The sequence below is a fragment of the Pleurodeles waltl genome, chromosome 3_1, assembly GCF_031143425.1.
Source record: "Pleurodeles waltl isolate 20211129_DDA chromosome 3_1, aPleWal1.hap1.20221129, whole genome shotgun sequence".
Classification (NCBI taxonomy): domain Eukaryota; kingdom Metazoa; phylum Chordata; class Amphibia; order Caudata; family Salamandridae; genus Pleurodeles; species Pleurodeles waltl.
In genome coordinates this window covers 1963571393-1964139981 of record NC_090440.1, presented here as the reverse complement: position 1 = coordinate 1964139981, position 568589 = coordinate 1963571393, and the positions used below count along the sequence as shown (strand labels likewise).

Sequence of the window (568589 nt, the reverse complement as noted above, 5' to 3'; positions counted from 1 at the left end):
ATGTGTGGGGCCTGCTAAAAGCAGATGACAAAGTTATACAAGCATTGTAAGCCATGGACCTCCCTGTGCTTTGCTGCACTGGTGCCATCATTCATGGTGCCAATGCAGTAAAGCATCAAAATAGTCACAAGACTCATTACACAACAGTGGGAATGTCCACCATGATGAATAGGAATGCAAGGGCCAGATGTATCAAGCTCCCAGTTTGCATTTCTTAAACAGCAAATTTTAAGAAATCGCTATTTTAGAAATGCAAAATGGGATGTATCAAAAATGCGAGTCGGTATTTGTGATTTCTTAAAATTCACAAACGCAATTTGCAATTCGGTATCTAAAAAATCGCAAATTGCAAAAATGGAAAACCGGAACAGCCTGATGACATCACAACCAGGAAGTGAGTCAGCCCATGCAGTTTCCAGGAGCCACACCCACAGGATCAGGCAGGGAGACACAGCCCAGCACCAGGGAGCCAGCTTTGTGATCCAGCCAGGACCAATTTGCAACATGGCCACTGATTGGAAGGTGATGGACAAGGGAGACAGGAAGCGCAAGCTCAAATTCAGTGAGCAGGAATTGGAGGTACTCACTGAGGAGGTTGTCAGGAACCATGACAAACTCTTTGGGAAGAATTCACTACAGGTCCCTGAAAGTGAGAAAAGGAAACTCTGGTTGGAAATCCAGACAAAAATCTGTGCAGTGGGTGTTGCTCAGCGCTCTGTGAAGGAAATTTGCAAGAGATGGTATGACCTGCATTCCCGTGCCAAAGAAAGGGTAGCCACCAGGCTAAAGGAGGCCCACCCATCCAGACACCCTCTACACCAATAGAAGACATGGTGGAGTCCACACTGCTTCCGGAAGCTGTCAGTGGTGGCCAGCACAAGCAAAGGTAAGGCCAGCAATGATGCGTATCCCCATATGTGCATTTAAAAATGTCCCCTAGAAATAGCTATTGGCTTGATGCAGTGTGATAAGTAGTCCATGCCACATCTTACATATAACACAACAGTGCCTTATGGGAGTGATAGGCCACAATCCGAAGGTCAATTAACCACATTAAAAACAACTTGGTGTTAAGCCACATAGAGAAACAACACACACAAGTCACAGTGATATGATGTCAGAGTAGAAAATTTACTAATGTGCTGCTTACTGTGAGATATAAATAAATGACATGCTGCACATTGTCGTTGCAGATGTGCCGGGCCCTGCTGCAGCAGAAAGTGGAAATGTGGGGGATGTTGAAGCACAGCCACAGTCCGACTCCAACACAAGTGAGTCTCTAAATATTTCACCAAGCAGATGCAGGGCAAGGGTGTCACCTCTCCCAGAGTACAACCTGGGCTCAGGTGAGATGCCGGATGAACTCCCCATACCACCCCCATAGTATAGATCCACAGGAACCCAGAAGTCCCTGCACCAGCGTCAGTCAACTCCCCTCAGGAGGCGTCAAATGCAGGCAGGCAGTGCACAGAGGAAAGAGAAGGCCCATCAATCTTTGGCAGACTTGAAGCTTCCATGCTGAAAGTGCAGTGTGTGCAATGCAAACACATGAGGTCAATGCACAGGCAGTTGGTGTCATTCAATCAGAACATGGGCGCAATAAATAAGCATTTGGAATCACTGCATGAGAGACAGCAAACAGCAGCTGAAAACACAAAGGACTTGATAAATGCCATTAGGGACCTCTGCACTGAGATTCTGCAGGAGTGTGTCAGCTACGGTAGGCGCCGTCACCAATTTATGAGAAGGTTTAATGTGTTCTGCAGCTCGGTCAATCGGCTTGCTAGCTCAACTGCCATGATGTCACGACATGCTGTGGGCATACAGGTGGAGATGGCACACTCAAGTCAAGGTAATAAAGCTGCTAACTACAGAAAGACATAAAATTGCAGTGGTGTTGTCATTACTTACATTAGAAATGGTTGTGCGTGATGCCAGCACGTCTTTGCCCACCCTCTGCTGCACTGGTCCTGTCTACTGGGTGATGGGGTGGTAAGGGATCACCATCTTCATCTGAGTCAGGCTCCATTGGTTCAACAGGTATGCCCCTTCTCATTGCTATGTTGTGCAACATTGCACATGCGGCCACAATTTTACATGTCGTCTCTGGGCTGTACTGTAGTGCCCCTCCACTCTTACGGATGCACCTGAAGCGGCTCTTAAGGAGACCGAAAGTCTGCTCCACCACACTGCGGATTGCCGTGTGTGCAGGATTGTACCTCCTCTCTGCAGGCGTTGCAGGGTTCAGGTAGGGCATAAGTATGTAGGCGTGAACTGCGTAGGCACTGTCTCCTGAATTGAACAGAGGGTAAAATGAGTACTGTTGGAATCTGATGTCACTATTACATCAATGCAACATAGTCATCTATTACTTTACCCAGTAGGTATCCTTCGCCAAACTCCCCAGCTAACAGTCTTGTATGAATCCCGCTGTGGCGAAAGATGTAGGAGTCATGTGTGCTACCTGGGTATCTGGCCACAAGATCGGTTATTATGTTAGAGGTGTTGATAATCACCTGTATGTTCATGGTATGATGGTTTTTACGGTTCCAATAAACATACTAGGTGGCCGATGATAGACAGATAGCTACATGAGTCCCATCAATGGTACCTATGACATGTGGGAATTGTGCAATCTGATAAAAATAGATTTTCGTTTGTTGTAATTCCTGTCGGGTGTTGGAGGATCATGAGTGCTCCTGTATTTTGCTCAACATGGCATTTAGAAATGCTTTGAAGAATCGTGAGAGAGCACTCTGTGAGACCCCTCCTGATGCTACTATGACAGCATGATAGCTCCTTGAAGCTAATAGGTGCAGGGAGCATAATACCTGCACATGGGTGGGTATGCTATTGGTCCTGTGTGGTGCACTGCAGTAGTGGTTGTAGATCTGCTATCAGGTTAAGTATCATGGCTGAGCTTAACCTATACTTCTCATAGATTTCCTCCTCTGTCTGTTCAAAAGGGTTATGCGCACTCTGAAAATGCGCTCCTGCCTTCTCCTCCCTTTCCTCAAACCTGCCAAGATCCTCATCCTCCTCGCCATCACGTAGAGTGCAGCCATTGTGGAAGAGCAGCTGAGGCATTCTGGGCCTCTTTATGTAGGTTGCACCTGGTTACCACCTTATTTCAATTTGTGGTAAATTGCATGTGCAAAAGGCCATTCTACGTATTTTTGCAATTTGCAAATTTTTGATGCATCCCATTGCGATATGGTTTTGCATGTCGCAATCAGCGTATCGTAAATTGCGCCATGATTTTGCGGATTGCTATCTGCGATTTGCTAAATTGTGTCGAAGTTTGCATCTCCCAAATAGCGATGTGGTATTTCATGTCGCAAAACCATGTCATATTCGAAAAAATTTGCAATTTTTGCGATTCTGTTTTTTCACACTGCGAATGTCTTTCATACATCGCAGGGACCATTTTTCCATTTACAAACAGCCGATTTTTGTGTTTGTGAATGCAAAAAAGTTTGATACATATGGCCCTAAATGATGTGCCACCATGGTGTCAGAGGCTGGGGCAAGGGGTCTGCAAGGAATATGGTGGTGTGGGACGAATGGTGGTTGGGACGAATGCACAAAATGCCTTGAAAGGTTGACCATGTGTGATGCACAATGCAACACATAATTAACAACTACAACCTGGGTTCTGTAACATATCACTGAGCCACCAGTAGCAAGTAAATGATGATCCATGTCAACTGCCACTACAGTCAAAGATTGACATTTCATCATCCCATTGCAGAGGATGATGCCTCACCTCCTGACAACCTGCCTGTCCTGGATTTTACAGATGACATGGATGGCCAGTTCCTGACCATCAATGAAGAGACTCTTCATGTTGTCCTAGGTTTCTTCCAGACACTACCTCCAGTCGCAGGGAGGACAAACAGCATTGCGGGGTCTCCACATGAACCACCCAGCTACCAACACACAGCACCAACCAGTCCTACCACAGCCTTGGATTTCGAGGACCCAGACATCACCTATCAGAAGGCAGTGGTAGGAGGCCAGCAGGAGCTGGCTAAGCAGGTGCGGATGGGGATGGAGACCATGACAGGCAGCCTAGAGGGAGTGCAGAGGTGCCTGAGTCCAAATAAAGACAACTCAGCTGCCATCAGAGGCATCCATTCCCCTCTATGTGGACTCCAGCAGGCCCTTGCTGACATAACTTCTGTCATGAGGCAGATGTTTCAACAACTGCCCTCTCAAAGTGGCAGCAGCATGTTAAATAACAGGCTGGGGGCAATAGAAAATACCCTGGAGTCCATACAATGGAAGTGGCCTCCTTCAGGGAAAACATGGCTGCCTACCACCGTGATGTAGCTGAGGTGTTGAGAAATCAGCAGTTCCTCTTTGCTGCAGTGATGCCTTATATGTTCCCATAAATGGATGCGGCAGGGACTTTTGATTCCACATCTCTATCCCATGATGTGTGTCCTAACTTCAAAAACAGAACACATCATGGCACAAGAGGCACCACACACATCAGAGGATGAAGATGTGGAAGGAACAACATTCACATGTAAAACCACCCGGTAGCACCAGTCTATGCCACATGAACAGTATCTCATTAGTTCTGTGCTTAAGATCATGCCAGTGTTGTGACAGCTGGCAATGTGCCATCTTCACTCAACCACTGTTGACTTATCTGCTATGGACTGTCATTACCTCAATTCCTACCTATTGTCAATTTGGACACCTCCTCACTAATGCACACTTCTCCTACCCATGCCTCATGAGATGCCCCTCACCCTTGGACTCTGAATGTTGAACAAATGGCTCAGGATCTCTAATGGGGTCTGTGAACTGGACATTGTACTGCATTGGAAAATACACTTCCATAATCACATGTATCAAGCCATCTTTTACTGTGCTCCATCAACTCATCAAAATGTATGCACTGTGTGAAGCTATGTCAATGAGAACAGAACCTGATTACATGTGTAGCTTACTGTCAGACACAAAGCCACACACTAGCACTCTAACATGAAAATGATGACTGATAAGTGTTGTGGGCTACAAACAACTTACAGAGCCTTAAAGGATGCCATGCATTGAACAGATATCCATGCAAGTTGACATATGGCACGTATGGGTCAGAACTCAAATGTTTGGAATTTTCCCTCATGATAGCACCAGTAAAACAAATATGTGTGGAACAGAAGAGGCAAAAATGATCAGTGATGGTCAGCTGTCAGTGTGCCAGGATACATACCCCAAATAAGGTAAAGTAATATATGCTACACTTTACAAGAATATTTGTGACAGACTTCAGCGATGACGGTTGTTGTTCCATTCTTATCTGTCAAAGATTTTGTGTACAGACACAATGTGATTGTCAGGAACTGGGGATGACAAATGTTTTGAGTAGCTGATATCATATTGCAGCCAATCAGACAGCTCCTTTGTCATAGGGAATACATATAGTCATACATGTAAATCAATACAGAAAGCATACCTCAAGGCACTACTCTAACTTGGCCAGTGCACACATGTGAACACCCAGACACTCAATCAACATGGACACCTAATTGTCTACAACTAACAGGAATTATTGGTACTTAAAAACAACCTAAACTAGACACCATCCTACACTAAGCTAACCTATACTAACTTATCTAAACTTACCCCTACAGCTATCCATCCTAATCTAAACATATCTTATACATTTAATGCCACACACTAAACATTCTCCCCCACTCTCCTTGAGAGACAAGATACAAGTAGGACAACATTAACTAAAGCTACACATATACTAACTTAACCTATATCCTAAATAAATATATATTTTGTTGTACATATTTTAATGGATTTTATTTTACATAAAGCCCCATACAGAACCATCACCCAACCCCCCAAACCCTCCAAAATACTAACCCCCCAACTATACTTACTCTATCCTACAACTAACCTAATCTATGTTACCTAAGCTATCATTACCTGCCTAAAACCCACTAAATACAACCAGAGTGTTGTGTAGCCAGTTTAGCTATAGCTTTTTACATGCTATTTTAGCAAACTATGCCTGCCGTTGGGCACTTTAACCTAGATATGTTTTATTCTAGCTTCGTTCTATTATTTTAACAGTAGCCACATTTGCAGTCTTGTTTTATTTTCTCTATCGAGCTGTTCTTTGCCTAGGTCAGCACTATGTTCCTAAACAAGACATTTCCTACACTCTGTGCTTTTCTCAAGGCTGCAGTAAGATAGGTTGCCGGCAAAAGTGGTACGCTTTGTCTCCAATGTTCAGAGAAACATACACACTCTTACGTGGGGATTCTTTCTTGGAACATCAGCTGGTTTATTATAAAAACACTACTTTGATCCATGCACGTTAGAGGGAGATTCCAGCCAGATGACCATGACCGCATGCTGATTACTGATTGCTTTGCTGCAGCTGCTTATGTAAACCACAGGCCTCTTGCTCAGGTATGAGGGATGATGTCTTCCCAGGGGGAACCTGAAGGGCAGAATTAGAACTTAACATGCTGTGCTCTAACATAGCCTAGGTGGGAATTATCTTTACAAACCCTAGTGGCAATATGGTAGTGTTATTCCTGTGTTTTACTCTCCTTGTCATCATTTTAATCCTGTTGTGCTTCATAGTCCTAGTTATTGCAATTCATGCCTTATTATATAAGATGCAATTACTTCAATAAAACCTTATTGAACTTTACTCTGCCTCTGATTGTCCTTGCACATGTGAGTCTAATGTAACTGAGAGAAACAGATGAGATATGAGTGACCATGATTCCCCTGAAGAGTCATTTATGTCATGCGCCCGGTTGCCCAAACCATCCCTGCCCTTGGGTGGAGATGGGTCACTGCTAGTTAGCCGGAACAAACCCGGATTAGGCCGACAGGCATCACATGGTGCAGGTTCAGACTTAGGGGGTCATTACAACATTGGCAGTGAAAGCCGCTTACTGCCGTGCAGAAGACCGCCAACACACCGCCTCGGCCGCTGAATTCCACCACTGTCATTATGACCCAATGGCCGGAATCCGCCAAAATTTAGCACCCACACAAGTCCGTCACACCAAAGGTCAGTGATAAACTGGCAATAACAAAACCGACACCGTCACGCCAACAGGAATACGTCCACACTATCACGACCCATGAATCCACGCGGTGGTCTTTCAACCGCGGTATCCCATTGGCGGTACACACAGCCGCGCTCAAAATACACACACACTTACAAAACACAACCACATTGGACAATTCAAAATAAACACACCTGATACACATACACACACCACTCCCACACACTCAATACAATATAAAACACACATCCACATCACCCACAAACCCCTAGGGCCACAATTGCGACTGAAGGCCAGAGAGAGACACCACGATCAACAACACTAGCATCCACAGGCACTCAACATTATCACTCACATAACATCCACACACCTCACACAACACACCTCTAAATATCACCTCACACATCACAACACACATCAACCCACACATCACCCACACCACCCCATGGCCCCGCAAAGACACCCCAGGTTCTATGATGAGGAGATCAGGGTCATGGTGGAGGAAATCATCCGGGTAGAGCCACAGCTATTCGGATCACAGGTGTAGCACACTTCCATTGCTAGGAATATGGAGCTATGGCGCAGAATCGTAGACAGGGTGAACGCAGTGGGACAACATCCAAGAACACGGGATGACATCAGGAAGAGGTGGAACGACCTACAGGGGAAGGTGCATTCCGTGGTCTCAAGACACCACATCGCGGTACAGAGGACTGGCGGTGGACCCCCCACCTCCTCCCACACAACTAACAACATGGGAAAAGCAGGTCTTGGCTATACTGCTTCCTGAGGACCTCGCAGGAGTAGCTGGAGGAATGGACTCTGGTAAGTCAAATCATAACTATTACATCCCCCACCCTACCTGCATGCCATCACATACCCCCACCCTCGCCCTCACCCCATCACTCCAACTCTTCACACATGTCCCAATATCACAAACCACACATCCCAAACCCAAGCCCTGCATACAACACCAAAGCATGGACACCCATCACCAAAGCATGGCCACTGCACATACCCATACACTCCCCTAAACCATCATCACACAAGATCCTACACAGGAATGCAAGCACTGGGGTACACGGTTACCCACCTATTGCACACCATGGCACACACAGATGCAATAATCATGCCTTTACACCCTTGCAGGACCCCTACCCAACGTCACCGGACAGGAGGGTCCAGACATGTCCACTCCACCCACAGAAGAGGCCCACAGTGATGACAGCAGCTCTGTCCAACTGGATCTAGACAACCAGCCCAGCCCATCTGGGACCTCGGGACAGTCGGTTCCCCTCACACTGGCACAAGCCACTACAGACCTTCCCCCCTCTGGAAACACCAGCACAGCACCCACCCAGTGGGCCCATACCTCCATCCCCAGGACACATCAATCAGCGGTGTGTCCACCACTACAGGGAACCCAGGCTAACCCACCACCCCAACAACAGGGACCTGGGGGCAGTGGCAGTGGGCACACAGTTCAGGGGACGGAGGCCCAGGAACACAGGGGAACTGGGAGGGCTGCTATGTGACAGGGAGAGGACAGGCCCAGGGAACCCACTCTCCACAAGACCCTCTCCAACATCATGGGAGCCTACCACCATTCCCAGGAGACGATGGCAATGGTACTGGCCAAGTTTCAGGAGACCCAGTGGCTGCAGGAGGAACAGTATTTGGGCTTCAGGGAGGAACTCAAATCCATCAATTCCACCCTGGGCACCATTGTAGGGGTGCTGAAGGGACTCGTCAACACCAGGAGGGAGACTGGCACAACATGGGGCCCCTGACACTAGCCTGGACGATGAACTGCCCACCACCTCTGCCGGCACTAGTGGACAGGAGGACCCGCCACAGGACTACCACACCAGCACCCCACCACTTGCAGAGGGAGAACCACCCCGCAAACAATCCCTGGGATCCAGGACAAAGACAGAGAACGATGCCAAGAGCCCCGCCAAGAAATGAGACGGCACTAATTGTCATCCATTTGTCCCACCTTGTCACCCTGTCCATCCTTAAACTGTCCCAGCTCCACTTCTTATGGCCCTTTGGACAATGCACCTGTGAGACTAATAGACTGGACTCTGCCATGGGCATTCCTCCACCATCACCCCTCACCATTTTACAACCCCCTCCAATATTGAACACTTAAATAAACACCCTTAAAGCACAAAACAATCAGGAGTCTGTCAGTGATTTTGAAATAGTGTATTAGCAATTACAGTGGCAAAATGCTCTTTCAAATGTAATGTCAACATACCTATGTCACACAGCTCAAGTCTAGAGGAAACAAAGCAGATGTCACACAGTGGGACCCACATCTGTGAAATCGTAAGGGAAAGTAACAACTCAGTGACCATACACTGGGTGAACATGACAGACAGTAGAGAGGTAGTAGACCTAAATTAGATGTAGCAGGCAGTGTTGCCTTCTTTCCTGTGTCTCACTGGAAGTATTGCAGGATCACTGTGTTCCTGTTGTCGATGTCCTCTTCTATTGCTTCCTCGTCTTCACTGTACACAGGCTTCACAGCTGTCACAAGACCTCCATCTGGACCATCCTCCTGCAGAAAAGGCACCTGTCGTCGCAAAGCCAAGTTGTGAAGCATACAGCAGGCCACGATGATCTGGCATACCTTCTTTGGTGAGTAGAATAGGGAATGCAGGCACCAGAACCTGGCCTTCAGGAGGCCGAAGGTCCGCTCTATAATCCTCCTAGTTCGCCCATGGGCCTCATTGTAGCGTTCCTCTGCCCTTGTCCTGGGATTCCTCACTGGGGTCAGTAGCCATGACAGGTTGGGGTAACCAGAGTCACCTGCAAATGTCGAGGGACAACTTTTAGACACACACTAACTCATTAGGACATCCACAGAACCAGACAACTATTCCCACTGTATTGGGTCCATGGGCTCACCTAATAGCCACACCCAGTGCCTCTGGAGTTGCCCCATCACATAAGGGATGCTGCTATTCCGCAGGATGTAAGCGTCATGCACTGAGCCAGGGAATTTTGCATTAACATGGGAGATGTACTGGTCTGCCAAACACACCATCTGCACATTCATGGAATGGTAACTCTTCCGGTTTCTGTACACCTGTTCACTCCTGCAGGGGAGAGGGGGGACCTGATGTTGGGGATATGTCCAAGGGCATAGAAATCACCCTTCACGGTAGGCAAATCCTCCACCTGAGGGAAAACGATGTAGCTCTGCATGTGTTTCAGCAGGGCAGACAACACTCTGGACAACACGTTGGAAAACATAGGCTGAGACATCCCTGATGCTATGGCCACTGTTGTTTGAAATGACCCTGCACTAGAGGGGGGATCCCTGTGGGTTGTTGGATTGGTGACATCAGGTCTGCCTCCAGCTGGGCACACAGTTCCTGTATAGTGGCTCGGTCAAGCCTGTATGTCAGTATGACATGTCTTTCTTCCATTGTCGACAGGGCCACCAGCGGTCTGTACACAGGAAGATTCCTCCATCTCCTCGCATGTCCCAGCGGACTGTGCCTATGAAGGACAACAACGAGCACAGAGTCAATCAACCCACAGGTACGTTCCCACAGCTTGCACATAACACGATTCCCAATGCATTGTATGGCTTGTATGAGTGTCGATGCAAGGCCTAGGTATGTGTGACGCAGTAGAAATTAAGCCATGTGGGCCCTTGAAATGGCGGCTGCCTGACCTGTGAAAGTACGACAATGGGATGTGAGGTCAATGCGCTGGCGTGGCACACCGTGGCAGTAGGCGGTCGAAGACCGCGGCGCAAAGCAGCATTGGTTAACATTGAACCCTATGGGTTTCAGGAGCCAATGACGATGTGCGCCGGCGGTTGCGGTACGCACCGCCGTGACCACCATTTTTTATCTGCTTAATCACTCGATACCTGATCTTCCACAGGAGAGGACATATAATGCAAGTGCTGCTGTGACCTTGGTCTGGAAGAGACAATGGCTCATGCGACTGGGGAAAGGGCCCCTGCCTTCACTGCAGAGGAGTTGGGGAAACTTGTGGATGGGGTCCTCCCCCTGTATGCGCAACTCTACGGTCCTCCAGACCAACAGGTAAGTACACTGGGACCATGCTTTGGGGGCAATGCCTGTGTTGAGTCGGGTGGATGAAAGATGGTGGGGAGGGGAGCGATTGAGGCATGCATCAAACAACAGATGAGAGCCTGTGCCACATGGCAAGGGTGGGGATGGGGGCCACTCACATGGAGCATGCAGAAGGTGATGATTATACTTCTCTCCCTGTACATGTCACATAGGTCAGTGCCCACCAGAAAATCGACATTTGGCGTGCCATCGCCAAGGACGTCCGGACCCTGGGGGTCCACAACAGACGGGGCACCCACTGCCGGAAGAGGTGGGAGGACATCCGACGCTGGAGCCGGAAGACGGCGGAGGCTCAGCTGGGGATGGCCTCCCAACGTGGGAGGGGTGCCAGTCGTACTTTGACCCCCCTGATGTCCCGGATCCTGGCTGTGGCCTACCCCGATTTGGATAGGTGCTTGAGGACATCACAGCAGACACAAGGGGGTGAGTACACTCCAATCCTGGTGACTTTGCGTGCAGTGGAGGTGTCTGGGTGGGGGAGGAGGGCTGTGGGTGTCCCTAGGCCAGGGCGAATTATGTAGGCTAGGCCCCTCCGTAAGGCATGGCCCTGTGCCCCCGCCCCCCACCTCTGTAGGGTGCCAAGTACAGCTATTCATGGCCCTGTGTCATCTATGTGTGCAGTTGTCGTCCATAGGCTTGTAGGCCATGTCCCACGGATTGAGTAGTGGACCCCAAGTGCGCGGCGTAGTGCAGGGGGCTTCTGTGTCTGTCCTCTCCGCCAACGGTGTCGCCAATGCATGCACTCAACATGTCTTTATTTCTCCCCCCCCCCCTTTTTTGTGGTCTTCCTGTTCATGTGTGCATTAGCATCATCAGGCGGAGGAGAAGTGGCATCGGAGCACGAGGGAGCTGCATCCCACATGGCCCTGGAGGGCCATGCAATGGAGTCCGAATACACCAGTGGGACGGAGGGCGAGGGGAGCTCCACAGTGGGGACCCGTGCAGACATTAGTGACAGCGACTCGTCCTCTGAAGGGAGCTCCCATGTGGTGGCAGCAACATCTGTGCCCCCCGCAACAACAGGTACAGCCGCCACCCAGCGCACCAGCACCGCCCTCCCAGCAGCCCCTCAACGTTTGCCCCGTGCCCGCTCACCCAGGAAGGTGGGCATCTCCTTCGCCCCAGGCACCTCAGGCCCTGCCCCTGTCGCCCCTGCTGCCCTCAGTGAGGAGGTCATTGACCTGCTGAGGACGATCATTTTTGGGCAGTCTACCCTTTTGAATGCCATCCAGGGTGTAGAAAGGGAGGTGCACCAGAGTAATGCATACCTGGAGGGCATTCATTCTGGTCAGGCTGCCCATCAGCGATCGTTCAACACTCTGGCCTCAGCACTGATGGCAGCAATTGTCCCTGTCTCTAGCCTTCCCCCTCCAACTTCCTCCACCCAGACCCTATCACCTGTACCTCTGCCTATCCCAGACACACCATCAGACCAGCCTGCACACACCTCAACACCCAAGGGAAGCTCATCCAGACATAAGCACCACACATCACATAAGCATTCACACAAGCAACATCCACATACAGATATACCAACACCCTCTGCCTCCACTGTGTCCCCCTCCTCCTCGTCTCCCTCCTCCCTCCCTGTCACGTCTCCACTCACACCTGCATGCACAACATCTTCAGCCACTATGTCCATCACCAGCACACCCACCAGAACCCACTGCACACGTGCAGTCACCACCCCCACTACCATTCACACGTCCCCTGTGTCCTCTCCCAGTGTGTCTGTCACCTCCTCTTCCAAGCTACACAAACGCAGGCAGCCACCCACCCAACAGCCATCCACCTCACGACAGCCTCCAGCCCAAGCACCTGCACCCAAAGACACCAGACTTCAAACTCCTACAACCACAACCTCTTCCTCCACTCCCATACCTACAACACCTACCCGTCCCTCTCTTCCTAAACTTATTTTCCTTTCCAAACTTGACCTCTTTCCAACAACTCCCCCACCCCGTCCATCTAACAAGACTCCAGTCAGTACCTCAGCCACCACAAAAGCGGGCCCTGTGAAGACAGTCTGCCATGGACTGTGGAGTCCCCCACCCTCAAGGGAAGCCAGCTCAGTAGGGAGCCAAGGCACGGGCAGCCCACCTCCGCAAAAACATGCAAAGATTGTCAGTGGCCGGCGCGAGAGGCCTAAAACACCTGGGACAAAAATCCCTACCATGGCTCCGGCAGGGAGTGTGGTGCCACCTGGCACACCGCCAAAGGTGGGGAAGGGCCACAGGCGACCAGGGAAGGCTGGGAAGGGCAGCACGCCCGACAAGACCGCCAGCAGCCCAGCTGTGCAGGAGGGCCCCGCATGCCCCATCCCAGGTGGGCAGGAGGACACCAACAGGCCCGGTACTGCAGCCCAGGAGGGACCCACCAGGCCCATCCCAGGTGGGCAGGAAGGCGCAGCCAGCCACAGGTCAGGTGGCGAATGACCTCCATGCCATGGGCTGATCCGCTGAACTGGGCACTCATCCGAAGCACCGCTCCGCTGGGCAACGCCGTCTCAAGCACCGCTGAACAGGGCACTGCCGTCTCAAGCACCGCTGCACTGGGCCCTTCATCTCAAGCACCGCAGCGCTGGGCACCGCCGTCTCAAGCACCGCTCCGCTAGGCCCTTCATCTCAAGCACCGCTCCGCTGGGCACCGCCATCTCAAGCACCGCTGCGCTGGGCCCTTCATCTCAAGCACCACAGCGCTGGGCACCGCCGTCTCAAGCACCGCTGAACAGGGCACCGCCATCTCAAGCACCGCTGCGCTGGGCCCTTCATCTCAAGCACCGCAGCGCTGGGCACCGCCGTCTCAAGCACCGCTGAACAGGGCACCGCCGTCTCAAGCACCGCAGCGCTGGGCCCTTCATCTCAAGCACCGCAGCGCTGGGCACCGCTGTCTCAAGCACCGCTGAACAGGGCACCGCCATCTCAAGCACCGCAGCGCTGGGCCCTTCATCTCAAGCACCGCTCCGCTGGGCACCGCCGTCTCAAGCACCGCTGCGCTGGGCCCTTCATCTCAAGCACCGCAGCGCTGGGCACCGCCGTCTCAAGCACAGCTCCGCTGGGCCCTTCATCTCAAGCACCGCTCCGCTGGGCACTGCCGTCTCAAGCACCGCTATGCTGGGCCCATCATCTCAAGCACCGCAGCACTGGGCACCGCCGTCTCAAGCACCGCTGCGCTGGGCCCTTCATCTCAAGCACCGCAGCGCTGGGCACCGGCGTCTCAAGCACTGCTGAACTGGGCACCGCCGTCTCAAGCACCGCTGCGCTGGGCCCTTCATCTCAAGCACCGCAGCGCAGGGCACCGCCGTCTCAAGCACCGCTGAACAGGGCACCGCCGTCTCAAGCACCGCAGTGCTGGGCCCTTCATCTCAAGCACCGCTCCGCTGGGCACTGCCGTCTCAAGCACCGCTGCGCTGGGCCCTTCATCTCAAGCACCGCAGCGCTGAGCACCGCCGTCTCAAGCACCGCAGAACAGGGCACCGCCGTCTCAAGCACCGCTGCGCTGGGCCCTTCATCTCAAGCACCGCTCTGCTGGGCACCGCCGTCTCAAGCACCGCTTCGCTGGGCCCTTCATCTCAAGCACCGCTCCGCTGGGCACTGCCGTCTCAAGCACCGCTGCGCTGGGCCCTTCATCTCAAGCACCGCAGCGCTGGGCACCGCCGTCTCAAGCACAGCTCCGCTGGGCCCTTCATCTCAAGCACCGCTCCGCTGGGCACCGCCGTCTCAAGCACCGCTGCGCTGGGCCCTTCATCTCAAGCACCGCAGCGCTGGGCACCGGCGTCTCAAGCACTGCTGAACAGGGCACCGCCGTCTCAAGCACCGCTGCGCTGGGCCCTTCATCTCAAGCACCGCAGCGCTGGGCACCGCCGTCTCAAGCACCGCTGAACAGGGCACCGCCGTCTCAAGCACCGCAGTGCTGGGCCCTTCATCTCAAGCACCGCTCCGCTGGGCACCGCCGTCTCAAGCACCGCTGCGCTGGGCCCTTCATCTCAAGCACCGCAGCGCTGGGCACCGCCGTCTCAAGCACCGCTGAACAGGGCACCGCCGTCTCAAGCACCACTCCGCTGGACCCTTCATCTCAAGCACCGCTCCCCTGGGCACCGCCATCTCAAGCACCGCTGCGCTGGGCCCTTCATCTCAAGCACCGCAGCGCTGGGCACCGCCATCTCAAGCACCGCTGAACAGGGCACCGCCGTCTCAAGCACCGCTGCGCTGGGCCCTTTATCTCAAGCACCGCTCTGCTGGGCACCGCCGTCTCAAGCACCGCTTCGCTGGGCCCTTCATGTCAAGCACCGCAGCGCTGGGCACCGCCGTCTCAAGCACCGCTGAACAGGGCACTGCCGTCTCAAGCACCGCTGCTCTGGGCCCTTCATCTCAAGCACCGCAGCGCTGGGCACCGCCGTCTCAAGCACCGCTGAACAGGGCACCGCCGTCTCAAGCACCGCTCCGCTGGGCCCTTCATCTCAAGCACCGCAGCGCTGGGCACCGCTGTCTCAAGCACCGCTGAACAGGGCACCGCCGTCTCAAGCACCGCTGCGCTGGGCACCGCCGTCTCAAGCACCGCTGAACAGGGCACCGCCGTCTCAAGCACCGGTGCGCTGGGCCCTTCATCTCAAGCACCGCAGCGCTGGGCACCGCCGTCTCAAGCACCGCTCCGCTGGGCACCGCCGTCTCAAGCACCGCTGCGCTGGGCCCTTCATCTCAAGCACCACTGGCCCATTGGCGGAAGGGGCAGGCCCGCATCTGTGTCGGGCAGGGCTGTACGAAGCACTCCGGGCACTACTCCTCCTCCAGTACCAGTGGAGACTGATAGTGACTTGAGAGACTGTGGCTTTGCACTCCCCAGGATGGCACAGTGGGCAACCCACCCACTGTAGAGACTTGAGAGACTCTGGCTTTGCACACCCCAGGATGGCACAGTGGGCAACCCACCCACTGTAGAGACTTGAGAGACTGTGGCTTTGCACACCCCAGGATGGCACAGTGGGCAACCCACCCACTGTAGAGACTTGAGAGACTGTGGCTTTGCACTCCCCAGGATGTAACAGTGGGCAGCCCACCCACTGTCTGGACTTGAGAGACTGTGGCTTTGCACTCCCCAGGATGGCACAGTGGGCAAGCCACCCACTGTAGACACTTGAGAGACTGTGGCTTTGCACTCCCCAGGGTGTAACAGTGGGCAGCCCACCCACTGTCTGAACTTGAGAGACTGTGGCTTTGCACTCCCCAGGATGGCACAGTGGGCAAGCCACCCACTGTAGAGACTTGAGAGACTGTGGCTTTGCACTCCCCAGGATGTAACAGTGGGCAGCCCACCCACTGTCTGGACTTGAGAGACTGTGGCTTTGCACTCCTCAGGATGGAACAGTGGCCATGGAGGCCCCTCGTGGATCTGGTGTCGTGGACTCATCTGGCTGATGTGCCCCCCCTTCCCTTCCCCCTGAGGTGCCTGTGGTTTTAGTATCTGATGCCCCTGCAGTGTTCTCTCCGTTGGAGTCAGGTATCCCATGTGATTTGGGCCCAGTGGCCCACGAACAATGCCTGATACACATATCGGACTGGACAATTTATGTATATAAAGTTTTAGATGTGTGATATATTTTAATGCCAGTTATACAATATATTCCAATGTTTATAATAATTTCCTTTTGTCTTTGCATTCTTACAGGGGGTTTGGGGGGGTAACTGTGATGTGTTGCTATGCATTGATGTGTGTGTTGTAGTGGGTGAGGGTGGGTGTGTCGCATATGTGTGTCCCCGTATTTTTTTGCCTCCCCCCTCCCCTGTGTCGTAGGTGCAGTACTCACCGTTGTCTTCTGCGCCGGCGTTCGTGCTCCTGGTAGAGGAGCAGGAAGACAATCGCTGGGAGGATGTGGAGTTCTGGTTTCATGCTGTCCAGATTCCTTGTGGGGTGTATGGAGGTGAGCGTTTTCCGTTTGAAATGGCTGTTTCCGCCGTGTTTTTATCGGCGGGGCTACCGCCCTGGAAAAGGTGGCGGATTGGTGGGTTGTGATAGGGTGGGCGGTACATTGTCTCCCGCCTGTCTGTTGGCGGTGACCGCCGCACTGTTTGTTTGTCCCGCCGTGGCGGGCGGTGTGTTGAAGTGGCGGTCTCTGTTGGCGGTTTCCGCCAGGGTCAGAATTGCATTATTTTTCCCGCCAGCCTGTTGGCGGTTTTGCCGCCGCTTTAACACCGACCGCCAGGGTTGGAATGACCACCTTAGTCCCATATTTATACTTTTTTTGCATCACATTTGCGCCACTTTTTGCATAAAAAAATGAAGCAAATGCGGCACAAAAAAGTATAAATATGGCCCATAATTTCTGAAGAGTAGTGAGGAACCGGTGGTGCAAGTGTCTCCTTGGTAAGCTCCCTAGAGACCTCAACACATATACATAATTTGTACCATGTCCTGATTAAATTAAAGCAACGTGTGACACACAGTGCTGTAAAGTGTACTGTGACAAATATGTTGGCAACAGGCATGCTAATCAGATAACCAGCACCTCTGACACATATCTTGACTGACGTCACTGTGCATGTGGGCATGCTTTCCTTTTCCTAACACCTACAATTCCATAACTGCACACATTGGCACTTGTGCAACAATCAACTTAATCTACAACCTCAACATTGCATCAGACATGAAGTCAATACCCTAACTCAGACAATGTTATCTTATTGGTCACACATGCTATTTCAACATTGGATTGCACACATTATACCCTCAAAATACTCTGGAATGACACATGACGCACAAGGTAACACTTACTGGTTGCATCGAGGTCATCAAACTGGGACACCTCTCCAGTTTTGTAGGGTGTAGGTCCACCTGCAAGACATGACAGTAACACATAGCTTTGTGATTTTTTAACATTTATGAGCATGGACAACTGTTACACATTCAACTTGTTAAGCTGAGTAAGTGAGACAACTTTGTGTTAGGAATGAACAACTGCCAACCATTACATTTTTGTATGTAAGACAAAGGGCCAGATTAAAGAGGCCCTGGCATCACCACAGCATCACTTTCCGTGACGCTCCTGTGGTACTTTTTCACTGTACCATATGTACAAGGAGCTGTTATGCCACTTTTTGTAGCATAAGACCTCCATGTACATATGGGGACAGCATGACACAGTATTCTGCTTCAGAGGGGCATGCAATGGTTGTTGCAGTGGCTGTCTCATTGTAACACCCATAGCTTTCAACCCTGCCCCAGATTTTCAAGACATCGTGCTTACTGCCAGCACCAAAGAAGTAACAACAGCCCAGGGGTGGTGTTAGCATGGCAAACAGTTTAGGAATGCTTTAATACCTCCTTGTTTCTTGCTTCTAATATGTGTGCTCCATTTGAAGGCACACACAGTAGAGGTAAAATGCCATGGATGTTTGCTTATGTGCAGGTAGGCATCCCTTCCTGCCCATTTACAAAATAACATAATGGATCTTTTGGCACTACTATGTGGGCTGCATTCTGCAGCACGCATAGAAGTGGCATATCCCCATTGTAGACTGTTTATGTCCAGGAAGGGATGGCTACCTACATATAGACACTCCCCTCAACAAAGACCCACTTGCACTGTGGTCCAAGTATGCCTGCGTTGGTGCTGGCTGCTGAGTTATGTGCTGGTGCAGGGGCAGATGCAGGCATGCCCTGTACTCTAGGTAATACGGGGCAGGTCTGTGTTTATCCAGTGCAGCGCAGTGCTGCTGATGTTGGAATAGCACTGCGCTGCACCTGTTTTTCACATATGGGGCTCATAGTTATCACATACGAACATGCACATATTTGGGTGGCAGACATATGTACATGTTTCAGATACATATATATAACAATATAGGGGGACATGATACTTGCCATTGGCTAAAGCTTTGACTCTTGTAGTTGATCTATTTGAAGAAGCAGGCAACCACTCAGATGCTTGCCTGTTTTCAATCACATAGCACCAACACATACCTCCATCATGTGCGTGCCATATGTAACATATGGCACACCATGGTGGATGTCAGGACACTGATGTTGGGAACCCTGTCAGTATGGTTGCACTTGTCATGTTTAGAACCATAAACGAATATGCTACATGTGCAAAGTGGAAATTGGCATCTTGATGACAAGGGAATAGCCAGGTAATCAACCAGCCTTAGGTAGAAATATAAGTTGATTCCATTAAAGGAACAGTGTAACCAAGTTGATGTTAAGGCTATATTTTCCGGGTGCCACCTACAGCAGGAAAACATAGCTTGCATTCTTCAGACCTGGTTCTGCCTTCATGTGGAACCAGCCTTTCACACTGCCACAATGCTTGCACTTGGCAAAATATGAAATTCGGTTAGGTAGTAGTTGCCTCCATTGGCAACATTCCCTTAAAAAAAATTGACACAGATGTAGCATCATGAGGCAATCACTTCTGCTTACATATGTGTAACTGTCATGTCACTCTGCACATACATAACTCTCGGCACACACACACACCAATGACTGGCAATACTCCTTCGTCATGTTTCCTATTATTTCAACTTTACTTACTCCATTTGAACAGTTGTAATGACCATGATGGACATGTAATTTTGTGCATGGAAAACATGTACTCTTGCACAATTGCACATGTGCGCCTGATATTTGACACTTTATGGGGTATATGTGATGCTCAATGTACACAAAGAGGAATGTGCAAATTGTCTGCAACCGGTGCATAGCTAAGCTTTCTTAAATGCTGTTTGCTTTAGACACTAAACTTCCTGCCCTGACACTTGACAAAACATAGTGCGGTCAACCTTGTTTCTCCCTGTCATGCACATGCAAAGGAGGATGTTGCAATGCAAAAGGGGTACTTACCAAGCGGTCCACCAATCCGAATCACCAGGTGATCCAGTTGATCTCCCTCTCGCCCAATGAGGTCTGCCCAACAGTGTTTGAGTTGGTGGTCCATCTGCACAACACCAAAGATCCTCCGTAAGTAGTGGAACACCTTGCCCCACTGAAGCTTCTGTGCCTCTGTTGGGTAGCCCTGCATGACCCCATCACCCATACTCAACATCATGAGGAGGTAGTGCTTGACCAACCAGATGAACCCTCCCAGTTCAACTCTACTCGTTCTTTGCGCTCTCCCCTTCCCCGACATATTGTAGTTTCCCTCCACTGCAAATAAATTGGCCCCAAAAATAATCAAACACTACCCCACCTAACCCCAAATACCCCAACAGACTATGCTACCCCAAGACAAACACCTGACAAAACAATTACCATGACAGGACAAAAATACTACACAAAACGTAGCAAAAATACAAAATTGAGAACACGCAACAGGACACAGCACAAAACTCTGAAAAAAACACCACTCCTCGACCAGCACCAGTTCCACACACCCTCTCTCAATCACAGACAAAAAGACTGTAAAGTAAAAAGGAAAGTGAAATCACTCTACCATGCATGCAGCAAGAAAGTCTTGTTTCATCACTTCCTGGGCGTGTGCATCATGTTTTCTTAAATGCATCATTTTTTTGATGCATACCGGTCATGCATGGTATTTTTTCCAGGCCTGTTGACTTGCGATTGACGAGCAGGCATCATTTTATTTGCGATGTATGGAGAATTGCCATTTGTGTGAAAACTGTTGACGCATCACAGGAAAGGGTAGGTTTTTTTCCATGAAGGCTGGCAAGACCTGTCGACTTGCGATTGACGTGCAGGGAACAGGTGTCATTTAATTGAATTGCGATGTATGGAGAATTGCTGTTTGCGTCAAAACGTTTGACACATAACGGGAATGCGTGGATTTTGTTGGAAAGGCTGACAGTGCACCCAGATTCACGTGCCTTGTTACAGGGACTATGTATGTAGTCAGTATGGTATGGCTACATGTGTGTGCATGTGCATTCATATATGTAATGGTAACATCGGAATGTGTTACCATATGTTTGTATGTGTGTGTGATGCATGCAATGACTGATACCATATGCATATGTGCATGTGTTAGTAGACTTTTTCCACATACATGTTACCACATGTGTATTTGGAGTGTATATATGTGATGTAACACATAATTGTGGGTCTACCACATTTTCATGTCTGAGTTCCAAAAGTATGTTTGACAACACCATTTTAGATATGATGGGCTATGTCCAATAAATGTTCATGCATGTGATACCCTTGACAAATTTTACTTAAAGAATGCAGTGGACTGCGACTGGGTTGATTTCACGTAACCCATGGCAATGTGAGTGCATGTGTGTCCACAGTGTGGTGTGTTGTATAGTTCAGGGTTCATGATGCTATGCTACACGTGTAACATATGATTCCCAATGCATATATGATGTAGGAGAGGGTGTACTGACATGTGTCAATGAAGGTCAGTAAGTAACGTGTGAGTGTAAAGATATGTTTAGAGAGATATGTGTAATGAATACCAAAGCAGTGTGTTCATGGCAACCTCTCAAATCTATCTTCCAGCATGGACATATGTTGGTCATTGTTTTATGGCTGTGTATTCATATCAGTGCCACCTATGTTTCCCTATATCGGAACATATCTGAAGGTCATATAAGTCTATGTATGATCATGTGCTACATATACATTTTCATTAGTGGAAAGTTGACTTTTGTGCATTCTCCAACACACTATACCAGGCCTGAACCATTGAAGTGGTACATGTGTGCTGAGAATTCAGACATATGAGTGAAAGGCACACACTTCGCACATATGATCGATTAAAACATGTTTGTTTGTTTTGACTGTTACATACAATGGCATAGAACTGTATTGCAGGGTTGCTGCCAGGCAATGATGGCACCCTAGTCCTCATTGCTCCTTTGGCACTTTGTGTGACCACACAGATCCATGGTTGCATTGACACTGGTTGATGTGCTCCACTCAGCTCAGTCCACTATGCACAAGCAGCAGGCCCCTGACTGTGTCAAGAGTCAAGTCAATGTAGCCTCAGCAGGCGAGTTAGGGGGTGTAGGGTGAGGGATCTACTTTTATCATTATTGTTCTTTAGCAGTGCATTGTGCAGTCCCCTTCGGACAGACACCTGCACAAATGTGATCCCATGGCCTGGCATATTTTGTTTCCTTTGGGTACTTGATGTCAGGCTTACCCTATCATGTACTGGGGACTGGCTGCTTGCCGTGTACGTCTTCAGTGCTTTGAAGTCAGTTGTTGTCTTTGCAGAATTTCCTATCACGACTTTAGTGTGTTTCTGGGGAAGTAGGGTAACTTTACTTCTACTTTTCAGGGTCTTGTGGTGGGGTATCTTGGACACCCTTAGTGTCTTTCTACACTCCCAGTGACCCTCTACACACTACACTAGGCCTGGGGTCCCTAAGTGGTTCGCATTCCACTTTTTCAGTATTTGGTTTGTGTTGCCCCTAGGCCTATTGCACCCTATTGTATTCTACAGTTTTTGCACTACTTTTCTAACTGTTTACTTACCTGTTTTTGGTGTGTGTGTATATTGTGTGTATTTTACTTACCTCCTAAGGGAGTATATCCTCTGAGATATTTCTGACACATTGCCACTAAAATAAAGTACCTTTATTTTTAGTAACTCTGAGTATTGTGATTCTTATCATATAGTGCTATATGATATAAGTGGTATAGTAGGAGCTTTGCATCTCTCCTAGCTCAGCCTAAGCTGCTCTGCAATAGCTACCTCTATCAGCCTAAGCTGCTAGAACACTACTAATCTACGAATAAGGGATAACTGGGCCTGGCACAAGGTGTAAGTGCCCTCAGGTACCCAGTATAAGCCAGGCCAGCCTCCTACAGTGGCCCATCGCGCAGGTCACTGCCCGATTTATGGGCAGTGATCTGCACAACGGGTGCAGCTGCACCCGCCGCACAGAGGCATTGACGGCAGCTCCATGTAGAGCTGCCGGCAATGTCCCGGCCAGGCATTCTGCTGGGCCGGTGGGCGGAAACATTGTTTCCGCCCACCGGCCCAGCAGAATGTTCTTTTTGCAGCCGGTGGGATCCCAGGGGGGTTGGCGGTCAGTTCAATGGCCGCCAGCCTGAACACGGCAGTAAACACCTCCATGTTCATAATGAGGGCCTTAGTGACCCTTTGTGGCAGAATGCACCTGTGCCAGCCATCATGCGTACAAGAGGGAGATTCACACAATAGGAGGACTGGCAAAAGTGGCGCAGAGGATTCTCCAAGGTTCCTAGACATGATTTATCACAGATACTTTCAACACCTGCACAGAGCAGGCATTAGGAGGGGACACACCATGGATTTGAATAGGTCCCTATGTACTGTGCATCTATTGCATCCATTACCTTGACACTATTGCTCCTAATCTGCGCCATGGTGCGCCCTATATTGTGTATGGCGCACACATGGTGGCAGTAGGGTGCGGCAAAGAGACACAATTACAGTGGCACTGCTGTCGATGCTGCACCACTTTCCTGACATGTGGCCCTCAGTCCCTTCACTTTAGACCTGCAGAAGAGTGATGTTCTGGGACTTTGAACCTATATTGTGTGTTGTGTGCTATGACACAGGTGGTGTGCCCTGTGTGTAGCGTGTTATTCCCACCCCTCTTGCCTCGGAAAAGCTCCCTTACACAAAGTGTTGTTGTTGCCAATTGTTGGCTGGTACACGCATGAGCATGTGAATCATGGGCACAGTGTGGCACAGTCGTATGGTATGGTTTGTGATGTATTCATGCGTTTTCAGACACCTTGTGACAGGAGAGGGAATGATGTGTTTTTCTGCAAAGCCCTGCATGACCAGTCCTGCTAAGTCCCATGTCTCCTCATTCACATGCATCTCTGGCCTTTCCCAGTACATTGTCAGTGGTCCAGCTGCCACAGTCCCCTGTTGGTACCCTGGTATCATGTTAGGGAGTTGTGGAATTACCAGGTATGATTGTAATTGCGCTGTGAGGTTTCCATCCCTACACATGGTCTTAAATGGCTGGTGATGTTGTATTCCAATGTGTACGGCACAATGCATGAGAGAGGTGAAGGTGAACACAATTGGTACGTTTGGTGTGTTTTGGTGATATGTAGTTGGTGATGGCCACACTTGGATGGCATTTGATATTGCTGCCACAGGAGGGTTCCAGACCATGACAAATGTGGGGCTGTGACTATATGTGACTTTCTTTACTTTGGCATGGCCAATGCCATTCACATAGCTGAGCTATTCCTTGTTAGGTGTTATGTGTGTGGATTCTGTATTTAGTTGTCGACCAGTGGACACTTGTAGGGGCCGAGCTTCTTTATGCCAGGGGGACATAGCTCTACCTGTCCTTCATGTGGTGTGCCATTCAGGTTGTGCCTCTCTTATTTATATATGGGTGTATGTGTGTGTGATGTCCAGTGAATGGGGTGTAGTAAAGCATGTGGCACATGTGTTGTTCTCTGTACATCTGTGTACCCCTGTCCATGTGTGTTGAGTGTGGTGTATATATTGTTTGTCCTACAAGGTTGGTGTGTTGTCTGTGTATTGATTGGTATGATGGTTTACCTACGAGTAGCCCATTGCAATATTGCCCATTCCGGAACCACTCATCGATGGTGGAGTGCCGGAATACGTAGGCATCATTGACGGTGCCAGGGTATTTGGCTAGGATGTTTGTGAAGAACCCACAGTGGCCCACAATGGCCGGCACATTTATAGAATGGGTGTGCTTGCAGTTCCTGTAGATGTGTTCCGTTGCAGCAGGTGACACAAGTTGGACATGGGTGTAGTCCATTGCACCCAGCACATGCGGGAACCCAGCAATTGGGTAGAAACCTGGCTTGGTCTCCTGCTGCAGTTGCTGGGTGTTGGTGAACCAGATGTGGTAGGGTGTGAGGCAAATAATTGCATCCAGAACCTTTGGAAGTAAGGTCGAGAAGGATGGCCTTACCACCCGCATATGTCCCAGTTGTCTGGAATGATCCTGATGCCAGCATAGGGAGAACAGCCAGGAGTTTGGTCATGGGTGGAATAGTTGTTGGAGTTTTCATCCTTGCAGTGATGTCCGATGCAATGTGGTGCAGCAGGCGTACAATAGACTCCAGCATCAGACGGTAGGTTCTGATGACATCTTGTTCCCTGAGCTCAAGGTTGGATGTGCGCTATTGACATATCCTCTCCCGTCTTCAGCGCTGCCTTTGTGGCTGTAGTGGTGGTGTTTGGGGTTGCTGTGGTGTTGCTGGTAGGACATGTTGTCATCCATGTCATCTATGGCGTGTGCCAAGCTGGAGCAATAATAGTTCCATGTTTCCAGGGGGTTGCCAATGCTCCTTCTGTGTGTTTTCCTTATGTAGTAGTGTGTGGGCCTCATTTTAATGCCTGGTCTGACCAGGTGTTACATTTTGATGCTAATCAGACTTTGAGTCATTTTTTTGGACCGGTTCCTTAACCTGTATTGTCTTTGTATCAGGCAGTAAATATGGAGCTGGAGGGCTAGAGTCATTTTTTGGAAGGGAATGCCTATCTTGCATATTATTGTCACTAAACAATGCTTTTGCATCAAACAAATGTCGCAAAGGGAGCACTAAGTTTTCTTAAATATGGGCCAGAGTCTCTTCTGACCTACTGGTGAAGGTCATGGACTGTCACTCAGTAGGCTGAAGGTTCAAACACCTTGTATCTCATGGCAGAGGGTCTGTTTGTTTATCAATGTGTTGATTCTTAAACCCTTCTAGTGAAGAAACATTCATGTCTCTTTCCTATCGAAATGTGTGGGTTGAATATCATGGTTATGTCTGGACACTGCATTGTACAAAGTCACAGATGGCTTGATGGTTAAGGGCTCAGACCCTCACACATAAATATGAGGGCCCAAGTCCAGTTATGCCTGTGGTGATATCCCTGTTGTAAATTATTTTCTACTTCATATCTTTACAGTTCATACTGAAAGGTGATCTCACTCGTTTTAGTCCAGTTGTGTTTGTGGTCAATTTGCCTGCTGTAGATTTGTTTTCAAGTTCAAATCTTTAAGGTTCATACTTAAAGGTGATCCTTCATGTGTTTATTGATGAATATACTTTCCTTTTCCATTTTCCACTTTAAATCTTTACGGTTTATACTGAAAGGTGATCTCGCTCTTTTTCTATTGATGAATTCACTTTTCTTTTCCATTTGTCCAAAGAAATCACTTTTTAAGTACATCATTCATCAAAGCCTAAACACCTCTCTCCCTGTCTTTCTCAGGTTCTCTCTGTCAATCTCTTTCTCTTAATTTCTCTCCCTGTCTCTCAATCTCTCACATTCTGTCTTCCTCTCTCTTTCTCCTCCTTTCCACAATGGGATAGAAGAGAGAGAGTGAGAGATTGTTACTGCAATAGTCTCTCCATTGAATTACTCAAAGAGTCAGACTAGCAAGATGTTTGGTTCAAATGTTATACTTCAGTTTTGATGCACCGCATTCCAGAGTCCCTTCTTACCAACTGGTAAAGGTCTTGGACTGTTACTCAATAGGTTGAGGGTTCAACCTAGTATCTCATGTCTGAGGGTTTGTTTATATACCAGTGAGTTAAACCTTCCTAGTGATGAAACATTAATCTCTCTTTCCAATCGAAATGTTTGGGTTGAATGTAATAGGCATGTCTGGACACTCCACAGTGCAGAATTACATATGCATAATCGTTACGGGCTCTGATCTTTGCCCTCAATGCTGAGGGTTCTAGTCCAGTTTTGTTTGTGGTCATTTTTCCTGCTGTAGATTTGTTTTCCGCTCCAAATCTTTAAAGTTCATACTGAAAGGTGATTTCACTTGTTTCTACTGATGAATACACTTTTCTTTTCCAATTGTCCTAAAAAATCTAATTCTGCGTAAATCATTCATCAACTCCTAAAAACCTCTCTCTTTCAAGTTCTCTCTGTCAATCTATTTCTCTTAATTTCCCTCCCTGTCTCTCAATCTCTCACATTCTGTCTGCCTGTCTCTCTCTATCTCTCTCTCTCTCTCTTTCATTCCGAAATGGGATAGAAGAGAAAGAGAAATTGTTATTTCAATGGTCTCTCCATTCAATGAATCAAATGATCAGACTAGCAAGATGTTTGGTTTGAATGTCATACTTACCTTTTGATGCACAGAAAAACAGAGTATCTTCTGACCTACTGGTTTAGGTCTTGGACTGTCACTCAGTAGGTTGAAGGCTCAAAATGTAGTACCTCATGGCAGTGAGTCTGTTTCTTTACTATGGCCCTCATTACAACCCTGGCAGTCGGTGATAAAGCGGCAGTAATACCTCCAACAAGCTGGCGGTAAGTACAACCAAATTATGACCATGGCGGAAAGAGCTCTTTTCCACACCGACCGTCAGAGTGGAATCAACAGGCACCACGGCGGTAGCCGCCAACAGCCAGGCAGAAGTCAATGTTCCGCTCACTGTATTATGACAGGTCAATCCGCCACCTTTTCCGGGGCAGTACCAATGACATCAAAAGCTTGGCGGAAACATTGCACAGAAGGGAAACAACTCAACATTGGAGACTCAGGGAAGAACCACGCCACCATGGAGCCTGAACTGCAGATCTTCCCCATCATTTTGTACGTCCTGCTCCACCACGAACACCAACGACAGCAAAGACGGCCACGGTGAGTACAGCCACCTAGCACACAGGGAAGGGGGAGAGTAACAAGACAGTGAAACACACACGCAACATGCAACACCACCACCCCCACCCTCAGCCCCAACACCATACACACAAGCAGATGGAGTAACATAACATATTTACCCCGTACCCCTCAGGAATAATGCAAGGACCACAGGAATAGATGAAAGTGAGTGTAATAATATAAATAAAGTAGAAATATGTACATCCAATCTAAAATCATAGACATATGCACAAATCAAGGGACACTGCCCAGTCCTCAATGTTCGTGGGCCACAGGGCCACATTACAAAGTCCAAGACCCCACTTGACTCCTGCAACAACACGGAGAGAACACTGTAGGTGCATCAGTTCGAAAATAGGCAGGCACCTCAGGGGGACGGGGAACGGGGGCCACCTCAGCCGGCGGATGGAACAACACCACTGGTCCTGGAGGGGGCAACATGCCCTGTGCACTGTCCTGGGAAGTGCAAGGCCACAGTCTCACAAGTGAGTGACATGCTCACTGGCTTTGTAAGGGGCAACATGCCCTGTGCTTGGTCCTGGGGAGTGCAAGGCCACAGTCTCTCAAGTGGGTGACATGCCCACTGCTTTGGCCTGGGGAGTGCAAGGCCACAGTCTCTCAAGTGGGCGTCTTTACCCACTGGTTCTGGAAGGGGCATCGTGCCCTGTGATCTTCATCCTGGGGAGGATGGGAAGAGTGGGTGTGTTACCCACTGGTTCTGGAGGGGGCATCGTGCCCTATGATCTTCATCCTGGGGAGGATGGGGTGAGTGGGTGCTATACCTACTGGTTCTGGAGGGGGCATCGCGCCCTGTGATCTTCATCCTGGCGATGATGGGGTGAGTGGGTGCCATACCCACTGGATCTAGAGGGGGCATCGAGCCCCATGATAGAGATCTTGGGGAGTGCGAGGTCACAGTCTCTCAGGTGGGTGTCATACCCACAGGATTTGCATGGGCACAACAGCCCATGGACACAGGATTACACCCTGTCCGCCGTCGGTGATGGCTGCTCAGTGGTGGTGCTTCTGATATTGCCGCTGGTGGTGGGGGGAATCTCCAGCCCATCCACTCCAGCCTCTGACGGCTGCCCACTGCTGGTGCTGCTGCGGGTGGTGGTGGGGGGAAGCTCCAGGCCATCCCCTGCAGCCTCGGACGGCTGCCCACTGTTAGTGCTGCTGCTGCTGGTAGTGGAGGGAGGCTCCAGCCCATCCCCAGCAGCCTCAGACGGCTGCCTACTGGTGTTGCTGCTGCTGGTTGTGGTGGGGGAGGGTCCAGCCCATCCCCTGGAGTCTCAGATGGCTGCCCACTGCTGGTGGTGCTGCTGGTGGCGGTGGGGGGAGGCTGCAGCCCATCCCCTGCAGCCTCGGACAGCTGCACCACCATGGTTAGTGGTGTGGGCTCTGACTGAGTCCCAGCACCAGGCCCCTTGTCCTTCTGCCTGCTGGTGCAGGCCCCTTGTCCTTCCTGGCAGCAGCTGGGGAGGGCTCCTTGCCCTTCCTGGCAGCACTTGGGAAGGCACCCAGTCCATGTGTCTGCCTGGTGCTCTGGATCCTTTCCCACCATGAGTTGCTGTGGACACTACTGGGCCCGTGGCCTGGGTGGCCGAGGTGCTTGCCTGGGTTTTACACACCCTGGCCAGACGTGAAGGATGGGGGTGAGGGGTAGGGAAGAGGTCAATGATGGAGAGGACAAGCTTCTTAGGGACATTGGGTTGGGAAGAGGGAGAAGGTCTGGAAGTGAAGGAAGAGGGAGTGATTGTAGGAGGTGTCTGTCTGCTGTGTTTGGGTGCAGGTGCATGGGCTGGATGCTGTTTTGAGGTGGATGGGTGTTGGGTGTCTGAGTGCTTGCGTTTGTGTACTTTGGGAGGAGGGGGCACAGACACAGTGGCAGAGGACACAGGGGACGTGTGCATGGCTGTTGGGGTGGTGACTGCCAGTGAGGTGTGTGTTCTGATAGGTGTGCTGGTGATGGAGGTAGTGGATGAGGTTGTAGTGCATGCAGGTGTGAGTGTAGATGCAACTGAGAGGAAGGTGGAGGAGGAGGAGGGGGGCACAGTGGAGGCAGTGTATGTTGGTATGTCTGCATCTGGATGGTGTTTGTGTGAGTGCCTGTGGGATGAAGTGTGGTGCCTGTGTTTGCCTGTGCCACTTTTGTGTGTTGTCCTGTGTGTATGCTGGTCTGCCTGTGTGCTTGGGATAGGTTGGTTTGAGGGGAACGGGACTGGGTAGAGGAAGGTGGAGGGGGGAGGGTGGAAACAGGGACAATGGCTGCCATCAGAGAGGAGGCCAGAGCCTGGATTGATCTCTGTTGGGCCGCCAATCCAGTGTGAATGCCCTTCAGAAATGCATTGGTCTGTTGCATTTAGGCTGCCAGCCCCTGGATGGCATTCACAATGGTTGACTGCCCAACAGAGATGGGTCGCAGGAGGTCAATAGCCTCCTCACTCCCGCAGCAGGGCTAACTAGGGCAGGGCCTGAGGTGCCTGGGGCGAAGTAGATGTCCACCCTCCTGGGTGAGCGGGCACTGGAAACTCGCTGAGGGGCTGCTGGGAGGGCGGTTCTGGTACGGGGGAGGTGGCTGTACCTGTAGCTGGGGTGGGCACAAGAGGTGTCCACCACCACCAGGGAGCTTCAATTGGAGGAGGTATCCATGTCCGAACTGTCCCCTCCAGTCTCCGCCGTAGTGCTCCCCTCACCCTCTGTACCACTGGTGCCCTCACCAGCGGTGGACTCTGCCTCCTCCGCCAGATGATGCTAATGACATAAGAACAGGATGACAAAACAAAAAGGCGGGAGGAGAGACAAAGGATACACTCGGTCAATGGCTGCACCAACACCACTGTTGGCGTACAGAGCACCCTCACACACAGGGAACTGCCCTATGCACTATGCAATGCACTACCAGTAACAATGCTAGTCACCAGGGCATGGGGAGGGACACATACCGCCAACTGCAGCATACCTGGGACCCACACACCCCTGCCCAGTAGTGGATGCCTACTAGCTAGGTTGGAGAAATTTCTCAATAGATCCCTGCCCAACATGGGACCTACTCTGCAATGTCAGGCCTGGCCTAAGGGCACCCACAGACACACATCCCCCACCCGGATACCACCCCACCAGGCGTAAGTAGTAATGATGGGCACTGAACTTAACCCCTTTGTGGCTGCACTGATGCCCTCAAGCACCCATCCAGCTCCGGATAGGCCACCGTCAGTATGCAGGCCATCAGGGAGGTCAGGGTTCGACGGGCACCCCTTCCTCGTTGGGAGGCTATCCCCAGCTCGACCTCCGCCATTTTCCGTGCCCAGCATTTCAGGTCCTCCCACCATTTCCGACAGTGTGTGCTCCGCCTGCTGTAGACCCCCAGGGTCCGCACGTCCTTGGCGATGGCACGCCAAAAAACCTATCATTTGATGGGCGCTGACCTGCAGAGGCAATATACATAGGGAAAGGTATTAGTTAGACCGTCCTTGCTATTACACTCATGGCCCACCATAGCCCTTCCCATCCCCTTTCATGCTGCACACTGCCCAGGGCCCAGCCACCAACCCCCCCTACACGAGGCCTTCACACACAGCACTCCATGCATTCATGCCCCATGCATCGTGCTCACAGTGTACTCACCTGTTGGTCTGAAGGCCCATACAGCAGTCCATACTGGAGTAGGACCCCATCCACTAGTCTCTCCAACTCCAACGAGGTGAAGTCAGGGGCCCTTTACCCAGTTACGCAGGCGCTTCCAGACACAGGTCACAGCAGCACATGCAGTGTAAGTCCTCTCCTGTTGAACGTCAGGTAGCAAGTGTGTGAACAGATAGAAAATGGCAGTGACTTCCGCAGCGGTGCATACGGTCAACACCGGCGTACATCACCATTGGCCACTGTACCCCGTAGGGCCCAATATTATCCAATGAGGCTTTGCACGACGGAACCCGACCGCCTCTGGCAATGGCGCACAACATCAGCTGAATTACCTCACTTCCACCTGTCCCTCCATACAGGACTGGCGGATGCCATTTCGGGGGGGGGGGGCAGGGCATGTATCATCACTCCATCACAGATCACAACTGTACATACAGGACATGTGCCAACTAATACATTGAAAATTCACATCATGCATTGAACTGTAGTGGCTACAATGTACAGTTTATGACTGGCTCCTCACTCTTTTGCCCCAAAGATTGCAACCGCTGCAGATGAATGGGAGATGGAGACATCCCCGTGTACAGACCCCTGGTGGACTTGGCAACAATGGAGGACAGGCACATTATCCTCACCTACAGACTTGACAGGGCCACAATCAAGGAGCTGTGTACCCAACTGGAGCCTGACCTGATATCTTCCATCCTTCACCCCACAGGGATCCCCCCTCTTGTGCAAGTCCTATCTGTGCTCCATATCTTGGGAACTAGTTCTTTCCAAGTGACAGTGGGCTTGGCAACAGGAATGTCACAGCCAATGTTCTCAATAGTGCTGACCAGAGTGTTGGCTGCCCTGATCAAACACATGTGCAGCTACATTGTTTTCCCCCAGGTGGAGGATTTTGCAACAGTGAAGGCTGGCTTCTATGCAATGGTACATATCCCCAACATAATTGGGGTGATTGATGGAACACATATTGCATTTTTCCCCCACCTGGGAAAATGAACAGGTCTTCAGAAATCGAAAAAGTTTTCACTTTATGAATGTGCAGATGGTGTGTTTGGTGCACCAGTACATCTCCCATGTCAGTTCTACGTATCCTGGGCCAGTGCATGGTGCCTTTATCCTGAGGAATAGCAGCATCCCAAATGTGATGGCCCAACTACAGAGGCACAGGGTGTGGCTAATTGGTGAGCCCTGGTTCGGACCCAGTGGATGGGTATGGTGTGGGCCATAAGAGATAGTGTGTGGCTAACAGTTGTCCCTCGATATTTGCAGGTGACTCAGGTTACCCTAACCTATCATGGCTACTGACCCCTGAAAGTAATACAAGGACAAGGGCTGAGGAACATTACAATGAGGCACATGGGCGAACAAGAAGGATCATTGCACGTACAGTTGGCCTTCTGAAGGCCAGGTTTCAGTGCCTCCATCTGACTGGTGGAACCCTGTGCTAATCACTCAAGAAGGGTGTTTTAGAAATAAGGAACGGTGCTCACTGACATCCCACTCAAGTCACAGCATCCAATTTTTTATATTTACAGTGCCTCTGGAAGGGAAGAAAACACCCCGCTCCCCCAAAATTACAAAAGGAGAACTGAAACAAAAAATATCCAAGGCACTCGTATATATTAAAGAATTTAAGTCCACAGATCCATAGATGAAAGGATTTCTTGTATTTATTGCAGCTTCCTTCTTCCTTCTTCAACCTCATCCAAAACCAGCCAACATGTGTTTCGCCATACGATTAATCCTCGCAATCCTCACATTGACTTCATCAAGGCTGCAACTGATCAAATTAATTCCTATATTTTATCAAAACAAATAACCAATACAATTAAAATGTATAATAGTGTTTCCCAGTGCTCACGCAATAATACTCCTGATACAATATCCAAATTTAAGTGCCACCAATATAGCAAAACAGCCAAACGAGAAGAAAAAATGGTGGGTAATGAAAACATTGATGGTAACAGATAATAATTAAATTAAAAAACAGCAGGTAATCCGAAAATAGTACAAATTATTATCCAGGTGCTGTATCCATGACAAAATGGCACCCACTTCACCAAACTAATACACCCCCCACCATGTGTGGAGCTAAGCAAAGCAAAGGTGAAAGAAAACCATTTAAACTTGTCTCTACCGATTGAAAAGAGTAAAAAAAACATTGATTCCAAAATTTCCAGATTAATCAATTCACAAGTCTCTTACAAAACAATGTAGTGCGTAGGCAGTAGAAATCAATGTAAAACCTAGGGGCATATTTACACTCTGCTTGAGCGGAATGTGCGTCAAAAATATTTGACGCACATTTGGCGCAAACCCTGCCCCATATTTATACCTTGAAGCCCGAACCTGCGGACGTCAAAATCCCACCATGTGCGTCATTTTTTGGAAGGGGGAATCTGCCTTGCGTTAATTATATGCAAGGTAGGCGTTCCCTTCCAAAAAATGACATTAAGGCCTGTGCGCCTTATTTATACTCTGGCGTCATTTTGACGCACAGGAGGGGGCAGGCCTTAAAAAACGGCGCCCAGCCTGATGGGCGCCGTTTTGTAATGCCTGGGTCAGGGCAGGCGTTAATGGACCTGTGGGCTCGGAAGGAGCCCAGCGGTGCCCTCCCATGCCCCCAGGGACACCCCCTGCCACCCTTGCCCACCCCACGAGGACACCCAAGGATGGAGGGACCCATCCCAGGGAAGGAAAGGTAAGTTCTGGTAAGTATAGTTTTTTTATTTTCTTTAAGTGGCATAGGGGAGCCTGATTTGCCCCCCCCCCTACATGCCACTATGCCCAATGACCATGCCCAGGGGAAATAAGTCCCCTGGGCATGGCCATTGGGCAAGGGGGCATTACTCCTGTCTTTGATATGACAGGAGTCATGTCAATGGGGATTGTGCATCAAAATAAATTGCGCAAGTCAGGTGTGAGACCTGATTTTTGCCTCAGACCTGACTTGCACCATTTTTTGACGCACAACCCCCATTTTCAAATATGCCGGCGCAGCCTGGTGCGAGTCATTTGTTTTTTACGCGTACCAGTCCGCAGGGCCGGCTAACGTCATTCCATAAATAAGGCGCCTGCATGGCACATTGGAATGGCGTTAGCCGGCGGTAAAACTTTTGACGTACAACTGCGTTGGCGCAGTTGTGCGTCAAAAAGTATAAATATGGTCCCTAGAGTCCATATCTATTCGAAAATATCAAAAATAAATGAATATGCACTATGTTAGAATCAAACATAATAACGTAATTGACATTTTTGGTGAAGTGGGTGCCATTTTTTCATGGATACAGCATGTGGATAATATTTGAAGCACTATTATACATTTTTGTTATATTGGTTATTTGTTTTGATAAAATATAGGAATTCATTTTATCAATTGCAGCCTTGATGAAGTCAATGCGAGGATTGGTCGCGTGACGAAACACATGTTGGCTGGTTTTGGACGAAATTGAAGAAGGAAGCTGCAATGCATACAAGAAAACCTTTAGTATATGGATCTGTTGACTTTAATTCTTTAATATATACGAGTGCCTTCGATATTTTTTACTCACTCAAGAAGGTCTGCCAGATAATCGTGGCATGCTGCATGTTTATAACCTTGCCTTGAGACGCCATGTGCCTTTTCTACAGGAGGAGGAGGCAAGAAAAGGCTGTGTGGCAGCAGTGAACCCTGTGGACAGTGAATATGAGGAGGCAGAGAATGAGGATGAGGACAACAGAACTGCAGTGATTAGACAATGCTTCCAATGACACCCAGGTAAGACAGTGTAACTTCACATTTCATTGTAATTTTATTGTTTCACATTGTCACTGGCAGGCTGTGATTTCCCACTTCTATGGCCACTCACTGTACCCTTTTATAACCCTTTTTGAAGATGTTGGCGCCCCACTATCGCTCCTGGTGTGTTCACTGCAGCCAACTACAGGTCTTTCCTATGTAAACATTACTGTACAGTTGAATTGCAGTGTGTAAACCTTATTAAACAAATATATACTTAAATTATTTGACATACTTCCTACTTTTTTTAAAGTGTGTTTATTGCAGTGCTATGAAGAAAAGGGGGAAGTGCAATCTTGCTTCTGCTTGGATTGCAGCGAACGCTTGTGTGATGGTTCTTCTTCTGCAGGGGGAGGGGTGCTGGTGGCCTGTTGGTCCTGTGGAGGGTCCTCCTGTCCACTAGCGGCAGAAGAGGTGGAGGGCTGTTCAGTAGTCTGGCTAGTGGCAGGGGCCTGCTGGTGTGGCACTGCCTCCCTCATAATGTTGGCCATGTCTGCCAGCACCCCTGCAATGGAGACCAGTGGGTTAATGGCCAACAAGTCATCCCTGATCCCTTGGTACTCTCCCTCCTGCAGCCCCTGTTCTCCTGCACGTTGCCCAGGATCTGGACCAGCGTAGTGTGGGAATGTTGGTATGCTCCCAGGAACACAGTGAGTGCCTCCTGGAGAGTCGGTTCCATGGGCCTGCCCTTCCCCTGGCGCACAGCAGTCCACCCAGCTTCCCTGTTGTCCTGTGCCTCTGTCCACTGCTACTAACCCCAAGTCCCTGATTGTCTTGGGTTTGTGGTGTGCCCTGGGGTCCCTGTAGTGGTGGACACACTGCTGAGTGATGTGTCCTGGGGACAGAGGTATGGGCACGCTGGGTGGGTGCTGTGGTGGTGTTTCCTGAGGGGGCAGGCTCTGTGGTGGTGTGTGACTGTGCCTGGGTAACCGACTGTCCGGAGGTCCCGGATGGGCCAGCTTGGACATCCAGATCCAGGCGAGCAAAGTTGCTGTCATCACTGTGGGCCTCTTCTGTTGGGGGACTGGATGTTGCTGGAACCTCTTCTCCAGTGACATTGGCTGGGATACCTGTGGGGATGTAAATGCAGTGTTATTATTTCTGTCTGTGACATATTGTGCATGAGTGGGTTTCCCTCTGTGGTTGTTATTGCCCTGGCAGCTTTACCTTGTGTGAGTTGGTATGTGGTGGGCTAGCTGATTCTCTCTAGTGTGCATGCTTTAGTGATAGGTGTCCATGCAGGTGTCCATGCAGGTCCATGCATTTGTGGTGCTTGCAGGGCTTGGCATTGGGATGAGTAGGTTGTGATGGTGGGCTGAGTGGGAGGTGGTGGAGTGATGGGAATGAGGGTAAGGGTGGGGGTATGTGATGGCATGGAGGTGGGGGGGGTGAAAGTAGTAAAGAGTTGTCTTACCAGAGTCCAGTCCTCCTCCTACTCCTGCCAGGCCCTCAGGATGCATGATTGCCAAGACTTGCTCCTCCCATGTTGTTAGTTGTGGGGGAGGAGGTGGTGGTCCACCGCAAGTCCTCTGTACTGCGAGCTGGTGTCTTGCTGCAAAGGAATGTACCTTCCCCCATTGGTTGTTCAACCTCTTCCTGATGTCATCCCTTGTTCTGCTGTGCTGTCCCACGGCGTTGACCCTGTCCATGATCCTTCGCCATAGATCCATCTTCCTAGCAGTGGATATCTGCTGCACCTGTGATCCAAATAGCTGTTGCTCTACCCGGATGATTTCCTCCACCATGACCCTTAGCTCCTCCTCAGAGAATCTGGGGTGTCGGTGTGGTGCCAGGGGTTTTGTGTGATTATTGTGGGTGAGGGTTTGTGGGGTGATGTGTTGGGATGTGTGTTGTGAGATGTGTGGGTGGTGTATAGGTGATGGTGGTGTGTGTCTCTGATCTTGTCTGTGGTCGTGGTGTCGGTCTTGTGCCAGTTGTTTGTAGTCGTAAGGGGTTGTGGGCACTGTGGATGTGTGTTTTATAGTGGTGTGGGTGTATGGGTGTGGTGTGTGTATGGGTGTCAGGTGTGTGTATTTTGAATTGTCTAATGTGGTGTTGTTTTGATTGAGTGTCTGTATTTTGAGCGTGGCGGTATGTACCGCCAATGGTTTACCGCAATTGAATGTCCGCCGTGGTGATTCGTGGGTCATAATGTTGTGGGCGTTGTTCTGTTGGCATAACGGTGTGGGTTTTGATACCGCCAGTTTATCACAAACCTTTGATGTGGCAGAGTTGTGTGTGTGGGTGAATAGTGATAGATTGGTGTGTGTGTGTCATAATATAGTGAACGGATATCAGCGGCGGCGGTATGTTGGCGGCAGTCAGCATGGCGGTTTGTGGGATTTACCATCAATGTCATAATGAGGGCATATGTGTTAACTATTGAACCATCCTACTTAAGAATCTTTCATGTCTCTTGTCTTGTTTGAATGTCATTGGTATGTCTAGGGACCAGACAGGGTCAACTATGGCTTAATGGACAAAAAGAAACTTGGTTCAAGACTAAAACACCACAGACTTAAAGTTGAGGGTTACAGTCCAGGTTTGCCTGTAGTCATTTCCCTGCTGTTGTTTCTTTTCAACTTCAAATGTTTAAGGTTCATAATGAAAAGTGATCTTACTCATTTTTATTGATGAATACATGTTTCTTTTCTGTTTGTCAGAAAAATTCTCATTCTATGTATCTCATTTATCAAAGCCTAAAAACCTTTCTCTCAGGTTCTCTCTGTCAATCTCTTTCTCTTAAATTCTCTCCGTCTCCCAATCTCTCAAATTCTGTCTCTGTCTCTCTCTCTCTCTCTTTCTCTCCCTTGCTTCTCCAGAGATTGTTATTGCAATGGTCTCTCCAATGAATAACGCAAACAGTCAGATTAGCAAGATGTTTGGTTCGAATGTTATACTTATCTTTTGACGCACAGCAAGAAGAGTCTTTTCTGACCTACTGGTAAAGGTCTTGGACTGTTACTCAATAGGTTGATGGTTCAAAAGCTAGTATCTCGTGGCAGTGGATCTGTTTATTTACTAGTGTGTTGACAGTTAAACTTCTTATTGATGAAACATTCACGTCGCTTTCCTATCGAAATATGTGAGTTGCATGCCATAGGAATGTCTGGAGTATGTCTGGAAACTGCATGTTACAGAGTCACATATGGCCTAATAGTTAAGGGCACAGATCATCACCCTAAAAGCTGAGTGTTCTAGTTTAGTAGCATCTGTGGTCATTTGCCTGCTGTATTTTCTTTTCAACTTCAAATCTTTAAGGTTCATACTGAAAGCTGATCTCACTCATTTTTATTGTTGAATACACTTTTCTTGTCCATTTGTCCTAACAAATTTCATTCTATGTATAGCATTCATCAAAGCCTAAAACCCTATATCCCTTTCTCTCAAGTTCTCTCTGTCAATCTCTTTCTCTTAAATTCTCTCCCTGTCTTTCAATCTCTCACATTCTCTCTCTCTCTCTCTCTCTCTTTTTCTCTCTCTCTCTCTCCCTCTCTCTTTCTCTCTCTCTCTCTCTCTCCCTCATCCCATAACATGATGAAAGAAAGAGAAAGAGATTGTTATTTCAATGGTCTCTCCATTCAGTAACTCGCAGAGTCACACTAGCAAGATGTTTGTTTTGAATGTCACATTTACCTTTTGTTGCACCGCAAAGAGAGTCTCTTCTGACCTACTGGTAAAAGTGTTGGAATACTTCTCAGTAAGTTGAAGGTTTAAAACCTAGTATCTTATGGCAATGGGTTTATTTATTTACTAGTGTGTTGACTTTTAAACCATCCTAGTGATAAAGCATTCATGTTTCTTTTCTATCAAAATATGTGGGTTGAATGACATTGGTATGTCTGGGTGCTGCATGGGCTCACCTTTGGCTTAATGGTTAAGTACTCAGACCCTCCTGATGAAAGTTTAGAGTACGAATTCAGATTTGCCCGTGGTCATTTCCCTGCTGTTGTTTCTTTTCAACTTCATATGGTTAAGGTTCATACTGAGATAAATACACATTTCCATTTGTCAGAAAAAAACTCATTCTATGTATATCATTCATCAAAGCCTAAAAACCTCTCTCGCTCAAGTTCTCATTGTCAATCTCTTTCTCCTACTTTCGCTCCATGTCTCTCAGTCTCTCACAATCTGCCTATCTCTCTCTCTCTCTCTCTCTCTCTCTCTCTCTCTCTCTCTGTCTTCCATCCATAACAGGATGGAAGACAGAGAGAGAAAGAGAGATTGTTATTGCAGTGATCTCTCCAATGAATTACTCAAAGATTCAGGCTAGCAAGACGTTTGGTTTGAATTGTATACTTATCTCTTGTTGTACAGGAAAACAGAATCTCTTCTGACCTACTGGTAAAGATCTTGGACTGTCACTCAATATGTTGATGGTTCAAAACCTAGTATCTCATGGCAGAAGGCCGGCTTATTTACTAGTGTGTTGACTGTCAAACCTTCGTAGAGATAAAATATTCATATCGCTTTACTATCGAACCGTGTGGGTTGAATGTCATAAGTATATTTTAAGACTGCAAGCTACAGAGGCAAATATGGCCTAATGACTAAGGGCTCAGACCCTAATACTAAAAGGGTTCTTAGCCCAGTTGCATCTGTGGCCATTTTCCTGCCAAGATTTCCTTTCAAATTCAAATCTTTAAAATTCATACTGAAAGGTGCTATCACTCATTTTTAATTGCTAAATATACTTTTATTTTCCATTTGTCCTAAAAAATCTCATTCTAAGTATATCATTCATCAAAACCTATAAACCTCTCTCTCTCAAATTCTCTCTGTCAGTCTCTGTCTCTTAATTTCCCCCTGTCTCTCAGTCTCTCACATTCTATCTCTCTCTCTCTCTCTCTTCCATCTCATAATGGGATGAAAGAGAGAAAGAGAGATTGTTATTGCAAGGCTCCCTCCATTCAATGACTCAAAGGGTTAGACAAGAAAGATGTTTGGTTCAACGTCATACTTACCACTTTTTCTGACCTAATGGTTAATGTCTTGGACAGTTACTGACTATGTTGATGGCTCAAAACATAGTATCTCATGGCTGTGGCACAGCTTATTTACTAGTGTGTTGAATGTGAAACCTTCCTAGTGGATGTCGGAAAGTGCCTCTTTGGAGATGGTAAGCCCCCACTTTTTGCCAGGTATTTGATATGGTTTCAAAGTTGTTAGTACTCATGGCCCCTGCTAACCAGGTTCCCTGGGCCAAATCTCTTTCTCAAAGCTGTTGTGATTCATTGACATAATTGGTAACACCTTAAGCTGCCACTAACTGTCCCTAGTAAATGGTACTTGGGTACCGAGGGCATGGGGTACTAAGGGTAGGTCCCTGAGGGCAGCAGCATAGATTGTGCCACTCTCAGGGACCATGCATCCAAGTGCACCCAGCACTGCCATTGCAGGATTGGTGTCCTGGTGAAATCCCAAAATGCAAAACTGACATGGCACACAGCCTGTGTGCCCTGTCCACTGCATGCAGTACAGGTAAGTTACCCCTCTGGCAGGCCTTCCAGCCCTAGGGTAGTGTGCACTATGCTGCATGTGTGGGCATAGATGCATGAGCAATATGCCCCTTCTGTGTCCCTGCCAAACCTATGGCATAATAAGTGAATAGAGCAGTCAGTTTACATGCATGTTCTAGACACTGGTCAGTACAAGTTTTACAGCTACACGATGGCCACTCTGCACCTTGGTTTTTTTGGTATCAAACAACTCATAATGATAAATCCAAACTGGTACCAGTATTGGATTTATTGCAAAATGTACCCAGGGGCCACCTTTGAGGTGCCCCCTGCAAAAGCTAACTACACTGGCTGTCAAAACCAGCCTGCCACCACCAGACGAGATTCTGGAACCCTAGGGCAAGAGCTGTACTATCTGGGTCCAGAGAACAAAGCCCTTCCTGGGCAAAGGTGTTACACCTCCTCATCCAGGAATGTGCACAGCCCTGCCTATGAGCTTCAAAGGACTTCTCGCCCTTGTAACTCGATGCCAAAGCCCCACTTTTGGCGGGAGCAATGATCAGAAAATGTACAAAGGACAGGAGGAGTGGCCATCCCAGCATGCACCACCCCTAAGGTGACCTCTCCATTTAATTTTTCTCCTCCATCATGCATGGAAGGAAAATAGCCTATCAGGGATAGGGAATAACCTCTGCCCACAGGAAGTGGTCACATAGTGGGTGTAGCCTTTCTAAGGTAGATGACCCATTGGTCACTAACAGGTGCTCCCCTAAATGCCCACTAAATGCAATATTTGGTGGGCACCCATAGATCTGAAAATCAGATTCCCAGGACAAAAGAAGGCCTCCAACAAAGAAGCCCCAAGGCTTGAGAACTGCATTTCTGCTGCACAAAGAAAATGATACCAAACCATGCCTGCTGCACCCAGGACTCGAAAATCGCAGCTGAGAGGTTTTACGGATATCAGACTCTACAAACCCCATAGGACCTCCACCCTTCTGAAAATTGGCAAAAATCTCCCCCCAGAGTGAAGGCATCACTGCCTGCAATAGAGAAGTAAATGACCAGTGAAGGTAAGTTCACTGACCGGCCACTGACCAAGGAACCGGACAGAGCAGCCAGAGCAAATTCCACCAATGGACCCAGAGGACAAATCCTGCAAGAGTGCCAAGATTGGTGGTGCTGCGACCTCCAGTAACTGAACTGTGCAATAGCCCGTGGTACTGACCCCCAGAGTTGAACACCCAGAAGAGAAGTCCACTCCAGACTCCAGAAGGACCAGGAGCAAGCCCCAGTCGAGGGACTTCAGAAATCACCTGAGTCACCCCCCCAAAGTGACCCAGCTGACCTGCAATCCACCCTCAAAGTGACCGGCTTTCTGCTTTCAAGAGCACCTTTGTACACAGCTCTTGGCTCACCTATCTGCTCTTCATCTGGCCACTTTGTCAATTTGCGAGCACATGAATAACATCCAAATTGTCTTTAGCTTAATTGCATTTTTTTCAATTGGCTAAAGTTTTTGTAAATTTTTAAACTAACTGCTAGGGCCCTGGTTGGGTCCCTACAACAATAGTTAGAGTTTAAAGTCCTTAGTTTAGTTGGCCTTATCCAAAAGGGGTTCCAAATTTTCAAATGGTCCCAACTTTAGTAGCATAAAATATGTCAGATTCAGCTACCCAGATCCAGGACCTCGACCTGACCCCTTACATGGTGCATATCTATGTCCAGTTAAGGAAACTCTGGAAGCTGTACAAAATCCCTACTGGGAAACATGCTAAAGGTGACATTATTTAGGTTCCTGGTGGCTCAGCATGAAAAAGCTAACTCCATAGAGGAAGTAAATGATGAAGTCTCTGATGGAGAAGAAAATGCTTTGGACAATGGGGATGAGGGTAGCTCCTCTTAGCATTAGTGCACCCACAGAAGAAGACCTGGCTTTAGCCAGGCTGACCAAAAGACTGGCCTTAGGGACCCAGCTTTTGGAAACTGAAGCACAAAGAAAAGAGCTGAACCTAGATCTCATTTCTGGTGGCAGCATACAAATGTTGAGAGAGAAACCTTTCAACCTCAAACTTCAAAAAGGAGTTGTCCCTCCCTCCTCAGAAGGTAATGATATAGCAAAATGGTTTTCAGCCTTTGAAAGAACCTTCATTGGGTGGGACATTGAAAGGAAACATTGGGGTACACTGTTGTGGGAGTTATTCTTAGGAAAGTGCAGGGATATGCTCCTGACACTGAATGAGGAAGATTCTAAATCCTATGACCTTCTGCAGGGTACCCTGATTGAGGGCTTTGGATTTACAACTGAAGAGTACCGTTCAGGGAGGCTTGAAAAACCCAGAGCCAAACTTGGGTAGAGTTTGTGGACTATTTAGTAAAAATGCTGGGTGTTGGTAACAAGGTACACAATTATAATGGGCTGTATAACCTTTTCATGAAAGAGCATCCGCTACTTATACAATCAGAAGCTACATCAATACCTGGTAGATCTAGGTTCACTTTCCCCTCTAAAGTTGGGGAAGATGGCAGACCATTGATTGATTTCAAGACAAGGATGACTGAAACTACCACTGGTGGGGGAGACTAAAATAAAGAGGCCAAAAAGCGCCCCACGCCCCCAGGGAAAGATGTGTATCAAGGCAAAAATCAAGAGTCTTCTCAAGGATCCCAAAAACCTGCACAGAGGGTGGATCCAGAAACTCCTCACAGTCTAAGGTGAATGCAAAGGTAGGAACCTTGATCCCAACAAGGCTTTGTGCTATTATTGCAAGAATAGAGGGCACTAAACTGGAGACACTAACTGTGAAAACCAGAAAAATGTTTACAGCCAACCTGCAGTATTTGCAGGTATTAATCTCCAGATGGGATCGCAGTTGCGGCCGGACCATGTCAGTGAGCCCACAGAGGCAATACTAGTCACAGAGGGAGGGGTAGAATTATCCTGTTCTGGCTGGCCTAGCAATATGCAAAATATTGGCAGCAAAGGGGAAAAAAGTTGAAGCCCCGAAGAACACAGAAGATAGTGTCACCATGGTGATCCAGCACTTAGGCCCTCATTATAACATTGGCGGTAAAAACCACCGTAGGCCGTATTATGAGAATTAATACAGCCTGGCGGTGTTCTGCTGGTGGATGCTGCTGCTGGCAGCAGCGCCCGGTCCCGTCTCCTGACGGAGAACCCCCTGGACACAGGTAAGTGGGTGCTCCGACAGGGGAGGGGGGTGGGGGGTGTTGTCTGTGTTTGGGGTGTGTGGGGTGTGTGGGGTGTGTGTGTGTGTATGTCTGTGCATGCGTGTATGTGGGTCTGTGTTGCGTGTTGTATGTGTGTGAATGTTTAGGGGTGTGAGTATGTTGAGTTGTGTGAATGCGTGTCTGCGTGTATGTATGTAAGTGTGCGTGGATGTGTGTGTAAATGGATGTATGCATGCATGGATGAATGTGGGAATGGGTGTGTGTATGCCTGTGTGCGTGTGTGAAGGGAGGGACGTGGATGCAGAGGAAGGAGGGGTGGAGGAACCTGTGGAGCGGGATGAGGAAGACCCCTATCAGTGACAGGGAAGGGATTGCCTGTCACTGATTGTGCCTACCACCATGGTTTTCGTGGCAGTAAGGAAGCCACGAAAACCATGGCTGTAGGCGGGGTCATAATCCCGCACGCGGGCAAGTGACGGATGCCGGGCTGGAGATTGATGTCCCCAATGCTGTGGCCATTACCGCCTTGGCGGTCGGTGTGGTACATTGGCGGATGGCTTCAGCCAAACCGCCAATGTCATAATATGGAGGAAAGTACTGCCAGGCTGTTGGCAGTGCTTTCCTCCATGTTACCGCCGGCCGCCAGGGTCATAATGACCCCCATAGTCCGCTCCAATCAGCTCCTGGTAGATAAGTCCTGTCACCCAATGCTGACAATGAGACACAGTTCCATCCCATGGCTATAGTAACATTTGATTGGGGGAGTAGTAGGTCGAAAAGAAGTGGTTGTGTCCCCATCCATCCCAGTAAATTGTCTGCTTGAAAATTACCTGGAGTATTCCCCCTGAACTGATGTAGAACTGACGAACCATGCAGGCATGCTTGGGATGTCCAGAATGGGGCCATGTTAAGACTACTGTAGGTCACAGTGAAAATATCAGAGAGAAAAGGGAGAGCTGGATCGAGAAACAGTGGACCAACCTTTCCAAGAGAAAAGGCAAGTAGATTGGGGAGCTAGCTTCAAAACAGATCTCAAGTCAGAACCCCTCTTCTCAGGAAGAAAACTTGTGAGTCCCTGAGGGAACTGAGCCTGTAGAGCTTTGACCTTACCACCCTTTTGGGTCCAGGGAGACCCTTTAGGGAGGATCTTCACCTGGGACAAAGACCCTGTCCCACTCTTGAAGGCCTGAAGCAGAAAACTGCACAGAAAGAAAATGGTAGTGTCACTGGTACCCACAGGGTTTATTGGGAGGATGGACTCCTGTTTACTGAGGCCAGAGACCTCCAGCCTGGTGCAATCAGGAGGGTGGTAGTACCTCAGCGGAACAAAGAGTTTCTCCTCTCTCTAGCTCATGACATTCCCCTAGCTGGGCATTTGGGTAAAACAAAACTTGAAGCAGGCTAGTAAAATCATTTTACTGGCCTGGTATGTCCCAAAAAGTGAAGGACTTATGTCAGTCCTGTGTCACCTGCCAAGCCAGTGGCGAAGCAGGTGGCCACCTAGAGGACCCCCTTAATTCCACTGCCTGTGGTTGGGGTTCCCTTTGACAGGGTTGGGGTTGATATTGTTGTCCCCCTTGACCCTCAGACAGCATCAGGAAATAAATATATCTTAGTTGTAGTGCATCATGCCACTAGATATCCTGAGGCTGTACCCCTTGGAACCATCATTACTTCTGCAGCAGGCAAAGCCCTCCTGGGTATTTTTGACCAAACCTGGGTTCCCTAAGGAGGTAGTATCAGACAGAGGTTCAAACATCATGTCTGTTATAAGTTCACTACCCCATACCATCCACATACAAATGGGTTGGTTAAAAGATTTAATCAGACCCTAAAGGTGTGATTGGAGGACTCCTTGGGATGTTTTACTTCCATGTATGCTTTTTGCCTACAGGGAAGTGTCACCAAAGGGAGTAAGATTCTCTCCATTTGAGTTTTTGTTTGGGCATCCTGTTAGGGGACCACTGAGTCTTGTAAGCAAATACTGAGAGAAGCCTCTCAAAAAGCCTAAGTACGACATAATGAACTATGTACTTGGAATACATTCAAGGATGGGAGAGTAAATGGAAAAAGCAAGCCAAAACCTTCAGGCCAGCCAGGAGCCAGGAGCTGCAAAGGCGCTGGTATGACCAGAAAGATGCTGTGGTGCAATTTGAACCAGGGCAGAATGTTTGGGTGTTGGAGCTTGTGGCTCATAGGGCTCTCCGAGAGAAGTGGTCTCGGTCCTATCCCATACTTGAAAAGAAAGGGGAGGCCACTTATCTAGTTAACCTGGACAGTTGCAAAAATCCAAAAAGAATAATTCTTGTCAACCGTCTAAAACCCTACTATGGCAGAGCTGATGTGACCATACTCGTGGTTACAGATTAGAAACAGGAAGAAGAGAGTGAACCTCTCCCTGATCCCCTCTCCAGCAACCCACAAGATGGTTCTGTGGATGAGTGGTCTTGTCAGACACCCTCATAGAACAACAGCAGGCTGATTGTAGGTAAGTCCTTCACCAGCATGCTGAGTTATTCTCACTGACCCCTCGTCAGACCATTTCAGCGGGAGCATCCAGACAGAAGTAAACAAAATGTTGGGTTTGGGTATCATTAAACCCTCAGATAGCCCCTGGGCTGGCCCAGTGGTTTTAGTCCCCAAACCTCACCCCAAAGGAGAGAAAAAGGAAATGAAGTTTTGTGTGGAATACAGGGGCCTCAACCCAGTAACCACTACAGATGCACACCCAATTCCAAGAGCTGGTGAGTTCATAGACAGATTAGGGATATACAAATATCTGAATACTTTTGATTTGATATCTGGGCACTGACAGATTGGCCTGACCCAAGGAGCTAAAGAGAGGTCTGCATTTTCCACCCTAAGTGGGCATTATCAGTTCACTGTTATGCTTTTTGGATTGAAGAATGCACCTGCCACCTTCAAAAGGTTGGTGAATCAAGTTCTTGCTGGGCTAGAGTCCTTTAGTGCAGCTTATTTGGATAACATAGCTGACTACAGCTCTACCAGGCAGGACCCCCTGATCCATCTTGGAAAGGTGATTGAGGCTGTGCAAATGGCAGGCCTCACTTTCAAGGACAGTGAGTGCCAGATAGGGCAGGGTAAAGTTGTTTACTTTGCCACCTGGTATGTGGCGGCCAAGTCCAACCCCTCCACGCAAAATTGAGACCATTCAGGCTTGGGAAGCTCCCACAATCAAGACACAGGTCAGGTCATTCCTTGGCTTGACTGGGTATTCTAGGAGATTTGTGAAGGATTATGGCACCATAGTGACCCTCCTCACAGAATTAACCAAAAAGGCAAAAGGCAACTCACTCCAAAGAATGCAATGTGCTCTGTTGTTTACATGTAAGTAATTGTCCCCCCCCCTCCCACTGGAGGACAAAGCCCTTTCCGCTGTGCATGGCGAGGGAGGTGGGAAATTAGCTATGCAAGAGGAGTGCACCTTCAAAGGACTAGCCACACCTTGAGGGTGGGCTAGGAGGTCTGCACAGCCAAGAGAGGGTTCTGTCATCTTGAAAGACCCTAAGAGTAGCCAAGTTACTTCTGCAACCGGACTCCCTGGGTAAGGTAACAAAAGTCTGACTGTTGGTCGAGGTCCCCGCAGAACCTTAAGTTACTGGGGCTTTGTCAGAACTCCTCCTACAAGTGCCCGAGTGCACACTGCTATTTTCCCCTTTGACTTCAATGAAAGTCTTTTAAATCTACAAAGTACTGCATTTTCTAAAGACTTAAAAATTCACAACTCTGGTTGTACAAAAGCTGCAAAGTTCATTATGATTAAAATCAAATCTATTTTTCTAAATTGGTGTTGGATTTCTGTTGAGTCGTGTCATTTGTTTATCGTCCATGTTAGTAATGTGAAATGCTTGACACATGTTCCTCTAGGTAGCCTGACTGCTCTTTGCCACATTACCAGGAATGAGCTGGGGTTTACTGAAAGTGAATCCGAGGTCCACTATTGGGTATTGTATTGGTAGTCCATGGTAAGACCACCTAGTCATACCATATAATACTTTCACCTTACTACATTGGTGTTACAACTGTGCAGATCTTGAACTTGTGTTTCACCTTATCACTGAGCGATAAGTATTTTTTAAGTACACGAGAAATCTTCAATTGACTTCTAGACTCAAAAAGCATTCTTTTAATTTTTTTGTAAAAAGCAGCGTAATTGGAATTGCTAGGGCTCTGTGTTTCAACCCTATTTCAATAGGCCATAAAAGATGGCAAAATAATTTTCAAAGAAGCTAAGGCAGTTAGATAAAAGGGTTTTTCAAAGTTTAAAACATTCCCAACTCCTTAGATAAACCAGTGCACAAAGAAAAGGGTCCAGAGTCTTGATCTGCCCATCCTCTACATCCTCAAGATCAATGATCTGAGGGCAATGTGCAAACCTAGGGCTACTAGCTTAAAAGCTACTACCAAGAGAGGAGACCTTGTACAGGCCCTCACCTCTTTTGAAGAGGGAAGAAATAGAGAAGAGGTATCCTCCTCAGAACCAGAGTCTGAGAGAGAGAAGGAGGAGACCTTAGTCCCAGTAAGTGAAGGGGAAGGTGGAAAGAACCTTGACCTATCCTTCTCCAGACCGCCCTCTTCAGTGGGAAGTGTCCTAAGTAACTCTGAAAACCCCATACTACTAGAAGGAGTAGGCTCCTCCTTGATGACAAGCTTCAACAACTATCCCTGGAGGAGAAGAGGCTTGAACGTGAGGAGAGGAGGGTAGCCTTAGAAGAGAAGAGGGCTAGATTTGGACTAGTTCCAATAGATTGTGGCAGCAAAGAGAGTAAGGAATGTGAGGTTTCTTGTGACCCTAAGGTCCCCAAAGGGATTGTCCTAGCATACAGTCCAGGAGATGACATAGACAAATGGTTTGCAGCATTTGAGAGATGTTGCAGAATAAGGAATGTTTGGCCACAGCACTGGTGCCCTCTATTTTGGTAGTTATTCTCAGCTAAGTGCAGAGCTAGACTTCTGACCCTACCTGAGGAAGTGGCTGAGTCCTATCCCCATATGAAAGAGACCATAATTGAAGGGTTTGGACTCACCAAGAGTACAGAAACAATTTTAGGGGCACCGAAAAAGGCAAAGGCCAGACCTGGGTGGATGTGGCCTTCTCAGCAAAAGCACTAGAGGGCTGGATAGAGAGCAATGAAATCAGCACTTGTGAAAGGCTATATAATCTTTTGATGAAAGAACATATCCTGACTAGTTGTTATACAGGGAAATTGTGACAGCATATGGTAGATTCTAAGCTGCCTTCTCCACAAGAGCTGGAAAAGAAAGCTGACAAGTCGGTTAGGTCCATGGTAACCTAGACCAAATCCCAAGGTGGAGGTGATTCAAAGAAGGGTGCACACACTTCTCAGCAGGGTAAGGGGAATAGCACTGACAAGGGTAAAAAGACAGAGTCCTCACCAGGCCCCCAAAACAACTCCAAGGGGGGAGGGCCCGAGACTCTTCCCAGACCAAGGGCAGGGTGTATCAGGGCAAGTACTGGGATCCCAAGAAGGCTGGGACATGCTTTGACTGTGGTCAGCCAGGACATAAGCGGGGTGATTCAGCATGCACCAAGAAATCCCCCACTGAGTGGCAGTCCAAGGGCATTTTTAGTGTTGGTTTGGGAGTAGCACTGTACTCTGGAGAGGTCCGAGGTTACACAGAAGCTACCTTGTTTTCCCTGGGTGGGGTGGACATTGAACCCTTGCCTGTCTTACCTTCCAATTCGGAAAAGTACATACAGTGGGCAAGAATCGAAGGGACTCTGAGAGATACAGGTGCCAGTATCACTGTTGTGACAGCTAAACTGGTTTTCCCAGACTAGATGATCCTTGGTGAGAATCGCCTTATCACCAACGCTGAGAATGAGACTAGGTCCCACCCAATGGCTTAGGTGAACCTAGAGTAGGGAGAAGTAACTGGCCCAAAGAGAGTGGCTGTATCTCCTGCCATCCCAGTAGAGTGCCTGTTGAGAAATGATTTGGAAACTTCTGCTTGGGCAGAGGTTGAGAAGAGGGTCCATGCAGAAATGCTGGGTCTCCGTGTGTGGGTATATGTGACTACAAGGGCACAGACTGCATGTCAGGGAACAGCCAAGGACCTGGAGCCTGGAACTATGGCCCAGCACCATAAAAGCAAGAGGAAGGGCAAGATGACTGCCTACCCAGCCTCTACTTCGACACAGGATTGGGGGATAACTCACCCCAAAGTGAGGCCCTGATGCCTGAGGAGGGAACTGCAACTGAGAAAACCTGGCCTGACCAGGAAGAGCTACTCAATGCAGGGGGGTGCCTCCAGGAAAGAGCTTTTTCAAGGAGCAAAGAAGTTGCCCTACCCTTGAGAGCCATGAAGCAAGCTGTCAGGCAAAAACATGGAGACACCAGTGGTACTCACAGATTCTATTGGGAGGATGGCCTACTGTTCACTGAGACCAGGGACCCCAAACTAGGGGCAGCCAGGAGAGTGGTGGTCCCCCAGGTGTAAAGAGTGTTCATCCTCACTTTGGTTCATGATATTCCACTGGCTGGACATCTACGAAAGTCTAAGACTTGGGACCGGATAGTGACCCATTTTTATTGCCTTCAAATGTCTGAAAGAGTGTAGGAGTTTTGTCGCTCCCTCGTGACCTGCCAAGCCAGTGGCATGACAGGCTCACAGCCAAAGGCTCCCTTAATTCCACTACCTGTGGTTGGGACCCCATTTGAGAAGGTGGGAATTGACATGGTTGGTCCCCTTGAACCACCCACTGCATCTGGAGACAGGTTTATTCTAGTGGTAGTGGACCATGCCACTGGGTACCCAAAGGCAATTCCACTTAGGACTGCCACTGCACCTACAGTAGCCAAGGCCCTCCTGGGTATTTTCACCAGGGGAGGGTTTCCTAAAAATGTTGTCTCTGATAGAGAAACAGATTTCATGTCTGCATACCTAAAATCTATGTGGGATGAATGTGGTGTGACTTATAAGTTCACCACCCCCTATCAGCCCCAGACTAATGGCTTAGTTGCAAGATTCAACAAGACCTTTAAGGGCATGATAATGGGACTCCCAGAGAAACTCAGAAAGAGGTGTGATGCCATCTTGCCATTCCTCCTGTTTGCTTACTGTGAGGTTCCTCAGAAGGAGGTTGGATTCAGCCCCTTTGAACTTCTGTTTGGTCACCTTGTAAGGGGCCCTCTGAGTCCTGTGAATGAGGGATGGGAAAAGCCTCTCAGGCAGCTAAGCAAGACATAGTGGACTATGTACTAGGCCTGCGTTCTCGCATGGCAGATTACATGAAGAAGGCAAACAAGAATCTTCAGGCCAGCCAGGAGCTTGTAAAGCACTGGTATGATCAGAAGGCAGCCCTGATTGAGTGTCAACTTGGCCAGCTGGTATGGGTATTGGAACATGTGGCTCCCAGTGTCCTCAAAGACAAGTAGACTGGGCCCTACTCCATTGTGGAAAGAAAGGAGGAGGTCACCTACTTGGTCGACTTAGGCAACCCCAGGAATCCTCACAGAGTGATTCATGCCAATCTATTAAAACCATACCTGGACATGGCTGACATGACCATGCTGTTGGTCACTGACGGAGAGCAGGAGGAAGAGAGTGAGTCACTCCCAGACCTCCTGTCATGCCACCCACAAGATGGTACAGTGGAGGGAGTTAAGTTGTCAGCTACTCTCACTACAGACCAACAGGCTGATTGTAGGGAGGTTATCAGTCAGTTTGCAGAGCTCTTTTTCTTAACCCCTGTACAGACACCATGGTGTACCCATGATGTGGACACCGGTGACAGCCTCACTGTCAAGAACAAGTTGCACTGACTGTCTGACCAAGTTAAGGATTGCATTAAGACAGAGGTCAAGAAGGTGCTAGAGCTAGGGGAGATTGAACCCTCTGAGAGTCCCTGGGCTAGCCCAGTGGTACTTGTCCCCACGCCTCACTCAAAAGGTGGGAAACCTAAGGTGAAGTTTTGTGTGGATTATGGAGGGTTGAACGCCGTCACTAAAACTGATGCGCACCCCATTCCCAGAGCAGATAAACTTATTGAAAAGCTAGGGGCGGCCAAATTCCTAAGTACCTTTGACTTAACCTCAGGGTACTGGCAAATTGGACTGACACAGGGAGCAAATGAGACATCTGCATTCTCTACTCCTGAGGGCCACTTTCAGTTTAAAGTGATTCCTTTTGGCCTGAAGAATGCACCTGCCACTTTTCATAGTTTGAGGAATTGAGTTCTCTCAGGCTTGGAAGATATTAGTGCAGCTTACTTAGCAGACATAGCTGTCTTTAGCTCCACCTGGAAGGATCACCTGGTCCACCTCAAAGACATTTTACAGGTCCTGCAGCAGGCGGGCCTGATAATCAAGGCCAGTAAATGCCAGATAGTGCAGAGTTCTTTAGTATACTTGGGCAACTTGGTCGGTGGACTCCAAGTTAGACCTCTCCAGCCCAAGATCCAGACCATTTTGGACTAGCAGCCTCTCAGAGCCTTCTTGGGCCTGATAGGGTACTACAGGAGGTTTGTGGAAGGGTACAGAACAATTGTGCCCCTTCTCACTGAGTTAACCTCTAAGAAACAACCCAGAAAAGTAATTTGGACAGCAGCCTGTAAAACTGCCTTAGATGCCTCGAAAGCAGCCATGTGTTCAGCACCTGTTCTACAAACACCTGCTTATGGGAAACAATTCATTGTCCAAACAGATGCTTCTGAACTAGGATTGGAGCAGTGTTGTCATAGCCCAGTGCTGAGGGTCAGGATCATCCAGTAGCTTTTATAAGACTCCTTCCCAGAGAGCAGAATTGGAGTGCCATTGAGAGGAAAGCTTTTGCTGCAGTTTGGTCCATGAAGAAGTTGAGACCATACTTGTTTGAGACTCACTTCAAGGTTCAAAACGACCACAGGACTTTCCAGTGATTAACGCGGATGAGAGGACAGAACCCCAAATTGTTAAGGTGGTCCTACAGGAAATGGACTTTGTAGTGGAGCACAGACCAGGGACTGACCATGCCAATGCAGATGGCCTTTCCTAGTTCTTCCACTTAGAAGATGAGGACTACAAGAACGGAGGTTAGTGCTCATCTCCTTTCGTCTTGGGGGGGGGGTCATGTTGTAAAGTACCCCTTTTTGGATGGTCACGCCCCACTTTTTCCTGTCAGATACTGTTGTTTTTGACCTGTCAGTGTACTGAGGCCTGCAAACTAAACCCCTATTTCCCTTACATTGTATGGTGAATTGCATAGATCAATTGGCAAGGACTTTATCACCCCTGTAAATCCCCAATAAATGGTACCCAATGCAAGGGTGATAAAGGGAGTCACCAGGGCTGCAGAACTGATTGTGCCACCCTTGACGATGCCACCCTAAGTTAGAGAGAGACTCCAAAGCTGCCATGTCAGCCTGCACAACCAGCCTGCAGCACAAGTGAGACTCTGCCCACACCAGGTACAGACAGAGACCCTGTTACTGCCCATGGACGGGTCAATCACCCCCAAGGAAGGCCCCCTCTAGCCCAGGGGGCAGGGTGCACTGTTCCATGAATGAGGAAATATGTGCAGGAGCACTTATGCCCCTGTGCTGGCATTTTAAAAGTGATGCTGGCCCGAGTAACTGGTGTTCCATTGGATAACATGGGTGGCATCTGACCACTGCTCAGATGTCCAGCTCTGCAATGGCCCAGCCGAATTCCATTGTGTTTGGTTTCAAACACTGTGCTTTTTAACCCTGAACATGATGCCCATGTTTAGGAGTATTAAGCAGATGCCCAGGTGGCACCCTTAGAGGGTGCCCACCGAGTTTTCGAGTCCTGTACTGTTTTGGCGGGGTTTCCTGAGCCGCTGCCACCACAGGCAATAGTCTGACCTCCTGCTGGTGGTGCTAGCACCTTGACAGGACATAACACAAAGGGCCTGAGCAGGAAGGAGGTCACACCTCTTCCCACCCAGGCTGACTAGTGAGATAAGCATCAGGGTGTTGAGCCTCAAAGGCTTCCCCTGCCTTTGATCTGAAAGTAGATGTCCCTCCAGTGGAGGACAAAGCCTGGTGAGGCAAGTGGGAATTAGCTATAAAGGTGGCGTGTACCTTCAAAGGACTAGCCACACCTTGAGGGTGGGCTAGGAGGGTGGGCTAGGAGGCCTGCACAGCAGAGGGAGGTTCTGGGTTCTGGGTAGGAAAATGATGTACCCCCACAGGAAGTCATCACTTCAGGGGTGGATTAGCCATAGGGACTAGTAGCCCATTGGCCACTGTCCCTCACACCCTAAAATACCCCTTCAACCAGGATTTAAGGTGCTCTCCTGGCACCAAAACTTAGATCCTACCCAGAAAAGAAGAAAGAAGTACAAGGATATGTCAGCATCAACAACAGGACCTGGACTCTAGCCCCAGCACAAAGAAAAGGACACAGAGGGCCTCATTATGAGTCTGGTGGTCCTGGCACCAAAGCAGTGGTCCGGCCTTCTTATTATGATAGTGGTGGAGCTACCACGGTCCGACCGATGGCACCAACAGTTTGCCACCGGTAGACAGCCTGGCAGTGCAGTGCTGCCCTCTGGATTACGATCACTTGGCATGGGCAGTGCAGGGGCCCCCATGAACAGCCCCGTCACGCTTTTCACTGCCCGACTTATGGGCAGTGAAAAGTGCGACAGGTGCTGTCGCACCCGATGCACCAAAACATTGCCGCCGGCTGGATTATGAGTCAGCGTCAGTGTTGTTGCTGTTTCCTCTCACTGGCCCTGTGGGAAACTCGTAATAGGGCCAGTCTCTGCCGCTAGCCTGAAACTTGCAATGGGGCCAGCCTCCGCCACCTGCCATACTCAAATGAGGCCCAGAGTGACCTAAGGAGACCAGGATGGAAACTGTTTGCCCTATGTGTACCCGAGGTGAAGACTTGTTGGTCCCAGAAAGAGGAACCCAGTGGACACCGAGAACCTAAGGAAGACGCCCCTGACTGGTGGTATCAGTCACCTGGAAAATGCAGGAATAAAGGTGGGCTGAGATCGAAGAACTGCGACCCGACAGGCTGTACGGGTCTGAGCCTAAAGAAACATATATGAAGATTTTGCTTTGCGAGTCCCTAATAGCAAACTTTAAGAAATCGCTATTTCCGGCACGCAAAATGTGATGTAACAAAATTGCGAGTCGGAAATAGCGATTTCTTAAAAATCGCTAATGCAATTTGTGACGTCCAAATACTGAATCGCAAACAAAATTGCGATTCGGTATTTGAAAATTGCAAATTGCGAAAAGCGTTACCTGGCACACCCTGATGACATCACAAGCAGGAAGTGAGTCAGCCCATGCTGTTTCCAGGTACCACACCCACAGGAGCAGTCACAGACCAGCCCCAGGGAGCAAGTGTGTGAGCAAGCCAGAACCTAACACCAACATGGCCAATGCTGGCAATGGGAAGGAGAAGGGAGAGAGGAAGAGGAAGCTGAAATTCAGTGAGCAGGAATTGGAGGTGCTCACTGAGGAGGTGGTCAGGAGCCATGACCGGCTCTTTGGGAAGAGCTCACTCCAGGTACCAGAGAGTGAGAAGTGGAAACTTTGGGCTGACATCCAGACCAAAATCTACACAGTGGGGGTTGCGCAGCGCTCAGTGAAAGAGATATGCAAGAGGTGGTACGACCTGCGTTCCTGTGCCAAGGAGAGGGTGTCCAGCATGCTAAAGGAGGCAAGGAGCACAGGAGGCGGACCATCCACCCAGACACCCTCCACCCCCATGGAAGACCTGGTGGAGTCCACACTGCTTCCAGAAGCTGTCAGTGGGGTCACTGACATTGACACTTCCGGCACACCCAGCACCAGTAAAGGTAAGTCCTATAATGATGTGTATCCCCATATGTGCATGTACAAATGACCCTTAGGAAATAGCAATTAGTGCAAAGCATTGTGATAAGTAGTCCATTCCACATCTTACATGCGGCACAATAATGCATTATGGGAGTGGTAGTCCCAACCCTGAGCTGAAAATAGCACATAGATAGCAATTAAGTATACCAACACACAGAAGAACAAGACACACAGTTCGTAGTGATACGATGTAAGTGTACATTTATTACCATTGTGCCACATTTGGTGATACATACATAAATGACATGCTGCACATTGTCGTTGCAGATGGCTCAGGCCCAGCAGCAGCAGAATGTGCCAATGTGGGGGATGCAGAAACACAGCCTCTGTCTGACTCAAACACCAGCGAGTCATTGTGTATAGTACCAATCAGACGCAGGACAAGGGTGTTATCTCTCCACGAGTTGAACCTGGACTCCGATGAAATGCCCGATGAAGGCCACACACCACCCCTAGAAGCTAGATCCACAGGAAGGCAGCAGTCCCTGCCCGAGCGTCACTCAACTCCCCGCAGGAGGCCTCACGATGCAGGAACACAGCACACAGATGAAGGAGAGGGCCCATCACTCTTTGGTGGCCTTGAAGCGTCCATGATCAAAGTGCAGCGCCTGCAATGCAAAAACATGAGGGCAATGCATAGGCAGTTGCAGTCACACAATGCCAATATAGGGGGACTACACAAGCAGTTGGAGTCTCTGAATGCAAACATCTGCAAGCTGCATGAGGGACAGCAAACAGCAGCAGATAACACCAAGGAACTTACAAATGCCATTAAGGAACTCTGTACTGAGATCAGGCATGAGCGTGTTAGCCACTGCAGAGGCGAACGGCAGTTCATGGGAATGTTCAATGGCTTTTGTAGATCTGTAAATCATCTTGCTACATCAACTGCCCTGATATCACGGCGTGCTGTGGCCGCTCAGGTGGAGGCAGCACTTAGCCGTCGGGACATTGCCCAGGGATTGGTGCAAATAACCAACGTTCTGGATGCTATGCTGACAGCACGCAGTGCTACACCCAGCGAACTGGGTGTTGGGGATACTGAGGAGTCATCTAGCCTCAGCAGTCTTGCAGTCCCCGTGATGGATCCTAGGCGTCGCAGTGCCAGGCACAGTACTGCCTGTGAGCCTGATACAAGAGGTGCCGGCGAGGCCACTGCGCACTCAAGTGGAATGCGTGGCCATAAGAAGTGACATTGAGGGCTACAGGAGATGTAGCAATACAGTAAAACTATGATGATAATAGTTTGACACTGTTGATGGCTCATGTCTGCCTCATGTGTATAGCTTTGTCCTAGTGACACTTATGTTACCTGAAGTCAAGGTAATAAAGGTGCTAACTACCGGAATACATGTCAGTGAGGTGGTCTTGTCATTACTTACTTCTGAAATGGTTGTGCGTGATGTCAGCACGCCTTTGCCTGCCCTCTGCTGCACTGGTCCTGTCTGCTGGCTGTAGGGGTGGTATGGGATCATCATCCTCATCTGAGTCTGGCTCCGATATTTCCACAGGTATGCCCCTGGTGTTAGCTATATTGTGCAAGATCGCACATGTGGCTACTATTCTACAGGTCGTGTCCAGGCTGTACTGTAGTGGCCCTCCACTTTTGTGGATGCACCAGAAGCGACTCTTCAGCAGGCCAAAGGTGCGCTCCACCACATTGCAGGATGCCCTGTGTGCTGAATTGTATCTCTGCTCTGCTGGAGTTTCAGGATTTAGGTAGGACGTCATCATGTAGGTGCGCACTGCGTAGGCACTGTCTCCTGGAAGTAACAGAGGGTATGATGAGTAGCTGTGCCATCTGACATCACACTGACATCAATGCAACATTGTAAAGTTGCAAATTACCTAGTAGATATCCTTCACCACATTCCCCAGCTAGCAGCCTTGTGGGAATCCCACTGTGGCGAAAGATGTACGAATCACGTGTGCTCCCTGGGTACCTGGCCACGAGATCAGTTATGATGTAGGAGGCATTGCATATCACCTGTATGTTCATCGAATGTTGGTATTTACGGTTGCGGTACACAGACTCTGTGGTCGATGGTGGACAGATTGCAACATGTGTCCCATCTATGGCACCTAGGACATGGGGGAACTGTGCTATCTGGTAGAAATCGATTTTTGTCTGCTGTATTTCCTGTGGGGTGTGGGGGAATCTGATGTACTGGTGTATCCTGCTCAGCATGGCATTTAGAAATGCATTGAAAAATCTAGAGAGGGCATTCTGTGATACCCCTCTAGCTGCTGTTATGACCCCTTGATAGCTCCCTGAGGCAAGTAGGTGCAGGGAGCATAATACTGCACATGGGTGGGTATGCTATTGGTCCTGTGTGCTGTGCACTGCAGTATGGGTTGTAGCTCAGCTATCAGGTCAAGTATCATGGCTGAGCTCAACCTATACTTATCAAAACTTTCCTCCTCAGTCTGGTCAAAAAGGGTAATGCGCACTCTGAAAATGAGCTCCTGTCTCCTCCTCCCTCTCCTCAAACCTGCCAAGATCCTCATTCTCCTCACCATGACGTAGAGTGCAGCCATTGTGGAAAAGAGGCTGAGGCATCCTGGGCCTCTTTATATAGGTTGCACCTGGTTACCACCTGGTTTCAATTTGTGGTAAATTGCATGTGCAAAAGGCCATTCTGCAAATATTCGCAAATTGCGATTTTTTGATGCATCGAATTGCGACATGGTTTTGCGTGTCGCATTCTGCGTATCGCAATTTGCGACAAGAAATACTGATTCTGTATTTGCGAGTCGCTATTTGGGCTCGCAGTTTGCGGGAGTCAAATAGCGATTTGGTTTTTCATGTCGCAAATTGCGATACGCAGATTGCGACACACAAAACCATGTCACTTCACAAAAATTTAAATTTTTTGCGATTCCTTGTTTTTGGCCTGCGAATGCCTTTCATCCATCGCAAAACAAGTTTTTGCATTCGCAAACGGCTGATTTCTGCGATTCGCACCGTTTGCGAATGCAAAAACATTTGATACATCTGGCCCTTGGTGTCTAGCATCTAAAGAGTGGGGGTATGGCCGGTGCCAGGTTTCGAGCCTCTCCTCCCTGCCAAATGAACACCTGCTGCCAGAAAGCCTGTGGATCACCCCTGCAGCTACAAAGGCTTGTCTGTCACCTGCCAGGAAACTGGATGGTCTCACGACATTCACAGACTCCAGGGCTCCCCCCAGCACAGGGACCAATGTTGCCAGTGACCCCTTTGCTGTGGGTTTGCAGCCTGAAGGAAGTTACTTCGACTGGAGCAGCAAAGCATCAGTGGCATGACTAGCCCGGTGATGGACCGTTAGAAGCCTCCTCTGCACGCAGGAGCCACTGGACGAGCTGGTGAAGATCAAACTGTTGATTCCTGGCCCTGGCTCCCAAAGACCTCTAAATCCAAAGGGTAGAGTGTGAGTCCACCCCTAAGTCCGGTTTTGTAACGGAGTGCAAAACGAACCAGCCACTGTGGACCGTTCAGCACCGAGGACAGCCAAGTCACCTCTGCAACCGGACTCCATGGGCACGGTAACAAAAGTCTGACTGTTGAATCTTGGTCTACGTCCCCGCAGAACCTTAAGTTCCCAGGGATTCGTCGGAACTCCCTCTACAAGTGCCCGAGTGCACTTTGCTATTTTACTCATTGACTTCAGTGGAAGCCCTTTAAAGCTACTAAGTACTGTGTTTTCTAAAGCCTAAAAAATTCACAACTCTGATTGAACAAAAGCTACAAGTTTCGTGTTGGTGTCTAAATTAGATTAAAATCTAATCTATTTTTCTAAATTGGTGTTGGATTTCGGTTGTCATGTCATTTACTTTTCGTCCATGTTGGGAATGTGAAATACTTTACACATGTTCCTCTAAGTAGTCTGATTGCCCTTTGCCACACGACCAGGACTGAGCTAGGGTTTGCTGAGAGTGAATTAGAGGTCCACTACTGGCTATTCTGTTGGTATTCCATAGTGAGACTACCTGATCATAACATATAAAACTTTCACCTTGCTTCAATACCCTTTTCTTCCTCTGTAGCTTGCTGTCTCAGGCTTTCAAGAGTGGGGCAGGTTCTTTGTCCCTGATAAAAATTCTCCCTAGAGGGTCCCCATCGGCCTAAGAGCACTGGGTGGTAAGACCCAAGCTCTACAGGCTCTGTTCCCTCTGGGAATAACAAGTCCTTCTGCTGACAAGAGAAGTTCTGCCTTGGGATTTGTTTTGAAGCTGGCTCCCCAGTCTTCCTGCCTTTTCTCTTATGACTTTGGTCCACTGTTTCGGGATCTGCCTCTCCTTTTTCTCCCTGAAGTTTGCACTGCTGCCCTAGTCTTAACACAGACCCATTCTGGGATTTAAAGCATGGCTGCACGAGTCGTCATTTCTACTTAAGCCCAGGAGGAATGCTCAAGGTCATTTCCAAGCAGACAATCTACTAGGATGGATGGGTATACAACCACTTCTTTTCTACCTACTACTAACCCCAATCAAATGTTACCATAGCAATAGGATGGATGGAGCTTTGTCTAATTGTCAGCATTGGTGACAGGATAAGACGTCCCTATTAGGAATTGATGGGAGTGGTGCTTGGTGACACTAGCTCCTGTGTCCCTCAGGGCTTCAACTTTTTTCCCATTTATCAAAGGGTGCTGCCTGTATTTTTGCATATTTCTTGGCCAGGCAGCACAAGATAATTTTATACCTCCCTCTGTGACTAGGATTGCCTCTGTGAGTTTACTGACATGGTCAGGCCACACCTGTGATCCTATCTGGAGATTAGCAACTGCATTCACTGTAGGTTGGCTAGAAGCATTTGTTTCGTTTTTACAGCTAGGATCTCCAGTTTGGTGCCCTTTATTCTTGCAATCATAGAACCAAGCCTTGTTGGGATCAAAGTCCTTTCCTTTGCACCCACCCCTAGACTGTGAGGAGTCTCTGGACCCACCTTCCTGTGCAGGTTTTTGGGGACCTTGAGAAGACTCTTTTTTTTGGTTTGGCTCCCATATTTCCCTTGGGGGTCTTTTTGGCCTCTTTCTTTTGGTCTCCCCCACCAGTCGTAGTTTTGGTCACCCTTGTTTAGACCCAGTCTTCACCATCTAGGTCTTCTGTGGAGTAGGCTTCCTTTTACTGGGCCACCAGATATCTAAGATGGTCTAATTTGGCATGTTTTCCAGTAGCTTGCAGAGCTTTCTTATCTGGACATAGGTATACACCTTGTAAGGGGCCAGGTCAAGCTCCTGGCTCTGGTTGCTTGCATCCGACATGTTTATGCTACAAAAGTTGGAGCTTTTTATAAATTTGGAACCCCTTTTTGGATAAGGCCAACTAAAGTAAGGACTCTTTAACTCTAACTATTGTTGTAGGGACCTTACCAGGGCCCTAACATCTAGTTTAACATTTTGCAACAACTCTAGCCAATTGAAAAAAATGCATTTTAGCTAAAGACAATTTGGAGAGCTATTCATGTCCTCACAAATTGACAAAGTGATATCAGAAAATGCAAAGTCTTTATCCCACCGCTAAGACACCAAAACGTAGGATGCAGGCTCTCTATGTAGTGAACAAAACCAGGCACACTGTGCAGAGAGTCTGGGCATCCACACGTTGGTTTACAGAGGTAAACACTTGACCACCTAATGCTGTAAGACTTATGGTAACTTGGTTGAGGAGTTAGCCCAATCTTGGAGAAGGGCTAAGCATTTGTTGTACTCGCAGTATTAATAAAGCAAGACACTCACTTATAGAAATACCTCAAGACCAATTTACAAAAATACTTCACATATTTATAAAATGTTTAAGACCAAGATCATCAAAATCGGGTAAATTATGATTTTTCAAAGTTTAGCATAAATAGTCTTTTTGTTCGTAACTATGCACTACAGGAATCAATGGGTGGACATTTTTAAAATGCATATAAAATCAGGCAATGCGTTTACCAAGGTCTCCTTTTATTCTTAGGTCGAGGTCACTAAGAAGGCTTGCAGCCCAGCCGGAAGAGCTTGGGTGGTTCCCGGTTTTGGTGGGAAGAGCTGCTGTAAATTCCTTGGAGTTAGAGCATGACCACTGCGGGGGACAATTTGGAAAAGTAATGCACAGGTGGATGCCGAGGTGAGTAAGGTGGGTCCCTTTGGAGAGTAGAGGTTGCAAGTGGTGTGGGACCTTTAGAACATGGCTGGTTCTCCAGTGCAGGGTCCAGGGAGCCTGGGTGCAGAGCAGATAGGTGAGCCAAGAGTTGTACGCATAGGTGCCCTTTGGAGGAAGAGGGAGGTTAATTTTGAAGGTCACTTGCAGGTCAGCAGGGCCACTCTGGTGGGTGGTTTTAGTGGTTTCTGAAATCCCTCAACTGGGGCTTCCTCCTGGTCATTTTGGAGACCAGAGTGGACTTTCCTTCTGGGTATCCGGCATGAGGTGACCAGTACCTAGGGCTATTGCACGGTCTGGCCACTGGAGGTCGCAGTGCTACCAAAGTTTGCACACTTTCAGGATTTCGCCTCTGGGCCAGTGGGGTGAAATGTGGTCTGGCTGCATTGTCCGGTTCCTTGATCAGCAGCCAGTCATTAAAATAGACTTCACTGGTCTTTGGGTCAATGTTGCAAAAGAGTGATGCCTTCACTCTAGAGGGAGATCTTCAGCAATTATTAGAAGCAAGGAGATCCTCTGGGGATTTTTAGAGACTGCCTGATGTCTGAGTAACCCCTCGGTGGTGATTGTAGAGTCCTGGGTGCAACAGGCGGGTTTAGGCACCTTTTCCTTTGTGCAGCAGAAATGCAGTTCTCAAACCTTGGGTCTTCTTTATTGCTGGTCTTCTTGTGTCCTCTAAATCTGATTTGCAGGTCTAGGGGAGCCCACTAAATACTGCATTTAGTGGGCGTTTAGTGGAGTACCTAGTAGTGACCAATGGGTCATCTACTCTACTATGTGATCACTTCCTGTGGGCAGAGGCCACTTCACTATCCCTTATAGGCTATTTTCCTGCCATGCAAGATGAAGGAAAATAACAGTCAACACATTAGGGGTGGCGCAAGCTGGTGATGGCCACTCCTCCTGTCCTTTGTGTGTTTTCCCCCGTTGCTCCCAAGAAAAGTGGGGTATGCAATGGGGGCGGCCATATGCTGCTAGCAGCAGGGCTGTAGGTTGAGTTTCAACGTTGGTAAGCTCTTTGAAGCTCTCTGGCAGGGCAGTGCACATTCCTGGGGCAGGAGTTGTAACACCTCTGCCCAGGGAGGGCTTTGTTCTATGGACCCAGAGAGCACAGGCTCTTATCCTAGGGTTCCAGAATCTTGTTGGGTGGTGGCAGGCTGGTTGTGACATAGAGCCCAGCAACTACAACAGCAGCTACCACAACACCAGCAGGGATCCCAAAGTCAGCGCAGAAGGCAGGAGAGGATATTCCGCCCCAGAACAACCCTTCAGGGCCTTAGGGAACACGACAACATCCAGAGGTACAGGTTGAACTGGCAGGCCATTCAGCAGCTGCTGCGCAACACTGAGCCGCAGTTGGCATCCACTTTGCTGACACCCCGCACCATCCCAACAGAAACCAAACTGCTTGCCGTACTTCACATGCTGGCAAGTGGCTCTTTTCAAACAACTGGTGCCCTGGTTGCAGGAATATCACAGCCATCATTCTCTGCCTTTTTGCCCAAAGTACTGGATGCCATCATTGGACTCACACCCGCCACATCTGCTTCCCTAACACACTGCAGAAGTAGCAGGAAACAAAACAGGGGTTTTACCTCATTAGTGGCTTCCCACACGTCCTTGGTGCAATCGACTGCACACATGTTTGCCTTGTGCCACCTGCTGCAACTGAACACCTCTGCCGCAACAGGAAGCACACACATTCCATCAATGTGCAGGCCATTGTCGATCACCAAGGATTGATCACCAACATCGTGGCAAAATATCCTGGGAGTGTCCGTGACTCATTCATCTTCCGTCACAGCACCATCAATTAACACTTCCAGGATGGACGGTATGGCAATGGACTACTTGTTGGTAAGTACAGAAACCTACTTATATACACACTGCATAGCAACCCTCTAGGACACACAGCACATTCACCACAACAGCAACATGTCAACAGGAACACACTGAGGTTGTGACACCGCTAGCCATGTTTGAACCTGTCACACATCTGAAATCAACGTTTGGAGTGGGTTGCCTAAATGTCACCTTGCAAATTGCAAGTGTCTCAATGATGTTTACATTAGTCCATTGCATAAGTCTAAAGGTATCGGATGTCCAGGGTACATTGATATGAATGTGTTAACAACACTGTCAATCTTAACCTGAGTATGGAACTATCATCTCACCCCCAGCGAAGACACAGGGACTCCTGTATCACAAGTCACAATGCTAGGGAGGGCACACTGTACTGCAAATCCCAAAACATACTGCTGACAACCGGTTAGCAGCCAAACACTTGTTCAGCCAAAGAAACAACACAATGCAGATGGTACATCCTACAAGCCTAGGATGCGACATAATAACACAAAAGAGTCACAAACAACACAAGACAACTACTGCCATGAAAGGTGATTTCAATAAGGCTAGCTACATCAACATAATCCCATTCATTTTCTCTTGCAGCTGATCAGGGGTATTGCATCCAGCCATGGATAATGACACCTATTGGCAACCCGAGTACTGCAGCAGAGCGTGCCTACAATGATGCACATAGGAGGACACGCACCATAGTCGAGAGGACCTTCAGCATCCTCAAGTCAAGGTTCCAGTGCCTCAACATCACTGGTGGTAGCCTCCTATATTCCCCGGAGATGGTCTGTAAGATCATCCTAACGTGCTATTCTGCACAACATTTGCATAAAAAGGAACATTCCCCTCCTGGAACCCTGAGCCACATATGCCTGAAGAGGAGGAAGAGGAGGATGGTGGCCTGCAACATGAGGGGGAACAACAGAACACGACCGCTGGTTTACACAGGGCAGCAACATATCGTTAACAATTTCTTTTAAGTATAATCACCATCAGCACTTTATGAACTAATTTAAATAAACACCTATAATAATCACCATATCATCGTTTGCTATTCATTTTTGCACACCTTCATCTCTAACTATCAGAATAAGAGTGTTGCCTCATGGAGCATTGCTGATATACCGATTAGGACACTGAAAATCCCAGAACAAATGCGTATCACACAATGGTCACACACACCCACACTGTCAATTACATAAATCCTGTACATTTCACCTTTGGAGGGCAATAGCAGAGGACCACACCTATTTCACACATACATGTTGAAATCATGGTTCATCGCAGCATATGGCTCACAACTAAGACACCATCACTCAATAAGGGGAAAACAAGCCTCATACATGAGGCAGTGGATGTGCTTTTGCATCAGTACCAGGAATGTCTGACCAGACCCTTGACAGCAGTAAGTCTAACTGCATCCAATATTTGCAAGGGCTATCTGTGACCAGAGTTCCATAGAAGCAGTACATAGACAGCACAAGTGCCACACATATGAGCAGCATTGCGCACATGACATTCCATGTACATGTCAACCCATTTCCTAACTCCTGACACACCCATGCACCTGGTCACAACCCACCTGTCTGAAGAGGTCCCTGGAATAGTAAGATGTGTACCCTGATATTCCCTCCTCTACACACACAGCTTGTCAATTGCAATCCAGTGTGCTACACCCTTTCCTATGGTATACCATTGTAATAAAACATCTGACTGCATGGACGTCAGGTCAATTAATACACTGGCTTCTAGTTACCAAGCCCTGTTAGCACCTGTAGAGTGCCTCCCATGTGAAAATGTCTGTTGGCCATTAGAATGCAAATGTCATCTACAGGACTTGTGAGAAACAGATGCAGCCCACACCTGTGATCACCTCCATGCACACTACCCATTTCAACAAGCACTGCCCCTGCTGATGCCTGGAACAGCATAGGAGCTGCCAATTTGTCAAATACACCGTTAAGCATTGATACTAATTAAGCCGTGTAACACAGCCCTTGGGTTCATTTGTCACCTTCAAAAACACAGGACATACATAGTTTGACATGTCAACTGTCTAGTTCTTCCTCCAAACAGTCTTAGTCAGACTACTGATTATGTAACTTGTCAAATTGCTGGATCCTGATTCACCCTGGATCCTGTCAGCCTGACTGGCATCTGTCTGTGCGTCACCCTAAAGTATCCCTGTGGCTACATATGTACCACACTTGCGTTAGCAAACCTCTCATTCATCAGAGGGTATTTTGGTATGTGCTTCTTCAATGCATACCCAAATACATTGTATAGCATCATCTGCCTTTTAACTGTACCATATGAGTTAAATCCTCTGTGAAAACCAAAATTCATGGCCCATCCCTTGTCTGGGTCTCATTTATGCATGAATGACAAAGTGTGACAGTGTCCCAGGGCCCTATGCTGGGATTGGGTACAGGGCCTTCAGCAGAACCAGCAACCTCTGATAATGTCCATGAAAAATCCACACATGTCAGGACCCTAACAGTTCACACACAGAATTACATTGCTCACAACATATTGATGGGCCATGTGTGGTGAATAGCTGCAAGAATAATCAGCACATAGGCTATGATGTTCCCAGATGCAGTGGGAATTGCAGAGGCTAACCTGTGTACAAATGTTGTAATGACACCTGCCGGAACATGACACCTGAGACATTATCTCACTCAGCACACCAAGGTTGCCCTGTTGACTGTCTCATTACACAACTTTAGTGACAGGGTGGGACCATCCCCATGTAGGTTCTTATGTCCACATCCACTTTACTCACATTGATCAACAAAGGATACTCAGTAGATACAGGAATAGCTGCCACTGACTCATGATGAGTCCTGGACCTAACTGTGACAAATTACACCCCCAAAAATATACAGGCTCAAGATTGGACCACACACATGAACAAGACACCTATGTGCAATTGATCACTGGAAATATGTGGATACGTGCTGCCTCGTCTGCTGGACCACCACAGCCATTTGAGAGTTGTGGCTCAGTTATATGACCTCAACTGTGGTGTCATCATACATTTGTGGTTCACCTTTGTCTGTCTGTTCAAACAACATGGTACCCACTTCCTGAATGCATGTGTATGACTCACTGTGGGATTCACCAACAAGTGCCTAGGAAGCTGTGACCAAAAATCTAGGACATAGGATGTTGAAAATGTGGACCATTGACATGAACAAGCGTCTGCCATCTATCTGGTGCATGCTTTGTCATATGTGGTGTCTACGTTACCCTAAATGTTGGAAGTGCACATAACGGATGTTGCTACATGTATGACTAACACATGTCCTCTCTCAGTTCCACAATGACTTGCATCTAAGGTTTGGACACATGGACTTCACATTCATACAAGCATATGTGCAATAATGCATCATGTGATGCACACACACTTGGTCAACAAATACATTAGTTGCCACTGCACACACATTGAGCCATAGGCATTTAGGTATTGTACATATGTGCGTCACATTGCTATCCTCTCCTGATGCCAAACATGCCCAATTTGTGCAATACATATATGTAGGCCACACATATGGCCATCTAGTGCATCAGCCAACCGTCAAAATCCTGTGAAGGAAGTAGCGGGTCATGGTCTGCTGCAGTATGATGTCACACATGTGAACATACACCATCAACACCATAGTGGGTGCCATCAGCCTATCTTTGATGTGTCCCAAATGTAACATAACATAAAAACAGAATAAATGCCCAAAACCAGTTCATGCACTGAAATCTTGATGTTGCTAGTGTTATGCGTCATTTTTTGTACACCAATACAGAATTTGCATCATTTTGTTTGATGCACAGGAGTGAAAATTAGGCAGCATCCAGATAATTGTACAGACTATTTACTATTATTTGGATGCGGGCTAATTTTCACTCCTGTGCGTCGAAAATGATGACGCACAAACTGTATGCATGAAAGAAATATGACGCATAACGCGAAAAAGGGCAGACATTTTATTCAGGAAGTGATGTAATAGGATATCCTGTTTACAGATCATGTACAGTGGGTGTACTTTCACTTTCACTTTGCAGTCTGTGAATCTTCTAGACTGTGTGGCTTTGTTGAGAGTGGTGCCCATTGATTTTGTGCATTTGTGTCCTGTGTGCTGTCTCTATTGTCAATTTGTGAAATAAATATTGTTGGTGTATACTGTCCTACTGTTTTTGGTGTACATTTGTCCAGTTTTCTAGTGTTTTTGTTGTTTGTGGGAGTCTGTTGTGAGTAGTGCTAGTTTGGGGATAGTTGGGCTCTTTTAGTGGTTAAGTTTACTTTTCTTCTGTATTTATGCCCCTACTTTCCCCCTTTTCCCCTTTTCCCCTTTCTATTTCTTTAACCCTTATTCCCTTTCTCATTTGTACAATGTCTGGTAGGCCACGTCTTGGCAGGATGGGTGACGAGGAGTTGGGGGGCTTCATATGGCTTGTGTGCCATTTCTTGCCACTGATGATCGAGGCAGGGTGATACAGGGGTATCACAATGAGGCGCGCAAAATCCGGTGGGGAAAGGTGCTGCATCACCTGCAGCGTGTGTATGCCAGCCAGAGGAGCGACCACCAGCTGAAGCACCGGTGGGCTGACCTCATCACCAGGGAGCAGGATCTCTTGGACCACCTGGTAATCGTGATTGGTGGCACTGTTGGTGAGTACTAATCATGTAAATGTGCACGATTAAATGCTCTGTAGTGACATCAGATGATTTGTACAATATCTGCCAGCTAACTTGCTGACTGTGTGTTATGTTGGGGAAACATACAGGGTAAATTATGCACTATGGGAAGGATCACAATTGCTAGCTGTCAGGTAGCACGTGCTCTGCAAACTTACAGGATACTTTTCCGTTAAGTAAATTGGTGCTGCCTTTGTGTCAGGCAACCAAACAAAATAGGAGCCAATCATGTCTATATAGGCCACATTTGCCAGAGAAGTAAAGATGTACTAACATATTGACTAACTTTGTTGACGCAATAGCTAGACTGACTTTAGAATCACTACATGATGCAGAAAATGAGTGCTGGCTTAACATCAATTGATGATAGCAAAGTGGCCCAGACATATGTCTCATCTGAGTCTGGTGAGTGTGGAAGGAAAGCGTTCACGGAAGTTCTATGAATGTTAGGGATTATTGTGGTCCTTCATCTTTTTGGATACATGTCAGATCTGGATTTGAAAACATCGTGAAAAGGTGTAAGGTGCCCTCAGCTAACATCTTAGAATGGTTTTTGGAGTTAGTTGTGCCACATTCCAGTTAGGGATGGTAGTCCAAAGGTATGCACATGGGTTCACATCTCCATGGTTGGTGCAAATCACCATAGCTGGGGCACATCGAATGGAGAAACTGTAACAACATGAGGGCTTACAAACGTCCCTGTCCCTCTGTACATTGTACCTATGTGTAATAAATGTGTCATGGCCACATAGGCTGTTTGACTGGTAATGCAGTCCTCAAGTAACCAGGCTTTGGATGTCTCTCTTTGATGCACATGATGAGACGATTACACTCAATAATTTTTTCTGGTCACTAATGACGGGGCATGTTTGCCACCACATGATAGTTAGGGCCACTGCATGTGTGCAGATATGTGTGTAACTGTCACAGGAGACCCATGCTATGTACAAGTTGGCCGTGATATATCAGATGCAGTATCATCATGTCTGAATGGCTGCCATTTCCTTATTCAGCCTACACATTGTATATGTCTTTGAAATTGTTGGTCAGTGCACAGATTTTGAGCACATTTCTTCCTTCCATGCCTTACAGGTGGACCGGCACCCTACACTGTGGGAGAGGTGGCTACATTTGAGGGCCCGACCACTCCAGTAAGTGTTGATATGTCTGTTATGTGTTGTGTTTGCTGGTTATGTGTGATAGACTCCTGTGTGTTGAACGCATAGCAAGATGTGATGCGTTGGCCAATCATTTGTCTTGTTCCATGAGTGGGATTTCAGTTTTTCAAATGTTGTGAGTTGGCCAATGCGTATCCTATTGTATTATCTAGTGATTGTAGGCCATTCCTGTAGGCACCACAGTGAGTACTGGGGTGAGTTATGTGGATGACACTTGTATCAACAAGAGTCGCACTGGAAGTCAGCTCAGATTTAGTCAGCCTGTCAGACCCACATTCTCCCAGATTGGTACAACAAATTGCTTTCCAACAGACTTCTGCTTCCCTATTTACCAAGGTACTTATTAAACTGTAGGTAGAACTTCCTAGCAGCATGTACTTCCACATGTAGTGCTACAAGTATGTGGAACTTGAGTGCAATGGCTTAGGTGTGCATGCTAATCATGATTATGGGTGTTCTTGCAACTCTGTGTCTGATGTAAGTCATGCCTTACTGGAAGTAGATGTTGTGTACCAAGCTCTGCATTTCCTGACATATGTTGTGCTATGATTGGTCTAGGGTTAGCAGACTCCTAATTGTTGATAGACCCTACCAGTGGTGTGTGTGTAGAGCCAAACACGTGTGGAGTTTTCTATACACTCCTCGGTGTCCATGTTGTTTGGAATTGTTAGTTGTTTATCGACCCCCCGCCCTCAAACACAGGCATGGGTTTGTGAATAGGGTACCTAGGACTGATGCTACCAGTATGTTACACATACATGTGAATAAGTGACTGTTTGTTCAGAACCTAGTATACACACTCAGGTATGGCACATGGGTACTATACTGGCAAGTCCTGTTACAACTTGCAGATCATGTGGCTTTAGTTTTGCATTCCGTACATTGACATTTGTAGCCCAGGTATTGGCGGAGGATATGCAGCATGATTGTTAGCTGATACCTGGCAGAACTCAGATGGCAAGTCAATGCCAGTTGTTACCCATCTTGTAGGTTTTGGATGTGCTATTTGTGATATGACCTTTGTAGGCTGGCCTGCCATGTACTTACTCAGGGACATTCAATGATCTGCATTGTGATATCAGCTGTTACAAGTACTGTAGATGTATTGTCTGATTGACTTCTTGTGCCATTTCACACAATGCTGTTCCTAATGTAGATTATTTGCATTTGTCTTCACAGCTGCAAACATGACTCCAGACCAGGTCCGTGAGTTCAAGCGGCGGGCCATGAGATACCAGCACATCCTGCTGGTAGAGTCGGGGTTCAGGAGGATGGCCCATCAATACCGGCATGAACGGGCCTCCGGGGCATGGAGGGCCTTCCCACAGGGTGGCCCTACTTTGCCCAACACAGCCACCACCAGTACAACCACCACTTCAAGCCAGGTGGCCCCAACCACAGCTGGGACTGTTGTCCCTACATCTGCCGGACGTCCAGGCCCCAGCATTGCTACAGGTGCAGGACAGCCCACTGGCTTTGGATCCACACACGCACAGACCTCCTCCACCGGTACCCAGACTGCCCCAGCTCCATCAGTTGACCCTGCAGCATTCCACAACATGGAGCGGAAGATGGACCGTGTGTTGCGAAAGTTAAGCCATCTGAGCCGGGATGTTCGCCACATTAACAGGCGTGTGAAGTCCATAAAGAGGACCATCCGGAGGGCCAACCTCTAGACTGATGTAACAATGGACATGATTCCCTCCCCTCCCTCCTCTTTCCTTGTTCTCATACTTAGTGGGCTTAGGGGGCTTAGTGTTAGGTTAGTAAAGGCTGTTAGTTTAGTTAGTGTTAGTGGGTGGGGGGTGAGGGTCCTGAATCTTTCTATTTTTACTTATTATGTGTGTGGGTGGGTGTGTGTCGGGCTATGTTGGGTTTCTTGTGTGTTTAAAAACAAAAACAAATATATATATATATATATATATATATATATATATATATATATATATATAGAAAAAAAATACAAAAAAATATATATTTGTTTGGGATAGTATAGTCTGTGTTTAGGTTAGTATGTGTTGTCCTCCATGTGTCCCGTCTCATAAGGGGGGTGGGGAGTGGATGTTTAGAACGTTTCGGTACATGTGATAAGTAAGTTTAGCTTAGGTTAGTTAGGGACAGTTGTGGGTAATGAGTAGTCAGGGTAGATTAGGGTAGGTAAGACTTTTCCCTCAGTTTCCTCTTCTGTGATTAGCATTTAATAAATATATAATTAACCCTTAACAGTATGTGTTAAATGCTACTTGATCATGGGCTTGGAATTAGTGTACATGAATGTTGTTCTATTACATTTGTGTCCTATGCTACAAACAAATCCCAACTGAGCTGTAAGATTGGCAGCTACCCCAGAGCTACCTTGCAAAGTTTCCACCATTCGTTGCAACCACCACTCACAGTTAATATGGATCCCAATGTGTTTCTGTCGATAAGTATGTTTTCTAAGTCACAAATAGTGCTTTCAGACTTGGTATTGGGGGAACAGTTTTAGGTCTGACTGCAGTGTGATGATCGAGGACACCCTTATAAGATGAGTTCTCGTAAGCACTCTTGTATTCTTGTCTTCATGATTCACATACGTCATTTGTGACACAGTTCAGCATGATTACCTATTTGTATGTAAACTCAGACAGCTTCATTCATGCAGTTTTTGTAGTGTTTGCTTAGATTTGTGTGCACTGTTATATGTGTTAATATTGCATGGTGACAACATTTTGAGGCCACTATTTGATGACTTAGATATCCCTTGAGGAAGCATTATTCTGTCCAACACAGCATGATGGTGTATGGTTTCTGACTTCATCAGATATGTCCCTCAGGAAGGGCAGAGTATGATGCAATCATGGGCACTGTGCAGAATTATCTGACTACATAATATCAGGGCAGTTGTATTGACAAGCTACGTAATTTGACAGTAGGCACATTTCAGTTATCTACTGCACAGTTGATATGTCACATTACCCAGAGAGAGATTTGTTGTGTAAGTGCTATTTATTGAAAAGTGCTGTAGTGCTATATGTACATTGTCCATGATTGTGAGTCCATTATAGTGACATCTTACATTGTGATCCTACACAAGGGGTTAACAAAATGCTTTTGACATGCTGGGGTGATGTTTTAGACAGTGCAGAAGGACAGGATTTGCCAATGAGTAAGAGAGAGACAATCACTGGGCAGGCTGACAAGATATACAGTGGTAAGCAGAACAGTCATTAAGTAGAGTTGTTGTAAGACTGGCATGTTACAAAGCGCAGGACCTTGGTAATAGTTGGCATGTGGCAGGGACTAGTGCTTCCGGGTACATTTACGTGTGAAAGTGATCTGTTCCATGTCTTCTTCTTCTGATGTGTGTGTTGCCTCCTCTGTCCTTGTTGGTGGTGGTTGTGAAGGGGCAACACACACCTCAGTGTTAGAAGAAGTGGAGTCAGACATCCAGGTCACTGCTACCTGTGAAGGTCTTAAGGGCAGTATTGAAGCAAGGACGGTTCTGCTGGTTCTTGAGAATAGCAGCGACATCACAATGGTAGGCAGCCAGGTCGGCCCTGAGGAGTTCAATGTTGCATTCGTGCACGCGTTGGCAGGATCGCTGTTGTAGGTGTTGGGTCAACTGTATTACAGCTGTGCTGATTTCCTTCAGGCTTTTTTGCTGTTCCTGCAAGATAGATGTTAGCGCTTGCATAGTTGCTGCCTGATCTGCAGATGACATCATGCACGAGCGCACCCCCTCAAAGCTGGCTGCCATAGTTTGCATCCCTACCCGCACCTCCTTGGCCGGCTCCCGCTGTACTCCGACTACAGATCGCTCAAAGCTGGTGCCTGTGTCGTCTGAGTCCTCAGCTGTATGGGAGCTGGCAGGTCTTACAATTGGGGTGGTGGGTGGGTCCTCTGCGATGGCTGCTTGTTCTGTGCCCCTCCTTGTGACTGAAGGTGGGGTCTGGAGGGTTCCAAGGACCTCTTGGATGGTCTCCTGGGGAATGTTTATCAGCTTGTCATCCATGTCATCAGGGTATTCTGGGACAGGCATATCCGCAGGAGATCCATCGTCCTCTGCAATGAAACGGGGTACAATTAGTGTGTCTGTGTTGTGGCATTAGTGATGTGACATGCCTGCCTTGTGATGAATTCACATTGTGATCTTGTTTCGTGTTTATTGCTCCAGTCTTTCAGATGGGCATTCTCCCAGGCCTATGGCCCACCTGCATGTCACATGTATAGTATTAAGTTATTGGACTTCTATGCATCATCTCCTCTAGTCTTGTTTTAGGCCAAATAGTGAATTGCCACCTTAATGTCCTACTCAAGCCTCCGTCTACATCCATTCTCATGGTGAGACTTTTCACTGGCTGTGAGTGTTCTGATGGCACTGGCAGCAGACTTGGCAATCTGGACCTGCCCCAGTCTCTGATCTTTCACGTCCACTTAAATGTAGTTGACATGTAGCATATGCTATACATAGCAATTTTATGGCACAATATGGATGTTGGCATTGGTAATGTGTACAGCTGATGTTGGGAATGTGTGGTACATTGGATTGCCCTGATAATCGTATCAGTGTCCTATTTCCTCCTCTGACTGTGCAGGTGTATTTCAGTGACCAGTTACATGTGTCCTCCCCCCCCCCAATGCTGTTGTCTGAGCAGTATGCCATTTGGGATGTTACATTGTGTCCCAGGCACAAGATGAACCCTGACATATGCAGCATGGGTATGTCCTTAGTGCTGTGTAGCTCCTATTGTTATTGACATTGGTTGATGTTTGCAACAACTATGGGCATTGACATTTGACAGTACTGGGGCCTTTGTGTTTTTTCAGGAGATTGTTGAAGTTGTCATCCTCAACCCTCTAATTTAGGTGTGTATGATCCCTGGGGAGGTTACTGCCATTGGCTACTTGAGCTGCACACAGAGCGGAGGTGTAGTGGCAACTGTTGTCGCAGTTACATTCAAGTTGTCTGTATGGCTAGAGGTTGTTAATAGGGCCCTAGTTAATATAGGGGGTATGGTGGCTGACGTGAGCCGGGATGTCAGTGTGACGTTGTGCCCTTCCCTCCTGGCGTGGCTTTCCTTTTGCTCCATCGTTGGCATGGCAGCATGCCCCTATGGGACTGTTGTTGGTGTAGTGTAATGGTGTGCCCCAGCTTCTGTCTGTGCAGGCCATGCCCCCATGCCATCCCCCTTTACCCATCCCACTCCATGTATATGATTACTTACATGCATTGTGTAGTAGGTATTCCCCCCCGCTGGCAGTTAACATTAGTGCAGTTTAATTCCCCATGCGACTTACCCTGCAAGTGTGTTGTCTCCTGATAAGTCTGCGCTGTCCTGTCCTTAAATCCCTGTGACGATCTTCTCAGGGATGACAGCTGCGACCATCTCCTCCATGTGGTCCAGGGCCTCCTGGTGTGCTGGACTCCCACCTCCAGTCTGTAGTGCTGCCTTCCTGTTCCTGGCCATCTTTTCCTTGGTCCTGCACTTGCAGTCATGCCAGCGTTTCTTGCACTCGATGACTGTTCTGCGTACTTCTGCCACACTGTTGATCTTGTCGACAATTTGTTGCCATATTGCCTCTCTCCTACTAATTGGCAATTTAGAGGTGACAAACAGTTGGTACTGGTGTTCCGGCTCCTCTTTAACCAGAATTCCCTGCTCCTCTGCACTGAAGCGACTCTTGCTTTTCTTCTTAAAAGTGTCCTGGTTCTTGTGTAGGTCCTCCTGGCTGGTTCCTGGTCTGTTGTCATCTTCCTGGGGTCTGTAGTGGCATCTGAGATCCATTTTGGCTCTCCTCTGCTGAAATGGCAGTGTTCGCGTTTTTTTTTTTACGGTATTGCGTCAAAAAACAGCGCATAATAAAAGACTCCCACCTGTGGTTTGCGCCGCCGTGCGTCAAAGTATAAATTTGATGCCCGCATGGCGCACCAAAATGGCGTTAGCTGGCGGTATTATTTTTGACGGAAAACTGCGCCGGCGCAGTTTTGCGTCAAAAAGTATAAATATGGCCCTTAGTCTTTTTGTGCATAATTACACACCACAGGAGTCAATGGAGAAATACTTTGAAAACTCACAGTAAATCAGGCAATGAGTTTACCAATGTCTCCTTTTGCAGGTATGTTGAGGTTGTTGATGGGTTCCCTGAACCAGCTGGCGAAGTTTGGGTAACTCCTGGTTCCGGCGGGAGCGGCTGCAGAAAATCAATGGTGCCAGCCAACTGCGGGGGACCACTTGGAAAAGCACTGCACAGGTAAGTCCAGTTGTTCCCCTTTGAGGAGTCAAGGTCGCAAGGGGTGGGGACCCTTAGGGCACAGCTGGATCTTTGGTGTAGGGCACAGGGCGACCGGATGCAGATCGAATCGGTGAGCCAGGAGCTGTGTGCAAAGGTGCCTTGGAGCAGGAGGTAGGTCAGTTTGAGGGGTGCTTGCAGGTCAGCAGGGGCACTATGATGGGAAGTCTGGGTGGTTCATGAAGTTCCTCAACTGGGGATTCCTCCTGGTCCTTTTTCTGTCTGGAGTGGAGCGTCCTTCTAAGTATCCAACGTGAAGTGACCAGTACCTAGGGCTATTACATAGCCTGGCCACTGGAGGGCACAGTGCCTTCACTGGGTCTTTGGTTCTTTGGGGTTGCAGAGTTATACGTTCACTCTGGAGGGAGATCTTTGGCAATTTTTTAAGAATGTAGACGATTGTTGTGTCCTGGGCACAGCAGGCAAAGTTTGGCACCTTTTCTTGGTGCAGCAGGACTTCAGTTCTCAAGCCTTGGTTCTTCTTCGTTGCTGGTCTTCTTTTGTCCATGGAATCTGGTTTCTTGGTTGGTTGGAGATGCCCACGAAATACTGTATTTAGTGGGAGTTTTAGGGGGCACCTATTAGTGACAATGGGTCATCTACCTTAGGGTGGTTACACCCTCTAAGTGAACACTTCCTGTGGGCAGAGGTCACTTCCCAACACCTGATTGGCTATTTTCCTTTCAGGCACGCTGGAGGAAAATGAAATGGACAGGTCACCTCGCAAGCAACAACTTAGGAGTGGTGCTAACCAGGACTGACCACTCATCTTTTCCTTTGTCAGGAGTCCTGCCATTGCTCCCACCAAAAGGTCGGGTTTGCAACAGGGGCAACCACCTGTTTTTAGCAATTGCCCCCTGGAAGGGCTTTGTTCTGAATCCCAGAGAGAAAGGATCACTAAACCCAGGGATTCTGAATCTTTTCTGGTGGTGGCAGGCTGGTTGTTACCGGCCAGCAACAATGCTAGGGCAGTTAGCTTTTGCAGGGGGCACCTCTAAGGTGACCGCTGGGTACATTTGGTAATGGTAATAAATCCAATACTGGTACCAGTTTAGATTTATCATTCGGAGCTGTTTGATACCAAACAACCCAGGGTTCAGAGTAGTCAACATCTAGCTGTAAAACTCATACTGACCAGTGGCCAGCACATGCATTAAAATGGCTGCCCTGTTCACTTACTATGTCCCATGAGACTACATCAAGTCCTAGGCAAAAAGTGGTGGCTAACCAAGACAAAAGAGGCCTTTTCTCACAGGATGGAAGAGAGAGAGCTATTGTTATTGCAATGGTCTTGCCAATGAGTCACTCAAAGAGTCGGACAAGCAAGATGTTTGGTTCAAATAATATGATTTTGGATGCACAACAAAACAGAACTCCATCTGACCTACTGGTAAAGGTATTGTTGGACTGTCACCCAATAGGTAGAGGGTTCAAAACCAAGTATCTCATGGCAGTGGGTTTGTGTATATTAGTGTGTTGACTGTTAAACCCTCCTATTGATAAAACATTAATGTCTCTTTCCTATCGAAATAAGTGGGTTGAATGTCATAGGTATATCTGGACACTTCTCAGTAAGGAGTCATATTTGCTCTAATGGATAGGAGCTTAGACGCTCATTCATGTCTCTTTACTACTGAAATATGTGGGTTGAATGTGATTGGTATGTCTAAGCACTGCATGAGGTCACCTATGGCTTAATGGTTAAGGACTGAAAGTTGAGAGTACTAGTCTAGGTTTCTCTGTGGTAATTTCCCTGATGTTGCTTCTTTTCAACTTCAAATATTTAAGGTTCATACTGAAAGGTGATCTCACTCATGTTTTTGAGAAATACACTTTTCTTTTTCATTTTGTCCTAAAAAATCTTATTGTACATAAATCATTCATCAAAGCCTCAAAACCTCTCACTCAAGTTTTCTCTGTTAATCTCTCTCCTAATTTCTCTCCGTCTCTCAATCTCTCACATTGTGACTCTCACTCTCTCTCTCTTCCATTCCATAATGGGATGGAAGAGAGAGAGAGAGAGAGGTAGATTGTTATTGCAATGTACTTTCCATTGAGTATATCAAAGAGTCAGACTAGCAAGATGTTTGCTTCAAATGTTATACGTGCCTTTTGATGCGCAGAAAAACAGGATTTCTTCTGACCTACTGGTAAAGGTCTTGGACTGTCACTCAATAGGTTGATGGTTTAAAACCTACTATCTTATGGCAGTGATTCTGTTTATTAATTAGTGTATTCACTGTTAAACCTTCCTAGTGATGAAACATTCATGTCTCTTTCCTATCGAAATGTGTGGATTGAATGACAGTGGTATGTCTGGACACTCCACAGTACAATGTCACATATGGCCTATTAGTTAAGGGCTCAGACCCTCACTCTGAAAGCTGAGGGTTTTAGTCCAGTTGCGTCTGTGGTTATTTCTCTGCTGTTGTTTCTTTCCAACTTCAAATCTTTAAGGTTCATACTGAAAGATAATCTCACTCTTTTTTTATAGATGAATACACATTTCCTTTCCATTTGTCCTAAAAATCCTCATTCTATGTATATTGTTCATCAAAGACTAAAAACATCTCTCCCTCTCTCTGTCAAGTTGTCTGTCAATCTTTCCCTTAATTTCTCTCCACGTTTCTCAATCTCTCACATTCTGTTCCTCTCTCTCCCTCTCTCTCTAATGAGAGAGATTGTTATTGCAATGGTCTCTCTATTCACTGACTCAAAGAGTCAGACTAGCAAGCTGTTTTGTTCAAATGCCATACTTACCTTTTGATGCACAGGGAAACAGAGTCTTTTCTGACCTACTGGTAAAGGTCTTGGACAGTAGGTTGAAGTTTCAGAACCTAATATCTAATGACTATGGGTCTGTTTATTTACTAGTGTGTTGACTTTTCGACCTTCCGAGTGAAGAAACATTCATGTCTCTTTCCTATTGAAATGTGTGGGTTGAATGTCAAAGGTATGTCTGGAAAATCCACAGTACGGAGTCACATATGGCCCAATGATTAAGGGCTCAGACCCTCATGATGAAAGTTGAAGGGTTCTTCTCCAGTTGAGTTTGTGGTCATCTTCCTGTTGTAGCTTGTTTTCAACTTCAAATCATTAACGAAAGGTGATCTCACTTTTTTGTATTGATGAATACACTTTTATTTTCCATTTGTCCCAAAAAAATCTCAATCTACGTATATCATTCTTCAAAGCCTATAAACTTCTCTCCTTCAGTAGTGTAACAAAGGCCCCTGTAGCCTCTGAGGTGCGGGGGGCAAGCTCCAGGGGACCCACTCAGCACAGGACCTGGCCTGAGTGAGTCTGGAGGGGAGCCCATGTGTTTTGCAGGGGCCCCCTCCAGATTTGTTATGCCACTGGCTGCAGTTCATTATAACTCACTCACCTGCCATGCACTGTGAAGTCTTCAATAATATCATTTCAAATATCATATCAGTGATGTTATGAATGATGTCATAGAACATGTAATGAGTGAGTAATATGTGAGGCCATAGCAAATGCATGGTGAGGGTGCAAGTGATAGTTACTCAGGGCCTGATTTAGTTTGTGGCAGATGGGTTACTCTGTCAAAATAGTGACGGATATCCCATCCGCAAAATATAAATCCTATATAATAAAATGGGATTTATATTTAGGGGGACAGGAAATCTGTCACCATTGTGACGGAGTAACCGATCTGCCAATAACTAAATCAGGCCCTTATTTACTTCATTTAACTGTAACTTGTGAATTGCAGTGTTTTCTTTAGATTACATTTTCACCTAACTATAACATCACTTTAACCCTTAATTCCTTCAGTGAATTGCTAAGGATTTTTTTAAGTATGATATTATTAGCATACCTAATTATGACGTCACTTTAACCTTTTCTACTTTTAGTGAATATCTAGAGTTTTTTTAAACATAAAGTACGATTTTATTACCATACATAAGTGTGCCAGCCCCTGCCATGCATGGCCTTTGGCACCAGTCATCAGTTATAGTTAGTTGAAGTAACTATAACATGTCTTCATTCTGCACTGATTATTTTCACCTAAATATAACATCACTTTAGCCTTTAGTTTTCTAGTTTTTTTCAGAAAAAATCCTTAGTTTTTTTTAATTAAAATATTATAACCACACCTAACTATAACGTCACTTTCTACCTTTCAGTGACTTTTTACAATGTTTGCATCGCAAAGCTAAAGCCTGGTTGCAAAAAGTTAGTGAGCAATCTGTTACCACTTTTGGCAATCTTTTCATACATATGGAACCCTGTGAGCCACCACACCTGACTTGAAAGAACTTGATATTCATATATATTCTATGTATGGTTTCAAAATGTTAGGAAAAGAATAGGAATGTATGCAACAAAGAAAAAATTAGGCACTGTCATGACACGGAGCAACTTAAGTGATCTGAGAACTGCTATGAGTAGTTTATCCAGTCATTCCTTCTTCCGTTGCATTCTGATATCAATAGTTATAATGTTTTAATGATAAACACAAAACAATATTAATCTGAATGAAAAGAAGTAACAGGCCTAGAGATATCAGCATTGTCCTATGTCTCTGTGTGCTTTAAAGTTACAAAGTGTCATAGATTCACCAATGCAACCATCACACAGGCACACTGCGAATATAGAAAAGCCACAGTTACAGAAAATTTGGCAGATACGTATTTATAATAGGTAAAACACACTTTTTATGTGTTCCTTTGACATTTCATTTGTGATAATACTTAGGGTCAGATTTACAAGGTTCTAGTGCCACAGCAGCGTCACTTTTTGTGATGCTCTGGTGGTGCTCTGCAGTGTGCCACATTTACAAGGTGGCGCTAAGCCACTTTTTGTGGTTTAATGCCACCTTGTAAATGTCGGACCCTCCAATGCAGTTTTCTGCATCAGAGGGGCGTGCAATGGGTGTTGCTGTGGGTGTACCACTGCGACACCCATTGCATTTGATGGTGCCACAGATTTACCACCAAAAACTAACGCCACCCCAGAGGTGGAGTTAGCATGGCACAACAAGGAGAAATACTTTTATTCCTCCTCGTTTTTGCTTTTTCCATGTAAACAGCAAAAGGCCATGAATAATTTTTTTATGTGCAGGAAGGTGTCCCTTCCTTCACATAAACAATCATTAAAAAATTACGATTTGGTACTTCTATGTGTGCTGCATTCTGCAGCGCACACAGAAGTGCTAAATCGCCATTGTAGATTGTTTATGCTTAGGAAGGGACACCTTCTGGCAAATAAACAATCAATCCCCTCAATGCAGACAACCTGGAACTATGGTGCAAGGATGCCTGCATTAGGGCTGGCAGCTACATTTAGTGAAGGGGGAAAGACAGGGGTGTGCCGTATTTCAGTAAATATGACACATCCTTGCGCTTCTAAAGTGGCGCAGCACGCCTATGCAAATTTTAGCGCAGCACTGTGCTGCACCACTTTTTAATAAATCGGGCCCATAGTTTATTGTTTTTGCCCAGCACTCACACAGTGAGGGTGCTGCTTCAAAGCACAATAAAAACATAACATCATGACACAGCTCTGAGATCCCTGCATGTAAACCAGCACTCCTGGCCTATGGCACATTTTCTGTAATGTATCACAAAAGTACATTGGATATGATACATCATCACTGATACTAACTTGATGAGTTCCAAATATAATGGAGGGCAGAAGCATATATCTTTCAAAGCAACATTTTTATTCTTTATTGTGTGTTCTTTTTACAGCATCATTGAATGTATATGGCAGGTGCGACTAAATGTGCATAGCACAATCAAATGTAGGCTTGTTCCTCAAACAATCTCTGCTTTGAAGTGCACATTAATATGTAGTGCATTATATATATATATTTGGCTTATAACATTAAAATAGCAAATACATAACGAAATCTCTTCAAAAGTATTTAGTGCTTCCTGAACTATTTCTAAACAATTATTGATGGAAATGGAGGCAGAATTGCTGTTTTAGAAAATACCGGATTTTATTCAAATTCCTATTGAAGAAATAGCTCCCAGCCTCTCCACAATCTCAAAGTATGAAGAAATGGAGGACGCATTTCTCTGAAAATAGTGACAACACTATTGAACGTGCACATATAATGTACAGGTACATTGGAATGTTTGTATCTGAGGGTCTCCAGTACAAAAAGCTTTAGCGTTCGCAAACCTTCTGCTTCGGTCATTCAGTTTTGCAACCACTTTTACAGAATCCATTTGAATACATTCCAAATAAGAAATCGCAATTTGTAAATCATTATTAGTTGCAATTTACGGTTTCTTATTTGGAATCTTTGTGCAGAAGAATCTATGTTATTGCAGGTGCACAGTTACAATGCTTATCTAGTTGAAGACACACGGGGATGTCCAGCTAAGTTGTCTCTACCTAGGCTTCCTGCTGCTCTCAGTCTTTGTCGTACACCACCAACAAACAAAGATTAGTGGAGCAGAGATTGGCACTCCCCTGAGGCCAGGCAGAAGCCGCTTCTCTGGCAAAAGAACACCTTTGTATACACCGAGGTGGAAATGGGAGAATTCTAGGACCACTGGAGGTCGGAGAATGCTTGGATTTCATCAAACCTGTTCACATCTCTCTGGCCAGGCCCCTTTTAGAGACCCTCCCTCCGCCTCCTTTTTTTATCACACTTAAAGTCCTGACTACTACAGTAAGGCTTATGTAGGGGCATGGGATTAGACAAGGATTTCAGCAGAGGTGGACTAAGTGTATAGGTCCACTCATGGAACTTGCTGAAGCTTTCAGTGGAGGCCCAATTTAGTCTGAAAGAATAATCACGGTACAGGACGTTTTCATAGTACAGACACATTGCTCTGATGAAAGGGGCTGCTTCATCTTCCTCAGTCTGTCTGAACGGCGTTGAGGTTGTCCCTGGATCTCCTTCTTATGTCGCTTGAGCTGACATCCGATGGTGTTGCTACCACTAGATTTAAGGGCATTTGCTCTTCTTGCTTTGATCCTTCAATTCTTGAACGTAAAGATAGGCCCCAGAATCTGCTCCCTATAAAAGAGGCAACAACAGGACAGGACATTGAAACATTAATCTCAAAAAACATTTTAAGGAACGTGTTTCAAAATATATGCAAATTTTGTTTTAGGACGCCAGACGCTCCCAAGACTCAGAATACATAAAGAGAACATCCGTGCTAACAGGTCAGCCCCTCCACATGGGCGGAGGAGCGTCACAACGCCCACAAAATCCCCCCGAACAGAAAAATATAATGGTTATAAACTTTGTTTATTAACATTTTATTTTTCAGCAACTTGTCCTAAACTGAGTGTCAGGACGGGGCAGAGCAATTGCTGTCGAGTGGCAGCAGGGAGCTGTGCACTTGGTTAAAGTGTGCATATCACTGACATGTGCACTTTAAACATCTCTAAGTCAGCTGTCTTAAGACAGCTGAATTAGCGAAAGCACAGGCCTCCAGTGCTCTTGCGAGTGCTGAAAGAGCATGAAACCAGCGTCAGGATTGGCTTGTGCAGTTTCCTGGGTCCCGGACATCGCGCGTCGGAGCTGGGAGAGATCGCGAGAGGAGAAAAGATTGTCGTCAGGTTTAAGTGCCTTTTTTTCAATTTTATTCTTATTGTATCCCTCCTCCTGCCCCCATTGTAAATACGAGCCAACTGCCACTGAGTACTCATGCTAAATATGTGAATTCTCTATTTTCCACAAACACTTTTACCAGACTACTACCTGAAGTTCTGTTCTGCAACCCTAACCATTTCAGTTCACATCACCACTGACCCTGTTGGTTGGTTCACATAGTTTATTGATCTTAAACAGAATCTTTTGGCATATTCTGAATACTCGAGTTCCCATTTAGGCATTTAAGTGACTTTGGGCCTGATTACGAGTACATCGGTCCTCGCATTGGCAGTCCTTCAGCCGCATTCTTGGAGGTCTCCTGGTAGATTACAATGCTGGCGGTCAGACCGCCAAAATACTGCCAACATTGCCAGGATCATAGATCCCGTAGTGCTGGCAGTGCAGAAAGCCGTGATCAAGCATAGCATGCCAATGGCAGCACCGCTGTGCTAATCACAACGTTCCTTTCTGACAGTCTTTTCATGGCGGTGTCACCACCATGAAAAGTCTGGTGGATAGGCAGAGTTAGTGCCACAGGGGGGCACCTGTACTGCCCACAACGAGGTTGTGGGCAGTGCAGGGGCCCCCCTGTCAGCACACTCAGACAGTGCGCATTCTGAGTGTGCTTTTGTGTGGTGGCATTGGCCTCGGCTCTCTCTGAGAGCCGAAGCCAATGGCATTGCATTGTTCTGCCGGCCAGCCTGGCACAAACATTATAATACAGCGGTGTGGAGGCCGCCAGCTTGGCAACCGCCTTCCCACCGTCATATTCGCAGCCCGGTTGTCAGACTGACTAAATCGTAATGAGGCCGTTTGTGTGGCCAGCAGAGCACCTCTGCATCCTGATCAGTGCCATAGCCTGACAGGCCCCTAGATGTCACTATACAACCTAAATCTGTTCCCTCTGTCCAGTCAGAGACTGCCCCTACTGCTACAACTGCCAGCTACTCATTTCTATCTTACAGGAGATTCAAATTAATTTGTGTGTATTGAGAAGCAAAACAAGTCTCATCAAGCATCATAATCTAACAAGAACATAATCAAGACTGTTTAGCCTGTGCCATTAATATCCATGTATCATGTCAAAAGATGTTTGTTTAGCACAGTAGAGTGAATATAAATATATAAATGTCCACATATGTTTACTACTTCAAAGTGATTTTCCCATGTTCCCCTCCCTTACCCAAGCTGTGCAGTCCAAGGTACATTAACAGTGACATTTGCCCAAAAAAACACATTGAGCCTGATTCAAGACAAGTGGCACTGCATCCAATGCAGCACCACTTTTCTTGTGCCCCTTAGCGAGCCCTCCTAACGCCACCATGTGTGTGCCATATTTAGGATACAGCACACATTGGCGGGAGTTAGGGAACTAGCATCAAACTTTTTGGCACTAGTTTGGAGCTTTGCAGGATTAGCATCAAAAATGTTGATGCTAATCCCGCAAAGCACATTGAGGCCCATTATAAATAATGGTATGCCTCCTTTTAATGCCTGCTCTGTGCAGGCGTTGAAAATGCCACAAAAAATGGCACAAAGAAATCTTTTAGATTTCTTTGAGACATTTTTTCATCCCTCCTAACAGGAGAATGCCCCCTTACATACATTAGACATAATGTAGCGCAAGGGGTTACAAAGTGGCGCAGTGTATGCATTGCATCACTTTGTAAATATAGCATGGGGAAAAGGTCACCTTAGCGCCGCTTTAGCATTAAAGAAGAATGATGCTAAGGGGGTGCTAATGTGGCGCAAGGGGCTCTTAAATCTGCCCCATTGTTGGGAAATTAGTATAGGGACCAGGATCAATGCACTGGTCTTCTGAATCCATAGGTAATGCCTTAACTAATACTTTATGTCTGATGGAATGTTGTGCCTCCAACACTCGAAGAGTTCACACTCATTATTAAGGCCAATTATTAGTGCATATAATTTTTTCACTAAGAATATTCTTCCTATAGGACCCAGTGTTTAATGCCGCATTGGACATCACAGCACAGGCCTCCTCATGAATAATGATGATCTGACCCATAGCACTTTACACGTGTTGTCACTTCCTAATGGAGGCCAGTAATTGCGAAAATGACTCCACCAAGAAGGTGATTGTGAGCACTCTCATGCACTGCCTTCACCCACTTCAAAAGGACAAGAGAATCCACAGTGTTGATAAGCCAAGCGGTGATGCTGATATGGCAATTAACAGGAAAGTGGCAAGAGATACAGTGTATTTAGGAGCGCACACACCTCTCACTACTACATTTGGACAGACATGCCGGCATCTGGGACAGATTAATAAATTTCCAGGAGGAGCTCACATTTAACAACTGCAAATTAACTTTACATTATGTAGAAGTGGTCTAATGGCTAAAATGTTTGCTGCGTAACAAAGGCACATTTATTTTAAAAATCACACTGCGCTGCTTGATACGAAAAGGGCAGGAATTTGTCATATTTAACATAATGCAGTATATTCCTAGCTTTTCCCTTCAATGGCGCACAATGTGCTGCCTAGCGCCAAGGCTAGCACCCTTGCACCATGGCGCAAGGGTGTCTGCGTTGAAAGCAGGATTGTTTTTGTACAGGACACCTTCCTACACAAAAACATTTCTCTGAGGCATTTTCCTCTTTCCAGGTGTGCTACAGAATGCAGCACACAAAGACAGAGGAAGTAACAAGGAGAAATAAAGAAAATGTTACTTACCCTGTATGCATCTGTTTGTGGCATGATGTGATGTAGATTCACATCATCTGCCATCTAGTGTTGGGCCAGGATGTGTGCAAGTTATTTTTCTTCGAAGAAGTCTTTCAAGTCATGAGGTAGAGTGAGTCCTCCTCTAGGTGATGATGGGCATCAACTCTATTATTAGATTGTTTTACCGCATGGTGGGTGATGGAGTGTGAAACAAAATGAAGATAGGTCTATGCATACGAGGAAAAAGAGAAAGTACAAGATACTGCAACAGCCACAGGGGTCCGAGGAGGAGGATCAGTTCACTTAAATCTACAGCACTATATGTCACGAACAGATGCTTACAGGGTAAGTAACATTTTCCATTTGAGACGTGTGGCTGTAGATATACATGCTGTGCGTAAAGCAGGCCTTCCCAAAGGTGAAGTAGTGGCTAGTCTGTGGGCATTATAGTAATTTGGAAAAGTGTATGGAGAACTTTGTGACCAACATTAGCTTATTTGTGGCTAGAATTTCCACACAGTAATGTTTAGTGAAAGTGCATGGTGTGTCCAGGTAGTGGATTTGCAAATGTCAGCTATTGGGAGTGACAGTAGCAGACAAACCTCTTCCATTTGGCCACATAGCAGGTACGAGTGGTAGGTCTGCATGCCCCATTGAGAACGCTCATGCATTCAGATGGAAGATTAAGATAACCAAATTCTGTGACCTCAGGAGTCAGATTGCCAGGTTGAGGGGCCAAGGATCTGGGGTGCCTGATATCTTCATGGTTCTGCGTGAGAAGGTGTGGCCTGTTGGGGAGCCTCTTGTGTGGGATCAGAGGGAGTTCGAGCAGAGTTGTGCACATTGGCTGGTGAGCCCAATTGGAAGCTACTGGGATGAGCATTAGAGATGTTTGGCGAAGCCTCCAAAGCACAGGCAAATATCATAAGCATAGGCAAATATCCCTGACAAATTCATTCATAGTGCATTGCTGCTGGACTGTGGCTGTGGGAACCTTGAGGCAAAGTTTGGGCATTTGGCGCTGTCTGTGATTGTAAACAGATCTAATTGAGGGAACCCTCATTTGCAAAAGTAATGGAGGAGGACTTGAGGGTGGAGTTACCACTCATGGATTGGATTTGTTGCTGCATCCTGCTCAGCAAAATCATTGTCCATCTCGGAAGGTACTCTGCTAATAAGTAAATGTTGTGATGGAGAGTCCAATGCCAAATGGTCTGGGATAAGTGAGAGAGCTGTGGAGAGTGTTTGTCCCCTTGTTTTTGAAGGTAGTACTTGGCTGTCATATTGTCTGTCCAGACAAGGACAACCTTGCCTATCAGGTGAGGTATGAAGGCCTTCAACACTAGGTGAACAGCTAAAAGCTCCAGTTGACCCCGTACAATCAGATCCTGAAAGTGTGCACCCTAACCTGTTAAAGAGGCATCCATTGTAACAATCATCTGCAGAACAGGGTTGAGGAAAGGCTGCCCTTGCAACAACTTGTTGGTGTTTCACCACTGCAGAGAGTGATGAGTGTGGTAGCCATTCACCGCTAGATCATCTCAATCACCATTTGGCTGACACCACTGTTGTGCTAGACATTCCTGCAATGGACGCATATGAAGCCTCTCATGACGTACTATGACTATGCAGGAGGCCATCATGCCTGAAAAGAAGCATGACCATCAGGACTGTGAGTTGCTGATGTGGTTGGAACAAGGGAATTGTTGCTTGAATTTGGATAGGCTTAGCCTGCTTCTATGTTGAGAATGGCACGTAGGTAAGGCTGGGCCTGTAGGGGTTGGAGGTAGGCTTTGGTGGTGTTGATGGTGATCCCTAAGTGATGAGGTGATTTATGTGTGAATTTGACAGTGTTGATGGGTGGCAGCTTTGATGAGCCAATAGTCCAGATATGGGAAGACATAGATGCCCTGTCTGCGGAGGTGAGCGGCTACCACCGCAAGGCATTTGGTGAATACTGGAGGTGCAGTAGTGACCCCAAAGCTGAGAATCTTGAACTGTTAGTGCCTTCCGCCTACCACAGCCCTGAGATATTGTCAATGTGCCGGGATTGTTTGAATGTGGAAATAGATATCCTTTAGGTCTAGTACAGCCATAAAGTCTCCCTGCAGGAGAAGTGGGATGACATCCTGAAGGGTTATCATGTGAAAGTGCTCTCACAGGATATATAAGTTTAGGTGCCAGAGGCCCAGAAAGAGCCTGAGGGACCTGTCTTTTTGGGATATGAGGAAGTATAGAGATTACACTCATGTACCTTGCTGATGGTTGGGGATGGGTTCTATAGCTCCTTTGTGGGGGGGGACTTTGACCACCTCTTTGAGTAGTGTTTGATGTTCCACTGATAGTCTGTGTTTGTGAGGTGGAATGATGGGAGGTGTGTAAGTGAGCTCCAGACAATAACCATATTGGATAATATCCAACACCCACTGGTCTGAGGTGACAGTTTGCCTTGTGGGGAAGAAACCTTCTAGGTGTATTGCAACAAGTATTGTGAGGTCGGGAGGAAAAAGAGGCAAGTCAGGGATTGGAGGCAGGTGTAGTTTAGTTTAGTTACTAATTTTGCCTCTACATCCGGAGTTGATGCCCCTGTAGGCCTCTTAAAATAACCCCTGGAGAGAGGATTGCTGGCCCTGTGTGCACTGGTAAGAGGTGGAGATATCAGACAAGGTGCCTTTGAACCTCCACGGTAGGAGGCACGGTGAGAGGAGCTACAGGGTGCTTTCTAAAGTTTGATCTACCTGGGGGACAAAAAGGTAGTCGCCATCAAAAGGCATGTTCAGCAGAGTTTGTTGAACCTCCAGCTTAAAGCCAGAAATATGGAGCCATGCATTTCTTCAGAGGAGAATGCTAGTGTTTATCACCCAAGCAGCAGTGTCAAGGGCACAGCAAATGGATGTGTTTGAAATGAGCTTGCTTTCTGATACAATTTCCTGGCATAATTTTTTGTGCTCCTCAGAGAGGTATTGGAGAAGGTCCTCCATTTCATCCCAGTGGGCATGACCATACCTTGCAAGAAGGCCATGGAATTTGCAATCATGAATGGATGGCTGATTGCGCTGCTATTTTTTTTCTCATCGCATCAATGCATTTGCTGTCTTTATCTGGCGATGGGGCATCACGGCTGGCCTGGTAGTAAGCTTGCTTACGGCCAGTGGTGATAACTAGTGAGTCTGGTGGAAACTGACCATGAATATACATAGGATCAATTGGGGAGGCCATATTGATCAACCTGTGGAGGAATACTGAATGTGTCATCCCCTCAACACCCCCACCCATGTCAGTATGTGGAGACCCCTGGGGTGTAATGTTGAGGGAGTCCCCTAGAGAACGTGGTAGGAAAGACGAAGGCAAAGGCAGGGGAATGGGTGGTGGCGATGGTGGTGCAAGAGGTAAGGAGCTGGTAGCCTTAACTACCTTCTTGTGTATTTTTGCAGAACAGGAGTGTCCAAGATATCCTTGAATGATAACTGCTGCTTGGAAGGTGCCCAGCAGAGGTTGAAAGGTGGGCAAAAATGCAGCCCATGTGAGGATGGATGATCAGATGTTTTTGCCTTGCATCAAGCTGTTCCTGGGGCTTACCGAGGATGGGCTCAAATGCTGTGCGGGTGTCAGAGTTAGAGGTCAATACTGAAATATTTTGGTTCGAAAAAGTATTTTGTTTTGGTGCCAATGGTCTGCTCACTGCTGAGGTGGTCTAAGTCGGCACTGAAGGTCAGCTCATAGCTGAAATGCACTCGATGCTGAGGGTTGGCTTGGTGCTGGTGTTTTCAGAGACGAAAGGATTGACATGGAAGGCTTTTTCAGCGCTGAGCAGGACCTGGGCGGGTGCCGACCATGGCATGGTCGCAAAGGGTTTCTTGGAGCAAGAGGAACGGCAGGCATTGCAATCAGCCTTGCTGCGTTCCAATGTTAGGCATAAATCACAGACCTGATGTAAATTGGTCCAAGGGTATTTCACATGGCATCAGACAATAATGAATGGGCGTCCTTTCCATCTCCATTGAGGCATTGTGGAGAAACACGATGTAGAAGAAAGTATGCCCCCTATGGTCGAGACCCAGGTGTGGTAGCTGGTCAATACAGACCCAGCTCAATCGAAATATCCAACGTCGATCCACAAAGAAAGTAGAGGAACGTGACTGAAGTACAACACCGATGGAGGGGAGGTACCATGTGAACCAAAAAGCACAAGAGCATATGTACGAACCCAATGGCAGAAAGAAAACAAACTAACAATGGAGTCGACGCCCATATGCATTATCACCAAGAGGAGCAGTCACTCTACCTCATGACTCAGAAACGTTTTTGGGAAGAAAAACAACTTGCACACATCCTGGCCCAACACTTGATGGCAGGAGTATGCACAGCATGTGGATCTACAGCCACACATGACTCAAACAGATTTCACCTCGTTGATCCTCATTTTGACACAATTCCAGGTCTACCAGTAATGGTAAATGTGGGAATGCACCAAAATCCCTTGGTGGATGCTTGGGAGCACCAATACTCCACCCATGGAATGCCTTCCCACTGAGGGTAAAGCAATGCAGTGATTTGCACTGCAATACTCTAGATTTATCAAGCCACACAAGGTGGCCTTGCATGGCTTGATAAATCTAACTTAAGAGTTGTGTCGCTATTGCACTCTGATGTGTGGTGCAAGGGCGATGAAACTCTTTAATAAATATGCCCCTAAAAGAATAGACGTCTAATGGTGGCTTCACCATTTAAACAAAGTAAAACCCTTTAAAGCTTTGTCAAACTGGATGCACTCATGGGCAGATACACAGGTTTGTGGTTACAGTAAATCTGCCAATAAAAGCACATTTATCATTACATCCTGCATGTGTGACAAACATTGATTTTTTATTTGGAAAATGGCAGATATACCACATATCAGAACTTTTTCAATTTGTGCTATTGCTTCTGCAACCGTAAGGAAATAGTTTGGCTAGAAACAAATAGAGATCAACTGCCTAATCTCAAATGACTAATCAGTCATATTGTGTGATGGAATCATCTGTGTGAAAGGCCACCATGGAAAGTCTGGGGTGCGTTCATGATAAAATAAATATAGTGTCCTGAACATGCTGGGAAACACCAAGAGAATGTCTGGGAGACTACTTATTATTCTTTTTTTTACACATTTCTCAATGTACTTGACAGAATAAACTCTGTTCATCCTTACAGGCCAATTGCGAAAGGTCAGATACATTCCACCATTGAAACATACAAACAGACATGAAGCAATATATTAAACAAATACAGCTGACTGTTCCCACTAAAGCATCCATCCATGCCATTCTCCCCCCTCCGACTACCTGTCCTGGTGATGTGAAGCAGTGCAGTAGACTTCCAAAAGTAGAGAAAAAAGGGAAGGAAGTGGGCCAGACGGAAGAAGGTGCAAAAGAACTGAGTCAAATGCAGAATTTAGAAAAAGATAAGACACAAGACAATTGCTGGTGGCAATCACTTTAATTACCATCTCAGCGACTGCCCAGTGTAGGAAGCTGGCTATTATGTAGTGGGCACACAATGCAAAAAGTACAGATGACCCCTATTTGGTTTTGGAGGACTCACTTCAATAATCCCAAGTGCTCTATTTGTGGTACTGTGGTCGAGCAGGTTAGGTTTATCAGAGGGGAATGCTAAGAATTTGTGCACTCACAGAGTCAATAAATGGTACACAAATGCAAGAAAGAGATCCGAGGCCAATTTATAAAACTAACAGGCTTTTATATTATTTTAGACCAAGACCACTAAAATCAGGTAAGTACTTTCGTAGTTAGCAATATTTAGAAGAAAACGTTAAAAATGCACAAATGACAGTTCTTGAGGTATACACCTGGAATGCTGTAATGGTTTCTAGAAAACCAAAAACATTTACTACATAGGGGCAGTTGTAGACAGAGTTCGGTGGTGCCCTTTGGAACCTAAGGTGCTAGGGGGTCAAGGTCCAAAGAACCACCAGCAGTTTTGGTTTACCTGCCCTGGCGTGTCCAAGTGCAGAGGTGCTGGTCAGGTTTGTAGCCTAGAAAGCTACACCGGTTGAAAGCAATGGGCACCTGTGAAAACAGGCTGCAAGGGGGCTTGGGGACAAGTCCAGCAGAACCCCAAGGGGGGCTCAACTCGTGAGGATCTTGGGAGCAAGGATGCACAGTGGGTTGCCATTAACCAAGGCTGAGGGGCTTGGGTGCCATGGTGTTTATCCAGTTGGTCTTCTGCATTAGAGGCTCTCACATTTCTTTGGTTGACCTGCACCGGGGAAGAAAACAAGACAACAGTATAGCCTCATTGGTTCTGAAGTCCCTCATCGTGCAGGTCAGTTTTGGCAGCAGTGGTGTCCAGACTGGACACTCAACAAGCCTTGGTTGTTGCAAGTGCTCCGCTACCCATGGTATTGGTGAAGGGGGGCTCCTGGAGGGTCTAGCATCTCCAAACACGTCAGAGAGATGAGGCTGATCTCCTAAAAGCCACAAAAACCTCCTTGTAGTGTGATGCTCCCTCAGTGGGCCTGATGGTCAGCAAAACATTGTACCGGACAGATGTGGTCAGTGCATGTAGATGCAGGGCAATCTCTCCTCCACCCTAATGGAGATGCAAACTAGTTGGTAAAGTGCTGGATGGCCCTCCAGGGGTTTAAGATGATGCACAGCTTTTCGGCGAGTTGGCTTGGTGCAATTGTCGAGGTTCCAGCAGCAAGGCAGGGTTTGTCACCAAGTTCGGTGTAAGTCCTTAGTACTCACGGTGATTGGTCTTCCTTGACCTTCTTTTGTTCCAACGTAGATTAATCTGATTCTCTGGTGTCTGAATTTAGAGGTGTTTAGGAGAGTGTAGGGTAGTAACCAATAGGCTACTTACCCTTGGGGATGCCTACACCCCCTATGTGACCACTTCCTGTGGGGAGTGGTCATAACCCTGACCCAGAATTACTAGTTTCATGAAAAACACAAAGGTGAAACTCTTCCTCGGCTGTCCACTTCAGGTGGCCAACCCTAGGGTGTGTCAAGCCTGTAAGTGTGACATGCCTTCTGCATGACTAATTTCTCACCTGATCTGGTGCCAAATGGGTCTCAGGGTAGCAGGTGGCATTTCCCAGGTCTGGGAGAAGACAAGGTCACATATCAAAGGGCGGCAGATGCTCTTAAGCCTCTGGCCCAGATGTGCTAAATTGCTAGCCATTGTGCTAGAGGAGGTGATAACACCTTCTGCCGAGCAGGCATTGTTTCTGGCCTTTGAGAGTGCAGGATCTCCCATGCTGGTGGCCAGATACTCATCTGTGGTGGCAGGCTGGACTGTACCAGTCAGTCAGCACAGTACAGGGCTGGTTTGGTTTCAGGGGCCCCTCTAATGTGCCCTCAGAGTGCATGTCAGAAAGAATCAGATTCTGGCATCAGTACGAATGTATCAAGATGAGGTGTTTGATACCAAACACCAGTATCTTCAGTGAAGCCATCATGTAGCTAGGGAACTTGTAATGACCAGTGCCCAGTACATGGTCTCAACATGGCTTCCTGAACACACACAATGCTTAGCAATGGAACTAGGCATTCCAGGGGTACATCTTATCATGCAGTTGCGCCTGTACATGTGAAATAACGCACTCTGCCTGAGGGCTTTAAGGCCTGCTGTAGGGGTGGCTTACATATACAACATCCAGTGTTAGAGAGCATTGCACGCAGGGGTGTGCAATGTTGTGTTTTCCGAATGGCAGTCTGCATGTAATCTGTGTGTGGGTCCCTTTGAGTGGCATAATAGAGACTGTAGCCCTTAGAGACCCCTCTTTAGTACCCATGCCTTGGGTACCAGGAGTACCATTTACAAGGGACTTTCAGGGGTGCTAAAGTCCTTGCCAATTGAATTACAAATGAGCATTTACCTTTGTTTTAGGGAAAGAGACTGGCAATGGGTCCTGGTTAGCAGAGACCCAGTTCACTACAAATAAACAACGTCAGTTTCAGTGAGCAAAAAGTGGAGGTGACCATGTGAAAAACTGGTACTTTCCTACACTACCCCCTCCCAAACAAAAAAGAATAAGACTAACCTTTCCCAAGAGAGTCTTCATTGCCTAAGTGTAAGAGAGGCCATATGCATTAGCAAGGTCAGACCCAGGTCTATGTTCCACTCTAAAGTATGTTCCCTGTAGTAGACCTCAACAGTTCTCACCTTTCATTTGCATGTGACATCTGGGAGGTCTGTGGTCAGTTTCAACAAGGAAGTGACTTCTTGGATGAGACCAATTTGCCAGCACCCTGATGCAGGAGCAGCTCGCGGGGCTTTGTCCGGGCGGGGCAGGGGTGTGGGCGCATGGGAAGAGGGGGTCAGAGGGGCACAGGAGAAAATTAATAAATTTACCTGCTTTGCTCTTGTGCCGCTCCTCTCCTGTCTTGCTGCAGACACAGGCTCCCAACCTGCCCTGCGCCAATCTTGATGCTGCTCAGAGCAGAGTCAGGATTGGCTGGGAGTACCCACCCAGGGCGCTCCCAGGCAGACTGGGAGCCTGTGCAGGCTCTCTCCAGCCCAGCAACCATGTAGCTCGGCTCGAGATAGCCTTGTGCGCATATGTGTTTGGCCGGCCCGAGACGGTGGGCCAAACACACGTGCCCTCTGAAGGGAGTGCACAGTGCACTCCCCTCTGCTCGTCTACAGCAGTACCCCGTCCCTTTTACACAGAAAGGATAATAAACAGGGTTTATTATTCTTTCCTTGTAAAAAGGATTTGCAGAGGTTGCTGCTGGTGGGGGGGGTGAGGGGGGGGATGCTCCTCTGCCCAAACGGAGGAACCACGCCCGCCCTAATATTAAGTCAAAGGTGCTGAGAAACATTGCTGCACCCAACCTGTCAATTTGTTAATCTTCTCTTGAAATAGGGTGCGCATCAGTCTTGGTGACTGCATGGAGACCCCTATAGTTCACATAAAACCTAAATTCTAGTTTACCTCCATTGGAATGAGGTTTGGGAACTAAGACCATTGGGCCAGCCAAGGGGCACTCTGAGGGCTCAATCACCCCTAACTCCAGCATCTTACTAACTTAAGCTTTGATGCTTTCCTTAACTTGATCAGCCTGTCTATGGATTTTGTTTTTGACAGGCAGACTGTCCCCAGTGTCCACATCATGTGTGCACCAGGTTGTCTGGCAAAGGGTGAGGAAGCAAGACTCAGAATACTGCTCTAGGACTTGCCCGTAGTGAGCTTGCTCTTGAGTAGTGAGGATGTCTGAAAAGACAACTCCCTCAACAGATCATCTGCAGGTTTTTTTAGAGGAGGCCAGGGAGAGGTTCACTCTCTTCTTCATGTCCCTCATCAGTGACCATGAGCATAGTCACAGCTGCCCTTTCATTAAAGGGTTTCATGTGATTCACATGGATGACCCTATGGGAGTTCCTGGGAGCTCCTAGGTCCACCAAGTAGGAGGCCTCATCTTTTCTTTCAGGGATAGGGTAGGGACCGCTCCACTTGGCCTGGAGGGACCTAGGTGCCACAGGCTCCAACCCCCATACCTTTTGGCCTGATATTCAACCAGTACAGCTTTTTGGTCAAACCATTGCTTCTGGAGCACCTGACTTGCCTCAAGAGTGTGGTTTGCTTTTTCCAGGTACTCAGACTTCCTGGAACAAAGGCCAAGCACACAGTCCACTGCACAGTTTGGGTTCTTTGATAGGCTTCTTCCAGCCTTTCCTTACCAGACTCAGACGACCTCTAACAGGATGGCCAAATAGAAGTTCAAAGGGACTAAAGCCCACTCCCTTCTATGGCACCTCTCTGTAGGCAAAAAGGAAGGCAATGGTAGCAGGACAACCTGTCTCCTTCTGAGCTTTTCAGCGAGTCCCAGAATTATACATTTCATTGGTTTGTGGATGGTATGGCGTGGTGAACTTAGAGGTTACCCCACACTCATTTCACATTGCCTTCAGGTAAGCAGATATGAAGTTACTAACCCTGACTGAAATCACCTCCTTAGGGAGCCCACACTAGTAAAAATACTTACAAGGGCTCTGGCAACTGCAGGAGCAGTGACAGGCCAAAGGGAAAAAGCCTCAGGATACCTGGTGGCATGATCAGCTATGACCAAAATAAACCTGTTGCCTGAAGCTGTTGGAGGGTAAAAGGGGGACGACAACATCAACCTTTACTCTTTTTAAAGGGGCCTCAAACCACTGGAAGTGGAATCAAGAGGGTCTTTGGTTTGCTACCTGTCTTGCCACTGGCTTCACAGGTAGCACAGGAGCTAAAGAACTCCTTCACTTTCTGGAACATGTTTAGCTAGTAGAAATGGGCAACCAGCATTTTCAAAGTTTTAGTCTGGCCACGATGCCCAGCAAAAGGGATGTCATGGGCCAAAGTGAGTTAAAATTAGCTATACATCTGAGGAACAACCATTCTCTTAGTGGCACCAGGCTTGGGTTCTCTGGTCTCAGTATATAGTCGGCCATCCTCCCAATAGGTCCTGGGGGAACCACTAACATCTCCCTTTTCGTGTGCAGCAGCTTGGTGTGTCAGGCTTTCAATAGTGGGACATGTTCTCTGCCCCTAGCATACATCTTCTGTAGAAGGCCCTCTTGGACCTAGGAGCTCTGCTTGTAAGGCTAGACTTCCTGATGTTCAGTTCCCTCAAGGGCTGACAGGTGGTATCCCTGAGGACAGGGTGCCTGAGCTTGTCTGTTTAGAAGTTGGTTTCCCAGCCTTCCTGCCTCTTCTCTTGGAGGGTTTTTGGGCCATTCTTCCAGATTCCAATACCTCTTTTTCACCCTGGGCTTTGCTCTAGTTTTTACACAAACCCATCAGGTATTCCCAGCATGGCTGCGTGGGTTCTCATCCCTAGCAGACCTTCTACTGGTATGGCAAAGGATATGACCACCTTTTTTGACCAGTAACTCCCCCCTACCTCCCAGTCCAAGGACACCATAGCCATGGGATGCACTTTTGTAATGTTATCAGCATTGATAATTGGATAGTTTTGTCCAGTTACATACTGTTCTGGGGATATCCGTTTTTCAGTCATCATGATGACACTTGCACCTGTATTTCGCAGAGCTTATACTTAAATCCCATTTAAGAGTGGTCTCTGTCTGCATTTTTCCATGTTACTGGGCCAAACAGCTAGGGTAGCCACATCCACCCCTCGGAGACTAAAACAGCTTCAGTGACTTGGTCAGTGCACACCAAGGATCTCATCTGGAGACTAGCAACCTTTGTGGGAGCTGGACTAGTAGAGATCTTTTTGAGACAGTTATAGACCCCACTTTGGTGACCAGTCTGTTTACAGAGGTGGCTCCAGGCCTTCCTGGAATCCCAGTTCTTACCCTGGCACCCATCCTTGAATTGGGAAATTTCTCTGGGCCCACCGTCCTGAACAGGTATTTGGAGGCCTTTAGAAGACTCTGTGGGTTTTTACCCTTTGTGTCCCACATATTTCCCGTGGGGGGAAAGAGTAACCCTTTTCTTTTGGTCACCCCGCCATGGGTCTTTCTGGACACTTTGGGCCTGATTACAACTTTGGAGGAGGTGTTAATCCATCCCAAATGTAACGGATATACCACCAGACGTATTACGAGTTCCATAGGATATAATGGACTCGTAATACGGGTGGTGGTATATCCGTCACATTTGGGACGGATTAACACCTTCATCCGAAGTTGTAATCAGGCCCTTTGTTTTGACCCAGTGGTCAGTCTTCTTCCCCAGCTCTTGAAGAGAGACCAATCCTAGGTCCAATATATACTGATGCAGCTTTTACAAAGTATAATTACTCAACAGATGTTCTTTCATTATCAAAATATACAGCCCTTCACAGTCTTGCTCCTTACTGTCTTTTAACCAGCCATCTAGTGTTTTAACTGAGACAAGGCTTTGTGAGTTTCCCTGAACTTAATCCTGTACTCTTCAGTTGTGGGTCTAAAGCCCTCAATCAGCGTGCCCTTCATGTGGTCATAGGATTCAGTATCTGCATCGTCAAGTATTAAGAGTCTATCCCTATACTTTCCTGTGAACAACTACCACAGTAGAGAACACCAGTGTCTCTGCTGTAACTTTATCATTTTAGAAGCCCTCTCAAATGCTGCAAATCATGTTGTAATGTCATCACACTGAACATATTTGGGAACAATCTCTTTGGGGATTTTAGGATCAAATGTTTCCTCTCTGTAAAAGGGCTGTAGAGCAATGGCCAAGCATTCCAAGATGTTGCCACTTTCTCCCAACATGGTGTGGAGGGTGTGGATCTAGTTGGCCGGTCACATTCATCTGTGCAAACCCCTTCAGTCATGCCACTGTGGCCCCCTTATGAGACAGGATATGCAGATACAGAGAATGGCATCGCAAGGGAGAACACTGTCAGGAAAAGAAGAAACACAGAGGCATCCAAAGGTAAGCCCAGCGGAGGAACTGGAATTCAGAACCCAGGCCCGGGGTACAGTAGAGAGGAGAAGAGAGGTCCGGTCTGCTGCCACTGAGAAGAGGTCATGATGAGCAGCCAGGAGGAGGAGGGAGGTCAAGTCTACTGCTGTCAAGAAGAAGTCATGGTGAGCCGCCAGGAGGAGGCGAGAGGTCAGGTCTGCTGTCCTTAAGGAGAAGATGTGGTGAGCAGCCAAGAGGAGGAGACTGAGGGAGCACCCAAGAGACAGGATGCTGAGGTTGACAATGCTACAGTTCAAGAGCCAAGCCGTAGCCCAAGGCAAGTGACCTGTTGCATGTATGTAAAATAGGGAAAAGGGGAAACCACAGTGATAGTACAGTTTTGCATGGTACAGAGGGGCCAGGTGAAGGCCCAGAAATCACGCATATGTTCATGGGGAATTCTATAAAAGGATTTCTATGTCACCCAACTGAAAAGGAAGGCACAGTTCACTGGTGAATTGTGGTGGGGAACAGACTAAGATTAAAAATAGGTAAAATACCTCTTTTTGTTTCCCGAGAGTCCACTTCCACCACAGATGAAGTAAAAGAGGAGAGATCAATGGCCCCAAAATTGGAAGAGCCTGAGAAATCGGAACTGGTGTGCTTACAGTTTTTTATATGTTTCCAACATTTGTAAGTCCAACTAAAAATAAAACCCTGTCCAGGTGTTTCCAATAAACATTTCAGACTTCCATATTGTCTGTGTAGTGACCTGTTCGGCCAGCCTACTAAAAGTGGTGTCAGAAGTGGAATTTCACATGGAGGCCACGGGCTACTGACATGTCCCAACAGGTCACTATTGAGTAAATGATACAGCAACTGTCAGAAGGCCAACAATAACTACAGTTAGCAGTATAGAGACCCCCCAAAGCCGCCAATTAAGACAGGGAAATTCTCAAAACTGCACTAACAAGACAAGCAGTCGTAGTCTCTGAGAAACAACAGACTCATTATGCCTCTCTCTTGAAACTAACTGTTGCATTGGTTAGTTCCAAGGTACATCCTAACAACCCCACTTCTGTGCTGCAGGAATACCAAACCAGGGAGGACCCCAACTATTTCCTTTCAAACTTTGAAAGAGTTGCTAGCAGTGCCTCCTGGCCCCAGAAAGATGGGGTCAACATATAGCACCTCTACACTCAGGGGTACTTCACATCACCTGTCAAATGGCTAATCCCATGGCAATGACCCCTTAAGCGGAAAGTTTAAAAAATCATTCTAGAATGGTTGGGATATGATGGTGAACATTATCACACCAAGATCAGAAAGGAAAATTGGGGCTTTAACAATAACCCATGAGTTCTGTACTATAGCACCAAGACACAGGAAATTGCTGGCTAAAGCCAAACATCTCCGGCATCAAGGAAGTCATTGAGAACGTGTACCTTGAGCAAAATCTAGATGCCCTACCAAGTTGCACCTATCGAACTTACTACTGATCACTTTACTTTAGACCTGGTATACCCAGGAGTCACCCTAACAGCAACCTACTCTGTCAACCCCAGCAGAAACCAAACCGCCAACCTCTATTTGGAAGCAAGGGTCCTTCTTAAATTCCAGCTAAGGAGGTGGGTATGGGTCCTCAGTGTTTCCACTACTCAGAATGGGGGCCATTTGTGAGAATTGTCCCCGGAAAGGATAAACAGTAGAACTTACGGAAACAGGGATTTATGAGGGGTTAGGTGTTATACATGGGGGGGCTGCGCTAATGCATATAAGCAGAAAGTACAGATAAACAGACAACAAGTAAATGCAATAATCAACTCCGGATGCAATCACTTGCTCGTGCACAACAAGTGGATTAAACAAACTCTCAAGCGGAAATCAAAGAAAGTTGCCAACACCTGTGTGCATGGGGACCGGAAAGTATACCACACAGCACCTACAGATATACAATGAGACAAGCAGGTAGAGACGATGGAGGTAGGAATCATACCAACTTTACTGAAGAGGCCATCATAGGTGTTGATCATCCCCAATTCACCCAATGTTTTGGTGATAAGGTCCAAGATAGCCCAGAAGATAGCTGGCTTAAGGAGGTGCCTTGCCAGAATGAGGACTTAGAAGGGGGTAAGAGCAAAGCAAAGAAAACAAAAATGGAAAAACGCAACAATAGGTGAATGTTCAGACCATACCATTTGAGGAACAAACTGTTCTTGTTTTTTTCCACATTAAACTACAGTGATGCCTAGTGTAGCGTCAGAGCCACTCAATGGGAGAACACTAACTTAGCTCAGGCTAGGGCACAGGCAACCTAAGAAGACTAGGACCAGGAAGACACTTATTTTTTGAGTTCAAAGAGTTGTTATATAAGGGAATAACAAAAAAAAGGGAAGGATAGGCAAAAATTAATTGCTAGTAACCTTCACATTTAGGGAACAGTTCTTAACAAAGGCCTACTATCAGGCAGACAGTGGACATTTAGGGATGAAGAAAACAGAAGAATATCACCTGAGGAGATCTTATTGGCTAGTGGTCTACAACAACATTAGAAAGTTCTGTATGTTATGTTCCTGTTAGCAGATGGCGAATCTGCCCAAAGAAAGGAGGGTTCCACTACAACCACTTCCCATCATCGACCTCCTGTTCAAACGGGGGAGACTAGATCTAGTGGTTCCATTAATAACATCATCTGAAGGATATCAATACACACTAGTATTAGTGGATAAACTCCACAAGATATCTGGAAGCTATTAATCTCCTCAACAGGACCACTCCTGTGGTCGCCCGAGTTATGGTTGAGTTCTCTTTGAGGGTGGGACTCCTGGCTGAAATACTGACTGAATGTCAGTTGTATTAGCAGCCTCTTTCCCGTTTCCTGCCACCTGCTTCCTGCTGTCCACCTCCCAACACCCCCCACCCCCAGACCTACATAATGGAGGCAGCAGAATGGGCGCACATGTTGCTTTCTCTCCACCTACACAAATTGTTTTGGTGATTTGGTGATTTTCCAAAGTAGGTCCTAGGGGACCAGGAGCATGCTAAACACATAGCTAAGCCGGGGAGCTGTAATCATTTTCACACACTGCACTTGTCCCCAGAGTGAGAGCTGTAAGGCTGACCATCGGAGGAAACCATTGTCAGACATAAACAACTACATCAGTAAATTATCTATTGACATATTGTCCAGCCCCTTATTTACCATGATACCCAAGTAATTCAGCTTGACTGTCTTCCCTTTAAACCTGTCTGAAGTGTCTTACCAGGCAGGGAGCTGTTGGTGATGGAGAGGGCCTCACTCTTCACCAATTAGTCTTAAACCAGAAATAGCAGAAACAGCTTCTATTAATGACATGAGCCCTGGAACCAATGTCTGAGGGTCAGAGACAGTGAGGGGAATATCATCTTCATATAATAAAAGCTTATTCTCCCCTGCTGCCATGGTAATTTGCTCATGTTGCCTGATGGCAGCTGACAATGGTTTCAGCGCCAGCAGAATAGAAGTGGGGAGAGTGGGTAGCCTTGGTGTTGTTCCCCAGGGTATGGGAAAGACTCGAGTCATGCATCCATCATAGTCTATTTATGCAGTTGGGAATCCCACCCCAGTCCTATTCTCTCTAGTGAACGGAATAAGTATCCCTATTTAATGCGGTCAAATGCCTTCTTGGTGTATTAGGAAAGCAGCATTGTGTCTTTCTTGCCATAGTTCTCCGACGACCATCCTGAGACAAAACCCACCTGCAAATGATGTATCAGGCTAGGCAGTACCTTTTTAAGTCTGGTTGCCAGGACCTTGGGCAAGATTTTCATGTCTGCGTTAAATAGAAAGATTGGGTGTTATCTGGAACATTGGGTGTGGTTCTTGTCCACCATTTGGAGTAGACAGATAATGGCCTTGTTATCCTCGGCTGGAAAAAACCCTCACTCCCCCGTCTCCTTGAAGAACTTATACAGGAGCAGCATCACCAAATGTTTATTCTGTTTTTAGAATTCTGTAGGAAACCCATCACCGCTAGGCGTTTTGTGAATGGCATGTCTGAGATAGCTGTAGCTATCTCATCCTCCAAAATGTCTCCGTCCAATAGCAGCCTGCCTGTCTCCGAGATGGTTGGCAGGCGGACCCCATCCAGAAAATCCAGAAATCTCTAGGGATCATCAGAGAATTCAGCACTGTACAGGATTTCTAAGAAACATGAAAATGTGTCAGCTATCTGTGCAGGATGTGTGATCAATCTGCCCCTCAAGTCATGGATCCCGTGGGTGGCTATTTGCAACTTGAGTTGGCAAAGATTTGCTGCCAATTACCTAACTCAGGTCCATGTGCGCCTTTTCAAGCCACCTAAGGGCCTGAGGGAATGGGAGGGCTACATTTTGTTGGGTCAAGGTTTAGAGTCTGTTGTTTTTTGGCTGATTCCTGTATTTGTACAGCGGCATCCCACATCAGGTCTTGTCATAGGACTGTCTTCCACGCCACCCAGAGGGTTTGAACAGAGGATACCGATTCTTTGTTCTCAGCTTGACATCGGTATAGATGGCGATCAGCTTTTGTTTTCCCAGAGGCTGCTTATAATAGTACATGTTAAGGTGCCAAGGGGAGTTGGAGGAGACAGAATAGATGGTCTCACAGGACTGGGAAGAGGCCCTACATGGGGTGCCCTCAAACCCAATGTCTGGTGTCACTGTGCAGAGCATCATCACACTCGAAGAGGGGAGGGGGGAAAAGCTGACCTTCACAGCACAGGGCAACAGTGCTGTGGTCAAGGCAGAGGGGGCAGATGAAGTGTATGGGCAGCACTGGCAGGACCGAGGCACCTAAGGGCATTTGCCGCACTTTACAAATGACAAATCATATCAAATCAGTGTATCTCACAGCTGATATGCCATTTCTAGTAGGCATCCTCTAACCAGGAGCCAGTTCCTCAGAGACAGGGCCAAAGTACAATGATGGAGCGGGACTACCGACATAAGGGAGTCCTGCTGATGCCTGAGGGAAGGCGAATGAAGTGCATGGGGGTCAGTGTACTGATCTTCTTGGGAAAGAATGGAAGTAGCTCCTACCTGCTAGCACTCTGTAGCCCTCAATGAACCACTGGGGTGTTGTTGGCCCCAGAGAATGGCAATCATGCCTACAGTACGTGGAAAGCTGCAAGAATGATGACAGGTGGAGTGGCTATATCTTCAGCTTCCTTGAGCATAGGCTGCCTGGTCTCTGAAGGTCTCTGGGGGTCCACGCAATCTGGCATGGGGTTCTGGGCCTGTGATACAGGAAGGTCAGGGGGGCGCTGTCAGGGCTGGAGGGTGTTTCCCGTGGCATGCCACTTATGGAAAGCCAGGCATATCAGAAGGCTTCCTGTCACCCTGCACAGGCACAATTCCCAGGCTTCAACCAGGCCTCTTCCTCCAATAGGTTGTCCTGATGTCCAGTGGGCACTATTTGCTCTGCAGGTGGGGAGGGGAGGGGCATGCAACACCTTCTCAGCAGTCACCCGTGGGTCCACTGTCAAAGAGCTGTAGGCTGCAGCCACAGCCCACATGCACTGTGCAGGGAGGCAGAGCAGTGGGCTGCCACAAGTCATCTGTGTCCCCAGTAGACGTCCTGGAGGGGGGATCTGCAGCCCCTGTCTTCTGTGCCACACCTCCAGGGATTTTTAAGCTCTCCGGAAGTGCCAGACAACAAATTGTGTCATTGGGGATTGAGGGATCCTCAGCAAGAGCTGGCCATCTTGAGTGCAGCCAGGCTCTACCCCCCCCAGGAAGCTACTTATAATAGCATTGACAATTTACCACCCACACCTGACTGTGGAAATTCAGCCAGCAAAGAATGTGCATTGGCAGATTTTTCACAAGAATGTTGAAAGCAGTGAAAACAGATTCTGCTATTATAGTGAAGAAACGTCCATTGTTCTAGCAGAGGAATATATATATATATTGCGTAGCTATAACACAGCGGTCCCAGGCAGGCTCCGGAACTCCTAAATATGCTGTTATTTTTCCCCTGAATTGAAGGAAAAGTTGGGACACCTCCAAGTCGCTGGCAATAAATAAAGATTTATAGCAAACAAAGGTCTTCCTCCTTTTGCCAGAATGATCTACAGCTTCCCAAGGGGACTCCCAGTACATTTCCCGCTAGTTTGATTGAGCTTTCTTGATGCCAAGGAATATGAGGACATCTCCACAAAACAAAGAAGCATTTACTTCATTTAGATAAAAGGAAGGACCCTGGTTTTGTAGTTGCATTGGCCTGTCTATAGCAGGATTCATGTTATCACAGAATTCTAGAAAAAGACGCAACAGTAACAATTATGTTGCCCAAACGCACACAAGGTTAGTGGTGACCGTTTCTTGTGTTCCATTAAACAGCTGTAGTGTAGAAAGCATACTGGACATTTACCAATGAGGCAGAAAGAACTCCACTTGGGTAAATATTTCATACAAAGCTGTGGACTAGTTGGATGGAAAGACAAGTGAGGTTCATTTGTGGCACAGTTACTCACACAGCTACTAACATTGTGGCAGAGTTACTCACACAGCTACTGACACATTCACACAGATACTAACACACCCGCTCCCAGATGCACTGAGACACTCACTCACAGACCCACTCAGACACTCACACACCGACTCAGACCCACTTAAACACTCACGCACCAACTCATAGACCCACTCAGACATTAACGCTCCCAGTCACAGACCCACTCAGACACTCATGCACCCACTCAGAGACTCACGCACCCACTCACAGACACTCACTGCCATACCTAGAGATGCTCTCTCACACCTACTCTCACACCCAGATAGACACTCACGCCCACATAGACCCTCTCACACCCACTCTCACACCCAGACATTCTAACATCCAGAGACACCCTCTCACACCTATTCTCACACCCAGAGAGACAGGCCCTGTGGCCAACTCCTGCTGTGCACAGCCAAAGGCCATGAGCAGCACGAGGTTGGGTGGTTAGGGGGGGTTGGCCTCGGAGACTGGCTGTAGGCCAGGCCCTCCAGCCAACCCCCACTGCACATGGCCTTTGGCCATGCATGGTGTGGAGTTGGTGTAGGTAAAGGGGGTTGGCCTCAGGACAGACTTTGTGGACAAACCCGCCAGCACACGGCCGAAGGATTGGATGGTTATAGAGGGGTTGGCCACAGGGTCAAAGGCCATGCATGGCGTATGGTTGGCTGCAGGTGCCTGTGCACAGTGGTGGTTGGATTAACGTATAGTAATGAAAATTACTTTCAGTTAAAAAAAAACATAGAAATTTACTGAAAAAAACAAAGGTTACAGGGATGTTATAGTTAGGAAATAGAATGAAAAAACATAGAAATTCACTCAAAAAAAAACAGAGGCTACAGGGACATTATAGTTAGGTTCCGAATTTACTTGCACAAAACCAGAGAAATTCAGCAGTTTTAGTCAGAGTTACTTCAAGTATCTATAACTTGTGGCCTAAGATAACTATAACTTGTGCCCTCGCCATGCACTGCTAATTACCCCAGATATTACAGCACTCATGACAACTTTTATAACGTCCATAGAAATATCAATGAAATATTAACAGTCAAATTATTGAAGAAAAAACTATGCATAGCAGGTGCACGAGATATAGTTATAGTTACCTTAGGCTGAAAGTTATAGTTACTTGAAATAACTCTAACTGCTGAATTTCTCCCCACAGCTACGTATACAAAGTATGCAGGGGCCCTGCGGAGCCCCGAGACCACCACCTACCTGGGGCTAATTTAATCATAATATAATGGGGGGGGTTCTGCAGACCACTCCCTGAGCCGGGGACCACCACCTCCCTGGAGATATTCATACAAAGTATTGGAGGGGGTGCACGCCCACTCCCCACCCCAGGGTCCACCACTTCCCCTGGGCAATATATCCCAAAAAATAAAAAGGGGGGGGTCCTGCATAACTCTTAGGCCCTCGGGACCGCCATCTCCCTGGGGCTAGAAAATACTTTTAAGATGGGGTCCCTGGTATGGACCCCAGCTCTGGGGACCACAACCTTCCCAGGGCCAATTAAAGAAGGAGGGGTGTCGCTCATCACCCCTAGTGAAGCAATACATGTCCCTGGGGGACAGCGTCCCCCCAGGGCCGGCTACTGCTAACTCCTGAGGTGCCCACCCTCAGGAGTTAGCTGTTTGCATTTGTTTGCGGGAGCTCTGCTATCAGCAAGCGGGAGCTGCCAAACTGCTCCTGCTTGTTGAAAGCAGAGTTTTAATCTCTTTCCCTGCCCACTTTCATGGCAGGGAAAGAGCTGGAAACATTGTTCTTGCACGCCTGGAACTGCTATTTTAAGCAGTTTCCTGCATGGGGGAGCAACGCTGGCTCCCACAGGAGCTGGTGGGGCTGTGGGGGCCTTCAAGCTCCCCCGTGGTCTCCATAAGTTTTAATGTGTGCCATTGGCCCCCTTGAATATATATCAGGGCCCTGGGTACAGGGACCGCGGTGCTGAAATCAGCCTAGGGAGGGGGGTCACGTGCCCCCCCCTTCCTTTTGAGAAAAGTATTTGGATGCAAGGAGGTGGTGGTCCCCGGGGTAAATATTTTTTTAAGTAGCCCCGGGGAGGTGGTGGTTCTCGTGGCAGGGGGTCTGCATGGCCCACCCACATACTTTTAAAATGTAATCCTGGAGAGGTGGTGGTCCCCAGGGGGCTCCATGCAGCCCCCATATAATTTTTAAATGTTGTTCCGGGGAGGTGGTGATCCCCTGGACCTGGGGGGAGTCTGCATGTACCCCCCCCTAAGGTTTTTTAATATGAAGCCCAGGGAAGATGGCAGTCACTGGGGGGGTCTGTGGTGCCCCCTCCCCATATATTTTGTAGTGTTGTCTCAGGAAGGTGGTGGCTCCTGGGACGGGCGTGAGGAGGGTTCTATGTAGCCCTCCCTACGTTTTTTTATTATGTAGCCCCGGGAAGGTGGTGGTCCCTGGGTCCTGGAAGTCCGTGCGCCCACCACCCCCACGCATTTTGTTTGTGTTGTCCCAGGAAGGTGGTGGTCCCAGGTCCAAGTATTTTTTATTCTGTAGCCCCGGGGAGGTAATGGTCCCCGGGACCCAGGGGGAGGGGTATATTTTATGTGGCCCCCTTTAAGCTTCAAACCCCTTTGGCCGTGCATGGCACGGTGTTTGGCGCTTAAAGGAGGTCTTGGCCTATAACTATATTTGATACTTAACAAGTTCAATGATCATTGCATAGCTTCTATATTAGTTTTTTTGATTAGATGCTTATGAGTCTTTGCTTTATTTATCTATCACAATAGGTAAGCATTATCTTGACTGTTTATCTACAAGGATTTCACTTTTGAAATATTGAGGAAAAGATCAAAATAATGTTATTAAATGTAATCAAATAAATTATCTTCAAATACCGCAACATTTGAAAGTCTGTGTTTATTCAATACAACTTTAAATCTCAATATATTGTCTTCCTTATCCTTATATTCACTTTCTATGTATATCACGTATCTCTATATGTATTACTTTAGCCCTACTGTACAAGATGAAAAAGGACTCTCTCTAATGCACTACTCCGTCTCACCCTAAACGTCTCTCAATCTATGCTCTATTTCCACTCTCTGACTAATCCCAAACCTCATTCTACTACTATGATCTTCACAATAACCATTCCTAGACTGTTCCCTCCTCTTTCCCTCCTATAATTTCCCAAACAACCCCACTAAATTTCTCTCATGTATCTCTCATTTTACTACTATGATCTCCCTATTCCCTTTCTGCACTCTTCCCTCCTCCATCTCTCCTTTATTCATCCCAAACTTCACCTTACTGCTATGATCTCCCAATTAACACTGTCTGGATTCTTCCCTCTTCTATCCTTTCTTTTTTTCTATTCAATCCTACTATCAGACTCACTTGTCCAGTGCTCAAATCAACTTATATTTCCCTATACTAAAAATAATACTATACTTATATTTTCCTATACGTATCACCACTAATCCTTTGTGTTCCGGAGTAGCATGCTACTTGCCAAAAAGAGCTTTGATGCCTCATCAGGGGTAGTAAGTGCTATTTAAATACAATTACAACTACAATAACTAAGCCGAAAAAATGATCTGAGATTTTTGTTGCTGCATCTTGACAAGCAACTATGGATCTAAAAGGGAATTGACTTGTTCTACAAACATATTATTAAACTATGTGTTTCCACATATTATTGGTTCCCAAATCTATTGTCTAAAGACAAGGTATGGGAGTTGTGACATTCTGCAATGCCCAGGGCCATATTAGTTTAAACGGAAACAATATGCATTAGTGTGGCTTGAAATCCATGAAAAGTCCTTGATTTTCTGGTGACACTTTATATTTTTTGGCAGCTGTACCATAGTCTTCAAATCTGCTTGCAATTCTACGAACTGCCCTCCAATGCTGTGAGAGCTACATTAGCTGACTTGCATCCTACTGTGAAGCAGATTGAAAAGGCTGGCATCTACCCATCTGTTCATCACCCTGCTATCCATCCGTCCCTCCATTTGTTCATCATTTCCTCCATGCACATGCCTATAAGCGTTCATCTGTCAATCATCCATCTAGCTATAATCCAGTCATCCACCAGCGGGCATTTGTACATTCAGACATCATCCATAAATATATCAATATGTCAAATGTTTTTAACTCCCCTTATTCTAGCCATCATCCAACCATCCATTTTCTAGCTGTTAACATGTTTATATTTAGATCATCCAACCATCCAACCATCCATTTTCTAGCTGTTAACATGTTTATATTTATTAGGATCTATCCATTGATTTTTTTTTACTTGACATATCTTGGCTGCTGTGACTACTCTACAGGAACAAACCAAAATCAGACTGTCACTGAGATGGTGGAATGTTCTCAGAGTTCTGTCAATTGGATTCCTCTGTCATTAATGACAATTATTTCTTACCTCTATGAGGTTTCTCCTCCTTTGATACCTTCAGTTCCTCTTCTGTTCCTTTCCCAGGATCCTCATTAAGACCATAGAGGTTTTCGTTCCAGTCACTCCATTTCACCTCAACCACCCTGACGAGAAAGCACATAACAGCTTTAGCCAAAGTGCAAGGCTGAGTAAGCCTAGGATTAATAAATTGCAATGACAACAGGATGGGTGACAAGAGGAGTGCTGTTATCAGTGAGTGACTGGGTCCAGCAACAGAGATGATGATGTTCAGCACTCTTGTTTAGGTGGGAAGGGGATGAGTTACACTTTTTTTTCTTGGTGTGAAGAAAGCAATGATCTCTATGATTCTCTTCTTAAGAACATTGGGTAGTATGGCTTCTGGCTACACTCTCCATTGAAAATAGCTATCTATGCACTCTTTAATGGACCAACGATTGAATTAAGTAACCAACTTGCAAACAATAAATCAAGAGGAAGCAAGAGACTTATTATAATCCCTCAATTCTTCTTATTAGTTTGTCTTATTTTCAGAAATCACAAATTGAAAATGAATTCTTTGGTCAAAAATATGATGTAAAAAATATTTCATTTAAGGATCATGCTTATCGGGGGCGTGGCCGAACCGCCGACCAATATAGCTGCGCGGTTTTGAAGCTCCATTCCTGGAGCCGGGGCTCACCTCCTCTGCCTCCATTGAGACCTACCTGAGCCCCACAACACTTTGGGCCTGTCTGACTGAGGAAACGATCCATGCCGACCGGCAGACCCGCCCAAATTGGCTGGACGGATGAAATTGGCAACTGGCCTACATCTTAGCAGATTGCCCAACTCCTGAGCTGACCAGAGCGCCTACTACCCGCATTGACCATCACTGACCTACACAAAGATAGCTGTCCTTCGACTCCATTAAAACCCCCAGACAGCAGAGGCCAGATGAATCTGTGGAGTCAGAGGCGGCTGATGGTCACACATCTGCTGTGCAACTTGAGGGTGCCACGGCGATGATGATGGATCTCAAGGTGGGCTTTAGGGAAACAGACTCATGATTTGATGCCCTGACCACGCGCCTCAACAGTATGCACGAGCACCTAGACAAACACACCACCAGACTGGATGAGGCAGAACCTAGAATATCTGATGCAGAAGACTCTGGGGTCACCCTCACCAAACGTGTCAACAGAATGGAACGCATTTTAAAAATAATCGCTGCCAAAAACGAAGACTTGGAAGAGCGCTTGTGTAACAATGTTCGCATTACCGGAGTGGCCGAGACCACAAATATGGGGCAAATGTACACTTATCAACTCCTGACAGTCCTATTCAGCAGGATTCCTTTATGGTTGAAAGGGCTCACCACTTCCTAGGTCCCCAGCCAATACCGGGCTTACCTCGTCGCCCAATAATTGCCCACTTGCTCAATTTCCGAGACCGAGATACTGCTATTCGCTTTGCCCACAATAGAGGCCCGGTACAATATCAAGGAATGACTTTGTCACTTTTCCCTGACTTTACTGCCATGGTCTAAGAGACAAGATGCAAGTATACCGATATTAAAAAGTTGCTCCAGAAATCTGGATTGCGCCATGGCATGCTGTATCTGGCATGTCTGCGAGTTGAACTAAATGGTAAAACACACATCTTTAACTCCCCCATGGATGCTGCATATTTCTGCAAACAGCACAGTTTAGGACTCAATAGATCTGAATACTCACAAGACCCCTCTTCTCCATGACGATGGCTGCCTGGAAGACCAGACCACTGCTGATTTGACTGCAGCAGCGGAGATATGGCTGCTTTGACTGTCCCATAAGACATATATCCGGATAGGGTGCATGATCTTTCCACTTATACTCTTGAAATGGTGAGGTTTCACTCAAATAGAGTGTTGCTACGTCCCCGAGGTGTACATCATACTTTTGGTTGCTTTCAGTTCTATGGGATTGATTGGGATTCACCAAGGTTTTTCTCCTCTGTTGTGAGTGGGGGATTGGGTAACGTTTGTATTGTTGTGTTTTTGTTGGATTACTCCATGCTTTACTTCTTGCTTGATACATTGCACATTGTTACATATCCTGATATCTCATATTCACTCCACTCTTTTTGACTGCATGATTGACTAATCCCCACAACCTTGGGGTCTCCTGCGCCACGTGGAACATTAGGGGCCATAATAGCCCCGGAAAGGGAAATCTGGTTCTGCCCTATCTACACAGACACAACATTAATCTTGCCTTTTTATGAGCGATACACTTGGCACCTCGAGCACACTGCAGCTTTGTGGCTCAATGGGGTGCAAACTGCTTCTTTTTGCACTATAGTACATACTCCCGTGGAGTCTGCACACTCATCCACAAGAGCCTCCCTTTTATCTGTAGCAACACACTCTGTGACCCGGAGGGCTACTACCTAGTAGTGCATTGCCACCTAGCTGGTGCGACCATCCTATTGGTCAGTGTATACGTACCCAATGTAGACATGCCAAAGTTTTTTCAAAACCTCCTCTCCCAATTAGATAAGTACCAAGCTCAGCATATCTTACTAGGTGAAAACCTTAACCTCACACATTGCCTGCAGCTCTATTGGTACTTCTAGAATCATTAAACTGCGCTCATTATAGGCCTTGACAACATTACTGAATGCTTCTCAACTTTACGATGTCTGGCGCCACCGTCACCCCTCCATTCCAGGCCACATCTTCGATGTGGTACATGTCCCCCACTTTACTTTGGCTCTCTGATATTACAACTCCACCCATTGTGCCTGATCACTCACCAGTAGTGACCTCACTCCAGTTCCCCTGCCAAACACCGCCCCTTCACGCATGGCAGGCCCCTGCTAACGCCCTATAAGACACTGTTTTTCGCACTGAGGTTCGAGATGCCATTTCAGAATACTTTGCTCTGAATGTGGGCACTGTTGAGCACCATGCAACATTATGGGAAGCCTTCAAGGCATATATAAGAAGGCTATATATTGCAAAACATGCCGGAATGTTGTGCTCATTTAGAAGCGATCTTGAACAGATCGAAAAGAAACTTTCCGACATAGAAAGCCAAACACTTTTATCACCCAAACCCCATCTATCCTCCCGCACATGCTGCTCTATTGCAGGAACTTAGGGCCAGATGTAGCAAGCATTTTGTATTTTGCATGGTGCAAACTGCAAAAATCGCAGTTTGCGCCATGCAAAATGCCGTTTGCGATGCTCATTCACAATTTGAGAGTTGGTACCGACCGGCGTGTTCCCTTCCTATTTGCGACTCGCATCGCTATGCTAAATTGCTTTGTGACCGCGAATGCGGTCGCAAAGCAATTCGCAGTTACCACCAGTGTCACACTGGTGGTAACCCATTCGCAAAAGGGAAGGGGTCCCCGTGGGACCCCTTCCCCTTTCTGAATGTTGCCAAAAAGGGTTTTTCAGAGTAGGCAGTGGTCCAATGGACCACTGCCTACTCTGAAAAACCGAAACCAAAAGGTTTCGTTATTTTTTTTATTTTGCAACTCGTTTTTCTTTAAGGAAAACGGGCTGCAAAAAAAAAAAAAAACTGCTTTATTTAAAAAGCAGTCACAGACATGGAGGTCTGCTGACTTCAGCAGGCCACCATCCCTGTGAGTTCAGGGACTCGCTATGGGGTCGCAAAATGCGACCCACCTCATTAATATTAATGAGGTGGGTCTTTGCGACCCCATAGCGACTCGCAGAAGGTGCCTGAGACACCATTCTGCATATGGTTTTGCGACTCTGAAATTGCAAGTTGCTCCGAGTCGCAATTTCAGAGTCACAAAACCTAGTTTTGCTACATCTGGGCCTAACTGAGGCAGCAGACAGTGAGGTAGCCTTCCTTGGCAAGTACGCACACGCTCGCCGCTATGTCGAAGGAGAGAGGCCTGGCCGCACTCTGGCTAGACTTCTCTGACCATCTTACTAGGCCTCGTACATCACCGCATTGCCGCATGATGGTAGTGACATGGACATGGATACCCCTGCAATATTGGCAATCTTTGCATCCCATTGTAACTCCCTTTACACATCACGTACCAACACTACAGAGGATGCTCTAGCTGAATACTTGGCGAAAATTGCTATGGTATGGCTTGACACTGGTCAACAGCAGTTTTTGTCATCTCCTATCACATGCAAAGAAATCTCACAGGTGATAGATGCCTTAAGTGTCTCTTAAGCTCCCGGACCCGATGGTTTTATTGGAGACTTTTACAAAGTATATACAGAACTCTTCGTCCCACAACTTCTCGAGATGTACGCTGAATCCCTGGACCATGGATGCCTCCCAGTCACAATGACTGAAGCTGTTATCTTGTTACTCCTCAAGCCTGGCAAGCTACCGCACTTATGCACCTCCTATAGACACCTCTCGCTATTGAATCACAACAATAAGATATTGGCGAAGGTACTCACTACACGGCAATCTTTATTCATGGATACCATAATTTCTCCAATGCAGTTGGCCCCACAACGGTCTACACAATATTTGGGGTTCTCAATCAAATCTCCCACGAGATCCCCGCTGTGGCGGCACTACGCAACGCTGAGAAGGCGCTTGACTCCCTAGAATGGTCTTTTTTTATGCTGTCCTAATGAAAGTGGGAGTCCCTCGTGGTTTCAGAGACCTTATTAAATTATTATATAACAACCCTCTGGACGACTATGGGTCAATGGAGCACTCTCTGCACTGTTTACTCTGACCTGCGGTACCAGACAGGGCTGCCCGCTCTCCCCTCAATTGTTCATTCTTTGTATAGACCCCCCTAGTGCACCACCTCCAAGAAACCCCAAGTACGCCACATTCCCGAGTCATTCGCTTCTCCAGAGGCCTGCTGCTTGCATCACTTTATGCAGACAATATTTTACTTTTCATCCTGGACCCAGCAACCTACCTCTCCACGCTAATAGACAAGTTGAATCGCTTTGGATTGTTCTCTGGCATCTCAATCAATTGGAACAAATCGAAGATTTTCCCACTTATGCCACTTATGCAACCACAACTCCTTTTGCGCTTGACCATCCTGTGATCTGGTGCAAAGACTCTTTAAAGTACCTAGGTATACATCTACATAGCGGCAGGGCTGAGGTGGTGCAGTCTAACTATGGGCTGGCGATTGAGAAACTGTCTACCCAAATCGAGCAATGGATTTCCTTGCCATTATCGGGACTGGTGGCTGTCTTTAAAATGGTGGTCCTTCCCCACCTTTTAAATCTATTCTCAAACATTCCCATTGCCCTCACCAACCACTTCTTCAGTACATTATGCAGCCTCCTCACTCGTTTAATATGGGCACGGCGTTGACCAAGTATAAGCTGTAGCACATATAGGGGGTCATTTTAACCTCTGCGGTCTTTTTTAAAGACCGCCGAGGGACCGCCGTGCAGAAGACCGCCAGTGCAGGGGGTTTGTCGCTCGCCTATTATGACCATTGGCAGCTCTCCATCCCTTTACGGACGGAGAGCCGCCAACAGCCATACTGGCTGGCGGCGGGGAAGTGGAGGTTGCTCCACCTCCACCACCACGCCAACAGAACACCGCCCAGCGAATCATGTCCTGTGATTCGTCGTGGCGGTGTTCTGTTGGCGGTGTGGTGTCGGCAGAGCTGCCCCCATGGTTCCCGTCCCCTCCCGGAGGATCGACGGACCAGGTAAGACGATCGTCCGTTAGGGGAGGGGGTGGGGGGGTGTTGTGTGTTGTGTGCGTGCATGGGTGTGTGCGTCTGAGTATGTAGAGGGGGTGTGTGAGTGTGTGTATGCTTGTGGGGGTGATGCGTGTATGGGAATGAGTGCGTGTATGTCTGTGGGTATGTCTGTATGGATGTGTGCGTGTATGTTTGAATGTGGGTGTACGTGTCTGACTGTGTGTGTGGATGTTGGCATGTATGTCGGGGTGTGTGCGTGTGTGTGTTGGTGGTGCCTGCATGCGTGTCGGGTGTGTGTGAGTTATGTGATGTTGGGGGTCGGGGTGGAGAGGGGGGTCCTGCCACCTTTGAGGGGTGGCAGGGGTGGTGGGGGGTGTAGGGGAGGGAGTCGAGGTGGGGGTGAGGGGTGGGGGAGACCCCTATCAGTGCCAGGGAAGGAATTCCCTGGCACTGATAGTGCTTACCGCCATGGATTTCATGGCCGTTCAAACTGCTGGAAATCCACAGCGGTAAGCCGGGTCCAAATACCGCCGGCGGTATAGTGATGGCCGCCGGGTTGGAGACCCAGGTCTCCAGCCCGGCGGCCGTCTCCGCCCTGGCGGGCAGAACAGAGAACCGGCGGATGATCATGGTGGTAACTGCCATGGTCATAATTCCACAAGGTAAGACCGCCAGCCTGTTGGCGGTCTTACCGCCGGTTCTCCGCCTTCCGCCAGGGTCATAATGACCCCCTAACACTCCTTTTCGAGTGTGGTGGTTTTGCGGTCCCAGACCTCTACCTCTACTATCGGGTCACCCTAATTCAATATACATACTATTGGTAACACCCAGATGCTTGAAAACAATACCTTAAACCATAACTTTCGCTGGCTGCTCTAATTCCCCTCTCCACTGTACTGCCACATAGCCTCTCTAGAAACCCAGAAGAAAATCAGACTCTTCCCACTACATGCTGGGCCTGGACCAGGTTGCATCGTTATTTAGGGTTTGATACTCTATACTCTCCACACATTCCTCTCTCCAATAATCCTTGGCTACATCTAACTTGTGACCACTTAACTCAGCGAACACTCGAGGCACATGGGCTGCACACTATAGGGCACATGTTCTCTATTCACAGTGACGGACCTGATGGCTGCACACTCCATCTCCCTCATGGACTAGTTTATAGCGTGTAGGGTACCACATAGTACCCTATGCGCTACTATACCTGCCTATCCCGCCTAGCCAAAATACTTCACCCCTCTTTAATAATAAATCCCCAGGTAATGCTCACCTTATTTCCCGCCTATATCACACCTCACTTCAATTACGTCCCAGAAGTGTGGAGTCCTCAAGGGCGGCTTGGGAAAGGGATTTGGGATAACCCCTATCCGACAAAACATAATATTATTGCTGTGCACAAACTAGGCTGATCTCTTACAACTATTGCTATAAACTCTTACATTATAAATACCTGCACCGCGCTTACACCACCCCTCATGCTCTCACCAGGCTTGACCGAACGAGGCCCCACTGTTGCCCGAAATGCGCTGCAGGTCAAGACAATTGTTCACATCTATCCTCGAACAGCACAGTTGTGGCCTAGTTCTGGGTGGACATCTACTCCATGCTATCCCGTATGCTGGAACAGAATCTCACACCCACTCCTTTGCAGCGCTACTGGGGTATGTTGAGCTCTTATCGGCAAGTACACGCCACTTTGCCACCCCGTGTTACTCTTAGCTAAGCAACAGATCGCCCTTTACTGGGGTAGTAGCATCCACTGCACAGTGGCCTCCTGCGTGCGTGATTTAAAATACTGTGACACTACCAGTGAACTTTCTGCCTCAATGCAGCCTCCAACCTCTGAACCCAAAGACATATGGCAACCACCCCGTACTAATCACCTAGCGCAAACTCCAGTACCTGCCTCCAGTGTACTTGGATGCCCTTCCCCACGTGTGGATCTGGGAGCCCCATCATGGGATTTACATGTGGGGCCCTCTACAGGATCACCTGACTCTTGAGTACCCCCCATTTCTTCCCCTCTATGTTTTCGCAGTGGCTCCTCCCACATTCCATATGATACACACTACTGTTAAGTGTCATTCTTGAGTACATTGATGTTTTATTATGCAATGCTATAGAAAATTGTCCTGTAGTCCTGTTAGCCGTTGTAACAATTTTCTGATATTGTATTTCTTTTGAGTATTTTCATGCTATATAGAAAAGCACTAAATAAAAACATTTAAAAAAAACAGGATCATGCTTATCGAGTCTACCTTTTTCCGAAAATTGTGTGAGATAGAATTCTGCACCTTGAATGAATTATCTCTATAATGATGTCATCCTAAAAGTAATTAGACAGTAATGGGAAATGTAAAACAAAATATAAGCAACTAATGACAATTAGTATTAAGAGCCAATAAATAAATCTCATTCTGCCAGAGTTACGTGGGCTGTGCTTATTTTACACAATTATTCAGACTACATTCCCAAGGAAAACTCACACATATTTGGTTCTGCCAGACTTCAGACATTAAGGGCAACATTGCTTTGGTTTGCATGTGGGGATTTATGTTTAGCCTTTTGAGAAATGCATCAAAATCTGTTAAAAACATGAAAATATCATGTCATTTTGTTATTGTATCTTCAGGTTGCAATGAGATATTTATGCAGGATTCCATGAATTCATAGCCCTGGAGGCTCTAAAAAACCCTTAGGGTGTGATTCACAAAGTTAAACCAACACTAATGTGCAAGTTATCTATTTTTTTGCTACTCACAAATTAATTGTAAGTTTATGACTGTGAAGGCTCCGCAGACGGGACAGAGAGCTCCGCACCTAAAAAGATAGGCTTGTTCTTTCTGAATCAGGCCCATAGTTCGTGTGAGTACATGTGGCTGAAAAAACGAATTATTTTTTGTTAAAAAAGCTGCACAGAGAGGAAAAAATACCCCAGAATTGAGGCACTGAATGTGCTGGTATAATGTAATTCATTCAGTGCAGGGGTACCTCACTGAAACAATAAAAATATAATATTTTGCTTAAGTGGCGATTAGACACCCTAACACTGAAAGTAAACAGTACTTAACTTCCTTTTTTCAATAAAACTGAATCTGGGATTGGTGCTAATGTAGACCTGTAAAGCGTGTGCTTGCAGGGGAGGCTCCTCCGCAATGGCGGAGGAGCGTTGCCCCCCTGGCCAAGATCCAGGAGATGAAAAATAAAACTGTTCAAAATTGGGTCTTTGGTTGGCAGTCAAGTTACCCTCTGTCCAAGCAAGGACCCTCAATCTAGTCATGGTAAAAGAGAATCACCCTCAGCTAACCCCTGCTTACCCTTGGTAATTTGGCACAAGCAGTAGGCTTAACTTCAGAGTGCTAGGTTAAAAGTATTTGTACCACTACACACAGTAACTTAATGAAAACACTACAAAATGACACAACACAGGTTTAGAAAAATAGAGAATATTTATCTAAACAAAACAAGACCAGAAGGACAAAAATCCACCATACAAAAGTCAATTTATCAGTTGAAAAGCAAAGAGTTCTCATGTTTTTTTAAACACACACTTACACTATTAGCGTGGAAATGTACCTTGGGTGCGTCAAAAATAACCCCACACGGGCAAGTTTGTGTCAAAAAGGGTTTGCGATGTGTCGATTTTACACATGAGCGAGACCTTGAGTCGTTTCTCCTTTCGTCGTGTTGGGCACGTTGTTTCTTCTCTCCGCAGGAAAGCGATGCGTCAATCCGGTCAGCACTCTCGGTCCGGGCAGGCCTTGCGTTGTTTTTAGACGCCCAGCGGTGTTTGGGTAGAAAATCCAGCTGCACGATGATCCGAAAACCACGCAGCGTGGGTTGCGATCTCACCAGCCTCCATCAGCAATGATGTGCATCGATTCTCCAGCTCCGTGCATCAATTCTTCGGTCGCATTACAACCAAGCATCGATTTTCAGCCCCAAAGCCGGCGGCGAATCTATTTCCCAGCTGCGGGTCGGAGTTGCGTCAATCTTTTTCCTGCACGGCGTTCTGTGCGTGGATTTCTTCCTCTTAGGCTCACTCTCCTCCTCTACCCCATCATCTGTCGCAAGGAGCATGGACAGTTCAGTCCGCTGAAAGTGAGGTTTGAGGCGGTTGACATGCAGGACCCTTAAAGGGTTCCCTGGATACCGCAAGTCCACTAGGTAGGTGACTTAATTCTTGCGCTCCACCACCTCAAATGGCCCAGTCCACTTAATCTGGAGTGCCCAAGGCTCCACTGCCGCCATCACCCACACTTTCTGACCACGTTGAAACTCGACCAGAGTGGCATTCCGGTCATACCACCGTTTCATATCCTCCTGGCTTGCTTCCAGGTTCTCCTGAGCGAGACTCCTGAAGCGGGCAGTCTGGTTTCTCAAAGTCATCATGTAGCTAAATACACCCTGGGGGGTTTACTAGGAACTTTCTCCAAAGCCTCCTTCACCAGACTCAAAGGTCCCCTCACACGGTGGCCATAGATCAGCTCGAAGGGACTAAACCCAAGTCCCTTTTGAGGCACCTCCCTGTAGGCGAACAGAAGGCATGGCAAGAGGATGTCCCACTTCCGCCTCAAGGGCTCTGATAGGCCCTGAATCATGCCTTTCAGGGTGCTGTTGAATCTCTCAACCAGACCATTACTTTGGGGGTGGTAATGTGTGGTGAACTTGTAGGTCACACCTCACAATTTCAACAGAGACTTCATATGCATGGATTTGAAGTTGGTACCCCTATCAGATACCACTTCCATGGGGAGCCCCATGTGGGTAAAACCCCCATCAGTGCACGACCCACCACAGGGGAAGTGACTGACCTCAGAGGAATGGCTTCTGGGTACCGGGTGGCATGGTCCACCAAGACCAGGATGAACCTGTTGCCCAAGGCTGTGTTGGGGTCCTGAGGCCCCACAATGTCAATACCTACCCTCTCAAACGGAGTACTAACCATAGGTAAACGTTGGAGGGGAGTCTTACATTTCCCCCTACTCTTGCCACTTGCCCAGCAAGTCTGACAAGACCTGCAATGTGCATCTGAGTGCCTGTGCATTAGGGGCCAGTAAAAGTGGGTGACAAGCCTCTCAAAGGTCTTGTCCTGCCCCAAATGTCCAGCTAAGGGTACATCATGAGCCAACCCCAGTAGGAAGGCCCTGAAGCACTGGGGTACCACCAGCTTATGGGCTGACCCAGGCTCAGGAACCAGTGGCTTGCTTTTCAGGAGGTCATCCTCCCAATAATTCAGGTGGGATCCTGGCTCCTTGACAGCTGCCTGGTCTGCAGCCTGCTGCCGCAAACCCTCCAGAATAGGGCATGTCTTCTGTGCTGCAGAGAATGCTTCCCTGGTGGGTCTCCCTTCCTGCTGCCACTGCGACAGCTCATGGACCTCACCCAGTTCAGCCACCTGTACCCCTGTAGGCTCCATAGGAAGAAAAAAAAAGTTCCCAAATGAAGTTTTAAAAAAAAGTCAGTCAAGGGATCAGCGAGAAATAGAACAAAAAGAAGTTCCAAATAGAAAAGCAAAAATCACAAGACAAGTAGTATGTGGTCATGTAGTGGTTTGAACTCAAAACAGTAGTGAACACTTAATTACTGTATGTCAAATACAAATACAAGTCCAAATCCCATGTGCTGATCACCAATGTTATAAATGGGGTCTTTGGCTGGCAGTCAGGTTACCCCTGTCCAAGCAAGGACCCTCACTCTAGTCAGGGTAAAAGAGAATCACCCTCAGCTAACCCCTGCTTACCCTCTTGGTATCTTGGCATGAGCAGCAGGCTTAACTTCAGAGTGCTAGGTGTAAAGTATTTGTACCAACACAGACAGTAACCTAATAAAAACACTACAAAATGACACAACTCAGGTTTAGAAAAATAGAGAATAATTATCTAAACAAAACAAGACCAAAACTACAAGAATCCACCATACACAAGTCAAGTTATCAATTAAAAAGCAAAAAGAGTGTTCATGTAGTTTTAAACACACACTAACACTGTTAGCATGAAAATGTACCTTGGGTTTCACTCATGAGTGAGACCTTGTGTCGTTTCTCCTTTCGTCGGGTTGGGGGCGTTGTTTCTTCTCTCCGCAGGAGAGCGATGCATCGATCCGGTCAGCACTCTCCAGTCCGGGCAGGCCTTGTGTTGTTTTTACACGCCCAGCGGTGTTTGCATCGGAAATCCAGCCGAACGATGATGTGAAAACCATGCAGCGCGGGTTGCGATCTCACCAGCCTCCATCAGCGATGCTGCACGTCGTTTCTCCAGCTTCGTGCATTGATTCCTTGGTTGCGTTACAGGTGAGTGTTGATTTTCACCTGCGAAGCTGGCGTCGCGTTGATTTCCCAGCCGCCGATTGGAGTTGCATCGATCTTTTTCCCGCGCAGCGTTCTGTGTGTGGATCTCTTCCTCTTAGGCTGCCAGCTTCTCCTTTCAGGGTCCCAGGAACTGGATGGGCACCACAGGGCAGAGTAGGAGTCTCTCCAGAGACTCCAGGTGCTGGCAGAGAGAAGTCTTTGTTGTCCCTGAGACTTCATATAACAGGAGGCAAGCTCTAAATCAAACCCTTGGAGATCTTCACAAGATGGAAGGCACACAAAGTCCAGTCTTTGCCCTCTTATTCTGGCAGAAGCAGCAACTGCAGGATAGCTCCACAAAGCACAGTCACAGGCAGGGCAGCTCTTCTTCCTCAACTCTTCAGCACTTCTCCAGGCAGAGGTTCCTCTTGGTTTCCAGAAGTGTTCTAAAGTCTGTGGCTTTTGGTGCCCTTCTTATACCCAATTTCTCCTTTGAAGTAGGCCTATTTCAAAGCAAAGTCTCTCTTGAATGTGAAATCCTGCCTTGCCCAGGCCAGGCCCCAGGCACTCACCAGGGGGTTGGAGACTGCATTATGTGAGGACAGGCACAGCCCTTTCAGGTGTAAGTGACCACTCCTCCCCTCCCTCCTAGCACAGATGGCTCATCAGGAAATGAAGACTACACCCCAGCTCCCTTTGTGTCACTGTCTAGTGTGAGGTGCAACCAGCCCAACTGTCAAACTGACCCAGACAGGGAATCCACAAACAGGCAGAGTCACAGAAATGGTATAGGCAAGAAAATGCTCACTTTCTAAAAGTGGCATTTTCAAACACACAATCTCAAAATCAACTTTACTAAAGGATGTATTTTTAAATTGTGAGCTCAGAGACCCCAAACTCCACATGTCATCCGCTCCCAAAGGGAATCTACACTTTAATCATATTTAAAGGTAACCCCCATGTTAACCTTGGAGAGGGACAGGCCTTGCAACAGTGAAAAACAAATTTAGTAATATTTCACTGTTAGGACATATAAAACACTTTACTATATGTCCTACCTTAACCATACACTGCATTCTGCCTTGGGGCTACCTAGGGCCAACCTTAGGGGTGCCTTACATGTAAGAAAATGGAAGGTTTAGGCCTGGCAAGTGGGTACACTTGCCAAGTCGAATTTACAGTTAAAACTGCACACACAGACACTGCAGTGGCAGGTCTGAGACATGATTACAGAGCTACTTGTGTGGGTGGCACAACCAGTGCTGCAGGCCCACTAGTAGCATTTGATTTACAGGCCCTGGGCACCTCTAATGCACTGTGCTAGGGACTTACTAATACATCAAATATGCCAATCATGGATAAGCCAATTACATACACATTTAGTAAAGGAGCACTTGCACTTTATCACTGTTTAGCAGTGGTAAAGTGTCCAGAGTAACATAAACAGCAAAATCAGAGTCCAGCACACATCAACAACCTGGGAAACAGAGGCAAAAAGTTAAGGGAGACCACTCCAAGGATGAAAAAGTCTAACAAAAACGATAGCTTACTATCATTTAATTTTCATCTGCTGGCTCAGCCAGCAGTGTGGGGAATGGAGGGCTTGGTTGTGGGAGTGGGGAGGAGGAGAGAGTGCGTCTTGGGCTGGCCAAACACACATGTGCACTTATGTTTCTACAGCCCGGCTGTGTTGAACATCTGGGCTGGAGAAACTGCACAGACCCCAGGGGTGTGTCAGACCAATCCTGGTGCTGCTTTCATGCTAGGTTTAGCATGAAAGCAGTGCCGAGTTTGCTGGGGAACCTTAGCTGTGGGACACCACAAGAAGAAGAGAGGTGAGCAAGGTGGCAGGAGTCGCCGGCAGCGGGAACGGCGGGAAAGGTAAGTGTTTTTTTTGTTTCCCCATTCCCCCACCACCCATTGACATTTTTGGTGACCGCCACAGTGTGCATGTAATAAATATTCAGTTAGAAAACTCTGTGACAAAAAATATATAATTATATCGACCTCCGGACCGCTGCTCTACCATGACCAAGGTTGAATGGTTGCGACTGGAAAATGCAGTCATTGCTAATAAGTAACAGAGCACTTCAGTGTCGGACATTTTATTGGTCCATTTTTGGTTACCCAGAGAGCATTCTACTGCTACTAGGGTGGTAAAAATAAAGGTGCAGACATCTCCAATGACAAGCTGGCCTTTTGATATTTACCTAAAACATCTTCGTTCGTCGATTTTCCCATCAGGGGCCACGCCCACCTTGATATCAATCCCAGATCTCATCTTGTCCCTCAGAAACTGTGGCAAGTTCTTTTCAATGTCGAGGATGGTCATGGCTCTCTGAGAAAAAAAGTCTGATTAAGAAAAGTCAGTTTGAGGAGGACAGGAGTTACACACATAGGGCCAGATGTAGCAAAGGTTTTTACCCATTTTGTGTCTATGGGAAAAAGTGTTCGTACATATGGCCCATCATACATTCGGTTGTAGGCCTACTGAAAGATTTTTTTCTCACCACTTTTATTTCTGGATTCCTGTCTTCTCGCAATGCTTTTTTGGGCCGGTCTACTGACAAAACTATGGGCCAGGTTTCCATAGTTGCCTCCTTGTGTCACAGTAGCTGCATTTTTTTTTTACGGTAATGTGTCTCAAGGAGGCAATTTTCACCGCACCATATTGACAAAATGGCGCAAAGTATGCATTGTGCCACTTTGTGACCCCTTACGCCATATTATGCCTGTGTCAGGCTAATATATGCAGAGGGGGCGTTCTGGCATTAGGAGACCCGCAAAAATGGGTGAAATCTACAACATTTCACTGCACCATTTTTGGCAAAATTTGTAATGCCTGCTCAGAGCAGGCATTAAAATGACACGCTCATATTAACCTATGGGTCTCCTTGCACTTTGCTCCACTAGCGTCAAACTTTTTGACACTACTGGAACGTCAAACATTCTGACGCTACTGACCTAGCCACCGCCATGGTGCACCGTATTATAAATACGGTGCACAGATGGTGTTGTTAGGTGGGACAGGGGCGACACAAGCAAACTGGCACATCAATACTGATGCACCAGTATCTTGTAGATTTGGGCCTAGCTGTCTTTCCAGCTTCACCTTTTGAGAAAACTTGTGGATATAAATACATACATAAAAGTATACATAGACGGTATTTGGCATTGGGTCATCTCTCTCTATCCATTGGTCTGCTCAGCTGTTATTCACATGTTGTGTCCGCCGACCGCAGCATACAGCGTGATTCTTGCTGCACCACTCACCTGAAGCTTCCAGATACTTTCGCTCTCACTGGAGATTTTGTTGACCGTTTCGCTCATGAGGGCGATCAGCATGTTCAGCAGCAGGACGTAGGTCAACACCACATAGAGGATGAGCAAGAACATGAAAAAGTGCTTGTACTTCAGGTTCTCATTGAACTCCAGGTCACCCATGCCGATGGTGAACTTGAAGAGCTCCAAGGAGGCGATGTAGAGACCCCCATAGGTGCCACGGCCTCCAGCATCTTCGCTTTCCGCTGTTGTGGTCTCATTTTTCACCTCTGTAGGAGGCTCACCAGTCAACGTAACTAAAGCTGAAACAAAAGCAATGTTGTTATGGACATCGGTCACTAACAAGTGGACGCAAGAGAGGTGCTGCGACCCGAGCATCTGTTTGTATTTCCATATATTTGTTAGAGTGTGTGTGCGCGAGGGTACATTTATCTGTGCAGTGTGTATGTATCTGTATGTTTGTGAATGTTTGTTGTGAGCTTGTGTTTCTTTCTCTCAGTCTCCCTTTGATTCAATTTAAGCAAGTGCATTAATGCTTTATTAGTTAACAAGCGTTGCGGGTTGACAGGTGTTGAGTTAATTAAGATGTCACAAGCTAACAAGTACTCTCCTGCTGTTAGTGCTAATTTTGTGATTTCTCCTAGAATGTACATCTCTCCCTGTTTCTCCCTCTCTGTCAACTATCTCTGCCAATCTCTCGCCTCCCAAACGGTTCTTCTCCGTGTTTACATCCGCTCTGTCGACTCACATTTTATCTCCTTCTTTTTCTCCTGCTCTCCCTCCCTTTCACGTAATTTCCTTATTTCGCATTTTACCTCTTTTCCCACCATCTCGTCTTTCTTTTCTAGATTTCTTCACTCCTCTGTCCATCTTTCTATTATCTTGTATCCCTCTGTTCCTCACTCTCTCGGCTAATTCTTCACTTTCCCTCTTTATTTCTCCTTTCCGTATCCTTATTTCTCTTTCTGTCATTATTTCTTCTTCTACCTTTCTGTGCTTCTCCATTTCTCTTCGTTTTATTTTCTCTCTCTAGCTTTTCTGTTTTCCCTTATTCCGCCGCCATCTTTTTTCTATCTCGAGATCCTCGGCTTCTCTTTCAATGTACACCACCCCCTCTTAATATTCCTATCTCCCCTTCTCTTTATCCACTTCTCTGTTTCTCCCATTATTTCTCTCTGATGTATGTCCCACGTGATGGGATAGACTGCTAGGCACGCGGATCAGTAGCATGCCCGGGAGCGAGTTATAAAGTACAAACATTAATATCTGTTGTCTGAAGGCTTTCCTCACCTGCCGCGAAGCCGAAGAGAAACACGATGTACACCATCAGGAAGCGCAGAATGTCTCGCAAAATGGTCTGAAAAAAACAGGGACTATTGCTTTAACAAACAATATATTTCGTGTTACACATGTTGACCTTAAAAAGGGAGCCACGCTGCCAATAAGGACCTCTTCCGAATGCTAGCAGAGTAAAAACAGAGAAGGGTAAACGTGGGCCCCATGATTACTGTGTCATAGGACTTAAGCTGCACCAATGAAAACCAACTAGGCTGGAACTAGGCAGGGGTTGCTTGTGCTCCCATTCAGATTGGCCAAGGCGGGCCATTCTGGCTGGACTGTACCTTCTGGAGCCGGACCATCGCTGAGCAGCACATGGATAGCTCCTGTCTAAGGTGGCATGGTAGGCACAAAACAATGGGCTTGGCACATAACAGTGGCTGGGGTTAACCCAAGCATTCCAGTCACCACATTTTTGTATCCTTTGTTTCCATTAATATGAACAAAGCATCAAACGACGGGTGCAGAAGTTAATTAATTTACCGGCTGCATTGCTTGGCATAATAGGAAGTAGTCAAGGTCTGAGATCTGCTACCAGGGGGCTGCATGATGGAGAAGTTATCACTTCACCCTAAAGCAGTGGTCTCCAAACCATTTAATGCCGTGACCTCCCATTTGAAAAATAAAAATCATTTGTCCCCCCTCAGAATTTTTCGCAATTATTTTTTGAAGATGGCAATGTTTAAATATGCCTAGACCTATTTAAACGTTGCAGTTAAGTACTGTCACCTTTTAAAAAATGCAATAACATGCCTCTGCTTATAACAAAGGCCTGCGATCTGTATAATGCTTCTTTTGGCCAGAGTCTGACACCCCCATTTGGATCACTTGAAGCCCCCACAGTTTGAAGACCTCTGCCCTAAAGTGTAGATCCAGGGACCACCTAGTGAGCACACATTTTGAAGTGTACTGTGAAGAAGAACACTTCTATGCAGCGCATCTTTAATGCTGCAGGCATGCATTCTGTGATTCTACAACAAGGCACTGCGCAACTCTATGGGAACTCCACACAATTGACCTGCAACATATCAGTCATAGTCCAGGACAGGACTTAATTTAAGCCAGTGGTTGCAGGTAGGACCCACGGCACTTATTTTATAGACCAGCATTTATGTTCCTTCAATAGACTTTTGATTCAAAATGAGAGAGAAAAACATAAAAGTGGGGAAAAAGGAGGTATAGGAAGGTGGAAAATAGTGACAAAGGGAGAAATGGAGAAGAAAAAGAACTACACCAATGAGACAAAAAGGTAGGAAGTGTCTGGCGGTGCATTAAAGAAGCCTGAGGTGGAATCAGGACCAAACAGCCTTGGTATTCGTCACCTAGACCTTTGATAGAGCTGGCAGTGGGCTTCTGAAAAAAACACTGGGCTCGGCATTTATCCTTTTACAATTTACTTTAAACTTCTAGCCTTCAATACGGTGGATGTTTGACTCTTGCTGACCTGTCGGAGGACAGCGTTGGAGGCAGCAGTAAAGTAGTTTCAGTCATTGTTAATGAGAACAACACATTATGTTCACTTTCAGTTCACTGAAATTAAAGGGGGTGGTGGGGATCCCTACAACTCCCCACTTTCATCACTTTTATTTGTTTTTATAAAATCAATGTTCAAAAATCGTAACAGACAAAGACCTGCTACTTCATTCCTAGGCAGACAAATCACAGATTTATCTGCATGTGAAAGGTCCACAAGATATTTTTGCCATCCTTTCAAAGGAACTAAGAAAGTGCTATTTTTTCTAAATTACGCTACAAAACAGAGTTCAGTTTTCTAGACCCCCTGGCACTAAAGACTTGGATTGCAAGTACCCCACAACCCACTGGGAAATATGTGAGAGAGATGTGTCCCGGGTAACAATTAATCAGATGTGATATTCCCTAAATCATTTATCATTAAGGAAGAACACACTCAAGAACACTAGGAAACGAGGGATACATTTTAAAGAATTATTTGTAAAATGAAACCCGTATTCTATTGCACACAATATGAATTGCAACTTCAATAAAGACAAATAGAATGGCAGCCACAAAGTTTGTTAAATGTGTAAATAACAGGAAAAATTCCAACATATTTGCTGTATATGTATATATCAATATTACCATCATTTTGTTACTTTTAGGCTCAAAGCTAATTAAAGAACAGCAGAAACTAGAAAGCCCAATCTGAGTTTCAAAAGTTGTTCACACTTGCTCACCCACCTGAACAAGAAGGCTTATGTTCAGTATAACGGCAAAGATTGCTACTCACATTGTCTGAGAGAAAAAGAGCTGATAAGTTCATCTAGTAAAGGCTGAATGCCTTCCTCCACGGTAGCCATTAGAATGTGTGATACAATTCTACACAGCCTGTCTTGTCAACTGCCATGAAAGTCCCTCTCTAGCCCCTTGCCAATTTCTGCTAGGCTTTTGTAACATTATTTCCCCGTTGCTGAAACTCTCAGAAGAAACAATTAGCGGAAATTGGCCTGATGACCTTTTACTTATTTTCATTCAGTGAGATGATGTTCTTCATAATAGTAACAATAAACGGGACACGTAAAAGTTATCAGCTTCCTAGAAACCTTTTAGAAGTCAATAAGAAAATAATAGTCAACTAGACAGTCAGCTTTTAGTTTAAGTACTGTGAATATATTAAAGCAATTTTCACTGTCACACTTCAAAAAAGTAATAACAAAACCTAAATGCGCATTCTATTAATCACAGACATTCATTCTTGATTAACTAGCACATCACCTGAGAAGGCAATTACACACAAGAGAAAAAGATAAAATTATCGTGACAAGAAGTGATCTAAAATTTCATGGCTCCAAAACAGTGAAGATTCTTATGCGATCAAGTCAGGATTTGCTAGTTAAGTTAGTTCTTCTACAAAAACTCCAGGAGTGAAATGGAAAGCCAGGTGGAACTTTGATGTCCACATTGACACTGTAGTCCAGTCATCATTCTGTTGACTGTGGCAACTGAAGCATGCACTTATACTCATAAAAAAGTGCATCATAAGGAACTCATCTGCTCGCTGATTAACTCAGGGAAGGGTTATGCCAAAGCATTGTCGGGTGGTCGTCCACAATACAAAATAATGAAATAGGGCAAGTACAAAATTCAGCAAAAAGATTAACCTTACTAAAAGGTAAAAGGCAGTGTTTATTCAGATGTAAACTTATTACATTGGTTGACAGCAGAATAGCAAATCATCTTTAGTTTGCTGTGTATTACATTTAAGAGTGTCAGAGGAACAGTCATCCTGTCCTAGAGACAAGATTCCTGCATATCACCCAACTTGCAACCTTAGGTTAAGCCATCAAAGCCTTCTTAAGATTCTCCAGTCTTAACTCTGGTGGGAAGGACACAGGCAGTTTAGACATGATTTAGTTACTGCATCTTCCTTTATGGTATAAATGTGTGGTGTAATTCAGAAAATATTTTTTACTGTGTTTTTATGGATTTCGAGTTGAACGACAGTTAGAAGTGGAGTCAACAATATACACATAGCCCTTCAACCTTGGGAAAGGTTGGGGGGTGAGAAATAGGCAAAGGGACATGTTCATACATTTGAAATACGATGTTGACGAAGGTGATCTGGACCAGAGGTCTCATGTCTATGTTAAACTGTAGGGGGGATGTAGACAAGCCTTGAAGGAACCCACTGTCGATAGTTTTAGAGGAAGAAGTACACCTACACATCTTTATTTGTTGGCTTTCTTTAGAATTACAAGAGAAATTCCATTGATAAACTGTTCAGGTCACTGCTGCGAAGTTCTCCAGGTGTTGCATGAAGGTGTTATGATGTACTGTTTCATTGCCCACTGATAAATCAAGAGACATATGGAGTTTTGGGTTATCAGGACCAACAGAAGTATGTTGTTGTTTCCAACTGTTGGTGACAAAAGTTTCTGTTGCTCTACCTGGACTGAATGCTGATTGTCGTTAAAGGCTAACTTTACTTTCCTCAACAAAGTCTGTAAGTGACACCTGACCTCTATCTTCATGATTTTACTTATTTAGGGTTATGTTAGCAATGGGTTGTCAGCATGTTCATGTTGGTTAGCTGTTAGTTTGTGGGGACTATGCTCTGTGAAACAGAGGAGTTTCCCATGTTTGAAGTGACTTCTGTGACTCTCTGCATGTGTAGTTGCAAAGTTTTTGCAAGTTGTGGACACAAGCATTACATTTTTCCATCTTTCTTGACCACTTAACTCTGATTTGTTTTTGGTTTTGGGTAGGTCCTAAGAAAGAAGCTGGAAGGTTGTGGACCAACTAGGTCGAATGGAGATAACTTTGACAAGTGTCTGTTATTAGCAAGAACCATGCGGTGCTTGTCTTCGAAGAATTCGTCTAAGGTTTTACAGAACTGTTAGGAAATGACCATAGTGTTCTTAACGACTTCTGGCTCTGTTGCTTCACTGAAAAATTTAAAAGTTAATTTGTTTGGGTTGGAGCTTTGTTGATTTGGAATGTATAGTTATTTTTCTTGGCCTTTCAAAAGGCCTTGTGATAAACCTTAAAAGTGTTGATATTCTCATATAAGTCGACATTCCAGTTTACAACTTTTTCTTTTTTTTTGCTTGGCTTAATTTGTGTCAATACAATTATCTGAAACCTGTCAGCTGGTTTAATTTTTCTGATTGAAGTATGGCTACAAAGTTAAGGGCATGGTGATGTTGGAGCACAGTAGATCACGGAGGTCTCCTGCACCCGAAGAGTCCAACTGATGATATCAGAGGTGGGTAAATGGGTTCCACAATCTCCTTGAAGAAACGTTTCTCCATATGAAATATTTGGGATGCTTACTTAAAATGACTTCTTAAGCAGGATGTGTTTACTTTTTGGTGAAATATTTAAGGTAACCAACAAGAGATTAGATGGTGGGATGACAGTATCAGAGGTTCAGAAGCCACTGTCTAAATTAGCTTCCTTACTTGACGTTCACCTCACTGCCATAAATACCTAATAATCAGGAGGGATGCACATATTTGGCACTTTTACAGGCTTCAGGCGTCAGTAAGAAGCCCTTACTGCCTACTGATTTAAGACTCTTACCTATAGGGGCTAGACAGGATGAATTGTGTAGTGTTAAAGCTGTGAATCATTTCCTGATGCAGCCTAATAAAGGCTGGTCCGGACAGAGAAGTATTAGCAGTCATTCCGTCACAGTATCACAGCATAGCCAGCTAATGAGAAGGGCAGGGCTAATGGCACCATCTTCTGACTCTACTATGAGCAGACATAGGTTTCACTCTGAGCGGGCCTGAATGAAGCAGGGGCATGTTTCAGAAAACTTCCTGCCTCGCTGTGCTCAAACACTTTTCTACTTTTAGCACCAGTCCCAGGGACCTATCGGTATATCAGTATCATAACTATAATGTGGACAGTCATCGAGTTTTATGATAAAACGTTTATCAGTGGAAGGTTGGAATGAAAAATATGTGAAGACCTATTCAATGAATTTTTTTCGGAAGGAAAGTCATGTGTGTAGTGTCACGTGTTTCACAGCCAGACTGGGGGCCTCATCTCAGCTGATAATGATTACAGACGTCTTTGACTTCACAAGGTGAATGGCATATGTCAGAAATGGGGTCTCTAGTCAGTTTATATACCCTGTCCAAGTACGGACCCTCTAGTCAGGGGAAGGGAGTCACACACCTAAGATAACCCCTGCTCACCCCCTTGGTTGCTTGGCTCAAGCAGTCAGGCTTATCTCAGAGGCAATGTGTAAAGTATGTGTACACACACAGTAACACAGTGAAAACACCACAAAAGCAATTAAACACCAGTTAAGAAAAATAGCCGATATAAAATCGAGCATACATTAGAAGAGATATCAATTTTTATAGTTTAAAAGAGTCTTAATCCTGAAGAATCAGTGATTGTATCCTTATAACACACAGTACTTTGGATGCATCAAAAACAAAGGTAATGTGGGCCGCAAAGGAGGTGATGCGTCGGAAAAGCAAGCAATGCATTGATTCTTTTCTCACCAGCTGGGCGATCCACTGATTTTTTTCCAGCCCGGTTGGTGATGCGTTGATTCTTTTCCTTGCAGGAAAGGCGATGTGTGGAATCCTTTCTGCAGTGCAGCATAGATGAAGAAAACTGATGCCCAGGGGTGATACTTCGAAAATCCAGATGCACAGCAAAGATAAATCTGCAATGAAGCAGGAGATGCATCGAATCCGCAGCTACAAGGCAGATGCTGCATTGATTTTTTCAGTCACAGTACAGGCACTGTGTCGATTTTTCTGCCACAATGGCTCAGTGCATGCATTTTTCTTCAGGTCACCAGCTTCCACTTCCAAAGACCCAGGGACTGGATTTTGCACCACTTAGCAAGTCAGGACTATCAGCAGAAGAATCCAGGCACTAGCAGATCAAGTCTTTGATGTCCCTGAGACTTGTTAACAGGAGGCAAGCTCAGTTCAAGCCCTTGGAGAGCCTTGGAAAGCAGGATGTAGAAAGCAGAGACCAGTCATTTCACTGCCAGGGCAGAAGCAGCAAACAGAAGGCCAGCACAGCAAAGCAACATGCAGAGTGGCAGTTCCTCCTATAGCATCCAGCTCTTCTCCCTGGCAGAATGTCCTCAGTCCAGAAGTGTTCTGAAGTTGTGGTCTAAGAGGCCCAATACCTATACTCATTTCTGCCTTTGAAGTAGGCAAACTTCAGAGGAAAGTCTTTGTAGTGCCAAGACCCTGCCTTTCCTTCCCCGGCCCCAGACACACTCCTGGGGGTTGGAGACTACTTTGTGTAAGGACAAACACAGCACTATTCAGGTGCAAGTATCAGCTCCTCCCATCACTCTAGCCCAGGAAGACCCATCAGAATATGCAGGGCACACCTCAGCTCCATTTGTGACTGTCTAGAGTGAATTCACAAACAGCCCAACTGTCATCCTGACCCAGACATGTATTCCACAGCCAGGCAGAGGCACAGAATGGTTAAACAAGAAAATGCCTACTTTCTAAGCATGGCATTTTCAAACCTGTAATTTTAAAACCAACTTCACCAAAAGATGTATATTTAAGTTGTAAGTTCAGAGACCCCAAACACCACATCTCTGTCTGCTCCCAATGGGAAATTACATTTAAAAGATATTTCAAGGCAATTCCCATGCTAACCAAAAGGAGAGATAGGCTTTGAAACAAATTTAGCAGTATTTCACTATTAGGACATGTAAAACACACCAGTACATGTCCTACCTTTTAAATACACTACACCTGCCTACGGGGGCTGCCTTGTGCCTACCTTAGGGGTGATTTACATGTAGTAAAAGGGAAGGTTTGGGCCTGACAAGTGGGTACACTTGCCAGATCGAACTGGCAGTTCAAAACTGCCCGCACAGACACTGGAGTGGTAGATCTGAAACATGTTTACAGGGCTATTCATGTGGGTGGCACAATCAGTGCTGCAGGTCCACCAGTGGCATTTGATTTACAGACTCTAGTGCACTTAACTAAGGAGTTACTAGTAAATAAGTATGCCCACTGTGGATAAACCAATTACCAATACAATTTAGACAGAAAGCACTTGCACTTCAGCACTGGTCAGCAGTGATAAAGTGCCTAGAGTCCCAAAGTGAGCAAAAACAAATTTTGGCACAGGATCAAAACAGGAGGTCAGAAGCAATAAAGATAGAGGAAACTACACCAGGAGCAGACAGGTCTAACAGCTTACAATACTCCTATCGGTGGCAAACAGTTAATTGAGTGCATTTTTTAATGGAGTTCTCGATCCAAACATGATGTGTATGGTTGCTGTCACACACTGGGCCGGAAGTTAGCTACTGAAGGGGATACAGGTTTATTGTGGTGCTTCTTGTACAATGTTCTTCATCCAGTACACGCACTGCACAACTAGTATGCATGTGATTAGAGAACAAGTATGCTTGTCAGACCTATACTTTTCACAAAGCACCAACATACCGCAGGAGGTGCTTCATGTGTTTCAGGGAAAGAGGTACTCACAATGAAGGTTGAATTTATCTTTAAATGGAGATAGACCACACCACACTTTAAAATGTATGGATGGGTGGTTTGCTTCAACCTGAAGGAAAAATAAAAAAAAAAGCCCCAAAAAAGGTTACATTATTGCTAATATATTTGACCCCTCTCCACACAAGGCGCTTTCAAAGAAAATTCTGGAAAATAGTCCACGGTTATACATATATTGTTGATAATGTAGAAAGAAACACTTTAAAAATGCTAAACTGTATCACACTGCCCTGGCTCCTTCTTTGTTCATCAATACAATACAAACTATAGTTTTTTTTTTATTTGGCACATTCGGGGCTATGTATTAATGCACACCCCACACCAAATATAACTGCAGCCTGAAAACTTAAGGCAAAATTTGGAGCTATTTTAATTTTTAAAGCAATTTACTCAATATTGTGTTGTATTTCTCAATTGGACAAACATAAACCTTTTACACTAATCAAAAATATGCCTGCAGTATGGCAATACCAAGTTGATTTTCCCACAAAATGTAGTCTGTGCTATCAATTATGTAATACTAGCACTGATCACCAAATTGTAGCATAATAATTTAACACATTTACAGGAACTGCTCTGACGGTAGCTCCTGCCAATGTTAAGAGATCTCCACTTCGCTATCTTTAAATGTAGAGGATGGGTACTCCATCAGGGCGACTGGGTCTTCTACTTCATTGCCCTGACAAAGGAAAGCATGTACTGTGATTTAAATAGCGCCCTATATATTTTCTAATTCTGATCAAAAAGAGTGTTTGGAATTTTTCTGCAGTTACAAAATCCAAATAGTGCCTGCCTCCTTGTTGAAGCACACACTTTTAGAGAGAAGGAATGAGAGACGAAAGAAGCAATTCTGAAACTGAATCAAGAAGTGGTGCTTGGCAAACACAAACTAGTTCCTACACTTCCAATCTTAACATCCTGCTTTATTTTTTTCTGTTGATGAGGTGGTAATGATGGTGGAAGGGAGGTTTGAATGAGCTAGGCTGACCCTCCCACCATCTCTCTGCCACTTCTTTCCTATCTGCCTCCCTCTCACCAACAGAAAAAAGCTGGCTTGAGCTGGTGACCATGGCTAGGGATCAGGCAAGGGAAGTCATAGCATCCCTTCGCCCCTCCTGTCACCCTACTCACCAAAGTGATGATTGAATGGGATTGGCAGGGTCTAGGGAATCCCTAGCCTTCCTGATGTCATATGCATATTATTGTGACTACCCAGAAGTAATTACTGGGCTATCTCATTAAGGAGTTAGCCAGTGTCCCGAAAGGATGTCGCACCAGCAAACTGTCTATACAGCCAATGCAGTTAAGGGGGGTAGTCCCTTATCAGCGGAGGGGAGGGTTCAACATTGAGTTTTTAAAAAATGGTCGCCAGGCAGGGGAGATCTGTTCCCCCATTTACATATGTATGTCATGAGGGCATCCTTGGACACCATTTCATGATGCATATATAACTATCAATGTGCTAGTGAAATGTAAAATACCAATCCAGAAGAGCCTAGCAGCAATTTAGTTTACATTGCTGGACTATATACTGCTCCATCGTATAATTATAAATTCATTTTTGGAAAAATGCAATGGACTGAAGAGAAACAGGTCCAAGTTACAGCACATCCACTTTGTGCAGTTTTGTCTCAAGTACCCAGTCTACATCTAGGTTCACCAGGAGCTGTATAAGATGTGACACAGTACATCTCCCTCTCTCATCTGTTCTGGAAATCTCTAGAACTGAGCCAGGGAACAAGTCATAAACATATAAGTAGAGGAACATATTACAATGGCAGTGCTACAATGGCAGTGTGTGTTAAGGTTGTCCACGGTGCTCAGTTTCACCTGTTTATGGATTTCTCCTTATGTTATCTGGAACAGAGGCCTACAGCCATTTTTGGCATCTCATCTGAAACATGTGTCACATCATGTCTTTTTGTATGATTTAATTGTCCGGTCAGAGGTCGTATGATGTAATATCCTATGACATCACATCATGCTAATGACAATTTCTGAAACCTAAAAAGTCTACCTCTTTTTGGTCAGACAATGGTGGCAAGTTTCGATATACTTGCTAAGCTTTCCACCTTCAATGTTATGGCTGATGCCAATCTTTCCTGCTTAATGATGACTCAGATTTTGTAGGAGTACGGAACTGAAAGTTGTACTCACCTTTTGTGCAATTATTAGTCTTACTGCTTGCTGTTTATCACTGCCCTGAATTCCTCAGATCCAGACAGGAAGGAGTTGTGCTCACTTTCTTATCAAGGATGCCATTAATTATAACTTATTTGCACAATACATGGAGCCGTGAGTTTGGTTAATATACTGCATTATGGCTGACCTTAGTTCGTTTAACCTATCCCCTATACGTATCCATGGAATATAGGGTGGGATGAGTTACTCTCCCATTCTGCATAAATGTTGGACTAAACAACACCTCCTACTTGGATTTCTGACTCTGCAGAATTGTGAGCTGTATTTACCTTCTGTATCATGACGCTGTAGATGCCAGTCATCTGGAAGCCTCGAGTGTAGTATAGCAGGTTTATCCATCCGAACACCAGAGAAAAAACCAAGGGGGCAATATACTCTTCGCAACCTGCCAGGTACATGATGCCGGAGCACAGGAGCACCACCGACTGAAGAGTGCTACAAGAGAGACCAATGCACTAAAGTCACTAATGCACTTTTGGCACCCTAAAATTTGAGTCTGTTCATTTTCTGTAAACTGCTCTCATATCACCATCATTTTTTTATCATCATAAACTTTGCACAACACCTTGGACCCTATTCACAATGGTAAATTTACACATGAGTAAATTCACATGTGTAAATTCACTATTACATTTAGTTGTAGCTTTCCTACTTCTTGCTAGTCACAATTTCCAACCGTAAACTTAATACAAAGTGTAGGCTTACATGAATCCACCCCTTGAATTGAGAAGTAGGAGCCTAATTTAAAGTGTAAAGTTACTACTAGTAACTTTTCCCACATAGATGGAGATATGCCGTGGTCTCTTCTACTGGGGCAGAGATCTCCCTAAACTTAAACAAAAAACAGCCAAATTATTTTCTATTAATAATAATGCAAATTGTTTTTATGTTTATTTTACGTTTAGAACATAAAATACCACAGCTCTGTTAACCTAATTTTTAATTATGTCATAATTTTAAATACATTAACTTTTATTAAATTTATTATTTAAAGGTTTATTAAAAAACAACGTAAATAAAGTTACATTTATTTTTAAATTAACCAAAAGTTAATAAAATATAAAAAAATAAAATGGTATTTATATCAATAAAACATCCTGGTACAGCATACCTGAGTGCGCATTTTTCTCCTAATGTAGGATAAAGTAATGTGATATAATTGGCAGCTTTGCCGATCCAAATGTGCCACCTTCGACAGGGCTTGGCGCTAATATATATATTTATATTTAAAAGTCTAATTAAAATACAAAAAATAATTTATTCAACATTAATTCTCATGGGCTTCTAATTTAAATCCCTGCCTCCGAAATGTTCTATAGAGGGGTGGTGTACTAGTGGTTGGCCATGTATGGGGCTGGACTTACTCCAGGTCTGAGCTGGAGTACATTTACAACTCTTTCTAGCTGTAGTAAATATAGAAGAGCAGTTTGTGAATAGCAAGTAGCTTACTTTTTGTGGGTGGGTGCATATCACTTTCTAAAGCCCTCAATAACCTTCACTAAATATCCTTCTCACCTTCCCCTTTCCCTCTCCCATTTGGTAGTAAATATTCCCCATTTTCCAGCCCCTACCCGCTCTTTCCCACATTTACTTCCAAAACGTAGGTGTATGTGTGGAGAGATCTCTGCAGTAGGGGAGAGATTTACACATAGAAAAGATGGAGAAGGCGGAGGCAGAGATCACTGCACGTAGGTTAGTTAGTAGCATTTTGTAGTTTGAGTAGTACTATTGTGGTACTACACAAAATACCACACAGTGCAGTTTTTGAATATTCCTTAAATGTCTAGTAAGAGTAACAGTTAAGTCCAACAACAGTTTTAAAGTGAATGATTTTTCATCAAAACATAGCTGCTTTAAACAGTAGTAAATTAGCCATACAAAACTAAAAGTTCATCTCGTGTATCAACCCCACTGTACTAAGTCAACCTTAGCTCAAACAAAAATGGAATTTGTATTTTTTAACTTCAACTTTATAAAGAAAATACCTTTAGCTGGTGTTACAAAGTGCCATATTAAGTTAAACTTAACTTCCGTCCACTTTATTATTGCTTGTGAAAGATTAATTTCAGATGTGTTTCAGGGGAACATTTACCTGTGCTTATAGGTTTGTAAAAGGGTTCATAATGGTGTGACTTTGAGCTAGATGTACTAAAAATGTTTTGGAAAATACTGGCCTCAATTAGTGACTAGTATTTTTGTGACCAGTGTGGTATTTTGTGAACTGACCTTTGTACTAATAGGTCAGTTCCCAAAATACTGAATCATAGTTGCTTGCAGTTCGACCTACCTCATTAAAATTAATGAGATAGGTTATAAATTACTACCCTCTGTGATTTTCTGCCATCACAAGGATGGTGCCTGCTGGGGTTGGCAGACACCATGTCTGTGATTGCTTTTAAATAAGGCGATCATTTTTCCTTAAAGGGAAATGGGATGCATTCAAAAGGAAAAGTTTCTATTTTTTTGTTGGACCACTGCGTCCTCTTAAACACACTTTTTTTTACATTCATAGAGTGGAATGGGTTAGTATCTCCATTGATGTGTCTGTAAAATATTGATGTTTTACTGAAACATTTTGGTCGCAAAAGATTGGTACATAGCATACTGATTCGGTATTTGGAAGGGACCCCTTCAACACTCCCCTTCCAAAGAGGTATCCATTTCTAAATGCATGCAGTGGTTCAAAACAATTTTTTAAATCACTAAATGTGTTTAGTACTTATGAAAAATGTTTTTAGCATTTGCAAGCCCTCTGATTTGCCAACTGGGGTGACAATGTTGAGCGTTGTTAAATGCTTGTTATGTGGATGCATGAATGTCAGTGTGTTGGTATGTGATGGAGTATGTATGGGTGTATGATGGTGGAGGTGGGCATGAATATATATGGATATTTGGATGTACACAGGTCAGTGGATGTAGGTGATGAAACACTTCTGTGCAACTGTCTCATAGGTGAGTACTGCCATCTAATGATTGTTAAGGTGTGAGCATATATGATGTTGGGAGGGTCGCTGTCTGATGATGGATGTTTTACTTATTAATAGTGGGTTGAGATGGATGTGTAGGCATATTATGGTGGGCTTGTTGGTGTATGATGCTGTATGATGTTGGTTATAAGAACGTATAATTGTGGGAATGTTAGCGTTGATTATGATTTTGCTTGTGTGGACATATGATGGTTGCTGTGGTGGCATATTATCTAGTTTATGCGGACATATGCAGTGTAGCTAGCATATTAAGGTTTATGTTGGCATATAATTGGTTGTGTGAATGTATAATGTTGGTTGTGTTGCATAACGTGGCATCTGTATTGGAATACTATGTTGACTGCACAGATATATGAAGGAGGGTGTGGTGGTGTCTGAAGGTGGGTGTATTGATGATAGATGGTTGGTCTGTTTTTTGTAAGATGGTGGCCAAGTTAGCATCTGATGTTAACTGTTTGGACACATGATGTTGGGTTTACTTGTGTATGATGGTGGAAGTATTGGCATATGATGTTGACTGTGTGGAACCCTGGTGTTGGGTGTGTTGGCATCTAATGGTGGGTGTGTGGATGAATAAGGTTGGTTATGATGCTGTCTGATGGTGGATGTGTTTGTGTATGATTAAAGCTTTGTGGACATATTGGGTGTTTTGGAGAATAACAGTATATGTGTTGATGTTTGACAATGGATTGTTAGTCTATGGTAGTGGATGGGCTGGAGTATGACAGTGGGTATGAATTATATTTGTTTGGGTGGACATATAACCTCCTGCCTTACATCCCATCTTTGTACCTTCAGCCCCCTGCAGTACAGTTGTGCATCCCCTCTGCAGTCTTGTTACCTGCCCTCTGTGTGTGGCTCCACACCCGCAAACCCACTGGATGCTTCTTGTGTCCTAACCAGCTCTGAATGACAACCTGACCTGCCCTTGCAGACCTTTTCTATGACCCTGTCCACTGCTGCATACCCTGTATATCTCCCTCGATTCCCCGATTACAGAAAATGATGCATTGTTTGATACAAAGTGGAACCCCGTATGTACCAATGAGGTATTGGTTGTGGCAAGGAACACGTGAATGTAGTCCACCAAGGTGTGGAATTAATACACACTGACTCCTTGGTGCATGTTATAGGTCATTATTGTGCATTGATTGCACATTGACAAACACTTAAGTGATGTACAGTGTTTAGTAAAAAATCAAACTTTATAGATCCAAGTGTGGGATTGGGTGGGCCTGGGGGTGTATGATTATATTTGTCCAAGGCATGGGCTTCGCCTTTGCTGACCTCAGATGGTGTGCAACGTATGTGTGCTATTTGTACACTATTTGCAAACACCAATAATTGATCCAGTAGTTTGATGAAAAGTAATGCTCCATTTGTCACGGTGAGCTGCTGTGTGTGTCAGGGGACATCTGATTGTGTGTGACTGTGTATGGGATGTGTGTGTAAAACGGAGTTTGTAGGGCTAATGTGTAATCCAGGGTGTGTTTGTAACCGTGTAGTCAAAATGCCATGTGTGCGTGTGTGACTGTAGATTCATGAGAGTTTTCAAACTTAAAATGGGTGTGAAATAAATTGGGAGTATGCCTGTGACTGGGAGTGTGTAGTTGGTTGTGTGTGTGTGTGTCTGTGCGTGTGTAGTCAGGAGTGTTTTGGAAATTTCAAGTGCTATTTCACGCTCTTTGAAAACTGATACTAGGCCTTATTGTATGTGCTGGCCACTGTTCGCAAACATCAATATAGCCATAGTTTAACAAGCGAATTGAACATCCACCCTTTGCTTTACGTCGCCTTAACTGCTGAACGTATTTTCATCAAACCAATAAAACGCACAGAATAACCAAAAGGCACCTGTTGTAAAAATGTGATGACTGTCTGTTTAGTGTCTTTCTAGTTGGTTGCCGCGAAAAAACATTACTGCAAACTTCAATATCTGAGAGAATGAAAAATGGTGTAACGGAGCCGAAGCTGGGATGTTCTTAGACTGTCGCAAAAATATTAGGCAGCTACAAATATACCTTGCCAGGCAGAAATGTAAAATGCCTATGCCTTGGACCTTAAAAACACACCGACCTTGCACAAGGGCATGGTGTATATGTTCATAATCTCTAACCTTGCCTACAGGACGGGGATGGGTACATTCACCTCCATCCGCCTGCCTTACCCAAATAGGGAAGGTATTACTTATACCAACACCTGGCAGCTAAACTATGCTGCCCCGGCCTCATTACGCCCTCCTTGCCTTGTCTTGGGGCTAGTAATGTTTAGTTCTCAACTCAATTACCACCCGCATGTTTTCCACACAATATTATTTCTAGGTCTGTGATGTTCCAGTGAACCTCGGAATCCCAAAGGAGATCCATTGAAGAATCTGAGAACTCAGAGTGGAGACCTTAGTGGCAACTGTGCTTTTGGAAGCACACTGGGTCCAATGCGTTTAGCTTTAGTCAATCGAGCTTCTAAGTGGTGCAAATAAGAAGGCTGAAATGCACCATCTGATAATAGGCTGCCCTGTGCCGCATGGAGCAGTATTGCTACAGAGCACTCTGTCATAGCGGGAAATGTTATGTGATATTGTGTTTTTATTAAATGCTATTTGACAACTGTTTAAACACGTATTGCGACCTCAATAGATGAAGCTTTAACGTGTTAACATCTGCAAACAGCACTTGTTTATATTTCCATGTTTTAACACATTAAAGCCAGCCCAATTGTCCTTGTGAATACTTGTTTAATTTTAATACTAATTTCTATTCATCTGTGACGCCAGAGATGCACATCATCCACGTCTGTACTATGGCCAGAAGAAGCTTCCATAGCCCCCTAACATCTCCCCTTCATTTGATTATCTGTGGCACAGAATCTGTGGACATTTACAAAACCCTCGCATTACATAATGGTAGCAACAACAACGGTTTTTGGTCACAGCCAGGCAATCAGAAAGTGCGGATGCACAGTTTCTTTGAGATTCTTGAATTAAACGAAAGGAGAAATGTTACCTCTAGTAATCGGATTTGCTTATTTTGCCAAATGTATTATTCTTCGATCCATATCCCAATACGGAATATCCGCTTATAAAGCTTAATCCTACACAGTCCGCCAATACCTTTTTGTAAAGAAAACATCTTGATAACTACTCTAAGGATTCAAGCTAAATTTAAACTACGGATTCATTCTGAGTAGAGTTCTACGTTTCTATTGTCATGCCAATTTTAGTATAAATACATTCCGTGAATTTTGTATTAATTTCCATTGGAGCCAAAATGAAGAACACTTTTTTCACCCCTTTGATGGATCTAGGCAAAACTTGAACATCCTGAGATTTATTTGAATGTTCTAATTAAGTGTGCATAATTTCATGCAGAAAAAAGGCATTTCCAATGGTAACTGTAACTTATCCATAACTACAAATGTGCTATCACTGGCTCAGTGTTAAATGTGTATGTTTAACTATGTTGTATATGTACATATTGAAATTGATATAATTCTAAAAATATATAAAGCTTACAAGAGAACTTCAAAATATCCGTCGATGATAAGCATCGTTAAAGAGGGACGTCTCCGGCAAAAGTACATGATCTGTAAGAGAGGAAAACAGCAAGTTTAATGGGGATAGTAATGAAAATGATGAATTAACTAATAAAATCTTCTTTTTTAGGTCAGGCTACAGACAGATTTAATTGTTTTCCAGTGTTCAAGTCAGCACATCACACAGCATACTGCAGTCAGATAGGGTTCACATGTCAGTTCTGTTTAGCAATTGGCTTGTTCGTGTAAACCCCCCATATGCATTGGGTGGATGGGTTGTTGTTAGAAATGGGGTTTTTGGTTGGCAGTCAGGTTGCCCTCTGTCCAAGCAAGAACCCTCATTCTAGTCAGGGTAAGTCACACACAATCCAAAATCAGCCTGTGCCCACCCTCTGGTAGCTTGGCACGAGCAGTCAGGCTTAACTTAGAAGGCAATGTGTAAAGCATTTGTGCAATAAATCATACAATACCATAATATAACACCATAAAAATACACCACACAGTGTTTAGAAAAATATATAATGTTTATCTGGGTATTTGCAGGTCACAACGATCAAAGATGCAGTATGAATTTGTAAAGATATCACTGAAAAGTGATATACAGTGTCTTAAGTCTTTAAAAAGCAAACAAAGTCTCTTTCAAGCACAAAGTACCTGGTTTCTGGTGGAAAATCTCCGCAAAGGGCCGCAGAAGAAGAGATACGTGGAAAAATGGTGTGTGCCTCAATTACTCCCCAGCACACACGGACTTGCGTCGTTATTTTTCACGCGGGGAAGTCGTGCGTCGTTTTCCGGCGCGCGGACAGTCTCTTTGTATGGATCGCGGGGATTACCAGATGTCCCGGGTCTGTGCGTGGATTCTCCTGCTTGTTTTCTGGCTGCGCGTCGTTCCGCGGGGCTGTGCATAGAAATTTCACTCTCAAGGCAGGCGTCGCGTCGATTTGTCCTTGGAAGTCGGGCGGTGTTGTCCTTGCGAGGCCGTGCGTCAAAGTTTCGGTCGTCCTGAAGGCGTCACGTCGATCAGCGTCCGTGTGCGGCGTTTTTCTCTCCGCGGAACAAGCTGTGTGTCGAAAATTTCGGCGCACGAAGCGTCCAAGTGAATAAGAGAAGTCTTTTTGGTCCTGAGACTTCAGGGAACAGGAGGCAAGCTCTATCCAAGCCCTTGGAGAGCACTTTTACAGCCAGACAAGAGTTCAGCAAGGCAGCAGGCCAACAGCAAGGCAGCAGTCCTTTGTAGAAAAGCAGACCGGTGAGTCCTTTGAGCAGCCAGGCAGTTCTTCTTGGCAGGATGTAGTTTCTGGTTCAGGTTTCTTCTCCAGCAAGTGTCTGATAAGGTAGGGCAGAGGCCCTGTTTTATACTAAGTTGTGCCTTTGAAGTGGGGTGACTTCAAAGAGTGTCTAAGAAATGGACCAAGCCCCCCTTCAGTTCAATCCTGTCTGCCAGAGTCCCAGTAGGGGGTGTGGCAGTCCTTTGTGTGAGGGCAGGCCCTCCACCCTCCCAGCCCAGGAAGACCCATTCAAAATGCAGATGTATGCAAGTGAGGCTGAGTACCCTGTGTTTGGGGTGTGTCTGAGTGAATGCACAAGGAGCTGTCAACTAAACCTAGCCAGACGTGGATTGAAGGGCACAGAAAGATTTAAGTGCAAAGAAATGCTCACTTTCTAAAAGTGGCATTTCTAGAATAGTAATATTAAATCCGACTTCACCAGTCAGCAGGATTTTGTATTACCATTCTGGCCATACTAAATATGACCTTCCTGCTCCTTTCAGATCAGCAGCTGCCACTTCAACAATGTATGAGGGCAGCACCAATGTTAGCCTATGAAGGGAGCAGGCCTCACAGTAGTGTAAAAACGAATTTAGGAGTTTTACACTACCAGGACATATAACTACACAGGTACATGTCCTGCCTTTTACCCACACAGCACCCTGCTCTAGGGGTTACCTAGGGCACACATTAGGGGTGACTTATATGTAGAAAAAGGGGAGTTCTAGGCTTGGCAAGTACTTTTAAATGCCAAGTCGAAGTGGCAGTGAAACTGCACACACAGGCCTTGCAATGGCAGGCCTGAGACAAGGTTAAGGGGCTACTGAAGTGGGTGGCACAACCAGTGCTGCAGGCCTACTAGTAGCATTTAATCTACATGCCCTAGGCACATGTAGTGCACTCTACTAGGGACTTACAAGTAAATTAAGTAGCCAATCATGGATAAACCAATCAATAGTACAATTTACACAGAGAGCATATGCACTTTAGCACTGGTTAGCAGTGGTAAAGGTCCCAGAGGTCAAAAGCCAACAACAACAGGTCAGAAAAAAAATAGGAGGAAGGAGGCAAAAAGTTTGGGGATGACCCTGTCAAAAAGCCAGGTACAACATGACCCCCTACCAGCCTAAAGCCAGGGGAGAACAATCACTATCCTGATGTACTTCCCTGTTTGAGGTGACAGAACAAGGACCCAGGCCCAAAACAGCAGGGGCATGCTCCAGTTCTTCGCCTTCCTGACTCCAATTGGATCCCTCTGTCCATACTCTCAGGGCCCACTAAGCCCATCCATGGGGAACCTTTCTCCTTACCTGCGGATCCCATCTGTGCAGCACCTAACCTTACTTTGCTCACAGATGTATCCCAGGAGCAGGATAGTACCACCAGGACTAACACAGTGGTGTTGCCCACTCTACCCTCGGGTGTGACACTTGTCCCCTCCCCAGGGATAACTCTGTCCACCCGGACAGCAAGCCACAGTGGTTACTGACAGCTGCCAGGGATGAGAGCCAGGCCCCAGGCCTCTCAAAGCTCTCCCACCACTGTGGTTGTGGAGAGTGGGGGGCGGTAGCCCCAGGTGCTGGGCACCCTTTAACCACTCTCCCTTCCACCAGGTCAGGGATGACAGCCTGAACCTGGTCCTCCCCTCTGGGGCTCTGTACCCTCCCTCCTGGAGCGGTACCCCCAGAGTCCAACGTGGTCAGGGTGCTTATAGAAGTCACCCTGTACCATTCCTCCACCAGTGCAGGGCTGTTAGCCTGCAACTGGCCCTCCAACCAGGGGTCTGTACCTTCAGGTTGGACTAGGGCCCGGGTGAGGCTTCCCTCCCCCTGCCCTCCCTTCTGGGGTCCAGCACCCTCCAACTAGGAGTGGCCTCCTCAAAAGACAACATGGTAGGGGCACTGTTATCAGTAGCCCCTCCCTCCAGGTCCGGGGACACCCCCTGAATCTGGTCTTCCAGCCCAGGGTCTGTACCCTCAGACTGGATCACTGCCTGGCAAACCAGGACTTTCTGGGGGGCACGTCTACCCCCCGCCAGGTCAGAGTTTAACCTCTGAACTTGGCCATCCAACTCAGAGTCACCACCCTGAAGTTGAACAATTGCCTGGCACGCCAGGACTTCCTGGAGGGCACACTGACCCTCCACCAGGTCAGAGTTTAACCTCTGAACCTGGCCATCCAACCCAGGGTCACCACCCTGAGGTTGAATAATTGCCTGGCATGCAAGGACTTTCTGGGGGGCACACCTACCCCCCACCGGGTCAGAGTTTAACCTGTGAACCTGGTTCTCCAACCCAGGGTCACCACCCTGAGGTTGGGCAATTGCCTGGCACACCAGGACTTTCTGGGAGGCACACCTACCTCCCACCAGGTCAGAGTTTAACCTCTGAACCTGGTTCTCCAACCCAGGGTCACCACCCTGAGGTTGGGCAGTTGCCTGGCACACCAGGGCTTTCTGGGGGGCACACCTATCCCCCGCCAGGTCAGAGTTTAACCTCTGAACCTGGCCATCCAACCCAGAGTCAATACCCTGAGGTTGGACAATTGCCTGGCACAGCAGGACTTCCTGGGAGGCACACCTACCTCCCACCAGGTCAGAGTTTAACCTCTGAACCTGGGTATCCAACCCAGAGTCACCAACCTGAGGCTGAACCATTGCCTGGCATACCAGGACTTTCTGGGGGGCACACCTACCCCCCACCAGGTCAGAGTTTAACCTCTGAACCTGGTTAGCCAACCCAGAGTCACCATCCTGAGGTTGAACCATTGCCTGGCATACCAGGACTTTCTGGGGGGCACACCTACCCCCCACCAGGTCAGAGTTTAACCTCTGAACCCGGTTATCCAACCCAGAGTCACCACCCTGAGGTTGAATCTTTGCCTGGCATGCCAGGACTTCCTGGGGGGGCACTCTCACCCCCCACAAGGGACACACCGTCCCCAAGGCCCACACAAGAGTCTGGTTGGTGCAGGTCTCCCAAACTCTGCCCATCCGGCAGAGTCTGGGTTTCCCCCAAACCAGAAACGGTTTCACCTGGGTCATTCCTGGGTGGCTCTGCTCGCAGAGCTGACCCCTGACTCTCAAGGTCCTCCACTGGGGTCTGTAACCCCCTCTCAACCCTATGTCTGGACTTCTGCACCCCCTCACTAGGAGTGGTACTGCCAGACACCAGAACTGTTGGGATGCTGGCTACAGTCACCCCCCCAAGTTCTTCTGACACTGCAGGGCTTCCCTCAAAAGGTGGCCCTACGGTACAGGCTAGGCTTCCCTCCTGGTGTTCCCTCATGGAACCCTCTAGGACCTGTGACCTACCTGGGACACTACAATCCTCTCCCACCTCACTTGGTTGGGAACCACCTAGACCACTCCCTTCAGGAGCACCCCCAAATGCCTCTTCAGACTTTCTGGTACTCACCCAGAAGTCTGCCTCCATTGTAAGTTCCCTGGGGTCAGAGAACTCACACTCCACCTGGTGTTGGCGTAGCTCTGGAAAATAAGGACCAATCATATGGTCTCCAGCAATTACATCACTCTGCCCTTCACATGTATTAACCACAGTACCCTTCACCCAACCACCCAGCAATTCAGCCTTGGAAAAGCACTCTACATCACCCTCCTGAGACTGGTGAGACAGTATCTGCCTTTACCCTGACACTCAACCCATACTCTTCTGGGATGTCTCTACACTCTATATCCAGGACATCCACCAGGGGAAAACCCTTTTCTCTGTCACTCTCTGCTAGAGTCAGTAAAGTGTCCCTCCCCCCAGTAGGAATATGACTCCCTGTGCCAGTTCCCCAATCCTTCTCAGGGACCCTAAGCATAACGGGAACTACCTCATACCCTTGAACCACCTGGGGTGTGTCAACTCCCTTCTTCAAGTTGGGCACCACATCTCTGGGCTTGTGCCCTTCTTCAGCAGTACTGGATGCAAGATTTTTGCTGCCACCATCTGAACTGGACTCAGCCCTTCCGGCCTCCAGTTTCAGCTCTTGAGCTGCAGTTCTTTCTTCTTCTAGGGCTAAGAGTCTTGCTGCCTCAGCCCTTTCAAGCTGCTCATCTAGCTCTTCCATCCACCGCTCTTGAGCTAGGAGCCATTCATCTCTCACTGGTTCTCTTTCCTCATCTGAGTAGTCTTCCTCCTCATTTGAGCAGTCCCCCTCCTCATCTGAGGGGTACTTAGTCATTTGGTTTTTTTCTGCCTCTCTCTCTGCCCATCTTTCTTCCCCCCAGACTACGTAGGCTTGTAGCATTTCCATCTTAGTAGATCTCCTTGATACAGGAAGGCCCCATTTTCTGCAAAGCCTCCTTAGGTCAGCCTTAGTGAGGTGGTCAGTAGGCACAAAGAGTGAGTAGGTAAGAAATCTCATTGTTGATAAGGTCTTAGCAGCAAAAACCAAAATCCAAAGTCCAAAATATCAATAGTATATCCAGGAGGACATCAGAGAACCAAAAGCAAAAAGATGAAAAATCAAGTTGACCTTCAACTGTGGGTAGGTAGTGAAATACTTAGCTACTGTATGTCACTGCACAAACACAAGTCCTATCCTCATGCTGATCACCAATGTTAGAAATGGGGTTTTTGGTTGGCAGTCAGGTTGCCCTCTGTCCAAACAAGAACCCTCACTCTAGTCAGGGTAAGTCACACACAATCCAAAATCAGCCTGTGCCCACCCTCTGGTAGCTTGGCACGAGCAGTCAGGCTTAACTTAGAAGGCAATGTGTAAAGCATTTGTGCAATAAATCATACAATACCATAATATAACACCATAAAAATACACCACACTGTGTTTAGAAAAATATATAATATTTATCTGGGTATTTGCAGGTCAAAACGATCAAAGATGCAGTATGAATTTGTAAAGATATCACTGAAAAGTTATATAAAGTGTCTTAAGTCTTTAAAAAGCAAACAAAGTCTCTTTCAAGCACAAAGTACCTGGTTTCTGGTGGAAAATCTCCGCAAAGGGCCGCAGAAGAAGAGATATGTGAAAAAATGGTGTGTGCGTCGATTTCTCCCCAGCACACACAGACTTGCGTCGTTATTTTTCACACGGGGAAGTCGTGCATCGTTTTCCGGCGTGCGGACAGTCTCTTTCTATGGATCGCGGGGATTACTATATGTCCCGGGTCTGTGCGTGGATTCTCCTGCTTGTTTTCCCGCTGTGCGTCGTTCCGCGGGGCTGTGCGTCGAAATTTCACTCTCACGGCAGGCGTTGCGTCGATTTCTCCTTGGAAGTCGGGCGGCGTTGTCCTTGTGAGGCCGTGTGTCAAAGTTTCGGTCGCCCAGAAGGCGTCGCGTCGATCAGCGTCCGTGTGCGGCGTTTTACTCGCCGCGGAACAAGCTGTGTGTCGAAAATTTCGGCGCACGAAGCGTCCAAGTGAAAAAGAGAAGTCTTTTTGGTCCTGAGACTTCAGGGAACAGGAGGCAAGCTCTATGCAAGCCCTTGGAGAGCACTTTTACAGCCAGACAAGAGTTCAGCAAGGCAGCAGGCCAACAGCAATACAGCAGTCCTTTGTAGAAAAGCAGACTGGTGAGTCCTTTGAGCAGCCAGGCAGTTCTTCTTGGCAGGATGTAGTTTCTGGTTCAGGTTTCTTCTCCAGCAAGTGTCTGATGAGGTAGGGCAGAGGCCCTGTTTTATACTAAGTTGTGCCTTTGAAGTGGGGGTGACTTCAAAGAGTGTCTAAGAAATGCACCAAGCCCCCTTTCAGTTCAATCCTGTCTGCCAGAGTCCCAGTAGGGGGTGTGGCAGTCCTTTGTGTGAGGGCAGGCCCTCCACCCTCCCAGGCCAGGAAGACCCATTCAAAATGCAGATGTATGCAAGTGAGGCTGAGTACCCTGTGTTTGGGGGGTGTCTGAGTGAATGCACAAGGAGCTGTCAACTAAACCTAGCCAGACGTGGATTGAAGGGCACAGAAAGATTTAAGTGCAAAGAAATGCTCACTTTCTAAAAGTGGCATTTCTAGAATAGTAATATTAAATCCGACTTCACCAGTCAGCAGGATTTTGTATTACCATTCTGGCCATACTAAATATGACCTTCCTGCTCCTTTCAGATCAGCAGCTGCCACTTCAACAATGTATGAGGGCAGCCCCAATGTTAGCCTATGAAGGGAGCAGGCCTCACAGTAGTGTAAAAACGAATTTAGGAGTTTTACACTACCAGGACATATAACTACACAGGTACATGTCCTGCCTTTTACCCACACAGCACCCTGCTCTAGGGGTTACCTAGGGCACACATTAGGGGTGACTTATATGTAGAAAAAGGGGAGTTCTAGGCTTGGCAAGTACTTTTAAATGCCAAGTCGAAGTGGCAGTGAAACTGCACACACAGGCCTTGCAATGGCAGGTCTGAGACAAGGTTAAGGGGCTACTGAAGTGGGTGGCACAACCAGTGCTGCAGGCCCACTAGTAGCATTTAATCTACATGCCCTAGGCACATGTAGTGCACTCTACTAGGGACTTACAAGTAAATTAAATAGCCAATCATGGATAAACCAATCAATAGTACAATTTACACAGAGAGCATATGCACTTTAGCACTGGTTAGCAGTGGTAAAGTGCACAGAGGTCAAAAGCCAACAACAAAAGGTCAGAAAAAATAGGAGGAAGGAGGCAAAAAGTTTGGGGATGACCCTGTCAAAAAGCCAGGTACAACAGTTGTCCTTCACATTTTGGACTACCCCACAACTCATTACGGATGTGTAGATTTTTGCCATTATATACATTACTGGTTACCAGGATTCAAAGTAGTTCTCTAACAGTAAGGCACAATAAAAAAAACATTAGGGAACAGGCATTTAGAGAACTCCATCGCTTAAGAGGGGAAACTAAGATTACTTCCACGCAAACCATGCCCCATTTAGATATATTTCCCTTGTAATACAATGAGTCTGCTGTGTGATAGAGTTTTTTTTCATTTCGTGTGCGTTGCTGTGCAATCACTACTCTCTATTTCTATCAGTGAGCAGCCATGATGTAGCTCATCCTCATCACCAGCACTAAGTGCATGTCATGAAGGGGCCCTCTATCTCCAACTGAATGCTGCCAGCCCGGGGTGATACCCACTACACTTCTCGCAGTGCACCCCCGAAGGTGAGTGAGGCAGAGTTGCAATTGAAATCCTCTCCTGTACTAAGCCTCATCCCTGCTTTACCACATCACTGCAGGGCAAAAAAGCCACAACTGATTCAGGCCATGTAGGCCAGTGGTTCCCAACCTGTGGTCCGAGGACCCCTGGGGGTCCGCGAAGCCTCCTCAGGGGGTCCGCGACTGCTCAGAAAATAAACTAAAATCAACAGATTAGGTCCCCAGCTTTCAGTAATGGATTAGTAGGGGGTCCCCGGATTCCAATAATGATTCAGTGGGGGTCCCCGGGTTCCAATAATGATAAAGTGGGGGTCCACAGAAGTGAAAAGGTTGGGAACCACTGATGTAGGCAATCCTAGATCGCAGAGCACGGAGAGCAGAGCTGAGGATGTTCTGGCTCCAAGGCCTGGGAGAAGACAAGGAGCAGGTAAATTGTTTCAGAATGTCCTGTGGCTACCACAGAAAGCTGAGGGTTGGGTTCTAGGACACCTCTACCACAATCAACTATGCAGCTGCAGCAACCCGCCCCTATTTGGACCTCCCGAAACCTGTGTGAAATTGTAGACTACCAAGCGATGGCTTGAACTGGTTACTTATACCTGGATTTCTGGATCTGAGGATAGAGATTATACAGAAACAGCACAATTAAGATGAAGTTAGCTATCTGATGTGTTTTTGTGAATATTTTATAGTTGTTTGCATTGTGCTCCTGGCAAAATAAAGTGCATTCCACTAATTTAGCTTGTAGTGTAGGCGCTGCCCTTCCTATTAAAGACAATTTTTTGGATATTTCATCAGAAACAGGTTGGGGGACTTAAACAAGCATTGGCAAAGCAAATATCCTATTCTTATTGGATGCCAGTGTCGACGTTTCAACCGATACACTAATTTCGGTGGGTCTCCTCAGGACAGACAGTGGCATCTGACATAACACCTCAGGGAGTGCATTATCAGTTAACCTCATGGGCCTATTACTTTCTCTGCGATACACATGGGTGTATTTTAGCGACATACATTTTAGCTGAGTCTAGCCTTCACAGAAATTAGGGATTATCGAATAGAAATAGGTTCAAGTTTAGAATCAGAATTTGTACTCAGCTGAGTATTTTAACCTTGGTTATCGCTGAATGTATACATGTTTCATTTGTTGACTAAAAATTGGGGTGTACATTAAACTCATGGTACTTTGTAATTGAGACCCGCAGAACTAATTTGTTTCCAGTACAGAGAAAAGCAGAGGCTATAGAAAGTAAACTATGTCTGTCTCCTCTAAGGGTTGGGGAACATTCCTCTGGACCGATCAAAAGCCTTTTCAGCCTTTTCAGCTAGAACTTGAAGAGAATTTAGAAATAAGCTGTCTAGTGTGTAAAGAATCTGCATGACCTCAGACAGGAGCCTAGTTCAGTGAGCCACTGTACTGCTGTGAGGTGTTTGATGGGATTAACACTGTCAAGGTTCAGGCGTGTGGCCTAGTTGGCAATGGCATCATATGGCTAGACTTGAGCTCCCGAGCTGGCCAAAGGACCCGGAGCAATTTCTCCTGATTAGGGGGTGCCCGGAGTGTGAGTGCAATCAAGATGATGCCTTCCTGTCATACGACTTGATGCTGAGTGGAGAGATCACCGCTAGGTTGATGCGCCGTAGCCCCCTGCGCAAGCAGAGGGCATGGAATGAAAAAGCCGGCGCTGACGGCCTGGCGCTGAAGATTGAGGTGGCATTAGGAGGAGCCCCGACCGAGCTGAGTCGGTCATGGGCACCACAGCTATAAGAAGGAAGCATGAGATGAAGTGCAGGACAGCGGGGAGCGGCAGCCACGACACAGTAAAGGAGCTTCGACTCCCTGCGCCAAGCGCAGCTTCCAGTTTTAAAATATGAACGAATAAGGCATTAGGCCTCCCCTTGTGGGCCAGACTCCAGACTGTGACCCTGGGCTCTTCTGCTCTCCCCCCCTTCTCTGTAAGGAGGAAATATGGACTGCCTGCAGCCCACACTGCCACACCCTGGTGGCCAGGTAGTGTAGGGACTGCATGGGCGGTGGCAGCAGCAGTCCACGAGGCATTGGTGGCCATGATGTCAGAGCATGAGATCACACGCGCTCTGAGGTTGAGATACCCAGAAGGTAGTCAACGATATCCTGAGCACTACAAGGCCACAACATTCACCCCCACTACACAGAGGAACAGTTAGAGGGAGACAAAAGGGGTCTGGACGCTGGCGTGCTGCCTGCTCCTAACATCTGCGTGCAGGCCACCCGCACAGACCAACACGGCTCTGGTTGGACCGGCATAAGGCAACTTGGTTACAGGTTGGAAATCGAGGTGTAATGGTAAATTGTGTCTCAAGGCACCCTAGTCCTTTATGGTAAAGCACTGAATGCAAATATGGTCAAGGCACGGACAGTGAAGGGGGGCCCCACTGAAGCAGGAACCGGGGGCAACCATTAGGGCAAAGAAGAAGGCACTGCAACTCTGGAAGCACAGTCAGCTGCAATTTTAGATGCCATAGAAGACACTAAAACATCCTTAGAGACACGAATTGAAGCAGTGGTGGAAGAGGAGGAACAGATGATCAAAGAAATCTGGCTGATTGCATTGAGGAGATGGGACATACCTTGGGGACCTTACCCAGAAAGTTTTGGCTTTGGAGAGGGAGGTGTGACAACTGGCAACTAGACTTGAAGATGGGAAAAGCAGGTCCCGACATCATAATGTTCAGCTGGTGGGGGTGCCGGAAAAGGTGGAGGGCCCATCCTTAGAACTCTATGTGGAAGAATGGCTGACAGGCACAGTTCTACAGGGTAAGCCATCCAGTTTCTCAATGCAGCATGCATATAGGATCCAGGCACTTCCGCTATCGCCAGGGGCTAATCCATGACTGGTTATTGCTTGCCTAAAGAACTTCAGGAAGAGAGATGTGATTCTTCAGTGAGCAAAGAAATACGGTCCATGGATGATAGACAAGCAAGAGGTCAATTTATACCCGGACTACAGTAATCTGGTCCAAAAGCAAAGAGAGGTGTACATCCCAGTAAAAAGAGTGCTACGCCAACTGGAACTGAAGTATGTACTCCTCTACCCAGCAAAACTACGGAGAGTGCATGAGGGGAAACTCACTTTACGACTACATCACAGGAAGCTTGGATATGGCTCGAGACACAAGGTCTACAGTCTGGTCAGCCCCCGGGTGCAGGAGCTGGATGACAAACAGATGTAGGAACAAGAAGAAAAACAAAGCCTGCTCAACTAAAGAACTAATGAAAGTGGCACAAGTTAAGGTTGTCTTAGAGATCAGACATAATAGAGACATTTAGGTAACAATAAGTGGTGATCTCTAGACCCAGAGGGAAGGGGCAGCCACTCTGAATGCACAGAAATAGAACACAGCTCGGAGGACGGCACGTTACCCACAGTGACACCTATGACATTGGATCAACTGGGTTAATGGGGGCCCTAAGGACTATAAATACTGGTACTAGTGGATCAAGCTCTGGGACGGGAAAGCTCCGGTGAGAGAGGGGTCCTGTCATACAATCAAAGAGCTCTGGAACTATGAGTGGATTCTTGGACAACTGAAATATGGCAGCCATTGGCTGCACCTCATGTTTCTTGGTTATCAGGTTTGGGGACTATACGTACCGTGTGTTATAGGGGTGGTTAGTTTTGCAATCACAGCTCAGTAAAGTAGGGTAGGAGGAGGTTTTTGGGGTAGTATTTTGTATTTTAATTCACCACTGTCCATAGGCAACCTTTGAGCAGTCGCTCACCTGGTACATGTGGCAAAGGGAAGGGAGACACACACCCGAGATGACAAAGATTAGACAGTTGTCACTATTGACATGGAATGTTAATAGACTGGGCAAAAAGGTGAAAAGGGGCTTGGTTCACAGAGCCCTTACCAGATAGCAAACAGACATAATTTATTTGCAAGATGCACACCTTGTTGATGCACAATATCTATGGGGATTGGCAGAAACAAGCTGTTAGGGCATGCTCAATACACATCTGCACTCAGAGGCATGTTGATTCTTTTTCCCAGATCGCTCCCATTAGATAAACACTCCGAACTTGGGTGTACCCACAGGGTGCTATTTGGCAATATTGAGCGAACAAAGGAGGCGAATCTCTGCTATTGGTAAATGTCTATGTGCCTCTCGGGCTTCAGCAGGTAACACTTCAAAAAGTGGGTGACCTATTGGCAGGGGCACCACGGGCTCACATGATGGTGGGAGGGGACTTAAATTTGCCACTAAGTAAGCATCTGGACAGAAGTAGCTTGAAAGCAGAAGGGGAAGCAACAAGAGGGAAACTGGAGGATTTCACACAGGCATTGTGGCTGTGTGATATATGGAGGGCTATACATCGAGAAGAGAAAGACTATTCCTTCTACTGGGGGCCCGTGACATCCACACTAGGCTGGATTACTTCTTTACAAGTAATGACACACTATCTAGATTCGGAGCAGCAGAGTATTTGGGCTGTGGAATTAGCAACCAAATGTCTCTAAAGGTGACTCTAAACACAAATGTGAGGCTGCTCCGAGCTGTGTGGATGATAGAGACATGGGGCCAGATGTAGCAAAGTTTTGCGAGTCGCAAATGGCCCGATTCGCAATTTGCGACCTCGCAAAATCCGAAATGGGATGCAAAAATCCAATTTCCGAAGTGCAAATAGCGATGCGAGCCATTACCGACTCGCAAAATGTGTGACCTGATTTTGCGACCCGCAAAGAGGAAGTTGCAATTTGCGAGTCGCAAGCCATATGAAAAAGCCAGTCGCAAATTGCGGCTAGTCGCAAAAAGCCCATTTTGCACATCCATTTTACCACTGATTCAGAGCAGGTGGTAACCAGAACCAAAGTATAAAAGGAGACCCAGAAGGCATCTGGGTTACTCAAAATGGCTGAACTGTATGTGATAGCATGGAGGAAGAGAGTCCACGCTGCCCAGCAGAGGAGGAGGAGGACGCAGAGACAGGAGAGGATATACCGAACCAGGCAGACGCTATTCCAACAAACTGAGGAGGAGATTTATGACAAATATAGGCTGAGCAGTGCAGCAATTTTAGAATTAATTAAACTACTCAATATGCAGCTTCAACGACAGACAATGCTCGGCAGCGCCATCCCTACACATGTGCAAGTGCTATGCTCACTGCACCTCTTGGCCTCGGATAGCTATCAGGGGGTGATTGCAGTGGCAGGTGGGGTATCCCAAAGTGCACTCTCACGATTCTTCAGATGTTTCCTAGATGCCATACTCGCACACATGTCCAGATGCATATACCTACCCAGGAATGAGGCAGAAATTAACAGCACTAAGTTGGACTTCTACAGAATTGCCAGCTTCCCCCATGTAATAGGGTGTGTGGATGGGACACATATACAAATTTGCCCTCCTGCTAATCTGGAACATGTGTTCCGCAATAGGAAATGTACCCACTCATTAAACATCCAGGTGGTATACGACGCCCATAATGTCATCACTGACATTGTAGCCAAATTTCCAGGGAGTACACATGACTCATACATATTCAGGCACACTGGGATACATCAACGCCTAGAACGTGGGGAGTTTGGAGACAGATATCTATTAGGTATTGCTGAATACACCCTGAAGCCATACATACAGGCCACCGTGGAAACCATCCATGCCCTGCTAACATTGCTTATTTTTGTAAAACAGGTGGCAGTGCATATGCTCTAAGACCATGGATACTTACCCCGTACCTAACACCTGGCAATGAGAACGAGAGGCGATATAACAGTGCCCATCGGCGGACCAGAACTGTCATTGAGAGGACCTTTGGATTGTTAAAGGCAAGATTCAGATGCCTCCACAAAAGTGGAGGTGTGCTCCAGTATGCCCCAGAAACAGCGTTCAAGATCGTTGCCGCATGTGCAATCCTACACAACATTGCCACCAGACGTGGGCTACATCTCACCTCTGAAGACACAGATTCGGAGGATGAGGAGCAAGAGCTACCACACTGACAGCCTGGGGATAGAAACATTGCAAATCAAGGCAGACAGATTGCAACCCAATACTTTGGCAGGTATGTGGCAACTGTCACCATACTCACTGATGTCAGACAAACAGAGCCCAGTTGTGTAATGGAACAAACGCAACCTTTTTATTTGTAAACTAAATGGTGAAAGAAAAGTGCTGTCCGTTAAAGTCTGTACATGTCCTAATGTAATGAGGACACATTAACATCATGTGCCTCATGGGTCATGCTGTCTGATGGCTCACACCCTCCTCCTTGTGCGCCCAGGTGGGTCAGCTGACGCCTGCCGTGCACTTGCACTCCTTAGCACACGGGACTCAATGTCAGATACACTACTTATTGTGGACCCCTCCTCACTGTCCTGAGGGGTCTCACCTGTGCCCTTTGCCACCTGCCTAGCTTCCATCAAGTCCACTGCGTGGCTGATGCGGCCAAGTCCACTTGCCACATTGCCCGCAAAGTGGCCAAGTTCCACCTGAAAACTCACTGTCCATCTAGACAGGCCAGTTGTGTTTGTTGCAAGACGCCCAATTGAAGCAGCCATGCAGTCGAATCGTGCCCCTGTGTGGCGCTGCCTGCGCCTTGCGTACTGTCTGTCTGCCCCCAGTTCCGTCACAAGTTGGCGGATGGCCTGGGTGAGATCCCCCATATGTTCATTCATTCTAGTGAACTGCGTGTTCACTTCAGCCAGCCCAGTGGTCATGTTGCTCTGCATCCTGTGTAATGATCTTAAGATTGACCTCAATTGTCTGTTTTGCAGGCGCTGACCGTTGATGAGGGATGCCTCCATTCCTGCAAAGCCTGCTTCCCCTATCTCCTCCTGGGGCACCGCCAGAACTCTGCGTCTGCGCCTTTGTCCTGCTGCTGGCTCAGAACGACTTGCTGTGGGGCTGGGGCCAGGAGTCGTATCAGCTGCCTTCATTTCCTGCTCTTGTTCCTGATAGGACTCCGGTGGTGTCCTGCTGGGCCCAGGAATTTCTGCAGCAGCCTCCTGCACTGTCTCTGGCCACGTCTCCTCCCTGCCTGTTGGCCTCATAATAAACATTTGCCTATATGCTGACTACTGTACTACATTGCCCATAATGCACTATTCTAGAGGTTGCTAGACTGGAATGGAGCTAGTCTGGTGGTGCCTGCTGCTGTGTACTGGGAGAGTGTGTATACTGCATTTGTAGATGAGAATGCGTATCTCATGGTACTCACTTTTGGATGTCCCTGGCGCAGAACTGTCCACTTCTCCCATTCCGAGTACAGCCTCAGGCTCCAGGGTCTGCTCCACCATTGCTTCCATGGCTGTTGGTGGTGGGACAGTGGATGGGCCTCCTCCGGTGCCCCTCATTTCTCTCAGCCGCTCTGCTACCCTCTCCTTTGTCCTGGAGCGCAGGTCATACCACCTTTTCTTCATTTCCTCCAGGGTGCGGTGGCTCACCCCTATGGCATTAATCCGTTCCTGAATTTGCTGCCAAATCATCTTCTTTTCTGTGTCTGGGACACTCAGGGCTGCCTTCCCAAACAGTTTGTCGTGGTGCTGGCAGCATTCCTCTGTGAGCACCTCCAGTTCTTTGTCTGAAAATTTCAGTTTTCTTCTTCTCCCAGCAATGCCTGTTTCCTCCATTGTACCAGCAGGTCTTCTCTCCTGGGTGTTGCACAGCAGTTTGGAAAGAGTGTGGTCCTCCCTCCTCCCAGGTGTATTTGATGACTTCCTGGTTCTGATGTCATCACCAAGAGCCAGGAAGTGAATTTGCAACACCCTTCTCGCAAATTGCGACCTCGCTAGAAGCGAGCTCGCAAAATGCAGTGCAACACATTTGCAAGTCGCAAATTGGTGTTGCACTTTTTTCTTGGATTCCATTTTGCGAATCGGAAATTGCAATTCGCATTGAATCGCAATTTCCGACTTGCATATTTTTTGCTACCTATATCTGGCCCATGGAGCCTACTGAATAGGACAGAGGTCAAGCATCTGGACATGGCCTTCAAGCTCTTTTTTGCAGATAACAGAGAATCAGTGTAGAGTTGCACTACATTGTGGGAAGCATCCAAGACAAGGATTAGGGAGTTATATCAGCTGGGGAAATTTAGGACCTCAGGAAGCAATGCCACTGATTGGCCACACTAGAAGATAAACTGACACGATTGAAGAGGGACTACACGGAGTCACCCACACCTGAAGGCAAAAATAGGGATGGATCCAAAAAGGGCTGAATACCAATCAGTGGATAACAATGAGGTCAATATGATATACCTTGCGAAACAAAAAAGGATTTATGAAGCTTGAAGTAAGGGAGGTAAATTACTGGCATGCATTGGTAGTAAGGAAAGGGAAAGTATGTTTATCAGGGAATAGCAGCTGACTTCCAGAGAGACAGTGCGGGGTAGCCAGGAAATGGTGGAAGCGTTAGTGAAGCAGCTTGAGGACTTCTGTAGGTTAGGGCTATGTCCTAGTGACCAGGACGTACTAGACCCTATGAAGGACTGTCGGAAAAGCCCTGGGACTTAACTTATTCCCAGTAGAGTTTTTCCATAAACTGAATAAGATGACTGCAGCCCCCCTGCATGCAGCCTTTGAGGAGGTGTTCCGGTCAGGAGAACCCCCAGCAGATATGCGATCAGCGACAGTAATTCTTATTCCTAAAGCCGGCAAGCTCAGGGACAGGTGCGACTCTTACCAACCGATATCCCTACTCAACACCAACATTAAAATACTGTCTAAAATGTTGCCCAAAAAGGCTTGAGAGTGTGGTGACAGGGCTGGTGCACTTGGACCAAAGCAGGTTTATGCCGGGTCGATCGACCGTGCCTCACCTGCGGGATGGGTGATCGTTGGATACCAATTAAGCCTTTGATTCAGTGGAGTGTATGTGCCTCTTTGGGGGTACCAGTGCTTAATATGAGCTTGTTGTTTCCGGTGCTGAGCACTGGCACTTATTTTTGAGAGCCAGGGCTTATTCTTCTGCGTCAAGCTATTGCTGCGAGCAAAAGACACATATGGGAAAGACAGATGAAGGGAAAAACGAAAAAGCGTCACAATGGGAGAAAGCAGAAAGCTGCTAGAGTGAGCTGAAGGGGCAGGGAGTGGCTTTATATGGATTGAAGAGGCCCGAGATGGCTTCAAGATTACGCCGCCTCTGTATTCCGTGTTCACACATTTAATTGCAGCAGCCGCGTGTTTAAGAGGAGGGCTTAGGGCACCGGAACCTTTTTATTTACAAATTAAGCACTGTGGGGTACTAAATGTAGGAGGTGAGACAAACTACTTTAAGATAGGCCAAAGGCATGCATACGGGTCAATGGGTAATCCTCTAGGGAATTACGTCTATACGGGGGCACTAAACAGGGACGCCCTCTCTCGCCGATGTTGTTTGTGTTGGTGATAGAGGGATTGGCAGAATGGGTGAGAGTAGATGTGAAGTTCTGGAGCTGGTCGGGGGGTCTAGATGGGAGGAACGCATATCATTAGATGCAGATGACATTTTGCTATACCTGACACAAACGCCCTTGACACTCCATAGACTGAGAAATATTTTCCACGCTTTTGGAGAGGTCTCGAGGTGTGCCATTAAATGGGGAAAATACTTACTGTTTCCGGTGGGAGATTGGGATCAGGAACAGATACTTGCCCTACCGCTGAGAGTGGAAGTAAACAGATCTAAATACTTGGATGTGGATCACCAGAGACTCAGATTCACAATTTGATATGAACTTGGCTCCCATCTTAGCGAGGTTAGATTGAAATGAAAAACACTGGCAATTGTTACCACCCTCACTACTTGGTAAGGCAGCAAAGATTAAGATGTTGGCACTTCCTAGATTTCTTTATGTATTTGAAACTTATCATATACGCTTCCAGGTTCATTTTTTACAAGGGTGGACACACTAATGTGATTTTTGCTGTAGCCAGGTGGTCAAACGGGAGTGGCCTTAGGAGTCCTCCAGTGGTCTAAATATGAGGGAGGAATAGCCCTACCGAATATTCGGAAATAAATATTATTATGCGGCACAGATGTGCATGGTTAATCACTGGGCACAGGCTGACTGGGAGGATCCAGCATTTCGCCTAGATAAACTGGTGATGGATGACAAGAAATACTTACACGTTATACAGAGGCAAGCTGGGATCTGCTGCAAGCACAGCCACAGAAATGGTGGTACATGTCTGGAGGAAGCTGACCAAAGAGGTGGCATGGGGGATTAGACTGATCCAGAGAACGCCACTGTGGAAAGGGTCCAGTCTCCATCATGTGGAAACCTTGACATGATTCCAGATTTGGAAAAGTACTAGTTTTTCAGCCCTTGCGGATGTATGGAATGCAAATGGGGTGGTTTTCCTCACCCAGCTGCAGTCTGAATATCAGATATCGTGGACGCAATGGTTGAAATGCGCTCATTTGAGGACTGCCCTCAAAAAATGTGTGTTGCCCAATGACGAGACACAAGAAAACTCCCAGCTAGAAATGAGACTGCTTAATGATCCGGTTATAGAACAAATGATCTCTTTAACATATGGGACTATAATGAGAAACACACAGACCCCCCTATTTAGACTGTTGTATAGATGGTTGTGAGATTGTGGCAACCTGGATGACTGGTGAGAGACACTAATATTTGTAGCAGAGGTGGCCATCCTAGTGCACCTCCACTTGATTCAATTCAAAATTGTACACAGGGTATACTATACCCTCTACTCCATAGACTTGGCAGGGCCACAGACACACATTGCCTTAAGGGTGTTGTTGGACTTTTTTTCCTTATGGTGGGTCATGCCAAGTCTTTTTGCCTCCTTCCTCCTATTTCTTCTGACATCTCGCTGTTGGCTCTAGGATTCTGAGCACTTTATCACTACTGACCAGTGCTAAAGTGCAGGTGCTCTCCCATCTAAAGTTGGTATGATTGGCTTATAACTAATTGGCATATTTAATTTACCTGTAAGTCATTTGTACAGTGGTATCTCTATACTCAGGGCCTGTAAATTAAATACTACTAGTGGGCCTGCAGCGCTGCTTGCGCCACCCACTGAAGTAGACTTTCAAACCTGCCTCAGGCCTGCTAGCACAGGGCCTGTCTGCGCAGTTTTCTGCCACAGGGACCTGGCATCTAAATTTACTTGCCAGGCCCAGCACACCCCTTTTACTACATGTAACAACCCCTACAGTACGCCTAAGCTAGCCCTATAGGCAGGGTGGCATGTATGTAGAAGGCAGGACATGTGCTAGGTTGCGTGGCCTGTCCTGGTAGTGACAAACAGCCAAACTTGGTGTCTCACTGCTGTGAGTGCTGCCTTCTCATAGGATTGCTTTAGAAATGCCTTGCCTTAAGTGTAAGGGGTATTGTTTGATTTATGAGGGGTAGCGTAGGTGTGTTTGGTATGGTTGTGATGGTGATAATAAATGCTGCTTACTGGTGTAGGTGTATTTTCTATTACTATCACAGAAATGCCACTTCTAGAAAGTGCACATTTCTCTGTGCTTATGACTGGTGTTTTGCAGCTTGACTCCAATCCACGTCTGGGCAGAGTGACAGTTGGGGCTTTGTGCATACTATTAAGACAGCCTGTACACAGGGAGGGTGGAGGTGTCACAGAGGTGCATCTGCATACTGAATAGTCTTCCTGGGCTGAGAGAAGGGAGAGGCGGGGCACACCAACATTTGTAAAGGCTGTGCCCTGGCCTCACACAATAGGGTCGTTTACCCCCCAATGATGTTTGGAGCCTGTGCTGAAAGAGAGAGGGGGCACTCCTAGAACCAGTAGTAACTGGTTGGAACCTCCTCTCCTCACCATTGCAAAACACTGCAAGGGCTGAGTATAAGTACAGGGGGATTTTCCCCACAATTTGGAGGCTCTTTGAAACATCTGGGAACTGGACACAGAAATGCTGGAAGGACTCACCAGGGACCGCCATGGACTGCTGCTCCTGTGCTGACCTGGGATCTGCTGGATCACTGTGAAGGATTTGCCACCTGCTGCATCTTCTTTGCGCTGGCCTGTTGCTGGGCCCCTCCAACTGTGGGCCTTTTTCCAGGACACTGTCCCCTAGGTGTAGGGTGTTGTGGATCATGACCCCTGCATCCATTTTTAGCACAAGGCGGGCTGCTGGTGTCCTGCCACTGGCCCTCAAGTGCCTGGAGAGCTCTCGTTATTTGCCCTGTATAAGTGCCTGGGGAGCGCTCTGTTGAGGTAGAGTCAAGCGCCTAGAGAGCACTGCTGTAAAATTAGATTTAGCACCCTGCGAGCACTTCTGCCATTTTTCATCACCACCGCGACCCGAGTGCGAAGTGGACAACGAGCGCATTGAAACGCGCCGCCCAGTGTGCCCCTGGGGCTCAGGAGAGCTCCCCATCCTGAGTGCACTGGAATTGGTGCCCGGGGCTCAGGAGAGCTTTTTGGTGATGCCCCTGTGGCACCAGAAGGACCCACAGGCCGCCAGGACCTCCGCAGCCCGGGGTTGCTGACTGACCACGTACCGTGTCTGGTGCGACTGGTGAGTCCCCTGAAAGCTGTGGAGGAGTGAGGCAGGGCCTGGGACGAGGAAGCCCAGCTCCACAGGAGCCCAGACCCTGCCAAAGTGACGGGCGGTCTCCGAAGGACGCCCGGAGACCGCGCACCGTGTGTGCCCCACCCGGTTGATGAACCAAGGACAGCGGGACAGCCCCTGAGTTAGGAGGGGGTTTGCCCCTCCTGATTGCTGGCTTCAGCCCCCGCATACCCTTGGGAGGGTCAGCCGAGGCCCCAGGAGGAGCCGGTTGTGATACCTGGTCAGTGGGCGGGGTGGAAGCCTCATCAGAGGTTCCCTGCGCCGCCGAACCCTAGTATCGTCCGTTGGGGGCATTGTTGTGGCCCCCCCTTTTTTGTGGAAAGGCCAGGGTAGGCCCGGGGGGCCCCCAGTGATCACGGGCCCCTGGAGGGGCCCATCAATAGCACAGAGGAGGTGCATGTCGCCCCCTCTGCCTCAAAGGTTATCAGAGGCAACCGTTGGCGCAGAGGAGCGCCAGGGGCCCCATGTTTTCGTTTTCCAGGCGCTGGAGGTGCCTTCGTCATCAGACCAGGTACTTTTAAAGGGACAATATATTTCAGAGGTTCTTTCTAGAGACTTTGTTGATGCATATATTGCCTACCTGTTTATGATGCCTTCATATATGTATGCAAATGTTCTTATTATGGGCATACTTTGCTAACATGTTTTTCTGACTTGCCATATGTTGTATAATGTTCCTACTACGAGCGTTTATGATATTCTTATGACAAGTGCTTTGGTGTAATAACATGTTTTCCTGACTACTGCTTATGTTGTAGAATACTGAGTAACCTGTGTGTTATATGTGACTACTGCTAGTTTGCAAAGTAACTAATGTGTAACGTTCTGACAACTGCTAAGGTAGCAGGATAGTACTGATATGTGATGTTTGGTCTAATAATTGCGTTGTGTATAATACAGTATATTTTCATGTAACTTGGTGTTGTGTTTCCTTTGTGGTGGGGATAGTGCATCACTTGTGTTGTGTGTGTTGTGCAAACGATTTACACATTGCCTCTGGGATCGGCCTGACTGCTTGTGCCAAACTACCAAGGGGGTGAGCAGGGATTATCTGGGACATGTAACTCCCTTGCCCTGACTATAGTGGGTGGGTTCTGCCTGGCTGAGGTGCTAACCAGAAACCCCATTTCTAACAGGTGTGGACAGGAGGGCACTTTTAACAACACACTCCCTAATAGGTGGCTAAGCCATAAGTGGCCTTGTCTGACCTATGCAGCAGTAAGTTGCTACATGAAGAGCCAGCAAATAATGAAATCTGTAGTTCTTTATGCTCTGGCCATTCTGCTCCTAGTCTCTCCAGAAAAGAAAGATGTTTGGGTCCCAAGGACCTGAAATACTGGACTGGTGCTGTAATAACATACACAAAGGAGGCACTCAGTGAATATTATAGTAGTTAAATAATTGTGTAGTGTATAGTCTATATGGTTTCCTTAGAAGAAGAAAAAGGCATCAGGCTTAAATATCATTTGATGATGTAAAATAAAGTCCAGAAATGAAGAGGCGTAGCAGTCTCCAACATAGTTCCAACCAATTATAGGGTTTATTAAATGTTCAAATTCAATTGAATCAATCAATGGTACGTCTGCCAGTCATCATATCATCATGTCCACGATGTTGTTATAGTTCCATTCAAAACCCCACAGCTAACACTTGTTTTGTCCAGGGATCACCCCATCAACTTCATCAGGGCTGAAATTATTGCCGAAACATAGGCCATGTAAGCATAATGGCAGTCATCAAGTACCAAATAGACCCAAGAGAATAAAATAGTTGTAAGCCAATCCTCCACCATAGGGAAAAGTGGGATAGATATAAAACCCGCAAATATAAATGTAGAAGAAAAAGAAGAAAAAAGGGGTAGACACCATCAAGCCGTGAATAATCATAATATATTCGTAACCTTATAGTCCAAGTGGAACCGCGCCAGAGCCAATATTAGTGGCCACATCTTAAAATGAAACATCAACACACCTAGCTAGCCAGCACCTATTCTCAATCACTAACAACTCACATAGCGTCGTGTTAACAGGCAAGAAAACCATTAGATAAAGAACCAGTATCATGCATAGAGTATTGGTGAAAAAACCTGATTAAATCCGTTAAATTGTACCTGCAAGATTAAGCAATCCTTAATCCTATTATTGTAGTGTTAAGATTCCATATATCTCATAAGTGTGAGTATTTAGACGTTCCAATCATACCAACGTGGTAACAAATAAAGCCAAATCTGCCAAATGATAAATATCAATAATGTAAATGATAACAAGTAATGGCTCATCGTATTTACTAGAAACTAAAGTAAATAGCCAAAGACATTCACGATCCTAATTGCGCTGAACATAAGCGCATGAGTCTATGTAGCTCACTATATTTTAAAAAAAAGGGTACTGGCTCTTTGTTTTAATAGAACCGAAAATTAGTAACCAAAAATATTAACAATCCTATTGCGCTAACCATAAGCGCATGATTTATGAAGCTCACTTGAAAAAAAAATTAAATCCGTATTGGCGCCGCCGTGGCAGCATGCAAATCTGCTAAATTTGCCGGTTGCAAGTACGCTACGGCGTCTTGCGACCGGAAGAGCTTTAAGTAGCAGAAAGCTCAAAATAGAAGAGGGACTATAAAACGTCCCTCTACCAGTACCGCATTGTGTGTAAATAGAAAGAGGACTCCTATATTATGCGGTTTCGGCAACTGTGCCTCAGTCAGCAATGTCTATTGGTAGTCAACTAAAACGGACCTTATAAAACCGGACTCAACAGAAACCTATGAATAATACAACAATAACTGCAAGGTAATGGGAAAATATGCCCATCTCCACCCGTAAGACGCTTCACCAATTAAAAGCCAAAGATGAAAATTGAACAAGAGAAATTCACAATTAGGGTGCATATTGGAAAATAGAAGTGAATATAGCCCATAAACCGATACCATATTTACAAAAGTTGTATTTCTTGTATTTGATGATGTTGTTGTTCCGGTAAAATATAAAATTTGCATGATATAATAGATAAAAATAATTGCTCAAAAATAATTCAAGAAGTAAAGTACAACAAATCTCGAAAATAATATTTGTTAACAACCGTAACTCCCCTTACAATAATAATCTGGCACATGATATAACAGAAATGGCATAATTATATTTACACGCATCAGTGAGAAAAAAGAACAAATGTGTACTTTATGGCGTCTAACTAGCATACCCCCTTGTTAATGCAATGAGCCCCATTGTCTGAGAGACACAGTTAATCAATTGAATACAGACCAGATTGATGTGAGATTTTTAGTTCTTGTTCACCTATACTTGTTCCCCAAGAAAATATTCAAGTTCTCGATCTGTGTTAAGACCCTCCTCCACTGCCCTGAGACGCAATATCCACATAGCCTCCCTTTTACGGAGGACAAGTTCTCTGTTGCCTCCTCTAGGGTCTTGTGATACGTGATCAATGCCAAAGAATTCAAAAGTCTTGCGGATACCTTGTGCCTGGCATGTCATAATGTGTGCCACCAATGGATAACTCAAATCTTCATGCGATAAGGCCCTTACATGTTCTCCTGTCCTTGCTCTGAGTGGACGGATTGTACTCCCCACATAAAAGCGGTTACATCTGCATAAACTTATGTAAACCACAAACGGTGTGTTACAGTTAATAGAAGAACTGATCTTAAACGTACGTCCTCCATTGTTCTTAAATTCCTTCTTACCATGGCATGCCCATTTGCATAACCCGCAATGTCCACACCTATGGAAACCCATCCTATGGGTAGATGGCCAATCATCCTTTCTTTGTATTGTAGGGACACTCGGACTAAGAATATTTCTAAGGGATCCACCTCTACGGTAGGTGATTTCTGGTTTATCATTGATAATTCCCTTTAATGCTTCATCTTGTTTCAGGACGGGCTACACGAGGGTCAATTTCTAACATACTGGCTTCTTTTTTATGCCCTTCTGTGTGTTCTTATGGGCCACCACTATGACACAGCCTGAAACGCACACATTTATACAATCCCTCTACACTGTGAGGGGTGGCAAAAGACTTGTCACCTGGTTCTAAGGTGCACTCCAACAACATATGTTCATAGCACTGCAACCCATGTGGAATAAATAGGAACTTGAGATTGAGACTGTCTTCCATGACAAAGATAGCATACCCACATAAGGTATCTTATAACGCTAAACTTAAACATATGCAATTTTATAAAGTGGTGGCTGGTATATATGGGCGTAAGGGGTGAAGCCCACCCACTCCCAGGAGGAGAGAGAAAAGGGAGGTGGGACTATTCAAGTACCAATGAACAATAATGGCTGGATGCTCTATTTTAAATTCGGCTCTTCTTGATGTGAATGTAACTACACATGTGGCAGACAACAGTCTCTGTTGTACTAGAAGCACAAACCATTGTAGTTTCATCGTGTGTAGGGCACAGCTTTGTTTTAGGCATTTTAATTTTGTCTGCCTGTGGACACTCATTTTGTGATCCGGGGCAGAGTCAGAAGAGCTCAATCTACTTTCAAAAGCTATGGGTGGGACAGGGCAGTCTGGCACAATCAAGGTGCGAAAGGTTGTCTCTTGCAGGTTAGGCATGGGCAGTGTACTTCACACACTTTCACGTTTCCCTCTATCTGCTTTTTATATTGCAATGGAATAGGGAGGAACTACTACCTGTGTATACATCCAGCCTGATAAAGTTCACACGTGTACGGGGACAGATCTATCCATTTCTGGCTGGTAGATTCACTCATGCGATGGTGGTGAGTGCTCATTCTCCTTCTCGCTGTCTTGTCTGCTCCGGTGCTGAATACATTTGCCATTTATGTATGTGCCTCAACCATCCATTACTGTGCTGCAGCAAGGCTCTCTCTCCCAGAAGAAAACAGCACGAAGCATGACACCAGAGGTGACGTTGCTTTGAGTTGCTGTGGTCACAAAGTAGTGTCACCCCTGGCTTTGCACTCTGTACTGCAGTGATTAAGCAGAGAGCCTGCTTGCAGAAGAATAATGAATGGGTGACGGGCACTGATGTGTCTGCATGCTTGTGTATGTTTGTCTCGTATTTATGTGGGTGTGTAAACCTCTATGTGCAAGTCTCCATGTGTGTGTATCTGTGTCACGAGAAAGAGTGCTCGTATGAGTGCCTGTGTGTATATTTACAAAGGATGAGTGTGAGCCAACTAACATAAAAATAGGGAGAGCCATTCAAACACCCTGGCATGGCTCTAAGAACCTCTGTATGATCCGAGCTATAACAACTTTTGACATATAAATCATGAAGGGAGCAAAGTATGAATAAGCCTCTTCAAAGTTCAGAACCATGTTTCTTAAACATGCAGAAAAATGTCATCATATTGCCGTGAGTGGCATTTCTTGGAAGAAGTCATTTTTAAAAATTAATTTGAAAACATTCACCCTCTCCATTCCTATGCACCCTGATGCAGTAGACATTAGTAAAACACGAGGCAAGTCAATTTTCTGCTCCCTTTATGTCGCTTAGGTTATTTTGCATCGATCAACAGTATAGTCAATTAAACTATACATACTACTTGAACTACTGTTTTTTCAAGGCACTTTAATATGGAATCATGAAAAAGAGGAGGAAAAGTGAAATAAAACAATTACTTAGGATCGCACAGTTTGGTAACTGAGGGTAGCCGGGATAGATCCCAGGTTTTCTTATTTCACACGGTGCAATTGACTTGATGGATGTGTCTTTCTATGCTACGTTAAAGGTGACTGCATTGCCTTCAGTTCCTGGCACATGAGGGTATAGAACGGGTGGCAGGCAGAAGCTACCTTAAGATTGGGGTTCAATCTAAGCTAGAGCCAGGCATCTGACTATAGCCTTCAGTGGCTCGCCATCTCTACTGTCCTATGCAGTTTCTTTAACAACATTTACTCCTCATCACTTTCTAAACTCACTAGCCACCACTGGTTACAAATCCTACACAGATCAAAGTTATCCCCAGAGGTAATTAGATCACTTTTCTTCAAGAGTACTTCTTTAAACCGAATGTGCAGTGGATTCAGCAAGTTTTCAGCACATGCTCTGCTACTGCCCCATGACGGAGATAGTTCTGGACTAATGTCATACCCTACCTGGCCACTAGTGCTAAACTAAACATTTCTGATGATTGGGAATTATGTTCTCTAGGAATGTAGAAAAGACCCCCAAAAATAAGATTTTCGCTCGGTTTATAGACCTTGCACTTTCCCTTCCTAAGCACACAATTACCATAAACCTGAAATCAAGGAACCTCACCCACACACCTGTGATGCAGGGGTTTGTGTAAACAACCTATAGACAATGAATGGGATAACCTAAAGGAACACCTTAAAGAGTGGCCTTGATCCCACCTAATCTTTACTGGCCTACTTGCCCTGACATCACTGTACCATCCAAGCCTGCAGGAAGACTTAATTTTGCTAGTAAACAGCCTTTAGGGAAATGATCAGCCTGTTTCACCCCAGGCGGCAAACAGACCGGGCCAAGTTTTTTCACCTTTCTCCACGTTGCCACCAAAGCCTAAAAGCCATGAACTCCCATCCCCATCGGTAAAGCCTCAGTTGCCACTGAGGACACAAACAAATATTAAATCCACTGGGGCACATTAATAGTTCATAGTTGTTTTTTCCTTTTTCTACCTGTTTAAAGATGGAATTAAAACCAAAGATGCTTAGCGGTGGAACTAGCTTGTATGCTGATATGCTATATCTCATGGCTAACTAGGACTGTATACAAAAAAGGTGAGACCATAATAGTCTTTTGTATGAAAGATTGCCATTGGTCTAGCAATGATGTATAGAGACCTACTGCCAAAATACATCCTTAAATGTATTGCGCTGTGTTGGGTTGTTGTGATACCATTGTTTGGAAATATAGTTGTAAAACACTATACTACAACCACTGATCCTCTTTCTGTGAATATGTTAAAATGGTATAAAATAATGATAATGTAGCCTGTGTGCAGGGGCCTAAACTTGTCCTTGACAGTCCTTGCCCTGGGTATATCACATGAAGTGATGGTGATAGCATACCATGTTGTATGGATTTGTATTGTAACACCTTTCTCTTTGTCAGTGAGACCAGTTTACTAATTACTTCAGTGTAATGTCTCCCTGTAGTATGAAACCCATACATTTGTGTTGACATTATCGGCGGGAGCACCGCCGACAGACCGGCGGTGCCCCGCAGGGCATTCTGACCGCGGCGGTTCGGCCGCGGTCAGATGCGGGAAACCGGCGGTCTCCCGCTGGTTTCCCGCTGCCCTGCAGAATCCCCCATGGCGGCGGAGCGCGCTCCGCCGCCATGGGGATTCTGACACCCCCTACCGCCATCCTGTTCCTGGCGGGTCTCCCGCCAGGAACAGGATGGCGGTAGGGGGTGCCGCGGGGCCCCTGGGGGCCCCTGCAGTGCCCATGCCAATTGCATGGGCACTGCAGGGGCCCCCGTAAGAGAGCCCCAAAAAGAATTTCAGTGTCTGCCTAGCAGACACTGAAATTCGCGACGGGTGCTACTGCACCAGTCGCACTCCAGCAACTCCGCCGGCTCCATTCGGAGCCGGCTTCATCGTTGCTGGGTCTTTCCCGCTGTGCTGGCGGGCGGCCTTTTGGCGGTCGCCCGCCAGCACAGCGGGAAAGCCAGAATGGCCGCTGCGGTCTTGTGACCGCGGTGCGGTCATTTGGCGGTAACCGCATGGCGGGCGGCGACCGCCGCCCGCCGCGGTTAAAATCAGGCCCTATGTGTGCATTTGTAGCTCCTGTACAAATAGTATTGTATAGGGTCATGTATGGTAGAAGGACTCTGTGTTTTTTGTGTCTGAGTATCGGGGCCAGTAGGAACCACTGTGGATGCCCCTGGTTTAGCATGACACAAGATGGAGAAAAGAGGATAGCTTCCCAAACAGTGGAAGTGCATTGTCTGCATTCCTGTGACTGGAGAGTTGAAAACCAGATACTGAAGTGAGAAGGATGGAGTTATGGATAGCTTCAGACATTGACAATGGCATTTTTGTTCACCCTGAGCACAGCCATGTGGCCAGTGGTAGGGTGAGAGTAGGGCTGCAGTTTCTGTTGTTATAGGTTAAGACATTTCTAGAGCGGGCCCGTCTTTTTTGCCTACCCTTGATTACTGCTTCAGGAAGGCTGATGAAAGCTAGGTTTAGAGATTGCACACTTCATTGTGCCGTTATTTTGGGTACACCTACCTGGAGCCAGCATCATTGATACTTGCTAGTGTCTGGAGCCAGCATTATTGCTACCTGCTTTCAGAGCAATTACCTACCACAAAGAATGTGTCTGAAAAGCAGCCAGAAAAATATGTTTGAAAGAGGAGAAACCCAAATTGGTTCAGAAGCCTCAGGCAGTGGATCCACATCCCCAGTCTGTAAGATGTGTATAAAAGTGAGATCCAAACCAACCCACTATGTTCAACTTACAAGTTCTTCATGAATAAAAATGAAGTGTACTGCAGAGTAGTCCAAGGACTGCTGTGTGCTCAGGTCTAGTGTCTCTCAGCAGTGACAGGACATCACCTGAAGTCTGCCTTTTCTGTTGGAGGAGAGCAGGGTCTTTCTGGAAGACCAGAATCCTTCCTGCCTGCTCAAAGAGGGAAGGAAAGTGCCCAGACCTGCACGGGGAAAGACTGCCCAGGAGGAGAGGCCCAGGGTGTTCCAAGTGTGGGAATAGCCAGAGAGCAACCTGTGTGGGGATGGAGGCACCTCGCTCATCGTGAATGGCTTTCAGTCTTCTAGCAAAAAGAACCAAGAGACTCATCTAGTCTGATGAAGGACTGGTGCTGTTACTGCTGTTGTTAGAGCCTGAGTACTCATCCCCGAACGAGATGTGCATGACTGCTCCAGAGTTCACAAGTGTCAAGATCATCTGAGATGGACCTGAAGGCCACACCTGCCGATTCTGGGTCCCTCTTGTTTCTGGGTTAAGGGGGATGCAACTGATGAAGGCAGGAAGCTGTTGGAGGAAGTGGTCTCCAAGGTCTCTATGTTCCCAGAAAAGCTTCCTTTGCAGCACCGACAGCTCCGAGGCTGCCACAAGAGTGGGCCCCTGCATGTGTCACTCTTGCATCAGCTAGAATTCCAGCTGCTTTCTGAAAGTTGGTAACTGCAGGGCTTCAGAACTGTGTGCGAATGACAGACTGAGAAGTGGGCTGAAGATTATTTATTCTATGCTACTATGGTATTCAAGGAAAAGCAAACTTAACTACTGGGACATACAGAGAAAATTTTTGGCCAGAGCACACAGAATGTAGTGTCCAATAGTGTTGCAGGGATGAGAAACCCTGATGGTATGTTGAAGGTGAGCGAAAGTTCGAGGTTGAAGAAAACGTCCAGAGTCTTGTTAGTAGAAAGTGCCTTTATTCGTAGGTGTTGTAGAGCATGATAATCGTCATAGATAAACAGCCAACACGTGTTTCGTCACACAGGTGACTTCATCAAGGCTGCAAAGAATATTGATAAAGGCAACAGTTGGTATATATATACATGTATGGAATCCGTAGTGAACTCATGTAGAAAAGATACCGGAAACAAAAGCCAGTGCCTTAGTGTGGGAGCTAAAAAAGATTGATGTTGAAGTGAACATGACGAGAATACACAGTGCGACCAGGACACCCATAGAGAAAGGAGACATATTATGAATAAAAGTGATTAAGTACGTCCATGCAGTAAATATAGAGATCCAGAATGTCTACAATAGTGGGCTAATGCATTGTAAGTAGTGATACGAAGTGAGGTGAAAGTGAGACTAGGGCAGGGTTGGGAGAGACCAAGCAAATAACTGAATACGAACACCTACAAGTGAGATGTAGAGTGGTACATGGTAGGTGAGTGACAGAGAGAGAGAAACGGCCCAAAGTGGTTGGGAGCCATAGTTTCTGTACCTGGGCCGTCCGGCCTGCGTAATCAATGTTAATTAGATCTGTGGGCTGGAATAGGTGATAAAGATCTGGGAAGGAAATAAAAAAGGGAGTAAAACAAGTAAGACTAACCCGTAGGGGAATATGATACGAGAATAACCGTGGGCATGAGGTACGGAGAGAGAAGATAATAATTGTGTACATACCTTTGAAGATTGAGAAAATTCAGAGTGGTAAGGCTGCCTGAGCAGCAACATGGTGATTAGGTAATTGAACATGTAGGTAAAAAATGGTATGGGAGGCCTTGATAAGCCGTAGAGACACGACCTAGGAGGTGTCAGAGAGATGAGTATAAATTGAAACGGTCGATATGAAGGAAGCAGATGCAAATAGGAAAACAATTAATAGAGACAATAACAGGTTATTGACGAATAGAGCTGAAGTCTAAGCTTGGAGATAAATAGTAACACTAGCCCCATAGGGCTGCAACGTGTAAGTGGTGGGATATGAGATGTATCACAAAGCAAAAACGGGGAAAGTGAGGCAAGTAAGGTAGACAATATCCATATACACATAGCTGGCGGTACGTAATGTAAACACAGAGCGCTAATAATAGGCCTGTAAATTGCCAGAGTGCTGAAGACTAAGCTCAAGAAGGTCCATGTACTAAAGGTGGAGGGCCCCTGTGGCAGTGTGAAAACATGTTGGACCTTGGGAATAAGGCCAGGGCATATATCGGTACTTCAAAACGAGCCCGAGAAAGAATGCGTCCTTGTATTATAAAAGCGGGTAAGTCAAAACGTATTTAGCCTATAAAAGTACGTCGGTGCTAAGTAACAGGCGAGCGTACATCAATAATGGGGAGTTGAGAAAAAATATAGTAAAGCGCGTTCCAAAACGAAATGCGTCCACGGATTTTATTTTCGGCTGGAAATTTGGTTAGGCCATAAGCGGCAATAGTGTAAAGAATAAATGAAGACATCTAACATAGGTTTAAACAATCAGCAGAGTCAAGAACGGAGTGTCTAAATATCATAAAATGAGGACATACCTTGAAAATACAGGCCGGGGAGGCGCAGTGAGCAGTGAGAGAGCGTCTGATGGTCGTTGCCGACCCACGCTCTTATGGAGAACAGGGAGTTGGGGTGCCATAGAAATGGAGGGGGGACCCAAAATTGAGGCTACGGGGGACAGTGTGGCGGCCATATTGGGTGTATTGCATAGGGGTCTGAACTAAATGGATTGAACAGAATTAATGGGAGAAAGAAGGGGGGAGCAAGCGGCCACTTCATAAGTAAAAAGAATGGGAACATGGAAAGTGAGGTTGAAGAAGGGGGGAAGGAGAGAGGGAAAGACGGAAGAAACACATCCTAAGTAGGTAATCACAGTGTAAAAACCTTTACTGGAGTAGTGAGAGAAACACAAACACCGAAGAGTGAAAAACGAAGTAATGGGAGTCCAGTGAACCGAAGACAATAATGTACGTGAAAAGACAGGCCATAATGTTGTAACGAGCCGCAAACAATAAGTATGTGAATACAAACGAACTATATGGAAACCTCGTATTACTGGACAAATAGTACATAGTACATAGTACATGTTGAGGTCGAGGATGTAGAAGAAGTACATTGATAAGTTAAAGAAGTGACAACTATTTATACCAAAGACAATGTTAAATGTGAAAAGTCAGGTCATATTAGTGCCACGATCCGCATATAGTAAGTCAGTGTATACAAACGAATTATGTGAATATCTCGTATTACTGACCAAATGGTGCATGGTGAGGTCAAGGACAGAAACGGATTACAATGATAAATCAAAAGAAATAACAGCTATTCATAATGTGGTGAGTACGTTGTTTGTACACATAGATACATCCAAACATAATAGAGCATTTATAAAACATTATGTACATAGTTAAGCTTTATACAGAAGGGTTGTCTATAGGAAGATATGATGCAACGTGTAATGAAGTGGAAGATCCCCATAAACCACATATGTCAATGCAAGTAAAGTAAGTGAATGCTAGGTGTTACCAGACACATGGTGCAGAGTAATGTCAAGAACATAAAATATAAGGACAGAGTAACAGAATTGGCATTTAATCATAAATGAATGAGTACATTGTTAGTACACAGAGATAGATCCAAGCCTAGTAGAACATAGTGAGTTTGAACATACGGGATTGTACAAAGGTGGAAATGGAGCAACATGCGTACAGGATGGAGGATCAGAATGGTTATGTCAGAAAGAAGTGTAATTCACGGTCCGTGTTGAGGCCTAGCTCAACTGCGCGGAGTTTTATGATCCATTTGGCCTCGCATTTGCGCAGTTCCCTGGTTCTGTCTCCACACCTAGGTGAATTGGGAACCTGAGTGATGCCATGGAATCTGATTTTTAGAAGATCCCCTTCCCCATGTGCGGTGTTAAAGTGAACGGCAAGGGGGTAGTTGATGTTAGTATTCCTAATGGCCCTGATATGCTCCTGGATGCGTTCTTTGAGTGGGCGTATAGAGCTTCCAATATAGATCAAACCACATGCACATATCAAACAATAAACAGTATATTTCGTGTTACAATTGATAAAACACTTAGGTGGTCATTCTGACCCTGGCGGTCTTTGACCGCCAGGGCGGAGGACCGCGGGAGCACCGCCGACAGGCCGGCGGTGCTCCAATGGGGATTCCGACCGCGGCGGTAAAGCCGCGGTCGGACCGGCATCACTGGCGGGGTCCCGCCAGTGTACCGCGGCCCCATTGAATCCTCCGCGGCGGCGCAGCTTGCTGCACCGCCGCGGGGATTCCGACCCCCCCTACCGCCATCCAGATCCCGGCGGTCGGACCGCCGAGATCCGGATGGCGGTAGGGGGGGTCGCGGGGCCCCTGGGGGCCCCTGCAGTGCCCATGCCACTGGCATGGGCATTGCAGGGGCCCCCGTAAGAGGGCCCCTAAATGTATTTCACTGTCTGCTGCGCAGACAGTGAAATACGCGACGGGTGCAACTGCACCCGTCGCACAGCTTCCACTCCGCCGGCTCGATTCCGAGCCGGCTTCATCGTGGAAGCCTCTTTCCCGCTGGGCTGGCTGGCGGTCTGAAGGCGACCGCCCGCCAGCCCAGCGGGAAAGTCAGAATTACCGCCGCGGTCTTTCGACCGCGGAACGGTAACCTGACGGCGGGACTTTGGCGGTCGGCCTCCGCCGCCCGCCAAGGTCAGAATGAGGGCCTTAATGTGGTATGTTGTCTTGGTATTGTATGAAAAAGATATGGTTTTGTTGAGGGCTAGTTGGCAGGATATGCAGCAGCCACATTTGTAAAAGCCAGTAGGTTTCTCTGGAATCCACCCCAAAGGGCGTGTGGGAGAGGAGGGGCATAAAAAGCTGGGGCACAGAATGTTCCTGAGAGTACGGCCCCTGCTATGCACAATGGTGGGGGACCTGCCTAATGAGTCTTTGAGGCATGTATCCAGCATCAGTAAGTGCCAATGTTTCTTGAGAATGCGTAGTATCGTCTTGCTAGCTGGGCTGTACTGGGTAATAAATGTGACCGGTCTCTGGCTGCTAGGGTTTTCTGTGACAAGTTTTTTCGGGCCTTTGATGAGTAACTGGTGTTGTTCCTTGTTCAAGATGCGTTTGCTAGCTCCCGTGATGAGTTTGTTGGAGTAACCCCTATTTCGGAAGCGGTGGGTCAGGTTTTTTAGTTCCTGTTTGAAAACAACAGTGTCAGAGCAATTACGTTGAATCCTAACCATTTCTCCGTATGGGATGGCCTTGATCTGTGTGAGGGGATGGGCACTCTGAGCATGCAGGATAGAATTGCAGGCGGTGGGTTTTCTGTAAAGTCTAGACATGACCTTGTTGTTGGTAGTGTACAGCAATAGGTCCAAAAATTCAATTTGAGTAGTGTCCACCTTGTGGGTAAACGCTAAGTTGAAATCATTAGTGTTGAGGTGTTCTATGAGTGTATTAAGGTCATGACTGTCACCAGTCCAGATAGCAAGAATGTCATCGATGTACCTACCCCAGTAGAGAATGTGCTGCGTGAGGTGTGCCGGGCAATTGGACCAAAGATGTATTTTCTCAAATTGGCCCATGTATAGGTTGGCATACGATGGTGAGAACTTGGCTCCCATGGCTACACCCTGACACTGCCTAAACCACCTGCCATCATGCAAGAATACGTTGTTCTCTAGCACTAGTCGTGTGAGTTCAACAAGCATGTGAGTGTGTTCATATAATGTTGCATACCGGGTACTGAGTGTTCGTTGGAGCATTTCGATACCCTTTTCCAGGGAAATGGATGTGTAGAGTGAGCTAACGTCAAGACAACAAAAAGCGCCGGTATCCGTCCATTCGATATCTTCAAGTTGACACAAGAGGTCCCTAGTGTCCTGAATGTACGAGGGTAAGTTGCGTACTAAAGGTTGGAGGAAAGAGTCAATGTACTCAGAGATGTGTTCTGTGGGAGAATCGATCCCTGAGATAATAGGCCTGCCAGGAGGAAAACCTCCTGGTTTGTGGATTTTAGGAAGGATGTATATGCAAGGGGCACGTGGTGCCTCAATGAACAAAAACCTGTACTCTAAATCAGTTAGAAGACAACGGTTTCTTAAAGACGTCAGTTTGGTTTTGATCAGTTTGGTAATGTTGGGCAGAGGGTTGGTGTGGACCACAGAGTAAGCCTGTGTGTCACTGAGTTGTCTATTAATTTCAGTAATGTAGTCAATTTTGTTCATGATGACGACGTTGCCTCCTTTGTCTGCCTCCCTGATGACAATGTCTGTGTAAGTAGAGAGTTTATGTAGTGCTTGGAGTTCATTGGGGTTTAAGTTCTTATACTGGGACATACACACATTGTTTGTGATTGAGTGACTGCACCTGAGTCTATCCAGTTCTGGCTCACCAATTAGACGCCAAGAATGATAAACACTAGGAAACTCTATTAGCAGATGTGGATGGTGAAGGGTGTAGTGAACACTGTGATTAAAATATTTGCTATTAGTCAAACAACTAGTACTGGCCTGGACAATACTATATTGAGTCTGTTGGCTGATTGGTGAGGTATGACCTCTTACTCCCAACACTACATCCATGAGAAGCCTGTGACTGTTCTCCCTTGCTACCGTGGTAGTCAAGCACGAAAGAGTTGCACTTTGTCAGTGTGGCCACTTTGCAGAGCCACAGTACGATGGACCAAAGGACACCAAAGGCAAATTACCTCAACCACTATAGCTGGGCTAATCCCTGTCTGCCAAGTGCCTCCTCTCTGTCAAGTGGAGTCTGACAACAAGTCTGAGTCAAAAGCATTTCCTATGCCATGTAATGTGTATTGCCACCTTGTCTCGAATTACGGCTGCAGCTTCAAGTCCATGTATGGAAATGAATGGCCACTGTCCTTTCAGCACTCAACAAATAGAGTATGTTGAAAATAAAATGTTGTCATCTTCATTCATCTCTTATTTTTGCATTTGTCGCCCTAAGAGGGAAGGGTATGCCCAGATGTGGGTCCCATGCTCGCTATGCGGCCAGATTCAAGCCAGTTTGGCTGATGAGGGGTGATACCCCAAAACTGGTCCCATAAGGCTTGTTTCTGGTCCAGGGAGGACCGGACCTAGCAGTTCAGGCTGGACTGTTCCCAGGGGGAGCAGGGTCAAGACTGATTTGCTATGGCTGCGTCCAAACTAGAATGGCATGGTGGGCAGAAAAACGTATAGATTAAACCCAGATCTGTGACCGGGGGTGAATATTTGATTTGTTCCGCATTCCGTGTTCCACATCTATTGTTTTTGTCATCTTCATTCTACGACATTTCTATTGACTAACAATTGTGTCACTTTCATCATCGGACCTCTGAGGAAAGAACATTACCCCCAGTGCTTCATTGACAGGTGGTGATCCCTATGAAAGCTCAGGAGAGAACCTATGCTCCTGCACTCACACAACAGATCAGGGTGAGCAGATTGGGACCCCAGGGAATTGTTGAGGTCCCTCCCGCCACCCAGTCTGTATCCATCAACAAAGGCACCAAGGACACATTATGTCGGTACTCAGTCTTTATCATCTCAGACTTTTCTGGTTCTCTAAGTCACAGGTGCACAGAACAAGGCTATAGGTAATTTTCATTTGATGCACAATTCATCTACTCACTCCACCGTTTGTGCAAGTTCCACAGATGTTTCTCCTACTCACATTCTTACCTAAGTGCAATGACAGTCTTCAGTCTTGGTCCATACTTGCAGGAATTTCCAGATTAGCTATAGCATATAACCAGTCCACCTTCTGGTTGCTACTAGGCAGAGAGAAATGTACACAAATGCATGGAGGGAGATTTTGGAGTGGTCTTTCCAAAATGAGGTGTGCTTGCAGTTTATGCACACATGGGCAAACCTCTCAACCAAAAAGAGTAAATCTGAATGCTGATTCAGAGAAAACGTCTGAGGAAACATGTAGTTGGATCAGAAACATCTGGGATTTGTAGGAAAGAAGAACACCAGGTGCATAAGGAGAGTCTACTATGCGTCCCAATCAAAGGCATCTTGTCACATTTGTAGTACCATGTCAAGTCCCAGGTACACCTGCTAACCAAATCCAATAACCTGAAAGTGAAGAGTATGAACAATTCCCTTGTGGATTTGGACCCTACTCCTACCCTCAATCACATGCTATCTCTTTCATGCTTAGTTACAAATGCCCAATAATGTATGTCCGCTAATCCTGGAAATATTTAAATGCTCACTTACCCTCCCCACTGTATGATTTATTTAAAATATGTTCAAAAAGGCAATTGTCTTTACTCATGGGTAATGTAACTGTATTTGACCATGAAAATGTGTAATTTGTTTTTATGATGTGTAAACAATTTCTGGACATAACCCTACAAGCGATACAGAAAAAACATGAAAACTAACACCAGCAGGCATTCTCATCCATCATACATGCCTAAAACACACAAGCATCAACAAGCCCATACTGTGGAGTCAAAAATACATAACTATACAGGAAAGTGAAAGAAGGGTGGGATAATCTAGGGTCAACCAAAAAATAGATTTTCAGTGAGGAGGTTGGAGGATCTTTAGAAATAAGGTCTTTACATATTTGTGAACTAAACAAATTAACCAAAATAATGCCTGACTCAAAGGAGGGTTGCAAAAAAAACTTTGTGGCTGATTATGAGTTCAGCTGTATGACAGCCCAAATTCTAATATGGCTGTGGGGAGGCGGCCCTCATGCCGGCGGCCTCTCCACCATCGTATTACTATGTTTACGCCAGGCTGAGCTTTGAAAACAGTGCTGTTGGTTAGTGTGTAAGAACATTGGTCTATTATAATAGGATTTTTGCTATTGATTCTAAGTGGTTTACTCCGTTGTTGGTAATAAATAGTTTTATTTTACATTGCAGCATTTTGTACATTATACTGGTTTGCTAATTTTAGGATTAATTTAGGACACTGGTTGCTCCATTCTTAGTTGTTGGTAGCTTTATTCTTTCTGTAGGGCTTCTATGAATATGTAAAGTGTAGGTGTGGTTTTCCCTAGTGTAGATTGGAAGGCATTATGCCATCCTTCTACTGCGTTGTTGATTTTGGCTTCTTGGGCCATAATGCTGTCGTAGACATTCCACAATGGTATTTGGAATTTGGGTAGGCATATGTGTCTGTCGACCCAAGTGTCTTCAAAGTAGTCCAATAGGGGATTTAGGGCCAGATGTCCAAACTTTTTGCACGTCGCAAACAGCAAATTTTGCTGTTTGCGATGTGCAAAAAGCACATCGCAAAGCCCAATCCACGTTTTGCGAGTCGGTAACCTGGTTACCGATTCGCAAAACGGAACTCCGAGTCGCAATTAGGAAGGGGTGTTCCCCTTCCTAATTGCGAGTCGCAGCGCGATGTTGTATTGTTTTGCTAACCCCTTCCCCTTTGTGAATGCCACTAAAAACATTTTTCAGAGCAGGCAGTGGTACTATGGACCACTGCCTGCTCTGAAGAAATGAAACAAAAACGTTTCATTTTTTAGTTTTGTAATGCATCTCGTTTTTCTTTAAGGAAAACGGGCTGCATTAGAAAAAAAAACTGCTTTATATAAAAGCAGTCACAGACATGGTGGTCTGCTGTCTCCAGCAGGCCACCATCCCTGTGAGTGCCGCGATTCTAAAGGGGGTCGCAAATTGCAACCCACCTCATTAATATTAATGAGGTGGGCCTTTGCGACCCCCCTGCGAATCACAGATGGTGTCAGGGACACCATCCAACATTCTGAATTGTGACTCGCAAATTGCGAGTCAGTCTGACTCGCAATTTGCAGGTCACAATTCAGATTTTTGTACATCTGGCCCTTAGGGTCCATGGCAGCCAAGCAACAGTTGGAGGCCAATAGGACATGTAATGATCCTCCCAGCATCCCAATTTAATTTTTTCAGTGGGAGGAGAAGGTCTTGCAGATCCTACATCCTGAAGGCTTGACAAGAATACCTGGGGAAGTGGAGTCTGCTAAGTTATATATCACTAACTGTCACAATACCTCAATGTCCTGTTTTGCTCCCAATTCAACTTTTGCCATTGTGTTGTCTACATAGCTTCCTAACATACCATCTCCAAAGTATCAGAGATGTTGCTTTGTATGTGTAAATGTGTATTGTTGCATATAAGATCACATGATTCTTTCTCCATTGCATGCCACAGGTTCTAATGGTGTCTGTAAGTGTAGTCCTACAAAAATATCATTTCAGGACCCATGATATATGTCCATCTCAACTGCATTTTGTGCACAGGTATGTTACACTAACCCTTTGTTAGGCTCTGAGCAGACGTTAAAAGTGCTGAAACAAATGGCGCAAGGAAATCTCTTAGATTTCCTCGCAGTATGTTTTTGGTCCCCCTGATGGGGGAACGCCCCTCTTGCATACTTTATGCCTGGCGCAGGCATAATGTGGCATAAGGGTTTACAAAGTGGTGCAATGGATGCATTGCATCACTTTGTAAATATGGCACGGGTAAAATGTCACTTTAGCGCTGCCCTAGTGTAAACAAAATCACGCTATGGCGGCGCTAAAGTGGCACTAGGGTCTCTTAAATATGGCCCTTAATTTCCTCAGGTGTGTGTAATACATTCACTCTGTGTACTTTTTCTAGACACAAATACCTCTCTGATGGCAGTAGTATTTTGGGCACTGGGCTTCAAAGAATTTGGCATCTACAGCTATGGTTTTATTCACTATGACCAACTTCTTCACTTTTCAGTTTTCCTGTTTGTTTTTCACAATGATTCTTTTCTCCTTGTTCACTTAAATAAATCCACTAGTCTGAAAGTAATTGGCTACTGTAGTATAGCTTACATCTAGCAAAGTATTTATGTGCTTTCATATGAACTTGACAATGGCATAAATATCTACTTATGTAAGCGTGGATATGTTGGATGTACACAATGCTTAGCTCAGGATCACAACCATGTCTCACCAAAACATGCATATAAGTATGTTCTCATACACCATCATTATTCCATTGACTCAACAACAGCCTGCCATTATGTCACAACCATAGCAAATCATATGACAACAATAATCTGTGCTAGTGATCACATTTTATTTTGCATACCTTAACAACATGGAAGGAGGCAACACATCTGACAATTTTCTATTGAATAAGCAAAATAAAATTGCTCTATGTCATCAGCTGAAGCCATATCACATAGGCCACAAAGGGAATCCCTCACCAATAACACCAACAGACGAACACATAGCAGTACTACATTTTCTGATCACAGAATCATTCCAATCCATTTTTCCACTATTTGGTGGAATCTCACCAACAAATATCTGAGTTGTGCCACAATCATTTTGCCCTACAATCAACAGACACATCAACAGCTACATACATTTTACACCCACTGAGGATTTAGCCAATGCGAAGGGAGAAAAGCATGATTTGGATCTACAACATTTTGTTGGAGCACATGATGGCACATATATAGCATTAGGACCACCACATGACAAGGAAAAAGTCCAATCCAATGGAGACCTCATAGCCTCCTTCCTATCACTGTGCAAGCTATCTCGGTGCAGGATTTGTACACTCAAAGTCTGTGTCTGTCATATCCAGAAGTCAAATTTGTGACATTTGACCAAAATACTTACACTCATGAGAAGAAGTTGTTGATGAGATCTTGACGCAAGTTATCTCTTTCCTCTTCACCTCTATCATCAACATTTGGCATTCCAGGATCCTCACTCAGTGGCACTTCATGGTCTCCATCCTCTGCGATATAAGGGATGTTCCCTTGTAGGACTAGGTTGTGGAGCATGCAGCAGGCCACTGTGATCTGACACACTTTCTCGTGAGAGTAAAGGTGGGCACCCCCAGTTTTATCGAGGCATCTAAATCTGGCTTCAGGAGCCCAAAAGCCCTCTCTACTGACTGCCTTATCCTTCCATGGGCCTCAATGAAGTGGACTTCTCCTGGCATTGTTGGATTCCTTAGCGGGGCCAACAACCATGGCCAGTTGGGATAGACTGAGTCTCCTAGATGGAAAACAGATATAAGTGCAACAATAAGTTACACACTTCCTGATTATACTACCGGACATCACCAACACAAACTTAGAACAGATCATTCTTACCAATAAATCAGTCCCTCTCTGGTAGTAGTTGTGACATCAGCTGAGGTATGGTGCTGATCAGCATGACAAAGGAATCGTGGGCTGATCCAGGGAATGGGCACAGACATATGAGATATACAAATCAGGTGAGCAGGCTACTTGCACGTTGATAGAATGGAAGTCTTACTGTTACGTAATTTGTTCCCTGGCTTGCAGTGATACTGAGGTAGTATGGGTGCCATCAATGGCTCCAACAACATGTGGTCGTCGAGGAAATCCATAGAATCCAGCCTTCTCACTGGCTAAATTGTCACACCAGGGGAACTAGATGTAGCTGTCAATGTTTCTCATTGTCGAAAGCACATCTTTTAGTACACTACAGAATGTTGGTTGTTACGTACCACCACGTAGCACCACTGTGTATTGAAAGCAACCTGTGACCAGAAAATGCAAGACTGCTATAACTTTCACAATTAGTGTGGTACATGTGGGAATAATCTTTTGAGGCAGGAGATCAGGCTCCAACTGATGACATAGATTCAGTTTGGTCTGCCTATTGTAACAAAACATCCAGATGATAACCCTTTCTTCAATGGTCTGAAGGTCTGGAAATGGGTGGTATGCTGGAGGCTGTTGTCTTCTCCCTCTCCCAGGGTACCTATGTATGAACTGAAAACAGTATATGAAAGTTGTTCACAATGTCCACAGTAATAAATGTGAAAAGTAAGCCAAACCTCATGTGACAGTACAAACTGGCTTCATATTGCAATATACACATATTACTTTTAAAGCATGTATTGTGCAACATCCATCACCAATCCCCATTGTGGCCTCGACATGTGTCTTGACCATTACTGTGTAAATAATACATCTTGGATGTATTATTTGCACCTTTTAAAAACATTTATTTTTGGACAAAATTCATTCAACATTGGTGTATACTGCACCATATAGCCTATATGCACACTAACGTACTAGACAAGTGAATAGTGAAGTCAAATGTAATTGTCACTGGATTTGTACATATTTAAACATGTAACCCCTCATTTGGAGTGGTGGTGACACAGTTAACAGTCACCAATTCAGTACTTTCAACCTCTAAAATGGCTGCTGCCTGACCTTGCATATTGGACATTGTGCACTTGACGCTGCTGTGGGAGGTTGAGCCTATGACGGGCACAGCCATAGGCTAACATTGATGATTGTGACAGTAGAGGACCAATGGCTGTGTCAGTATATGCTGATGACCAGGTATGTCGCGTACATGTGCGCGGCGATTTGAAAAATACCTCACTTGCCTCCTGACGCTGTTGCTATCAACACTTCCTCCATTTTTAGCTGCAGTTTGCCACATCTGGGAGCAATCATGGCAGCCCAACCAGGTGAGAGGGCCTATGCCTTCTCTGCAGAGGAGGTCCTTTCCTTGTTTGGCCAGCTTTATTGCTCATCAGAGGAACAGGTAACTATATTACACACTTATGTTCCTCTGCTTTACTCCATCGTTTCCATTCCCATAGGCTACAATGTGCTTCTGAGTTAAAGTGTTAAGTTTGACTATTGTTGTAAAGTTTGCGTGTCCCTACATAGGACAATAATGTCAAAGATTGTCCCACACTTTATATTGTGTACTTATCATCACATGGGGATGTGTGAGGTGAAGAAAGCCCCAAATTCCATGTGTGGTGCATGCAGACCTCTATGCATGTATACATTTCGTGGTACCTATGATATAGTTACTAATCTGATCATGCTAACTGTGCAAACACATATATGGCCTTTACAACATGAGCTCTTTATGTATTCTGTACAATGCAGTTGAGGATGATGTTAGGTAGGTGTAAATTCCCACAGATCACAACGCCTAGATCAGGGCTCACTAAACTGTTGTCTGTAAGCTACCAATAGCACACAGACCCCTTCAGAGTGCCACAAAACCTGCAGCTCACATATTGTATGGCCACAAGCTGATACTTAATATGTTGAACAGGTGGAAATGCGAAGTTGCTGTGGGATTAGTATGATCTGCCTGCAGGTATTAAGGCCTGCCAATGGGTTGAGTCCAGTCTGAACCATGGGCCAGGCTGGGGCAGAAGTTGTGTGGCAATACGACTGATGCACAGAGTTAAATCACTGTAGACCAGTGGATCCTTAGATGATCACAAAAAGAGTTTTCACAAACAATAGTAGCCCTGATTGGATTTACATGGAATACATTTGGAATGGTGACCAAGGTAACCACGTTGACCTGATACTTCATTCCATTGACCCACATTGACAATATGGTGTCATTTATTAATGGTAGGCTCTTTACTCCCACAGGTCTGCTTTCAATTCCCCATATTTAATGCTTGCATTGTACAGGCCTATTTCACATGTGACATATTAACAGTGCAGATAGTTGGTTTCTTCAGAAGAGATTTTGGTATATGAACCACCAGTTTATTTTACAATCAACCAATCAAACAAGAAATACAATGGTATGTTGGTCATCCCTGTACCGTGCCACATATGCCAAAAGGTTTCTCTTGTGATGCCATTACATACCACACAAACTAAGACGTAGTATGATATTACGTTAAGTTGTCCACATGTTCACACATCCCCAGGGAGGAAGCTCTCACTGACACACGTGGCAGCCCTTCCATTGTGACCTAAGGTTTAGGATGTAGTCTATAATATGGTTCCTGGCTCTACGGTCCGTATGCATAAAGTCAATGGTCCGGGCTGTAAAGGTATCTGTACAATAATGCACAATTAATGTACTCCTTAAAAGCTCACAATAGTGTGTCATGTTTCATAGTAGCTCCCATCGAAGTACATGTCTGATGGGCCAGGGCTACATGATTCTAGTGAGCTGGCTTAATCAGTGTAGGACATGACCATGGATGAGGATGATCACAAGATGACTACCAAGGTATGTTCATGTCTTGGTAGTGCTCATCATGTGAAAACTACATATGCTGTGTCTTAACTTTTGATTTATGTGTGTGCTGGATGTAGACAATTTGAGTGGCAACAAAACAGATATCCAATCATTTGCAGTGAAATGCTATTTTTCTCTCTCTTGTATCCATACAGATCAACCCCCATCACAAGTGAGGCATTTGGAAGGCCATTGCATGGAAGGTGCAAACCCTGAGGGTCTATCGTCAGTGCAGCGTCCAATGCAGGAAAAGGTGGGAAAACCTGAGGGGCTGGACCTGGAAGATCTCAGAGGTACAGCTGGGGAAGTCCTCCCATCGTAGACGAGGCTGACACCACTACCTGACCCCCCCTAATGGACTACATACTCGTGGTGGCCTAAACTGAGCTTGATGGGCAGTTGAGGGCCCAACAGCTGCTCCAAGGGGGTGAGTCCTGACCAGGGTTATATATCTTACATTGCCAACTTGTTTTGTTAAACAGGCAGGCCTTTCCCCATCAACACTGGTGGTGAGCCATGTCCAACGCACAAGGAGAGTTCTGGATTGTGTAGGTCTAATAGTAGGTGCATGATGATGTCCTTTGCCTATTGTCTTTATGACCTGCAACCCAGCAGAGTCTAGTCCACTACCACTTTGCTGTTTTGAGCAGACACACTGCTGAGTAAAGTAAAAATTCTCCCTATGTTGTTTGATGTTCTGTGTGACAGCTGTCCTAAACAAGCCACTTGTCTTCATTGTGTCAGGAGTGATGCTCCCTCATTACTGTGTCTCATATAATGGTAGCCACTTACATGTGACATAGCATACGCTGCACTTTTGCTGCAGTGACTGGACAACCCTTCCCATTGGTAAATTGGGATTCTACAGTAACATGAGTGTGCAATCATCACTGGTGCCATCGGCATTAGTGCCTACATGTTGCCAGATGTCCCTTTACCTGATGTTGTGTCATCTGCAATATTGTTTTAAGAATCATTCACTGACCTGAGACATGCATCTAGGAGTAAGATGTTGTAATGCAGGGATCATATGTGATTGTCTACACTTGGTCTTACAAGACCATTGGCTTTTTGCAATACAAAATGGTGCTGTCATGTGACATCCCATTAGGACTGAAGTGATTCCACCTCTTTATGCCATAGATAGTCACTGACACACAGCAACCTTCAAAGATGTATTAGCTTTTAGGAATGCAATCTAAGAATGCTGTTGTCACCAGTACCAAGCAGGATTCAGGATGTTCATAGGGCTATATGAACTCTTATGATCTGTGCATTTGTAGTATATATCTCCCAATGATTTGGCCACAAATGTCTCCAGGCCACTTTTCTATGCTACATGTGATACGTAGCTAAACTACTTCAGTACAGCTTTGTAGGAATGTACGTACCATTTTGCCTGGCATGTTACCACCATTTTTACATGTATATCAGTTTGTTTTTGCTTGTCTCACTGGGATCCTGCTAGCCAGGACCCCAGTGCTCATGGTTTAACTAACTATGTCACTGAGGCTCTGCTAACCAGAACCTCAATGCTTATGCTTTCTCTGCCTTTAAAACTGTCACTATAGGCTAGTGACCATTTTAACCAATTCTAATTGGCACACTGGAACACCCTTATAATTCCCTAGTATATGGTACCTAGGTACCCAGGGTATTGGGGTTCCAGGAGATCCCTATGGGCTGCAGCATTTCTTTTGCCACTCATAGGGAGCTCAGACAAATCTTACACAGGTTATTTCACAGCCATTTTCACTGCACTTAAGTAACTTAGAAGTCACCTATATGTCTAGCCTTCACTTGCTGAAGGTTAGGTGCAAAGTTACTAAGTGTGAGGGCACCCTTCACTAGCAAAGGTGCCCCCACATAGCTCAGGGCCACTTTGTGAGTGCGGAGACGCCATTACACCTGTGCACTAAATATAGGTCAATACCTATATGTAGCTTCACAATGGTAACTCCGAATATGGCCATGTAACATGTCTAAGATCATGGAATTGTCCCCCCATGCCAAATCTAGTGTTGGGGTGCCAATCCCATGCATCCTTGGGGCTCCACTATGGACCCCGGGTACTGCCAAACCAGCTCTCTGGGGTTTTCTCTGCAGCTACCGCTGCTGCCACCCCACAGATAGGGTTCTGCCCTCCTGGGATCTGGGCAGCCCAGTCCCAGGAAGGCAGAACAAAGAATTTCCTCTGAGAGAGGGTGTTACACCCTTTTCTTTTGGAAATAGGTGTTAATGGCTGGGGAGGGGTAGCCTCTCCCAGCCTCTGGAAATGCTTTGAAGGGCACAAATGGTGCCCTGCTTGCATAAGCCAGTCTACACTGGTTTAGGGAACACCCAGTCCCTGCTCTGGAGTGAAACTGGACAAAGGAAAGGGGAGTGACCACTCCCCTGTCCATCACCACCCCAGGGGTGGTGCCCAGAGCTCGTCCAGTGTGTCCCAGACCTCTGCCATCTTGGATTCAGAGGTGTGAGGACACTCTGGAGACCTCTGAGTGGCCTGTGCCAGCAGGTGATGTCAGATACCCCCCCCTGATAGGTGCTTACCTGACTAGGTGGCCAATCCTCCTCTGAGGGCTATTTGGAGTTCCTCTGCACCTCTCTCTTTGACTTCTGCCAAGGCTCGACCGCTGACCGCTGACTGCTCCAGGACGCCTGCAAAACTGCAACAAAGTAGCAAGAAGACTACCAGCGACATTGTAGTGCCTAATCCTGCTGGCTTTCTCGAAGTTTTCCTAGTGGAGCATGCTTTAGGGGCTGCATGCCTTCATCCTGCACTGGAAGCCACAAAGAAATTTCCTGTGGGTTGACGGAATCTTCCCCCTGCTTCAGCAGGCACCAAACTTCAGCATCACCGGTACTCTGGGATCCCTCTCATCCTGACAAGCGTGGCCCCTGGAACACAGGTGGTAGACCCAAGTGACCCAGACTATCCAGTGGTCCAACTGTCCAAATTTGGGGGAGGTAAGTCCTTGCCTCCCCTCTCTAGACAGTAATCCTGGCAACGTGTGAACTGCAGCTGCTAGGGCTCCTGTGCACATTTCCACAAAATCCTTCATGCATAGCCAAGCCCAGGTCCCCCGCACTCTGTCCTGCATTGCTCAACTCCCTGAGTTGACCTCCGACTTCGTGGGACCTTCTTTTGCAGTGTTAAGACAACCGCTGTGTTCAATCTTCTTGAACCCGTGTTCAAGGACTTCTGTGGGTGCTACCTTCTTGTGCATAGGCTGTCTACATTGCTGAGGGCCCTTTCTGTCTCCTCTCCCAAGTGGCGACATCCTGGTCCTTCCTGGGCAGGGGCAGCACCCTTTTCCTTCAACTGTGACTCTTGCAGCTAGCAAGGCTTGTTCGCGGTCTTTTGCTAAAGAAACAACTCTGCATCCTCCAGCACTCCGTGGGACATCTTCTGCACAAAGGAGAAGTTCCTAACACCTTTCGTTGTTGAAGAATCATCAGCTTCCTCCATCCGGACGCAGCCATTTTGCACCTTCATCCGGGGTTTAGTGGGCTCCTGCCCCCCCTGGACACTTTCACAACTCTTGGACTTGGTCCCCTTCCTTTGAGGATCCTCAGGTCCTCTGGTCCAGGAATCCATCTTCAGTGCTTTGGAGTCTGTTGTGATCTTTGCAAAATCCTCTATCATGAGTTTAGTGTGTTTCTGGGGAAATCGTAATACTTTACTCCTACTTTCCAGGGTCTTGGGGTGGGGAATCTTGGACACCCTTAGTGTTTTCTTACACTCCCAGTGACCCTTTACACACTACACTAGCCTAGGGTCCATTCATGGTTCGCATTCCACTTTCTTAGTATATGGTTTGTGTTGCCCCTCGGCCTATTGTATCCTATTGTATTCTAGGGTTCGCACTATTTTCTGACCGTTTTACTTACCTGATTGTGGTTTGTGTGTATATTTTGCATATTTTACTTACCTCCTAAGGGAGTAAATCCTCTGAGATATTTTTGGCACATTGTCACTAAAATAAAGTACCTTTATTTTTAGTAACCCTGAGTTTTGTGTTTCTTATGATATAGTACCTATATGATATAAGTGGTATAGAAGAAGCTTTGCATGTCTCCTAGTTTAGCCCAAGCTGCTCTGCTATAGCTACCTCTATCAGAACACTACTAATCTACTAATAGGGGATAACTGGACCTGGCACAAGGTGTAAGTACCATCAGGTACCCGCTATAAGCCAGGCCAGCCTGCTACAAGCTTTCATTTGACTCTTTAGAAAGTGGACATAGGAGGTAGTCTCTGAGAAAAATTACGTCAGTGTGAAATGAGCCTTTGTATGTGACATGATTTCTTCTACAGCACTTATTGCAGCTACACTGCTGTATTACTCGAACATCAACGCATCATGAAATTGTTTAAGCTAAATGATCATTTGCAAAAAATCACGGGCTTGAGTGGATACTGTGGCAATGTTCTTTTTTTTGTAGCCATCCTATTTGGTTACATCACTTCACTAGGGTATGCTATAAAGGCCAAACTATACAATCTGAACAACTATGCTAGTACATACCTAAGTATAGAGCGTAGATAAGCTGATTCACAGTATTGGAGCTCTCTGGGGAAATGACATCACTGTGACCAGCTGTTTTCAGGTAATGTAGCATGCATGTACGTGCTCATGCTAATGTTGAATCCCATGTTGAGAACCATGAAGCTGGTGTAATCTGTACACTTTTGTTATGTTTTTTAATGTGTTTGAATTTGATGGGCAGTTTTGTTCACACAGATGCAATTAACCAATTTTAATGTGCCATTTCATATTCATCCCGAGCAGGCGAAAGAGAAAGGGCCAACATTGTTCAGGAAGCAGCTGGCCACAGTGGTTCCGGTCCAGACAGTACCAGCACAGAGGGACCCAGTGGCTGAGAGGGTGTGGGGATACAAGACACACCCATACTTGCAGCTCATACACCTGACACACATACACCTGCACACGAATGACCAAAGCACATCAACCACAGTCACTCCCCCTCCCTCCAAGATCCCACTCCTTCCCATTCCCACTACTAAGTACCCTCCCTTGCCATCAACCTTCCCAAACCGTCAACCACCACTTTCAAGAAGGTTCCTGTCCCTCCCACACCCAAGACCTCCTCTTATACTTCCAAATCCACCCATATTATCTACCCATCTGCCCCTTCCAGGTCCAAAATCACCCGTGCCAAATGTTCTTCCACCCCATCCTCTTCCCCAATCTCCCCCACCCTCTAAACGTAGGTCCTCCCCTTCCTCTTACCAACCCACCACTTCTAAAACCAAGGACATCCCTCCCAAACCTAAACGTCCCCCTCCCAAATAAAATCTTTGAGGTGCCTGCCCTGAGCAGTGGGTGTCCCTTTGTGAGGAGATTACCCTAGCAGTGTCTCTTGGGGCAAGTTTGGTGACACTGCAGCACACAAATTCAAATTGGATTGGCCATTGGCCTTTTGTTATATTTTCCCTTTAAATTTTTCATGGAGAAATACATTTATGTTTGTTATTGTGTAAATTAGTCCTTGAATTACTTTTCCTTAGCTATTTTGGGAACCTAGCAATGTTTCATCGGTTAGATTGTGACACAAGGTCATTGTGTTTACACATTATGCCATGTTGTAATACGTGTATGTTTAGAGTGTACTTTGTTATGTACGTACACATTTTGATATTGTATGTGATGGTGATTAGCTTTTAGCAACAGGCATTCATCATAGTGATGAGCACGAGCACCACCTAATTTATGTGACTGGATGTGCGACTACAGGTTTGTTTGTTTCACCCATATTGGTGATCAATATGACCAGATTTGTATATTTGGAGCTTGGAACTAGTGCAGGACTTACACAGCACAAGGGGAAATGTTCCATAGATGGATATGCATGACGTATCCAAATTGGACATTGATTTGGGTGGTATTTCAAATGGCAAAGGTTTCAGCTTGTCCAGGGCAATGTCAGCCTCATTTGCTTGCACTTCTTCCTATGATGTTTATTAGATATATGTTGAATGTATGCAAGTGAGTTATTTGCTTATCAACACCCGGAGGGTGGTTAGTTGTCATACCTTTTTGTCTTCTTTTTTGGACATGCGTCCATTATTTTGTGTATGCCTTATACATACTTCAGTTGTAAGTGGAAAATGCTGTTACTTATGTTTTTCTTTCAATAGCTTGCACTTACACACTGCATACATAGGCATGGCACTTGGTGATGCTGTTGGTTGTCCCTGATAGACTTAAAGCCAGTGGGCCAGTGCACAGAGACGTTCATTTTGAGGCATGGGCAAAGTGGGCCCTGGCCCAGGGTCCCAGACTTTTAGGGGGGCCCCTGATTGAGACAGACTTGTTCTACTGAGAATCTTTCCATGATGACCTTGCAATACTTCTTATACAGATTGTTTTAAATACCATTTTCCCAAAGTTACTTTTTAATGTGTGTGTTTGAGAGTCTATTGGAGAGATTTTGCAGAGAAGGTTTGTTTCTTTTTCGTGAGAAAACCCTGCTTAAGTTTATTTTCTATCATTACAGGACCTTTCATGTGAGAAATTGGAGGATGTTACATAGATTATTTGCTATAATATTAGTGTGGAGCTGCTGTTGTGTTACAATATTATAAGCCCACATCACTGTCCCTGAATAAAAGTTGTGTACACATTTAGAATTTGGAAGAGTGTGTCTGAGCAGTGTCAATGTCCTGGCCACTGAGGGCATCAAAAATCAGATTTTGGATCATACATTCAAAGCTTTTCAGAGAAGGGACCCCCAAACTAGGTTTTGCGCAGGGCCCCTACATACCTTAAGATATAGCTGCCCTTGCATCTCTTAACTGAAATTCCAATGGAAACAGGTAGGATTGTGGCTTACCATCTGTTGTGTCCACAACAGTGTGGGTTTCAGACATCATCAAGCAGCGGCAGTAACAGCAGGGTGTGTACGATGGGATTCATGGTGGCAGGGGACGTGTGCAGGTGAGTATAGGTGAGCTTCTGCCTTTTATCCCTTTCTTTTCGTCAACTCAGGTGTGGAGGTTTTGCTGCCACCGTCACGTCGGTGGGAAGAGGCATCATGACTGGGCCAGCGGGGAAACTGGCAGTCCACCCTCTGACATACGCATTGGGCTATCCCAATGCCATCGCAGTTGGGATTTCCTGGCTGCGGAGATCTTTAGTCTGTGCACCCACTTGCATCGTAATTGGGTGGCCGGACTGCCAAGTTGGCAGCGGGGGTCTACCCATTCTGCCTAACTCATAATCAGGCCCATAGATTGTGTTTGTTTTATTGGTAGAATGGACTTAATATAGGTTGTAGTGGTTAGCTACGTCTGTTACAGGGACATAGGCTAGTGCAACCATTTTTTCATTTATTTTAAAAATAAACTGCCTGTTTCTTGAATACTCTAAGCTTAGGGCCTAATTACGAGTGTGGCATTCCTCGGGCCACCACACTCGCAGTGGCTGTTGGACCGCTGCAGTTGTGACCACCACATTACGAGGTTGGCAGGCAGCCCTGCCAAATTACTGCTGTCTCCACCGGGATCGGAGATCCCGATGGGCTGATGGCAGTGCAGGTTGGAATCAGCCAGGGCTGCGCTGAACTCAGTGATGCCCTGCTGATTACAACCTGGTTCTCTGCCAAAAATCTGGCAGAGAACCAGTGCAGGGGGCCACAGGGCGGGCCCTGCACTGCCCATGGTTTTGGCATAGCCAGTGAGGGGTCCCCCTGCCCAGCACCCTCATAATGCACACTGTCTGCTATACAGACAGTGCGCACTATGTGGGTGCTGGTGCCCCCTGCGGGTGGCTGCATTGCTGCACGCTCGATTATGAGCCAGTGGCAATGCTGCCACCACTTTCCCGCTGTGGTGACCAGCGGAAACCTTGGTTTTCACTGGTCAGCCCAGCAGGTAAATCTTAACGGGCTGGTGGGGAAGTAGCTAGCATGGGTGCAACCACTCTGTCTGGAGTTTGGTGGATGGGTATTCCCATCTGCCAAACTCATAATCGGGCCCTTAGTGTATATTATTGGAGATTCCTTCAAATGCTTTGGTTAAAATGGCAGTAACAGTCTTGTGTGGCTGTGTGTAAGTTTAAGTATGGTTTGTTTCATGGTTTGTTCAAGGTTTATTATTATTTTATGTAGGGAGTAGATGTTTGTTTTAATTTTAATGTGGTTTAGTATTTCATAGCAAGTGCTACCTTGTTCATTAGGTAGCAAGGAGTACTTGAATGGTATACTGGTGTTTTGATATTCAACATATATGGTGTGTATCTGACTGAATGGTTCAGGGCACATTTTTGCACCAAACCATTTACATTTTGACACTGGCTTAGATTTAACAGGTTATCTGCAGTAGCAAATATATTAATGTGTTCTCTTTAATAAGGTTGTCATGTAGGAACAAGGGTTCTTCATTATGTGTGGTGGTTAAGTTTTCAGGAATTTGGATATCTTGGTATCTTCTTGGGGCAGGAGAAGTATCACCAGGTGGCTTCTTTAGTTTGTGCTACTAAATGTTTCAAAATGGATATAGCTGATAGCTTCCCTATGATGTGTTCAGGTACTTTAGGGAAGATATCTTTCAGTATTTTAGGCATGGGTTCTTTGGAAATTGTATTTGCCTCTCTTAAATCTTGTAGTACATACCTTACTTCAATTAGCCCTCCCATAACAAGCATTAGAGTAATATGCTGTACATTTCCAATTAACATTTTTGGTGCTTGTACTTTGTTGGCTGTAAGTGTAGCCCTTGTGAGAGTAATTGTTTCTCTTTCTGTGTTGTGATGCATTTTGCTCTTTCTATCATTGTTTCTGAAAATAGTTTAATAATATAATGAATTACAATTATACTTTGTGTGTGAAATGTACGTACACAATAGTTTTTTATATTACACTTACATATGTCTTCTTGATGATAATTGCAGTTCTTTTTTCCATTGGAGGTGTTCTAATGTGGATCAGGTGGTTTATTTTCTGTTGGGGAAAAAGTTGTTTTAGTTTTATGTTAAACATTTGTTGATAGAAGGATCTGAATGCTTTTCGTTTTTTTTTTGATGTTTAAGGTTGACTTGATATTTAGAACTAATATAAATTTACTTACTTTTTATGTGCCTTTTTCCAGGTATTTGGTTGCTGGAGTTTGTAGTTTGTTGAAAGTGTTGTCATTTTTCTGTAGTTTCTAAAGTTTAGTAGATAAAAACAGAGAGCCTGATTTAGGTCTTGGCGCAGGGACTCTTCTGTCAAAAACATGACGGATATCCCATCTGCCTTATTACGATCCCCATAAAAGATAATGGGACAGTAATACGACCGATGGTACGTTTGTGACGGAGTATTCCCCTCTGCTAAGACCTCACTCAGGCCCAGAGTGTTTTGTTAGTTATTTACAAATTTATGTTTTTTAAAACTTTTATTTTTAAGTTTGTTTAAAAAAAATGCTGTACTTACGTTTGAAGGTAGTTGTTTGTTTTCTTCCACTTCTGTTTCCTTCTTTTCTGTAAAATATGGCACAGTATCATCGTCTTGCAGCTTTAATATTTTTGGTGTGGTAAGGGATCACATTTTGTGCTCCTTTTAATATTGTTATTTTAATTGATTGTATGTTTTATTGGTTAGTTTGTTTAACAGTTATTTTTATTGGTTAGTGTTCTTTTAGTGAGAATTTGCTTCAGTTATTGAGTTTTATGGTGGATGTTAATTCATTTTTATTTGTAATGCTAGATATAAATATTGTTTTTTTAATGTTATTTTGGATGTATTGTTTATGTATAAACTTGTATTTATTTTTTCTTTAATGTTTATATCTCATTAGTTGTAGTAAGTGTTGTAGTCTAATGAAACAAATCAAATAATGAAATGTAAGTTTATTTTTTGGGTGTTTTAAGATTATTTTAGTGATATAAAATCATTCAAATGTTGTTAGATTATTTCTTATTATTTTTAGAAATTATTTTTAGAGTATATTTTAATTTGTTTATTTAACACAATCTACTCCTATTATATTATTTTGTAATCATGTAGTTTTATGTTTTGGGATATTGATGTAGTCAATATTGTATGTTTCGTCATTTTTGAAATGTTATATGTCTATTTAATGGTAACAATATTTTTGTTTCTGACATTTGTGCTATCGATATAAGTAAAAATAGATATTTTACTGGCAATATTTCGGTTATTGATATTTGTGTTTTTATTACTTTAGTATTTGCAGGCAATATTTTTGTAAAGTATATTTAGTTTCCGATATTTTTGTGATTCTATATTGCTTACATGGCTAGTATATCATTGATCCATAGAGGTAAATATCTTCTCTCTGGGCTGGATGACTCCAGAATAGGAGAAATTTCACTTCTGTAAAACTTCCAAGTACACATGACTGGTACCGTATGTTGTGGTATGCAGCTGTCTAGCAAAGGATATAGAAAGCAGCTACAACAGTTGATAGAAAGCCTGTGAACACAGCCAGCACTCATGGATCAATGTGTCACTTTAGGTACGATCTCACTTGCAGTATGACAGAATCTGTTACTCACATCCATCCACCTAGCAACATCATAAGAAATGTTATCTCTACTACACACGTCAGCAGTGCATAACTTGAGTCGATGGTTGCCGAGGGGGCCACTGGCACTCATCTTTGGGGAACTAGCAGTTAGTTTTCTTCATCAGGCATTTCCAGAGAGGAAGAGTGGGAAAACAGACACATAGTGAAATGTAGAAGGAAGAGAAAGATAGAAAAACTGTCACAAAGGCAGAAAGCATGAACATGCAAGAATGAGATAAAGAGGCAGGGAGTGTTAGTTAGTAGATTAAAGAAGCATGAGGAGAATGCAAGACTACCACCACCAGTATTTGGTGTGCTGACATTTAATTGCATCAGCTGCAGCTTCTTAACAGTGTTTTGGACACCTGCACTCATTCCTTTACAAATCAAGCACTGCTGCAGCTGCAATATTCTGCACAGCGTAAGTGAGGCAAAAAATATAAAAACACTTGGACACTTGGATCACAATTGTAGACCAAACTGTCCAAACTATGTATGTTCAACAATGGTAAACATGATATTGTAGGATTGGTGTATCCTGGTGTTGCATTGGAATGAAGCAGACAATGGTGTTTTAGTTTACTATGACTGGACTGAGGTATGTGTGTGTGTGCTCTCCCATACGTCATATGAGGCCCTGTAGAAAAATGACTGAAAGGAAGGAGGAGATGGAGAGGAAGAGTATACGCCGACTTACGTGTGGAAAGTAATGATTACATTTTTTCAATTCACTTTCATACAGTGTGCTCATGAATACATTAATCTTACATTAGGGGTTGTGTTTGGAAGAGTGTTGTGTGTCATTTACCAAGATGGAATGCCTAATGGGCACATGCATGTCTCATGAGCTTGGTTTACTCATCATCATCTTCCTTGATTTAGATTCTTCAGATTCATAAAAGGTACAGTTGCAACAAATAAAAAACATTTGTATGGTTAAAATATAAGACTAATACATATAAAACTAGCAAACGTATTCAAAATTCTTTTAAAATATTGGACATATGAAGTCTAAATTTTACATCAGGCAGTCATTGTTGACATGTTATCTTTGGCACTTACTTTTTTTTTCCTGATGTGCCAAAAAGCTGATACAAACCTTACTTTGGCAAACACAACAGGACCATAAGTGCTAGTTTTACATATCCGCAAGGCAGAATGACGATCATTAAGCCTCATGACTTTGCAAAGGGGTCTAATCCAGCAAGCCCTCTGTTTCTTGTAAGCTGTACAGAAAAACAGGACATGCTCAATGTTCTCTTGGGTCACACATCCCAGGGGGCACAAATCTAGTGTTCCAAGGTTCTGTTTCTATCTGCTAGTAAGGGCACATAGAGGTAAATACTCTGGGCCTGATTACAACTTTGGAGGAGGTGTTAATCCAAAAGTGACGGTAAAGTGACAGATATACCACCAGCCGTATTACGAGTCCATTATATCCTATGGAACTCGTAATATGGTTGGTGGTATATCTGTCACATTTGGGACGGATTAAAACCTCCTCCAAAGTTGTAATCAGGCCCTCTATTCTGAATCTAACATAAAGTGCATGGGCAAAAGGCTGCAGGACAATACCAAGAGAATGTTCACATTTATATAAGCATTTGGTGGACAGGAAACCGTCTGTCAAACTGCTGGAGGGCACAGTTGCTAATTCCTCACTTTAGATACTTGCCCAATAAGTGACCTTAAGTCTCCGTAGTGCATTGCTAGGAAGATGTAAGGGGTCTGGCCAATGAGTGCCCAAGCCTAGCTTGAAAAGACAGTTCTTCAGGAAAAGGTACTAAGGAATTTTACCAACGTATGGACCTTCCCATAAACCCCTAAGCCATACCGTATAGTACTCTACTTCATCTATAGACCACTCCCTTATCCAATACTGTAATAGCCCAAGGGCTGCGATATCCACTATTGATATTACATTTAAATCCACGTGAATGGGGAGGGTTGGTGAGCTCCACAAATTCTTTAATAACATTTTTTTAAAAAGATTCTCAGCTTTTTTCACAGCATCCAATTAGCAATGCCCCAAAGGTCAGCGCCATACAAAGCTGCCCTGTGAGCTTGGCTTTTATAAATCTTCAAAGCTTGGCTTATTCAACAAATAGCCAAATGCCTCCTTAATAATGGGTATTTCATCGAAAAGCAGTCACTCACTGACCATAGTTGAACCTATCATATGTTGCACTGGAAAACCTGGCCTATGCAAATGTGAATATGTCCTTAGTATCAGAGACAGCTTGCACATTGATGAAGTGCTACTGGTGTCAATGGCAATAAAGGTGTGTGATAAAGGCGTTTGTATGCTGGTGTGACTGAATTGCAACGTGTGTCAGCAATAACTTCAATAAAAATAGTAGATGGCACAGAATTGCTGAGACTACTGCTGTATGCCCAGCTATGGCTGAGACTTTGTGATGTACTACTGCAATCAATTGTTGCAGTTTAATACCTGGTGCAAGTAACTATTATCTTGGCTCTGAGATGCTAACCATGAGGCCGCTGTTTGCCCAACTATGGCTGAGACATGGTGATGTACTACTTCAATCAAGTGTTGTTGTAGTGCAGTACCTGCTTTTAGATGCTGGCCACAAGACCATTGTTTGCCCAGCTATGGCTGAGGCATGGTGATGTACTACTGCAATCAATTGTAGTTGCAGCATAACATGGATGCAAGTACCTAATTATCTTGGCTCTGAGATGTTAGACATGAGACCACTGGTTCTCTGGAACAAGTGGGAAGGTGGTGAAGTGCAACCAATTTCTTAGGCAAGGATATAGATCCTGATTCTCTTCTACAACCATGTCCAGGGTCACTTGAGTAGGGAAGCAGTATCTCCCCAACACCTCTTCCCCAGACATACCTATGAGAGTGATCCTATGTCTGGATACCCTTTTCTCCTCCTCAGCAAGTTCATCAGGATCAGGGATAGAGCACCAATCAATGACACTATCATTGTGCGAAACTTTCTAGCCCTATAGCTGCTAATGCATGGTGACAATGTGTGGGTAATTTATTAACAGTGGAATGTGGGGTGTGGCAAATGAATCCTCCATGAGCCTCTTTTGCTTGATTGTTCATTGTGTGAAGTCATGTATTCTTTGATGCGCAATTTTAGAATAATTTTGTATTATCAGTATGGATTTTGCATTCTTTCCATTCGTCTTGATGCAACATTCTTGTTTCTCTTTTCACATGATCAACTACAAGTAGTCACACTACATGTTAGATTATTGAGGTTAACACATTTCTTTACAACATTTTTCTTCCACATATCCTTCATTACTACGTAGATCCTCCATTATGAAAGTGGTACTGTGGTGACACTATCTGTGTGTGACAAATGCTCCTTTTACCTCTTGTTTGACATTATGGGGCACATTACCTCTTGTTTGACATTATGAGGCACATTAAAACCCTGGCGGTAAAAACCACCTACCGCTTCGGCGACGGCCGCCAATAGACCGTCTCCGCGGCTACCAGCCGTCAGCTGGATTTTAACCACAGTCGGATTTTCGCCAGAAGGATTGCGGAAATTTGGCTGTGGCCATGCTGGCGGAGACCGCAGCAGACCGTGTCATGACCCATGATACGGCCTGGCGGTGTTCTGCTGGTGGATGCCTGTCTCCTGCCGGAGCACCCCCTGACATCAGGTAAGTCAGGTGCTCCGACAGGGGAGGGGGTGTGTTGTGTGTGTGTGTGTGTATGTCTGTGCTTACGTGAATGTGGGTGTGTGATGCATGTTGTCTGTGTGTGCATGTATGGATGTGTGGGTGCGTTTATGTTGTGTTGTGTGAATGCGTGTGTGCTTGAATGTATGTCAGTGTGTGTGGATGTGTGTGTGAATGGATGTAGGCATGTGTGGAGGAATGTGGGTATGAGTGTGTGTATGCGTGTGTTCGTGTGTGAATGAAGGTGCGTGTATGTCGTGGGGGGGCTGGAGAGGAAGAAGGGGTGGGGGTAAACCTGTAAAGGAGGAGGGGAAGACCCCTATCAGTGACAGGGGAAGGATTCCCTGTCACTGATAGTGCCTACCGCCTTGGTTTCCATGGCGGTAAGGTTGCCACAAAAACCATTGCGGTAGGCGGGGTCATAATCCTGCAGCTGGGCAAGTGACGGCCGCCGGGCTGGAGAGTCAAGTCTGCAGCTGGCAGTCGTTACCGCCGTGGCAGTCGGTGTGGTACGTTGGCAGGTTGGCTTTAGCCAAACCGCCAATGTCTTAATATGGAGAAAAGTACTGCCAGCCTGTTGGCAGTACTTTCCTCCATATTAACGCCGTCCACCGGGGTCATAATGACCCCCTATATTTCTTTCATTTGACAGTGCCGTGATTCCCTGCATCCCTGCATCCCTGCATCCACTGGTTATGGTAGTATTTCATTGCAATTCGTATGAGTGCCCTGCCTGCGGTGTATGACTGAAATCATGGCTGAGTGGGTGTGCCTTTGGGCTTGACTGCAGTTCTGCTTTAGCTGTGATAGGTGTGGGTGAATTCCTCTTCCTGCAGCCTCAGTTACACTTTTGTAAGTGTGTCAGTAGATTCTCATTGCCCTCTCCTACCTCGCCTTCACATTCTCCTGCAAAACCATTTTGATGCGATACTCTTCAGTTTTGGTGTTCGCTGCTTGAAAACACCCACATTTACAATTAGTACTTATTTATCTGTAGAATATTCGGCTGACCTGGCAGATATTAGCATTATTTGAATTTCTGCACATGCTGAGTTTCAAAAATACTGACTAATATACGCTGCAGACATTTAGCAGCCTATTCTGCAATGTTGCAAACTGGATTGTAATTTGGACTCGGAGGCTGAAGTATGAGGATACTATTATTAACATTAGAGTACCCCTCAGGAAAATAGTGAATCTAAAATGTTATGCATCACTGGGTGTACTACACCTATACTCCAGACTTATGGATGTGAGCAAAGGAAAAATTCCTGTTTCTTATATACAGCCCTCACCCACTCTAAAGGTGGCATGCTTCATCATCGGGTTCACCCTGACTCCTAAAGGCAAATAAATGCAAAGCATGCATAGGCAGCAATTCACTTGCAATTCACTTGCTTTACACGGCGTACCTGTGAACAACAAGTCTGTGTAAGATAGCATGCCATACTGTGGCCTACTCAGGTGTGGCACGCACACCTCCCGATCATGTGTGCAACACAACACATCAGTATGCCGTAATTATTCCCTTATGCCCCTTAGTGTTTCATCTTAACACACCTACTACCAGTGCTTGAAATGGAAAAAATAAAGTGCAGGTACTCTGTGCCAGAGTACCTGCTTGTTTCTGAGAAGTGCCGGTACTCTCCAATTCAAAGTATTAAGTTTTTCTTGAGATGTGCCGGTACTCTCTCTCTCAAAATAAAAAAGTGCCGGTACTCAGCACTCACCATTTAAAGCACTGCCTACTACGATGCTTCGTTATATAAATACCGTCCGTGAGAATTGCTAATAAAAATGCTATAGCCTAGGAAATGCATCTCGAAAGGCAAGGATTACAAATGTAGAATTAAAGTAGAACCTCTTAGAATCGTAGGCAAGTATGACGTCTCATTAACCAGCATTGTGAGCTGCTGAAGAGAAGACTTTCAATTCCCACCACAACCATCAAGAAATCTCAAGCTGAGACATGACATACCTGTAAGATGAAGAGATATACGCCACCAGCCATTACCAGGATTTCCCCAGCAAAACGGAGGCCACCTTTTACAGTTCTTTCTGGTGTGAAAGGAGGCTAAACATAAAAACCAAAAATGTACAAGTTATGGGAAATCTGCAATTCGACTCACCAGTCAGAACTAGAAACAGGAAACATAAATGCACTCATTTAACCTATAGTGGAAACAAAGCCCCAGGAACCAATAGGACCATGTCAACATTGCTGTCAGAGCTCCCCAGCCAAAACACAAGGCTCTTGCCTTAACAACAGCTTGAAAATGCGGCCTGTGGCTGTGAAGACACAGAAGCACCAAATGAACCAGTCTGGCTGTGCTGACACCACCACAGTGCACTCCAGTCAATTATAATGCTCTCTGTCTTCCCACTTTTTCTTCAACTTCAAAGGGCCCATCAGTGGTCTTGAAGAGACAGAAGCATCCCTCATGCCCCCACAGCTAGCACTCCCCACCAGACAACGCACAATGCTTTCTTTATTTACAAACAGTAATAAAGTGAAAATACATTCCAAGAAAAATCCCAAACCAGTTTAGAAAAATGGAGTACAATTTAATAAATAAGATGAGACCAAAATTACAAAAATTCAGTCAGTTGAACCAGGGATATGCAATTTTAAAGGTTTAAGTAAAACAGAATCAAGGAGCACCAAGTGTTTTTGACAACCTCCCCCCTACAGTTTACAACATTCAATGCAAGGACCGCAGTCATAAGGCAAGAGGAGGACTTGCTGTCACCTATAAGTCTAGTTGGCCCTGTGACTCAGCAACACGTAGGAGTTTCACCAGCCATTTTCCAAAATCAGCATCCCAACCAGCCTCCATCATCTTCATTTTAAGACCTAGACTGCCACGTCCTATCACCTTTACTGGTGAAATTCTGGCCTAATCTCCTCTGTCTCTTTTCCTCACACCCACCACGTGTTACTCTGTGATTTCAGACTCTCCAATGACACAAGCTTCAAAGCAATTAAATAATTTCAAAACACGCTTCTCAATACAGTGGAGATCAAACCACACATCAATGATCAAATCAACTGCAAAGACAACATCCCCAGCTTCATCATGACAGCCTTTGCTGCATTTCACTGCAGTAAAATGTGGGGTAACCTGGTATTCCTGGGAATCTGGGTACATAAAATGACAAACAAAACAGTGGTTCCATTGGAGGAAGCTTGTAGCCTATGCTTCCTTGGCAACAAAACAATATTCTCACAAAGCAGGGCAAACAGTCAATTAGTTACTGCGGTAATGCAAAATGTAGGTGCTCCAAAAATGCCGCAGAGATCGTGATATGTGACAAGAGTGAATAAAAAGTGTAATAGTGTATGAAACAAAAAATAAATTATGCTGACAGGTGGTCACTGAAATTGAAACAGACTCAGAATTGGAGTACAAGTTCAAGGTATTATTGTATATTCCTGTGAGTCAGAGTGATTCACTCCAGAAGACACAAGCACAGAGAATAATTTTGAAAGGATGTGATGGACTTTAATGCGGAACAGACTGCACATCATTTGGTTTTGGATTAGAGGCTTCCTTTTGGAGCCTTTTACATTAATTCTATGAAAACAAGAAAGCATACGCTACAGGCTTCCTCTGAGCAACCATTGCCCTTTTTGCTATTTCAGTATAGAGCACTCATTCCCCTGAACCAAACAGACCATTCCACCATCCCCTTCTCTTTCTTCAGCATCACACCTTTATATTGATATTAACCAAAAAGAGAAATACTAACATACAGTTCCTTTAAAAGCGCTCCCATGGATGCCCTCAAAGAGCTTTCTAAATCCCATCATCACATATTAGATATCAATGCACTCCTTGAAGACCCGAGAAAAGCATCAGAAACTCTACAAACCACTTTAATCACAATCCTTCAAGACGAATCGATCAAAACCACTGCACATTAAAGAATGTACACAAACAGGCGAATCAGGTGCAGGCAAAAGAAGTCAAGATAAATCTGTTGATGACCTGTCTCAACTCAAAGATCTCCTCTTAGCATGCAGATTCCTCATCATCACAAATAAAGTCAAGCTGTCAAGCAACTAATCAATACAATCTCACACCCTTCATATTTCACATCAATATGAAACAGATAGTTACTCTCCTTTCATTCCCCTGCCTTTCCAAATGGACAGCCTTCATCGTCTTCTTGTACAATGAACAGTGCAACATCCTCAACTTACTCAAGGCAACATTCTTTGAAATCTTCATCCTACCATAACCCATGATGAAGTCTCCTCATGGCGATGTCCATACACCTTTTCTCAAAACTTTTCAAATACTCTCTCCACTGAAGACCCTTCTTTGATGACCTCAAACCATATTAGCTAATCCCCCGGCTTAAGAGCATATATTGCATTGAAACAATCTCACTATTTATCCCCCATCATCTGCCTACACGTTTTTTAAAACTGCATTGAGAAAGCAATCTCGACTTAACTGAAGGGCCTGATCAACAAGAACAATTTTTTAACTGGTTTGAGACCACACTGCAGGACAGAGACAGCTTCAATTAAACTGTTCAATAACACCTTCATCAAATAAATAAATTATGGATGCTCAACATTTCAGCAGCCTTCTAAAGAACTGATCACCAACCACTGACCCACGCCCTGGAAACATATGTGTTTGTCTGACAAATTTCTGTATTGATTCATTTTTAATTTCATTCCTCATCAACCACTACCAGCTCACCCAGATGGAGGCCTCAAGATCCCAGAAATGCCCCATGTGAAATACTTGATAGTTTCATCCTCTCTTCAATCATGTTGAACCTCTGCATGGAACCCCTCAGTACCATGTCAAGCAACAGTCTCATCAAGATTTGCCAATAGCCTCAAGATGTACAACTTTTTCTTAAAATCTTCTGAACTCACGAAGTTCAGTGACTCAAACCCTTCCATGAGCCAATCTAGGACTGGATGTCAAACACCTATCTAAACCACAATCTAAAGAAAACAGAATGTTCAGCGTCTCATAACCTTTCATGAGCCAATCCAGGACTGGATGTCAAACACCTATCTAAACCACAACCTGAGAAAAACAGAATTTCTCCTACTAACAAAGTGCAAAAAGCGACCACAGATTCAAACATGACTATTCAACATGAAAATAAATGGCTTTCCGTCCCCCTGCTAACAGCCGATGCAAATTAATTTTCGATTTCCCTCTATACAGACCTCTCCTTTCATTTCTCCAAGAAAACCAAGACTACATGGTGCCAGCTCAAGCTTGAAAAAAATGAAACCCTTACTTCTGAAGATTCTTCATACTAACAGGGCAAGCCTTCCTCCTCTCTCACTTCGATGAGGCTAAAGATCTTCTCGGTGGCCTCATTAAGTCCACTTTTAGTCCCCCTTAAAAGCACCAGGCATGCTTTAGTATGTCTAATTGAAGAAATCTGAAACTAAAGGAACCACATGTGCGCCAATTCAAGAACCATATCATCTTCAGGGTCAGCACCTCCTGCAAGGGCCACATAAGTAACACTCATACATGCCTGACTAAAAATCTAACCGTCTCAGGTAGAAGGTGACATGCCACATGAGGTGCCAGAACGTCTTCAGGCAGGAAATGAAGAAAGCCAAAAAGTAAATGACCAGAAGGCAGGACGTCCCCATATATGAACATCAGAACTGCTCCTCCTCTCATACTATACAAAATCAACAAACATTACTATCCCAAAGATAAGGAACCTTCTCACAACCTGCCTTATTGTAAACAACTTTGAAAGGTATCAATGACCTCTCCCTTGCTCTTCAGCGCTCTGTTGCTTCCTCGCTATGTGTACACTACATAAACACCTTTACAAATACATAGATGCAGCATATTTGCCCCATGAGATGCCTTTCAGAGGCAGGAGATACACATTCATTATTTACAAAGCTGACAGTAAATGAGTGCTGAGCACCACCATTAGTTATGTTGCAGCTGGTTCCATAGTTTGGCACAAGAGGGCATTAGTACAACACTCAGTAGCACCTATCACGCTTGAATTAAAATGGGTGCAGCAGAAATGTGGAAAGCTTGGAGTGGTTATTAACACTTCTCTCTGGCTCCATATCACTGCACTCTTCTCGGTATCACCTTGCCCTACTGTCTTCCGATTGATAGTATATTTTGCTTTGTAGCAAATAGAGCAATATACGTTAACTACCCATGAAGGGGGTTGGTTTGATAGTGAAGAAACAGTCTATTATCATTAGTACACTTCTGCATGGAGAACTGCATTACCTTTCCAGTGAGGGGCCTGTTATAGGCTACCACAGTGAAGATCAGCATGTAAACAATGTAGAGCAGGAACTTAATATAGAATATTGGTCGCCCAAACTTTTCCCACTTTTCCTGAAGGAGTTTGTTTATGGGTTCCAAAACAATCATTCTGTTGCGTTTCTAGAGAGAAAAAATAAAAAACAGACATTTAGTGAAAGACTATCCACATTTACTCATGGAGAACAGACTGTTGTAAAGTGGATAATTAGTACGAGCAGGTAGCTAGCTACACCTAGCAATAAGGCCACAATAACACAAGGTCCAGTCCAGGTCTCAATAAATTGAGCCTTGCTCAACCCTTGGTAGCTTGGCTCACGAGCTGTCAGGCTTAACTTAGGAGGCAGATGTGTAAAGCATTTAATATCAGCAAAACAGTAAAAATGTAAGACACAACACACAATAAAAATCCATCACCAATTTATAAAAAAAGGACATATTTGTATCTTTAAAATCACTCCAAAATGACAAATGTGCAATAAAGGGAACCGGAGTTATGAATTTTTAAAGATTAAGGGCCTGATTTAGATCTTGACGGTATTACCGCCAATTCGTTGCAGTGGTCGACCAAAAAACACCGTCAAGTTGATGGTATTCCACCTGCTGTATTTAGATGTATTGCAGCTGAGCCACTGACTGCCACAACAGAGTGCTCTTCCTGGCCGTCAGGCTGGCGTGTTACCGCTAACCATACTTAGATGCTACAGTTCTGCAGGCTGTGTACTGGCAACCATTTTCTGACAGAGGGTGCCCGTCACTGGACTTAATGGACATCATACAATGGAAGTTGCATTGGAATAGAGGTAAGTCACACACACACACACACACACACACACACTGTACCTTAGCCATATGTTTCCCCATGCACAACACACTATACAACACACCACATACACAGAATAACCTATTGACTTTCCAACACCACAACACGTACATGCTGAAAACACACATTGCCATGCATCCATGACACAACAACCACACTTCATTGACACTGCACCCACACACAACACAACCACAACAGCCAACACAACTACACACTCATTTACACATACACACATCATGGCAACGACCATCACACAACACTCACCTGAATGTTACTCACAGCAGCACAACACACAACCAAACATACACAACATCTAATTAGCTATAGAGCTAATGTACTACAATGGGGAAAAACAACATTGGCAGTTTTTCCCTCACCAGGGCTTATAAAACATTGTTTACGTCACCGTTTGATATTGCCAGCTTGGTTCTCGATGACAAGTCATTTACCATATGGAGCTTTTCTAAAATTTCTCCAAACTTCTCCGAACTACTGGATCCTCTTCTAGAAGGTCCTTTTGGGGACTCAAAGTGTCCACAAACTTGATCCAAGGTCACAGAAGCTCTGAGTTGCTCTTTGGGAGTTGGGACTACAATTTCCGCAATCCACCTGGTCAAATCCTTAAAAGTCCACTGGATGCTTGTCAGCTGGGCTCTTCTTGCAGGGCTTGATGCAAGAGACTATTGGTAGCTCCCTTGTAACCGCTGCTTACAGGGAGTCCACCCCTGAATCCTTTAAAGTAAGGCAAAGTCCTCTCGTTGTAAAGCCCAGAGTGTGCAGCAGGTGCAGTCCTTGTAAGTGCAGTCCTTTGTGGTGCAGACCAGGGGTTTACCAGGGTAGTCCTTCTTTTTGCTGAAGTTTCCAGGCAGGGATCTGAGTTGCTGGGTACCTCTTCTACTTTTATCCAGGTTTCTGGGCTGGCAAGCAGGGGAGCACTCCTGACCAATGTGGTGCAGGGTGCCACCTTCTGTGATGACCACTTCTTGAGAAGTGTGGCACATTTAAATCTTAGAAAACACTGGTTTCCAAAAATTCAATATGGAGAAAATCTCTCCTGGAGGCTCAGGCCTGGCTAAGGCTACCCACAGGGGTGGCTATGTTTTTCCTACATTCATCTTCCAGCCCCTCTTCTAATCTAATTACAGGTGCCCCCATCTGGCTGAAGGTGCAAGAAATGGGGGAGGTCTGGTTTCTGTCCCAATGGTCATTCCCTCCTTTGAAGACCAGTTTGGCCCCCCAGCCCCCTTCCTACTCTGCCATCTGCAGCTACAGTTGTCCACCCACCAGATGGTTCCTTTTTCTCACCCGACCACTTTACACCTGATTAAGGCAGCTTGGCTCAGCCTGCCAGAGGCTGACCATTTGGGAAAGGCTACTACAGGGCTGATTTCAGGTAACGTTAGGAAAGAGTTCTAAAGCTCTTTCCCTGTAATGGTTACAATAAGTCTAACACTGGCAAATTGTTTTGTTGGATTTATTCTAACTATTAATTTGATACCTTGAATAGGATGTTTAGCTCACACCTATCAAAAGTTAGACTTTATTAATTAAAAATAAAGCCTTTCCATATAAGCCTATGGAGCAAATGTACTACAATGGAGAAAAACTACATTGGAAGTCTTTCCCTCACCAGGGCTTATAAAACATCTTTTATAATGTCCCTTCTTAATGCAGGGCACCCTACATCTGGGGCACCAAAGGGAGACTTTAGGGGTGACTTATGTGTAAAAATAAGGTAGGTTAAAACTTTAGAAGTACCTTTAACTCCAAAGTCGAATTTGCATATACCTTTCATTTAAAAGCAGCCTGCAAAGTTTACACTTAAGTGCATTAACTCTACTCGGCCCCTAAACCTGCCTGACCTACCATATGCTAAGGAGTTTGCAGGTAGGTTGTCTGTACCAACTGTAAATATATCTAATCACCATATACCTTTTTACACAGAGAACTGGCCCTGGGCCTGGCTAGTAGATCCCAGGGCACATTCAGAATCAGAAAACACCAGTATCAGTCAAAAATGGGGGTGAAAAGTGAGGAAACATCTACAAAAAGCCCGGTTTTCTCACACTGCTGACACAATTGGAAATGATGGGGTTTGTTTTGCAGATATTTTGTGTGGACATACTTGACCTGCCTTGGTTTGATTTGGCTTGGCTTGACTAGTCTTGCCTTGATATTGCTTAACCTGGCATGAATTGATTTGTATAGCTCAGCTGGACGTGGCTTAGCCCAATTTAGACTAGTTTGCCTTAGACTGTCTTTCACTTAGTTTAGCTTGGCTTGCCCAATCTTGGCTTTGCTTAATTTGGCTTGGCTTGATTTAATTGGCTTACAACAGCTTGGCCTGCCTTGTCCTGCCTTAGCTTGATGGATACTGTCTTCTTTTAATTCTTATGAGGATGGTAACACAAGAATTGTTTGGAGTTGGAAGTTTTCCTAACGTCTTTTTTTGTTTGGCTTTGAATCTGTGCACCAGTACTTTCTTTTTAAATAGCACATTCTTTTTATTCGTTTTGCTACTTGGTCTGAAATGCTTTGACATTTATGGATTTTACAAATGTAATAATATGTCATATATATATATATATATATATATATATATATATATATCTTTTTTTTTTTTTTTTGTGAACAAAAGATAAATGCCACGCACTCCGTTCAGCTCCTCAAAAAATAAATCAGGTTTATTCGATGCAAAAAAAGAGAAAACCAACGCGATTCGACTTTACAGTCTTCTTCCTGGTTTTACAGTCCTTTCTCCATTCTCACTATTTATAGTGCTTCATTCCCAAAGTCATTACAATGCATTATGGTCTGAGTAGTTTTTTATGTATATACTATCAAATAATTAACCTGAAAAGGAATTTTTCAATAATTAACAAATGCATTGGGATTTTAAAAATATGTCTAAACAAAATACTATGGAGGAAGGAACTAATAATCACTTGCATAGATTGATAATTATCACATTATATCATTTTGAAAGGTAGGCAAGAAATAATCAACTTCTTATGTACGTGATTAGTTAGAAATAGTTTTGAGGATTAGCCACAGTCATTGTTACACAAAAAATGTTTTGGATTCACATTTTGACATTTAACTTGAATTGAAGTATTCTAATTCCATAAAGACATCATTAACATTATAATTACCAATTTTTCAAAAATGTAAAGATGAACAAAAAGTTCCTCATCATTGTTCAATCCCAATGGGCTCTTTGTCCTCATTAAAATAATATATTTAGATTCAAGTTGTCTGAGTTTTTTTACTCTATCTCCACCCCTCTCGTGTTCAGGAATATGGTCAATTCCATAATACCGTAACAGTTTCCAACTGTTCACTTCATGTTGCTGAAAATGTTTAGCAATAGCATATGTAAAATCCTTGTGCAGAACCGCTCTGATATGTTCTAAAATTCTTTTCTTTAGCATGCAAATTGTACTGCCTATGTATTTTAAACCACGATGACACTCAATAACATAAACTGTGAATTTTGTATTGCAAGTAATTCAATGTTTTATCTTCAATTTCATGTCATTCCATAATTTCACTTCTTTAGTTGATCTACCAATTTTACATGCTTTACAACTATTGCATTTAATAAATCCAAGTTGTTGTTCTGACAACCAATTTTGTTGATTTTTTATAGTGAAGTGACTGCTTATAAGATAATCTTTTAATGAAGGTGCGTTCCTATACGTTATCAATGGGGCGAAACCAATTTTAGGACCCAAATCTTGATCTTTTCGTATAACATGCCAATGTTTACACAAAATTCTTCTAATTAAGCCTCTTTCCTTTGTATAATCCAATATCATTCTTACTTTATTTTCACCAGAATTATCCTGTCTTGTCCTCGCTCATTTCGGAACTAATGTTTCATCCCAAGGGATAGTTCGTACTCTTTCTAAATTCTTTTGTAGAATTTTCTGATTATACCCTCTTTGTCTAAATCTTTGTATAGTGTCTTGATATTTTAACTCAACTTCCCGATCATTGGAACAATTTCTGCGCATTCTAAGTAACTCCCCATATGGGATTTTCTTTATAAGAGGTTTAGGGTGAAAGTTTTTACCATGCAGAATGCTATTTGTTGAAGTTTTCTTACGGTATACTGTGGTTTCTAATTTATTATTTTCCACATAGATATTATTATCCAAAACTTTAATTGATAATTTACTCATTTCACATGTGAATTGTAAACCTAAATCATTATTGTTCAATTTGTTAAAATACAATTGAAAATCCTCCTGTGATCCCTGCCAAATTATAAATAATTCATCAATAAAATGAACCCAAAGAGCGATTTTATCCATAAATACATCATTATCCTTACCCCAAGCAATTTCCCTTTCCCACCAACCCATTGTAAGGTTGGCATAATTCGGAGAAAGGGCAATGCCCATTGCCGTTCCGCACATTTGTTGCCAAATTTCAGGATTAAAAATAAAGTTGTTATTTTTAAGACATAATTCTATCATAGATAGTAACATTTGTGAATGCTCATACTCCACAATACTTCTCTGCCTTAAAAAATATTCACATGGTCTCAAGCCAATTTCATGATTAATAGATGAATATAACGACACAACGTCAATTGTGACCAATAAATATTGATCTGACCAATTTATATCCGATAAAATTCACAATAAATATCCTGAATCTTTAATATATGAACTTAAGGTCATCACGATGGGTGCTGTTAGAAATTGGGTTTTTGGTTGGCAGTCAGGTTACCCCCTGTCCAAGCAAAAGCCCTCACTCTAGTCAGGGTAAGTCACACACAATCCAAGATCATCCTGTGCCCACCCTCTGGTAGCTTGGCACGAGCAGTCAGGCTTAACTTAGAAGGCAATGTGTAAAGTATTTGTGCAATAAATCATACAATACCACCATATAGCACCACAAAAATACACCACACAGTGTTTAGAAAAATATATAATATTTATCAGGATAATTGTAGGTCAAAAAGAATAAAGTTGCAATGGAAAATTGTAGAAATATCACGGAAAAATGATATAAAGTGTCTAAAGTCTTTAGAATATAAACAAAGTCTCTTTCAAGCACAAGTACCTGGTTGGGAGTGGAAAAATCTCCTCAGAGGGCCACAAGAGAAGAGGTGCGTGGAAAAAGGGTGTGTGCGTCGATTTCTCCCCAGCACACATGGACTTGCGTCGTTATTTTCCACGCTGGGAAGTCGCGTCGTTTTCCGGCGTGTGGACAGTCTCTTTCTGTGGATCGCGGGGATTACCAGATGTCCCGGGTCTGTGCGTGGATTTTCCTGCTTGTTCTCCGGCTGCGTGACGGTCTGCGGGGCTGCGCGTCGAAATTACGATCTCACGGCAGGCGTCGCGTCGATTTCTCCTCTAGACTTCGATCTGCGGGGCTGCGCGTTGAAATTACGATCTCACGGCAGGCGTCGCGTAGATTTCTCCTCTAGAGGTCGGGCGGCGTTGTCCTTGCGAGGCCGTGCGTCAGATCTTCGATCGTCCCAAGAGCGTCGCGTCGATCAGCGTCGGAGTGCGGCGTTTTTCTCGCCACGAAACAAGCTGTGCGTCGAAATTTTCGCCGCACGGAGCGTCCAAGTAAAAGAGAGAAGTCTTTTTGGTCCTGAGACTTTAAGGAACAGGAGGCAAGCTCTATCCAAGCCCTTGGAGAGCACTTTCACAGCCAGACAAGAGTTCAGCAAGGCTGCAGGGCAACAGCAAGGCACAAGTCCTTTGTAGAAAGCAGACAGGTGAGTCCTTTGAGCAGCCAGGCAGTTCTTCTTGGCAGGATGTAGTTTCTGGTTCAGGTTTCTTCTCCAGCAAGTGTCTGATGAGGTAGGGCAGAGGCCCTGTTTTATACCCAAATGTGCCTTTGAAGTGGGGGAGACTTCAAAGAGTGGCTAAGAAGTGCACCAGGTCCCCTTTCAGTTCAATCCTGTCTGCCAGGGTCCCAGTAGGGGGTGTGGCAGTCCTTTGTGTGAGGGCAGGCCCTCCACCCTCCCAGCCCAGGAAGACCCATTCAAAATGCAGATGTATGCAAGTGAGGCTGAGTACCCTGTGTTTGGGGTGTGTCTGAGTGAATGCACAAGGGGCTGTCAACCAAGCCCAGCCAGACGTGGATTGTAAGGCACAGAAGGATTTAAGTGCAAAGAAATGCTCACTTTCTAAAAGTGGCATTTCTAGAATAGTAATATTAAATCCGACTTCACCAGTCAGTAGGATTTTGTATTACCACTCTGGCCATACTAAATATGACCTTCCTGCTCCTTTCAGATCAGCAGCTGCCACTTCAACAGTGTATGAGGGCAGCCCCAATGTTAGCCTATGAAGGGAGCAGGCCTCACAGTAGTGTGAAAACGAATTTAGGAGTTTTACACTACCAGGACATATAACTACACAGGTACATGTCCTGCCTTTTACCTACACAGCACCCTGCCTTAGGGGTTACCTAGGGCACACATTAAGGGTGACTTATATGTAGAAAAAGGGGAGTTCTAGGCTTGGCAAGAACTTTTAAAGGCCAAGTCGATGTGGCAGTGAAACTGCACACACAGGCCTTGCAATGGCAGGCCTGAGACAAGGAAAAGGGGCTACTTAAGTGGGTGGCACAACCAGTGCTGCTGGCCCACTAGTAGCATTTAATTTACCAGCCCTATGCACATAAAGTGCACCTTACTAGGGACTTATAAGTAAATTAATAGTCCAATCAGGTATGATTCCAGGTTACCATGTTTTAGGGGAGAGAGCATATGCACTTTAGCCCTGGTTAGCAGGGGTAAAGTGCGCAGAGTCTATAAACCAGCAAAAACAGTGTCCAAAAAGTGGAGGGAGGCAGGCAAAAAGTTAGGGGTGACTACCCTAAGGCTGTCAGGTCTAACAGGTGCTAAATAATAATCCACATAATCTGAAATTCTCTCATATAATGAATCACACGCCAAAACTATTGGCCTCCCTGGTGGTGCTGTTAAAGATTTATGTATTTTAGGTAAGAAGTAAATTGTGGGTATGATTGGACTTTCTTTTTTCAAAAATTGATGTTCTTTCTTATTCAAAAGTGATTGTTCATACCAGTCATCAAGTCTTGAATGTAATTGATGAATCATTCAATTGATGGGATTATGATTTAATTTTTTATAATTGGATTCATCATTCAGCTGTCTGTATGCCTCAGACATATAACTCTGTATGTTAAGAATCACAACATTTCCACCTTTGACCGCAGGTTTTATTATTATATTATTATTGTTAGTCAATTTCTTTAATGCCAGTCGTTCATCTTTAGTTACATTTTCCCGTTGTCCATGATGTCTAGTCTTTTGTAATCTATTTAGATCCTCCATCACTGATTCAGAAAATATATCAATTTCTGTTACCAGGTGATAAAACTGGACAAGCGTGTCGTTTTTCTCTTGTCGTGCTTTGTTTTGAATATATATATATATATATATATATACAGTATATAATGTTCATATTTTCCCAGTGGTGCAGGAGTCCTTGACTTATACTGGTAGGTAATTCCCTGAATTGGAAATACAATGCCAGTTAACACATCATTTTTGGTATTCCCCATTTTGTTGCTGAGAAATGTTTCCATGTTCACCTCTGGGATAACAATCTGCTGCTATTTAACTATTGATGTATTGATGTGTCTTTCCAAACTAATTGCAAATGTTTTCCAAAATTGCGCTACATACATTTAACACAAATTTAAATGTCGGTCTGCAGTGCCAATGATTTAGACTTTCCTTTCTGCTCACTACTATGGAGGGTACAAGAGGGGAGGGGTTATTTTCTGATAATGGTGAGTGAGAGTGTTCAAGAAAAGCCAACAGCAGTAATGAAGTGGATGGGGAAAGGGTGAAACTTCAACAAAGACCCTACATCTGATGTTAAATTCTCTTTTTCCCAAACTCCCACATGATTTGGTACTCACTGGGTTGTCACTTCCGAAAGCAATGATCTCCACCACCGAGTTCTTGCCAGAGGTCTTCTCATGAGTATCAACATCAGTGAGGTCATACAGGGAGCCATGCAAAGGTCCATACACCCATTCTGTGAACTTCCGAGACAGGTGCAAGGACTCTGGCGTCATCTCTCGTCGGAGGATGTGTTTGAAAATCTAGAGAAAGAAAACAAAAGAATGGCCTCAGAATAGTTAGTATGTTTCCAGTTCAGAGATGCCCTGGCCTACACAGGAAGATACTGGAAGAAAACTCAACAGGGTGTTTAAAAGGCCAATAATACTGAGACAGATACTATTGCCTGCTGGGATACTTATGAAATTACATGGACTTGACTAACAAACTTGTTTTAAATTAGAATGTTTGATGTGCCAGAGAAACACGAAATATCAAGATGGTTTCTAGATTCTGGAAAAAGAAGTTTCCTGCATACAACCCTAGCAGTCAGACCTCTAGGGGACTACAGCCACTGCCAGGATCACGGAACTCGATGGGGTGGCAGCGGTCGGAGTTATGGTCAGCAATGGCGGTGCCCATGGCGGTGCCTCCATGCTGATCATGAGACCACTTTCTGCCAGCTTTTCCATGGCAGTTTTACTACCATGGAAAGGCTGGTGGAAAGCCGGTGCTGGGGGCCACAGTTGGGCCCCCCTTCCAGCACCCTCAGATTGTGTACTGGCTGCTCTGCAGATAATGTGCAATCTGAGGGTAATGTCACATGACACCACTGGGCTTGGCTCCCCTAAGGGAGCCGAGGCCAACGCCATTGCACTGCTTCTGCCAGGCTGACTGGCAGAAACATTGTAATACGGTCAGCCCGGTGGAAACACTGTAATACAACAGGGGAGGGGGGTGCCACTGGTATGATGGCAGTCTCATCCCCACAGCTTTGGCAGTCCACATATCGGACCACAAAAGTCGTAATGAGGCCAGAAGATTTCATTGGTAATGGACAGTTTGATTCCATGGAACTGAATTTCAGTTGCTCAAGATTTCTTTGTCAATTTCATCAACTGTTCCAGCATTTATGGAAAAGCCAAAATCGGAGTGTAACACAAAAATATACCACAGGTAATTTCCGCCATATGTTTTCACAGCAGCAGGTCCAGGCTGACATTGATTGAATTGTATTATTATGTACATAAACAATTTCTGTCCATTAGTAAAATATATAGTCAACTAATTTCAGAGTTTTAATTGACTGAATGTGGCCAGTTTGAATATTTCTCAATACTTATGTTGGGATGTGCCAGCCCATCTTTCATAACCAGTATTACTAAAGTAGTTTGAAAGTCGAAGTTTACGGTCACCTAGAAATGTACTCATTTAATTATTCAAGAACTACATGAGAACAACAGGGACTTTAGAAGGAACATGCATACATCTATACACGACTGAAGGAAAATATGAATTTTAGTTGAGTTTACTACTGCCATAAATAACAAAAGCTAGTTTCGAAAAAGTGGCATTTTAGTACAGGTCTCTTTAATCATATGTTGATAATTTACTAGGGGAAAACCCATATACAAAGATAGCAACATAAAGCAGAACTACTGTATTTCATTTATTCCAAGTGTTAATTAATCCTGAAACAAAATACATTTAAGTCTATGATGTGTATTTTATTAGTATTCACAATTAAGGTAATAAGTAGTGGCAACAATGTTTAAATTATATATCAATAAAGGGAAAGGTTCATATCCTGAGTAAATACCAGGTAGTCATTTCATATAGAGATGCTTTATGCCCATTTAATACCAGCAAAGCTAGCATATTGCCAAACTGCATTTGCAAAAAGTTGCTGAGCTAGAGCAAAAAACTTAAGAGTGAAAGTTGTGCCCGATGCCATGATGTAATGTGCTGGATCATGGTGTTAACTGATTGATATTTAAACTTCTGGCGCATCTAGAATATAACAATTGGATCCTGTCCTTTCACTAGTTCTCACGCAGCTGAGCTGTCTCACGCGACATGAAAATCCGCACTTACCTGTCTTTCTGTCATCTATCTCTATCTCTCTCCCTGTCTCTGTATTTCTCTGTTTTCTCCCTCCCCAAATCCCTTTTCTGAGAGTGCTGGTTGGCCCGCACCAGGGATGAGGCTGACCACTGAGAGATGGGCAGACCATGCTAAAGCTTGGGGGTATGGTGGGAGCTTTGTTAAGATTTAGAGGCCTCATATGGCTCTCCCACCATGTTGCCAATGAAACTGTTACACTGAGCAATTCAAGGAAATATATATGGCCCTCATTACAACATTGGCGTTAAATGCCACTTACTGCTGAATTCCGCCACAGCTATTACGACCCACAGCTCAGAAACCGCAAAAATCTAGACACCCACACAAGTCCGCCACACCAAAGGTCAGTGATAAACTGGCAATAACAAAACCGACACCGTCACGCCAACAGGAATACGCCGACACTATCACGGCCCACGAATCCCCGCAGCGGTCTTTCAACCGCGGTATTCCATTGGCGGTACAGACTGCTGAGCTCAAAATACACACATATTAACAAAACACTACCACATTGGACAATTTGAAATACACACACCTGATACACATACACACACCACTCCCACACACCCAATACAATATAAAACATACACCCACATTACCCACAAACCCTTACTACCCAAAAATTTGAAGAATACCAGAGAGACAGCAAAGCAAAGACAACACCAGCATACTGAGGCACACAACACCATCACACATACACATCCACGCACAAAACACCACACACCCCTGAACATCACCCCACACATCATAACACACACCACCCAACACATCACCCACACCACCCCTTGGCACCGCAAAGACACCCCAGGTTTTCTGAGGAGGAGCTCAGGGTCATGGTGGAGGAAATCATCCGGGTAGAGCCACAGCTATTTGGATCACAGGTGCAGCACACCACCATAGCTAGGAAGACGGAGCTATGGCGCAGAATCGTGGACAGGGTCAACGCAGCGGGACAGCACCCAAGAAGACGGAATGACATCAGGAAGAGGTGGAACGACCTACGGGGGAAGGTGCGTTCCGTGGTCTCAAGACACCACATTGCGGTTCAGAGGACTGGCGGAGGACCCTCACCTCCTCCCCCACAACTAACAACACAGGAGGTGCAGGTCTTGGCTATACTGCATCCTGAGGGCCTCGCAGGAGTAGCTGGAGGAATGGACTCTGGTAAGTTAAATCTTTAACTACTTCATCCCCCACCCTACCTGCATGCTTGCATCACATACCCCCACCCTCGCCCTCACCCCAATCACTCCAACTCCTCACATATGTCCCACTATCACAAACCACACATCCCAACACCAAGCCCTGCATGCAACAACAAAGCATGGACACCCATCACCAATGCATGTCCACTACACATACCCACACAGACCACTAAACAATTATCACACAAGGTCCTACACAGGAATGGAAGCACTGGGGTACAGGGTCACCCACCCATTGCACACCATGGCACACACAGATGCAATAATCATGCCTTTACACCCCTGCAGGACCCCTACCCAACGTCACCGGACAGGAGGTTCCAGACGTGTCCACTCCACCCACAGAAGAGGCCCACAGTGATGACAGCAGCTCTGTCCAACTGGATCTAGATGACCAGCCCGGCCCATCTGGGTCCTCGGGATAGTCGGTTCCCCTCACACAGTCACAGGCCAACACAGAGCCTCCCCCCTCAGGAAACACCAGCACAGCACCCACCCAGCAGGCCCATACCTCTGTCCCCAGGACACATCAAGCAGCAGTGTGTCCACCACTACAGGGAACCCAGGCTAACCCACCACCGCAAGAACAGCAGGGACCTGGGGGCAGTGGTAGTGGGCACACGGTTCAGGGGACAGAGGCCGAGGAAAACAGGGGAACCGGGAGGGCTCCTGTGTGACAGGGGGAGGACAGGCCCAGGGAACCCACTCCCCATGAGGCCCTCTCCAACATCATGGGAGCCTACCATCATTCCCAGGAGACGATGGCAAAGGTACTGGCCAAGATTCAGGAGGCCCAGCGGCTGCAGGAGGAACAGTATTTGGGGTTCAGGGAGGAACTAAAATCCATCAATACCACCCTGGGCACCACTGTAGAGGTGCTGAAGGACCTTGTGAACACCAGGAGGGACACTGTGGCACAACAAGGGGCCCCTGACACTAGCCTGGTTGATGAACTGCCCACCACCTCCACTGGCGCTAGTGGACAGGAGGCACGACAGGACCACGACAACAGCACCTCATCCCCTGCAGATGGAGAACCACCCCTCAAACGTCCCTGAGATCCAGGACAAAGACAGAGAACAATGCCAGGACCCCCACCAAGAAATGAGACCACCCTGATTGTCATCCTCTGTCCCACTTTGTCACTTTGTCCATCCTTAAACTGCCCTAGCTCCACTTCCTATGCCCCTTTGGACAATGCACCTGTGAGACAAATAGACTGGACTCTGCCATGGACATTCCTCCACCATCACCCCTGACCATTTTCCAACCCCCTCCACTAATTTGCACTTAAATAAACACCCTTGAATCACAAAACAATCTGGAGTCAGTCTGTTCTTTCACAAATGTGTATTTGCTATAGCTAAGGAAAATACCAATGTCCATTGTATTGTCAACATACCTATGACACAGCTCTAGTCCATGAGGTAGCATAGCAGAGGACACACAGTGGGACCCACATCTGTGAAACCGAAAGGGAAAGTGACAAATCAGGGTCCATACACTGGGTGAAAGTGACAGACAGATGAGAGGTCGAACAATTTTTATCAGATGTAGGAGGCAGTGAGGTCTTCTTACCTGTGTCTCACTGGAAGTATTGATGGATCACGGTGTTTCTGTTGTCTATGTCCTCTTCTTCTGCCTCCTCTTCTTCACTGTCCACAGGCTCCACAGCTGCCACAACACCTCCTTCAGGACCATCCTCCTGCAGAAAAGGCACCTGTTGTCGCAAAGCCAAGTTGTGCAGCATACAGCAGGCCACGATGATCTGGCACACCTTCTTTGGTGAGTAGTATAGGGAACCACCTGTCATATGGAGGCACCTGAACCTGGCCTTCAGGAGGCCGAAGGTCCTCTCTATAACCCTCCTAGTTCGCCCATGTGCCTCATTGTAGCATTCCTCTGCCCTTGTCCTGGGATTCCTCACTGGGGTCAGTAGCCATGACAGGTTGGGGTAGCCAGAGTCACCTGCAAACAACTGTTAGACACACACTAACCCTTAGGGACAACCACAGACCCAGACAACTATTCACACTGTATAGGGTCCTGGTCCTCACCTATTAGCCACACACGGTGCCTCTGGAGTTGCCCCATCACATAAGGGATGCTGCTATTCCTTAGAATGTAAGCGTCATGCACTGAGCCAGGAAACTTGGCGTTCACATGGGAGATGTACAGGTCGGCCAAACACACCATCTGCACATTCATTGAATGGTAACTCTTCCAGTTTCTATACACCTGTTCACTCCTGCGGGGGTACCAAGTCCACATGTGTCCCATCAATGGCACCTACGATGTTGGGGATATGTCCCAGGGCATAGAAGTCACCTTTCACTGTAGGCAAATCCTCCACCTGAGGAAAAACGATGTAGCTGCCCATGTGTTTCAGCAGGGCAGACTACACTCTGGACAACACATTAGAGAACATTGGCTGAGGCATGCCTGATGTAATGGCCACTGTTGTTTGAAAGGACCCACTTGCCAGGAAATGGAGTACTGACAGGACCTGCACTAGAGGGGGGATTCCTGTGGGATGGCGGATAGCTGACATCAGGTCTGGCTCCAACTGGCCACCCAGTTCATGGATTGTGGCACGATCAAGTCTGTAGGTGACTATTACATGCGCTCTTCCATTGTCGACAGGACCACCAGCAGGCTGTACACCGGAGGATGCCGCCATCTCCTCACCTGCCCCAGCGGACGTGCCCTATGAATGAGAACAGTGATCAGAGGGTCAGCCAACACTGAGGTACGAAATAAACAACTTTATTGCACACATTTGTCAATCCGCTATCTGCCTGTCTTAGTGTGTATGCAAGGCCTAGATATGTGTCACGCATTTAAAATTAATGCCATGTGGCCCCCTGAAATGGTGGCTGCCTGACCTGTAAGGTTGGACAAGGGGATATGAGGTAACTGCGCTGGTGTTGTACACCGTCGCGGTAGGCAGTCGAAGACCGTGGCGCAATCCTGCATTGGTTAACATTGGACCCTATGGGTCCCAGGAGCCCATGACGATGTACGCCAGGAGTGACGGTACGCACCGCCGCAGACGTGACTGCCATTTTCTGTCTGTTCACTCACTTGATACCTGATCTTCGATAGGAGAGGACCTACACTGCAAGTGCTGCTGTGACCTCAGTCTGGAAGCCACAATGGCTCAAGTGTCTGGGGAAAGGGCCCCTGCCTTCACATCGGAGGAGTTGGAGAAACTAGTGGATGGGGTCCTCCCCCAGTACACGCTACTCTACGGTCCTCCAGACAAAAAGGTGAGTACACTGTGAGCATGCTGTATGGGCAATGCCTGTTTGGAGTGGTGTGGATGGGAGATGGGGGGGAATGAGGCGTTCATGAAACAACAGTGAGTGGATGTGCGTCAAGGCAAGGGTGGGAATGTGGGCCAATGACTGTGACGGTCCGGACGGTTATAGTTTTTCCTTTTCCACTGTACTATTCCTGTAGGTCAGCGCCCACCAGAAGAAGGATATTTGTCGTGCCATCGCCAAGGACTTCCGGGCCCTGGGGTCCACCCCAGACGGAGCACCCACTGCTGTAAAAGATGGGAGGACATTCGCCGCTGGAGTAAGAAGACGGCGGAGGCCCAGCTGGGGATGGCCTCCCAACGTGGGAGGGGTGCTCATCGCACCATGACCCCCCTGATGTTCCGGATCCTGGCGGTGGCGTATCCGGAGTTGGATGGGCACTTGAGGGCATCACAGCAGTCACAAGGGGGTGAGTACCGTCACATCCATCTGACTCTGCGAGCATTGGAGGTGTCTGGGTGGGGGAGGTGGGCTGTGGGTTCCCCTAGGCCAGGGCGAGTTTTGTAGGCAAGGTCCATTCGTGGCACCCTAGCCCACCAGTGTTAAGAGCCATCTACCCCTAGTCAGGCTCCTGTGACTACCATGTGTGCAGCAATCAGGCATAGACCTTGTACCCCATGTCCCTGGGATTAATTAGAGAACTCTAAGTGCATGGCGTAGTGCATAGGGCTGCTGAGTCTGTAGTGGCTGCCAACGGTAGCGGTATTGTATGCACTGAACATGTCTTTCTACTTTTTTTCCTCCCCTTTTTGTGGTCTCCCTGTTCTTGTGTGCATTAGCATCATCAGGAGGAGGAGCTGTGCCACCGGAGCAGGAGGGAGCTGCATATCACATGGCCCTGGAGAGTGAGACTACGGACTCAGAATTCACCAGTGGGACGGAGGGCAAGGGAAGCTCCACAGCGGGGACAGGAGCTGAAACCAGCGACACAGACTCTTCATCTGATGGGAGCTCCCTTGAGGTGGTGGGCCCCTCTGTGCCCACCGCATCTACAGGTACAGGCGCCACCTCCCTACCAGCACCGCCCTCCCAGCAGCCCCTCAGCGTGTGCCCTGTGGCTGCTCACCCAGGAAGGTGGGCATCTCCTTCACCACAGGCACCTCAGCCCCTGCCCCAGTCAGCCCTGCTGCCCTCAGTGAGGAGGCCATTGACCTCCTCAGATCCCTCACTGTTGGGCAGTCTACCATTCTGAATGCCATCCAGGGTGTAGAGAGGCAGCTGCAACAGACAAATGCATACCTGGAGGGCATTCATTCTGGTCAGGCAGCCCAACAGAGAGCTTTTCGGACTCTGGCCTCAGCACCGATGGCAGCCATTGTCCCTGTGTCCAGCCTCCCCCCTCCAACTTCCCCAGTACCTCAGCCTATCCCAAGCACACCATCAGACCAGGATGCACACACCTCAACACACAAGGGTAGCTCTGGCAAACATAAGCACCACACATCCCACAGGCACTCACACAAGCATCATACCCATGCAGACATACCAACAGCCACTGCCTCCACTGTGTCCCCCTCCTCCACGTCTCCCTCCTCCCTCCCTGTCACGTCTCCACTCACACCTGCATGCACTACTTCTTCAGCCACTACCTGTCTCTGAGCCCTCCTCCAAAACTTCACAAACACAGTCACACACCCACCCAACAGCCTCCAGCCCATGCACCTTCACCCAAAGTCAGCAAATGAACACCTCCTACAACCACTACCTCTTCCTCCACTCCCAACCCCCCTCCATCTACCCGTCCCAGTGTGTCTAAAAAAAACTTCTCCTGTCAAACCTTGACCTCTTCTCTTCACCTCCCCCGCCCCTTCCGTCCCGCAGGGCCTGCCTCTCCAGGTCCCAACCCAGCACCTCAGCCACCACATCACCGGGAACAGTGGTGCCAGCAGTAACCGGCTTCTGGAGTGCGCCAAGCAGCAGGGCAGCCAGTGTCCCAAGGAGCCAGGCCAAGGACATTCCCCCATCTTCAAAACAAAAGAATTTGCCCACAGCCCGGAGGGAGAAGGCCAAAACACCTGCCACCAAGGGCTCAGCCAGGACAACTGTTGGGAGTGGCAAGACAGCTGCGTCACCATCCAAGGTGGGGAAGGGGCAGAGAAAGAAAGGGAAGTCGCCGCCAACCTGCACGGCGGACAAGACTGTCACCAGCACCGCCACATGCACCGCCGCCACAGGCACCGCCGCCAGCACTCAAGATACTGTGCCCTTCACCTGCACCGCAGACACTGTGCCCTTCAGCAGCAGCAAGCTCAGTGAGCCCCCCACCAGCACCGCCGCTCAGGACACCGCCGCCAGCAGTACGCTCAGTGAGCCACCCACCAGCACCACCGCTCAGGACACCGTCACCAGCAGCACGCTCATTGAGGCCGCCACCAGCACCGCCGCTCAGGACACCACCGCCAGCAGCACACTCAGTGAGGCCGCCACCAGCACCGCCACTCAGGACACCGCTGCCAGCAGCACACTCAGTGAGCCACCCATCAGCGCTGCTGCCCAATGAGCGCCGCAAGCACCGCTGCTACTGAGCCCGCCGCCAGCACCGCCAGTGGCCACGCCACATCCTGTGCCAGTGGCATCACCGCAGACATGGTTGCCATCCCCAGTGGTCATTCGTACGAGGCTGGTGGTCAGTTCCAGGGGCCTGGACAGCTTCCATGTTGCCCCACTGTCAGTGGAGTGTCAGATCCACTACCTGAGTCCTTGGCAGGATGAAGCACTCTGGGCACAAAGCCCCCTCCAGAACCAGTGGAGTATCACATCCACTACCTCAGTCCTTGGCAGGATGAAGCACTCTGGGCACAAAGCACCCTCCAGAACCAGTGGAGTATCACATGCACTACCTGAGTCCTTGGCAGGATGAAGCGTTCTGGGCACAAAGCCCCTTCCAGAACCAGTGGAGAAAGGCATCCACTACCTCAGTCCTTGGCAGGATGAAGCACTCTGGCCACAAAGCCCCCTCCAGAACCAGTGGAGTGTCAGATCCACTACCTAAGTCCTTGGCAGGATGAAGCACTCTGGGCACAAAGCCCCCTCCAGAACCAGTGAGTATCACATGCACTACCTCTGTCCTTGGCAGGATGAAGCACTCTGGGCACAAAGCCCCCTCCAGACCCAGTGTAGAAAGGCATCCACTACCTCAGTCCTTGGCAGGATGAAGCACTCTGGGCACAAAGCCCCCTCCAGAACCAGTGGAGTGTCAGATCCACTACTTGAGTTCTAGGCAGAATGAAGCACTCTGGGCACCAAGCCCCCTCCAGAACCAGTGGAGTATCACATCCACTACCTCAGTCCTTGGCAGGATGAAACACTCTGGGCACAAAGCCCCCTCCAGAACCAGTGGATTATCTCATTCACTACCTCAGTCCTTGGCAGGATGAAACACTCTGGGCACAAAGCCCCCTCCAGAACTAGTGGAGAAAGGCATCCACTATCTCAGTCATTGGCAGGATGAAGCACTCTGGGCACAAAGCCCCCTCCAGAACCAGTGGATAAAGGCATCCACTACCTCAGTCCATGGCAAGATGAAGCACTCTGGGCACAAAGCCCCCTCCAGAACCAGTGGAGAAAGCCATCCACTACCTCAGTCCTTGGCAGGATGAAGCACTCTGGGCACCAGTGGAGACTGTTATCCACTTGAGAGACTGTGGCTTTGCACTCCCAAGGATAAAGCAGTGGGCAAACCACCCACTGGAGAGACTTGAGAGACTGTGGCTTTGCACTCCCCAGGATACAGCATTGGGCAAACCACCCACTGAAGAGACTTGAGAGACTGTGGCTTTGCACTCCCCAGGATAAAGCAGTGGGCAAACCACACACTGAAGAGACTTGAGAGACTGTGGCTTTGCACTCCCCAGGATAAAGTAGTGGGCAAACCACCCACTGGAGAGACTTGTGAGACTCTGGCTTTGCACTCCCCAGGATAAAGCAGTGGGAAACCCACCCACTGGAGAGACTTGAGAGACTGTGGCTTTGCACTCCCCAGGATACATCAATGGGCATGAAGTCCCCTTGTGGAGCTGACGTTTTATTTCTGTCTGATGCCCCAGCAGTGTTCTCTCCGTTTGGATTGGGTATCTTGTGTGGGCCTCGCCCATACATTTTGGGCCCAGTGGTCCACGGACTATGTAGGTGCAGTACTTGGACTAGAATTCTTGGTGTACATATTTGTTGATAGTGTATATATATTTTTGAGTAATGGATTTTTCATGATTACAATCATTCAACTCATTTCCTTTTGTCCTTGCATTCTTCCAGGGGGAGTTGGGGGAGGAAATGTAACGTTTCAGCATGTATTTGTGTGTGTGTTGTTGTGTGTGAGGGTGGGGGTGTTGCGTGTGTGTGTCACTCTCTTTTCCCTCCACCCTCACCTGTGTTATAGGTGCAGTACTCACTGTGGTCATTGCCGCCGTCGGTCGTGCTCCTGGTAGAGGAGCAGGAAGACTATCGCAGGGAGAATTTGGAGTTCCGGCTGCATGGCGTCCTGGTTCCTCGTGGGGTGTGTAGAGGTGAGAGTTTTCCCTTCCAAGTCCTGTTTCCGCTGTGTTTTTGTTTGCGTTGAATCCGCCCCGGAAAAGGTGGAGGATTGGCCTCTCATAATGGTGTGGGCAGCACATTGTCTTCCGCCTGTCTGATGGCGGTGACCGCCATGCTGTTTGTTTCTATCGCCGTGGCGGTCGGAGTGTTAACATGGCTGTCTATGTTGGCGGTTTCCGCCGCAGTCATAATTCATTTTTTTTTACTGCCAGCTTGTTGGCGGTTTTACTGCCGCTTTAACACCAACCACCAGGGTTGAAATGAGGGTCTATGTCCTCAATGTAGTCATCTTGACAGAGATGTGGGGGCACCAAACATACTATTTTTGCACAGTGTGAAAGTTCTGTGTCATGTTTTGGCATTGTGAGGGCAAAGCAGGAGTTCAGATACAACTGGACTTCTCCACTGCCTTCAACAACATTGACCATTCCAAACGTAGCTGCTTTAGCAATTAGTGGCATGGCTGCGACCTGAATAACTTTTTCCCTCACTAACAGGTCTCAGGTAATTTTGCTCTAAGTCTAAACCCCTATTATGGGGACTCCCACAAACAGCCATAATCTCCCCTTTACGATGTATGTATCACCATTAGCCCATCTACTACAACAATTTAGAATGAAAATGTATGTTTACACTAAAAACAACCAATTTGCTTGTTGGCTTCCAAATACTACAACTAAGGAAACCTCAGATTTACTGTTAGTACTAAAATGCTCAAAACTGAAATCAGGCAAACTTCTTGAAGATAAATTGTAGCAATAAAGAACTATTACTCATCTACAATAAAGTTTATAAATAGACCCATACCCCGTGGCCCTCAGATTTAGGTCCCTATTCAGACCTAGGGGGTCATTACGACCCTGGCGGCCGGCTGTATGTTGGCGGTAACACCGCCAACAGGCTGGCGGTGTTCCGCCAGCAATTATGACAGTGGCGGAATTGCCACGGCCATACCGCTGGCCCCTCCACTTTCCAGCCAGGATTCCGCCTGCCGGTCATAATCCCCAGGGCAGCGGTGCAAGCACCGCTGCCAGTCCCCGACCGCCGGCCTGTCCATGGTGGTACACACCACCATGGAAAGGCCGTCGGTAAGGGGACTGGGGGTGCCCCTGGGGGCCCCTGCACTGCCCATGCACTTGGCATGGGCAGTGCAGGGGCCCCCAGGAATAGCCCCGTCACGCATTTCACTGCCCGAATTTCGGGCAGTGAAGTGCGCGACGGGTGCCACTGCACCCGCTGCACATCAGCATTGCCGCCGGCTCTATTACGAGCCGGCTGCAATGTTGATGTGACATTTCCGCTGGGCCAGAAGTTTGGTAACACTGTTACCGTCCGCTGGCCCAGCGGAAATGTCATAATAGGGAGACAGAAATACCGCCGGCAATGGCGGTATTCTGTCTCCCGCGGCCTTGGTGGTCTTTTGAAAAGACCGCCGAGGTAGTAATGACCCCCCTAGTCCCTTAAACCAAAAATCATGAAATTATCAAAGATACAAAGTTATTTTTGGGGTCTCAGATCTCAGCAGTCTCTAAATGATGCCGTTCCACCTAAAAACTATGTGAAAAAAAATTAAATTTCTAACTTTTTCATAGCGAATTATGGTAGTGAAATCCTTTATCAAATCTCGGTTGGATTATGGTAATTTTGTTTTATATAGGATTAGCTAAAAGCTGTCCATTCTGTCTTCAGACACTACAAAATGCTACCACTAGGCTTGTATTCAATGTTACAAAATGTGATCATGTTACTCTCTACCGCAACCACCTTCATTGATCATAATTTATGACGCTACTTTGATACACATTGCATCACATGGCCACCTTTTCTTGCTTAAAAAAAATAAAAAATATTCTCCTTCTCATCAACTGAGATCCTCTTCTTCTCCAACTTTTAGATTCTCTAAATCCAAGCTCCAAATCTGGCATGTGTAGTAAAAGTTGTTACACCAGAAATATGTGACCTATTAGTTGCACTGCCAGAGGGAGCATCTCCTCCTGGCACATAGGCTCAAAATAGAAGGAATACCCTTCCAACCATTCACTGTAAGGATTTGGGTGTACTATATGGTAAGGCTGGGGAGCCTTACCATGCAGTACACTTGCAAATGCCATTTTGGGTCCAGTCAGGTACATTTACTTATGCTTCAGCTCAACCCTGGGTAGCTGTGGCTTCAAGCACTAAGGCTTAGCAAAGGAACAAGGTGTAAAGCATTTAACATCACCAAACAACAGAATAAGAAAGTCACACAACATGAAAGAAATGAGACACCGATTTATAAAACTAGAGCAGATTTTTAATGAATTTTTCGAGACTTTAATCAACAAAATTCACTGGAGGGTTCAGGAGATACAGATTTTATAAATAATAAATAACTTATATATCAATCACAAACAAGCATTGGCCAACAAAAAGTTTTTAAATTGTTTATTTATGCATAAGATAAACACATACAACTAAATACTACATTATAGCATAGTGCTTTTTGGGGGGGATTTCAGTCCATTCGCACATTCTATGCCAATAACAGTTTAAAGACTCCAGCTCCAAGTCCATGCATCTGCTCTATCTGAGCGTGCATAAAGAGATAAGGCATCAGTGATATCAGGGCGAGCCAACCAACATGATTTCCACAAGCAGACCGATAGAGCAGTGCCCACCCCATGCAGTACAATGTAACACATTAACCAACAACAGTACACTGTAAGTATAGTAAGCATCGATAGACCAGTGGATGGCGCTACTAATGACCGTAATTCATCCAGTGCAACAGGCAGATATGGCGGGGGGGGGGGGCACCCAGGGAGGGATCACAGCAGCATCCCAGAACGACACAGGAGCCGGGGGAGGGAATGGAGGGGTCACTCACGGCGACTCCCCTCGCGTAGCAAGACTGGAAGCGCGCCCTCCCATGATCACCAAAACACACATCCATGCCTCAGGAACCCTCAAACCCCGTACTCCAAGGCTCGACCACGACCAGGGCTCAACAAGCAGACGCATCAGCCAAAGGACCCTCTCCCTCGCTCTCCTGCACGCCAGTCAAACTCATTAACCATGGCACGCCAGAGCTCCAAATCCCGGTCAGCATGCTCATCTAATCGAACCCTCCGCAAGCGTTATTCCTCTGCGATAGCCCATTCAGCTAAATCACTCAGCCAGGTAACATGTAGCGGGGGTGCGGGCTGGCCAAACGGACCGCAATGCGTCTTTTTGCCAATATAAACCCCACCTGTGCAAATCTATATGCCATTTTACGACTCTTTTTAGGGACTGGGATCAGGCCCAGCAGGCAGTGCTTCATCATCACCTGCACTCTCACAGCCGTCACCTCCCTCAGCGTCTTCACCACTTGATGCCAATAAGGTTGGACAGAGCCACACTCCCACGCCATGTGATCAAATGAAGTGACGGCTCTCCACAACGGTTACAACTGTCAGGCTTTGAGGGAAATATTCTATTTAAGCGTTGAGGTGTCAGGTATGCTCTATGTAAGTAATAGAAGTGCGTCAACTTAAACCTAGCATTGCTAGTCATATCTCGCACCAGAGAACAGGCCCTACTCCATTCCCCATCTGTGAGCGCCGTTCCGAGATTAGTGTCCCATCGGTCTCTAATCCCCTGAGTGCCAGTTAGTCCGTCACCCTTGACAGCTTTGTAAGTTCGGGATAGCAGACCACGGTCACCTTCAGGATCAAGTATTGAAGGCAGGATGCGAGATTCAACTGTCTCCTCCGGAAAAGACGTCCAAATGCCTTGGACCTATTCCAAACAAGGATTCTGCCTCATCCCTCGTAATGAACGTGCCATTATGAAATAAGTCACCAGCATTATTGCAACCCCCTGCACGCCACTGTGCAAAATCCATTACCTCAGCAGCCTTAGCAAAAGGTCAGAACCACCACAGGGGAAGCAGGTGCACATATGGGGCCTTGCGCAGGACCCGCACCACGCCCTCTCCCAAGCTCTCAACACCTGCTCTACCAGATAGGGGGTGCCTTGCGGAGCCCAAGAGCCACCCATTAGTATATGCGGGAGGCACTCCATACAGACAGAACCAGCTAACAAATCCTTTTCCCAATTGGGTGCATCCTCACACCACCGGGCTGCGTACTGTAGCAACCCAGCTAAGTAGTATAAGTATAAGTCTGGCAGTCCCAAGCCACCATCAGCCAGGTCCAATTTCAAAACTTCCATGCGGACCCGACACCTCTTGCCTGCCCAGACTAAGGATAAGAACAATTTATCGAGCTGCTGGAATATCGAAAGAGGGAGCTCACAGAGTGAATTCTGCATAACATATAGGCAGTGAGGCAGCAAGATCATTTTGCTGAGAGCGATTCTACCCATAACCGATAGTGGGGGAGAGGTCCAAAACTGAACAGAGGTACAGTGGCCCTCCAGTACTCTTCCCATGTTTAAATTGAATTGCAGTTGCGGTGATTGCGCAATCTGGATGCCTAAATATGAAAAAGACTCAGGGGGTCATTCTGACCCTGGCGGTAATTACCGCCATGGCGGAGGTCGGCGGTAGCACCGCCAACAGGCTGGCGGTGCACCGCTGGGCATTCTGACTGCGGCGGTTCAGCCGCGGCCAGAAACGGAAAGTCGGCGGGACTTTCCGCTGCCCTTGAGAATCCTCCATGGCGGCGGAGCGCGCTCCGCCGCCATGGGGATTCTGACACCCCCTACCGCCATCCAGTTCCTGGCGGTTCTCCCGCCGGGAACAGGATGGCGGTAGGGGGTGCCGCGGGGCCCCTGGGGGCCCCAAAAAGAATTTCAGTGTCTGCCTAGCAGACACTGAAATTCGCGACGGGTGCAACTGCACCCGTCGCACCTTCCCACTCCGCCGGCTCAATTCTGAGCCGGCGTCCTCGTGGGAAGGGTGTTTCCCGCTGGGCTGGCGGGCGGACTTTCGGCGGTCGCCCGCCAGCCCAGTGGGAAAGCCAGAATGACCGCCGCGGTCTTTTGACCACGGAGCGGTCTTTCGGCGGGAACCGCGTGGCGGGCGGCGACCGCCGTCCGCCACGGTCAGAATGAGCCCCTCAGTCTCCCAAGATAGGCCCAATTGAGGCAACTCCGATGCCTCTATCACCGACAGACTTGCCATCCGGAATAACACAGTTTTGTGTCTGTTAACGCGAGACCCGACAACTGCCCACAATTATCCATCATTCCCAACAAGAGGGGGACCTCCCGTTCAGGTTCTGAGACGTACACTAGAGCATCATCTGCATGCAATGAAATTATGTGTGTTCTCGTCCCCACACGGATGCTCCACCTATCCAAGCCAGTCCGTAACTGAATAGCTAGAGGCTCCATGGCCAACGTGAATAGCAGTGGTGACAAAGGGCAACCCTGCCATGTGCCGCGTTCGATAATAAAGGAATCTGACACAATCGCCCCGATACGCACTCTCGCTCGGGCGCTGAGTACAAAAGACACACCCAGGATAAGAAGCCAGGACCAATGCCCATCCTGCGCAGCACCTCCCATAGGTAGTCCCAGGACATGGTGTCAAACGCTTTTTCCATATCTAGTGCCACTAGCGCTGCAGGAAATGCAGAGCCTTGAGTCTCGTGAAATATATGCGCTAAGCGCCCTATATTCATATGAGTCCCCCTCCCCGGCATAAAACCGCATTGATATCCCTGCACTAAATGCGTCACCACTTGACGCAAACAAGAGGCCAAAACTTTAGCTAGTAATTTAACATCAACATTCAGCATGGATAACGGCCTCTACGAGCCCAGGTCGTCAACCTCCTTTCCTGGCTTTGGTAGCATAACTATCAAAGCTTCTCGCATATGCTCCGGTAGCAGACCCTCACTTTGTGCCTCATGGAGTATTTCCAACAATTGTGGAAGAAGCACAGCTGAATATGCACGATAAAATTTGACTGGTAGCCCGTACGGACCAGACGCTTTCCTGGTCGCCATACCACTAAACGCCTCTCCCAGGTCTTCCAATGAAATCTCTCCCTCTAATTCCTCCACTTGGGCTGCCGTAAGGCGAGGCAACTGGAGACCATCCAAGTACTCCTGAATCTGGGTCTCGCCAACTCTCCATGGTGAGTTATAGATAACTCGCAAGTGCTCATGCAGGTGCGCATTCACCCTCAACTGCCCTAAAATCCTTTCCCCAGAAGAGCCTCGGAGCATCTGGATAATGGGGATGGGCCTCTCCTGCCGGAGGAGCCAAGCCAACATACGCCCGGAGCGGTCTCCTTCCCGGAGTAGCTGCTGCCTATAGTTCCGGCGGACATAATTCTCTAGTCTATCCCAGAGATCCACGATTCTACCTCGCACCGCAAGGCAATCCGCCTCTGAAGCGTCGCCACTATCAACTTGCCGCTGTATGGCTGCCAACACTTCTCCTCCTGCCATGTGAGCTCCCGGTCCAGGCGCTGCCTGAGTCCATATGTTTTACTAAGGCTTTTCCCTCTAATAAACTTTCAGTGCCTCCCATTCTAGGCCTTGAGTCCTTGCCGTACCCCAATTCGTATGAAATTATCCAACTAGCAGATCCTGGAGATCTTTTTTGTATTCCGGATCGCCTAGAAAGTCTGGATGCAACCGCCATAGGGGGATCGCAGGTCTTGGCATGTGTGTTTCACACTCCAGAAGGAAGGGGGCATGGTCCGACAAAAAACGGGCCTGGTAGACAATTAGAAAACTCGGCGAACGTCCAGGGAGCCATCATTGGCTAGGAAAAATCTATCCAAATGGCTGTAAGCCCCATGGGTGTGCATGTAACACGAAAATACTCTAGATGAGGGGTACATTTCTCTCCACACATCTACAAAGTGGAGATTCCCCAGTTTGGCAGTGTTATGCGTTTTCGTATTCATCTTCGGGAGGTCCATATCTAGCGCTCCATCGAGGACGCAATTAAAGTCACCAGCCCACAGGATGGGTATCCCAGTATAAGATATTAATTCCTGTTGGGGCTGATGATAGAACCCCGCATCATCAGTGTTAGGAGCGTAGATATTCAACAGACAGATCTCACAGCTATCTAGTGTGCCATGCAGAAATATGTAACACCCCTGCACATCTGCTTTTAGGCTTTGTAATATAAAGGGAGTCCCAAGGGCCACCCAGACAGAAACCCCTCTAGCATAGGAGGAATAGGTTGCCGAATATAGCTGCCCCCTCCACTTTTTCTGCACTTTTTTCACTTCATTCTCAACCAAATGAGTCTCCTGTAGGAGAGCAATATTTACGCCAAGCCGCCTAAGATACGTATGTACTCTATAGCGCTTCACAAAGGATTAACCCCCTAACCTTCCACATGCGTGTCAAGGTACCCACCATAGTCTAATCTATCCCACACACCCCACCACACCTCCGGGCCACCCCCCATCCACAAGCAGCCCCGGCAACACAATCCCCCGGTTCGGCGCATGCTCAACCAGGTAAGTCGATTCCCCTAAGCAGAAGAACACTACAGTGCTTACAGTGCTAAATACAGAACTCCAACTCAAACAAGAACCCACATAAAAGTTCCCCATCCCACCCCGGGTAAACACCTGCCATGGCTAGTGTCTGCCCAATCATGTGTGTACCCCACTATCACTTCTATAGTCCAGAAGTGGGAGGCGATCGCCGTTCCCACTCGATAGCTAGATTCAGGTCCAGACTGCGCTCCGCCACTCCGCCACATGCCAATCGTCCAGCCTGCACACACACTGTACCCACAAATATAACCAACAACAACAGGGGGGGTTAGCTCAGTTTCACCACTCCACAGCAACCCTCAGAACAATCGACCCAGACCCCCGTCACTTCTCATCCAAAGGCAGCAGCAAGAGGAGAAGGGAGGGTCAGAGAGAGAAGGAGGATTCAACAGTGGGAAGACCTCAGAGAATCATCCAAAACCAAAGTACATGGCTCCAACCACAATAGAAGGGCCAATGAAGTATTCAGGTGTCCTCCGGTCCCACTTCCGAAGACAGTCTGCCTGCAACACAGTGGGACCCGGAGCGAGAGGACGCCTCCGACATGACAGTTTGAACCAACAGTTTAGCCTCCTCTCGCTCCTGTCTCCAACTTTCAAGACTCAGGGTGCCGTCCAAACAAACAATCACTCGGCTTCCACAGCCAGTGCAGGCGCAACAGGTGCTCCTGCGGGCTGCAGTATGCAGCTCAGCTGTCCCTAGGGGCCTCCTGTCACTCTCTCCAACCAGGGAGTCCGACGTTCCAGCCATATCGTTCCGCTCCAGCCAGTCCCAAGCCGCTTCAGCAGATTGAAAGAAATGAGAGCGACCCACATGGAGAACTTTCAACTTAGCAGGATACAGCAGCATATGAGTGTAGCCCAGTTATTTTAGCTTACGTTTGACACCAGTAAATGATTGTCTCTGGAGCTGCAGTCAGGGAAAAAGCGGATGGTGTGATTTTCAAATGTAGGATCTCCATGTTTGTGCACCTCCAGCAGAATTACATCACGGTCTCTATAGTTAAGGACCATGGCTATAATCTTTTGTGGAGGGGCTCCCGGCGGCAGCGGCGCTGCTAAGGCCCTGTGCGCACGTTCCACCACAAATACAGCCGATAAGGGGGATTCAGGGAACGTTTTATGGATCCAGTCTTCCAGGAAAGCCCCAACATTCGCTCCCTCCACTCCTTCGGGAAAGCCCACTATACAGAGGTTACACCGCCTTGTCCTACCTTCCGCATCTTCGACCCTCGCTTCCAGTTTGTGCATTTAAGCTTCAAGGATGGCCAGCGAGGTCTTCAGCGTGTCCATCTCAGACTGAAGGCATGTCACTTGTTTCTCAGTGGCCACCGAGCGTTCCGCCACCAATCGTAGATCCGCTTATAGCAGGTTGACATCAACCGCTATGGCCGCAATCTGAGTTTGCTTTGCATGCCGCGAGGACTCAATGGCAGCCAGGATTTTGCACCCCAGTGGGTTCCGCTCCCTTCTCCAAGGGGCTTGAGGGATCTTTTTGTAGACTTGCACCCGAACTTTGCGCCGTGTATTGGTCCATCCGAGTTTGCTGCGTACCCTTAACATTCTATCCTTGCCCATGGTATCCACCTGATGAAGCTGTAGTTACGAATGAACACACCTAATGCCAGGCTCAATCCTTCCAGGTGCAAGGCAGGCAGTCACGCTCCGTATCCTTGCCTCCCAACACCGCTCAGTCTCTAACCCCATACCCCCCACAGGAGTGGGGTGCTGGCACATGTAGGAGCGTCACACACGATCCGACGTATCCAATTCACAGCTTGCTAGTCTCGCACTCCAGAGCTGGACAACCCAGGATCACTAGTCAGATCACCATCGCATTGCCTCCTCAAAAACCAGTCCAGCGACAACTCCAGCTGCCACTGTATGCCCAATGCAGCGCTGTAAGCCCCAAACGTCCAAGGCGTGAGCGCCCCCCACAGGACGCAAGCAACCACACTCCAACACTGCCCCAACCACCGCAACGAGCCTCCAATCGAGTGGGGAGGCCCAACTCCAGCTTTGCATCCACTTTCGGGGGGGGGTGAGGGGGGGCACGGTGCCAAAATCCAATCAACACGTCAGCTTGAGGGGCCCTCCTTCAGGATCATCCTCCTCAAAATCACGCCACTTCATTGCTTCATACGGACGATTTTTGCCGCATTTTAGATTGTGATCAAGGCCTCCATCTTGGGGTCAGGCGCTCTTCCCATGCACTCCCCTGCTGCCCGATTTCGGCATCTGGCTCCTTTTTATTTTCTCCCCCGCTGCTCTCCGTGTCCTCTCCTCCGCTCCAGAGGACTCCAGGACACAACCGCCTGGTCTGCGGGGGTCCGGGGTATCAGGATCATGTAGGATTAATTGGCCGGGGTCGGGAGCACTTGTCTAGTGCTGCCGATCAGCCATCTTGCCGGCCACGCCCCCCAAAGTTTTGAAAAGTTTGTAAAAGTTAGTTCAACCACTCTAGCCCGAGTTTGGTGACCAAGTCTGGCAGGACAGACGTCTAGGGGGCCAGAAAGGATACTTTGGACAGTTACCTGGCCACCAGGGCATTCTTAGAGAAAGATTCAAACTTTACAGGATGACCAGCATAGATCACAATGGAGTGGTCCTGATGCTGAGGGATGCAGGCTCAATGATGCTCAAGGATGTTCCTGATGCTGTGCGATTGATGGGGGTGAAGTCTGGTTGAATCCTCAGTCCACAGGTGAGTGGGGGTGACTTTTTTGATGTATCTTGGGGTCCCACGAAGTCCTCTTTGTAGGGTTCCAAGGGTTGCTGATGCAAACTGCACTTTTGCAACACAGCAGTCATGGTGCACATTTTTGGTGGAGGCTGGAGTCCCTCTTGAGCAATGAATCCGGTCACAACCAAAAATCAACACTCAGGTTCAGCAGACACTGATTCACCTTTTGGCTATCTCTGAGTTGTCCTTTGGGGTGCCTGGCATGCGGTAGGGTAGAGCAAAACTTCTGCGGTGGCTGCAAGAGAAGCAACTTGGGGGCATATTTACAAGCCCCTAGCACCTCCTTGCGCCACATTAGCATAATTGTTTTTTATGCTAATGTGCCTATAGGAATGCATTTTTGCTGCACCAGATTTACAAAGTGGTGTAATTCATTCATTGCACCATTTTGCCCCCCCTTGCTCCACATTATGCCTGCGCCAAGCATGATGTATGCAAGGGGGCATTCCAGCGCAGGGAGGGCCAAAAAAATGGCGCTGTGAAATCTACAAGATTTCACTGCACCACTTTTCCATCATTTGTAACACCTGCTAAGAGCAGGAGTTAAAATGACACACCCATTGAAATCAATGTGCCTCCCTGCACTTTGCTGCCCTAGTGTCAAACTTTTTGACGCTAGTGAGCAAAGCGCCACTATAGCATCAAAAGGTTTGATGCTATTGGCCTAACGTGCACCATGGTGCACCATATTGTAAATACGGTGCACCCATGGTTTTGTTAGGTGGGGCAGGGGTGATGCAAGAAAACTGGCACATCAGCACTGATACACTAGTTTCTTGTAAATCTGCCCCTTGGGCTCTTTCAGCTTCAATGTCCCCAGTGCGATTCTGGGAGGTCAGCCAGCTGACCCTTGAAGTCTCTGCTTTGGACTGGGGCCGGTAATCAGCTTTTCCCCAAGCCAGGCATACAGAATAGGGTCCAAATTCTGTTAGCCCAAAGTGCAGCAGGTGCAGTCATTCTGGAGTTGCATCCTCTCTTTGTGCGTTTCCACTGGGTGCAAGTATTCTTCTCGCCCTCCTTCCAACTGCAGTAGGTACTGAGGGACAACGTGCCAGGGGTGCCATATTTGTCCCAGGAAAGTACTCTGAGGGGACCATGCGGTCACTTGCCAATGGTCTACTGGATCCCCTCCTACCTAATGACGAAGTTCCTGTGATGTGTGGCATCTGGCTATCCCAGAAGGCCACATTCTTGCCGCCTTCAAGATTGCATGATCTCCCTTGGTCATGAGAAGCAAGGTAGCCCACCCTAGATGTGTGGTTACCTGAGGGCAATACTACCACGGTAAAACCGGTTTGGGGCCAAGTTACCCATCTCTGGCCCTTTGACCAAGTTGTCTACAGGAACAAAGGCATCCTGCTCAGGGTTTTTGGGACAGGCGGCCCATCAAAGGTGGCTTCCCCTTTGAAGCAAGCCTCTGGGCTAACCCTGAGTGGCCGTCCTGGCAGAGGAGGTGACATAGCTGCTGCAGCACTGCCTTTATTTCTGAGCCTGGGAGTTGTTTACACGTCCCCCCGGGCAGTCTAAAAGTTGCCTACCTTTATTAGTGACATTAATTTTGACCTCAGCATCAGGATGCATTTAATGTCACAATTAATTTGATACCTTACTTGACCCAGTTTGGTAGTCCCAGTTAAAAGTTGGCCGTGTTGGGATGCCACCCAGTAACTCTGTATTAGCCAATGGGGCTACCAACTTTACTCACAGCAAAACAAAAATTCGAAAGTGTTGCTGCTAAGACATATCGTAAAACATATGATCTACTTAACAAAATAATGCTTCCTGTCAAAGGACTCTATAGGCTTACCTTAGGAGAGACGTATATGTAATGTTAAGGGATAGGTTGACTTTGCCAGTGCTTTGATTGGCAAAATCGAACTGGCAGTGAAAACACTGTACTTCCAGTCTGCAGTGGCAAGCTGGGAGCTATATTGTATCCGACCCTTCCACTACCCACCTTGAACAACTCAGAAGTGAACGGAGAAACTACAAAAAACACATAACCAATGAAAAAAACACCTTCTTTCGCAATGCTCTAGACAGAGCCAAAAACCGCGCTAAGGAGCTCTCCAACATCATCAAACAACAAACTACTAAAACCTCCCCCTAACCCTCTACCTGCAACCAAAGACACTTGTGTCAAATTTGCTAACTTCTTCAACGATAAAATCACTTTGAGCTTGAGCTTTCCCTGGTACCGGATACTCCACCTAACACAGAGCCCCCCCCGCCTACCACAAACAATAATATCAATTGCCCATCCCCCTCGGACAACCCGCCTCTTAGAACTGAACTCTATCTCCCTAACCACGTTCAACAGTCAACCCCCGCTATCTGGGTAACCTTCTACCCTCTCCTGGCGATGGACATTTCCAAACTTGAGTCCACTTCCAAAACATCCTCTCACCTAGCTGACCCCCTCCCATCCTCCCTGGCAAAAAAAACTCCACCAGTCCCTCACCCCTATCTGGACCAAGATCATCAACAGCTCCCTACAAACCGGAGTGATTCCTGACTGCCTCAAACTAGGCCAACTCACCCTGATTCTAAAGAAACCAGAAGCTGACCCAAACATCCTCCATAACTACAGACCAGTCTCCAACCTACCCTTCCTTGCCAAAACTCTCGAGAAAGGTGTTCTCCATCAACTAACCCAACACATCGATAACAACAACCTTCTTAACCCTCTATAATCAGGTTTCTGAAAAGGCTGCAGTACAGTAACAGCCATTCTCAACATAGTAGATGACCTCCGCAACTCCCTTGACGCTGACCAATGCTGCCTTCTGATTCTCCTAGACCTAACAGCGGCCTTCGACACCGTTACCACAAGCTCCTTCTGGACTCTCTCCAAAAGAGAGTCGGTATAGAAGGCACAGTCCTCCGCTGGTTCTCTTCCTTCCTACAAAACAGAACGCAACAAGTAAAAATACATAACATGACCTCGCCCATCTCAATAATCACCAGAGGAGTCCCCCAAGGATCTGTCCTCTCTCGCACACTCTTTAACATCTACATGGACCCTCTCACTACCATCCTCACTCGAGCCAACATCCCCTTCCATCTCTATGCTGACGATATTCAACTTTACATTGAAATATCCTCCATCTGAAGAATACCCTCAAAGAAGCTCAATGTTGGCTATCCCACAACTATCTCAAACTCAACCAGGATAAGGCAGAAATACTCCTCCTTTTGAAATAGAACCAGCTCCCCCAGATGCAAGAATGGCTGAAATCCATTGATGCTCTCAAAAGCAATCTCACCCCTATGAACACGGTCAAGTCACTGGGAATCACTCTGGACTCCAACCTGACTATGCAGGACCACATCAAAAAGAACACCAACAATGCTTTCCACAGCCTTAAACTGCTGAACAAAATTAAATCTTTCATTCTCCAATACGATCTCAAACAGGCCACACAAGCACTGGTACACTCGAGACTAGACTATGGGATCTCCATCCTTACTGGCACAACCAAATCCCAACTTGCCCCCATGAGGTCCACCCTCGATGCAGCTGCCAGACTGGTGACTAGAATTAAAATATATGACCACATCTCCCCTACCCTAAAGTGTCTAAAATGGCTCCCAATTAAAGCCTGCAGCAAGTTCCGAACTTCCTGCCTAATACACAAAGATCTTCACACTGGGAAACCAGAATACCTTGCCAATAAACTCTTGAAAGCAGGTCAAACAAGATCACTAAGAAGCTCAAACACCTTCCGCCTCATCCTGCCCAAACCCCAGAAGCAAAAAACTCAGACATGTTCCTTCTCAAGCAAAGCCCAGAGAATCTGGAACTCCATACCAATTCACATCAGATCCAACCCTTCCCATCAGATCTTCAAGAAGCAACTAAAAGAATTCCTCCTCAACCAACCTCCACTCCAAAAAGAATCTCACACCCCCTACCCCACCACCGCCGGAATTTTATCTTCTTGACCAGGTGAAACCTACTGTATAACTGTTCTCTTTGAATGTATACGTTTATTATCAATACTGTTGTAAAGCGCTCTGATACCCTCGGGTCTCGCCAGCGCTATAGAAAACTATCTAAATAAATTAAAAAAAAATTGTACCTTGTCATATGAAGGGTGGCACAAACAGTGCTGCGTCCTTGAGTGGACACTCTATCTTACATGCCCTGGGTACCATATACTAAGGACTTATAAGTTAGTCAGGTCTTGCCAATTGGGTATGTCCAATTCGCCATGCAATTTCTACGGGGTTGAATCACTGGCACTGAGGTCTGATTAGCAGGCCTCAGTGCACTCTCAGAATAAAAAAAAACAGCAGCATCTATCCAAAAATGGGGGGGTGAACATGCAAAAAAGAGGCATTTCCTTACACACACGCAACACAGTATAGCTTGCTATCTATATGGATAAGTGTTTCAGCACCCCACATAGGGTAGTAAGCACTATACAAAAGCAACAAAACAATGTATATGTATATTGTTCATGCACACAAACCTGTAATATTTTAATGGAGCTTGTTTTCTGTGCTAGTATCTCATCTGCAGGTTATAAAATGACACCAGCAGAGGGTGCCTCTAGTGTACTCCTCCTTAGTATTCAGTGAGAACCCAAGCATTGGGTGGCTGTCTTCACCGAACAGTGGGATGGTCCTCAAGGATTACTCATACATTGTGTGCTATACCTAAGCTCTCTGTTGCTGCAAATGTATGTTGGCTGGGCCTTTAGGCCCAACTCAGTCAGGGGTTAAAAGCTATTAATTAGCCCTAACCTGTGTATCTTCCCTTGCTTAGGGGTCCACCAGTGCATCTGCTCATGATAAATAACTAATATCATGCATATGTATATTGCTGTTACAGACAAGCCAGTTGGCAAGAACTGTTTTTTTCAAGCAGCTTGTACACGTGAGTCTACTTGTAATTCAAAGAATATGGAAAAGATAGCAAGGCCTCTTGCAAAATCATAATTCATTTGGTGAAAGGAGGTATCAGGTGAGAGAAATACATGGAGCCAGCAGCATTTGCTGTTCATGCTGAAAGACTCATAGGCAGATAAGGAGATGATTTCAAGCAGAGGATCCCTAAAAAAAGTGTTGTATTGCAGTTGCATTTGTATAACACTTTGTTAGAAATGGGGTTTTTGGTTGGCAGTCAGGTTACCCTCTGTCCAAGCAAGAACCCACACTCTAGTCAGGGTAAGTCACACACAATCCAAATTATCCTGTGCCCACCCTCTGGTAGCTTGGCACGAGCAGTCAGGCTTAACTTAGAAGGCAATGTGTAAAGTATTTGTGCAATAAATAATACAATAACACCATATAGCACAACAAAAATACACCACACAGTGTTTAGAAAAATATAGAATATTTATCTGGATATTTGTAGTTCAACACAATCAAAGATGCAATACGAATTTGTAGAAATATCACTGAAAAGTGATATAAAGGGGGTCATTCTGACCCTGGCGGTCCAAGACCGCCAGGGCCATGGATGACTGAAGCACCGCCAACAGGCTGGCGGTGCTTCATAGCCCATTCCGACCGCGGCTGTAAAGCAGTGGTCGGAAAACCGGGTCCGGCAGTTTCCCGCCGGATTTCCCCCGGCTGGGCGAATCCTCCATGGCGGCGCTGCAAGCAGCGCCGCCATGGGGATTCTGACCCCCTTCCCGCCAGCCTGTTTCTGGCGGTTTTTACCGCCAGGAACAGGCTGGCGGGAACGGGTGTCCTGGGGCCCCTGCACTGCCCATGCCACTGGCATGGGCAGTGCAGGGGCCCCCTAACAGGGCCCCAGCCTGCGTCTGCCTAGCAGACAGTGAAAAGTGTGATGGGTGCAACTGCACCCGTCGCACACCTGCAACACCGCTGGCTCCATTCGGAGCCGGCTTCTGTGTTGCAGGCCCCTTTCCCGCCGGCCCAGCGGGAAAGTTAGAATGGCCCCAGCGGTCTTTTGACCGCGGGGCGGCCAAATGGCGGTTCCCTCCAGGCGGGCGGCGACCGCCGCCCGCCGGGGTCAGAATGACCCCCAAAGTGTCTTATGTCTTTAAAAAGCAAACAAAGTCTCTTTCAAGCACAAAGTACCTGGTTTGGAGTGGAAAATCTCCGCAGAGGAGGAGATGCGTGGAAAATTGATGTGTGCGTCGGCTTTGCCCCTTCACCCACGGACTTGCGTCGTTATTTTTCATGCGGGGAGACGTGCGTCGTTCTGCGGGAAGAAAAATGGTGTGTGCGTCGGTTTCACCCCTTCACACACGGACTTGCGTTGTTACTTTTCACTCGGGGAAGACGTGCGTTGTTTTCCGGCACGCGGGCCGACTCCTTCTATAGTTCGCGGGATTACCAGATGTCCCAGGGTGTGCGTGGATTTCTCGGCTTGTTATCTGGCTGCGCGTCGTTGCGGGAGGCTGTGCGTGGAATTTTCTTTCTCACGGCAGGTGTCGCGTCGATTTCCTCTCTGGAAGACGGGCGGCATAGTCCATGAGAGGCCGTGCGTCGAAGTTCCCGTCGCCCCGTAGGCGTCGCGTCGCGCTGCGTCGACGTGCGGTGATTTTCTCACCGCGGAGCAAGCTGTGCGTCAAATTTTTCAGCGCACGAGGAGTCCAAATGAAAAAGAGAAGTCTTTTTGGTCCTGAGACTTCAGGGAACAGGAGGCAAGCTCTATCCAAGCCCTTGGAGTGCACTTTGGCAGCCAGACAAGTGTTCAGCAAGGCAGCAGGCCAACAGCAAGGCAGCAGTCCTTTGTAGAAAGCAGACAGGTGAGTCCTTTGAGCAGCCAGGCAGTTCTTCTTGGCAGGATGCAGGTTCTGGTTCAGGTTTCTTCTCCAGCAGATGTCTGAGGTGGTAGGGCAGAGGCCCTGTTTTATACCCAAATGTGCCTTTGAAGTGGGGGAGACTCTTCAATCCTGTCTGCCAGGGTCCCAGTAGGGGGTGTGGCAGTCCTTTGTGTCAGAGCAGGCCCTCCACCCTCCCAGCCCAGGAAGACCCATTCAAAATGCTGATGTATGCAAGTGAGGCTGAGTACCCTGTGTTTGGGGTGTGTCTGAGTGAATGCATAAGGAGCTGTCAACTAAACCTAGCCAGACGTGGATTGTAAGGCACAGAAAGATTTAAGTGCAGAGAAATGCTCACTTTCTAAAAGTGGCATTTCTAAAATAGTAATATTAAATCCAACTTCACCAGTCAGCAGTTTTACACTACCAGGACATGTAAACTACACAGGTACATGTCCTGCCTTTTACCCACACAGCACCCTGCTGCAGGGGTTACCTAGGGAACACATTAGAGGTGACTTATGTGTAGAAAAAGGGGAGCTTTAGGCTTGGCAAGTACTTTTAAATGCTAAGTCGAAGTGGCAGTGAAACTGCACACACAGGCCTTGCCATGGCAGGCCAGGGACAAGGTAAGGGGCTACTTGAGTGGGCGGCACAACCAGTGCTGCAGGCCCACTAGTAGCATTTAATGTACAGGTCCTAGGCACATACAGTGCCCATTACTAGGGACTTATAAGTATATTAAATAGTCCAATTGGGTATGATCCAAAGTTACCATGTTTAAAGGGAGAGAGCATATGCACTTTAGCACTGGTTAGCAGTGGTAGAGTGCACAGAGTCTAAAAGCCAGCAAAAACAGAGTCCAAAAAGTGGAGGGAGGCAGGCAAAAAGTTAGGGGTGACACCCTAAGGCATGTCAGGTCTAACACACTTCATGAGGTGTCAAAGTGTTTTTGTGATACAGTATATGTATCATACTAGTGTTGACGCTTTCATGGATACACTCTTGGCTGAAGCCAGTCCACGTCTGTCGCACACGTCCTTTTAATAAGATCATGTGCGTCTGTCAGATATGCCCGCAGTGTCAGTTATCTGACGCAGCTGGTGCTACTATGGTGTCTTTTTGGTCAGCTGCCATTTGGGGGTTTGGAGACTGGTAACATCATGCTATCCTCGGGGAAAAGTTAGGAAGCGAGGGCACTGTGATTTGTAGGGCTTTCTTTTTAGTCCAATCCATCATAGCCACTGCTCCATTGAATTCTATGTGTTCTGCCCAGTTCAACATGTGGGGGATTTCTTCCTTTTAGGTATGATTTGACCCAGGTCATTTATTTCTATTTAAACCCTCCGTAATTCCCATCTGGTTGGCTGCAATGCTCCTTTTTTAAGTTTTGCCTGCACATCGCTTGTGTTGTGCTTGTGGAATCTTTTATATTCAATATCAATCTTAAAAGGGGCTTACATCCCACCCTTGATTTTCATTGGTTCCTGTGCTTGACACATACTTTTCCTCTGTTTTCATTGATCGTAACATATTTCCTGCCTTTACCAGTGCTTGTTCCTCCTGTGTTCTCGCTTATCAGTTCCCAAGGCCCAAAGGCAGTTTTCTTCCGCTTCGTGAGAAATTTTCTTTATTAACCTGTTGTCAGCACATGGCTTGCCATCTGCTTTTTAATGTGCTGTACCCTGCACAGCGCTTGCGCTGTGTTTGTTTACTTAATCTCCCCATGGCTGCGTGCATACCCTGCTCAGTGTAAGCACTGTGCTTGTTTACTTAATCTCCCCAGGGCTGCACGCATTTCAAGATATCAAGATTGCTTTTAACATGCACGCTTCAAATGAAATCAGGTGATTTATGTAGTGGGTGCAATATGATCTGTAACGTTCAGATTTTTTATGTAATGTAGCTTTGAAGAATGCAGAAACTGTGCAACACATGCTGCACAGTTATGTTTTACTTTTCTTGCTTTGGAAACATGGGCCCTCGTTCTGGGATGCACAGTACTAGGGGCATGGCAAATTTGCAAGCAACTGTACAGATATCGTGTGGTAAAAGAACCCCAGCACTGTGCAATTACACGTTAAACCCTACAGAATGGGTACTTACTTTGTGGGACTGATTTTTCTGGTCGTAAAACACAAAATTCCCACCGATACATTTAGCACGTGCCCTGAGCAGGTAATAAATGTACCTGGGGATCTTTGGATGGGGTAAAGGGTCAGAAAGGGGGCTGGGAAGGTAATTTCGGGCAGGGGCAAACACTACATGCTACCCCCGTCACAAACCAAGCATTGACAAAGCCAATTTGTCGGATATAGGCTGCCAGTCTTTTGACTTTGTCAAAGCTTGTTCGTTTTTGCAAACCTTTAATGTTGGATAAGTTGCTGGGCTCTTGTCACGCTAAAACACACTGGCTAAAATCAAAAACAAATTTGGTCAGAAAAAGCACACATAGCCATTGTAGTCCCTGCCACTCAAGTAAACTACATTTTGTGCGGATTTGTTCATACTGAAGGGGAAGAATGCAGTAGCACACAGTGAAATCAGCCAATGGTGAAGTGGGCTGACCTACTGCCCCAAGCAGGATGCTGTAATGAGTGGAGCAAAAATGTGAATGGCACAATAGCAGACCAGTGTTGAAGAAGAAGGCTGTCTGAGAGCCCCTTTACGTATAATTTTAGTAAAATCAAAAGGTCTTCATTTACACTAGACCTAAAAAATGGAATGAGGCTTGGCTTATTTTGCTGCTGCCAAAGCCTCATGTGATTTTGTAGTGCAGAACTAAGGAACAGCAAAATCGTATCTGGTTCTCCCACAACTGGAAAAACAGTGTGTGGAACATCCTAAACACTCATCATCAGGTGGAGTGGAATGCCATGTGATAAATCCACTCCACCTGACACATAATGAGGGCTGTAGTGTAGTATAAACTAGCCAATAAATGATTTTCTTTTTCCCAAAGGCTGTAGATATTTTCCTTCTTGACCTTGAAAGTGTAAGCCATTGCATCTCACAGCTCTGAAAGACAACTTGGGCATACAATGCATGCAACATAATAAATATGAATTTTCAAAACAGAACCAAAGATTTAATTGCTTCCTAAATGTTAATAGATACAATTGGTGTATTTGTCGTGCCTGTTAGGTGTTGTGTGGGACTTTGTGTGACACCTAGCCATCGAACTACAGTTGGCGGCCTGCTGAACTCAGCCCTTCCCCTGCCTGAACAGACCACTCCTGCAACCTCGGCATCATCTTGGACAGAAAGTTATCTATGCAGAAACAGGTAAATGCAGTCTCGTCCGCCAGCTTCCACACCCTATGCATGCTCTGTAAGATTTTCAGGTGTCTTCCAATCAACATCAGAAGGACCATCACTCAAGCCCTTGTCACCAGCAGGCTGTACTTCCGTAACACTCTTTACATAGAAATCACTGAACACCTTCTGAAGAGACTACAGACAATACATAATTCAGTGACAAGATTCCTCCTTGACCTCCCTAGACGGACTCACATCACCCCGTACCTCAAGAAGCTACATTGGCTCCTGATCCAGAAGAGATGCCAGTTCAAGATGAAGACCCACTCTTACAAAGCCTGGCACAATGAAGGACCAGCATACATCAGCAACCAAATGACCTTCCAACAACCAACCAGACACCTGAGATCTGCCTCCCTCTTCCTCGCAGACACCCCCTGGATCCGCTGATCCAACAGCGGAGGATGCTCCTTCTCTCACCTGGCAGCTAAAGCTTGCAATAACCTTCCCCTGCACCTCAGAAATGCTGCATTGCTCTGGGAATTCAGGAAAGGACTGAAGACATAGCTTTTAGAATGTACAGAGCACCAAAAAGCAGTTAGCAACTCCATTGTGTTGAGACCCTCACAGGTGATTTGTGGCGCTCAATAAATCCTGATTGATTGATTGATTAATTAACTGCTTTTCTCTCAGGCCATGATGACAGGTAGACAGGTATTTCTATGGAGGATACCTTATGTTCCAAAACAAAAATAGAGAGTGCAGGGTTTGAGTTATTTTAGTGCAGAGCATCCTGAATGATTACCTCCCAGTAAAATACAAAAAAGCAGTTTATTTTAATTTCAATATGTGGATCCAGTAACTGTGAAATCAAAAGTCGTGGACCCACACCCAGAAGTACTGGAAGCCATGGTTAGAGAAGCAGTTGGCTGTTCTCGCCATATCAAAAAATCAAGGGCACCACTGAAAGATCTGAGGCTAGAGGCATCCAAGAACTCACAAGTAGGGGCCCAGTCCCTTAAATACGTACCTAAAAAAACGCTAACCAGGCTGCATGTGGCAATGCACACAAGTGACAGCAAGATATTCAGGCCAACTGCTAAACTGCATGCATAAATAGGGGTTTGAGTATTTTATCATGCTTGGCTAGTCTGGATTTGGACCAGCTGCAGAAAACAGCATGAAACATACATTATCCCATTAGCCCCTAATGAAAAAGTAAGATGCTATCACCTTTGCCAAACTGCCCCCTTCTCTTGTTTCATATTATTTACTAAGTACATCAACAGCCATAATAGCCTACTTACCTATCGCAGCGTTCCCTACAGAGATTTATTGGTGTAACCACAGAGTCTGCAACTAGACTTAGAAATGGAGTTCGGTCCACCTCAAAGGCAAAGAAATAGCACAATATTAAGTCAGCAGCAGTAGAGACTTGAAACCAGCAGTCAACCCCACCTTAAGCCCTACTGCCCTGCCTGTCATCCCAGTAGGGGCCACGGTTAGATATTTGAACTGCAAATTACATGGCCCACTATATCCAAATACATGAGTCCAGAGACACTTGCCTCAGATGTTTTTCAGGAGGCAACATGAGGGAAAAGCCAGCAGTGGAAAAGATTGAGAGAAATAGGGGTCAACCCCACATCCTTGTATGAAACTGGCAGTCCAAGGACCAGGGCAGGAGAGGTCCGAGGGCCCAACAGTGCCCCTCTTATATTTTTGATTAGTGTGTGTAAGGAAATGCCTCCTTGGCATGGTTGCCCCCTGACTTTTTGCCTTTGCTGATGCTATGTTTACAATTGAAAGTGTGCTGAGGCCTGCTAACCAGGCCCCAGCACCAGTGTTCTTTCCCTAACCTGTACTTTTGTATCCACAATTGGCAGACCCTGGCATCCAGATAAGTCCCTTGTAACTGGTACTTCTAGTACCAAGGGCCCTGATGCCAAAGAAGGTCTCTAAGGGCTGCAGCATGTCTTATGCCACCCTGGAGACCTCTCACTCAGCACAGACACACTGCTTACCAGCTTGTGTGTGCTAGTGAGGACAAAACGAGTAAGTCGACATGGCACTCCCCTCAGGGTGCCATGCCAGCCTCTCACTGCCTATGCAGTATAGGTAAGACACCCCTCTAGCAGGCCTTACAGCCCTAAGGCAGGGTGCACTATACCATAGGTGAGGGTACCAGTGCATGAGCATGGTACCCCTACAGTGTCTAAACAAAACCTTAGACATTGTAAGTGCAGGGTAGCCATAAGAGTATATGGTCTGGGAGTCTGTCAAACACGAACTCCACAGCACCATAATGGCTACACTGAAAACTGGGAAGTTTGGTATCAAACTTCTCAGCACAATAAATGCACACTGATGCCAGTGTACATTTTATTATAAAATACACCCCAGAGGGCACCTTAGAGGTGCCCCCTGAAACTTAACCGACTATCTGTGTAGGCTGACTAGTTTTAGCAGCCTGCCACAAACCGAGACATGTTGCTGGCCCCATGGGGAGAGTGCCTTTGTCACTCTGAGGCCAGTAACAAAGCCTGCACTGGGTGGAGATGCTAACACCTCCCCCAGGCAGGAATTGTCACACCTGGCGGTGAGCCTCAAAGGCTCACCTCCTTTGTGCCAACCCAGCAGGACACTCCAGCTAGTGGAGTTGCCCGCCCCCTCCGGCCAGGCCCCACTTTTGGCGGCAAGGCCGGAGAAAATAATGAGAAAAACAAGGAGGAGTCACTGGCCAGTCAGGACAGCCCCTAAGGTGTCCTGAGCTGAAGTGACTCTAACTTTTAGAAATCCTCCATCTTGCAGATGGAGGATTCCCCCAATAGGGTTAGGATTGTGACCCCCTCCCCTTGGGAGGAGGCACAAAGAGGGTGTACCCACCCTCAGGGCTAGTAGCCATTGGCTACTAACCCCCCAGACCTAAACACGCCCTTAAATTTAGTATTTAAGGGCTACCCTGAACCCTAGAAAATTAGATTCCTGCAACTACAAGAAGAAGGACTGCCTAGCTGAAAAACCCCTGCAGAGGAAGACCAGAAGACGACAACTGCCTTGGCTCCAGAAACTCACCGGCCTGTCTCCTGCCTTCCAAAGATCCTGCTCCAGCGACGCCTTCCAAAGGGACCAGCGACCTCGACATCCTCTGAGGACTGCCCCTGCTTCGAAAAGACAAGAAACTCCCGAGGACAGCGGACCTGCTCCAAGAAAAGCTGCAACTTTGTTTCCAGCAGCTTTAAAGAACCCTGCAAGCTCCCCGCAAGAAGCGTGAGACTTGCAACACTGCACCCGGCGACCCCGACTCGGCTGGTGGCGATCCAACACTTCAGGAGGGACCCCAGGACTACTCTAAGACTGTGAGTACAAAAACCTGTCCCCCCTGAGCCCCCACAGCGCCGCCTGCAGAGGGAATCCCGAGGCTTCCCCTGACCGCGACTCTTTGAATCCTAAGTCCCGACGCCTGGGAGAGACCCTGCACCCGCAGCCCCCAGGACCTGAAGGACCGGACTTTCACTGGAGGAGTGACCCCCAGGAGTCCCTCTCCCTCGACCAAGTGGAGGTTTCCCCGAGGAACCCCCCCCTTGCCTGCCTGCAGCGCTGAAGAGATCCCTAGATCTCCCATTGACTTCCATTACAAACCTGACGCTTGTTTCTACACTGCACCCGGCCGCCCCCGCGCTGCTGAGGGTGAAATTTCTGTGTGGGCTTGTGTCCCCCCCGGTGCCCTACAAAACCCCCCTGGTCTGCCCTCCGAAGACGCGGGTACTTACCTGCAAGCAGACCGGAACCGGGGCACCCCCTTCTCTCCATTCTAGCCTATGTGTTTTGGGCACCACTTTGAACTCTGCACCTGACCGGCCCTGAGCTGCTGGTGTGGTAACTTTGGGGTTGCTCTGAACCCCCAACGGTGGGCTACCTTGGACCAAGAACTAAGCCCTGTAAGTGTCTTACTTACCTGGTTAACCTAACAAATACTTACCTCCCCTAGGAACTGTGAAAATTGCACTGTGTCCACTTTTAAAACAGCTATTTGTGAATAACTTGAAAAGTATACATGCAATTTTGATGATTTGAAGTTCCTAAAGTACTTACCTGCAATACCTTTCGAATGAGATATTACATGTAGAATTTGAACCTGTGGTTCTTAAAATAAACTAAGAAAATATATTTTTCTATATAAAAACCTATTGGCTGGATTTGTCTCTGAGTGTGTGTACCTCATTTATTGTCTATGTGTATGTACAACAAATGCTTAAAACTACTCCTTGGATAAGCCTACTGCTCGACCACACTACCACAAAATAGAGCATTAGTATTATCTCTTTTACCACTATTTTACCTCTAAGGGGAACCCTTGGACTCTGTGCATGCTATTCCTTACTTTGAAATAGCACATACAGAGCCAACTTCCTACAGTGTGTGAGAAAGTCTGGCAGAACAGTTTCAACCACCATTCCAGCTGGGGGGTTGGAGCCAAGATATTCTGGGAAAAAGAGTAAGAACAAGAAGAAGGTTGGAGAAGAGAGAGTCACAAGCAGGATGTATCAAGTGGGAGGCAGAAGTATGTCATAAAATCTACTGCACCCGCTGACATTCAGCAACTAAAGATTGGAGGTGAAGTAGAATTGCAAGATAATTACCAGTATTGGAACATGAAGGAAAGAGAAACAGCTTTGGTTCACTCCAGTTTGCTGAAAGACTCCTTATGTGTTAATCTCAGAGAGTAATAATCAAGTAAGTTTATGTTAGAAATTGGGTCTCTAGTTGGCAGTGGTTTGCACCCTGTCCAAATACTCTAGACAGAGTAAGGGAGGCAGATAGCTGGGATAACCCCTGTTCACCCCCTTTGTAGCTTGGCTCAAGCAGTCAGGCTTACCCCAGATGTGCTGTGTAAAGTATTTGTACACACACACACACACACACACACACACACACACAGTAACACAGTGAAAACACTACAAAAGAACTCCACACCAGTTTAGAAAAATAGCCAATATTTATCTGAATTAAAACAAGACCAAAATGAAAAAAATCCAACTTACAAGTAAAGATATTACTTTTAAAAGATTAAATGCAATTGTAGTCCCTTGAACTCAGTGAAGCGCTTGACTGAGGCAAAGTACCTGAGAAGCGTCAAAAACAAAGGCAATGGGGGAGGTGATGTGTTGAAAGAGCCAAAGATACGTTGGTTCCTTGCTGTTGCAGGGGAGGTGATGCGTTGGTTGCTTACTGCTAGGCAGGAGAGGTAACGCGTCGGTTCCTTACTGCCACAGGGAAAGTGATGCGTTATTCGCGGCACAGAGCGTTGGTTCCTTACTATGGTGCGGCGTCGATGAAGAAAATAGTGCCCAGGGACGATGTGTTGGTGATGCGTTGGAAATCAAGCTGTGATGCGTCAATCTCACAGTGATGAAGAAGGCACTGTGTCAGAGTCAGGGTGGTGCTTCACGGACTTCAGTTATGCAGTGCTCAAAACTCATGCAGTGGTGGTTCTTCAGGCATGCTGCGACGGAAAGCTGGGGCCTGAATTGAAAACCATGTTTATAACGTCAAGCGGGGACCATGCTCTGATGCCAGCAGTGGCAATGGATTTAATCCTTCCAGCTGTAAGTCGGTTTGAAATGGCACAATGGCTGGATGCATGGATTATCTCTTTGTAGCACCAAAAACCTCCTTCAAGGGCCCACACTGGATTTGGCAACACTTAGCAGGACAGGGCTCTAAGCAGAGGGGCCCAGGTGCTGGCAGATGAAGTCTTTCATGTCCCTTAACAGGAGGTAAGCTCAACTCAATCCCTTGGAGAACCTTGGTAAGCAGGATGTAGAAAGTAAAGAGCAGTCCTTTCAACCAAAGGGCAGAAGTAGCAAACAGCAGGCCAGCTCAATAAAGCAACAAGCAGAGTCCCTCCTACAGCATCCAGCTCTTCTTACTTGCAGGATGTCCTCAGTCCAGAAGTGTTCTAACTCTGTGGTTTCAGAGGTCCAGTACTTATACTCATTTCTGTCTTTGAAGTAGGCAAACATCAAAACAAAGTCTTTGTAGTGCACAAGGCCCTGCCTTTTCCTGCCCCGGCCCCAAACACACTCCAGGGGATTGGAGACTTCTTTGTGTGAGGACAGGCATAGCCCGATTCAGGTGCAAGTGTCAGCTCCTCCCACCACTCTAGCTCAGGAAGACCTATCAGCCTGGTAATGGTCCATCAGGATATGCATGGCACACCTCAGCTCCCTTTCTTTGACTGTGAATACACAAACAGCCCAACTGCCATCTTGACCCAGACCTGTATTCAGCAGACCGGCAGATGCACAGAATGGTTAAGCGAGAAAATTGCCATTTTCTAAAAGTGGCATTTTCAAACTTACAATTCAAAAACCAAATTCACCAAAAGATGTATTTTTAGATTGTGAGTTCAGAGACCACAAACTCCACATCTCAACCTGCTCCCAGTGGGAAATTACACTTAAATGAAATTTCAAGACAGTCTCACTGTTACCTTTTGGGAGAGATAGTCCTTGCAATAGTGAAAAGCGAATGTATCAGTAGTTCACTATCCGGACATGTAAAACACACCAGTATATGTTCTACCTTTTAAAAACACTGCACCCTGCCAATGGTGCTGCCTTGGGCCTACTTTAGGGGTGACTTATATGTAGTAAGAGGGAAGGTTTGGGCCTGGGAAGTGGGCTCACTTGCCAGGGTGAAATGGCAGTTTACAACTGAACACACAGACAGTGCAGTGGCAGGTCAGAGATGTTTACAGGGCTACTCATGTGGGTGGCACAATCAGTGCTGCAGGCCCACTAGTAGCATGTGATTTACAGGCCCTAGCACACATAGTTGACTTTATGCCAATCATGGATAAACCAATCGTCAATGTATTTAAGACAGAGAGCATATGCACTTCAGCACTGGTTAGCAGTGGTAAAGTTCCCAGAGTCCTAAAGCCAACAAAAACAGGTCAGAAAAAATAGGAGGGAGATGGGAAAATGTTTGGAGATAACCCTGCAAAAAGGGCCAAGTCCAACACAATGCCCTTTCAGCATAAAACCAGGGTAGAGCAATCAATACCTTGATGGACTTCCCTGCCTAGAGCGATAGAACATGGACCCTGTCCCGCAACAGCAGGGGCTTGCGCCAGTTCTAAGCCTTTCTTAATGCAGTTGGATTCCTCTGTCCATAATCTAAGGGCCTACTAAGCTAATTCATGGGGAATCCTTCTCCTGACATGCGCACCCCATCTGTGCAGTATCTAACCTTACTTTGCTCACAGATGTATGCCAGTCAGTAGACAGTACCACCATGGCCAACATAGTGGTGTGGCCCATTCCACTCTCGGTGCGTGACTCCTGTCCCCAACCCAAAGGCAACTCTGTCCACAAAGGGAAGAAACCCACAGTGGTGACTGACAGCTGTCAGTAATGAGGGCCAGGCTTCAGCCCTTTCAGGGCTCTGTAGCCTCTGTGGTTTCTCAACTTGGGGGTAGCACCAGGTGACAGGCACCCTTTGTCCACTCTCCCTTCAACCAGTGCAAGGGTGGTATCCTGAGACTGCCCCTCCAGCCCAGGGTCTGTACCCTTAGGCTGAGCATGTGCCTGACAAGCCAGGACGTCCAGAGGAGTGCATTCCCCATGTATTCTGTGAGAGACAGCCTGGCGCAGGTCTCCTGACCCCTGTCCATCTGATAAAGCATCAAGCCCTCCCAAGCCAAAAGTGACATCACCAGGGTCATTTCTGATGGGCTCTGACCTCAGAGCTGGCAACCCTTAACCCACTGGTTCTCCCTCTGAGGACTGTCTTCTCCTCTCACCCATCCATCTGGACTTCTGCCCCCTCCTCTCTGGAGTGGTGCTGCCAGACAACAGAACTGGTGGGACGCTTGCAACAGCTGTCCCCCAAGTTCTACTGACACTATGGGACTCCCATCAGTGGATGGTCTCCTGGTACGGACCAGGTCTACCTGCCTGTGCCTAATCAGAGAGCAAACCAGGCACTGGGGCTGAAGATAGGACACTCTGGCCTTTGCCCATGCCCACCCCTTCTCCTACTCTTGGAGCCCTTGGAGAACCTTGGAAAGCAGGATGTAGAAAGTAAAGTGCAGTCCTTTCAACCCCAGGAGAGAAGCAGCAAGCAGCAGAGGAGCACAACAAAGCAACAAGCAGAGTCCCTCCTACAGCATCCAGCTCCTCTTCCTGGCAGAATATCCTCAGGTCAGAACTGTTCTTACTCTGTGGTGTCAGAGGTCCAGTGTTTATACCCATTTCTGTCTTTGAAGTAGGCAAACTTCAAAGAGAAGTCTTTGCAGTGCAGAAGACCCTGCCTTTCCTTGCCCTGGCCCCAGACATACTCCAAGGGGTTGAAGACTGCTTTGTGTGAGGACAGGCAAAGCCCTATTCAGGTGCAAGTATCAGCACCTCCCACCACTCTAGCTCAGGAAGACCCACCAGCCTGGTGATGGGCCATCAGGATACGCAGGTCACACCTCAGCTCCCTTTTTGTGACTGTCTAGAATGAATACACAAACAGCCCTACTGCCACCCTGACTCAGACGTGTATTCAGCAGACAGGCAGAGGCACAGAATGGTTAAGTGAGAAATTGCCCACTTTCTAAAAGGGGCATTTTCAAACTTACAATTCGAAAAGCAAATTCACCAAAAGATGTATTTTTACACTCTTAGTTTAGAGACCGCAAACTCCATATCTCTCTCTGCTTCCAATGGGAAATTACACTTAAAAGATAATTTAATACAATCTTCATGTTACCCTATGGGAGAGATAGTCCTTGCAATAGTATTTTTTTTAAAATCTGTTTATTGTATTTATCATATATCTTAAAGTGATTCTAATATGTTGACGTATCATTGCTCCAAGTAACATCACTTTGAGAACATCTTGCCATATATCACAATGTATTAACAGATCTCTTAATCAACATTCGAAAGAGAAGAGATAATAGTAAAACGCCATAAGATAGAGAAAAAAATAAAAAAGGGTTCGCTCGCCAGGGGACAGGTACAAGTCCGGTAGGTAATGGGAGGAAAAGAGAAGGGGGGGGCAGGGGGGGCGGACAGCCCGCAGAGGAAACCAGTGAGGAAGGGAGAGCAGCGAGGGATAAGAGGGAATGGCGCAACACTGCGAGAGATGCTAGTGCCACACATCCGGGCAGGTCTGCGCTGAATTTATTCAAGTAAGCAAGTGCTCTGGCCTGGTGACCAGAGCTCCTGCAGTGATCCCGAATCAAGACGGGTGGGTGTCGTCTTTTTCTTCCAGCTGGTCTATAAAAGAATCCCATGTGTCCGCCCCCTTGACCACCACCCCGCTGTCCCATAATGTGTGTAGTACCTGTGCCTCTGCTCTGGCCCAGTATAACATGTCAGATGACCAGCGATGTATGTCCGGGATGCTGGGTGACTTCCACTGTATTTGCTATAAGTCGTTTAAATATGACGAACACAAGGTCCGCGCATCTGTGCTTCTGTTTCTCCCTCCCACGCCTATGGCACACCCCTAGTAGACAGGATTCAGGAGTAGGGTGATAAGGGTAATCCCGACCAGATTGCTGTCTGTGCGGTAATAGCATGCCATGCACGGAGTACCGATGGGCAACTCCACGTCATGTGGAAAAAATTCGCTTCTGGAGTCCCGCATCTCGGGCAGTCAGGATTAGATTGTGAGAACATACGTTTTATCCTGGCTGGGGTTAGATATGCCTGGTGTAGGTAGTTAAATTGAGTATACCGGAAGCGGGCATTTCTTGACACCTCCCGTGTAGTTGTGAGAGCTGTGGACCACACTTGTGGGGTGAGAGCAAAGCCGTCTCCCATCTAGTCTTAGCTTGTGTCTGCACCTCCTCGGGACAAGCTTGTAATGTATTGTATATCCAGAAGACGCCTGATTGTGTACCCGACCCTGACAACAGCTCATGTAGAACCGGTGATGTTTGTGGTTCGTTGTTGCCGTTCCCCCATGTATTGTGCACCAGTCGCTGCAGTGCCCCATGCATGATGAACCCGCCCCGTCTTAAATTGTGTGCTTCCGCTAATGCCTCGTATGAAAGAAGTTGTCCCCTCTCAAAAAGTTCTCCGTTAGTGTGTATGCCTTTTGCAGTCCAGGCTACCAATCCTAGTTGTCCACGTATTTTGTTTACCCCTGGGATGGCTAGTAATGGGATCTTAGGTGAGTACGGCGGGGGTCGCTCTCCCACCATCATGTATCGGCGCCAAACCCGGTCAGCCACTCTCATCAAAGTATTACTGTGTTGCGGCGGGACCTCCTGACCGACATGCCATCCCAACACATCCGAGTGTCCAAAAGTTGCGCCCACCATGCGGCCCTCCGGCCCGAGGGGGTCATTCAGCCAGTTCATGATCCAGTGTATTTGTGCCGCAGCATAGTATAGTTCGAACTGCGGTGCACCCATCCCCCCTTCTCCAACGGAAGATAAAGCTTTGTTAAGGCCACTCTGCGGTGTCCCCCGCCCCACATCAATTCGATCAGTAAGTTAGTCAGTGGTTCGAAGAAATTCTTGGGAATCACGAGCGGTAGAGCAGAGAAGTAATACAGTATTTGGGGGAGGATAATCATTTTGGCTATTGCTACTCTTCCTAAGGGTGAGAGTGGTAGTGAGCACCAAAAGGGCAGCAAGCCTCTTATAGACCAGATTCCCCTCCCTAAGATCTAAGTTGTCATGATACATGTGTACCCCTAAGTACTTAAAAGTGGTAGAACTCCACTGCAAGTTGTGCGTGGAGAGCGCGTCACTCAGTGGGCCTGGGATCGGCCCCATCGGGAACAAGCATGATTTCGACCAATTTACACGTAAGCTGGAAAATTCGCCAAAGGAGTCCCACAGTTGGAGCAGGTTCAGTAGGGACTCGGAACAGTTGCGAAGATATATTAGTGCATCATCCACATAGAGGGAGACGATTCGATAATTGCCTCAGTCTGGAATGCCCCAACGTGGTGCCTCAGTGCGCAGCCTTGCTGCGAGAGGCTCGATTGCTAGTGCGAACAGGAGTGGCCATAGGGGGCAACCTTGTCGGGTGACTCTGCCTATTGTGAACTCCTCGGATATGATCCCGCCAGTCTTGACTCTTGCTTTTGGGCTTGCATATAGGATTGCTAGCCAGCGCATTAACATGTCACCGAATCCCATGTGTTTCAGTGCGGCCATCAAAAATGGCCAACCAAGAGTATCAAACACCTTTTCGACGTCCAGGGAGACCGCCACACACGCATGGTCTGTTTTCGGGGTCTCAGCCATAAGCCTTAAGAGGTTTTTGATATTAATGAAGGTGCTGCGTCCAGGTATGAAACCGGACTGATCCGGGTGGACTAGTATGGGCATCAGTGGGAGGAGGCAATTCGCCAGCACCTTCCCCAGCAATTTGCAGTCTGAGTTCAGCAGTGACAGGGGGCGGTAAGATCGGACGTCCAGGGGTTCCCGGCCCTTTTTGTGGAGGACTACTAATATTTCTTCGCGCTGTGACTCAGGGAGGTGGCCTAATTCGTATGCCTCCTTTAGCATTGCCAAGTAGGGTGTGAGCACCTGCGCCGAGAAAGTTTGGTAATACTCAACTGGTAACTCGTCACCCTCAGGAGCTTTATTGTGGGCTATTTGTCACAAGGCTTTTTGTATCTCGTCCATTTCTATGGGTTTTTCCAATTCCAGTAACTGTGATTCCGTTAAGTGAATTAATGGAGAGGCCTGAAAGAATTCTCTCATCTGTTCCGGGGGCGGAGGAGGTCCAGCCTTTTACAGAGTGCCATAGTATTGTCTAAAAGCATCATTAATCTCTGTCTGTGTGTTAACTATGGCTCCTGTGTCTAGGCGGATGGCGCTTATGGGGTATGTTGTTGTTCGCCTTTCACTAACCAGGCCAACAATCTGCTAGAGCAGTCACCTTCAGCATGCAGTCGAGCTGAGTGATGACAATAGTCACATTTTCTTAAGCGCGCATCAGCCTCAGCCCATTGCTTTTTTAGTTGGACCGTGCTGCCTTGGTCACCCTCGCCCGTCGCCACCCTATACTCCGCGGCGCGTAACCTCTCCTCAATATTGTGTAGTTCTAGGGCTAATGGGCGCCGAACCGCCTGGCCACCGCCATGCTCAAACTCCTCACCACTACCTTATGCCCGTCCCACTCAATCGCCCATGATGATGCTGAGTGGTTGTTTATTTTAAAGTAGGAGTCTATGCTGTCTGCCAGCTCCGCCCGGAAGGAGGGGTCATGTAAGAGGGTAGGCTGCAAGCGCCAGGTGGGAATGCGTGTGATCGGCCTACCCCATCTCAGTGCAGTGAAGTGGGGGGCAGTGGTCGGACAGAGTCTTAGCCAAATACGAAGCATTATGCAGGAGGTGTGTGATCTCACCGGAGCACAGCAATAAGTCAATCCGAGTGTGAAGTTGATGCACCGGAGAGTAAAAGGAGTATTCTCTGTCAATAGGGTGTAAGCCCCTCCAAACGTCATGTAATCTCCTCTCTGACATCCTGGACCACAGCGCCTGAGAGAGTCTCCTGCTATGAGCACCTACAAGCAGGGGGTGGGATCTGTCCAAAGCTACATCTGGTACACTGTTGAAATCCCCTCCCCAAATAATGGGCATTGTCGGGTCAAGTGACAGTAGCGCAGAGGTGGACAGCAGAAAGTCCCCCTGCCCAGTGTTGGGCGCATATACTCCAGTTATAGCCAGCTGTTTACCATCTAGTTCCCCTGCCAGGTAGACATATCTGCCGTCCGCGTCCATCTGCGTGTTTTTGACTGATTAGGGGATTCCGGGGGTGATCCATATCAATACCCCCCTCGCATATGCTGATGTTCTAGTGCCATAAATGGCACCCGGCCACCTCTTGCCAATATTACCCAGTTCATGATCAGTGAGGTGGGTCTCTTGAAGTATGGCTATATGTATATTATGACGTTTGAGGTACGCGTATACTCTGCGGCTTTTAGTGATGTTAGCCAGCCCCCTCACGTTCCAGGTTAAAATGTTAAAGGTTGTCATGATTTTTTGTGGTTGTAGTGTATCGCAGCACCCTCCACTGAGCAGGGGCCCACCGCACCCCGGCCCCATCCTCCCGTCCCCACCACCTCAGCCCCCACCCACCCCGCGAGCCTAGAAGAATTGGCGCATGAAGGAAAGATAGAGAAAGATAGTACAACTTACAGTAACTAAGGCAACATTAAACTGTGAGGCACAACCGGTGCCAGCGTAGGCACTAGTCCAAACAAGTTCCATTCAGCAACCCATATGGATGTGGGGGCGCAGTTGGGATAGGGTTCAGGGCAGCTCGTGCCCCACGGCCCATTCGGATGATCTTGCTTCCCTTGTGAGCTTAGACGTTTCATCTTCCAGTCGCCTTCTCCCAGTGAGGTGAGAGCTGACGTAGCAGTCCGTTCCGGCCGCGCTCCCGAACGGGGGGAGCGTACATGTCCGGGCCGAAGGATCCTGACGAACCGGACTGGAAGAAGTCCGAGCAGACCAAGAGTGTCGTAAGATGTGCCTTTATGTTACGAAAAACTAAGAATTTCAGAACGCTACAGTTCACATGCGTTATCTCAGATATCATCAGCCGTGCGTGGTGTGAGCTCTGGACCGAATATAAGAGGCAATGAAGGAGGGCTATGTTGGCTCCTTGGTGAGTCCGAGATTGTGTTTCTAGCTTCATTTCTGAGCAGTGTTTGCACGGTCGAAAACATGTTGGCCTCCTTCAAGGCTTGTGCCTGTGCATCCACTGCCTGTAACTTGGACGGGCATGCAGTATCCCCAGTGCCCGTTCTCTTCTTCCTCCGGGGGAGTTGGGTGAGCCATTCCCCTTGTCCGTCGCCCTCCTCGGCTGGGTCCACCAGGCCTTTAGCATGTAGCCACGTCCATGCATCCTCTGATGTCGGGAAAATAAGGGTCCTGTCGCCATCCACGACTCGTAATCTGGCCGGGAACATGAGGGAGTAAGAGATATTTTTATCACGTAGCACCTGAACATCCGCAATATAATCTGGATAGGCCGTGACCACTGTGTTTTCCATATTGACAGGGCCTAGAGTCCGAAAGCCCTGTAGGACCTGATCCCTGTCATGGTAGTTCAAGAATCTCGCAATCAAAGATCGGGGGGGGCCCTCCTAGGATCCGGTGAGCTCACTCCACTACCAACAGAGGTGATGCTTTCTGTAGTAGTACAGTGTCCTTCAGCCAACGTTCCAAGAACAGTTCCGCACTGGGGAGCTCCATGCGCAACTGAATCCCCAATAACCTGTCATTGTTTCAGCGCAAGCGGCCGCTGCATTCTCGGCTCATCTTTACAGCAGTGTTATTTCAGCTTCCATGTATCTGAGTTGAGCTTTCATGTCAGTGATATCAGGCTGAGCCATTTCGAGTACAGATTCAGTGGTGGTGACCCTGTCCACCAATTTGCGGTGTTCTACGTGGAGGATGTTGACTTCCATTACAACCGAGTCTATTTTTCCCTCCAAAGTTGTCTTGGTGTCCAACACTGCTTGCAGTACTTTATCAAACTGCGCGGAGTGGGTAGCCAGGGTTTCAGTCATCCTGCGCATGGCACCAGCTCGGGTGTTTATGTCCCCCTCTAGGGGTGAAGTCCCGGCCATGGCGCTAGGGTGCACCTTTGGGGGCTTCGGTTTGACCATGGCTGCTCACGGAGCCTCTGTGTTATCTGCTAGTTATGGCACTGGGACACCGGCTTGCGGTGTATGGCGCATTTTTCACAAAGTCCACTGCAGGGTACGACTCTCTCACAGACAGTCCTGGTCCGGACAGACACAGAGAGACTAGGCCGTCCCTCCACCTAAGCCTCCCCTGGATACTTCATTTGTATGTCGTTCTGTGAAGAAACCACAGGGGGAGACTTATGAGGAGCTCTTCCAGAAGCGGCAGGTGGCAGGGCCCGGAATGGCTGCAAATCGAGCTGTGATATAAAAAAGATGTTGCCTAGGATGTTCCGCAGGCCTGCAATTCTCTGTTGTCCTCTCAGTCCCCGTCAACGAGCCATCCAGACCGGAGTCGGCACCGGCGGTCTTCTCATCCAGGGCAGAGGCGAGAGAGGGTGGCATATGAAGGTGCAAGGGCGGGTGCCCCGAGTGGTGGGGCCACTGCGCCGCCGGGGCCCCCAGTTCAGAGGGAGGGGAGATCGTAGACCCCTTGTCCCTTCATGGGGGAACCTGACTTCTTGATGCACTGCGGCGCTCCCTGCGCCCAGCGCAAAGTCCGGCAGGCCCCACCGGGCCACACTCAGGACGGGCCCGAGTTCCTCCGGTGTCCGCTGCCGCTCCCTGCCGACCACCTTCTCGGGGGTGCCCGCAGCTCACCCGCGAGGCCGCACCCCCACACTGGGCCCGGTGGCCCAACCGCGAGCCTTCACGAGGGCTCCCACACGCCGACGCACATCGGTCTTCTCCGATGTTGCCAGGTCCCCCCTTGCACAAGTCACGTACTGCCGGCAATCATCTTTCGCCGCACTACCCTCCGATCTCCCACACTCACTGCCTCTATCTCCTCCGGCACCGGAACCCGGGCACTGCAGTTGTTGTAGCGGGATTACGCCGCGGCCTGCGGTGAAGCGTCGCACTGCCTGCGCTCCACCCGCGGCCCGGGTCGGGGTCAGGCCTCGCCGCTAAATTTGAATGTCCGAACTGGGCGGACTCCCGGTGGTCTGCAGGGATGCCGATGTTTCGGTTGTGCCGGGGCCGATGTCCAGAGGTCTCAAGAACGGAGAATTTTCAAATTAATGGTGGTTCATGAGCGGAGCTCTTACTTAAGCGTCCGCTCCGGCCACCATCTTGGCCACGCCCCCCTCCTTGCAATAGTTAAAAGCAAATTTAGCAGAATTTCACCATCCAGACATGTAAAACACACCAGTTAAATACACTGCACCTCGCCCATGGTGCTGCCTTGGGCCTAAGTGAGGGGTGACTTAAATGTAGTAAAAGGGAAGGTCTGGGCCTGGAAGGTGTGCACACTTGCCAAGGTGACAGGACAGTTTAAAACTGCACACACAGACAATGCAATGGCAGGTCTGAGACATGGTTACAGGGCTACTCATGTGGGTGGCACAATCAGTGCTGCAGGCCCACTAGTAGCATTTTATTTACAGGCCCTGGGCACACCCAGCAGGCCACCATCCCTGAGATGACTGTGCTTTCTAGTGGATCACATATTGCAACCTACCTCATTATTATTCATAAGGTTGGTCGATTTGTGACCCACTAGGAATCGCTATTTTAAAAATAAACTGTCATACATTGGGAATTTCGATGTCCTAATTGCGATTCTGTAATTATTGCAATTTTGAAATTACAGTTCCTAATGTTTACCATCTGGCCCCAAATTCTTGACAGTAAAAGGAGAATCATCATCATCACTTGCCCAAAACTAAATGAAAGGAGTCCTATGATGCCTTATAGAATACATACTAGTTTGAAAGAAAATGTCGGCCATAGCTGCTTCGGTTCTCAAGACATAATGTATGTTCAAGGCTATGTGAAGCCGAGTGGTACTAGTTGATTTTATCATCATATAATCATCAAATGTGCTCCCAGAATTTCTAAGACAATGGAGTCCAAATCTTCCTCTGCAGTAAAGCTAGTTATCTGTAAGACTTTCTGCCAATAAGACTGACCATTCCACTGTGGCTAATCTAAGAATAGAGAGAATCATGTATTATGATGGAGATTAACATATGAAAACTCAAATCCTGTTTCTTTTACTACCTGATTCATCTCACTGCCTTCTGTTTCTGATCATTCCTTGTAATACCATATCACAGCCCCCAAATGTCAGTGGAAGCCAGGTTCCATACTTGCACCACGCCTAGCAAGTTGACTTCAGGCTATTTAGCTTTTAGAAATAGTAATTACATCATGTTGTTACTTTTACCATATAGCCTTCCTTTTAACTTGGCTCTTTTCCTTTTTAGGTCTCACTTCACTGTTAAAGACCTATTGTGGAAAATACCAATACTTAAAATGAAGTTTAGGTCACCCCATTGCTTATCTTTGGTTAGCTTTCTCATTTGTTTGCTTCTTATTCAAAGTCTTTCCTTCCTCTTCTTGTGTTTGTCCGTCCACTGGAGCATAGCTTCTTTACCGTCCATTTGATTGGATCCTTACATGAATTGCATTCAGGGAACCATTTTTTCATTTTTTTTTTAGCACTCCAAGCAATTGCATGTGTTTTCTTGCTCTCTCCCTCATGGGTTGCTTCCCTAGAGAAATCATCACACCCTATGACATCTGTGTAGTTCTCTTTCCCCCTCCACAGTTCGTCTGGGGCCTTATTATAATGGGCTTTGCTGCCACAGAGTAGAGGTCAGTGTTTTTTACGTGCTTGCAGTGATTAAAATAGTGACTTAGTTTCAGATAGTACAGCTTGTAAACAGTGACCAAGGTTTGCCTCTTTCTGTTTCTGAGCTGTGTGTGATGTGCCATGGCAATTGGGCTATAAACATGTACCTTGGTGGCATTCTCAAACTCTGATCTGGCGCTTTCCCACCCTGGAAATGGTTGGAGAATTGCTCTAGCACATAAATGGGCAAGAGAATAAATTACCCCCATGATTTGGTGGGAGTGTATAGGAAGGGCTTTCGCCACGAAGAAAAATATTTTCCCTGCAGTGATTGAAGCTTGCTGAAAAAGTCACCTGGTCTTCCCAGGAGTACTCTACGAAACCTGTTTCTGGCAAAACTTCCCATATGTACTATTGAAAATGTTGGAAAGAAGCAAAAATCTAGGAATGTACATCCAGGAAGAGCAGGAGATTTCTGCCTCTACTTTTTTTACTAGGTAGCAAATTTAAATTGTCACACCATCAAACAACGTTGCAGGTGACCAGATCCTGAAAAAAATATATAATCAAAGTGTAGACACTAGAATATGCATTGGTAATCCTAACAATTCAAAGGTTTAAGATGGCTCCTTAGAGTGTCATATAATGTAAAGATTCAATCCTTCAGGGCAATTTATTATAGATTAAAATGCCCCAAATACATATGTGGAATAGTCATTTAAACCATATGCCATATTTAACACATGATGATGCTTTCTTCATAAAATTCATGTTTCTCTGTAAAGGTAGGATGTTTGTAAATATATGCTATTTGGATTATTTTGTGTTAAAAAAATAAATATGCACACCTGTTATTCACATCCTGCAGTCCTTGAACATTGGCACAAGTATATAGAACCACTATGGTTTATAGCACCATACATATTGAGTAACATTGAATCCAGCACTCGGTCCGACTCTAGACCACCTGCACACACCTACCAAGCATTCAACCCATTCATACCGGTCATATAGTTGGTCTCCTTGAACAGTATATATCAAAGGATCACAATTTGGTTTCCGCTCAATTTCTAACTCCTCCCTTTTATGACAAAAGATAAGAAATAAGAAAAATATTGCCAATTTTAGGAACCATGATTATGCTAGGTGAATCATATATTTCTAGTAACGTTTTAATGCTAGATTACATGCTGTGTATAGACTGTAAAAAAGTATATGCACTTTCCTTAAAAGAGCGAATAGCAAAAGGCGTAATGAGAGGGTTTGACTGTAAATATTTGACTAGCCATCTGGCAATGTTTGATTTGGAAACTGCCTATGCATGATGTGGTTGGGCAAATGCAACAAATGCATATGTTGTAAACATGAAATGAACTGGTACATTATATATAATGCATGGGGCTTTACTAATATCTAGATTATACAGTGAACTTTTAGCCACAATTTATTGTGAATAAAGAAAGTGGGCAATTCATTATTTTGGTTAATATCAAAATGTGAGACTACCATAGGTATAAATTGACTTTGTACCATGGCTGACTCCATGTAAAAAAGTGTTAGCCACTGAAAGAAAACACCTTCCTTTCTAGTTCCTTATGACCGGCTGAATGATGGAACCACACATGCCTTAACAATACGGTTGGAACCACGACCGCATCATTTCCACGTATGCCTTTACCACGCATGCCTTTACAACGAATTTCATTGTAAAAGCTAAGGCATGCGTGGAAACGCATGTGAAACGGCATGCGTGGTTCTGTCATGCAACCCCCACCTGCCCTGAGGTCTTAAACTACCCCCACCCCTAATACCTAACCTACCCCAACCCCCCCACCCACCCTGAGCCCTAAAAAAAATACTATCCTAACCTCTCACCCTGCCCCTATAAACTAAAGAACCCCGATCCCCCACCCACCATGAACCCTAAAAAAAAAAGCCCGACCCCCACCTCATAAAATTAAACTACCACGACACCCCTCACCACCCTAAAAAAAAAAATACCCCACCCATAAAAAGTAAACTACCCTGAACCACCCCCGCCCTAAGCCTTAAAAAAAAAACTAACCAGACCCCAACCCCTAAAAACTAAACTGCCCGACACTCTCCACCCACCCTGAGCCCTAACACCTTCCCCCTAATAAGTAAACTACCCGAGCCACGACCTAACCTACGCCTTAAAAAAAACTATCCCGATCCCCCTATCCCCACCTCATAAAACTATGTTACCCTGACCCCCCACTCACCCTGAGCTCTAAAAAAAAACAAATACCCTGACCCCCCACCCCTGCCCTTAAAAACGTAAGTGCCCCGACACCCCCACCCACCCTAAGCCCTAAATCCACACCACCACTAAAAACTACCCACCAACTCTGTCCCAACCCCACTTACGTCACCGAGTACTCTCCCAATCCTTCCTCCTCTTCTCCTGCCCTTCCTTAAACCTTCCCCACCCCTTTACAAGTAAACTACCCCGCCCCCACCGTAAGCCCTAAAATTACCAAAAACCATCCCCTAGTAAAAGAAAATACCCCAACCTCGAACCTTAATCCCTTAAAAAAATACCCAAAACCCCCACCCAAAAAACAAATTGCCCAAATAATCCCTTAATCCACCCCCCCCATCGCTGCCCCAGCCCCACTTACGTAGGAAACATCTGCATCCTTAAGGACGCGTTGTTAAGGACGTTTCCCCTTGTGACTGCATGAGTACATGGTTCAAAACGTGGTCCTAAAAATCCCCTGGGACTAACAAAAAGAACCGATGGAGAAGCAGGAAGTATGATCGGTGGGATGACCCTTTTGAGATCTTCCATGGACGAATTCTTGCAAAGTGAGATTTGTTCTCTGTTTTGTAAGTACACAACAACTGCAGCAAAGTAACACAAGTATGGAAGGGTAAGCTACACCTGTATGTTTCATTGAGGCTCTCAGATGATCAATGCCATATATAATCCTTTGCAAAGGGCTTCCACTTTGCATTATAATATTCCCTTGCTATTGGATGATGCACCTGGTTTAGGGTAATCATACACTCTTCTTGTAATTTTGAGATTTCAGGTGCCAAATTTTTAAATTGAGCAAGTGGGCATTTAGTTGTAACACATTGCCCACTTGCTGATTCAGCACATGTTAATATGCTGTCAGTTTCCTGGAGGTGCTTAACTGTATTTCCATGAGTTGAGAAAATCCATGTTTGTCGAGCCCATGGTCCTCCAATTAGAATCATTGTCAATGGTTTGCAACCTATTTTTCTCACCACGTACAAAAGTAGAAGTAGAAGGGAAAGTGTATCAAACTGTCCCTAACCAATCGATTGGTGCCTTCCTGAGACAGGAGGTGGTGTTGTCACTCTGCATTTTTTTTGTGACAAACAGATCAATGTTTGGTGTGCCCTTGACTATGGTGGTCATTCCAACCCTGGCGGTCCATGACCGCCGGGTTGGAGGACCGCGGGAGCACCGGCGACAGGCCGGCGGTGCTCCAATGGGCATTCCGACCGTGGCGGTAAAGCCGCGGTCGGACCGGCAACACTGGCGGTCTCCCGCCAGTGTACCGCCGCCCATTGGAATCCTCCAAGGCGGCGCAGCTAGCTGCGCCGCCGAGGGGATTCCGACCCCCCCTACCGCCATCCAGTTCCCGGCGGTCCGCCCGCCGGGAACCGGATGGCGGTAGGGGGTGTCGCGGGGCCCCTGGGGGCCCCTGCAGTGCCCATGCCACTTGCATGGGCACTGCAGGGGCCCCCGTAAGAGGGCCCCTAAATGTATTTCACTGTCTGCTGCGCAGACAGTGAAATACGCGACGGGTGCAACTGCACCCGTCGCACAGCTTCCACTCCGCTGGCTCGATTCCGAGCCGGCTTCATCGTGGAAGCCTCTTTCCCGCTGGGCTGGCGGGCGGCCTGAAGGCGGCCGCCCGCCAGCCCAGCGGGAATGTCAGAATTACCGCCGCGGTCTTTCGACCGCGGAACGGTAACCTGACGGCGGGACTTTGGCGGGCGGCCTCCGCCGCCCGCCAAGGTCAGAATGAGGGCCAATATGTCTTTAAAATTTTAGAGTTCTACTCTCACTTGTATTTATTTGAATGAACTCTGATTAGCAGGTCTGCAAAGTTGTTGTCTGTTCTTGGCATGTATTTCGACTGAAGATCTATGTGTCTATGCTGCATCTAGGACCAGATTGTCTGCAAAAAAGTGTAAACTGCTTTGGTTGGTGTGGTTCATTGTGCCAAAACTTAGTAAATCTGTCCCCTAATGCTTTGCCAGAAAACCTTTATTGGTAATGTAGCTCTACCTTGTTTCTACAGACTGGCCCAGGAGAGAATATTGATTTTGCTTTTACTTACTCACCTCTATCTTCCCCAATTTAGCAGCAAGCATGAGGGGCGTAAGGTCATTGCTATTCACCAGCTCTTCCATTCTCATGGTGGAGTACATGCGGGTGGTGCTGAGTAATATCCCATCGTACATCTTGGTGACAAACTGGGTGTTGTCTTCTGTGTCATCGGCAACTATCACCAGGGCATGGAGCACTGTGTTGCCCTCTGAATCCCGAGCTTCAACATCAGCCTTGCGGTATGGGTTGTCCAGGAGATATTGCACCATGTTTGGTTGGTTGGTGCAGGCGGCCAGAGAGAGTGGAAGTTCACCTAAAGAAAGCAGTAATTTAAACATTTTGATAGTTTGCAAATGGTATAAACATGCAATCATTCATCACTTGCCATACTGACTTAAACATAGCTCTCTTATGTTTTTATTTTAAATCATACTGTGGCCACCATTAAATCCCATAATCTGGGCAATTTAAAATTGGGTAGCTACTAAGTGCTGTCTGTCATACTCCAATCTAGCTGCTGAGGTCTCTGGGCCCACTGTGCTGGTAGTAACAAACTTATTCCGTCCAGTCCAACTAGTGCAGAGCTCAACAAGAGATGAAATTAGAGTCAGAGATAATCTATGAATGTCACGAGGCTTAAGCACAGGCAGACAGGGAGCCATTTTAATTTCTCATTCACCATAATCAGACTGAAGAGACTGATGCAGGACAATCTGAACTCTAAGGGATACGAGAGTGCCAATATGGAACATCTTATCCTGACAACCGAATTCTGAATAATCGTATGCATTCACACTATGGTACACCTTACCCAAGGTATATGATACCCATACTCAGACACTGATAAAGAAAACCTGTGCATTAGTGTGCATTAGTACAAGTGAAGGACTTGACTAGATATTCTGTAAACTGCTCACTCTGTTCCAGATATAGGCACAGGCTAAGTCCCACAGCATTGCTGCTCTCTCCCAAATGTGATAAAGAGCCCCCAAGTCTTTAATATATAACAAACATTCATAGGCCCTGAAGAGTTTGCGCCCCCACCCCCAGAAGTGTTGGGGGGGCCTCCTGAGCCACATGGGTAGCAGGGGCCTGTGCTACGCCCCTGTGTTTGTACATTAGAATAGGAAAGAACCCTCCACTAGGAGAGGTTGTGGAAGCTGCAGTGCATGCATTAGGGTACGGGGACAGTCGGAAAACCAGTACAGGACACACTTACAGAGAAATCCTCATTATTTTTGATAAAATGTTATCTGTTGGAAGGAAACTGTGACATGTGCCTCCGAATAGTCCAGGGCACTAAAGGCCAGGCTTACAAAGCTATTTTGTGCTTGCGAAGTGCAACATTTTTTTTTGTGACCTCAAAATGGCCGTGTTGCATTTAATATGCCTATTGTGCGAGTCGGAATCCTGTTACCAACTCCCAAATAGGGATTACAACTCGCTATTAGGAAGGCGGTGTCCCAAGGGAGACCCTTCCTAATAGCGACTGTCAGGGCCTTGTACGATTGTTTTGTGACCACGAATGCAGGCGCAGAACAATTGCAGTTACCACCAATTTCAAGTTGGTGGTAACCCATTCTTAAACAGGAAGGAGTCTCCTTGGGACATCTTCTTTTTGAATGGGGGCGCCAACATTTTTTTAGAGCAGGCAGTGGTCACAGACCACTGCCTACTCTGAAAAAATGAAACTGAAACGTTTCATTCTTATTTTTGAAATGCATCTGGTTTTCCTTTATGGAAAATGAGCTGCATTTTTTTTTTTAAAACCTGCATTATTTAAAAAACCGTCACAGACATGGTGGTCTGCTGGCCCCAGTAGATCACTAACCATGTGAGTGTAGCCATTCCCAAATGAGTCGCAAATTGCAACCTGCCTCATGAACATTAATGAGGCAGGTTCCTTGCCATCCATTTGGTAATCACAACCAGTGAGCTGACACTGCCCATTTGTAAATTTTGTTTTGCAACTTGCAATTTGTGATTCGCAAAAAAATCACAAATTGTGAGTCGCAAAAAAATTGTAGTACATTTGGCCCTAAAATCCATAACTTAAGCTGGAGAATGCATCAAAGATGTGACACTGGCCCAACCTTTAGACAGGAGGCTGGGCGTGGGTGGCATAGGTAGCAAAGTATCACGCTATCTTTTAAATGCACAGGGCCTCTCTGCTCATTGAAGTATGAGCTTGCAGCTGTATCCGTCACATACAGCTACACCACTGGCCTTTGACAGGCAATTAAGTATATGCTTATTTCTGTACTGGCAGGATACAGTTATACCATACATTTCACAGGCATCTACTCTGAGCTTTTATCTCACCTGATCTACGCATTCTTAAAAGAACAACGGAAAAGACCTGTTCAATTTGACTTCCACTACCACTAAACCCTTTGCAAATATAAACCCCACCTGCTGTCACTCAAATTTTAGCCCTCACAGCAAATTGTGCACTATGCCTCTCCAGCACAATTAGGATCATGTTTTTTCTCTCAGCTAGTTCTTATCCCACCAAAGGGACGCGCACAAAATGGTGACCAGCAGCAATTGGTGAACTTTTAAAAGTGACGCGAAGAGTGAAATGAGCGCACAAAGAAAATAACCTTGACTATCTCCTTGGTGGTTCAGGAGGGTTATCACCCTGGAAACATTTTTTGAAAAAAAGGGCCAAATTGTGCATTTTGCAGAAAGTTTTAAAATAAACTGGCCAAAAATGCAGACGAGAGGCACTAATGAAAGTAGTTTAACGTTGTGGCAGTCAAGCGTTACACTTCCAAGAGGTGTTGGGGACACTCCGCATTTTCAGCACAATTTTAGTAAACTTTGACTATCAATTTATAGGTATCACATGTCTCTAATAAAAAAATATGGGAAAACGGCGCATTTTCAGCACAATGCTAGTAATTTTTTGCTTTCAATTTATAGATATCACATGAAATCAGAAAATTGCACTTCAAAAGAATCCGGATATGCAATGTCATGTAACCTGTCATTCTTCAAAATGTACATGGCATTTTTTTTCAAATATACTTTTCACTTACTTTCATTTTCACCGTGCCCTTATATTGTGAATGAATCTTCTGATTCAGTGACTATGGCCCGTATTACAAATGGGCCAGGATTTTAATGTGATAATTACCCAAAAAACCCACCAAAGAGTTCGGATTTCATTGGCTGCACTAATTACTGCACATTCTGATTTTTTGAGAATAACACACCGAATTTAGGGCCATATGTACAAACCATTTTTCTTGTCGCAAACGGCCCAATTCAAAGAATTGGTTGTTTGCGACTGGAAAGATATTTTTTCTAATGTACCAAAAGCAAAATGTGATTTGGTAACTTGTTACCAAATCGTGTTTTGCATTTGTGATCTGTTTTTTGGAAGGGGCATGTTTAGGGCGTCCCTTCCAAATACCGAATTGGTATGGTATGTATTACTGTTTTGCATCCGAAATCAGGTAAAAAAACAGTATTACTTTACCATCAGGGGATTGGCTCCCTAAAGCACCCCTTCTCCTTTGAGAATGTAAATAATTATATTCTTGAAGAGTAGGCAATGGTACCATGGATCACAGACTACTCTTAAAAGAGTTAGAGCTATTGGCATGTAAATTCCTAACTGGACTTTTCTTGCCACATAAATTGAAAACAAAGTGTAAAACATTAGTTAACATTAGCGAGCCGATTCAAAGCTCCATGGCCGCTATGAGCATAAACGTGAAGGAGAGACGCCGAAGGAAAAAAAAGTTTGCTCACAGTCGAACATATTGGCAGTCGTGCAATTATCCTTGTAGCAGGAGCAGTCTGCAAGGTGGTAACAAAAAAGCCCCAAGGCAGGAGAAACGTAGAGCATTTACCAGTGATAAGTGCTTTTTAAAAGACAAGCCCACGAACAAGTGAAAGTACTAAGCGTGAGGTGGGCGTGGTTAAAAGCCCACAATTTTTACAGCAGGTCAAAGCGCTTGCGCGCACAATCTAAAAATGCAACTGATAGTTAAATTTTTTCTTTTTAAATGCAAACGTAGGTTGCCTTTACCCTGTGAAATGTAATGAATGCTATGATCTTTATTGCACCTCGTAATTACTGGGTGCAATAAACATCGCACCACTTGTAACTGCAAGCCATGTGCAAAAAAGTGCTTGTGAATCAATCGCAATTTTTTACACAGTCACTTGTAATGAGGCTCTATGTAATATGTATCTACTGTTGCAAATTGATTTTTTGCACATTTAAGTTGATATTAGATGATCAAAATGCTCTGAGAAGTGGCCTACCTACGTTACATTTATTAAGACATTTTCTAAGTTGCTAAAGGTCTCCTTTTTATGTACATCAAAGTTCAACAATATGGTAGCAAATTAGAACCTGATTATGAGTCTGGGGGTTTCAAGCCCGCCAGACTTGAGGTGGCGGTCGGCCCGCTGCAGCTGTGGTGGTCCAACCGCTGCATTTTAACCCTGGCAGTCTGACCGCCGTCTCTGCCAGGATCTCTGATCCCGATGGGATGATGGCGATCTTGGTTGTGATCAGGGCGGCACTGAAGTCTGCACCACTCTTCTGATTACAACCTTGTTCTCCTCCAGTATTTTCATGTCTGTTTCATCACCATGAAAAGGCTGCAGTGAACCCTACATAGCAATTCAGAATGTTTTGCTTACACACTGGTAGTGCATTAAAGAGGCCAGAGGTGAATTCAGCACTATGCAGCATTGGTCATTTTTCACGCCGATTTTTAACAGCACTGGCTGCAGGCTTCTTGGCAGAACTTTGGACACTGGTACTCATTCTTTTCCAAATTAAGCACTGGGTACCATTGACAAGGGGTTAGCAGGAAATTAAAATACTCCCCACTTTGAACCAAAGTTCTTATGACACAAAGCAAGCAAACAAGTCATCTCGACCTTCCCCAGAAGGGCTCTCTTGCCTCTTCCATTCAAGCATCTATCCATTCATCCTTTCGTCCTTGCATCCACTCACTTATATCCACAAATTCACTTTTACATTCAGCCATCTATCATTCATCATCCAGTCTTTCACCATTCTGTCCATCTGTCCATCTGTCCATCCATTCGACTGCGTATCCATATCAAAACCTATCCATCCATCTCTAAACCTATTCATCAAACCTATTGATCCATACACCCATCATTGTGCCCTTTCATCCATCTCTCCCTCCATTCACCCTTTCACTCACCTAACACCCATCCTTTCACTCATCTATCCACCCACCCTTTCACTCCATCGATTGACCCATCCATCCATCCTTCTCACTCATCCATCCTTTCGCTCAGGCATCCACCCTTCCATCAATCTACTCATCCATCTATCCATTTACCCTTTCACTCATCCATCCTTTCATTCACTCCTCCACGCCCTTTCACCCACCCATTTACCCTTTCACTCATCAATCCATCCATCCGTCCATTCACCATCCCTTTCACTCATGCACCCATTCATCCATTGTTACACCCATCCTCTAATTCATTCATTCATCCACCTATCCATCCACCCTTGCAATCACCCACCCATCCACCCTTACAATCACATATTCATCCACCCATCCATCCCTTTATTCACTCCCACCCTTTCACGTTAATTATGAACCTTTGTCTGCCAATTTGCAACTAAAAATGCAACTCTTTAATGTGGCCCAGTTGAGCTTTGTATGTTTCTATAAAATCGATTAAATACTATTTTTTTTAAAATGCAATTCTTCCTCTAGAGGTCTGAGCAGGGAACTGTAAAGTTTCAGGAGCCCTTGTGGACACTGTTCACAGTGAAGAAAACAAAAATTATAGCAGTTCCCAACATATAAGCATACCAAAGTAAAACCCAGAGTCTTGTTTGAAGAACTCTCCCACTGCCTTGGCGTGAATGTCAGCTTTGTAGCGCAGTAAGAGATCCACCAAGTACATGTTCCTCCTCTCAATGGCGATGTGCAAAGCCGTCTGACCTGTGGGGACAGAAAACATCATGAGGGGAAGAGGATAGTCCCATACAGCCTTATTCGAGCAATCAGAAATGCTGCTAAGCTAACAAAGAAGTACACAACCAACTAGGGTGCCTTTGTAAGAGGGTTCCAGATAGACCCTAGAAGCATCAAAGCAGCCCCACTGCTGTGGAACGGGATGTCAAAATGCCACTTCACCTATGGTACTAACAACTCTGCATTGTTATTTACAATAGGTCATTGATTCCGGACAAAAGTAAAACCAGAGTTTGTGTAGTGCTCAAAAACCCTGAAGCTAGGTTCACTAAGAAATAAAACTGGCAAAGCCAATAGCTCTGACTTTTAGATAACGCTGCAGCACTGATTGAACCTCATGCATGAGAGTCCATTACTAAATGAATGAGATTTACAGAATGCATATTCACAGAATTTACAGCAGCGACAAAGAGAGGCCGTTCCATCCGCAGGATAAACTTTTCACACAAATAATGTAGAAAGGCAACTTTCTACCAAGAATGAAACAAAGGTTTACTTGAAGTAAGATGATGTAAAGCTTGAAAATGCAGTATATTTCTTATCAGTAACTCTTTTTTGCACATAAAAATAATTTTCTTTTGAATTAAGGGGCTTATTCACAAACTGCATTTTGTAGTATGTTAAGTAGTACTGCAACAGTAAAACCAAAGAACTACAAATTCTGTTCACAAATCTTCAAGTGTAAATCTCCACTTCCCTTATATTTTCTATGGGGAGATCCTCATACATAGTAGTAAATGTGGGAAGGGCCGGGGGAGTGGCTGGAAAAAGGGGCATACATACTACTAAATGGAGTGGTCTAGGGAGGAATAAGGATGGTTTTAGGGAAGGATATGCACCCACTCATGAAAGAAAAAACCTATTGCTATTCTCAAACTGCACTTCTAGCTAAAAATGACTGAAAACAGTAGTAACTTAGTGCAGTTCAGAGCTAGAGTACGTCCAGCACTACACATGGTCAACTACGGGTACTTGCAACAGTCTCCCAAAGAAAATAATGGAGCCAGGGACTTAAAACACAACCCAATAGGAAATAATGATAATCTAAATTACCTAAAACATTTAAAAATATAAATAAATATCACTGACTATTAAAACATGTAAACATAAAACATATTCATAAATTAATTTAAAAATACATGCATTAATTCATATAATAATGTTTTGTTAAAATATAATTAAATCACTGTTAATTGACTCTTAACATCATTGTTTTCAAATTTTTAATACACAATAAAAATACATTTGTCTACTTTAGGTTAGAATTTGTTTTTTAAATTAAAATTCTGAAAAAATATTTTTAATTTAATTTAATTTAATTTAATATGTCTAGATTAATTGAATATGTTATGAAAAATTAACATAGTGTTGCTACTCTTTATATTTCATTATATATTAAAACAAATATATGAAATTAATTTACATTAATATTTACCAAAATATATTTTTACAATTTATTCAAGTTAAATAAACTTGTTGTCTACCATAGAAAGACTCAACAGTGAGGGTGATCTCTGTGTATGATAAGGATAGGTAAAATAAAAAATATATGACAGTTAACAATAAATTAATAAAACAATTTCTGTGTGAAATATTATTCAAAATACATTTTATATATTTATTGTAAATGTAGAACAAAGGATAAAATGCTTCAGACTGCTACCTTAATTTTAAAGTACAATTTTAATTAATTGAATTACACTTAAATAAATTAAAATCATTTTTCAGAAGTTTGAATTAATAAATAAATTCCCACATAAAGGTAGAAATCAAATGTATATAATACATTTATATAAATTAAATATGATGCACAGAAATAATTAAAAATAGTTTCATTACATTTAATAAAATACAATGTAATATACATTTATATATTAAAGAATGTGGTTAAAATATTTCACTATTAAAGAAGAAAAATGTACTATTTGTATATATTTTCAACATTAAATTATATTTATTTACATTTAAAGCTATTTTAAATAATTTAAAAAAAGCAATATTATTTCATCCCTGATTTTATTTAAGTCCCTGTCTTCATTATTGGGTTGTAGAACAGTGTCAGTGGAATGATTAACCTCATTCTCGCTCTGTCCTGTCCAAACATTCCTATTCTGCAAATACTTTTTCGACTTTATAATGTCCATTCACATGTCAATAGTTTATCAAAAAAAGTTTTAAGACCTCCTTAGAAAGTCAGTAGCAGTTTACCTATAGGTGTATTTATGTGATATTATGTTTTAGTCCAAGATTTAGGGCCTGATTACGATCTTGGTGGACGGGATTACTGCGTCATAAACGTGACAGATATCCTGTCTGCTTTATTACAATTCCATTATATCCTATGGAGATCGTAATATGTCGGACAAAATATCTATCACGTATGTGACAGAGTATTCCATCCGTCAAGATCATAATCAGGCCCTTACTCTTAACATATTTTTCATTTAACTACACAATGTAATTATTATGCCGGTATCAACTTTATGCTAAACTGGAAATGTGCTTGTTTATTCAACATGAGATTGACTTTGTCGATTAACATTTAACACAAAAAGAAGTAGCCATGGACAATCAAAAGATATACGTTCATTCACAATGGTCACAAACAGAGAATATCAAAGAGCTACAAAGACTTTTAGGATCTGCCAATTTTTACTGATGATATTTGAAAGATTTTTCACCCAATCTAACTCCATTAAAATAACTTGACTCAAATTCAGTGCTTTATGTCTGGACTTCCAAAAAAGAGAGAACTTTATAACTATTTAAAAAGTTACTGAAGCTCCAGTACAACAAAACACAGAGATGAAGAGTTACATTCTGTGCCATCTTGGCCATATAAACTCGCTACAGCTGAGATAAATTACATCATTCCAGAAAAGCAATTATTGGCAGTTGCAATAGTTATTTCTACATCTAGTAAGATTGAACATTCTCCATCACAAATATGACAACAAAGTCAACAAAATAAACTTTAGGGACTACATAGAAAATATCCTAAAAACTTTATATTATTGGAGGGCATATGTATACATATATATTCAAAGAGGAAACTGTTGTACTAACCAAAGAATTACCATCAGTAAAGAAATGGTATCATAATTTACTTAGCACTAGGCACTTCAGAAAATTCAAGACTTCAGAGCTAATTCAAAACTACTTTTGGTTGCCAAATATGAAAAAAGACATTTCTGGATAATATAAATACTTGTATTAACTGTGCTACTTCTAAATTACCTCAAATTACAGGTGGACTCATACAATCAATAGAAGTTCCTGAACAACCATGGTCTCAAACACTAGCGGTTCTTATTACTGACTTACCACCAATAGAAAAGATAGCTAGCATTACAGTACTCATAGATTTCATGCCACAGTTTACAGTTAGTACTAAGATCCCTACTTCCAAATATTTTGCAAAACAATTATTATCAGAGATTACATGGATTTCCCGCAAAGATAATTACAGACCGAGAAAAACAAAACACTTTCAAATTTTGGCAAGAAATCACTAAGCAATTGCAAATTCAAAAGCATACCACCCTCAAATGATGGACAAACAGAAAGACTTAGAAAACACTGGAGCAAAATTTAAGATGCTTTGCTCTGGATCATCCAGAATATTGGTATCATCCCATGGCAGAGTTTGCTTATGCGCAATACCCTTTTTCATTATACTTCTGCATATTATCATCAAGTTTCTTCTGTACCACAAATAATATCTATTACACCATCAGTAAGTAAATTAGTACTATCAACACAGTAACTGCACACAAATTTATACAGACATCTAAAATAAGCTCAAAGTAAGTACTTTAGATGGGGACAACAAAAATACAGAATTAATGATTTAGGGCCTGATTACAAGTTTGGCAGTTGGACGAGCCAACCGCCAAACTCGTGGGAGGAGACTGCTGTCAACCCAACAGCCTCACCCCCTATTGTATTACGATTTTTCCACTGGGCTGACCGGCCGGAACATTGTATTACGACGTTCCTGCCAGTCTTCCCAGCTACGGTATGAAGGGAGCCGAGGCCAATACTGTAGCACAACAGCACCCTCAGAATGTGCCTGATGGTGCTGGGCAGGGGGGGCCCATGCACTGCCCATGACATAGTAGTGGGCAGTGCAGAGGCCCCCCTGTGGCCCCCTTCACTTCCTTTCCTCCAGTATTTTCATTGTGGTTAAACCACCAAGAAAAAGCTGGCAGAAAGGGGACTCGTGATCAACACAGCAGTGCTGAACTTAGCACCACCGTGGCTGACCACGAGCGTGACTGCCGTCAGCCCATCGGGAACCACGTTTCTAGTGGGAATGGTGGTCCCCTGTCAGACCGACTGGAGTGCGGCAGCCCAACCGCCACCGTGAGGCTGGTAGTCTCAAGACCGCCAGCCTCATTATGAGGCTGTTAGTTTGGTTATCTACCGAAAATTTTAATTCTCTAACGAAATAAGGAAAATTCAAAACAACCTTGATAGGGCCAGTTCAGAAAACAAGTTTGTCTCAGTAAGCAATGGATAAATGTGCAACCCCGGGGGTTAGAATAAATGACAAAGACTTCCAGCATATGGACTGTTGGAACAGAGTATCCCATTTTATGTTTCTGGAGTGAAGGCTTCCCTATGGTGTTTACCCTGCATGTGCAGTTGTATTTTTTTCTCCTACTGAGACTGACAACCTTGAGATCTCACTGTGAGCCTTCAGTTATATGGGCTGAAACATCATGTTTCTGTTTCATGAGTAATGCTTTGATTTTGAAGTGCCCCCTCTTTGATAGAGTTGCTACCACCCTATCTAACTGGGCGTTGTAGGGATATCAAAAGTAGCAACTTAATTCGTGGGGACTTTCACTTGTATCCTCTGTAGAGAGAAGCCTTTTGGCCTCCCCTGCCTCGCCGGAATGGCTAGCCTTCCATAAATGAAGCCTTTTGCTTTCATCTGTGTGAATTAGGCCTTGACGGTGTATGCACAACATTAGCATAACACAGGGGGAGTGAGGAGCCTTTGTGGATGGTTGACAGGGTGCAGGAGGGACAACATTGTGGCTTCCTTCTTTATGTATAATCACACACAATTGTTAAATTTGCCAATTAGCTGAATAGCTGTTATCATTGACCTCTCACCAGAACCAACTCAGGCCTATTGTTCTGAGTTAAAGCTTTTTCACAAGGCAACAATCAGGCATACAAAAGAACCACACAAAATACTAACTGTCCTCAGAGGTTCTAACAAGGATATTCACAGTGCAAATCTTCTACACCCATGGTTTATCAGAAGGGGGAACCAACACCAAAGCCCTTGCCTACTGCAGTAACCTGTAAGATGCATATGTAACAAAAACCCATCTGTAAGCTTTAAAGCAGAGTAATAACAATCCCCACTTTAGTGCAGATTGACTTTAACAAATGCTTTTCACAATAACAAAAGTCAGGCCTACTACATTTCTCATAACCTTTTATAACAAACAATAAGGCCTATACCCTTTATCATTGGCTAGCATGTCACCATAACCAACTCAGATCTACTGTGATGGGGATAAGGTTTTACATAGCTGCAACCATCAAGTACACTGTAGTAAAATTACAAATATTTACAGAATTACAAAATAATATAAAATCCTTCCTACACTCCCCTAAAAAGGATTAGTACAGTTTGCTCAAGTGGGTCATCAGCATCATAACCTTTGCCTACTGAGGTAATCTGTGAGATTCTATGTAACAAAATATCTGTCTACTGGCTTTTGTGTAATGTAATAACAACCCAGCCTTAAATGTCTATTGCCTCTAACACATCCTCTTCAGAATAAATAAGTCAGGCTGCTGGCTTTGTCATAACGTTTCCTAATACACATATCAATCTGGTACAACGTTTCCCAGCGAGCTTAGGCTTGTAGCCTTTATCACTGGCTTCACACAATAACCAACAAAGGACTATACAAGTGCACATAAACTGGCAACTATCATGCATACAGTTATAAATTAAAAATGTGAAGAACATCAAAGTTTGTAAAACAATGTACATCCCCTTTTAATAAGGCCGAATCATCACAGTGAAAACCCTCTTGGTTTGTCAGAGTTGGTGGCCAACACCATACGTTTGCCAATTAATGTAATCTGTGTGAGTACATGTCGTAAGACATCTGTCTATAGCCTGTAAAGCAATGTGATAACAACTCACTGTTCACGGCCTATTGGTTTTAACAAATGCTTTTCACAATACACAAGCTATACTTACAGACTTTGTAGTAACTTTTCATCATAAGGAGATCAGCTCTATGGCAGCAAACATAACGTTTACCAGTGCACCAATCAGTCCTTTAGCTTGTCTCCATAACCAGCTCAGGCTCACTGATCTAGCTAGGTGAAAGCTTTCCCTGCAAGTCAACCATCAGACACAAAGTCATAAAATAAGAGGTATACAAAAATTACAGATGGCTAAACAAAATACTATCTCTCATCAAAGATGCCTAATAAGAACTATCATAGATCAATATTTTGATACATAACAACTTGTCATAGAGTTAACCATGGCCAACCTTTGCTACTACAGTAATCTGTGGGATGGTATGTAACAAAGGGTCCACTTTTTGCAATTCACTATTAGAAAATCGCAAACTTCGATGTACTACAGTGTCTCAGACACTGTTTGCGATTCCAAAATGGGTCCCAAGAGACCTGCCTCATTAATATTCATGAGACAGGTTGCAATTTGTGACCCATTTGGGAATGGACACAATCACAGGGATGGTGGCCTGCTGCAATCAGCAGACCAGCGTGTCTGTGATTGCTTTTTAAATAAAGCAATTTTTTAGTAATGCAGCCCGTTTTCCTTAAAGGAAAATGGAATGCATTATAAACTCTAAATGAAAAGCTTTCTTTTCCTCTGTGGGACCACTGTTTGCTCCTGAAAAATGCTTGCCCCCACATTTACAAATGGGTTACCACCTCCTTTACGGAGTCGCTAAAATATGAATATTTTGGTACCACATTCCGGTCTCAAAACATTCATACATACTAGTGCTATTCGGTATTAGGAAGGGACACCTTAAACACACCCTTCCTAATCCAGATTCGCAAAAGCAAAGTGCGAGTGGGTAACAAGTTACCAAGTCACGTTTTGCCTTTTGTACATAGGAAAAAGCATTTTTCTGGAGCAAAATGCTTTATACATCTGGCGCAAAATCCTTATCTGTAGGCCTGTATACAGTGTAATAACAAGTCACTCAAACTGTTTAATGCTAACATGTGCTTTTCACAACAAATGCCAGGCCTACTGCCATTATTGTAACATTTCATAATAAACATATCAAGCCAAAAGTGCAACACAACCCCTCTCTCAGAAGAACTCTTAAAGTTATTTTTTGCTGATCAGATAAGATGAACTGACAGCTGCACTCTCTCCTTTTTTTGTAATTATTTTTATTGGAATCAACAATTGCTCATCACAGTACATTTACACAAAGGTTTGCAGAGGATCACATCATGTCTCACAGTTATAGATCAGTCAGCACTGTATCAACTATACAATATCAAGGTGTGAATTTATGCCCTTTTCCCTTCAGCGAGCTATGCTATATGCTATAGCCCACCTCTGGAACAATGATTGATAAGTCCCTGTTCCTTTCCTACGCTCGCCCCAGTGGCTTCGGCTTTTCATCTGTTCCTAGAGGCCTCCCATTGAGACCAGATTTTGTTATACTTTTGGGGGCACCCCCGGCTCAAATAAATCACCTGTTCTGCTCGCCGGCACCAGTCCAAGTTATTTTCCCATTCTTGTATCTCTGGTGTTGCGATCTTACCCCATGACCTCGCTATACCTCTTTTAGCTACCCGTGCTGCCAGCATTAGCCACGTCCTCGGACACTGCTGCCACCTCTCTTCGGCTGCTATCTGCAGGATTAACCAACGCGTCTCCAGCGGAATTGTCAGGCCCGTAACTTTAGATATGGTGCGGACCACTTGTTGCCAGAAGTGTTGTATACGTGGGCAGCTCCACAAGATATGAAAAAAAGGAGCCCTCCATCCCACACCCCCTATTACACAATGCCGATTCGATTCGGCCCATATGGAATAACAAGGAGCTAGAGTAGTATGATCTATGTAGGATTCTGAGTTGTATTAAACAGAATCGAGCTCTGATTCCCACTACACGTGGTTTCTGTAGGGCCTCTAGCCAGTCCTCCTCTTCTATTTCTCCTAAGTCACCCTCCCAAGACCGCCGCAGTGACCGACCAGGGTCCGGGGCATTATTCATACGTTTTTTATAAGTCAGGGTGATTGCTTTCTCCGGCATCTGCTCCAATAACTGCCGGTCTTCAAGTGAAGTCGACTCCGGGAGTTGTTCCCCCACCTGTATATGTTTCTTTAACGCATGTTTCAGTTGAAGGTATTGTAAGTCTATATTTGTCCCCATTGTGTATTCCTTCTTGAGGTCCTCTAGGGGAAACCAGAGTTCCAGCCCTCCATATGTCCCCTGAATGGTCTATTCCTATTAGACGCCAATGTCAGGGCCCGCTCAAACCACGGAGTTCGCAAAGTTGGTCGCTAGTCCAGAGAGGGGTCATGTCTGTGAGTCTGTCCTCCCATCCTAGGAACCTGGAAGACTCTCTCCATGCACGTGTCACTGACTCCGTGTGGCCCAGGAGCCGGCCCTCTCATTTCCTCTCATAGAGCACCGATAAGTGCCCTCCCTCTCCCATGGCCGCTCTATCTACTCTGTATGCCGGCTCATCCCTTTCTGCGAATGCCCACCCGGTCACCGAAACTAACTGCGCTGTCTAATAATATGCCTGCATGTTAGGTATTGCTAGGCCCCCCTCAGACACACCTTTCTGCAGCTTACTTAGTGCCATTCAAGGACTGCCTCCATCCCACAGCAAAGTGCGCAGCTCTTTATTGACCTGGGCAAAGAAGGTCGGCTGTATTTTATAGGGCGTGCTCTGGAGCATGTATAGTAGCCGCAGGAGGGAAATCATTTTAAAAAGAGCAGCACGACCTATCAGAGAGAGCGGTAGCCTCCGCCAGCCCGACACATCTCCACGGAGACAGTCAAGCTGTGGGTATAGGTTTCTTTTATAAAATTCCTCAGGGTGCCCTGTAACATAAACTCCCAAGTAGGAGAATCCCTCCCATCCAGTGGGGCCAAGCATTCCGCCGGGACGCTCAACTCTCCACAGGTTAATGGGTAAACCTTTGACTTTTCCCAATTTATTTGATACCCCGAATATGTTCCAAAAAGCTGGAAAAGGTGCAGAAATCTGTCTATGGATCAATGGGGTTTCGTAACATATAGAAGGACGTCGTCAGCATACAGGGAGATCCTTGCTTCCCACTCCTCACCTTCTGGAATACCCCATACAAGAGGGTCCTGTTGCACCCAGGTGGCTAACGGCTCTAGTGCCAGGGCAAACAGCCATGGGGACAATGGGCATCCCTGTCTCATGCCCCTGTCTAAGGCAAACGTGCAAGACCTCACTCCGTTGACTCTCACTTGCGCTTGCGGGTACAACAGTTGGATCCACATGCATATTTGTGGGCCAAAGCCCAGTCTTGTCAGGACTGCCCTAAGGTAGGCCCAATTCTTGCTGTCAAATGCTATCCTCGCGTCTAGCGCGAGCAATGCCATCTCCTCTGTCCTGGGGGTACCGGTCTAATGTAGGATCCGGTATAGGCACCGCAAATTTAGTCCAGTGTTTCTGTGCTGCATTAAACCCGTTTGGTCACGATTGATCAGGTAATCCATTAGTGGTCGAAGTCTGTTCACTATAATTTTAGCCAGTACTTTAAATTCCAGGTTCAACCCAAGTTCAACAGCGATATAGGTCTGTATTTTTTATTAAAAAAATCTTTTTATTGAGTTATTTTAATGAACAGTGCTTACAATAGTTTAACTGTCAGTGTCACAGGTAGCATCATTGTGAAGTTTCTTTTCCACTGTCTTACATTTTAATTGCTTATACATTTGGTTTGTTTAATGATTTACAACCTGTATCGCTGTTACATTTTGGATAACTATGCATAGTAAGAGAGATGGGTGAGATAAAAGAAGGGGGAAAAGATATGTAGTGGAATAGTGAGGGGAGGGATGATGCAATTGGGAGAGATGCTCTATTTGAGGACTTGACAACAGCTTTTTGGGTGTCTGGTGGGTTGGAGGGGTCCGCGGTAGCTCTGGGGGCTCAGTATGGCGGTCACATGTATTTTTCTTTGAAAGGAGGCAACAGGAAGTGAGGGGGGTTCACAACAGGAGTATCTTGTATCTTTATTTGATGTCGGTGCTGTGACAGTGGTCTAGGGTGGGCGTGTGTCGTCTTTTTCAAGTAGTTCTAGGAAGATATCCCATATATCCACGTTTTTGACCTCAATCCCAATGTCCCGTAGGGTACCTAGTACTTGTATTTCCGAGTTGGTCCAGTGAATTAAATCTTTAGTCCATCTGTGTATGTCTGGGGTACAAGGCGACTTCCATTGTGTTGCAACGAGTCGTTTGAAGGTGATGAACGCTAGATCTGCACATCTATGTTTTTGTTTGTCTTTGTTACGCCTATGGTGTATTCCTATTATGCAGGATTCAGGTGTGAGATTCAGCGAGAGACCCGACCACTTGGCTATCTGTTGTATGGCGTTGTGCCATGTGCGGAGTAATGGTGGGCAATTCCAGGTCATGTGGAAGAAATCTGCTTCCGTGTTACCGCATCCTGGGCATTCGGATGTAGCTTGTGGAAATATGCGATTTATGCGGAGTGGGGTTAGATATGTTTGGTGTAGATAGTTGAGTTGGGTGTATCTGAAGCGGGCATTGCAGAATATTTCCCGCTTAGTTGTGAGGGCCATGGACCATTGTTGCTCTGTGAGGGGTGTGTGCAGGATCTTGTCCCAGCTTGACTTTGCTTGTTCTTGTGTTATTTCCGGATAGGCCTGTAGTATGCAGTATATCTGGGAAATGCTTGTTAGCGTGCCAATGTCTGCGATCAGTTTGTGTAATGCGGGTGATGTTGGTGATTCTGAATTACCTTGGCCCCATGTTTTACGTATCAGCCCTTTGAGTGCCCCGTGTGTAATGAATTCGCCTGGTCCTTGAGTGTATGTCTCTGCAAGTTTCATGTATGTGATCCTCAAATAGGTCGCCGATCTGTTGTAAACCTTTTATAGTCCATGTGGCTAGGTCCGGTTTGCCATGTAATTTATTTATCCCTGGTATAGCTAGTAGGGGAATCTTGGGGAGTATAGTGGTACACGGGCTCCCTTTGATACATAGCGGTTCCATGTGCGTTCAGCTACTGTCATTAGTATGTTGTTGTGAGGCGGAGTGGGTACGCACCCTATAAGCCAGTCTAGCATCTTTGTGCGTCCTAGTTGTGTTCTCACTTTGTATCCCTCTGGATTTGGGGAATCTTGTAGCCAAGTCATGATCCAATGCAATTGTGCTGCTGCATAATAGAGTTCGAATTGTGGTACGTCCATGCCCCCCCTCTCCACCGGGAGGTAGAGCTTAGCTACGGCCACCCTTCTACGCTCACTCGCCCATATCAATTCGGTCAGCAATTTAGTTAATTGAACAAAAAGTGTTTTTGGTAGTATTAATGGTAGCGCAGCAAAGTAATACAGTAAGCGAGGGAACACTATCATTTTGGCCAAGATTACTCTCCCCATGGGCGAAAGGGGCAGGGAGCACCAGAAGGGTATAGAGCTTTTAATTGACCTAATTGCTCTATCTAGGTTGCCTTCTTTTAAGTCTAAAGCGCTATGGTAAATATGGACTCATAGATATTTAAAAGTTATGTGTTCCCATTTTAAATCATTGTCGATTGTCGCGTTATCATGTGGTTCTGGGGATGGTCTCATGGGGAATATGCATGATTTAGTCCAATTAACACGGAAGCCGGACAAGTCCCCGAAGGTGTTAAGTAGTTGTAATATGTGTGGAAGGGATTCGGTGTAGTTGGGTAGGTATATTAATGCATCGTCTGCGTATAATGAGATGATGCGGAATTCCTTGCCGTCAGGGATGCCCCATCCTGCTGCTTTGTTGCGCAATCTCGCAGCAAGTGGTTCTATTGCTAATGCAAACAGTAGTGGTGACAGTGGACAACCCTGTCGCATGCCTCTACCTATGTCAAATTTTTCTGATATGATATCGCCGGTTTTAACACGTGCTTTGGGGTTAGTGTATATTATGGATATCCAGCGCATAAAGCCTGCACCAAATCCCATTTTTTGTAGTGTTGCCATCAAAAAGGGCCAACCCAGAGTGTCAAAGGCCTTTTCCACGTCTAGTGAGACCGCCACGCGGGTGTGATCCAGTCCGGGGGTCTCAGACATGATGCGTAATAAGTTTCTGATATTGATAAAGGTATTGCGTCCAGGTAAAGCCAGATTGGTCTGGGTGTATCAGAGTAGTCATCAGTGGGAGGAGGCGGTTTGCTAGTATTTTCTAATCTGAATTTAATAAGGATAAGGGTTGGTATGAGCGGACATGCAAGGGATCACGTCCTTTTTTATGTAAGACTACGATTGTCGCCTCCCGTTTTGTTTCTGTGAGTTGTCTTCTTTCGTATGCTTCTTGTAACATTGTTTGGAATGGCGCGATTGTCTGTAGTGTGAAAGTCTGGTAATATTCGATGGGGAGTCCATCTGTCCCTGGGGTTTTGTTGTGTGTCAGCTGTTTTAATGCCTGTAATATCTCTTCTCTTTCGATTGGCTTATCTAGGTTTAGTATTTGTTCTGTGTGTAATCGCGTCAATGGGGCGATATAGGCCTGTATGAGCCACATTCTGCGGGTGACTTACCCCCTTTATGTATTACGACAATAGTTGCTAACGTTTGATCCAGAGGCAAGATACCCTCTCACTTACCTACTTGGTACATTGCCAACATATGCAGTGATATAATATTTGCCATACATTTGAAGAGCTCTACCGGTAGCCCATTGGGGCCCACCGCTTTCCCCGACCTAGTCTCCATGATTGCCCCCGGCACTTCTTCTACCTTTATATCTTGGTCTAGTGTTTCTCTGTCATCCGTTCCGAGCTCTACCAGCGGGAGATCTCCAAGGAGTTCCAAGCAGTCCTCATATGTCTGGGCCGTCTTTGCAGAATAGACGCGCTCATAATATGTGGCAAAAGTCTCGGCTATATCATCTCCTGCAGTGCATCGCTCGCCCGTTTCGTCTTCAATCTCTGTTACCCACCTATCCTATCCCGGTCTCGCTTTTCTAGCCATGCCAGTAGTTTATTTGCCTTGCCCCCTATGTCGTACAGACATTGCTGCGTGGCCAGAGCGTGTTCTCCTGCATTATTTTCAACTAAGTCCCTCAACTCCTGTTGTTTAAGTAAGAGACTATGACATTGGTGCGGCTGTATTGAGCCCCCGGCTAGAATTTCGGCCTCCAACTTACTGACCTCGCCTTCTAGAGTCTCACATTGGAGACAACACTCCATCTTAAGACCCCCTATTAATGCCTGCGCTTGCCCTCTAATGACTGTCTTGAAGGCTTCCCAGTGTATACCTATTATAGTATCTTTTAGCCCCTTCGCGTAACTTGTCTCCTTCCTTGATATTTCAGGGGTCTATTCTGGGCGGTAATCCTGCGTCTTTAACAGTAGCAATGAGAGTGGCTACCACCGGGGAATGATCTGACACACCACGTGCGAGCTGTGCCACGTCCCTAAAGCGTCCCACTCCTGTGTGTTTTGTAAACAGATAGTCAATACGTGAGAAACTTTTGTGTGGTGCAGACAGAAATGTATATTGCCTCTGATGTGGCTTATGGGCCCTCCAGAGGTCTGTCAGGCTAACAAGTTGGCAAAGGTCGACATGTTCCCAGTTCTACCCCCTCCATTACCCCCAGATAGCCTATCCAGGGTCAGGTCCATGGTGTCGTTCATGTCTCCTCCCAAGAAAAGGGTGCCGGGGGGCAGTTCCAGCAGTATAGCCCCCAGTGTTGGTAGGGTGTCAGCATTTAATTTTGGTGGTATGTACACCGAACAGAAATTCACTGTCTGCCCATTACAGATCACAGTCATCGCCACAAATCTCCCCAGTTTGTCCGTCTTCACCAGCCCTGGTTTTAAGGGTGTCGACCTTTTAAGTAAAATACCCACTCCTCTGGAGCTAGTAGTGAATCCTGCATGTGCCCCCAAGTAGTAGCCCATGCGGTCTAATGCCTTGCAGTGGTTTCCTTGCAGATGAGGGCCATGTCTGGTGCATGTCTACAGAAAAATTGTAGGACCAATATTTGTTTAATTCTATTGCCCAAGCCATTGACGTTCCACGCCATGACCTTCAGAGGCTGGGGCCTAACTGTTGTCAGTATGTGCCTGGTTGAGTCTTCAGGTCTGCAACTGCCCGATCTCTTGCATCCACCCCCGTTCCTCCCGTCTCCTAGGGGTCCCCTGATCCATTCCTGCAATGTATATAGTGAGCAAAACGTGTAAAAATTTACATTGGGCCTCAACGTAGTGTACCCTTGAACAACCCAATAATACCCTTAACTCCCTGCTACCCTGCCCAGTAGGCCTAAAAGTGCCCACCCCCAAAACTTGCAGAGTGCCTGTCGCCCCAACTGTAACATAGATGCAATACGGGTGGGCTGGCTCCACAGAGACGGCTCCTATAATGAATTGAATATTCTCATATCCTAAAGTCGGCTTTAGTATGGAAAGCCTCCCACTTACCAACTGCAATATCAAAGTCTCTCACCTCCACTCCCTAGAAGAGGGGATGTGTATTTACCACCTGCTCCCCTCTTTATCACTGATCTCTATATCAATGTGTATTTGTTCAATGTAAGACTCATCATTTGTAGGCAGAGAAAATCACCTCCCTCCACTCTGTGGTGTCAACTTAGTTCAGGTCCCTTCCCTAGCCCCAGTGTCAGAATGGACCAGTGCACTCTCTGGGGGCTTGTCCGGTTTCTGCGCACCTAATCATCCTCTTGGCCCTCCTCTCCTGTCTCGTAGGTCCACCGGGCGCCATCCTTCCATCCAGTCCCATGCCTCATCTGAGGATGTGAAAACCATGATCTGCCTTCTGCTAGAACTCGTAGCTTTGCCGGGAAGAGCATCATATATTTTAGTTCTTTCGCTCGGAGGGCTTTCTTGACTTCATCAAAGCTGCGTCTTTGTTTTTGCACCTGGAGGGTAAAGTCTGGGAAAAACCGCATTGTGGCATTATCCAGGCGTACATCGGCGTGTATACGGGCAGCTTGTAGGATAGCATCACTATGATCTCTATAATTGAAAATTCTCACAATGATTGTTCTCGTGGTGCCCCGTTTCGGCAGAGGATTCGGCGCCCTACGCGCCCTTTCTACAGAAAAGAATTTGGATAGGTGCTTTGGGCAAAGCGTGTTGACAATGAGGTCCTCCAGAAATAGATCCACACTAGGCACTTCCCCTCCAGAACTCCAACGCCTCCAGTCTGCTTCGTGAGGCATTGCACTTGATCTTCAAGTTTCTTGGATTCCACAGTTGACATTTTATCGGACATTTTTTGAAGGTCCCCTCGCAAGAAGGCGACATCCGCCATCACGGCATCCAGTTTGGGCTCCAGCATGCTTTTTAAGTCCGATATCACTGCCATGATGGCCTTCAGTGAAGGTTCCCCTTCCTCCGGCATGGTCGTCTCTGACCCGTTTGGTGTGGGAGATTGCTTTTGTACTTTCTGTTGGACTGTGTGGCGGAATGACCCTTTGGCTTAATCTTGAAATTTACAGAGGCGATGATCCCAGCTCATGGCAGCTATCACCCTTTGGGAGCCCCCCTTCTACAGTCCTGTTGTAGTGGCCAGTCTCTCCGCGTCCAGGTGGTGGGGGCTTCACCCACCTACTCCACCTGGGCCGAGCTACAGTGCCTGCTGGCTCTTCTGTCCACTCACCCCTGGATCTAGGCCACAGCCGATGTCTTACCCCCTCACCTCCTCTTCTCCCCGTTGTTAGTCCACTAGTCTCCCTCCTGTGAGTCCATGCGAACTTGTTTCCTCAAGAGCCAGGACCTTCTTCACATTCGCAGCCACAGCCCTGGGGAGCCCAGTCCTGGCCGCATTTACTTCTCGCCTTGCGCTCTGTTGCAGCCTCTTATTGCTAGGGCCTTCTCTGCGTCGGCTCCCCTTGTCTCTGTCCTTCCGCCCACAACATGCCGGTCCGGGCTGTCCCCCTTTCTCAGGCCCAGCCTCCAGAGGCCTCCGATCGTTGGTGGGCTGGCTGCATTCACCTCCGAGGCCCTCTCTTGTTGTTGCGCCAGTATGGGCACACGAGCTGCCGGCGCACCCACTGTCAGTCCTGTAGGGCCACGACCCGGGATGCTCCACCCCCGGATCTCGACCCAGGGCTCAGGGCATGGGCCCCCAACTCGACCGCAGGCCCAGCTCCCGGGCTTCCTCATTCTCCCATCGGGCAAGCCCTGTCTTTGGCTCCCAGCCCGATCGGATTCTACACGCAGCCCACCGCTGACAACAGTGGATTGCACTTCCAGGGTCCCGGGAACGATCCACCTGGGTCCCCGAGGTCCCAGTGGCTCCACTTTCTTTTCCCCTTTGTTGGCTGTGTGGGAGGCTGTCAGATTATGTCAGTTGTTGGATTTTAGGCATTTAGGAGCCGAGGAGCTCCTTTAGATGGTGGCCATCTCTGCACGAGTCAAGCCACGCCCCGGTGACAGGTGCACTATCAAGCTAGACCTAAGACCTTTGGCACATGACCCCGAAAATATATATTATATAAGATGCAGGGTCTCTGACTGTTTTAAACAATTCCTTGGGGTTTGAACTTCCCGTTATTTCCAGCTCGTCATGTAGTGGCTGGGCTCAATGCGCCAGGCAGTCTGGGGCTGCTATGAGAAGAGTTTTCAGGGCGGCTTCCTGTTGTCTTCCTAGCGCTGAACAATTCAGATGATAGCATCTCTGGGACTGCTCGGCCAGCGTCAGTGCGGGGAGTTTTCAGCCTGTCTCCAGTCTAATGTAATGAATGGCCATCAATGACAGACAAAAAGTTTGCCTGTCAAATTCGCTACTCCGATAATTCAGCGTGATTCCGCTGGAAGCTCGAGCTATGTAAGAGGCTTTTTGTTCTGCACCCACACAGCACCAGACATGTTTTTACAATCTCACTTTAAATAAGCATTTGCAATGCAATGGGTCTCGCGTTTGTCGAATTACAGCTATTTGCATTGAAAATTCTTAACTGGACTTTTCTTGCCACACAAACTGAAAATAAAAAGTAAAACAGTTGACATAAGCAAGCCAATTCAAAGCGCCGCCCTGGGCGCGAAGGAGACATACAAAAGGAAAAAGACGTTCCCTCACAGTCAAAGTTATCAGCAAAAGTGCAATTATCCATGTAACAGGGTAGATGACCAAGGCGGTAACAAAACTGCCCTAAGGAGGGACAAACGTAAAGCATTTACCAACTAAAACAAGGGCTTTGTTAAAGACAAGCCTACGAACGAGTGATAGTGATGGGCATCCAGTTGGCGTGGTTAAAAGCCAAGATATTTACCAACACGTCAGAAAAGCAGCACTTGTGCGCTGCTTTGCTCAACCTAAAAGTAATTAAAGCCTTAATCAACAAGCATTGGCAAAGCCAATAGGTCTCGCTTTTAGCACCTAATAGTTATGCCAATGTTTTTAAAGATGCTGTACAGCATGTCCTAAGTTCTGCAGCATGGCTAAGGAAGAAGAATGAAAAGGCACTGACGAGGCTGCCCACATAATTTTCTGCAAAACGATGCAGGCACTATTATTTCCTTTTTAATTGTGGCTCTCAGTTCTTGATTGCAAGAAATTCAAACTAATATGATTAATAATTACCCTAATCTATACCAAGAAGATAACAATATAAACAAATCAGCCATTAAGGAATATCTCTCTTAGCTCCCTCTAAGGAAGTGGTCTTGTGCAATGGCAGCAAAATAAATAGTCCTATTTTCAAAAACAGAGATTGTAGACCTGATCAGTAAAATGGTAAGTCATGTGGAGGGTATGGTCTCCCAATTGAGTTTGTTTAAAGATATTGTAGATGGATCGTAGGGTCAATGACAATATGATAGAGTGGAGAGCATAACGAGAAATGCCAGGCATTGGACACAATGACAAGGGACTAGAAGCCACAAGAAACTGGGTGAAAAGAAGTCAGATCTGGTCCACTTCAAAGAAAATTGAAAATGCTGCTAAAACGGCAATAACTTGATCAGGTTAATGCCCTTGAACAAGCACCCAAGACAAAAATCTGAAGTGCTACGTATACCAAGGGTACACAAGAAAATTAGGGCCTCATTATGAATATGGCAGTCCGAGGACTTCCACACTCGCATTGACGGTCGGACCGCTGCACTCCAGGTGGTCCGACCACCCAATTACAATCCTGGCGGGTGGACCCACCAAGGGCCCATCATCCCACCTGGCAAAATGGTTCCTGGCAGCATGACGGTGGTCAGAGTTGTATTCACACAGGGTGGTAATAAAAAACAATAATGTATTGTTTTGCTTTTGTTGACCAGGTTATGCCCTTTAAAATAATTTTTAAAGATGCAATCTCTTAACTTCTTCTCAACCCTTTCAATTTAATAACTAATTTTACGAATGCATGAATAAAGAAACTATTCAGGGTCATTATTACTTTACTGCTTTTCATTGTTCTGGCTGTCAGATAAAAAAGAAACTGTTCTTGTGACTGGCTTAGACCTGTCTGAAACACATGAATGTTTTCAAGACTCCAGGTAGTTCCCTCACCAGGAATCCACCAGTCCCAATTCAATTTTTAAATCTATTACTATTCTGTTAATTGTAGACTTCAATTGTGCCCTCTCCTCTTTGGTTCAGGGAACTGAATATAATTAAAATCACCATCAAGTATTATTTCTCTTCTTGAAGTCAACACGTAAATCCTTAAGTCATTTATGAGTCTAGGACCATCTTCTCTTGGGTAGCAAAAGCTTTCAAGATGTAAAGACATTATTATCCATTGCAGTATTCTCACAAAATGGTGGGAACAAAATATACAATTCACTTAGATTCAATAGTTTATCTTTTGCACACACATAAGAATAATACAAATACAATCTCAAGAAAATATAGACAGATACTACATATAACGAATCAATGATTACAGAGTACTCAAGTGAATGAAATGTACCTGGGATACCTTGGCATAGTGAAAACCCCACATGGATACAAATGATCAACTTTAGCTGAATGACCTCAGAATATCAGTCTCCAAGGAAAAAAAGGGGGCATTTAAGCCACACAATGTCGCCATATCCTGACAGTCAACAACATTTCTGCTCCTTGTGGTTTTTAAAGGGTCTTTTCAGGACTGAATCTGACACAATTAAGGTAACGACCCTCTCAGAAATAATTTCAGGGAGACCAGCTCGTATGTACTTTTCACTAATCCAGATCATTACTGCAACATTTCACTCACTAGAACACTGTGATTTTGGCCCCAGTCTCATGTTCATCTAGTGTGTGCATGAAGGACTAAGCCTGGGTCTTGACATGAGGATAACCCTGTGGCTAAAGATTCCCTAATTTACCTTACAGTGGACAACAGTCATTTTCATGGGTTTAGCCTGTAGAGCAGTGGTGTCAGCATACATTGTTTTTTGAATCAGTAATGTCGTCCATACCTTTTTATCTCTGTCACTCGAGCCACTTGTGTAAAGCGCTACTTCTATGCACTAACCTATCCTTGTCTAAACATTGCAAGTTTGTGTTACCCATGTGTGTGTATGTGGCCTGCTTGGTTTGTTAAAAGTGTGCATGAGTGAGCAAGAGTAAATGGAGGCATTTGGCGAAGAGTGGGACTGCAATTCATTTTGTTCATGGTGGGAAAGTTCCTTTAGATTGAGTCTCCTTTTTACTCCTTCCTGCCCATTGTCAATGTGACTGTTGATGTGCTAGGTGCAGCAAGTCGCACTTCTTACTGCCTCTGCTGTGGGTACTCCAGGCTGGAAGTGTTTGCGGAACAACTAGTAGAGGACAGAAGACAAGAGAACCAAACCAAACTAGTTCTGAAAGTGCCACATCCTCTGTCTGCTTAACCAGTAAAAATGCGTAAGCCACTGACCCACTTTTTCGAGTTTAAAGATCACTTTAACTAAGGATGGAAGTGCTTTATGGAGTACTCACAGGACTACTGCACAACCAGATCTGGTGTCTGCATGACAGCCAGCTTTCCAGATTTGAGAGGACAGCACCTGGAGTCTGGCCTTGATGAAAATTAAGTCTCTGACCTGAATCACCTGGAAGCCAACCAGCTGCTGAAAAAAGAAGGGGCCTGACAACCCTACATAGGTATGACTAACCTCAGTCACCAGTACAGCCAGAACAATTTGACTCACAGTGCTGTGTGGGTCTGCTGGTGATCTGTGTACCCTGAGGTCAACATTGTTTCTGTGAAAGTCCTTCCAGAGCACTAGAACTAAACTCTGGGTTAATCTGCACCGAAGCTTGGATACATGGCAAAAAGGCATACACACCCTGGGATGAGACCTGCCAAGACCTATCCAAAGGGGGGTTGACAACTAAGAGATGGGTGAAGGGAGGCAGAATGCAAAGCGCACTAGCCCAAGTGCTAGGTCAAGAATTGTGACTGCTTAATATGCTCTCTGGTATCACCTCCATGAGGTGCTTGCCATCAGGGAGTCAAGTGCTGAAGGAGTTATACTTTGTTGACTTTGCTGAACAATATTTCTCGACCAACAAACAAAGAGACCACTCTTCATTAGTCTTCCATTTGATCAAGGCATTGTTTGGAAATCACAGTTCAAGATGCAACAATGGAAGACTAAAAAAGAGGGGTCTTTTTGTCAAAGATGATTGTTCTGGGGACAGAGGGAGTGTGTGTTTGGAGTGTGCATGAATGTGGTAATGAATGAGAGGTACTGACTGAAGAGAGGGGTGTTTAATCACTTTTATTGGATTGTTTTGACTTTGTATTGTATTATTGGTGGGTTTAATAGATGAAGTGTTGGGGTTTCTTTTAAATTTTATAAACACAAAAAAGATAATGACCAAAAATTAAATATATAAGTTTGAGAAAACAAGTAAATTATGAGAAATAAAGTAAAAACTTGAATTAATATTTCTGGGTCAGACCACATTGTGGGCCTTATTTATACTTTTTGGTGCAAAACTGCACTAAGGCAGTTTTGCCCCAAAAAGTTTTGCACCGGCTTGCACCATTTTTTAGCACCAGCTGGGCACCATATTTATGGAATGGTGCAAGCCGGTGCAAAGGGTAGGCTAGCTTAAAAAAAAATGACGTTAGGCAGTTTTGAGTCAAAATAAATGATTCTGACCAGATTAACATCATTTTTTGACGCTAAGGGGCATATTTATACTCTGATTGCACTGAATTAGCGTCATTTTTTTAAACTCTAATTCAGTGCAAAACTAACTCCATATTTATACTTTGGTGCTAGACCCGTCTAGCACCAAATTTATGGAGTTAAAGTAATTTTTTGGAAGTGGAAACCTACCTTGCCTTAATGAGATGCAAGGTAGGCGTTCCCGTTCAAAAAAATTACTCTATGGCCTTAACACCATATTTATACTCCCATGTAAAAATGGTGCAAGGGAGGGAGGAGGGGTCAAAAAATGGGGCAAAGCTTGCTTTGCCCCATTTTTTAAGACTTGGGTCAGGGCAGGTGTTAGGGGACCGGTGGCCCTATTTCCATGGTGGAACACCATGGAATAAGCCCAGAGGTGCCCTCCCTAGGCCCTAGGGGCACCCCCACCCACACTAGAGGGACTGTGAGGATGGGGGACCCCATCCCAGGTAAGTACAGGTAAGTGCATTTTATTTTTGAAAGTGCCATAGGGGGCCCTGAAATGGGCCCCCATACATGGCACCGGGTGCAATGGCCATGCCCAGGGGAACCCTGTCCTCTGTGCTGGCCACTGGGGTGGTGGGCATGACTCCTGCCTTTTCTAAGGCAGGAGTCATGTGGCATGGTAGGTTTAGCACCATAAAATGACGCTAATCTGGTTAGAGTCATTTTTTTTTACTCTAACCTGCCTAAAGCCATTGTTTGGTGCTAAACCCTCTTCTTCCATACTGCCAGCCCCACCCGACTAAAGTCATTTTTTAAAACTCTAGCCTACCCTTTGCACTGGCTTGCACCATTACATAAATATGGTGCCCGGCTGGTGCACAGAAATGGTGCAAGCCGGTGCTAAACTTTTTGGTGCAAAACTGAGTTAGTGCAGTTTTGCAGCAAAAAGTAAAAATAAGGGCCAATATTTTGTAAGTTTGCGCCACTTTTGTGTCTTAAAATGACGTTAATGCGGTGCAAAAAAAGTTTAAATCAGGGCCTTGGTGCTAGATGGGTCTAGCACCAAAGTATAAATATGGAGTTAGTTTTGCACCGAATTAGAGTAAAAAAAAACGACACTAATTCGGTGCAAACAGAGTATAAATATGCCGCAGAGTATAAATATGCCCCTAAATATGGCGTTAAGGCCATAGAGTAATTTTTTGCACGGGAACGCCTACCTTGCATCTCATTAAGGCAAAGTAGGTCTCCACTTTCAAAAAATGACTTTAACTGCATAAATTTGGTGCTAGAGGGGTCTAGCACCAAAGTATAAATATGGAGTTAGTTTTGCACCGAATTAGAGTTTTAAAAAAATGACACTAATTCGGTGCAAACAGAGTATAAATATGCCCCTGTATTAATTACATTTAAGAATGAAAAGAGGTTAAGAAGGAATTGTTATTATTGATTGCTATACTGAGCTGGGGATCAGAGTCGATTCTTCCATTTAGAACCAAGTTATCGCTTTTCTTAAGCAAATCTTTTGTCGGTTTTTATTTTTGCTGGTAAGCAGAGTGGGGATATTTTTAAGGCCTCTTCTCTTTCTCATTCGGAATATAGACCAGTGGTGTAATTAGATACCTTACAGGTCAAGTCACCAACTAAAATGATCTGCTTACCTGCCTGCTGTTCTGTGACGTAATTTATAAAATAATTAAAAGAAGGAAGTAATTTATTAAGGGAAGGGTCGGGGGAAATATATAGGTTTACTATTAAGACAGACTCAACTAAATTCTAGCTCTGCATCAGAATAATGTTTACTGCTTGAAACAAATTAGATGTGTCTGAAAAACGATTGTAGTTCAACCTAAATTATTACTTCGAAGAACATCTATGCCTCCCCTAGCATGACATCTTCTAGAGGGGAACGCGTTGCAGCTAAGGACAAAATAACCATCTAATTCAAAATCAAAAAAACACAAGGTTTCCTGGATGCAAAGCACATCGGCTTTTAAATTATTTCAAAATTCAATCTTATCAGGATTATTCAGCAAACCGGCGACAATCCAGGAAATCACTTTTAAATTATTATTAATATGTGTCTTGATCATCAGGCAAGGCGCACGCTTACAACAAAGGCTGCCTGCCAGCCAGCTCCATTTTCTCAGTTCATCCTCTACTACAGTGTACGGCGCTATCTCCCCAGTGTCTAACAGGGCAACATGTCTCCCTTCCTTCCACCAAGAAAACTAGCAAGTGTTTGTAATTTTCACAATACATCTTTTCCCATCTAAGGAGAGTTCCCCCATATATGGTGAAATCCACAACTTTAATGTGGATCTCCTGTCTTATACTTTCCCATAATACGGGAATTACATCCATACCTCTGCAGAGGAAATAGTTACTATTTTGGAGGATCAAACCTAAACCACCCAAGAATAGAAATATACTCTTGAATTATTTACCATGCAGGTAGGCATGATATTCACAAGAGAAATATCACTACTGTGAACCACCTTTAGTTACTCTTTGTCAGAGAAGCAGGATAATAAGAAGGACTGATTCAAAATTACATTGTGATCAAACATTGCGAAACAAGCAGAAGAGTTGCCATAGGCGTAGATGAGGGGAGTACTTTAACTGATGACACCTTTCTGTGTTTTGTATTATCTTCAGTGGAATAGAGGAGGAGTTTGGCTGATGAACTAAGACTATTTGTGAGAATGGTCAAGGTATAGTGTCCATTTTTGAATTGTACTCTTCAGCCATCACTACTAAAGGAGGACCACCGATTATATCTGGTTAATTGATTGCTCATCCTGACAATTCAGTTCAACTATATCCTCTTTTTCTCTCAGCAAAATCGACTCTTTTATTTCCTGAAAGCAGAGCTTCCTTGGAAGTATTTTTTTTTTATTTCTCTGTTGTTTTTTATTTTTCTGTTGTTTTTTCCCCCCCTCTTTTATCCTGGAGACTTGTAAGGGTATAAGGTGTACACCCTGTAAAGGCTTCTTTAATATTGAAAATTGGAAAAAGGTCACTCCTGGAGCCGGGGGACACTTCTTGAGTGACCTAGCTTGTGGATCTTAAGGGAGGAGAATCAAAAAGATTTTTTTTACAGAATAAATTTGACCAATCTCATGCTTTGAGCTGTTCTTGTTTATTTTATGCTTCTTACACAGTCTCTATGGAGAATCTTTACCCGGGAGGGCTGGAGCAGAGCATCTACTCCAAGTCTGGAGGAGCTACCTATGCCCCTTTTTTAATGGTCTGCACATTCATATTTCTAACCTCCTCCTGTCCTTTTGCACCCACCAGTATATTGAGAATGGCCAAAAGAGAGACTTGAATATGATCTGAGTTATTTACTGCTTTTTCTAGGAGGGCAAGAATGAACGGTAAAATTATTTCCAAGCGTTTAAGAGATTCAAAATATTGGACATAAGTTCCAGGAAGGTTACAGGATGAATTTCAATGTAACTCTACATCACGGGTGGCCAATGAATCAGTAGCAGATGAGCATTTCTTAGTAGGGGTGATACTAAAGAGCTTCAGCATAGATTGCTAGGTGTTGTGAGGAGGAATGACAGAAGGAGCTTTCTGCTCTATCACTTTATTTATCTGATCAATGTCAACATTCTGTAATATAAAGTCCCCATTGAGGGGGATCAGATCTGTGCCATCAGCCGACTGTGCAGAACTTTTTTGTCTGCGCAGGCTGAGAATAAGAGACCAACTTCACAGGGCTACTAGCCATGGAATCGGGCAAAGATTCTTCCTGCTTACTTAGCTGTAACACTACTCACATCATCCTCCTTTTGACCCTTGATCACATTTAAATGGATGGAAGTTTTCCTCAGGGGATAGATTTAGTCTTTGTACGAGCTATTATGGGGAACATTCTTTCTGACTGAAGTTTCCTTATGGTCATACCTGGATGAGTGAGCAATCAAGAGTTCAGGGGAGAACTGCAGAAGCAGGCCACGCTGAGAGCCTTACAATAAGCCTTTCACTTCACCCCTATTGGTTCCTATAGCTCTTGAGGGCCACCAGAAACCAGAGCACTGATATCAGTTGAACAAATCTTATGCTTTTATATTGGGTTGGCGCGCAGAAAAGACGTGCAAGGAGAATAATTCCACTCCTTAATTAGGACGAGATGCGCTGTGCCTTGAGCCATTGGGATTCCCTACTTCGTGAGCATTTTTCAGTGACAGAGATGCCTTTGCTTCCCGTGGGGGGTCTTCCCACTCTGGTGCCCCTTATTAGCCGTATACAGGTGCTGCCCGGGCCATACCGTCAAGACGTGTTGAGCGTATGGAGGCCTTCATATTTAGTATACAGGTGTCTATGTTTATTTTGTCCTGATGATGACCCAAGAGGATTTATCCTGATTACGGGTCGAAACACTGACTTTACCCTCCACCCATCCTTAAATTTTATTGTTGGATACAGGACTCTCACGTTGTATCATTTTGGGTTTCTATTTCTCAACCTAGTAATCTGAGGAGAACTGGGCATCTGGTGCATTACAGATTTGAATATTTTTTAATAAACATATTTTGTGTTATGACTCACTGATTGTCAAATGTTCACTGCGCCGTCACTTGAAGCATCTTTTGCTTCTTGATTCTTTTTTGGAGAAATACAATACTTTGTAATATGGTGTATGTTATTATTATTTCTTGAAAGGTGGTAATATGACAGGGCAATATATCTTCCATGTTTTGCGATTAAAGCTTTGTTAAAAGTATTCCTTCCCAGTAGAGAATTTTGTGTGAATGATGACAATAACCTTGTTCTAGGGATTACAGGGTGCCTCTGTGTTGCTGGATTTATATTGGAGCCAGCAAGGAAGCTCTTGTGTGAGTCAAGCAGGGGCAGCCCCTCCGCGTCGCTCCCTGCCAGCAGCAGCAGCTGCAAAACTTTTACAGTAAAATCAAAAGGGGCGGGCCGAGGGCGTGACAGGGATGGAGGGGGAGTACACACTACTCCCCCTCAGTGCACATGTATGTTTGTCCGGCCGTCTCAGGCCGGCCAAACATACATGCCCACTTGGCTCTCTCCAACCTAGCAACGCAGTGACGGGTTGGAGAGAGCAGGCAGAGGTTCCCACTCTGCCTCAGAGCACCCTGGCTGGGCGCTCTGTGCAGTCCTACCACTGTTTTCATGCTGCTTGCAGCATGAAAACAGTGGTAGGATTGGAAGCAAAGCAGGCTGGAAGCCTATGCCTGCAATGCAAGACTGGAGCAGAGCAGAGCAGAGCGGAGCAGCGCGGTGCAGGAAAAAGGTAAGTTTATTTTTGATTATTATATATTTGTTTTTCAACCTCCCCCCGCCACGTGCCTCCCCGCACCTTTTCCCTCCTGCGAGCCGCGCTTGGAGTCAAGAAGTTTAAAATCCTCAGTCATGTTCAGGGAGCCGCTGAGAAGCCCCTCCCTGGAATGTAAGCTGCACCAGAACCTAGAGTGACCATTTCCGCCATCAATTCTTGGGGGCTCAACACTTCATCCCTAGGTCTAACACCTGGGACTCGCTGCTAGCTGGAAACTGTCTTTGCGCAACAGCGCACCGAATTGAAGATGCAACACTGCCTCTATGACTCTCTTTGCTTTTCTTTGCCTCTTGCTTTCTGTCTCTGTCATACACTGTCTCCCCAAGTCGCTTGCTCCCCTTCCTGTTTTTCTCTTTCCCTCCTTAAATTTTTCTGTCTCTCCATTTCTCTCCCTCAACTTTTTTTCTCTTTTGTCCTCTTTCAGTTTTTGCATATCACTTGCTGTCTTGCTATAGCTTTCTCTAAGTTTCTGTTTCTCATTGTCTTTTTCTTGCTCTCTGTCTTTCTCTCTCTCCCAGACTCCTCTCATTCACTGTCTCTTTCCATTTTAACTCCTTTTGCTCTTTAACTTCCTGTCCTTCACTCTTTCATCCTCTCTAGCCATGTTTTTATGTCTCTTTTTCTCGCTGTCGCTCTCCATCCCTCTGCCTCATTCAATGTCTGTCCCCTTTATTTATTTTACTTTATCTGTCTCTTCTTCACTTGCTGTGCCACCACATCGATGTCCCTCTCTATTTACCTTCCTGTCTCTCCCTGCCTCTCTCCCCATTTCTCTTTGTCTTTCCAAGGCTTTTGCTGTATAACCCTGGCTTTTTCAGCCTCCCTGCTTCCTTCAGTCTCTCCTGGTATTTCTTTTCCTCTTTGTCTCTGCCTGTCTTTTGGTTTTTGTAGGTCTCTCCATGTCAATCGCTGCCTTCCTCTTGTCCTCCTCTTGCTCCCTCTTCTTATTTTTTCCAGCCGGTTTCTCTATGTATATACCTTTCTCTGTCTGTGTCCTTGTGTTACTCTGATTTGCTCTGTGTCTAAATTCAAGATTTTTTTTTTTGATCATTATCTGTCCAAGCATCCTCGGGAACAGTTGAGTCGTCCAAAATTAATTCCTAAATGTGGCTTTTATGAATCAGAAGTCCCCTCTTTTTTCACTCATTTTACTGTCAGTAGGTACAATCATAACCCTGTTTATCGGGTTGTGCTCTGCCTTGTGTATTATAATTCAGTAAGTTGCCCCAAGGTCTAGTACATGCTATAAAACACAGGAATAAATAGATGATACTCTCAGCACAATGTCTGCACCCATATCTCTCAATCATCAGCCAGGACAGTGCTGACAGGCACATAGAACTAGTCCAGACCATACCAATAAGGCTCTTTTTAATTACTTCTGCTCACTGTCTCAGCAGCTAACGTGATCTCAATGGTATAATCGCCTAATGGAATTTACTGCGTGAGCCGGTGGGAGAATCCAGACATCAGTCAGTGCACCAGCTGAAGAACAATGTCACTTTGAAGACCAGGGCTGGATGTGGTTAGGCTAAAGTGGCCTATAATGTGGTGCTGAGCTGGACTGGACAGGCTAATGCAGGCGACAAGTCCTGCGCCCCTACTGGATACCTACGTGCACACACAAAGCTGGATACCTGCATTTACACACAACTGGATACCTGCATGCACACACGACTGAATATCTGCATGCAGACACGAGACTGGATACTTGCATGCACACACATGACTGAATACCTTTATGGACACATAAGACAGTATATCTGCGTGCACACACAAAACGGTATACCAGCATGCACACACAAGATGGGATAACTGCATGCACAGGAAGTGAAATGATTAAAAACTCCAGTTTTACTGAATTTTATACTTTTGGATATGTGTTTTAGTATACTATTACACCTGTATCTTAGCAAGCCCCAGCAGTATTTTTATACTAGAAACCTTGTCTGCAGTATTCTACGTTTAAACCCTAGTCACTAGCCTCTTACTATGCAAGCTGTTTATTGCTTTTACAAGTATTGATGGAAAGGGCTACATTTAGCACTTGTCCATGCCATTTCAAAATGGGTTCTTTTAAGGTGTAGGCTATATCAGTTTTTACTTGAGTAGCACATGCACCATATTGCTTATAAAAAACCATGTTAAATTCACGTTTTATCATTACTTTCATTTGAAAATGTCCTTTTTTATTTTATGATTTAGGGCCTCATCATGAGTCTAGAGGTCCCACTGCAGGACCACCAAACTCATGGGGAGGACTCCACTGCCATGGGAGTGATGTCCTCCCCTGAGCGTATTACAATGTGCCCCCTTGGCTGACCGGAGGGAACATTGTAATATGCGTTCCCACCAGTCAGTCGGGCAGGAACAGTGTTAGGATATAGGACTCGACTTCCGTAAGGTAGGAGAATCCTATACCGCAGCACAGAGGGTGCCGACCAGCACCCTCAGAATGCCTACTGTTAGTAAAGCAGACAGTGCGCATTCCCACGGTGCTGGGAAGAGGGGGGCCTGCACTGCCAATGCTAAGTGCATCGGCAACGCAGGGGCCCCCCTGTGGCCCCGAGCACTGGCTTCCCACCAGCCTTTTTATTGGGGGTCCCAACCATGAAAAGGCTGGCAGAAAGTGGGGTTGTAATCATCCAGGCGGAGCTGAATTCAGTGGCACCCTGGCTGGTCACAAGCCTGACCGCCACCACCACATCGGGAACGATGTTCCTGGTGGGGACGGTGGTCTGTAGGCGGGTCCACCTGCCAAGGTTGTAATTTGGCAGTCAGACCACCTGGAGTGCAGGGTCTGACTGCCACCATGAGGCTGGTGGTCCCAGGTCCACCGGCCTCATCATGTAACTTGTGTGTGACCGATCATAATGCTGTTAATTGTATTTATTTTTTCGAACCTTAATTCCAGCTCAGGCATAGGCCGAACCTCACTGGAACTGTAAGAACTATGTCATGGTCTATTGACATATGAGACATCGGTTGATTCTGGTGAACTTGCCTCATATTTTAATGCTTCATAGTGTATCGTATTATATGCACTGTATGTTTTATGGAATGAAATTTCCGAAATAAACATTTCAAACAAACCTACATCCAGCCACAAGACTGGATGCCTGCATGCATACACAAGACTAAATACATGCATGCACACACGAGAAATTGTGTTTGGCTGACGTGAGGTGAAAACCCTTCTCAGGGAGAACTACAGAAGTCACCAAAATTAACCTGTGCATGTCAAGGGCAGTCATCGCTGTAGTGCGAAGATCCTGGTGGGAATTGCGGACAGTCATGCCTGGAGCTGCTGTATTTGCCTGTGGGGAGCTTGCAGACTTTTGCTTCATGGAATTCCACGGACTTTGCAAGATTCTGTGGAGTCAAGTGAGCAGGAATTCAGGAAGGTTATGCTGCTTGTGCTGAATTTTAGCGTCTGGAGCCTTTCTGTGCAGTAAAATCAGCATGAAGGGCACCACACGGCACACCAGAGGGCACTGCTTCTTTCTGCTGCACGAGTAGATTTTCTACTCGGGCGGAAGCTTACTCAATGCGAACAGTCACGACCTGCAGCAACCGCCTGAGATGAGAAATCTCGCCGGGATGTGTTCTAGCACTCGAAAATCATGCTAGGGGATGCAAATTCTCGCTTGCACTTGCCAACTTAACATTAGCAAGCCGCACACGAGGAAACAGTCAGAAGGTTGGCAGAGTTTTGCTGGAACTCTGCCATCCATGCAATGGCAGAGTGGGCAAAACTCCATAAACTCCGCCGGCGGAGTGGAATTGTTCAGTAATCCCTACTGCTGTAGTGGGAAGTGCAGATCTTGTATTGCTAGCCATCACTAGTGGTCGCTGTAGCTCGAAGAGTCGGGTTTACAAGAGCTCTGCACTGGCAATTGTCATGGCCAGCAAGATCTCTGTGCGAATTGACCTGTTTCTGGTCATGAAGAGCCCTACTAATACCAGCCAAAGGCCCAGGACCTGGAGAGACACCTCTAGGGGAACAGAACAAACTCCAGCAGATGCTAGCAGGGTGCAGGAAGGTCCAGGCAGGTCCTGTTGAAGCAGGTCAGCTGTGCAGTTGCAGGGAGACCTCTGGAGCTTGTTGTGTCCCTGTAACTCAGAACAGGAGGTCAGACAACTGACCCTTTGAGTCACTCTGGTTGTCCTGGGTTTAAGGTGAGGGTCCTTTCTCCTTTGACCAGCAAGCAGACCTCAAGCAGCAGGTCAGTCCTCTGAAGAACAAGGTAGGCCTCAAGCAGCACAGCAGTTCTCTAGTAGCAGCAGGGCAGTCCTCTAAGAAACAAACTGGCCTCAACCAGCAGGGCAGTCCTCTCAGTACAAGGCAAGGCATCTGTAGTCTTCCACAGGTCCAGGTGTGTACTGAAGAGTTGTTCTGATGGTCAAACATTTGTGTATGGTCCCAGCTTTGAAGTGGGAGAAACTTTTAGACTTTCCTCACACCTGTGTCTAGAATGTTCTTCCTTCCTTGGTCCAGGCTCAAGGGGTCTGCGGTCACAATAGGTTGATGCCAGGTTCTTTTTGAGTGTGCTATAGACAGCCCCTTTGAAAAGTAATTGGGGCAACAACAGCTCTGCTCCTCCAATTCTGCTAACACTTAGTAACCCGTAGTCTCACTCTCTGAGAGGAATCCAGCCACAGGTTTTCACTAGCAGGATAAGTAAAACTTAAAAACACATGCACTACATTTTAAATACAATACACCCTGACCTATGGGCTATTTTGGACCCAGCTAAGGGCTGACATATGTATTAAAAAGGAAGATTTGAGCCAGGCAAAAGGCTTATTTTGCCAGGTCGGAATGGCAGTTTAAAACTGCACATAGGCTGCAATGACAGGCCTGAGACATGTTTTGAAGGGCCATTTAAGTGGGTGGCACAATAAGTGCTGCAAGTCCGCTAGTAGTATTTACTTTACAGGCCATGAGAAAAAGTAGTACTAGTGACTTACAAGTAAATAAATGTGCCATTTGGGTGTAAGTGAATGTTACCATGTTTAAGAAGTGAGCATAAGTACGTTAGCACTAGTTATCAGTGGTAAAGGGCACAGAGTTCTAAAGCAAACAAAAAAGGGATCTCAGCAAACAGGAGGGGAGAAGGCAAAAAGTTTGGGGGAAGATGACACCAAAGGCTGACAGGTCTAACAACACATAATACGGGATACCGGCATGCACACACAAGCCTGTATAATAGCATGCACAAAGAAGATGGGATACCGCATGCACACAAGATGTGATACCTGCATGCACACTCAGGATTGGATACCTGCATACATGCACAAGAGTGGTACAGGGCACAGTGACTAGGATGCTTTTTTAAAATTCTTTTACATATTATGAAGCCTAATAAAACAGCTACCAGAACTACTGCTCAACACCTGGGCTGTAAACAGCTGGCGGAAGGATGCATAGTCAGTCATGACGTTCGATGGAATAAAGCTTTCAAGTTTCATAGGTAAAAACATTGTTTAATACAAACATTTATGCCACAGAACAGGTTCCCCTACTAAGCAGGTCTCATGTGTCCACTGAGTGTTATATCCCAGGTTGTATACATGGTTTGCTGCTGAATAACTTCTTTTAATACATAAAGTATTAAGAGATGTATGTGATTTCTTTTACTGGGGGCAACTGTTTTCAGAATAAAAATGGCAATAAACCTACCAGCTGCTGTGGGCATCATACCCACAAACTGGGTAAAGTATACCTATCTCCGGAAGCAAGGGAGAGGGCAACCACAGTGATAGCGATAAGAGTCACTCACTAGGATTCCTGGAAAACAATGTGTTTAGTAGCCTAATTACAGTGGATTCAAAATCTTGCATCTAGAATGGAAGTCAACCAGCTAGCATGAACATATCGCCCATGCTCAAAAGGCCGCACTGGCTTCAGATTGCAGAAAAGGTGAACTCCTGAGCTCTGACCATGGTCTTTAGCAAGCTGCAGAAAGACAACTCAGGAATAAAGTTAAAGGGGTAAATGTCTGGTAGTGATTATTCAGGTCCACACATTCACATTTGAGTGAGAAAATGTTGCAGGCAGAAGGGACCAGATTATAGAATAACTTTGTGGAGAACTCAAATGATAAGAAGGTCTAAGGTCCTTGATATTTAACCAAACCAGGCCACATTACATGTGCAGCACCTTGGTGTCTGTAAGGTTATGGCACTAAATAAATTATATAGTGTATAGAATGGTTGAAATTATATTTCTAATTTTGGCTATTAGTCACTACTATAGTTAGCAAGCTCATTCAATTACAATTACTATACCAATTATGTAATGAAAGGCCTGATGTGCTACTATCCATTTATAAACTGTGATGTGCCATTTGCAGACTGACTGGTTTGCGAATGAGTATGAATTTTTTTATGCAACCTTTTTACATATAGGTCAAAATACAAACTGTCCATCGGCAGGGGGCTACAAAATCATCTGCCTAATGAATGTTAATAAGGTAGGGAGCAATTTTCAAAAGGAGGGATGGAGGCCTGCATGTGACAGCAAACCTCTGTCCCTGCATTTGCATTTATAATTGGAAAACATGGGAAGGTGGTGCTTAAAAAAATCCAGTTTGGTAGCACTATGGGGAACAGACCGTCGTCCAGCGTCCAACATAATTCCCACTGGGAAAGCCATCGCTTGGGGTAGGCTTCCCTTTCAAAATCAGTTACTACCTCAACTGGGGGGTCAGTAACTGGTCACTGGCTTGTGACAGCATTTGTCATCATAAACTATTGAGACATACGTCTGAGAATCACAAATAGGGGCGGATGCCCCTTTCATGCCTCCTCTTATTTGCAAATCGGAAAGGGTCGCACAAATCCTTTTATGACTCAGAAGCCATTTGGCTTTTGTGCATTGCAAAAAAGATATCTAGCGGTAACGAACCCTGTGATTTTGCAAATTACAAGCTTGAGAACCGCTAAATGCCTTTGCACATCAGGTCCTAAACTAACTAACTAGGTTACTCCTTATTTTTATTTAAGTACAGTGCATAGTTCGGCAACAATATTCACTTCTAGGTACAAGACGAGTGGCTAGAGAGTTTCAGGAAAAAATGGATGACCTACTGAAATCGTGATGTTGTGAACACCATTTAGGAAATTTCGATTGTTAGAATATGACCACTCTCCAGGAAGGGTGTTTAATGATGTTGGAGCCAAAACATATACTCTGTGCTCTCATCTAGACTTAAAACAGGCATAGGAGACCACTTACAGTTGTGGATCAGCGGATGGGGTGCAGACCTGGGATCGCAGAATTTGACCTTGGCTTCCAGGTACATCGCCAGGTATGCATTTCAAAATCATCACTAGAATCGTGAAGTTAATACTCTGTTCTACTGAGAACCAGTGATAGGAGATCCTCAAAGAAACAATCATTGGCATTGCTAATGGGATGGACTAGTCATATATCAGCATAGTGAAAAATATTATAGTCAGATACCGACTGCTAACATGCTGTGAAAATGTGTATATAAAGTTAAGTATAGATTTACTATTTAAAGGTCCACATCTATGTGCCTTGATGGTATGCATGCTGTCACTGTACACATATGTGCAATCAAGTACACTAAATATATACTTACCTGTCCATCCTTACCTTCTCAATATTTTGGTAGTCATTATTATGGCTACAATATTTTTGTAGCACGAAATTTCATATTGTATAAATACACCACTGGGCTTCAATGCTTTAACGCATCCATGTATGTAGCTGGTATTTGTGTAGCACAAACCTACCAAAGGCTGCTGCGCTCCATACAAGAATAAAGGTGAGAATATAGTCCAAAATGATTTGTGTAGTAGGTGAATTTTAGACTTTTACTGCATCATGCTGTAAAGTTCTTTAACCCCTACGGTGCCTTGGACGAGGTGGTCTTGTCCCAGCACACGGTTCCCGTGTGCCTGGGATGAGACCACCTCATCCTGCACCGGGCCCCCGGGGGAAGCGCTAGCGCTCCCCCGTGGGCCCCTCACCCACACCCCCATCAGTGATGAAAGGGGAATCGCTTCCCCTTTCAACCCGACCCCCCCAGTGACGTCTGATGACGTCAGCACGCGATCTCGCTGGAAGCATGCTTCCAGCACGATGCGGAAGAGAAATGCTTGGCATTTCTCTTCCGCTCGGGAGGAGGGGGGCGGGAGAGACATCGGAAGAATAACCCTGGGGATATTAGACATGTTATGGTGCGTAGGATGTCCTTAATGGGGGCTAGTGCAGGCAAACAACATTAATACTCGCCTGTGATTTCATGTTTCACAACAATAAAAACAGAGCGAGGGGTAGATTTAACAAAGTTTTTGCATCCACATTGCCCCCTACAGAGTCTAATCTTATTGCAACAGATATCTAACTGCTGGTTGGTATGTTTAATTTTTCACTTGAGATTCTAATTTTATTCTTCCTGGTTACAAACACCTTATCTCTTTCATATGAATGACCACCACATCAAGGATTTAAGTAGTTTTTGGGAAGGGTGATGTTGTGACCATGTATTATGAGGAATAAAGTACCCCCACTATACATTATAAGGATATTGCCAGTCAACTCTGCTTTCCATGATCTTCATACCTCAGTGATTTGTATTATCCTTATACCCTTATACCGTATGCCGGGGGACTTCATCCCCTAGAGATAGAGATATATATGCAATTAGTTTAATAAAATGTTTTAACCAAGGTGGTGGTGTTAATGATTTAAATGATGGTGTCGATAATGGTGATAGTAACTCTGTTGATACTAACTTGTGGTGGTAATGAGAGTGGTAGTTGTGGTGACAATGGCGGTGGAAACAGTTGTAGTGGTATTGGTAATATTGGTGTCAATGTTGGTGGTGTTAATAATTGGAGGTTGTAAATGGTGGTCATACAGTGGTGCTCATGGCGATAATGGTAGTGTTGATGGTAGTGGTGCTGGTAGTAAAAAGACAATACATTGTCAAAATCTCACAAAATTGTATTTGGTCACAATATAACCAAAATAAAATGCAGGATGGCTGCTGGGTGCTTAGCACTGAAAAGAATTGAGCAGCCATGACAGAAGCAAAACTGCTGTGAGCCATTGTAACAAGGATAGTTGATAGAACAGGAGTTAGGATCGCTATCACAGTGAGCAGACATAAAGTGCTCACAAATGAGGGGAAATAAGTTCACAGATTGACGCAAACCTTTTTGCTTATTAGTTGCTGTTTCTGCTTATCAGTGGCTGTTTCTTCCAGTTGCAGAACGTAAACAGGCAAAATGCAATCTCTTGCACTGTCTGACAAGCCAAACACTAAATGCTGATACAAATGGTACATGCCTAAAAGATAAAGGTTGACAGGGGTTGACCCAGTCTCCCACTCTGAGACCCAAATTTAAGAGGGTCTAGCGCCTCCTTGCGCTACATTAGAATCATTTTTTATTACGTTAATGTGGCTCCACAAGGCCAAATTCGCCACGCCATATTTACAAAGTGGTGCAATGTATGCAGTGCGCCACTTTGTAACCCCTCGTGCCACATTATGCCTGTGCCAGGCATAATGTATGCAAGGGGGGCATTCCCCATTAGGGGGATTGCTAAAATAATGCAGTTGAATCTGTGAGATTGAACTGCACCATTTTCTGCAGCATTTTTTAACGCCTGCAAAGGAGGAACACCTTTATTTGTAATGGACCCGCATGTACTTTGCAGGATTAGAGCCAACATTTTTCGTGCTAATCCTGCAAAGTACAACAATAGTGTCAAAAATGTTGACGCTATTGTCCCTAACCTGCACCATAGTGCACTGCATGTTTAATATGGCATACACATGGTGGCATCAAGGGAAAGCTAAGGGGTGCAAGAAAAGTGGCGCTGCTTAAATTTGGGCCTATGTATGCTGTCCTGCAAGCTAGATTAAAGTGTGAATGACAAAGGAGTGGAATGGAAGAAGAATGCGAACCCCAGACCTCTTTTTGTATGAAGTATTGCTTAAAATGTGGTGCATTTATTTTTAAGATAAGAATAGGCTGGTGAGAGAGCTAAAGCTGTCTCTACCCCAGACCTTAAAGTACACATCACATATATTGATATACATATATATGTATACACACATAAATACTAGGGACACATGTCGGCAATGATGAAAAAACTGTTGTTGTCAGGTTTGTGATTATGTATGCAGTTTGAGAGTAGAGTTTATCAAGCAATTTAGCTGTTATTGCACTTAAAATGTTTGAGGGAAAAATAACCCACCACTGTGTGAAATAGAAAAGAAACATATATAAATATATCTATATATATATATATGTATATATATCTATTCACTTAAAAAAACAAAGGTTACAGGGACTTTATAGTTAGGTTCTGAATTTACTCGCACAAAACCATAAAAAAATCAGTTAGAGTTGGTTAGAGTTATATCAAGTAAGCATAACTTGTGCCCTAAAGTAACTATAACTACCCCCCCGCCATGAACAGTCTTCTAATCAATAATGTTGCTACAAACTCGGGCACCTGCTTTTTTTATATCTGTAAGTGCTTCCCGTTGAGTTTTGATTTCTGTCAAATGAGCATCATGCCAGAATGAATCCTGCCCGCATATGTTTCCAAGAAGAGGCCACCATTTTGTGCAGAATGTCTACCCAACTGAAGTACTTTCTTCTGGCTAATTAGTAAGTGCTACCTTACTGAGTATATGTATAGTGCATCTGCTACACTGCAGCTGCACAAAGGATGCTGAGGTAATGTCTCCAGAGACCTTGGGTTTCTGTAACTTTGTAGCTATTTTTGTTTCTCAAGCGTCTTCATCAGATACCTTTTGAGGGTGGAACTGCAGGGAAAACACACTTGGTTGTTTTCTTCTTTTTTTCATGTCGGGGACCTCAGGGGGAGACCCAAGACCCCGCAATTCCGGCCGGCGCACCACTTCCTGCAGAAGCTGGCATTGCTCCTGCACGCAGGGAGGTGCTGGAAATGTGTGTGGGAGCAATACTTTTATGAATAGATAAAAACTCTACTTCTGGCAAGCCAGAGAATTTTGTCACAGCTCCTGCAAAGCAAAATCAAACAGCAATCTCCAGAGGGTGGGCACCTGGAGAGATAGCAGTTATGGCCCTCCTCCTTTTGTTGCATGGGCCAAGATAGTGGTCCACAGGGCCCTCCCATCTTTAAAAGGCTCCGAGGAGGTGGTGGTCCCTGGGGTGTGGGTGATCCATGCGGCCCCCAAAAAAATGTTGTGTTTGTCCCAGGGAGATGGTGGTCCCTGGGAGCTGGAGGGGTCTGCGTGCCCCCCCCAAATATTTTTTTATATATAGCCTCAGGGAGGTGGTGATGTCCGAGACCTGGGGGGGTTCATGCGGCCCTCCATTAATCTTGACTTTAGCTGTGGGGAGGGGGTGGTTCCTGGGGTGTTATAAACTCTTGGAGGGGGGCCATGTGTGCCACCCTCCATTTTATTTAAACCTTTCTATGCCCCTGGCCCACCCCGGGGGTTAAATGAACAACAAGTACGGGAGACCACACTTGTTTTCTTTTAAATTATCTGAAGATCCTCAGCAGATTTTGCTGAATCTTTTTTAAAAATGCTTTTTTGCCCTGGCGGGGTCCCTGGGGAACCCCAGCACCAAGGCTAGGGGGTTAGGATATTCCTACCATGCCCTCTTTTCTTTTTTTCACATTTTCTTTTGGGACTTGGCTGAAGCCAAGTCTCAATAGGGCTTCCAACACTCCTGGTTGACGTGTTGGCAGCCAATCAGATCTAAGCACAATATCTCAGCTCTAAACACAAGATCTCCAGGATCTGCAGTGCCTCTGTGTCCCTAGATATCTATAGTTCTTTTTCCTTGAATATCTCTGTTAGACCTGGCATCCTTGGTGTGGTCTACCCTAACTTTTTGCCTCTACTTCCCAGGTTGTTTCTGTGTGCTGGAATCTGTTTTTGCTACTCTGGGCACTTTTCCACTGCTGACCAGACTGCCAACCAAAGATCCCATTTCTAACAATCTCTAAAACTACTGAAAGGATTTCCACCAAATCATAGAAAGCACTCCTTCTGGACCAAAAGCTAGGTTTCTGCCAAATTTGGTGTAATTCCGTCCGGCTGTTCGGGCAGTAGTCATGTTCAAAATCCTTATGGGAAAATGCATTTTGGGACTCCCTTTTTCTCTGCCTCCACTTGACAGGTCACCCAGAAACTTTCCAGACAGCAGCTGAAGTGACCACCGTTGTTTTTTGGAAAGTTTAGTAAAGATTCATCTAGAGAACATGCGCAGGAGTAAATTAGGATGGCCGCTTGATAACGACGCTAACAATCCGCTGAGGTGATTTCTTCTCGGAGAAAACCTATTCCTGAATTCTTTCAATTGTTAAAGGGATATTACCCTCTGGAAATGGCGTATGAAAGATTAGAGAGCAGCATGGTGAGTTTTTTCGACTTTTAACTCTGGTTTTTAACAGAGTTTAACTCTTTATGCCTGCTGCTCATGATCCTCATAGGATTTCAGCCGCTATTTTAGTTTTTTTTTTCCCTTTCTCTAAACTCCTCAGATTTTGATTAATAGTCTAATACTACAATTAAATGGGGAACCTTATAACATATATATATATATATATATATATATATATATATATATATATATATATAAAGTTGACAGATGCTATTACCTTTGGAATTAATTGATAAGAAATAACTTGGATATTTTACTGAAACTCGGAGTAATTTCACATTTATACTAATTTTACTTCTATCTTGGAGAATTAGAATTTCCACTTTATTACTATTTTTAACGTTAACTGTACTATTAATATGGAAGTCCCACATACTCCAAGAACCTCTCTCTCCTTTACCTCCACTACTTGTGGTCATAAGGATTCTGGAGGCAATAAAAGAGCTAAAAAAAGACTCACCCTCCTCCACCAAGTCTCCTTTGCCTCGTACCTTAGAGGATATTATGGATGAGTTAAAGTAAATTAAATCTTTCGTAGTGGAGATGAATATAAGACGAAGAGGAGAAATGGTCACGTTTGGACTCTAGACTTGCTGAGGTGAAGCAGCGGATTAGCAATGTACAGGATACCACAGCCAAAGTCGACAATCTGTCTAAAGAATTCATGCTACTTAAAAAACAGAAGATTTGGAAAATCGTAACAGACAAAATATCCTTCATATTTATGGCATTCCAGAAGGAGCAGAGGACCAGGACATGGTTAAATTTCTGCAAATGCATATTCTAAAGATTATTGGTCTACAGAGCACCTCTGTTCTTAATATACAACGAGCACATCGTATTGGATCATCTCAAACATCTACTTCATCCAAACCAAGAGCAATTATTGCTCTTCTTCTACAATATTCAGACTTAATGACAGTCTTAACAGATTCTAAACAAAGTAAACAAATGCTATGGCCTGGCCAAAAAAATGTTTCTCAGTCAAGACGTAGTTAGGGCGACTGCTGCCAAAAGAAAGACATTTTTGGCTCTCAGACCAGCCTTGAAGTACATGAATGCGAGATACAGCCTTATTCACCCATGTCTTTTTAAAGTTACATTTAAAGATAAAACAACTACCTTTGATAATCCATCTGATTTGAAACAATTTATATATAATTATAAATGATAAGCTATGGAACTCATAAAGACTTTATAATTCAATGTGGTACCTTTAATCATTTTATTTTACCTTCACAGGTACCAAATTTGCTGATCTGTCAAGTCGAAAAGTTTCTTTCTCCAAGTGTGTCCATGTTCTCATGTACATGTAATATCAAAAATTCAATGTCACTTCCCTCGTTGGTAAGTCCAGTTCTTAGCTGTTAATTTATTCTGTAATACATATATCTCTGTTCTCACTTTTCTCCTCCCATTTGTTTCTCAATACTTTATTTTTCTTGGGGGATCTTTGTTGGCTTGCCTCCACTTTTCATACTCCACCCTTTTTCACTTACAATAGCCTTTATTACAAGACAATTATGACTAAAGCTTTTTAGCTGTTCGTCATCTTCTTCTGTCTTTATTTTTGGGGGGCATGTGCTGCCTCCTCAATCACTCTCCTTCTTTATATTTTCTGTTTTTTATTCTGTCTATCTCTCTTCTTTCACTCTCTTTTTTATTCTCTAATGCAATATTAGCAACAACCATCAACCACCTATAGATGAATGTTCGTTAACCTTCATTCCCTCTTACTTTATGATTCATGTTTTGTCTACATTTTAGGTTTACTTATGATCATATTGTCTAAATGTTTCCGATTGTTTCACCAATGACCAGTCTTCATATGATTTCATGGAATGTTAAGGGGTTACGTAATCCGGTTGAGAAACAAAGAGTGGTTCAACATCTCTCCAAATAAATTGTCAAACTGCTCTTATACAAGAAACACATCTTAAGGAACAAGACTTTAAATGCCAGAATAAGAATTGGGTAGGCCATGTGTTTGGTTCCTCTGCAGTTAACCACAAAAATGGTGTAGTAATTCTGATCCAATAATCCTTGCAAGTACAGATTATAGAAGAGGTCAAACATGATGCAGGCAGATGGGTTTTATTGATAGCAAGGATTAATGGCATGCTATTTTCTATATGCAAAGTTTATGGTCCTACTGGTGTAGAACCTCAATTCTGGGCTAATTCTTCTTCTTTGCTACACTCTTGCAAAACTGACAACTTTGTGGTGAAGGGATTGCAATCAATTACTAGACTATTTTGTAGACAATCGTTCCCAAACCTGATATATTCCCATTGAAATGCAAAAAGCATTCCGTCAGGCAATTTCATCTAGAGGTCTACATGATGTATGGAGAATTGCTCACCCAGATGTATTAGAATTTACATTTTATTCTCCAGTTCATTACTCACACTAGATTATATATGTGTTTCACAAAATATTCTTCAATCGATTTTGCATGCTGAAATTGAGTCTATCCTTATATCTGATCACACCCCGGTTATTATTGATTTGGATTTCCCAAGTAATTCCCCCTTCTCTAATCGCTAGAGATTTAACAATTCTTTATTGCAGGACAAACTATTTACTGAACAATTTACGGTGTTTGCAGATGAACTTTTTAGACACAATTTACCCTCAGAAACTCAGATTAATTTTATATGGGATGATTTTAAAGCTACAGCTAGAGGTTTTATTATTGAATACGTTGCAACTAAAAAAAAACAAATCAGAAAGTATCATCTCAATTGCTTGAATAAATCAAACATCTTGAACATGAATATTTCTCTTCTAATAAACCACATACTTTGTCTAGGTTAATTGAAGCTAAATTACTATATAATAAGCAATCCTGGGAAAGTGTATGTGGTACACTACTCAAAATGAATTCTAACTTTTATGTAGGAAAGAATAAATTGGGTAAATTATTGGCTAACTATCTAAAGATTAAGAAACAAAAATCTAAAATTAGTGTTATTATAGCAACACATGGAAATAGACACACCAGTGACTCAGCAATTTTGGAATGTGTTAAGGACTATTACCCCAAATTATACACCCCAGAAAGCACTTCTAACATGAAAGACATAGATACATTCTTCCAATCTATTCCTAAATCAACGGCAAAGTTAGTAGATTTATCTCCCTTAGATTCTGAAATGTCTGAGGCTGAAATTAAACATGCCATTACTAAACTCCCAAAAGATAAAGCTCCCGGTCCTGATGGCTTCTCAGCTGAATTATATTCTAAATTTGCATATATTCTACTTCCTAAACTGTAATTACTTATTCAATTTTTTTTCACTCAAGATCAAACAAAAGGTACATTTTCCAAAGCCATGCTATGTCTAATTCTGAAAAAAGATAAAGATTTATCAGATTGTGGAAATTATAGACCCATATGCCTTATAAACACTAACTGTAAAATTTTTGCAAAAATTCTTGCTCTCCGCATCAATCAATTAATTCCAGATTTAATTGATATACATCAATCAGGTTTTGTTAAGGGGCGGTATATTTCTGATAACTCAAAAGTTTTTCGTAACATTATCAATTTAGCCTAAAAGTCTAAAGAACCTATGGCTGCTATAACTTTAGATGCAGATGCAGAAAAGGCCTTCGACCTAGTATTTCATTTCTGGGGCTTTAAAATGGCATGGGTTTAGTTCACACATTGTTAAGCTTATTCAACTTTTATATTCCTCACTTTCAACATCTATTTTTGTTAATGGTAAACAATCTCAATATTTTCCATTATACAGAGGTACTAGACTAGGCTGTCCACTATCACCCCGTTTATTCATATTAGCCCTAGAACCTTTTCTAGAAAAAATACACCGATCATCTGATTTTTATGGCTTTAAACATAATGATTTGGAAATAAATTCACAGCATATGCTGATGATATTTTGCTTTTTATCTCAAACCCTCAAAAACCTATTCCTGAGTTCTTTCAATTGTTAAAGGGATACTCGAATGTCTCAGGATATAAGCTTAATGTAGATAAATCAGAGGTTTTACCATTAAATGCTTTTGCATATCCAGCATGTATAAAGATACTGGCCTTACTTAGAACTCTAAACATATCAAATGCCTTGGTATCTTATATTCTAGTTCTATTAAAGACACTATCCAACTTAATTTCCAGGAAGCCAAATGAAACATTTCTAAATTACCTGTAGGAACCCTCTATACTTAACTTAGTGGGGGAGATTGTCTACAATCAATATAATGATGTTACCCATACAACATTTTTATTTATCAATGCTCCCAGTTAAACTTTCCTCTGTTTTTTTAAAAACTATCAATACATTATTTATGAAATGTTTGTGGAAGAAACGCAAATCCTGTAAATCACTGACTAAACTACAGGGATCTAGAGAAAACGGTGGTGTCAATTTTCCCTGTCTTAAGCAATATCATTCTGCTTTTACCCTGAAACAAATTTGGACAATCCTTTCTTCCAATCCCCAGGATGATACAACTATTTGGACTCAACTAGAGTATTCACAAATCATACCATTTACTCTTAAAGATGTAATTTCCATAAATTCTTCCTTTCTCAAGTGATTGTCTACTCTGTTTCTACTGCCAAACCATTACTCATTGCTTCCCACTAGTCCCAGGAGAATCTTGAACAAACTCCTATTTGGTGTAATACAGATATTAAATTAAATAACAGAATTATTGCCTAGAGAGAAATTATACATAAAGGTATTATAACCTTAGATCATTTATTGTCAGATGGTGGTCTGCTTGATTTTCATGATGTTCAACAAAAGTTTCATATCACTTACCAATATGCTGTACAATTCCAATACCTCTAAAGTATCTATTAAAAAATGTTATCTCAACCTTTACATTCATTTTCCTCTACACAGATCCCCTCTCAACCTTACAATTTTTCCACGTCTGTGGAGGCTTCCTTTATATATAAAAGTCTTATAACTACCTACATTGTAAGACCAAATTCTAAAATAGAACTAGCTTGCGAACTAGATTTTAATCAACAGTTTCCTTTATACAGGTGGAAGAAAACATGGTTAAAACTCCATAAAACATCTCGCTCAGCGTCTATATTATTTTTATAATAGACTTTATTATACTCCTATGGGCCTTTATAAATTTAAACTCACTGCAGACAACAAGTGTTGGTCTTGTTCTCTAGAAAATAGTCATTATATGAACATGTTTTTTGAATGCCCTTTAGTTAAAATGTTTTGGGTGCAAGTTGGGGATAACATTAGATTCTGTCTACCCATATACCATTTAATATCCTACACATTTTGTGGAGTAGTGCTTCTTTCATATGGCAATCTCAATTTATGCTTGGTAATTTTGTTGATCTTCTTATTGCAAGCACACTACAAATTATACTTCTAATTGGAAAGATACCTCAAAAATATCTGTAGTTGCATGGTGGAATTTGATTTGTTATAATCACAGAATGGATTGTGCAAATGCTAATAATACTCAATTGCTAATCAAAAGAGATAAGCTATGCCTTCGTCTTGCCTCTTTGGTTTCCAAACAAAAGACCTTTTATACCACTACCAATACTGTTCTGGAACCGCCTTAGTTTTTTATATAGAATTAATGGTTGCTATATTCAAATATGTGTTTTACAATTTGCACTGTTTAGTTTCTTTTCCTTTCTTTTCTCATCCTCTTCTCTTTTATTTAATTATTAACTTTCTTTAATAAAAATGCTAGTATTATATAGTACAATATATATTTTGTTGCCTATATACAACGTTTTCGTATGGACATTTATCTCTGTATTTCTCTAGTTTAACATACTTGTCCGATTTTGTTTGGAAGTATATATTGTAATCATTTATTTTTTCTATTGTACTAATGTTTACTATTAATTTTAATAAACGCAATATTAAACTTTAAAAAAGTGAAGATTCATCTAAGGGTGCTAAAGTTATTAGCAAAACAATAAACGTTTTTTCTATAGAAACTAGGTCCTAACTAGGACATGTATATAAATAGTGATGACCGCCACTAGGTAATATATATATATATATGTGTGCGTGTGTGTATGTACATGTATATATATCAATGTATATATATATATATATATATATATATATATATATATATATATATATATATATATATATATATATATATATATATATTTTGCTCCTAATGCCCCTGAACATCTAAGCACTTGGGGACCTGAATAACAACAACACCCTCCAATCTGTCCATACCCCATTTATTTTGTTTTGGACCTGGTCCCTAGAGACATACCCCAAGCTTAGGAAACCTGACATCAGGGTTCTTTGCTGCATTTGGGTGCTATTTGTTCTAACCATGTCACACTCACCTCTGAAGTCTGGATGTGTGTAGGGGGCATTCACTAGCTCTTCCAGGTTGCCTGTCTTCTCTGCAATATCCAGCAAGAGTGGAATTGTGTCATTCTTCCCATCCTTCAAATTCAGCATGGCCTTCAGTAGACAGGTCTTCCCAGTCAGCGAATCTGAGGAAGAGGGGCAGAACGTGAAGTTGGTTTTAACTCGCTAGACAGGTACAATTGTGGCCATATTGGGCCCACTGACATTATACCTTGTTTTGACATACTGAAAAGAACAGAGGAACGGCTGGTTAACTGCAGATAAGGGGTAACTGTGTATAGTAATGTAATAATGGCACCAATGAGTTCTGGTGAAAAAAAACAAAAGATCGAAGATTAAGGGTATTGTAAATGTCACCAGAACCCAGAGATGGCTTTGCTGAACTACGAAAACATTGCCATGTAATGCATTTTGTACATTGCACATCTTTTTTGATGCACCTGCATGAAAAGAGGCTACTTTTAAAACTCAACATTCTATTGAAGAAAATTCGATATAAACTCAACCAAACTGTTTGGCTGTTTGTGAAAAAACATTTAAGAAGGTTCAATTATGTTCTTCAGAAGGTAGAGTTTTATTGGAAATTTTTCGTATTTTAAGAAGTAGACTGTTATCTTGAATATCAAGTACAGGAATATTGTGGCACGCTAATATCATGGACAAAATACACAAGGACAAAATTTTGAAAGGTAAATGTACAGAGGGAAGTATAGATTTACTAGCCTTAAATCCACATCCTTGTACATTGAAGATACTTTTTGTGAAGACATACTTATGTTGATAGAAGATCTGTATATACTTACCTTTGGGGGTTTTATCCCTTCATATTCTGTAGGTGATACACAAGTAAGAAATACACTTTGCCAGTGGAATTGGATTTATTTTCTTCTGCAAGCAGAACAATCATTTTTCTGTTTACTTTTCATGAAAAATTACATTTAATCAAAGGGTAATTATGAAGCTAGTCAGTGCTTGTCATTGATTTCATTATCTAAATAGATTATTCTGTTTACAGGCCAAGAAGGTGGGGAGCAGGAAATCAGCCTTAGACCAGGTATCCATTTGGACGAAATCTGTACTTCACAGATATTACAAGTTCGTTAAGGAATATAGGTCTTGTAGCTACTATTTTAAGTAGAATAACCCACCCTCTGACTGTGTCTGAGGTTTTGGGAAGGAGGAGAGGGTTAAACAAGCTGGATGCTCATCACAGTTCAGTGCACTGAAGATTCAAGGTGATCTACACTGGATGAGAGGCGTATACTCTATTCATGCCCTTTGGCGTAATTTCAGGAATCTGTGTGAAATATTCCAAAGAAAAATACATATTTCACCTTCATTATATTCTGACCGATTTTTACACCTTGATCAACAAGTGGTAAAGTTACAGTCGGTTCACATGTTCACTCACATATGGAGTTCTGGTATACAGAAAAAGCTGCTGGATGGAATGACACCAAATGTGGCATACACACACATCCCAGTTTCATATGTGTGTTATACTGGATTTGGTACACATCTGTTCAGCAGCTTTTGAGAACTGCTCTTCTTAAGCAGTTTTCAATTAGTTTATGTACTGTATGCTTGATAATTAGGTTTACAAATTGAAGTTCAAATCTAAAAAGGGCATTGTGAACAGAAGATGAGCAAAAGGCAGAGACGATTTTCCTCCTTCTGCACGTTGGCTATGAAAAGCCAACGCAAATGAAAGCAAGAGAGGGAGCACTTGAGGTGCCAGCAGGAGACACTGATTACTGAAGCAGAAGAGGGAAAAACTCTGCCACGTGTTCCTGCAGAAATGTTGCAGCAAGGAGAGCAAGAAAACAATTCACACCACAAAATCTCCTTACTGACCCACAGGATCAAGGTATGGCATAGAGAACACAACACCCAAATTGGGGCAGAAAAATGGATGAAGATTATAAAACGTACCTTCAATTTAAAAAGATGATAATTGGCAAAACACTGAAAATACAGAGAAACTAAACAAACATAAAATTCTCTCAAATAATAAAAAATCCCAAATAAAAATAATTTATTCTTAAACTCTTAGCCCCTGCCTGCCTGCCTTAGTCTATGAGGTTAGGTGAAGGCTATAGCCAAGCCATGTGTCCAAACCCTTTGCTGTGATTATTAGCTGCTCTGTTTGACCTGACGTTGTTGCAAGACCTGGCTGAATCCCTGCAGCCAACCACTGCTACACAGAGCCAAAGGCTATGTGCAGCCAGAATTGGTCACAAGTAGCAAGGTGGACACTGACCATGACCTTTGGCAAGGGAATAGTTTCACAGAAGTTGGATGTAGTAGAAAACCCCAGCAACTCACTATGAAAATCTACACTTGAAGTGAAGCTAGGATAAGACTGGTTAACTCATGCTTACAACCCCTCTGATATTCACCTAAACATCACAGTTAAAGTTAAGTTATGGTTACAACCTAAAACGAAACAGTGAAATGATTCAGTTATGATTAACTCAACAATCCATAACTTTTGCAACAGCATTGCAAACCTCGCAAACCAAAAACATTACTAAAACATAAAGATGTAAAGCATAAAGAAGCACCCAAAGACTCACCAAAACCACACTGTTAAACACTGAAGAGGAACTATACAAGGCCCGTGGCCAAGGCCACCGTTGTGCCCTGATATTACTAGATTTGTCAGCCACATTTATCACTATAGACCATTTGGCCCTTTGCAAAGGCTGTTGAGCCTTGTGAGTGTCAAAAAGATGGAGCTAGCTTGGTTTAGATCATTCCTACACAACTCCACTCACCAAATAATGATGCGGAACTCCCTCTTGAAAGCTAGGCTCACCCCCACTACAATATCCAAAGGGTGAAATCTCAGTGTGACTTTGGTTGAAAACTCTTATTCTTGCTACAAATTAACTCAGTTTGCAAGATAGCGTTTTCCACCTACTACAGCTGAAAGGGATTTGACCATTCCTACTATCCTCTCAGAAAACTGCCTTGGGTCTGGCAAAGGTCTTTAACAGGTCACCCTAATGTATCCCTTGCAAAATTGCAACAAGTACTAAACATGGCTGTTCATCTGATAATAGGGCTGAAACCCTACAATCACATCACCATGACCCTCAAATCGCTACATTGGTGCCATGTGAAAGAAAGGCCCTCCTTCAAAACCCTCTGCATTGTCCACAAAGCATATATTATTCCCACCAGTAAGACGTCTAAGGCCCGAATCACCTTCCCACAATGGTAAATGTACTTTGTATATTTGGCTCTGTCATCAACATCGTCGGCAAAACGCGTTGGAGGGGAAACTTTTTCCTGTGTTTATGACTTAAGAAATTCACAGCAGTAGGATGGTGTCCTGGCTTTTCCTTGTGCGATAGGAATATACACACACACATATATACATACACACACACACACACACATATATATATATTGTGAACCACGAGGCCGAAGGCCCATTGAGGCATTGAGAAATCAAGTAAAAAAAACTATTTGGACTTCGGCTGCCTGATTTACTTTGAGAAACATATATATATGGAATAAAGCCTATATTTTGTGGATATCTTCTGAGTTGGCTATATTGTATTGATAATATATGTGTTGCGATATTTAGGGGGTCATTCTGACCCTGGCGGTAATTACCGCCATGGCGGAGGTCGGCGGTAGCACCGCCAACAGGCTGGCGGTGCACCGCTGGGCATTCTGACCGCGGCGGTTCAGCCGCGGCCAGAAACGGAAAGTCGGCGGTGTACCGCCGACTTTCCGCTACCCTTGAGCGCTCCGCCGCCATGGGGATTCTGACACCCCCTACCGCCATCCTGTTCATGGCAGCTCTCCCGCCATGAACAGGATGGCGGTAGGGGGTGCCGCGGGGCCCCTGGGGGCCCCTGCCGTGCCCATGCCAATGGCATGGGCACGGCAGGGGCCCCCGTAAGAGGGCCCCAAAAAGTATTTCAGTGTCTGCCCAGCAGACACTGAAATACGCGACGGGTGCAACTGCACCCGTCGCACCTTCCCACTCCGCCGGCTCAATTCTGAGCCGGCATCCTAGTGGGAAGGTTGGCGGCCGCCCGCCAGCCCAGGGCAAATGTCAGAATCACCGCCGCGGTCTTTCGACCGCGGTGCGGTGTTCTGACGGCGGTACCTTGGCGGACGGCCTCCGCCGTCCGCCAAGGTCAGAATGACCGCCTTAGTGTTCAGGTACCTGTGGATAACTGAAATAATTTGATGTTTTGCTGGTTATGTATGCTTGGTATAGAGTTTGTACCTTTTGACTTAAACTGCTAATTAAAAAAGAGTCAGTAATTACAATCAGAATTTGTTGTAACTGCCGTCAACAAGGCAGAGTTTACAGTGGACACGGACTGAAATTAGATCGTTCAGCTTTAATAAAAAAATTGTCCATTAGACACAGGTTTTGCTCAAAGTCTGTAGAAGGTACGTTAGCAGGCAACTATCAATGTGGCTTGACTGCTTTAGAATGCTATGGCTCTGCTTGGCTTTCAGAATAAGACTGGCAATTACACAATGAGCAATGGCTATGCTCAGAGATGTCAAAACCGTTTTCCTTACTAATTAAATAATGAGCAGGAGTGAAGCTCTACATAGGATGTCTTTGGGTATCATTTCTAGGTGTGGGTGGAACTCGTGGAGTTTCACTCCACTAAATTCTGCAGAGCTACATAAAAACTCTGCCAGATTCCGCAGAGTTCCATCAGCAGGCAGAATTCAGGCATGCCCGCTGCTCGCAATAATTTTTATTGCTAGGAGCTTCTTCTGCACTGTAAAATCAGCATGAAGAGCACCAAGTGCCGCACCAGAGGGTGCTGCTTCTTTCTGCTGCTCGAGTAGATTTTGTACTTGAGTGGTAGCTTTCTCAACGTGAATGGTCACGGCCTGCCACAACCGCCCAAGTTGAGAAATCCCACTACAAGTCATTCTAATGTCCGAAAATCGCACTAGGGGATACAAATTCTGACTCACACTCGCCACATGTAAAAAAAACCTCCACCATGCGACAGCTGGCAGTGTTTTGCCAGAACTTCGCGTTCCAAGCAGAACGTGGAGTTCACAAAACTGTGCCAGCGTAGCAGAAATTTTCAACCACCCCTAATCATTTCCATGAAATATGGGAACTGTTTCCTAGGTCCCATATTTCACAGGTCCAAGGAGTGTTTCCCCTTTGTGAGTTTGTGCTCCTAACTGGTACTTTCTCAAGGAAAGTGGGGCCAGATGTAGCAAAGGATATGCGCCTCGCAAACGGCGAAAATCGCCGTTTGCGAGGCGCAAATGCCTCTTTGCTATGCAGAAATGCATATTGCGAGTCGGGACCGACTCGCAATATGCATTTCAGAATCGCAAAAAGGAAGGGGTGTTCCCTTCCTATTTGCGAGTCTGAGTGGTATGCAATACCATTTGCGACCGCGTACGCGGTCGCAAATGGTATCGCAGTTACGATCCACTTCAAGTGGATGGTAACCCACTCGCAAATTGGAAGGGGTCCCCATGGGACCCCTTCCACTTTGTGAATGGACCCAAAAATATTTTTTCAGACCACTCCCTGCCCTGAAAAAATACTGAAACTAAAGGTTTCGTTTTTTTTTTTTAAGTGCAGCTCGTTTTCCTTTAAGGAAAACGGGCTACACTTAAAAAAAAAAAAACTGCTTTATTGAAAGCAGTCACGAACATGGAGGTCTGCTGACGACAGCAGGCCTCCATGTTTGCGAGTGCCTATACTCGCTATGGGGCTGCAATTTGCGACCCACCTCATGAATATTCATGAGGTGGGTCATTGCGACCCCATAGCGAGTTGCAGTCGGTGTCTGAGACACCGTACTGCATACCAATTTGCGAGGTGCAAATTGCGAGTCGCATGGACTCGCACTTTGCACCTCGCAAATTTTTAAGTTGCTACATCTGGCCCGTGTTCTCTTATACTGTATAGTGCAAAAAGACACAACGGTTACTGGGTTGAGTTGACCTTTCCTCTGGAAATCAGTGCTCAGTCCTTGCTAGTGGCTCATGGCAAATTTCTTAAGTAGTAATTTCCATTTTAAATGTCTTTGATTTTGGTCATTGACCTTATCTGCAGAGGTGTGACTGAACCTCTGTATGATGCATATTAAAGATGTCACCTTGGAAAATTCTATATTTGCAGGCTTGATAACTTTGCCTCCACTGATCACTTTGCACCAAGATTGAAGAAAACAGAAATACAAATTAATCCAATTAGCATGCCAAATTTGGTGCAAATTGGCGAAAAGAATTAAAATGTATAGGGTAGGTCTAGAAACAGGTCACATTTTCAAGGAGTATGGGAAATGGAATAGATGAATCCGGTCATATGTGAGTAAGAAACACCCTGAACGAAAGTCCACTAGCTTTTTATGGGACTGCAGTCTTTCTATAATTCTGTGCCTTGGCTTGGTTTGGTAAATTTCCATCCAGCTGTGCAGTATAATTCAGTTCATGTTCGCAAACATTGCTACAATTTCTTAAAATTGAGCATGCTCAATGCCTAGGTCCCAAATGTGCAAATATTCAAGAACATTAGACATTGTCATTGCCTGAAATCGTTTGAAGGGATTCCAGAAAAACATTTTGAGGACTTAGGGCGAACGCAGCACCAGGAGACCCAATATGATACTATGCTTGTGTTTGGATTGGACCCACTCACGTAGGCACTTAACTCTCCATGGTCCACTAATGTCAACTCTGACACAGATCAAAACATCAAAGGGCATCGTAAACCCTGCTTTGGTCATAGACCTGGGGCTTGTTGTGATTCCACCCCCAGGAATGTGTAAGGCCTGCAGATGGTATGTCACTCAAAATCCCTCCTGCCATATCTGAGGGTGGCTTGAAGAAATCTCTATTTTTGGCATAGATTTTAGACCCTTCAAGCCTTATATGTGACTGAGGATGGAAAAAGAAGACAGAGGGATCTGAAGCTTACATCTTCCTGCTTATCCTCTATACCCCATACTCACTATGCCCAAGTCCCAAATGTGGGAATTTCGTGCCCCACCCTATACAAGTACAAGGATGTTAATGCACCTGCCTTTTAAAGATCTGGAAATTCTTTATAGCCTCTGCAACAATGCCTTTCAATGACAGGAGCAATAGAGAGAGTCTCAGACTTGGAAATCAGAACTGGGTCATACTCCCATTATTTGCTTGTGTTTAAAATAAAGTTGGACCTTTTTCACCTACTTTAAATCTTCGACTACTCAATTTCTTCCTGAAGAAGGACAAATTAAAGATGATCATAATGGCCCAGGTTCTCTCTGCCTGGATCTGAGTGACAGGATGGTAGTGCTGAACCTGCAGGAACCCTATTTCCATTTTCCGATCGTGCAAGCTCAAAGGACCTACTTGCAGTTCATTACCTGCATGAACACCCATCGGTGATGGCAGTGGTCGCAGCATACCTTACGATATATTCGGAGGTCGGGTGTATCAGTATTCTACATTTATGGCTAGCTGGTGTAGGCGGGATTGCCACAGCCAGTCATGGACCACCTGTAGACAATGATGAACCTTCTAACATGTTTGGGTACCCTATTAATGTGCCAAACTCATACCTGACTTCTTTGCAGAGTCTCCCTTTCATCTGAGCCATCCTGTATTCAGTGCATTACTGAGTTTTCCCTCCAGATCAGAGAGTCCAAGACATTTGGGTTATGATCCCCATGGATTTGCTTGTTGTGGGTTTCTCTAGAGCAAAGAAAGACAATGTAGTACAGAAGAGGATTGTATCTAGGTGGATAGACCTCTGTATTAAGGTCCGCTATGTGCTTACCAAGAAACAGCCTCCAGTAGGACTTTGGGTCCTTTCCACCAAAGGTGCAAAACTGCTACTTCTGTGCTGGCACGTAGAGTGCCTATTTTGGATATTTGTCAGTTTGCATGGGCATTCCTGTACGTGTTCTCAAAGCATTAATGCTTCGTCCCTTCTGTACTTCCGGACTTTTTGATCTGAGTAATTCCACAGACCCACCAATGGGGGAGGAACTGCTTTAGTGTCTATTCTAAAGGTGAGTAATCTGTGGTTAGAAGTATCCATTAGATATGTTTCTTACCATCTGTAACACTCTGTCTGGTGGATATTCTATCTAACTGTAGCTTCCTCACTGCCCACCGGCCTCTCGTCTGTAGAATCTGGTCCCAAATTAGAGCTCTCCACACTGACACAAATACTTTGTTCTCTGATCTCCAAGGGCACACAGAGTGTCAAGGAAATCTCTTTTGCTTTTGTATGTAGCACCAGCCATCACTTCTAGGACGGTGCAAGATCAACGTGCAGCAGCATGATGCCACCTACCTGTGCACAGGGGCTATGCTGAACAATCTTCCGGGTGGAGTCTAGCGCGTAGGGTACACTTACAGTAAGGAAAGTGTGGTTAACTAGAGTATCCACCAGAAAGAGCATTACCGAAGATAAGTAACTTGTTCCTCAGGTATTTTGGAATACAAAGCTATTTAATTGTAGATCTTTGTGAAACACTTTCCTTGATACATCAAAGACATAAAAGGCATTTTCCATGGTGACTAGGCTTCTTGTTAGTGATGTCTGATATCAATCTCTGTTGCCCCCAGGCCCCTCCTGTCCTTGTCATTTGTCTTTTTGCTGACAGAATGGGACAAGGAAAGCTGAGGAGTGGTCCTGCAGGGCTGGAGTTATGTGTGCTGAGGATCAGCTCCGGGCAGAATAAGAGAATGCTCCAGTGAGTGCGGCCAATGAAGGAGGAGCTTTGCTTGTTGCCCTTCCGGGGCTGAGTGTTGGCGTTTCGGTGCTGCTCATCTCCTTGGATGCTGGGCTGGCAGAGAGATGTGCGTTCCAAAATTCTGCCTGTCGGGCCCAGGAAGTGCAAGACTGTTATGCGCTTCCTGGTTGGCCTGTTGTTAGACTTTTTATCCTTGGCGTGGACTCCCTTAACTTTTTGCCTCTGTTTCCCAGGGTGTTGATGTGTGCTGGACTCCGATTTTGCTGTTTTTGTTACTCTGGGCACTTTTACCACTTCTAACCAGTGCTAAAGTGCAAATGCTCCTTTACAAAATGTGTATGTAATTGGCTTATCCATGAGTGGCATATTTGATTTACTAGTAAGTCCCTAGTAAGGTGCACTAGAGGTGCCAGGGACTGTAAATCAAATGCTACTAGTAGGCCTTCAGCACTGGTTGTGCCACCCACACAAGTAGCTCTGTAATCATGTCTCTGACCTGGCATTGCAGAATCTGTGTGGGCAGTTTTAACTGTAAATTCGACTTGGCAAGTGTACCTACTTGTCAGGCCTAAACGTTCCCTTTCTTACATGCCAGACACCCCTACGGTAGGCCCTAGGTAGCCCCGAGGACAGGGTGCAGTGTATGGTTAAGGTAGGACATATAGTAATGTGTTTTATATGTCCTGACAGTGAAATATTGCTAAATTCATTTTCACTGTTGAAAGGCCTGTCCCTTGCATAGGTTAACATGGGGGCTATCTTTAAATTTAATTAAAATGTAGATTCCATTTGGGAGTTTGGGGTCTATGAGCTCACAATTTAAAAAAAACATATTTTAGTAAAGTTGATTTTAAGATTGTGTGTTTGAAAATGCCACTTTTGGAAAGTTAGCATTTTCTTGCTTCTACCATTTCCTTGACTCTTCCTGTTTGTGGATTCCCTGTCTTGGTCAGTATGACAATTGGGCTGGTTGCACCTCACACTAGACAGTGACACAAAGGGAGCTGGGGTGTAGTCTGCATTTCCTGATGAGCCATCTGTGCTAGGAGGGAGGGGAGGAGTGGTCACTCACACCTGAAAGGGCTGTGCCTGCTCTCACACAATGCAGTCTCCAACCCCCTGGTGAGTGTCTGGGGCCTGGCCTGTGCAAGGCAGGATTTCACATTCAAAAGAGACTTTACTTTGAAGTAGGCTTACTTCAAAGGAGAAATTGGGTATAAGAAGGGCACTAAAAACCACAGACTTTAGAACAGTTCTGAAAACAAGAGGAACCTCTGCCTGGAGAAGAGCTGAAGACCTGAGGAAGAAGAGCTGCCCTGCCTGTGACTGTGCTTTGTGGAGCTATCCTGCAGTTGCTGCGTCTGCCAGAGTAAGAGGACAAAGACTGGACTTTGTGTGCCTTCCATCTTGAGAAGAACTCTCCAAGGGCTTGATTTAGAGCTTGTCTCCTGTTGTTTGAAGTCTCAGGGACAGCAAATGCTTCTCTCTGCCAGCACCTGGAGTCTCTGGAGAGACTCCTACTCTGCCCTGTGGTGACCATCCAGTTCCTGGGACCCTGAAAGGAGAAGCTGGCAGCCTAAGAGGAAGAAATCCACGCACAGACTGCCGTGCGGGGAAAAGATCGAAGCAACTTGGATCTGCGACTGAAAAATCGACGCACCACCAGCTTTGTGGATGAAAATCGACTATCGCCTGCAATGCGATCAAAGAATCGACGCACGGACCTGGAGAAACGACGCGCAGCATCACTGACGGAGGCTGGGAGATCACAACCCATGCGGCGTGGTTTTCAGATCATTGTGCGGCTGGATTTCCAACGCAAGCACCGCTGGGTGTGTAAAAACGACGCAAGACCTGCTCGGACCCGAGAGTGCTGACCAGATCGAAGCATCACTCTCCTGCAGAGAGAAGAAACAACGTGCCCGACCTGACGAAAGGAGAAACAACGCAAGGTCTCGCTCGTGAGTGAAATCGACACATCACAAGCCCTTTGTGACGCACACTCACCCGGGCGGGGTTATTTTTGACGCACCCAAGGTACATTTTCACGCTAACAGTGTTAGTGTGTTTTTAAAACTACCTGAAGACTCTTTTTGATTTTTAATTGATGACTTGTGTATTGTGGATTTTTGTCGTTTTGCTCTTGTTTTGTTAAGATAAATATTTCCTATTTTTCTAAACCTGTCTTGTGCCATTTTGTAGTGTTTTCATTAAGTTACTGTGTGTGTTGGTACAAATACTTAACACCTGGCACTCTGAAGTTAAGCCTACTGCTCTGCCTAGCTACCACAGGGGTACGCAGGGGTTAGCTGAGGGTGATTCTCTTTTACCCTGACTAGAGTGAGGGTCCTTGCTTGAACAGGGGGTAACCTGACCGTCAACCAAAGACCCCATTTCTAACATTGGTGATCAGAGGTTGGTATTGGACTTGTATTTGTACTTGACATACAGTAATTAAGTGTACACTACTGTTGTGAGTGCAAACCACTATGTGACCACATACTACTTGTTTGGTGATCTTTGATTTTCCTCTTTCGCTTGGATTTTTCCCTACATCCATTTTTGTGGTAATCTTTGATTGACTTCTGAACTTCATTTGGGAACTTGTTTTCTGCTTTTTGGAACTTTGCACTTTTGTTGACTTTTCATCATGTCCCAATCTGGAGATGCATCAGTTGGAGATGCTTTTGACCTGGAGAAATTGGATAGCTATACCAAGGCTCAGTTAAAGCAGTTCTGTAAAAGTTTTGACTGTCCCATTAAAAGCTCATCCAAGAAGGAGGAGCTGCAAGAGGCGCTGAGGGCCTGGGTGACAGCCAAGAGCACTGAAGGGCACACAGAGGATGAGGAGGATGAGAAGGAGTAAGGGCATTCCATACACAATGGTATTCTGGGTGGGCCTGTTATGTCCAGGGAGAGGGTCTCCAGAGTTGCAGGACAGACAGGCAGAGAGGGAGCACCAGAGGGAGTTGGAGAAAATGAGGATGGCCATTGAAGAGAAAATGTTGCTGTTGCCTCATGAGGTCAGCTTGAGGGAACTGGATCAGAGGAGCCAGTCTAGTAGGGATGGTGGCAGCCACATCACAGTGCAGCCTGAAAGGAGGGTACACATTCCTAAAGATCTTGTGAAGGAATATAAAAGGGAGGATGACATATACTTGTGGTTTAAGGGGTATGAGTCTGCTCTCCATATGAATCTGGTCCCTGAAGCTCATTGGGGGGGCGGGTCTGTGGGAGCACTTTGAGGTAGAGGGAAGGGATACACTGACAGCCCTAGGGGATGCTCAGAATCTCACCTACTCTAGCATGAAGGATGCCCTACTCACAAGGTATGGTTTCACCCCTGAGCAGTACAAGGATAAGTTTAGATCCTACAACAGGAAGGAATCCCAAACATGGTTGGAGTGTAGAATATGATTGCTTGGGAGCACTTGTACAATTTATGTTTTCCAGAGCTGCGCCAGCACCTGATTGACAGCAAGCTGGCTGACCCCAGGAAGCTTGCGCAGGAAGCGGACAGCTGGGAGAGCACCAGGGTCCAAAGGCGGTATGGGGGAGACCACGCCAATGGGGGGCATTGTCCCTCTCAGAAGAAAGGGGGGGCTATGGGTAAACAGGAAGAGTTCTCTAAAGGGCCCCAAACTGATTCTCAGGGTAAAGATTCACAACCCCCCTAGTGAGAAGAAGCCATGGTTCTCCAAAGGGAAGCCAGTGTCAGGTGGTCCCCCACGTAAGTGCTATGCATGTGACCAGGTGGGTCATGTGGTGGTGGACCCCAAAAGTACACCGGCACCCCCTGGTGCGCCGTCCCAGGGTTTAGCCAGAGTAGCGCTTGGGGAGGAGTTGGTTCCAGGTGGGTGGGAGCTAGCTGAGATGACCCTTGTCTCACTAGGGGACAGTGAGATGGTCTAGAGAACCCTTGTGCCTGAGAACACTAAGAAGTACAGGCAGTGGGTGACCATCAATGGACAGAGGGTGGACGCTCTAAGAGACACATGAGCCAGCGTGACTACAGTGAGAGGTAAGCTGGTGTCTGAAGAGCAGATATATCCCCGGGCACTTCACTAAGTAGTTGCAGTGGACAACTCAGAGCGCCTGTGCAGAGTGGCGCAGGTTCCCTTTGGTTGGGAGGGGTCTCAGGTTCCTTGAAAGGAGCTGTGAGTCCAACCATGCCTGTTGATTATTTGCTAGGCAATGACCTGGAGGATTCCCCTTGGAAGGAGGTGGAACACAGGTCTCACTTGGAGATGCTGGATCTGCCTGGGTGGGTATGCATATCCACCTGGTCAATGGCAGCCCGTTAGGGTAGTCAAAAGCCCCTGGAGCCTGAAACAGTAGCCCAGGGGCCTGCCAAAAAGAGGAAGGGCACGGAACACCGACCCTAGAAGTTCCCACGGTCCGGGAGGAGGTGGAGCCTGAGGGTGACGCCCGCAGCCTACAGGGGAACAGGTGGCAGAACTGGGGGAGGTCCCTGAGCTGTTGCAGCAGCAGCAGGAAGGGGGCCCACAAGGGAAGCATTCTGTGCAGCACAGAAGACATGCCTTACTCTGGAGGGTTTGCGGCAGCAGGCTGCAGACCAGGTGGCTGGCAAGGAGCCAGGATCACACCTGATTTGTTGGGAGGATGACCTTCTGTATAGCAAGCCTAAGGTTCCTGAGCCTGGGTCAGCCCGTGGTACCCCAGTGCTTCAAGGCCTTCCTACTGGGGTTGGCTCATGGTGTGCCTTTAGCTGGACTTTTGGGGCTGGACAAGACCTTTGAGAGGCTTGTCACCCACTTTTACTGGCCCCTAATGTGCAGGAACTCAAATGCACATTGCAGGTCTTCTCAGACTTGCTAGGAAAGTGGCAAGAGTGGGGGGAAATGTAAGGCGGTTAGTACTCCCTTTGAGAGGGTAGGTATTGACATTGTGGGGCCTCTGGACCCCAAGACAGCCTTGGGCAACAGGTTCTTCATGGTCTTGGTGGACCATGCCACCCGGTACCCAGAAGCCATTCCTCTGAGGTGAGTCACTTCCTCTGTGGTGGGTCGTGCACTGATGGGGGTTTTTACCCGCATGGGGTTTCCCAAGGAAGTGGTATCCGATAGGGGTACCAACTGCATATCTACGTACATGAAGTCTCTGTGGAAAGTGTGTGGGGTGACTTACAAGTTCACCACACATTACCACCCCCAAAGTAATGGTCTGGCTGAGAGATGCAACCGCACCTTGAAAGGCATGATCATGAGCCTGTCAGAGCCCTTGAGGCGGAAGTGGGACGTCATCTCGCCATGCCTTCTGTTCGCCTACAGTGAGGTGCCTCAAAAGGGACTTAGGTTTAGTCCCTTTGGGCTCATCTATGGGCACACTGTGAGGGGACCTTTGAGTATGGTGAAGGAGGCTTTGGGGAAAGCTCTTAGTAAACCCCCCCAGGATGTATTTAGCTACATGTTGGCTTTGAGAAACCAGACTGCCCGCTTCAGGAGTCTCACTCAGAAGAACCTAGAAGAAAGCCAGGAGGATATGAAACATTGGTATGACCGGAATGCCACTCTGGCCAAGTTTCAACCTGGTCAGAAAGTGTGGGTGATGGCGCCAGTGGAGCCTAGGTTGCTCCAGGATAAGTATACTGGGCCATTTGAGGTGGTGGAGGGCAAGAGTGAAGTCACTTACCTCGTGGACTTGCAGTCTCCAAGGAACTCTATAAGGGTCCTGCATGTCAACCGCCTCAAACCTCACTTTGAGCGGACTGAACTGTCCATGCTCCGTGCAACAGATGACGGGGTAGAGGAGGAGAGTAAGCCTCTTCCTGACCTCCTGTCTGCAGGAGAAAAAGATGGGTCATTGGAGGGAGTGACCCTCTTCCCCCTTTCTGACCGAGGAGCAGCAGGGTGACTGTCGCAACGTTTTGGAACAGTTTGCCCACTGTTTTCCCTGATACCAGGGGTCACACACTTGTGCACACATGATGTGGACACTGGGGACTGTACACGTATTAAACAAAACGTTTACAGGGTGACTGACAGAGTCAGGGCATGCATTAAGGATGAAGTATCCAAGTTGCTTACCCTAGAGGTTATTGAGCAATCCAGAAGTCCTTGGGCCAGCCCAGTGGTATTGGTCTCAAAGGCTGCTGCACCTGGTGCCACTCCAGAACTCAGGTTCTGTGTGGACTACCGGGGACTCAATGTGGTCAGCAAGACTGATGCACAAACCATCCCCCGAGCTGATGAGCTCATTGATCGGTTAGGAGCTACCAAGTACCTCAGTACGTTTGACTTAAAATCTGGGTACTGGCAGATTGCCTTAACTGAGGGGGCCAAGGAGAGGTCAGAATTCTTTACCCCAGATGGACACTTTCAATTAAAAGTGATGCCATTTGGGATGAAGAATGCCCCTGCCACCTTTCAGAGGTTGGTCAACCAGGTGTTGGCTGCGCTAAATGAGTTCAGTGCCACCTACCTGGATGACATTGCTGTTTTCAGTTCCACATGGGAGGAACACCTGAAACACCTCTGGAGAGTGTTAGAGGCCCTGCAAAAGGCAGGCCTCACTATTAAGGCGAGCAAGTGCCAAATAGGGCAGGGTTCTGTGGTGTACTTAAGACACCAGGTGGGGAGTGGCCAGGAGGCACCCCTACAGCCTACGATTGACACAATTCTGGCTTGGGAGCCTCCCAAGACCCAGACTGAAGTGAGAGCCTTTTTAGGTCTCACAGGATATTACAGGAGGTTTGTTAAGGGATATGGTACCATTGTTACCCCCTTAACTGAGTTGACTTCTAAGAAGCAACCCAAGAAAGTGATCTGGACAGAGGCTTGCCAGAACGCTTTTGATGCCCTGAAGGCTGCCATGTGCACAGCACCTGTGCTGAAGGCACCTGACTACTCCAAGGAGTTTGTTGTGCAAACAGACGCCTCAGAGCATGGTATTGGAGCAGTACTCTTACAGCTTAATGAAGAGGGCCTTGATCAACCCTTAGTCTTCATTAGCAGGAGGTTACTACCCAGGGAACGTAGGTGGAGTGCCATAGAACGTGAAGCATTTGCTGTGGTCTGGGCACTGAAGAAGCTAAGACCCTACTTGTTTGGGACTCACTTCCGAGTTTAGACCGACCACAGGCCCCTCAGATGGTTAATGCAGATGAGGGGTGAGAATCCAAAACTGTTGAGGTGGTCCATTCCCTACAGGGGATTGACTTTACGGTGGAACACCGTCCTGATACAGAGCACGCCAATTCTGATGGTCTGTCCAGGTTCTTCCGCCTTAGTGATGCAAACTCCCATGAGGTTGGGTAGTTGCTCCCCACTTTCAGCTGGGGGGGACACATGTTAGACTTTTCATCCTTGGCGTGGTCTACCTTAACTTTTTGCCTTTGTTTCCCAGGTTGCTGATGTGTGCTGGACTCTGATTTTGCTGTTTTTGTTACTCTGGGCACTTTTACCACTGCTAACCAGTGCTAAAGTACAAGTGCTCCTTTACAAAATCTGTATGTAATTGGCTTATCCATGATTGGCATATTTGATTTACTGGTAAGTCCCTAGTAAGGTGCACTAGAGTTGCCAGGGCCTGTAAGTCAAAAGCTACTAGCGGGCCTGCAGCACTGGTTGTGACACCCACACAAGTAGCTCTGTAATCATTGCAGTGTCTGTGTGTGCAGTTTTAACTGTGAATTCAACTTGGCAAGTGTACCAACTTGCCAGTCATAAACATTCCCTTTTCTTACATGTCAGACTCCCCTAAGGTAGGCCCTAGGTTGCCCCAAGGGTAGGGTGCAGTGTATGGTTAAGGTAGGACATATAGTAATGGGTTTTATATGTCCTGACAGTGAAATATTGCTAAATTAGTTTTTCACTGTTACAAGGCCTGTCCCTCTCATAGGTTAACATGGGGGCTACCTTTAAATCTGATTAAAGTGTAGATTCCCTTTCGGAGTGGATGGGAATGTGGAGTTTGGGGTCTCTGAGCTCACAATTTAAAAATACATCTTTTAGTAAAGTTGATTTTATGATTGTGTGTTTGAAAATGACACTTTTAGAAAGTGAGCATTTTCTTGCTTATACCATTTCTGTGACTCTGCCTGTTTGTGGATTTCCTGTCTGGGTCAGTTTGACAGTTGGGCTGATTGCACCTCACACTAGACAGTGACACAAAGGGAGCTGGGGTGTAGTCTGCATTTCCTGATGAGCCATCTGTGCTAAGAGGGAGGGGAGGAGTGGTCACTCACACCTGAAAGGGCTGTGCCTGCTCTCACACAATGCAGCCTCCAACACCCTGGTGAGTGTCTGGGGCCTGGCCTGTGCAAGGCAGGATTTCACATTCAAAAGAGTCTTTACTTTGAAATAGGCCTACTTCAAAGGAGAAATTGGGTATAAGAAGGGCACTAAGAACCACAGACTTTAGAACACTTCTGGAAACAAGAGGAACCTCTGCTTGGAGAAGAGCTGAAGAGCTGAGGAAGAAGAGCTGCTCAGCCTGTGACTGTGCTTTGTGGAGCTATCCTGCAGTTGCTGCTTCTGTCAGAGCAAGAGGACAAAGACTGGACTTTGTGTGCCTTCCATCTTGAAAATAACTCTTCAAGGGCTTGATTTAGAGCTTGGCTCCTGTTGTTTGAAGTCTCAGGGACAGCAAAGACTTCTCTGTGCCAGCACCTGGAGCCTCCGGAGAGACTCCTACTCTTCCCAGTGGTGCCCATCCAGTTCCTGGGACCCTGAAAGGAGAAGCTAGCAGGCCAAGAGGAAGAAATCCACGCACAGACCGCTGTGCAGGGAATAAGATCGACGAGACTCCGATCTGCGGCTGAAAAATCGACACGCCGCCTGCTTCGTGGCTGAAAATCAATGCTCGCCTGCATCGCGACCGAAGAATCCACACTCTGACCTGGAGAAACAACGCGCAGCATCGCTGACAGAGGCTGGGAGAAAGCAACCCATGCTGCGAGGTTTTCAGATCATTGTGCGGCTGAATTTCCAATGCAAATACCGCTGGGTGTGTAAAAACGACGCAAGGCCTGCCCGGACCCCAGAGTGATGACCGGATCGATGCATCGCTCTCCTGCGGAGAGAAGAAACGATGCGCCCCATCCGACGAAAGGAGAAACGACCAAGGTCTCACTCATGAGTGAAATCGACACATCACAAGCCCTTTTTGATGCACACTCACCCGTGCAGGGTTATTTTTGACGTACCCAAGGTACATTTTCACGCTAACAGTTTTAGTGTGTTTCTAAAACTACCTGAAGACTCTTTTTGCTTTTTAATTGATAACTTGACTTGTGGATTGTGGAATATTGTCGGTTTGGTCTTGTTCTGTTTAGATAAATATTTCCTATTTTTCTAAACCTGTGTTGTGTCATTTTGTAGTATTTTCATTAAGTTACTGTGTGTGTTGGTACAAATACTTTACAGGGGCTAACCTGACTGTCAAGTAAAGACCCCATTTCTAACACCTGTCTTCTGTGTTGGGACATCTCTATTGCACAGGCGCACCAGTGGCAGAGTGCTGCCTGTGCTTTATGCTTCAGCGTTCCTTCATTCTGGGTATGTTGAAGGCCACCTATTTTTGCCAGCCTCGGGTGAGTACCGCATAGTGGTTTCTTTTGGAGCATTACTGGGTACCTGAGTTTCTGGCCATCTCGCTGTGAGATTTCTGCTGGTGACCATGGGGAACCACTCAAAGAAAAAGAAGCATGTGAAAAAAGTATTCCTCTTTGTTTCCTGTTCCTCAGCCACTCCTCATTCTCCTCCTTTGTCAAAATAGTGCATAGAGAGTGAGGATTCTAGGCTTAAGAGATGAATTCATGATACTCTGCTGTAGGCCTAAGGACTCTATCCCTGTGCAGTCCTCATGATCAGAGGAGGAGGAGCCTGGCCCTGAAGAACATAAGGGCAAGTATATTGTCCAGGACATGTTTCCAGACTTAATCAAATATGTTAAAGTGAACATGGGAGTTCGGAATGATGAGGTACTTGATACTGCCTTTGCTTCCCACCTATGCCAGTTTCAGAGTTCGGCACCTATTGATATTCTGGTTCACCCTTTCATTCATGAGGTTCTTAAGCATGAATGGAAAGATTCTGACAAGATCATGCTGACCAGGTTTATGGATAAGTTGTACCTCTTGTAGAATATGCAAAAGGAGTTGCTGGACTCTATCCCCATTGATTATTTTGTCTCCATTCTGGTGGGAATGACATCCTTAGCGGAGGATGCCGTGATTAAGGATACTCTGGATAAGAAGGCTGATGCTTCTCTCCGGAAGGTGTATTCTGGTTCCCATCTAGGCCTTTGGGCAAGGATCTCTTATACATATCTGGCCCAGTCTCTAATGTCAGACATCAAGGCCCTGTATAGATCCTTGAATGATACTTCTGACTGCTCTGGATTATTTGAACATATCGAAAGACAGGTGGAATATCCTTTGGCTGTCTCCTTTGATGTGGTTAGGGCTTCAGCACTGTCAGGAGGGGCTTGTGTGGCTGCTCAACAGAGTTTGGTCCTGTAGGATTGGTAGACTGATTCAGCCCAGAAAGCATCCACCCTATGACTGCCTTTCCATGGAAATTTGTTATTTGGGGAAGAATTGTCCACTCTGAAGCTAGTTTCTTCAAATAAGCAGTCTTTGAAGCTCAAATCCCCCTATTGTCAGCCTTCACGGAAGCAGTGTTCCCATTCCCAGGGGATATTTCCAGCTGGGCAGAGTTGAGACAGGAACGTCAAGGCTCCCCTTTGAAACCTCTTTTCTGACTATATAAAGGGGCAGGACTTTGGGGTCTGCTGTCGGGTCCAGCACTTCCTCCAGGCCTAGAAGGAATCGAGTTCAGATGCCTGGGTGTTGGACATTTTGAGGCGGGGTTACCGGATAGAGTTTGGGGAAGTTGCTCAGGCTTCAGGAGTCTGTCCGACTTCTTGGCCCACCAAACCAGGGAAGCTTGTGGCTTTGTCTCAGGGGGTTTTGTCTCTTCTGTGGGAAGGGGCCATTCTGGAAGTTCCTCTGATAGAAAGAGGCAGGGGGCTCTATTCCATAATCTTTCTGGTGGTGAAATCTACTGGGGGCTTCTGGCTGGTTTTGGATTTCAAGGTTCGGAACAAGTTTGGGCTACACCTTCTCTTCAAGATGGAAACATTACAAAAGGTGATTCCTTTGGTGGTCAAGGGACATCTGATGTGCACCTTAGATCTACAGGATGCATATTACCATGTGCCAATTTATCCCCACTTCCAGCAATTTCTAAGGTTCTGCATACAGGGGACTCATTATACGTTTTGAGTGTTGCTGTTCAGCCTTCGGTCAGCATCAATGGTTTTCACCAAGGTGGTTGTGCCACCGGTCGCTTCAATCAATCTAAAGGGAATCCACCTATATATCTGGACGATTGGCTGCTCCATGCTACATCGGAGGAACAACTTCTTGGAGATTTGCAGGTGGTGTGTGCATCTCACAGGGCTCATGGGTTTCTGTGGAACCAGGAGAAGTGTCAGTTGGTACCCTCGCAGGATATAATGTTTAATGGGGCTCGGATCAATCTCAACAGCGTCTTTCTTCCTGAACCCAGAGTTCTGGGCTTGAAGACAATGGTGAGGAGAGTGATGGGCAGTGCTTTCCTTCCAGTGCACCAGTGGTTGTGACTGCTGGGTCACATGGCTGCACCAGGTTTCATGGTCCCTTGTGTACAGTTTCACCTCCGCCCGATGAATCTGCCCTCTGTGGATTCATCTGCTATGCTTTTGGGATCCGCACTACAGGAATTTTGATCAGTTGGTCCCAGTGACTCTGGCAGTCCTCCCAGATCTGTGCTTGTGGATTGTGCAGGACAATCTGGGAGTTTTAGTGACTGCTTAGCAACCAGACATGGAATTGGAATGGGCAATTAATAGATTGTAAGGCAGTGGGCAGTTGCTGACTGTGATCTGCCAGAATTGGATGCATGCATTTTGATGGCAATAAAAGATTTAAAAAAGAGAGAAATGTACCAGTGTCTTTTTAAAATGGCGAGGAGGATGGGGTGCATTTTGTTTGAACCAACCAGGGCAATATTTTGAAACTGTGGACGTGCTGGCCGAGTGGTAAATGAATCAGCTGATTTGTGAAGGAAAGTGGAAGGTTGGCAGTGTGTAGGAGTGCACCCAGAAAACTGAATTGTGTGTACAGTGGAGCTACAAGTGGATTATCTTGGATTGCAGCACTAACAGGTGGAACAGTTGGATCATTTTGGATTGCAGCGCTATCGGAGGGTGGAACAGTGTTTTTATCTGAAGCTGCGGTCATTTGTACTTATGTCAATTATGATATGTTAAAACGTAAAAGAAGAGATTGGCCATACTTTAAACGTAGCCGTTACCTCACACTAAAGTGGTGGAACCGTTTGGTGTTCACTCGCATGTTTTGATTTGAAGCGAGTGCTCGAGCCATGTGACGAGGGGCAGCTGACGTCATACTATAGCTGGAATCCCCTGTGGAGAGAAATTTCATTGGTAGGATGCTAACGTGATATGAGGAATCGCCTGTAGAAAACGCACAGAGTACGGAGTGTTTATGTGTTGACAAAACAATGGGAATTGCCCTTAGAAATCGGATGAGTAACGGGGAAATTTAGCATGAAGCATTAATTTGTGTCGAGAGTTTCGAGGAGTGATTCTCCATTTGTCTGAAGGAACGCATGGCTGTTTTGAAATGGAGCAGTTATTCTTTGGTGGCAAAATTTCAAGAGAACATTGTACTTGACTGAAGGAACGTGTCAACAGTGAATATTACTTCAGTAACAAACACACCTGGACTAAGGTGACTACCATAATTAATTGTTTTAGTTTATTTTTTTATACACATTTATTTCTGTAAGGTGGCATTATGGAATCAATATCACCTCCACCCACATTTTTGGCAGTGCCTGGGGAGCCAAGTATGCCTTGGGAGGATTGGCAAGAAGCATCTGAAACTTATTTGGTAGTGTAGGGTGGGGCTATTTTATGGCTAAAAGAAAACTGGCTTTGTTGAAGCAAAATGTAGGTGTAGAAGGTAAGAGAGTATTGAAGACATTGCTGTAGGTGAGTATGATTCTGAATGAGGATAGTGGATCGGATGAAGAAGGGGATGAAGAAGATGTGCATACCAAAGCAAAGGGGGCTTTAGAAAATCATTACAGTAGAAAGATTAGTATTGTTGTAAAATGCCATAGGTTCTTTTCGAGAACGCAAGCACCCCATGAGTCGATTGATCAATTTGTTAGTCCGTTGCCGACTTAAGGAGCTAGGAAAAAATGATGCACAGGACGTGTCAGTATAAGCTGTTGACAACATCAAATTTAACAAAAACAACAGCAAAGGGGATATAAAAAATGCTATAGACAGAAGCATAAGACTTTTGGCATCTTCAATGATTTGCCCTGCTAGGGATGCCAAGTGTTTTAAATGTGACAGAATGGGACATTCTTCTAAAGTATGCAATTAAAAAGGGTACTTAACAAGAAAAAAAGTGAAAATTTCTTACTAAATGATATTCAGAAGGAGGGACATGATGATGAAGGTGATGATCACATAGAGGTGTTTATGCTTAACAATGTCAACACAGAAGACGAGGTTTGGGAGAAGCATATTTTTATGTTAGACAATGATCAATATAGACTTCCAAAGTGCATTGTGAGTATAAATGATGTGTTAATAGATATGTGGGCAGATTCATGTTCTCCCTATACGTTTAATGATAAGGAGACTAGGACAAAGTGATTTATCCAGATCCAAGATAGAACTGGTTGGGTATGGGGGGGAACGGAATACCCATTGTGGGTTGTTTTCAAGGAAGTATAAGGTTTTAACAGAGGGAAATCGCAGGTTGGGTGCATGTAGAGGAGAGTGGTCAGTGTCTATTAGGGTGGAACGAACAAAGAGCATTGAAGGTATTGTTAATTCCAATACGGAAGAACAAGTTTTAACCATATTGCATGAGGATGCGGAGAAATGGAAAATTGAATTTCCTAATTTATTTGGTGACAAGTTGGGATGTCTAAAAAATGTCAACATAAAATCGTCTTAAAGGAGGGTGCGGTGCCAAAGGTGCACAAGGTGAGAAGTGTACCGGTAGTGTTGAAGGATGCGCTAAAGACAGAACTGTTGAAATTGTTGGAGATGGGGGTGATAGAAAAGATTGAATCATCAGAATGGTTCAGTGCGGTGGTTTTGCTTCGGAAGCCGAATGGCAGGATCAGGATGTGTGTGGATTTAAGAGACCTGAATGACAATATATAGGTAGATAGACATCCCATACCTAATATTAATGAGCTACTAGCTGTGATTCAAGGTGGGAAAGTGTATTCAACTCTTGATTTATTAGGTGCTTACTATCGGATCATGATGCATCCAGAATCAAAACATCTTACGTTTTTTATCACATTTAGATTTATAAGCATGCCATTTGGTCTTGCATCTGCCTCAGCAGTGTTTCAAAGGGTTATGCAAAGTTTGTTAGGTGGGGTTGAGAACGTGCAAGTTTTTCAGGATGATGTGTTGGTGTGGGTGGAAAATGAGGATGAACATGACAGAGAAATGAGGAAGGTATGCCTAATTTTGGAGAATGTGGGACTGACTGCTGAGGTCAAAAAATGTAAGTTTGGATGTCGGAGTGTTGAGTATTTAGGTCATACTATATCTGGTAATGGTATAAAACCGAAAGTTAGTTTGATGGAGGCAATTGAAAATGCACCCAATCCAGTTGACAAGGACCAGTTAAGATCATTCCTGGGTTTGGCGGAGTATTATGCCAAATTCATTAAAAAAAATTCTGATATAGCACAACCATTGCGTGTGTTAATGAAAAAGAATCAGAAGTATGTATGGTCAGAAGAATGTCGACAAGCATTTGCGGATCTCAAAAGAAGCATTATTAATGCTGTTGAGTTGAAACCTTTTGTGGCATAGAATCATACTATAATATTGACCGGTGCCAGTATGTATGGTTTGGGAGCGGTTTTGATGCAAGTACATAAAGGGAAAGAGGATGTTATAGCATTTGCTTCAAGAACTTTGAAGGGAGCTGAGGCGACTTATTCTGCAATAGAAATGGAAGAACTTGCTTGTTGGTAGGGAATTCAGTATTTCAGGAATTATGTGTGGGGAAGAAAATTTGAATTACAAACAGATCATAAACCATTAGTTGATATTTTTACCACACAGGGTGCTAGTCCAACGCTTCAAGAATGGCAAAATGGATATACAGGTTGCCAGAGTACACCTTTACTGTGAAATATGTACCAGGTGTGTCAAATGTGAACGCCGATTGTTTGTCAAGCTTGCCAATAGAAGGAACTAATGAAGATGAACATGAAAACCAAAGCTATATGTGAAGAGATATGAAAGACAGCTGTGGATGAGGATGCAGAAATGCAAGTGTTAAAGAAGAGTTTGAACAAGCATTGATCGAGGTTAGGAGAGAATGCCAGGTTGGTGGCTAATTATAAGAATGTGTGGTAGAACTATCTGAACAGGACGGTCTTGGGAGGAGAGGAGATAAGTTGATTGTGCCATATAAGTTAAGAGAGAAGGTGTTGGAGATTCTACATGAGGGACATGGAGGCATGTCAGGTATGAAGAGGAAGGCAAGGGAGGATTTTTGGTGGCCAGGTATGGATCGGGATGTGGAAAGGTATGTGAGGAATTGTCTGTGTTGTGGGCGTAGTGACAAAACACGTTAGTGAGAAAACTCCTGTTGTTCCAATGCCATTTCCATGCAAACCATGGCAGAAGGTGGGAATGGATGTGTGTGGTCTGTTTGAAGTTGGTGGAAGTGGAAGATACTATGCGATTGTAATGATGGACTATCATTCCAATTGGCCAGAGGTTAGTGTGGTGAAAGATATCAAGTTGAGTATGGATATAGAGTTCTGTGAAGAAATATGGAGAAGAGAGGGTTATCCGGAAGATATAGTGACTGATAATGGTCCTTAGTATTCATCAAGTGAATATGAAGACTATTTAGTATGTTGTGGTGTTAAGCACATTAACACAGCTGTAGCACATCCTATGGAAAATGGATTGGTGGAAAGGTTCAACAGGGTGTTGAATGAGAATATACAACTATCACTTCAGAATGGATTAAATTGGAAGAGGGAAGTTAAGAATTTATTGTGGAGTTATCGCACCACTCGACATTCCCTTACAATGGAGACCTCATTTATGGTGTTAAAGAGTAGGACACCATGTACTGAGGCTGTGCCTGGTTGGATGGGCAAAGCAGGTAAGGGAGAGGTAGATGAAAGGAAATTGTTAAGTCGGGTGGAGAAGATGCAAGGAAATTATGATGAGAGAATAAGGTGTAGGGTGAAGGGGAGTAAGTTTGCGGTTGGAGATTGGATGCAAACCAAGATATGGGGTGGAACTAGGAAGGGCTTGTTTAAATGGTTTATGCCTAAGCAGGTAATCAGAGTGAGGAGATACAGGCCCTCATTACAACTCTGGCGGTCTTTGACCGCCAGGGCTGTTTTGTCAGAAGCACCGCCAACAGGCTGGCGGTGCTTCCCTGGGAATTACGACCGTGGCCTACTAGGTGGGTGGATGCTTCCTGGGCTAAATTGAGAGGGGTGTCCATTTTGGGGATATGTTGAACAGCTACTTGCACATCCTCTAATACCTTTGTCAGGCATTATCATCTCCGGAATATGCTGGGAGATTATTACAATTCTGGGGTTGGGGGTGTTGCAGGCAGTGCACTCCTGACTTGGTTTCTGACCTGTGTTAATAAATCACTTTTGGGGGCTGCTCTTTGGTATTGTATCCTTTTGTGATGTCTTTTATATGAGTGTTAGGTTCTTGGCTTAGGTATTCTCCACTTGTAATGAAGGAGGAGGACAGGGGGTGATGAGGGTAATGTGCTATTACTTACCATTAATCGCCATATCTCCAGTTGTATTAAATGGGACGAGGACAATAGGAGTAATGAAGATTACCAGTGGGTAATAGGACATTCTTCAGCAGCCCCCTTCATAAAAACATGACGAGCACTCCACCTTTCAGCTAACACCATGATCCTAGATATAACCAAATATGTCTGGAAAATATTTTCTATAGTTTCAATTACACTATCTACATCTAAAGAAAAGGAAGAAACATTAGTTTCCAAAACGTAAAAATAGGTGCACACCTAACACACCTAACAGACGATTATTAAGGCACAGTATATCCAATGTAAGAGACATTGGTGGTCATTCTGACCCTGGCGGTCTTTGACCGCCAGGGCGGAGGACCGCGGGAGCACCGCCGACAGGCCGGCGGTGCTCCAATGGGGATTCCGACCGCGGCGGTAAAGCCGCGGTCGGACCGGCACCACTGGCGGGGTCCCGCCAGTGTACCGCGGCCCCATTGAATCCTCCGCGGCGGCGCAGCTTGCTGCACCGCCGCGGGGATTCCGACCCCCACTACCGCCATCCAGATCCCGGCGGTCGGACCGCCGAGATCCGGATGGCGGTAGGGGGGGTCGCGGGGCCCCTGGGGGCCCCTGCAGTGCCCATGCCACTGGCATGGGCATTGCAGGGGCCCCCGTAAGAGGGCCCCTACATGTATTTCACTGTCTGCTGCGCAGACAGTGAAATACGCGACGGGTGCAACTGCACCCGTCGCACAGCTTCCACTCCGCCGGCTCGATTCCGAGCCGGCTTCATCGTGGAAGCCTCTTTCCCGCTGGGCTGGCTGGCGGTCTGAAGGCGACCGCCCGCCAGCCCAGCGGGAAAGTCAGAATTACCGCCGCGGTCTTTCGACCGCGGAACGGTAACCTGACGGCAGGACTTTGGCGGGCGGCCTCCGCCACCCGCCAAGGTCAGAATGAGGGCCATTATGACGTAAGATATTTAGGGAAAGAGGAGAAAGATACGAGAGAGTACATGGGAAAAGGCTTCAACGCAATGTACAGTATTGGAATGTAATTTCTTAAAAAGCTGCTGTATATTTTTTACCTTTTTTATATATCCCGCATCATAATTTATATGTAATTCTAGAAAGAACAATTTTATTAAAGGGATTTATTGATAATGCTTCTATTTTAAGTGTTCTGATGTTACATGCACGTCGGACTGACTCTTTTAGCAGGAACACGCACAATATAGAGAATAAACTGCATTTTCATTGAACATGAACATCCTATTAACCCTCTTCCCTTATTCATAACGAGAAAACATCATTGTTTTCAATTTCACTCCAAACAACACCCACTTGCCCTTCAGTGGAAAGTACACTCCTACCCTCCTACCTCTAAATTCCGTATCTGAGAGCTTCTTCACGGACGTTTGCAAATACTCCAGCAGCCCGTCCAGTTCTTCCGGGTCACCTTTCACCACTGCCTTGTAGATCATTTCTCGGGAGAAGACCTTGGATGGTTTCACGGGCTTCCTTCATAGCATATCATAAATAAATAAATTATATATTATTTTTGAATCTATTATCTTGTTCAGCAGCAAGGTAGCTATCTCACATACATCAGGGCAAGTAAAAGATTAAAAACGACCTTATAGTATTCAAACAATGAGTTAAGCTCTATACCTGTGTATATCTATCATATAGAAAGGGATAACTCGTATTGAGACGGAGTTAGTAGCGGTCGACATACGTACACTGGTGTAGCAGTGACACCCAGTGGCCCTTCAGAGTAAAGTACTAATCAGTCCGTCAGTACTAGTTCAGTTACCTTCTGTAAGCAAACAAGACTGGGAAACTCAAGGTCATTACAAGCCTCCAAGTCAAGTACAACTTAACGATTTTAGGGGGCTCCTGTTCGGAACATCCGTGCATTTATGATCCACTTTAAGGTCTTTCATGCATCTTTTGGCCAGGCCACTGACAGTGTACAGACACACTCGTCCAAATTCTATATAAGTTTACATCTAATATTCAGGGACAGTGACGTATGTTTTTGATATTGTAACACAGCAGCAGATCGCTAATATTATTGCAAATAATCTACGTGACACCCTCCCATTTCTCACATGGGAGCTACTGTTTTGATCTTTAAGAAACACTTTTTAATGGATGGTGAAACACAACATTTCTCCGCAAAATATATGTTAAAGACTCTCACGTATCAACCACATTAAAAGGTAAAGAAAAACAGCAAGGCTTTAAGTGGAATGAAAAACTAAGGGGTCTCTGCAAGGGGCGTGGCGTATGTAATTAAGGGCGTGACTTAAAGCAGTATGCGAAAAATCCCGATTTAGCATGATGTGCTGCCCGTATGGTATTTTGCTGCATCTTTCTGCTATGGCATCCAGATACACAATGTAACTGACATTATTCCTAAAAACAAACCAGGACTATCGGCTTTATCAATGGTTGAATAAGGTAAAAAAGTAATAACAATGGCATCTAAAATATTAAAAATACTTCAGTTCTGAAATGCTGAGACTGTGAAAAACTGTAACGAGTCTCTTTGAAGTTATATCTAAAGCAGTGGAGTGGTACTGCTGCAGAGTTAAGATTTTTTTCTTGTCTGAGGGCAGAAATGGAGAGCCTGATAGGGACCCGTATCAGCACCTGCTCGGCATGACCCGGTCCACTTAAAGCTCTGGAAAACAGTATTTAAACAATCTGTTTAAGAATAATTCAAGGTCATCAAGACAAGACTCTCTGCAAAACAGAGCTGGCTCTATCGGGAAGGAGGGGGGGGGGGAGACTATGGCCCTGTGCCGGAACCCACTTTGCCCATGCCTTAAAATAATAGGTCTGATTATATCCAGAGGAGTTGTATTCCACTTGAGCGACTCACATCTTCATAATTAAAAAAACATCTGTGCTTCATTAAGTATGATGCTCGTAAATAATTTTTTAAAGGGAACAGCCATAGCATCCTCTAACAGTATTTTTAAAAAAACAACCCAGCTGTCACAAAACACCCATTAACAGCCTCAGACTTGCCCTTTTCATTGTAGCTTCCCTACTGCACATGGTCCCTTTTCTGCTTTCTCCTGCGTGCTGTCTACTAGTCTACAGCCTCTTCATCCCTCAGATCCCATTATCTTTAAATAATTCATCCTTCTGCTACCAAGAATCAGCATGCCGGCCAATTTCAGCTCACAGAACGACACACCCTTCACATACAGGCAGGGGAACAACTCGACTTGAACTTCGGGGGGGCTGATAGTTCAAGCTATAAGGGCAGAGTCATTGTTAGAAATGGGGTCTTTGGTTGGCAGTCAGGTTACCCCACTGTCCAAGCAAGGACCCTCACTCTAGTCATGGTAAGTCACACACAATCCAAATTATCCTGTGCCCACTCTCTGGTAGCTTGGCACTGAGCAGTCAGTCTTAACTTAGAAGGCAATGCGTAAAGTATTTGTGCAATAAATCATGCAATAACACAGTATAGCACCACAAAAATACACCACATAGTGTTTAGAAAAATATATAATATTGATCTGATAAGATGCATGTCAAAACGAGTAAAATGCAATAAGTATATGTTGAGATATAACTGCAAAAGTGATATAAAGTGTCTTAAGCCTTTTAAAAGCAATAAATGTCTCTTTCAAGCACAAAGTACCTCTGGTCCGCGTGCAAAATCTCCACAAAGAACCACAGAGGAGGAGATGCGTGGAAACATAGGGGGTGTGCGTCGAGTTCTCGGGCCGCACACGACGATGCGTTGTTTAGTTTTCACGCAGGGACGGCTGTGTGTCGATTTCCGGCGCTCGGTCGTGGATCCTCTTCAGGTTGCGGGGTTTTCGGACTCCCCATTGATTATGCGTGGATTTGCTGCACTGGCAGGATGAAGTCACAGGAGCTGCGTCAATTCGGTGGTGTTGCATCTAAATTTCTACCGCACGGCGGTGCTATGTTGATTCCTCTCTGGAAGTCCGGCTGCGTCGTTTCAGCTCGGCTGTGCGTCGATTCAGTGGGCCGTGCGTTGAATTTCTGGTCGCCATGCTGGCGCTGTGTCGATCTTCTCGATGCAAAGTCGGGCTGCGTCATTCCAGTTCGGCGTGCAGTGAATTTTTCCCTGTGGTGCAGGCTGTGCATCGTTTCTGGCAGGCCGTGCATCAAATTTCACCGCACAAGGAGTTCTTCTTGTAGAGATGAAGTCTTTTTGATCCTGAGACTTCAGGGAACAGGAGGCAACCTCTATCTAAGCCCTTGGAGAGCACTTCTCACCACAGCCAGAGAGCAGCAAGGCAGCAGGGCAACAGCAAGGCACCAGTCCTTCACAGAAAGCAGACAGGTGAGTCCTTTGGGCAGCTAGGCAGTTCTTCTTGGCAGAATACAAGTTCTGGTTCAGGTTCTCTTCTCCAGGAAGTGTCTGAGTTGGTAGGGGCAGAGGCCCTGTTTAAATACCCAAATGGGCCTTTGAGGTGGGGGAGACTTCAAAGAGTGGCTTAGAAGTGCACCCGGTCTCCTTTCAGTTCAATCCTGTCTGCCAGGGTCCCAGTAAGGGGTGTGGCAGTCCTTTGTGTGAGGGCAGGCTACTGTCCTTTGACATGTAATTGTCAGGCCCTCCACCCTCCCAGCCCAGGAAGACCCATTAAAAATGCAGATGTATACAAGTGAGGCTGAGTATCCTGTGTTTGGGATGAGTCTGAGTGAATGCACAAGGGAGCTGTCAAATAAACCCAGCCAGACGTGGATTGTAGGCACAGAAGGATTTAAGTGCAGAGGAATGCTCACTTTCTAAAAATGGCATTTCTAAAATAGTAATATTAAATACAACTTCAGCAGTCAGCAGGATTTTGTATTACCATTATGGCCATACTAAATATGACCTTCCTACTCCTTTAAGATCAGCAGCTACCACTCAAACAATGTATGAGGGCAGCCCCTATGTTAGCCTATGAAGGGAGTAGGCCTCACAGCAGTGTAAAGACGAACTGAGGAGTTGTACACTACCAGGACATGTAAACTATGGGTTACCTAAGACATACCTTATATGTCAAAAAAGGGGAGTTTTATGCTTGGCAAGTACTTTAAATGCCAAGTTGAATTGGTAGGCCTGAGACAAAGTTAAGGTGCTACTTAAGTGGGTGGCACAATCAGTGCTGCAGGCCCACTAGTAGCATTTAATCTACAGGCCCTGGGCACTTATAGTGCACTTTACTAGGGACGTATAAGTAAATTAAATGATCCAATTGGGTATGATCCAATGTTACCATGTTTAAAGGGAGAGAGCATATGCACTTTAGCACTGGTTAGCAGTGATAAAGTGCACAGAGTCTTAAAACCAGCAAAAACAGTATCTAAAAAGTGGAGGGCGGTTGTCAAAAAAGCAAGGGTGCCACCATAAGGCTGTAATGTCTAACAGTCATTCTTTGAGCCAGCATGAGAAAACATATTAGCAAAGCCAGCATGTGTGCCTTTAATGTGCTAACGCAAGCAAACAGCATTTATCCATTCCTGTATTTTCTAGCCAGATCTACCGGCTTTGCCAGTGCTTTCCCCTGAGATATTTAGCTTTGCTGGGGCTTCAAATGTGACCACCAGGCCTGTGAGCATCAGATGTCTGCAAGAAGGGAACCAAGTGAGTCATGTGTCTGTTCTTCATATCTGACACACAGAAAAGAAAGCACTGAAACCCTATTTGGAAGGTGTCTTTTCTTAGGAAAAGCAACGCAAGCCAAAATGCTAAACAAATGATTCAAAAGAACAAGAAGATGTTTTGGGAGAGGATCTCCCAAAAGGCACATGAATGTGCTCTAATAGACAAAGAGAAGTAGACTTACATGAATTCCATTAATGAGGTGGAGCATGTACTGGGATTAATAACATTATGGGGGGGGGGCTTATCTATGGCTGTCACAAACAAATGAGGCTGGGTCACTGGGAGCTCACACAGTAGTGGGTTTCACAAAGCGGAATAAGTGGAGTACCTGTTCACAATGTAAAAACAAGTATGTGGTGATATTTATATTGCACAGACCTAACTGGTTAGCAACAGAGCACTGAGCACTGTACATTATGGGAAGTGATGTCAAATGGGGCCTAAATCTTTGAACTACACGCATTTAAACTAGCATCTCACATATTTAAAGTTAAGACATAGTGAGATTGTGTTTTGCCCAGAACTGCTCAATTTTCATATAAGTGCCAAGCTGGATTCAAACCCAGGACCCCAGCTGTCAAGATGCTGGTAAATTAGTGAAATGTGCTGTATATATTGCATTCGCACCATTGTTGTGCTGCTTGTTCACAAATCACTCACTCTGCCATCTCTCATTTTTCACCCCTCTCTTCTTTGCTGTCTCAGTCACATTTGCCTCTCTCCTCTTTTCCCTCCATATACTCTCACACCTTAGCTTTATTCTTTTTCACTATTCTCCATCTCTTCTCTCTATCTCGCTTCACAATTTCTTCTGTCAATCCCCTCGCTCTCACTCCCATCCTCCTTCTCTCCTCTTCCTCACTTCCTATCATAGACAGGCCATGTTGGACACTAACCTGAGCGAGAGGTCTGTTGTATTTCCAATGAATTTTAGCTGATGCCAAGTATCTCAAGCCCCACAGAGATCAGCTTTTACCTTGTAATGAGTATTGAAATAGGTCAACTGGGCCTGTGAACTAGCTCTCTATGTATATCAGGGAACCAATTGTAGTTCCGTGCAAGAAATCAACTGTCTGTAGATGAACTCAACAATAAGTATATATGACCTCCGCTCCATCTGTGCTTGGAATCTGTCTGGACAGGGGTTCAGCACAATGTATGCAGGGACTCAGCTGTATCTGTGTTGCAGCTCAGCTCTACAAGAAGAAGGGACCTGTTTGTATCAGAGTCCCACAGTTTCCTAATGTGAAGCAGCTAACTTTATCAGCACAGGCACTCAGTTATGTCTACTAGATGTTCATCCCTAACTCAAGACAAGTTATCAACTTTAATTTTAGGTTCCTCTCCTCAAAAACATAGCCACTGAAATGTGTTTCTTAGTCCCAGGCAGTCCTAACCCTTTGAATGGTATGTAGCAGCAACACACTAGACATGTGATGCTTTGCACTGCAGTTGATCCTCTCATCTATATTTACCTCGTCTTCTAATTCACTCTCTACTGCACACCTCTCTTCCTAGCCCATTTTCCTCACCATCTACACTTTGTTGTGAATGCTGTCTTGACAGTTATTGCATTTAGGTCAATTTGATATTCTTTTTGGACGTCATTTGTAGTGAGGACAATTAGAAACTGCAGGAACATAGGAGCAAGGGATGAAGACAATGGTAAATAAAAAATAAGACAAACAAAAAATCTAATGAGTTGGAAGCAGCAGGCGGATAAAAAATGAAAAGGGAGGATGATTGAGCAAGAGAGGAGGAAGTAGCATGAGGAAAGAGGTGAGTGACTATGGGGATATCGGGCAGGAAAGAGGGCAGCATGAACAGTGCTAAGGTCCAGGTGCCAACCTGTGGATATTGCAATAGTAGTTGAAATGTGCTGCAGGGCATGGGAAGGAAAAAGCATACTTAGGCAGAAAAGCAAAAGGCAACTAATAAATGTGTTAAATTTAAAGTTTTGTCTTTGCACTAAGCTTGAGCTTTAAAATCCACTCTTCATGTAGACATTAAAAGAGGAAAGGTAGCTGGACTGTGTCACAGCAGTAAGTGTGCTAACCCACAGGAAAACACTTGCTGGTTTGAAATTGGCATTGAGTTGTAGAAGGTGAAGCAGGCACCAGCTAATTGAAAAAATTGATCCGCTTGAAGAAGAGCCGCAAGGACCAGCATCTGCGCAGCCAATATGCATTTCAAGTGAGCCTTTGAAATGTATGTGTGTCCTAGACCTAGAGCATGACTCCCTCTTCCCTTCATCTCAAGGTTTTCCAAGCACCAGCTTTCACTTACAGGGATGGAAAAGATGACCAAGAGGTAGATCCTATTACTGCTGATCTGTCTGGGGCATACCATGCTGCTATAGCAGAAAGCTTCAGTAGGTGCAGTGCCAGGTCCTGGACATGCACAGTGCCAAGTAGATCCACTTCTTCAGCCTATTGTGTGTCAGTCCACCAAACACACAGGGGGACAAGAACATATATAGGCCTTCTGTGAAGTGGACTATGAGAGGTTAGCATCTAGTAGTCTTCGAAAAGGCATAAGGGAATATTGCACCTCATATGTATCCCTTCTGTAGTGTGGATGTCCTGCTCTAGCCAAACGTATCCAAAGAGCATATATTTGGGGCAGAGGAGCACAATGACAAACTGTTCTGCACCACTGTCTTAGTATTGACTGTTAGAGTAACTGTGTGACATGAGGTTATTGTCAAGCCATCAATCTGAAGCCAATACTGCATGACAGTCTCACAACCAACATCAGTTCCAGGGCCTTAGCTGGCCTTGCTTCTCAGATAAAACAGGAAGCAAGGGATATTGTACTTAAAGGATACTACTGCCTGCAGAACCACTTTTTAAAAGAGCCTGTCCCCACTAATAAATAGTGGCACTAGAGTTATGTAATTCTTCGGCCCCAGATTTTTTTTTGCATCATTATGGATTTTAGCAGCAAATTGTGTTTCCAACTTAAATGGATCAAACGTTACTGAAAATGCAGCGACGTCTTGATGCACAATGGAAGGCCTTACACAAAGGTTGACTGACCATCATTAGTTTCTTATTCCTGTATTCAGGAGGTAAGCGAGTACTAGTGAAGTCAAACCTTAGCTCAGATGCCTAAAAAGGACGAACTAATTAAGTAATACTATCACAAAGTGTGCCACATTACACCACATAATATCTCTATCCTTGCCGAATAATTTAGGCAACACTGCCACATAACTTGGTTAGTCCCTGTCGCATAATTCCAGTGACCCTGTTGGTAAGTGCCAGCAAACACAGAAACACAGTACTGCCCATAACCCAATTTGCCAATACCACTTTGCAGGTTCTTAGAGCCAGATGTCTGAAAATACAATTTTGCATTTCTTAAATAGCGACTTCATAGAAATCACTATTTAAGAAATGCAAAATGCTGTGCACAAAGATAACGATTTCCTGATAGTGATTCCTAGAAAGTGGGACACTATTAGGAAATTGGTATTAGGAAATCACATTACATTTGAGTCAATAGGGAGGTTTTGCATTTCCTGAATAGTGATTTCTTATTAAGAATTTAGGAAATGTAAAACCAGGGATGGCAATAGGAAAAATGCCCCACTTGGTGCATCCCAAAAATAGGGGTGCACCTGTAGAGCACACAAATGCTTAAGGGGCATGTGTGTGCTCTATTGCAATTAAAAAAAGCACCTTTGGGTGTTTTTTTTAAACTGCACCTCGTTACCACCGGAAGTTGCAGCTCCAAAAGGTCCAAATCGCATTTTGGAAATGCATGGTACATCAGAATAGGAAATACAAATAGGAAACCACTATTTGCCTTTCCTATTCTGGGAATCACAAATTGTGATTTCTACAAGGTAGAAATCGCAATTTGTGATTCCTTAAGGGCTTCTGTATATAAGAAAAGGCAGTTTTGCATTTCTTAATGGCCTGAAATACCGATTCAGACCCTTAAGAAATGCAAAAGGGCTTTGTACATCTGGCCCCTATTGTTTTAGCCACTAATTGTTTTTTTTTAACATGAAAAATCACAAGCCCCCTGCGCCCTAACAGAATGGAGGATGTGATGCTATTGACAGAAAAGTCTGAAATATGTGGTGGTCACTAAACCACTGCAAACCCATTGAAAAAGGAAACATTTCTCCCTTTCATTACATTATATAGTGCTTCTCCAGCTCCTAATGGGTAATAAGCGCTACATATAAATGCAATTGCACCCAATACAATTCTGTAATTTTCTGCCTTGTCTTCCCAGAGCATTCAAAGGGTAGCAGTCAAGTTGGGGAGGGGTCATAAATCACCTCTTAAGAAGGAGAGGCACACGCACGGGGGAAGGGTGTGGGGGATTAATAAAAAAAAACTTTCCTGAATTGTTGCCGCCGATGTCACCACCACGCTGCTCCTCTCCTGCGCAGACAGACAGCAAGCGCAGGTTCCCAGCCTGCCCTGCGGCCAATCCTGATGCTGCTCAGAGCTGCTCAGCCATGGCGCTCCCAGGCAGACTGGGAACTTGTGCCTGCTCTATCCAGCCCGGCAACACAGTGCCGGGCTGGAGAGAGACTACTGTGCATGTGTGTTTGGCCGGCCCGAGATGGCCGGCCAAACATACATGCGCAGTGAGGGGGAGTTTTTGCCACAGTCCGTAGCCCCGCCCCTTTTACCAAAATATGTTTATTATCGTTTTTTGTTAAAAGATTTGCATCTGCTGTTGCTGGTGGAGGGGGGAGGAGGGAGGGTGACGCTCAACCGCCCTAGCGGAGGAGCCGCACCTGCTCTGAAGTGCAGATGGTGTCTCTCATCCCAGTGATGAATGGCAGTCATTAGCTATCTCTCCTTTAAAACAATAGTGAAGGCTCAAACATATTGGCCTGCCCAGCGAGAGCCCCCCACCATGAGTCTGCACTTTAGAATAGTGTAAATCACCAGTAACCTCCACCCCATTATGAGAAAATATATCTTAGCAGCAGGAGACGGCGAACCTGTCTTTTTAAAGAAAATTCAATGTCTTTGACGCTGCTTTCCGAGCACAGCCCAGAGCAGAGCTCAGCACGGCCGGCCGGGCTTTCAATGGAACAAGTTCCCTTGAAAATGCAACCGGGCTATGACCCATAACAGAGGGGGGGGGTGCTGAATCCCTTTTAGCCCAATGGGACGTTGCGCGCCTGTGTTAGCACGTCAGAGCCTTAATAAGTGAACTTACAAGGGGGTGCGTTTAGGCCGATAAACCTTTGGGCCATGTTTGGAGACTTCACAGCACGAAAGATCTTCTTGGCATAATCAATCAACAATTCAATATAGCAGATCGACAAAAGCAGTCTCTAATCAATAAACAATCAATAAGAGTCAGTGATCGAACACACCATAACCTTTCAGTCATGAATATTCACACTAGTTGAATTTAGCGTTAAGATATTTATTACCCTAATTAGTTACAATCTAATACCATGTTTATTAGTCTCAATAGCAATAAGCACATCAAAACCACTATTACTTGGCAAGCAGAACAAAACTTAATCAATGCATAGATTATGATCATTTAGAATTAAGCACATCATTAATATGAATCAATTTTAGCAAAGTCTCATTAGTGCATGATTCAACAAACCAAGAACTAAGTCATTTGTCTATTTGCATCAGCTATTAGTGGACACCTTAACTAGCCTCAAATCAGAATTAGCATGTTGGGCTTCATGCAAAACACTTTAGTGAACACAAATTTAGAAAAATATCTAAACTAAGGCCCCTATCAAAATCAGCAGTTGGTACCTAGAAAGAAAAGGCAAACAGACAAATTTACAATTTGCATCAGATAGTTACCAATTCAACGGATCAGCAAACAGCGTCAGTCTTCGTCCTCAGGACATCAGTCGTTTCACCACCCGCAAAGATAGGATGGGGCAAAATCGCAATATAGCATGATTAAGAAATAGAGTCTTCCCTCATAGGGAGGAGAAGTAAGCATTGGGCAAGAACTGGTAGAGGATGGTTCAGGTATAAACTGCAAAGTCTCTAAGAGTGACAAAGGATGGCAAAAAGGAACCAGAATGGCATGGCATGGAAGAATGGACTGGAATGGCTTGGAAGAATGGCCGATTTCTCCTCGGGTCATGCGGTTAAATCAAAACTTTCTAATTAACTCTTAATTTCTCATTGGATAAAATTTGGTGCATCATTATCTCCGTCTAATAGTCCAGTATACACTTCACCAGAATTTTCCACAAACCACAGTTCTCATGTCACTGATCGGACCAAGTTATTGACGTCTTCATCGATTGGAATGTCAGGTAAGAAAAGTTACACTTTACGCTCCACTCAGTGTCCCTATTGTTTTCTCCTACTCCAGGCAGCCTTGCACCTGTTACGAATTACACTGTTGCATTCAGCAGGAATGTCTCCTTGAGCAAGTCGGGTCTCATGAGAAAGAATTTACTACAGCTACACACACACATAATTTCTGGAGAAGTACAGCTTTGTGTCCTTCAGGAAAACAGTACATTGCACGTTAGAGAATGCAGTTTAATATGAGACCAGGCAGCTAGGCCCAGACCCTAGCTAAGTTAAACCTAATGATTAAACTAGCAGACTTCTAATACATGGCTTTAATTACGATATGCTAATACCAATTCAAAACATTAGTACATATCCATTCAGCATTAATAACATTCATTAGTCTTCGTATACATTGGTAGCCACATTTTAGAGGCGTGCATTTTTTTTCTATGTTAACACATTTTCTATGCAGCTTCATCACACAATATATTGCAAGCTTTTCATGTTAATATAAATTTGAAAGACACACTCCAACACCTGCGTACAGGACATCTTATGGCTGGAAAACAGCCCAGGTGTGTGAGGTTGCGGGAGTAACATTCTTCATCAGCGAAATAAAGGAAAGTCAGAACACTTCCCCAACTTCGCCAATGCGAAGTTTGGAGATTAATTTGATTTTGCAGTCAAAGGGTTTTGAAATGGCCCACCATGTCCGGGGTCAGCGGAAACTTTGAGCTTCTCCCTCCCCTATTGTTCTACTGCTCTTATTACAGGACTCATTTAACACAACATAATTCCATTGAGTGTGCCTATTACACTTTGCTTACTTGTGTCAATTTCTGTTACTACTTGAAGTTAATCTGGCACTTCTAAAGCACATTAACGGTAATCGTTTAAGCGGAATTCCTAACTGCCCTTCCTGCTTCCTATTTCTTTCCTATTTTTTTCTCTCTCTGCTTCAGTTTTTTTTCCTCCTGACTTTATTTCTCAGTAAAGCTTTTTTAATAATCTTGATATTGACCTGTATCTCACTTATAAGGACAGACGAGATTGTGGAATGAGTGAAAAGTGAGGTGATTGAAAATTAAAAAATCAAGTCTTTAAAAAGAAATGGAGTTTGACATGGGTCATTACTAGGGGGACAAGAAGCATCGTCAGTTATTGCACTACTAAGACACTGGGAGGTTTGAAACACTGTAGATAGAGGTCAGATAGAATGGTGTTATAGAAAAGAGTGGATAGGAAAGACTTACTTCTAAAGGGGTGAGCTGGGGGCTTGTTGGTTTGGTGACAAATGGGTCAGACGGGACACAGGAGGTGTTTGCTCTCTGGGTTGTAAATAGGTGCTTAGTGGAAGAAGTGTGGGCAAGATGGCAAGTCTCCAGATATGAGAGAGTTGAGAGTGAGGGGCTGTGAAGAGAGGAGCTGGTGCAGATACTTAATTTCAAGTGAATATGTATAGTAGTGATCAGGTGACAGAAATTTGTTGATTTGGCCGTGACACTGGCTACCTTGGCAGTCTTGAGTGGTATTTCGTAAATCTATACGTTTTTGTGAGTTCTTACATTTTGCCATTTGCAGAGGTATCCATGTTTAGGAGTCTAAAGGAAACAGAGAGTGTGGGTGATCTAAGGTTGGAAGAAGAGTTGAAGTGGTACATGTATGGGACATAACGTAAGGCAAATATTGATTGTATGTTTCAGTTAGCGAAATTCATTTGAATGAGGCAGTGGGTTTTTGTCTATTTTTTATTTGGTACTAGTAGGCGGGAATGCTGTCATGAGAGTATTTGCATCAGATAATGGCGGATTTAGAAAAATGTGGAAGTTGTAAGCCTTGATGAACAAGTTACTTACCTTTGGTGATGCATTTTCTGGTAGAGACTCTGTGTAACCACAGATTCCTCGCCTTAGAATATTCCCCAGGCATCAGACTAGATTCAGAAAGTCTTGCAGTACCGCTACACGCCAGTAGGTGGCATCATTCAGCTCCACATTGGCATCCTCCAATTCAGAAGTGACGGTGTTGTGCCCCTATATGCGCCACCCCAGTGCGCTGACATCAGGTCCTTTTATTCAGCACCAACAGACAACAGTGACCAACAGTGACCTCAGTCACTTTTTGACTAACTTATTTTTACTTTTTGTTAAGTTATTTTTAAGGTTTTGCTGTCAGTGTGCTAGGCACATGTACCCTGCAACTCTCAAGGTTTAAACCTTGTTGTGACGGCCATGACAGATGTCTGTATCTGATCACTACTTGACCTGTCTCTGGTGCCTGAGTTGGGGCACACCTCGACACCTGCAACGAGTGTAAGTCTATGCATCTACAGGTAATATGCAAGCAGCTGATGAGACTCCTGGTGGTGCAAAAGATTAAGGCTCTGCGCCGTTCCTAGTCCCTTTCCCATGGAAGATCGCAGGGCCATTCTGAGAGCAGTTCCGGCAGACAATTGTCTTCCTGATCCAAGTCCACCTTGTTGAAGTCTGGGAAGCACCAAAGAGAAGTTAAAGTGTTTTTCGGCTTCATCATCTCTAGTCCCCTCTCTTGCACTCCACCTACAGGGCCAATGTCAGGGCCTGCTCTCCGTTACTCGATGCATGCCAGTCCTATATAGGCCACCAATTCCCTCTGGTGCACCTTAGGGCTCCACAGAGTCGAGAGGTGCCACTGCTGGGTTCCCACCATCCGGTTCGCCTTCAACGTCAGCGGGGCCATCAGAATCCAACCCCAATACAGAATGATGGTGCCACAGGTGCTCCCTTCCATCCCGGCTCCTCACCATCAGGTGCCTTCTGCTGCACTTCCGGTGTTGCTCGACGACAAGCCTATCATTATCCCTAACGCCGATCCGGTGGCACTCTGGCCTGCCTGACGTTGTTGCCAGTGCTGTTGAGGATCTACCACCCTGAAGAGGGTGATGAGGAGGAGGGGTATGGTCCCATGGAGGGGACTCATGATGAAGAGAACAGGAACGAGGAGCAGGAACTGGGTGACCTCAGTTGCCTGGGCACTTCCCCAGACTTTGGCATACTGTCTTTTCCGGGCCAGGCTTCGGAAGAAGGAACATACTTTGCCATTGTGATGCACAGAGTGGCAGGGGTACTTAACCTCCAGCTGCCGAGGTCAACACCAATGTCTTGACAGAGGTGCTTCAACCCGGGGCAGGCTCCCCCGAGCCCTTGCTCCCCGTTAACAAAGCATTCACAGATGTTCTCCCAGGGGCTTGGGAGAAACCTTACACAAGGGCTCGTGTGCATCAAATGATTGCCCATCAGCTTCCTCCTGCCCCTGGAGAGCAATAATTACTTTAGAAGCACCCCTCCCCGAGAGTTGGAGATACAGGCCTCAACAGCGAAGGTCAATCTGAGCGCATTCCGTACCACTGCACCAGATAGGGAATCCAAGAGGCTGGATACCTTTGGGATGTGCATATTTTCTTCTATCATCATTGCCCTGCGGTTGGTAAACACTGCATGCCTCTTGGGCTGATACTCCTAGCTCCACCCTGATAATATCTGCTTCAAATTTTAGGATTTATCTTGCTCAGAGTACCCAGGAGCTGGTTTCCTGAGTTCTATTGTGATTTTAGTCTTAGTAGGAACAGGGATAGCCTCACTTGAGTTACCCAGCTATGAAAGTTTGCCTATTGGACTTCTACTGAATTTTACCCAGTAGATACTGTCTTACCTAATGCTTCTGCAAAGGTATTGAAACTGAAATGCTTGCAGTTGCACGCATCAGTATATTCTATTGCTGAAGTTGAGGTGGATGGCTGTGACTAAAGATCTGGTGAATGAATGACCAAACATAAGCAAGAGTAAATCAGGTGTTCAATAAAGGAATCCTTGGCCTATATATGGGCAAAATGCGGCCTTTAAATTATGAGGGCCACTTCACGCGTATGGTAGAGAATTATATATGATAGCAGATCACAAAATTGCCCAGCTTTGCAGCCAGTGGGATCTTTGGTTAAGTTGGTAAAATAGTGGTTTGTATTTCTGATGAAATGCATAGTTAAGTAAAGTCGATCTGACAAATGTTTTTCGTTAATCTTTTTATGGCACATTTTGATAATGATTTTCACCAGTCTGCCGAAACCTATGTGGAGGAAACCATTATTATAGAAATGCTTATTTTTCATATTTTTTTCTTATTTTGGAAAGGGGTGCCAGCTCTCCTTAAGTCTTCAATTTTGGACTACCACATACCTCCTTCCCCTTTCCACTCCCTCCTATTATTTTACCTCCCCTTCTCTTTCTTTAATGCCCAGACATCTTGGACTCTCCCATCTTACACCCACTATCTGTTCCAGGCTGCCCTCATCCTCTACACCCTCCCCTGTTACCTTCATTCTTTCTTTTGATGACATATACCTTCTACACAAAAACATACTCTTTTGGTCGCAAGAGTATTTTCACATTTCTCCAACAACAACCTCGTTAGGCTGATTTTGTCAGGTTGACTTTCCTCATGTTGAAAAAGTGTCAAAATGACGGTATACTGTTAAAATCATCTGCAATAATTAGCTTAGTAATGGAAATTAGTATGAATTTCTCTTCTCGGCGACCCCGCCAAGGCTTCGATAGCACAATTAACATTTATATTCGAAAACCATATTACTTAATTTGAGTCAGAAACAGATCACTTATCTTCTGAGAAAAATGAATTGTATTCACTAAAATCTTAGCGAGCATACATACACAGGGTTAAACAACTTAATGTTTACCCTACTTTTTTCCATTTCACTTTCCTCCCACGCCATTATTTCTGTCACACGTGGCATTGCATCACTGGTCCTTCAGGCAACCAAAAGAATTATTCCATGACTTCACTGTTGCTTAATGTTTGGATTACTAGCAGTTCACCTGAAATACTATTTACCTTAGAGTCTGCCTCCCATCTGCAGCAATATCAGAGAACATGCATTGGCAAAGCCGATAGGACTTGCCTGCGCAAGTGCCGCTGGCTTTGCCAATTTCTTTTAGCTATGTTGTACACAAATGCGGCTGATGATCAGCATAGCTAACAGTTTGTGGTGTAGAGGAGAGCAGTGTGGAGTGTTATGGCATAGAGTGGAGTGCTGTAGAGTGGCATAGAGTGTTGTAGAGTGGAATGTCGTAGAGTGGAGGGGCATAGAGTGGAGAAAAGTGGAGTGGCTTAGAAAGAAGTGGAGTAGAGTGGCATAGAGGGGAGTGGAGCAGTGAAGAGTAGAATAGAATGTTGTCAAGTGGCGTTTAGTGGTGTTTCATAGAGTGGAGTGTCGTAGAGTGGATTAGAATGTTGTGTCAGAGTGGAGGGGCATAGAATGGAGGAGCATAGAGTGGAGGGGCACAGAGTAGAGGGACACATGGTGGAGTGGAGTGTTTTAGTGTGAAATGTTATAGAGTGGGGTAGAGTGGCACTGGAGTAGAGTGATGCAGAGTGGAGTGGCATGGGTTGAAGTAGAGTGTCATAGAGTGGAGTGACATAGGTGGACAGGTGCAGAATGGTATAGCATTGAGGGGAGTAAAGTGTTGAGGAGTGCCACAGAGTGGAGTGAAGTCCCTAGAGTGGAGTAGAGTGGAGTGATGTATTGTAGAGTGGAGTAAAGTGTCAGAGTGTATTGACATTGCGTGGAGTGGAGTCACATAGCATGGAGTTGAATAGAGTGGAGTGGCATAAATTGGAGTGGTGTAGTGTGGAGTGGTGTAGAGTGGAGAACAGCAGCATGATGCAGATAAGAGTGGAGTGGCAGAGAGTGCAGTGAAGTATAGTAGAATAGAGAGGCGTAAATTGGAGTGCTGTGGTTTGGAGTGGCATAGAGTAGAGTGGCATACAGTGAAGTGGCATAGAGTGGAGTGGCTTAGAGTAGAGTGACATTGTGTGGAGTGAATCAAGGTAGAGTGGGTTATAGTGGCACCGTGTGGAGTGGAGTGGCGTAGTGTGAGGATGGCACAGAGTAGAACTTTGTAGAGTGGTGTACTGTGGAGTGGAGTGAAGTAGAGTAGAGTAAAGTGGTCTAGACTGCAGTGGCATAGAGTAGAGTGGTGTAGAGTACATTGGCTTAAGGTGAAGTGGTACAGAGTAGACTGAAATAGAGTGCAGTGGTGTAGATGCAGTGGTGTAGAATGCAGCAGTGTAGAGTAGTGTGGTGTAGAGTAGAATGGCTTAGAGTGCATTTGCGTAGATGGAGAGGAGTAGAGTTGAGAAGAGTGGAATGGCACAGAGTAGAGTGATGCAGAGTACAGCTGCCTAGAGTGCAGTGGACTACAGTTTGAATGACATAGAGTTGAGTAGAATGGAGTGGCACAATGTAGAGTGGCGCAGAGTAGAGAGCAGCGGTGTACACCATAGTAGTGCAGAGTATAGTGGTGTAGAGAGCAGTCAGGTTGAGTGCAGTGTCATAGAGTGGAGTGGTGTAGAGTAGAGTCGCGTGGACTACAGTGGCATAGAGTAGAGTGGTGAAAGTAGAGTAGAGTGGAGTACATTGGAGAACTGCAGAGTAAAGTGGTGTAGAATGCAATGGCATAGAGAGGAGTGATGCAGAGTAAAGTGGCATAGAGAGTACTGGTCTAAATTGCATTTGGTGCACTGTGCATTAGAGTGCAGTGGCATAGAGTTCAGTGGCTGAGAGTGCAGTGGTGTAGAGTAGAGGGGCATAGAATGCACTGGCACAGAGTACAGTGCCGTAGAGTGGTGTACACTAGAGTGACACAGAGATTAGTAGTGTAGAGTAGAGCGGTGCAGAGTGAATAGAGTTGCATAGAGTGCAATGATGTAAATTACAATGGTGTAGTGTAGAGAGGCATAGGGTGAAGTGGCATAGCGTGCAGTGGTGTAGAGTGTTGCAGAGTAGAGTGGTGTAAAGTGCAGTGGATTTGAGTAAAGCGGTGTAGAGTGCATTGGTTTTGAGTAGAGTGGTGCAGAGTGTAGTGGTTTTGAGTAAAGTGGTGTAGAGTGCACTGGTTTTGAGTACAGTGGTGTACAGTGCATTGACTAAGAGTGCAGTGGCATGGAATACAATAGTTTAGGGTACGGTGTGGCAGACTGCAGCGGTGCAGCGCAGAGGCATAGGGTGGAGTGACATAGAAAAAAGTGGCACAGAGTGGAGTAGAGTGAAGTCGGGGAGAGTGATTCAGAGTACAATGAAGTGGCATAGAATCATGTGGAGCAGTGCAGAGTACAGTGGCACAGAGTAGAGTGGTATAGAGTGCAGTGACATACAGTGCATTGAGTGGAGTAGAGTGGCATAGAGTGCAGCAGAGTACAGTGACGTACAGTTCAGTGTCATAGAGTGCAGTGACACAGAGTAGAGTTGTGCATAGTAGAGTGCAATGGCTTAGAGTGGAGACCTGCAGAGTAGAGTGACATAGAGTTCAGTGGCATAAAGTGCAGTGGCGTGAAGTGGAGCAATGAGAGGTAGAGTGTCATAAAATGTATTGGCATACATTGCACTGGCATAAAGTACAGTAAAGTGCTATAGAGCAGAGTGGTGAAGAGTAGAGTTCAGTGGTGGAGAATGCAGTGGTGCAGAGTAGAATGTCGTAGACAGCAGTGATGTGGAATATAGTGGCATTGAGTGTGTTGGCATAGAGTGCAGTGGTGTGGAGTAGAGTGGTGCACGGTAAAATAGAGTGGCATACACTCCAGTGACGTAGAGTGCAATAGTGTAGATTAGAAGGGTGTAGAATGCAGAGGCACTATAAGAGCTTAGAGTGTAGTGATGCAGAGAAGACTGGTATAGAGTGCAGTGGTGTATACTGTACTGGTTTTAAGTACAGTGGTGTAGAGTGCACTGGTGAAGAGTGCTGTGGAGTAGAGTGCAGTGATGATTTAGAGTGGAGTGGCATATAGTGCAGTGGTATAGAGTAGAGTGGCATAGAGTTGAGCAGCGTAGTGTAGTTTGCAGTGGCACAGATTGCAATACCGCAGAGTGGACAGGCACAATGTGGAGTGTCGAAGAGTGGAGTAGAGTGACGTCGAGTGCAGTGGCACAGAGCAGATTGTTTCAGAGTACAGTGGTGTAGAGGGGAGGGATGCAGGATAAAGTGGAGTGCTACAGGGTAGATTGCAGTGGCATACAGTAGAGGGACATAAAGTGCAGAGGTGCAGGATAAGTTAGGATGGAATAGAGTGGACTGCATGGAGTGAAGTGGTATACAATAGAGCGCATTGGCGTACGAAGTATTGGTCTAGAGTGTAGTGGTGAAGAGTGCAGTGACACAGAGTACAGTGGCGCAGAATGCAGTGTTTCAGAGTAGAGTGGAGTTGAGTGGCATAGAGTGGAGTGTTGCAGAGAGGAGTGGCCTAGACTGGAATGGTATAGAGTGCAGTGACGTAGATTACAGTGGTGCATAGCAGAGTGTCATAGAGTGCACAGCCATTACAGACAACACATTTTCAATTGACATGACCATTTCATTTACTCAGACATACAGTTTTACTGATAAAAATATGCAGCGCACAAACTATAATGGGTGGAAATGTCATCACCTAGTGTATTGATTTGTTCTGACCATACTGAAATATCTTTTTTCACCACACTTCAAAATTATAAAAAGTGTTTATTTTGTGCTTTACTAATTCTGATATATTCTGAAATATCTGCACAATTTATTTGCAGACATTTAAACTTTGTTGTGTGCAAGACAAAAAAGCCATTCCTTCCACAGCCAGATTGTCAAATAAATCCTCTCACTTTGAAATCAGAGGGAAAAAAAGCAAACATCAAGCTTCCTTGAAAGACAGAGCCTGACATTTGACCTCTGTCTTTGAATGCACAGCAATTGTGACAAGATAAGAACAAGATTTAAGGGCCTCTTTACATAAAGCAGCACTTGTGGAGGAATATAGTAAACAGGCTATGTTCCACAGGAGTGACAAACTCAGGCTGTACAGACTAAAGCAAATGAAGCCAGCTAACAGAAAGTAAGCAAATGGCAGTTACAAAGCCAATGGTGAGCAATGGATGCTAGCTGTTAGAACTGTTTAGGGATACTAAGGAATAAGTGGGACTCAGTTCTGGATCAATGAAAGGGAAACTACGTTGTGAAGTTTGTCACAGGTCAATGCAACAGTGCAAGGGGACATTTTGTAGAGAGATCCAGGGATCACCAAACATACTGGGATATTGTAGTTCTTGTGGTCCAGGTAACTGCAAATACCCAGGGGCAGAGGCTTTGAGGTGCAGGGGTATGCAAATTACACTGGTACACAGTTCTTGTGTCGCATGGGGGTACCTTGCACTCTTGACCGCAAGGCTAAATGTGCAGGACACTAATACCCAGGACACCAATAGCCAATGACATAGTTAATGAGGTGCAGAGGACCACAGACATGCAATGGTACAATGTATGTGATGCAGGGGGTACCAAATGCTAAGGGAAACAGCTCCTGGTATGATTAAAAAGGCACACATAGGCCGGCGATCATTCTCCTTACAGACATGCAGACTATGCAAAACACTCCCAATTAAAAAAAGGATAATCAGCAATCACCCAGAATTCAGAAGGGCCATACAGACTGTCAACATTGCAATCCTATGTCTCATACTTTTGCTAAATTCTTCATGCAGTACTGAACTACGGCATGCGCTAAGTGACAAACAGCGTGCTCTCAGTCATCGTGCATGATGCCAGGGCAATCACTTCCTTAGGCAACAACACAATCAACAGACCTGCAGCCATATATATAGCATGACATAAAATAACTTAAAATAAAATACCATAGCATAGTATACCATACCATAACATAAACACAACATAACAAAATGTGCAATTGTAAAGCTCCCTGAAGAGTATCCTGGCACTGCGCTGAAATGAAATACATTTATTGTTCCCAAAGTCAGTTTTACTCAATTGGCGTAGTTTCTTATTAATCTGCCCAGAAAGCACTTTAGGTCTTGGAAGGCGTGGGGAAGCAAATGTGTATGGCAGTACCATACAAGTAGCCCTGTGCCCTGAAGACCCCAGAGTAGGAAAATACCATTGTATTTTAGGACAATGTGAAGTGGTACCATGGTGTATTCTTTTACTCTTGTATAGTTAGTGCAGGGAGGGCACGGTTGTAAATTAAGGCTACCTAAATAATGATAATGCAGTGAGGTATCGAAAAATGATAGGTGTACTCTAACTGTATTATGTGGACATTAGTGTGGTACTAGGCTGTCTTGCTGAACCTTTAAATTATAGTGACCTGATTTAGGTATGCAGGAGGTCTCTCTGTAGGCATAATAAAATTCTCCTGGTGAAGCAAAGTGTTTGGCCTGCTTTTGGTTTAAAAGCATTACATTTTTCTCCCCTTCCTGATCACAAAATACAGATATATTCTACAGAGTACACCTCACCTATACAGCACCCATGGAAACGATGACTCCGCTCACAATCCTTTCCTGGAACGTACATGGTATGACCCACTATGTCAAACGACAGAAGGTACTATCCTATTTACAATCTAAACATGCTGATATTGCCCTGTTACAGGAAACACATCTCACCTCAGCAGAATCTGAAAAACTTTGTAGAGATTGGGTGGGTAAAGTGCTCTATAGCGGAAGACCATCCATGCCCGACGGAACACAGGGTATTGTGAGGAAATGCGGGGTGGCAATTCTCATACGTCGTTCACTACAGTTCCGGTTGCTCAAAACATGGCACGACCCGGAAGGACGTGATGTCGTCGCTAAAATCAGGGTAGGCCTCTCCACGATCTGCATAGGTTCAATATATGCCCGCTAGGCTTTAAGCACACTTTCTTTCTTTCGTTCAACCGGCTACTCATGCAGATTGGCGAGGAGACTGGAACATTGTACAAGACGCCATTCTTGATCGCACAAGTGGCCTCGATACAGGCAACAATACAGATAGGGCTCTCCGTGACGTCCTCCCTGACCATGGCTTATTGGACTGGTGGCGTCTACTATACCCCTCTGACTGCCAATACACCTTTCTTTCCCCAGTCCATGGGACCCAATCGTGACTAGATTACTTCATGATTGATCAGAGACTGATGCAATCGATAAGAATGTTGGATATCCTCACATCCGCACTATCCAACCACTGCCCGGTCCTAATAACATTAGGACTAGGAATGATTAGACCCGGCCGTAAACCCTGGTGTCTCCCCAACTCCAGATATAGAACCCCAAAAGGAAAAGAACAAATTAAAGCTCATCTAACCACATACCTTAAAGATAACAAAGGCTCGGTATCCTCACCCCAACTTCTGTGGGGAGTGGCAAAGGCAACTATTAGAGGTCAGCTAATGAGAGACGCTGCCATTGCCAATGCCCAAAAGAGAGATCAACAGGCCAAACTGGAAGACAGGATAGCCCATGCGACCAGGGAATATACGCAAACCCCTACACCACTTAATGGCCGAAATTTAGAACAAGCTAAAATGGAACTCAATTCCTTCTACACTTTGCAGGCGGAATATGCATTACTAAAGCTAAAGGGCCACCATTATGAGCACGGCGAGTAGGTGAGCCGTCTACTAGCCACCCAACTAAACCAAAGAGAAATCACTTTAGCCATACCAGCGATAAATGACCGAAATAACGACCTCCTTACACACCCGCAGGCAATTGCGAACAAATTCGGTAGCTATTACCAAGCCCTCTATACCCCAGAAACAGTAGAAGCCACTGACCGCTTAGATGCTTTCTTCCAAAAAGCAAATATACCCTGTCTTATGGCTGAAGGCAGGGCGATCCTGGAGGGCGACATTAGTAAGGTAGAGATCCAACAGGCGATAGCCAACCTATCATATCACAAACCTCCAGGGGAATATGGGTTCACGTCCAAATTTTATAAATGGTCAGTGTTAGAAATGGGGTCTTTGGTTGACAGTCAGGTTACCCCCTGTTCAAGCAAGAACCCTCACTCTAGTTAGGATAAAAGAGAATCACCCTCAGCTAACCCCTGCTTACCCCCTTGGTAGCTTGGCAGAGCAGTAGGCTTAACCTCAGAGTGCTGGGCGTAAAGTATTTGTACCAACACACACAGTAACTTAATGAAAACACTACAAAATGACACAACACCAGTTTAGAAAAATAGGAAATATTTATCTAGACAAAACAAGACCAAAACGACAAAAATCCCACATACACCAGTCAAGTTATGATTTTTTAAAGGTTTAAAATAAAAAGAGTCTTTAGGTAGTTGTAACAACACACTAGCGCTGCTAGCGTGTAAATGTACCTGGTTTGCGTCAAAAATAACCCCGCACGGGCGGTGGGCGTCGAAAATAACCCTGCACGGTTATATGCGTCGAAAACAACTCGGCACGGCGATGCGCGTCGAAAAAGCCAGCCACGCGACGGTCCGAAAGTCCCGCGGCGCAGGTTGCGATCTCTCAGCCTTCGTCAGCGATGCTGCGCGTCGTTTCTCCTGCTCCGGGCGTCGATTCTCCGGTCGCGTTTCCTGCGGCGTCGTTTCTCAGCTGCGGAGCCGGCGTCGCGTCGTTTTCTCAGCCGCGATCGGATTCGCGTCGATCTTTTCTCCGCACGGCGCTCGGTGCGTGTATTTTTGTCCTTAGGCTGCCAGCCTCTCCTTTCAGGGTCCCAGGAACTGGAAGGGCACCACAGAGCAGAGTAGGGGTCTCTCCAGAGACTCCAGGTGCTGGCAGGAAGAAGTCTTTGCTATCCCTGAGACTTCAACAACAGGAGGCAAGCTCTACATCAAGCCCTTGGAGATTTCTTCTTCAAGATGGAAGGCACACAAAGTCCAGTCTTTGCCCTCTTACTCTGGCAGAAGCAGCACTGCAGGAAAGCTCCACAAAGCACAGTCACAGGCAGGGCAGCACTTGTTCCTCAGCGATCAGCTCTTCTCCAGGCAGAGGTTCCTCTTGATTCCAGAAGTGTTTCTAAAGTTTGTAAGTTTGGGTGCCCTTCTTATACCCATTTTAGTCTTTGAAGTCACCTTTCTTCAAAGGGGACTCACACCTTCTTGTGAAATCCTGCCTTGCCCAGGCAAGGCCTCAGACACACACCAGGGGGCTGGAGACAGCATTGTCAGAGGCAGGCACAGTCCTTTCAGATGAGAGTGACCACTCCACCCCTCCCTCCTAGCAGAGATGGCTAATCAGGAAATGCAGATCACACCCCAGCTCCCTTTGTGTCACTGTCTGGTGTGAGGTGAAAAACAACCCAACTGTCAAACTGACCCAGACAGGGAATCCACAAACCAGGCAGAGTCACAGAATGGTTTAAGCAAGAAAATGCTCACTTTCTAAAAGTGGCATTTCCAAACGCACAATCTCAAAATCAACTTTACTAAAAGATGTATTTTTAAATTGTGAGTTCAGGGATCCCAAACTCCACATGTCCATCTACTCTCTAGGGGAATCTACACTTTAATCATATTTAAAGGTAGCCCCCATATTATCCTATGAGAGAGACAGACCTTGCAACAGTGAAAACGAAATTGGCAGTATTTCACTGTCAGGACATATAAACCACATTACTATATGTCCTACCTTATCCATACACTGCACCCTGCCCTTGGGGCTACCTAGGGCCTACCTTAGGGGTGCCTTACATGTAAGGAAAGGGAAGGTTTAGGCCTGGCAAGTGGGTACACTTGCCAAGTCGAATTTACAGTGTAAGAAGACACACACAGACACTGCAGTGGCAGGTCTGAGACATGATTACAGAGCTACTTATGTGGGTGGCACAACCAGTGCTGCAGGCCCACTAGTAGCATTTGATTTACAGGCCCTGGCACCTCTGGTGCACCTTACTAGGGACTTACTAGTAAATCAAATATGCCAATCATGGATAAACCACTTACATACAATTTAAACAGGAGAGCATATACACTTTAGCACTGGTTAGCAGTGGTAAAGTGCTCAGAGTTGAAAAGCCAACAGCAACATGTCAGAAAAAAATAGGAGGCAGGAGGCGAAAAAGACTGGGGATGACCCTGCATAAGCAAAAGTCCAACAGTCAGGGACCGATACAGTAGAAACCCTATACGAAGCTTTCCAGGGGGCCAATCACACAGGATCCTTAATCCCTATCTCCAACAAAGCCACCATCACAGTTTTACCCAAACCAAGGAGGGATCCCCTTCTCTGCGGTAGCTACCGCCCTATTTCACTACTTAATGGAGACATTCTAGAAGCAATATTAGCATCACGACTCAAAAAGTTATCACTTCACTAATCCACCACACCCAGGTAGGTTTTGTACCGGGCCTCTCATCGAGGAACCACCTCCGTACGTTATTCCATACCATTTGGACAGCGCAAGACTCACAGGAAGAGGCTCTTGCCCTCTCATTGGATGCAGAGAAGGCATTCGACCGAATAGAATGGTGCTATCTCTTCGAAATCCTAAAATGCTTTGGACTGGGGACTAACTTCATCAATAGAGTACGATTACTCTATGACTCCCCGACAGCCCAGGTAAACTGCGGAGGGTTTCTGTCTTACACCTTCCCGATATACAGAGGAACCCGACACGGCTGCCCACTGTCCCCCCTACTATTCCTATTAGCTGTAGAACCCCTTGTGGCGGTAATTTGGAACTCTAACCCAATATCAGGAATTTCAATCCCAGGCGGATGCTCCACCATCTACCTCTATGCAGACGATACTTTGCTCACCCTCACTGACCTACCCAACTCCCTACCAGCCTTCAAACAGATATTAATGGAATTTGAACATCTCTCGGACTACCGGATAAACTGGGATAAAAGTGAGGCTCTACCCCATCCCCTATAACAGTCAGCTCCTCCCTACAAGGCTTACCAGTTAAGTGGAAACACTCACGTCTCCGTTACCTTGGCATTGATATAAATAGAGGCCTAAAAAAATTGTGACAGATAACCTAGATCCCTTAATTAATAACATGAAACGAAATTTTGAGAAATGGAAACAACTAGGATTCTCCATGTGGGGCAGAGTACAAGCAGTACGAATGGTAACCCTCCCGAGATTCCTTTATGTACTGGGTATGCTCCCCCTACATATATCACTAGCCCTCCTCCGAGAGATCGACCGCTGCATCCCTGCCTTCGTCTGGGGATCCATGTGCCCATGACTGCCCAGATCCACATTATTAGCCCGACGTGAATTCGGAGGTTTAAATCTCCCTTCCGTAGAACACTATTCTTCAGCATTACACCTATCGCAGCTGACACTCTTACTTATGAATGTACGGGATCCACCACTTTGCATGACAGTGGAAAGAACACTTACAGAGGTTCCTCACGACCTACAGGTCATATATAACACAGACCTGATGGACCAACAAGCCACCAACCCCATAATTGGAGCCATGAGGAAAGCCTGGCAACAGGCACATCGCTCTCTGAAAAAGCCCCATATCTACATGACAAAGCCCCCCTATGGGGCAATAGAGGGTTTCAAATGGGGGTAAGACCATTCACTGGAGGGACTGGTATCTAAAAGGTATCATAAGGATAGACCAACTCATTTCTGGAGATAGCTGGAAGACGTTCAGAGAACTCCAGAATGAATTCGATCTCCCCGAACACTACTCATGGCGCTACCTACAGCTACGACACTGTCTAGGACAACGGTTAGGACGTTCCCCCCGACGACTTGCACACTCTCCAATACTTCAATATCTAGAGGCATGGGGACAACTGAAAGGGGCCGTATCAGGGCTACAAGCAGTGTTGAATCGGCACCTCTTCTCACTACCACTTCTCAATTCCCTTAAGGCTAAATGGCAAACCCGACTAGAGAAAGATTACGATCTAGAGGACTGGGCTGACCTAATTGAGGCTAGAGATCGAGGAGCCCGTGAGGCATGCCTAAAATTCTGTCTTTTCAAGACTCTACATGACTGGTATTGGACTCCCCAGAAACTATGTGCGGCACGACTCCTGCCCCATGCGTCCTGCTGGAGATGCCCTCACACTCATTGTGACCTTACCCACATCCTACATGATTGCACCGCCATACAACCCTTCTGGTGGGCGATAGGACGTACTCTTAGGGAGGTATTACCCTTACCGCCAACCCTCACACCATCTCTCATACTCTTACACGATACAGGGGAGCTGCAACATCTCTCCCGACCCCAAAGCCGATTATTGCACACCGCACTGGCTAGGGCAAAATTATGTATTCTCAGACATTGGCGGGCAACAGCTGCTCCCTCCCAAGAAGAGTGTATTTGCGCAATGTATCAGGCGGCCGCCCATGAGCGCCTCATATATGGCCTACAGGACAAAACTGACGTATTTTTACAAACATGGTCACCCTTCCTGCCCAACCTGACAAACTAAGTCTATCCTACGACGGCCCACAACCACCTAATTTATACAAACAAAAGATTACCACCTTCACATTAATTCACGCAATGCTACCCTCATCTACATTATATCCCCCCTTCTATCCCCCTGATAGAGCCGCCTCAACAATGTTGCCTCAACAATGATGCCCTTTTCGACTATTCCCCGCAACTCAACTCTGCATAGATGACTTATTTCTCCAACCCCAACATCCCCTTGCTCCCCCATCTCTACATCACCACCTCCAGTAAACTCCTATCATCACCGCCCTCCCTACTTCCTAGCACCATCACCTTGCCTACCATATAATCCTGATTCTACTTGCATCACCCATATCCCCCCACCCACCCCTTTTTCTTTTTTTATAACCTCGCCCCCCCTTGGTCACCATCGCTATCGCTACCACTATCATCACCACAATCACCATTGTCATCTTTTTTATTATTACTGCCATTATTGGTGTTATTACCCTCATTACTCCTATCATCCTTTCCTTCTCAGGATTAACATCGTTACCATCCTCTCCAATACTATCCTACTAAGTTGAACATCCCCTGCTCATAGGAACATCCCCATCCTTAGCACTAGATTATTTCATCATCAACCTAACTTACTTGTGCCGCAAACCACTTTCCTACACATTAGGATAGAACAACACACTCATTTCCGACTAGCATCCCTCTAACGGAGACCGCCCAAATTTACTCCTCCCACATCATTACTCATTGAATCTCTATAACCCCCTCTGTGCAACTGTCCTCCTTTTGGTCCCCTGAACTCGTTAGAGAAGGGCTATTACTAGGGATAGAAACAAACCTCACAATGACCCAACCCCGTTAGAGATACAGACCATGCTAATGAGAGATTATTAAACAATTAATGAATACTACTACTAGCATACTAGTACTGTTACATAGCAGTACTACAAAATGGATGTATCAGACGCCTATAGCTATATCGTATGTTGACGAGGTTCGAACACCCTCCTGATTTCTACTCCTTGACTGTTTATTGATACGAGACCACTATGCTAGCAATATTGGCTCTCAAATGTAAATATTAATACTGGTTCAAATTGCTTTTTCGTTTGGCATGTCTGTATACAGTGATCATAGATTGAAAAAATGGTATATTCCCTAAAAGAAGGGACTCTATTTGCTTTATGTACCTGACTAATGATATGAAATAATAAAGAAAAAATTACAACACAAAAAAAAAAAAACATTACATTTGGTCCTGCTTTTTGCTTGAAGCCAGAGTAATGTTTACAATGTGGGTTTGATGTGGTCCTGTTCCTTCCAGATAAAAGCCAGTCTTGCAGACTAATACTTTATTTCTAGTGATACGCCAATGGTTTCTTTGGGTAGGTACTTGTAGAACACATTGCAGTAGTTCACTTAGGCCATGGCTAAAGATCTGGTCTGAAGGAGTGGTAGGACTCTAAAAACTGGTGACAGTTCAAAGTTGATTTCTTTACAATATGTTCATTAGGGGTTCAGAGATGACCCTGACCCAAAGATTACTCATAGCTTCCTCTCATTTAAAAAAAAATAAGGTTATCTTTTTGTCCTGCTCTATAGTAGAATTCCATTATGCCATGACTGAGGCAGGGAAAACCTTCATTGCACGCTGACACCTGGACACTGTGATTACTGCTTGTCGGTGTTTGTGTATTTGAAAACTTCAAATTCAATAAATTTTTATCCTTCATCTAATAATATATGTTGTTCCTTCAGACATTTTGTGATTATAGTTTAAGTCTTGCTAGATGTTAGACACACTGCATTCACCTTTGTATATAGCCATGGCATCCCTTGACCTTTTTCAGTTCCAGCTATCCCTTTCCTCTTAAGCCATAGGTCATGTAAGGTCCAGTGACTGGAAACCGACACTGGGGGCCTGATTTAGATATTGGTGGACGAGTTACTCTGTCACAACAGTGAGGGATCTTTTGTCCGCTAAAATCTAAATTCCATTATATCCTATGATTTATAGAGATTATATACATACATTTAGGGTACAACAGCAATAAAAACCAACATACATTAATTGTGCAAAGTTCATATAAAAATCTCACAGATTAATGCAGGAATATAGTTCTGTTCTAAGACGGGTCAACATGATACCCTATTTATATAGTTAGTCCTGAAGATGGTCTCACGTACTGATGACATAGGAGGCTGAAATGTCAACGCTATTCCACTTCACACTCATGAATTACTGTACTTTTAGACTGAGGACTGTATACACCAAACACATCCCACCTAATCAAAGCATGGATATTCATGCATTAATCTATGAGACTCTTATATAACTTTTAATTCAGTGTAAAATTAATAGATTTTTTTTTTTAGGTAGTACCCTAAATGTTATACACATATGGTGATAATATTTTTGACTGACTTGATATGAGTTGGGTACGCCTCTTTCTCTTTGCCCTCCTGAATAATACTCATTTTTTTAATACCTTTTGTTTGATTGACTAACCTCGTTTACATTTTGATGAATTATTTTCTAAACAAGTGACTTTCATGACTAAATGATTTTAGCAAAAACAACAAGTGATGGACGGAATGCTCAACAATGTCAAACATTCACCCCAGTACAGACATCTGGGCCTCAATCCATTGTTTTTTTGCCACCCATGCTGTTCCAGTTTGGACCCAGCTATATGCAAATCAGTCGTGGCCCTGTTCCCAATGGGAACAGTCCAGCCGGAACTGCCAAGCCAGGTCCTCCCTGGAAGGGAAACAAGCATCCTAGGACCGGTTTCAGGGTATCACCCTTCATCAGCCAGACTAGCTTGATTCCAGTGGCATGGGAAGCACGGGACCCACGTCTGGGCATACCCTTCCCACTTTGGGCAACAAATGCAAAAACAACTAGTGATGAACAGAATGCTAAACAATGTCAAACATTCACCCCCAGTACATAGATCTGGGCCTCAATCCATCGTTTTTTGCCACCCATGCCGTTCCAGTTTGGACCCAGCTATATGCAAATCAGTCTTGACCCTGTTCCCAATGGGAACAGTCCAGCCCGAACTGAATACATTCGGGCTGATGAATCTAAATAATATTAGAAGCAATCCCCTTGTTAGCAATTTACCTTCAACTTTTAGGAAGTTGACAATTTCCTGCCTTAGCCAATTAGGCCCTAATTAGAACCCTGGCGGTCGGTAATAAAGCGGCGGTAATACCGCCAAGAGGCAGGTGGTAAACAAAATGGAATTATGACCGCGGCGGAAACCGCCCACACAGACAGCCACTTTAACACACCGACCGTCGCGGAGGTAGCAACAAGCACCATGGCGGTAACTGCTAACAGCCAGGCAGAAGACAATGTACCGCCCACACTATTACAACGTTACAACAGGCCTATCTGCCACCTTTTTGGGGTGGTACCAACAACATCAAAAGCACAGCGGAAACAGTACTCCGAAGGCAAAGGATTCACCTCTGGAGACTCAAGGAAGAACCACAACGCCATGGAGCCCGAGTTGCACATCTTCCCCATGCTTGTATACCTTCTCATGCACTACGAACAGCAACGTCAGCAAAGAAGAACATGGTGAGTACTGCCGCCTAGCACACAAGGGAGGGGGGAGGAAAAAGAGAGTGACGCACGGACGCAACACGCAACACCCCCACCCCCAACACCACCCCCAACACCATCCACACAAATAGATGCAGTAACATTACATATACACTCCTTACCCCTCAGGAATAATGCAAGGACAAAAGGAATTGATTTAAGTGAGTGTAATAAGATAAAATGCTAGAAAACGTGCTTCAAAATCAAAACAGTATATACATATATACAAATGGAGGGACACTGCCCAGTCCTCAATGTCCGTGGGCCACAGGGCCACATCACAAAGGCCAAGGCCCCACTTGACTCCTGCAACAACAGGGAGAGAACATTGCAGGGGCATCAGTTCGAAAATACACAGGCACCTCAGGGGGATGGGGAACCAGGGGGCACCTCAGCCGGAAGATGGTACAACACCACTTGTCCTGGAGGGTGCGATGTCCTGGAGAGTGCAAGGCCACAGTCTCTCAAGTGGGTGGTTTGCCTACTGCTTGGTCCTGGGAGTGCAAAGCCACAGTCTCTCTAGTGGGTGCTTTGTCCACTGCTTGGTCCTGGGGAATGCAAAGCCACAGTCCCTCTAGTGGGTGGTCTGCTCCCCGCTTGGTCCTGGGGAGTGCAAAGTCACAGTCTCTCTAGTGGATGGCTTCTCCACTGCTTGGTCCTGGGGAAGGCAAAGCCACAGTCTTTCTAGTGGGTGGTTTGCCCACTGCTTGGTCCTGAGGAGTGCAAATCCACAGTCTCTCTAGTGGATGGCTTCTCCACTGGTTCTGGAGGGGGCATTGTGCACAGCGTGCTTCATCCTGGCAAGGAGGGGGTGAGTGGATGGCTCCTCCACTGGTTCCGGAGGGGGCATTGTGCCCAGTGTGCATTATACTGGCAAGGAGGGGGTGAGTGGATGGCTTCTCCTCTGGTTCTGGAGGGTGCCTTGTGCCCTGTGTTGCAGCACTTTGGGAGTGCAAGATCACAGTCTCTCACCTGGGTGTCACTCCTACAGGATTTGCAGGGTCCAGGACGCACTACAGTCTATGGAGGGAGGACTACACACTGCCCTTCCCCTTCAGTCCCTGGCGGCTTCCCACTGGGGCTGCTGCTGCTGGCAGTGGTGCTGGTGCAGGCAGTGGTGAGGGGAGGCTCCAGCCCTTCCCCTGCAGCCTCAGACGGCTGCCCACTGGGGCTGCTGCGGCTGGCAGTGGTGCTGGTGGCGATGCTGGTGGAGGTGCTGGTGGTAGTGCTGATATCGGGGATGCCAGTGGTGGGGGAAGGCTCCAGCCCTTCCCCTGCAGCCTTGGACGGTTGCCCACTGGGGCTGCTGCTGGCAGTGGTGCTGGTGGGGTTTCAGGCAGTGGCGGGGGGAGGCTCCAGCCCTTCCCCTGTCGCCTCAGACAACTGCCTACTGGGGCTATGCTGCTGCTGGCAGTGGTGCTGGTGGCGGTGCAGGTGTTAGGGATGCCAGTGGTGGGGGGAGGCTCCAGCCCTTCCCCTGCAGCCTTGGATGGCTGGAACACCATGGTTGGTGGTGGGGGCTCAGAATCAGTCCCAGCACCAGGCCTCCTGTCCTTCCTGCCTGCAGGTGCTGGCCCCTTGCCCTTCCCCTTGGCAGCTGGTGGTGCCTCCTTGCCCTTCCCCTTGGCAGCTGGTGGTGCATCCTTCCCATTCCCCTTTGCAGCTGGTGCAGGCACACTGTCAGTGCTGCTGACTGGTTCCCTGGAGCCTCTCCCACCTGCAGTAGCTGCCAACACTACTGTGGCCCTGGACTGGGTGGCTGAGGTGCTCGCCTGGGTTCTGACCACCCTGGCCCAATGTGAAGGACGGGGGGTAAGGAAGAGGTCAACGGTGGAGAGGAAAAGCTTCTCAGGGACACTGGGGCGGAAAGAGGGTGAAGGTTTGGTAGTGGAGGAAGAGGGAGTGGTTGTTGGAGGTGTCTGTCTGCTGTGTTTGGGTGCAGGTGCATGGGCTGGATGCTGTTGTGAGGTGGATGGCTGTTGGGTATCTGAGTGCTTGCTTTTGTGTACTTTGGGAGAAGGGGACACAAACACAGTGGGAGAGGACACAGGGGACATGTGCATGGATGTGGGGGTGGTGACTGCCAGTGAGGGGTGTGTAGTGATAGGCGTGATGGTGATAGGGGTAGTGGATGAGGATGTAGTGCATGCAGGTGTGAGTGGAGACGCTACTGGGAGGGTGGTGGACGAGGAGGAGGAGGGGGACACAGTGGAGGCAGTGGATGTTGGTATGTCTGCATCTGGATGGTGTTTATGTGAGTGCCTGTGGGATGATGTGTGGTGCTTGTGTTTGCTTGAGCTACTCCTGTGTGTTGTCTTGGGTGCATGCTGGTCTGAATGTGTGCTTGGGATAGGTTGGGGTTGAGGGGAACGGGACTGGGTAGAGGAAGTTGGAGGGGATGAGGCTAGACACACGGACAATGGCTGCCATCAGGGAGGAGGCCAGAGCCTGGATGGATCTCTGTTGGGCCGCCATGAGAGTGAATGCCCTCCAGGAATGCGTTTATTTGTTGCAAATGGCCTGCCAGCCCCTGGATGGCATTCACTATGGTTGACTGCCCAATAGAGATGGATTGCAGGAGGTCAATTGCCTCCTCACTCAGGGCAGCAGGGCTAACTGGGGCAGGGCCTGAGGTGCCTGGGGCGAAGGAGATGCCCACCCTCCTGGGTGAATGAGCACGGGAAACTTGCTAAGGGGTTGCTGGGAGGGTGGTGCTGGTACAGGGGGTGGCGGCTGTACCTGTAGTTGGGGTGGGCACATAGGTGTCTGCCACCAGCAGGGAGCTTCCATCGGAGGAGGTATCACTGTCAGAACTGTCCCCTTCTGTCTCCGCCGTGGTGCTCCCCCTCACCCTCCGTCCCACTGATGCCCTCACTGTCGGTGGATTTGGCCTCCTGGGCCCTCCGTCACCAGTGCCTCTGCTCCTCCGCCAGATTATGCTAATGCACATAAGGACAGGGTGCCAAAACAAAAATGGGGAGGAAGAGACGAAGGATACACTTGGTCAATGGCAGCAACACTGCCACCGTTGGCGTATATGACACACACACAGTGAACAGCCCTATGCACTAGGCAAAGCACTACCAGTCACAATGCTAGTCACCAGGCCATGTGCAGGAATACCTAACGCCAATAGCAGCATACCTGACACTCACAGACCCCTGCCCAGTAGTGGATGCCTACTAGCTTGGTAGGAGGTAGTGTTCATTAGCCCCTGCCCAACATGGGACCTACCCCGCAATGTCCGGCCTGGCCTAGGGGCACCCACAGGCCCACATCGCCCACCCGGAGACCACCCCACCACGCGCAAGTAGTATATTGGGAAACTGTACTCACCCCCTTGTGGCTGCTGTGATGCCCTCAAGTGCCCATCTAGCTCTGGATAGGCCACCACCAGTATGCGGTCCATCAGGGGGGTCAGGGTTCAACGGGCACCCTTTCCTTGTTGGGAGGCCATCCCCAGCTGGGCCTCCGCTGTCTTCCTGGCCCAGCGCCTCAGGTCCTCCCCCCCGTTTCCGACAATGGGTGCTCCGCCTGCCGTAGACCCCCAGGGTCCGCACGCCTTTGGCGATGGCACGCCATATACACTTTTTCTGATGGGCGCTGACCTGCAGAAAAATACACATAGAAAAAGATATCAGTCATACTGTCCGGCCTGTTACACTCATGGCCCACCATTGCCCTCACATCCCCTTATGCACAGACATTGTCCACCATTAATGCAGCACGCTGCCCAGAACCCTTCCACCAACATTCCCCTACACGAGGCCCTCACACACAGCACTCTATGCATCCATGCCCCTTGCTCACAGTGTACTCACCTGTTGGTCTGGAGGCCCGTACAGTATTCGGTACTGGGGTAGGACCCCATCCACCAGTCTCTCCAACTCCACAGCGGTGAAGTCAGGGTCCCTTTCCCCAGTGACAGGAGCCATGGTCGGTTCTAGACACAGGTCACAGCAGCACTTGCAGTGTAGGTCCTCTCCTGTTGAAGGTCAGGTAGCAAGTGAGTGAACAGATAGGAAATGTCGGTCATTTCCAAAGCGGTGCGTACCATCACCACTGCCGTACATCACCATTGGCCACTGTAACCCGTAGGGCCCAATGACAACCAATGAGGAGTTACACAGCGGTACTCGACCGCCTCCCGCAACGGCGCACAACGTCAGCAGCATTACATCATTTCCACATGTCCATCCACACAGAACAGGCGGACGCCATTTCAGAGGGTGGCAGGCCATGGCACCTAATTGCATCACAGTACACATAGTCACCATTTGGGCCTATCCAACTACATACCGTTACGGTGACAACATGCAATGCAGTGTAATGTTTGGAAATTTGGTATACTGACCAGCTGCCTCCCGTTTTGCCCCCTAGATTACAACCGCTGCGGATGAATAGGAGATGGAGACATCCCCTGTGTACAGACCCCTGGTGGACTTGGCAACAATGGAGGACAGGCACATCATCCTCACCTATAGACTGGACAGGGCCACAATCACAGAGCTGTGTGCCCAATTGCAGCCTGACCTGATATCTGCTATCTGTCACCCCAATGGGATCCCCCCTCTTGTGCAAGCCCTATCTGTGCTTCATTCCTTGGCAAGTGGCTCCTTCTAAGTGACAGTGGGCTTGGCAGAATGAATGTCTCAGCCAATAATCTCAATAGTGCTGACCAGAGTGTTGTCTGCTCTGATTAAACACCTGTGCAGCTACATTGTTTTCCCCCAGGTGGAGGATTTGGCCACATTGAAAGCTGTTTTCTATGCAATCGGACATATCCCCAACATTATTGGGGCTACTGATGGTACACATATTGCATTTGTCCCCCCACCGGAGAAATGAACAGGTGTTCAGAAATCGAAAGAGCTTTCACTCCATGAATGTGCCTGGCGGACCAGTACATCTGCCATGTCAATGCAAAGTATCCTGGCTCTGTGCATGATGCCTATATCCTGTGGAATAGCAGTGTCCCATATGTGATGGCTCAACTCCATAGGCACTGGGTGTGGGTAATAGGTGAGCCCTGGTTCCCACCCAGTGGATGTTGGTGTAGGGGTATGGTGTGGGCCCTAAGGGTTAGTGTGTGTCTAACAGTTGTCCCTCGATATTTGCAGGTGACTCTGGTTACCCCAACCTCTCATGGCCCTGTGAGGAATCCAAGGGCAGAGGAACGTTACAATGGGGCACATGGGTGAACAAGGAGAATAATAGAGAGGTTTTCCGCCTCCTGAAGGCCAAATTCCGGTGCCTCCATCTAACAGGTGGATCCCTGTACTACTCATCCAAGAAGGTGTGCCAGATAATCGTGGCATGCTGCATGTTGCATAACCTTGACTTGAGACGCCAGGTGCCTTTTCTGCTGGAGGATGAGGCTGGAGACGGGCATGTGGCAGTAGTGGACCTTGTGGACAGTGAAGATGAGAAGGCAAAGGATGAGGATGAGGACAACAGGACAGCTATTATACAACAGTACTTCCAGTGACACACAGGTAAGACCCTGTAACTTCACTTTGCATTGACAGTTTTGTATTTGACATTGTCTTACCATCAAGGTTAAAATGAGGGTCTTAGTGCCTGTAACTTGCCCCGGCACATATGACTGGGTTTACCTGACAGTTGGGCTTCGTGTAATCCTCCTCGACAGCTACACACAATAGAGAGCTTAGGAGTGCATGGTTGAATCATCACTGGCAGCATGGGAGGGCAGAGCTGGGCACAGCCCTACTTAAACTTGAATAAGCTGTGCCCTGCTTCCACACAGAGGGCTGCTGTTAGTCTGGAGCCAGGACAGGGAAGGCAGGATGCCTGGGAACATCAAAAAAGAACCTCTAAAAGGTTCTCCCACCTTGCAAAGAAAGAGCACCAGGTATACATTTTGGATCTCAGACACCACCTCTTCAGTACACTTCTGGACCTGTGGATACTCTGCCAGGAAGAAGGGCTGCTATGCTGCTGAAAGGACTGACACTCTGCTGGACTGCTGCTCTGGAGGACTGCTGCCCTACAGTGCTGACCTGCCACCTGCTGCTTCCTTGCTTGGGTAAGAAGGGCTGTACCTGCATCTGTTGAACCCGGGACCCCGAAGTGATTCCAATGGCTGGTTGGCTGGCCTCCTAACTTGAGCCTCATGGACAGAAGGCTCCAACATCCATGAACCCAGCACCTGGACTCTGCTATCAGTGAGTCTACCCTGCCACGTGATGCTACCCCAGTCCTGGGCCATTGAAGTGGGACTAAGGTGCTCTGCCAGCCTCTAAGGACTCAGAGGAACAGGTGCTGCACAGCCCCAAGCAGAAGCAATGCCTCACCTATGCTGCCTGGATCAGCTTTGTGGCAAAGACCGGCATCGCATCGAAGACCGTCGCCTCATCAGGTCCGTCACTGTACAATACATCCTCACCGCAGGCCCTCGCATCACTTGTTGACAGCAGCCTCATCAGCGACACCAGACTCCACATCACAGCCTTGCAGCTCCACAGATTTGGCACATCTTCGATGCCGGACTTCATATTGCAAGCCCTCGTCGACGGAAGTCTCAGTGACGACACAGGACCTCACACTACAGCCTCCCTGCATCTACGAACCAATGCATTACTTCAGCTGCGTGAGGCATCTTCGACACAGACTCTTGCAATACCACGCAAGCCAGAACTTAAGGTACTCTGTTCAGCAAGACCTACTGGGTCCCCACAGCTGGCCCGCGCTCCATCGTGGTTGGCCTGAACATGTGACTTTGTCCCGATCTGGCAAGACCAGATATCCACTGATGGCGCTTCGTGCACTTTTGGAGCTATTATTACTGAAAACTTGAAAGTTTAATATCTCCGGTTTGCTGTTATTTATCCTTGTTCTATTTTTTTTTTAAATACTCTAATTTTCTAAACTAGTGTGGGATCCTTTTTGTGATATTTTTTCATTGTGTTACTGTTTGAAGTGTTGCACAAAAAATTTACACTTTGCCTAAATGTAGGAGGCTGGACTGGCTTGTAGTGAGTACCAAGGGGTACTTACACCTTGCACCAGGCCCAGGTATCCCTTATTAGTGTAGAGGGGTGTCTAGCAGCTTAGGCTGATAGAAAAGGTAGCTTAGCAGAGCAGCTTAGGCTGAACTAGGAGACGAGTGAAGCTCCTACAGTACCACTAGTGTCATATGCACAATATCATAAGAAAACACAATACACAGATATACTAAAAATAAAGGTACTTTATTTTTATGACAATATGCCAAAAGTATCTCAGTGAGTACCCTCAGCATGAGGATAGCAAATATACACAAGATATATGTACACAGTACCAAAATATGCAGTAATAGCAATAGAAAACAGTGCAAACAATGTATAGTCACAATAGAATGCAATGGGGGCACATAGGGATAGGGGCAACACAAACCATATACTCTAGAAGTGGAATGCGAACCACGAATGGACCCCAAACCTATGTGACCTTGTAGAGGGTCGCTGGGACTGTAAGAAAACAGTGAGGGTTAGAAAAATAGCCCACCCCAAGACCCTGAAAAGTGGGTGCAAAGTGCACCTAAGTTCCCCAAAGAGCACAGAAGTCATAATAGGGGAATTCTGCAGGAAAGACCAACACCAGCAATGCAACAACAATGGATTTCCAGACGAGAGTACCTGTGGAACAAGGGGACCAAGTCCAAAAGTCACGATCAAGTCGGGAGTGGGCAGATGCCCAGGAAATGCCAGCTGTGGATGCAAAGAAGCTGCCACCGGATGGTAGAAGCTGAGGATTCTGCATGAACAACAAAGGCTAGAAACTTCCCCTTTGAAGGATGGATGTCCCACGTCGTGAAGAGTCGTGCAGAAGTGTTTTCCCGCAGAAAGACCGCAAACAAGCCTTGCTAGCTGCAAGGGTCGCGGTTAGGGTTTTTGGATGCTGCTGTGGCCCAGGAGGGACCAGGATGTCACCAATTGCATGAGGGGACAGAGGGGGCATCCAGCAAGACAAGGAGCCCTCTCAGAAGCAGACAGCACCCGCAGAAGTGCCGGAACAGGCACTACAAAGTGGAGTGAAATGGTGCTCACCCGAAGTTGCACAAGAGAGTCCCACGCCGCCGGAGGACAACTCAGGAGGTCGTGCAATGCAGGTTAGAGTGCCGGGGACCCAGGCTTGGCTGTGCACGAAGGAAATCCTCGGTGAGTGCACAGGAGCCGGAGTAGCTGCAAAACACGCGGTTCCCAGCAATGCAGTCTGGCGTGGGGAGGCAAGGACTTACCTCCACCAAACTTGGACTGAAGAGTCACTGGACTGTGGGAGTCACTTGGACAGAGTTGCTGAGTTCAAGGGACCTCGCTCGTCATGCTGAGAGGAGACCCAGAGGACCGGTGATGCAGTTCTTTGGTGCCTGCAGTTGCAGGGGGAAGATTCCGTCGACCCACAGGAGATTTCTTTGGAGCTTCTAGTGCAGAGAGGAGGCAGACTACCCCCACAGCGTGCACCACCAGGAAAACAGTCGAGAAGGCGGCTGGATCAGCGTTACAGTGTCGCAGTAGTTGTCATTGCTACTTTGTTGCAGTTTTGCAGGCTTCCAGAGCGGTCAGCAGTCGATTCCTTGGCAGAAGGTGAAGAGAGACATGCAGAGGAACTCTGATGAGCTCTTGCATTCGTTATCTAAGGAATTCCCCAAAGCAGAGACCCTAAATAGCCAGAAAAGAGGGTTTGGCTACTTAGGAGAGAGGATAGGCTAGCAACACCTGAAGGAGCCTATCAGAAGGAGTCTCTGACGTCACCTGCTGGCCCTGGCCACTCAAGGCAGTCCAGTGTGCCAGCAGCACCTCTGTTTCCAAGATGGCAGAGGTATGGAGCACACTGGAGGAGCTCTGGGCACCTCTCATGGGAGGTGCAGGTCAGGGGAGTGGTCACCTATGCTGCCTGGATCAGCCTTGTGGCAAAGACCTGCATCGCATCGAAGACCGTCGCCTCATCAGGTCCGTCACTGTACAATACATCCTCACCGCAGGCCCTCGCATCACTTGTTGACAGGAGCCTCCTCAGCGACACCAGACTCCACATCACAGCCTTGCAGCTCCACAGATTTGGCACATCTTCGATGCCGGACTTCATATTGCAAGCCCTCGTCGACGGAAGTCTCAGTGACGACACAGGACCTCACACTACAGCCTCCCTGCATCTACGAACCAATGCATTACTTCAGCTGCGTGAGGCATCTTCGACACAGACTCTTGCAATACCACGCAAGCCAGAACTTAAGGTACTCTGTTCAGCAAGACCTACTGGGTCCCCACAGCTGGCCCGCGCTCCATCGTGGTTGGCCTGAACATGTGACTTTGTCCCGATCTGTCAAGACCAGATATCCACTGATGGCGCTTCGTGCACTTTTGGAGCTATTATTACTGAAAACTTGAAAGTTTAATATCTCCGGTTTGCTGTTATTTATCCTTGTTCTATTTTTTTTTTAAAATACTCTAATTTTCTAAACTAGTGTGGGATCCTTTTTGTGATATTTTTTCATTGTGTTACTGTTTGAAGTGTTGCACAAAAAATTTACACTTTGCCTAAATGTAGGAGGCTGGACTGGCTTGTAGTGAGTACCAAGGGGTACTTACACCTTGCACCAGGCCCAGGTATCCCTTATTAGTGTAGAGGGGTGTCTAGCAGCTTAGGCTGATAGAAAAGGTAGCTTAGCAGAGCAGCTTAGGCTGAACTAGGAGACGAGTGAAGCTCCTACAGTACCACTAGTGTCATATGCACAATATCATAAGAAAACACAATACACAGATATACTAAAAATAAAGGTACTTTATTTTTATGACAATATGCCAAAAGTATCTCAGTGAGTACCCTCAGTATGAGGATAGCAAATATACACAAGATATATGTACACAGTACCAAAATATGCAGTAATAGCAATAGAAAACAGTGCAAACAATGTATAGTCACAATAGAATGCAATGGGGGCACATAGGGATAGGGGCAACACAAACCATATACTCTAGAAGTGGAATGCGAACCACGAATGGACCCCAAACCTATGTGACCTTGTAGAGGGTCGCTGGGACTGTAAGAAAACAGTGAGGGTTAGAAAAATAGCCCACCCCAAGACCCTGAAAAGTGGGTGCAAAGTGCACCTAAGTTCCCCAAAGAGCACAGAAGTCATAATAGGGGAATTCTGCAGGAAAGACCAACACCAGCAATGCAACAACGATGGATTTCCAGACGAGAGTACCTGTGGAACAAGGGGACCAAGTCCAAAAGTCACGATCAAGTCGGGAGTGGGCAGATGCCCAGGAAATGCCAGCTGTGGATGCAAAGAAGCTGCCACCGGATGGTAGAAGCTGAGGATTCTGCATGAACGACAAAGGCTAGAAACTTCCCCTTTGAAGGATGGATGTCCCACGTCGTGAAGAGTCGTGCAGAAGTGTTTTCCCGCAGAAAGACCGCAAACAAGCCTTGCTAGCTGCAAGGGTCGCGGTTAGGGTTTTTGGATGCTGCTGTGGCCCAGGAGGGACCAGGATGTCACCAATTGCATGAGGGGACAGAGGGGGCATCCAGCAAGACAAGGAGCCCTCTCAGAAGCAGACAGCACCCGCAGAAGTGCCGGAACAGGCACTACAAAGTGGAGTGAAACGGTGCTCACCCGAAGTTGCACAAGAGAGTCCCACGCCGCCGGAGGACAACTCAGGAGGTCGTGCAATGCAGGTTAGAGTGCCGGGGACCCAGGCTTGGCTGTGCACGAAGGAAATCCTCGGTGAGTGCACAGGAGCCGGAGTAGCTGCAAAACACGCGGTTCCCAGCAATGCAGTCTGGCGTGGGGAGGCAAGGACTTACCTCCACCAAACTTGGACTGAAGAGTCACTGGACTGTGGGAGTCACTTGGACAGAGTTGCTGAGTTCAAGGGACCTCGCTCGTCATGCTGAGAGGAGACCCAGAGGACCGGTGATGCAGTTCTTTGGTGCCTGCAGTTGCAGGGGGAAGATTCCGTCGACCCACAGGAGATTTCTTTGGAGCTTCTAGTGCAGAGAGGAGGCAGACTACCCCCACAGCGTGCACCACCAGGAAAACAGTCGAGAAGGCGGCTGGATCAGCGTTACAGTGTCGCTGTAGTTGTCGTTGCTACTTTGTTGCAGTTTTGCAGGCTTCCAGAGCGGTCAGCAGTCGATTCCTTGGCAGAAGGTGAAGAGAGACATGCAGAGGAACTCTGATGAGCTCTTGCATTCGTTATCTAAGGAATTCCCCAAAGCAGAGACCCTAAATAGCCAGAAAAGAGGGTTTGGCTACTTAGGAGAGAGGATAGGCTAGCAACACCTGAAGGAGCCTATCAGAAGGAGTCTCTGACGTCACCTGCTGGCCCTGGCCACTCAAGGCAGTCCAGTGTGCCAGCAGCACCTCTGTTTCCAAGATGGCAGAGGTATGGAGCACACTGGAGGAGCTTTGGGCACCTCCCATGGGAGGTGCAGGTCAGGGGAGTGGTCACTTCCCTTTCCTTTGTCCAGTTTCGCGCCAGAGCAGGGCTAGGGGATCCATGAACCGGTGTAGACTGGCTTATGCAGAGATGGGCACCATCTGTGCCCATCAAAACATTTCCAGAGGCTGGGGGAGGCTACTCCTCCTCAGCCCTGACACCTTATTCAAAAGGGAGAGGGTGTAACACCCTCTCTCTGAGGATGTCCTTTGTTCTGCCTTCCGGGGCCAAGCCTGGCTGGACCCCAGGAGGCCAGAAACCTGTCTGAGGGGTCGGCAGCAGCAGCAGCTGCAGTGAAACCCCAGGAAAGGCAGTTTGGCAGAACCCTGGTCTGTGCTAGAGACCCGTGGGATCATGGGATTGTCTCACCAATGCCAGGATGGCATTGAGGGGGCAATTCCATGATCTTAGACATGTTACATGGCCATGTTCGGAGTTACCATTGTGAAGCTATACATAGGTAGTGACCTATGTATAGTGCACATGTGTAATGGTGTCCCCGCACTCACAAAGTCTGGGGAATTTGCCCTGAACAATGTGGGGGCACCTTGGCTAGTGCCAGGGTGCCCACACACTAAGTAACTTAGCACCCAACCTTTACCAGGTAAAGGTTAGACATATAGGTGACTTATAAGTTACTTAAGTGCAGTGGTAAATGGCTGTGAAATAACGTGGACGTTATTTCACTCAGGCTGCACTGGCAGGCCTGTGTAAGAATTGTCAGATCTCCCTATGGGTGGACAAGAAATGCTGCAGCCCATAGGGATCTCCTGGAACCCCAATACCCTGGGTACCTGAGTACCATATACTAGGGAATTATAAGGGTGTTCCAGTATGCCAATATGAATTGGTGAAATTGGTCACTAGCCTGTTAGTGACAATTTGTACAGAGAGAGCATAACCACTGAGGTTCTGGTTAGCAGAGCCTCAGTGAGACAGTTAGGCACTACACAGGGAACACATACATATAGGTCACAAACTTATGAGCACTGGGGTCCTGGCTAGCAGGGTCCCAGTGACACATAACAAACATACTGAAAACATAGGGCCATATTTATACTCCGTTTGCGCCGAAATTGCGTCGTTTTTTTTGACGCAATTTCGACGCAAAACTAACGCCAACTAACGCAATATTTATACTATGGCGTTAGAGGCGAATAGCGCCAAAGTTCCCGGAATGTGCGTCATTTTTTAGCGTGAACCCCTTCCTTGCGTTAATGATATGCAAGGGAGGCGTTCCCGTCTAAAAAATGACTCCCAGGCCTTTACGTGGTATTTATACTCCCGGGCAAAAGAGACGCCCGGGAGTTGGCGTGGCTAAAAACGGTGCATTTGCGCCACTTTTTAACGCCTGCTCAGGGCAGGCGTTAAGGGGCCTGTGGGCTCAAAATGAGCCCACAGGTGCCCTCCCATGCCCCCAGGGACCCCCCCTGCCACCCTTGCCCACCCCAGGAGGACCCCCAAGGATGGAGGGACCCACCCCAGGGACATTCAGGTAAGTTCAGGTAAGTATAATTTTTTTTTTTTTATATATTTTTTTGGTGGCATAGGGGGGCCTGATTTGTGCCCCCCTACATGCCACTATGCCCAATGACCATGCCCAGGGGACAGAAGTCCCCTGGGCATGGCCATTGGGCAAGGGGGCATGACTCCTATCTTTACAATGATAGGAGTCATGTTGATGGGGGATGGGCGTCGAAAATAAATGGCGCAAGTCGGGTTAAGACGATTTTTTCGACGTAACCTGACTTGCCCCATTTTAAGACGCCCATGCGCCATTTTCCCCCTACGCCGGCGCTGTCTGGTCTACGTGGTTTTTTCCCACGCAAACCAGGCAGCGCCGGTCTGATTGCGCCGTCTAACGCCATTCCATAAATACGGCGCCCGCATGGCGCTTCAGAATGGCGTTAGACGGCGCAAAACTTTTTGACGCTAAACTGCGTTAGCGCAGTTTAGCGTCAAAAAGTATAAATATGGGCCATAGGGTTTTCACTATGAGCACTGGGCCCTGGCTGGCAGGATCCCAGTGAGACAGTGAAAACACCCTGACATACACTCACAAACAGGCCAAAAGTGGGGGTAACAAGGCTAGAAAGAGGCTACTTTCTCACACAACCCCCCCCCCCCCCAAACGAAGGACAATAAGGCTAACCTTGGCCAGTTGAGACTTTATTGTCTAAGTGGTGATAAGTAGAGAGTAGCTCTGCAATAGACTGGTTACTCCCTTTATCATCCACTATATGGTTACTTCCCTGTGGGGATGTAAACCACCCTGTTTGAAGTTTTTTAGCTAAGCAACAATGTGAAGATATATTTTCAGAGTTTCTATCAGTAAGTTTTAGTTTAGAGCAGTGGGAGTTATCCACTGAACCTATTTGTAGTGATGAAAATGCCAGACAGGGATGCTGTCTCAGAAAAGCCATAGCTGGGCAAAAACTTTGTCCATATGGCTGGAAGAGAGAACAGGGATGCTGTTTCTCTTGAGTTGGAGCAGGGCAGGGATGCTGTCCTATGAGCTCCACACTAGGGCAGGGATGCTGTCCTAAGTGTTGTGAGGCAGTGCAGGGTTTCTGCACTAAAGTTTCTCTGGGAGGGTTGGAGGGATGCTCCATGTTAACTAAAATTGTGCTCTTTTTCTCACCAATATTAGTTATCCCACAGAGAGGTACTTCCACCTCAGGGAGTACAGCTATGCCAGCTGATGATTCCCTTGGAACAGGTGCCACCCCAGGAGAGGTTTCTCCCACCACAGGAATGGTATCCTGAATGGCAGGGTGGTTAGGGGATACTGTGATACCCTTTTTACCTGTTGTTGGAAAGGGATCCTGAGTTTTCAGGCCTTCTCTCCTTTGCTTTTTCATTTCAGTAGAAATGAGAGGGGACAATTCCTCTGGGATGCCCAGCATGGCTGCATGGGCATAAAACTCTACATCAGCCCAACCTGAGGCTTCTAGGTCATTACCTAAGAGACAGTCTACAGGTAAGCTAGGTGACACTACCACCTGCTTAGGGCCAGTAACTCCACCCCAACTAAACTGAATTATAGCTAAGGGAAGAAACTTAGTGGAGTTATGGACATCAATAATCTTATACTGTTGTCCAATGATGTGTTGTTCAGGGTGCACTAGGTTTTCAGTCACCAAAGTGATACTGGCACCTGTGTCCCTGTAGGCCAAGGCCTCAACATAATTTATTGAAACTGTCTGCCTGTACTTATCCATTGTAAGGGGACAAGCAGCCAGTGTGGCAAGGCCAATGCCACTAGGTGTGACAGAAACTGTCTTGGGACTGACTACCCCAGTTTCTATGATGGACCCATAAGTGAACCCAACTACACCCTTTGCTTGACTGTTGCCAGCAGTCCCACCACTAGTACCACTACTGCTAGGGGCACTAGAGCTTGATGTATTCGTGGTGGTAGGCTCAGGGGGTTTACCTGGACAGGACTTATCCCCTGGCCTATGGCCTCTGTTTTTACACACAAAGCACCAAGGCTTTTTAATGTGTGCAGGTTGAGAAGAAGAGGAAGAATTTGTTTTATCCCCACCCCCTGAAGAGTGTTTAAGATTTGAAGTGGGATCTTTGGTTCTACCCTTATCCCCATGCTTATCTTGAGATTTCTCACCATCTTTCTTCTTGCCATCCTTGTCCCCACCTGTATGAACTTTTCTGTTCACTCTTGTTCTGACCCATTTGTCTGCCTTCTTTCCCAATTCTTGGGGAGAGGTCAGATCTGAGTCTACTAGATACTGGTGCAACAAATCAGACACACAATTATTAAGAATATGCTCTCTCAGGATTATGTTATATAGGCTTTCATAGTCAGAAACTTTACTGCCATGTAACCACCCCTCCAAGGACTTCACTGAATGCTCAACAAAGTCTACCCAGTCTTGTGAAGACTCCTTTTTGGTTTCTCTGAACTTCATCCTGTACTGTTCAGTGGTTAAGCCATAACCATCTAGGAGTGCATTCTTAAGAACTTTGAAATCATTGGCCTCACTTTCTTTTACAGTAAGGAGCCTATCCCTACCCTTTCCACTGAAAGATAGCCATAGGATGGCAGCCCACTGCCTTTGAGGGACCTCCTGTACAACACAGGCCCTCTCAAGTGCAGCAAACCACTTGTTAATGTCATCCCCCTCCTTGTAAGGGGGAACTATCTTGTGCAGATTCCTAGAATCATGCTCTTTTGCAGGATGACTATTTGGAATACTGCTGCTGCCACCATGGGTTTCTAAACCCAATTTCTGTCTTTCTCTTTGTATTTCCAAGGACTGCCTATCTAAATCCAGCTGTTGCTTCTTGAGGTTCAGCCTGGTTTGTTCCACTCTCAATCTATTGAGCTCCCTTTCTAACACTCTGTCATCAGGGTGGGTGGGTAGGGCATGTCTTGAAACAGAAGAATGGTGAGAATGAACAGAAGGAGACCTGGCCCTAACAGATGTCACACTAACATTCTGGCCTACAGAAGTGATACTTCTACTGTGATGAGAAACAACACTATTACTGTGATGTGAGACAACACTCTTACTGTGATGTGAATTCACATCAGTACCAGCTATGCTAGGTGGCTTGCTAAGGGGCAGGTTGGAAAGATTCCCTCCCAACTCTTTTGCTAGGGGTGCCCCAGAATCAGAGTCGGAACCATTAGCTAATTTCTCACCAGAAGTACCAACAAAAGTTTTGTCTTGTTCAACTAGCATGTTAACTAATAGTTCTCTAGAGGGATTCTTCCCTACCCCTAAACCTCTTTCAACACAGAGACTCCTTGCTGCCTTACAGCTAAGGTGATCATAAGCAGTCTTAGACATATCAACAGTTTGGCCTGTGCCAGACATTATAGAAAGTGTTTAAGGGATAGAAAAAGAAAGAAAAACTTTTTAGAACTTTTTAAAGAACAGGAAAAAAACTTTTAAAACTTTTAAGAACTTTTTTGAAAGTTTTAGAGGTACTTTTCAGCACTTAGTAAAAGAAGTGAGAGAAGAAAAGCAAAACATTTTGGTTAGGTGTACATACACTGAACTTGTTTTGTATATTTTTCTCTTATGAAAAGTACAATGACAAAAGTGGTAAGTAGTTGCAAAGTACTTATCTCACCGCTGCACAACCAATGTAGGAGGCTGGACTGGCTTGTAGTGAGTACCAAGGGGTACTTACACCTTGCACCAGGCCTAGGTATCCCTTATTAGTGTGGAGGGGTGTCTAGCAGCTTAGGCTTATAGAAAAGGTAGCTTAGCAGAGCAGCTTAGGCTGAACTAGGAGACGAGTGAAGCTCCTACAGTACCACTAGTGTCATATGCACAATATCATAAGAAAACACAATACACAGATATACTAAAAATAAAGGTACTTTATTTTTATGACAATATGCCAAAAGTATCTCAGTGAGTACCCTCAGTATGAGGATAGCAAATATACACAAGATATTTGTACACAATACCAAAATATGCAGCAATAGCAATAGAAAACAGTGCAAACAATGTATAGTCACAATAGAATGCAATGGGGGCACATAGGGATAGGGGCAACACAAACCATATACTCTAGAAGTGGAATGCGAACCACAAATGGACCCCAAACCTATGTGACCTTGTAGAGGGTCGCTGGGACTGTAAGAAAACAGTGAGGGTTAGAAAAATAGCCCACCCCAAGACCCTGAAAAGTGGGTGCAAAGTGCACCTAAGTTCCCCAAAGAGCACAGAAATCGTAATAGGGGAATTCTGCAGGAAAGACCAACACCAGCAATGCAACAATGATGGATTTCCAGACGAGAGTACCTGTGGAACAAGGGGACCAAGTCCAAAAGTCGCAATCAAGTCGGGAGTGGGCAGATGCCCAGGAAATGCCAGCTGTGGATGCAAAGAAGCTGCCACTGGATGGTAGAAGCTGAGGATTCTGCACGAACGACAAGGGCTAGAAACTTTCCCTTTGGAGGATGGAGGTCCCACGTCGTGAAGAGTCGTGCAGAAGTGTTTTCCTGTATAAAGACCGCAAACAAGCCTTGCTAGCTGCAAGGGTCGCGGTTAGGGTTTTTGGATGCTGCTGTGGCCCAGGAGGGACCAGGATGTCACCAATTGTGTGAGGGGACAGAGGGGGCGTCCAGCAAGACAAAGAGCCCTCTCAGAAGCAAGCAGCACCCGCAGAAGTGCCAGAACAGGCACTACGAAGTGGAGTGAAACAGTGCTCACCCGAAGTTGCACAAGAGAGTCCCACGCCGCCGGAGGACAACTCAGGAGGTCGTGCAATGCAGGTTAGAGTGCCGGGGACCCAGGCTTGGCTGTGCACGAAGGGAATCCTTGGTGAGTGCACAGGAGCCGGAGTAACTGCAAAACACGCGGTTCCCAGTAATGCAGTCTGGCGTAGGGAGGCAAGGACTTACCTCCACCAAACTTGGACTGAAGAGTCACTGGACTGTGAGAGTCACTTGGACAGAGTTGCTGAGTTCAAGGGACCTCGCTCGTCGTGCTGAGAGGAGACCCAGAGGACCGGTGATGCAGTTCTTTGGTGCCTGCGGTTGCAGGGGGAAGATTCAGTCGACCCACGGGAGATTTCTTCGGAGCTTCTAGTGCAGAGAGGAGGCAGACTACACCCACAGCGTGCACCACCAGGAAAACAGTCGAGAAGGCGGCTGGATCAGCGTTACAGTGTCGCAGTAGTCGTCGTTGCTACTTTGTTGCAGTTTTGCAGGCTTCCAGCGCGGTCAGCAGTCGATTCCTTGGCAGAAGGTGAAGAGAGAGATGCAGAGGAACTCTGATGAGCTCTTGAATTCGTTATCTAAGGAATTCCCCAAAGCAGAGACCCTAAATAGCCAGAAAAGAGGGTTTGGCTACTTAGGAGAGAGGATAGGCTAGCAACACCTGAAGGAGCCTATCAGAAGGAGTCTCTGACGTCACCTGCTGGCCCTGGCCACTCAGAGCAGTCCAGTGTGCCAGCAGCACCTCTGTTTCCAAGATGGCAGAGGTCTGGAGCACACTGGAGGAGCTCTGGGCACCTCCCAGGGGAGGTGCAGGTCAGGGGAGTGGTCACTCCCCTTTCCTTTGTCCAGTTTCGCGCCAGAGCAGGGCTGGGGGATCCCTGAACTGGTGTAGACTGGCTTATGCAGAGATGGGCACCATCTGTGCCCATCAAAGCATTTCCAGAGGCTGGGGGAGGCTACTCCTCCTCAGCCCTGACACCTTATTCCAAAGGGAGAGGGTGTAACACCCTCTCTCTGAGGAAGTCCTTTGTTCTGCCTTCCTGGGCCAAGCCTGGCTGGACCCCAGGAGGGCAGAAACCTGTCTGAGGGGTTGGCAGCAGCAGTAGCTGCAGTGAAACCCCGGGAAAGGCAGTTTGGCAGTACCCAGGTCTGTGCTAGAGACCCATGGGATCATGGGATTTTCTCACAAATGCCAGGATGGCATTAGGGGGGCAATTCCATTATCTTAGACATGTTACATGGCCATGTTCGGAGTTACCATTGTGAAGCTATACATAGGTAGTGACCTATGTATCGTACACGCGTGTAATGGTGTCCCCGCACTCACAAAGTCCGGGGAATATGCCCTGAACAATGTGGGGGCACCTTGGCTAGTGCCAGGGTGCCCACACACTAAGTAACTTAGCACCCAACCTTTACCAGGTAAAGGTTAGACATATAGGTGACTTATAAGTTACTTAAGTGCAGTGGTAAATGGCTGTGAAATAACGTGGACGTTATTTCACTCAGGCTGCACTGACAGGCCTGTGTAAGAATTGTCAGATCTCCCTATGGGTGGCACAAGAAATGCTGTAGGCCATAGGGGTCTCCTGGAACCCCAATACCCTGGGTACCTGAGTACCATATACTAGGGAATTATAAGGGTGTTCCAGTATGCCAATATGAATTGGTGAAATTGGTCACTAGCCTGTTAGTGACAATTTGTACAGAGAGAGCATAACCACTGAGGTTCTGGTTAGCAGAGCCTCAGTGAGATAGGCACCACACAGGGAACACATACATATAGGTCACAAACTTATGAGCACTGGGGCCCTGGCTAGCAGGGTCCCAGTGACACATAACAAACATACTGAAAACATAGGGTTTTCACTATGAGCACTGGGCCCTGGCTGGCAGGATCCCAGTGAGACAGTGAAAACACCCTGACATACACTCACAAACAGGCCAAAAGTGGGGGTAACAAGGCTAGAAAGAGGCTACTTTCTCACACTAAAGGTAAAGCCTGACAGCTTGTGCCAAGCTACCAGAGGGTTAAATTTGGGGTTTGCTTGTGGCTTCACCCTGACAAGGACTGTGGTTGCTGCTTGAGTAGGGTTTCACCCCCTCAACCAGCATCCCAATTTCTTACACTGCTTTTCAGCCGTGAGGACTGGACTTGTGTTTGTGCACTGGAATACAGTATTTTTTAGCTATGCTACCGCCTATCATAAATAGCTTAAGGCTAATTTCAGTTTAAAAAAAAAAAACAATTCTCCTTGATTAGCTACTATAGTTTTTTTTCCAAATCCATTTTCTTTGCTGCCTGACTGCCTGAGACATATCTGTGCTGATGGAATTTTGAGCTGGCCAATTAGGAAAAGTACACTGAGTTTGAGCTCAAACAATTCTGCAAGGAAAGGGGGCTCTCTACCAAGAAGGGTAATAACGTTGAAGCTTCAGAAACCACTGAGGGCCTCATGGGAGGTTCACCAGTCAGTAACAGCCACAGAGGAGCAGGATAATGAGGAAGATCTAGATGAGCAGGATCAGGATCTGGACATCAGCCCTGAAATGTAGCCGTCAGTGGAGGAGAATGACACCTTCCCTGCCAAAGCAACGGCCTGCCCCCAGAGGAGCTAGCAGATAGGGAGGCAGAGAAGAAGTTTCAGTTGCATATGGCCAAATTACAAATGCAGAAAGAACTGGCACTTGAGGAAAGGAAACTGGCCTAGATAGTTGGATCTTAAGGCAAAGCAATCAGACTCCAGTAGCAATGGTGATAGCACACAATTGGTGTCTGAAAAGGACAGGAAGATCTGTACACGCAAAGATCTGTTGCCTGCATATGAGCCAGGGGGTGACATAGACAAGTGGCTTGCCGCATATGCGGTATCTCTAAAGGTACACAAGAATCCAGAAGAGGACTGGGGAGATGGGTTTTGCAGAGAAATGCCTACCTTGGGGCTTGACACTGCTAGATGTGGAAATCCAAACCACATATGCCCCCATGAAAGTCATCCTTGTCACGAAGTTTGGACTCACTCGAGAGAAGTATTGCATCAGGTTCAGGGATAGTAAAAATTCAGGATCAGTCTGGGTGGACTTCTTGGATTATGCCAGCAAGTCACTGAATGGTTGGGTGCAGGGCAGCAAGGTTGATGATTTTACAGGGTTGTTTACTCTGATACCATGAAAGGACTTTCTTAGTATATGTTTTACAGAGCTGTGAAAGCACCTAATGGACAGCAAGCTGACTCACCACAAGAAGCTTGCTGAGGAGGCAGACCTCTGGGTCAGTAGTAGAGTGTCCGAGAAAATACCTAGGAGTGACTCGAAGATGGGTGGATCAGGTTCCTCCCAGCAGAGTGAGGGGAAGGTTAAAGATGACCTAGACAAGTCCCAGAGTAAGGCGCGAGAAAGGGTTGTTAAGCCCCTTCTGAGAAACCTGGGGGGTGGTTCTGGTGGGCAGAGGCCCAGGGCGCCCTATTTCCAATGCCACCTCCTTGAGTGTTGTCAGTTAAAACACAAGAAGTGGGATTCTGAACTTGTGGGAGGTAGAGTGGAAGAAGAGTGCCTAGCACCTGGGACTGTTGCCCCCCACTTTCAGAAACTTAAGAGGTCAAAAAACCCTTTGGAGCCCAGAGGGAAGTTCTTAACTGCCCCAAGTTTGGAAATAAAGGTCTACTCAATCTCCCTGCTTAGAGCCTCCACCTGGCAGTGGATGGCCTGGGTCCTGGCTGTTTACACTGGCAGCTAACCCCTTACTTTTTAATACATATAATTCATCCCTAGTGTAGGGCATGGACAGCCCAGAGGGCAAGGGCAGTGTATTTAAAAAGTAGCACATGGTATTTTACATTTTACATGTCCTGGAAGTGAAAAACTCTTAATTTTGTATTTCACTACTGCAAGATCTATCTCTCCCAGAGGATAACATTGGAGCCACCTTATTAAATGTAATACCCCCTAATTTCCAAATGGTAACAGGTAACGTCTTCATGTTTGGTGTCTTTGGAATTGTAAGGAAAAAATCCTTTCATGGTAAAGTTGGATTTTAAATTACAATTTTGAAAATGACACTTTTAGAAAGTTGCCATTTCCTTGCCTTAGCCATTTAGTGCCTGTAGTTTGTCCCGAGGTCACATGACCTGGTGTAGTTGACAGCTGTGCTTTGTGTATTCCTTTGTGTTGGCCTACGTGTGCCTGGATGGGCCATCACTTACAGAATGGGAGGGCAGAGGTGGACACAGCGCTACTTACACTTGAAGAACCTATAGCCTGCTTCCACATAAAGTGCTGCATACCCCCTGGAGTCAGTCTAGAGCTAGGACAGGGAAGGCAGGATGCCTGGGGACTTCAAAAGGAAACCTCTAGAAGCTACTCCCACCTTCCAGAGGAAGGTCACCAGGTATAAATATTGGACCACAGACACCACCTCTTCAGTACACTTTGGACTTGTGGATACTCTGCCAACAAGAAGAACCACTGTTCTGCTGGAAGGACTGCTGCTCTGAAAGACGTCTGCACTGCTGTGCTGACCTGATCCCTGCTGCCCTCTTGTCAGAGAAGGACTGGACCTGCATCTGTTGAACACAGGACCGCAGAGTGACTTCAATGGCTAGTTGGCTGGCATCCTGACTTCAGCCTTGGGGACCGAAGGCTCCAACAAGCTTAACCCCAACATCTGAACACTGCCGTCTATGGGTCTACCCTGCCAAGTGGTGCCACCTCAGTCCTAGACTCTTGGACGTGGGCCTAATTTGGTGTAGCAGCCTCTGTGGACCCAGCGAAACCAACCCATCTCTTCTGCTGCATGGCATAAGCCTAAGCAGAATCATTGCGTCACTGCTGGTGTGTGAATCAGCCTTGTCACAAAGACATGCATCGCACAGCAACTCATAGCCTCATCGGAACTGCCGCTGCACGATGCATGCCCTGTATCCCTCGTCGACGGCAGCCTTGACGACGACCACAGACTCCACATTGCAGCCTTGCAGCCCCTCAGAAACGATGTTTCAACCCAACTGTGTGATGCATCTTCAACACCAGACTTTGCATTGCAAGCCTTTTTTGATGGAAGCCTTGACGACAATGTCGGACCTCGCACTGCAGCCTTGCTGCATCTCGGAACACACTCATCGCTTTGGCTGACGACGCATCTTCATCACAAATTCTTGCAATGCTCCGCAAGCCAAGATTTATGGTACTTTGTCCATCAGGCCTAACTGGGATTGCGTAGTCGCCCGCGCTTCATTGCACTTGGCATAAACTTGTGTGCTTGTCCCGGTCCAGCATGACCGGATATCCATTGTTGGTGCTTTGTGCTTTTTAGTACTATTTTTACCGAAATCTTTAAAGTTGAATATCTCTGGTTCTACTGAATAGCATTTTTGTACTTTTGGGCTTGTCCTATTTATTAAACATGACTCTATTTTTCTAAACTGGTGTGGGATCCTTTGTGCGGTGTGTTTTCACTGTGTTACTGTTTGAAGTGTTGCAGAAATACTTTACACATTGCCTCTAGGTTTAGCCTGACTACTCTGTGCCAGCTACCAGAGGTGAGAGCAGAGGGTTTTACTTGTGGCTTCACCCTGACAAGGATTGTGGTTGCTGAGTATCATTTCACCCTCCTCAGCCAGTAACTCTATTTCTTACAGAGTGCCCTCTGTATTGCAATCTACTGTCTTCATACATGAAGGCTCAACCAGATTGTGGTGGCTCTTGTGGAAGAGCAGCGAGCCTTGATATAAAGGCTCAAAAAAGATCCCAAACATGAGAGGGACAGAAGAATTCTACTAAATACACCTCTGTTTAAAAATGGGTGGAACTGGGAACCAAAAGCAGCCTTACAAACATTTTCATACACTATAATGATCCATGCAAGACCCACTCTGTTTGTGTCTCTTTCATTTGCAACTTTCTCTCCCTCTTTCTGTTTCTGTCTTTCTCTCTCTCTTTTTGCCTGCTGATCCTCTCGACATAAACCCCAGAAAGATCAAGACAGAGGCAGTGGCCCTTAACCTTCATAAAACGGCCTCCAATGAATCTAGATCTTCCTCCCCCATCAAGTACTTACAAGTGTAAAAGTGCTTATTTTGTAAGAGAGTGTCAGTGCCCAAAGTTTTGCTCAGTTGCCCGTAGCAGACACTGATAAATGTCGGAGTTAACATGCCTGTGTAGTCTTGATTCCATGACCCTTTCATCCAACACCAGACACACCCTACCCCTCTACCTCACTCTTTTGGTTAATTTTTATCCTCACTTTTTCTTCTTTGTCTCTTTTTTTTGTCTTTCTATTTCTCCTTTTTAATATCTTTGGTGTTTTTCTCTCTAGCTCTCGGTCAACGTCCGGTGAAAACAAATAAATGACAGTCCTAAAAAAATGAGTGTTGGTGGGACCCATCTACAACAACAGACTCAAATTAAGCAATGTACCCGTCTGTGGTGAAATGTCTGATGGAAAAAGTGGCCAGTGCGGCCTTGTTGGGAAGCTGATCCACACAGACACTGCCGACAAAGATGGCCGTAGAAAGAACAGTAAAAAATACAGGTTCTGAAACACCCAGTGTGGCACTGCCCACAAGAAACACTGGAGTTGCCAACTGTATTGCGAATTACAAGATCGACGAGAAAACTGCAGCTTCATGCCTTTTGCCTTCTGAACGCCGGCGGCATGAAGTTGAAACAAAGTGTGGGTATTGATGTGGAAAAGCGACTCCACATTGATGTTATTCTCAAATTGTCAGGGGCTTACTTGTAATCAGCTGGAACTCCTACATTCTGGAAGTACAGTTGACTGCAATATGTACTTCCGTGTGCAGATATTCCATTGCAGGATTTCTTCATCGGTTGACATCAGGTGTTATAAAGGGCAAATTCGCTCATTAAAATCCAGCATAGGGACCATCCCAGTGTCCCTGGCAGTTATTATTATCCCTCAGAGCATCATGGTTTATGCTTTCTTTCAAAATACACCACACCTGCAGAAAAGATCCTGACATTCAAAGCGGAGATGTTGTTTGTGAAGGATAGGAAGACAGCTGATATGACAAAAAATTAACAGAACATTACTCTCTCTATTGTTCCAAGAAACAAAACAAGCGAGGGGACCGGCCGAGGGAAATAGTGGGCTATTCAGATCAGGTTAGCTGACCTGAAAAAACAGAAACAGATCCACACGTAAGAATGGAGCACGTGCAATCAATACTCTCCACCCATTTCCCAGACCCTCGGCACAGATTCAGTTGGTGCAAACCATTCACCGTGCTATATGGAAAACTATCCCAACAGCAGGGCAAATCCACGTCTCCGGCCCGAATTTCCAATTTCTAGTTAACTCTTCATTATCTGCGAATCAGGAGAAGGTGTAAAAGAGGCACTACTAGATACACATTTGCTGAACTGCCATCTCTTTATTTCACTTGAGCAATTTACAGACAGATACACCTCTCCCTGTTCTCTACTCTCCCGTACTATAGACTTTCTGGAACAGCGAAATCTAGATTCATCCCTTTCTCCGAAGAACCACTAACTTTCACCCCATTACAACATCTACTAATCTGAGAGGCTGGGTCGAGAAGCTGAATCAATGACATGTTGGTGCATCAAGCTCGTGAACAGTGGAGCCAAGATCTACACTCTCTGCAATAGACGATGACTCCTGGGCAAACTGTTGTAAACAAACCAAATGTGTTTCAATAAATTATAGACATAAGCTTTTATGCTATAAATGTTAAACCCCTTTTATTATACACCTGTAACGTTAAATAACTCAACTATCCCTCCCATGTGTAACTGTCATATCAAGCTGCAGATTGTACACACCTGGCCTGGCATTGCCAGTTATTTTGGTATTTTGGAAGTCTCTTTTCAAAACCATTAGTGAGATCACTAACTAGCAGGAGGATACCTTCCCATTGATTCTGCTACTAGGAAACGTGAGAGAGGTTTCCTACATTACATATAACTGTGATGCTTCTGTGTAGAACTGTGTAGAACTGTATGGAATGGGTACAAGGTCTGCCTCCAACGATTCCAGAATGTCTGCATGATACGGCCTATTTTGATGGCTTGGCTGATTCATTTGCATCCGTCCCTACCTAGATAAATTAGAGCAAAAGGCATATTGGACCCTTTGAGGTCATACCAAGTCTATAGCTACTCCAGAACCTACCGAATGAGACTGATAAATGCCACCCATGTAGTTACATTACAGTGGCGGCCCGTCCTTTAAGGCGAAGAGGCCACACCTCCCCACCTTTTGCCCCCCATGAAGAGTGTCTGTCAGGCTGAACAAAGGTCAGCCTGACAGACACTCTTCATGTTCAGGTCAGGCAGCCAGGAACAGACATGTGCGATTTGCGCAGACTCCTGGCTGCCTGAGCTGAACTTTGCTGGGCTGAGGAGATCACAGCTCCTATGGGCGTGACCTCCTCAGCCCAGCAAAGGTGCCTCGAGGCCCTCCCCTGGGGACGAGGAAAGTGTCACCAATTGACACTCTCCCTGGGTGCTTCAGTTTAAGCCCTAAAGTGTCCAGGACGAGTGTCAATCAGTGACACTTCGTCACAGAGTGGGGTGGGATCAGCAGTCTCACTGACCCCATCCCACTCGGTGACAAGGCTGGGACTGCTGCCTTCCCTCATTGGCTGACCTAACGTCAGCCAATGAGGGAAGGCAGCAGTCCCAACCGTCCTGGGATCTGGAGGCCGAAGGTAAGTGTGTGTGTGTGTATGTATGTGTGTGATGTTTCAAATTGAATGTTTGGTGCGTGCGTGCATGTTTGAATGGTATGAATGTTAATGGATGTGTGTGCGTGCGTGTGTGAAAGAATGAGTGTGGATGTTTTAAAATGAATGTTTGGTGCGTGCGTGCATGTTTGAATGGTATGAGTGTTGTTAATGGATGTGCGCGCATGCGTGTCTGTGTATGAAATGTGTGTGTGTGTGTGTGTGTGTGCCCCGCCCCCCCCTCCCTCCTAAAGCTGCCGGCCGCCACTGTTACATTAACCACTATGTACATAACGAACAATTTTGATGAGAACACTCTAATCCAATCTGTATTTAAAAAACCATTGTCAACATTCAATTTTCTATTAATTGAACACATGAATACCTCTTGTTCAGATAGAGTAGACTATTAATTCATGTTCATATACTATGTGTATGTGCTAAGTATTTATCACTACCACCCTGTGAGGATTCGTCTTCAAAAAATACTTATTGTTTGTATAATTTGATATAAAGTGCTACAGAAGAATGGTGTAATTCCCCTGACTGCATCATAATTGGATGCAAAGAGAACAACTAGTCAGAATAACTGTGATGTACCCAAGAGTTGAAAAAGGCATTCTTATCCCTGAAAATAATGCTCAACTCTTGTCTCTCCGTTAGTTATAAACTTCCTGGCTTCTAATTCATCATCTTCCTGTCTGCCCTGGTTTGGATATTCAGCCACCCTGACACTTCTAGGCAGACCTGTCGAATGTGTGAACTTCTCCAAAACATGCAACAATCCGATACCATGCTCTTGACAGTCTACCCTTAATATCAGCCCCTTTACGCTCAATTTGCTTATCCACCATCAGCCCATTATAGGGGGAAGCCCACACATTTTAGACACATTACATTTTACCTTTTCTAAAATTCCATACCAACAGCCACCATCCTCCTATTTGAGGCAGGTGAATACTGTGGTAATTGTCGGATGTCGTGGTCTTGCCATCTGGACCACTCATAGTAGAGTGAGAAGCCTTGGTTTGGATGACAGAGTGTTTTTGCCTCGACCAGTGGTGCCCACTGAGGCTCCTAGAGGGCGGGTACATTGGCATTTTTTCAGGCTATGAAAAGGATTCAAATGTATGTTTTCTGGGGGGAATCCAAGGTAGGTCCAGAACCATGTCAGAGTTTCTCGATATCCACATAAGATAATTTGTGTAAAAATAATTTATATGGAACTTATTTACACAGTGGTTACCCTACAAGCCTGGCATGGATACTGCCTGTTTGTTGTCTTATACAAAAAAAGACTTCAGTCACAACAACACATTTGTGTTACATAAGTACAAGCAGTGCCTGGCTCTCATGGCCACAGTAAAAAAAAAAAAAAAAAGTGGCATCTGTAAGGTCACAGCAGCTATGAGGGGACTGTCATCAAAGCCATCACACCAGTGAATTCTGAGAGGAGGATTTATGGAGTTTGCTCCACTCTCACTGTGGCACTCTTGTGTCAGCTTCTTTGTGCTACAGGGTTAGGAAAATAGCTGCCTCTACTTACTGAACTCTATCTGAAGAGGCCCAGTTTACATGCATTGGCTAGATGTTTTTTGCTATCAAGCTTGAGGCCGTAAAGTGCTTGGGTCTGCAATCACAACTCCTTTTCCATCATTTTGGAGAAATCTTTCGCCATCTTCTTGCCTAGGACTAACCTATGTGCCTGGTTGGTGACCCTCTAGAGGTTATCTAGAGCACGTGCTCGCCTAGTGTTAAGCTCTACTAAAGTCAGTTGGTTAATCCACCCACTGCAGAGGTCGTGACAGAGCGAGAATGTCACAGATTACAATTCTGACACAGCTTTTTCACATCTTCTTCTTTGCAAGGTCAATCCAAATGATTTATAGTGATTCTGTTATGAATGGCACCTGCTGTGCAGCGCTATGAAATGGCAGAACCTGGATTACCAAGCCCTATATTAAAAAAATGAATTATTCCCAGACTGCCCCAACACGCACCAGATAAAGAATCCTAGGGGAGAGGACGTGGCGTAAGGGCCAGAGCTGCTGACTTTGGAGGTGGGGAACATGGCTCGAGTCTCAGTGCTGGCTCAACATTCTGTGATTCTGGGCAAATCACTTAGGGGGTCATTATGACCCCGGCGGTCGGTGTCAAGATGGTGGTAGTACCGCCAACAGGCTGGCGGTACATACCGCCATATTATGACATTGGCGGTTTGGCAAAAGCCAAACTACCAATGTTCCACACCGACTGCCACACCAGTAACGACCACCAGGTTGGAGACTACAGTCTCCAGCCCTGCAGACGTCACTAGGCCGCCCACAGTAATTTGACCCCACCCACCGCCATAGTTTCTGTGGTTTTTGTACACCCATTCATGTACACACGCATAGCACACGCCTCACACCCGCATGCACGCATACAAACACAGTCACACACCCCCCCACATAAACACACAACACCCCCATCCCCCTCCTCTGTTGGAGAACTCAACTTACCTGCTTGCAGGGTGTCCTCCGGCAAGAGACGGGAAGTGGCGCAGCTGCCAGCAGCACCATCTGCCAGCAGAACACCACCAGGCCGTATCATGGCTCTTGATACGGTCGGCGGCCTTCTACTGGTGTGGCGCGGCTGCTGGCAGCAGCACCACCTTACTGCCATCCGCCGCCATGACCGTAGCCGGAATTCGGCCAGCCTTCTGGTGGAATTCCAACTAGGGTCATATTTTGGTGGACGGTTGCTAGACACGGCAACGGTATGTTGCCGGCCGTCACCGAGGCAGTAGGCAGCATTTAACGCCAATGAAGTAATGTGGGCCTTAATCTCTCCTTGCTTCCCAAACTGAATGTGTTCTTGTTTAATGTAGCCGGTGCTCATGTAAAGCACTGTAATACCTTTGTATTGAGTTTGATCTAACTGAACTCTATTTGAAGAGGCCCAATTTACATCCAAAGGCTGGATGGTTTTTGCTATCAAGCTTGAAGCCATGAAGTGCTTTGGTCTGGATTCACAACTCATTTCCACCATTTTGGAGCCAACACCTTTCATCATCTTCTTGCCTAGAATTAACATATGTGCTTGGTTGGTGACCCTCCGGAGGTTATCAAGAGGACCTGCTATTGCCCAGTTGTTAGAAATGGGGTCTTTGGTTGGCAGTCAGGTTACCCCCTTTCCAAGCAAAGACCCTCAGTCTAGTCAGGGTAAGTTACACACAATCCAAATAATCCTGTGCCCACCCTCTGGTAGCTTGGCACTGAGCAGTCAGGTTTAACTTAGAAGGCAATGTATAAAGTATTTGTGAAAGAATCATGCAACAACACAGTAGAACACCACAGAAATAAACCACACTGTTTAGAAAAATCTATAGGCCCTCAGTACAACCCTGGCGGTAAATCCCGCTTACCGCCGTGTTGACGGCCGTCAAGATACGTGGCCATTGTGGAGATCCGCTACAGGTATTATGACCCACATCTCATAATCTGCCACAATAAAGACACCCACACAAGTCCGCCACACCAAAGGTCAGTGATCAACTCGCGATAGCAAAACCTACACCGTCACGCCAACAGAAATACGCCCACACTATCACGACGCACAAATCAACGCAGTGGTCATTCAACCGCGGTAATCCATTGGCGGTACACAGCGCTGCGCTCAAAATATACACACATTTACAAAACACAACCACATTGGACAATTCAAAATACACACATCTGATACACATACACACACCACACCCACACATTCACACCACTATAAAACACCAACCCACATTACCCACAACCCCTTACAATGAATTTTTTGGAAGAAGCAGAGAGAGAGAGAGAGAGAGAGAATAGCAAACACAACACCAGCATCCAGAGGCACACATCACCATCACTTATACAACATCCACGCACCTCAAAGAACACACACAAACACAACACATCACACAGCACAACAAACATCACCGCACACATCACCCACACCACATTATGGCACCTCCAAGACACCCCAGGTTTTCTGAGGAGGAGCTCAGGGTCATGGTGGAGGAACTCATCCGGGTAGAGCCACAGCTATTCGGATCACAGGTGCAGCAGACCTCCATTTCAAGGAAGATGGAGCTATGGCAGAGAATTGTTGACAGGGTGAACGCAGTAGGACAGCATCCAAGAACACGGGATGACATCAGGAAGAGGTGGAACAACCTACAGGGGAAGGTGCGTTCCGTGGTATCAAGACACCAGGTAGCAGTACAGATGACTGGCGATGGACCCCTACCTCCTCCCCCACAACTAACAACATGGGAGGAGAAAGTCTTGGCAATCATGCATCCTGAGGGCCTCGCAGGAGTAGCAGGAGGACTGGACTCTGGTCAGTCATATCTTTACTACTATATCCCCCCATCCTACCTGCATGCTATCACAAACTCCTAGCCCAACCCTCACACCCATCACCCCACAGATACCCCACTATCACAATCCACACATCCCAAAACCAAGGCCTGCATGTTACACCAATGCATGGACACCCATCACCAAAGCATGTCCAGTACAGATACTCACCCAGGCCCCAAAATCACCAATCACCCAAGGGCAAAGACAATAAGCCGAGCACAGGAGTAGAGGGTAACTTACCCATTGCACAAGATGGCACACACAGATACAATAACTATGCATTTACACCCCAACAGGACCCTTACCCAACGTCACCGAACAGGAGGTGCCAGACATATCCAGTCCCCCCAAGGAAGAGGCCCACAGTGACGATAGCAGCTCTGCACGCCTGGATCAAGATGACCAGCCCGGCCCATCAGGGACCTCTGGACAGTCGGTTCCCCTGCCACTGTCACAAACCGCCACTGAACCTCCCCCTCAGGAAACACTACCACAGCACCCACCTAGCGGGCCCATCCCTCTGTCCCCAGGACGCGTCAATCAGCAGTGTGTCCACCACTACAGGGACCCCAGGCAAACCCACCAACCCAAGACAATCAGGGACCTGGGGTCAGTGGGCACACGGTTCAGGGGACAGAGGCACAGGATAACAGGGAAGCTGGGAGGACTGCTGTGCGATAGGGGGAGGACAGGCTCAGGGAACCCACTCTCCATGAGGCACTCTCCAACATCATGGGAGCATACCACCATTCCCGGGAGACCATGGGCACAGAACTGGCCAAGTTTCAGGAGACCCAGCGGCTGCAGGAGGAACAGTACTTGGGGATGAGGGAGGAATTGAAGTCCATTAACAACACCCTGGCCACCATTGCAGGGGTGCTGGCAGACATGGCCAACACCATGAGGTACACAGTGGCACACCAACAGGCCCTTGACACTAGCCTGAACGATGAACAGCCCTCCACCTCTGCCGGTGCTAGTGGACAGGAGGCCCGCCACAGGACCAACAGGCCACCAGCACCCCACCCCCTGCAGAAGGAGAACCATACCTCAAAAGGTCCCTGAGATCCAGGAACAAGACAGAGAACATTGCCAAGACCCCTGCCAGGAAATAAGACTCTCCTGATTGTCACCCTTCTGTCCCACTATGTCACCCTAACAACCTTGAACTGCCATTACTCCACTTCCTATGCCCCCTTGGACAATGCACCTGTCATACCAATAGACTGGACTCCACCACGGACATTCCTCCACCATCACCGGAGCCCACTGCACAGCCCCCTCCACTTATTAGCACATAAATAAACACCCTTGAATCACAAATCAATCTGGAGTCAGTCTGTACTTTCACAAATGTGTTATTGCAACCTCTCAGAAAAATAGCAATGTCAATGTTGATTTTCACATACCAATGTTCGACTGTTGTTGGGCAGCAGTAAACATAGCAGAAGGCAGAACGTGGTACCAAGATCTGTGAAATGGAAAGCCAAAGTGAACTGTCAGGGTCCATACACAGAGGTAAACAGGCAGAATCAAGCAATGTTCTATAGTAGTATGATATGAGAGGAGCAGTGCCAGTCTCTTACCTGTGTCTCACTGGAAGTATTGTATGATGATGTTGTTTCGGTTGTCTATATCTTCTTCTTCTGCCTTCTCTTCTTCACTGTCCTCAGGCTCCACAGCTGCCACAAGATAAACATCAGGCCCATCCTCCTGCAGAAAAGGCACCTGGCGTCGCAAAGCCAGGTTGTGCAACATACAGCATGCCACGATGACCTGGCACACCTTCTTCGGTGAGTAGTATAGGGAGCAACCTGTCAGATGGAGGCACCAGAACCTGGTCTTCAGGAGGCCGAAAGTCCGCTCTATTATCCTCCTAGTTCACCCATGTGCCTCGTTGTAGCGTTCCTCTGCCCTTGTCCTGGGATTCCTCACTGGGGTCAGTAGCTATGACAGGTTGGGGTAACCACAGTCACCTGCAAATATCGAGGGACAACTGTTAGACACACACCAACCCTCAGGGACTCTCCCATACCCAGACAACTATGTAACCTGTGTTGGGACCTTGGGATCACCTATTAGCCATGCACGGTGCCTCTGGAGTTGCCCCATCACATAAGGGATGCTGCTATTCCTCAAAATGTAAGCGTCATGCACAGAGCCAGGATACTTGGCATTCACATGGGAGATGTACTGGTCTGCCAAACACACCATCTGCACATTCATGGAATGGCAGCTTTTGCGTTTTCTGTACACCTCTTCATTCCTGCGGGGGGAACAAATGCCACATGTGTACCATCAATAGCACCAGTGATGCTGGGGATATTTCCCAGGGCATAGAAGTCAGCTTTCACTGTGGACAAATCCTCCACCTGAGGGAAAACGATGTAGCTGTGCAAGTGTTTCAGCAGGGCAGACAACACTCTGGACAACACCGTAGAGAACATTGGCTGTGACATCCCTGATGCCATGGCCACTGTTGTTTGAAAGGAACCACTGGACAGCAAATGGAGTACTGACAGGACCTGCAATAGAGGGGGGATTCCTGAGGGATGGCGGATAACTGACATCAGGTCTGGCTCCAACTGGGCACACAGTTCCTGGATTGTGGTACGATCAAGTCTGTAGATGATAATGATGTGTCTGTCTTCCATTGTCGACAGGTCCACCAGGGGTCTGTATACTGGAGGATGACACCATCTCATCATCTGCCCCCGCGGACGTGCCCTATGGAGGAGAAGGGTGAGCAGAGGGTCATACACCACACAGGTTTCGCAAGTGTGTTTAGAACAATTGTGATGTAATCGTTGTGTTGCGCTGTATGTCCGTATTCCTGCACCAAAATGATGTGACGCAGTTAGTTGCCCTGCCGTGTGGCCCCCTGAAATGGTGGCTGCCTGACCTGTAAGGCAGGCGAAGACCGCGGCGCAATTCACCATTGGTTATCATTGGGCCCTATGGGTTCCAGGAGCCAATGACGATGTACGCCGGCGGTGACGGTACGCCCCGCCGCAGATGCGACCGCCATTTTCTATGTGTTCACTGACTTGATACCTGACCTTCAACAGGAGAGGACCTACATTGCAAGTGCTGCGGTGACCTGAGTCTGGAAGCGACAATGGCTACAGTGTCTGGAGAAAGGGCCCCTGCCTTTACTGCGGAGGAGTTAGACAACCTGGTGGCTGGGGTCCTCCCCCAGTACACGCTACTCTACGGTCCTCCAGACAAATAGGTGAGTACACTGTGAGCATGATGTATGGGACATGAATGTATGGAGTGGCGTGGATGGAAGATACAGGGTGGGGTGGGCAGAGGCCAGCATGTGAGGATGGTCAGTGTATGTGTTTCTGGGCCAGGGTGGGAGGTTGTGGCCAATGAGTAAGAAGGACCGGACAGGGGAGTAAAATCCATTCTAACTTCACTTTTCCTCTAGGTCAGCGCCCGCCAGAAGAAGGGTATTTGGTGTGCCATCGCCAAGGAAATGCGGACCCTGGGGGTCCATCATAGACGGAGCACCCACTCCTGCAAAAGATGGGAGGACCTGCGCCGCTGGAGCAAGAAAACGTTGGAGGCCCAGCTGGGGATGGCCTCCCAACGTGGAAAGGGTGCCCGTCGCACCATGACCCCCTTGAAGTACCGATCCTGGCGGTGGCATACCCTGAGTTGGATGGGCGCTTGAGGGCATCATAGAAGCCACAAGGAGGTGAGTACGGTCTCATTCAGCTGACTCTACGCTCTTTATGAGGTTTCTGTGTGGGGGAAGTGGGCTGTGGGTTCCCCTAAGCCAGGGCAAATGTGCCAGGGTAGATCGTTGTTAGGCAGGCTCAGTGGCACTCCAACCCCAAAAGTGGTAGTGGCCCTCTACACCTAGTCAGGCTCATGTGGGTTCCAGGTGTGCATCAAATAAGTCTAGGCACAGTCCCCCATGGGCATGTGATTTTCCTAAGAACTGTTAGTGCATGGCCAACAGGTACAGCCACCACCTCCCCTACCAGCACCGCCCTCCCAGCAGCCCCTCAGTGTGTTTCCTGTGCCCGCTCACCCAGGAGGGTGGGCATCTTCTTCGCCCCAGGCACCTCAGCCCCTGCCCCAGTCAGTCGTGCTGCCCTCAGTGAGGAGGCTATTGACCTCCTGAGATCCCTCATTTTTGGGCAATCAACCATTCTGAATGCCATCCAGGGTGTCGAGAGGCATTTGCAGCAAACAAATGCATACCTGTAGGGTATTCATTCTGGAGTGGCAGCCCAACAGAGAGCATTTCAGGCTCTGGCCTCAGAACTGATGGCAGCCATTAACACTGTGTCCAGCCTCCCCCCTCCAACTTCCACTACCCCGACCCAATCCCCGCTACCTCAGCCTATACCAAGCACACCATCAGACCAGCATGCACACTCATCAACACACGAGTTGGCATGGCAAACATAAGCACCACACATCAAACAGGCACTCACACAAGCACCATCCCCCATGCAGACACACCAACATCCACCGCCTCCACTGTGTCCTCCTCCTCCACCTCCTCTTCCTCCCTCCAAGTCTCGTCTCCACTCACACCTGCATGCACTACATCCTCAGCCACTACCTCCATCACCAGCATGCCCATCACCACACACTGCTCACGTGCAATCACCACCCCCACTACCATTCACACGTCCCCTGTGTCCTCTGCCAGTGTGTCTGTGAGCCCTCCTCCCAAACTACACAAACGCAGGCACACATCCACTCAAAAGCCATCCACCTCACAACAGCCTCCAGCCCATGCACCCTCACCCAAACTCACCAGGCGTACACCTCCTACAACCACTACCTCTTCCTCCACTCCCAAACCCCCTCCATCTTCCCGTCCCAGTGTGTCTAAAAAAACCTTTCCTCGCTAACATTGACCTCTTCCCTACACCTCCCTCACCCCATCCTTCCCCTAGGGCCAGGATGTCCAGATCCCAGCCCAGCACCTCAGCCACGAAATCCTCGAGCACTGTGGTCCCTGCAAGTCCAGTAACATCGCAGGTGGCACCCATCAGGGCTGCCAGTGTGCCACCTAGTGAGGCCAAGGATCACCCTATTCCGCCACCTGCCAAGGTGAAGAAGGGGCCCACATGCCATAGGGAAAAGCCGCACCAACCACCCAGCAAGGCCTCCTCCAAGACAAAAGAGGACAGTTCCAAGGTCCCAGCAGTGACTTCCAAGGTGGGGAAGGGACACAAGGCTAAAGGGAAGTCAGCTCAGGGCACGGAGCCTCCGGGTGAGGGACTGGTGTCACCCCTTCTGCAAGACAGAACAGCAACCTGTACGGCGGTGGCCACTGCCGCAACCACCGCCACCTGCAGCGCCACCTGCACTGCCACCTGCACGTCTGCTGCCTCTGCTACAGTCCCAAGCATCATCCCCAGTGGGCAGCCGTCCAAGGCTGCAGGAAACGTCCTGCTGTCTCCCTCCACAGGTGCTGACATATGCACCACCAGAAGCATCTCTGCCACAGACACCGCCGCAACCACCGCCACCTGCCCCGCGATGTACTCGGACAGTGCCACCACAGTCAACATGAACATCATCCCCAGTGGGCAGTCGTCCGAGGCTGCAGGAGACGTCCTGGATCCTGCACAGACTACATGAGGCACCACAACCAGCACTGGCAGTACCAGCAGTTGGCAGGCAAAGTCGCCGCAGGGTGGAGCGTGTCTCTGCCTCAATGGAGTATCATACTACCTGTTCCCCGAAAATCTCGTGGCTCTGACACCCAGGTGAGGGAACGGGAACTGCCACACACCATGTGCAGCACTCTGGGCACCAAGCCCTCTCTAGAACCAGTGGAGAACTGCATCCACTACCCCAGTCCTTGGCAGGATGAAGCACTCTGGGCACAAAACCCCCTCCAGAACCAGTGGAGAACTGCATCCACTACCCCAGTCCTTGGCAGGATGAAGCACTCTGGGCACAATGCCCCCTCCAGAACCAGTGGAGAACTGCATCCACTACCCCAGTCCTTGGCAGGATGAAGCACTCTGGGCACCAAGCCCCCTCCAGAACCAGTGGAGAACTGCATGCCCTACCCCAGTCCTTGGCAGGATGAAGCACTCTGGGCACAAAGCCCTCTCCAGAACCAGTGGAGAAAACCATCCACTAGAGAGACTGTGGCCTTGCATTCCCCAGGACCAATCAGTAAGCAAACCACCCACTTGAGAGATTTGTGAGACTGTGGCTTTGCACTCTCCAGGAACAATCAGTGGGCAAACCACCCACTTGAGAGACTTGTGGGACTGTGGCTTTGCACTCCCCAGGATCAATCAGTGGGCAAACCACACACTTGAGAAACTTGTGAGACTGTGGCTTTGCACTCCCGACGACCAATCAGTGGGCAAATCACCCACATGAGAGACTTGTGAGACTGTGGCATTGCACTCCCCAGGAGCAAGCAGTGGGCATGGGGCCCCTTGTAGAGCAGTGGGATCGTCCCATCATCGGTCTGAGGTGCCCTCCCTCCCATTCCCCCTGAGGTACCAGGTTTTTTTTTACCTGATGCCCCTGCAGTGTTCTCTCCGTTTTGAGGCAGGTATCATTTGTGGGCTTCGCCCATGCATTTTGGGACCAATGGTCCACGGACAATGAATCGTACACTATCCAGACTTGTGTAGTTGCTTAACATATTTGTATATATTGATCTTTTACAGACCTGTTGCCCTAGCTGGATTTTCGATGATTACACTTGTTACAATCATTTCATTTTGTCCTTGTGTTCTTCCAGAGGGTTACGGGGTGTATATGTAATGTTGATGCATGTATTTGTGTGTATGGGGTTGAGGGTGAGGGTGGGGGTGGGGGTGTTGCGTGTGTGTGTGTCACTCTCTTTTTCCTCCCCACCTCCCTTGTGTGCTAGGTGCAGTACTCACCGTGGTCATCGCTGCCGTCTTTGATGTTCCTGGTAGAAGAGGAGGTAAACCAACATTGGTAACACCTGTAGATCGGGCTCCATGGCGTCCTGGTTCCTCGTTGAGAGGTGAGTGGTTTCCATTCCAAGTACTGTTTCCACCGTGCTTTTGTTGGCGATGGTACCGCCCCGGAAAAGCTGGCGGATTGGTGCCTTGTAATACAGTGGGCGGTAAATTGTCTTCCGCCTGTCTGTTGCCGATTACCGCCGCGGTGCTTGTTTCTACCGCCGTGGCGGTTGGAGTGTTAAAGTGGCTGTCTGTGTTGGCGGTTTCCGCCATGGTCGTGATTCAATTTTTTTTCTGCCGGCCTGTTGGCGGTATTACCGCCGCTTTAACACCGACCGCCAGGGTTGTAATGAGGGCCATAATATTTATCTGATAAGATGCAGGTCAAAACGATTAAGATGCAATAAGTATATGTTGAAAATATCACTAAAAATGATATAAAGTGTCTTTTGTCTCTTAAAAGCAATAAATGTCTCTTGCAAGCACAAAGTACCTGGTTTGTGTTCAAAATCTCTGCAAAGAACCGCAGAGGAGGAGATACGTGGAAAACAGGGAGGTGTGCGTCAATTTCTCGATCAGCACGCAGCGATTTGTTGTTTAGTTTTCACGCAGGGAAGGCTTTGCATCGATTTCCGGCACTTGGCCGTGGATCCTCTTTGGGTTGCGGGGTTTTTGGACGCCCCGGGGACAATGAGTGGATTTCCAGAGCTGACAGGATGAAGTCACAGGGGCTGCGTTGATCCAGTGGGCGTTGCGTGGACATTTTTACTGCATGGCAGGCGCTGCGTCGATTCCTCTCTGGAAGTCGGGCTGCGTCGTTCTGGCTCGGCTCTGCGTCGATCCAGTGGGCCGTGCGTCGAATTTCCATCACTACGCTGGCGCTGTGTCGATCTTCTTGATGCGAAGTCGGGCTACGTCGTTCCGGTTTGGCGTGCGGTGAATTTTTCACTGTGATGCAGGATGTGTGTCATTTCTGGCAGGCTGTGTGTCAATTTTCGCCGCACAAGGAGTCCTTCTTGCAGAGATGTAGTATTTTTGGTCCTGAGACTTCAGGGAACAGGAGGCAAGCTCTATCCAAGCCCTTGGAGAGCACTTCTCAGCACAGCCAGAGAGCAGCATGGCAGCAGGTCAACTGAAAGGCAGTAGTCCTTCACAGAAAGCAGTCAGGTGACACTTTAGGGCAGCCAGGCAGTTCTCCTTGGCAGGTTCCAGGTTCTGGTTCAGGTTCTCTTCTCCACGAAGTGTCTGAGTTGGTAGGGGCAAAGGCCCTATTTAAATACCCAAATGTGCCTTTGAAGTGGGGGAGACTTCAAAGAGTGGATTAGAAGTGCACAAGGCCCCCTTTTTCAGTTCAATCCTGTCTGCCAGCGTCCCAGTAGGGGGTGTAGCAGTCCTTTGTGTGAGGGCAGGTTACTGTCCTTTGACATGTAAGTGTCAGGCCCTCCACCCTCCCAGCCCAGGAAGACCCATTCAAAACGCAGATGTATGCAAATGAGGTTGAGCATCCTGTGTTTGGGATTTGTCTGAGTGAATGCACAAGGGAGCTGTCAACTGAACCCAGCCAGATGTGGATTAAGGCACAGAAGGATTTAAGTGCAGAGAAATGCTCACTTTCTAAAAGTGCCATTTCTAAAATAGTAATTTTAAATCCAACTTTACCAGTCAGCAGGATTTTGTATTACCATTCTGGCCATACTAAATATGACCTTCCTACTCCTTTCAGATACGCAGCTACCACTAAAACAAAATATGAGGGTAGCCCTAATGTTAGCCTATGAAAGGAGCAGGCATTACAGCAGCGCAAAAACGTATTTAAGAGTTTTACACTACCGGGATATGTAAACTACACAGGTATATGTCCTGCCTTTGGCACCCTGCCCTATGGGTTACCTAGGGCATACCTTACGGGGTGATTTATATGTAGAAAAGGGGGAGTTTTAGGCTTGGCAAGTACTTTTAAATGCCAAGTTGAATTAGCAGGGAAACTGTACACACAGGCCTTGCAATGGCAAGCCCGGGACATGGTTAAGGAGCTACTTAAGTGGGTGGCACAATCAGTGCTACAGGCCCACTAGCAACGTTTAATCTACAGGCCCTCGGCACATATAGTGCACTTTTTTAGGGACTTATAAGTAAATTAAATAATCCAATTGGGTATGATCCGATGTTATCATGTTTAAAGGAAGAGAGCATATGCACTTTAGCACTGTTTAGCAGTGGTAAAGTGAGCAGAGTCTTAAAACCAGCAAAAACAGTATCCAAAAACTTGAGGGAGGCAGGCAAAATGTTTGGTGTGACCACCCTAAGGCTGTCAGGTCTAACACCAGTGTTAAGCTCACCTAAAGTCAGTTGGTTAATGCACCCACTGCAGTGGCCTTGACAGAACAAGAATGTCACAGACTGCAATACTGACAGCCTTTTCACCGCAATTTTTTAATTTGATGCAAATGAATTATAGCGATTTTGTTAAGAATGGCACCTGCTTTGCAGCACTATTGAATGGCAGAACCTGTATTACCAACCACTATATTAAAAAAATGAGTCATTTCCAGACTGCCCCATCACATACCAGACAAATAACCTCAGGGGAGAGGATGTGGCATAAGGGCCAGCGCTGCTGACTTTCGAGCTGGGAAACACAGTTTGAGTCTCAGTGCCGGCTCAACATCCTGTGATTCTGGGCAAATCACTTAATCTCCCCTTGCAACCAAAAAATGAATGTTTTCTTGTGTAATATATTTGGTGCTTACGTAAAGTGCTGTAATACCTTTGTGTCGAGTTTGCGCTCTAAAAAACTGAAAAAAAAGTCCTCCAATACCTTAATGTCGAGTTCATGCTACATAAAACTGCAAAAAAAACAAATAATAATAAAAACAAAACTCCAGACATTGCAAAGAAACGGTAAGATGTCCGAAATCAAGGAAGACAAAGAAACAACATACCGCCACAAGCGGGAAGCGGCGAGGCAAAAGAAAACAAGGGGGTACAGGGGGCAAGCCGCCACATGGCACAGGAGTTAACAAGTGACAGCGGAAGGAGGGTGACTGGTGGGGCAAGCAAGAGTACAGCATGGGGAAGTGCGATTTAAGCGCTATGGATGAAGCAGTAGAGTGCCTGTACAGTGCCCCAGAGCTCAGCACTGTAAGCACATTGACTCACAGGAGCAGGAAACCAAGCAAAAAAGTCCCACAAAGAACAAGTAAACACAACAAAGTGTAATTAAACAGTAGTTAGTCTCTGCTCCCAAACAGAAAAAAGAGGGAAAAAGGCATTACTGACCACTAGCAAGCAAGGATTTTTAAATGTCACTGAAACAAACAAATAAAATGGCTTTAATCTCACAGAAGTATGTATACTAAAGAGAGCACATGCACTTTAACACTGATCAGCAGTGGTAAAGTGCACAAAGTCCTGAAGCCAGCAAAACAGGAGCAGAAAAACAGAGGGAGGAAGGCAAAAAGTTGAGGGAAGACCACCCTAAGGCTGCCAGGTCTAACACATATTATGAAGGGCTCTGGTCTGAGCACATGCATTGTGTGAACTATTACCTCGAGATATGGGCTTACAAATACGATATGAGGCTTCTCAGCTGAGGCACAGACACATACATACAGAGAGGAGGGCACATATATACAGTATATGAACTCTGACCCTAGATACACCATTGGATGTTTCACCTGGGAGGTGGAACACATAAATAACGTACATGAATTGTGACCCAGAGCTAAGACACTTACATATGGTCTGTGACTTTTAACCCTTCTGTCAAACTCAAGCATGTATTAATCGACAGTGCCCATCTCCCAGGGTAAATTTTCACAAAGACTCATAAACAAACAAAAGCTTAGCAAATGAGAGAAGCATCCACCATTAATGTACAGGCCCCTGGAAAATGTTACTTCTGTAATTAATGATGGCTTATTCCAGTGCTTCACAAACTGTGGGACGCAGCACCCCGGTGCCCCTGCCTGGTTTTGGCTGGATGTGTCCAGCTCTAGGTTAAGCGCACACGAACAGCAAACAGATGAATAACTGCATGGCCCAAAGGGAGACAGTAGACATATCATGACATTGCACGCACAATTCGCCATATCTTCATCCCAATTATGTTTAAGGATGAAAATAGAAGTACTACAGAGGCCAGGCTTATATTCCCCATGGCCAAAAAAAGTAATGTAATGGGAAGCAGTGGCCAGTGGCAAATTGGTCAAGAAAGTCATGTCGAAAAAGTTTGGGAACCACTACCTTTAGGTATTGACTTTATCCAACAGTATCTATCCATTTAAAAGTACAGCTTGGAACACCCTTTCTACCTATGATCTCTGGAGAAATGCCATAAAAACAGTTGCAGGAAGAGAAGTAAACAGTTTTCTTTACTTTAGGTAGCTGCCTGTTCTTGCCCTACACCACACCCCTATCACTGACCCGGTTCCAGGAATTTATATGTGGATGCGCTAAGGGTGTGTTCAGGTGGGCCAATGGCGGGCCCAATTGTTGACAATTCTGGAGGTAGCCTGCAAGTGCTAGTCTTACATTATATTTTCTTCCAAAACAGTCATACAGAGCATGAGGAGAGTTATTTGAGAGTAAAAGCTGATATCTATACTCATCAGGCCCAAACCTTGTTATTACAGCAGGCCAGGCTTCAATAAAAGCACCTAGAAATCAAGTGGATCGTAACAGTAGTTGAAGTTTAAGGAGGTCCCTGTAACCACACCCATGCCTTTGCATCTTTGCAATAGGTAGACTGGCTATTTACTTTTTGCAATTTGCCCAACACCTATTTCTTTGCACACTGTGATCTTTGTAACTGTCTATTCTCATGTTGTTCTTTTGCTTTCAATGATAAAAATGTGTAGAAAACAGCAACACAGTTGGAACAAACGAAAGCAGTATTCTTGATACCTGAAAGCAGTTTTCATGCCTGGCAATTGTAAAACTGCATATCATTGTTGCAGGCGAGGGGTAAAAAGACCCTCAGGATGTGCACTGACAATACGTCACAAAACGGTGGCAAACAGTCTGTGTGCCATCTTAAGCCAGCCTTCTGGAGGGTGCCAAGGGGCTACCATGGAACCCCCAGACACCCCCCAACCGTAGATAGGTGCAGACACTAACAGCGTCTGCTTGCAAAGGGATCTCTCTCCCCTCTTTACATTGCAGGAAGCATGACTTTCACTGTGAAACACATGACTTCTATACTTTTCAACAGCCATTCCGTATTTCACAGAAAGCACTGTCCCCAGTACAGGGAAGGCATTACTTGTCTCAGGGTGCACTGTACAGGTTTGCGCCCAGTTCTGCTTTTTAAAGGTGAGCAGTGATGCAAACAGCGACAGTGCTCCCTATCTGTAATATAGATCCTGTTGTTCTTTGACAGCTTTCTTACAAACTCATCCATACGTAAGTTTGTTGTGAGCTTCATCTCATATGCTAACATAGTCGAATTCTGATTCCACTCCTTGTGCAACGGAAAGGTGTGAGGAGAGGAGAAAGTGTTTAATTTTAGGCAGCTGGACTTCATTCATTGTTCATTGTGATATATATATTCGAGGCAGATTGAGCTAAGGGGAGGGAAGCGCTCAGAGCTTGTAGGGCTTGCAGTTTGTGAGGCCCATTTGTGAATGGTGAAAGTCTGTGCTTGTGTCTCGCATATAGGATCTAAATATGTACAAGTGCAGTTTGAGTGAGTATTGTACAGGTGTGCGTGCTTGTGGTGTTTTGGCACATGTGTGTGGCATGGCAATTCTGGTGTAGGTGTTTCTGTGTGCAGCGTTTGTTTAAGCCTCTTGTGCGTGTGCTTATGTGTGGTGCAAATGGGTACAAACATGGTGTTTATGCATGTGGCGGGTGCTTGTATGTGGTGTGTTTTGGGTTCATTAAACACTAGATAAGTGTGCAAAATAATACTGATAAAATGACAAAATAACTTATGTGAGGCAAGCAGAGACAGCATCTATTTTCTGAATGTGTATGTGTGTTGCAGCTTTGAGTACTGAAGGTCGAAGGACAACATGCCCTCCAGCTTCTGTGTATGAATCATCAGCTGTGTGACCTCTCACTGTAAGAGTGAACCTTATCAAAACCTAGTGCTATACAGTGAAATTTAAAAAAAGTAACTAAACACTAGTTAGGAAATGTGACCAAATGAAACAGATGAATTTTGTCTTCAAAATTATACATTTTTTGTTTTAACATAGCTGTATAAAGTATATGCTGCAATGTACACAGAGAGTCTCTACTGATCCGAAAACCATACTTTGTGGCAAAAGTTTAGCTACGTCAATTTTTAAATATACCTACGGAATGAATTATTTAGTTGTGAGGCAAGTTTGGATAATTAGTCTTAATGCTACCATGTGTATATCATACCACATTGCATAACTCCTGGTAGCTCTTTATTGAACTGAATTGTGATCAGTACCATTTTTAGAACATGTGAAAAGTAAGACCACTGAAATTGCTATAAGGAAGGACCAAATTATGCAGCAGGGATGACTAGATTATGCAGCAAGGAAAGACAAATAATGCAGCATAATGAGGCACAATTTGTGATAGTAATACTTCATGACTTTGTCATTTTTGTTCACTTGTTATCACTATCTGAGCATAGGTTGCACCTCACTAGTACATGTTTACCACCCAGCTAATGCGATAAGTAACAGAAAAATGACCAGGCAGGCTTGGCAAAGGGCCTTCAACTGTGTGGCAACAAATGTTGCAGTAATTTTAGCAACTTTTGAGCCAATTGAGCTAGAACTTTTTTTTTCAAAATCTGCAGAGTATGCATCATATAATAGATTATATGGGAAATCTACAATTATGCAGAAAACATCGTAGTGGCAAAAATTGCAACATTCTAGTGACCTTTACTATAACATGGGAATATGCAATGTACTGTGACAAGATATCACAATATGAAATGTGCACATTGATAACCTTGCCACACAGGTGAGAATACATCCAGCCCAGCACAACTTCTTACTTAAGATAAAACAGTTATTTACTTTTCCACATAATCTGGCAGAGAACAGACAGGCGCACATACTCTAGTAGGCATTGTTATTCAACATTATGGCTGCTCATTCAATAAGGCGTGAACTGCCACTATCTGAATGATATAATGCATGCCCATTCTACCGCATCTTACTGTGCTCATCCTGTACAGACTAAACTATAAAACACTCTCAGAACGCCCCTACAGAAACAGCCTTAATTGAGGTGCAGAAGGCTGTTCATAGCCCTGGTGCCACTGCACCTGCTGCATCATTGGCAGGTAAACCTCTGTCCCCTCTCATCAATACACACCTTCCCACTCCAGCTTGCCTCAGACCTAGGGGTGCCATCGGGCTGTTTTCTTTTTGCTGGCAAGACTAGTGTTTTAATTTCTCAGCCAGAACAAAAATAGGGAAAATCATGTAAAGCCATATTTTTCTCTCAGTACATAATTAGAACAGCTATTATTAAAACAATGCACTTAAAAAAGTATTGTAGAGGTTCCTTAATGGCCCATGACTGATAATTTATGTGAATAAAGGGAAAATAAATCACAACGTTTGTCCATTGACATCAGGGAAGCACTTAACAGATGCTTTCTCTGTGGCCTCTTCTGTTGTGACTAGGGGAGACAAAGGTCATGTTTGAGTAGGCCTGGTCCACCCGTCCCACCCGCTAGAACCGGGCCTGCCCTATCAGAATGCCACTGATAAAAGAAGTGCGAGGCCCTGCAATGTCACCCCAAATAAATGGGGCCAAAGTTGTTCTGCCCACCAGTTGGCAGATGGGGCAATTACCCCTGATCCACACCCCGGGGGCAGAAAGTTTACTAGATACCATGGAATTTAAAAAAACAAATAATAGTGGGGTGGTGGCTACCAACCAGTATGGGCCTGGTTATGCCCCCACCCCAACAGAAGGGGGTGACAGGCTTTCAGCTCTCCCCCTGCACACTAAAACATCTTATCCCACGGCAAGCAAGAGGACATTTTATTATTCTGGGTTTTGGTTTTACATTTGGGCCATGAGAGCTTGGTAACTCTCAAAATCGTCCCACTTAGAATGGTGAGGGCTGCACTTTTTTGACATTGGGACGCTGCTATGTAGAAAAATCCACAAGACCTAGACACATATGAAAACTAAACATCTGGTTGATTCCAGGGTGGTGTGCTTCACATGCACCCTGCACCATTTTCTTACCCACAATGAGCTGCAAACCTCCAACTTTGCTGGAAATCACACATTTTTCCCACATTTTTGTGATGGAACCTTCCAGAATCTGCAGGAATCCACAAAATTCCTACCACCCAACATTGTCTCATCTATACCGATAAAAACTCTGCGGCACTTGTCAGCCTAAAAATATTTTTTCCAACTGCCCTTTTGTACCCGCTCTGGTTCCCCCTCAATTTCAACATGTTTTTGGCTCTTCCCTGTCACAGGCGCTTGGCCCATCTACACAAGTGAGGTATAATTTTTACCAGGAGACTGAGGGGAACATTGGGTAGTAGGAAATTTGTCCTGGTGCGATGATCCCAAACAGAAATGTGGGGAAAAGGTGATTTGTTAGCTAAATTTGAGGTTTGCTAAGGATTCTGGGTAAGAAAACATTGGGGGATCCACGCAAGTCACTCCTCCCTGGACTCCCTCGGGTGTCTTGTTTTCAGAAATGTCTGGGTTTGGTAGGTTTCCCTAGATGGCTGCTGAGTCCAGGACCAAAATCGCAGATGCTCCCCGCAAAAACAGGTAGTTTTGTATTTGATCATTTTGATGTGACCAGATAGTGTTTTGTGGTATTTCCTTTCGTGAGCACTAGGCCTAACCACACAAGCAAGGTAACATTTTTATCGGGAGTCTTGGGGGAATGCTGGGTGGTCCTCTCAGATCCCAGAACTTTCTGTCACCAAAAGGAGAGGGAAAAGTGTTTTTTTGGCCAAATTTTGAGGTTTACAAAGGATTCTGGGTAACAGAACCTGGTGAGAGCCCCACAAGTCACCTCATCTTAGATTCCCCTAGGTGTTTATTTTTAAAAAATGCACAGGTTTGGTAGGTTTCTCTAGGTGCCGGATGAGCTAGAGGCCAAAATCCACAGCTAGGCACTTTGCAAAAAACATGTCAGATTTCAATGTACAAATGTGATGTGTCTATGTTGTGTTTCCTGTCACGAGCATTAGGCCTACCCACACAAGTGAGGTACCATTTTTATCGGGAGACTTGGGGAAACACAGAAAAGCAAAACAAGTGTTATTGCCCCTTGTCTTTCTCTACATTTTTTCCTTCCAAATGATAAGACAGTGTGTAAAAAAGAAGTTTATTTGAGAAATGCCCTGTAATTCACATGCTAGTATGGGCACCCTGGAATTCAGAGATGTGCAAATAACCACTGCTTGTCATCACCTTCTCTTGTGCCCATTTTGGAAAAACAAAGGTTTTCTTGATACCTATTTTTCACTACTTATATTTCAGCAAAGGAATTGCTGTATACCCGGTATAGAATGAAAACCCATTGCAAGGCGCAGCTCATTTATTGGCTCTGGGTACCTAGGGTTCTTGATGAACCTACAGGCCCTATATATCCAGGCAACCAGAAGAGTCCAGCAGACGTAACGGTATATTGCTTTCAAAAATCTGACATCGCAGGAAAAAGTTACAGAGTAAAACATGGAGAAGAATGGCTGATTCTTGACCTCAATTTCAATATTTGTTTATTTCAGCAGTTATTTTCTGTAGGAAACACTTGTAGGATCTACACAAATTACCGCTTGCTGAATTAATAATTTGTTCTACTTTTCAGAAATGGTTAGCTGTCTGGGATCCCGCATTGGTTTCACACCCATTTCTGTCACTAACTGGAAGGAGGCTTAAAGCACAAAAAAATTTAAAAATGGGGTATGTCCAAGTAAAATGACAAAATTGCTTGAAAATTTGGGTTTTCTGATTCAAGTCTGCCTGTTCCTGAAAGCTGGGAAGATGGTGATTTTAGCACTGCAAACCCTTTGAGGATGCCATTTCAGGGAAAAAACCACAAGCCTTCTTCTGCAGCCCTTTTCCCCATTATTTTTTTAAAACAAAATTTTTGCTGTATTTTGGCTAATTTCTTGGTCTCCTTCAGGGGAACCCACAAAGTCTGGGTACCTCTGGAATCCCTAGGATGTTGGAAAAATAGGAGGCAAATTTGGCGTGGATAGCTTATGTGGACAAAAAGTTATGAGGGCCTAAGCGCGAACTGTCCCAAACAGGCATCTGAGGGGGAAAAGGCCTGGCAGCAAAGGGGTTAAAGGACGAGCGATCTCACATTCGACACCGGGACATTTTGGCACTCGAGAACCACGCATGTGTGCAGAGGATGCACTCTGACACAACCATCTACCATATGAGCATATAACAATGCAAGCATATAACAATGCAAACTAGAATATTGCCCGGATTTCGCCGGGTATCTACTTACAGGTCGGGGTTGGCCTCGTGTATAAAGTTCCACTTGATGCCAACGGGTAGCCTTTTATTTTTACCCTCGTCTTGCAAGTTGGTATCCATGGGGACCCCGTTTTTGTCGGCGTCTTTTGCATTCCTGTTCTCGTGTAGGTTGCGGAAACTGTCCTCGTCGTGAACTTCTAGTCGAAGAGGGCGCCCCTTGTTCTTTAGGGGTGTCGATGGCCCATCCGAGTCGGAGTCTGAGTCCGAAGAGTTGCTCATCTTTGCTGCGAGCTTCTCTCAGGCTTCGGAAGAAGGTGGTCCACGAAGAGTCGAGGTACTTCAGATCCCTCACTTGTGGCGTGACCTGCAGGGAGGCAGAAATAGAGACAAGTGAGTCTATGGCAGAGGCAGCGAAAGAGGCACCTAAGTCTAGGGTGCTGGCACTCAGGAAGCCGAGGGTGGGCCCCTTCCTACTTGCAGGCGCGGCGGTGGAGAGTCCGTGATAAGGAACCGAGACAACTCAAACTGTGGTTAGACCACATGACCCGGCTTCTCCTCTTCCCCTTCCCGTTCAATACTGTTTCTGTTTCTCTGTCACTGCTTGTAGGCACCCAGCATCGAACTACATTACAAGGGCTGCCGAAATCACCACTCGTCCTCCATGCATGGCCTCTGGTATTACCCTTGTTTTCCTTTCGTTAATGTACGACCGTCTTTGCCCATGTCTTTTTTTAGTCTGGCCTACAGACAACTTTAACTTATGTTGTAGCACACAACATACATACATGACTTACACGTAAAGAGTATACAGAAATAGAAAGGTGCTTTGGGACCGCCAGTGCCAGCCACTGGTTACTGTGGTTCATCTAGGAGATAAATAACTGTCTTTAAGTATCTTCTATGGCTTTAAGTATCTTCCATGGCTTTAAGTATCTTCCATTACAGTTTGTATCATCTCATGGCAGTTCGCGGATATTAAGCGTTTTAACATACATTGGTAAAGCCATTAGATCTGGCTTGTATTTTGACACCTGATTATAGCTATAAAAACAAAGTAAAACTCATTGCTTTCTGTATGGAATGCGTCGATGGTGCAAAGAGTTTAATGTGTGCTGTTTCAGTGTACCTTTGAGATGTGAAATAGTCCTTCATGCATTCCAAAGCAAGCAGGAGGTGAGAGAGAATGACTCTTCTGGACGGTGACAAAGTCCACTCTATGGCTCTAATTACGAATGGATCAATCAATTACGATATGTGTGGTGACTCCTGTCACTGCACATGTCTCAGTTAGTGGTCTTATGGTAAATATTGACAGATTATGGTGGTCATTCTGACCCTGGCGGTCTTTGACCGCCAGGGCGGAGGACCGCGGGAGCACCGCCGACAGGCCGGCGGTGCTCCAATGGGGATTCCGACCGCGGCGGTAAAGCCGCGGTCGGACCGGCACCACTGGCGGGCTCCCGCCAGTGTACCGCCGCCCCATTGAATCCTCCACGGCGGCGCAGCTTGCTGCACCGCCGCGGGGATTCCGACCCCCCCTACCGCCATCCAGATCCCGGCGGTCGGACCGCCGGGATCCGGATGGCGGTAGGGGGGGTCGCGGGGCCCCTGGGGGCCCCTGCAGTGCCCATGCCACTGGCATGGGCATTGCAGGGGCCCCCGTAAGAGGGCCCCTACATGTATTTCACTGTCTGCTGCGCAGACAGTGAAATACGCGACGGGTGCAACTGCACCCGTCGCACAGCTTCCACTCCGCCGGCTCGATTCCGAGCCGGCTTCATCGTGGAAGCCTCTTTCCCGCTGGGCTGGCTGGCGGTCTGAAGGCGACCGCCCGCCAGCCCAGCGGGAAAGTCAGAATGACCGCCGCGGTCTTTCGACCGCGGAACGGTAATCTGACGGCGGGACTTTGGCGGGCGGCCTCCGCCGCCCGCCAAGGTCAGAATGAGGGCCTATGTCTGCTGATACTTATCAGGAGGAAACATCTGGTATTTACCAGACCATGCAGCTCATAGGTCCTGATTTAGAGTTCGGTGGAGGGGTTACTCCATCCAGCAGTTACAGATATCCCGCCCACTGATTTCAAGTGCCATTGAGTATAATGCACTTGTAATACGGAAGACAGGATATCCATCACCCTTGTGACGGAGTTTCCCGACCTCTGAACTGTAAATCAGGGCCTAATGCCTTTAATTTGAGCAGCTGGCTGCAGGTGGGGCCCACTGGCACTTATTTTTAGGGAACAACACGTATTTTTCCTCATCAGACGTTTATCCAGACCAAGTGAAAGAAATAAACAAAAGGAGGAAAGAAGGAATACTAGAAAGATGTGAAAACAGTGAAAATGTGAAAAGGCAGGGATGGATAAATAAGGACCTGCAAGATTGAGATAATGAGGTAGCGAGTGTCTGGTGGTGAATGAAAGAGACATGAGGTGGAATCAAGATTACGCAGCCATGGTATTCAGCACCTCCAGCTTTCCATAGGGTGGGCTCTGTGCGAGTTTGAGCTAATCCTTGGGCCCCAGCACTTATTGTTTTACAAATTAAACACTTCATAAGCACTAAAATCCGCATATTACTCCCCAAGAATCATAATTGGCTGGTATTTATTGCACCTGATGATTTCTGATTCAGCGAAGTCTGATTTTATGAGATGCAAAACATTTCAGACCATCTACTGGGTCGCTGGTAATGAGGGCCTAAGTATATTTTAAAGAAATGCTAATATTAGGTTATGCATCAGTGTGCTGTCCAGCCCTACATAAAAAGTAATTCACATCTATGTTGCCTTTACTGTCTTTATGTATTTATTTATTTATTTTCTAGAGAGCTCTTCCGTCACATTCACTCTGCACTTCCATTGCTCTCCGGTGCTTTAACACCCCCCCTCCCCCCCAACTCCACAATTTTAGATGCATGGCTGTCTGTGGCCACTTTTATGCCCATATCTTGACCTCAGGGATGTGGCCACTACTAGCAAATGGGTCACCAGGTTCTCTCCCACCTAATGATGACTTCTTGTGAAGTGTTGCATCTAGCTAACCTAGAATGTACCTTTCTGCCCACTTCCAACATGGCACAATCCTTCTCTGGTGTGTGGAGCTCCCTAGCTCAGCCCAGAGGTTGGCTGTCTGGGGGCTACACACCCACGGCTGTCCCAAACACAGTAGCTCCTGTGCAACTGTAAACTGTTACAGGAAACTCGGGGCAAAAAGGTGGCAACTGGAGCAAGAAGTTGGGTTTAATGCAACCAATCCTTTAATACCTTGAAGTATCATAGTTGCTAGCTCCATTTGGGAGCTAGTACTGCTGAGATGTCAGCATCTAATTGTGTACTCGCCAATGGAGCTCTTAATCTTTCAAAAGTGAAAACAACAATGTTTTTTTTTTTTACTGTAAGGACATACAAAGCTACACAAAATACTCCATCTTTTTAATATAATGCACTGCACCAGGCCTTTAGGGTTCAGGAGACCTGCCATAGGTGTGATATATAAATATTAAAAAGGAAGGTTTTAAATGGGAAAGCCGAGTTAGCAGCTTAAAACTGCTCTACCAGCCAGCAAAGGCGGGCTGGGAGTCATGATTTGCTGTGTCACACTCTTGGTGGCACAATAAGTGCTGAAATCCACGATGTACACCTTATGGTACAGGCCCTGGGTATCTTTAGCACCATGTACTAGGGTCTAATAGGTAAGTTAACTTATGCCAGTTGTGGGTGAGATAATTAGAAATATATCTTTTAAAGGATCAGAGCACTGGCGCTGAGGCCTGTTTGGCAGGATGCTGTACACTTAGAGTGCCAAAAAAACAGCAGCATCAGTCCTAAAACCAGGGGGTGATCATGCAAAAAGCGGTATTTCCTTAAAAGTGTGTACCAATCATGCATCACTAGATGTTGAGCAATCTAATGAATTTGGGTATGGAGTAAACATATGCACTTTCTAATACTCCCACAATTATGACTTTAGTGGTAAAGGCAATGTGCATCACTCTAAATTTTTAATTACCCATAATGTCTAGTGATTGTGAGAGTTTTTACAAAGATGTTTTTATGGACACTCAGGAAAGGAAAATAAAAGGTCTGTGAGAAAAAATAGATAATTACAAATATCTTACCATCCTCTGTTCCCACACTTCTACCTATTGAAACAGGATTTGCCATGTGTGAGTGGGTCTATTATATGGAACAGGAAGGGACCTAAATCATGACCATGGCTTGCATGATTCACCAGTTTAAAGCTGAATCGAGGTAGATAAGCTTCAGTTTTTTGGGCCCGTGCCATAACTCAAGAGACCCCTAACAAATCCTTTTCTTAGTCAGAATCCACTGCAAACTCAAATATTGGGTATAAATATAATTTCCTCATATTTCTGTGCCAGAAAACTCCTGACTATATAGGGGATGGAAAAAGACTTACAGTAGAGTGTTCCAATACATCTCCCAATTAAAAAAAGATGGGTGCCCCTAGTGCACAAGATAGAAAAGGAACTAAAAGCCACCATGCCTAGGGTGATATTAAGGAAAAAAAGATAAGCCTCTAAAACCCATGCATTCTTAGGGATGAGGATCCTCTGGCACTTGGAACCCTAATGTCTCCAGGCATTTCTGAAAATTAGACACCCAGGGGAATCAATAGAGATGCTGTCTGTATGGATGCCATTTCTTTCTTCTACCCAGAAAGTCCCATAATTGTGAAATAACAGCAAACTTTGCAAGCCTAGGCCCTCTTTATGACATTGGTGGCAAATGCCGCCTCCCCCCATGGTGCCGGCCGCCAAGATACCATCGCTGTGGCTACCGGCCGTCCACCTCATTATGACCGTAGGCGGATTACCGCCAGAAGGCTGGTGGAATTCCGTCAACGGTCATGGCGGCGGACGGCGGTAAGGTGGCGCTGCTGCCAGCAGTAGCTCCACGCCTGCAGAAGGCCGCCTACCATGTCTTGACCCATGATACGGCCTGGCAGTGTTCTGATGACGGACGCTACTGCTGGCAGCAGCACAGCGTCCCATCTCTGGCCGGAGGTACCCCTGCAAGCAAGTAAGTCGGGTCCTCTGACAGGAGAGGGGGGTGGGGGTATTGTGTGTGGGGGTGTGTGACTGCATTTGTATGCATGCATGTGTGTGTGATGCATGTGTGCATGAGTGTGTGTGTGTACATGCATGTTGTGTCGTGTGTTAGCGTGTGTGCCTGGATGTATGTTCGTGAGTGTTGCTGTGAGTGTGTATGAATGTGTGTATGCATGGGTGAATTTGTGTATGTGTGTGTGTATGTATGTGCGTTTATGTGTGGATATTGGAGGGTCAGGAGTGGGAGGGGTGGCTGGGGTAGGACTCTAGGGAGGGGGGGAGGGCGTAGGAGATGCCTATCAGTGCCAGGGAAAGAATTCCCTGGCACTGATAGTGCCTACCGCCATGGTTTTCGTGGTGATACAGAAACCACAGAAACCATGGCGGTGGGCGGGGTCAAAATTCAATGGGCGGCCTAGTAATGACTGCCAGGCTGGAGACTGCAGTCTCCAGTCCGGCGGTCGTTACCACTGTGGCGGTCGGTGTGTGAACTTGGCGGTTTGGCTTTGGCCAAACCGCCAATGTTATAATAGTGGTGGTAGGTACCGCCGGCCTGTTGGTGGTAATATCACCATTATTACACCAACTGCCGGGGTCGTAATGGCCCCCTTAATTTTCATAATTTTGTGAAATTGACAAACACAATTTTGGACATCCCTGGCCTTTCCTCAAGTGTGATAGGAGAGGTTGGGGCCCATGTCAAGAGTTGCCACACCAAACTCTCTATATTGTTTTGATTTGTCAGATAAAATCCTCTATGTCTGGTGGGACTTTTAATTTGAAGGGGCAGATTGGGGTACACCTCTCAGCCTGTCCTCCACATGTTATTAGGCTGTTATTTCCAGTCTAAGTCTACTTCCCCAGGACAGATGGAAGGCTTGCAGCACCACTGACATGGGGAGGTTTTGTTCCTGCTGCCGGATTTGTTACTGGGAGTCGGTTTATCCTTGAGCTGGGGGACACTATGTTTTGCAAATTGTTATGGGATTAAAAGCCAATACTGCAGAGTTCCTTTTATATCCCATATTTTTCAGGTACTAATAAAAATGTCATGATAACACGAGTGATTATTGTTCCTGCTGGAGAGGGATCAGAGTTTTGTCTAGTGGCAGTTTTGACTCAACTAAATTAGCATTAAGGGTTAACAAGCCTGCTGCAAAGAACATATAACATGCAGATAACAAAACTGTATTTTATGTGGATATTCATGGTACCTGTTAGAAAGGTATTTTTTCTCAACCTTACATTATCCTATGTTTGGTAAAAAGGTTTTTTTTGGGTAGAAATAAGTTATTATTAGTAAAGCCAACCCTAATTACGGTGTTATGTTTTGAATCCTGAGTTTGTGCCTCTTCAGACCAAGCACTCTTTAAAAAAGTCTACTAGCGTAGATGACATTTGAATTCTACACATTGTAGTCACCTTTGTCTTATGTAACATTTTTCTATACATTGATTTACACACATATAATCCATTGTCTCAATGTTTGTGTGATGTAAAGTGCACCTACACCATACACTGGTAAGAGAGGTACTATAAAATAAATGGAAAACATGTGGGAGTGGGGCTATGAAGAGATTAGGAGCACTGTAATAGAGTAATAGTGAAGGAATCTGTGGAGGAGGTCATTGGGGGGCACCCAAAAATATTATTGTTGCTTCTGGTGGCACCAGCGCTAAAGCTGGCCCTGTTGTGCTGCTTGTCGGGATGGAGTATGCTAACATCCCTCAAAATGGTCTTTCGCTGTGTTCTCAGCTCTTGGCTACACTTAACAGTGAATGTGTGCACTTATTTTATATTTAAATTCATGTTTCATATCTTATTATTTGTGTTCTCTATAAGAATGTCTGTGTGTATTACTGGGTATCCTGGTGCACTGTAAGGTCATCATTTACTATGCTTTAAAAGCAAATGCAATTGGACATATAATGAAAAACGTGCTGTAGAATGCACCATTTTTGCAACTGTTCCAAAATTTTCTTGGGGGAGAACACCCCCGACTTGTAGTGGTCAGGCGTGGTCGCTGCGCTCACTTGCAATGACCTGTGCGGGGGTGGTCTTACAAAATTTTCCAGGGCTGCTTTGATTTCCTAGTCCGGCCCTGATGTCCCCACTCCGTATGTTTCTTTACATATTACAAATATTTACCCATGTTTAGTAATCCTCTCAGCCTTCTGGGGGAGGCGGAAGATTGGAGGTTGTACTGCCATTTGTTAAATTTTGTTTTGACCAATGACTTTGTGTTTCACCACTGCGCATATTAGTTGCTCAATGTTCACCAGTAGCACATGGTATGTTTTGTTCAGTTTAGCCGCCTATGGGCTTTGACATTGCATTAGTCATTACATTCTGTATTCTGCCTATTGGCTTTGACATGCTGTATCCAGTCTAGCCGCCTATTGGCTTTGACATTGCATGCCTATTGACTTTGACATCATGTAATCAATTTAGCTGCCTATTGACTTTGACATGCTATTAGATATTCTGCCTATTGGCTTTGACATGATATTATATATTGCATTTTATATTCAGCTTAACTGCCTATTGGCTTTGACATGATATTATACATTGCATTTTGTATTCAGCTCTGCTGCCTATTGGCTTTGACATGATATTATACATTGCATTTTGTATTCAGCTCAGCTGCCTATGGGCTTTGACATGATATAAGACATTGCATTTTGTATTCAGCTTAGATGCTTATTGGCTTTGACATGACACTAGACATTGCATTTGATATCTAGGTTAGCTGCCTATTGCCTTTAACGTGGAGTTAGACATTGCAGTTGAGAATCCAAGCTGTATTTTTCCAAGCTGTGTTTTTGCACCAGAGAACCAAGATGTTTTTCTCACAATAGACTAGACATGATAAGAGAGAGTACATGGGTGTTGTTTTCTTCGCTTGAGCTTGGGAACAGGAGTAGTCTTGGAGACCTGGCCAGTCTCCAAAAGGCTTGCTCAGTTTCCCGGGTCTGAGAGGAGGGGGCACACCTTTGTAACGAATGTAACAGGCTGCAGAGAGTCAGATTCAAATCTGCCGGACCTCGTGCTGGAGCTTGGCGCAGGCTGCCAGCAATCCCGTGTGGGTAGATGAATCTCTCTTTCTCGTGGCCGACAGGGGTCATCAGCTTGCAGACCTTAGAAAGATGAAGCTGTAGATAGTTCCCACACGGTGAAGTATTTGTTTTGCTTTGCATTCAATATCTTATAAATATAACCTGCTGTGTATATTGCAAACTGATATATTTTGTTTGATTAACGCGGACTTGAAAGCTACTAATTCGTCATTCATGAATATTGTGGTTGGGGAAGAATTAACAACAATAAAAGTCTTCTTTGACCTCAGAAGTGCATTTCTGTTGTGTTATGTTAGTGCTTAGAAACTAGATAAGAGGAAAGCACTACAATTGGTACCAGGAGTCGTGGGGTCGGTCATTAAGAGGTGATTAAGAGGGTGTTGACGAGTTGGTAGATTTCTAAGTGCACACTTTAAAAGTGTAATTGTTTTTGTTGTTTGGAGAATTACAGAAATTGTTTTTTTGGGAGAATCACAGTAGCACGGCAGACCATGTCTGGGAATGCATGTATTGGTAAACTGCCTGATGGTGCTACGAAAAACTGTGAATTGTTTTCTGTTTGGGGAATTACAGAAGAAAATGCATGTGTAGCTAAAATGCCTGATAATGTTTTGAGAAATAATTTCTGTTGTACATATGTAGAAAACGTGTGTTTTGGAAGTAATGATGACAGAAAGGTCTGGATACCTTTATCTGCTTACAGAGAAATGCAGGAGAAATGTAGGAAGTTGGAACATGAAAATAGGAATTTACGTGAGCAAATTAGCCAGGATACAATAATTCAAAATAATGCTGAAAGTTATAAAAATGAAGAATCTTTCTTGTCCCATTCCAGTAATGAGGGGGTTAAGACAGCTCCGAGCTGCACTGAGTTTTCGTGTGAGCCAGGGTTTTTGGCAGACAAAATGCATTCCTTAACTGATAACAGGGACGAGAGAGACCAGAATGTGATTTACGAGTTGCAAAATGCACAAGTAAAACGAAGGATTTTAGAGCAAGACACCCCGAGTTTCATTAGCTTGTTTGATTTTTGGAAAAAGAATAGCCCTCATTTGAGTGAAATCCTAACACTTTTGTATATGGTCACTGTGAAAAATTATATGCAGCTGCGCGCTTGTGATTTGGCAAATGAAATAATGCAGACTTTAGGTTTTTGCGCAGTGCAAGAAGCAAATACTTATGTACATGTAATTCAAGAACAAGGAAAGAAAATAGTGCCCCTAGCTAGAATCATACAATGGATCTGGTACTTGCAAGACAGGGCTAGAGTACCACAGGTAAAAGAGTTATCAATGAAGTTGAATGCACCATTTGAATTCGTGTCCACTGAAGATAAAAAGCATGTTTGTTTTACTAATGATTCATTGACTGAAATGTTGTTTTCTGGCACCGTAAAAGGAACAGCGTTGTATAATGTGTGTCAGATTTTAAAGCAAGAGCTACGTGAGATGTGTCATTTTTACGCTGATTTTTGGTTCATTGCTAATGTTTTAGCACCTAACTGGTTCAATTACCTTGCAGATGTTAATGAGAAAAATTCAGAGAGAGAAGTGTACACCCAGAATTCTGCCTTAGTGGGGATGGCTAAGTGGGTGCCCCAGAAATGTGAACAGCTGAGAGAAAAAGCCAATTACAGGTGGGCAGAGATGAGAGAGATGCACATTCCCCTAGATTTGATAAAAACTGTGCAGCACGCACAAAAGCAATCTGTCATGCAAGCAGTCACAGAGCAGTTGGGGAGAGGAAAGTTACCAGGACAGGAATGGCAAAGTGATCAGGTTTTAGGGAGAGTGATTGCTGCAAATTACCAAGGAAAAATCGAAATTATGCTGATACCTAGAAAAGAATCTGATTCATTCATACAAACTGGAGACAGAATGGCCCAAATTGACAAAAATGCAGTGAATGGAGGTTTGGTAAAGAATGAGTCTGCCCCAGCCCTTCTGACAGTGCAAGAAAAGGGAAGCTGTGGCGCAGCAGATAAAAACCTCAGTACTGATGTGTGGGCTGAAGCCCCAAGTGATCCTCCAGAACCTGCCGTGAATATAACAAAGGGCCCCAAAAACGTCCTGCTGATTATAAAACAGGGAAAGAAAGAGGAAGGGTGCAGTTTAAATGAAAAATGTTATTTGCAAGAAAAGTCATACTTGTTTCTTTTGCAGATCCTACCACGTTTCGCCACTGTCCCTGAGTGTGCTGTGTGGTCCCCCTTCCGGTGTGTGCGTGTGGGGTCGGGGAAGGGACCGAATCCCCAACCTGAACCTGGCTGAGTAAAGTGCCAGCACCATGGATCCATTTTGCGCAAACTGCGCCTTCGGTTCAAGTTCAACTTGTTTGATTGCATTCTTCCACTGGAACTAAGCTGTGTTTTTTTTTTTTTCCCTCTCGTATGGAACTCTGACTTTTGCTTATCTTCCAGCAAACCTTTCAGGTGGACCGTGCATCTTTACATGAGTAGTACTCATGCCACATCAAATTGCTAACACTGTTGAATTAGAGACTCATTCAGAGTATAAAAATTGCCCAGTCTTTTCTATGTAGATGTATCTGATGTGAAAGGTTATGAGATCAATGTGTTAATTCACTTCTATTGCTTTACAGGGATTGCTTTGATCTGATGTTTTTTGTTTTTGTTTGAAACAAGAGATATGTGAAACAAAAATTCATTGGTCAAAGGGCGGAATGTACTGCCATTTGTTAAATTTTGTTTTGACCAATGACTTTGTGTTTCACCACTGCGCATATTAGTTGCTCAATGTTCACCAGTAGCACATGGTATGTTTTGTTCAGTTTAGCCGCCTATGGGCTTTGACATTGCATTAGTCATTACATTCTGTATTCTGCCTATTGGCTTTGACATGCTGTATCCAGTCTAGCCGCCTATTGGCTTTGACATTGCATGCCTATTGACTTTGACATGATGTATTCAATTTAGCTGCCTATTGACTTTGACATGCTATTAGATATTCTGCCTATTGGCTTTGACATGATATTATATATTGCATTTTATATTCAGCTTAACTGCCTATTGGCTTTGACATGATATTATACATTGCATTTTGTATTCAGCTCCGCTGCCTATTGGCTTTGACATGATATTAGACATTGTATTTTGTATTCAGCTCAGCTGCCTATGGGCTTTGACATGATATAAGACATTGCATTTTGTATTCAGCTTAGATGCTTATTGGCTTTGACATGACACTAGACATTGCATTTGATATCTAGGTTAGCTGCCTATTGCCTTTAACGTGGAGTTAGACATTGCAGTTGAGAATCCAAGCTGTATTTTTCCAAGCTGTGTTTTTGCACCAGAGAACCAAGATGTTTTTCTCACAGTAGACTAGACATGATAAGAGAGAGTACATGGGTGTTGTTTTCTTCGCTTGAGCTTGGGAACAGGAGTAGTCTTGGAGATCTGGCCAGTCTCCAAAAGGCTTGCTCAGTTTCCCGGGTCTGAGAGGAGGGGGCACACCTTTGTAACGAATGTAACAGGCTGCAGAGAGTCAGATTCGAATCTGCCGGACCTCGTGCTGGAGCTTGGCGCAGGCTGCCAGCAATCCCGTGTGGGTAGATGAATCTCTCTTTCTCGCGGCTGACAGGGGTCATCAGCTTGCAGACCTTAGAAAGATGAAGCTGTAGATAGTTCCCACACGGTGAAGTATTTGTTTTGCTTTGCATTCAATATCTTATAAATATAACCTGCTGTGTATATTGCAAACTGATATATTTTGTTTGATTAACGCGGACTTGAAAGCTACTAATTCGTCATTCATAAATATTGTGGTTGGGGAAGAATTAACAACAATAAAAGTCTTCTTTGACCTCAGAAGTGCATTTCTGTTGTGTTATGTTAGTGCTTAGAAACTAGATAAGAGGAAAGCACTACAGAGGTAAACTTTCCAATCCGCCCTCTGCAGGTACTTAGAGATGCCCCCTCATTTGGAGTAAGATGTGGCCTTTGATGATGAAGCTGCTGCTTCGATAAACCAATCCTTGATGGTCCAGTGGTGTTTTCAGCCATGTTGATACAGGCAGGTTGGGCTAAACCCACAGATATGCTCACACCCAACGGCTTTAGTGCTGGTTGCGCCCGGTGTAACAATCTTTTTTGGCACCCCCCCCCATGACCTGATCCACAGATTACCTCACTACCACCCCTCAATAGTGTCCCTCATCTCTCTATACCCCTCCCTCAGGTGCATTCATTTGTTTTAAAGCACTGATAAAGGCTGACTTTCCTAATCCACTCAGCTATCCACATAAAATACACATCTGTTCTTTGCAGGAGGCATATTAACCCTCTGTGCTACTCAGTCAAAACTCCCACTAGACAAAACTCCAATCTCTCTCTCCAGCAGGAACATTAATCACAAGAGTTATCTTGACCATTTTATTGCTGCCTGAAAGTTGAACGTACAAGGACACTCTGCAGCAGGTGCTTTTAGATCGTAAGTTATTGCTAAACACAGTTCCCCGCCACTCCACCACGCCCTCTCACCTCCAAGGTCAGTGCCCGCACAGCCGGTTACACCGCCCGAAAGCCAGCCCTGCTTATACTGCTTAGGGCAGAGACCCGTTGCTTATGCTAAGAGCCACCTCGACCAAAAACATCTCCTGTGAGGCAATGGAGAATTCCTGCTAGGGTATAGTCCTGGCAATGCCCAAGTAAGCCCTGACAGCTTCTTGAGTCTCTTGACTGATATCAGCACATGGTGTGCACTGTGAATCATAAAAAATCAATACATGATTGCGGGGAGTAGAACCATTTCCACTCCCAGCCAGGGGTGGGGGCATGATGTTGGAAGCCCTCCACTGTACACACTGAGAGTTTTCCACCAGGATCAAGGATGTGACTTCCACATCCACCTTTCACTAGCAGTAGGTTATCTAGACCATCTGTTGGCCGTCTTTGAGGTGCTAGTCATGTTGTGTATTTTGTGGTATAGTCCATTGTATTCTAATGTGGTGAATGTGGCTGGGAGTTCAAGTAAAATCAGAATGTTTAGTAGCCCCTTATCTGCAATTTCAAGTGGATCGTCCCATACGTTTTTTACTGTAGTTTTTGGTCCATGTTTAGTTCTTAATCCAAACTGATCTATGCTGATGATGTTATAAACAGGGCTCCTTGCCTTATGGCATTAATTCTTTAAATATTTTATTTCGTATTTATTTTATGTTTATGTTGTTTCTCATTTTATCTGCATTTAGCCATTGTTATTTTGGATTTAGTGACAAAATTAATAAACAGTGTGCTTTTTGATATCCCAGTCTGATAATCTGCACTATCATTGAGTATCACTCGAAGGATTACCTGTTTTCTTTTTTTTCTATATTTAAACAAAATACAGAGAGAGAAATAAGTAGTTTTCTCTCTGTACCCAGGGCCGGTTTAGGGCAGTGCGAGCGGTGCGGCCGCACAGGGCGCTGACCTGGATTGGGGGTGCTGACCTCACGGGGGCACTGTGTTTAGCAATAACTTACTAAACTTGCGATTTAAAAGCACCTACTGAAAAGTTCCTTGTGCGTCCAACTTTGATTAAACAATTCAAATATCAAGATACCTCTTGTGATTAATGTTCCTGCCAGGGCAAGAGATGGGAGTTTTGTCCATAGGAAGCTTTGTCTCATCGTAAAGTAGCACAGAGGGTTAATATGCCTGCTGCAGAGAACAGAACTATATTTTCTGTGGATAGCTGAGTGGATTAGTAAAGCCAGCCTTTACAAGCACTTTAAAACAAAGTAATGTATGTGAAAGGAGTCTGTGGAGAGATGAGGGGCACATTTGCTGAGTGGTAGTGAGGGAATCCAAGGAGGTGGTCATGGAGTGGGGGCACGTAAAAAGACTGTCGCACAGGGCGCCACCAGCCCTAAAGCCAGCCCTATCTGTACCTATCTGTAAAAATGGAAAGCAAGGAGCCTTCCTTATAAAACAAGAGTATTTGCCCTTCCAACTATCACATGGTGTCATTCTGTGTTTCTGCATCCCAGCATGGAACAATCAACTTTTCCACTTGTGTTATAACTTTAAGGCAGTTGAATGTCTCTCTTAAAATCCCCCTTGCTCAGCCTTTTTAGTCACTGTTTTTTTAGAGTTGAGTCATTGATGTTCATGATGCTGGAGCACAAGATCATGCAATGGCCTTCCCTTATAGAAGGTTGACAAACCTGCTGTGATGCCATGATTCAGTAATTGTGTTGCTGCCAATGACTGTCTTGATATTATGGCACATATAGCTTTAAAAGGGGAACACTGAGCATTGTTGCATGCTCTTTTGCATTTAAAGCCGCAAGCTTAGCATCAGCGTTTTGCTTGCACCACTTACCACATAAAGGGCACAGCTATCCCATGAATGATAGTGGTTTTACTACATTTGTGATGTGGAATATCAAAATTGTGTTGAACGAGAGAAAATCCACTTGCTACGCATTTAACTAATACGTTTACACATTCCAACCTGGTAAATGAGGACAAGCGTTTTTAATCATGGCTGAACTCCAGGTCTGAACTAGTGTCACGGGCCCACAAACCTTGTTAGAAGCTCATTTAGTTCCAAAAATTAAGTTTCAGGTAAGTGTAAAGTGATTAGGTGGTTAGTATTGACACCAGACAAAGAGCTAATGTGCAAATGCAGTAGACTGCAAACATGTTAATGGCTGCACCATTATGTTCCATTCTTTTAATATCCCAAATTAATAAATTCACAATTTACCATATGTCCACCGTAATCCACACCCTCCCCAAACACATGCACTGTTAGCAACTTTGGATGTTCTAGACAGTGGGCAAAGTTAACCCAGCTAAAGCAAGCAAGCTTAGAACGTAGATGTCTGACAGAATCATCATTGGATTGGGCCTCACTGCCAATATGCGAAAGCACACACATTCAGCAGTTTACTGTATATCTACATAAGAACCTGAAGAGCAGAAGTAGGGTTGCTACATTACTCTGTGTCATCACGGGCATCATGTTCCAGCCTTGGGCATACATTTAAAAGCTAATTTCGCTGGGAGTTGTATTCCGAATTCACTTTGATTCAACTGCACTGCAAGCTTTGTAAAATGGAAGCCAGGACTTGAGAAGATGGGACTCATCTACTGGCACCGAGCCATCTGGTAACTTTAGGAAGAACCCATTCAGCAATGTAGTTGACCCCAGTTAAGGTGAACTGTGACTTAGGAGGGAAGTGCCTCCACGCAGCGAATGTAATGAGAGAGGCAAGGCTATTTAGTTGTGAAGTAGGAGAACTTGGAATAGTTGAGCATGAGCCTGGTTAGCCTCTCTGGCAACTTATATGTTTGAGCACAAATATGTGACTTTGCACTTCAGTCATTTATTTTACTTTGAATCCCTGGGGGTCAGGATATGCTCCTTTTTCACCCTCTTTCGCCATGGCTTAATGCCTCATCCCACAACATGGGTAACCCTCTGTTCAGCTCTTGTGCTTTGCAGAAAAAATGACTCATCCTATTTTATGTCCTGTATTTGTGGGAGCTTCCTGAACCACAGCCTCAGCGGAGCAGTATGCCACGTTCCGCATTGTCATTTCAGTCACATTGCTTTACAGATCTTATGACCATACCTCACTCTTCTAACACATATAGCTACAGGGAACAATGGTTCTACAAAAGGAGATTAAAGGTCCATAACATATATGTTAGACTTGTCAGCATTAGGGTGGTTTTCTTCCAAACGTTTATCCCCAGTCCTCCTTTTTTGCTGATCCCTTTTTTGTTGGCATTAGGACTTTTTGCACTTTACCATTGCTAACCAATACTAAAGTGCAAGGGGTCCCTCCTTCTAACATGGTGACACTGGCTTGCACCCAAGTGGCACATTTTATTTATTTTGAAGCTATCAGTAAAGTGGCAATACATGTGCACAGGGAATGTAAATTAAATACTACTAGTGGACCTGCAGTATTTATTGTGCCACCCACTTGTATAGCCTTGTAAACATGTCCTAGGCCTGTTGATGCAGTTTAAAACTGCCATTTCGATGTGGAAAAGTTGGTAGAGTTTAAAACGTAAACCTTTTGCCAGTCCTAAACTTTCTTTTTTGATTTATATATATATATATATATATATATATATATATATACTTTAGCCGTAGGGTAGGCCCTAAACAGCCTGTCGGGCAGGGCGCAGTGTATTTAAAAAGATTGACATGTACTTTTAACTTTTACATGTTTCAGTAGTAAAAAAAACGGGCAAATTAGTTTTCCACTACTGCTAGGCCTACCTCTCACATAGGATAACTTTGGGTTACCTTATTACATTTAATAAGTGATAACTTTTAATTGGGACCAGGTAGGAGTACTGAGTTTGGTGTCTAAAGAATTCTAATTTCAAACCCTCTTTAATGGCAATGTCAGATGTTAAGTCACTATTCTGAAAATGTAACGTTTGGAATTTTCTTATCCAGTCATTTTGGTGCCTGTAACCTGGGTCACATGAATAGGTGTATCTGTCAGTTGGTCTTTGTGCATTGCTTCCAGACATTGAGACAAAGCAAGTTAAGCAAACCTTCATGCATATCTGTTTATGGCCATTTTATTCAGTCCTGTCCCTTAAACTTGACAGGGCAACTGGCCCCTACATAGACTGTCAAAATTAAATAGTGGTAGAAAAAATAATTGTATTGGTGTCTCACTATGGTAAGATTAAAATCCTTTGTGTTTCGAATAAGCAGTATGTGAACACATCCTTCCTGTCCCTATCTCACTCTATACAAAGCCCATCATCAGTTCAAATGCTTTTTTGGGATAAAGATACTAAATGCTATACCTCCACAACACTTTCTCTCATAGATAGTGACATGGTAGTATGTGGCAAAGGTGTAACAGATGTGACATTTCAGTAAAAAAAAAATTTTAAAGTAAGGACAATAAAAATTTACTTTAATTATTGAACTGGTTGCTAATATATTTCTAACTTGATCTTGAACTATAAGAACAAGGGCACGTTCTATTAATAATTGTATATGCAGCTTGAGATACTCTTTACAGGTACCACCACCAATCGCATGCCCCATTCTCCCATCTGTACCATATTGTTCAAGTAAAACCTAGGTAATGCATGAATAATCATGTAATATTGCCATAACTATTGGAAAAATATTTTCAGTTCTATAATTTTGACCAATTGTCACATAGTAATTAATCACAACATGCACAGTGATAAGATGGAGAACAGTGAAACTAAAGTTGAACTGGGAACTCACTCTAAAAATAAATCCAAGTGTGGAAATACTTGATAATTATCCAAATAATCCATGTCAGAGGCCAATTAGATAAGCGCTAAACTAAAAAGCCAGGTGATCAGTGATAAAAACAAAAGCTGCCTAGATTGGTATGAATCATTGAGTTGGTCAGTTGTGGCTTGTTCTTTGCTCGATGGATCCGAAAGATGGAGCTATATACGGGCTTCTACTTGGCCTGTGGAGTTGGTGGAGAGCCAAGTAAGTGAGTTTACTTAGTATCCTAGGGAATAAAAAAAACTGTAAAGTATGGCAGTCCCGGGAATGGAAAATGCACAATGACCTCCACTTGGGGGATGAAAACTACCTGAGTATCAGGGCCACTGGTGTTTGTTTTCAAGAAACAAACTACTGTTTTGAGACCTGTTTCTTGAAAGCAAAAAAAGGAGCCCTGATTTCAGTGCTAGAATGGCCTGAGCCCATCTAACTCTAAAATTAGCTTATAGGCAAGTACATGATTCACAGCTCTGGCCAAACAGTGCTCCATAATAATCAGCCAGACCTGAAGTATTGGAATATTTCCAGTCTGTCCAATAAACATCCTGTAATTTTGATTATGCTTTAGCCAATAGTGCAGTGCAAAGACTCATTTGTCCCCATTTATTTTAAAAAATATATTTCAATGAGACACTCGCTTGGTGCAATTATGGGGACTTGTATTAAAGCATTTGTCTGGGCTGCTTACATTTCTGTCATTCCAGATCAGTTTTGCAACCGGAAGGAGTCATTAGTAGTTGTTCATTTTGAAGCTGCTGTGTTCTACATCAATACCAAGGGTCCTAAATTGATAAGGGCTATTGCTGTGCCAATGAGTGGAAGGGACAGCCACAGCACTGTTGCTGCTCTGCAGGAGGGTTGGATTTGGATTTGGGTTTGCCAGCTGCTTGGATCAGGAGAGGTTAAGACCCTAATGGACTTTGGTGCTTCCTGATGGACTCGTCTTTACTTTATTTATTCACACACATTAAGACAGAGGTGTAAATATTCTCAATAATAATAATGACGGGAAAGGGATACAGTTGAAAGGTTTACTCAAAGAATATATGTACAGAAATACATAAGCAGACCCATCTATGAATTAAGCATATAGGCATACAAGTCATTAAATACAAGAAAAACTTGCTAAAGTTCTGCTGAATATCCAACATAGATTTGCCTTATAAGAAAGGTAAAAGGAAAGCGTTCACAAACAGAAAAATCAGGTCCTTTTGTAGGACTTTACACAAAAGATTTCATACACTCACTGCATCAATACATGGTTCACAGGGTATGCGCCCATGGGGAACAAGCAAGAAAAAACATTTTCTACAGAATACATTCAAGGATTCTCTGACAATTCTATAACATTAGACTCAAGCATTCACAGCATCTATTCAGGTGACATGACGTGTTACATAGTGGGTTATTCTGTCTGAGACAGTTAGATTGTCCTTGATTAGGTACATTGTGTTCAATGTGACTAGGGATGGATCAGTCTTTTCAGTGTAAGTCCACAATTTGTTGTAACAGTGAGAATAAAACAGCAACAGTTATGATGTGATACATGACAATGTTACATCCAAAATGGAAGGAAGCACAAAATTGATTTTAGTTAACATGAGCTTGATTTCTCGTGCATTAAACACCACAAAAGTTTCTAAAAAAAAAATGTATATATATATACATATATATATATATATATATATATATATATATATATATATATATATATATATATATATATATATGTTTCAACACTGTTGTCATCATTTTAGGATTCTTCTCCTTCGATCCTTCCCATTCCTTTACAGTATCCTAAAGTTTGCTCTGCATCTCTTCAACCTTTACATCAACTCTTTTTCTCGTTACTCTACTTGTTGCTGACAGCTTCTTTATTCAACATTTTAATCCACAATTTGATGAAATTCCTTTGCAAAGTTTTAAGAAGAAAAGCACACATGCAATGCCAATTGGTATGACCTAATGAGGGGTCAAAAGTAATTTTAATATTCCTCCATTAACACTTTCTAATCACTCACCTATCTTTGCAAACCCCTTTCCAATAGATCTGAATTCAGAACCTATTCTGTCTCAGACACTTGTCTCTTCCAATTTGGTTAGTTCATAAGCAATATTTGTGATGTGTAAGAAATTAGTTTACTAGTTGGGTGGGTAAAACTCTTCTCAAACAGCAACCACATTTCTTCTTAGAGTGAAGTCACAAGCAAACCCCAAATTAACCTGAGCTCAGCCCTCAGGTAACTTGGCACAGAGCAGTCAGGCTTAACTTAGAGGGAATTAATAAAGTTTTGTGCAACACTTCAAACAGCAGCACAGTGAGAACACACCACAAAATGATCCCACAACAGACTTAGAAAAATACATTAATATTTAATAAATAAAACAAGACCAAATTGACAAAAATCTGTTGCAAGCAGCAGATCAGCGCAGCAAGGCAGCAGTCCAGCAGTCCAGCAAGGGAGTAAGTAGTTCAATAGGTCAGCAGTTCAGCAGAGTGGCAGTCCTTCAGCAGCACAGCAGTCCTTCTTCATGGCAGAGTATCCACAAGTCAAGAAGTGTACTAAGCAGCTGGTGTCTGAGGTGCATTATTTATACCCACTTGTGCTTTTGAAGTGGGGGAGAAGCTTCTAAAGGTTTCCTTTTAAAGTCCTCAGTCTTCCTCCCTTCTCTGCCATGGCTTCAGACTAACTACAGGAGGTATGCAGCCTTTTGTGTGGAGGCATGGCAGTTTATTCAAGTGTAAGTAGGGCTGAACTCAGCTCCAGCCTCCCATCCTGCCAGTGATGGCCCATCCAAGCACACCTATGCTCTCTATTGTGTGTGACTGTCAAGGAGGAATACAAAAAGCCTGCCAGCTACACCTAGTTATGTGGCCCAGAGATAAGCTACAGGCATTACATGGTTAAGGCAGGAAAATGCCAACTTTCTAAAAGTTGCATTTTCTTAACTTCATTTTAAAATCCAACTTCACCATAAGTTAGGATTTTTCATTGCAATTCCCAATACACCAAACATGAACTGGCTACCCACTCCCATTTGGAAATGATAGCTTATTAAATGTAATAAGGTAACTCCAATGTTATCCTATGGGAGAGGTAGGCCTTGTAGTAATGAAAAATTAATTTGAGTTTTTCAGTATCAGGACATGTAAAAATGTAAAGTACATGCCCTACATTTTATATGCACCGCACCCCGCCCTGTGGGTTGTTTAAGGCCTACCATAGGGGTGCCTTATATGTATTAAAAAGGAAGGTTTGAGCTGGGCAAAAGGTTTATTTGGCAAAGCCAAAATGGCAGTTTAAAACTACACACAGGCAACAATGGCAGGCCTGGGACATGTTTTAAAAGAAAGTCTACTTAAGTCAGTGGCGCAATAAGTGCTGCAGGCCCACTTGTAGCATTTAATTTATAGCCCTTGGGTACATGGAGTACCACTTTACTAGGGACTCATAAGTAAATAAAGAGTTCTAATTGGAGATAAGCCAATATTGCCAGGTTTTAAGGAGCGAACACCCGCACTTTAGCACTGGTTAGCAGTGGTAAAGTGTGCAAAGTCCTAAAACCATCAAAAGTGAGATCAACAAAAATAGAGGAGGAAGGCAAACAGTTTGGGGGAAGACCACCCTAAGGTTGATAGGTCTAGTAGAACAGCAGCAGGGAGCAACCTAAGCACAGTGTGATCAATCCGGAGTTGGAACTCATCAGCCATGCAGTTAGTGGGTACGAGTGCTTTGGATCTGCTGATGCAATGGTGAAATACCACCAAGAGGAAGGCTAATTTAATTTAAATTACACTGAAATAATGATCTTAAATTATGGAAATTTGTATTAAGCTTGTTAAACAACATTCCTGAATTTCCACCATTACAGCACTTGTAATTATGATCCATTCACTATAAAAGCTACAGTGAATAGAGCTGTTCAATGTAAAACATTTCTGCAAACAGAAAAAAACAACAGAACGCCATCTGCTGTTGTTTGCAGTGCTTATGTTTAAATGCTTCTTTGCACCAAAAATTTACTTGAGAATGCATTTCAGACACATATATAGCACTTAATGCTGGCTTTGCATTTCGAATAATTACACATAATTTTGTGTAATTTTGCTGAAACGTTGTATAATTACACAAAACAAATAACATAGGTTTTGCACACCCCTGATTGTAAGTGGCTGATTTCCCACAGTCTTGGGTTTAACAGCAACCAGTGAACAAAGACCCTGTTCCACACCACTAAGCTCTCATAATGAGTGGCTCTATAAACGAGTGGGCTTTTCCCATCTTCCAAAGTTACCAATACCATGGGTACCACAGCTGGAAAAATCTGATCCATAATGAGTTGGACTATTAAGCAATGAGAACTTGCAGTGGGAAATGGTTATTTTGTGTCAGTGCCCCTAGATTTTCCCCCAAACTTTCAATTGGAGAGTTTAGCTGCTTTTAACATCTGCAACATTCTTGTGGATCTCATAATTCTAATGGGGCCAATTGGGGTTGTTATTGCCTCCATCAGTATTAGCTGGACAGTCCTAATTAGTATAATATGTAAAGGAAGTAGGGACTAGACAAGGATGGGGTGTTTTGCATAGGTTGTTATGAACAAAGGTTCTATCTGGTTCTAATAGGCCCAAACAGGAAGGACAGCTCCGGTAGATGCTCTTAATGCTTGTGCCCTTTACTTGGAATCCTGGACTGGATGCCTTGAGAGAAGTAATCAGGTAGATCAGACCAGCAAAAGGTGTTGTGAGGTAATGTGACATTGCACAACACAAGGAACACAAGACAGTGCCTGGATACCCTAACAGGTGATAAGTTGCACCATGCAAATCGACATAACATAACATAACACAGTCTGCTACTAACATAGGCTCTGAGAGAACATATGAAATTAGCCCAGGCCAAGGACAGGAGACTGGCATGTGAAGCAGTTGCAGTCAGCACAGATTTCAAATTAAAGGAATGAATGAGGAGCTGTACATAATCTGCGCAGGTGGCAAGATAGCTTGGTATTATAAGAGAGAGGCTTTTGGCCTCACACACAAGTTGAATCACTACATCAGTAAAATAGAGTTTGCTATAGTTTCAGTGGAAATAAATTAATCAAGTCCTGTTAAACAAATTCGGGAAATTCAAAGTTATAGCCTTTAATGAGATTCCTTTCAAGGTGTGAATCAGCAAAATGAGTTTGTACTTCATGAACACAAAAGACATAGGCCCTCATTATGACTCTGCCGCCCACCAAAGTCACGCGTCAGGATGACCGCATATGTGGCCATCCCTCCGCGGTACCTATCACGAGTTTCCTGCTGGGCTGGCAGGCAGGAACAGCGTTCCCACCCGCCGGCGCAGCAGAAAACACACCACAATATTGATGCAGGCTCTACTACGTAAAGTTTGCTTTCCTTTCGTCCATGGACCACCAGAATCGTAATAAGGCCCAAAGTCAGTGGCAAATTCAAAACAAAGTCCATTAGTATCAATAGAACTGCAACTAATACAACACTCGACAGTGACTTTGAACTGGAACTAAGTCCTAGATTTACTAAACTTTCACACAGGGCAGAGAACTTGCTGCACCGCATTGCGTGAAAGGGAGATAGCAGAAATGTGACACATTTACTAAGATATGGCACATTTCTGCTCTCTTCTTGAGAGCTTGTGGCAGCCTAGTGCCAACGCAGATATCCTTGCATCATGTCACATAGGTGCCTTTTTTGTGGTCAAGATAGCTATTGTACAGGAAGAGATACCTTCCTGAACAAAAACTAACCTTAGAGGCGTAATTCTCTTTATATGTGTGCTGCAGAATGCAGCACATATGCGAATAGGAAGTAACCAGGCGAAAATATATTTCACCTGGTTATGGCAAGGTTGGGTAGGTACATCATTTTGGTGCAAACCCATGTGTAATGACTTCAGTAAATTTAGGGTTGGGTCAAAATACATGGGTGGATGCACAAGAACACCCATGCGCCACAAATCTAGCGCCTCTTCAACACAGCGTACCGCAAGGCAGTGGCTTTGTAAATACCATTTAGGCACTTGCACTGTCCTGCAGTGACTTGCCTGAAGCAAGGACTAGTTGCCCATCTTTACAGCACAATTTTTCTATCAGTACCACTATATACACGTGTAATAACAGAGCAAATTGCATTTTGTTTAATCAATTTTATTTTATTTACTTAAACCTAGTAAGTGGTGACAGTTAAATTGGGGTAAGGAAGTTGCAGGAAGGGGTAGAGAATCATGGGGGATTCCATAGCTGTACATTAGAAGGCTGCAGAATCTAATTTGCTGCTTTTTCAAAGGCCGAGGTTACTGTCTCCACAGAGACTGGAATAGATTCTGCCCGTAATGCACTGCGGTGCCTGTAGATGTCTGGACAGACTGTGGCACTTAGACACAATGAAAGACACGGGGTGAGAGAAAGGTTAGGAGACATGGAAAGAAAGAGGCAGAGAACGACAAGGCGAGAGAGAGAGGGGGAAGGCAAAGAAAGACAGAGAGAAGAAGGTACTGAAAAACAGGGAGAGGAAGACCAAAAGATAGGGAGGAACAGAGTAAGTGAGAGGGAGCCATAGTTAATTACGTACTTGACATGCAGCCTAGATATGCGGAGACAGGAGAATATTTTGTGCTGCTCCTTTTTCTGCATCTGCTAGGATAATAGAAACTTTGTTTCCAAATACAAAACAAGTGAGAATTGTACTTTCTTGAATATGAGAAATACAGGAGAGGGTTTAACACATCCATGTGCAAGTCTGGTGAAGTCTATAAATTACTGCACTCATGACGTAATCCACAGTTTCACGAATCCAACTGTGAACAGAAACATATGTCAAAAAAATGACAGACTGCCCAGCCTACCGGCGATGATTTCCAGCTTCAGGATGTTCAGTGGGTAGAAAACGTGATCGGAAGCACGACGTTGTAAGAGCGTGCAGGCCTTCGGGGATCAGCAGTTAAGAGGAGTCAGGATGGGCTACAGAAAGCAGTTCAGTAACTTTGCAATATCTCCCCCTCCTCGACAGGGTTGTTATTGCGTAAACCACATCTGCCCCACGAACTGTCAGACCTTTTGATGGTGGAAAATAATTACAGGACACGAAATGGGGGAAGAGGGTTATAGTACAAAAAATGATAAAATAATTCTCTAAGAAGGGGTATTTAGGAAGAGGTTGAGAGAGGAAAGGACACCAGTCACCTGAATTAGGCCAATCGCCCCAGCACATCTACCATGAAAGGATGACAGTGAAACAGCAGAGTGGTTTATTACTTTCAAGAAATTGAGCTATCTAAAAAAAACAGTGAGATAGCGAGGACATATCTCAATATAATACAAAAAAGTTAGGCCCATATTTATACTTTTTTTAGCGCCGCATTTGCGTCATTTTTTGACGCAAAAGTGGCGCAAACTTGCAAAATTCAATTGTATTTTGTAAGTTTGTGCTGTCTTTGCCTCAAAAAGCGGCGCAAATGCGTTGCTAAAAAAGTATAAATATGGGCCTTAGTGTCTTGGTGCAGTCACTTTAACGAGAAGAACGAGTTGTAAGCAGTTTAAGTTAAAGAGGGAGGGGTCCAAACTAAACAGATGTCAAAATGATAATATCAAATGGAGCCTAGACTTTGGGGGTCACCCTCAGGTAATGTACCACTCTCTCCACCTAAGTCATAAAAAGCAGACAACAGCATACTTATCGATTAGCCACTGAAACAACAGTTAATTTCAAATTACCTGGCTCTATTCCAGAGTGATGCGCCTATCTTTCCACAGTATTCAGGCATACAAGAGGCTTGTAGGATTGCCAAGGACATTGGAGTAGAATAGACTTCAAGGCTGGAGCGCCTGATGTGGCATCTAGTGAAGTTGTGCCAGCATCACATACAGAGTTAGATTGTGCATTCTTTTCCCAAGTCACACTTTTAATCTTGCTGTAACAGTGTATTTGACAGCTCTGCGTGCCAATGTTCTCGTGTAATGTCACAGTTTATGCAAAATTCAATAAAAATATGTTTAAAACAGTCAGTACACTATGTCACTGTCCTCATTATCAGAAGCTACATCTCCATAAAAGAGGAAATGATGCCTGAAGATGATGACCTCCCTTTATTTCATCTGGAGCTGTCTAATTTGGAGGAATGGCATTCTTGTTCATTTTACCCATGTTAGTCTCTGCACATTGTAAAGGGAAAGATTGCCTCATCTAGCAGTGACTATTATGCCAGCTACCATGAAATCATATTCATAGGATACACTGTTTGAAGAGCGCAAAATATATTTTATTTCAACCCCTTCTCTCATGTTCTCATTTTCCCATGCCATACACCAATACCGTTTGAGGTAATGGAAATTGTGTTTTAACATTTCCTCTGTTCTTATTTTTAGGAATGTCTGAGGTGCCCTCTAATTCTTGGCTTGTCTAAGTCCGGAAACATCTGCAAACTGTATCACAACAACGGAGCACTGCGCTACAGAGGAATATCCCAGCAGTGATGGTGTTGGAAGTGGTCTGAAAGTGGTCTGCTAGTAGCTGGTTTCTTCTGTGGTGTTTATTCGATATTGTTGGAGTCACCACTGGTGGATGAAGATGACAATTGTGCAGTTATGTTTTCTGCACTTTGCTGCAGGCTTTCACTCATGGGCACATGTTCTCTTCACAACCCTGCTCAGTAGAGGAAATTAACGTTTGCAGGGTGCGTTCCTTGGACCAAGGACATTGGAGCAGTTGTACCCTGCAAAATATATTCTAGTTCTTTGTACACTTTAATTTGTCTCTAGATTATCAGCAATGCTGTCAATACAATCAGCAGCTTCATTCTTAGCTTGGTGGTTTTCTTGCTGCTGCAAACACAAGTTGGACTTCAGTAATTGGAGCAATCGTATGACTTGGCTCATAGTAGCATCTTAGCTTGTGACTGCCTGTGTCACAGTCTCAAAGGGCTCAACCAGTTTGCTGATGCTGTCTGTTAGCATTCATTGCCAAACTATGAACAACATTGCTTTAACAGTTGCATCACCAGGTTTAAGAAATTAACAGAGTTTACTGCTCAACAGGAGTTAAATCACTTAATAAGACAAGTTACAATATGTCGACATCGACTCTGCAAAGGAATTTACAGGGACTTTATTAGCTTGCTGAAGGCTTTGCCAATATTGCCCATTGCTAATATTACTGCCATATTCAATGGCAAAACATCCCCCTATAAAATCACTAGGTTCAAGGCATTCAAATACTATGCTATCACATTCTTCAAGGATGTTAGCAACTGTGTTTTTCCATTGTGGTGATTGCAATTATTCCACCCTAACACATACCTTCCATGTAAGAACATGGGGTGTTTGCCCTTGAGTCAAGCCCCTTGAAAGTGACCCAATGGGAAGTGATATACATATCGAGCACTATTTAGAGCTAGCGGACAATTTACTTCACCAAAAATGTGGTACTCTGTCCACCAAACTCGCTGTTCCTCCTCTCAGTTTAGTGACGGACCATCAACTTTCAGTTTGAAGTTTATGCTTTATTGCGTAATTACTTAAAATCATCAACAGTACAAGAGACGTTAAAAACACCATAAACAATTAATACTTTCTTACTTTCTCTGAGGTTTTTAGCCCAGTTAAGCCCTGTGTGTGTGTTAATTATCTTGAGATGTATGATCTTACTTACTGGAACACTGAGTTACTGACTGTTAAAATTAGACTTTTCTCAAAGTGGATCTGGGTGAATAAACCTCTGGAAGTGTTTTTTTTTTTACTGATAAAAAATAAATAGTAGTTCAAAGGCAAAGTATGCTGGGGGCCGTTGATAAAGATGCTGCCACCATTACTCCTAAGCCTGGAGCTGACAGTGTTAATTTCCTATGCCATTTGAGGGCTTGTGTTCTCATCTTGTTTTTTTTGTGGCATGTTTTAAGGAATGTTCTGTTTTTAAAATAAAGTTTGCAAAACAGACCATATGTTGCAGAGTCAATCCTTTTAGATAAAACAGGATAGCCTGCCAGCATGTTCTGATACCCTTGGCATTGAAAATGTTTTTCAGATACAGCTTTCTCCAGGGTAGTAGAGCAGGGCAAATACAAAGGATGTGTATGAAATCTTCCCGGTGATGTGAGCAAAGTCTGCATCATCTATTGTTCGTGGCTCTAAGCCATTTTGGTTTGGCGTCCAATGCAGGTAATAGTTCTGACGTGTAGCACCTTTATTTTTAGTGACGTTTTTAGTATTTCTACCATGTATGCTTGTGCTGTTGGAGCCTTTTATGTGTTGATGGTCATCCAAGAGTGAGATCAATTTAGGAACTTGTCTTTGTCCTTGCTCCAAGAGAGCATTTTGATTTGTTTGTTTAGAAGTTGCTTGAAATTTATATGGGGTAAAGACTTTTGCCATAGCTCCTCTGCCCGCAGATGCTTTATGGCGAGAGCAATTCTCTTTAGCCATGGATTTGGGACTTCCGCCTGGTTTGTGTTGATTTCCTCCCAAATCAGTGCCTCCAGTGTGTTTGGTTGGGCCTGTCTTAGCATGGATGCATATTTGAGCAATGCCCCGTCTTGTGCTAATGTAATCCAAATTCCAACCTAATCTGAGCTGGAAAGGAGCTGTGTGGAAGGCAGAAAAGAAGGCAAAAGACCTTGCTTTGTGCAATGTTCATGAAGTCCTTCAGTGTGCTTGGATATATTTCTGAGCCATATCTTAGGGCTGGCAGAAATTTTGCTCTTATCACTGTAAGGATTGGAGACAAGGTCGGAGTTTGTAATTTTGATGCCAGGGCTAGGACTGAGTGTGGCTCAATGGTTAGAGCAGCAGACCCTGATGCAGAAATCTGGCCCGCGACCAGGGTTCAATTCCTGCCTCGGCGGGTCTTGGGCTCAATTTCCTCAGACCTGATAATTCTTGCATCGGTGCCTATTCTAATTCATGGGTCCCACTCTGTAACTCTGGGCAATAGCTTGCTTAATCTCCACAACAGCGCTGGGATGCCTGGCTTCACCTTGGAGGTTGTCCAGGAGTGGGTACCTCACAGGGAAAAGCCAGGAGGGGTTCCACAGCGGTATGCGTACAGCGCCTTGAGACCCTTATGGGTGAGTAGTGCGCTATACAAGTACGAAATTTACAGTTTACTGATGCAAGTAGAGATGCCAACCTTGCTTTCAGGGTGTTTAGGTGCAGGTGATGCAACCAGCGCTCCTATTGCCAGACACCAAAGTATTTATAGCTTCTGCTTCTTTCCACAGATTGATTCCCACAGAACCATTTATGTTTCCCTGCTGGACACTAGACTTGCTCTAGCGGTGGAATCTCTTAACAGACAGCACGTTTGACTTGGCCCTATTTAGGGTAAACATTCCAATGTAATTTTTTCTTGTTAAAGAACAAAATGGATCCCAGTGGTAACAGCAAACATAGCCACACTGTACACAGTCTCACTGCCATATATGTTCCACACATATACACTGTCACATGTACTTGATACACACACTAATTCAAAATCGATATGCCTGAGTGCTTAATTTGAGCCTGTGGTTGCCGGTGGGGCCCACCAGCACTTATTTTTGGTGACTGGCACTTCTTTTCCTCAAAAGCCTTTGTTCTAGAGCAAGAGACAGAAAAACATGACCTGGGAAAGAAAGAGGAATAGAAAGGCAGAAAAACAGTGACAGAAAGAAGACGGAGGGTTGAAAAGGAATATGCAAGAGTGAGATAAAGAGCCAGGGAGCGTCTGCTGGTGCATTATACAGGCATGAGGTTGAATTATGAATATGCAGCCTTCGTATTCGACACCAGTTTCTTTGACAGCGCAGGCCACAGGCACTGTCATTTAGTATTTTACATATCAAGCACTAGGTATGCTGTCAATAGTGCTTCATTTTCAACAACCCAAGACATGAAATGAAATCATTAATAAGAGGGCATGCTTGGTGTTCCCCGCAGGCCACAAAACCAATTCTGAGCCTTGGCAATACCTGTGACTGGCTTGGACCAGTTGAGCAACGAAACTTGAGGGGCCTCCCTGCAAAATACATGAAGGGGGCCCACAACTCAGAGCCGGCTCTAGTGCTGGTGGCATCTAGTGCAACAGTCTTTTTTGGTGTCCTTCATGACCTCCTTCTCCATGAATTCCCTTCCTACCACTCTCCATCACTACCCCTCACCTCTCCGTAGCCTCTCTCTGACATGCATTTCTTTTTTTTAAGCGCTACTAATAGATCACAGTTTTGTGATCTGCATGGAACACGTTATTTGCAGCAGGCACATTATCCCTCTGTGTTACTTTGTGATGCGTAAAAACTGCCACTAGACAAAATTCAGATCTCTTACCAGCATTAACATTAATCATCAGTGTTATCTTGACATTTTTATTGTTGCCTGAAACTGCTGGATGTAGAAGCAAGTGCAGTGCTTCTAAACCCATGTTATTTTTTAATACAGAGCCCACACCAAAGTCAGTGTATGCACCACCCTAAAGCCAGCCCTGCCCCCATACTCCAGACCCAGTCAGCAGCTTGCAGGTCAGGGACCATGAACAGTGCCTGGAGGGTCCCTTGATGCTCAGAGGCTCCCTGCACTGTGGGGGCTGTTGTTACACCACTGGCTTTGACCTCATTGTACACAATAAGGGCCAGATGTACAAAGGCATTTTGCATTTGCAAAGAGTCCGATTTTCTAAATAGCGGCTGTTCACTAAAGGCACTGTCTTTGCAATTTTTGCAAATGAAATGATTACCGAATTGATAAAATTGAGACTCCAACTTAGGAATCACATTTTGTGATTTCCTATTACCGATTCACTATTTCACTGTATAAATCATTTGTATATTGCGGATAGTTGCACAATGCTCAGTTGGAATATGCAATTTACTGCAAATCCAAAACAGTTGGTAACCAGGTGCAACCTATATAAATAGCACCAAGATGGATCTGCATTTTCAACAATGCAACAATGGCTACTCTGTACATGATGGAGAGGAGGATGAGGATACTGGCTGGTTTGCAGAGGAGGAGGAAACAGAAGCGCATGTTTAGAGTTGAAGTTAATATTTTTTACCAGACAAAGGAGGAAATCTTTGAAACATACAAGCTAAGTAGTGCACTTATATTAGATTTATTAACTGAAATTAAACCTCTGCTACTTCCAGGAGTAATTCAATCCCCACTCATATGTTGGTATTATACTCACTGCATCTCTTAGCCTCTGGGAGCTACCAGGGTGTGATAGCTGCAGCAGGTGGAGTTTCACAAAGTGCACTCTCAAGCTTTTTCAGAGAATTTCTGGATCTAATTCTATCTAAAACCAATGATGATATTTAATTTTCTACAATAGCACAGGAGTTGCAGGTAACAAAATTACATTTTTATCAGAAAGCTCAATTTCCTCATGTCGTTGGCTATATCGGTGGGAGTCATATTCAAATATGCCTGCCATATGAAAATCAATTTATATTTACAAATCATTCAAATTCTTATCCTTTAAGCATTCAAATTGTTTCCAATGCCTCAAACATAATTACTGATATAGTAGGCAGATTCTCAGGACATACACATGATTCCTTAATTTTTAGGCATAGTGGGATTTATGCTCACCTTTTTGAGGAGAATTTGGTGAAGGATCTTTACTTGGTAATTATTTAGATATTTGCATAAGTATATGCTGAAGATGTACATCCATTTCGCCACAAAAGTACTTTTTATTTTAACAATGTAGGGGACAGCGCTTATGCCTTGCCCTCCTGGAATTTAACACCATCTCTGAACCCTGCATGGCCAAGTAAATATAACTGAAATCCTGCTCATAAATCAACCATAAGTGTAATTGAAAGGGCTTTTGCACTGCTCAATAGTCATTTTTGCTGTCTTCTTAAAAGTGTTAGGTGACTCCAATATAGTCCAGATACCAGCTGCAAGATAGTAACAACATGTGCTGTGTTGCACAACATTGCAACATTAAGGAGAATATGTATCACCTTGTCCGATCCAGAGTCAGTTGAAGTTGATCTGCTAATTCCACATCACCCTCAAGATGGCTCAAGGACAGGAGAAGGTACGGAACGACTTGCTGAGATCAAAAGAAATTATTTTTAAAGTATCACATTAAAAGGTATGTAGAAGTGACATGTAGCAATGCTTCTTTAACAGTAGCATTTAATTACCTTTGCTTCAGGTTTTAGGTATATTTTTTATTTTTTAAATCAAACACCAAAAATTCACATAATGTGGAAAGTAAAATAAGTCTATTTTGACATTACAAACAAATGGTTCTTAACTGTAAATATTATAAACAATAATTGCAGATTCATGTTACTACTGATTCTTTCTGCCTCTCCCTCCACTTCCCCTTTCTGTGTGCTCGACATTGTGAGTTTAGGAGACATCCTTAGATACACTTTGGTCTTCATTATGAGTTTGGTGGTATTTGGGCAAGACTGTCGTGCGAAATGGCACTACTATACCGGCAGCTGGGGCGGAATAGTGACAGCCGGATTACGAGTTACAAAACACAATCTGCCAAAATACAGACACAAAACCAACACCGCCAGGCTAACCCACAGTGAATGACTGACTGATCAATCGCCGTGCCCGCCACACTGACACCATTCCGACCGTCACATTATGAATCAACCTCTAGCACAGCGGGAACATGCAGGGCAGACACTGTAGGCAGTTTTTACCGCGGCAGAACAAAAAGGCACTGTGGAACGTAGCTAACACCACATTGGCTAGTTCAAATATCCCACACCTGATAACCATACACACACCACGCACACCTGACCGCGCCACCATATAACCTCCCCCCAACAATCAATAGTGACAAACACAAGCACCCACAGCCTCTCCCGAAACCAAGTACACACGAAACACAGCAAACAAAGATCACACAGCACACTTTGCACAAAGCAACACCGCTTCTCAACCAGCACTCACAGCCATATACCCCTACAGCACCACACACCCCGTACTCCACATGACATGCACAACACATTCCCACTCTCCAACATATCACACCAGAAGCACCCACAGTTCACCGACAATGAGCTACAGGTCATGGTAGATGAGATCATCAGAGTAGAGCCACAGCTCATGGGAGTCCAGGTAAAACAGACATCAATAGCCGAGAAGACGGAGTTATGGCAGAGGATCGTCGACACGGTCAACGCAGTCAGCACATACCGACGCACAAGGGAGGACATCAGAAAGAGTTGGAACGACCTCAGGGGGAAGGTCCGGTCTATGGCCTCCAGGCAGAGGATAGCCAGTAACAAGACAAGCGGTGGTCACCCACCACCTCCCCTCCAGCTGACAACCTGGGAGGAGAAGGTCCTGGACATCATGTATCCCAAGGGGCTGACTGGCATCAGTGGAGGGCTCGACACTGGTAAGTTAGCAATACCTCCCAAGCACCAACCACACATGTCCAGCATGCCACTCCACCACTCACCAACCCACTGCAACCCACCCCTGTCCCAAACACACCATGCCCCTCCTCTGCATGCCATACGACTCCACTCCCACCATCCCTTCTCACACATTCCAAATGCACAGATGCCAACCACGATCTAAAGAACCAAAGCTCCCACAATCTAATCCAAACCAATGTCTGCAGTGCAGCAGATGTTATTGTTAACACAGAGAAACATGTCGAGCCACTGCATGCTTACACAACAGGGACACAACTAACATCTACCGTATCCATCCACACGTACCCCTGCCACTGACACCCTTGAGAGGATTCCAGACTCAGACAGCCCTCCCTAGGAGGAAGGCCCCACAGGATGTCTGGATGAGGACGACTTGCCTGGGCCATCTGGGGCCACTGGACAGCCCACCAATGGCACACCCACGCTGGACACACCGGAAGACTCTACCCATGTGGCAATAACACCACAGCCAGACCATGAACCCCAAACCTGTGCCCCAGGGACCCAAAAATCAGAGGTGTGCCCCATAGTACAGCGGCCAGGGTCAAGGGCACCCCACCAGACACTGATGGCCCTGCTGATATTGGGAGTGGGCACACTGTGCCAGGGGCACAGGCACAGGGGACCAGGGCTAGCTGGGAGGGGAACCGTGACCCAAGGGTCAGGACAGCCACACCAACTGACTGTGCAGGAGGGCCTCAACCAAGTCCTGGTTGTGTACCAGCACACCCAGGATACAGTGGCCCAGATCCTCACCACCGTGCAGGAGACACAGCGACTGCAGGGGCAATATCATCAGGAGGCCATGCAACAGTGGAAGGCCCACAATGACACCATGGCCTCCATTGTAGGGGTGCTCAAGGATCTGACTACTGTCATCTGTGAGTCCACCACCCACTAGCAGGCCCCTACCACTGGCCATATCCCATCACAGCCCTCCACGTCAGCGCCAGCCAGTGGCATGGAGGTCCCACCACAGGACTCGCAGGACACCAGCATCCCTACACCTGTAGATGAGCACCCCCACGCAAGCGAGGATGTCCAAGTAGACACCCAGCCGGACATGATGCCCAGACAAAGATCACCGCCAAGAAGTGACCCTCTCCTGAACATTCTCCTTTGTGTGTGACACCTTGTCGACTGTCCATATCTCTGTCTAGCCATGGCCAGCAGACTGGACCTGGGCTACCTACAGCTGTCCTTAACATTCTGATGATCACTGCCACCATCACCCCAATCATCACCCCTCACAATTGTACATCACAAATAAATTGAGCACAGCCCACGTCTTCGTGTTTATTTGCCATGAGTGTGTATGGAACTGTCAATACATGTACAAGTGGTAACCCATCGTCCAGCGCATACATGGAAGGCTGACAGCTAGGCAGCAAAATGCCAGGAGGTTGATTGTGGAGCAGGCAGTGGCTGGACATATGTGTCAATGGAGGCTACAGGCCAGGCAGGGAGCACAGAACACCACAACATTGTCCTGAAAGGCGAGCAAGACAGGGACAACAATCACTGTAGGAGTCACAGATGCCAACTCTACACAAATACACTGTAGGAACAAGTATCCAGAGCAGATATGCCAGGCAAGCCCACAACCATATGGCCAGTACCAACACACATACACAACACATACCAACCCAATGGTCCCACCATCACAACGCCCAGCGCCAGACCTGGGCCCATACCCACTGCCACCAATGACAATGTTGCACTGCCACCCAATTTTGGCCCCCAGGATGGATGCTGCACACATGCAACAACCCTGTGTGGCACGCACATTGCACCTGCAGTGGGAACTCAGGGAACTTTCCACTTACACATTGATGACACTAGTGCACCAGCATAACACTTGCCTGACCATGGGCCTGACCTGCACACTGTGACTACCTCAGTCATGGGCACATGTGACACCCCACCCATCCCACCCAGAGTCTGATCTGCAACCATCACTGCCAGTGGTCACAGACATCCGGTGGCATCAGAGAGAAGGCAAGCAGTTGTAGAGGACACATACCACACAGTTTGCACATACCTGCATCTCAGCCAAAGGAATGTCAAATCAGCTTCGTCCTAGAGTCAGCTACATCTTCATCATCCTCCTCTTCATCACTCCCCTTGTACCTTTCATCAGCCACTGATACAGCTACCCCACCCTCTGCATCCAGCAACGGGATGTGATGTAGAGGGCCAGATTCGGCAGCGTGCAGCAGGCCACAATGATGTGGCACACCTTCTATGGATTGTAGAGCAGGGCATCCCCGGAGATATGCAAACACCGGAACCTGGCCTTCAGCAAACCAAAGCATCTTTCAATGACCCATCTGGTACGACTATGGGCCTCATTGTAACTGTCCTATGCAGCTGAGGTTGGACGCCTCACAGGTGGCAGGAGCCAGGGCGGGTTGGGATAGCCAGAGTCACCTGTGTGCTTATAAGGGAAGATGCAAATCAGGACCAGGAGGGCAATAGGGCAGGGACACAAGGGTGCAGTGAGCTGAGGGGCACACATATGCAGGGGTACATACCGATGAGCCAGGCCCGGTTCCTCTGGAGTGGTGCCATCATGTGTGGGATGCTGCTGTTCCGCATGATGTAGGAATCATGCACAGAGCCTGGGTACTTGGCCCTCACCTGGGAGATGTACTGGTCTGCGAGACAAACCACCTGCACATTGACTGAATTAAAGATTTTGCGGTTTTTGTACACCTGTTCATTCCTCCTGGGTGGCACAAGGCACTGTGGGTGCCATCAATGTCCCCAATGAGGAACATGTGCCACAGCGTAGAACGCAGCCTTGACAGTGTACAAAACTGCACGTCGGGGGAACCGGATGTAGTTGCACATATGTTTATTCAAGGCACACAGTACATCCCTAAGGACGGAGCTGAACATGGGCTGTGACATTCCACTTGCGAGTCCCACTGTGACCTGGAAGGAGCCTGAGGCAAGGTAGTGGAGGACCGACAACACCTGCACTGTGGGAGGGATGGCATTGGGATTGTGTATGGCAGGCACCAGATCCGGCCCCAGCTGGGCCACTAGTTCCATTATGGTCACACTGTTCAGGCGATAGGTCTGGATGATGTGACGCTCTTCCAGGGTGGCAAGGTCGACTAGGGGCCTGTACACCGGTACATTCCTCATCCTAAACCATGCATAGGACTTTGGAACAGGGGAGAGGTGTTAACATGTCGTGCAGCATAGATGTATGACGCATTACATTTCACACACATCACACATTCTAAATGTGAAATGGTTGCCGCCTGTTTGCATGCATGGGACAGGTGAAAGTTAGACCATCCCGCAGGCATAACACGTCATGGTAGTAGGCTGTCACGATCGCCGTGTTACTCACCATTGGCTCAAACTCTTGCCAATGGGAGGCTGGAGTCAATGGTGATCACCACCGGCAGTGACGGTAATGTCCACAGCGGACGTGACTGCCATTTCATGTGCTCATGCCCACTTGACTCCTAAACCTTGTGCACTGGGTGTGCGGCTGTGTACTGACTCTGGTAGTCAAGATGCTGCATCCAGCAGGAGACAGGGCCCCAGTCTTCACCCAGGAGGAGTTGGAGCGGCTTGTGGAGGGGGTCCTGCCCCTGTATGGACAGTTGTATGGGGCACCAGAGCAGCAGGGGAGCTCATTGTCATTGTTCTGTATGTGAGCTGTGTGCATGGGGATGGGGCCCTTGGTAGGTGGCAGTGTGACGTGGGTGAGGGACCGAGGGCTAAGTTGGCTGGCGACGTGTGGCTGTGGAAGTGTGATGTTTGCTGTCCACTACTGTCCCTTCTCTTTTCGGAAATTGGACCTAGAGTTTATGTATCTTAATCCTGAGCTCATGCCTGTAAACGCCAAGGAAATTATTAAATCTGGATGCATGGAGTATACTTTGAATCATAGATACCAAGCGGCTGAGAAATTGAAGTCATTTGAATTATATGTACAGATTTCAACTTCAAACCTGATAGAACCCTATTTCATCTGGTTTCCGATCCCCTCTCTTTACTCTTTACTTGTACTTCTTAGATTTAATATGATTCATTTTAGAGTGGCGTTTCCAACAAAATGTATGTGGCAAAAACGTTACCGCCGTGTCCTTGTGATAATCTTTCTAAACAAAGTACCTGTCACTTTGTTTTATTCTGTTCACTTTATTCAGTTCCTAGGAAAAATTTTATATTGCCAATTTTGTGCAAATTACATACTTTTTCTCATAAGGAGGCACTGATTGGTATTCAAAGACTTCCATCTAAACAAATGTGCAGCTCAATTTTAAGTTTTATCAAATCAGCTATTACTATTAGAAACTGATATGAATTGGTAGATGTCACTGTTTGCTAATGTAATTTTTAATTCTGATTTTATTATTATGAAAGATTTTATAAGTGCTATTTATTATTTATTGATTCAGAAGGGCTACAGGATATGCTTGGATTTCTGATAATTAGTTATGTAATATTTGTAGATTGAAGAATTTGGTCTTTTGAATCAAGTAATAAGGATTGTATTTTATGGTGATATATATTTTGTGTGTGTATATGCACTTTTATGGCAATTTGCTGAATAAAGATTTTTGACTGACTGACACCACTGACCCAGGAATGCCACCCTATGTGACTGTGTTCTTCTGTCTGTGTCATCCATGCAGGTCAGCGTCCATCAGAAGAAGGGGATTTGGCATGCCATCGCCAAGCAAGTGTGGATTCTGGGGGTCCATGCCCAGTGGAGCACCCACTGCAGAAAGCGGTGGGAGGACCGGAGGCGCTGGGCATGAAAGACTACAGAGGGCCAGCTGGGGATGTCCTCCCAACGAGGGAGAGGTGCCTGTTGGACCCTGATGCCCCTAATGGCCCGCATATTGGACGTGGCCTACCCTGAGGTGGATGGGCGCTTGAGGGCAGCACAGCAGCCACATGGTGGCTCTTGGTGGGAACCATTGGGTAGCTGTGGCGAGGTTGCTAGGTACACTAATGTCCACCATGGGTTCTGTCCATCTGGGCAGGATTTACATCACAGGTGTAAGTGATGCCATGCTGTTAGTGGTTACGGGCCAGACTGCTTAAATCAAAACTGTGTGGCCATCGACTTGCTGTACCTGCTTACCAGCACATGGCACCTGGATCTTCCAATCTGGGGTGTCAAGGCACTGTGATTGGTCCTGACCAACCACTGTGCCTGGGGTGTATCCATGTCCATAATCAGCTGACAGGCACTGCATGTATGGTGGGGTGGGTGCACAAAGTGGTGACAGTGCTTCTTGACATAAGCCAAGGGGGCCTGCCAACTAGCCGTGCAGAATGCTTTTGGGCGTCCAGTCCTTTGCATGCCTGTTTCAATGGCCATGGGTGTGGGCAGGTGCTGGACAGGTGTGGCGGGTATGACACTCCTCATGTAGAGAATTGCCTCAGTCAGACCATCAGCGGTTGACATGTGCATTGTTGCAGTTTCCCCCATGGTGTCACCAAGTAGTAGGATATTTAGAGGTGGGCATCATGTATAATGTAATGCCATCAAATGCTGATGTTCTACCCTGTGTGACGGCTGTGCTTGCAATGACCAATTTCACCCTGTCTCTCTTTCTCTTCCTCCCTGTCCTCCTCTGTCTTCGTGTGTATCAGCATTATCTGACAAAGAAGAAGGGGCACAGGCGAGTGGGGTAGCTGTAGCCCACAGGACCCAGGAGGCTGACACCAGCGGAGCTGAGGGGACCAGTGGGACAGAGGGCGAGGGGAATGCCACAGGGGAGACAGGATCGACCACTGCATCTCCAGATTCCTCCTCCAATGGCGGCTCCCTAGCGGTGGCACACCCATTTGGGACCACCCCAGCACCATCCTTGTCCGTCACCCCCAAACCAGAACGGCCCTCCCTGTAGCTCCCCACCCAGCTGCCCGTGCCTGCTCCCCCAAGAGGGTGAGTATCTCCTTCGCCGCAGGCACCTCTGCCCCTGCCCCAGTCAGCCCTGCTTCCCTCAGTGAGGAGGCTATTGACCTCCTGAGGTCCATCTCTGAGGGGCAGACAACTAGTGTGAATGCCATCCAGGGATTGACATCCCAGATGCAACAGACAAATGCGCTCCTGGAAGGCATTCACGGTGCCTTGTCTGGCCTACAGAGATCCTTTCAGACTCTGGCCTCCTTGATGATGACAGCCAGTGTCCCTTCTTCCGTTCCCCCTCCAGCTACCTGTTCCAAATCCCACATTCCTCTCTCTTCACCCATCCAAGGCACACCTACTGACCCACATGGACCTATATCAACAGACACGTACACATGGACAAACATAAGCACCACAGACGCCACTACTGCTATGCATACACTCAACATACCCATGCAGACATGTCAACATCCACACCCTGAACCGACGCCCCATCCACCTCCCCCTCACAGTCAACACACCACTCACACTTGCAGTTATATTTGTGATTACACTCCCCCACTACTATCTGCTTCTACAGTTACATGACATGACATCAGTCACTGTTCCTGCCACATGTGCCCTCACTGCCACCGTCACCACATCTTCTGACCTCCATCCATGCACCTCATACACCACTGGTGCAGACACAACTGTCAACACACCCACATGCAGCACATCCACCATTCCTGCAGACACCACCCCAACATTCACTCACACTTACCCCCTGCCATCTACCTTCATCTCCTCCCCATCTCCTCCCAGTACATCCCATCACACACACTCACCATTCCAGCAGTCCCCCAGCACACACATTTCATCCACCCAGGCACTTGCACACATGGCACATCCACGTACACACCTCACAACCATTCCCACTCCCAAAAGTTTTTCCAGTGACCTCCCATGTGCTCCCAAAAAACGTTTCCTGCTCAAGCTTTCCATCTTCCCCACCACTGACCCAGTCCCTGTTCCTCCAAGCTACCCTTGCTATGCCCCTGCCTTCTGCATCCCAGTCTGTCTCTGCACCTGCCCCTCCAGCACCTGCCACTTCCGTCCCAGTGCTCATGCTACCAAACCCAAACCCAAGTTCACTCCCTCCTCTTCCCAGGCCAAGCCCACTCCCTCCACTTCCATGGCCAAGCCCATGCCAACACCCCATGTTAAGTCCCCGCCCAATACTAAGCCCACTCCATTCAAGGGCAAGCTCAGGGACCCCATCTTAGGGCACCCCTAAGGGCTCCCCTCCAGGCCCAGATGGAAGGACCACCCCTCCGAGCCCAAGGAACCCCTCCAACCCCCCCACTCCTCACCCCTGAGGTGCCTGCATTCCCCATTGATGCCCCTGCCCTATGGAGGTCTGCACTTTGCAGTCAGGAGTCTAGTTGGGGCGTCATCTTGTGCCCAGTGTGCTCGTGGCACTATGGATTTTGGACTGACCCTTAGCTCTTTATGTACATACGGTTTATATCTTTTTAAATATATGGTTAGCATGCAGCACCACGCCGTTGGTGTCATTGTTTGCTACCTAGTCCTGGCTTTCATTCACCATGTATGTGTGGGGGTGGTGGGTAATGGTGTGGGGGGGTGTTGGTACGGGTGTTTATTTGAGTGTGTGTGTGGGCATAGCTTCCCGTGTTGTGTGTGTTGTGTGTGTGTGTGTGTACTAACATCTTTACCTCCAGTGTGTGCTAGGCTGGTGTACTTAAGGTTGGTGTCTTGGTTGCTGACACCCATCTGGGAGTTGCAGGGCCAGGTAGAGTATTGGAAGGAGTTGCATTTCGTGTGCCATGGCGTCAACTGACGTGCCTGTGGTCCTGAAGGTCGGTGTTCCCTTTATATTGTTAGTTTCCCCCAGGATTTTGGTGGCGGTGGTTCCGCCCCAGAAATCCTGGCGGTGTGCAACCTCCTAATATGGACGTGGGATGCTGCCTGTCCTCCAGACTGGAGATAGCTGCTGCCTGGCGCACCAGCACTTCTGCTGTGGCAGGCCAAACGGTGACTTGGCTGTGTTCTGCAGGTACCCTTCCAGGACTTGTATTGTGGCGGTCTTCACTGCCGGGCCCGCGGCGGTGCGGCTGCCAACTCCACTGCGGCGGTATGCTGACCGCCAAACTCATACTGAGGGCCTTTGTCCGTGACTGCGACACAGACTCATCACTTCTGATGCTGAAATGCTACTGAGGCTTGACACCTCCTCACTTTTCCTTCCACCTAATTCCCCAGTTGCAGAGATGTGGGAAGTTTGAATATTTTCTAATGCACTGGTGGCTTGCAGTAGGCCACTTGTTACGTACCCACTGTAGCGACCCATCTCCATATGCCACATGCATGTTCCCTGTGCACTTTGATAATGCTGTGTTGTGAGCCAGAGATCAGACCTTGTGAATCCACCTTATCGGATATAAGCTGATGATGGCTGTGTCTACAATTGACGTGATCATGCTGCATTACTGTCCATAAGTTAGTATCAGCCTCAGTAAGTTGTTTAAAATTATCTGCAATAACGTTTTACCCCTCCTCAACAGTGTTGTTCAGCTTTTCTAAGCCATTTTTAATAGGTCCAATATCTTCCTCCATGTCTAAGGAGGTGTCCGGAGCTGCCTCATGCTCTCATTCCTCAACTCTTGTGGATAAGGCATCTGTGCGATATACAAGAAGATATTTATTTTACCCAATATCAAATAATTTCTCTTCTCAGCCTCTTTAATTTTATTTCTAAATGTTTAGTAATGATAAGAACAATGTAACAAATTAATGTTAAACCTAATGTAAAGTCTATGGACTACAACTCCCATAATGTTTCAGTAAGGTTATTATAAATAAATAAATAATAAGCATTACTCCAGATTGTTTTTTTTTTGTTGGGGGTCACTTAAATATGAAAACTGGATACCTATTATAGGTGACAAGAATTTAGAATAACAATTTTGTCTTACCTATGGATGTAGTGTAGAAGTGTCAATTTCAGAAAGCCCAACTATACTTTCTGGCTGAAAGATGGATTGATGGAAGCCCACCTGATGCAGAGGGCTCAGCAATTTGCTTTTCTACCTTCTCTTTGATGCATGAATGCATATGGTACCAGTGCTTCTTTATTTCTTCAGTTTTACTCCCACATCACTTATTTTGCCCTGGATGTCCTTCTCGACTTTACTTTTCTGGATATCTGGAACCTGGAATGAGGTTTTGACTAAAAGCTCATAGTGATGTGCACACATTCTTCAGTGAAAATCTCTAGCTCCTTCTCACTGAACTTCCCTTTGTGCCCTCCAGCTTCCTTCTTTGTATCCTTTCAAAAACCTATTCAAAAGGCTCCAAACACACAGTAAAGTACTCAGTACACTCCATCCTCTGTGAATCACAGTTCTCTATAGAGTATGTGTGAAAGCACTTCCTCACTATGAGGTGATCAACCTTCTCCTGGATGTGATTTTTGCAGTTTGCAATTTCCAAATAATAATTTATTTTCCACATTTAAATTAGGAAATCACAAAATTGTGAATGAGAATCCTTAAGATTCACTCACTGAGGAACAGTCACTATGACACATTAACAATAGGAATTTCCTTACTGCTATTTGGATATAATTGCAAGTTGGAAATCATTATTCTAATTATTCACACATGTGGGCCTATACTATTACGATGGTAAATTCCAGAAAAGCAGATTCATATGCTGTTGGGTCACTCAGGGTAGGGATACATGCCCATACACCATGCAGACGAGATTCCCGTCCCAACAGTCAGTAATGTTGTCAGTTAGATCATCACAATTAGCCATGCCCAGGACTAATGTAAAGCATAGATGCATTCTGAGAGCTAAGAACAAAACCTTCTTCTTCACCTGATATTCCAAAAAATGTGTTACATAATGTAATAAATGAATCAAGGCCTAATTTAGAGCCACATTATCTTATTTACAGAAGTCCATTATGTATAGTTACAGAATGATAATGTTTCACTTACTGTTGCTACACATTACTTCTGCTTATTATTACTCTGGGATGCACTCCATTTCATCACATATAGTTCACCTGTTTCCTTCCCAGTGGGAACACAAGAAACTCCAGACCAATGTTAGGCTTGTAGGGTCTCATCAACAGTTGCATATTGATTCTACACCTAGGAATATCCTCCTACCGATATGGACAGCCACCATCATTTACATGACCTTGGCTCCTATAGGCCTATCTATAACTCAAACTCTACTGCTAGGTCTATTTCCTAATTAAACTCCTCTGCTAAAATATTTGAAAATCCACAAGACAAAGGTGATGCCCAATCTGATTATAAGGAAAGGCTGTATCTTTTAGACTCCAAATATGATGTGACAAAAAGGTGAACCTTCTGCATGGCAGATCACTGAAGAAAGTGCAAATTCAGTGATTGCTCCAATTTCTACAGCCAGTTAATGAAAGATTTTTTCCAGATGGGTCTTCTGATTACAAAGTTAATTAAGGAGGATAAGCATAGATTTGGGGTCCAGAACAAGATGAATCATCACAGCGCCTCAAGAGGATCCTTACTAGAAGTCTGGTGCAATGTCCATATTGATATAAACCTTTCATTGTAGAGCTTCTGTTTATGCTATCAGAGTGATCCTTTAATAACCTCATCCTAGTACTGTGCCATCCTTCCATAGAATTATTACACTGGTGGAATGCAACTACACTATACATGATCAGCAATTGCTGCCAATAAAGGGTGCTTTTGCACTTCGATAGAACTATCTGGAAAGGGAAAAGATCATATTACTGTGTGGGCTGTTCAAAAGAGGTCTAGTTATCTAAGGTTAATGAAATGTACTAATCAACAACATTCCAGATAGACACTTTTTCACATTTCCAATATGAAATTATTTAGCTTCTGGGGAAAATGCAAAGACATGTGATTTTTTGTCGCAATTTGAAGAGAGTGATGAAGAAGGCATACCCCATCTCTGTCCATCTTGATCCTTTCTACACAAGAAGTGCCTCTTTTATTTAGCAGGATAAAGTACAGTTAGCAAGAGAAATATGCCGAAAGATGGATCAATGCAAGGCCATCAGCTTGGACCAAAAAAGATGATTTAGTATACTGTGATTATAGATTATTTGCTCAACATATGAAATACAATAAGACATTTTCAGATACGTATTGTTGGGTACCATCTGCGCACAACCAAAGATGATACAAATAGACAAGCTAGCTTTCTGCAAGACATACATTTAATAAATTGTCCCTGGTCCCAAATTTGGATGGATTTTATAGCAGCTTTGTCTCCATTCAAGGATTGCACTACAATTTTGACAGTAATCAAGTACTTCTCTAAATTAGCTTATTTCACCCCACTGTATCTATGGCTTGTCATCTTGATAGACATTTTTTTTAAAAATAGTCAGATTACATGGTCTACCAAAAGTGATTGTCGCAGTCAGAGGATCTTAAAATGTATTCCTTCTTTTTTAGTTTTTGCTGGATAGCCCATGAATCCTACATTAAAAATCGATTGTTCTGTTTTGTTTGAACAGAACATTTCAACAGTTCATTGATTTCTACTGAATCAACAGGAAAGAGCAAGTGATTGGGTTCCTATAGCAGACTTCACATGTAACAAACCCATATACCTATGGGGTTTTATGCATTTTATTGTACCGATGGAATGCTCCCTTGAATTTGGCCATCCTACTTTTCACTAGCCTAAGTATCATCTGTCAATGATTCATTGAAAACTTTGAGTGTGATTCGTGAGAAAGTAATTGAGAATTTGACTGTTCCAAAGATCAAATACAAGACGAATACTGATGTAAAAGGTAAAGATTCTCCCATATATGAGATATAACAGGCCGGCAGTAAAAAAAAAATAATCACGACCATGGCGGAAACCGCCAACATAGACAGCCACTTTAACACTCCGACCGCCACGGCGGTAGAAACAAACAGCATGGCGGTCACCACCAACAGACAGGCGGAAGACAATGTACGGCCCACACTATTATGAGAGGCCAAGCCGCCACCTTTTCCGGGGCGGAACCAACGTAAACAAAAACACGGCGGAAACAGGACTTGGAAGGGAAAACACTCACCTCTACACATTCCACGAGGAACCAGGACGCCATGGAGCCAGAACTCCAAATACTCCCTGCGATAGTATTCCTGCTCCTCTATCAGGAGCACGAACGACGGTGGCGATGACCACGGTGAGTACTGCACCTACAACCCAGGGAAGGGGGGAGGGAAAACAGAGTGACACACACCCAACACGCAAAACCCCCACCCCCACCCTCGCCCACAAGAACATACACACAAATACATGCTGCAACATTACATTTAACCCCCCGCCCAAACCCCACTGGAAGAACGCAAGGACAAAAGGAAATGAGTTAATGATTGTAATCAATAAAACTCCATTAGTCAAAACTTGAAATACAGTATAAACAATGATGTACACCAACTATACAAGTCCGGATAGTGCACCATTCATAGTCCGTGGACCACTGGGCCCAAAATGCATGGGCGAGGCCCACACTCGATACCAGACTCCAAACGGAGAGAACACTGCTGGGGCATCAGATCGAAATGAAACAGGCACCCTAGGGAACGGGAAGGGGGGGCACCTCAGCCGGATGAGTGCACGACGCCAGCTCCATGAGGGGGCTCCATGCCCATTAATGTATCCTGGGGAGTTCAAAGCCACAGTCTCTCAAGTCTCTTCAGTGGGTGGTTTGCCCACTGCTTTATCCTGGGGAGTGCAAATCCACAGTCTCTCAAGTCTCTCCAGTGGGTGGTTTGCCCACTGCTTTATCCTGGGAAGTGCAAAGCCACAGTCTCTCAAGTCTCTCCAGTGGGTGGGTTGCCCACTGCTTTATCCTGGGGAGTGCAAAGCCACAGTCTCTCAAGTCTCTCCAGTGGGTGGGTTGCCCACTGCTTTATCCTGGGGAGTGCAAAGCCACAGTCTCTCAAGTGGATGCCTTTCTCCACTGGTTCTGGAGGGGGCTTTGTGCCCAGAGTGCTCCATCCTGCCAAGGACTGAGGTAGTGGTTGTCTTTCTCCACTGGTTCTGGAGGGGGCTTTGTGCCCAGAGTGCTTCATCCTGCCAAGGACTGGGTCAGTGGATGCTGTTCTCCACTGGTTCTGGAGGGGGCTTTGTGCCCTGAGTACTTCATCCTGCCAAGGACTAGGGAGTGGATGTGATACTCTACTAGTTTGGGAGGGGGCTTTGTGCCCAGAGTGCTTCATCCTGCCAAGGACTGGGTTAGTGGATGCTGTTCTCCACTGGTTCTGGAGGGGGCTTTGTGCCCAGAGTGCTTCATCCTACCAAGGACTGAGGTAGTGGATGTGATACTCCACTGGTTCTGGAGGGGGCTTTGTGCCCAGAGTGCTTCATCCTGCCAAGGACTGGGTTAGTGGATGCTGTTCTCCACTGGTTCTGGAGGGGGCTTTGTGCCCAGAGTGCTTCATCCTGCCAAGGACTGAGGTAGTGGATGTGATACTCCACTGGTTCTGGAGGGGGCTTTGTGCCCAGAGTGCTTCTTCCTGCCCGGGACTGGGTTAGTGGATGCTGTTCTCCACTGGTTCTGGAGGGGGCTTTGTGCCCAGAGTGCTTCATCCTGCCAAGGACTGAGGTAGTGGATGTCTTTCTCCCCTGGTTCTGGAGGGGGCTTTGTGCCCAGAGTGCTTCATCCTGCCAAGGACTGAGGCAGTGGATGTATCTCTCCACTGGTTCTGGAGGGGGCTTTGTGCCCAGAGTGCTTCATCCTGCCAAGGACTGAGGTAGTGAATGTGACACTCCACTGACGGTGTTGCAACATGCAAGCTGCCCAGGCTCCTGGAACTGACTACCAGCCTCGGACGACTGACCACTGGGGTTGGCAGCCATGCCTGCGGTGGTGCAACTGGCTCAGGATGTCGCGGGCCGCTGGCGGTGCTGGCGGCGGTGTCAGTAGCGGCGGTGCTTGTGGCGGACTCTGTGGCATCGGTGCTTGTGGCGGACTCTGTGGCATCGGTGGTGGCGGCGGGCTCTGTGGCATCGGTGCTGGCAGTGGCCTCTGTGGAATCGGTGCTGGCGGCGTTCTTTGTGGCGGCGGTGCTGGTGGCGGGCTCAGTGACTGCGGTGCTGGGGGCGGGCTCAGTGACTGCGGTCCTGGTGGCGAGCTAAGTGACTGCAGTGCTGGTGGCGGGCTCAGTGACGGCGGTGCTGGTGGCGGGCTCAGTGACTGCGGTAATGGTGGCGGTGCGTGTGGCGGTGCAGGTGGCGGCGCTGGTGGCGGTCTTGTCCGCCGTGCAGGTTGGCGTCGACGTGGACCTACCCTTGATCTTCTGGCCCTTCCCCACCTTGGATGGTGGCGCAGCTGTCTTGCCACTATCCACTTTTGTTTTGCCTGAGCCCTTGATGGCAGGTGTTTTTGCCTTCTCCCTCTGGGATGTGGGCAACTTTTTGACTTTTGGGGGTGGCGGAATGTCCTCGCCCTCGCTCCGTGGAACACTGTTAGCCCTTGTTGATTGGCGCACTCCAAAGGCCCACAATTGCTGGCACCACTGTGCCCGGTGATGTGATGGCTGAGGTGCTGGGTTGGGACCTGGAAAGGCGGGCCCTAGGGGACAGACGGGGGGAGGTGTAGGGAAGAGGTCAACATTAGATAGGAAAAGCTTTTTAGACACACTGGGAAAGGTAGATGGAGGGGGTTTGGGAGTGGAGGAAGAGGTAGTGGATGTAGGAGGTGTACATTTGCTGACTTTGGGTGAAGGTGCATGGGATAGAGGCTGTTGTGAGGTGGATGGCTGTTGGGTGGGTGTGTGGCTGCGTTTGTGTACTTTGGGAGGAGGGCTCACAGACACACTGGTAGAGGGCACAGTGGATGTGTGAATGGTAGTGGGGATGGTGAGTGCATGTGAGCGGTGTGTGGTGATGGGCGTGCTGGTGATGGAGGTAGTGGCTGAAGATGTAGTGCATGCAGGTGTGAGTGGAGACGAGACAGGGAGGGAGGAGGGAGATGTGGATGAGAGGGACACAGTGGAGGCAGTGGATGTTGGTATGTGTGCATGGGTATGATGCTTGTGTGAGTGCCTGTGGGATGTGTGGTGCTTATGTTTGCCAGAGCCACCCTTGTGTTTTGAGGTGTGTGCATGCTGGTCTGATGGTGTGCTTGGGATAGGCTAAGGTACAGGGGATTGGGTCTGGGTGGGGGAAGTTGGAAGGGGGAGGCTGGGCACAGGGACAATGGCTACCATCAGTGCAGAGGCCAGAGCCTGAAATTCTCTCTGTTGGGCTGCATGGCCAGAATGAATGACCTCCAGGTATGAATTTGTTTGTTTCACATGCCTCTCGACACCCTGGATGGCATTCACAATGGTAGATTGCCCAACAGTGAGGGAACTCAGGAGGTCAATAGCCTCCTCACTGAGGGCAGCAGGGCTGACTGGGGCAGGGCCTGAGGTGCCTGGGGCGAAGGAGATGCCCACCCTCCTGGGTGAGCGGCCACGGGACACATGCTAAGGGGCGGCAGGGAGGGCGGTGCTGGTAGGGGGGGTGATGGCTGTACCTGTTGATGCGGGGGACACAGATGGGCCCACCACCGCAAGGGAGCTCCCATCAGAGGAGGAGTTGCTGTTGCTGATGTCACCTCCTGTCCCCGCCGTGGAGCTCCCCTCGCCCTCTGTCCCACTGGTGGCTTCAGACTCCATTGTCTCGCCCTCCAGGGCCATGTGGGATGCAGCTCCCTCCTGCTCCGGTGGCACTGCTCCTCCGCCTGATGATGCTAATGCACACAAGAACAGGGGGACCACAAAAAGTGGCCGTCTGCACTACGCCATGCACTTAGAGTTCCCTAATTAATCACAGGGACATGGGGTACAAGGCCTATGCCCGATTGCTTCACACATGGAAGTCACAGGAGCCTGACTAGGTGTAGTTGGCTCTTACCACTGGTGAGTTTGGGGTGCCACATAGCCTGCCTCACGAAGGGACCTTGCCTACAAAAGTCGCCCTGGCCTAGGGGAACCCACTGCCCACCTCCCCCACCCAGACACCTCGTAATGCGCACAGTGTCAGATGGATGTGACGGTACTCACCCCCTTGTGGCTGCTGTGATGCCCTCAAGCACCCATCCAACTCCGGATACGCCACCGCCAGGATCTGGAACATCAGGGGGGTCATGGTACGACGGGCACCCCACCCACGTTGGGAGGCCATCCCCAGCTGGGCCTCCGCCATCTTCTTGCTCCAGCAGCGAATGTCTTCCCATCTTTTCCGGCAGTGGGTGCTCCGTCTGTGGTGGACCCCCAGGGTCCGGACGTCCTTGGTGATGGCACGCCAAATATCCTTCTTCTGGTGGGTGCTGACCTAGAGGAATAGTACAGGGGAAAAGGATAATCTTTAACCGTCCGGACCATCACAGTCATTGACCCAAGTTCCCACCCTTGCCCTGACGCACATACACTCGCCGTCCGCTCATGCAGGCCTCAGTCCCCCCCCTGTATCTTCCATCCACACCACTCCAAACAGGCATTGCCCATACAGCATGCTCACAGTGTACTCACCTGTTTGTCTGGAGGACCGTAGAGTAGCGTGTACTGGGGGAGGACCCCATCCACTAACTTCTCCAACTCCTCCGAAGTGAAGGCAGGGGCCCTTTCCCCAGACACATGAGCCACTGTCGCTTCCAGACTGAGGTCACAGCAGCACTTGCAGTGTAGGTCCTCTCCTGTCGAAGGTCAGATATCAAGTGAGTGAACAGACAGAAAATGGCAGTCACGTCCGCGGCGGTGCGTACCGTCACCGTCGGCGTACATCGTCATTGGCTCCTCGGACCCATAGGGTCCAATGTTAACAATGCAGGATTGCCCCGCGGTCTTCAACTGCCTACCGCGACGGTGTGCAACGCCAGCGCAGTTACCTCATATCCCCATGTCCCACATTACAGGTCAGACAGCCGCCATTTCAGGGGGCCACATGGCATTAATTTTAAATGCGTCACACCTATCTAGGCCTTGCATACACACAGGGACAGGCACATTGCGGATTAACAAATGTGTGCAATAAATACTTTTTTAAATACCTCTGTGTTGGTTGACTCTCTGCTCGCTGTTCTCGTCCATAGGGCACGTCCGCTGGGGCAGGTGAGGAGATGGCGGCATCCTCCGGTGTACAGACCGCTGGTGGACCTGTCGACAATGGAAGACAGACACATCATTATCACTTACAAACTTGATTGTGCCACAATCCAGGAACTGTGTGCCCAGTTGGAGCCCGACCTGATGTCAGCTATTCGCGATCCCACAGGAATCCCCCCTCTAGTGCAGGTTCTGTCAGTACTCCATTTCCTGGCAAGTGGGTCTTTTCAAACTACAGTGGCCATTGCATCAGTGATGTCCCAGCCTATGTTCTCAAACATGTTGTCCAGAGTGTTGTCTGCCCTGCTGACACTAATGCGCAGCTACATCGTTTTCCCTCAGGTGGAGGATTTTCTGTCAGTGAAAGGTGACTTCTATGCCCTGGGACATATCCCCATCATCATTGATGCCATTGATGGGACACATGTGGCCTTGGTACCCCCCTGCAGGAGTGAACAGGTGTACAGAAACCGGAAGAGCTACCATTCCATGAATGTGCAGATGGTGTGTTTGGCCGACCAGTACATCTCCCATGTGAATGCTAAGTTTCCAGGCTCAGTGCATGACGCTTTCATTTTGAGGAATAGCAGCATCCCTTATGTGATGGGGCAACTCCAGAGGCACAGTGTGTGGCTAATAGGTGAGGACAAGGACCTATACCATGTGAGTGATTGACTGGGTATGGGCTTGTCCCTAAGGGTTAGTGTGTGTCTAACAGTTGTCCCTCGACATTTGCAGGTGACTCTGGGTACCCCAACCTGTCATGGCTACTGACCCTAGTGAGAAATCCCAGGACAAGGGCAGAGGAGCGCTACAATGAGGCACATGGGCGAACTAGGAGAGTGATCGAAAGGACCTTCGGCCTCCTGAAGGCCAGGCTCCGGTGCCTCCATATGACAGGTGGTTCTCGCTACTACTCACCAAAGAAGGCGTGCCAGATCTTTGTGGCCTGCTGTATGCTGCACAACCTGGCTTTGCGAAGCCAGGTGCCTTTTCTGCAGGAGGATGGTCCTGTCTTGTGGCAGCTGTGGAGCCTGAGGACAGTGAAGAAGAGGAGGCGGAAGAAGAGGATATCGACAACAGAAACAACGTTATCCAGCAATACTTCCAGCGAGACACAGGTAAGAAGACATCACTGCCTCCCACATCTCATACAATTGTTGGACGTATCATATGTCTGTCACTTTCACCCAGTGTATAGACCCTGACTTGTCACTTTGCCTTTCCATTTCACAGATATGGGTCCCACTTTGTGACCTCTGCTATATTACCTCATAGACTAGAGCTGTGTGACATAGGTATGTTGACAATACAATCGACATTGCTATTTTCCTTAGTTATAGCAAATACACATTTGTGAAAGCACAGACTGACTCCAGATTGTTTTGTGATTCAAGGGTGTTTATTTAAGTGCAAATTAGTGGAGGGGGTTGTAAAATGGTCAGGGTTGATGGTGGAGGAATGTCCATGGCAGAGTCCAGTCTATTTGTTTCACAGGTGCATTGTCCAAAGGGGCATAGGAAGTGGAGCAATTGCACAGGGTGACGAAGTGGGACAGAAGGATGACATTCAGGGTGGTCTCATCTATTGGCGGGGGTCTTGGCACTGTTCTCTGTCTTTGTCCTGTATCTCAGGGACCGTTTGCGGGGTGGTTCTCCATCTGCAGGGGGTGGGGTGCTGGTGTCATGGTCCTGTGGCGGTGCCTGCTGTCCACTAGCACCGGCGGTGGGGGTGGGCTGTTCATCGTCCAGGCTAGTGTCAGGGGCCCCTTGTTGTGCCACAGTGTCCCTCCTGGTGTTCCCAAGGTCCTTCAGCACCCCTACAATGGTGACCAGGGTGGTGTTGACGGACTTGAGTTCCTCCCTGATCCCCAAATACTGTTCCTCCTGCAGCCGCTGGGTCTCCTGAAACTTGGCCAGTACCGTTGCCATCGCCTCCTGGGAATGATGGTACGCTCCCATGATGTTGGAGAGGGCCTCGTGGAGAGTGGGTTCCCTGGGCCTGTCCTCCCCCTGTCGCAAAGCAGTCCTCCCAGTTTCCCGGTTTTCCTGTTCCTCTGTCCCCTGAACCGTGTGCCCACTGCCCCCAGGTCCCTGATGTTCTTGGGTTTGTGGGTTTGCCTGGGTTCCCTGTAGTGGTGGACACACTGCTGCTTGACGTATCCTGGGGACAGAGGTGTGGGCCCGCTGGGTGGGTGCCTTGCTGGTGTTTCCTGTGGGGGGAGGCTCTGTGGTGGCATGTGCCAGTGTGTGGGGAACCGACTTTCCCGAGGTCCCAGATGGGCCGGGCTGGTCATCTAGATCCAGTTGGACAGAACTGCTGTCATCACTGTGGGCCTCTTCTGTGGGGGGAGTGGACATGTCTGGAACCTCCTGTCCGGTGACGTTGGGTAGGGGTCCTGCAGGGGTGTAAAGGCATGATTATTGCATCTGTGTGTGCCATCGTGTGCAATCGGTGGGTGACCCTGTACCCCAGTGCTTACATTCTTGTCTAGGAACTTGTGTGATATTTGGTTTGGGGATCTGTGTGGGTATCTGTAGTGGACATGCTTTGTTGATGGGTGTCCATGCTTTGTTGTTGCATGCAGGGCTTGGTATTGGGATGTGTGGGTTGTGATAGTGGGGCATATGTGAGGTGTTGGAGTGATGGGGTGAGGGTGAGGGTGGGGTATGTGATAGCATGCAGGTAGGGTGGGGGATGTAATAGTTAAGATTTGACTTACCAGAGCCCATTCCTCCTGCTACTCCTGCGAGGCCCTCAGGATGCAGTATAGCCAAGACCTGCTCCTCCCATGTTGTAAGTTGTGAGGGAGGAGGTGGGGGTCCGCCGCCAGTCCTCTGAACTGCAATCTGGTGTCTTGAGACCACGGAACGCACCTTCCCCCGTAGGTCGTTCCACCTATTCCTGATGTCAGCTCTAGTTCTTGGATGCTGTCCCACTGCGTTGACCCTGTCTACGCTTCTGCGCCATAGCTCCATCTTCTTAGCTATGGAGGTGTGCTGCACCTGTGATCCGAATAGCTGTGGCTCTACCCAGACGATTTCCTCCACCATGACCCTGAGCTCCTCCTCAGAGAACCTGGGGTGTTTTTGCGGTGCCATGGTGTGGAGTGGGTGATGTGTGAGGTGGAGTGTGTTGTGATGTGCGAGGGGATGTGTTTGTGTGTGTTGTCTGAGGTGCGTGGATGTTGTGTGAGTGATGGTGTTGTGTGCCTATGGATGCTAGTGTTGTTTCTGGTGGTGTCTCTCTCTGGGCTTCTTTCTCAATTTCTGTCATAGGGGTTTGTGGGTGATGTGGGTGTGTGTTTTTTATTGGTTTGGGTGTGTGGGAGTGGTGTGTGTATGTGTATCAGGTGTGTGTTTTTCGAACTGTCCAATGTGGTTGTGTTTTGTAAGAGTGTGTGTATTTTGAGGGGGGCGGTGTGTACAGCCAATGGTTTACCGCGGTTGAAATTCGTGGGTCGTGATAGTGTGGGCGTATTCCTGTTGGCGTGATGGTGGAGGTTTTGTTATCGCCAGTTTATCACTGACCTTTGGTGTGGCGGACTTGTGTGGGTGTCTGGATTTTGGCGGATTCTGGCCTATGGGTCGTAATAGCTGTAGCGGAATTCCTCCTCCGCAGCGGTGTGTTGGCGGTCTTCTGCACGGCGGTAGGCTGGATTTACCGCCAATGTTGTAATGAGGGCCTATATCTATTCCAGGCCCCATCACAAAAACTGACTTGGTAGGATTGGCAGCTGTCAAGCTAAGAATAACCTACTATTGGAAAGTTCACCCTGTTTTTTATGTATCTTGTATAAAACCTGTACATACCAAACAATTGCATCTTTCTCCTCTGATTTAATAGATGGATCTCCAGAATATGTCTCAGGCCATTCTGAATCTAGAACAAAAAGGGGGACGCTACAGTATCTAGTGGGTTGGAAATGCCATAGTTGCTCTCAAAGATCCTGGGAAGAGGTAGAACTGTGATTCCTTTCCTGGCAAAATACCTATATTCTTGTTTTTGTTTTGAATGCTCTACCCATACCTGCTGTCCCCCCTCTTTGCATCTCTGTTGTCTTGTTAAATTAACTGTAGCACCCTCTCAATCTCCCAGATCAGACAGTTAGCCTTCGTAGCACTCCTGGTGTTCTGTGAAAATGTGTCCCTTCTTAGTTAACCACAAGAATTGTGACTGTAATCTCAGGCACTGGACATGCTTGCTATGGGCACCTTTAAGACATCCATGCAAGAAACCCATTATGAGGCCACTGTTCTCAAAACCCAAGCAAATGCATTTTCTTGACTGCAAACCATGTAGCTTTCCCTGACCCGTTCCCTTTTTTCCATAAGGGGGCTTATAGTGACCTTTTAAGTTGTGACTGATCATTTGCTAGAGCCTGATAGTGACAATTTGGGGGGTTTGTTGCGTCCTTACTCTGAAAACACTATTTTCTGATAATTGTGGTGACATCTTCGGTATTATCCTACCTTACCACCTCATAAATCAAATCATTTTGCACTCCTTATTCTTTCTGTGAAGTATCACATTGTCCCTATCCCCCAGGATAGTTGAGTCGCAAATTCCAAAGCTGCTGTTTCATCTTAGGCTTTATAGATGGACGTCTTCTGATGGATTGTGAAAAGGGTGTGTTGATGGTAATCATATAACCAGTCACAGCACTCTCAGATTATTTAAAAAATAGTAACTCTATAAGCATTTCACTGGTGTGAAAAGCTTTGGCCATGTGGGTTAGCATCCATCTTAAACGTTTGGGCTGAATTCGGATTCATCACGTTACTCACTTTATTATTCAAAACCTTCTACAGTACAGTTATTTTTCATTATATTTAAAAAAAATCATTTATACAGTTAGTACTCAACTGTGAAAATCTGCCCTTCGATATAAGTAAATATTTTCAGAGCAAATCAATTTCTATCAACAAACAAATAAATATATAATTTGTTATACCAAACAAATTAACTTTTTAGCCACTTGTCCTTCTATCTTTTAAATGTTTATAACCTTTTTTAGGTTGAGCGCGCAAGCGCTCTGACGTGTTGTAATCTATCTGTGGGCTTTTAACCACACCCACCACACGCCTATCACTATCATTCGTTCATGGACTTGACTTTATCATCTGTAAATGCTTTAACTTTGTCCCTCCTTGGGGGAATTTTGTTACCGCCTTGGCCACCAACCCTATTACATGGATAATTGCACATTTATCGCATTTGACTGTGAGTTAACTTCTTTTTCTTTTTGTGTCTCTCCTTCATGCTCACGCTCATGGTGGCCGTGGTGCTTTGAATTGGCCCGCTTATATCAACTGTTTACTTTTCATTTTCAATTTATGTGACAAGAAAAGTCCAGTTAGGAATTTACGATGCTAATAGCTCTAACTCAAGGAAACGCGAGACCCATTGCATTACAAATGCTTGTTCAGTCTTTTTATTCACTACTATCATACCCCCTTGCATTTGAATTCAAGCATCTGCCCTTCGGTGTTTGTCGACTCAGCATTTACACAACAGTGCACGTGGAGAGTCTTTATCAAGAAAGCTTTCTCTTGCTAACTGGAGAGCTTATTCTACCACTGCTGGAATCTACTGGTATATTTTAAGTTCCTTTTATACAAACTTCCAGGGGCGGCTCCTCCATTAGTTCGGAGGAGCGTCACCCCCCCCCCCATCCCACCCTTGCCAGCAGCGGCAGCTGCAAAACCTTTAAAAGAAAACAATAAAAAACTTTGTTTATTATTGTTTTCTTTTAAAGGGGCTGGGCCACAGGGGTGACAAGCAGTGAGGGGGAGTGCCCAGCACTCCCCCCCCACTGCGCATGTATGTTTGGCTGGCCGTCTCGCGCCGGCCAAACACACTTGTGCAGTGTGCTCTCTCCAGCCCAGCAACACAGTTGCCGGGCTGGAGAGAGCCTGCACAGGCTCCCAGTCTGCCTGGGAGTGCCCTGGCTGGGCTCTCCCAGCCAATCCTGACGCTGCTTTCAGCAGCGTCAAGATTGGCCGCAGGGCAGGCTCGGAGCCTGTGCCTGCCTGCCTGCCTGCCTGCCTGCCTGCCTGCCTGCAGCAGAGGAGTGGCACTGCGGCAGAGAAGGTAAGTGTTTTTTTTATTTAATAAATGTAATGCTTATTCCCCCCCCATGCGCCGCCCCCCTTTCCATGCCCCACTAGCCGCTCCTTCAAACTTCCATTGATTTCAAACAAATTAAAGAAACCAACATAACTCCAGTTTATAATTAATTTCAGTTGGTATTTTTTAATGTGTTTTTTAAATCCGCCAGCTTTCTCTTTCAGGCACTAATTTGCTGTTACGACCTCGTCTCTGTAGTTTATGAAAAAATTCACAAACTTTAAATTTACTTTGGGAAATCTGATTATATGTTTGAAGTAAGTGTTTCAATAAATTGGAATGTGTATTTGCCAGCCTCACAGTAGACTTATGTTTTAAAATACCTAATTTGATTTTCTATGAAGTTAATCCAATGTTATTTGGCCACACAGGCATTTTATTAGGCACGTTTCTGTTCTATAATTACCAGAATATCCCAGAGTAGTTCTTGGGTGGTCTTGGTTCTCTTAGACAAACAGCATCTAGGGAGCACACATCAATGTGCAAGTAAGTGGGTTTAATTTCTTTTGGGGTTTTTGTAGAGTGCTGCATACTATGGTAAGCCAGCTTCAGAGAAATGTGGTGGGGACTTCAGTGAGGGACATAATAAAGAACAATGAAATGTTCATTGTAAGCAGTTAGTTTTCATGAAGCAGGATATTATGTGCCCATAGGATCTCTCCTCATAACTATGGATGCAACTAGAGTGGGCGTTAGTCTTTGTCAGTACTTGATCTGGAGTGAACTAGCACACCACCAGTAGGAGGCGTCGTACAAGCTCACCCATATGAAAGTGCACTGCATTTTTGCAAACTATTGCCAAATATTCACACATCGATTATGTCAACAATAATAACCTTGTCATGCAGGAGCCTCTGGGGTTTCTGTGAACAAGGGCTTGAATAAGTGTGTGGCACTTGCTCAGTGTAAACAGAACTACTGTGCACCCAATTACTGAATACAGGATGCATTGGATTCTATATATGGATTTGGAAACCTGCAGTGCAGAGTTTTGTTGTCATGGTGAACGGATAATAGGGTTTTATGATATTTGTGAAAACTGCAGTTTCAAGTTCTAGCCTGTTAAGCGCAGTTGGCTGCAAGATCAAAACAGGCTCACAAAGTGGGGCCAGGTTACTATCACGGCTGCTTCTGCACCATTGGAACAGGGAACTGGATACCAGGCCGTAAAGAATTGTGTTCTTATCTTAATTTGTTATTCCATGGAAGGGAACATCAGCTAAAGGTATATTTGAATAAAGTGCTTCGTAAGGCCATGTTTTTACTTTTGTTCCATCTCACCACAGCAGACCTGGTGATTAGCCTTGGGCAGAATTTCAATTACTCCAGAGTAATCTGAATAATTTCGGTAATTTCACATTTCTTTTTAGTGCAGAATTACTTACAATATGGCGATTACTCCTGCTTGAGTAATTAAGAAACAGCATATTTAGTGTACCCAAGCAACTGCTTGCAATCGCTATTTTGTTCTGCTGCTTTTAGCGCCATTTCTTAGTACAAAATGCATCCTTGCATCTATTTTGGATGTGAGGGTGCATATTGCGCTAAGAAAATATTGCTAAATGCCAGGAGTAAGTTGGGGGAAACTTTTCTACCCCAAGAGTACATTTAGCGAACACAAGCGGCTGCTCTCCCTCTCTATTCATGTTCTGTTGCAATTAGTGCTATTTCTTAGTGCAGAATGCATCCTCCCGTCCATTTTGAACACAAAGGGACATTTTTGCGCTAAGAAATAGCACTAATGCAAATTACTCTTCACGTGTAAATCAAGGGTAATCTTGCAGAATTCTCAGGAAATTCCGCATGATTACACTACATTCAATTGTGCAAGTTATGCCCACCTCCTACTAGTGATGGGGAAAGCATGCTAGAGCAATTCCTTTGATTGAAGCCAATGCATTGCCATATTGCAACAAGAGGCCTTGTACTGGTCTCCCCTCAGAGACCTAAGCTATAGCTTGTGTCTGAGGGAAGCTTTGCAAGCCTTGTCTGATGACCACCAGCCGGAAATAAAGAATTAACAAGAACAAATACTTGCCTAAATGTAGCCCACTGATTTATGAAAGTATGCCAACAATGGAGCCTAAACCCTCTCACTGATGGTGCCCTTTTTCCACGTCTGGGTCGAGATTCTCTGTCTACAGTCCCCAACATGCTAAGAATCAGGCATGGATCCTGCATTTCTGTTAGTCTCATGTCTCGGGTGCAGGCTCAGCTGCGTGTTTACCTGCTAATTACTGGTGCAACTGTAGCATTGAGGTGGTTGTGGTTTGTGCTCTTGCTGTCATGGTGGCAGCTACACTCCTGTGGGGCTGCAACAGCATCTTCACCTTGGGGTGGTGTTCACAGGATGAGATTGATGAGCGGGTTCTGTGTTGCAACAGGGATCTTTGACAACAGCAGCCTTTTCGGCTGGTTGCAGACAAGGAATCAGATTCAGCAGTTGACTCGGTTCTTAAGGCTGAGTTATCTGCAGTAGCAGGTGTTCAGCAATTGTAGCCTCCCATGTAATCAGACCTTCCTGCTTCTGCAACAGTGCATCTTCACTCTTCCTTATGTTGGCAGAGATAGTCCAAGTGAGGTGGTTTGGATCCCATTTTATAGACCTTTTCCAGACTGGGGTGGTGGACCCACTTTCTAAGTCTCCAGAACCTGCTTAGGTCAGTTCTCTTTCCATTGTCAATCTCAGGCTGCTCTTACACACCCTTCGTGCAAAGTGATAGTTCTCACAGCAGGAAGTATTGGGGCTCACTCCAAAAACACATTTGTATAGTGATGTGTGAGATGTCTGAATTAGACTGTCATTAGCCTTACTAAAGCAATAATCAGAGTCATAAAAAAGACAAGGCCTGTCTAAAAATGTCCTCTCCTTGAACAAGAAAAACTGTAGTCCCACTCTTGACCCCTACCATCTCCCAAATAATTCGGGAAGAACTAAACAATAGTCCTTTGATAACAAGGCCCTCATTTAATTTCTAAAGGTGGGCATGTCTCCCTCCTAACTCACTTCAGTGTCTGTGTCTTCACATTTGAGCCAAAGGGATGAAGGCAACCCACTTCTACTGTCTGTGAAATCCCCTATTTTGTGCCATGCTAAACCCCGGGCATCCGGAAGGATCCCACTGGGCCCAGTACTCAGGTTCACCCAATACACAGACTCATACTAAACATGTGCTACACACTCAATACACATACAAGCACTCAACATAAACAAAGGATATCAGCAAATTCGTTTAGTTTTCACATAATCGCTGAACTTTACATAAGAGGAGACGTTATGCTAGCCTCTACCGACCACACTATCTGCTCACACTATTGATTCACCAAAAACATTTAAATGAAGGCCACATAACAGGTCTTGACCTTCCATTACCATTGGACAGACGTAGGCCTCGGCGCACATGCTAGATTAGAGTGATGGCAGGGACAAAATAGAAGTCAGGAAATCAATTTTATATGCAGTCGGGCACTCAGAGGAGGGAAACGTGCCTTTTTACCATGCAGGAGACACTCCTGTCCAAACACAAGGACATATTTTACAAAAGTCATTCGAGATACTGCGGGAACACTGTTCAAGGAGAAAATGTATCTCAGCCGAGGCATTAATCAGTTTGACAGTTCCTGCAAGACATTTTCTGCTAGAACCAGCCTTTCGTGGACGAAAATTTCAAACAGCAGAGAGAAAGCTTTACCTGAAATATGCAAAACCCCAAAACGAGAATTACTCAATATCTTGCACAAGTAATACAATTTTCGCCCAGGCCTAAATTGATATTTTGCTTGCTGAGACAAAAAATCAACAAAGGGATGATAATACCTTATTTGTAAAGAAATGAAATAAAAAAATACCCGAAACAGAAAAACTGACCATGGCTTTGATCTTCGCAGGCCAAAATATGGGAGTTCCACAAAAACACTTGCAACCATAGAGCCACTGACCTGCTCAATCATCCGGGAAATGAATGCAGAGAGTGTGTAATTATGTTAAAAGCAAAGTATCACTCTACTCACGCTTTGACACCTTACATTCTCCCACCCTCTCAGGGTTACGAAGTCCATCAATATACCGTTAAGTGTGATTTTGAGTATAATGCAGAGGCACTCGGTGCTGGGGTGGGTGTGAGTGAGTGTGCATGAGGGTCAGTGATATGGTTAAAGAGTGCAAAATATCGTATACATATTTTGTTGTCCTTTTAGCTGCAGGTAACTGTATGTGAAATAGTTGGTCCAACTGCAAGTTTAACTAACTGTTAAATTTATGTTTATTAGATTTTTTTAGTCAAAGGTTGCTGACGTACACATCCACAAATTTTGCATTTTCACCCATTACAGAATGTTCCTCACTGTTAACAGGCTACCCAGATGGAGCTTTCTTAATAGAATTTTTGAATGTGTTACAGACAGATCTCCCTGAGATTGGAACATATGATCAATATGTTACAAACACATCCCTGAAGTGGGTACATTATCTCACTAGGCTTTCTCGCTGGGTTTATAATCTCTATCCCGCATTATAAGCGCACATACCACTGCAGTAGGTGGGTTTACCCACTGAGGTTTCTGACTTGGATTAGAATGGGTGACTTGCAGGTTTAGACACGGTCTCTTCATACTCCATAAACCCAGTAGGCTATCCTGCAAGAAGTGCCCTGCAGACTGCATATAGGACCAATACATAACAGTGCTTATAATTGTTTTGCAGTTTTCTTTACATTTTCATTCTTTTCCCTGGCTCTCTTACATCCGATTCCTTTATTTGCATATCTCCCTCTGTGATTTAATAATCTACTTGTCTTCTCTTAGTTCTCCAATCTATAGCCTCTTTCATCTCTCAATCTGCGTTTTGCCTACGTTTTACTTTTCTTCATGTTTTCCCCTGTTTTTCCTTTCTTCCTTTTCCAGGTTGATCCATTTCTGACGTATGTACCTAAAGTCAAGTGGAAAAGATCTGGGAATGACTACATGCACCAGACCCTAGGCCTCACACCCCAGAACATGCATAAACCAATTTTCTTTTTTAGTTTTGTACCTCACTAACCGGCCAGTTCCTGTCACTCAGGCTGCCATCCCTTGAATGCTGGATGCAGAGAACATATTTTAACAATATATTGTATGCCATAATAGAATATTGTGCTATAAATATTGTAGCCAGAATACAGACTGCCAAAACATTGTGAAGGTAATATATATATATATATTGCCAAGATGCAAATTTGTGGAGCTAAGCACAGTAAATCTGTACTTTCACATATATACTTACAAGGGACAGAGCTTGGTGGGGGGCTTGGGGTGTTACACCCCCCTAATAAATGTACTTTCTGGAAAATAGTTGGGTACTGGTGCATTCAGCACGGTATGATGTAGTGTCTATTGGATTTTACAAATAATATTTACATGCGCAGATGTGCAGAGACAAAAACGCACACAAACTCTCTCCCTCTCTGTCTTGAAAGTCTTAAAAAATGTTGTTTATTTTATAAAATATTGAGTTTTCTCTCACTTAGTACCCCTACCGATTCACATTCGTCTGCCTTTCCACTGCCCACTTAGCCCTTCTCATGTGCCCTGCCATGTTGTATAATGTATTTTGACGTTATATGCCCGCTTGATGGTTGGAAAATATGAAGCTAATCCCCACCCCCTAATCTTTCCGTCCAAGCTATGCCCCTGATACTTACCTTCATGGTTTCAGTAGGGAGATGTTTCAGATTCATTTTTTGGTAACCTACCCTAACAGCCATGTCACTTCTTCAGGGGTCTCAGAAGTCTGTGATCATTTAAGTCTTTGTAAAAGCTGCTCCAAAGGAGTCTTTTGACTGCATGAGCCCCACACACAATTAAATAAACTACGTATAATCACACATAGAAATGTCAAAAGAACATCTGAAAGCAATTATATCTGGCATAAGTCACATGCATCATTTCCTCACTTAACTGGATAATTGAACTTATAAATGATTCAAAGTGATGTTTAAGCCAAGGGAGGATGTGAGGTTGTTTGGTAAATTTCAAGAGCTTACTTTTATTTTTATAAAGAGCTAACGCTTTAGTGCTAATGCTTACATAAGACTGGAGAACTGCATTAATTGTAGCCACATAATGTATCCTAAGTAGCTTCGTCTGCTAATGAAATAATCAAACTTTTGAACACATTTACATGTTTCTCAGATGCAGGCACGCTGATGTTGAAGGAGCAGCATGGGATGATATGGTTTCCTTTTCTAACTTTCAGTTGTACGCCCATCTTTGAATTAAAATGTTTGGCTTTTTGTGTCATTATTTACTTCATCGTGATTTGATCTGTAATTAAATATAAATGAACATTTGTTTCCAAAGATTTAAGGTTTTGTCTGCTTGTTTTCATAACGTGAAGGCAGCAGGTCAAGCCTACGGCCTTCATCATGGTAAAATCATGGAATGGAACTCCCCTCTGCTCAGGCAATCTGAGCGAGACATGAAGCGGAAGCAGTCAGAAAGGGAGACATCTTCTATACTTTTAACTTGCAGGACAAAGGAGCACTGAGAAGGTGGACAGACAAAGAGGGTGGAGAGTGGGCACAAGCATAAGGGGAAGGTGCAATGGGTTGAGAGGGTGGGCTATACTATGGAGGACATCCGTCCATCCCCCTAAGCATTAGTTGAGGAAAGGAAAGGTTTAGAATTGTTGCTGGGTATTAAAAAACATATAGGAACTGTTTGTACATGATATAAATGCATGGAAACACCCTTACAAACAGTTCCCATTTACTTTGCCCTTTAGGCATTGGAATCAGTAGGTTGAAGCGAGCAATATCCATGCAAAGCTGATTATATAGTTAGCCCAGATAAGAATGTAAGTGCCTTATCTAGTTACACTGAAGAACAAGCACAATGACCAGTTTGTGGTCTCTAATGCTTTCAGGCAGCATGCAAGTGCATGCTACCAGATAAGCAGAAGAACAGCATTACCCCGGAACACCCATACACGTCCCAAGGGATCTGTGTAAATGTACAGCTTTTTAAGGTCAAAACCTTTACTTTCAGCCTCTCAGAAGAGAGGCCCTGTCAAGACACTCTCTTCTTGTGTGACAAATCCAGCCAGGCCTATTTGCTGATGCTCATATAAATGAAACACAAGTATTTGGTTGGAGACAAATGTCATAAGATGATATGGAACCATTTTTGCAAAAGATTAAGGCCCTCATTATGACATTGGCGGTAAATCCCACTTACTGCCATGCTGACTACTGCCAACATACCGCCGCGGCGGTGGATACCCACTAACCATATTATGACACACACACCAATCTGTCACTATTCAGCCACACACACAAATCCGCCAGCCCAAAGGTCAGTGATGAACTGTCGGTAGCAAAATTCACACCATTACACCAACAGAACTACGGCCACAAGATTATGACCCACGAATTACCACGGCGGACATTCAGTGGCGATAAACCATTGGCGGTACATACCTCCACCATCAAAATACACACACACATACAAAAAAACACCACAATGGTCAAGTTAAACTACACACACCTGACACACATACACACACCACACCCACACCACTATAAAACACACACCCACATTACCCACAACCTCTTATGAATACAAATAATTGCCAGCAAAGAGAGACAGCAATAGCACTCACACAACCAGAGCCACATACCACCATCACCTATACACCACCCACGCACCTTACAACACACACCCCAACACATCACCCTACACATCCTCACCCACACCACTCACACTACACCCATGGCACTACAACGACACCCCATATTCTCTGAGGAGGAGCCAAGGGTCATGGTGGAGGAAATCATCCGGGGAGACCCACAGCTATTTGGATCACAGGTGCAGCAGATATCCATTGCTAGGAAGATGGAGCTATGGCGGAGAATCGTGGACAGGATAAACGCCGTGGGACAGCACCCCAGAACAAGGGATGACATCAGGACGAGGTGGAACGACCTACGGTGGAAGGTGCGTTCCATTGCAGCAAGACACCAGCTCGCAGTACAGAGGACTGGCGGTGGACCCCCACCTCCTCCCCCACAACTAACAACATGAGAGGAGCAAGTCTTGGCAATCATGCATCCTGACGGCCCGGCAGGAGTAGGAGAAGGACTGGACTCTGGTAAGTCCGTTCTATACTACTACTACTACCCCCCTACCTGCCTGCCATCACATACCCTCACCCTTACCCTTACTCCCATCACTCCACCACTTCCCACACACCCCACCATCACAACCCACTCATCCCAATGCCAAGCCCTGCATGCCCTACCAATGCATGGACACCACTCACAGACTTGCATGGACACCCATCACTACAGCACTACAGCATGCACACTAGAGAGAATCACCTAGCCCACCAAATAACAACTCACACAAGTCAAAGCTGCCAGGACAATAACAACCATAGAGGACAACCCATTAATGCACAATATGTCACACAGAGAAACATTAACACTGCATTTACATCCCCACAGGTACCCCAGCCAATGTCACTGGAGAAGAGGAGCCAGCAACATCCAGTCCCCCCACAGACGAGGCCCACAGTGATGACAGCAGCTCTGGTCGCCTGTATCTGGATGACCAACCTGGCCCATCAGGGACCTCAGGACAGTTGGTTACCCAGGCACAGTCTCCCCCCTCAGGAAACACCACCACAGAACCCACCCAGCGGGCCCATACCTCTGACCGCAGGACACGTCAATCAGCAGTGTGTCCACCACTACAGGGACCCCAGGCACCCGCTGTTGGAAATGGTGGGAGGACCTGAGATGCTGGGCACGGAAGACGGTGGAGGCCCACGTGGGGATGGCCTCCAACGAGGAAGGGGTGCCCGTCGAACCCTTACCCCCCTGATGGCCCGCATACTGGTGGTGGCCTATCCGGAGCTGGATGGGCGCTTGGGGACATCACAGCAGCAACAAGGGGGTGACTACAATGCCCTTCATTACTACTTACACCTGATGGGGTAGTATCCGGGTGGGGGATGTGGGCCTGTGGGTGCCCCTAGGCCAGGCTTGCCATTGCAGAGTAGGTCCCATGTGGGGCAGGGTTCTGATGTGAAATTCCTCCAACTTAGCTAGTAGGCATCGACTACTGGCAGGGCTGTGTGGGTCGCAGATATGCTGCAGTTGGCGGTATGTGTCCGTACCCATGGCCTGGTGACTAGCATTGTAACTGGCAGTGCATTGCCTAGTGCGTAGGGCTGTTCCCTGTGTGTGAGTGTGTTGTGTACGCCAACGGTGGTGTTGGTGCCACCACTGACCAAGTGTATCCTTTGTCTTTCCCCCCTTTTTGTTTTGTCACTCTGTTCTTATGTGCATTAGCATCATCTGGCGGAGGAGCAGAGGCACTGGCGGTGGAGGGAGCTGCATCCCACAGGACTCAGGACCCCAAATCCACTGACGGTGAGGGCACCAGTGGGACAGATGGCGACGGGAGCGCCACGGCTGAGACTGGAGAGGACAGTTCTGACATGGATACCTCCTCCAATGGAGGCTCAGTGATGGTGACCGACACCTCTGTGCCCACTCCAGCTACAGGTACAGCCGCCATCCCTGTACCAGCACCGCCCTCCCAGCAGCACCTCAGCGAGTTTCCTGTGCCCGCTCACCCAGGAGGGTGGGCATCTCCTTTGCCCCAGCCACCTCAGGCCCTGCCCCAGTTAGCCCTGCTGCCCTGAGTGAGGAGGCTACTGACCTCCTGCGATCCATCTCTGTTGGGCAGTCAACCATTGTGAATGCCAGCCAGGGGCTGGCAGCCCAAATGCAACAGTCCAATGCATTTTTGGAGGGCATTCACACTAGCTTGGCGGCCCAAAAGAGATCAATCCAGGCTCTGACCTCCTCTCAGATGGCAGCCATTGTCCCTGTTTCCACACTCCCCCCTCCAACTTCCTCTTCCCAAACCCATTCCCCTTAACCCTTACCTATCCCAAGCACACAGGCAGACGAGCATGCACACAGAACAACACACAAGAGTGGACATGGCAAACACAAGCACCACACTTCATCCCACAGGCACTCACACAAACACCATCCAGATGCAGACATACCAACATCCACTGCTTCCACTGTGGCCCCCTCCTCCTCGTCATCCACCTCCCTCCCAGTTGCGTCTCCACTCCTGCATGCACTACATTCTCATCCACTACCACCATCACCAGCACGCCTATCAGAACACACCCATCACTGGCAGTCACCACCCCCACATCCATGCACACGTCCCCTGTGTCCTCACCCAGTGTGTCTGTGCCCCCTCCTCCCAAAGTACACAAACGCAAGCACTCAGACACCCAACAGCCATCCACCTCACAACAGCATCCAGCCCATGCACCTGCACCCAAACACAGCAGACTGACACCTCCTACAACTTCTCCCTCTTCCTCCACTCCCAAACCATCTACCTCTTCCTGCCCCAATGTCCCTAAGAAGCTTTTCCTCTCCACCATTGACCTCTTCCCTACCCCTACCCCTCCGTCCTTCACATCAGGCCAGGGTGGTCCAAACCCAGACAAGCACCTCAGACGCCCAGTCCACGGGCACAGTAGTAACCCCAGCAACCCCAGGTGGGAAAGGATCTCGGCCACCAGCCAGCAAGACGGAAAGGGTACCTGCCCCAAGTGCTGCAGCAAGGAAGGGCAAGGAGCCAGCCCAAAATGCTGCAGGAAGGAAGGGCAAGGAGCCAGACCCAAGTGTTGCAGGAAGGAGGGGCAAGGAGCCAGCCCCAGCTGCAGGAAGGAAGGGCAAGGAGCCAGCCCCAGCTGCTACCGAAAGGGGCAAGGAGCCATCCTAGCTGCTGGCAGGAAGGGCAAGGGGCCTGCACCAGCAGGTAGTAAGGACAAGGGGCCTGGTGCTGGGACTCATTCTGAGACCCCACCACCAACCATGGTCGTGCAGCCATCGGAGGCTGCAAGGGATGGACTGGAGCCTCCCCCTACCACCACCAGCTCCACCAGCAGCACTGCCACTAGCGCCACCAACAGCAGCAGCAGCACTAGTGGGCAGCTGTCCAAAGCTGCAAGGGATGGGCTGGAGCCTCCCCCAACACCAGCACCAGTTGGCAGCCATCCAGGGCTGCAGGGAATGGGATGGAGCCTCCCCTCACCACCACCAGCAGCAGCAGCAGCACTGCCACCACTGAATAGCCGTCTCCGCCGGCAGACATTCTGTAGACCTGCGTCCATGGGCTGTTGGGCGGCCTGACCCCTGCAAATCTAGTGGGAATGACACCCACCTGAGAGACTGTGACCTTGCACTCCTCAAGATCTGCATCACAGGGCACAATGCCCCCTCCAGAACCACGGGAGATGCCATCCACTCACCCCATCCTCCCCAGGATGAAGTTCACAGGGCACGATGCCCCCTCCAGAACCAGTGGAGATGCCATCCATTCACCCCATTCGCCCCAGGATGAAGCTCACTGAGTACGATGCCCCCTCCAGAAGCAGTGGGCCATTCACCCACTTGAGAGACTGTGGCCTTGCACTCCACATGACCAAGCACAGGGCATGTTGCCCCCTCCAGAGCATGTGGGCAAGTCACCCACTTGAAAGACTGTGGCCTTGCACTCCCCAGGATCTAGCACAGGGCATATTGCGCCCTCCAGAGCCAGTGGGCAAGTCACCCACTTGAGAGACTGTGGCCTTGCACTCCCCAGGACCTAGCACAGGGCATGTTTCCCCCCTCTAGAGACAGTGGGCAAGTCATCCACTTGAGAGACTGTGGCCCTGCACTCCCCAGGACCTAGCACAGGGCATGTTGCCCCTTCCAGGACCAGTGGCGTTGTACCATCTTCAGGCTGAGGTGCCCCCCGTTCCCCGTCCCCCTGAGGTGCCTGGCTATTTTCGAACTGATGGCCCTGCAGTGTTCTCTCCATGTTGTTGCAGGAGTAAAGTGGGGCCTTGGACTTCGTAATGTGGCCCTGTGGCCCACGGACATTGAGTACTGGGCAGTGTCCTACATTTGTAAATATGTATATACTGTTTGATTTGAATGCATGTATTGCTACTATTTTATCTCATTACACTCTGTTCACTCTAGTGTAGTTGTCCTTGCATTATTCCTGAGGGGTACGGGGTAAATATGTTATGCTGCTGCATCTGCTTGTGTGTGTGGTGTTGGGGCTGGGGGTTAGGGTGTTGCGTGTGTGTGTCACTCTCTTTTTCCTCTCTCCCTCCCCTGTGTGCTAGGTGGCTGTACTTACCGTCATCGTCTTCGCCGTTGTTGGTGTTTGTAGAGGAGCAGCACGTAGAAGAGCATGGGGAAGACATGCAGCTCGGGCTCCATGGCGGCGTGGCTGTTTCCTGAGTCTCCACAGGTGAGTTGTTTCCCTTCTGTGCAGGGTTTCTGCCAGGCTTTTGATGTCGTTGGTACCGCCCCGGAAAAGGTGGCGGTTTCCATTGTCTTAATACAGTGGGCGGAACATTGGCTTCCGTCTGGCTGTAGGTGGCTACCGACCGTGGTGCCTGTTGATTCCGCCCTGGCGGACGGTGTGTTAAAGTGTCTGTCTGTCTGAGCAGGTTCCGCCATGGTCATAATTTGGCAGTAATTACCACCAGCCTGTTGGTGGTATTACTGCCACTTTATCACCAACCTCCAGAGTTGTAATGACCGCCTAAATTCGAAGTCAACTCTGTACAAGTAGACCTCAAAATCAGCCTGAAGGAGATGCAAAAGCTCGTCAAAAGAGTAGATGTTGTAAAGCTGGGCAATAGAGTAGATGTTATGAAGCTGCGCAGTAAGTAGATGACCTTAGATGAACCATGAAAGTACAAATGCAAATGCGGGCAAAGATATGAATGCCAAATGAACAGAACATTAACCATCAGGCGAACAGACTTAGAAAGTCAAATTGCTTGATGCATAATATTATCATAATCCAAGACCTATCTCAGGGAGCCGAAAGTGAGCATTTACTTGACTTTGTGCAGAGTATACTTCACTTGGATCAATAACATTGTTTGGTGTTGCCAAGATCTCCTAGCTGACACCCTCCTCTCAAGTGTCCACTCCTTTGAAGAAAAGGAAGACATCTTGAAAGCGTGAAAAGGTGGCTCCATACAAGGGACCTAAAGTTCACCTCTTTCAGTCTGTGCAACAAATCTGTGGTTCCAAAACACTCTGACCTATATTTGGGCAACCAAAGTATCGTGAAGGTAACTGCACATAGGGAAGAAATTTGCTACTTTTAATTCCAAGCATTTATGCCTTTAAGATACATATGTTGTCATGGTACATATATATGATTTTAAAAAAGTAAATGTATACTTCCCTATAAATACTTACCTTCACCATATTTTTGTTGTTGATATTTAGGTCACAATATTTTGGAACCACAATATTTAGAACTCTATATTCCAGTGGTATACCTTTTCATGACCTCTCTGCAGCAGCACTCCAAAAACCGTAGAACACTCTGTCAATCAAGGTGTTTCTCGCTAACAAAAGGTCCTCTACTAATCGGGTCATATTTTTGGTCTTACAGTGACAAGGGTGTAAAAGAGAATGGAAACTCAGCCCCTATAGGAAGCTGAAGAGATAATGTGTATCATTGTAAAGGCAGCCTAGAAACACGATAAAGCCTTGCCCAGCACCAATAATGAGTTCTTATGGGAGTCGCAAACAATCAAGCGCACAGATGCTTTCTAGCACGGACATGGTGGCATCAGTAGCCAATATTCTACAGTACCTGAGGAGGGTCAATGTGAACAAAGATTCAAAACAGAGCCAGATGATGGCGGCAATGAGAACTGATTCCAGAGGCGAAAGAGCAGGCGTCTATTGGAAAGCATCAACAAAGTAACTCTTTCATGGTTAGGTCATGGGGCCACTGTGGCTGGGGAGGAGTGGGAGGGAGAGGTTTTCCTAAGTTGATATTACTTTGATGAAGGGCCGGTTTCTCATGTGAGGGTTTGGAGAGGCCCTATTTGCATTTCCATGGAAGAGTGGAGGGTGGGGGAGAAGAATGGTTTCATAGTTAGACACTTGTGTACTGTGGTTTGAATGTTGGGGAGGGATCGAACAGATGCTGGAAATTAGCAAGCCAACACTCAGAGATGGCAATACACGTTTTTACTGTGCTTTGGAGTTCAATTCAAAACCATAATTCACATAAAAGACTTAAATAGTCACTTTTTATGTTCTAGGCTTTACAATCTTGGATACTCTAAATGAATCCAGGGAGATTCATACACATGGTTCAAAAAATGTACAGCTGGAGAAAATAACGGTTGAAGCTGAACTCCAGAGGGCTCCCTAGCCAGTACTTCCTCTGCAATATGAAAAGAGAGGTGTGATAATGCCAGCCATGGCAGCTTTTAACAGTAATGTGCTGGAAATGGCCCACTGAGGCATACCTAATCCCACTATTGTGTGACTGTCTGTGAGGAATTCACAAATTCTGTCAGCTACATCCACTCACATGGCTCACGAGAGGCTGCAGGCACAAAGGGCTAAAGGCTGGAAAATGCCAACTTTGTAAAAGTGGCATTTTAAAAATTGTTTTGATAAATCCGACTTTACCATAAAAGAGGATTTATCATTCCAATTCCATAGGTACCACACATGACATATCTACCTCTTCTCATTTAGGAACTGCAGTTTATTAAATGTAATAAAGAATCCCCAATGTTATCCTACGGGAGGGGTATGCCTCATGTTGTTAAAAAACAAACTTGGGAGTTTTTCACTACCAGGACATGTAAAACTTTAAAGTGCCTACCCTACCTCTTAATTATATAGCACCCTGCCCTATGGGATACCTAGGACCTACCATAGGGGGTGACATAAATAGTAAATGGGGAGTTTAAGGCTTGGCGAGGGGATTTAAATGGCAAGTCGACATAGCAGTGTGACACTGCATTCAGGCTGCAATGGCAGGCCTGGGACAAGTTTTATGGTACTGCTTAAGAGGGTGGTGCAATAAGTGCTGCAGGCCCACTGGTAGCATTTAATTTACAGGCCTGGGATATACTTAGTATACCATGTTACAAAGGACTTACAAGTAAATTAATTATTCCAATTGGACATATGCCAATCAAACTATGTTCATGGAGAGAGCACAAACTCTTTAACAATGGTTAGCAGTGGTAAAGTGCACAGGGTCCCATGGCAGACAAAAACAAATTCAGCAGACAAAAATTGAGGGTAGAGGCAAAAGGTTTAGGGGTGACCCTGCTGAAAGGGCCATTTTCAACAGCCCCCTATTATGTGTTTTTAGAGATTAACATGGATATTCTGCAGCCTACTGCACCAAAATCTACCTGTTGCAATGAACCCCGGTATTTTTCTCCTGATAAACATTGGCAGTTTTGAACTTCTGATATTTATCACAAAACTCATAACTGCAATATGTGCAGAAACAGTAACGAGGGCCTTACTGTGCCAGTCTGTATTTTCTCATGCATAGATCCAGTGCTTAATTTGTGCAGGTGTGTACAGGTATTGGGCACCAGAACCATTTTTGGAGGCCTGGATTTATTTTCATCATCAGACTTTCATCACGAGCAGGAGAAAGTAAATTAGTAAAGGGAGAAAGAAGGAGCAAGATAAAGATAAGAAAAGTATCAAATGGAGAAAGCAGGGCTAAAAAAGAATCTGCATGAGTGAGATATAATGCGATAAAGAGACAAGAAATGTAAGATGGTGCAAAAATGTGGCATAAGGTGATATCAAGGCTAGGCAGCCATGATATTAGACAACCTCAGTATTTAGCAAGAATGGCGGCATGCGCATGAAGAAAAACTTTGGACGCTGCATTTATTTTCTTTACAAATTAAGCTCCGCCTACCCTGAGTTTCACCAAGTGACAACACTAGTTGATGATAACTCAGTATATTTCATAAATATATGAAAGAAAGAAATACGTGGCAATTAGTAAATGTAGAAGGATGGTGCTCGAAGATCAGTGCTTATAGGGTAACTTTGTTATTTAGGCATTTCATTCTATCATCATTCTTTAGTAAATAGGCATTCCGAGCACTATCTAGTTGTGGTTATTTGGCTTTTTTTCGTTTCGTGCTGAAAGCCGAGTTCTCGTGCACTCCTCATCATCTGTCAGGAATACTCAGACTGTTCAAGTTTCACAAAGCCCAAGAGATCTCTGCCACTGGTAAGACATATCCCTTTAAGGATGTAGTGTACGGCCAGCCGTGCGTAGCTAGCCGCCTGGGTCAAAGGCTGGACTTCTGCGTCATGTCAGGCAGGGGTAGTATGTAAACTTCAGGGAGACAATAGAAAGCTGCCTGGCAACTTCTTGTTGCGTTGGCTCTCCAATGTCGCTAGTTCGTCCACCTTTATGTGCCTCGCCTTTGTTATTTTTCCCCTTACGTTCCTAAGTACTCCGACCTTCTTGCCTATTTACTCAGTCAGTACTCCTCTTCAGATCCTGTCGTGGGTGTAACATACTGCCGTGGATTTCCCATTATGCCTTTGTGACCTCCTTGCCTATTTGCTCTGACCTCGTTCTTCGGATTCTGATTCGGGTTTGTAATAATTCTACGGATTTCCTTTTACTGCTTTCTGATCTCTTTTCCTGTTATGCTGACTTTGGTCTGTGGACTCTGGTTTGGTTTTGTTGCCTTGCTTTGTTTTCCCTGTTGCCTTTCCTTGTTCTTCCGGTTCTTTTTTGGTGTTGGCATATTACTGTGGATTTCTTTTTACTGCTTTCTGATCTCTTTTCCTGTTATGCTGACCTTGCTATGTGGACTCTGGGTGGATATGATGCCTTTTCCTTGCTCTTCGGATTCTGTCTTGGTTTTGGCATACCACTGTGGATTTCCCTTTACGTCTCCATGACCTCCATGGTTTTCTCTGACCTTGTTTTTCGGATTCTTTTGGGGTGTTGTCATATTACTGTGGATTTCCTATTACTGCTTTCTGACCTCCTTTCCTGTTATGCTGACCTTTATCTATGAACTGTTTTTTTTTGCCTTGCAGTGTTTTTCCTGTCACCTGCTCAGATGTATCCTGATTCTTCTCCTGAGTTTGGGGCTCACTGCCTTCACTTCCACTTGGATGACTGGGGCCGCCTTTTCTGCATGTTTATTCTGCATATCATGCCTCTTTTATTAATACTAAAATGCTGTGTATATCTATTCGGGTTAGTGGATCACTTTACCTCTGACAGACTCCATGAACACCCATACCGTGACCAGAGGCATCACACCAGAGAGAACCAGAGATCACACCAGAGAGAGCCAGAGACATCACACCAGACAGAGCCGTACAAATGAAAAAAGTCATACTGCTTCTATCTGGCTCACTCTCTCATCCATTCCCCCACCTTTCCAGTGTTTGGCCCTGTCCTGTGCTTCCTCTTTTGTTGGGCAGGATACACTGTGAATAATGAGGCAGATTGTCATCAGAACTCATCGGATAAAACTCGCAAATCCTGATGTTATCCTACTCACTTTGCTGTTTCTGAGTTGTGGCTCCAACTTTCCATTTTCGTTTTGTGGGGTATTATACATATTCAGAATCACCTAAAATCTTTATTTGAGAGGGAGGTAGGACTATAAATCACAGAGTGTATTTGTGGAGTTTTATTCCTTTGAACCCTCCTCTAAGTCATGTCCCAAAGGCTCTTTAAAAGGGATTCCATTGACCATAGGCTCTAATGTGCCATACTGTCTGAACTCCAGTCACTCTACAGTTACTCTTCCACTTACTCTTGCAGTTAGCATTAGCTGCTCACTATCACCGCCTGTGTAGAGACAAAAGGAGGGCAAAAGGAGCAACTATTTAGATCCTAGTGGATTAAAATAGTATATTAGGCTCCATGACATCAATGATAAATGACACTATCCACAATAGACCCTTCCCATTGCCCAGTGAAAAAAGAATCTCCTGTCTTTAGTCTATTATCTGGAAAAAATAGCAGTGCTTAACAATAGCCGCAGGCAGTGAGTTCTATTAAAAAAACCTTGATGGGCCACCAACAAGGTTAGCAATTCACTAGGATGAGCAGCCACCACCACACAACCTTTAGATGTTATCTAACTCTAAAATTTCATCCAGTGAAACTTCCAGAGATGCAGCAAAACTGATTAAAATTTTGGAATATGACAGAGCTGGCACATTCTGTGCACTCGGAGTCTTTTCACAGCAGACTTGGTAGCTCCCAAAAATAATACATTACTATAGTCAAGCTGTGAAATAATTAAGCCTTGCATGATGGTCCTCTGAAAAGTGACTGACACTATCTAGAGCATCTTCCTTAGACACATTTGTAGGCCAAAGCAACCAGCGGCTACTTTATTAATTTGATATTCCTTGGTCAATTTGTCATCAAGCCAGAAGCCTAGATCTTTAACTTCTCGAGATGACGAGAGGAGAGCCCCAAAATGTGTTGACCAACACTGCTGGCTGATTCCCCATAACTTGCACTTACATCTTACTGACTTTAAGCTTTATAACATTTTTACCCATCCAGTGTGTAACCCTCGTCAAACACATACTCAAGTTGGATGGTGTGGGAGAGTCCAATAAGTGCAGAGAGACATAAATTTGAGTGTCATCTACATATGAAAACAACTTAAAGCCATTGGTTTTATTATGTGCGCCAAAAGACAGACATAGACATTAAACAATGTGGGGCTCAGTAAGGACACCGAGGAACCCCATATAGTAGCAACTTAACTGAAGAAACACAAGATTTAGAAATCACTAGAAAAGAAAGATCATCTAAGAAAGAGTGAAACCACATCAAACCTGTGCGCTGAATGCCATAGCTTGCCAATTTCCTTAAGAACACCAGATATGTCACAGTATCCAAAGCCTTGCTCAGGTCCAAAAGAATCAAGGCTGCAGTTCCTCCAACATCCAGAATTATCATCAGTTACACCTAATAGCACATATTCTGTGCTGTGAGCAGGGTGAAAGCCCATTTGTGAAGAATGAAGGATGCCATTCGACTCAGGATATTCTGATAACTGACAATTAATGTTTTTCTACCTTTGAATAGATTGGTAGAAGTGAAATGGGAAGAAAATTATTAGAAGGCACAGATCCATTTAAGTCGGTTTTTATGAGAAAAAAGAACGACCAAGGCCTGTTTCCAGGCCACAGGGACCCTACTTTCACCCAAAGAAGCATTTCGTATTTTGAAAGAAAAGGAGCAAGAATAGAGCTATTCCTTTTTTTAAGATTTCAGATGGAAGAGACTCTAGGGGATACCTAGACTTAATCGAGTTTAACTTTGCTGAAAAATTGTTATTTTTTTTAAGATTAAAAGAAGAGAGATATGGTTCAGTCATGATGAAGTTGTCTATTGCTAAAACCATCTTTAGTGCAAATAGCAATAGAAGCATGGATTACACTTTATGAAATATAAGTCAGAGAATTCAACATAATTAGACTGAGAGAGAGAAAAGGAAGTGGGAACACATTTCTGGGGCAATAAGAGATTTGACTATTCGAGAAAGATCTCCTGAAGAGTTTGGGAATTATCAGTTTTCTCAATATAGAAAGTGGAACGAGACGCTCAATAGGCCATATGATAATCCCTCAAAGCTATTTTACATTTTTCTTTATCCTGCTGATCATACTACCTGCACCAGGGGAGCAGGATATCCAGAGTGGAACAAATCCAATTATCAGTAGCAACAACGTTATCCTCTAATGAGACATTTAAATCAGGTGTGTGTGTGTGTGTGTGTGTGTTCGGGGTCGTTCTCAAGTTTACGTATACAGTGTTGTCAGCTTGCTCATAACACTACATTGACTATAACTCGCACCTTCTCACTACACTGCTTATACCCTTTCATGAACAATACTTATGACATCTCTGATGACATCATTTGTTACACCACTGTGCATGGCAGAATACTAAGTTAAAGTGAAAGTAGTGTTACGAGTATTTGAAGGTGATGTGTAAGATATAAATTTCAATTATAGCTCTAATTGTAACTTTTCTAATGTTGTGTACTTAAATAGGGTTTGAATAGAAATAGCAAATTATAAATTAAAGTAATAACTATAACTTTAGAATTTCTGATGTGTGTGTAGTTTAAGTTGTGTTTGTATAGAACAAATAAATAAAGTTTTCCTGACTATAACTTATATTTAACCTTTTCTTTTCTTCAATACATTTCTATGGTTTTTACTTTTTAAGAACAAATATGTTTCAAATCATAGAGTGTACTGTCATCCTGTGGAGTGTTGTTAAAAGGAGTGTAGTACATTGGAGGAGAGTGTTGTGTCATACAGTGAGTGTAATTTAGAGGAATATCGTCAAGTGGAATGTCTTTGAGTAGAGTGTTGTCAAGTAGAATGCTGTAGACTGGCATAGAGTGGAGTACAGCATTGTAGAGTAGAGAGGGATAGAGTGGAGTAGGCTGAAGAAGAGTGTTGTAGGTTAGAGTGTTGTGTCATATAGTGGTGTGGCGTGCCATGGAGTGGAGTGGCATGTCATAGAGTGACATACAGTGTAGCACAGTGGCATACATTTGATGGGTATAAATATGAGTACAGTGTCATAGAGTGGCATACAGTGTAGTAGAGTGAAGTTGAATACAGTACAGTAGAGCGTGGTACAGTGGAGCATCGTAGAGGAGAGTATTGTAGAGTGGCATACAGTGGGGTAAGTGTCATACAGTGGAGTAGAGTTGAGTTGAGCAGAGTGGATTGGTGTAGCATAGAGTGGAGTAAAGTGTCAGAGTAGAGTAGTGTGTTGTACAGTAGAGTGGCATCAAGTGTAGTAGAGTGGAGCAGCATAAATGGGAGTGGCATGTCGTACAGTAGAGTGGATAGATTGCCGTGTCATACAGTGTTGGAAAGTTTACTGTGGAGTGGCATAAAGAGGAGTAGTGTGTTGTAGAGTGCAGTGGCATACAGCAGAGTAAAGTGTTGCAGAGTGAGGTGAGGTGACATTGACTGTCAAAGAGGCGAATGGCATACAGTGGCTATGAAAAATTGGATTGGTGGTTGATTGAGGTGTGAGCCCTGGTCAAGCAACAACCATAGTTTTTGTCAGGGTAAGGCACAAGCAAACTGCAAATTAACCGGTGCTCAATTTCTGGTAGCTTGACACAGAGCAATTAGGCTTAACTTGAAGGCAGTCTGTAAAATATTTGAGCAACACTGCAACCGGTAAAACAGTAAAACAGTGAACACACCACATAAAGGAAACCAAATACCAGTTTATGAAAAACATAAAAACTTAATTTAATACATAAACCAAGACTAAAATTACAAAAATCCAATAAGTAGAACTTGAGTTATGAATTTTGAAAGAATTAACTGTAATACAGCACTAGGAGGCCAAAACCGCCACCCAGGGATATCTAGTCATGCCAGGCCAGGACAACGTCAAAAGTTCAGGCTGACTGCAATGGAGTGTGGGCTGGCTACAGAGACTCAGTTGGGTCCACTGAACCAAAGTACCTTAAATCTGGGTTGAGGAGCGATGTGTGGGTTCTGAACCATACAGTAGAGGGGCTGGGTCAATCTTCTCCACACAAAAGTGGTGATGAGTCAATTCAAGATGCAGTGAGGCTGCGTGGGGAGCGCCCAATGCATCAACTTAAGAACGCGTTGGACAGTTAAGACGCTGCATCGGTTCCAATGAGCTCACAGGCTGTGATGCATAGTTTTGGGATTGTCGTCATCGAGGCTGCTTTTGACGGGGATGCAAGGACCTTGCGCTGAGAAAAGCACTGCAGTGTTGGTTCCGAAGGTGATGCACTGGTATTGAGATGTGAGATACAGCGGCATTGCAATTCTGGTTTCCCTGGTTGCGACCCATGCAGTAGAGAAGTTTTCTCCATGCACCAGCGGCGATGCATGGATTCTGCTCCCACAGCAGAGGATGTATTAGTTCTGCTGGAGCAAGAAGTTTAGAACAACTTCCAAGAGACCAGGACTGGGATAGCACCACTGGGCAGAGCAGACTCACAGATGACACAGTCCTGATGCAGGAGCAGGATGGTGCGAAGTCTGCCAGGTCCCTGAGACTTCAGATCAGGAAGTCAGCCAACTAGCCCTTGAAGTCACTCTGGGTTCTGGATTGGAGATATTCAGGTCCAGTCCTTCTCACTCCCAGGCAAGAAGGAAGCAGGGCCAGAGTCCAGCAAACAGAAGTCTGGCAAAGTGGTAGACCTAGCACAGCAGTCCTTCCTGGCAAAGTATCCACAGGTCCAGGAGTGTACTGAAATGGTGGTGTCAGAGGTCCAGTACTTATACCCAGTTGGGCCTTTGAAGTGGGGAAAACATCAACAGCATGCCTTTGAAGTGCACAGAGTCTCTGCCGTTCCTGTCCTGGCTAAAGACTCACTACAGGGGGTTATGCAGCCCTTTGTGTGTGGACAGAACATATCCGATTCAAATGTAAGGGAAACTGCGCCCACCTGCTTCCACCCTGCCCAGGATAGCCCATCAAGCCCCATCAAGTAACACTTGAACTCCCATTGTGTGTGGCTGTTTATGAAGAATACACAAAGCCCAGCTGTCAGCCCACCCCAGAAATGTAATCAGAGACAGGCAGTAAGTACCAAATAGCCAAAGTAAGAAAATGGCAACTTCTTAAAAAGCGCATTTTCTGGGCTGCAATTTAAAATCAGACTTCACTAGAAGTTAGGATTGTGAATTGTGATTCCATGGACACCAAACGCGGTGGGAGGGGTTATCACTCCACATTTGGAAATTACTCTTATAGTGCGTAATAAAGTAACTCTAATGTTATCCTATGGGAGCGATTGGCCTTGCAGCAGTGAAAAACAAGTTTAAGAGTTTTCTCTACTTGGACATGTAAAACTTAAAAGTATATGTCCAAGTTTTTAGAAACACTCCACCCTGCCCTTGGGAATGTCAGGGCCTACTTTAGGCGTGCCTTATGTATATTAATAAGGAAGGCTTGGGCCCAGCGTAAGGTGGACTTTGCCAGGTCGAGATGGCAGTTTAGAACTGCACACACAGACTCTGTAGTGGCAAGCCTGAGACATGTTTAAGTGGGTGGCACATTCAGTGCTCCAGGCCCACTAGTAGCATTTAATGTACAGGGTGTGGGCACATGTAGTGCACTCTACTAGGGAGTTAAAAGTAAATTAAAAATGCTACCTGGGGCTAGGAAAATGTTACCACATTTCAGGGAATGAGCACAAGCACTTTAGCACTGGTTAGCAGAGGTAAAGTGTGCAGAATCTTAAAGCCATCAAAAATGAAATCAGCATAAACATGAGGTCTGAAAGGATGGCAGTTCTAACAGTGGAATACAGTGGAGTAGCGTACAGTGGAGTAGTAGAGTGGAATGGAGTACTGTGTCACAGAGTAGAGTGGAGTAAAGTGGGGTAAAAGTGGTATACTGAGAGTTGCGTAGAGTGTTGCACAGTGGAGTGCAGGGGGCATAGAGTAGAGAACAGAGTTGCAGAGTGCTATACAGTGTAGTAGAGTCTTGTAGAGTGGAGTTGCATTGAGTGGAGTAGAGGTAGAGTGTAAGTAGAGCTTCGTAGAGTGGAATGTCATACATTGGTGTAGACTGGGGTAAAGCCTCATACAGAATAGAGTTGAGTGGAGTTCAGTGGAGTGCTGCACAGTGGAATCACATACAATGTCATAGCATACAGTGGAGAGGCGCAGAGTGGAGTGGCATCTAGGAGAGTGGCATAGCATGGAGTGGGGTAGAGTGAAGAGGTATAAAGTGGGGTGGGTTGTTGTAGAGTTGATTGGAGTGGTGTAGAGTGTAGTAGTGTGTCATAGAGCAGATTGGAGTTGTGTGTCATAGAGTTGCATGTTGTTGAGTGTCTTAAAATGAAGGAGCATAAAGTGGAGTGCCCTATAGTGGAGTGGCATGTTGTGGAGTGGAGTGGCATGTTGTGGGGTGGAGTGTCATACAGAGAGCTGCATAGAGTGTCGTAGACTGGAACAGAATATTGTAGAGTGGCATAGAGTGTTGTGGAATGTTGTATAGTGGAATAGAGTGGAGTGTCATTCATTAGATTGTACGGTTGTAAAGTCGAGTGGTGTGTTGTACAGTGGAGTGGCATAGAGTGAAGTGACATCTGGTACACTAGAGTGTAGTAGCATGTCATAGAGTGGCATCTGGTACAGTGCCTTAGAGTGGAAGGGCATAGAGTTGAGTAGAGTGAACCAGGATGTCGCAGACTGGAGTGTTGCATGGTGGAGTGGCGCATCGTACAGTGAAGTACTGTGTGGTGGCGTGGATTGGCGTGTCATCGAGTGGGGTGATGTGGAGTGTTATAGAGTGGAGTGGCATATCTTCAGGTGGAGTGGCCTGTGGTAAAGTGGTTTGCGTGTCATAGAGTGGAGAGGCGTGTCATAGAGCTGAGTGTTGTGGACTATCACAGAGGGAAGTGGACGGTTGTATAATGGAGTGTAGTCTCAGAGTGGAGTGATGTATCAGAGTGGAGTGATGTGTCATACAGTGCAGTGGAGTGTAGTGGTGTGTCATGTTGTAGAGTATTGTTTAAAGAGATTTTGGCCCTCATTATGACATTGGTGGTAAATCCCGCTTACTGCTGCGGTGACGGCCGCCAACATACCGTCTTGGAGGCGAACATCCATTCGCCATATTATGCCACATACACACTAAACCGACAAAATGCTGCTACAAACACACATCCGCCAAACAAAAGGTTATTTATAAACTGTTAGTACGAACACCCATACCGTTACGCCAACAAAACAACGCCCTCCACATTATGACCCACGAATCAGCAGAGCGGATATTCAACAGCGTTAAAACAATGACGGTACACACCGGCACGGTCAGAATGGCCACCCAAATATATAACAACACAACATTGGCCAAAACTAAAATGACACACCTGACACTGATACACACACCACACCCACCCACAGCACTATAAAACACGCACCCACATTACCCACAACCCTTTAAAAACTTGAAAAATCGCCAAGAGATAGCCACCCTAATCAGAGACACAACTACACAAACACCACAAACACTCATCCATCCATCACGCACCCCACACCCCACCACATTACTCAACACCCACTGCACATCACACACCACACAACACCCATGTCCCCACAAATGCACCCTGTTTCACAGATGAGGAGTTGTGGGTCATGGTGGAGAAAATAGTCAGGGTAGAGCCACAACACCAGTACAGCACATCTCTATTGCCAGGAAGATGGAGCTATGGCAGAGAATCGTGGACAGGGTGAACATTGTGGGACAGTATCCAAGGACAAGGGACGATATCAGGAAGCGGTGGAACGACCTACGGGGGCAGGTACGTTCCATGGCAGCAAGGCACCAGCTCACCATCGGAAGAACTGGCAGTGAACCCCGACCTCCTCCCCCACAGCTGACAGCATGGGAGGAGCACGTCTTGGCAATACTGCATCCTGAGGGACTCACTGGGGTTGCCGGAGGACTGGACACTGGTGAGTCAATATTTACTAACTATCCTGCCACATACTTGCATGCCACCACCACCCCTCACCCTGACACCCATCACTCCACTCCATCTCACCCAGTGCATCACCACAATTGACTAACTTGAATGTCAAGCCCTGCATGCCATACCCACTGCATGTACGTCCCTCCGAGCCCTGCATGTACACCCACCACAAATGCATGCACAGCATGGAGAACTAACAATCCCACAAGATATCACCATACACAAAGGTGGCAGGGCAACAGCAACGACATAGGGGAAGCTAAGGATGTAGAAAATGTCACAGACATGTAGCATAATACACCACTTACATCCCCACAGGTGCACCAGCCAATCTCAGCGGCGAGGAGGTGCCACGGCTATCCAGTCCCCTATCAGAAGATGGCCCCAGCAATGACAGTAACTCTGAACTTCTGCATCTGGATGAACTTCCTGGCCCATCAGGGACCACTGGTCAGTTGGCTACCCCAGCCTTCACTCACTCCACCACAGAGCCTCCACTCTCTGTATCCAACACCACAGCACCCACTCAACGTCCCCACACCTCTTTCCCCAGGCCGCGTCAATCAGCAGTGTGCCCACCTGTAAAGGGACCCCAGTCAATACCTCACAGCCAAGACAATCAGGGTCCTGGGGTCAGTGGCAGTGGGCACACAGTTCAGCGGTCACGGGCACAAGGGGAAAGGGACACATGGAGGACAGATGTGCGCCAGGGGGAGGACATGCCCAGGGAACCGACTGCCCAGGAGGCACTCACCAATGTCCTGGGGGCTTACCAACAATCCCAGGACAAGATGGGTCAGATGTTAAACATCATGCAGGAGAACCAGCGGCTGCAGGAGGAACACCACCAGGAGATCAGGAAAGATTTGCAGGCCCTCAACACCACAATGGACTCCATAGCAGGGGTGATGGGTGACATGTCCAACGTCTTGAGGGACTACACAGCACACCAGCAGGCCCCTTCCACTAGCCAGTCAACTGAGCAGCCCTCCACATCTGCTGCAGCTAGTGGACAGGTGGCCCTGACACAAGACCCATTGGCCACCAGCACCCCTCCCCCTGCAGAAGGTAAACCACCCCGCAAACGTTCCCTGCGACCCACACATATGCCAGAGACACTTGCCAAGACCAAGACCACCGCCAGGAAATGAGACCCTCTTGAATGTCCCCCTTGTGTTCCACTCTGTCACCTTGTCCACTTTGAACTGCCATTGTTCCCCTTTCTATGGCCCCTTGTACACTGGACCTGTGCTACAAACAGACTGGACCAATACCCTGGACTTACCTCTACCATCACCCCATTCCATTACACTATACGTTCTATATTTGTCACTACAATAAACACCCTTGAACACAACTTGAGTGATAATGCTTTATGTGACGAAAATGTGCAATAATATTAACAGTTTAATCTTGTGCAATTGACCTGAACTTTGTGATTGCATACAAATAATGGCCTGTAGCTGTCTGTAGCTATCACATCAGTACACAGTTGTAACCACACCAACATCTGCACAATGAGAAGGCATAGGTGACAGTCAGTTGAGAAGGTAAGGCAATGACTGCTATCATGCTACAGCCAGAATGAAAAGATAAATAATCAAAGGAATGGTCAGTTCCACTGTCTTACCTGTGTGCTATTGGAAGCACTGAGGTATGACTGATGTCCTGTTGTCCAGATCCTCATCCCCAGCCTCCTCAGTCTCACTGTCCTGAGGGTCCACTGCTGCCACAGGAGCATTTTCACCCTCCTCCTCCTGCAGATAGGGCACATGTCGTCTGATGGCCAGGTTGTTCAACATGAACCATACAACAACTATCTGGCAGACCTTCTCAGGGGAGTAGTGGAGGGATCCACCTGTCAGATGGAGGCATCTGAACCTGGACTTCAGGAGGTTGAAGGTCCGCTCAATTATTCTCCTGGTTCACCCATGAGCATCATTATACCTATTCTCAGCCCCTGTCCTGGCATTCCTTACAGGGGTCAAGAGCGATGACAGGTTTGGGTAGCCAGAGTCACCTGCAAGAATTGTGGAACAAACATTAGCCTTGCACAATGGTATGGGGCTGACTCCTGAAGGCACACAGTGACATGCATTGGGTGGGGACTCAGGCTCACCTATTAGCCACACCCTGTGCCTCTGTAGTTGTGCCATCACATTTGGGATGCTGCTACTCCTCAAAATGAAGGCGTCACGCACCAACCAACGATACTTGGCAGTGACGTGGGAGATGTTCTGGTCAGCCAGGCACACCATTTGCACACTGAGTGAGTGGAAACTCTTCCGATTCCTGAACACCTGTTCATTGTGCCCGGGGTGGGGGACAAATGCTATATGTGTTCCGTCAATGGCCGCAATAATATTTGAAATATGTCCCATTGCATAGAATCCAGCCTTCACAGTGGCCAAATCTTCCACTTGGGGGAAAGCGATGTAGCTGCACATGTGTTTAAGCAAGGCAGACAAAACCCTTGCCAGAACTATTGAGAACATTGGCTGTGACAGTCCTGCTGCCAAGCCCACTGTCACTTGGAAAGAGCCAGTTGCCAGGAAATGGAGCACAGATAGAACCTGCACAAGAGGGGGGATCCCAGACTGATGACGGGTAGCAGGCTCCAATTGAGCACGCAGCTCTGTGATTGTGGCCCTGTCCAGTCCATAGGAGAGTACTGTGTGCCTGTCCTCCAGTGTAGCCAAGTCCACAAGGGGTCTGTACATGAGAGCTTGCTTCCTCCTCCTATTTCTCCACAGTGGTAGGTACCTAAGAGACACTAGAGTGAGAAGGGAGTGACAAACTGAACAATGGAACCACCATCTCAGTGTACATTGAGCTTGTATGTAATTGGACTATGTAAATGGCATTGTATGTACAATTGGAAGCAATGATGCAGTTTTCAGTTTCAGAATGTTGACCAGCACCATAAAATGGCGACAGCCTGTCCTGTATGGAGGGACAGTGGGAAGTGATGTAACTCCGCCGGCATTGTGGGTCATGGCGGAAGGCAGTCTTGCACCGCCGTGCTAGTCTCTATTGCCCTTCATGGGGCTCTATGGAGTACAGGATCCAATGAGGATCATCGGTGGCGGTGACGGTGTACACCTCCACGGACGTGACTGCCATTTCTGTCTACGACCTCACTTGATTCCTGACTTTCCACAGGACAACACATCCACTGCGTGTGCTGCTGTCACCTGAGTCTGGAACCTGCCATGGCCCATGTGACAGGGGAAAGGGCCCCTGCCTTCTCTTCAGAGGAGTTGGAGCACCCGGTTGATGGGGTCCTAACCTTGTGTGGACAGCTGTATGGGACTCCAGACCAACAGGTGAGTATACCACGGGGACGATGCATGCAACAAGGTTGCATGGAGATGTGTGTGTGCTCGCAGTATGTAATTTGGGTGGGGGGTATGGCAAGTGGTAGTGTATATGCAGGGCTCCGGGTGATGTGTTTGCCATTTGAGGGGAAATGGTATTTGTGGGCCATATGTGTGACAGGCTGGATTGTATAGTTAGTGGTGTCCTCCTATCTGTATTTCCTCTGCAGGTCAGTGCCCATCAGAAGAAGGGATTGTGGCGTGCCATCGCCAAGGATGTGCGGACCCTGGGGGTCTATAGCAGGCGGAGCACCCACTTCAGAAAACAGTGGGAGGACCTGAGGTGCTGGGCCCGGAAGACTGCGGAGGCCCAGCTGGGGATGGACTCCCAACGAGGGAGAGGTGCCCATCTGAACCTGAGCCCCCTGATGGCCCGCATACTGGCGGTGGTCTACCCAGAGCTGGATGGGCACTTGAGGGCAGCACAGCAGCCACACGGGGGTGAGTCAAGTGTGTGGATCAACCATCTTTGTTGCCTGGCATGGGATCCTAGTGGTAAGTTTCAGTTAGTGAGTGCCCCTTAATGCCAGCTCAGACATTGCTCCGTGGTCCAGCTGAGGGTAAATGGGTGAATGGCAAAATCTTGTTAACTAGCTAGGTGGCATTCCATGTCAGACAGGGCTTAGTAGGTCCCAGGAGGGGTGCAGATGGCAGTGGTTGGCTCTTATCTTGCTGTGGTACCTGGCCAATGGAATGCCAGTGTGGTGCATAGTGCTCAATCTTGATTGCTGTGTGTGATAATAATGTGTATGTCATCAGTGGTGTTGGTGCTGTATTTTGACCCACTGCTCCCTTTCTCTCTCTCCCTCTATTTTCTTCTGTCATCCTATCTATGTGTGCATAGGCATCATCTGGCGGAGGAGCAGGGACACCGGCTACTGAGGGTGCTGCAGCCCACGGGACCCAGGAGGCAGAGTCCACCAATGCCGAGGGGACCAGTGAGACAGAGGGCGAGGGGAGCACCACGGCGGGGACAGGAGGTGACAACACTGACTCTGATTCCTCCTCCGATGGAAGCTCCCTGGTGGTGGTGGACACCACTGGAACCACCCCACCTACAGGTACAGCTGCCACCACTGTACCAGCACCGCCCTCCCAGTAGCCCCTCACTGAGTTGCCCGTGCCTGCTCACCCAGAAGGGTGGGCATCTCCTTCGCCCCAGGTCCCTGGTCCTACCGTCCTACCATCTCCCTCCAACTACCACTTCCCAGTCCCAGTCCCCTCAACCCCAACCCATCCTATGCACACATACAGACAAGCATGCACACATAAGCTCTCACTAGAGTGGCACAGACAAACACAGGCAGCACAATTCAAGCCACAAGTACTCACACAAACAACATCCACTGTCTTCACTGTCTCCCCCTCCTCCTCCTCCTCCTCACTCACAGTTACATCCGCACTCACACCTGTATGCATTGCATCAACAGCCACCACCTCCATCACCACATCATGCTGCACACCCACTTCACTTGCAGTCCCCTCCACATCTGCCACGGGACCGCCATCTCCGCGGGGAACATGGTTCCTGATGGTCTAACGATGGTCTGACTTGTACTCATGGAGGGCGGTGCTGATTTCAGTGCCGCCTGGCTGATTACAACTCAGCTTTCCATCAGCCTTTTCATGGTGGGGTTCCTGCCATGAGAAGGCTGGTGGAAAACCAGTGCGGGGGGCCACAGGTGACCTCTGCACTGCCCATGCCCATGGGCAGTACAGGGGCCATCCTGCCCAGCACTGTCTGAATGCGCACTGTCTGCTTTGCAGACGGTGCGCATTCCGAGGGTGATTTGTGCTGCGGTATTGGCCTTGGCTCTCTTAAGGGATAGCTCAGTGGGAACCACTTACTACAATGTTCCCACCGGATAGCCTGGGGGAACATTGTAATACACTTGGGGTGGACGCCACCGCCATGGTGGTGGCACTCTCCCGGTGAGTTTGGCGGTCTCATGGTGGAACTGCCAAACGCATAATAAGGCCCTATGTGCTGTAAAGGGGCCTTTTTGGTGTGTAATGCAAATTATTTCAGTATTATGAAAGTTATAGAGCCTGATTATCAAAGGTAAAGTTACACTTTTGTGCATGTTTAGAACTGTTTGTTATTCAAAAACGTATTTTACAAGAAGTATCTTTACGACTATGGAGTCTCCGCACATTACAAAGATAGAACAGTCCTAAATTTTATGTGTGTAGTCTGGACAGTAATAAAGATACTATAAGTGAATTGCGTTTTTGAAGACCACACAATGGCAAACTTACACAAAAGTGTAAGTTTACCACTGTGAATCAGGCCCATAAGGAATAAATACTTAGTGATATATTGGCCCACTGTATACCAGGGTAATTTTGTGGTATACTGCAGTACATGTGGATTACAAAACAATATATGATTGGCTAATAACTGTCCTTTCAAAAGTAATAGACAGCCATATTGTTTAGACCACACTTCGGCTGTGTTCTGGTATTCATATCTAAATGTAGTGTCCTACTGTTTTGTGAGTGTATAAGAAGGGATGAGTCAGCTTATTTAAGTGTGTAAAGCAATTTGTTTTATTACTGCATATATTGTTACCAAAGTTTGTAGAGTATTGCGGTACTACTATATTTTGTAGACCACACTTTGTGTGCGTTCTGTGTTTTGATGTTCAATAGTAGAGTTTTTTTATGTTTCCAATTTGTTTTTGTTTTTTAAGTGAGTAGACTGTACTAGACGTTATTTCCCCTCAAAACCCAGAACACCAACTAAGGGCCTCATTTGGAGTTCAGCTTTCACTGTTCGCCGAATTTCTGAGGGAGAGGTTGCCACCACACTGACTATTTCCCTGCCAGACCCATCAGGAGAAACCTAGGTTTCTGCCTACCACCCTAGCGAGAAACAGGCACCAGCAATGCCTCCGGCTTGTAATCGAGCCAGCAGCAACGCTGTAACCAGCAAGGTGCACCATCACCCTCGCAATGCTCATTGTCTGTAAATCAGACAGTGAACATTGTGATGGTGCTAGGCAGGGGGCCCCCGTACTGGTCATGCAAAGTGTAGGGGCCCCCGTGGCTCCCTGCACATGTTCTCCATCAGCCTTTTTATGGCGGTGTTACTGGCATGAAAAGGCTGGTGGAGAACGAGGTCATAATCAGCAGGGCAGCCCTGCATGCAGCGCTGGCCTGATGGATTAGGATCTCCACCACCTCCTGACCACCGGGATCCAAGATCCTGCTGAGCTGATAGTTCCTTGGCGGCTGGACCACCAGGGTTGCTATGTGGCAGTCGGACCGCAGCATAGGCGGCGGTCAGACCGCCACTAGGAGTGTGGTGGCTGTAAGACCACCACACTTCTAATGAGGCCCTAAGTGTAGTCTAAACAATATTTTTCCCTTCCAAAATAAAAAGTATGAAATATAGTTTACACTACGCTTAGTGTGCGTTATGGGTATGAAGAGGAAATCTAGTGTAGTAGATTATTATTTTTTAAATATATTTTAAGCATGCTCAACATACACTGTACTACACTACATATTCCCTTAAATATAAAGTCATATTTATTTTTTAGATATTGAACATATTTCATTTTTACAAACATTTTTCAGAGTTGCATTGTAATTTCTAGGTATTACCACAGTACTCGTAATATTTATTTGTAAAAAATTAGGTAAAAAATTAAAAGACACTGTAGTCAACTATATTCAGGGCCACTGGAATTATGCGATGGTGGGGCCATGGGGATTTTCACATAGTTATAGATTTGCTGCATTTGCCACATGATCCATCATCTGCTGAATAATCTGTAGATTTTAACAAGAACAAATTTGTTTTTGCGCAAACAGTTCAAAAGTTACTAAAAATGCAGCAGCATTTTTTGCAGTGCAGTGGAAGGCCCTTTGCAAAGCTGGACCGGTCAACTTTCTGTTGCTTATTGCTATATGTGGATATTAAACTGGTTACTAATGAGGTTCAATCACTGCCCAGACAGTGATGTCAGTCATTAGCCAATAACATAATGCCTTGTTATCTTCATGTACCACTGTATTTTCCCAAAATATAGAGAAATTTTGTGAAACTACTGCAGTCTAAGACATCACTAAGTTTAAATGACTTATACCTTCAAAAATATTTACCCTAAAAGATCACCTGAACACCATAATCTGTCATCCTGCCAAATTTCATGGAACTCGTGGCTGCTACGAGTTGGTGGAAAAGCACGTTTTAGGAACCCCCATTTAATCTTTACTCCGCCACGAACATCAGTGTGAAACATTCCAACCACTGCCAATGCAGAAAAAGGAATAGGTCTGGAAAGTTTTGTGGAGATGCGTCAAACGGGTGCAAAGTAATGAATGGTGAAAAATCCGAAGAATTTCTATCTTCAAGGCATATTGATGTGGAAATAAGTAATAAATGTATTCTTACCTATATGCACTTCCTCGATATTTTGACTATGATAATCTCGTGAATCAATATTCACTACTCGGTATTCCAGAATACAACCAAGGCGATACAATAACTAATAAAATGAATGGATGAATAAATATTTTTGTGCCAAGCCCCATTCTCTTTTGGCCATCATCCTTCCTCGCCTACCCCAAACCGCCATACTTATCCCCAAGTTTTGCTTTTCCTCGTTGTTAAAAATGAAACTATAGAACAAGCTCAACATTTGCTATATCAAAACATACTTTCTTTGGAGGACAGCACATCAGTGAGAACCTGCAGGATTTGCAGAATGATCTCATGAGAGAGTCTGGGTGAGAGAGTGAACTGCTTGCGTGACAGCGGAGTGAATAAACACCACAAGAAAAAGAGCCCTGAAGCCAAAGTCAAACAAGAGAAGACAAACAGTTACTAAAGCTTTTCCCAACAGAAGGGTGACAGCTTTCTTTCTGCAATCTGTAGGAACAACCCGGAACAAACCAGGAACCACTCGCCAGTCTGATATTTGTAGAAGCTTCAGGCTGTAGAAGAATGGCACGTGTGTTTTAGTTATTTATGTGGGAAAACAGCCTTTCTAGCTGAGGCACTGTACATAGTATGAAGCTGGGCATGAGAATGATGCAGTGGACGGGGTTACATGAAGTCAGACTGATGATGCAGAATGATTCAACAACATAACATAGACACAACAACAACAGATCCTTACCATGTCGATTTACATAAATCACACATGTACTTTGCATGTATTGGTTTAATCATTGGCTTAATGCTAGATTTATTAAAACTTGGATTGTCGTAATCAAGGATTTGGATTTTGAGTTCTTGATTGAATTCAAAGCCAGATGGAGTGCATTGGGATCCAGAGAAGGCTGAGGAGCTTGATTGTTTGAGTGTTATTAGGGGGCGGAAGTTGTCTGATGATTTTGGGTGAACCCCTAAACACATATTTCTGTGGTGTGCCTAGGGTATATGTAGTTGTCCTTGGGTTGCATCTTTAACACTTCTCTGTGGACCCCATAAACCCAAAAGTGTCATGTCTGTAGTTTTCATTGTGTGTCTGTGGTTTTCCTTGGGTTGTTACCTCAGCGCTTCTTGGTGGTCCCTAATCATCGAATACTGTGGCGCCTGATGTTTTTCTTGGGTTATGACTTCACTGCTTCTTGGTGGTCCCCAATGATCTAACACTGTGGTACTTGAGGTTTTCCTTAGGTTGCATAGAACCATGAGGCAATTGGTCAGCTCATTTTAGCCATTGGCTCTGTTACACTGTCAGTGACTACATTTTCTCTGATCACATTTGAACATCCACCTAAAAAAGTGCACTGCAGTGCCTGGGCTGGTGGGGCAATATTTTACTTTAACAATGCTTTTTCTTTCCATTGTATGTATCTAAACTATGTTTTCACACAACAGTAATTGAAAACCAATAGTACCTTTTCTTTACACCAAGAAGCATCATATTTTCTTGTAATGTGCAATAACCTAAAACAACTTTCCATGCCTGTCCACCCTCCACCTGAATGCAAAGAAGATCCAGTACCATGGGATGGACCTGGTATACCTGTTACTGTGGTGTCAATACTTGATCCTTGGGTTGCCCCCACATTACTTCTGAGGGGACTCCATAAACCCAGTGAGAAATGGGTTAGCTCATTTTAACCATTGCTTTTTCCACACTGATAGTATTTTCCCAGATCTCATGGCTACATCCACCAAAAAAGGTGCCCTTTTGTGCCAGAGGTGGTGTAGCAATACTTTACTATGCCAGTACTTTTAATCTTTACAATATTTATATTTTTAGGTCTGTGTTTTGACAGCACAACTGTCATACAGATCTATTGCTTGCAGTATCAATATTACTAGAGTTGGATTTGGGTCTGCCCATGTCAACTATTGACTTTTGTCGACCAGCTTTTTTAATACATTGGTTTGATAGTTTGTCAATCACATCTTGGCTCAGCCTAGTGGAGCATTCATACCACACCAATTGGTTGTTTGGAAGTACACTTTCACCTCCATTTGCATGATGGGCTATTTTACAACCACAGCACCTTTTATCTGGAATAGCAATAAAACAACTGAAACGAAGGTGAAGGTGCCTTTAAAAAACAGTTCACATTGTACTTTTTTGTCAGACTTTATTGTTTACACTGCATGCATTAGCATAGTAATCAGAGACCTATTGGCTGTGACCACTATTATTCAGATTTTTTCTATAGACCCCCTTAACTATTCACCGCAAAGCTGTGCATCATTCACCAACAAAGAAAAATCTATAGGTCTGCAACTTTTTGTGGAGATTTGTCATACAGATGCGAAGTTAAGTGTAAAAAATCAGAGGAATTTTCATCTCTGGGAATTCTAACTATAACTAACTATAACTACAGAGTAGCTACTGTCACTTTGTAATATATGTAAAATATATACACACACACATATATATATATGCACCAAGGGCTGAGGCACTCACAGACGGGTGCCAGACAATGTGAGGGTGGACTCACAATCCAGATATGTTGCTCCAACAAAACCGAGGTCTGCAGTTGCGGGAAAGGTGCACGTTCATTTATTAGAATGGGTTTCCAAACACATATGCGTTGGCAAAACGCCTTTGTCAATGTCTGCGGTTACTGGGATGGGGCTTACATAAATAACAAGCATTCATTGGTGTAACACGGTCACCATTTTTTAATAAACTTCTTCAATGTCACATCTTAAAAAAGAGATTTCTTCATAGCTTCATGGAGTCATTTGACATTTCAATGACCAATTCATTCACTTTGATTATTCTTATAACTGATTATACTCATTATCCCAAAGTTGCAGAGTTTTTTAAAACATCATTCATACAACCTCATTTATAAAGCCCTGGATGGGAAAATATTGTCAATCATTCTTTTACATCAACAGTGGTTATCACATTTCAGAATCTCTGTTCAAGTATAATTTTAGTTTAAATTAATACCAGAAATTTCATAAATCAACTTGCTGCTGCATATCTACAGTTCACATAATCAATAATCATCTTTTAAGGACCAATGCCTTGAATATTCCAGGGATTAAAGGACGTAGATGCATATCACAAAATATCCTTCAAGTCATATCTATCTTTTACACAAGTGAAAATGCTTTCAGACAACTGCATGATGAACCTATCCTAAATGTATTGCAAGCTCCTTCTCCCTGTTCAGGCCAAAGGGTACCTTCGCCTGTAAATCTATAATGTAGTAGGATTCTAAGGGGGTGATTCTGACCTCGGCGGTAAAATGCCCTTACCGCCGGTCATAAAACCGCCATAACACCGCCGCGGCCGCAGTCAACCGCCACGGTCATTCTGACCCACAACGGCCAACCTCCAAAAATCCGTCCTCCACTGCAGCCCGCCACATCGGCGGGCAGCGATAAACTGGAGATGACCAAACCTCCACCGTCACGCCAACAGAAATACGCCCATGCCATTACGACCCACGAATCCACACGGCGGTCATTCAAACGCGGTATTCCATTGGCGCTACACACCGCCGCGGTCAGAATACACACACATCACCAAAACACAGCCACATTGGACAATTTGAAATACACACACCTGATACACATACACACACCACTCCCACACAATCAACCAACTATAAAACACACACCCACATCACCCACAAACCCCTGCGACCAGAATTACTGAGAGAAGGAGAAAGAGACACAGCAGACAATCCCTAGCAAGACACACTGAGGCACACTACACCATCACACACACCACATAGTAGCACAAAGGACCACACACCAACATACTCCTCATCACATACACCACCCCACACCTCACCCACACCACCCCATGGCACCCCAAAGGCACCCACGCTTTTCGGACCAAGAACTCCGGGTCATGGTGGAGGAAATCCTAAGAGTGGAACCCCAGCTCTTCGGCTCGCAGGTGCAGCACACCAGTATAGCCAGGAAGGCGGAGCTATGGCAGCGGATCGTGGACAGGGTCAACGCGGTGGGACAGCATCCCAGGAATAGGGAGGACATCCGCAAAAGATGGAACGACCTACGGGGGAAGGTCCGATCGATGGTCTCCAGGCACAACATCGCGGTCCAGAAGACTGGCGGCGGACCCCCACCCACCCCTCCCGAATTTACATCGTGGGAGCAAGAGGTCTTGAACATCCTGCATCCTCAGGGCCTCGCTGGAGTAGCCGGAGGAATGGACTCTGGTAAGTCCCATCTCAACTACTATATCCCCCCCACCCCACCAGCATGCCAACCCACACCCCCACCCTCACCCCCAACCCCCCAGCACATATCCTCCCTGACAATGTCTCACCAGCACAACCCACCCATCCCAACACCAACTCCTGCATGATAACACAAATCATGGGCACCCATCACCTATGCATGACCACTGCACCAACCCCTCCCCCCCACTAAATACCCTCACAACACCTCCCTCAAGGGAATGCCTGCACTGGGGAACAAGGGCACGCTATTGCACACACAGAAACAATAACCAAACTCTCTTACCCCATGCAGGACCCGAACGACAACACACCAGCCAGGAGGGTCCAGAACTGTCCATCCCACCACCGGAACAGGCCCACACTGAGGATAGCAGCTCTGTCGACAGTGAACCTGATGACCAGCCCGGACCATCGGGGACCTCTGGGCAGTCGGTTCCCCTCAGGCAGCTACAGGCCACACCAGACCCGACCCCCTCTGCCGACACCAGCACAGCTCCCACCCAGCGGGCCCATGCCTCTGTCTGTAGGACAGCTCAATCAGCGGTGTGTCTGCCACTACAGGGCACCCAGGCTAACCCAACACCCCAACAACAACAGGGACCTGGGGGCAGTGGGAGCGGGCACACCGGCCAGGGGACAGAGGCCGGGGGAAACCGGGCAGCTCGGAGGGCTGCTGTGCGACAGGGGGGGGAGGAGAGGCCCAGGGAACCCACTCTCCAAGAGGCCCTCACCACCATCATGGCAGCCTACCACCACTCCCAAGAAACGATGGCGACGGTACTGGCCAGGTTCACTGAGGTCCAGGCACAGCAGGAAGAACGCTACATGGGGTTCAGGGAGGAGCTGAGAATCATCGGGACCGCAATGGGGACCATCGTCCTGGCCCTCCACAGGATAGAGGACGCGTTGCGGGACCATGGTGCACCACACAGGGCCCCTGTCACTAGGCCGGAGCAGGAACAGCCTACCACCTCCGCCGGCGCTAGTGGACAGGAGGTCCCAACACCTCAACAGCCCCCCAGAACCCCACCTCCTGCTGAAGAACAACCACCCCGTAAGAGGAGCCTGAGACCAAAGAAAAAGACAGAGTAGGATGTCAAGACCCCGCCAGCAGGACATACCCCCTGAACTCTTCCCACTGTCCCACATTGCCACCCTGTCCAACCATGAACTGCCTATGCTCCATCCTTCCCCAGGCAAAAGAACAATGCACCTGTGAGACTGAGAACTGGACTCTGCCATGGATATTCCTCCACCCCCACCCATCACCCTTGTACCGATATCTAGCACTGTAAATAAATCACATTTTGCACAATAATCTGTTTTGAGTCATGCTGTCTTATTAACAAATGTATTACATATCACTGTTCAATTTCTGTTCTGTCAATTAGTCATGACAACATACCAATGTCAATACGCTGTATTTCATGGGCGAACCAAGCAGAAGTCAGGTACTGAGTCAGACAGCACTGAGAAGGGAAGGGAAAGGCAAAAATTACTGAAAAACATCTGTGGGGAACTACAGAAAGTACAGATGCAGGAGGCTAGAAGCAATTGGGAAATGGCGGGGGTGAATCTTACCTGGGTGTCACTGGAAATACTGTTGTATCACTCTATCCCTATTGTCTGTGTCGTCCTCTGAGTCTTCCTCCTCTTCACTCTCCACAGGCTCCACGGCTTCCACAACACCACCATCTGGACCATCCTCCTGCAGGAAAGGCACCTGGCGTCGCAAAGCCAGGTTGTGAAGCATACAGCAGGCCACGATGATATGGCACACCTTCTTTGGTGAGTACATTAGGGATCCACCAGTCATATGCAGGCACCTAAACCTGGCCTTCAGGAGTCCAAAGGTTTGCTCAATCACCCTCCTAGTACGCCCATGGGCCTCATTGTAGCGTTTCTCTGCCCTTGTCCGGGGATTCCTTACTGGGGTCAGTAGCCACGGCAGGTTGGGGTAACCAGAGTCACCTATTAGCCACACACGTTGTCTCTGTAGCTGCTCCATCACATAGGGGATGCTGCTATTTCGCATCACATACGCGTCATGCACTGACCCATGGAACTTGGCATTTACATGGGAGATGTACTGGTCAGCCAAACAGACCACCTGGACATTCATCGAATGATAGTTTTTTTTCTGTTTCGGAACACCTGCTCATCGTCTTTTGGGGGTACCAAAGCCACATGGGTCCCATCAATGGCACCAATGATGTTGGGTATGTGTCCAAGGGCATAGAAATCACCCTTCACTGTAGGCAAGTCACCCTCCTCGGGGAAAATGATGTAGCTCCGCATGAGTTTCATCAGGGCAGACAACACTCTGCTCAAAATCTTAGAAAACATAGGCTGAGACATTCCAGATGACATGGCCACTGTGGTCTGGAATGACACACTGGCCAAAAAATGGAGGACTGACAAAACCTGCACCAGAGGGGGAATCCCTGTGGGTTGGCGGATGGGGGACATCAGGGCTGGCTCCAGCTGGGCACACAGTTCATGGATAGTGGCACGGTCAAGTCTGTATCGAAGTATTATATGGCGTTCTTCCATTGTCGACAGGTCCACCAGCGGTCGGTACACGCGAGGATTCCTCCTTCTCATCGCAAGTCCCAGCGGACGGTGCCTAGGAAGGACAACATGGAGCACAGAGTCAGCCAAAACACAGGTACGTACAGACAGCTTGCACAGTTAAAGAATGGCAATGGGTTGAAAGGCGTGTATGTGTGGCAATGCAAGGCCTAGGCCTGTGTGTCGCAGTCAAAATTTAGCCATGTGGGCCCTTGAAATGGCGGCTGCCTGACCTGTGAAGTGGGACAATGGGATGTGAGGTCAATGCGCTGGCGGGGCACACCGTGGCGGTAGGCGGTCGCAGACCGCGGCGCAAAGCCGCATTGGTTAACATTCAAGCCTATGGGTTTCAGCAGCCAATAACGAAGTGCGCCGGCAGTCGCGGTACGCACCGCCGCGGGACGCACCGCCGCGGACGTGACTGCCATTTTCTATCTGCTTAATCACTCGAGACCTGATCATCCACAGGAGAGGACCTATACTGCAAGTGCTGCTGTGACCTCGGTCTGGAAGATACAATGGCTGCTGCGCCTGGGGAAAGGGCCCCTGCCTTCACGTCTGAAGAGTTGGACAAGCTCGTGGATGGGGTCCTCCCCCAGTATGCGCTACTCTACGGTCCTCCAGACCAACAAGTGAGTACACCGGGTGCTAATGGAATGGGCTATGCCTGTGTGGATTGGGGTGGATGTAAGTTGGTGGGGTGGGGGGCGAATGAGGAGTGCAACGCCCGACAGATGAGAGCATGTGCCATATGGCAAAGTGGGTGGGGGGGGCCAATTACATCTAACATGCAGGTCATTGATGAGTTCCTCCTTTCCACCCTGTACATGTCTAATAGGTCAGCGCCCATCAGAAGATCGACATTTGGCGTGCCATCGCCAAGGAAGTCCGGACCTTGGGGGTCCACAACAGACGGGGCACCCACTGCCGCAAGAGGTGGGAGGACATCCGCCGAGGGACAAGGAAGACCGCAGAAACACTGCTGGGGATGGCCTCCCAACCTAGGAGGGTTGCCAGTCGCACCATGACCCCCCTGATGTCCCGGATCCTGGCGGTGGCCTACCCTGAATTGGATGGGCGCTTTAAGACATCACAGCAGACACAAGGGGGTGAGTATCAGCACATTCTCCTATCTTTCTGCGCAGTGGAGGCGTCTGGGTGGGGGAGGAGGGCTGTGGGTGACATTAGGCCAGGGCGCTTTCTGTAGTGTAGTCCTCTCCCTTAGGCATGGCCCTGTGCCCCCGGCCCCCACCTCTGTAGGGTGACAAGTACAGCCATTGAAGGTCCAGCATCTCCCATGTGCGCGTTTGACGTCTCTTGGCCTGTTGTCCTAGTCAGTAGTACTGAGTAGTGTACCCCGAATGCGCGGCTTAGTGCATTAGGCACCTGTGTCTGTCCTCTCCGCCAACGGTGTTGACATTGCATGCACTCAACCTGGTCTTCTTTTTTCTCCCCCCACCCTTTCTCTTCATCTTCTTGTGCATGTGTGCATTAGCATCATCAGGCGGAGGAGATATGGCATCGGAGCACGAGGGAGCTGCAGGACACAAGGCCCCGGTGGGCCCAGGAACAGACACCGAGGGCACCAGTGATCCAGAGGGCGAGGGGAGCACCACGACGGGGACCGCTGGTGAGAGCAGCGAAAGCGACACGTCCTCGGATGGGAGCTCCCTAGGGGTGGCGGCAACATCCGTGCCCCCCGCCTCTACAGGTACAGCCGCCACCCAGCGCACCAGCCCCGCCCTCCCAGCAGCCCCTCAGCCTTCGCTCCGTGCCGGTTCGCCCAGGAAGGCGCGCGTCTCCTTCGCCCCAGGCACCTCAGCCCCTGCCCCTGTTGCCCCTGCTGCCCTCAGTGCGGAGCTCATTGACCTGGTAAGGACGCTCATTGTTGGGCAGACGACCCTTTTGAATGCCATCCAGGGTGTGCAAAGGGAGGTGCAACAGAGCAATGCGTACCTGGAGGGCATTCATTCGGGTCAGGCTGCCCATCAACGAGCGTTCACTGCTCTGGCCTCAGCACTGACGGCAGCCATTGTCCCTGTTTCCAGCCTCCCTCTTCTGACTGCCTCCAGCCTGTCTCTGTCTCCTGTTCCTCAGCCTATCCCATCCACACCATCAGACCAGCCTGCACACACCTCAACACCCAAGAGCAGCTCATCCAAACACAAGCACCACAGATCCCGCAAACACTCACCCGAGCAACACCCAGATGCAGACATGCCAACAGCCACTGCCACCCCTGTGTCCCCCTCCTCCTCGTCTCCCTCCTCCCTCCCTGTGACGTCTACACTCACACCTGCATGCACCCCAACATCAGCCAGTGCTTCCATCACCACCTCACCCTCCAGTACAGTCCACACTCGTGCAGTCACCACCCCCACTGCCATGTACATGTCCCCTGTGTCCTCTCCCACTGTGTCTGTCACCCCCTCTTCCAAGACACACAAACGCAGGCAGCCACCCACCCAACAGCCATCCACCTCACGACAGCCTACAGCACCAGCACCTTCACCCAATGACAGCACACCTGACTCTCCTACAACCACCTCCTCTACCTCCACTTCCATCTCCACTCCTCCTACCCTTTACCTTGGCCCTAAAAAACTTTTCCTGGCTAACCTTAACCTCTTTCCCCCAGATGACCTCCCCCATCCATCTTCAAGGAGTCCCAAGAGCACCGCAGCCACCACCAGCCCAGCTTCGGGTGTCACTGTTGTGCCTGGGTTCTGGAGCCCACCCTTTGCCAGCAGTGACACATCGAGCTGCAGCAAGGACACGTCCAGCCCCCCCCCCGGCAAGAGGACCCGCCAAACCAAGGACCGCCGTGCGAGGACCGACAGGGCTGCCCCCAAGGAGCAATGTGCGGCCACTTCACCACCCACACCATCTGGGGGAGGCAAGGGCCCGAGAGCCCCATCAAAGGAGCGGAAGGGCAGCAGGAGCGCGGAGAAGGTGGACCCCACATGCCACATCCCAGCTGGGAAGGAGGACACTAAGGAGGCCAGGAGTCCGTCCCCGAAGGGTCCAGAAACGTCACGGTCCGAGGGCGACTGAGCAGGGAGTCGAGGCCAGGTCTGGCTCCCTTGACCTGCTGGATGAGCACCGCTGAACAGGGCCCGCGGTGGAGAAGAGCACCGCTGAACAGGGCCCCGCCGTGGAGATAGGCACCGCTGAACAGGGCCCGCGGTGGAGAAGAGCACCGCTGAACAGGGCCCGCGGTGCAGAAGAGCACCGCTGAACAGGGCCCGCGGTGCAGAAGAGCACCGCTGAACAGGGCCCGCGGTGGAGAAGAGCACCGCTGAACAGGGCCCGCGGTGCAGAAGAGCACCGCTGAACAGGGCCCGCGGTGGAGAAGAGCACCGCTGAACAGGGCCCGCGGTGGAGAAGAGCACCGCTGAACAGGGCCCGCGGTGCAGAAGAGCACCGCTGAACAGGGCCCCGCCGTGGAGATAGGCACCGCTGAACAGGGCCCGCGGTGGAGAAGAGCACCGCTGAACAGGGCCCGCGGTGCAGAAGAGCACCGCTGAACAGGGCCCGCGGTGCAGAAGAGCACCGCTGAACAGGGCCCCGCCGTCTCAAGCACCGCTCCGCTGGGCCCTTCCTCTCAAGCACCGCTCCGCTGGGTCCCGCCGTCTCAAGCACCGCTCCGCTGGGCCCTTCTTCTCAAGCACCGCTCCACTGGGCCCTTCCTCTCAAGCACCGCTCCGCTGGGCCCTTCCTCTCAAGCACCGCTCCGCTGGGCCCTTCTTCTCAGGCACCGCTCCGCTGGGCCCTTCCTCTCAAGCACCGCTCCGCTGGGCCCCGCCGTCTCAAGCACCGCTCCGCTGGGCCCCGCCGTCTCAAGCACCGCTCCGCTGGGCCCTTCCTCTCAAGCACCGCTCCGCTGGGCCCTTCTTCTCAGGCACCGCTCCGCTGGGCCCTTCCTCTCAAGCACCGCTCCGCTGGGCCCCGCCGTCTCAAGCACCGCTCCGCTAGGCCCCGCCGTCTCAAGCACCGCTCCGCTGGGCCCCGCCGTCTCAAGCACCGCTCCGCTGGGCCCCGCCGTCTCAAGCACCGCTCCGCTGGGCCCTTCCTCTCAAGCACCGCTCCGCTGGGCCCTTCTTCTCAGGCACCGCTCCGCTGGGCCCTTCCTCTCAAGCACCGCTCCGCTGGGCCCCGCCGTCTCAAGCACCGCTCCGCTAGGCCCCGCCGTCTCAAGCACCGCTCCGCTGGGCCCTTCCTCTCAAGCACCGCTCCGCTGGGCCCTTCTTCTCAAGCACCGCTACGCTGGGCCCTTCCTCTCAAGCACCGCTCCGCTGGGCCCTTCTTCTCAGGCACCGCTCCGCTGGGCCCTTCCTCTCAAGCACCGCTCCGCTGGGCCCTTCCTCTCAAGCACCGCTCCGCTGGGCCCTTCTTCTCAAGCACCGCTCCGCTGGGCCCTTCCTCTCAAGCACCGCTCCGCTGGGCCCTTCTTCTCAAGCACCGCTCCGCTGGGCCCTTCCTCTCAAGCACCGCTCCGCTGGGCCCTTCTTCTCAGGCACCGCTCCGCTGGGCCCTTCCTCTCAAGCACCGCTCCGCTGGGCCCTTCCTCTCAAGCACCGCTCCGCTGGGCCCTTCTTCTCAGGCACCGCTCCGCTGGGCCCTTCCTCTCAAGCACCGCTCCGCTGGGCCCTTCTTCTCAAGCACCGCTCCGCTGGGCCCTTCCTCTCAAGCACCGCTCCGCTGGGCCCTTCTTGTCAAGCACCGCTCCGCTGGGCCCTTCCTCTCAAGCACCGCTCCGCTGGGCCCTTCCTCTCAAGCACCGCTCCGCTGGGCCCTTCTTCTCAGGCACCGCTCCGCTGGGCCCTTCCTCTCAAGCACCGCTCTGCTGGGCCCCGCCGTCTCAAGCACCGCTCCGCTGGGCCCTTCTTCTCAGGCACCGCTCCGCTGGGCCCTTCCTCTCAAGCACCGCTCCGCTGGGCCCTTCCTCTCAAGCACCGCTCCGCTGGGCCCTTCTTCTCAAGCACCGCTCCGCTGGGCTCTTCCTCTCAAGCACCGCTCCGCTGGGCCCTTCTTCTCAAGCACCGCTCCGCTGGGCCCTTCCTCTCAAGCACCGCTCCGCTGGGCCCTTCTTCTCAGGCACCGCTCCGCTGGGCCCTTCCTCTCAAGCACCGCTCCGCTGGGCCCTTCCTCTCAAGCACCGCTCCGCTGGGCCCTTCTTCTCAGGCACCGCTCCGCTGGGCCCTTCTTCTCAAGCACCGCTCCGCTGGGCCCTTCCTCTCAAGCACCGCTCCGCTGGGCCCTTCCTCTCAAGCACCGCTCCGCTGGGCCCTTCTTCTCAAGCACCGCTCCGCTGGGCCCTTCCTCTCAAGCACCGCTCCGCTGGGCCCTTCTTCTCAAGCACCGCTCCGCTGGGCCCTTCCTCTCAAGCACCGCTCCGCTGGGCCCTTCTTCTCAGGCACCGCTCCGCTGGGCCCTTCCTCTCAAGCACCGCTCCGCTGGGCCCTTCCTCTCAAGCACCGCTCCGCTGGGCCCTTCTTCTCAGGCACCGCTCCGCTGGGCCCTTCCTCTCAAGCACCGCTCCGCTGGGCCCTTCTTCTCAAGCACCGCTCCGCTGGGCCCTTCCTCTCAAGCACCGCTCCGCTGGGCCCTTCCTCTCAAGCACCGCTCCGCTGGGCCCTTCCTCTCAAGCACCGCTCCGCTGGGCCCTTCCTCTCAAGCACCGCTCCGCTGGGCCCTTCCTCTCAAGCACCGCTCCGCTGGGCCCTTCTTCTCAGGCACCGCTCCGCTGGGCCCTTCCTCTCAAGCACCGCTCCGCTGGGCCCCGCCGTCTCAAGCACCGCTCCGCTGGGCCCCGCCGTCTCAAGCACCGCTCCGCTGGGCCCTTCCTCTCAAGCACCACTCCGCTGGGCCCTTCTTCTCAGGCACCGCTCCGCTGGGCCCTTCCTCTCAAGCACCGCTCCGCTGGGCCCCGCCGTCTCAAGCACCGCTCCGCTGGGCCCTTCCTCTCAAGCACCGCTCCGCTGGGCCCTTCTTCTCAAGCACCGCTCCGCTGGGCCCTTCCTCTCAAGCACCGCTCCGCTGGGCCCTTCTTCTCAAGCACCGCTCCGCTGGGCCCTTCCTCCCAAGCACCGCTCCGCTGGGCCCTTCTTCTCAGGCACCGCTCCGCTGGGCCCTTCCTCTCAAGCACCGCTCCGCTGGGCCCTTCCTCTCAAGCACCGCTCCGCTGGGCCCTTCCTCTCAAGCACCGCTCCGCTGGGCCCCGCCGTCTCAAGCACCGCTCCGCTGGGCCCCGCCGTCTCAAGCACCGCTCCGCTGGGCCCTTCCTCTCAAGCACCGCTCCGCTGGGCCCTTCTTCTCAGGCACCGCTCCGCTGGGCCCTTCCTCTCAAGCACCGCTCCACTGGGCCCCGCCGTCTCAAGCACCGCTCCGCTGGGCCCCGCCGTCTCAAGCACCGCTCCGCTGGGCCCCGCCGTCTCAAGCACCGCTCCGCTGGGCCCCGCCGTCTCAAGCACCGCTCCGCTGGGCCCTTCCTCTCAAGCACCGCTCCGCTCGGCCCTTCTTCTCAAGCACCGCTCCGCTGGGCCCTTCCTCTCAAGCACCGCTCCGCTGGGCCCTTCTTCTCAGGCACCGCTCCGCTGGGCCCTTCCTCTCAAGCACCGCTCCGCTGGGCCCCGCCGTCTCAAGCACCGCTCCGCTGGGCCCTTCCTCTCAAGCACCGCTCCGCTGGGCCCTTCTTCTCAAGCACCGCTCCGCTGGGCCCTTCTTCTCAAGCACCGCTCCGCTGGGCCCTTCCTCTCAAGCACCGCTCCGCTGGGCCCTTCTTCTCAAGCACCGCTCCGCTGGGCCCTTCCTCTCAAGCACCGCTCCGCTGGGCCCTTCTTCTCAGGCACCGCTCCGCTGGGCCCTTCCTCTCAAGCACTGCTCCGCTGGGCCCTTCCTCTCAAGCACCGCTCCGCTGGGCCCTTCTTCACAAGCACCGCTCCGCTGGGCCCTTCCTCTCAAGCACCGCTCCGCTGGGCCCTTTTTCTCATGCACCGCTCCGCTGGGCCCTTCCTCTCAAGCACCGCTCCGCTGGGCACCGCCGTCGCAAGCACCGTTTATGGTTCACTGTGCCCACCATGCCTCCTCCTTGACCAGTGGAGACTGTCATCCACCTGATGGACTGTGGCTTTGCACTCCCCAGGATGGCCCAGTGGGCAGCCCACCCACTGTAGAGACATTGAGAGACTGTGGCTTTGCACTCCCCAGGATGGCCCAGTGGGCAGCCCACCCACTGTAGAGACATTGGGAGACTGTGGCTTTGCACTCCCCAGGATGGCCCAGTGGGCAGCCCACCCACTGTAGAGACATTGAGAGACTGTGGCTTTGCACTCCCCAGGATGGTCCAGTGGGCGATCCACCCACTGCAGAGACTTGAGAGACTGTGGCTTTGCACTCCCCAGGATGGTCCAGTGGGCATGGTGGCTCCTCGTGGATCTGGCGTCGTGGACTCATGTGGCTGTGGTGCCCCCCCCTTCCCTTCCCCCTGAGGTGCCTGTAGTTTTTACATCTGATGCCCCTGCAGTGTTCTCTCCAAAGGACTCAGGTCTCCTGTGTGGGCTTTGCCCTTGTTTCGCAAGACTTTGGCCCACGGACATGCTGAAATCGTAGGTTGTGCAGGACTTGGTACTTCAGTTATACACTGATGTGTGTGTAATTAGTTTTGTTGTGGATATCGTTCATGGTTGTACGCTAATTTTCTGGAGCTTTTTGGTACATAAATATTTATTCCAAATATGATTATGTCCTAGCATTTTTTAGGGGTGTTTGGGTGGTATCACTGTGACTTGGTGCGCTGCATTGGTGAGTACGTAGTTGGGGGGGGGGGGGGTCGCATATGTGTGTGGCCGTAACCTTTCGTCCTCCCCCTCCCGTGTGTCGTAGGTGCAGTACTCACCGTTGTCGTCTGCGCCGGACTTCGTACTCGTGGTAGATGAGAAGGTAGACGAGAGCAGGTAGGATGTTTAATTCGGGTTCCATGCTGTCCTCCTTCCTCCTGGAGTGCGTAGTGGTGAGCGTTTTCCCGTCCGTAGTCTGTTTCCGCCGTGTTTTTATCGGCGGTGCTCCCGCCCCGGAAAAGGTGGCGGATTGGTGAGTTGGAATAGTGTGGGCGGTACATTGTCTGCCACCTGTCTGTTGGCGGTGACCGCCGCGCTGTTTGTTTGTACCGCCGTGGCGGTCGGAGTGTTAAGGTGGCTGTCTGTGTTGGCGGTTCCCGCCAGGGTCAGAATCCCATATTTTTTACCGCCAGCCTGTTGGCGGGTTGGCCGCCGCTTTAACACCGACCGCCAGGGTTAGAATCACCCCCTAAATGTCTTAATCTCATGATTCTATCTCCTACCATCTCTCCCGGGGTATGTGATCTATACAAAAAAAAGTAATACATTTCTGTCACTGTAATGTATTGTATCAGTGCTGAGAAGTGCAGGTACTCTAAAACCGAAGGTTACTGGCATGTTATAATTAGGCTCCGAATTTACTCACACAAAACCATAGAAATTCGGCAGTTATAGTTATAGCTATTTAAAATGTCTATTACTCGTGTCCAGGTAACTATAACTTGCGCCTCCGCCATGCACGTTTTTTCTTTATTATTTTGACTACTATTGCTTTATTTACATTTTTAATAATGTTATTGAAGTTGTCATGAGTACTGTAATATCTGGGGTAATTAGCAGTGCATGGTGAAGGCGTGAGTTATAGTTACCTTAGGGTGCGAGTTAAACTCGAAATAACTCTAACTGCTGAATTTCTCTGCCCGCATGTCTGTGAGCAGGGAAACAGAGGAAACATTCTTTCACAGCAAGCAATAGCAGTTTGACAGCTCTCGCTTGCTGGGAGCGGAGTTGTGTTTGCTCTGACTTAGCAGAAGCTGTCAGAGCTCCAGCCAAGTCACAGCAAACAGCAATGTCCTGGGGGTAAGCACCTCGAGACATAGCAGCAGCCAGCCCTGGGGGATAGTGGTCCCCAGGGTCATTATTGGCTCTTCGAGGGGGGCTGCATAGCCCCCCTCCAACCTTTAGCTTTGCCCCAGGGAGGTGGAGGTCCTCAGGGCCGGGGTTCTGCAACTGACCCCCTTCATTATCTTATATCAGCCCCGGGGAGGTCCCCAGGGTTGACGGGGCCAATTGAGCCCACCTTATTTGCAAAACATGGCCTGGGAGGTGGTGGTCCCTGGGGCCGGGGACCAACAACAGACCCCCTACATCCTTTTCATTCAGCCTGGTGGGTGGCGGTCCCCAGGGCTGTGGGGTGGTCGCACAACGCCCATTATTAGCAATTAATTGCCCCACGGAGGTGGTGGTCCACGGGGCCAGGAGTCCGCAATGGACCCCCTTCAACATTTTCACTCAGCCCGAGAAGGTGGCGGTCCTTGGGGCTGTGGGGGGAAAGCTGCGTGGGCCCACCTGCATAAATTAACATTCAACATCTTTGGGAGGGCAGTCCCCTTAAAACAACAGTTTTGCCCCAGGGAGATGGTGGTTCTCGGGGTGCAGGGGGCTGTGTGGCTCCACCACACACTTATTTAATAGAGCCCCAGTGAGGTGGTGGTCCCCGGGGCTGGAAGAGTCTTAGGAGGGGGGCCCCATGCACCTTCCTCCTTTTTTTAGGAAATGATCGTGGGACCTGGCACACCCAGGGCTCTATTCAAAAGAAGCGCAGGAGCCCGCACTTGTTTTATTAAAATTTGTGCTGCAAATTCATCACGAATTTGCAACAAACCTTTTTATAAAAAGTGCTATTTTGTCCTGGTAGAGTCCCTCTGGGACCCCAGTACCAGAGCTAAGGGGGTCAGGTTTTCCCTACCCTGGCCAACCTTTTTTTTTCTTTTTTTCGAGGACTCGGCTGAAGCTGATTACTGGTTGAAGTGTTGGCAGCCAATCAGATTTCCGCACGAGATCGGGAGTATTTGCGAAGTCTTTACGTCTCCATAGATCTTTATTTAGTTTCCTTTCAATATCTCAACAACTACTGGACAGATTTATACCAAGCAAGAAAAAGGCTTCTTTCTGGACCAGGAGCTACCTTTCTACCAAATTTGGTGTAATTCCGTCCAGCAGTTCGGGCTGTAGTCATGTTCAAAATTCCTATGGGAATTATATTGGGAAACACACTATTTTTGAACCCCACTTTTTCTCAGCCCCCGCTTGATGGGTCGCCCCAAAACTTCCCATGTGCAACAAGATTCTCAGGATCACTTTTTTGGAAAAGTTTGTGAAGATTTGTCAAATGGCGACAAAGATATTTGTATGTCAAAAAACGATTTTTCTAGTGTTTTTTCTGGCAACTGTCAGTAGGTAATATATACATATATATAGGTAGTCTTAGTTAGGACCCTGTATCCTTAGAAAAACTTGCCTATATCTTTGGCACCGTTTGATGAATCTTCACAAAATTTTCCAAAGAAAGTGTGCAGGTGATTCTTTTTGAGCATGGAAAGTTTTGGGGTGATCCGTCAAGCAGGGGCTTAGAAAAAGAAGGGGGTTCAAAAAAGTTGTGTTTCCCATGTTTGTTCCCATAGGACTTTTAGACATGACTACAGCCTGAACCACTGGACAGAATTACACCAAATTTGACAGAAAGCTAGCTTTCGGTAAACAGACTTTGCTTTCCCTTATTTTGTGTAAATCCATTCTGTAGTATTGACGACATTAAAAGGAAAGTAAATTTGTATATCTCTGTGAATAATGACAAGCTTGTGCATGGAAATGCACAGCTCTGATTGGCTGCCAACACTTCAAACCAGGAAGTGTTGACAGCCATCTTGAAACTTGGCTTTCAGCCGAGTTCCAACCAAAAAGTAAAAAAAAAAAAAGAGAGAAGGGGCCAGGGTACAGTCATCCTGACCCCTTAGCTCTGGTGCTGGTGCCCCAGAAGTACCCCTCCAGAGCTAAATAGCATTTTGCTTGTTAATTTTAGCCACGATTTGCAGCAGATCCGGCTAAATGTAAAAAAAACTAAAACTAAGCATGGGCTCTCGTGATTCTTTTTTCTGCAGACCCCTGGTGGGCCGAGTCCCAGGGGCATTGCTAATTTAATGCAGGGGCTGCCCTGCCCCCGCAGCCTCAGGGACCGCCGCCTCCCTGGGGCGTTTATCATATTGAGTGCATGGGGGCACTAAACTAATGTGGTGGTGGGGCTGACAGCCCCCCTGCAGCCCTGTGGACCGCCACTTCCCCAGAGCACTAAGTGAATGTGGTGCGGGGAGCCGCACAGCCCCCCAAAGCCGTGGGGGGCCACCACCTCCCGGGGCCACAAAATAAATATAGTGGGGGAGCTGTGTGGCTCCCGCAGCCCCAGGGATCACCACATCTCCGGGGCTTTTACAAATATAACAGGGGGCTGCCCATCTCCTCCCCCCTGCAGCCCCGGGGACTGCAATCCCTCCAGGATTGAATAAAAAAGGTGAAGGGAGTCTGTTTCGGACCCCCGTGCCCTGGGGACCACCACCTCCTCTGGGCTATGCCAGTAGGAGGGGGGCCAAGAAGCCCACACGAGGAGCCACTGATGGTCCTGGGGATCGCCACCCCCCCTCCCCCCCCCAGGGCCGGCTCCTCCTATGTCCCGGGCTGCCCATCCCAAGGACAAAGCTGTACGCTTTTGCCTGGTGGGAGCTCCAAGCTTGCACCAAGCAAATGCAAAAAAAGTCTGTTTTTTGACAGCAGGAGCTGTCAAACAGCTTCCCCTGTCAGAAAGCGGACTTTCCATCCATCTTCCCTGCACACAAATATGCGTACAGGGAAGACAGATGAAAACATTGCTCCCACAAGCAAGGAGCTGCTAATAAAAGCAGCTCCCTGCTTTTGGGAGCAATGCCGGCTCTTGCAGGACGCAAGGAGCTGGCTAGGACCATGGGGGACTTGAGGCTCCCTCTGTGGTCCTGTCTCTCTCTCTCTCTCTCTCTCTCTTCCTTCCCATAATGGGATGGAAGAGAGAGAGAGAAAGATTGCCATTGCAATGGTCTCTCCAAGCAATGACTTCAAGGAGTAAGACCAGCAGGATGTTTGGTACAACTGTTATAGTTACATTGGGATGCAGCGCAGAACAGAGTCACTGCTGGCCTAATGGTCAAGTTCTTGTACTGTCACTCAGTAGGGTGAAGGTTTAAATTCTAGTATCGCGTGGCACTGTGTTTTTTAATTACTAATGTTTTGACTGTTAAACCTTCCTAGTAACTAAACATTCACGTTTCTTTCCTCTCACATGTGTGGGTTGCATGTCATAGGTATGTCTGAAAACAGTCCATCAACGAGTCACCTGTTGCCTAATGGTTAAGGACCCAGACCCTCACACTGGCAGTTGAGGGTTCTACTCCAGGTGTGACCATGATCATTTCCCTCCTTTAATTTCTTTTGAACTTCAAAAGTTTAAGGTTCATACTGAAAGGTGATCTTGCCCTTCTTAATTGACAAGAACATATTTTCTTTTCAGTTTGTCCAGAAATATCTCATTCTAAGTATATCATCCATCAAAGCCTAAAAAACTCTTTATCTCTCTCCCCTCACTCTCTTTCTCTTTCTTTCAATCTCTTTCTCCCACTCACACACCCACTCAGACCCCTACGCACCCACCCACAGACCCATTCAGACACTCACGCACCCACTCACAGACCCACTCAGACACTTGTGTACCCACTCACAGCCCCACTCAGCCCCTCACGCACTGACTCACAGACCCACTCAGACACTCATGCACCCACTCACAGACCCACTCAGACTCTCAAACACCCACTCACAGACCCACTGAAACCGTCATGCACCCACTCACAGACCTGCGCACACACTGATACACCCACTAAGACACTGATGCACACACTCTAACACCCAGACAGAGACTCTCACAGCCACTCTCACTCCCAGACACACCCTCTACCACCTATTCTCACACCCAGAGAGACAGCCTGCGGCCAACTCCCACTGTGCACGGCCAAAGGGCTGCAGGTCCTGTGGCTAACCACTGCTATGCACAGCCAAAGGCCATGTGCGGCGGTGGTTGGATTAACGTATAGTAATGAAAATTACTATACATTAATAAAACTATAGAAATTCACTGAAAAGACAAATGTTACAGAGATGCTATAGTTAGGAAATAGAATTTTAAAAAAACACAGAAATTCACTGAAAAAACAAAGGTTACAGGGACGTTATAGTTAGGCTCACATTTTAAACGTACAAAACCATAAAAAATCACTTGTTATAGTTACAGTTATCACAAGTAACTATTACACGTGCCCTAAGGTAATTATAACTCGCACCCTTGCCATGCACTGCTAATTACTCCACAAAAATACAACACTCGTGATTTCTTTGACAACATCACTGATAATATCAATGTAATATTTGCAGTAACATTTTTTACGAAAAAACTGTGCATGGTGGGGGCGAAAGTTATATTTAATTTGTGAGCCTAACTATAACGTTCCTGTAACCTTCTGTTGTTTCAATAAATATTTATATATATATATATATATATATATATATATATATATATATATATATATATATATATATATACACATAAAAAATGTATATAATGTATATATGTGTGTGTATATATATATATATATATATATATATATATATATTGTAAACAAGGCCAGGGATGTGGACGAAACTTGTTATGGCAGAGCTGAGCACTAACAAATAAACATGGTGCAAAGAACTTGGGAAAACAGTTATATATATATATATGGAGTGTGAGTTTCTTGGGGCATGCAACACGCGGCATCTTATTTGTGGTGTGTGTGTGTATATATATATCTATATATATAGATATATATATATATATATATGAGGCACGTCAAAAACGCACCAAGATAGTGCGCAATTTATTTAATGAAGGAACGGAGGACATTGTTGAAAATGTGAGGGGAACAAACAGTGGCGAAGACTCTACAAAAAAGATAAAGTAACATCTGTCCCTTTATGAGAGTTTGTTGAAGAAGGAAATTAATTGTTGGCGGGAAGTTACATCCTTGGACAATTATGTTGAAGTTGAGCATATGCCCAGGGGTTTACAGATATTGATAACACCTACAAAATCCCAACCCTAAACTGCTGGAGGAATGGTTGGTGTTAATGGCCTCCCCTTTGCAAGGGCATGCTGGGTCTGTTGTCCAAATATGCGAAATTGGAGCTTGAGCAGACGTGTGAAGACATCAGCAAAGTGAAAGAAATTTTGGATCAACATACGGTACAGGAGATTAAGAAATTTTGCTCTGCATTGGAACAGAGGCTAAATGGTTATAAGCAAGAAATTCAAATGAAAAAGAGAAGAAAATTCTTAAGGGACAATCATGATTATGCCTCAGGTCGCATTCTCACTTTTGGGAGGAAATTCAACAATGTGGTCAGGCAATTTAAGCAAGGAGGGGTCTTGAGACAACAGGAATTAGTGACATCGGAATCAGGATCTGAAATTTATTCAGACTTAGATGACCCGCCTAATGTGTGCAATAGAGACCCGCTGCCATTGTCTACCATTGATGAGTATTATTTTGTACGACAAAGCAGAGGCCTACGGGGAAAATTACGGCCAGAAGGAAAAGGCGACAGCAACAGAAAAGGCGGAAAAACAGGAGAGGAGGACAAGCGAGAGAAAACAGTATTTGGGAGACTAACACGACAAACAAAGAAAAAATAATGGATGAGAACAAACTAACTGTCAGCAATTTGTCATCACATGAGCTAACAGAGGGTGAACAGTCCCTTTTAGAGTTAGGTTTGTCATTTTGCCTGGTATCTAATATGGATTACTGTAAGACCTGTATTGATGTTTTCCTTTTTTGACGTAAACTCAAGTTGTTAAAAATCTTTTCACAGCAAAAGCATAGACCAGGGAGAATTCACACTAATGCCTCCAGTATAGACCATACCTTTGATGAATTATGCCTGAGTGATGTTTTGGGGCTGATGGCTTTACATGATTTGGAAAATGGGGGTTTTACTTTTGAGACAGAAAGGGATTTTTTGGTTTTTATGAATTTAGAGTTAGATAGAACCGAAAGCAATCCTTTAGACCTAAATCTAAATTTAACCCTAACACCCCACATGATAGTATAGATAATTTCCATGAAGTGGTAACCAAAGATCTCTTGAGGTTGTGGCAGAAGGCAAACAACCGTTTTGCTGAGAATCTGACTACATCCCAGAAATTGGCTTTGCAGACATTGTCACGGATTTCAAACTTTGTGATTAAACCTTCTGATAAAGGGGGAAATGTAGTACTATGGGATGTTCAACAATACCTACAGGAGACTGATAGACAGATTGAGTGATTTTGAGAAATCCTCATGTGAGGTCTATAAACAGTCGATTTTCCCCTATCATTGTCAGCTCAGTGTTTGGAGAGAATGAAGTTGGTTGAGTACTGATGAATTTCAATTTCTATATGTGCAGAAACCAGTGGTGCCATGTCTTTACATGCATCCTAAAGTAAATAATGACAAATCTACCCCTCCCCCCACCCTCTTCCCCCCCTACGGTAGACCTATAATTTCAGCCATTGGCAGTCTCCCAGAGCCTACCTCTATTTACTTAGATTTCTATTTGATACCTTATGTTTTAAACTTACCTTCATACTGTAGGGAGAGTGCAGATTTTATATCGAGAATTGAGGAAGTACCTTGGCAGCCCACATATCTTTTGGTCACTAAGGATGTGGTATCATTGTACACTTGCATTGACCATAAGCTGGGGATTGGAGCGCGCAGACACTTTTTTCGAGATAAAGGCATTCATTTGTATGACCACACCATGATGTTATTGGATATGCTGGATTTTTGTCTGACCCAATATTTTGTTATTTTTAACAACACATGGTACAGACAGGTAACCGGGACAGCGATAGGAAGTTGTTTTGCCCCAAGTTTTGCAGGTATTTTCATGGGGTAGTGGGAACAACAACATATTTGGACAGAGGAAAATGAACAGGGGACCAACCACATAGCACTGTGGATAAGATACATTGATGACATTTTTGTCAAATGGGATGGTCCTAAGGGGCGTTTGCAGGATTTTCTGTCATTCATTTTACTAAATGATTTGAATCTCTCTTTCACACACCATATACATGATAGTAGGATTGACTACCTGGATGTGCTTGTAGAGGTCAAAGAAGGAAAAGACCAGATGTCTCTTCATCAAAGGAGACAGCAGGTAAGTCTGCTACATGCACAAAGCCATCCCCAACCAAGTTGAAGTGGAGCATACCCTATGGGGAGCTCCTTAGGGCTAAACGTAACTATAACAGCACTGATGCCTTTGAGAAAGAAGAGGCTACTATGTTAAGCAGATTTCAGGCAAGAGGTTACCCCAGTAAAGTACTTGCTTTAGCCAAAGAGAGAGTGAGCACAGTCTCCAGACAAGATCTTTTTGTTAAAAACCCAGAATAGTGAGTGACGAAGGAAGGATGAGAATGAATACAACCTATAATACGGAATCGCAGAAAATGTGTTGAATAATTTCCAAACATTGACATTTGGTGAAATTGGATGCAGTAATTGGATGTAAGGTCTCACCCTACCCTTTGATTACTTACAGGAAATCAAGGTCAATCAGAGACATGTTAGTACATAGTGAGTTTAAAGGGGACACCAAACGTGGTGGTTGGCTATTGGAACAGATGGGTTTTTACGAATGTGGCAAATGCAAAGCATTCAGGGGCAGCAGAACATTAAGATTTATTTGTTGCCCAATGGACAGAAGCGACAGATCAACAAGTTCATTACCTGCACTAGCGATTTCTGTGTCTATGTTCTCACATGCCCATGTGGCTTACGTTATGTGGGCAGTACAATACTTCCAGTGAAGAAACGTATTTTAGAACATTTGAGAGCAATTAACAATTGTGATCAGAGTTACCCTGTTGCAAAACATTGGCGAGAAGTACATTCCCAAAATCCTGATACGCTCTTTTTTTTGGCATTGACAGAGTGATGGCAACTATGCGAGGAGGCAACAGGGAAAGAAAACTTCGAATAATGGAGTCAGAGTATATTGCACGCCTTAACCGTAAGGGCCGATGGGATTAAACTCTGATGAGGAACTTTCTGTGCACATTGGTTGAGACCCTCCCTTCCGTTCTTTCTTTTCTTTATGTTCTTTCACTTTAGGTTCACTTTAGGTTCTTTCACTTTAGGTTCTTTCACTTCATCTCACCTGGCTCATTAGATTGGAAATGTATTTTTGTTATGCATCGATTTATCTTTGGGCACTGTGTTTTCACTCACTGTATACTGTGGTGAGTGCACTGAAGTTTCTTATTTGGGTGTTGTATTTTTAATTGACCATTAGTAGATATCATATTCACATCGAACAAGGAGGACTACATGGCCACTGGGCCAGATGAACTATATGGGGAATTGACAAGTTCTGCTCAAGAGTTCCAATCATGATAAAGTGATTATGACTAAGTTGATTATTGATGATATTTAGTGAGAAGGTTTGAGTCCAGCAATATATTTTTGCAATAATTTCTCAGCAACATGTTGCTTTATTTGATGTGAAAGGGAAAATTATTTTTCTATGTAATGTAGTCTCTTTTTGGATAGAATGGGCAAAAGTCTTTCTACTAGTTCTATTGTGTTTTAACTGACCATTAGTAGATATCATATTCACATCGGACAAGGAGGACTACATGGCCTCTGGGCCGGATGAACTGTAAGGAGAATTGTAATAATTTTGCAGCAACATGTTGTTTTATTTGATGTAAAAGGGACAACTTATTTTTCCATGAAATGTATTATTTTTCCATGAAATGTAGGCTTGCATTGGACAGAACGGGTGAAAGTCTTTCTAGTAGTTCTTTTGTGATGAATTTCCTTAGTTTTTAAAGGTGGTGGTGCACTTATTTGCTGTACTGGCTGTGAAGAAGATCTCAGTTGAGATCGAAAAACTTTGCCAATAAATTATCTCTCACAAAGAACAAGCCTTAGAGTGCGAGTTTCTTGGGGCATGCAACACGCGCACCTTATTTGTGGTATAGTTAGGGGCTGCCGGCAATCGCAACTCGCACCAACCCCGTCTGGTGGATGAGGCTGCCAGATTGGACATTATATATATATATATATATATATGTTCGATGGCATGTGTAGCTGCAGATACACATGCAGTGCATTATCCTGCCATCTAGTGTTGGGCTCGGAGTGTTACAAGTTGTTTTTCTTTGAAGAAGTCATTTCGAGTCACGAGACCGAGGGACTCCTCCCTTTCAGCTCCATTGCGCATGTGTGTCGACTCCATCTTAGATTGTTTTCTTTCCGCCATCGGGTTCGGATGTGTTCCTCTTCACTCCGTATTTCGAATCAGGAAAGTTAGCTAATTATCGAAAATTTGACGGTATTGTTCGCGCTCAGTACCGGTTTAGTGTTAGTACATCGACACCGATAGTAGAAGCGCTCCGGCGGCCCTTCAGGGCTTCCACTCTTCAGCGGGGCCTGGTTGGCCCGACCGCGTCCATCGTCGAAACTCATGGACCGGACCCCCTTCCGCTTCTGCCTGAATTGCCACGCCAAGTATCCTTAAACAGACCAACACTTGGTCAGTAATCTGTGTCTATCACTGGAACACAGGGAGGATACTTGCGATGCCTGTTGGGCATTTCGATCGAAAAAGACCCTACGCGATCGAAGAGCCAGAAGACTTCAAATGGCATTGACACCGGCCGACCAGATCGACATGGAGGAGGAGGAAAGAATCTCCATACAAGAATCGGACTCGGACGACTCCGAAAGTGAGCTACCGACGGCACAGCAAAAAACTGTGAGTAAAACTGCCCCCGCCAAGACTCACTCCAAAATCATAAAGGCCAAGGGGATGCCACCGCCAACAGGCCATGGCTTAACCCGAAAACACGGTGACCAACCAGCGGCACCGAAAACGGCCTCACAATAGCCGAAGACATCCGACTCCGGTCGAGATACCGGCTCCGAACCATCTCGGCACCGAGAGTTCGACACACCCAAGGTGAAAAAGGTTTCCACTGAGCCGAAAAAGACTGTTCCGAAACCTTCGGTGTTGAAAAAGGCAGCCTCGGAGCTGAAAATAGGCTCCTACACAGAAGAGCACGGACTTTCCAGCCAAATGCAAGAGCATAGATTTGAGCAGGAATTAAGTATGGGAGAACCAGACCATACTCAAAGGAGGCTGCACATCCAGAAAGAGACTGGTAAAATACAAACTCTTCCTCCAATTAAAATGAAAAGAAAGCTAGCATTTCAGGAGACCGAAATGCAGTCAAAGGCAAAGGTGGCAAGAGACAAAACACCACCACCAAGGTTTTTGCCACAGCCTTCTCCACTGCATTCACCACAGCTGTCCCCGGTAACAACACCCCCAATGCAGTCACCAACACACACGGGGATGACACAGGATGACCCGGATGCATGGGATTTATATGATGCACCGGTCTCCGACAACAGTCCCGACTGTTACCCGGCAAGGCCATCACCTCCACAGGACAGCACTGCATATATGCAGGTATTATCAAGGCCAGCTACTTTCCACAATGTAGCAAAGCATGCAGAGCCAATAGAAGATGACTTCTTATTTAACACCTTGGCATCCACCCACAGTTCTTATCAAAGTTTGCCAATGCTCCCAGGCATGCTCAAGCATGCAAAACAGGTGTTCCAGGACCCAGTGAAAGGCAGCGCTATCACGCCTAGGGTGGAGAAAAAATACTGTACAAACCTCCCCCAACGGTCCCTGTGTTTATAACACAGCAACTGACGCCAGATTTGGTGGTCGTGGGAGCGGCAAGAAAGAGGGCAAACTCCCAATCATCAGGAGACGCACCACCGCCTGACAAGGAAAGTCGGAAGTTCGATGCTGCAGGCAAACGAGTGGCGGCACAGGCAGCCAATCAATGGCGGATTGCCAATTCACAGGCTCTACTGGCTCGCTACGGCAGGGCACACTGGGATGAGATGCAACATATAATACAGCACTTGCCCAAGGAACACCAGAAACGTGCCCAACAGGTTGTTGAGGAAGGACAGGCAATTTCCAACAACCAGATAAGGTCTGCACTGGACTCGGCAGACACAGCAGCACGGACAGTGAACACTGCGGTAACCATTCGCAGGCATGCATGGTTACGGAGCTCAGGTTTTAAACCGGAAATCCAGCAAGCTGTGTTAAATATGCCGTTTAACCAGGAACAATTGTTTGGGCCAGAGGTGGACACGGCAATTATGAAACTAAAAAAGGACACAGACACGGTCAAGGCCATGGGCGTGCTCTACTCCCCACAAAGCAGAGGCACTTTTAGAAGGCCACAGTTTAGAGGGGGGTATCGTACCCAAACCCCAGAACCTTCCACCTCACAAGCCAGACCCACCTATCAGGGGCAGTACCAGAGAGGAGGGTTTCGAGGATCATACAGGGGTGGTCAATTCCCAAGAGCAAGGGGAAAATTCCAAAGCCCTAAAACAACTCCAGCCAAACAGTGACTTCAATGTCACAAACCCCCAACACTTAACACCAGTGGGGGGGACACTTACTGCATTCTACAAAAACTGGACAAATATAACTACGGACGCATGGGTCCTAGCCATTATCCAACATGGTTATTGCATAGAATTAATAAATTTCCCACCAGATGTGCCCCCAAGAGCACACACTATGTCCAAACAACACTTAGACCTGTTACAGCTAGAAGTCCAAGCATTGTTACAAAAACAAGCAATAGAACTAGTACCCAGCCATCAAAAAGGAACAGGTGTCTACTCCCTGTATTTCCTAATTCCAAAGAAAGACAAAACATTGAGACCCATATTAGACCTCAGAACGCTGAATCTCTACATCAAAATCAGATCACTTCCACATGGTAACACTTCAAGACGTGATTCCCTTGCTCAAAAAACAGGACTATGAGGGTCATTCTGACCCTGGCGGCCGGTGGCCGCCAGGGCCACCGACCACGGGAGCACCGCCAACAGGCTGGCGGTGCTCCAATGAGCATTCTGACCGCGGCGGTTCAGCCGCGGTCAGAAGCGGAAAGTCAGCGGTCTCCCGCTGACTTTCCGCTGCTCTTTGGAATCCTCCATGGCTGCGGAGCGCGCTCCGCAGCCATGAGGATTCTGACCCCCCCTACCGCCATCCAGTTCATGGCGGGAAAGCCGCCATGAACAGGATGGCGGTAGGGGGGGGTCGCGGGGCCCCTGGGGGCCCCTGCCGTGCCCATGCCAATGGCATGGGCACGGCAGGGGCCCCCGTAAGAGGGCCCCGAAAATTATTTCAGTGTCTGCCTTGCAGACACTGAAATACGCGACGGGTGCCACTGCACCCGTCGCACCTTCCCACTCCGCCGGCTCGATTACGAGCCGGCATCCTCGTGGGAAGGTCGTTTTCCCCTGGGCTGGCGGGCGGTTTTACTGGAACCGCCCGCCAGCCCAGGGGAAAACTCGTAATACCCGCCGCGGTCTTTTGACCGCGGCGCGGTAAATTGGAGGGCGGGATCCTGGCGGGCGGCCTCCGCCGCCCGCCAGGGTCATAATGAGGCCCTATATGTCAACGTTAGATCTCAAGGATGCATATTTCAACATACCCATACATCCTTCTCCTTAAGGTTTGTAATCCAGGGCGTGCATTACCAATTCAAGGTGTTACCATTCGGGATAACAACAGCCCCAAGGGTATTCACAAAATGCCTTGCAGTAGTAGCCGCTCATATAAGGAGACAGCACATGCACGTATTCCCATACTTAGACAATTGGTTAATGAAACCAGCACTCAGCAACAGTGTCTTCTTCACACACAATACGTTATAGAAACTCTACACAAACTAGGGTTTTCTATAAACTACCAAAAATCACATCTACAACCATCCCAAATACAACAATACTTGGGAGCAACACTCAACACACAAAAGGCGATTGCCACTCCAAGTCCGCAAAGGGTACAAGCGTTCCAAAATATAATATTAAACATGCAGCCAAACCAACACTACCAGGTGAAGTTTGTAGTGAAACTTCTAGGCATGATGTCTTCATGCATAGCCATTGTCCCAAACGCAAGACTACACATGCGGCCCTTACAACAGTGCCTAGCAAGACAATGGACACAGGCACAGGGTCAACTCCAAGACCTAGTGTTGATACACCACCAGACACACTTCTCGCTTCAATGGTGGAACCCTATAAATTTAAACCAAGGGCGGCCATTCCAAGACCCAGTGCCTCAATACGTGATCACAACAGATGCTTCCATGATGGGGTGGGGAGCACACCTCAACCAGCACAGTATACAGGGACAATGGGACATTCAACAAAAACAACTGCACATAAATCATCTAGAACTGTTGGCAGTGTTTCTAGCATTGAAAGCATTTCAACCACTGATAGCCCACAAACACATTCTTGTCAAAACAGACAACATGACAACAATGTATTACCTCAACAAACAAGGAGGGACACACTTGTCACAACTGTGTCTCTTAGCACTGAAAATTTGGCATTGGGCGATTCACAATCACATCCGCCTAATAGCACAATACATCCCATGCATTCAAAACCAGTTAGCCGACAATCTCAGTCGAGATCACCAACAAACGCACGAATGGGAAATTCATCCCCAGATCATTCAAGATTACTTTCGACGCTGGGGAACACCAAAAATAGACCTATTCGCAACAAAAGAAAATGCAAAATGCCAAAACTTCACGTCCAGGTACCCACACCTTCAGTCCAAGGGCAATGCGTTATGGATCAGTTGGTCAGGGATATTTGCTTATGCTTTTCCCCCTCTCCCACTCATTCCTTAGCTGGTAAACAAACTGAGTCAAAACAGACTCAAACTAATACTCATAGCACCAACCTGGGCTCGCCAACCGTGGTACACAACACTGCTGGACCTATCAGTAGTACCTCACGTCAAATTACCAAACAGGCCACATCTGTTAACTCAACACAAACAGATCAGACACCCGAATCCAGCATCGCTCAATCTAGCAATCTGGCTCCTGAAGTCTTAGAATTTGGACACTTAGACCTTACACAAGAATGTATGGAGGTCATTAAACAAGTTAGGAAACCTACTACAAGCCATTGTTATGCAAACAAATGGAAAAGGTTTGTTTACTACTGCCACAATAATCAAATTCAACCACTACATGTTTCCGCAAAGGACATTGTAAGTTACTTATTACACTTACAAAAGTCTAAACTAGCATTCTCTTCAAATAAAATACATCTCACAGCAATATCTGCCTATCTGCAGATTACACATTCAACATCGTTTTTTAGAATCCCAGTCATCAAAGCACTTATGGAGGGATTAAAAAGAATCATACCCCTGAGAACACCACCAGTACCTTCGTGGAACCTTAATATTGTATTAACAAGACTCATGGGACCACCATTTGAACCCATGCACTCTTGTGAAATGCAATGCTTAACTTGGAAAGTAGCCTTCCTAATAGCTATCACATCTCTTAGGAGAGTAAGTGAGATACAAGCATTCACTATACAAGAACCCTTTATACAAATACATAAACATAAAGTGGTTTTCCGTACAAATCCCAAATTCTTACCAAAAGTTATATCACCATTCCACCTACACCAAACAGTGGAACTCCCAGTCTTCTTTCCACAACCAGACTCTGTAGCCGAAAGTGCCTTACATACATTAGACATTAAAAGAGCACTAATGTATTACATTGACAGAACAAAACAGTTTCGCAAAACAAAACAATTGTTTGTAGCCTTCCAAAAACCTCATGCAGGAAATCCTATATCCGAACAAGGCATTGCCAGATGGATAGTGAAATGTATCCAAACTTGCTATATTAAAGCAAAAAGAGATCTACCTATTACACCCAGAGCGCATTCCACTAGGAAAAAAGGCGCCACAATGGCTTTTCTAGGAAATATACCTATGACAGAAATTTGTAAGGCAGCCACATGGTCTACACCTCATACATTCAAAAAACATTACTGTGTAGATGTGTTAACAACACAACAAGCCACAGTAGGACAGGCTGTATTACGAACATTATTTCAAACAACTTCAACTCCTACAGTCTAAGCCACCGCCGCTTTTGGGGAGATTACTGCTTATTTGTCTATGCACAGCATGTGTAGCTGCAGCTACACATGCCATCAAACGGAAAATGTCACTTACCCAGTGTACATCTGTTCGTGACATGAGACGCTGCAGATTCACATGCGCCCTCCCACCTCCCCGGGAGCCTGTAGCCGTTATAAGTTGAATGAAATTTGTAAATTTGTAAATAAATACTATTTTAATACACATTATGTACATACATACTTACTGCATTGCATGGGCACTTTTAGTATATTCACAACTCCTACCTCACCCTCTGCGGGGAAAACAATCTAAGATGAAGTCGACACCCATGCGCAATGGAGCCGAAAGGGAGGAGTCCCTCGGTCTCGTGACTCGAAAAGACTTCTTCGAGAAAAACAACTTGTAACACTCCGAGCCCCACACTAGATGGCAGGATAATGCACAGCATGTGAATCTGCAGCGTCTCATGCCACGAACAGATGTACACTGGGTAAGTGACATTTTCCATATATATATATATATATATATATATATATATATACATATATATATATATATATTTATATACACACATATATACATATGCTATATATATATATACATTTTCCATATATATATATATATATATATATATATATATATATATATATATGTAACGTCACTTTATATATCCATTCAACATGAGTATGGTCGGGCAAGATTGACCAATTATATGGAACAGTCCAACATGCTTGTAGAGATGTTGTCTGTCTGCCTAACTCATAATGTGTTTATGTTCAATGGAAACTCCTACCTACAGAAGCAAGATGCAGCTATGGGGACTTCATTCGCTCCCACTTACACTCACCTTTTAATGGGATTCAGGGAGGCTGAAATAGTCTGGAGAGAAGAGAATAAAAACATTCTGCAACATATTATATTGTGGACAAGGTGTTTTGATGACCTCTTCATAATATGGGAAGGCAACATCAAGAGGTTGGAGCAGTTCATCCTGTCCTTAAATGAGAATGTCCATAATCTAAGTTTCACCCATGCCATTATCTCGGAATGGACAACTTTCCTAGACATCAAGGTCTTTATTACAGATATGAATCTACGCACAAAGATTCAGTGGAAAGCCACTTTGTGTAATAGGATTGTTCATGCTAACAGCAGCCAACCAGAAAACCTCGAGTGGAGCATCCCGTTTGCGGAAATGTTAGGAGCCAAGCGGAACTGCTCTGAATCAGAGGATATGGAAGAACAGATAGAGGAAATGCCAACTTGATTTCTCTCCAGAGGCTACCCAGCAGAACTGCTCCATAGTGCAATGGAAAGAGATACAACTCGGTCTAGAGATGAACTACTCATAACTCGCATGACATGCGTCGTTAAAGGAAGACAACATTCGTATGATTATGGACTTTATTTGCAGGCACAACTAACTTAAAGAAATCTTTTGGAATAACTGGAAGATATCTAAATTGGATGAAACTCTTAAAGAAGTACTTACAGATCATCCTAGCATAACTTATGGAAAAGTCGCTCCAATAAGAGACCTTCTGATACAGAGCCACCTGCCTATGCAGAAACCGACCAGCACAAGTTGTCTGACTTAACTAGGCTTTTGGAGATGCAAAAAATGCAGAGCATGCAAGCATGGAAGGAATAATACCACCTACCAGCTCCATGATGGAAAACAAGAAAAGATTACAGAGTACATTACATGCAAGATGAAATTGGTGGTTTATGTGCTAGAATGCTCCTTGTGGAAACAGTATGTGGGGAGCACCATCAACAAGCTGAATTTGAGAATTTTACAACATCTACGAGCCATAAAAATATGTGATTTCTCCTACCCCATAGCCAAGCATTTTTGGGACAAGCTTGGCATGAGGGAAACAGCAAAGAGCTCAGATACTTTGGAATCAAACATATCAGAACAGGAGAAAGGGGTGATGACAGAAAACTAACATTGAGAAGAATGGAATACTGCTTGACCATACTGATGAGAACAGAAGCCCCCAGTGGACATAACTTAGATGTTGAGTCATCTGTACATTTATTTATGATATGCTTATGTCTTATTTTCAAATGGCACTGAATCAAATCAGGCAAGCTCTCTGTAGAAGAAATAATGGCGTCAATATCAGAAGCCTGTATCTACACTTTTTAGATTGTCATTCTCTCTAGCTGGTAATTTTTATTCCATCCATATCAATATGAGTGATATGCATTATGTAAGTCCGGCCTATTTTTGGATTCTCAGTTCACCACATTTACCCTGCTTAGGTTGGGACCAACAATTCCTACACCCATCACATTAGCAATTGTGGCCCCTTTAGATTAATCATTTTTTACAGGTTTTCTGGAATTAGGGTAGAACAGTTATTGGGAATTCCATGGTGCTCTGTTCTTTTCAAGAGATGTAAGAGATGTATAGGAAGCTTATGATAACCATTGATAAGAAAGGGCATCAAATGCTTGTGTTACAAATGAGCTTCATTTGAACTAGATCGTCATATTGAATGCACATCATGAATTTGGGATACGTGCTAATGTATGTAGAATTGTATTTTACATTATATGCTTTAATTGCCAATTTCGCCAGCTGTGGGGTTATGCACTGTCACTTTTATAAGCTCTTGCACTTTCTTATGCAATTTTGCACAAAACCTCTCTGGAAGTTATCTACTTGTGGAGCAACTAGGTTAGATATCGAAATGTATAGTGTTGTTTTTTACATATAAAATACCTGATGTACTATTTGCATAGCTACAAATCCTTATGCACTAGCACTTTCTTTTGCAATTTTGTACAAAATCTCTTGGGAAGTTATCTACTTGTGGAGCTATCAGGTTAGACATTGGAATGTGAAGTATTTTATTTTACATCTAAAATACCCGATGCACTTTTTGCATAGCTAAAGGTCCTTATGCACTAGTACTTCATGGACGTAATATGCACAACTTTAATAGTTGCCCTGCAGTTTCTTGAACACAAGCACTTTTACTTCTATCCTTTTTTTTTTTACATTTTAGGTACATCAACATGTTTAAAAACAGCACTCTTGGCACAACCCCTTTCCCTTTAACTCTGGATCTCTGTGCACATGTGTTCGGATGTCTTATGAAAATCCTCTCACACTGGTTGAGTATGTAATCAGATATAGTTCTACTAATCTTTTCTCCTCCCTCAATGTATACAATTGTGATAATGGTGTTATGTGTCTCTATCCCTGGGATGCCATTATGCATCATATATGTCACAAATCTGCCTGCATATAATTGTATTTTTGCATATTCATGTATCTTCTTCTAATTTGATACCCTGAATATATTGACTCTGCATTATTAATGTATTTTACAATAATGATATGTCTATGATGGCGCATGAATTGTGTAGCATAATGTCAAAGAGATATATGTTCTAGTTGTTCTTTGAAACAAATCGAAATGATGGACAATACTGGTGTGAGCACTTTATAAGGACTATCTAGATGGTAGGACTCTATAGTCCAGTTGAAGGCATAGCGCTGAAACACGTTGACCTTCTATTTTAATTCTGAACTGTTAGTGTTTATAATTTATATAAAGAATACAGTGAACCTCCAGAGACTGTTGTGCCATTTTTCCCGAACAAGGATAAGTGGGAAAGAATTGTTCATATACATATTACCTACTGGCGATCACCAGTAGGTAGCTATAGTTAGGACCATGTTTCCATAGAACAAGTATTTATTGGCTTGCCTATATTTTTAGCACCATTTGAAGAATCTTCCTGAAATTTTCAAAATAAAAGTGTGTCAATGATTCTTGTTGCGCTTGGGACGTTTGGGGGTGATCCATTAAGTTGGGGCCGAGAAAAAGGGAGGGTAAAAAAACGTGGGTTTCTCATGTTAATTGCCATAGGAACTTTGAACACAACTACAGCCCGAACCTCTGAACGGAATTACACCATATTTGGCAGAAAGGTAGGTTTCAGAATGCAGATTATACTTTTGCATAATTGATGTAAATTTGTTCAGTAGTTTTTGCGAAAGTAAAGAGAAAATCATTTTTTTATATTGTGGGCCATGGATCCATTGAGTCGTTTTCGCGGGGATTGCGGCAAATTCATTAATGCGCGTGCCAAAAGGAATGCTGTGATTGGCTTGCCACAACCTGACCAGAAAGTTGCGCCTACCATTTTATGTTACAGGACATGTTTCCCCGGGGCTGTAAAATAAATTTGATAAGTGGTATAATGCGTCAGGGTGGAGGTACCCTGACTCCAGGGCTGTGATATAGGTGTCTTTGAGGGTCAAATTATGACCGTAAAAAAAAAAAATTTTCACAACGTGCAATATTTGCGCATATGTCCCAATGCGATTATCTGTGAAAGAAATTCAAAAATAGCACTCAAAAACTCATTCATACACTGAATCATTCACTCATAGAAGTAGTCAGACACTCATGCACCCACTCACAGACCCATCAGAGAGTCATACATCCACTTTCAGACCCACTGAGACATGTACGCACCCAATCACAGACCTACTCAGACTTTCATATACCGACTCACAGAACCACTCAGACCATCACACATCCACCTACAGACCCACTCATACCCTCATGCACCCACTCTTACTCCCAGACAGACCCTCATGCATGCACTCACAGACCCACGCAGACCGTACACACGCACTCACAGACCCACTCAGACCATCATGCACCCACTCACAGACCTACTTACACACCCACCCACAGATTCACTCAGATCATCATGCACCCACTCACAGACCCACTCATATACTGATGCATGCACTCACAGCCCCCCAGAGCTGCACGCACCCACTCACAAACCCAGTCAGACAATCACGCACTCACTCACAGACACACTTAGACCGTCACACATCCACTCACAGACCCATTCAGACCCTCACGCCTCACACCCAGACAGACACTCTCACACCCACTCTCACACCCAGAGAGACAGAATCTGTGGCCAACTCCTGTGGTGCATGGTTGGGTGGGTATGGAGGTTGGCAGCAGGGCCTGGCCACAGGCCAGGTTCTCTGCCAACCCCCGCCGCGCACTGCTGAACGCTGTGCACAAAGGTGGTTGGATTAACATATAATAATGAAAATTATTTTACGTTAAAAACAACCCATAGAAATTCACTGAAAAAACACAAAGGTTACGGGGACATTATAGTTGGAAATAGATTTTTTTACAGGGAAGATGTAGTTAGGTTCTGAATTTACTAGTACAAAGCCATAGAGATTCAGCATTTAAAGTTAGAAATATTTCAAGTACCTATAACTTGCGCTCTAAGGTAACTGTAACTCACACCCTAACTATGCACTGCTAATTACCCCAGATATAACAGCGCTCATGACAACTTCTATAACGATATTAAAAATGTAAATCAAACATTAGCACTCAAATGAATGAAGAAAAACTGTGCATGGTGGGAGCGCGAGTTATAGTTACCTTATGGCTCAAGTTATAGTTACTCAGGACTCAGTCTCAGCCAAGTCCCCTCCTCCTGGCCATATACGGCCCCAGGGACCACCACCTCCGCAGGGATGGGCTGTTTTTGGCCCCGGGGACCACCACCTCCCTGGGGATGGTCCTAAGGAACAAAGAAGGGGGACCACCCTCCAGGAGCGAATAATGGACCCTGGTGACTGCCATCCACCCCCTGTGCTGGCCCCTGTTATCTCATGAACTGCTCAATTTCAGGAGACAGCAGTTTGCTTTTGCTTGGTGGAAGCTTTGACAGTGCCTGCTAAGCGAGAGCAAACAGTAATCTTGCTCCCAGCAAGTGGGAGCAGTTAAAATGCTCCTGCTCACTGGGAGCGGAGTTTTCATCTGTTTCCCTGCCTGCTTTCAAGTAGGCAAGGAAATATACAAAAGGATTGCTCCCGCACACAGGGAGCTGCATATTTAGCAGCTCCGTGCGGGCAGGAGCAATGTCAGCTCCAACAGGAGGCGGGGTGACGGCAGAGAACGCAGGGGCATTGAGGCCCAACTTGGGATGCAAAGATAAATTAGCACTACTCTACCAAACAAAAAAACACTTACTATTTGTAATTAAGAGGAAGTACCCTTGTTTGGTGGCGATTCAACTTCTCCACACCAGGATTCATGTTATCAGTATGAAGACACTCACGAAACAATCACATTGCCAAAATTAAGGTCACTGGACACATTACCTCAAGATCTATTATGCATCTGTAGTGTGGAATATGCACTATATATTTACCCAATGAGGGAGCACTTACTAATTAGCCAGTAGAAAGTACTCCAGTCAGGTAGACATTTTGCCCAAAACCGTGGCCTCTTCTTGGATAAATAAGCATGGAGGGGGCGTGAGTTATAACCTTAGGGCATGAGTTACAGTTACTTAAAATAACTATAACAGCTGAATTTCTATTGCTTTGTCAGAATATAAGGAAAACGTCCCTGCTGTAACCTTTGGGGGTTTTCAGTGAATTTATACATATATATATTTATATATATATATATATAGAGAGAGAGAGAGAGAGAGAAAGAGAGAGAGAGAAAGAGAGTTCACACACTCACATATATATCGATATATACATGCATGTGTGTCACATAAATGCTTGGTAAAAGTCCACAATGTAATGACACATATTGTAAAGGTCAATGTGTTGTATTACATCTGTGGTGAAGGCATGCATGGTAATGGCATGCGTGATAACATCATACATCTCCACTTAATCAAAAAACGCAAGGAACAAACATTGAATTAAAAATCTAGACAGGGCTCCTAATACAAGGGCCTTTTTCTGAGAAGACCAATCTCTGTGCCTTGATTTTGTAGCCCCTACTACTGGGAAAGCCGGAAACTGGGGAACCAGCACACGGGGATTTTAGTACTGGCCTCAACATGTGACTAAATTGTGTTACATGTTGAGAGTTCATAATGATCAATGTAGAGCAGCACGGGGGGGGGAATCTTTGAAAGTGGCAGGGCGGATAGTAAACACCACCATCCTGCAGTACCACATTAGAGTTCAAGGTGTTCCCTTCTTTAAAACAGACCTGCTCACTAGTATACTTTGCACAATGGAAATGTAACATATTGGGTGGGGCAGCGGGCAAGTAAATTAGTAAGATTTCTATTTTCTATCCAGTGTATCAAGTGAGGCTGGCGATCCACCTTTTTAACCCTCTTCATAGTATGCATATACGAAACCACACAAAAGCTGCTGATGGACACAAATCCAACCGCAAAGCCTCTGTATAATCAAAAGAGGCGCTACCGTGGCTTCCAGGACAGATTTAACTATGCAGTACCTCTATATCCAAGAAAGATACTTAATACAGCAATAGCTGGCGAGATCATATATGCAGCTTCTGACCAGAGAGGTGCTCAGTGCAAGATAGCTGATTCTCTGCAGAGCCTCTTGATCTAAAAGAGCCTCAGAACTCAGATATATTCAACTGCACTGTACTTCTGTATCTAGTTGAGGATGTACCCAAATATTGTATACTGATCCAAAAGAAAACATTTTTATCAAGTGTGTGGTATCCCCTTCTTACATGTGATGGTATAATGTGTTAGTGGCCCTCTGAGAAAAACTTGTACTTAAGGATTACAGAAATAACAGTTTTGAAGAGAAATGTTGTGGTGCGCGGAATATGCGTAAATTGCTTTTGATTAACTATGGATGAATTATGTAATAAAACAATTGCTACAAACGTGGTGTAATTACACTATGTAGCACAATGGTGTAATTTTGGAAACTTTGTGAAAAAGCATCCCGCCAAATTCCTACGATTACAGGCGATTACGCCAGTGTAACGACCCCACAGAAAAGTGCTGGTAATGTATAGTCAAGGGTTTAGACGCCTTGCTTATATTTGTTTTAGGTAGCCCTCACAGGAGGTGCCATTTAAAGCATGGTGGGTGTATAAGAACTGTTGGTACTGTCCCTTTAAATGTATTTCAGCTTTACTGAAAGGCCTACTGTTGTCCCAGAGAAGATCCTGTTGTGAGCTGTATTCATTCCTTATTAACAGCCACACAGTAGCTTTTGTGCTTGACCTTGGGTATGAGACCAGTGCAGACACAGCTTTAGTCCAGGGCCGGCATCACCACTAAGAAACATTCTAGTCACACTCAAGAAGGGGAGAAATGTTCATACATGACCAAAACAAGCTACTTACAAGCTAGTCCTGTCTAACCAAGAGATGCGTATTAATAAATGTTCATCAATTCTTAGACACCTGCTTCAATTATAAAGACATCATAGCAGCAAGTTAATGTGCACAAATGTAAAACTTTCTGAGTGCTCTGGTTGAATCGTGTACAAAAGCGAGTGTTAAGTTCTGTTTTCGAATCACACTGAATTGCTTTTTATGACCCATTCCAGGTTCTGCTCTGTGTTCACGGAATAACAGGAGAAAATAGTCTTTGCAACTGTTTTTTTTTTTTAGAGGGGTCGCAATATTTTCCTTATTACACTGTTTTATCTGCGAATTTCTAACAGATAATACTCAGGACGCTGTATGTGCAGAAACACAGGAGTACAGTTTACTAAGAACTCATAATGTGTGCTAAGATAAAATACAAGCCTGGTTCTCCACTTACTGTAACTCTCAGAACCGAGGCACATGTTGTTGTTTTCGAAAAGACAAAAATGAATTTTAAATTGAGTTTCAAATGGGCCAAAACCTACCATTCAACCGCGTAGGATATGTGGTTTTATACTTTATATTTGCAAAATATAAAAATCAGTTGGTCGGTAGTAAATGGGTATTTCTTAGGAGAATAGTTTTAAATCGAAATCAGGTTTATGTTCATCTTCATTTGTCCTGATAATGTAGACGCTCTCACGACAGTCAGACTTACAAGCTAATCTTTTCGATTGATGACCCTCAGAGAGTTATCAAGGTGATATATATGTTCTCACATTAAGCACCCTGCATAGTAGCCCTTTGGAGAAATTAATTTGCCCAGGATCAAACATCAAAAATGTGATGAATTTGGGAAGCAGGGATTTTACAACACGGGCAGTGGACCTATTTACTACACCACACTATTATTCTTTTCAAGCACACACTTTTACAAAACAATACATGTTCATGAAAAATGTATCTTCGAACATACACACAAAAGGTGGTACTATGGAAAAGGCAGCCCTGCTGGTTGTGCCGATGCGGTTACTCTAACCTACGCTAACTTTATCGTCGGGCATAGATCTTCTCCCAGGAACAGATAAGAAACGCCCAAGCAGATTCGGAATTCGTTCTTCTGCAGCAGAAATGTGTGCGCTTAACAGCAAACAAACTAAGTAAATAGAACAGCATGCAAGATGGTCACTTAAAATAGATTTATTCCCTAAAATGCCTAGGGGAAAATGGCACATGATGTTACTGTAATTAAAAGTATGACCTAACTGGGAGAGTAATAATAATAATAATAATAATAATAACAATATTATTTATTATAATAATAATAATAATAATAATATTTATTATTATTATTATTATTAGACCACCACCCTTGATAGACACACCCCTGAGCGCACAGCTGGTCTTGTGTTTCGCGGTGGTTTTGCATTTAATCCCTTGTTGATATTGTTAGGTTAAAATGCGTTTTTTCACCACACATTCTTCCACTGCCAGAGTCTTTTGAGGAGGTAAGTGAGCTGAAAGTGGCTAGAGTTTCTTGTATGGCCACCACCACAAACCCCTCCCTTTACACAGCCCGCGGCACTAGGGCCCTAACCCCATTTATTTAATTCTCTGCGTGCCCCCACCCAACCGCTCGCCCCCTCCCACCTACCCGCCCTCAGCACACTGACACGGCTTCAGGCACTTCATGTTGCTGTATATAAATGATCTGATTCCTTCATTGATTCACTCAGTCTGTGACATCAGGAGCCCCGGACAGTGCGCCCTGCTTTGGAACGGATTTAAGGCGCTTGAGACTTCAAGCATTAAACGCGGCAGCATGTTCAAGGTAAATGCCCTCACGTTCCCGCGCTCTCCCTGGCAGGATCAGACAGTCCACGGAACCCTGACACATCCCTGTCTCTCGCACTCCCTAGTACCGAGACCGGGCGTGGAGTGTTCAACAGCATCCCCCTCACCAACGGATCCATCCACGGGCGCGCGAGCCAAACACCTACGAACCCCCAAGTAAAAACAAAGTGATGAAGAGAGACGGAGAATAACCTACATAATGGCATAACGGGGTAAAGGTGTATTTTCCATGCAAAGCACCCACCTACCGGAGACCTTGTCGTCGTCAGCGAAGGAATCTCTGGTGTCCTCGCTGTCGGGGTACAGGAAGAATGGGGTGCCACAGAAAGGTGAGAGGAAAAGAAAGTGCAGGCGGCCACGAGACTGATGAGAAAGCTGTGCAGGGAGCACTGTGCTGGTCGAGGCTCATGGGTGGGGTCTTTGGGAAGGTGACGTTCGTGGAGCCTGCTGGAGAAGGTGCAGAGTGCTGATGTGACTGTGCCCCTCAGTATTAAGGGGTGGTGAGCTGGCGGGGCATCTTCACACTCGGGGAGGAGTGTGTGAGGGGGGACGGATTAAATTTGCAGAAAGGGTAGGGGGTACGGAGCTTGGAGTAGGGATGCTGTCGTCTCAGTCACAGGGCGTGGTGTGATGGGGAGGCTGGGAGTCCGGGCAGTGCAGGGTGAGCAGGAAACGCCTCGACAAGTCCCTGCCTGATGGGTGGACCTCTAAGGAGCTCCGATGTAAGCTGAACCCGGGCCGGTCAGACTCCGACTGTGACGTTTGATGAGAAGCCCAGTGTCTGTCCAGACCCTGATATTATAGAGTCCCTAAAACTGTGGAGTCTGCCGAGCCCCTGTGTCTAACCAGCCCCTGAGACTGTGGAGTCTGCAGAGCCCATGTGTCTAGTCAGCCCCTGACACTGTGGAGTCTGCTGGGCCCACGTGTCTAGTCAGCCTCTGAGACTGTGGAGTCTGCCGAGCCCTTGCGTCTAATCAGCCCCTGAGACTGTGGAGTCTGCAGAGCCCATGCGTCTAGTCGGCCCCTGAGACTGTGGAGTCTGCTGAGCTCCTGTGTCTAACCAGCCCCTGAGACTGTGGAGTCTGCAGAGCCTATGTGTCTAGTGAGCCCCTGAGACTGTAGAGTCTGCTGAGCCCCTGTGTCTAGTCAGCCCCTGACACTGCGGAGTCTGCTGAGCCCACGTGTCTAGTCAGCCTCTGAGACTGTGGAGTTTGCCGAGCCCTTGCGTCTAATCAGACCCTGAGACTGTGGAGTCTGCTGAGCTCTTGCTTCTAATCAGCCCCTGAGACTGTAGAGTCTGATGAGCCCCTGTGTCTAGTCAGTCCCTGACACTGTGGAGTCTGCTGAGCCCACGTGTCTAGTCAGCCCCTGAGACTGTGGAGTCTGCTGAGCCCCCTATGTCTTATCAGCCCCTGAGACTGTGGATTCGGTTGAGCCCCTGTGTCTAACCATCCTCTGACACTGTGGAGTCTGCTGAGCCCACGTGTCTAGTCAGCCCCTGAGACTGTGGAGTCTGCTGAGCCCATGTGTTTAGTCAGCCCCTGAGACTGTGGAGTCTGCCGAGCCCTTACGTATAATCAGCCCCTGAGACTGTGGAGTCTGTTGAGCTCCTGTGTGCAGTCAGCTCCTGAGACTGTGGGGTCTGCTGAGCCCTTGTGTCCAGTCAGCCCCTGAGAATGTGGAGTCTGCCAAACCCATGTGTCTAGTCAGCCACAGAGACTATGGAGTCTGCTGAGCTCCTGTGTCTAGTCAGTCCCTGAGAGTGTGGAGTATGCTGAGTCCATGTGTCTAGTCACCTCCTGAGACTATGGAGTCTGCTGAGCCCATGTGTCTAGTCAGCCCCTGAGACTGTGGAGTCTGCTAACACCGTGTGTAGTTAGCCACTGAGACTGTGGAGTCTGCTGAGGATAGGTGTCCAGTCAGACCCTGAGATTGTGGAGTCTGCTGAGCCCCTGTGCCTAGTCAGCCCCAGAGACTGTGAAGGTTGCAGAGCCCATGTGTTTGGGCAACCTCTAAGACTGTGAAGTGTGCTGAGCCCATGTTTCTAGTAGGCACCTGAGGTTGTGGAGTCAACTGAGCCCATGCGCCTAGTCAGCCCCTGAGACTGTGAAGTCTGCTGAGCCCCTATGTCTACTCACCCCTTGAGACTGCAGAGGCTGCTGAGCCCATGTGTTTGAGCAGCCCCTGAGACTGTGGAGTCTGCTGTGCTCCTTTGTCTAGTCAGCCTCTGAGGATGTAGAGTCTGCTGAACCCCTGAGTCTAATCAGCCCATGAGACTGTGAAATTTGCTGAGCCCATGTGTCTAGTCAGCCCCTGAGACTGTGGGGTCTGCTGAGCCCGTTTGGCTTATCAGCCCCTGAGACTGTGGAGTCTGGTGAGCCCATGTGTCTAGTAGGCACCTGAGGTTGTGGAGTCAACTGAGCCCATGCGCCTAGTCAGCCCCTGAGACTGTGAAGTCTGCTGAGCCCCTGTGTCTACTCACCCCTTGAGACTGCGGAGGCTGCTGAGCCCATGTGTTTGAGCAGCCCCTGAGACTGTGGAGTCTGCTGAGCTCCTTTGTCTAGTCAGCCTCTGAGGATGTAGAGTCTGCTGAACCCCTGAGTCTAATCAGCCCATGAGACTGTGAAATTTGCTGAGCCCATGTGCCTAGTCAGCCCCTGAGACTGTGGAGTCTGCTGAGCCCGTTTGGCTTATCAGCCCCTGAGACTGTGGAGTCTGGTGAGCCCATGTGTCTAGTCAGTTCATGAGACTGTGGAGTCTGCTGAGTCCCTGTATCTAATCCACCCCTGAGACTGTGGAGTCTGTTGAGTTAATGTGTCCAGTCAGCCCCTGAGACCGTGGCATCTGCTGAGCCCCTGGGTCTAATCAGCCCACGAGACTGTGGAGTCTACTCAGGCCCTGTGTCTAGTCAGCCCCTGAGACGGTGGAGTCTGCTGAGCACATGTCTCTAGCCAGCCCCTGAGATTGTGGAGTCTGCTGAGCCCATGTGTCTAGTCAGCCCCTGTGATTGTGGAATCGGCTGAGCCCCTATGTCTAGTCAGTGCCCGAGAATGTTGATTCTGCTGAGCCCCTATGTCTAGTCAGCACCTGAGAGTGTTGAGTCTGCTGAGCCCCGTGCCTAATCATCTCCTGAGGCTGTGGAGCCTGCGGAGTCCATGTGTCTACACAGCCCCTGAGACTGTGGAATCTGCTGATTCCCTGTGTCTAATCAACCCCGAGACTGTGGAGTCTGCTGAACTCCTGTGTCTAGTCAGTCTGAGAGTGTGGAATCTGCTGAGCCCCTGAGACTGTGGAGTCTGCTGAGCCCATGTGTCCAGTCAGCCCCTAAGACTGTGGAGTCTGCTGAGCTCTTGTGTCTAGTCAGCCCCTGGGACTGTAGAGACTGCTGAGCCCCTGCGTCTAATCAGCCTCTGAGTCTGTGGAGTCTGCTGAGCCCAAGTGTTTAGTCAGCCTCTGAGACTGTCGAGCCTGCTGAGCCCCTGTGTCTAATCAGCCCCTGAGACTGTAGAGTCTGCTGAGCTCCTGTGTCTAGTCAGCTCTTGAGACTGTGGGGTCTGCTGAGCCCTTGTGTCCAGTCAACCGCTGAAAATGTGGAGTCTGCCGAACCCATGTGTCTAGTCAGCCGCAGAGACTGTGGAGTCTGCTGAGCTCCTGTGTCTAGTCAGTCCCTGAGAGTGTGGAGTCTGCTGAGCCCATGTGTCTAGTCAGCCCCTGAGACTATGGACTCTGCTGAGCCCATGTGTCTTGTCAGCCCCTGAGACTGTGGAGTCTGCTAACACCATGTGTTAAGTCAGCCCCTGAGACTGTGGAGTGTGCTGAGGACAGGTGTCTAGTCAGCCCCTGAGATTGTGGAGTCTGGTGAGCGCCTGTGCCTACTCTCCCCCAGAGACTGTGAAGGCTGCTGAGCCCATGTGTTTGGGCAACCTCTAAGACTGTGGAGTCTGCTGAGCCCATGTATCTAGTCAGCCCCTGAGGTTGTGGAGTCAACTGAGCCCATGCGCCTAGTCAGCCCCTGAGACTGTGGATTCTGCTGAGCCCATGTGTCTAGTTAGCCCCTGTGACTGTGGGGTCTGCTGAGCCCATGTGTCCAGTCAGCTCCTAAGACTTTGGAGTTTGCTGACCCCATGTGTCTACTCACCCCCTGAGACTGCGAAGGCTGCTGAGCTCATGTGTTTGGGCAGCTCCTGAAACTGTGGAGTCTGCTGAACTCCTGTGTCTAGTCAGCCTGAGAGTTTGGAGTCTGCTGAGCCCCTGGGTCTAATCAGCCCCTGAGACTGTGGAGTCTGCTGAGCCCATGTGTCCAGTCAGCCCCTAAGACTGTGGAGTTTGCTGACCCCATGTGTCTACTCCACCCCTGAGACTGCGAAGGCTGCTGAGCCCATGTGTCTGGGCAGCCCCTGAGACTGTGGAGTCTGCTGAGCCCTGGTGTCTAATCAGCCCCTGAGAGTGTGTAGTCTGCTGGGCCCCTGTGTCTAATGAGCCCCTGAGACTGTGGAGTCTGCTGAGCCCATGTGTCTAGTCAGCCCCTGAGACTATGGAGTCTGCTGAGCCCATGTGTCTAGTTAGCCCCAGAGACTGTACAGTCTGCTGAGCCCATGTGTCTACTCAGCCCCTTAGATTGTGGAGTCTGCTGAGGTTCTGTGCCTAGTCAGCCCCTGAGACTGTGGAGCCTGTTCAGCTCTTATATCTAATCAGCCGCAGAGACTGTGGAGTCTGCTTAGCCCATGTGTCTACTCAGGACCTGAGATAGTGGAGTCTGGTGAGCTTCTGTGTCTAGTCAGCCCCTGAGACGGTGGAGTCTTTTGACCCCCTGTGTGTACTCAGCCCCTGATGGCAGCCGCTGCGTGGTGATGGGGCGACTTCATTGACCTGTGGTCAGCGATTACGTCGCTCCCCCCGCACAGCACCACCTGTTGCTGGCCTGCATATGTGAGCCTGCCTGGCTTTGTGTTTGAGGCCCTCCACCTCCCGCAGGCACCAACCTGTGCCTCATCCCTGGTGACCTAGTGGTGGCCTTCTGACTTTCTCTGTCACCTTTCTGCCTCTGTGTATTCTCTTTTCTCCCTTTTCTCCTTTATTTCCACTTTTTTGCCTCGTTGTGCCTTCTTTGCACTTTCTGCCTTCGTGCCACTTCCGGCATTCTCTCCTTGCCGCTGCTGCCTCTGCGGCTCGCCCCCCTCCTTGCGACATGTTTTCCCACCATTCCACCGCCCAGCTGACTGACCCCTTCCACCTCCCTCCCCTTCTTAGTGGTGGTTGCAGCGTGGTGAAGGGGTGACTTCACTGAACTCTGGTCAGCAATTAGATCGCTCCCCCGTGCAGCAATACCTGTTGCTGCTGCAACCCTGCATGCTGTGAGCCTACCTGACTCTGTGTTTGAGGCCCTTCACCACCTGCAGGCACTCGCTTGCACCTCATCCCAGGTGGCCTAGTTGTGGCCTTCTGACTTTCTCTGTCGCTTTTCTGCCTCTGTGTACTCCCTTTTCTCCCTTTTCTCCTTTTCTCCTTTTTTTCCACTTTTTTGCCTCTTTTTGCCTCCTTTGCACTTTCTGCACTTTTGCAGCTTCCTGTGTTCTCTCCCTACCACTGCTAACCCAGTGCCTCCCCTCCTTATGATGCTTTTTTCTGCGCTCCCGCCACCCAGCTGACAGACCCCTCCTACGTCCCTCTCCTTCTAAATGGTGGCTGCTCTGCAACCACGCAGCGGGCGTGCCATTGGTGCACCAAAGGCAAGCCCATCTGCGCCCGTCCATGCCTGGACTGCGCCCAGGGCCATGGATCCAGGTCCCCGCACCATCCATTGGTACAACGCCATTACCCTGCACTCTCTCAACACTGGAGGCTTCGCTGCATGACATCATGCTTCCCCGAAGGACATGCATGGCCCTATCTCCTGCGGCAACTGCACTTTCACCTGCCTCCGCTCACCACAATACCCCAACCTGAGCCTAGCCGAACACCTCAGAAGCATATTTTTCCTGCTCCCTTGTCAAACACCCATTAGAAGCATGGGACCGTTTCGATTCAGTCGCCCCTGACGTTGCCTTCCTCACGGAGACCTGGATAACCCCCACCTCAGTCCGGTACATCACCACACTCATCCCAGACGGCTACAAAACTGTCCACAAAGACCACATCAACCGACCAGGAGAAGGCATCGCTATCGTCTACAGGAGCACACTGTGCCTTGCGACTATTACTGAGGCCCAGACCCAGACTACCGCCAACGAACACCTACACTTTCAAATCCAGACCCACCCAAACACCTTTCTCCACGGCACCCTTGTCTACAGACCCCCTGGACCCCGCCCCCCATGCCCTCACCTTTACCAACTAAATCCTCCTCGGCCCCATCAACTTTCACCTCGAAAACCCAATGACCGAAACACTACATCCCTCCTGGACAGCCTTGCCACACTCGGACTCAAGAGACTGGTCAACCTCCCCACTCACTCACCAGGACACACCCTTGACCCTGTCTTCTCAGCAGGAAACAACATCTCCTTCTCTCACACGTCTGAACACTTCTGGACTGACCACCACTGCGCCAGCTTCACATTGACCAAGACCACCATACACTACCACGCCCCTCAGCCCACCCTGCAGAAATTGAAGCAAGGTCACCGAAGCCCAGCTCACCAACGCACTCAGCCACTCCCTTTCACCGTAGACCACTGACACAAATGACTCAGCTCACAATCTCTACTGCTAGATCCCTGACTGTGCAAACACCGTAGCCGCCCTAAGAAAACCCACTGGAAACTAGCACCACAAGAAACCCAGCTGCTTAACCGATCTCCAGGATTCTAAACGCACTTACAGATGACTTGAACGGAAATGGAGGAGCAGCAAAAACATGGCAGACCGACACAAAAACCAAGACTGTGCACCACCAATGTCGGACAATCAACCGTTCCATCGAAACTGCCAACTTCATGAATGATTGGAAGCACGCAGAGGTCAACCTGCTACTAAAGAAAACCTCTGCTGATCCTAGAGATATGAAAAACTACAAACCCATCTCTCTTCTCCCCTTCCCAGCCAAGGTAACCAAAAGGCCACCAACGCAGAGCTCACAGAATTCCTTGAGACAGACTACATGCTAGGCCCCTCCCAGTCCAGTTTCAGGAGCAACCCTGTGATTAAAACTGCACTCCTCACAGCCATGGATGACATCCACATCATACTAGACCATAGAGACACAGCTGCCCTCATCCTCCTCGACCTCTCCCCTACTTTCGACACCGTATCCCACACCACCCTATGCGCCAGACTTCATGACGACAACATATGCGGCAAGGCCCTGGAAGTAGATCTGCTCCTTCCTCACCGGAACGATCCAGAGGGTCAGACGTCCGCCGTTCATCTCGGGAGCCAACAGAAACATGCTGTGGAGTACCCCAGGGCTCCTCCCTGAGCCCAACCCTCATCAATATCTACATGACACCACTTTCCAAAATCGTCAGACAGCACGGATTAAACATAGTCTCCTACGCCAACGACACAAAGCAAATTCTCTCCTTCATGAAAAGAACTATCTACACCCAATAGCAACTTCACAATGGAATGAGAGCGGTTGCAGGTGGGATGAAAAATAGCTGCCTCAAGCTCAATTCAGACAAGACAGAGATCCTCATCCTGGGCCGAACTCCCTCCGCCTGGGATGACTCCTGGTGGCCAGCTGCCCTTGGAAGCTCCCCCATACCCATCGACCATGCACGCAACCTGGACATCATCCTGGACTCCACGCTGTCCATGACCAGCCAAGTCAACACCATCTCATCGTCATAATTCCACACTCTCTGCCTCCTCTGGAAGATTTTCAAGTGGATCCCCACTGAGGCAAGAAGGACGATCACCCCTGCACAAGTCAGCAGCAATCTCGACTACGGCAACGCTGTCTATGTCAGCATCACGAAGAAGCTCCAAGCAAGACTCCAGACAATCAAGAAGACATTGGCCAGACTCATCCTAGACAACACTTTGCCACAGCCACATCTCCACCCACCTTAGAGACCTACACCAGCTCCCCATCAACAAGCGCATCACCTTGAAGCTCCTGACACACACCTACATGGCCCTGCACAATATCTGACCAGCCTACCTCAACCACTGCCTGTCGTTCTACACCCCTGCCAGACAACTCTGATCTCCTCAACCTGCCCTCATCGCCACCACTAGAATCAGTAGGGGAACAATGAGAGGCAGATCCCTCTCCTACCTTGCAGCGCAGACCTGGAACACACTACCAATCCACCTCAGGCAGGTCCCCTCGCTGAATTAGTTCAAGAAGGACCTCAAGACCTGGCTCTTCAACTGATCAGCACCCCTATGACAGTGCCTTGAGAACCCATGGGTGATATGCAATGCTATACAAACTGCAGATTGATTGAGCGATTGACTAAAACTGAGGATTTTGCTGAGCCCATGCATCTAGTCAGCCATGTGAGACTGTAGAGTGTATTGAGCCCCTGTGTCTAATCAGCCCTGAGAGTGTAAAGTCTGCTAAGCACCTGTGTCTAACCAGCCTTTGAAATTGTGAATTTCATGTGTCTGGTCAGCCCTTGACACTGTAAAATCTGCTGAGCTCCTGGATCGAGTCTATCCCGAGACTGTAGAGACTTCTCAACTACTATGTCTGGCCACCGCATTAGACTATGAGAATGCCAAGCACCTTTCACTTCTCTAACCCTGAAAATGTGAGAGCTGATGGGTCTGGCCAGCCCCTTAGGCTCCTGAGTTTGCTAAATCCCTGCCTTTGGTCAGCCCCTGAGTTAATGCAGTTTTCCGAGCCCCTGGATCTGGTCATCCCCTGATAATGTGAAGTTTGTGGGCCCCTATGTTCAGTTACCTGCTAAGGATGTAAGATTCGCTGATCCCCTATCTATTGTCAAAACCTGAGGATTTGGAGTTTGCCGAGCCTCTGTGTCTCGTCAGCCTCTGAAACTCTGAGCCATGGTAACTGATCAGCCCGTAGTGCTAGGGAATTTTCTAAACCAGTGGGTCAGTTCAGTTCCTGTGCTGGTGATGAAATACAGATGCCTCCTTATTAGCGAGGGATACAGTATTTTCAAGGATGCACTTTTACTTCATTACTCCAAGGCTTCCACTCAGAAATGAGAAACAACTATGGCAATCAGTATTTGTGCACTATTTTGTGCATGTTGTCCCTCATTGCACAACTTTCCTCCCAAACATGCATTGCTAAAAATGTGGGAAAACCTGATATTTGGGTTTTACCTTTGTATTAGTAATCCTGAATAAGGGGACAACTGTCTTTAGTGGCCCCATCACAATTAAAAGAGACTTATTATTGGGACCAAAAGACCCTGAGACAGAATTCTGTCCCTTCGAATTAAACGCCTGATTTAGATATTGGCAGGCGAGTTACTCCGTCACAACGGTGACAGATATCCCTTCCTCCGAAATCTAAATTCCATTATATCCCATGGGATTTAGATTGCGGTGCCACCAATATCTAAATTAGTCCCAAAATCTTTTGAACCTGTGGTGGCCCACAGCATTTTGAACAGGTGCAGCATCAAGGATGGGATTAAACAGTGTCTGATATGTGTGGGCTCAAAACATTTTCAAAGTGGTTTGCACCTGTGTGCCTGTCCAGAGCATAATTATTTAGGCTGTGGCTGGGCTGCTTCAAATAAAATGTTCTACTAGGTAATGGCTACTTTTCCACACGTGGAAAACCAAAGCATCAACATAATTTGCAAGCCAGGACCATCAGATGCTGGTATGGAATAGCACAAAAGTGAGATTGGTGTCAGATTTTTCAAACTCACTCATCTACCAATACAATCCTCTGAGTGAGCTACATGCTGACTCCAGTGATCTAAGACCGACATATCATGCATGCCTTAACTGTACATGTTCTTTGAAAGATGAAAGGGTGTACTTGTCTGCCGTGGTTGACCTGTTCTGGCAGGAGTGGAAGACAGCGTTTGCTGTCTTTTCTGAGAGAGAGAGAAGCTTGCTTTTATACTGCCATGCTGTGCCTGTTTTGCGAGAAAGCAAAACTTGACTGCTGCTGCCTAACACGTACCTGCTCTGTGATGGACAATGTTTGTTCTGCTTCCCCTCTAGCCACGCATGTCCTCAGCTCCTGAGTGTACAGTATCTCAGTCAGTGTCAGCGAACATTGGGCTGAGTCACCAAGAGTGCAGAGTTCCTTGTGTCTCATCCACTGAGTGCCCTTTCATCTTCAGCCTTGGGAGTGGATCAAGTATGTCAGGATGTGACAGTTCAGAGTAGCCCTGTCTTAGACCTTGTGAGTAGTGAAGGTACTGCCTCCCTCATGCAGTGTTAAGATGAGGATGAACAGCCCATTTATCCTTTCCGAAGACATTAACTCCCCACTAGAAAACTTTCACACTAAGTGAACCTCAGCCTTAGATTATATTTCATCTATTTATATGATTAAATACCTTTGCTGTACCATATTAGCCCCTTGGTTTATTGAATCTTTAAGGTTGATTAGAAAAGGTGAAAAATGTTAAAAAATAATTTGGAAGAAGAATTATAATCCTGATATGGCTACGAAGTAGCTAAAAATAAAGTATACAAGCATTGGCAAAGACGATAGGTTTTGCCTATGGGACATCTATTGTCTTTGTCAATGCCTGTATTACTATTGTTTTAGTGTAGAACTGAGAGACATAGGAGTTCTGGCATCAACCATGTTTTGGCTACTAATACTTCTCTACGACTCCCTTTCCTTTGTGGTGAGACCATAGTCTGCGACATTATAGTGTATCAATTTTTTAAAACATTTTATTGGTTTTAGTACATATATTAGTACAAACATTGTAACTTGCCTAACCCTCCCCTCAAGCAGAGTGGTAAAATTCGATGTTCGGTGGATATAATAATTTCAACATGACTTTGCATTGATTGGGCACTTGTTCACTGTTATCATTTACATTTATTCTCTGGTTCTTCATTGTTTTGGTGAACATGCAGTTGTTGCATAGTGATATAGTGATTTGTTGATTGCTTATCAGTATGTACACTTTTTACCTGAGGGGATCTTCCCTCCCTCCCCCTTCCCGCTTTTCCAAACTAACGGTCTAGTACTGGGCTGATATAGTGTATTCGTTAATGAGTGGGTGAGCTAGGTCCCTCATGGGGAGTTGGTAGGGTTTTTTTTCAGTAAAGTGTGGCTTAGGTATATCCAGTAATGTGTTTCATTGTAATCTATGGGTTATGTAATGTTCCGGGGGATGTCCATGTCCATTCGCCGAGGGCCTTTTCTTTTTAGAGGTTAGATGGTCTGTAGTTCTTTTATTAGCTGCTCCCATTCATCCACTAGGGTGCTCCAGGTTTCCGCTCTGGCAATTGGGCCCTGGCCCCTTCGAGCCTCCCTATGCCTGATCGCTTCCCCAGCTTTGGACCATTTGAGAACCTCCCTCGCCCATATTTGTGATCTAGGCCCTGATAATGCTTTCCATGTGATTGCTATTTCTCTTTTGGCTAATACAAGGGCCAGGTCTTGGAATTGATTAGTGTATTTATGCTGGGGTTGACGTCTATAGTTTCCTAGAAGGCAGTAGCCACCTCACGCTCTATGTGGTCAGATATCAATTGTATAACTTTGTGCCAGTTGGGCAAGTCAAGAACATGTGTATAAATTTGGCCCCTTCCTCTTTGCATCTGGGGCAGCAAGCCTCCAAGGCTCCATAATGTCTCTTTATTCTTCCTGGCGTAAGATATGCTCGATGTAAGGCGTATGTGTTTATTAATTTAAAGCGGGCATTTCTGGAAGCTCTTGCAGTCCAGGCTAGGATTTGTTCCCATGTGTTGTCTTCTAAAGTTCCTCCTAGGTCTACCTCCCATTTTAGTTTAATATCCGATAGTGGTCTGGTCTCACTTGCACACATTTTCCTGCAGAGAGTTGTAACTACTCTGGCTGTTTCTGCCGTACTAACTAGGTTTTGCACTGCTGTGGATGTGGGGGGTTCGATGTTTCCCGTACCCCAGTGCTTCCTGATTATGTTTGTGATTGCTTTGTGTATTAAGTAACCTCCTGGTGGGAGTCGGTATTTGTCACGAAAGTCTACAAATGATAGTAAAGAGTCTGCCTCATATAGTGTGCCTAGTGTAGTGGCTCCCGCGTCCCCCCATCTTCTGATCGCTGCCTAGTTTCCATTGTGTGGGAATGTTAATAAACATCGTAATGGCATTTCTGGTGCGTAGGGTCTGGGGCATTGCACTTTGCATAGATATCTTCTCCAGCATCTATGAATGACCGCTAGGGCTCAAAAACCACCAGGTCTTGGGCCAGTGAGGTTTAATATTACCCCTGCCATCTCTTTCAATTCAGGAGTGAAGGGTAGGATTTCACTTTCAGGTGTCGTACGGGCAGCTACCCACTTGGCCAGCCACTAAAGCTTGCCAGCCAGGTAATAGTCTTCAAAGTGTGGGACCGCCAGTCTCCCTTCCTCAGTTGTCCTACACATTACTGCTAACGAAAGTCTGCGTCTGCCCGTTCCCCATATAAATCCCGTGAGAATAGAGTTCAGAGCGTTGAAAAAGCTACTCGGGATCCACACTGGGAGAGTGCCAAAGAAGTAAAGCAGCCTAGGAAGAACTATCATCTTTAATAATGCTATTCTGCCTGCTAGCATGAGGGAGCTGCATCCCACTTGGCCCTGGAGGGTGAAGCTACAGAGTCTTAAGCCACCAGTGGGACGGAGAGTGAGGGGAGCTCCACAGCAGGGACAGCGACTCCTCCTCTGATGGGAGCTCCTTTGTGGTGGCGGGCCCCTCTGTGCCCACCGCATCAACAGGTACAGCCGCCACCCCTCCTACCAGCACCACCCTCCCCGCAGCCCCTCAGCGTCTGTCCCAGCCCGCT

The 568589-nt window shown here is 46.2% G+C and overlaps 1 protein-coding gene and 1 long non-coding RNA gene across 2 annotated transcripts; both read right to left on the bottom strand.

Annotated features, from left to right (window-relative positions):
* Window positions 1-81446: 81446 nt before the first annotated feature.
* LOC138285857 (transient receptor potential cation channel subfamily V member 1-like) lies at window positions 81447-556350 on the bottom strand. The gene is made up of 16 exons (XM_069226333.1): window positions 555970-556350; window positions 425784-426116; window positions 347305-347444; window positions 320361-320513; window positions 274844-274975; window positions 269033-269331; window positions 216084-216269; window positions 207305-207463; window positions 203029-203124; window positions 142546-142616; window positions 136317-136482; window positions 125813-125879; window positions 124514-124824; window positions 123451-123578; window positions 109306-109421; window positions 81447-82781 (listed from the first exon to the last, which is right to left on the bottom strand). Exons 2-16 carry the CDS (start codon window positions 426029-426031, stop codon window positions 82621-82623), a joined length of 2433 nt encoding a protein of 810 aa, XP_069082434.1. The 5' UTR covers window positions 426032-426116; window positions 555970-556350; the 3' UTR covers window positions 81447-82620.
* On the bottom strand, window positions 195742-196338 carry LOC138285858 (uncharacterized). The gene is made up of 3 exons (XR_011201652.1): window positions 196283-196338; window positions 195936-196013; window positions 195742-195808 (listed from the first exon to the last, which is right to left on the bottom strand). It is a non-coding gene; the product is annotated as an uncharacterized lncRNA (long non-coding RNA).
* Window positions 556351-568589: the final 12239 nt, after the last annotated feature.

Coding starts and splice junctions, on each gene's coding strand:
- LOC138285857 (XM_069226333.1), bottom strand. CDS start 426,031: ATGAGCAACTCTTCGGACTCAGACTCCGACTCGGATGGGCCATCGACA. Junction 269,332..274,843: donor AGACTCTGGGTTTTACTTTG/GTATGCTTATAT, acceptor TGCTTTCTTTAG/GTGAACTTCCACTCTCTCTG. Junction 142,617..203,028: donor TATATCTCTTCATCTTACAG/GTATGTCATGTC, acceptor CCTCTCTTACAG/ATCATGTACTTTTGCCGGAG.